Raw genomic sequence first — 538,436 nt, 5'->3', positions numbered from 1 at the left:
TCTTTCAGTGTTAGATAGCCCATTTATCGAGGAAGGTTATTGGCTATATTTATACTAATATTATTAAGCTGAAGAGTTTGTTTGTTTGTTTGTTTGAACGCGCTAATCTCAGGAACTACGGGTCTGATTCGAAAACTTCTTTCAGTGTTAGATAGCCCATTTATCGAGGAAGGTTATAGGCTATATATCATCACGCTACGACCAATAGGAGCAGAGCAGCAGTAAGAATAGTTACAAAAACGGGGAAAATTTTGACATTCTCTCTTATGTGACGCAAGCGAAGTTGCGCGGGTCAGCTAGTATAGGTATAAAACCACAGCTTTCGGGTCTGGTTGTACTTTGGGTCCGTTGTTTGTATGTTTGTAAAAGTTCGCGCGACACAAGAATAATTCTTAGTGCGAGAGTTATCTTTATAAAAAAAGAATCAAAGTCATGTTCAGATAAATTAAAAACCTTATGAATGCATCCTATCTTTGACGCCAAAACTGACTAAAACCACAGATAATAAAAGAAAAATCATTTCGATTTCCCGCTCAAACAATAGCAACGAGAAATAAAAATCGTTTGACGTAAGAAATTAATGGCGTCCATAAAGAAACTATTTGCGTCTTTGCATAGTGCATTAAAGAATGTTATTTTGACGCGATATGCGCTTGAAATGTTGGTTATTAGGAAATTAGGAAGCCATTATAAACAAGTTAATGGAATGCTGCATAATTTGAAGCTGCAACTTTTAATATCGACATTTTATAACATTATTTTCAGAAAAGTTTGCGTGTTTATGAGAAGTATTTATTGTTACATAATTAAACATTTACATATTATGGCAATATATCAATTTATTAACGAAAGCATAATCGCAATTTTATGAAGTTCTTGCAAAAGAGGTCAACCCACTGTCAAAGTTGTTCAAGCCGCCCGAAAGCCTTTGAGATGGCTTAATGACTGTTATCTTAATTGACAACAACCGGGACCGACTTTTTACGTGCCCTGCGAAGCACTGAGACGCCTAGCTCAAATACCACTATGCGTTCACCCATCTGGAATGATCGCGCCAAGGTTTGCTTAACCCACTGATTGCTTACCGACCGGTGAACGCAACTGGCTATGGGCGCCTTATATTGCATCGAATACTTGCAGACCTTTATTACAAGTCGATCTTTAAATAGTTGCAATTATAATTATAAAAAAACAGACCTAAATTAAAATAAAGTATTAAAACAATTACTGTTTTGAACCATAATGCGTGATGTTTCAAATCCTTTCAGCAACTCTGAAAAGGTTTATCTGACGTTCAAAATACCGTTTACTGAAAGACAAACGTTTATTTATATTAGCATTTAAATATGAGAGAAAGAAACTGATAGCTTTTCAAACATAATTTGATTGCATTTATCCCTATTACATGGGACTAACATTGTTAATAGCGAAACGTGGGTGTATTTCATACACAGATCGGCAGGTAAATGATTAGTGTAAACAATTGTTTTGTTGAGTCTATAGTCAGCAAAAGGCTGAGAGCTTCGAAACACACATTTATAAGTTAGCTGTTGTTATTGTTAATAGCTGACCCGCGCAACTTCGCTTGCGTCACGTAAGAGAGAATGGGTCAGAATTTTCCCCGTTTTTGTAACATTTTTCGTTACTACTCCGCTCCTAATGGTCGTAGCGTGATATATAGCCTTCCTCGATAAATGGACTATCTAACAGTGAAAGAATTCGGAAATCGAAATCAAATCGGACCAGTAGATCCTGAGAGTAGCGCGTTCAAACAAACAATAAAAAAAAACAAACTCTTCAGCTTTATAATATTAGTATAGATTTAATAATATGTCTTTTATGTATGAAAGGTAAACTATCCCTCTGATCGTGATAATCACTATCATACTCCCTCATACACATCTTACTAATATTATAAATGCGAAAGTTTGTGAGAATGTATGAATGAATGTATGTATGTTTGTTACTCTTTCACGCAAATACTACAGAAACGATTACGATGAAATTTGGTATATAGGTAGACCCATAATAACACATAGGCTTTTTATCCCGGAGTTCCCAAGAGATCGGGATTTACACGTGAAGGGTTTCTACGCGGACGATGTCGCGACGGCCTCTAGTAAATAAATAAATTGTTAATAGTCTCTCATATTTTCTAAACCTAACCGTATAATATGCGTAATATAACATGATTTTACATACAAATATCGTGTCTCACCACATGGCGGAGTGCTGAAATGTAAAGTGTCCACGCCAATATTTTTAACTCTATATTATTATATTGGCGACTTTTGACGCACTTGAACTAAATAAACCCGGAGTTTGTTTTACGCGAGCGTTTGTACGAATGCTGTGTTTTTAAGATGTTCCTTCTAGTATTTTCTATCTGAACGTTGGTTTATCTGTTGTGTTTTTGCGGCTAAACAGCCAAACAGATTTTGATGAAATTTGCCTTGAAGATAGTTGAAGGTCTGGGTTTAAACATAGGATATCTAATATATAAAATTCTCGCGTCATAGTTTTCGTTGCCATACTCCTCCGAAACGGCTTGACCGATTTTGATGAAATTTTGTGAGCATATTGAGTAGGTCTGAGAATCGGCCAACATCTATTTTTCATACTCCTAAGTGACACTTTTTTTATTTATTTATATGGCAGAACAAAGTTTTATAAAATTATTAATAAAAAAATATTTTATTATTTTGTTCAAATTTCATGGCACGAGCAGTGTCGCGTTGATAAGTTGGTCGGTAATAACATAATTAAATCCCTTCGGTGTGTATGTATATATTATATTGCAACGCCTGAAAAAGGTTACTAAGTTTGTCACTACCCTAATATAAGATCCTTTTGTATATGTAACTCAGTAAGCAGTAAATTAATTTGAAATATCTATTCGCGTTTCCGTATTCTAAAAGTACTTAACTGAACTAGTTTTCTTATATGTAGTTATCGAAAGAAGAACAATTCACGATAGAGTTATATGTATTCAATTGATTTTTTTATATATTTTATAAATTGACTTAAATATTTATCACCTGATTTTAACGGTTCGATTACCTATGGCTGCTTTCCAAGATAAGACTTAAGGGAAGGGAAGTGCGACAAAAAAAACCCTAGACTACATTTTAATCAACATTTTCATACAAGCGAAACCGCGCCAATCTACTAGTCCTTAGTTTATTTCGATCGCGTATAACTCCCGACCTCCTAATCTCCACCGCCCCATCGATAATTCTAAAAATACCCGCGTCTTGCAGTCTGTGTAATAATTTCCAGTCGCCTGGAGTCGGCCATACTTGACACTTGGCATTCCCGCCAAATTTAACGTCAAAACGCATACAGATAAAAAAAGTGCACATGACATTTTGATTTTTTTTGTGACGGTTGATTTTTTTTTCGGTAAAAAAACATGGAGTCGTTTAGAATTTCTGTGTTGTTATTTTTGTTATGTATCTGTGTGGAAAGTCGAGCTAAATTGAGTGAGAATAAAACTAATGATTCTGCTGAAGTGAAGATTCCTAAAAAGGTAATTTATTTTTTATATTTATTTTTTGACAGGCACGATTTCGGATATAGTACAATTTATCCGTGGGATTTTTGATCCCATCGATCCCATACAACCCTTGCGATTTTGGGTATAGTACAATTTATCTCGTTGATTTACTTCCCGTGGGAATTTTAATCCCATCGATCCCATACAAACAGTTGTCCCGACAGTTACAAACATATAAAAAAAATCTCATTTAGTTTAGTTGTTAAAAAGTTATGCGCGTACATACATTTCGGTAATTAATTTTTATGTAGATATGTAGACAGATCTTATATTAATATAATACTATTAATTTAAATTAATTAATTAATTGACCGACTTAAAAAAACAGGGTAGGTTTTCAATTCCTCGGTATCTTTTTTATATATACCTACCTATTTACTGATTTTGATAAATAAATTATTGCCATTTAAAATAAAAATTGTCCAAATTATACTGAAATGACTTCTATTGCTATAAAATAATAAACTAATTACTGAAAACTTTTACAAACATGTAAAACGTAGTTGACATATATTTGAAAGTCACCTTATTTGTCCCGTCGGGGAATTGAACCCATAATACTTACAACGTTTGCAAAACGACCTTATAATCTATTCCTGCATTCAGTAAATATATAAATAACTTTTACAAATATTTTTGTATTTTCATAGAGTACTGTAAAATTCTTTATAACGAAGTCGATTGACTCCCGGTTTCTGAGGCACATTTACCGGTAGTTTATCTATTCTATAGTGTCAAAACTCATAAGAAAACGCTGTTGAATAGATAAACTACCGCTAAATGTACCTCAGAAACCTGGGTGAAAGAAATACTCAACCTTGCCTGAATCAACTACATGAAAGTAATTCAACCTCGTCTCTATTAAAATAGACCACAACATAGAATGTTTTGGAATAATGCTAAAATCTCATCAAAATATAATAAATGCGAAACTCTGCTAACCCCCTATTTCTTAGGTACATTTAGCCGTAGTTTATCTATTCAATAGTGTCAAAACTCATATAAAAAAAACGCTTTTGAATTGATAAACTACCGTCTATAACAATTAAACAATAGTATTCGAACCCGCCACACGCGGCGCTACGGTTATTGCGGCGAGGTGACCGTGTTAAACACTGTGACAAACATACAGTTAAAATATATTTAGGCCTTGCAATAAAAGTGACCACAAATAATTTATAATGGCAGGTAATTGACTCAAGTAATTAACAAATTTATTGTCTATAGATTGACTAACCCCCGGTTTCTGAGGTACATTTAACGTCAGTTCTATTCATTACCGTTTAAACTTATATAAAAAAACGCTATTGAACAGATAAACTACCGCTATATGTGCCTCAGAAACCGGGTTTTAGACATTCGTCGTTCAGCCTAGTCGCCATTTTTAACATGCGCTAAGTACTTTCAATCAATAAATAAGATTTAAAAAGTATTTAGAAATAAAGTATGTATAATGTCGTGTTAACGGGAAGGAATTTAAATGTATTGAGTGTTTTAAATTTGTATTGGTATAGATTTATTTTAGTTTTAAAAATGTTGCTAGGTTTTATTGGAAACACGTTGACATCGTATTTAATGATGCTTTCTACGTAGAGAGGGTGTTTCCTGAAGCCCATTTTTCCTAATAGCTACTCATTAAAGCATAAGAATTTTATCATTTTCAGTCGATCAACTAATGCCCGGATTCTGAGACACATTTAGCGGTAGTTTGTCTATTCAAACTGACACGTTTATATGAGCTTAAACCCTATTGAATAGATAAACTACCGCTAAATGGACCTCAGAAACCTGGGATAAGTTTCAAATCCGACTCCACTACTGCGATTTCTAAGTAGAAAAGTAATGATACTAGTCAACTAAATGAGCTCAGGCACACTTAATTTAAAATTAAGCCACGAACTTACTAAAATTTAGGTATTAAAAATTGTTACAATTAATATAACAGTCGGTAAGCCACGTCAAAGGCCTTCGGGCGGCTTAAACGACTTTAATACTAGGTTGACCACTAACCATACGATAAGAAGCAGAAGACCGCCTGTGACTTGTTTCAAAATTAATAATAATCTTCCAGTCACTAGGCAACATAATATCTATACTAATATAATATTATAAAGCTGAAGAGTTTGTTTGTTTGTTTGTTTGTTTGAACGCGCTAATCTCGGGAACTACTGGTCCGATTTGAAAAATTATTTCAGTGTTAGATAGCCCATTTATCGAGGAAGGCTATAGGCTATATATCATCACGCTACGACCAATAGGAGCAGAGCAGCAGTAAAAAATGTTACAATAACGGGGAAAATTTTGACCCATTCTCTCTTATGTGACGCAAGCGAAGTTGCGTGGGTCAGCTAGTAAATAATAATCTTCCAGTCACTAGGCAACATGATATTTAAAAATAAAACAGCCATTAAAAATATTTAATAGAAATTATCACACCTGTCACCTTCCTTCCAGAAAATATCAGCACACGTCATATTTTAAGCTTTTTCTATATAAATCAAGACAATTTTCATCGGTCATTAACTTTTAGTAATAAAATAAAATTATTTGACATTTCATATCCTCAGATCTCCATCTTGTCTAGGCTGTAACAGTTTTTTCCTTTGCGTGACGCAAAACTAAATAAAACCGGCCATTTCGTAGCTTTTTTCGTTAGTCAAATTATATCTGTGATTATTTCGGGTCTATCCCACTAGTCCCGTTGAGTTGTCCCGTGACGGGACAACTGGCACTATTTTGTCCCAGCTGTCCCGCGGCGGGACAAGTGACACTGTTTTGGTGCCAGTTGTCCCGTTGCAGAAAAATCACGGGACTAATGGGACAGACGGAAGGGTCAAAACAACTGGTTCCATTGAGTTGTTGTGTGACAACAGGTACTTGGTACTTCGGTAAGATAGCAGATGATAAATTGTACGCTACTCTATGTAAACTTTAAATTCACAAGAAGTTTTTTTTACCATTTGAGCTTTTCACTTTATAATTAAATTGACAAGAGTGTCTATATCTATGACTTTCCATACCATAAATGTAAAATGCTTATCCGAAATTCCCTACCTGAAAAAACATAATGTAAGGAAACTAAAAATATATTGTTAACAGGCCCTTGAAGCACCTCAAGCACTCAAGTCAATTCAACATGTACCTAATGTAATTTCAACTTATCTACTAGAAATTAAGTAAAAATGTACTACAACACAACGTATAACGTCTGCAAGTACCAAGTACTTGTTTTCACACAACAACTCAATGGAACCAGTTGTTTTGACCCTTCCGTCTGTCCCATTAGTCCCGTGATTTTTCTGCAACGGGACAACTGGCACTAAAACAGTGTCACTTGTCCCGCCACGGGACAACTGGGACAAAATAGTGCCAGTTGTCCCGTCACGGGACAACTCAACGGGACTAGTGGGATAGACCCATTATTTCAAGCGTTTATTTGTTGCTATTATCAATATCGAACTTAAATAAGCACTATATAACACGTTTGTTGTATGAGAGCCCGGAGAGCCCCCTTCAAATATTATTTACTAGCTGACCCGCGCAACTTCGCTTGCGTCACATAAGAAAGACATAATTTTCCCCGTTTTTGTAACATTTTTCCCTGGTACTCTGCTCCTATTGGTCGTAGCGTGATGATATATAGAATTTTTCCAATCGGACCAGTAGTTCCTGAGATAAGCGCTCAAACAAACAAACAACTAACTCTTCAGCTTTATAATATTAGTATAGATATTCCATCCTGCACTTGGCCAGCGTGGTGGACTCAAGGCCTAACCTCCTCCCCTTCGTTTGGGAGGAGACCCTTGCTCTAAAGTGGGACAGAAATGGGTTAAAAATCTCAAGGTCTTTACCTACGCCCGTTGGAGAAAGGCGTGATCTTATGCATGCGTGTGTTTTTACTGTTTTTAGTATATGTTGTTATAGCGGCAACAGAAATACATAATCTGTGTAAATGTCAACTGTCTAACTATCACGGTTCATGAGATACAGCCTTGGCCATGAGTTTCTTGACAGCTCTTCTCATAAGGCTCTACCCCCTTTCCGAACTAGTGGCAGTTTCAGTAATTGTAACGACTATCATAAGTGTCAATATTTGACCTAAATGACTAAATGATTTAATTTTGATTGCCAGACAGTGAAGTCTCAGTAAGGATTCCCGTTTTTACATCTGACTACGGTATTCTCAAATCTGACTCATTCAAAATGGCCGTTTCGCCGCCAAAATGCACAAATCGAAATAAATGTCAAGTGATACAGGAAATAGTGTGAAATGTTCACTTCACAGAGCTACCTATTAATCTTTTCGCATTTAGATTTTCAAATTAGCTATGTTTAAACTGCTTTTATTTAGTGTACGACTGCCCGCGGTGACACGCGACTTCAAAATTGTCTCCAGGGGTTTTTTTAGCCATTTTTTATCAAACGCATTTATTTGACTGTTGCTAAATACTTATATAACTCTTGGAAATGTTTATAAATAATGCCGGTTCAAGTCTAAAGTGGGCAAACTAACTGCAAGTTTTAATGTTCTATCAAAGATTTCTGATATATTGTCTGATTTTCCATCCCGCACTTGGCCAGCGTGGTGGACACAAGGCCTAATCTCCTCCCCCTCGTTTGGGAGGTGACCCTTGCCCTAAAGTGAGACAGAAATGGGTTAAAAAAATCTCTGGTCTTTACCTACGCCCGTTGGGAAAAAGGCGTGATCTTATGCGTCCGTATGCGTATGTTTTTAGTATAGGTTATGTTGTTATAGCGGCAACAGAAACACATAATCTGTGTAAATATCAACTGTCTAACTATCACGGTTCATGAGATACAGCCTTAGCCATGAGTTTCCTGACAGCTCTTCTCATAAGGCTCTACCCTCTTTCCGAACTAGTGACAGTTTCAGTAATTGTAACGACTATCATAAGTGTCAATATTTGACCTAAATGAATAATTGATTTGATTTTGATTGCCAGACAGTGAAGTCTCAGTAATAGGGTCCCGTTTTTACATCTTGCTACGGTATCCTCAAAACTGACTCATTTAAAATGGCCGTTTTGACAAAATGCACTAATCGAAATAAATGTCAAATGAAACAGGAAATTGTGTGAAATTTTCACTTCACAGAGCTACCTATTAATCTTTTCGCATTTGGATTTTCAAATTAGCGTTGTTTATACTGCTTTTATTTATTGTACGACTGTTCGCGGTGACACACGCGGTTTTGGGAGCCATTTTTTATCAAACACTACTGTAACTGTATATATGTATTAAACTCTTGCAAGTGTTTATGAATAATATCGGGTAAATTCTAAAGTGGGCACACTAACGGCATGTTTTAATGTTCTATCAATAATATATTGTCATCTTAGATTTACTGTCTATCTGACCTCCACAACACAGTTACCTGGGTCATAACACGATACTCCTCGGTGAGACTGGTTGTCAGACTTACAAACTTCTGACTACTTACTGTTAACGACTGTCAAAGATCTTTGAAAATTGAAATTTACTGCCTCCGTGGCGCAGTGGTTAAGTCACCACGCCACTACCATTGCGTCAGGAGGTCGTGGGTTCGATTCCCACTCGGAACAATTATATTATTTGTGCGATCCACAAAAAAATGTTTCGGGTCTGGTTGAGCTTTGTGTCCGTTGTTTGTATGTTTGTAAAAGTCCCAGCGACACAAGAGCAATGATTAGTGCGGGAGTTGTATTTTTTAAATATGAAATGACAGCCGGGACCCACGATTTAACCTTCTAACTAAATTACATATACTTTCTGAAATATTTGATTAATAATACTTTAGTAAACTCGGTCTAAATGCGTTGTGGACGGGAATTTAGAGCATCGTTTATATAAAATAACTAATGACTGTTACATATTTACTTTGATAATAAATAGATTTGAGAATTTATCGGTTCACGCCTTTGAGCTATATTTTATACGTTAAATATGAACTGGTGACCGATATTCGAGCACAGTGATCAGTTTTATCGCCCGGTTTCTGAATTACATTTAGCGGTAGTATATCTATTCAATAGCGTTTAAGATTATATACACATGACAGTTTGAATAGATAAACTACCGCTAAATGTACTCAGAATCCGGGCATAAGCCTAGCAATTTTCCAGATCAGACAAGGATTTGATGGCTTCTTACTCACGTCCTGGAGACTGAAACCTAAGTTTTCGTTTTCGGGCAATTACTGACAATCATTGGAGATGATAATAACTTAGCCATATTTTTCTTACCTACCCGGGATTTAAACTCATAATCCATGCATAATCTCTGGTATCTGTCTACCCTTATGGGAAAAATACATGCTTTTATGTATGTATGTGTAACTAATATCTGGTATATAAACTATTTTCCTGAAACCCTTAATTTTCATGAAATTCAGGATATCAAGAGCTATCTTACATTTTATTTAAACTTTTCACGAGCTATTTTCTTTCAACAACTAATCACTTTCGTTTCTAATTACTTTAATACCCAAATTTATTAGTTCCCAAGGCTAAATATCACATTCAACACATTATGATATATATTTCAGCGTTCAGAATTAATCAACGCTAATCGCCAATAAATTTTCCCATAAAATTGTTTCTGGACGTTATTTACGACAGGATTAATAATCTGTGGCGCAATGTCGCTTCGTGGGTAATAAAAAAAAACAAAAATATAGCAAACCTTGGCGCGGTCATTCCGCAGATGTTTGACCGCATAGAAATATTTGAAAGGGCGTTTTCATGCTTCGAAGGGCACGTAAAAAGTCGGTCTCGGTTGTTGTCAATTAAGATAACAGTCGTTAAGCCACGTCAAAGGCCTTCGGCTTGAACAACTTTGACACTAGATTGACCACTAACCATACGACAATAAGAAGAAGATTAAGTTTTACAATTTTGAGCAGTGATAGTCGAGTGGTGTAAGTTGGCACTTACAAGTGGTCGACGGTTCGGACCCGAGGCAACACACCAATTACTTTTCAGAGAATCTTAACTTAATTATCATATTTTAACCTCAGAAATCGATCTGCGCGGCTGTTGTTAACTAAGCCACGAGTAGAATCGAAACCTTTGATATAAATTTCAGACGTAAACCATTGCATTACTACAGTTAATAAAATAAACAATATAAATTTTCATTCATCTTTCAGCATCAAGTAATTATACTGAAACATTCTTGCATTCTGAATGCAAGAATGTTTCAGTATAATTACTTGATGACTGAAACTCTCAGCTCTGGCTGAGAGTTTTATTTCAAAACTGCATTAAACATTAATGTAAAATTGTAAATGCATCATGAAAATATGAAACATAAATATATAAAGCTACTAGCTGACCCGCGCAACTTCGCTTGCGTCCAATAAGAGAGAATGGGTGAAATTTCTCCCCGTTTTTGTAACATTTTTTACTGGTACTCTGCTCCTTTTGGTCGTAGCGTGATGATATATAGCCTATGTTCTTTCTCGGGTATCAAAGTATCTCCATACCAAATTTCATGCAAATTGGTTCAGTAGTTTTGGCGTGATTGAGTAGCAGACAGACAGACTGACAGACAGACAGACAGAGTTACTTTCGCATTTATAATATTAGTATGGATAGTATGGATAGCTATAGTCCGACAACTTAGTAGAGAGTCTTGGCATGCACGTTATGCACAATTTATCTAGATTATAATTAAGAATCATGTGTATTTACATGGTAAACTAGCTGAGGAGCTCGTGGCTTAGTTAACAACAGCCGCGCGGATCGATCTTTGAAGTTAACACTTGCTGAGGTTGTTCTGTGGATGGGTGCCCATCTCATACATACCAAGTTCCTCCGTGTTTCGGAAAGTATGTTTTATTGTCAATTTCGAAGATCTTTGACAGTCGTTAACAGTAGTCAGAAGCTTGAAAGTCTGACAATCAGTCTTACCGAAGGGTATCGTGTTATAACCCAGGTAACTGTGTTGTGGAGGTCAGATAGACAGTCACTGCATGTAAAACACTGGTATTCAGCTGCATCCGGTGAGACTGGAAGCCGACTCCAACATAGTTTGGAAGAAAGGCTAAGCGATGAGGACATGATAAACTAGCTTTACATAATATTATAATGCACCGGGTTTTAAATGCGACTGACCTCCGGTTTCTGAGTACATTTAGCGAATAAAAAGCGTTTTTTATACATTTAAACGCTATTGAATTGATAAACTACCTTTAAATGTTCTTCAGAAGCCGGGGGTAAGTCAGCCCGTGAATACGGTCGATGCAATTCGATCGAAACGTCGGGTAAACAAATAAGGTAAAAATAAAAACCTTTTATTCTGAATTGCGTTTAAAACCCGTGGCAGTATAACATTATGTGTACAACTCGCGACAGTTGAAAGAGTATCAAACAGGTCACCGTCAGCTGTATAAGTCGAGTCACTGATGTTATACATTCTGAATGTTGTATACCTCCAGCCGCGAACACAACGTCAACTGTATCACCTACTTACATAACTGCAATTTGCATGAAAATAAAATTGTCTATGTCTAAAATTAATCAAAGCGGAAACCAAAGACAAAACAAGTTTTTCATACACTTTTTTAATGCAACAGCTGAAAGCTACTTTTCATTTTATTCCTAGACGAATGAAATTGTTTGTTTTTTACGTTCTGAAATCATAACATTACTCATCTTAAAACTGGAGAAATCCGGATTATTTTAAAAGTTTGCACTATTAAGAGAGACTTAGAATTTATCTAATTATCTTTTAATTACGGTGCCTCATCATCAGCCTATCCTTCATACCAACTATGTTGTAGTCGGCTCCCAGTCTCACCGGATGCAGCTGAATACCAGTATTTTCCATGGAGCGACTGTCTATCGGACCTCCGGGAAATCCTGGTATTCAGCTGCGAGGTAGTAACCCAGGTATCTGGGCTGTGGAGGTCCTTCGGTAAGACTGGTTGTCAGACTTTCAAGCTTCTGACTACTGGTAACGACTGTCAAAGATTTTTGAAAGCGAAAACCGAGACCCACAATTTAACGTGCCTTCCGAAAAACAGACGAATTAGATAATAATATGTGTAAGCCGCTCATCTACAGAACTGTTCTGTTCTGTGTTGTCAGAACAACCTCTGCAAGCGTAGCTTAACCTCAGAAATCGATCCGCGCGGCTGTTGTTAACTAAGCCACGAGCTCTCTCTTTATCAAAAGTTAGGTGAAATTAAGAAAGTTAGGCCAGGTATGACAATTAAATTAATTACGTTCGGAAAATACCGCCTATTACTCACTCACTACCGAACGAAATAACAACAGTCTAGCATTTACGCGCTAAAATTATGAGCGGGAAATCATGTCGCAATAAAAATAGTTTTTATTAAAACGTAACTTTTTGATGTCGGTCTTAATTTTTATTTCAAAGGCGAGAGTGATATTCAAATATTTTCATGTTTTGTTTTGTAAGCTATTGACAGGTTTATGAGTGAAATTATTTAATTTAAACGAGAGAAACGCTTATGATTGACATACCCCCGGCTTCTGAGGTACATTTAGCGGTAGTTTATCTATTCAATAGCCATCAAACTTATGTAAAAAAACAGTTTGAATAGATAAACTACCGCTAAATGTGCCTCAGAAACCCGACAATAATAACATAGTAAATCGTAATCGTAAAGCAAGCTTTGTCACGGTCACCCCTCAGATGGGTGGCCGCATTATCTGTTTACTGAGCCTTTAATGCAATAGGAAAGTTAAACCATCTTCGCAAATTCACCGAATTTTTGGTTTGAACTACTTGGACGCTTAATTGAGCTATATCACCTTAAACTTTATTATTCTGTAAAAAAAAACAATACTAAATAATAAGAAATCTAAAATGGCCGCCCCCACCACCAAGCCGCATTCAGAATTCCAGTTTCACAATTTTGCTTACTCAAAACGAAATTATTTCTACACCCAAGGGCTTATACAATAATAACAATAAATTTTCAAGTATATTGCTGTTCAAATGTTCCAATCTGTCACCAGGCGAGCAAAGTTCCTTGCTGAATCACTTATGTACGTCAGAGAATTATTATTTCTGGTTGCTTTTGATGCCAAGTCCTGAAAATATCTTAGTAACAGGTAGGTCTTATCTTAGAGGTGCAAGCTAATAGCCCCGTTTACACAGTCTATCGCGCATGAAACAATAATCGCGCGTGAAAGACCGCGCGTGCTAGAAGATCCATTATTTTCCTTCCTAAAGCGTCACATCTTCATCCTAGCCTATCTTCCAACTATGTTGGAGTCAGCTTCCAGTCTCACCGAATGCAGCTGAATACCAGTATTTTACATGCAGCGACTGTCTATCTGACCTCCACAACACAGTTACCTGGGTTATAACACGATACCCTTCGATAAGACTGGTTGTCAGTCTAAGCTTCTGACTCCTGTAATGACTATCAAAGATCTTTGAAAATGACAGCCTTGTCAATTTAATGTCCCTTCCGATACACAGAGAAACAAGGAGCGCATAATATGGTCACCCATCCACAAAACAATCTCGGCAAGCGTAGCTTAACCTCAGAGATCGATCCTCCCGGCTGTAACTTAGCCACGAGCTCCTCAAGCTACTCTTACCTAATTAGCATAGTATCCTACTAATATTATAAATGCGAAAGTTTGTGAGTATGGATGTTTGTTACTCTTTCACGCAAATACTACGGAAGCGATTACGATGAAATTTGGTATATAGGTAGCTGAAGACCCAGAATAACACATAGGTTACTTTTTATCCCGGAGTTTCCGGGGGATCTGGATTTACACGGGAAGGGCTTCCGAGTGGACGAAGTCGCGTGTTAATTATAAGCACTAAACTATGTTGTGGAGGTCAGATAGACAGTCGCTCCATATAAAACACTGGTATCCAGCTGCATCCGGTGAGACTGGAAGCCGACTCCAACATAGTTGGAAGAAAGGCTAAGCGATGATGAAATTCTAAGCAAGACATAACACAGGGCATCTTGCCATAACAGTTTTGCAAACGGAAATCGTTTGACAAAATGGCTGTCATTATTTTGACACAATTACTCAATTAAATACGGGATGTCGATAATAGTCTCGTTGACAGTTGAAAATATATAGGAATGACGTCACGGCGATGTAATTTTATAATGGCAATAGTTTCAAGATCAAATTCATTCAGGAAAAAAGATGCCTGATAAAAATAAACGAAAAAAAATTACACAGAGATCTAACGTGCAGAGATCTCAAGTTTGAGTCCTATGTCAAACCAATTGTTATTTATCAATGGTAGCTCAGAGTTTGGTAACTTGCCCCGGTATATGACAGACTTGCCCTATTACATGGGACTAACATTGTTAATGACGAAATTATTTTATACACCTCTGCCTACACCTTTGGGCATAACATGCGTGATATTAAATACATAGTATAAAGCAAAGTCGTTTCCCGCGTCTGTCTCTATGTCTGTCTGTATGTATGTATGCTTAAATATTCAAAACTACGCAACGGATTTTGATGCGATTTTTAATAGATAGTGTGATTCAAGAGGAAGGTTCATGTGTAGGTAAAGGTTTTTTTTTTTGTAAAATAACTATTTAAACCAGGTGAAGCCGGCAACTAGTGTAACATACTTAAAACTATGTAACTGTCTTGCCAAAATAAGGCATTAAAACTCTGTTACGTTTCAACTGTCAGCCATATTGAATTCCCGCCAATTCTCAAGTCTATAACAAAGATAAGTGTGACAGTTAACTAAAACATTGACAACACTAGAATGACTCGTCAAAACAGTTTGAAATGTAGCCAAAATTAACAAAACAATGTCTCATTATCTCAATATTTACTGTATTTTGAACAACGCCTACGATTTTTGTGAAAATATCGTTGTTTTAAAAGTAAACAGTGTTATTTTTGGTCGCCACAGATAAAAAAAGAGTAATGAGGTCGTCTGCAATGTTTTGACGTGTATCGAAAATGTCTTTATTGTAATATGACGTGTGGCCGGATGTCAAATGTCGGTTACTGGCGATACAGTACATAGTATGGAATAGACGCTCATTAGTCGGTAAACGATCAGTGGGTTAAGCAACCCTAATCACAGTCATTTCATAGATGGGTGACCGCATAGTGGTACTAGAGCTGGGCTTCTCCGTGGTTCGGAGGGCACGTAAAAAGTTGGTTCCGGTTGTTGTCGTTAAGCCATGTCAAAGGCTTTTGGGCGGCTTGAACAACTTTGACACTAGGTTGACCACTATACGATACGAATAAAAAATCTCTATTCAGTAGATCTGGCACTTATTAAATACTGTAAAACTGACTCTAAAAGTATTAAATTACAATGTAAACATTATTACTATTCGAGAAATGGTCTAATTTATGGCTAAGTTAAAATAGATGTACACTAAAACTGTTTTGAAGTATCATAACATCGTTTCACAAACGTTATAAATTTTACTTAATACATATAAAACACTTCCATTTATCGATCCAGGCTATAGGCTATATATCATCACGCTACGACCAAGAGGAGCAGAGTACCAGTAAAAAATGTTACAAAAACGGGGAAAATTCTCCATTCTCTGTAATGTGACGCAAGCGAAGTAGCGCGGGTCAGCTAGTAATTAATCTATACTAATATCATAAAGCTGAAGAGTTTGTTTGTTTGTTTGTTTGTTTGAACGCGCTAATCTCAGGAACTACTGGTCCGATTTGAAAAAATCTTTCAGTGTTAGATAGCCTATTTATCGAGGAAGGCTATAGGCTATATAACATCACGCTACGGTTATTAGGAGCGGAGTAGCAACGAAAAATGTTACAAAAACGGGGAAAAATTTGACTCATTCTCTTAGGTAACGCAAGCGAAGTTGCGCGGGTCAGCTAGTAAGTAAATACAATACCCAAGTAGACTAGTTCTGACAAAAACACTACTTCAAAGCTGTTTAATTTCGACAGATGTTTACCAGTAGACTAAGCTACGCATTTTTGAGAATAAAACAATAACTACTGGGACCACATGGAAACTATCAGATTTCAAACAAATGAAAAACCATCAAAATCTGTCCACCCAATAAAAAGTTATGATCTTACTAAAATAAGCAAAAAAACACGTTTGTTGTATGTTAACTGTATAACATGTATGTATGTGAATGAAGCAAGGGAAGTTTGTAAGGATCGCACCAAGTGACGTTCTTTTGTCTCTGCCTACATCTATGGGCAAAAGGCGATGTATAATGAGATCATCAACACAAACAAAACCGAATCATTCAATTTACATTATCAAAAATATCTTTACAGACAGACAGGCAGCAATTACAAATATCCTACTAATATTATAAATGCGAAAGTTTGTGAGTATGTATGTATGTTTGTTTGTTACTCTTTCACGCAAATACTACTGAACCGATTACGATGAAATTTGGTATGTAGGTAGCTGAAGACCTAGAATAACACATAGGCTTTTTATCCCGGAGTTCCCGAGGGATCGGGATTTACACGGGAAGGGTTTCCACGCGGACGAAGTCGCGGGCGGCCGCTCGTATATAATACTTCTGAATTGGATAACAGCCAAGAAAAGCGTTTGTCTGAAAATTATCGAGTGGCGGGTTATCGCTATTGGCTGTATGAATTATAATACCTTTGCTACGTTCGTAAAATTAATATAGACTGTCAAGGTTTAGCAAAAATGGCGCGTACATTTTTTAAAATTAATTTTGAACTCCTTCGTTATTTTTTTAAAATAATATAATTAACTTCTGACTGCATTAAATAGATTTCTCATTGCAAAAATGTTTAATCCTATATTGTGTTAGATACATACATAATATCATGTCTTTTTCCCTTAAATGAGTAGGCAGAGACTAAAGAACGTCACTTGGTACGATCCTTACAAACTTCCCTTGCTTCATTCACATACATACATGTTGTCATACAGGACCGCCGGTTACGAGAATTACGCACGTATATCTCTTAAAAACTCATTAATAACTGTTCCTGTCAAAACATGTCGTATTTGGCATGAAGAAATTTTTTTTGCATTCATAGAGAGAGCATTGTACTTTTTGATATTGGCGCCAAAAGGACAAGATTGAGGTAACTTCACTTCTTTTTAAGGTTCTTTACCCAGACTTATTATAGTCTATTATTCGAGGCGAATAGTAGAAACGACGAAAGACGAATAAAACGATCTGTAGGGTAAGCAAACCTAGACGCGGTCATTCCATAGATGGGTGACCGCATAGTGGCATTTGAACTGGGCATCTCCGTGCTTCGAAGGGCACGTAAAAAGTCGGTCCCGTTTGTTGTCAATTAAGATAACAGTCGTTAAGCGATGTCAAAGGCCTTCGGGCGGCTTGAACAACTTTAACACTAATAATGCGAAAAGACTTTTCCCCGACCTAATAGTAAAACGAAAAAAATAAATAAAAAGAGGATTTTTTTAAATGTTTTTTAATCAACTACGAGCTTCTCGCGTTGATAGACTTAGTTTATTTTACGAAAACAGAAATGATGACTAATAGTATGATTCTTTACCACCAATATAACTCACAGATCTGTTTATTATTTTAACCAACAGTGTGCAAAGCATAAACAAATCTATACTAATATTATAAAGCTGAAGAGTTTGTTTGTTTGCGCTAATCTCAGGAACCATTGGTCCGATTTGAAAAATATTTCAGTGTTAGATAGCCCATTTAACGAGGAAGGCTATAAGCTATATATCATTACGCTACAACAAATAGGAGCTGAGTACCAGTAATAAATTATGAGCCATTATCTCTTATGTGACGCAAGCGAAGTTGCGCGGGTCAGCTAGTTACTTATAAATCGTAATATAATATTATAAATGCGAAAGTTTGTGAATATGTATGGATGTTTGTTACCTCCGGTTTCTGAGGTTAAACTCATATATAAAAAGCGCTATTGAATAGATAAACTACCGCTAAATGTACATGAGAAACCGAGGTGTACTCTTTCACGAAAAAACTATTTAGACGTATTTTAATCAAATTTTGTGAACAGCGATAGTTTATAACCTGTATTAACACATTTTACCGCGAAAAATATTTTTATCCGGACGAATACACGGCCAGTAGCTAGTAAGACAATAAAATAAATAATAATAATGAAAGACTTTTCACATTTACGCTCTACGCTACGCATTTACACACGGATGACAAATTACAATATTTTCAACACTCAAAATAAAAAACAAATTTTTAAATTTATGACAAATGTTTTACGCAAATGTTGCATAATGAGACATTTTCAAATCTATACTAATATTGCTGCTGCTATGCTGAAGAGTTTGTTTGTTTGTTTGTTTGTTTGTTTGTTTGTTTGTTTGTTTGTTTGAACGCGCTTATCTCAGGAATTACTGATCCGATTTGAAAAATTATTTCAGTGTTAGACAGTCCATTTATCGAGGAAGGCTATAGGCTATATAATAGAAGCAGAGTAGTAATAAAAAATGTTACAAAATCAGGGAAAATTTTGATCCATTCTCTCTATAGTGACGCAAGCGAAGTTGCGCGGGTCAGCTAGTTATTTATACAATGTTCGGCAATGTCTTGAAAGAGATCAGGTGCGTAGTACTCGTAACCGGCGGTCCTGTATGACAACATGTATGTATGTGAATGAAGCAAGGGAAGTTTGTAAGGATCGTACCAAGTGACGTTCTTTAATCTCTGTCTACCCCTATGGAAAAAAGGCGTGATATTATATATCACTACATAATATAAAGCACAGTCGCTTCCCGCGTCTGTCTCTTTGTCTGTATGTATGTATGCTTAGATCTTTAAAACTACGCAACGGATTTTGATGCGGTTTTTAATACATAGGGTGATTTAAGAGGAAGGTTTATGTGTAAACGTTTTTTTTTTGCAAAATAACTGTTTTAACCGGGCAGTGCTAATCCATTCCTCAATCACGCCAGTAGTTTACTGAACCAATTTGCATGAAATTTGATATGGAGATATTTTGATACCCGAGAAAGGACATAGGCTACTTTTTACCCCGGGAAATTTACGCATTCCCATGAGAAAATTCAAGTGGCGGACGAAGTTGCGGGTAAAAGCTAGTGTATTTATATAACTGCACGTTTGGCGCAGTGGTTTAAGCGGTCACCTCGCCGCAACAACCGTAGCGCCGCGTGTGGTGGGTTCGAATCCCACCCGGGACAAATCTTTGTGTGATGAGCACGAGTATTTGTTCTGAGCCTGGATGTTAATGTATCTATATAAGTATGTATTTAGAAGTATATAAGTATGTTTATCAGTTATTTGGTTACCATAGTACAAGCTCTGCTTAGTTTGATATCAAATAACCGTGTGTGAGTTATCCAATAATATTTATTTATTTATTATTATGTACGTATTACTACGTATGTATGTATGTATGTACCTATACAACATTTGAAAATTTTTTGGAGAACAGAAATAGTTATAACAGAAAAAATATGCTCATTACTTTTGATTGCTTTGGCTTCACTACTATTCCCGCGTAAAAAAAAGTAAAAAAATGATGCCACCTGTTTGTCATATCTTCTCCTACATTTCGTGGATATTATTTTTGATATTGTTTTTATATTATAAAAACTATTAACACTTCTAGAGTGGTGATTAAAGATTTAGAAACATGTATTTTAATGACACTTAAAACATTGTTTTAATGTTTAACGTTCTTCAAACCGCGAAATGAATGTTTTTAAACAATAGAAAATTAATTTATCATTTTAATTGCATCATGTCGTTATTTATTTGTTTTAAATCATCGTATTGTAAGTCAAAATTGTTCAAGCCGTCTGAAGGGATTTGACATGACTTAACGACTGTTATATTACACAACCACCGCGACTTGAAACTTGAAGACGCTCAGCTCAAACTGAGTGTATATCTATGTAATGTCAGCCTGTTTAAAAGATAATTTATGTAAATATAATATAAGTATCACCAAACAACTTGAACACAAGCAGGTGTTATCAAACTGAACGTAGACACAGTGCAGAGGACTCTCGGTTGAGTGTTGTAACAATCGAGTGATCGAAGCGCAATAGTCCTCGACGTCGCGTCCTGCAATACTTTACAAGCGAACCTAAACATCGTTCATTATGATGCGCTCACTAGCCGGTAAACGATCTGCGAGTTAAGCAAACTTTGGCGCGGTCATTTGATAGATGGGTGACCGCCTAGTGGTATTTGAACTGGGCGTCACCGTGCTTCGAAGGACACGTAAAAAGTCGGTCCCGGTTGTTGTCAATTAAGATAACAGTCGTTAAGCCACGTTAAACCTTTCGTGCGGCTTGAACAACTTTGACACTAGGTTGACCACTAACCATACGATAAGAAGAAGTTATTTGGTAGTGCCTATATTGTTTTACACGCGCTGAAAATACTTATTACTAAAGTGTAAATGCTCTAACGGCTTATGAAGCTATCCTTGGTAAGCCGAGTTATAAATGGGTGACCGCATATAGGTATTTCAGTAGATCGTTTTAAAGTGTTCCGGTAATCGAAATAGCTACGGCTGCCAACTTTGAAGCCTTCGGAAACGATTTGAATTAAGGTCAAATGGTAGTTCATCAATAAATATCGGTTTTTAAGCGATATGAGGATACGTGCGTAGTATTCGTAATCGAAGGTCCTGTATGACAACATGTATGTATGTGAATGAAGCAAGGGAAGTTTGTAAGGATCGTACCAAGTGACGTTCTTTGGTTTTAGTCTACCCCTATGGGAATAAGGCGTGAAAGCACATATGTATAAATACGGTGTATTTCTTGGAGGACAGTAAATTAATTTCATTTAACCCATTACTGTCTCACTGCTGGGCAAATATCTCCTCCCGGAATGAGGAAACGGCTATGCCTATATAGAGTCCACAATTGGTCATTGGGATGGGTTTGGAGATCTTTCACTTTGACACTAGGTTGACCACTAACCATACGACGATATAAAGAAAAACATGAAAGCTAAATTTACGAATTACGCATAATATTCTCCATTACAAACTGAAATCACGAAGTCTTCAACATAAATAAACATCGTTGGTAATCGTATGAAATGTTTGCGAATATAAACGTATAATTTACAACCTCATTACGAGTTAAAAAGTTTTTGTTTGAGAAAAAAATCTCTACATGATGCAGCTGGAGGAAAATCTAAGCGATACTAAGTTAATATGTATGAAGTTGCTAAACGGATCTCCAAAGCTCCTCAAGGTTTTCCTTTATTAAAACACTAGCTGACCCGCGCAACTTCGCTTGCGTCACCTAAGAGAATTGGTAAAAATGTTCCCCGTTTTTATAACATTTTTCGTTGCTTCTTCGCTCCTAATGACCGTAGCGTGATGTTATATAGCCTATAACCTTCCTCGATAAATGGGCTATCTAACACTGAAAGAACTTTTCAAATCGGACCAGGAGTTCCTGAGATTAGCGCGTTCAAACAAACAAACAAACAAACTCTTCAGCTTTATAATATTAGTATTTAGTATATTAGTATATAGATGTGCTGAATTTTGTTTTTTTTGTAGGCAACTTATTAGTACAAAATTGCAAGATCAAAATTTATAAAAATGGATCTTAAACTCGTGAAAATTCTGACAGTCAGCCTGTGACCACGATTGTTGGTACAAATATGGTATAGGTACTCGCAAAAGGGGCATATGGGGGTACAGCACCCGTGTGTCGGGGTGTCGTCCCATACTGTGGACGGGTCCACGCTGCAGGGGCCTTCGGCCGTCGTGGCTGCGGATGCCTGCCTCCTGCCTCGGGACTAAGCGGCGAGGAGGCAACACCTTAGCGTAGCCCTTCTGGTCAAGAGAGCCCTACATACCCCTGCGCTCCCCCGGGCGTAAGGGATGCAATTTTATACATTCCCTAAGTAAAAAAATAAAAATATAGAAAAAGGTATAAGCACTTATCGTAATCTTAAAATTCTCATTGCGTTTAAGACCCATTTAGTATTATGTGTACAAACCGCGATATTTTAAAAAAGCGTGGGTATTTTTGCCAGCAGAAATTAGTAAAACAACATTTTCTAATTGGCAACTCTAATATCCACGGCGCCGGACTTCCGTAATACAAATAAACTAGTTATTTCAAGATCAAAAGAACTGATTGTTTTCCTATTATCACGTTCAAACAATAAGCTTTTAAAACGGCGCCGAGAATTTAAAAACTGTTGTTTTAAAGCTTACATCTTTGTTTTAGCGTGTTTTAGACATTTTCAGTTTTAGAGTTCCGTATCAAAATACGCCTTTTTACTAAGACTCCGCTGATTGTGACTGATAGTATCACGTATATCAGTTGACAAATAGTACGTCAAATTGATGGTCACTTCAGTACATTGCTGCTTTGACGTAACGTGTCAATCACTGTAATCTAAGGGAGAAAACAATGTAAAGCATAGTGGCTGTCATCTGAGATACATGTCATGATATCCTGGCTGTATCTTAAACCGTGATAGTCAGATAGTTCCAATTTTTACAGATAATCTATTTCTGTTGCTGCTACAACAACAAATACTAAAAACATACGTATATAAAAACACGCCTTTTTCTTGGTAGGCAAAGTTCAAGAAAACCACTTCATGATCCCAATTTTTTTGTTTCATTCACATCCATACATGTTGTCATACAGGACTACTGTTAAAGAGTAAGTACTACGCATTTGACATTTTCAAGAACTACGGAGTAAAATAAATATGTTTCTAAGTAGGGCTCTAACAAACGTGATTTTTCAGCGTGGTTTTTTTAATAATATTAGTACGGAATCCTCCGTTCGCATTTCCGACTACCACTTAACCCGTTTTTCAATATTAATTTTAGTAAATTCCTCTCTTCAAAGTGCAGGAAGTCGTTTTTTTCAATGTGTTTTGGCAAACTTATATTTCTATTTGATTGTTTTACGATGGGCATCCGCCAAATGTCTTAGTTGGTGGTCTTTGTTTATACAATTACTGAAAGAGGGTGATTTCGTAATGATTTTTCTTTAAAGTACAGTTGTTAATTGGTTTCTTACGTCATCGGGACTTTTTGAACTACAGGCTGAAATAAGTAGTTAGAAAATAGGTTCATGTCTCTTTTGAATTGAAGAACAAATTTTCTAGATAAGGTAAAGAAAAATTATTAAACTCGTAACTCGTAAAAGGTTAATCTTAAATGCTCAGACGATGTAGATTTTTTCGTAAAAAATTTGAAATTGTAATTATTACAGACTGAAACATTTTATTAGACACTCATTTGATACTAACGAAAATAAGACACTGTGACGTCACTATTTCATATTTCTATACTAAAATGTGTTTTAGGCATTTCATAAAGAGTAGCTGATTTGACTGGTAGTCAACTACCCTATTATTGTATTTAAAATAAGTATTTAGTTTGGATATCGATAGATTTTTAATCGTACCTCTCTCTCTCTCTCACTTCCATCTTATTTAAAAATACATAAATTGATGCTGAAAATACTTAGTATTAACTACCAATATTCCTAACTTTAGTAATTTTATTATATTCGCAGGTGCATGAAGGAGCAGCGCTAGTGTTTGCTGATGAGTTCAAACAGACGCTGGAAAGATACCTCTTCGGGATCTGCCCTCAGACCTACAAGGTAAATAACTTTTTTTTTATTTTTTATTAGCCACTTATATGTCCCACTGCTGGGCAAAGGCCTCCCCTCTTTCCTTCCAAATCTGTCTGTCCTGTGCCAAGCTCCGCTACGATGGACCCGCAAATGCCGTTAAATCATCGTGCCACCTTCGTCGTGGTCGGCCTCAACAAAGATGACCATCGTGTGGTGTCCACTCTGTCACCAGCCTCGCCCATCTCTCCGGATGCATGCGCGAAACATGGCCAGCCCACTCCCACTTCAATTAAGCGGTTTTTCGACATACATAAAAATCAGCAGAGAACGTCACTTGGTACGATCCTTACAAACTTCCCTTGCTTCATTCACATACATACATGTTGTCATACAGGACCGCCGGTTACGAGTAGCTCCTGTTCTTTTTGCAAGACATAAAAGATATGATCTCAACGTAGCAAAATTATATCATTTTAATACCCAACCCGCACTTGGCTAGCGTGGTGGACTCAAGGCCTAACCTCTCTCATTACGGGAGGAGACCCTTGCCCAGCAGTGGGACAGTAATGAGCCTTTATTTATTTAAGTACACAAAAATGCTTAACCCCTCTTTCATTACGGGATGAGACCCTTGCCCAGCAGTGAGATTAATTTATTTATTTAAGTACACAAATACCCTCCAGTCACGAGTTTCATATAAACATAGCGGATTTATTTACAAACATTCATGTATTACATACATGACGTCAGCAATGAACTGATTCCGTTATATAAATAACAAATTGCAGCTCATGAGTAGGAATAATCTTCTTGTGACAAATATTAGAAGACACCTGCTTTATAATATAACTAGCTGGAGCCCGCGACTTCGTCCGCGTGTAGCTATTACCTGAGGTAAAAACTATCCTATATGTTAATCCAGGTTTTAAGCTATCAGAGTACCAAATTTCGTAAAACTCCGTCCAGTAGTTTTTTTCGTTAAAGAGTAGTGAAGATACTACTAACTTAGGTACAAACTTTCGAATTATATCTCGTGGCTTAGTTAACAACAGCCGCGCGGATCGATCTCTGAGGTTAAGCTACGCTTGCTGAGGTTATCTGTGGATGGGTGACCATCTTATACATATCGAGTTTCTCCATACTTCGGAAGGCACGTTGAATTGTGGGTCCCGCCCTGTCATCCTGTCAAGTTTGACAACCAGTCTTACCAAAGGGTTACTGTGTTGACGAGGTCCGATAGTCAGTCGCTGCATGTAAAGCACAGGTATTCAGTTGCATCCGGTGAGACTGGAAGCCGACTCCAACATAGTTGGTAGAATGCTTTTCTATTAGTGAAACAGCGTTTAGAATCGGTTAAATCATTTTTGAGATTGCCTTACAAACAGACACTTTGATTTAGACATTAGTGTAGAATTATAGATTACTAGACGCCACCCGCGACTACGTCCGCGTCGAAACCCTTCCCGTATATCCCGGGGTTCCCGATCCCTCGGAAACTCCGGGTTAAAAAGTAGCCGTGTTATTCTGAGTCTTGAGCTACCTGTATACCAAATTTTATCGTAATCAATTCAGTAGTCTTTTCGTGAAAGAGTAACAAACATCCATACATACTCACAAACTTTCGCATTTATAGTATTAGTAGGATTACTATCAAAAGGACAACTATTTTTAGAAATGGCAACATCATGTTTACTCCAATTTTGGAATTATTATAGTGCGTTGCGTGAATCTATGAATACTTACATACGTTAAGTACCGTTCAATCACGCGCTAGTAAGAATTTTTAAACTAAGATTTGACATTTGTTCGATGTCTCATTACTGTCTGGAGTAAGCCCATAAGTGTTATATTATAACCCAGGTAACCGGGTTATGGAGGCCGGATAGACAGTCGCTCCATGTAAAACACTGGTATTCAGCTGCATCCGGTGAGACTGGAAGCCGATTCCAACATAGTTGGAAGAAAGGTTAGGTTGGTATATTATTATGCTGTCGGGACTCGGGAGTAAGGCAACTGATCCCGATGGAATGGGCGCACAGATCTTATTGTTAGTCTATTTTTGACAAAGTTAGTTTAAGTTACATATAACCATATTATCACCCAGACTCGTTGGCAGATGCCGCTGAAGGGCAAGAACGCTACCTCCGTGCCTTGCGACCTGGACGCCGACCAGCAGGACTTAGCTGGCAGGTGAGTACCATAAAACAATGATATTATAGCTGTCTTTGTGACTGGGAATGGGTATGGGAATGGGAATGGGAATGGGAATGGGAATGGGAATGGGAATGGGAATGGGAATGGGAATGGGAATTGGAATGGGTATGGGAATGGGATGGGATGGGAAGGGAATGGAATGGAATGGAATGGGATGGGAATGGGATGGGAATGGGATGGGGATGGGAATGGGATGGGAATGGGATGGGAATGGAATGGAATGGGATGGGAATGGGAATGGGAATGGGAATGGGATGGGAATGGGAATGGGAATGGGAATGGGAATGGGAATGGGAATGGGAATGGGAATGGGATGGGGATGGGAATGGAATGGAATGGAATGGGATGGGAATGGGATGGGAATGGAATGGAATGGGATGGGAATGGGATGGGGATGGGATGGGAATGGGATGGGAATGGGAATGGGAATGGGAATGGGAATGGGAATGGGATGGGAATGGAATGGAATGGGATGGGAATGGGAATGGGAATGGGATGGGAATGGGATGGGAATGGGATGGGAATGGGAATGGGAATGGGAATGGGAATGGGAATGGGATGGGGATGGGAATGGGAATGGGATGGGAATGGAATGGAATGGAATGGGATGGGAATGGGATGGGAATGGGATGGGAATAGGATGGGAATGGGATGGGAATGGGATGGGAAGGGAATGGAATGGAATGGGATGGGAATGGGATGGGAATGGGATGGGAATGGGATGGGAATGGAATGGAATGGAATGGAATGGGATGGGAATGGGAATGGGAATGGGAATGGGAATGGGAATGGGATGGGGATGGGGATGGGAATGGGATGGGAATGGGATGGGGATGGGAATGGGAATGGGAATGGGAATGGGGATGGGATGGGGATGGGGATGGGAATGGAATGGGATGAGGATGGGATGGGAATGGGATGGGAATGAGATGGGGATGGGAATGGGATGGGGATGGGAATGGGATGGGATATTAAAAAATATTTGTATTTTGGTAGTCATTTTACCATTTCTACCAACAGACTAGCAACACTGGCGCTCCGAGCGACAATCGCCACGCGAACAGAATGCTCGCGGCTCGGCACAGCGCTCGCGAACACGCTCGGTGACCTCGCGCGCACAGCCAACAACAGACAAGTGCTTAATGCAGGTTAGTATTTAAACACTATAAACTGAGTTTTATAGAGTACCTATTAAAGATTATAAACTAATTTTGACTATAGATGTCATTTGATAAAAATAACGAAAAATTATCCCTTTGTACTCAGTCATAATGCAGTAATGCAGTAAAGAGCAGAGCAGCATTTAAATAAATATATGTAATCCATTAATTTGTCCGTTATTTGATTCCGTCACTTGTATATTTTACCCAAGTTTACAGTTATTTATAGTTCGTACCCTTTATTACGTTACATTCTCAAAATAGTAGTCTGAATTTAGATACATGTAATAAATACCTAGATTTTGTAAATTTTTGTTAAGGTTGGACTTTTATAATTCCTAAAATCACAAAACAAGAAAAATCTATTTAAATATTAACATAATTAAATCTTCGAAGGCGAACTCAGAGAAATTCTATGGCAAAGGTCTTAATCACTGTAATACATGCCTACCATTTAAAAAACAATTCTATTACCAAAATCGACTAACTTCCAATAATCTTTCACAGCCAACAACGAACAAAAGAAGCAACGAAAGCTATCTAAAAGTCAGAAGATGAAGATTCAAGCGAAGCAGCGCACGGCCCTCGCTGTGAAGAAGAAGGCAGCCGCCGTCGCAGCCGCCGCCGCCGCCAAGATGTCCGCGTAGATACGAGTTATATAGAATACTAGGTTAAAACGATGTGTATGTGATTTAAAACTGATATTTTCATTGACAGATAATCTTAAGAGTCAATTAGAGATTTACCCTCTTATTCATAAACACACTATAAACCTATTTTAGTTATAAAGCTACCATAATATGTTTTCTTTTTTTTTATTTCGCTAAGGAGTGAAAGAAACAAAACACTTTAAAGGGTTAATTTATTGTTGATCAATGTAGTTGCCTACCAGTCAAATCAGCTACTCTTTATGAATTGTCAAAAACATATAATAAATATAGAAATACGACTAAGTGACGTCACTATGTCATATTTTCGTTGGTGTCAACTGAGTGTCTAATAAAATGTTTCGATGTTTTAATGCCTTTTCATCGTGATGAAAATTGTTCATGACTAGGAATGGTTTAAAACTGTGCTTGAAAGGATTTTAAAATTTTACACTGCACTTCTACAATGTAGAATATTTCTAACTCGTAATTTTTGAGCTCTAAGGAGATCTTTGCCCAGCAGTAGTACTGGTTAAATCACCTCATCTTAAATCGAAGGTTATCTGTCAGTGGAAAAATAAGCTCTTAAATAGTGTTGTTATAAATAATAAAATAATATTACCTAATACGTCTGCTACATCTTATTACTAATTCATAAATATGAAGAAATGTTTAACTATTTGGCACTTGGCACAATTAGTATTATACGAACACAAAGGTATTTTAATTTTTCTACTTTCTTTGTTTGTTCCGTAATCACTCTCTCTAGCATTTAAATTGGAAATATGAAAAAACTCCGACCTAATTCAGTAATTGTTGAGGTATATTCACTTAAAAAACGTTTTTTTTTGTGATCACGATGTAATAGTTAGGTACTCGTAGCAGACATGTTAAAACGTAATTTCATAATTAATTAATGTAAAAACTAATTTATTACACCTATTGTTGCAATTATTGTAATTTTCTATAAATAATTAATAGTTCCTATTTACTTACAATAGTATATTTCTACAGATCTCTTTCATGAGTGATCTCAGTAAGAAACATAATAATTATTTCTCTGACAAGCATTTTAATTTGTACCTATACCAAATATTCTAGTCTTTTAGAAAATCTATTATTTTTTGTGCCCTTTATGCCGTAAAAAAGTTATAATTTGATTTGTTCTTACGCAAATTATTTTCAAATTTATTTCTCTCTTCAGATACTGTAATAATTATATAATTAAACTAGCTGACCCGCGCAACTTCGCTTGCGTCACCTAAGAGAATGGGTCAAAATTTTCCCCGTTTTTGTAACATTTTTCGTTGCTACTCCGCTCCTTATGACCGTAGCGTGATGTTATATAGCCTATAACCTTCCTCGATAAATGGGCTATCTAACACTGAAAGAATTTTTCAAATCGGACCAGTAGTTCCTGAGATTAGCGCGTTCAAACAAACAAACAAACAAACAAACAAACAAACAATCAAACAAACAAACAAACTCTTCAGCATTATTATATTAGTATAGATGACTGGTTACAGTACAAGCCTTACTTTGTTTTTCGAAGATGATCATGTTTAAATTGTACAAATACATTTCGGTATAAAAAGCTTTCAATAAATATCAGCTGTTGATATATAATTTGTTAATTTATACATATAATCTTTCTACCTTAATTATTAATTAATCCGGACTTCTAAAAATAATACTCCCAAATAAAAATAAGTGACTTAGTCCCCTTAATAAGTGGTACAAATTCTGTAACGAAACAACACCAATTTTAAGCGGTACGAAATCTACCGATCTCCTTTATTTCTCTCTTCAGTTAGTGTATTAAATTATATAATTAAATGACTGGTTACAGTACAAGCTCTGCTTTGTATTTCGAAATGAGTTGATCATGTTTACGTTGTTTTTTGGTTGTACATATGTATTTCGGTATATAATGGTTTTCATATCAACTGTTGATATATAAACTATTTATTTATAAATATGTCAGATTACAGACTTTATAACAAAGATACATAATAATAATTAAGAAATAAATATAATCCAATCTCTCTAGAAAAACTTCTTTTTAAACAATAACAAATATTAACAGACTCCTTGATTTAGTATTATAATTTTAAGTTATTTTAAGATTATTTTTTATGTAATTATTTGATAATAAAGATATTTTTAATATGGTGTTCATTTACTGCAAATAAACGTGTAGTTTTAAGCTCACTTTGATTACCCATATTAAATTAAGTTTTTATAAGCAGAGTATTAGAATTAGAATCTCCCGCGAATGGAACGGGAGCGCAAATTGCATACTTTCGAAGTCCATTTTGGTGAAACTACAGGTAGGTACCTACCTAAGCAACAACCCAAGCAATTAGCGCTTGCGAGTTTAGCGAAATCACTAACGGGTCCGTTCCGCTCGCAGTGGAAATTGAGCCTTATATTTACTAATTACAACATCCAGAATTGTTCAATTTAAGAGTGCTTTAAGCACGGAATACCGAACACCAGAGGGCAGGGCATGTCATACTATTGCCTTAAAGATGGCTGTCGCCAAACTCAGCCGATGACATTTAACACACACTGAAATATGAAAAGGAATAAACGACTATTGCCCAAATGCCCTTCTTCTGTGTTAGGTATTCCGTGGCTTTACGCACTTTTAAAAAATTTCTACATGCAAAATTCTACTAAAATAGTAGAAAATTCAAAACGGATGCACTAACACACTGTCAATAGTGTCAAAAGACAAAATGACAGTTACCGATTATCACTAAACGTCAGTTCGTGAACAATGTTTTGAATTGTTTGTGCGCAATATTTTGCCGAAAAACAGGTAAATATCGTACATTTTGACTTAAATTCACTCTTCTTAGACTTCTTGTATGATAAATAACGTTATTGATATGAAAAGAAGTGTTTAAAGGCAGCTTAAATCGTAATAATTAAGTAACAACAAGTGCATACTATTATATACATATTTGTTAACATTTAAGCTTATATTTGCTATTCTAGAATCTTCTAAAGGTTAATTAAAGCTTAGAAAACCCAAAATCTATCATTAAACGGTAAATATACCTTCTTAATAATGAAAAATATGCTGAATAATAACTTGACTTCATTATACGATTCACCCACTTCAGAACACTTGAACTGACTGATGACGCAGATACAGAATTAATTTGAGATTACTCAGCAATAAGTTTCAAAATTATGGGCATGATACAAGTATTTTTCACTACTACATACGTAATATCACGCCTGTTATACCCAAAGGTGTAGTCTAAAGCGTATGTAAATACACTCACGTATCGCTATTGTACTTTATTAGTCCCACGCAATACGGGGTGAGCCTATTGCAATTTACTGAGCTACTATCGAGAACTATTCTTATATAAATCAGAAAAGATCTAAAGTACATTTGTCTCTCCCAGGAATCTAGCATGCTACTACTTTGTTTCGCCTTCTGTCTTCATGTCTAGCCAAGCATCATTTCCATTGCCATTTGAGATTAGTTACTTACTTACTAAAACATGTATTTTTTTACAGACTATACATAGCAGTATTTAAAATAAGTTGCAATTATTTTATTGTCAACCAAAGAGGATTTAAAGATATTAAACTTCTTTGAACAAAAGCAAGATGGAGACCTTACATTGTTTATCAGAAGTAACATCGGAGCAGGTTGAAATTGAATTGAACACAGAAAGAATAATATGTAAACCTTTGACTGATCATGATTATTTTGTGTAAGTATATAATATAGTTAAAATTTTTAAAATTGTATGATAATATTGAAAAATAAATAGCTAAGTAATAATGTCATCTACATGCTAGTTGTCAAAATTCTAATCACCTTACCCTCCAAGTAACAAAATCAATTTTTAAAATTTTTCACTATTTTGACTTTCTTCAAAACTATTTCTTAGTAAGAGAGATGCTGATGTTAATAATGCAAATTGCGTTACTTTAAGATTTCTTTTTTAATATATACTCTGACCTCAATTTTCTTTCAGCAACCCAAGAAAAAGACAATCAAGAAAACCAATAAAAATAACCGAACTGAAAGCAGTGTACAACTGCAAGATTTGCGGCTACCGTACCATGAGCAAAGACACATTAGATCTACACAAATGTACCAAAAAACACAACCATAAACTCCCACCGGGCTACGAAAAATGTCCTCAATGCACTTACTCGACCACAAACAAAATTAACTTAACAAATCATTTACAAAACCATTCTAGGAGCACAAATTCTAACTGCGCTGAATGCATACTACCAAAACACAAAAACGAAAACACATTTCAATGTCCAGAATGTACGTTTTGCACTCAAAAACGTACAAGCTTAAAAGTCCATATGCATATTCACTCACGAGGTACTCCATACAAATGCACTGAATGTCAATACTTTGGCAAAGATTTGAAGGATTTAATTAAACATTACGATGAAGTGAAAGACTTGAGGTGTGATTGCGGTTATACTACACATGTTAAGCAACAAATGTTGACGCATAAACGGACTCATGGCACGGAGAAACCTTTTGTTTGTGGTGTGTGTAACTATAAGACTGCTGATCGGGCTGTGTTGCAGAGGCATTTGAAAAAGCATTGTTAATTTGGTAATAGCTAACTCTCAGTTTCTGAGTATATATTGAACAGATAAACTACCGCTAAATGTACCTCAGAAACCGGGGGTGAGTGGTCTTAGCTTGCATATCTCATAAAAGTGGTTGACAGTGCGAACCTGAGGTTCAGGAAAAGTTATTGGTGTGTACCAATAACTTTTCCAAGTGATGATATTGTGTGTATTATAAATTATGATCACTTGTTCCAACGGTGAAGGAAAACATCGTGATGCAATCTTGCATGGACTGCAGAGTGAAGGAAATAGAATAGGATAAAATTGTATTATAAAAAAAATAATTTCTAAATGTGTATTATAAATAAATCGTGCAATATTTTTGTATAATTTAGTTTATTTTTATGTCTATGTACCTACCTATCATTTTATTGATCTTGTTTAAAACCCCTTCCCTGAATTCCATTCCCTGGTCGCTTAAGACTACGATAAAATGACGGTTTTACAGTTAAATAATGATTCGTAAAAAATAAGTAATTCTGTAATTTATTACTCCTGAAATCGCAACTCAATATGCCTGTTTCATATTTTTTCTCTAGTTTCGTAACGAAGCGAAGCGCTCGGTCCTGTCATTGTCAGTGTGATTAACACTTATCTCTGCCCTGGATATAATATATCGCATTTTATAAAACTGCAACCAGCTTACCTAATAATTTAATATAGAAATTCATATACAATTTTCGATCTTACTACTAACAGCACCATCTATTATCAATATTAAGAACTATCCAAAGTGAAGATCGTACTCTCTTGATTATTTTCAAGTGAGTTAAAAAATATTATTAAATTTTAGCCTATTTAAAAGTACTTGAATAACAAATATAAGTTATCAATACAAGCAGTGTATTTTTGAACGTTAAATAAATAAATGACGCTCTAGATTGAATTATTGCTCCAATCACGGATCAGTTAACTGTTATCGACAATATTTTATTGATTTTCTATCTTATGCCCTCGAAGTAGAGTCTAAAATGCATTGAGCAAAACCTATAGTGAATATTTTAATGCAACTTTGTAAAGCGTACGAAAAGCTTGCTCTAGGGATGTGAAAGGTTGCATTTTTATTCTTAAAATCGAAAGCTTAATCGATATTCTGAAGATTGAATAATTAGACCTGTGTGGTTGGTAATAATAACTATGGATCTTTTTCGAAGGATTTTGAGTATAAAAATGTTTTCTTTAAATGGACTAGTATAAATAGATTTTAATTTATAAACTATTTTGTCGAAGCTAAATAAATGCTGAATGCATATTAAAACATTTCTTTTAATTATTATAACACTCGATAGCTCATTGAACTCTGAAAATAACTCATCGGCGACTTTCAAGTAGATTATTATAGTCTTTAGTAGTAGGTAGCTGATAAGAAGTAAAAATAAAAACATTATTACAGAGGTAGGTTGAACAAATAAATAATTTAATATTTTTCACAATGTTTTACCTACATTTCATATATTCTACCCCTCGCTAATGAATTTAAAACAAACCAATCGTCTTGTCAACGAAATTCTACCAATTCACCCTAATCGATTCTGTAATCGAATGCGTCCGTTACTCGGCTTGTTCAATGGCGTCCATCACTACACAAAAGAACTTGTTATTATTATACGGGTGTACTTAACCTTTTATTTTCATGTTTCGCTATAATTTTAAGTAAGAAACAATAGAAATCAACGTATAACGCCATTAATGTGAGCCAAATAACGATAATTTGGCGTTATCTGTGCGAAAAACCACTTAAAGGTCAGTGTTTCATTCAAAATAAGTACATATTAGTATAATTAGATCAACTAGAGGGATACCCGTGTGCAGTTATTTTGTGGGAAGTCTTATTGTTTCTTGCATTTATGAATTACTACGCCATTTTGTGATGTTCAGATGTTATTTACGTGTTATTTTTGTTAAAAATCACGTGTAAATCATTCCAGTGTTGTGTTGTGATGATTTGAAAATCGGATGTGTATTTTTTTTTGAAGCGTCGCCGTAAAATTACGCTACGGAAGAAAAAAGTTTGTATACCAACTATACCGACGTATTTCGTGTTCAATTGTTTGTTTTTTGCTTGTCTTTTTAACATTAACGTGCATTTAAAAGTATCTTTATACTAAATCAACATTGATTGAATGATTCATATTGCAATTTCGTAATATTTTTTCTTGGTAAATCATAACTGTCAGTATCCGGCTATTCGCATAGTTTTTTTAGAAAGCTTGTATTACACGAAACACTTTATAAACATCTTTTTGTACCCACGTTTACTAAATTAATCACCATTTAACATTTATTAGGCTGAATCCATAAATACCCAAGAATGTTATTAACATATTGTTATAAGTAATACCATTCTGTCTATGAACGAAAGTAAAAAAAAAAAAAAAAAATTCTGTGTAATTCATCGATCGAAAATCGGTAGGTATGTTTAATTTTCTATAAAGCTAAATTGATAAACATCTCTTTTCTGGACCTTTAATCTAAGGTTGGACTTGTAGACAGCAATACTAGGAGTCTCTAAAATCGTTTTAAGATTACAAACTGACTAAATGTGACCATTCATCTGTGTCTGAGAGCATAAAATGTTAGTAACTAGAAAAAAAACGAGAAAGTTCTAATTTCTTTACACTTTTTAAAGTCATCAGCCTCATATTTTCAGTCCCTTAATAAATTGTATGCTATGAGATGTAGTATTTACGGATTTTTAACACTTTTTAAGATTTTTCAAGGTATAAAATGTATTCTATTGTATTATATATGGGTTTAATAACTAAACTAAGCTAACTATGGATATAATATAGCTTTCTTACCCCCGGTTTCTGAGGTACATTTAGCGGTAGTTTATCTATTCAATAGCGTTAAAACTCATATAAAAAATGCTGTTGTATAGATAAACTACCTTTTAATGTACCTCAGAAACAAGGGGTTAGTGAAAACCAATTTAACTGTTACTTTAATATTTAATTGATATTGATCTGTATAATTTCCAGATGTTTTGCGTGCAAGAGAAAGAAAGAGACACATTTGCAACAGACAAGGACCCGCTGAGTCTGCCGTCCGAGTCTGACGATGAGGAACCAGAGGCTAAACGTATCAAATACTCTCCATTGAACTTACAGGTGAATAAACTAAACTTTACTGCTTAAAATCATGGCTTTAGAGAAGTACTCTTGTGTCGCAAGGCTTTTTACGAGACTAAAAATGGGGCTCAAAGCATAACCAGACACAAAACATCTATTTTGACAGGGCTATTTCTACTTTGCTTACTCACCAAAATGGATCTTTACAGTAGGAGCTTTTAAAGTGAAAAGCTTGAAAACTAAGTTTAGTTAGCATAACCATTAGATTGAACAACCAAAATTTTAGGTTTTGTTATAAATATTTGATCCATGTTTTGCATTGTACAAATATTTGATTCATTAATAATATATATCTATTATTATATATATAATATATTTATTTATAGAGATACTTACATAAAACACTACATTAATCACGAATAAAATCGTCCTTATATCGATCGAGACCAATGCACTAGTCTGAAGGAAATTACTTTGCATGTTTTTATTGACTTTTCTAAGTAAAACTATTTTTAATGTAAATTGCCAAAGTTACTGGTAATACTGCCCGAGCTAATAATGTAAGACAAAAGATTTGAGTCGTGTCAGGTACCCACAGGACAGGCTTGCCTACTGTAGGGCCACAGGATATTGTTTTACCATTGTTAATATTTTTGGCAATAAACTATTTTTTTATAATTTATGTGGGAATCAAACCTACGACCTTCCGAGACACTGGTAGTGGCAATTTCTAGTTAGCCTTAGAATAAACACAAGAAAATGGATTCAATAAAAGCAAAAGACCTTTTTTTATTATTTCAGGTTCTTCAAATATAGTTTAGTTGTTCAAGAGTTACGCACTTACATATAATTCATCGATAAATTTTTATTTTTACAGATAACCATATCTTGTATTTTATTTACAGGTATATCAAATCCCAGCATTCAACACTCCCAAGTCCTTATCAATATACCCAACGAACACACTACCTAACTTCGTGAACAACCCACTCAATCTCGCCAACCCGCTCGCTTTCACTACAAGCAAGGGACAGAATGGAGAGAATATCGTTAAGAATTTACAAAACAGGTATGTGAAAAGCTTTTTAGTTATATAATTTTATAGTGAAGTTACTTTAAGTAGTATCCTTCTTCTATACATATAATATATTGAGGCGCTCATAGCCAGTTGTGCTCACCGGTCGGTAAACGATATTACGATATAACAAGATCTGTGGGTTAAGCAATCGTTGGCGCGGTCATTCTATAGATGGGTGACCGCATCGTGTTATTTGTACTAGGCGTCTCCGTGCTTCGGAGGGCACGTAAAAAGTCGGTCCTGGTTGTTGTCAATTAAGATAACAGTCCCACTGAACGGATTTCAACAATATTAGTACTTGGATAGAATATAACATGTATTTACACATAGGAAATCTTTTCACTGAAACGACGTTGCTAGCAAAAGCTAGTTATTTAATAATTGGAGACTTTCATACCTCAAAGCTTATAAAACCATAGTTTCTACATACACATAATATCACGCCTGTTACTTCCGACGGCTTAGGCAGAGTATTAAAATTCATTATTTATCATTAATTTAATTACAGATACTCCCTCCCAGCGAAACTAACGATCACTCCAGTACAAGTGAGCACAGAGGTAGTGAGGTACAAGAAAAATGGAGAGGTTGCCAAGAAGAGGGGCCCTCCGAAGGGCTACAAGAGGAAGCCTAAGCCAGACTTGTCGCAGAGTTTCAATGGGACACTACAGGTATACTCACTTAATTTCATAATGTAGCAAAAAAAGTTCACTATTGGTAGGTCGATTCTTGTACGAAAGAAAGAGTCTTTTAATTTGTGAATATCTCAATACTAGCTGACTCGCGCAACTTCGCTTACGTCCCATAAGAGAGAATGACTCATAATTTTCCCCCTTTTTGTGACATTTTTCGTTGCTACTCCGCTCCTAATAGTTGCTGCGTGATGTTATATAGCCTAAAACCTTCCTCGATAAATGGTCTATTCAACACAAAAATATTTTTTCTATTTGAACCAGTAGTTCCTGAGAAACATCATTCATTCTGTATGGCTTAAAACTCTCTTTCATCAATATATATTTGTTTCGCCAACATTTATCGAACAACAAACCACTTGTTCGGCTATGCCGATAAACGTCAAATCGATACTAATCTATACTAATATTATAAAGCTGAAGAGTTTGTTTGTTTGTTTGTTTGAACGCGCTAATCTCGGGAACTACTGGTCCGATTTGAAAAATTATTTCAGTGTTAGATAGCCCATTAATCGAGGAAGGCTATAGGCTATATATCATCACACTACGACCAATAGGAGGAGAAAAATGTTACAAAAACGGGGAAAATTATGATTCTCTTATGTGACGCAAGCGAAGTTGCGCGGGTCAGCTAGTCAAGTATATGTGTAGATTGTGTAGGAAGGCTAAATAGGTTAATTTAAAAAAATATTAATTATAATCTTTTCCTATTATTTACAGACTCAGAACACAATACTATCCAGCCTGCTCGCAGCTCACAACACAACGATCACTGGAGTCAGCATACAGCCGGCGCCGCCGCCCGAACCAGTACCACAAATAACTGTGCCCGAAGGTATATACCACATACCACTATACTATATATAAGCACACTAGCAGGCGAGGCGCCCATAGCCAGTTGCGCTCACCGGTCGGTAAACGATCTGTGGGTTAAGCAAACCGTTGCCGCGGTCATTCTATAGATGGGTGACCGCATAGTGGTATTTGGACTAAGTGTCTCCGTGCTTCGGAGGGCACGTAAAAAGTCGGTCCCGGTTGTTGTCTACTAAGATAACAGTCGTTAAGTCATGTCAAAGGCCTTCGGGCGGCTGGAACAACTTTGATACTAGGTTGACCACTAACCATACGATGAGAGAGAGCAGTGAAAACTGAGTGGTATAAGTTGACATCTCCCACGCAAGTGCTTGCAGGTTCGAAACCGAGGCAACACACCAATGACTTTTCCAAGTTATGTGTGTATCAGAAATTATTATCACTTGTTCCAACGGTGAAGGAAAACATCATGATGCAACCTTGCATGCCTGAGAGTTTCTTAGAACAGTTCTTGAAGGTATGCAAAGTCCGCAACCCGCACTTGGTCAGCGTGGTGGACTCAAGGTCTAACCCCTCCCTCATTACGGGAGGAGACCCTTGCCCAGCAGTGGGACATAAAAGGGCTAAATTTATAAATTTATTTATTGATGTTATTTGTTGTTGCAGGTGTAGAGTTAGTGGAACTGCTCCTGGACCCTGAAGACTGGTTTCCCGCAGACCCTTACAAGATGGTGTTCAGCCGCAAGAAGAACCCTAAGTGGAAGAACTTCCCTTACCAATGTGAACATTGTTTTAAGGTAATTCTACACCACTTTAAATGATTTTAATTATCCTGTAAAATATTATTTTTTTGTCAAAACTATAAAAAAATCCAATATACTTATGTACCTATATTATTTCTATATAACGTGCTTTCCGAAATACGGAGGAACACGATATGTATAAGACGGTCACCCATCCAAAGATCAACCTCGGCAAGCGTAACTTAACCTCAGAGATCGATCGGCGCGGCTGTATTTAACTAAGCCACGAGCTGCAAGCAAGCAAGAAATACTATATAAATAAACTAGCTGACCCGGCAAACGTTGTTTTGCCATGTAAATTAAAAAAAAAAATTGTCACTTAGGTATATGTAAAGTAGATGTTGGCCGATTCTCAGACCTACTCAATATGCTCACAAAATTTCATGAGAATCGGTCAAGCCGTTTCGGAGGAGTATGGCAAGGAAAACTGTGACGCGAGAATTTTATATATTTTTTTTGTGAATCTAAACCATTCTCAGATCCCCTTGAACACACACAAAAAATTTCATCAAAATCGGTCCAGTCGTTTAAGAGAAGTTCAGTGACATACACACTTACAGAAGAATTATATATGTAAAGATGTATTATCGTATTTATGCATTATGGTGAGTCGTTGACACGACAGAAGAAGCAGAAGCAAGAAAGACTGGTATATTCCCGGTGTCCACCCCCTGCTTGTCCACCCCGGGTGGACAGAGACACAAATCTTTTAAAAAGTTCTCGGTGTCCACCCCTGGGGGACAGTGAGAATTAATTTTAAATTATTCCCGCTGGCCACCCCGGGTGGACAAAGACACGAGTTTCATATTACTACTCTCGATGTTCACCGCCGGTGGACAAAGCCACTGCTTAAATAAACATTCTCAATGTCCACGCTTGCTGGAATTGGGTGTAAATAATTATAACAAAATTAATTAAGTAGGTACATAGTTTAATCATATTATCAACATCTTTTACTTTTGCAATCTACACAAATAATTATCACAATAGGTATTAATCAAAGTCACAGATAAATCTTTACATCCTCATCCTTTCTAGAAATAAATCAGTATTGAACTACCTATCGTGTCTTAGTCCACCCGGGGTGGCCAGCGGGAATAATTTAAAATTAATTCTCACTGTCCCCCAGGGGTGGACACCGAGAACTTTTTAAAAGATTTGTGTCTCTGTCCACCCGGGGTGGACAAGCAGGGGGTGGACACCGGGAATATACCGAAAGACTGACTGATGATGTATTTTCTCCCCAGGGCTACCGCGTGGTGTCGACCCTGCTGGCGCACGCGGCCGAGCGGCACGGGACGGTCCCCCGCGCGCTGGCCATCCCGTGCCCGTGCTGTCCGCACGTGTCCACGCGCCGCAAGCACCACAAGAAGCACCTGGAGCTGCACGAGAGCCGCCGGCACAGGATATTCTGTCTCTACTGCCTGCCTCCTAGTTAGTACACACTTCCATTTCATAGTGTTTGTATAATAATATATTAGCTTAGCCTTTGTTCCAAACTATGTTGGAGTCGGCTTCCAGTCTCACTAAATGCAGCTGATTTCCGGTGTTTTACATGGGACGACTGCCTACCTGACCTCCACAACCCAATACCTGGGTAGAAGTTACGCGATAGGGTCACCCATCCATAGACATACCTCGGCAAGTGTTGCTTAACTTCAAAGCTCCCGTTTAACAGTACACATATACACCCGGTTTTTTATAATACTAGCTGACCCGCGCAACTTGGCTTGCATTACATAAGAGAGAATAGGACATAATTTTTTCCCGTTTTTGTAACATTTTTCACTGGTACACTGCTCCTGTTGATCGTAGCGTGATGGTATATAGCCTACGCCTTCCTCAATCAATAGACTATCTAACAGTAAAGTACAGTACAAAACAAAAATTGTTCAATTCGCACCAGTAGTTCCTGAGATTAGGGGGTTCAAACAAACAAACTCTTCTGCTTTATAATATAAGGAAAGGCTACTTTTTACCAAGAAAAATGATGCATTCCCATGGGAAAATTCAGGTGGCAGAAGAAGTCGCGGGTAAAAGCTAGTATTTAATATAATTTATCGACAATTTTTAATTAAATAAAATTTATTTATTTACAGGTGACCCTTCAGAGCCATACGTAAAAGAATCAATCAAGTACCCCTTCGACAAATGCCCGCAATACTGGTACGCGTCTGAAGAGTCCCTGCGTCTACACAAGAAAAGAAAACACCCCTATGCGGCCATGTTTAATTATAACTGGTTTTGTACGTGGATGGACTATCAGCCCAACAGCTAATGACTTATAGACCTTATGGTACATGAACAGGTTAGTTTAAACTAGAATGTATAACCTCCGGTTTGAGTACATTTAGCGGTAGTTTATATATTCAATAGTGTTATAAAAAATGCTGTTGAATAGATAAACTACAGTTAAATGTACTCTGAAATCGGGCATAAGTAATATTATAATGTCATTCCTTTGAAAATATTTGCTATATACATATACGGTTCGGCATTAATCAGCCATAAATGTTAGCGAAAATAAGCTCTGAGGTTAAGCAACACTTGGCTAGGTTTGTATGTGGATGGGTGATCATATATGTAGATGAATGCTCGGCTTATTAACAACTGCCGGATAAATGTCCGGGAAAATGAGCTCTGATGTTAAGCAACACTTTCTAAGGTTTGTCTATGGATGGGTGACCATACTATAGATCCAACCGGGCTGTAATATGCGTAGATAAATTTTCGGGAAAAGGGGTGTGGTTAAGCAACACTTGCCGAGGTTTGTTTATGGATGGGTGACCATACTATAATATATAAACCGGGCGGTAATGTGTGTAGATAAATTTTCTGGAAAAATGAGCTTTGAGGTTAAGCAACACTTGCTGAGGTTTGTCTGTGGATGGGTGACCAAACTATACGTAACGAGTTCCCCCATGTTTCTCGATTAATATTCGGGAAAAGGGAGCTCTGCGGTTAAGTTACGCTTGCTGAGGTTTGTCTGTGGATGGGTGACCATATTACGTACGAGCAAGTTTGGCCGTGCCTTAAAAGGCATGTTAAATTGTGGGTCCCGGTTTCAAAGATCTTTGACAGTAGTCAGAAGCTTGAAAGTCTGACAACCAGTCTTACTTAGTATCGTGTTATAAGCCAGGTAACTGTGTTGTGGAGGTCAGATAGACAGTCGCTGCATGTAAAACACTGGTATTCAGCTGCATCCGGTGAGACTGGAAGCCGACTACAACATAGTTGGAAGAAAGGCTAGACTGATGATGGACTATAAAAAACTACCCGATCGGCACAAGCCGAACAAGTGAGTCCAGTCGGTTTTGTTGGCGAACCGAATAATAATGTCCCTCCTAGCCGATATACGACTACGGCGGTCAGTTTCATTGAAACTGGCCATCTGTGCAGGACTTTGTTTATAGTGTCCAAGTGTGTGCACAATACACAGGTACACTCTCTATTCCATCACTCTCATAGTCTGGTGGGACGGATAACCGACACCACCAGTGAGAGGTCAGGCGCAGGACCGACGGCGACACGTGCTCTCCGAGGCACGGACCGAATATGTGTGTAGTAAACCTACGTTTTCCCGACGTTTCAACCGAATAACATGATAATATTATGTGTACAAGTCGCGAGAGTTTTAAATTGTTAAAATGTATGTATGTGAATGAAGCGAAATAAGTTTGCAGGGGACAAGTGACTCTGCTTAGCCCTAAAGCTAAAAATAGCGTGATGTTACGTATGTGTTGTATTAAGTAGTATTCTTAGACGTGATTTTTTTAGTTGATTTTTCGACGCTGGCAACCCCACAGTATTTTTTTAAGCAGGCAACTATTTTTGTAGGTATTTTGTGATTCGTTAATTTAATTGTTTTATTTAGCTTGGCAATACTGTTAAGTATAAGTGATTGATGTAATTCCATTTAGTGATATGGCAACCCAGTTTGAGAATTTGACAACATAATTTTGAAAAAAAATATTTCGTGATTTTTTTGACAAAATTTTTGATAAAATGATTTAATTTTAATACCTTATTCCTTAATAAAATAAAAATATAGTATTATTTTATACTTTTTACGTGAAAATTTGACTATAAATATGTTTTTTTTAACAATTTTAACATTTTTCTTTCAAACCAAGTGGAAAATTTGCCCAGCAGTGGGACAGTACATTTTTCAAAATATATGTTGTCATATAAGGCCAGTTATGTATTTCATAATAAGTAGTTTAAGAGCGCATTTATTCATATTTAAAGAAAATGCATTTAGATACAATTTTAGTATATAATATAGAATAGAAAAATACCAATTTCAATATATATAACTCAAAGGTGACTGACTGACATAGTGATCTATCAACGCACAGCACAAACCACTGGACGGATCGAGCTGACATTTGTCATGCAGGTAGATGTTATGATGTAGGCATCCGCTAAGAAAGGATTTTGATCAATGTGAATCTATCTTAAAATAAATAGTTAATTTTACTTGCGTATTCTTACATTTTTATAAATAATTATTATATAATTTTTCCCGGAATATGATCTATGAGTCTGCAAAATTTTATCAAAATCGGTTCGGTCGTTTTTGAGTGAAACTATAGCATTTGTTATATGAGTAAAAATTGGTGTTTTTCTATTCTATAATAAATAAAAATAATAGTGCCTTCTGAGAATGGCTAATACAATAGTTCAATATAACAAAGTCTACCTATACTTAATATTGGCCACCGAGCCTATATTCGGCCATGGCCAGTTTCATAAAAACCGGCCACAAAGTTAACTGGCTTTTCACCTCACCTTATTCTAGCTTTAATAAACGGCTATTAGGTAGACTTTGTAATTGTCTATACACAAAAGTTGCCGACCCGCCGACATTTGTCGGCTAGTTTACTTAAGTACATCAATTAGCGACGTTTACAGCAGGTCGTCCACATATTATGTCGATAAACTTATTTCAATTACCCACCGACATATGTCAGCGCGTCGGTGATATTTGACGGCAGGTCGGTGACAAACGTCGTCGAAAAATGTCGGCGACTTTTCCATATAGATACAAATGTTGGCGAAATATGACGGCGTGTCGCTGACACTTGTCGGCGAAAAATGTCGGTTGGTCGCTGGCAAATGTCGGTGAAAAATGTCGGCGGGTCGCTGACAAATGTCGGTGAAAAATGTCGGCGGGTCGCTGCCACTTGTCGGCGACTTTTCTGTATAGACGTACTCCAACTGTCCACCCCCTCTTAGCATTAACATAGTTCCGCGATAGTATTTTTTATATAAGTGTACAAACGCCTAGTATTTTTGTAGTATTATTATATGTACCGCATTTATTTAGTAAATAGATATTTAGTGACAAATATAATCATGTTTAATATGGAGTCGGGTTTTTAAAACAACCCCTAATTTGTGTATTTAGGGGTTGAAATATGAAATAAGTAGACTACGTTTGTTCCCGGTTAAAAAACTATATGTGTGCTAAATTTTAGCGCAATCGGTACAGCCGTTTTTATGTATAGTGATGAAAAATGTATCCCAGGTTTTCAACTATGACTATGCAAAATTTTATCAAAATCGGTAAAGCCGTTTTCATGTAAAATTAAGACAAATAGACATTCCTATTAAAAATCTTAATAAATAGTATTCTAAGTTACTCTAAATAATGTAGCTATCGATTAAAGAAAGTATTATCAAAATAGATGCAGTAGTTTCCGAGATGTGTACACTAAGACTAGTTAACAACCCGACTTCGCCCGTATCACAGTGCAGACCAAATCATTACAGTATTATATTTAAGTTAAAATTAGATGTAGTTGTATATATTGATGAAATCTATAGCAAAGCCCACTGTTGGGCAAACGTGGGCTAAGATGAAACACTGAATATATGATAGAACAGATTTTTTGCCCACTGCTGGGCAAATGTGGGCAATTTTTAACACTTTAATAGTAACCCCACTGTTGGGATAGTGGGCTTGTTCTCGATATTTTAGACGGAATCTACGATAAAGCAGATGTTTTGACCACTATTGGGCAAAAGTGGGCAACAAAGAAATTTGTTATATTCTCTATTACAAACATTTTTGCTACTTTTAGTTGTGTAAACATTTTTTGAAACAAAAAGTAGCCTATATCCGTCTCCCAAATCTATCACTCTGCAAAATTTCATTAAAATCGGTCCAGTAATTTAGCGTCACGAGTAATAGACAGTTTGAAATTCAACAATTTAGCACGAATTTGTTGCATTTGGGAATCGAACCCAACACAGTGGGTATTTGTTATAGATCATAAATAAATAATTGTAAAGACAAACTGTAGCGACGTATAAAAGGCAATGTGTTCTATAATAATATTAATTATTATTTATACCTATAAAAAGTTTAAAGAAAATTCTCTGGTCTCTGCCCACCCTAATAGGAAGACGGCGTAATATTATGTAAAAAGTTTCGAGCTTAAATTCGGCCACGGCCAGTTTAATTGCAACCAGTCAACTGTGTTGTAGTTAGTTTACAGTGTGTTGTGTACAATACACAGATACAGTCTGTATTACATCACTCTCATAGTGCGTGTGACGAACACCACCAGTGAGAGCTCACAAGCAGGACCATAGGTGACACGTGCTCTCCGAGACACGGAGGTCTACGACCTCAACTTCCTTACTCCGGGCAATCTCAATTTTTAAACAAATTTTCTCAAAAGACTTTGGCCCGACCCAGGATTTGAATCCGTGGCAGTCGCATACACTACTGACCGCGTCGCAGAGGCAGTCTATCTATCTATCGTATGGTTAGTGGTGAACCTAGTGTCAAAGTTGTTCAAGCCTAGCCTTTGACATGGCTTAACGACTGTTATCTTAATCGACAACAACTGGGACCGAATTTACGTGCCTTCCAAAGCACGGAGACGCTCAGTTCAAATACCATGAGGGGTCACCCATCTATAATCCTGTCCCATCTAAGTCCTGAATCGCGCTATCGAAGTTTACGCTGCAACTGACTATATATACAAGTTCCCGACTACAACAGTCGGGCAGTAGGCCCACCAGGCATGATCACCTCGCCTGGTCGGAGGATCCTCCCTTTGTGAAGGAGGAACATGATCACCTCGTTCCTGAACATATGTAACTGAAAATTACAGTATCAATCTGAAAAATAAATCCGAGATTTTGACTTCAGAAACTTTTTATAGGTATAAATATAAAGGCAACTATCATAATGGTGTGTTCCTAGATACTGTAGTATGCATGTGCCTATTTAGTAATAAGACTGTCCTTATATACCCTTTAAATAACTAACCCCCGGTTTCTGAGTACATTTAGCGGTAGTTTATCTATTCAATAGAGTTTAAACTCTTAAAAAAAACAATGAATAGATAAACTACCGCTAAACGTACGCAGAAACCGGGGGTAAGGGACTTAAATATCATATTGCTTTAGCCCTTAGTATATTGAAAGACGATTTCTGAAAAGTAATTCGACAAAAAACGACTTCTAAGGAAAGTTTTCAGTTTTACAGCACGTAAAAAAGACATGACTTTATCATCTATGTATACAAAGTTACATATTTTGAAAATACTTCGAAAATTACTTGACAAAATTTTGGTCAAATTTTAAATAGGACTTAGTGAAAAGTACTACCTATTGAGATATATCAATTTTAAATAGGACCATATGGGAAGAACTACCTATTAAATAAAAAAATAATCATCAAAATCGGTCCATCGAAAAAGAAGTTTGGGGTTATAAAAAAATCTACAGGCTTATAAAAAATCAATTTTTTTGTATTCCGTATAGAAAAACAAGATATTTGCTTGAAATTTTGAAGTCAGTTTAATATCAAATACTAACCCTCTTATTCATAAAAATATAGAAGTTATGAAAGGCTTATAAAGTGTTTTGTTTCTTTCACTCCTTAGCGAAATGAAAAAGAGAAAACATATTGTAGTTTTTTAACTAAAATAGATTCATAGTTTATGAATAAGAGGGTAAATGTACCCAATATATTAAATGACAGTTAATGTATTTAAACCATCAGTTATCCACCTATTAAACTAACTGGTACTTAGTAAGAACTAGTAAAATTATGTAATGCAGCTAAATATTTTGTCTAAACATTATTTTAGGACAAAACTTTTAAATTGAAGCAGCTATTTTTTGACTAAGGAAATGTCAAAATAAAAAGGTTTGCATTTTATAAAAACACTGATCTCTGACTCAAATTCTTAAACTCGTATTTACAAATAATAATCACTTGCTCTAACGGTGAAGGAAAACATCGTGAGGAAACCTTGCATGCCTAAAATCTGTTTAATACATTTATCGAGGGCATGCAAAGTCCCCAACCCGCACTTGGTCAGGGTTTTGGACTCAAGGCCTAACCACTCCCTAGTTTGGGAGGAAACCCTTGCCCAGCAGTGGGACAATAATGGGTAAAATATCTATGACCGAATTTATCCGAAAGTGTCGGATAATCCGAAATAACTTAATATCCGAAACCTCATATTTGTATCAATATCCGAATGTTTATATCCGTAAATTATTCAAACAGTTATATTATTAAATACTATACATTTGTGAATACGGGTTTCTCCGCAAAAATAAATATATTTAAAAATGTCTACAAATAATCGTAAAACGTAGCTTTAGTATGAATGTACAATGAAATCTATACTAATCGCTTTAAACTATGTATTATAAAGAAACTAGCGCCCTCTAGCGGCGGTGTAACGCAACAGTGTATTGGCTTTAGACTTCATTTTAGTATGTATTTTAAAATGTCTTATTTAGTAAATATATTAAAAGTTGGCTTTAGGATGTCTCTGCCTACCCCTACGGGAGGAAGGCGTGATTTTCATGTATGTATGTATAACAATAAAAATAAAAAAAACAAGCATTAAGGGCATGGTACCCCCTTTTTTGAAGTTGGTAAAAAATATGTATTTTTTATTACTATACTTGAAAATGCACGCGATTCTTAACTTCCCTAAAATATAGTCTTATCTTTCGGTCAAATTTAATCAAAATCCGTTTACCCGCGATATGTAAATCTCGTTTGAAATAAAATCAACTATAACTATATTGCACTGCAGATAACCGTAGCTAGCCGTATGCCGCCTGTATTTGCTTGCAGTCTATCTCAAAAAAGTAACTTAAATTATTTACTAATTAAGACACTTTAAAGAACATACTATAAATTATATTATGAACTATACCCCTTACTAGGGTATGAAACTATGTAGCAAATGCGTCACTTAACTTTGTATCTCTGAATATAGCAACAAACCACTGACATGAAATATGTAAGACGTAAAGACGTGCTTCCGTTCCCTCACACGCACTCCACGTATACAGTCAACTTGGGTAACTTTGAATCATTTGGGTAACATTGAACGTGGGAATTTGAACTAGTTTCGATAATTTTTTTATATGAAACCAACACATTTGATAAACGTTTGCAAAACTAATATGAATCTTTATCAATGTTGGTTTCATATGTAAAATTATCGAAACTAGTTCAAATTCCCACTGTCAATGTTACCCAAATGATTCAAAGTTACCCAAGTTGACTGTACGTCTACTGTATTTATGTACCTTAAGCGACTTGTAGCTATATACAGACATACAAAGTATCGTGTACGTTTTAAACGCAATACATACTACAGTCGCCAACCTACCTATCTACCACCCGGTTTCTGAGGTACATTTAGCGGTAGTTTATCTATTCAATAGCGTTTAAACTCGTACAAAAAAACTATTGAATAGATAAACTACCGCTAAATGTATTCAGATACCGGGGGTATGTCGGCTAGTTGCCCAATAGTAGCGCGATAGCTATCGAGAATGTATGAATAATTAATTGATCAGCGCCTCTAGCGAGCGTTGTTGGGACTATTTTTACAGTACATTTTAAATGTCTAACCCCAGGTTACTGAGGTACATTTAGCGGCAGTTTATCTATTCAATAGCGTTTAAACTCATAAAAAAACACTATTGAATAGATAAACTACCGCTAAATGTACCTCAGAAACCGGGGGTATGTCGGCTAGCTGCTCAACTGTAGCGCGATTCTATACTAGACAATGTATGAATAATTAATCAGCGTCCCTAGCGGGAGTGATTGGAACAATTTTTACAGTCGTCAAATGTCTAACCCCAGGTTTCTCAGGTACATTTAAAGGTAGTTTATCTATTCAATAGCGTTTAAACTCATAAAAAGGCTATTGAATAGATAAACTACCGCTAAATGTACTCAGAAACCGGGGGTAAATCTTGATACTCTATATCGACTGGATAGAATCGCGCTACTGACCGTTTGTGTATTTAAGCCGCCGACATGTCGAGTATTGTCGGCGGGTCGGCGACTCTAGTGTGTATTAATTATTTACCCTTTAGTACTTCCTTAGGGTATATAACCACAAAATATATAGTATTTTTGACGATATTCGTTGTCATAATTAGTACGGGTGTAAAAATACTCCGATTAATGAATAAGATGAACATTTTAATTTGTAAGAATATATTACAAATGAATGAATTTTTGTACAAGTGAATTTTCTGTAAATAAATTGCATTTTTATATAAAATTGTGTTGTTTTATTTTTTTTTGTAATTTCCAGGGACTAAAATTCGACGATAGGTCGGTAGTGTTATGATGTCTCGGATTCAATTCCCAGATCGGGCTCGAAGTTTTTATGGGAAATATGTTTAAAAAATACACAAAAATTTGTTCGATAACCATTTTTATTTGAAAACTTAATCTAACTCCAACATTACAAAGAGTGCGATTTTCACAAAATTAATAAAAAAAAATGAAAAATAAATAACTAAAGACTAGACGACAATTCTATACACTGACCAAGTTTTGAAAGAAAACGAAATATCACATACTCCTTGGTCTTACAAATCAATGTGTGACTGAAATACTTGTTACAAACATACAAATTTTGCAAAAAACCATTTTCGACTTCTCATAATTTTTTCCATACATGCTTCCATCAATTTCCACGAGATGGCACTACTAGCATACATTAATTATTTAACGTCTCACATATTGATAACACGGTTCTGTATACCCACATAAGGATAGGCGTTGTTATTATGTATGTACTAGTAGCGACATCTAGTATACAAAAAAAGATTCACAATAAAAAGGGCACATCATTACAACGGCATTTCACGGTTACATTTCAAACATAATTGAATAATTAATGCAATTTTGAAAGGGCTTATCTCATGTAATAAATACATAAGACTTATGCCCTTTCAGAATTGCATTTTCAGATATTTTTCAGGCACTTTTCATAGTTTTTCAGTCACACATTGACAATCATTCGCTCAATATATACAACACATTCATTAAACTCTACGTTTTGGCTTCAATAGTCTGTTCTAAGTCTACGCGAACTGGTCACCACGATTTGGTATTAAATTAACTTTAAAAGAACAAAAAAAAAATGTCTTACAAAATAAATAAATAATTCTAAAACACTACTAACTGTTGTGGCAATAATTGTACATAACGCCATCTAGCGGTTCACACATGAACTAACACCTTAAACTAAAAGTACTGCACAAAACTTTAATTTTAGTTCAAACTGTCATAATTTGACAGCTGTCACACTTGACACCTGTCAAATTTGACAGGTAACAATTTCACATACACATCGTCGAAATTAGCATCTCTTTCGTATCAATCAAAAATGCGAGATGCTTAAATATATTTACAATTTATTTTAAATACGACCACAACAGATAATAGTATAGGTACATTACACAAAAAAAATCTCGGGAGTACACGACAAAAAAAATTAACTTATTAAATAACATACTGACGCGCGTCGCTTAGTTTGGTTCATATAATGGTAATCATAGAAATAATATTTACAAATGTCAATCAAAAATCTCTTATAAAGTGTATATAACTCTATTATATACCGTCATACTAAAAAACGTGAGGCGCCCGTAGCCAGTTGCGCTCACCGGTCGGTAAACGATCTGTGGGTTAAGCAAACCTTGGCGCGGTCATTCCATAGATGGGTGACCGCATAGTGGTATTTGAACAGGGCGTCTCCGTGCTTCGGAGGGCACGTAAAAAGTCGGTCCCGGTTGTTGTCAATTAAGATAACAGTCGTGAAGCCACGTCAAAGGCCTTCGGGCGGCTTGAACAACTTTGACACTAGGTTGACCACTAACCATACGATAAGAAGACTAAAAAACGTGGTCTAAGTTATTAGTTACACAGTGTTTTGCCTTCACTCATATACAGTTACAACGTTGATTGAAAGTGTTCACTGTAAAACTAATCACAGCTTACATCATGTTTATTAGTAAAATTATAAATACATTTTACGGTCAACCGAGTGACAAAGTGGTACGTTTGTCGTGAACTGTTGTTATAAACAACAACGGTGACTTGTATCACGGAGACGCTCAGCTGAAACACTGCACCTACATCTATGTAATGTACAAGTTAACACACTGAGCGTTTACCCACCGGTGAGCCTTCAAAGAGAACTTTAAAAATTGGCCGTTGTTGCTAAATATTGGCCAGGATGACAATTAAATGTTATATAATAGAGTTAAATACACTTATATACATTTTTTCCGTATTCATATATTCGAGTTTTATTCATATTTGTTTGAAATCAATGTTTACAAAACGCAAAAATTGTTTTTAGTATTTTACATTAAATAAATGCAGAGGATTATAACCTCGACTAAAGAGTGTTATAGTGGTGTCTCTTTCTTTCTTTTAGGGAGAGAAAGAGACGGAAAATCGTTCATAAATATGATATGTTATTTTTATCAAATTGAGCAGAATTGAGGAATGGTTATTGATTGAGTATGTATTTTTTTTAATTTTCAAAATAAAAATTATAAATGAAAAAAATAAAATTATTATTTCGGTAAAGCAAAAATAGTTAAGAAAGTCATGCTAAAATCATTTTTAGAAAAGTAATTTAAGAAAATCATATTTTTTATTTAAATTTTCGACTAATTTCGATTTTAGTTCTACAACATCAGTTGAAAAAGGGCTTATGAAGACATAAATACAAGGTACCTTAAGACCTTTTTTGCAATATGTATGAAATCATACAAATTCCATATAATCTAATTTCTATAAAGGCGGGATTAAAAAACAAAATTTAAAAAAAACTGTCTTAAAAGGGAGCAATTATTAAAATCTCTGCCTAAAATATTGTCTCATGAAAAAAATGCCTCGTCACAATTTTCTACCAAACGATCTATAAAATTTAACGATGGCAACACAGCATGGTAGCTTTGGTAGATCTACTGGCTTGAATAAGCTAAATTTTCGATCATTTACGATTGATTAAACGAATATTCTTAAAATTCTCTTAAAACTATTGCTTCACTACAATACAATTTCCTAGCAGTAAAATAACCAAATTATTTTCTCGACTATATGTGTATGAAAGTCCCCAACCCGCACTTGGTCAGCGTGGTGGACTCAAGGCCTAACCCCTCCCTCATTACGGGAGGAGACCCTTGCCCAGCAGTGGGACATTAATGGGTTAAATTTATATTGTGTGTATGAAACATAGCCAGTTTTATCTTATAGTTAAGTGTTACACATCTGCTATATAAATCAGTAAAATATAAAAACTGGCTTATATCCTCATGTTAGTGTAACTGAAAACTATTCAGTAAAAACCATTTTTACCCTCTTATTCATAAAAATACATGAAGTTATGAAAGGCTTATAAAGTGTTTTGTTTCTTTCACTCCTTAGCGAAATGACAAAGAGAAAACATATTATAGTAGCTTTTTAACTAAAATAGGTTTATAGTGTGTTTATGAATAAGAGGGTTAGTGTATAACTTTAATGTATGTTATTTCAAGAATATTCGATTAATGATACCGTTTAGAAAATTATTCGGAGGCATTTTTTAGGAACTGTAATTTTCTGTATTAGTTATTGTTAAATGCCAGATAAATTTGAATGTCTGACCCCCGGTTTCTGTGTACATTTAGCGGTAGTTTATCTATTCAATAGCGTTTTTTTATATGAGTTTTAACGCTATTGAATAGATAAACTACCGCTAAATGTACCTCAGAAACCGGAGGTGAATATAACAACAAGATATATTAATTCAGTAGTCGTATACGCGGAGTGCGTGTGAGGGAACGGAAGCACGTCGTTGTTACGTCTCCGTCACACGCACTCCTTGTCTTACTTGCTGCTAAATTCAGACATTTAAAGTTACTTGGCGCTAATTCTCAAATGCCTTTTATTTCAAAACTCCATTCTTTGGAGTAGTCAAAATATTTCGATTATTTCTTCGACATTTTTATTTCGACCGCCGGTAACCTGATAATATATTATTATTATGATATGATTATTATTTATTAAATGCTTATTATTATTATTAATAATGTCATGGACGTTACGATGTCGATAGCATATTAGTCAAAAATTATGTGTCGATTAGAAAATATACAACGCCATCTGTTGGTTGCGTTTGAAACTACAGTTGCGATAATTGTCCGATAGATGTCAGTATCGCAACATTTTGTAGAAATTAATTTATTTTTATGATGAAAATTAGTTTAACATTGCATTATATAGGATTTAAATATATATGTTTGTTGTATTAGTTCGAATTTTTGTCAAAAAAATTGGTTGTTTATATTTCTAACGACACAATATTTTTTTTTAGAAACCTAACTAAGACAGATTGCTATATATTTTTAATACCTAGGAGCCTATATATACGACCTAGCATACTAAAATACTCCATAGCCTCTCTGACGGCTCGAAAATTTCTAACCGAAAAAAACACCCGTCAGAATAGAACGCCATCTAGTGGTACTTTAGAGAAACTACGGGACAGTTTCAGAAGCTCTCAAGTCTTGGTTAGCTTATATAGAATTTAGACTGTAGTCTTTATAAATTAACCGACAATTTTATCCAGTAGATTGGCTATTTCACACTTATTCATAAAATACCACCAGATATCGTTTTTCGAAAAAAATACGTCAATATTTTAGTTTTTTGAAATACTAATTGATTATTTTTTATACTCGTGTGATAACAAACGTGTTCACTACGTGACGTCATTATATCTGTGTCTCTCACTCACTACACATTGTCACATTCACATGATTCTTTTGATAACTTATTATCAGTCTCTTTTCCAAACTATGTTGGAGTCGGCTTCCAGTCTCACCGGATGCAGCTGAATACCAGTATTTTACATGCAGCGACTGTCTATCTGACCTCCACAACACAACTACCTGGGTTATAACACGATACTCAGTAAGACTGGTTGTCAGAATTTCAAGCTTCTTACTAGTAACGACTGTCAAAGATCTTTGAAAATGACAGCCGGGACCCACAATTTAACGGGCCTTCGGTCACCCATCTTTAGACCAACCTCGGCAAGTGTAGCTTGACCTGAGACATCGATCCATAAGGCAGTTATTTAGCCACGTTTCTTATGACACGATTTAGAAAATAAAATAAAAATTAGTATTCCCTTTTTGTCAATTTAAAGTCACGTTAAAACGAAATTATATTTTTTTATGTCAAATAAATTATTTTGTAGTAATAATTAGAGAATATTACTTATTCCGTCATAGCCTTATGACGTATTTTCCGCCATTTTTTCAAATAAATAAACGCTAGAAGCGAAACCGTTTTAATATATTATTATTATGGATATTTATATTAATTTCTAAATATTATTTGTAATGCAAATGGTTTATACGATTGCGATTTTTTTGTCGCACGATTTAGTCGCAAGTCGCAATTCGTATCAAACGAAATACTAACTTAATGGTGAGTTGTCAGTGAATATGAGTGCTTCGCCTCGGGTTCGATTTCCGGGTCAAGTAATTTCTAAAATTTTCAGTAAGTACCCGGAGTTAGGAAATTGAGGTTCTAGACCTTAGTGTCGAGTCTCGCACTATGAGAGTGATGTAATACAGAGTGTATCTGTGTATTGTACACAACACACTGTCAACTAACTACAATATATCAATAATTCAACCGCCGGATACTAGCTATTATACGACAAAAAAGTCGTCCGACAAAAAAGTCGCAACGACAAAAAATCGCAACGACAAAAAAATCGTCCATTTGCTCCACAAAAAGCCTAACACTACCTAAATCAAATATATACACATTTGGGTTGTAAAACACGATTTTGGCATAACACATCAAGACTTATAAGTGCGGATCACATCTTTGATTTGTGCCCTACATAGGGGGCATTGACCTCCCCCCTTGCCCCTCCACTGCTGTACGGCGCATCTATAACACATGCACATATGCCCACACATATATAAAACACTATCGATCGGATTTTCGTAACATATAGTGCATTCGGTTCCCGTCAGATTACCTTCTCCGATGACTGAGTAGATGGGCTGATGGCGGCTGGTCGATGGCCCTACAGGTAGGCGTTCGGCTAGTCTTAATGGTTCTGTACCATTTGGCATCTGGACCTGTTCGTTTTGGCTGTTCTGACTGGATGAAGAGCATTGGTTCTCAGCCCGTGGCCTCTGGTAGTTGCAGCTCGCTTGTGAAATCGGTATGTTGGGCAGGCTGGTTAAACAAAGCTGAGACGATGTTTGTATTGGCTGTAAAAGAAAATATGGATGTAAGTATTTCGAATAGTCTTCTTCTTATCGTATGGTTAGTGGTCAACCTAGTGTCAAAGTTGTTCAAGCCTAGCCTTTGACGTGGTTCAACGACTGTTATCTTAATTGATAACAACTAGGAACGAACTTTTTACGTGCCCTCCGAAGCACGAAGACGGCTAGTTCAAATACCACTATGCGATCACCCATCTATGGAATAACCGCGCCAAAGTTTGCTTAACCCACAGATCGTTTACCGATTGGTGAGCACAGTGGTCGTAGCGTGATGTTATATGTAGCCTTCCTCTATAAATGGACTATCTAACACTAAAAGAATTTTTCAAATCGCACCAGTAGTTCCTGAGATCAGCGCGTTCAAACAAACAAACTCTTCAGCTTTATAATATTAGTATAGAAGTATAGATTCTTACCTCAATATAATGCGCGCTGGCCAAAGTCAAGCTTTGCTGATTCACAGCATTCTGGTTTCCATTCTGCGGTGGAAGACTGACCACGAGGACTGTTCCACCAGCTCCAGCATTTATCGGAGCTGCTGACCCAGCAATGACTCTCAACTGCTGAGGAGGCGTCTGGGCTGGCTGGGCCACCTGAGTACTTAGCATCCTGACTTTCTGAGTAGCCCCATAAATGTCCACGAAAGCCCATAGTCTAAGAGTATGGTCTACATGCATCACTGTAACCGGAGTAGACCCATTTCTGCTAACTCGGACTTCTCCATCGAGCGTCAAAGTCACTGCTAATTCATCTCCCCTTCTTAATCCATTAGCAGCATCTCTCCTCACTACCCAGTATTCCGGTCGGTCTAGCAGTAATTCAGCATCGTCGGGCAAATCGCAAGGTCTTAAAGTGGATGGGTCGCATGACGTCAGACCAATGGCTAAGCTTCCAGCGTAGGCTGACTCTGTAGCGAGGATCTGGACTACGATAGTCTGCCCCGGACGCATAGGACGGGCAGTGAAAACATATCCTTGGCAGAATTCTGCGTCTGCTCTAGCAGCTACGCCCCTATCGTTGACGAATTGAACATTTCTGCCCTTAGTCCTGTGCAAGCTTAGTGGTACTAAAGGATTCTGGTATCTTGGAGGTGGGAGGGACTCTTCTACAGTCAGAGACCTCATAGATCCAACGAGCCTATCTTCTTCTGGGCTGTGTCGCCTCGCTATGTTCGAGGCCCGAGGGTCCACAAATTGGACAGCCGTGCAGTTCCCGTACACATCTACAAGAGCCCACAAAGGGCTGCGGGTGTCTACTCCCGAAAAGAAAAGACCCTTATCTTCGCCATTGATTCCAAAATGGACGTCTCCTGAAGAATTCACATAGTAGTATAATATATTGTCTTTTTCACAGAATCTTTCGCCGAGAGCTTTGGCCCAGTTGCCAGGTTTGTTCGTAAGGTCAGGACAGGCGTATTTAGGGAGGGCGTGGGCAATGGCCGAAGGGTCGTGGTTTGTGAAACCGAATCTGATGACTCCGCTCCAACTGTTTGATATTTCTACGAAACGAATGCACACCTGGAAAGAGAAATATAATAATTGGTATTAACGAAAAACATTGAAACCACACTAAACTGTATGTTTGGTAAAACCTCAAAAACTACTGCTTGGCTTTTTACTTTCAACAAAAAACGACATAATTCATTATGACAAAATTTTTCAATACTTTAAAAGCTGTATAAACACATAGGTTACTATTTATCTCTGATTTTTTTTACAGAAAACCACATTTTATATTTGAAAATTTGTTATTACAATTAAAAGTAAAATTCCCCATTTTTAATGCAGTTTTTTTTATGTATATTAATGTGTAAAAACTATAACGATTAAAAACAAATTAAACCCGTACAAAACCGGGGCAAGTCTCTAATAAAATAAATAAACAACATTTTTCACTAACATAATTCTCAATCTTGCATAACCTATTTTACTTTTCACCTCAGAATAAAATACTTATAACATTAAAAAAACTAGCTGACTCGCGCATCATCGCTTGCGTCACATAAAAGGAAATGGGTCATAGTTTTCCCCGTTTTTGTAACATTTTTGACTGGTACTCTGCTCCTATTGGTCGTAGCGTGATGATATAAAGCCTATAAACCTTCCTCGATAAATGGGCTATCTAACACTGAAATAATTTATTAGCGCGTTCAAACAAACAAACTCTTCAGATTTATAATATTAGTATAGATATTAAACCCACCTTCTCATTAACCCTGACCGGCCTGGCGCTGAACGCCACGCCCTTGCAGAAGGACTCCACCCGGCGGGCCACCGTGCCGTCGCGGGAGAGCCGCACGTTCTCTCCGTGAATGGAGTGGAAAGCAAGAGGAGGGAGATTGTTCGGGGTCCCTCCTGTGCACGATGTACGCGGAGCTGTAACAAGAGAAATAAGAATTTAGCCTATGTATTTAATGTCCTCCTAGCCGATATACGGCTACGGCGGTCAGTTTCATTGGCGGCCATCTGTGCAGGACTTTGTTTATAGTGTCCAAGTGTGGGCACAATATAAAGGTACACTCTCTGTTCCTTCACTCTCATAGTGCGGTGGGACGGATAACCGACACGACCAGTGAGAGGTCAGGCGCAGGACCGACGGCTTTACGTGCTCTCCGAGGCACGGAGGTCTTCGACCTCAACTTCCCAACTCCGGGCAATCTCTAAGAAATTCTTAACAGAAAATCTCAGAAAAGACTTTTTGGCCCGACCCAGGATTCGAACCCGAGACCTCTCGTACGGCAGCCGTATATACTACCGACCGCGCCACAGAGGAATTTAATGAAAATAGGAAACTGTGACTTAATTATGTCATATTTGTATACTAAAATGTGTTTTTGATATATCATAAAGAGTAACTGATTTGACTGATAGTCAACTACCCTATTGAGCACATCTCATAAAGCACAGACCGCCACGACTGTCTGTCTATTCGCGATAAACTCTAAAACTACTGACTGGATTATGAAGATTGTTGAATTGACTAGACATCAAGTTATAGGGCATCTTAGACGATATAATTTCAACTTTATAATAGGTCAAACTTCCTTTATACGAAAGAGGGTCAGAAATTATCAAATCAGAATTATAACTTAACAATTTAAGAATATAATTTTTAAAACATCTTTACTTTATAAATATCTCAGACACTCCCTAAAATACACAAGTCTCCCCTAAGAACATGTTCATTGTGAACACCCTCGGCCATTTTACAAGATGGCGGGTCACCTGCGCGGCAGATGCGTGTGAGTTGCAGCTTGCGATGCTAACATAGGGGTCTATTTACATCAATAATAATTATGTACTGCAGTTCTTTATTATATATTTAAGAAAATAAATAAACGTCATTGGACAACTAACACAGTCATTTGATTACAAACTAAGCAGAGCTTGTACTGTAACTTACTGCGGTATATTAACTTCTTAGTAACTTTACAATCACTGCGTATTGTTAACTTAACTAACAACTAGATTAAACTAGGGGACCCTAAAAACTTTCCCTCTTATTCATAAAAATATATGAAGTTATGAAAGACTAAAGTGCTTTGTTTCTTTCACTCCTTAGCGAAACGAAAAAGAGAAAACATATTATAGTAGCTTTTTAACTAAAATAGGTTTATAGTGTGTTTATGAATAAGAGGGTTTCAAACTATGCCTTACATAGTCTAAAACGAAATTACGACATCTCTGCCGACCTCCATATTGTCGCGAGCGTGATGTAAACGGATACGGAAGTGTCGCCATAACAATTAACTGTTCAATTGACGCTCGTGACGTCACGTCCGTTTGAACACGTGCGCGCATAATACCCTCCCCTAAGTTAGGGGAGCGTTGAGTATTATTTTATAAGGGTCGTTTGTAATACAGGATTATATTTGAATGTGTTATATTCGAGAATGCAAGCGAAAATTATGTATACGTGCCGTTAAACAATTTGAACAATTTCGCTACATCATAATGATCGATTAATCCCTTCTGAGGTACATTTAGCGGTAGTTTATCTGTTCAATAGCGTTTATAATTATATAAAAATTACAGTTTGAATAGATAAACTACCGCTTATCAAGAATTGCTGGTTGTTAATGTATCTTTATAAGTATGTATTTACAAGTATATAAGTATGTTTATCAGTTATTTGGTTACAGTAAAAGCTCTGCTTAGTTTCGAATCAGATGACCGTGTGTGAGTTGTTCAATGATATCTCTAATATACATAAAATTCTCGCGTCACAGTTCTCGTTGCCATACTCCTCCGAAACGGCTTGACCGATTCTCATGAAATTTTGTGAACATATTGAGTAGGTCTGAGAATCGGCCAACATCTATTTTTCATATCCCAAAGTGACACATGTTTTTAAAATTTATATGGCGAAACAACGTTTGCTGGGTCAGCTAGTTTATTTATAATATTGACCCATATACCTACTGCTACCCTAATGGATACATCTGTGCTTCGCCACAATATTCTCAAGGGGTTGGTAATGAAACCCCTATTGTCTGCCATAGGGGTTGAAATCTTAGGGGGCGGTGTGTACTTGTGTGGTCTTATAAATACATTTGTCACGAAACTGCTAAGCCGATTTGGGTGAAACTTTTCTGTAATAAGTGTTTTGGTTTTTTTAAAAAGACAATACTAAGAATTGCTCTTGTGTCGCGGGGACTTTTACAAACATACAAACAACGAAAACAAATAACAAACACACGAAACAACTATTTGTAGATCGCACAAATAATTGCTCCATGTGGGAATCGAACCTACGACCTCTCCACTGGTAGTGGCGTGGTCACTCAACGGTCGGTAACTTAAGCAACCTTAGCGCGGTCATTTCATAGATGGGTGGCTACAAAAAATCAAAAAGTATCAATTTTCATTATCAAATTTCGTTCAGATTTCGTCTCGTATTACTTCAAAAATTGTACAAAGATAAAATCGGGCGAGCATCCGGCGGATGTCGAACCCCGTACCTATTGCCCTCCCACCCCTCAAAACCACTTCCGATTTCCAAACACCTGGTATTTTAAGATGATTTCGAACAGCTGTTTCGAAAGTAATAATAGAAATAAGATATTTTTGGATATTGCAGTTTTTTTCATATCATCACGGCTGTTTTACCTAAAGGTGTAGATAGAGGTATATGAAATACATACACGTTTCGCCATTAACAATGTTAGTCCCATGTAATAGGGGGCGAGCCCTTAGACCTAACCTCGATCTCATTACGGGAGGAGAGAGGGAGGAGGAGCAGTGGGAAGATAGGTTAAAAAGACTATTTTTTATAGAAAAATTACCTTTTGTCCGCGTAGTTTAAGGATCAATATCCTTTCTTAGCGGATGCCTACGTCTTAGCATCTACCTGCATGTCAAATTTCAGCTCGATCCGTCCAGTGGTTTGTGCTGTGCGTTGATAGATCACTATCTCCTGGCTTCTGAGTACATTTAGCGGTAGTTTATCTATTCAACAGCGTTTTTTTATATGAGTTTTACCGCTATTGAATAGATAAACTACCGCTAAATGTACCTCAGAAACCGGGGGTATATAAGTCAGTCACCTTTGAGTTATATATATTTAGTTACTAGCTGACCCGCGCAACTTCGCTTACGTAACATAAGAGAGAATAGGTCATAATTTTCCCCGTTTTGTAACATTTTTTGATACTACTCCGCTCCTTATGGTCGTAGCGTGATGATATATAGCCTATAGCCTTCCTCAATAAATGGGCTATCTAACACTGAAAGAATTTTCGAAATCGGACCAGTAGTTCTCGAGATTAGCGCGTTCAAACTAACAAACTCTTCAGCTTTATAATATTAGTATAGATTGTGGACTGTTTAATACTTAGGATGTTAGAAACTAGTAGATACATCTAATTGTCCGTGACTCCCCTTGGTAAATGTACGTACATAGGGAGACGCGCGCCACTGCTTTCGCATCCGGCGGTAAAGTACACAGGAAACTAATTATCAAATGTTTGTTATATACCTTTAACTTGATTCTTTTCTTTATATATCAGTCTAGCCTTTCTTCCAAACTATGTTGGAGTCGGCTTCCAGTCTCACCGGATGCAGCTGAATACTTGTATTTTACATGCAGCGACTGTCTATCTGACCTCCACAACACAGTTACCTGAGTTATAACAAGAAACTAAGTAAGACTGCTTGTCAGACTTTCAAGCTTCTGACTACTGTTATCGACCGTCAAAGATCTTTGAAAATGACAGGAGGAACTCGATATGTATAAGATGGTCATCCATCCACAGAACAACCTCGGCAAGCGTAGCTTAATCTCTCAAATCGATACTTTGTTTTATAGGATACCTATAAAAATTGCTGTTATTTAAAATGTGAGATTTTAAAGTAGATTAGATTGTTAATTAATTTCAACATTTTTTACGAAAAAAAAAATGACATAGCAGGAGCATTTTTAAAACCTTTTACGAGTACAAGTTTAATATTATTTAAAGACTTTTTGGTCCGACCCAGGAATTGAACCCGAGAACCTTTGGCAGTCGCATACACTACCGAATACCACGCAGTAGTAACAAATGTTTTAATAATATCTTTAATTGCCACACTTTAATCTTTTGCTGAAAGGGTAATCATCAGTCTGAAATGTCATGTTTGACGTCACATCTTCCTGGTGCAACCGTCTTATTCTCGGTCCATTGACGTCACGCTCGGTCTAGATAAATAGAAATAGCATGACTTTAGTCTGTTTGTAAATAATCATGTTTGTCTTATCTACAATAGACCATTGTATTAAAAGAATGAATGAATGACACATTATAAAGCCGTCTGGATAAATCTTTGATGTTTTCGCGCATAAAATTGTTCGAACTTGGTTTCTTTATTGAAAATTATACTTCATTCATATGTCTAACAACTTAGTAGAAAGGCATTGTTTCTTATAAGACAACTTCCGCACTAAGAATTGATTTTGTCGCGGGGACTTTTACATACAAACATACAAACAACGGACACAAAGTACAACTAGACCCGAAACAACTATCTGTGGATCACACACATAGTTCCGTGTGGAAATTGAACCCACTACCTTCTGACGCATTGGTAGCGTAGCATAACGACTGTGCCACAAAGGGAGTTAGTATGCAAGGTTCACGGCTGAAGGTATACAACATACAGAATGTATAACATCAGTGACTCGACTTATACAGCTGACGGTGACCTGTTTGATACAGATACTTTATTTAAGAATGTGTCTTCTATATGGACAAGCATGAAGGTATACATTGACGCATATTACATGGTAATACTGACGTAATAACGTTACAAAGAACAATGTAACTGACGTCGGAAGATACTGTTTAACATTACATAATAACATGAAACAATTCGTCACTATGATTCATATGCAAGGTCCACTAAGCTTACTAAATGAAGACTGCATTCCTTCAAGAGCTGTGTTAAACAACTGTCAGACATGTCATTCATCACGATGTTTTCCTTCACCGTTATAACAAGTAATATTAATTTCTTCAGTACAAAATTGCAGTGCAATAAAGTAATACTTTAAAAAAGGCGTCAGAATCTTACTGTTCTGAGTCATAGACAATATTTTTTATCTATGGTCCGGTCATAGACCCCGGTACCCGCGTAGCGTGACTGACCGATCGTAGAGTTACGCTTTTTTTTTCAATTCCTACATTTAGCTACGGCCAAGATTCTATTGGCGTGGCGAAGAAATAATTGAAATTTTTTACTAGATTTTTTTATGGTTATTAAAGCACTGAATTTTAGCATAGCAAAGCTTTTAACACGTATTGTTTTCAAACAGCTTAAACAATTTTGCTACATCATAATGAACGATTAAGGTTCGCTTGTAAAGTATTGCAGGACGCGACGTCGAGGACTATTGCGCTTCGATCACTCGATTGTTACAACACTCGACCGAGAGTCCTCTGCACTGTGTCTACGTTCAGTTTGATAACATCTACTTGTGTTCAAGTTGTTTGGCGACACTTATGATAGAACAGACACTAATTTACTGTCCCAATGCTGGGCTTAAGACACCCAGAAGAAAGAAAGCTAGGCCTTGAGTCCACCACGCTGGAAAAATGCAGGTCTTTGCCCTTCAAGAGCTGTGTTAAACAACTGTCAGACATGTCATTCATCACGATGTTTTCCTTCGACAACAAGTGATCATTATTTTCTTATTCCATACTCTTAAGTACAAACAATTATCATTGCAAATTACATGTACGTCTCTTTCACACACACGGTTTTAACAAAGGACTTTCATTGGCGTATCTCTTATCCTTCTCACACTATTATTTCTAATATTTGTTACGCAATATCTCGAAAACTGTTGCTCCGATTTTGATGGGACTTTGACGGAATAAAAGCGGATTAATTGAATTATAATATAGCCAAGTAAGGTCTTCAACCATTGGGTAGTTTTAAAGTTATAGGCCTTATTAAAAAGTAGTGATGTTTTCTATCTCTTTCTGTTATGCTCTGATGATCATTATAACGTTCGCTTCGTCACGGTTTGTGGTCTTTGAGTCCATCACGCGATGTGTAGTAATTCTATTCATATACCACCAGTTTATTTAAGACGTTTTACTTTTGTATGATTTAATGTGATTTTACATGATTAATCATGATTTTTATTTAATCATGTTATAATAGGATGATTTAGCTTTTTATTAGTGAAAGAATTATCAAAATCGGTTCAGTAGTTTTTAAAATAACTTGTAACAAAGTTGACCTATTTTTTCACTTTAAAATAGACGTGACATTTTTTTCTTTATACAAATATGAACAAAAAACATCTTTTTCAAAGGTTAAAAACAAAAATAAATTCACCTTTATGTAAAGAAAGATATAAATTAGTATTCCCGGGGTAAAATTGGATCAAATATGGCCGCCCCTAGGGGATGGAAATCGATTTATTTTTAATAAGCATTGCAGATGGCGCGAAAGTCACCCCATGCGTAGAAAATCCTATTACTTTAGTAAGAATAGCTTCTGTCCGTGACTCCGCCCGCGTTAAAAGATTTCCCGGGGTAAAAAGTATTCTGTATCTATCAGTGTAGCAAATTTAATGAAAATCAGTTCAATTGTTTTTTTTGTCATAACTTTTAAACTCTCGCGTTGCATGTTTAATGTATAATAGAATACGGGAATTAACGCGAACACGCATTTTACCTTAAAATGCCTAACGTTTCGGCGCAGGTTGCACTCGCCGTGGTCCCAGTCTGCCTGGGACCACGGCGAGTGCAACCTGCGCCGAAACGTTAGGCATTTTAAGGTAAAATGCGTGTTCGTGTTTTTTTTGTGTCTTTAAATCTTTAACAATAACTGCTTACATCTTAAAGAAAAGCAAGCGCAATTATTTTATAACATAGTGCTTCACATAAGAGAGAATGGGTCATATTTTCCCCGTTTTTGTATTTTTTTTACTGGTACTCTGCTCCTATTAGTCGTAGCGTGATGTTATATAGCCTTAAGCCTTCCTCAATAAATAGGCTATGCAACAGTAAAATATTTTTTCAATTCGGACCAGTAGTTCCTGAGATTAGCGCTTTCAAACAAACAAACTCTTCAGCTTTATAATATTAGTATAGATTATAGTATTATAGTATTATAGTATATTATAGTATAGTATATATAGTATAGATTTAAGATCTGAGTCACGAATATTTTAAACGTTGTTAACCAATAAACATAATGATCTATAATGATCTATATGATCTATAGATCATTTACCGTGGGAAAGCGTGTGCGTGAGCGCTTTGTGCGTTGTGAACTTTAATTTATTATGATTTATTGTTATTCATCATTAATATAAGTACAGATGATTATAAGGTTCAAAGTTCGACTCCCGCGCTGGGTAAAAAGTTACTGAACGCTTTTAAATTACTATTTATAGTTATGCTATACAGGGTGTAAACGACAGCCTACCGAAAACGAAAAAAAATGACTTTAGACACGATTCTGGTGCTTATGGCGTTGAAAATTTTCATCGGTTTTTTCTTGATTTTTCCGATTTTTTATGCGTTTTTTTTTATTTTTTCTGGTATTATTTCGTTAATACTACACAATGCAACATGAATATGAAAAAAAAACCGTCATATTACTGTTTTTCACAAAAAACAGCAATGGATTAAAACAACGTATAAATTCGCTATCAGCTGTTCGGCCAACGACACCGCGCCGGCGGCGGCCGGCCGCGACGGTCGACGTCACGCCGCGTACCTACGCGCGCCACACAGACACGATTACGCACACAGCTGTCAACCTCACACTCACTAGTATGCAGCGTTACTTAGTATTTGTTCTATGTTAAAAATGAAAATTACATAATTATCCCGCTCTCCGATAAAAGGTAAATTCATAAGATTTAAAATGTGTGATATCTTATTATTACACGTACAAATACATACAGAACAACAAAAAATCCTATTGATATTCTTTAGCGCTATAAAAATCTCTAATAAACAATTTAACATGTTTTGTCGCTTTGTTCCATTTGTTCTTGCAAAATTCTATTCGATATTTACACGCTCATTCATACTTCATACAAGCGCGGTGCGACTCGAAAAGTAGATGGCCGTAGTGACGCGTGACGCCGCGACCGCGCGTGGATGTTACATAGATGGGATGCGGCAAAATGGATGCTAAGTAATTCTCCGGGGATTATGAATTATGATAAGTTAGTTTCTCTGATAAGAATATTAATGGATATTGATTGTTATCATTGTTATGTACCTACATTTTTTATGGTTTAATTAAATAAACGTTTCGTGTTTATTTTATTTACTTTAAGCTGATTTTATGTTATAAATATCAAAGTTTTTTAAACTTACATCAATAATGTTTGTAATGTTATTTGGTATTTGAATAAAACTACAATGCAACCAGTAACAACTGTGACAAGTAAAAATAGTAATGCCACATCAATATTTTATTGAATCTAATCTCTCGCTGGGATCCTAACTCGTCGCTCGTCACCAAATCGGCGGCGCGCGCGCGGACGGCGCGGAGGGAGCGGGTGGCGCGGGCGAGGGGCGGCGCGAGTGAGCGGAGAGGCGCCCGCGCCGGCGGCTCTCTTTGATCGATAGTTCGAGCAATTCGCTCGCGGAAGACGGAAGCTCTTCACCGGTGTCGTTCGTTATGTCCTATTCGTCGTGTCGTGTGTGAACTGCTGTTTATTATTACTTGTTATTGTTCCGGTTTTGAGTTGTTAGTGTTTTTATTGTTATTATTTTTGTTGTTATTGTTTTCAAAGTGCAGTTGTGTTCGTAAATAGGAAGAAATGTTGATGTGTTATGTATGGTGAAGCACGTGGAAGTGCACGGCGTGCTCTGCACCTGTACGTCCGGATCCAAAGGTACTCAAACTCTCGCCATACACCAGGTATTTGCGTGTTGATAGACATTGATAACAATTTGTTTTAGCACTTCCTTATTATTGGTTACGTTTTGCTATTATTGTTTGATTTCACGTAAGCCAAGTAGGTACCTACCTACTTACAATTTTACTATGAGTTATTGTAACATACGGGCCTACTTACGATACCATAAACGATACATAAGATTGTTATCTAATGATAGCGTTGCATACTAGTGAGCGCATAGACGTGGTGGTACGCGTATGTACCTACGACGCGTCGCGACATGTCGTCGCTCAGCGCACCGCCGCCGCCAGAAGTCACGTAGGCATGCGCGGAGATACATCGCGTTGTTCACTATACATTGAACGCTCAAAAATGACTAACTCGGGAACCAATCATTTCCGAGAAATATCGTTGGAGTAAATTTCGCGCATACAGTGTCACAAACTTACCAGTAAAGTTTTCGGTAAGCTGTCATTTACACCCTGTATATGTACATATAATATCACGCCTGTTATAATCAAAAGTATAGGCAGAGGTGTATGAATTACTCTAACGTTTCGCCATTTCGTGTGGATAGTGGTCAACCTAGTGTCAAAGTTGTTCAAGCCTAGCTGACGTGACTTAACGACTGTTATCTTAATAGACAACAACCGGGACCGACTTTTTAAGTGCCTTCCGAAGTACGGAGACGCTAAGCTCAAATAAAGTGCGGTCACCCATCTAAAGGTTGTCCGCGCTAATATTGCTTAACCGATTGTTTACCGACCGGTGAACGCAATAACAATTCTTTTTTATATTTCTAACACATAATTTTAATAACAAAAACACTTTCCCTCCCATATTTATAACTAAGCGTGTGGGCGGCCATGTTTAAAAATAAACAGTAGTCTATGGCCGCGTGGGGCATAGACAAGTGCGTTACACATGGTGTTTATTCCACGGGGATGTCTTACGAGTTTATATAGGGTGATGTCAATTTTATAGGGGAGGTTTATCAACTTATTTTGGTTACAGGGATGTTTTCCTTCACCGTTATAAGTGAAAATTAATTTTTAACTACCAGCTAAGCCCGACTTCGTCCGCGATTCTATCTTATTGATCTTATATCCATGAGAATTTGTAATTTTTTTAATTTTACGTATACTAAGACTTTAAGCTTAACTACTGTTAACGACTGTCAAAGATCTTTGATAATGACAGCCGGGACCTACAATACAACGTGCCTTCCGAAACACGGAGGAATTAAGTATAATTATAGTATGGTCACCTATCCACTGACCATCGTCAGCAAGCGTAGCTTAACCTAACAAATCGAGCGGTTGTTGTAATAATTAAAATAATTGCTCCGTGTGGGAATCGAATATTTTGACCCATTCTCTCTTACGTGACGCAAGCGAAGTTGCGCCCATGGCCAGTTGCGCTCACCGGTCGGTACACGATCTGTGGGTTAAGCAACCCTTGACGCGGTCGTTCCATAGATGGGTGACCGCATAGTGGTATTTGAACTGGGCGTCTCCGTGCTTCGGAGGGCACGTAAAAAGTCGGTCCCGGCTGTTGTCTACTAAGATAAAAGTCGTTAAGCCACGTCAAAGGCCTTCGGGCGGCTTGAACAACATTGACACTAGGTTGACCACTAACCATACGATATACAACAACAGCGAAGTTGCGCGAGTCAGCTAGTTATGTAGAAAGTTAAATAGTGCGTCTAAGGTTCTGGTTACTGTTAACCACAGGATACATCAACAAAAAGGTTATATCAACCGTATCTGTTAACGGACGTAGCTGCGGTAACCGCCGGATGACAGGAAACCAAACTCGATGGTCAACATGAACACTTTTTATTATCTTGTACAGACTCCGTGGCACAGTGGTTTATGTCGCCATGGCGCTATCATTGCGTCGGGGGGTTCGATTCCCACACGGAACAAATATTGGTCATCATCATGGCTTAGCCTTTCTTCCAAACTATGTTGGAGTCGGCTTCCAGTCTCACCGGATGCAGCTGAATACCAGTATTTTACATGCAGCGACTGCCTATCTGACCTCTACAACACAGTTACCTGGGTTATAACACGATACCCTTCGGTAAGACTGGTTGTCAGACTTTCAAGCTTCTGACTACTGTTAACGACTGTCGATCTTCGAAATTGACAGCCGGGACCAACAATTTAACGTGCCTTCCGAAACACGGAGGAACCCGGTATAAGATGGTCACCCATCCACAGAACAACCTCGGCAAGCGTAGCTTAACCTCAGAGATCGATCCGCGCGGCTGTTGTTAACTAAGCCACGAGCTCCTCTATTAACAAATATTGGTGCGATTTTTTTTTTGTGGCCACCCATCTATAGAAAGACCGCGCCAACGGTTGCTTAACCCACAGATCGTACAACAAGTAACAACATTTAAAAAGCGAACGCCAAACTTGTTTACATTGAGACATTCAAAACAATACACAATGACATTGAATTATGAACCTTATTTCTTTGTAAAGAGAGTTGGATATCGCTCGCAACTATTATTTCCCACGGGACTCAGAGACAAGTTGTTTTTTTTTTTTCTGAATTTGTAATTGTAACCTAGTGTATTGAGCTTTTATTTTTGTTGCCGTCAAGCGTGAGAAGTGGTTTAAAAGATGTTTTTGCAGAAATAATAATTATATTTAATATCTGAGAGTTCTTTAGAACAGTTCTTGAAGGTATGCAAAGTACCGTACTTGGCCAGCGTGGTGGACTCAAGGCCTAACCCCTCCCTCATTACGAGAGGAGACCCTTGCCCAGCAGTGGGACATTAATGGGTAAAACATATTATAGGAAAAAAACTAAAAATTATGCAAAAATATACATTTTTTTTTGGACTTATACCGTAAAGGTCTAAATTCGGTTCCCATGTTAAGAGATAAAAGATTTTTTGATACTAATAACTGTTTAAACCAGGCAAAGAAAGGACCAACCCCTAGACAATAGGTTTAGTTACATGAACACACTAAAAAATTGTAAGACTTTCATGAAACTTAGTTCTACGGCAAAAAGTTGGCAATTGTTTATCTGCTACACTTGCCGAGGTTAGTCTGTGGATGGGTGACCACAGACCATGTTATACATCTAGTAGTCATGTGATATACTGTTTAAACCAGGCAAAGCAAGGAACAACCCCTAGTCAATAGATATAATTGATCTCATGAAACTTAGTTCAACAAAAAGTAAGCCAATGGTTTTAACATCAACTTACAGTACCCTAAACTCGCTACAGGACACGTTACCTATTATAACGGAACCTCATCCCGTATCCCACGACTCGATACTTTTATTTTCAAGCGCCATCTTTGTTTTCGTGTTTTGTTTTACACTTTTCATTTTGTTTGCGATGTTTTTTGTATTTGTTGCTGTTCACCGGTAAAGTAATCCTTGACGCGGTCGTTGGATAGATGGGTGACCACATGTTTGCTGTTATTAATGTAAATAGGTTAAGCAACACGTGGCGCGGTCATTCTATAGATGGCTGACTGCATATATTTGTTATTATAAATTCAAGTGATTCTCACCGGTCGGTAAACGATCAGTGAGTTAAGCAACCCTTGGCGCGGTTATTCTATAGATGGATCCTTTGCACTGAGTCTACGTAAGTACCGTTTACTGTCTAAAACACTTAATTGTGTTCAAGTTGTGTCACATACTGACACACACAGAATTACTAAGATATTTTAGCAAAACCTTACAAATATCTTTTTCACAGCCTAATCTAGCCAACTCCAACATAGTTGGAAGAAAGGCTAGACTGATACTCAACGAAAAACTAGGTACAGAACTTAAACCTAGTATCAAAAAAATAATCACCCTATCCAATGTCCTACAAAGTATTAAAAAAATAAAACAACACCATATCCCGTATTAAAAGACCTAGTCTCCCACGCCGAACCCGTTTTAAAAAAAGAACAACCATAGTACAGACAACAATTAAGGTTTGACTTAACGGTAAAATTAAAAAAAGAAATAGACAGAACGGCTAGCTTCCCACGACTTTTAAAAAAAAGTTATCCTGTCACATGATTCTAGTCTATAGATAGGACTGGTTACTTCATCTCAATGTAAGGTTATAATTAATTTATTTATTATGCTTTCATATACGAGCATAATAATATAGGACTTCAAGAGCTGTGTTAAACAACTGTCAGACATGTCATTCATCACGATGTTTTCCTTCACCGTTATAACAAGTGAGCATTATTTATTGTTTAAGTTTAAGGGTCTCCTCCCAAAAGGAGGGGTTAGGTCTTGAGTCCACCACGCTGGCCAAGTGCGGGTTGGGAACTTTGCATACCTTCAAGAAATGTGTTAAACAATTTTTAGGCATGCAAGGTTGCATCACGATGTTTTCCTTCACCGTTGGAACAAGTGATCATTATTTCTAATACACACATCACTTGGAGAAGTCATTGGTGTGTTGCCTCGGATGTGTTTACCACTTGGGTGGGAGGTGCCAACTTATACCACTCAGCTATCACTGCTTACATATTAGGTCGGGGAAAAAGTCTTTTCGCATTACAGTATGTATGAACTTGTAATATAATCTTTTCTCTACACAAAAAAGCTCGATATTTGGGTACCTCACGAGCTCTGAAAGAAACCTAATGAACCGTGTACTCATTTGTGATTGTTGAAGCCAAAGAGATGTTATTACAAGTTCATACATACTATAATGCGAAAAGACTTTTTCCCCGACCTAATATACAATTTCAAAATTGTAAGCTGTATAACTAATCAGAGCTTACACCACGTCTATCTATCTATCGTTTGCCGTTCCCAATATCTTCCTGAGCATCGTAAGCTATCGAGAATGACATACCCAAAGGTGGAGTTCCCACGGTCCGTGAGAACGTGCGAGCGAGACGGGGAATGTGCGAGTGAGAGGCGCAGATGTATTGCGAGAGCACGATGCGTAAACTTAAGCAAGCGAGATAGTAAGTTTTACAACAAGTTTCGATTATTATACGTGTTAAAAATCTTCATTTAAAAAGTACTAGTATAAACCCATAGCCAGTTGCGCTCACCGGTCGGTAAACGATCTGTGGGTTAAGCAACACTTGGCGCGGTCATTCCATAGATGGGTGACCGTATAGTCGTATTTGCTGGGCGTCTCCGTGCTTCGGAGGACACGTAAAGGTCCCGGCTGTTGTCTACTAAGATAACAGTCGTTAAGTCATGTCAAAGGCCTCTCAGGCCGCTTAAACATCTATGACCACTAACCATACGACAAACAAACAAACAAACAATCGAAACGTCGGATAAACAAATAAACTAACCTAACCTTTAATTTTCAATCGCGTTTAAGACCCGTTACATTATAATATTATGTGTACAAGTCGCGACAGTTTAAAATCGTCAACAGATTTTTTATGTATTTTTAAACACTTTCATTCGTACGGAAATGACTTCACTCACCCCCGGTTTCTGAGGTACATTTAGCGGTAGTTTATCTATTCAACTAGCTGACCCGCGCAACTTCGCTTGCGTCACATAAGAGAGAATGCGTCAAAATTTCCCCCGTTTTTGTAACATTTCTCGTTGCTACTCAGATCCTATTGGTCGTAGCGTGATGATATATAGCCTATATCCTTCCTCAATAAATAGGCTATCTAAAACTGAAAGATTTTTTCAAATCGGATCAGTAGTTCCTGAGATTAGCGCGTTCAAACAAACAAACAAACAAACTCTTCAGCTTTATAATATTATTATAGTATAGATAGCGTATTACCGGGCATTACTAAGAAACATGATTATGTTTTTTCTGGTCATGCGCGAGCGCTGTAACCCGATTTAATTCGGCTCACGAACACCTCGGCTAATGATCTACGGCACAGAGAGACCCGATCTTTACGTGAGATGTTAAACGGACTTTTATTTTACAACTTTTTGAGGTTATCGAAAAGATAAGGCACTATCTTTAGAAATAGGCCATTTAAGCGTAAAGTTTAGTTAACAACTGGTACGAATCTTTAGTGAATACATTTTTTTAATACGGGTAAGAGTAACCCCCAGTTTCTGAGGTACATTAAACGGTAGTTTATCTATTCAATAGCGTTGGGACTCATAAAGAAAAAACGCTATCGAATAGATAAACTACCGCTAAATGTACCTCAGAACCTGAGGGTTAGTAAGTCGTTTAGAAATAAGCGTTTTACAGTATCTTTCTGTCTACAACTTCGGATATAACAGGGTTAGTATTATGTAAGTATATTTCACTAATATTATAAATGCATTAGTCATTCAGTCTGACTCTAATTCATGGGTAAACTACTGTACCGATTTAGATGAAATTGTGTACAAAGATAGTTTAAACATACCATAATTTTTATCCCGGAAAGGATAGTAAATAATAATTTTCTTTTGTGCTGAATTTGCTGTTTTTGTTTTGTTGGTAGGGAATTTTCATACTAATGCACATTTTGATATTAGAAATACGTCAGCTGTGCCATTCCATTTAAATATACTTTTATAAAAAAAATCTTCAAAATTCAATTTCACAAAAGAAAAATTGTGCCTTTTTAGTTAAGACGGCAGATTTATCTACGCACCTTGCTCTTAACTGTACCGTAGTACCTGCAGCCAAAGCTGTTTCATTTTCTATAGATTTAACACCATACACCCGGAAATATAAATTTACAAGATGTTATAACAATAGCTATAATACAGGTGTTTTTAAATATAATAGAAAATATGCATACAAAATTTGCAAAAGCGATTTTTTTTGGCTAAAAACCCTTTGCTCAAACGCATTCAGGCGTTCATAGCCAGTTGCGCTCACCGGTCGGTAAACGATCTGTGTGTTAAGGAAATTTAGCGCAGATGTTATGTAGATGGGTGACCGTATAAGCTTCCGTAGTGCAATAGTTTAGGTAGTCGTCACGCCAGTTGGTCGTGGGTTCGAATAAATATTTGTGCTATCCAAAAATAGTTGTTTCGTGTCTGGTTGTATTTTGTGTCCGTTGTTTGTATGTTTGTAAATGTTCTGAACAAAAGCAATTCTTTGTACGGGATTTGTCTTTTAAGAATAGTGGTATTTGAACTGAGCGTCTCCGTGCTTCGGAGGGTACGTTAAAAGTCGGTCCCGGCTGTTGTCTACTAAGATAACAGTCGTTAAGCCACGTCAAAGGCCTTCGGGCTTGAACAACTTTGACACTAGGTTGACCACTAACCATACTATAAAAAAGAAAAATTTCAAATTTCGACCGTGGGAATCGAAATGTCAGGTGTAAGAACAAATTTGAAAATTATTCTAAAAATCATTGTTATACAAATATGAACTTTATTTAATAAAAAATAAAGAACATATTTTGATTGTCGAATTACTTTTCTTGAGTTGTCGGAATACAAAATTAGTTTTGCAATTGGTAAATACAAATTTCGCTTCTATTTTAAGGAGAATAAAGTCCAAATTAGTTTTTTCGATATGTAATAAATAACTTTGTTAAATAAGTATCGAGTATTTTACTTAGTCGAAGAAGAAAATTGTTTATTTTAAAATTGAGCTTTATTGTGTTAAAAATAAGGTATACTTTTGTTAAAATTGTAAAGTTTCGAATAAGCAACATAGTATGAATAATAATGATTGTGAACGATTGTTCCCGCGTTTTCAAAATGGCGGACGCTTCCGGGATATTAGAACTATATTAGTGAATACTTTATTACTTATTTCTACTATTTATGGTAACTAACTGTATAATATTTTGCATAAACGTGTTTTTTTTGTTTAATAAATCACTTATCTTCCGCCCGCGACTGTGGAAAGATTTCCCGGGGTAAAAAGTATCCTATATGTTAATACAGGTTATAAACTATATGTGTATCAAATTTGATCAAAATCCGTTGAGTAGTTTTTCCGCAAAAGAGTAACAAACAATACAGGATATAATTAAGTACATTTTTTACTTCAAATGAGTGCTTTTAGAGAGAAAGGTACTAAAATACAGTATTTTATGTAATATCCGATAAACAGTGTACGAACAAAACACTGGCCATGTGCAAGTTGGACCTGCGTACAAATGGTTCCGTATATCATTTACAAAAAACGTCAATAATATATCAGTCTAGCCTTTCTTCCAACTATGTTGTAGTCGGCTTACAGTCTCACCGGATGCAGCTGAATACCAGTGTTTTACATGCAGCGACTGTCTATCTGACCTCCACAACACAGTTACCTGGGTTATAACACGATACTAAGTAAGACTGGCAGTCAGACTTTCAAGCTTCTGACAACTGTTAAAGCCTGTCAAAGATCTTTGTTGACAGCCGGGATCCACAATTTAACATGCCTTCCGAAACACGTACCTTAACACATCCTTACATCATCAAAGATTTATACCTAATAGAAAGATTGTTAAAATTAATTGGCGATTAAAAAGAGTGGCCTGGAGTTTGTTGGCAGCTCTTCTCATTGGCCCTACCTTCCGAACTGGCGGTAAATTCACTCTCTGTATCATTGACTATCATAAGTGTCAGCATTTGACCTATATGAATAAATGATTTGATTTTGATTTCGTAGGACCGTTTTACCTTTTGGTTACGGAACTCTAAAATATCTCTCTACTAAGTTGTTAGACTGGAGTCTTCAACGCACAATCTCACGACCTTTTACACTACGAGTAATACCGTTATACCATGTAAAGCAAATTGAAAACATTGATGTACTTTTAAACCTACTGCGTAGAGAAAGGTCATGAGTCTATGTATGTATTTTTAGCGTATTAGATCGGGGAAAAAGTGTTTTCGCATTATAGTATGTATGAACTTGTAATAAAATCTTTTCTCTACACAAAAAAGCTTGATATTTGGGTACCTCACGAGCTCACTGAAAGAAACCTAATGAACCGTGTACTCATTTGTGATTCTTGAAACCAAAGAGATTTTTTTTTTTTAAATATGTCTGTGCAAATTTTTACCTAAATCTATTTGGTTAGCTGTGAAAGTAAGACTACCCTCAAATATATTTTTAATGGCAACACTGACTACTTAAATAGAGGTTAACAGCCTAAAAAAATGAGTTGCACATCAACAGTTAAAAATAACGGTTTATTTCAAGTGAAACTAATTGATTTCGTACCTTAAAATTACTTATTAACCTCGGCGCGTGACGGCCTACTGGTCAAGATGTAAACGAAACTTTATGTCAAGAAAAAGTTAAATCCTAATATTAAAATGCTAAAATCTGTTTTTTTTTGTGTTCACGCTATCGCCTAAATTGCTTGACAGAATCGAAACAAAAGCAAACAGGCTTAATTTTTCAATCCTTTACTGTCCCACTGCAGGGCAAGGGTCTCCTCCCAAACGAGAAAGGGATTAGACTTGAGTCCACCACGCTGGCCAAGTGCGGGTTGGAGACTTTGCATGCCCTCAATAAAATGTATTTTACAAATTTTAGGCATGCATCATCATCAGTTTGAGGGTATGTTTTTTTTTCTAAAATCTTTAAGATTGTGATTGGGGAGATAAAGATAAATTTATGTTTATATTATGTATGCGAGGCAAGCAAGTCACCTAGTATTTTTATAAAGCAAATTCATTCAAAAACTAGTTTAAATTAATATTAACCAACTTTTCCTACTAGCGCCATTGATATAAACATAAACAACAAATAAAGAATCAACATTACCGAACGAAAATATTCCAATTTATTCCCAAACATTCTCGAATTCTTTCTCACGGCCATTAGACGTTCGGCTGCTCTCGGCTGCACTCGGCCGTTGTCGGCCCCACTTCGGTTGTTTTCGTAAATTTAAAGTTTATTATGATAATTAGTTTAATTATATGTCATTTGGTTGTGATAGCCGAGTGGTAACCCACGCAAGTGGTTGCAGGTTCGAACCAAAGGCAACATACCTGACGTTTCCAAGTTATGTGTGTATTAGAAATAATTATCACTTGTTCCAACGGTGAAGGAAAACATCGTGATGCAACCTTGCATGCATGAAAGTTCTTTAGAATAGTTCCTTAAGTTATGCAAAGTACCCAACCCGCACTTTGTCAGCGTGGTGGACTCAAAGCCTAACCCCTCTCTCATTACGAGACGAGACCCTTGCCCAGTACTGGGACTTAATGGGTTATATTTATCTTTGAAAATGACAGCCGGGACTCACAATTTAACGTGCCTTCCGAAACATAGAGACGTTTAGCTCAAACACCAATGCGGTCACCCATCTACCTAATATCCTTGCCAAGGTTACTTAACCCACAAATTGTTTACCGACCGCTGAGCGTACCAGTTCAAATCCGTTAAATTCAAACAATTTTTGAAACCAGCTGATGCAAAGAAAATCTCTGACAAAGATCAATTCAATGTGTTTTACAAAAAGCATTTTCAAATTCGTAACGGACTTTTGAAGAACATCTCACCTGGCGTATCAGCTGTTATATGCTATCTCTTTCTAACACACACAAATATGTATCTTGCATCTCTTTCTGTTTAGGTAAGACAGCTGTTTTTGGAGGTGTTTTTTGTTCAAAATGTATCGTTTTTGGGAAGAATCGTGAATTATAGTGGTCAGCATATGGATCTGTTAAATATATAGGAAATTGGCACCAGGTGTGATTGAAATAAAATATATTGAAAAGTAGATTTTATTTTATGTATTTTGGATTGTAGAAAAACGCTCATGAAAGCTAAATTACAAAATATTCTAAACTGTTCTATAATATTTAGTAATTTAGTAAGTTCCCTGAGTTCTGTAAATATTATAGAAGTAGTTCCCTGGCGCGTCTGCTTGTTTGTCTGTTTGTTCGCGACAATCTCAAAAAGTACTGAACAGCAGTCCGCTTTGGAAATGCTTGCTGCTCGTGAAGAGAAACGCTAAAAAACTTACGGCTTGCTCTTTTTTATTGCAATGCAACGGGGGTCAATGTTTCATAATAGCATTCTGTCCTAACTGGGAATAGAGCTTGAAACCTAGCGATCAGAACTTATATTGCTAACTAGATCATATATAAACGAATTAACTTTACAATAACCAACAAATTCAATCTATTAAAAAAAATCGATCCAACAAAAAAATAGCAAGCGGCTTGAGAACCTCCTCCTATTTTCAAAGTCGGTTAAGAAACAGCAATACTATAAACAATTTTCAAACGTCTTAAAAGTAAAAGAAACTCGGCTTGAGAACATCCTCCTATTTTCGAAAGTCGGTTAAGAATCAGCACTACCATAAACAATTTCCAAACGTCTTAAAAGTAAAAGAAACTTTTTTTTTACGCAAAGGCATTACCAATACAGCCTTTTGAAGGTCGCCATAGATAAAAAAAAACTAGCCAGCTGTTTTCGAATATAGAAGTGCAGCTGACATTTTGTAACCAGGGTTGTCGCGTAAGAATACATGCGAGTGAATTTTTGGAGTAAATATGTATTTTTTTAGTTAATAAATGTATATTGCAAATAGTTTTAACCGATTTTGATGATGGAGAATGTTTTTAATTCGTTGCGTATTTTTTGTTTCATGTATTTTTGTTTTTGTTATTGCAGACATTTACAGCATACAATAAGACGTAAATACTTAACTGTAGAATCAATTTGACAAATATTAGTTTAGACATAATTGAAGAACTATGTTTTTGTTGGTCTTTAGGCTGCAATTATCCTTGGTTATCAGATAAAATAAAGTTTAACCCAAAAAATATACAAATAGCCCAATTACACATAAATGTACTGACTAATTACTAAGTTAAGTTAACATACAAATAATAATATCTCTTTTTTACATAAACTTACTGCCTAAGTTAAGTCAAGTTTTATTTCATGTGTAACAAAAATAAATGGTTTAAAATCACTGACTAAATGGTTAAAAAGCAGAGACCAAAGAACGCTAAAAATATACTACCTAAAATAGTTACTGCCAACCCTAACACTGGCAGGCGCACGCCAAAAGATCCCGTTGCAAAACAGCTGTCATTTATACATAAGTTAGAGCGAGAGGGAGCATACATCTAACCACGTGTAAGAAAGACACGGATATAGGACATATGGTTCTGTTGATAAGCTTCTGAAAAAAACTGAAATTTACCCAACTGGGTAAACTTAGTGATAAAGTAATTATACTATTTATAGTTTAAATATAAGCAGAAGTGATAGTGATGATGTAATTTTGATAAAAAGTTACGAAAATGTTATGAAAAATTAAGAAATTGAAGTCAAGTTTTGTGTCTAACTTGCTGGATCGATTATGATAAAATTTGGTGAAGCGATAGTTTACTACTATTATTAATGTAGGTAAATTAATGGAAGCTAAGTTAGTTTGTTTGTTACGCTTATTTGTTTTAAACTGCTGAACTGATTTAGATGAAACATTGTACAACGATAGCTTGCGAAAAAAAGAGATAGATTACTAATTTTATACACAGTAAATTAGAAAAGAAACCTATACATTTCTAAACCAAAAATGTTGATACAATTTTGCTAAACTATAGTTTAAATACCGGAAAAGGTGGTTACAAAAAACATAGCTAAGAAAGCCAGTTTTAAGTTTGTAATATTTTAAAACGACTGCCAATTCTCCATAAGTGAGCATCTATCTCAACACAAGAGGATGCTCTCAAGTGGTTTAACTATTTATAGAAATGTATCTCAGAGACTAATTGTATACAACTTAGCATTCACTACTATATGCTGTTCAATACACACATCAAAATATATATAACTCAAAGGTGACTGACTGACATAGTGATCTATCAACGCACAGCACAAACCACTGGACGGATCGAGCTGATATTTGACATGCAGGTACATGTTATGACGTAGGCATCTGCTGAGAAAGGATTTTGATTAATTCTACCCCCAAGGGGATAAAATAGGGGATGAAAGTTTGTATGGAAATTCTGTCCTAAGTTACAAACCAAACGAAGTTGCGGGCAAAAGCTAGAACATATATAATATCACTATGTCGTAACCGGCGGTCTTGTATGACAACATGTATATATGTGAATCTTCATCTTATCGTATGGTTAGTGGACAACCTAGTGTCAAAGTTGTTCAAGCCACCCGAAGGCCTTTGTCGTGGCTTAACGACTGTTATCTTAATCGACAACAACCGGGACCGACTTTTTACGTGCCCTCCGAAGCACGGACAGTTCAAATACCATTACGGTCACCCATCTATGTAATGACCGCGCCTAGTTTGCTTAACCCACAGATCGCTTACCGATCGAACGCAACTGGCTTTGGGTATGACAACATGTATGTATGTATGTGAATGAAGCAAGGGAAGTTTGTAAGGATCGTACCAAGTGACGTTCTCTGCTCTCTGCCAACCACTAGGGGACAAGGCGTGATTTTATTAACTAAGGGCTCTTTTAAATATACCGACAAAATAGACTATTGTTCTGTCCGTCACGGTTGAGTCGTGATAGCGTGATAGTCGCTTCTACACGACTATATATTATTAATTTATATATTAAGTCATTATCACGATTTTTACAAACATACTAGCTGACCCGGCAAACTTTGTTTTGCCATATAAATTTTTAAAAAAATGTCACAGTGGTATGAAAAATAGATGTTGGCCGATTCTCAGACCTACTCAATATGCTCACAAAATTTCATGTGAATCGGTCAAGCCGTTTCGGAGGAGTATGGCAACGAAAACTGTGACGCGAGAATATTATATATTAGAAGTAAATCAATTTATATAAAACTCTTCCGTTACTGACTGACTGATGGACAACGCACAGTCGAAACTACTGAGCGTACAAACTCGACATTGGTAAGTGTAGAGGAGCACTAAGAGAGGATTTCTGAAAAACCTACTAACATTATAAATGCGAAAGTTTGTTACTCTTTTACGCAAAAACGACTAGACGAATTCTAATGAAATTTGGTACACTAATAGCCTGAATTTGCCTATAGGATACTTTCCGAGAAATCTTTTCTCAAACAAAGTCGCCGGCTAAAGCTAGTCTTAACTCAAAATCACTATTATTTAACTCAAAAAACAAAAGACAAAACAATAGCCTGCATTCCTTCATTGTTCCCGTAAATAGCCGAATCGGCTAACAATGGGAACATTCGCCAGATGTTGTTCCGGCTTCCGCAACGTGTTCTTGGCTTTGTTCCGGAACAGGAGTTGACAGATGTGCCGGGAACAGATGTCTTCAACGTGGGATTTTTGAAGTTTAGTGCAAATTAGGATTTGGTTTATGTTACCAGATGTTTTTGTTATATTGTTGTAAACTAATTTAAGATACATACATAAAATCACGCTTAGGCAATTCCTACACGGGTAGGCAGAGACCAAAAAACGCCACTTGGTACTTTCCTTGGTATAACTATGGGCTTCCAGTCTCACTGGATGCAGCTGAATACTAGTATTTTACATGCAGCGACTGTCTATCAGACCTTCACAACACAGTTACCTGGCTTATAACACGATACTAAATAAGACTGCTTGTCAGACTTTCAAGCTCCTAACTACTGTTAACGACTGTCAAAGATCTTTGAAAATGACAGCCGAGACCTACAATTTAACGCGCTTTTCGAAACACAGAGCAACTTCACATGTATAATACGGTCACCCATCCACAGAACAACCTCGGCTAGCGTAGCTTAACCTCAGAGATCGATCGGCGCGGCTGTTGTTAACTAAGCCACAGTAATAAAGGATCAAAAGTATTTTTATCGCAATAAGATTGTAGTTGATATTGTGTAATTCGTATGAGACCATTAAAAGTCATGCAACGCGGCCTCAATAAAAAATATAATAGAACGAACTATATGTTGCAACTTGTGGCGTAATTGAAAAATATACTTGAACTTACATTATTTTCTTTTTTAAAGACAACACCCGCACTAACCCCCGGTTTCTGAGGTACATTTAGCGGTAGTTTATCTATTCAATAGCGTTTAAACTCGTATAAAAAAACGCTATTGAATAGATAAACTAACGCTAAATGTACTCAGAAACCAGGGGTAAGAATTGCTCTTGTGTCGCGGGGACTTTCACAAACATACAAACAACGGACACAAAGTACAAGCGGACCCGAAACAATTATTTTTGGATCGCACAAATTGTTCCGTGTGGGAATCGAACCCACGACCTCCCGACGCAATGGTAGTAAGTAGCATGGCGACCTTAACAACTGCAGATTTCATATGTACCTCCACGGGAAGTCGTGGGTTCGATTCCCACACCGTACAATCCCAACGGCGATCAACAAATTTAATAACTGTTTCGTGTCTGGTTGTACTTTATGTCCGTTGTTTGTATGTTTGTAAAAGTCCCCGCGACACAAGAGCAATTCTTGGTGCGGGAGTTGTCTTTTAAAAATAAATAAATAAATCTATGACATCATTATATAAAGTAAATAGGAAATGTATCAAACATCCTTTATGCTTTTGTTTCAAACCGGATTTTAAATAATAAAAAACAACAAACTGATTTTAGTATGCAAAAAACAACGGAAAGACATAAGGAAATAAAAACATAGGTAGGTACTATTTGAAAAAATATACGGTCGAGTTGAAAAAGTCCTTTTTTATTGCAGTCGGTTTAAAAATATCTATTTACTATCAAAATAATAATAATATTGATTAATTTAGTGGCCAAAACTAACTATACTTTTGTTCCCAACCCGCACTTGGTCAGCGTGGTGGACTCAAGGCCTAACCCCTCCCTCATTACGGGAGGAGACCCTTGCCCAGCAGAAGGACATTAATTAGTTATATTTATTTATTTTATTACAGTTATAGTTTTTTTAATCTAATCTATTTTTATTACATTAGTAGGTAAACGTAAAACCTTATCATAGTTTTTTCAATTAAATTTATCGCAAAAAATAACCGTGAAATGCTTATCATAATTAAAAAAACAATAATCATTGGGTATTTCTTGATACAAAATGTAAAAACATTATTATTTATCCTACTACCTACCTATCCTACTAATATTATAAAACAATATTTCGTCGTTTGCGGGTCAATTTTTCAACACCAAAAAATGTAATTCGACGAAACTTTTCTATAATTTTCTAGATAATGTATAATATAATTTGTAGAAATTCATTTATTATAGAAATAGTGGGGTTTAAGTACAAAACTTATTCACATAATCGTTTAAAATAATGCCCCAAAGAAGGTATTAAGATAATCATCTATAACATTTTAAAATACCGTTACAGTACTTTAGTCATGAAAGTAACACTTTTTAACATCTTTCAACGAAAATTTATATAACATCACAAAAAACCGAAAAAAAATTACCATGAAAAAAAAACCTTATCTTTTTTTATCTAACCCTCACATAGATTAAAAAAATAACGGTTAAAAACTCACCCAAGCCGATTTTTTTCTTAATTTTCTTTAACACTTTCATTTTGGATCCCTTTTTATCCTTAACGGGGGTCGTTTCGGGTTCTAGCGCCATTGGAGGCAGGACGAGGGTCTGGGGCGGCATCGGAGCCCCGTGACCCGAAGCCCTAGGGCACGCGGGACAGTGGCAGGAGCCCCGCGCCTGGCGCACGCTCATACATCCGCTAACGCCCATCATTGATGCGGTTACAATCCCAAATAAAACGTATTAAAAACTAATAACTACTATCTCATGTCACACGCGATAACTAACACGAAAATATTACGATTACACGATATTCATGACGCACTGAGTGAAAACGCGAGACGTCCGCGCGGCTTGCGATCCGGCCGCGGAGTGAGTTCGCTGTGGCCCGGCGTTCGCGTCAAGGGCTATGGGAAAGCTGCGCGCGCATCACCCGCCCTTCTGACCTCTCGCTCACTCATTCTATTACAGAGCGAGACAGGTTTAAATGTCAACACACGTATTTTGAGCTTAGCAGATGCGTTGAACAAAGAGGATAGCTTCTATTTACTTCAAAAATTGTATTTTCTACCTTATGTCTCATTAAATTAAGTTTTAAATAGTTTGAGTTTAAAGATCTAAGTGCAAAGTTAATTCTGTATGACATTTCGTAGGGCTTTTGTTCATAAAAGGTGAAATAAGTCGTATAGGAGTGCGTGAGTGCGTTTTCATCGCGTGCGTTGAAGATTTTAACTAGAGCAGGTGTTGCTCTTTAAAAAATACCTTTGGAGATGTTAAACTAATGAAAAGTTACCCGCTGGAAGCCTATACCTTATAGGAAAATGCAATTTCTAGGCTTAAACGTAAAAATATGGAAAACAGCTTCAAAAATTAACCCATTGGAAGCCTATAGCCTTAAAGAAGAATGCAACTTCTGGGCTAAACCGTAAAAAGTTGTTAAACGGCTTCAAAAATAGCAATCAGAACATATTAAACAATAAGAAATTAATTTAAACAATAATGACAACATGTATGTATGTGAATGAAGCAAGGGAAGTTTGTAAGAATCGTACCAAGTGACGTTCATTGATCTCTGCCTGCCACTAGATGGGAAGAGCGACTTTATCAGGTTCTCTAATAAAAAGTTATGCTGGTATAGTGTCGATTTTACAATGTTTGAAAACCTGCAAAAGCTTTTTTAGGAGAAACATATGTTTACGACCACTTTTAACGCCAGGAAAGAGTTTTTAATCGGACTATGTGCAGGGAATTGAAGAGGGAAAGGTGTTTGTTGCTAACATTTACACAGAAAGATCCCAGATAATATAATACTATAGTGATAGCCGAGTGGTACAAGTTGACACCTCCCACTCAAGTGGTCGCAGGTTCGAACTCGAGGCAACACACCAATGACTTTTCCAAGTTATGTGTGTATTAGAAATAATTATCACTTGCTCCAACGGTGAAGGAAAACATCGTGAGGAAACCTTGCATGCCTAAAATTTGTTTAAAACATTTATTGAGGGCATGCAAAGTCCCCAACCCGCTCTTGGCTAGCGTGATGGACTTAAGGCCTAACCCCTCCCTCATTACGAGAGGAGACCCTTGCCCAGCTGTGGGACATAAATGGGTTAAATTGATTTTTTTTTAATTTAAATAGTGTGTTAAGATCCTAAGTGGAAACAATCAAATGATTTGACAAGAAACTGTATCAAACTTTAGAAAACTCATTAATAACCCATTAATTCCCTATCCATACTGCTGGGCATGGGTCTCCTAGATTGAGGGAGAGATTCTTCTGTTCACTACGCTAACCAAATGGAAACTTTCCTTCAAGAGCTGTGTTAAACAACTGTCAGACATGTCATTCATCACGATGTTGTCCTTCACCGTTATAACAAGTGATCATTATTTATAACACATCACTTGGGACTACGCTTATCAAAAATAACCTATTACGTTACAAATGTATGGTTTTCCTTGAATTAATCAATTATCTTTAAGTTCTTGAAACAATTGGTCTGATAACAATTTAAGGGCTAGTTAATCACTACATAGTATAAAGCAAAGTCGCTTCCCGCGTCTGTATGTATGTATGTATGTATGCTTACATCTTTAAAACTACGCAACAGATTTTAATGCGATTTTTTTAAAAGATAGGGCGATTCAAGACTGACGAAGTCGCAGGCAGAACCTAATAGCTAGTATCTATAATATAAAACTCAAAGGTGACTGACTGACATAGTGATCTATCAACGCACAGCACAAACCACTGGACGGATCGAGCTGACATTTAGCATGCAGGCAGATGTTAAGACGTAGACATCCGCTAAAAAATGATTTTGATCAATTCTACCCCCAAGGGGATAAAATAGGGACTGAAAATTTGCATGAAACTTTAAAGATTTCCGACTGATTGAACTGAAAATAACCTAGATTCGAACATGATACTTATTTTCACGTGGACGAAGTCGCAGGCAGAACCTAGTAGTATATTATACTAGCTGACCCGCGCAACTTTGCTTGCGTCCAATAAGAGAGAATGGGTGAAATTTTTCCCCGTTTTTGTAAAATTAATTACTGGTACTCTGCTCCTTTTGGTCGTAGCGTGATGATATATAGCCTATGTCCTTTCTCGGGTATCAAAATATCTCCATACCAAATTTCATGCATATTGTTTCAGTAGTTTAGGCGTGATTGAGAAGCAGACAGACAGAGTTACTTTCGCATTTATAATATTAGTATGGATATGGATAAATGAACTGATAAATAAGGGCTTAATTATAACAGTAGTTTATATAATTGTTTATCAGCCCTTGAAATAATATCAGTAAAGATAACATCAAGTATATAGTATTTTACGTGTTTATGACTAAATTGCTACATCGATTTTGATAATATTCATTAAACCTACAAAATACTTTACTCTTCAAACTTGGAGCCTTATAGCTTTTTTAGGCATGTTCAACCATTATTATGATTACACAATTTAAACAAAACTTTTTTTTAACACCCATTACTATCCCACTGCTGGGCAAGGGTCTCCTCCTAAACGAGAGAGGTGTTAGGTCTAGAGTCCACCATGCTGGCCAAGTGCGGGTTGGAGACTTTGCATGCCCTCAATAAATGTATTAAACAAATTTTTAGGTATGTACAGTTTCATCACGATGTTTTCCTTCACCGTTGGAACAAGTGATAATTATTTCTAATACACACATAACTTCGAAAACACTTAAACCTTCCTCGTCAACAAATTTTGTTTTCAGCAATTTTACATTCTTCTTTTATAAATATCCATTCAGTAATTTTGCGGCAATCAGTAACAAAATGTTTTCTTTATGTATTTTTGTATGTTTGTAAAAGTCCCCACGACACAAGAGCAATTCTTAGATCCTAGTTGTTCTTTTTTAAAGAAGAAGATACATTTATAATATAGCTACACTATCAAAAAATTCAGGAAACAGTCTTTTAAAACCGTACCATATTTTAACCATCAATAAATCAATTGTACCATAAAAAATATACCATGAATGGAGTAATTTAACTCAAACGATTAACTGATTAACCACGGTGGCCATAGCTAAAGATTTCCACGTAATTTGACCATGAAATATTTCTCTAATTAACGACATGGTTTTAGAATAACAATTAGCTAATTACTGTGGCTATTTAAAGGTGTATATGGTCGAAAATAGTGTCACTTGTATAATTATATGGTCTACTACTACACTAGCCAGTTGCGCTCACCGGTCTGTAAACGATCTGCGGGTTAAGCAACCCTTGGCGCGGTCATTCTATAGATGTGTGACCGCATAGTGGTATTTGAGCTGGGCGTCTCCGTGCTTCGGAGGGCACGTAAAATGTCGGTCCCAGCTGTTGTCTACTAAGATAACCGTCGTTAAGCCACGTCAAAGGCCTCTCGGGCGGCTTGAACAACTTTGACACTAGGTTGGCCACTAACCATACGACAAACAACAACATTAAATCAAGGGGTTTATAGACGTAAATAAATCTATACTTCTATACTAATATTATAAAGCTGAAGAGTTTGTTTGTTTTAACGCGCTAATCTCAGGAACTACTGGTCCGATTTGAAAAATTATTTCAGTGTTACATAGCCCATTTATTGAGGAAGGCTGTAGGCTTATCACGCTACGATGAATAGGAGCAGAGTACCAGCAAAAAAAAAGTTACAAAAACGGTGAAAATTATGACCCATTCTCTCTTATGTGACGCAAGCGAATTTACACAAGTCATAGATAATACAAGCTTTCTTTCAAAGCAACAGAATTACTAGAATTATGTTTCATACAGGTAGCAAAACAATAAGCTCTAATGAATTCACTGAAATAATATCAACTGTCATTAGCAAATTACTTCGGTTTCCTGGAAATTGTGAAAATAGCTAAGTGGTATAAGTTGCCATCTCCCACGCAAGTGGTTGCTGGTTCGAACCCAAGGCAACACACCAATGACTTTTTGAAGTTATGTGTGTATTAGAAATAATTATCACTTGCTCTAACAGTGAAGAAAAACATAGAGATAAAAACTTGCAGAAAAATTAACTTAGGAGAAAGCCTAGGTATGCATGATTTATTTAAATGACAATTAATAATTAAGTGTATTTCTAAAGTAAAGTATCTGTATCAAACAGGTGACCGTCAGCTGTATAAGTCGAGTCACTGATGTTATACATTCTGTATGTTGTATACCTCCAGCCGCGAACCTTGCCTACAACACTCTCTACTAAGTTGTTGTACTAACGCGATTCCTACCCAAAAATACAGTTAGAAGAAATATTTTAAACAACTATCTATCTCCTACATTAGCCATAAAATATAATTAGTTATATATTTAGCTTTTGAGCATTTTTAACGTCTAACCCCCGGTTTCTGAGGTACATTTAACGATAGTTTATCTATTCAACAGCGTTTTTTTACATGAGTTTAAACAGTATTGAATAGATAAACTACCGCTAAATGTGTTCAGAAACCGGTGGATAATAATGTACCTCAGAGACCGGGGGTTAGGCACTACTATGACCATGTTATACCCTTTCGAAGACGCCCATAGCCAGTTGCGCTCACAGGTCGGTAAACGATTTGTGATCTAAGCAAACCTTGGCGCGGTTATTCCATAGATGGGTGACCGTATAGTGGTATTTGAGCTGGGCGTCTCCGTGCTTCGGAGGGCACGTAAAAAGTCGGTCCCGGTTATTGTCAATTAAGACAACAGTCATTAAGCCACGTCAAAGGCCTTCGGGCAGCTTGAACAACTTTGACACTAGGTTGACCACTAACCATACGATAAATAAATAAATAACCCTTTCGAACATATAAAACGACTTCAACTCTGACCATACAACGAACAACTTATAATCCAATTTTCTTTTCAACCCCTAACAAAGGGGTTTAAAACATGTTTTGTGAAAGTATTCGCATTAGTAATACGGCTCGCGACACATGCGCGATAGCCAGATGCGCGTGCGCACCTTGCGTGGGCATGCGTCGAGGAGGGGGGTGGGGGAAGGTCTAATTCCTTGAGCATCTGTTCCGATATTATTTTCTTTACCTAGTAACTTCTAGTGGTATAAGTAAGCACTATAATGTGTTCGATGATTCCAACAAGCCAATGACTTTTCCAAGTGATGTGTGTATCTATCTATACTAATATTATAAAGCTGAGGAGTTTGTTTGTTTGAACGCGCTAATCTCAGGAACTACTGGTCCGATTTGAATAATTCTTTCAATGTTAGATAGCCCATTTATCGAGGAAGGCTATATCATCACGCTACGACTAATAGCAGATTACCAGTAAAAAATGTTACAAAAACGGGGAAATATTCTCTCTTATGTGACGCAAGCGAAGATGCGCGGATCAGCTAGTTAGAAGTAATGATCACTTGTTCCAACGGTGAAGGAAAACATCGTGAGGAAACCTAGTTTGTATGCCTGAGAGTCCGGTAGTTGCCTACCAGTCAAATCAGCTACTCTTTATGAAATGTTAAAAACACATTTTAGTATAGAAATACGACGTAGTGACGACATTATTGCAGATTTTCGTTGATATCAAATGAGTGTCTAATAAAATGTTTCAGTCTGTAAAAAGAATTTCAACATTATTTACGAAAAAAGCTACATAGTCTGAGCATTTTACAAGTTTAATAAATTTTCGTTAACCCAGGCAACTACCCGGTTCTTTAGAACAGTTCTTGAAGGTATGCAAAGTCCCCAACTTGCACTTGGCCAGCGTGTACTCAAGGCCTAACTGGTCCCTCATTCCGGGAGGAGACCTTTGAATGTGTAAAATACACTCACGTTTCGCCATTAACAATGTTAGTCCCATGTAATATGTAATATTATTACTAGACATTGCTTAATAAAAACCCAATAGCCCACTGACTCATATATGAGATCATTTTATTAACTTAAAAAGTTTTTAAAACATTGTGCAACATTTTGTACCTTTATCTTTAAATTTTCCTTATTGCGTGGTAATACCGGGCATGTTATCATACGGGCTACTATTGATAAATATTCTAATATAAATTAGAAAAGCCCAATCCGGGAACCGATCACGAGTCTTTGGGATTAGTCTAAGTGTCGACTGTACATTGTACATCTACACTTCTATACTAATATTATAAAATTGTAGAGTTTGTTTGTTTGAACGCACTAATCTCAGGAAATATTGGTCCGATTTGAAAAAATATTTTTGTGTTGAATAGACCATTGAAGAAGGCTATAGGCTATATAACATCACGCTATGAGCAATAGGAGCTGAGTACCAGATTCAAAAACGGGGAAAATTATGACCTATTTTCTCTTTTGTCACGCAAACGAAGCAGCGCGAGTCAGCTAGTCTTATATATATATATATATATATATATATATATATATATAAAATCCATGTCACAGTGTTAGTTCCCGTATTCCTCCAAAACGGCTTGATCAATTCGAATGAAATTTTGTGAGCATGTTGCGTAGGTCTAAGATTCAGCCAACATGTATTTTTCATACCCCTAAATGATAAGGGTTGTTCACCCTTAAATTTTAATTTTCATTTTTTGACGAAATTTTTTGTTTTTTTTTTTATAATGTGGCATTAAAAAATAAGAAGGAAATCGTGGAAGGAAGCTTGTACTAATATAAATCAAGTATTTGCTTGATACGGGAATCAAACCCCACGATCAGCAGTCGAAGTAATGCTAATTAGTCACTAAAAATGTTGCACAAAAATAATAAATTAACAATTCAATAAAATTTCAAGGAAATATTTCAGGAAGTAATGTTTAAACAAAGTTATTTCTATTTTTATAACAAAGAGATTTAAACAAAATTATATTTGCGCTTCCGAAACTTATTATCAAAGAGTTATTCATTCATTTTTTGTTTCACAATTGCCTTTTAAATTTGTATTTACAGAACTGCGTATTATCATTTTACTTAAAATTTCGTATTTCACAATCTATACTAATATTATAAAGCTGGGGAGTTTGTTTGTTTGTTTGAACGCGCTAACTTCAGGAACTACTGGCCCGATTTGAAAAATTCTTTCAGTGTTAGAAAGCCCATTTATTGAGAAATATATCATCACGCTACGACCCATAGGAGCAGAGTACCAGTAAAAAATGTTACAAAAACGGGGAAAAATTTCACCCATTCTCTCTTATGTGACGCAAGCGAAGTTGCGCGGGTCAGCTAGTCATACATAAAATCAGACCTTCGTCCCATAGTGGTAGGCGGAAACCAAAGAACGTCACTTGGTACGATCCTTACAAACTTCCTTTGCTTCATTCAATAGCATTCTGACCGACCCGAGAAACGAACCCGACCCAGAAAATACGTAAGTTCGTTTGTTAAATCTATACTAATATTATAAAGCTGAGGAGTTTGTTTGTTTGTTTGAACGCGCTAACTTCAGGAACTACTGGCCCGATTTGAAAAAATCTTTCAGTGTTAGAAAGCCCATTTATTGAGAAATATATCATCACGCTACGACCCATAGCAGCAGAGTAACAGTAAAAAAGTGTTACATAAACGAGGAAAAATTTCACCCATTCTATCTTATGTGTCGCAAGCGAAGTTGCGCGGGTCAGCTATACATACATAAAATCAGACCTTCGTCCCATAGGGGTAGGCAGAGACCAGAGAACGTCACTTGGTACGATCCTTACAAACTTCCCTTCATTCAATAGCATTTTGATCGGCCCGACAATCGATCCCGAGACCAGAAAATATGTAAGTTTGTTTGTTAAATCTATACTAATATTATTTGCTTGTTTATTTGTTTGTTTGAACGCGCTAATCTCAGGTACTACTGGTGCGAATTGAAAATTCTTTTTACTGTTGGACAGCCTATTTATTGAGGAAGTCTATAACCTATATAACATTACGCTACGACCGTTAGGAGCGGAGCAGCAGCGAAAAATGTTTCAAAAACGGGGTAAATTATGATCCATTCTCGCTTATGTGACGCAAGCGAAGTTGCGCAGGGCAACTAGTATTTAATAAACTCACTATATTATCAAACTCCAAGTCTTTTTTTCTTGTCGTATGGTTAGTGGTCAACCTAGTGTCAAAGTTGTTCAAGCCGCCCGAAGGCCTTTGCCCCACTCGGGAATAGAACCTAAGACTTTGCTAAGACTGCATACACTACCCCCTAAATGTAGTCAACATCCCTTGAACAAAGTCCCGTTAGAACAGACAAAGAACTCAATTTCCCTTCTCTTTCTACCCCCATTGGTGTGAGAGAGATGAAAGATAAATGTCATATATAATTGCAGAAAGGTGGCGCATATTATTGATAGCATTTTGTTCTTGTTATCCTGTTTTAATAAGAGTATGTTGCTAGGGAATTAATTGAGAAAAGAACTGTCATCGTATGGTTAGTGGTCAACCTAGTGTCAAAGTTGTTCAAGCCTTTAATAAATAAGTATCATTGGACAACTCACACACGGTCATTTGATTCCTAAATAAGCAGAGCTTGTACTGTAACCAGACTCTGAACTTATATACCTACTTCTAAATACATACTTATAACTAGATACATTAACAAACTCAGAACAGATACTCGTGCTCATCACACTAATAATAAATAAATAATATAAATAAAAATAAAAAAATAAAAAAGCCTTTTATTTCCAGCAATTTTTACAGAACTTAAGTTAGAAAAAAAAAAACAGAAAAACAATTCTTATTATCTATTTACTTATGAATCTTTAAGATATTTTAAAAACGTAAAATTAGTATTTCTTGTTAGTACCAATGTAGGATGTATCAATTTAATTTATTTAAATACTAACATAGAAATTTGTTATGATGAATAATATGTACAATTATCTTAGAAAATTTAACGTATTCTTATATATATAGGTGACTATTTGTTTTGATTTAATTTTTAGTCTTAATGATGTTTTTGTGCTATGTACTGTTTACTTTTTATTTAGTCTTAATTTCATTTATTTGCTAGAACCCCTGGTTGGGTGAAGGCCTCCTCCAACGATGCCCACTTATCTCTATCTTGGGCTAATTGTCTCCAATTCACACAATATCACACTAATATTTATGCATAATATGTTCACCCATCCACAGAACAACCTCGGCAAGCGTAGCTTAACCTCGGAGACCGAGCCTCTTGCCATAGCAACTATCGCCTAAAATACGAAATGCCAAACAAGGACGTCTTATGAAAAAAAAGTAGGAAAAAAAAATTGCCTCCGGCCGCCAGCTGTCGCAAAGGCACGCGCCGCGATCAGCCAATAGCGTGTGTGCAAGCTTCTGTACGACATATTGGTGTAATTTTTTTGCTATGGCAACTTTTTTTCGCATGATTTTTTTGACAGTTGCAATAAAAATATGTCGGCCATATTGCGTTTTGTTTTTTCTTGGGATTCATTGTATATTTTTTGATGGATAAATGGTTTTTTAATTAAGGATGAATAGTTTTTTAGATTTTGATAAAAATGTGAAAACAATTTTGTAAATTATTACGACTATTTTATAGCATTTTCAAAATCAAAATCAAAATCAAATCATTTATTCATTTAGGTCAAATATTGACACTTATGATAGTCGTTACAATTACTGAATCTACCACTAGCTCGGAAAGGGGGTGGAGCCTTATGAGAAGAGCTAGCAACAAACTCACACACACTCTTTTCTATCTTCAAGTTATCTACTTGGAAAATCTCAAGAAAAATTGCTCTTCAGGTTTCGAACTTACAATTTAATAACCTTAAATATAGCCTATAGCCTACCTCAATAAATAGGCTATCCAACAGTAAAATATTCTTTCAATTCACACCAGTAGTTCCTGAGATTAACGCGTTCAACCACACAAACTACAATTTTATAATATTAGTATAGAAAAGCACCTGCTTTTAACACAAGTCGTTGACATGACGCAATAAACGACTGTCATCAATTAAAACAATTAGTTAATTAAGACGAGAGGTCAAATGCTTCCTTTCTTTCATTAAGGGCTTGTTACTTGATTAAGCGAACTGACGGATAATGGAATCAGAGGGGATATAAGTTCAAAGTATTCCCTATTGCTGGGCAAGGGTCTCCTCCCGGAATGAGGGAGGCGTTAGGACTTGAGTTCACCACGCTGGTCAAGTGCTGTTCTAAAGAACTCTCAGGAATGCAAGGTTGCATCACGATGTTTTCCTTCACCGTTGGAACAAGTGATCATTATTACAATATTCCGACAACAATTTATCATGATTATAATTGACAATTCTGTATTTCCAAAATAAAGTAGCAAAATCAAATAATTTATTCATTTAGGTCAAATATTGACACTTATGATAGTCGTTACAATTACTGAATCTACCACTAGCTCGGAAAGGGGGTAGAGCCTTATCAGAAGAGCTAGCGAGAAACTGTATCGAGCCGTATCAAACATACCCTGCATTAGAATAAATGATTAGTTATAATCTAAATAAATCGTGCATGTCTCAGGCTCTCCTAAATTAAATACATACATACATAAAATTACGTCTTCTACACTTGGTACGATCCTTAAAAGATGATTCATCATTCACATACATACATCTTGTCATACAGGACCGCCGGTTACGAGTACTAAATTGTCGAACTAAACCAACATCTATGACAGCTTTCTGAGGCACATTTAGAGGTAGTTTATCTATTCAATAGCGTTTAATCTCATATAAAAACACTAGCTGACCTGCGCAACTTCGCTTGCGTCACAGAAGAGAGAATAGCTTAAATTTTTCCCCGTTTCTGTAACATTTTTTACTGGTGCTCTGCTCCTGTTGGTCGTAGCGTGATAATAAATAGCCTATAGCCTTCCTCGATAAATAAGCTATATAACACTGAAAGTTTTTTTTAAATCGGACCAGTAGTTCCTGAGATTAGCGCGTTCAAACAAACAAACAAACAAACTCTTCAGCTTTATAATATTAGTATAGATGACAGTTTGAATAGATAAACTACCGCTAAATGTGCCACAGAAACCGGACAGAAGATGTTGATTTAGTTCGACTATTTAGTAACGTAGTAGGTACCTCAGAAACAGGGGGTAAGTAGAATATATTTTTTTGCATATCAACAGCATTTGAACAAGCGCATCTGATGAAACAGATGATTGGCACAAGCGTCGTCTTCACCCAATATCCCTACATCCGGCGTCGGCGTGCGCGCGCGCATCTGTCATCAATTGTCAGTATACAATAGATACGCACCTTTATATTCACTGTTATATTTGAGTATGTAACTGTATATGATCATGTATCATATTTTAATTTACTTAATATAATAGTGATAGTCGAGTGGTATACTTGACCAGCAGTGGGACATTAATGGGTTAAATTTATTTATTATTATAATAGCGATATCCGAGTGGTATGAGTCTTCATCTTATCGTATGGTTAGTGGTCAACCTAGTGTCAAAGTTGTTCAAGCCGCCCGAGAGGCCTTTGACATGACTTAACGACTGTTATCTTAGTAGACAACAGCTGGAACCGACTTATTACGTGCCCTCCGAAGTACGGGGACGCCCAGCTCAAACACTACTATGCGGTCACCCATCTATAGAATGACCACGCCAACGGTTGCTTAACCCACAGATCGTTTACCGACCGGTGAGCGCAACTGGCAATGGGCGCCTCAAAACAGTGTATCAATAACATAAACATAACAGTGATAGCCGAGTGGTATAAGTTGGTATCTTCTACGAAAGTGGTTGCAGGTTCGAAGCCGAGGCAACACACCAATGACTTTTCCAAGTTATGTGTGTATTAGAAATATTAATCACTTGTTCTAACGATGAAGGAAAACATTGTGATGCAACCTTACATGCCTGAGAGTTCTTTAGAACAGTTCTTAAAGGTATGCGAAGTCTTCAACCCGCATTTGGTCAGCGTGGTGGATTTAAGCCGTAACTACTTATTATTCTGTGCCGTAACCCCCTCCATTACGGGAGGAGCCCCTTGCCCAGCAGTGGGACATTAATGAGTAATAAAAAAAGAAAAAGTAGGTACTCAACCACAATATTTGCAAAGTCCATCCATTGTAAGAAGTAAGCACCTACTATTTTTGGTCTACCCTAGGTCAATGGCCTTTAAATTTGACATGTAGCCAGTCAATAATGACAGCTGGTAGCAATAAACCTGTCTTAATGTCCGAGGTAGTACAATGCACAGGTGTCACCATCTGGTACACATGTGGCGAGTTTAGATATTAACCCCAAGACAAGTTACTTAAAAAAGTTAAAGAAAATGGCGTTTTTTTAGTGGTGGAAAAAAAAATGATTGATTTTTGTTTTAAAAAGACAACTAAGAATTGCACTTGTGTCGCGAGGACTTTTACAAACATACAAACAACGGACACAACGTACAACCAGACCCGAAACAATTATTTGTGGATCGCACAAATAATTGTTCCGAGTGGGAATCGAACCCACGACCTCCCGATGGTATTGGCTATTTTTTTTTGCTTACATTCGTGGCGATGCTGGCTTTATGCCTAATTCCGCCAATAACATAGTATTAAATAAAATATATCAGAAATATTTTACAGGTCTTTTTTTCGACTGCTAAGCAATGTATGTTGAAACAAAATTTTCGTGTAAGTTTCTCTACACTCGGCTATCACGGCCCAAAGCTAATAACCTTTTTTATAGCTATACCAATATTATAAAGCTGAAGAGTTTGTTTGTTTGTTTGAACGCGCTAATCTCAGGAACTACTGGTCCGATTTGAAAAATTCTTTCAGTGTCAGATAGTCCATTTATCGAGGAAGGCTATAGGCTATATATCATCACGCTACGACCAATAGAAGCAGAGTACCAGTAAAAAATGTTACAAAAACGGGGAAAATTAAGACCCATTCTCTCTTATGTGACGCAAGCGAAGTTGCGCGGGTCAGCTAGTCGGTTAAGCAAAGGTAAGAGCTACACAGTCTATGAATACATATGATTATTATATACAATTCCGTCATAAAGCACAAAGTATTAAGTTGTGCAAAATATGGCTCTAATGTCATTGAAATATGGCTGGTCATTTTAATTTGTAATCGTTTATTCCTTTTCATATTTCAGTGTGCGTTAAATGTCATCGGCTGAGTTTGGCGACAGCCATCTTCAATGAAATAGTATGACATGCCCTTTCCTCTTGTGTTAGTTACTGAAGCTAATAATCTAACATTTTTTATATCGTGGGACAAGCAAAGGTAAGATTTACACCGTCTATGAATACGTATGATACGTGTAGGAGGGTCTTTTGTTGTCTATGAATAGAACAAACTTCTCTATGGTAAAGAAATATGGCGTAATGTACGCATTATTTATTGTTTTATTTTAATGCTTGAATGAAATATTATCAGTGTAGTTGAATTATGAATATATCAAAGGATTTCTGACCTAATTTTGACATTTAAAATACTTTAGGCTTGATTGTTATGTCTTAAAAAGGTTAGGTGCGAAGTACTCGTAACCGGCGGTCCTGTATGACAACATTTTCTTTCGAGTCTAGCCTTTCTTCCAAACTATGTTGGAGACAACTCCTGCACTAAGAATTGCTCTTGTGTCGCGGAGACTTTTACAAACATACAAACAACAGACACAAAGTACAACCAAACCCAAAACAACTATTTGTAGATCGCACAAATAATTGTTCGTGTGGGAATCGAACCCACGACCTACCGACGCAATGGTAGCGGCGTGGCGACCTTAACCACTGCGTCACGGAGGCAATTGTAAATTAAGAAACGTGGTGTATTTCATACACCTCTGCTTACACGTCTTACCCCCGGTTTCTGAGGTACATTTAGCGGTAGTTTATCTATTCAATAGCGTTTAAACTCATATAAAAAAAACGCTATCGAATAGATAAACTACCGCTAAATGTACATCAGAAACCGGGGGTTAGCAAAACAGGCGTAATGTTCTGACTAAATATACGCTCTTCAACAGTTAATATCATCCACCCTTTTTAATTATCAAGAACTAGCTGACCCGCGCAACTTCGCTTGCGTCACTTAAGATAATCATAATTTTCCCCGTTTTTGTAACATTTTTCACTGTTACTCTGCTCCTGTTGGTCGTAGCGTGATGATATATAGCCTATAGCCTTCCTCGATAAATGGGCTATCTAACACTGAAAGAATTTTTCAAATCGGACCAGTAGTTCCCGAGATTAGCGCGTTCAAACAAACAAACAAACAAACAAACAAACAAACAAACTCTTCACCTTTATAATTTTAGTATAGATATTGTTTTTCAAGATGGCCGAACGACCGAATTTTTATATAACAGGTGTTTAAACACCTGATCCTTTAAAAATGTACACATACTCGTTTTACCACTTTCGTAGACCTATCTTATGACCTTTAGTTTACCTATTATTATCCTGGAGCTCGTAGCTTAGTAAACAACAGCCGCGCGGATCGATCTCTGAGGTTAAGCAACGCCGAGGTTGTTCTCTGGATGGGTGACTCCGCGTTTCGGAAGGCACGTTAAACATCATTTTCAAAGATCTTTGACAGTCGTTAACAGTAGCCATTCAGCCTTTCTGATCTTTCTCCTCCACTTCGCTCTGTCCTGGACATCGTCTTCGGAAACCTAAACACTTAATCATATCGTTTTGCAATAAAAGTATAAATAAGGTTTTTTTATAAAGGTTTTTAATCTTAAAAGGCGTCCAAGCTTGCCTTCTGTATGAGGTCATTAACCTCTGTCCCACTGCTGGGCTCCTATTGTAAGAGGGTGTGTAGGCCAGGTGTTTTCAGTAGGCTTGGTAAATGAATTAAGTCGGTATAATATTAGGTCGGGGAAAAAGTCTTTTCGCATTATAGTATGTATGAACTTGTAATAAAATCTCTTTGGCTTCAAGAATCACAAATGAGTACACGGTTCATTAGGTTTCTTTCAGTGAGCTCGCGAGGTACCCAAATATCGAGCTTTTTTGTGTAGAGAAAAGATTTTATTACAAGTTCATACATACTATAATGCGAAAAGACTTTTTCCCCGACCTAATATTATAAATGCGAAAGTAACTCTGTCTGTCTGTTACTCAATCACGCCTAAACTACTGAACCAATTTGCATGAAATTTGGTATGGAGATATTTTGATACCCGAGAAAGGACATAGGCTACTTTTTACCTCGGAAAAAAAATTCAAACAATTTTAAAGAAAATTCAGGTGGCGGTCGAAGTCGCGGGTAAATGCTAGTTATTATGTATAAAAATAAGGAATATTTTTCTTTATTCTTTCACCTATACCTACATATATTGAATTTTCAACTTTGTTGTATAGTAATAAGGTGTAATTTCATTTGAAATGTTCTCAGGTACATGCTCCTAGCAGCTGGCTTGTTTAGTAGCTTTTGTTTAGTATCTTAATTGGTATAAATATCATGAGTACGAGTTGCGGTTAAAAATAGGTTAAGGAAATTTGTCGAGGACGGGTTTTGGATGGGTGACCGTAAATAACCCTTAAAATAACATGAATCTTTAGTATGGATGTTTCCAGAGTTATAATAGTATTAATGAAATTCAGACTACTGTCCATAGATTTACTATATAATAATGAATGAATAAATAAATATAATTGGACAACTCACATACGGTCATCTGATTACAAGCTAAGCAGAGCTTGTACTGTAACCAAATAACTGATAAACATACTTATATACTTCTAAAATACATACTTTTTAATATAAATTAACAACCATAATGTCATTTTAGCCGATACTGAACCAAGCCAGTTTTATTGAAACCAAACAGTACCTCGATTGTCTACTACTATCGACTACCGACAACCGGCTAGCTATCGAAATTTTGACATTTAGAATGTACTGCCAAAAATGTTTCCTACGACACCCGCCAGAGGCGCTGTTCAGATTTTCATACAAAATTTCTCGATGACAGTTCGGTTGTCGGTTGTCGATAATAGTAGAGAATCGAGGCACTGTGTTGTAGGTGGCCAGTTTTACTAAAACCAAACTGTGTAGTAGTTAGTTTACAGTGTGTTGTGTACAATACACAGATACAGTCTGTATTACATCACTCCCATAGTGCGTGTGACCAACACCACCAGTGAGAGCTCACGAGCAGCACCATAGGCGACACGTGCTCTCCGAGGCACGGAGATCTATGATTTCAACTCTAACACCCGTATTTATGACGCATACTTATAGTCCACAATAAAGATGATTTGATTTAATTTCATTCCCTAACTCTGGATTCTCACGGCGAATGTACGGACAGAAATTTTCGGGAAAAATATTTGGTCCAACATTGGATTCGAACCCGAGACCTCATGTGCGTACATTACTGATTACGCCACAGAGAAATCAAAAATCAAAATCAAATCATTTACTCATTTAGGTCAAATATTGACACTTACAATAGTCGTTAAAATTACTGAATCTACCACTAGCTCGGAAAGGGGGTAGAGCCTTATGAGAAGAGCTAGCAGGAAACTCACACACACTCTTTTTAGAGAGTTTAACAATAAAGAAATAGTGATAAAAGTAATGACAACAAATCACAGCTGACTTGTAAAGCAAGGTACAAATCAGCTGATTTCAAAAGACCTGTCTCAGGTAGAGCATCCTTTAAGAAAGTACAAAAAAAATACTATTGTCAATTGTACAATAATTCGCATTTGAAAGTCATTAGACATTTTTTTCTCTCTTTTTAGGATTCCGTACCGAATGGGTAAAACGGGACCCTATTACTAAGCCTCCGCTGTCTGTCTGTCTGTCACCATAAACCGTGATAGCTAGGAAACTGAAGCTTTCACAAATTATGTATTACCGTTGCCGCTATAACAATAAATATTAAAAATTCAATTATAAGTACGGAACTCTCCGTGCGTAAGTCCGACTCGCACTTGGCCGCTTTTTTGTGTTTAATGGCAACTCTCGCACTAAGAATTGCTCTTGTGTCGCGGGGACTTTTACAAACATACAAACAATGGACACAAAGTACAACCAGACATGAAACACCTATTAGTGGATCGCACAAAAATTTGTTCCGTGGAGGAATCGAACCCACGACCTCTCGACGCGCTGATAATGGCGTGGCGACCAAATTAACTACTAACCCCGGTTTCTGAGGTACATTAGATTCATTATTATTACATAGATAAACTACCGATAAATATACTCAGAAACCGGGGGATATGATATGTGATAGTGATCTATCAACACACAGCACAAACTACTGGACGGATCGAGCTGAAATTTGGCATGCAGCTAGATGTTATGACGTAGACATCCGCTAACGCCCCCAAGGGGATAAAATAGGGAATGAAAATTAGTATGAAAATTATGTCTTAAGTCACTAACCACGCGGACTGATTCGCGGGCAAAAGCTTGTTCATAGAATAATTTGACTACTGAGCAAGACTGACAATGAAGATTTTTTTCTAACATCTTATGCAACGGATGTCTACCTGAGATTTAAAAGGACCCTGAGAACGAAATCAGCTGACAGTCTCTTTATATCAGCTGAGTTTTGTTGCTATTACTTAGAGCTTCACGCCTATTTGTTATAAAGGTATAGGTAGATCTGTTGGCCTCTAAAGTACGATTTCTTCTTCGTATATATTAGGTCGGGGAAAAAGTCTTTTCGCATTATAGTATGTATGAACTTGTAATAAAATCTTTTCTCTACACAAAAGATCGATATTTGGGTACCTCACGAGCTCACTGAAAGAAACCTAATTAACTGTGTACTCATTTGTGATTCTTGAAGCCAAAGAGATTTTATTACAAGTTCATACAGACTATAATGCGAAAAGACCTTTTCCCCGACCTAATACTTATAGCTAAAGTTCAGCTAGGTCTTAAATCCAGGACCGCCCCACTGCTGGGCCACCTCCCAAATGACGATGAATCCAAATCCAAAATGAATTACTGAAACAACAAGGAAAATCTTTTGGAACTCGCTATCTATCTAAATAACTCAAAGGTGACAGCCCAAACCACTGGACGGATCGAGCTGAAATTTGGCATGCAGGTAGATGTTATTATGACGCAGGCATCCGCAAAGTAAGGATTTCGATCAATTCTACCTCTAAGGGGATAAATTAGGGGATGAAAGTTTGTATGAAAATTCTGTCCTAATTCACAAACCACGCGGACGAAGTCGTGGGTAAAAGCTAGTCATTAATATAATTCATCATAATTTGTTACAGAGGCAAAATGACAACGTCATTTTTTCTACTTTCTAATGCAAAAGGCGCTACCTGAGACTCTGATCTTTACAAATCAGCTGATAGGAGTGTCTCTATAGAAATCAGCTGTGATTTGTTGCCATTATCCTTTCTTGTTATGCAAGTAACGCTGTCTGTTTGGAGTTAAAGATATCTATAATACTTTTTGCATGCAAAGTCCCCAACCCGCACTTGGTTATCGTGGTGGACTCAAGGCCTAACCCCGCTCTCGATCGGGAGGAGACCCTTTTCCAGCAGTGGGACAGTAATGGGCTAAAAAAAAATCTAACAACTTAGTAGAGAGTGTTGTATGCGCAGTTCGCGGCTGGCGGTATACAACATACAGAATGTATAACATCAGTGACTCGACTTATACAGCTGACGGTGACCTGTTTCATACAGATACTTTATTTTGGAAATACACTGAATTATTTGTTTTAATCTAGATAAATCGTTTATGCTAAGGCTCCCTACAAAGTTGTGATACCAGGCCTAAGTTTCATATTCCGATTAACTAAAGACTCACCCCCGGTTTCTAAGTACATTTAGCGGTTGTTTATCTATTCAAAAGCGTTTTTTTTTTGTATGAGTTTTAACGCTATTGAATAGATAAACTGTCGCTAAATGTACCTCAGAAACCGGGGATTAGACCAGCTGACTAACAATAACATCAGCTGATTTGTATAAAATAACCATTTATTATATCTTTGTATGCAGGTAGCCATTGCACAATTGCGGTTTAGAAAAAATGCACAATGAACGTACCCGAAGTAATTTAAAACGATGAAAAAATAATGCGATTCTTGCTGTGTTAGATGTACGAAACGACTGAGGCTCCGTGCCTCGGAGAGCACGTAAAGCCGTCGGTCCTGCGCCTGACCTCTCTCTGGTCGTGTGTACCGTCACACCGGACTATGAGAGTAAAGGAATAGAGAGTGTTCCTGTGTATTGTGCATACACTTGGACAATCTCTTGAAGGTAAACTATAATTGTACGAAAAAAACACGTTTATTATTATGGGAACCCCTCTTAATCTCAGCCTAGCCTTTTTTCCAAACTATGTTGGAGTCGGCTTCCAGTCTCACCGGATGCAGCTGAATACCAGTGTTTTACACGGAGCGACTGTCTATCTGACCTCCACAACACAGTTACCTGGATTATAACACGATACTAAGTAAGACTGCTTGTCAGACTTACAAGCTTCTGGCTACTGTTAACGACTGTCAAAGATCTTTGAAAATGATAGCCGGGACACACAATTTCTCGTGCCTTCAGACTTATTCGTGAATTGTATTTTATTTTAATTTCTAATTACCTCAATACCTATTACCTAACATGTAATATTTGATACTTAAATATAATCATAGAACTTCTTATCGTATGGTTAGTGGTCAACCTAGTGTCAAAGTTGTTCAAGCCGCCTGAAGGCCTTTGACGTGATATAGAACTAAAGCATGGTAAATAGTTTTTTACCTCAGGTAAGTATTCCTTCACCGTTAAATTGAATGACAATGTTGAACAAAGCCACCCATCAGCTGATAGCAATAGAAAGTCAGGTAACATTGTACTAGGAGACAGTATTATTGTTATGGGAATCAGCTGATTCATAATAATAAAGTTGTGAGCGTGCATTAATGTAGAGTTTTTGCATACATACATAATATCACGTCTTATTCCCATAGTGGTACCTATGTAGAGATCAAAGAACGTCACTTGGTACGATCCTTACAAACTTCCCTTGCCTCATTCACATACATACATCTTCGGATGGATTTTTAAATAAGCCTTTTTCTATTATTTATTTATTTACTTCATTGACAAAAGTTGTATAAAGTTGTGTTTTTCTTTTCTTATGCATAAGCGGCTAGACTAATTCGGATGGATTTCAAGCTGGCTAAAATCTGAGCATTTGATTAAGATGTAAAAGTATGTTGTCTCTGGCGCATCGGTAGTTTATGCGACTGCCGTACAGAGGTACCGGGTACGAATCTTGAGTCAGGCCAAAAATTTGATATAGTCTTTTTCTGGTGGTGTTCGTCACACGCACTATGAGAGTGATGTAATACAGAGTGTGTCTGTGTATTGTACACAACACACTGTAAACTAACTACAACACAGTTGACTGGTTTCTATGAATAAAACTGGGTACACAGATAGTTTATAACCTTAATTAACACGTAGGATACTTTTTACCCCGGAAAATCTTTTGATGCAGTCAAAATCGCGGGTAGAATCTAGTATTCTCTAGTATAAATATTTCTTGAAGGAATATTCCTTCAAGAAATATTTACAGGTAAAGAATAAGGTTCTTACATTTCCTCCAAAGCAACTCCCACTTGGCAATGTTAATAGATTTTTTTATGTTGCAACACAAAGAGTATTTTTTCTAGCAACATTGACGCAACGTTACCTGTATTGAACAATCAGCTGATCGTTTATTAAAATCAGGTGATTTCGTTGCTTTGAACAGATTTAGAAGGTTCCGCATGTTCTTTGTTCGTTCTTAAGTTGCCAAACTCCGACACTGCCAACCGTTTCAGCAGCCGGACACTACTATCAACCACAGCGCAGAGAAAAAGGTATTTTTTATTAACCCACTGTTGGGCAATGGTCTCCTCCTGAACGAGGGAGGGGTTAGGCTTTGAGTCTACCACGCTGGCCAAGTGCAATTTGGAGACAATTATTACCTATTTACTTTATTTCAATCAAAACCATTTTATTTAGAAAAAGCATTAAATACTGAACCCTAACTACTAAAGTACTTCAAAATTTAGCAACAACCAAAAATTACTTCTTATTGCATTAAAGACCAAATTCCTATATAAGCCTATGCAAGTACTTCAAAATTTTATCAACAAACGAAAATGACTTCTAACTTTGAAGGTATAAAGTCGAAATTTCTACAATTTTTTATGAAGTCCATTTTGCAATTGGCACAATGGACACATCTTGCACGTGCGTTAAACGGAATCGAAAAAAAAAGCACACAGGTATTCGAAATTCAAACTACCAGCTGACAGTCAGCTGGTTGAAATATTTCATTGAAAAATCAACCTTAGAACTAAAATGTTAAGGTTTATTTTCAAATGTATTATACTACAGACATTGTTCTACAATTTGAGAACCGATTGCTTTTTGTAGACTTGTTCAAACAATTATAATAATATTTCAGTCAATTTAAACAAAAATTTTAATGAATAATATACTAAAATGTTCCTTATTAATCGGTCTTTCTATTGATGCCAATTTTATAAAAATCCGTTCAACACTTTTCGAGTAAATTGCGAACAAACATGGTGACTTTGTTTGTCACGTAATAATAAATAAATAGAAATTTAAGGGCAAAACAGATCTATCTTTCTAACCCCCGGTTTCTGAGGTACATTTAGCGGTAGTTTATCTATTCAATAGCGTTATTTTTATGGGAGTTTAAACACTATTGAATAGATAAACTAGGTAGGTACCACTAACCCCTGGTTTCTAAGGTGCATTTAGCGGTAGTTTATCTATTCAATAGCATTGAAACTCATATAAAAAAAACGCTATTGAATAGATAAACTACCGCTTAATGTATTTCAGAAACCGGGGGTCAATGTAGCTAAAAAACCGGTATTAGTGTACCTGAGTACGAAAGTTAAATAGCTGTGAAATGAAAAAATGCAATTCTTATCATAATTAAAAGTAGAGTAACTGAACCCATAACTATCCCACAGCTGGGCAAGGGTCATCTCGTATTGACAGAATTGCAGCTTGGGCACTGCATTCCTTCAAGAACTGTTTAAATAATTCAGGCATGTCGGGTATCCTCACGAAGTTTTAAGTCAATAGATAATACATTTCTATAATACGTTAATTAACTTCGAAATATCATCGGTCGAACTTTCGATCTGCTATAAATATTAAGAACAACGCCACCTACCGGCATGCACCAGAACTATCAACGATTGCAAGATGACGTTTTGAAATCTTAAAACGCGCGTATTCGTATTAGAAAAAGAAATAATTTTAATACATACATGAAATCACGCCTCTACCCTAAAAACTTATTATAATCATATTGCGATGAATAATCTATATATAAAACTATTACTGACATTTAGAACATTTTTTTTGTTTGATATCTGAATTTAATGCTCTGAAATCATGTTACGACTTACGGGAGAAGAGAAATCACCACAGGATAGTTCTCTATATACTTTTTAACCAATATACCTACATATAATGTGTGAATTAATAATAATATTTTATTTTGATGAACAAACTCCCTAAACTCTTTACCTAGTTTGGAATTTGCTCACTTAAGTATTTTTTACACTACACCACGTAAATGAAATAATGTAATCCATACTAATATTATAAATGCGAAAGTAGCTCTGTCTGTCTTTTACTCAATCACGCCTAAACTACTGAACCAATTTGCATGAAATTTGGTATGGAGATATTTTGATACCCGAGAAAAGGACATAGGCTACTTTTTACCCCGGGAAAATGTCCCAAGGGAAAATGGCGGACGAAATCGCGGGTAAAAGCTAGTAAATAAATAAGAATTGCCCTTGTGTCGCAGGGACTTTTACAAACATACAAACAACGGACACAAAGTACAACCAGACCCGAAACAATCATTTGTGGATCATATAAATAATTGTTCCTTGTGGGAATTGAACCCACGACCTCCCGTCACAGTGGTATTGGCGTGGCGACCTAAACCACTGCGCCACGGAGGCAGTCAAAAAAGCTCTTTTCAGATTTAATATTTCTCTAGTCATTATCTTTTTTATCATTTATGTAAAATTCCCACGGAAACACATATTGTTTCTATGGAGGTCATTATATTAAAATATGTGGGACATCCTGTGCAGATATACATAAGTAGATAATAATATGAACTTGCTAAAATAAATTACACTTATTTGCTTGCAATCATGGCCAGCCTAACATGTAACCAGATTGTAAAACTTTTGGAAATTGAAAAGAGTGGCCGTGAGTTTCTTGCTAGCTCTTCTCATAATGCTCTACCCCCTTTCCGAGTTGTGATAGATTCAGTAATTGTAACGACTATCATAAGAGTCAATATTTGACCTAAATGAAGAAAAAAAATTGATTTTGCACAGAACATCAAGCATTCCAAGGCAGTACCACAAAGTAGTTGAACAAAGCATGGATACATAAATTCCAGTAACAAGTTACATATTCATAATAATGATTAACTTTGTTAACTAAAAAGGCACACTTGCAGTAAAAATGTAATACTTTTTAGCGATCCTATCCATAAAAAGAATTGGCAAAATAAGTAAGGGCTTAGACAGACTGAATACAATATGAAACATTCTTTCAATCTATTTAACTTGTATTAGAAAATTTGGTTCTCTAATATACACTGACTAATGCCTGGTTTCTGAGCAACATTTAGCAGTAGTTCATCTATTTAAGTGTTTAAGCTTAAACAAAAATGGCAGTTTGAATAAATAGACTACTATGCAGCCAAAATTGTGACTCTAGTTACTGCTACTATTAATCACTTGTAACGGATCCTGAAACCCATCCAAGGTGTCCCTAAGTTTGGCTGTAAATTTATCTATATAAGTATGTATTTACAAGTATATGAGTATGTTTATCAGTTGTCTGGTTACAGTACAAGCTCTGCTTAGTTTGGAACCACTAGACTGAGTGTATTGTTATATTTAGGTAAGCATGTGGAAAGGGTAGGACTTTGAATGTGAAAATATAGGTTTTTGTCCAAAACATATATTATATTTAGGTAGTAAAGGTAAGTAAAGTGTTGTCTTTGAATTTGAAAACAAAGTTCTTTGATATGATTTTCAGAAAATCATAATTATGAATTATAGTGTGCATGTTTTAAATAAACAAATCTAGGTATAGTATTACTTCTTATGTACAGTTAAGAGGTCAATAGTCTATTCTATAAGTAAACAGACTGAAAATATATAAGACTGTCTTCACAAGAGTGGTGGTTGTAAAAAATATGACAAAAAAGTGTTTTTATATTTGTTATAGAACTTCTAATGTATTTAGAAGGTAATATAAGTAATTTTTGATATACTTTTTATAAAGATATGCTGAAAAATTTACGAAATGTAATGATTTTCATATAAAAGTGGATTCATATTGGAAAATTTTGTTTACATTTTATTTTTTTAATTACAGATTCTTAACGAGATTTGTAACAAAGGAAATAGTTAATTCAGCCAGAGCTTATTATGCTAATTACACATGACTAAGGAAACGCAATGTTGAGCCTATACAACACACCTAGAAAAGAGGTTATATCCAGCGAGAATCTTTTTTATTCCAATTAGATCCCAATTAGAACATTTTAACGCGTATACAGAATACAAATTAACATCACTTACCCGGCACTGTGCTCCCATTCTGACCCATTTCTCGTTATTTCACACACACTTGCTTATGCACCAAATTTCACCGATTACACCAATATTTATACTATATTAACGCCCTTTTAACACATTTAGGGACTCTAAATATCTCACAACACACACAAACTTGACCTATGAACTACTTCTGATCATGTTTACAAATTTTATTTAATTATTACGATTGTTATTATTCCGCATGAAACTAATTATTTGTGATAAAATTCGCATAACTTATGGCCTAAATTCTTTTTAACTATCTTATGTTGTTATGTAATTAATATTGCACGTGATAATAAAACTATATTACAATTAATTAAAATAATTTCAAAGTATTATCATTCATCATTACAATTCACTGTTACACTTTGACATGTATCGTGCGATAAAAATTACGTTTCGGATATATGCAAATAAATTTTGCAGTAACAGTAAAATCGCCTTTAACAGTTATATAACAGGGTAAAAAATAATTTTCATGTGTGTAATTCCAAATCATCTATTTAAAATATACTTAAAATGCTAATAATATTTATCAAATCGTATTCAACATTAAATAACGTGTGGAATATGTTAAAAGTTTTGCGTGTATCCAAAAATATCAAGTGTCATATTTTAAGCCACGTGCACACCATCAATATGCCGTCAGCTGTAACTACGGTTTCTGAACACGTTTATTGATTTAAATATTTGCAGTAGTAAAATTGATAGAAAATAGAAAACTAAGATTTTTTTCCGGTTATTAATGTTTGTAATAGGATACAGAAGATTAATGAATGATGAAAAGAAAGGAATTAACATTCGAATGGTAAAAATTAGCAAGAAACCTAGCAACACTAATCAACTGTCAAACAATACGAGACGCGTTTGATTTAAAAAACTTCGTTATTTGTTGTTTTCAAACAGAAACTTTGAAAATGTCGAATATTAATCCAAATAATGAGAAAAAGAAGGCTCTACTAGCCTTCAAAGAGAAGATATTAGAAGAAATACAGTATTATGAGAAGAGTATTGATGATTTTCGCGCCAATCATAAGAATAACAGCTATTACGATGATGGAGACAGGTATTTTTTTTAATGTTTTTTTATAAATTGAACATTGTCTGTATTATATATTTATCAGATAATGTAGTTTAATATGTCCTATTGCTTCCTAAGAAACTAAAATGACTCTGTAATGATATTATTTTAACAAATTTCACATCTTTAACTTTGTGTTAATTTTCTTGCGCTGACAAAGTTTACGTTTTTAAATAATATTACAACAATAGTACTATAACTTCAAGGCAAAGTATGAAACAAGTTAATTAGTTATTCACGTATTTACAAAAACCTAGCTCGTTTTTACTCAATAGTGTATAATGCTGTTAATAATGAAATAAACCTCTTTATCACAGCTCAGAATCCGAGGACGACTTCCCGAACACAATCAACATTGGCCCGGACGTCTCTCAACTGAAGCTACAACAGAGCATGTTGCAGACATGTCTGCAAGCGACGCAGGAGTTGACCAGTCTTACGGTGCTGCAGTCTGAGATTAACGTGCTGGTTGAAGACCCTAAGTTAGAGAAGTAAGTACTGTTTAACCCTTTGACCGCCACAGTTGGCTGTACTCAACAAATCAGAATGTGCTCACGATGCTATATTTTTGTCGACATTTGCCGACGAAAGCGTTAATAGAGAAGCCAAGGGTCTTCTCTTGAATCAGGGAGGATTAGGCTTTGAATCAACAAAGCTGGCCAAGTTGGAGTTGGGGACTTTGCATAAGTTCAAGAACTGTTCACAAGAACTCTCAGGCAAGCAAGGTGGCATCACAATGTTTTCCATCACCGTAGGAACAATAATTGATGATTGTGTCTATTACACACAACTAATGTTGAAAAGTAATAGGTGTGTTGCCTCAAGCATGCACCCTCTATCACTTGCATGGCTCTAAATTATGTGCAATTTTACTGACCATCTAGGAGGTCTTTCAGTGTTAAAGTCAGCCTAAATCAAAACACGCACTCTTTTAAAGAGCTAATGAAAATTTTACTTTATTTTCTGCAAGCAACAGCTCTTGAAAAGTCTATGTCGAGTAGCATCTCAACTTTAATTGACCCTTATAAGTGAACATTGTTTTTATGAAACAAACCTAGATATAATCTATTATTTTGTTTACAGGGAGCAACCAGTCACAGAGACAGGCACATGGAAGGAGGTGACAGCAGAATGCAGAGTAGACCTCGTACCATTCACTATCACATTCTACATGCATACTCCTGTAAGTTCTCATCTAATATATCCTTTTTTTTCATTAACCTATTGTAGTCTCTATCTAATCTATCTAATCAGCCCGTATCCACCCACTGTTGAGTATAGGCCTCCCCCTCAGCACGCCACTTTATACGGTCCTCCGCTTGTCTCATCCATTTCGGCCCTACACATTTAACAATGTCGTCCAACCATCTAGTTGCAGGCCTTCCTTGAGACCTTCGCCCATTCCATGGCCGCCATTCAGTGATTGCTTTGGTCCACCTTCCGTCTTCACGTCTAGCCAAATGTCCTGCCCATTGCCACTTAAGTTTGGTTATCCGCGTGCCCACATCTACGACTTTAGTTCTACGGCGTATTTCGACGTTTGACGTTCGTTGTATTGTAGTCTCACTGCTGGGCAAGTGTCTTCTCCCAAAAAGTGGGAGGGGAGAACACAAACAGCTGATAGTCTCTTTACTAATCAGCTAAGTTTTTGTTGCTATTACCAATATCTTCACGCCTGTTTGTTATAAAAGGAATAAGTAGATATGTTGGCCTCTAAAGTACGACCTTAGTTCTTTTTCGTATATATTTATAACTTAGGCTCAGCTAGGACTTAAATTCAGGACCGTCCCACTGCTGGGCCTCCTTCCAAATGACGAAGGGTTTAGGCCTTAAGTCTACCCCACTAAGTGAGTGTTGGGGTCTTTGCATGCTAATAAATGTATTAAGCAGAGGTTGTGGGTTCTCTAAAGTAATTATTTATCAGAATATATTTCTGGTACAAGTAGGCATTTGTTACTGTACATTTCAGCAATTTATTTTAATTCTTTCAGGATCGTAAATTTGGACCGATATCGTACCGTGGTCTTCAAGTGTCACTTATCAAGTCATCCCACGAGATAGAGCTGAACAAATCTGTGCTACATACTCTGAAGAAACCTAGTGATGCTGTGGAAGTAAGTATTATTGTTATACAAGGTTCCGCCCGCGACTTCGTCCGCGGTTTGCCGGGAGTAAAAAGTTACCTATGTGTTGATATAATATTGACTACCTCTTAGTACAGTAGTGAATATGACTACCAAGCACATGTTTCAAGTTCGAGTAACGAGTCGGGCCAAAACGTCTTTGCTAATAGTATACGGGAGTTAATGCGAACACGCGTTTTACTTTGAAATGCCTAACGTTTCAGCGCAGGTTGCGCTCGCCGTGGTCGCAGGCTGACTGACTGACTAAATTTGTGTTAAGAGTTTCTCAGAAAGTTGTAGACCTCCGTGCCTTTGAAAGCACGTGTCGTCTACCATTGAGTTTTTATAAACTGTTAGACCTATTTTGATGAAATTTGTCTTGAAAATAATAAGTGTCGTATATAGTTAAACAAAAAATATGTCTTAAAAAATGTATTATCACTTAGTACATTCTGAATTTGATTAGCAATTTTCGGGTTTACAGTAAAAATCATTGCAGATTTCAGTGACAATTTATTGCTGTAAATATTTCATAATATTATTTCTTAATATATTACAATGTTTGTACTTAGGTTGTACGCAGCTATGCCACAGCGTATCGTTCCCGGCGTACAACACTCGCACGTCTCGCTAACAAATATGGGACCACACTGTTTATGGAACCTCACGTAAGTTAATTATATTATGTTATTTAAGCATATCTGCACGAGGAGCTCGTGGCTTAGTTAACAACAGCCGCGCAGATCGATCTCTGAAGTTAAGCTACGCTTGCCGAGGTTGTTCTGCAGATGGGTGACCAGCTTATACATATTGAGTTCCTCCGTGTTACGGAAGGCACGTTAAATTGTGGTTCCCGGCTGTAATTTTCAAAGATCTTTGACAGTCGTTAACAGTAGTCAGAAGCTTGAAATTCTGACAACCAGTCTTACTTAGTATCGTGTTATAACCCAGGTAACTGTGTTGTGGAGGTCAGATAGACAGTCGCTGCATGTAAAATACTGGTATTCAGCTGCATCCGGTGAGACTGGAAGCCGACTCCAACATAGTTGGAAGAAAGGCTAGACTGTTAAAAACTGAATATTTTTTTTCTGAATTGCTGAAGTTTCAGCAATTTAGTATTAGCAGTACAAACCGTGATAGTTAATAAATTTGGATTCTTTTCTTTCAGCCTGAAGGTGGTTTTATATTAAAATGCGCTAATTTGCTGGAGATATCGTGGCGGCTAGAGAACAAATGGTCTCCCGTCGCGCCCTTCCATCATAAGATGAAGTTTGACTTAGAATATATGGGTAAGTACTACACATCTAACCTTATTTCAAGCTATAAGCAGTTGCGCTCACCGGTCGGTAAACGATCTGTGGGTTAAGCAACACTTGGCGCGGTCACTCCATAGATGGGTGACCGCATAGTGGTATTTGAGCTGGGCGTCTCCGTGCTTCGGAGGGCACGTAAAAAGTCGGTCCTGGTTGTTGTCTACTAAGATGACAGTCGTTAAGCTACATCTAAGGCTTCTCGGCCGGTTTGAACAACTTTGACACTAGGTTGACCACTAACCATACGATGAAACCAGCCGATTGTATATAACTGCAGACTGCAGAATATTAGTTTAGCAAGTCTTACATAGATGTAGGTGCAGTGTTTCAGCTGAGAGTCTCCGTGATACAAGTCACCGTTGTTGTTTATAACAACAGTTCACCACAAACGTACCACTTTGACACTAAGTTGACCACTAACCATACGATAAATAACTAATATCTTATTTTTTATTTTCAGATGAATCCTACATAAAGATAATAACAGGAGCTCATAAGCAACTTTTAGATCCTTCCATACAGACAGACGAACGTACTCTACTTCTATCGAAAATTATTACCACCTGTCTTCAAGCCAGAGGCCCGGTCGACTCTGAGTCAGACTTAGAATCCAGACAGACTGAAATCCAGGCCGAAACACAGGCTGAAATAGCTAAAGACAGCGAAGTAATGGCCCCACCCAAAAGTCTGCCTAAGAAAACGAAAAAGCTGGCCCAGAAACGATCAGTTGATGTTGAGAATAGTGTTAAAGCTAAGAAAAGTAAAATTGATAGTAGTGAGAAAGAAAATAATGAATTAAATAATGATTTTGAAGCTGAAAGTAATAAAAAAATTAAAAATGTTAGTGAAAAAAAAAATTCGGACCCAAAAATGAATGAGGAAGGTAAGGTTAATAAAAAAACTAAAATTACTGAAAAAACCGATTTAAAATCTAAAAATAATGATTTAATTAATAATGTTGATAAAAATATCAATTCTAATATACCTAAGAAAAGGAAAATTGATGATCATTTACAGAATGAACAACAAAATATTATAAATGCGAAATTATCTAAAAAATCAAAAAGTAATGAGGAAATTAAGAGAAATGTTGAAACAGTAACGAAAAAGGCTAAAAGTAGTGATAATATAAAACTCAAAAATAAAGAAAATAATACTAATTTAATTAAAAATACAGAAATTATTCACAAAAAAGTAAAAAACATCGAAAATGGTGTTTTAAATCAAAATAAAGACATTGTTTCAGAGAAAAATGCAAAAACTGATAAAGTTACGAAAAAGACGATTACTAATAATATAGAAAGTATTAATAATGATAACATTACTAATATAAAAGAACCTTTAATTAAAAAATCTAAGAAAAATAACGAAAATATTCCAGAATCAACTACAAACAGACATACAAGTAATAATAATACTAATATAAATACATTAACTAAACAATCTATTAAAAACACTGAAAAAGACCCAAAAAATGTTACAAACAACAAAAAAGTTAAGAAAACTACTGAAAAAGTTCCTGAAATTTCTAATAATGTTGATAAAGAAATTAAAAATACTGATTTAAACGAACCTGTAGCTAAAAAGAGTAAGAAAATTGTCGAAAATAATAAAATAACTAATAAAGAAATAAATAACACAGAAATAGCCAAAAATACTGAAAATGTTATTTCAAAAAATAACTTTATAGAAAAACAAAATTTAGTTTCGAAATCACAAAACAATAAAAATACCGAGAATTCAACTGAAAAACTGAAAAATGGTTCTAAAAAATCAAAATTAAGTACTAAAGTTACAGAACCTGAAAATTTACTGAAAGATAATAATGAAACTGTGAAAAAACCTGAAATAATAAAAAAAGTTGATCGCAAAATCAAAATGTCAATTGCCAATGATAAAAAATTCGATTTAATGACTAAAAAAGTGGCTAGTCTTGAAAATGCTGGCAACACTAAAGCTAAAACTGTTGAAAAGAATGTTGCTACATCAAAAAATTCAATTGAAAACAGACAATCTAATAATGATGAAATTAACACTAATACTAAAACTAAAAATACTGAAAAAGCTATTACTAATACTAAAAATAAAGAAATGAAACAAAAATCCACTGAAATTAGTCAAAAACCTCCTGAAACAGCCAAATCTAAGACCACTGGGAATACTGAAACAATGAAAAAAGTTACTGAAAAAAATGCCATTATAAAAAGTAAAGACAGAATCACTAATATCAACAAAGTTTCAGAGAAAATTGTTAAAGACAAACCAACAGTGAACAAAGTTGCCAGTAATGAAATATTAAAAAAAGATAACATTAAAAAAATAACTAAATTAACTACTCAATCTGTAAGAAATATGAATCATAGGTCTCCGAAAAATTTACTAAAAGCTCAAAATCCGCACAAGATTGGCAACACTAAGAGTAACACTAAGATGTTTGCTGGCAACACCGAGAAGGAAAATGGAGGGAAAATCTCGAAAATTCCACAGAAAAAAATGTCGCCGGGCAGTGATCATTTGAAAATGAATATTTTGAGAATAAGTCCAAGTAAGTATTTAATAAGCTCATAGCCAGTTGCGCTCACCGGTCGGTAAACGATCTGTGGGTAAGCAACCTTTGACGCGGTCATTCTATAGATGGGTGACCGCATAGTGGTATTTGAACTGATCGTCTCCGTGCTTCAGAGAGCACGTAAAAAGTTGGTCCCGGTTGTTGTTAATTAAGATAACAGTCGTTAAGCCATGTCAAGGCCTTGAGTCTACCACGCTGGCCAAGTGCGGGTTTGGGGACTTTGCATACCTTCAAGAACAGCTGTGCTAAAGATCTCTCAGGCATGCAAGGTTGCATCACGATGTTTTCCTTCACCGTTCCTTATGAAACACGACCTACCGACGGGATATGAAAACATAATATATTTTCTTTTCACAGGAAGCCTGCCTTCAAATTTCGTAAGGACATCACAAGGATCTAGCACGAAAAATATGGCGAAGAATACTAATATACCTAGTAAGTAATTATGCGGCTGGTAGAGTATACGACTGCCGCGCAAGAGGTCTTGGGTTCGAATCCTGGGTCGGGCTAAAAAGTATTTTCGCGGCGCGCGCTCTTTCCTTTGTTGTTTCACGCGCGAAAGAGCGTGTGTGTAACACCTATTGTCGTATTTTCAATATTACTTTTAATAATAATTGTATTTATTTTTGTTGCAGGATTATTGAAGAAACCAGTGCCTAAAAGTTAATTTAATGAATAATTTTTACTAATTATGAATTATGTTGATCATTATTAACTATGTTTATAAATAAATAATTGATTATGTAGTGTAGGAATATTATTTTATTTATAACCATACATCATAGGTCTTTGGTACAGTCAGCTCCGAAAGTAGCTGATCATACTCAATCTTTGAAACCCTATATACTGAAGTGTGCATATATTCCATGGAAAAAACATTTGCCATTGAAATGTTTAATTCTAACTCATTCTACCTGATTTTGTTGTGCTACCTTTGGAGCTGACTGTACCTACCCCTAAATAAAAATGGTATAATTTTTCTTGCCCAAGAAACTGACTCGAATCCCGAGGTCTCTGCCTGCCATCATTGAACAAAAAGCGTTATTATATGTATTTATGAATATATAAATTTAATAATACCATGAATTTTGTTAAAATATTGTACTTTGTGTCCGTTGTTTGTATGTTTGTAAGTCTCCGCGACGCAAAGGCAATTCTTACCCCCGGTTTCTGAGGTACATTTAGCGGCAGTTTATCTATTCAAACTGTCATGTTTATATGAATTTAAACGTTATTTAATAGATAAACTACCGCTAAATGCACCTCAGAAACCGGGGTTAGTGCGAAAGGTCTTAAAAAAGGAAAAAAAGGTATTTTTTTACTAAAATGTATTTTATTAATAAAAATCGTAAAGAAATCTTATTCTATAATTGTCATACAAAATTAATTTATAAGGCACATAATAATTAAAAAACAAACATTATTCTTAATTTTATCGTAAAAATTATTTCTAAAGCCATGTTTAACTTATAAATAAGTGTCAATTAGCCTATCTACCAGTTAAAGACAGTAAATGTATAAAAACAACACTCAAAATTCCACCAAATTAGTTAACTGGCATTTATCCAGAAGTTTTAAAACTAGGTTTTCAATCTTATGAAAATATTACTTAAAAAAATTTTTTTTTCGTTGTTAAGGCTAGTAAGCGGCGTGGAAGGGATAATTCTTGTGTGTATCACCCATACTGAAAGAAAGAAAGAAAATAAGTAAATAATTTTTACCCATTAATGTCCCACTGCTGGGCAAGGGTCTCCTCCCGTAATGAGGAGTTAGGCCTTGAGTCCACCACGCTGGCCAAATAAATAAATATCATTGGACAATTCACACACGTTCATTTGATTCCAAACTAAGCAGAGCTTGTACTGTAACCAGATAACTGATAAACATACTTATATACTTGTAAATACATACTTATTTAGATACATTAACAAGCTCAGAACAGATACTCGTGCTCATCACACAAATATTAGTCCCGGGTGTGATTGGAACCACACGCGGCGCTACGGTTATTGCGGCGAGGTGACCACGTTAACTACTGCGACAAACGTGCAGTTTAAATTTAGTTAACTAGTAGCCACTTAGGTACCCTCAATAGGTAAAATGCGTGTTCCCTTTAATTCCCATATCCTATTATTTATTAAGGGTTTAAATTTATGATCAACTCGAGGCCGCCCGCGTGGAAACCCTTCCCGTGTAAATCCCGATCCCTCGGGAACTCCGGGATAAAATTTAGCCTAAGTGTTATTCTGGTTCTTCAGCTACCTATATAACAAATTTCATCGTAATCGCTTCAGTAGAATTTGCGTGAAAGAGTAACAAACATCCATACATACATACTCACAAACTTTCGCATTTTTAATATTAGTAGGATAGATATTTTCCAGTCTTACCCTTTAAAAGTATAAATCCTTTTATTTCTATTCAATGCGTTGAGTGCGTCGACCTGCAGAGGCTGTAACTCGAAGGTTACTGCTTGGAGTATGTCCCATAGGTGAGCAGCTGAAGATGCCTTCACCACCACGTTGCGACCGGAGTCCATCTGATATCTGTGAAGAAAAATATAATAGGCATATCTATAGTAATCTATACTTATATTATAAAGCTGAAGAGTTTGTTTGTTTGTTTGCTTGAACGCGCTAATCTCAGGAACTACTGGTCCGATTTGAAAAATTATTGCAGTGCTAGATAGCCCATTTATCCAGGAAGGCTATAGGCTATATATCATCACGCTACGACCAATAGGAGCAGAGTACCAGTAAAAAAAATTACAAAAACGGGAAAAAAAAATCACCCGTTCTCTCTTATGTGACGCAAGCAAAGTTGCGCGGGTCAACTAGTAGATAATAATGATAATATTAGGTCGGGGAAAAAGTCTTTTCGCATTATTACATTATAGTATGTATGAACTTGTAATAAAATCTCTTTGGCTTCAAGAATCACAAATGAGTACACGGTTCATTAGGTTTCTTTCAGTGAGCTCGTGAGGTACCCAAATATCGAGCTTCTTTGTGTAGAAACGCGACACAAGAGCAATTCTTAGTGCGTGCATTGCATTGTCTCTTTTAAGAAAAATAAATGTCATGGCTAGTGTATTTTAATTTTATTTCTGACATAGTTGTAAATAAATAAATAATTACCTGACTAAAAGCTGAGCAGCAGTAACATTCAGCCCTGAAGCCATGACTTTAATCAGGGGGTCATCTATCGCAGCCGGGACCCCACTCTTGAACTCCGCCGGGGTCCCTTTAGCCCCCAGGGCTCCATAACAGCTGAGTGTTATGTTACGTTCAGAACAGAATGCTTGTAAACGCTGTTGGGATAGGTACGGATGACATTCCACCTGGAAAATATAGAAAATATGTTAGTAATAATGTCCTTGCCGATGCAACGGCGCGGTCAGTTTCATTGAAACTGACTAACAATAAATTTAACCCATTACTGTCCCACTGCTGGGCAAGGGTCTCCTCCCGTAATGAGGGAGGGTTTAGGCCTTTAGTCCACCACGCTGGCCAGGTGCGGGTTGGGGACTTTGCATGCCCTCAATAAATGTATTAAACAAATTTTAGGCACGCAAGGTTTCTTCACCGTTGGAGCATGTGATAATTATTTCTAATACACACATAACTTCGAAAAGTCATTGGTGTGTTGCCTCGGGTTCGAACCTGCGACCAAGTGGTCGCAGGTTCGTCGCGTGGGAGGTGTCAACTTATGTCAACAATGCAGGACTTTATTTATAACTAGCTTTTACCCGCGACTTCGTTCGCCACCTGAATTTTCCCACGGGATAGCGTCATTTTTCCGGGGTAAAAAGTAGCCTATGTCCTTTCTCGGGTATCAAAATATCTCCATACCAAATTTCATGTAAATTGGTTCAGTAGTTTTGGCGTGATTGCTTTGACTCGCTCGTTTGGGCGACAATTGCCTTGAAATGGAATATTGTTATGCCCGTATAATCGTAGGCGAGATTTTAATTCTTCTGTATGTAAACATTTTGATACAATTTTGTTATGGCGATTATTGCTTGTGATAGTAGCGTATAGTTTCTCGCACGAAACCGTACGAGAAACTCTCCCCGTCTAAATGGGCCTTTATTCTGCGTTTTCAACAAGTGATCATTATTTATAATACACACATCACTTGTAAAAAGGCCTTTTATTTAAGGAACCCTTTACCTGATTAACAACTGGTCTAATCTTCCCTTTATCCAATATTCTTTGTATTTGCTGTGAATTAAAGTTGCTCACTCCGATGTTGCGAGCCAAGCCTTTTGAGACGAGGGCCTCCATGCCGTACCACGCGTCCAAATAGTCGTGGTCCGAAAACTGGAGCACTGTTGCGATTTTTGGTATTGGGTCGCCACCTTCCTGTAGAAAAAAACGAGATAATTATTATTTAAGTAAAATAACCACAAAATAAATTTTACTGGACAACTCAAACACGGTCATTTGATTCCAAACTAAGAGCTTGTAACCAAATAACTGATAAACATACTTATATACTTGTAAATACATACTTATATAGATACATTAACAACCAGGCTCAGAACAAATACTCGTGCTCATCACACAAAGATTTGTCCTGGGTGGTATTCGAACAAATAACCATTAAATAAATATCATTGTATAACTCCCACACGGTCATTTGATTCCAAACTAAGCAGACCTTGTACTATAGTAACCAGATAACTGATAAACATACTTAGATACTTCTAAATACATACTTATATAGATACATTTACAAAAGTGAGAACTAATTCATAGCTGATAAAAAAATCCGGCGAAGTTCAAGGGTTTCGTACCATCTTTATAAAAACGGCAAAATAATCACGTTAGTTGTATGGAACCCTTAAATATATATTTTATAGCTGACTCGCGCAACTTCGCTTGCGTCACATAAGAGAGAATGGGTCAAATTTTTCCCCGTTTTTGGAACATTTTTTACTGGTACTCTGCTCCTACTGGTCGTAGCGTGATGATATATAGCCTATAACCTTCCTCGATAAATAGGCTATCTAACACTGAAAGATTTTTTCAAATCGGACAGTAGTTCCTGAGATTAGCGCGTTCAAACAAACAAACAAACTCTTCAGTTTTATAATATTAGTATAGATTCTGTTCTGTAGTATTTGTAGTTATAGCAGCAACAGAAATACATAATCTGTGTAAATGTCAACTGTCTAACTATCACGGTTCATGAGATACAGCCTGCTGACAGACAGACAGCGAAGTCTTAGTAATAGGGCTCATCCTTTACTACGAAATTTTGAAAAAACAATTTAGGTACTTACTTTAAACGATATAGGGTTATGTATCATGTACAAGTCAAAGTACTCGAGCCCTAGGGCTTCCAGCGAAGCCCTGCACGCCGCTTCCACCAGGTCAGTGCGGTGGAACGTACTCCAAAGCTTGGACATGATGAACAGGTCCTCACTGAAAAGTAAAAAATAAAAAAAGCATATATTAGTATAGCCTTTCTTTCAGCTATGTTGAAGTCGGCTTCCAGTCTCACTGGATGCATTTTATGGCTTGTTTCCTTTAACTTATAGGAAGGATAATGTCTTTAGTCATGTTAAATGCAACAATTTTTTTTTATTATTAATTGCCAAATTATTAACAATATTGACTAATTATTAAAAAAACGCCAAGCGGGGATGCCTAACTAACCCCCGGTTTTCAGTTTATCTTTTCAATAGTGTTTAAACTCAAATAAAAAAACACTATTGAATCGATAAACTACCGCTAAATGTACCTCAGAAACCGGGGTAAAACATACACAGATCATATTGGCGCTATCTTGCAAATCGTCGATCATCAATAAAATTGATCGTAGTAAGTGGGTGGCGTACATTTTTGGCTCGGCCTATCTCTGTACGAAAAACAATTTAATTGGGTAATTTGATGTATGTATAAACTTTAACTTAAAATTATTATTATTTAATTAAAATTTAACTTAGTAATAACAAATTGGCACAGGCTGTACGTAATCAATTTTAGCATAAAGTTCGTTCACCGGGCTCGAGTCATATAATATTCCAAATATACGAATAAAAAAAAAATAGAAATAATGCTACTCCAGGCATCTACCAATAAGAAAACAGCAAGAAAGCATTTTCTAGCGACTGCTATTGGTCGGCGCACGCGACGCGGCCGCACCGTTTGATGTATTTTGATCTATTCTGGCTGTACAGCGAAATCCTGTGCCCTTGACACAATAAAAAATTCTTCCGGCGCGCTATAAACTTTAAAAAGAGGTTATCTTTTGCAAAATGGACGCTTATTAATTGCTTTTAATTTAGTTTTTAGTGTAATCAAATAGTAATAGTTAGTGTTTTGTGTGTTAAAGACATTTCTAGGTTTAAGTTTACCTAAAATGTGTCGTCACAGGATCGAGACGCGCCGGCGTCGAGCTCGTGAGCCTTGCGATGATGCCGCGCCAGCGCACGCGTAAGTAATCATTTATAATCATTATATTTGAACTCTTCAAATTAATCAACTATCTTATGTTTTTACTTGACTATTTAATCAAATAATATTATAATGTAACGGGTCTTAAACGCGATTAAAAATTAAAGGTTAGGATACCTTATTTGTTCACCCGAGGTAACGCTTTGATACATTAGAATAAATATACACAATTCTAAATTATCTATACTAATACTAAAAATCTGAAGAGTTTGTTTGTTTGTACGCGCTAATTTCAGGAACTACTGGTTCGAACTGAAAAATATGTTTGTGTCGAATAGACCATTTATCGAGGAAGGCTTTAGGCTATATAACATCACGCTACGACCAATAGGAGCAGAGCACCAATAAGAATGTTTCAAAAACGGGGAAAATTATGACCTATTCTCTCTTTTGTGACGCAAGCGAAGTTGCGCGAGTGAGTTAGTAAAAAAATATAAATCTGACTGCGTAAACACAAATAAAGAAAATTGAAGTAATAAACTAAAGCGGTTATTAACCACTAAATTTGATAATCCAACATTACCGGTCGGTAAACGATCTTTGGGTTAAGCAAACCTTGTCGAGGGTCATTACATAGATGGGTGACCGCAAAGTAGTATTTCAACTGAGCGTCTCCGTACTTCGGAGGGTACGTAAAAAGTCGATCCCGGTTGTTGTCAATTAAGATAACAGTCGTTGAACCACGTCAAAGGCTAGGCTTGAACAACTTTGACACTAGGTTGAACACTAACCATACGATAAGAAGACTTACCGTTTCACAGTTCCATCGTCAATCTTGGCTTTGATGGCTTGTCCGACTACTCTCTCGTTTCCATAGATGTATGCAGTGTCTATGGCCCTGTACCCTAAGTCTATGGCGGCTGACACTATGTGAGGGGCTAGGCGGGTGTCCATCTGTAATTACATTACATACATACATAAATTCACTCTTCTTGCCTTTGTAGGTATACCTACTATATTTGTGATATATTTTTTTAAAGACAACTCCCGCACTAAGAATTCCTCTTGTGTCGCGGGGACTTTTACATACAAACAACGGACACAAAGTACAACCAGACCCGAAACAACTATTTGTGGATCGCACAAATAATTGTTCCTTGTGGGTATCGAACCCACGACCTCCCGTCGTAATGGTAGTGGCGTGGCGACCACCTTACCCACTGCTCTACGGAGGCCGTAAATTCACGCTTCTTCCCTTTAGAAGTAGGTATAGGTTTTAGGCTCCAGGCTCAGAACAGATACACGTGCTCATCATACAAATATTAGTCCCGGGTGTGATTGGAACCACACGCGGCGCTACGGTTATTGCGGCGAGGTGACCACGTTAACCACTGCGACAAACGTGCAGTTAATAAAAATCTTCTTAAAGTTCAATTGAATCCAGTCTACTGGATGAAGTACTGTAACTGAGGCGCCCATAGCCAGTAGCGCTCACCAGTCGGTAAACGATCTGTGGGTTAAGCAAACCTTGGCGCGGTCATTTCATAGATGGGTGACCGCTTAGTGGTATTTGAACTGGGCGTCTCCGTGCTTCGGAGGACACGTTAAAAGTGGGACCCGGTTGTTGTCAGTTAACACAACAGTCGTTAAGCCACGTCAAAGGCCTTTCGGGCTTGAACAACTTTGACACTAGGTTGACCACTAACCATACGATGAATGATTGAAGGGTAAAAATATTGGGTAGAAATAAATTGAATGTGTTTTGAAACTCACCAACGCAGTGCCAAGAGCAATCGCAGGCATTTGTACTCCATTAGCCAGTTGCAAATACAACATGTCTGTCTTCCCATATCTCACTTTAGCTGCACTTAGTTCTTCAATCTTTTGTAAATAAATCTCTTCGGGACTTCTCGTTGTCGTCTCGTAAAGAGTCGTGTTATCGTATGATAAAGTTGTAGTTTCAAAACGTTCAGTTCTGTCATATTTTTCTGGTTTTTCTGTACGATTTGAGGACGCTTTTCCCTGAAAAATTAGTTATGTTGTTAAAAATGTATGAATTAATAAATTTAACACATTGATGTGCCTGTGAGCCCCAGTGCTTCTGCTGGGCAAGGGTCTCCTATCGCGTAATGAGAGAGGGGTAAGGCCTTGAGTCCAATACGCTGACAAAGTGCGGGTTGGGGACTTTGCATACTTTCAAGAACAATTCTAAAGAACTTTCATGCATGCAAGGTTGCATCACGATGTTTTCCTTCACCGTTAGAACAAGTGATAATAATTATTTCTAATTCACACGTTAAACTACTCATACTTGTATTTCATCACGATGTTTTTTTATCGTTATAAAAATAAATAAATAAAAGAATAGTGTATTTGGAATAATAATAGAAAATAAGAAAAAGATTTTAGAGATGTTTAATTCAGGAAAATTAAGGATCGCTGTGTGATTAACGCATTTCGTAGATAAGTGAAGCAGGTTTTATTAATTGTAAAATATACTTACAATAAAAAATAAACAAGCTAATAATATTAAATACTTCATTTTTATATATTTAAACCATTTATTTTAAAACAATGACTAAAAGCGACAACAAAATGGACTGATTTTGAAGATCAATGAACTATTTTGCGGGTAGATATTTTTAAATGCAATAATCAAGTACCGTCCTTAATAAAATGATTTCGTTTCGGACACGAGTCTTTTGGACAGCATAATCATCGAAAACGAATGAATTTCTATTTGAAAATGTACCTTAGGTAAAAGTACTGGTTGTTTTTGCATCAGAAAAAAAATATTTCGTGTATCCTTTTTATGATTGTTTTTGTTTGTGATGTCAACTGTCTAACTATCACGGTTCATGAGATACAGCCTGCTGACAGACAGACAGCGAAGTCTTAGTAATATTGAACCATTTTTAGTCTTTGGGTACGGTACCATACAAAAACTTATATATGAGTAGTAAAGCAGAAAAATATGTAACTATCTTACCTCAAAAAGCAGAATTTTCTCCAAAACCGAGCTCTTTTTAGGCATTTCTTTTATACTAATACTAGACCTAGGCGTATCATGTTTCTCAAAGTCCATAGATTTCATTCTGTACACCATTCTTTGAACTTGACCTTTAACCACATCGCCTAGGTCTAATTCAGCGAGAGACTTAGCCCTTTTTATATCCTCCCTAGGCCGAACTACATCTATATCTGATTTGGAGTCAAAATCCCTATAATTATTATCATTTTTATACTTAAAATCTGTGCTGTAATCACTCTGTATGTAAGAATGATTTTGTTCAATATTATGAATCGTATCTTTGACGAAATGCGAATCAATTTCCGGGTTATTTTCTTTTTTAGATCTATTTTTCTTCGCTATGAAATAGATTTTGTTTTTCAATTTCCTCATAATGTTTTCCTTGGATTCTTTTATCTCTGGTTCACTGTCAACTAACTCAGGGTCGCTTGGGAGACCTCTGTCAGAATCGTAGAAATCGTTTTTGAAATCTGGTTTTAATACGGGTAAAGGTTTAACTACTTCGAAAATAGATTTGTTTTGAGTTGCCCTTTCAAATGGATTCAAATATAATTTATTTGGTGCTGGACTTAGTTTATTTTCAAAGTCTTTTTCAGGTGATAGTTGTGTTGTTTCAACTTTTAATTCTTCATGTTTAAAATTAGTTGCTTCAGGTAAATTTGTATTAATTTCAGCTTGATTCGCATCAAAATTTATAATTTCAGGTAACGCTATCGGTGTTTCAACTTCAGTTATTTCATAATTGTTAACTTTAGGCAAGATTTTCGGTGTTTCAGGGACTTCTACAATGTAATCTACCTTCTCAGGTAAAGCAGTAGGAGTTTCGACTTTATTTCCTGCAATATTAAGTCCAATTTCTCCTGGCATTACAGGGACTTCGATACGACTTTTCTGCGTTTCAAAATCAAGCTTTCTAGGTTTCGTCAAAGGCGTTTCAGGCAAAACTACTGGTACTTGTAATTGACTCTCTTTACGTACAAATTCTATATGACTTGGATAAATTTCGGGCGTATTGTTTGGCGTAAAAGTTATCCTACCAGGTAAAATTGTTGGTATTTCCATATGTGTGTCTACTTTCAAATGTTCCACTTTATTTGGCAGTACTTTATTTTCTACATCTTTTTCAAATACGTGTTTCGCTGGCGTTATATTAATTTTTTCTTCCGAAGTTTGGTTTTCGGTAATTTTGTTCGAATTGACGATTTTTTTATTTATTTCTACTTGTTTTATCCAAGAGTTAAGGTCTAATTTGCCTACTGGACGCTTCTTATTCTCTATTTGACTGTCATAATCGTTAGTTATAATCTTTTCAGGAGAATATATCACTTGATTTTCGTGGACAAAATCTATTTTCGCTGGTAAAATTACAGCCTCATTTTGTTTTATTTCTTCAACTTCAAAGTTTAATTTAACTGGTAATATTTGTGGTAATTCTACATCATTATTAACAGCGTCTACAAATCCTGGTAACGGTCTTATAGCTTCGTATTTGCTCTCATTATTATTGTCAATTTTCTCAGGTATCGTTTGAGGAATTTCAGCCTCTATTTCGTTTGTATTTAAGTCTACTTTCCCAGGCGATGTTTCAGTGATTATATAATTTATTGCTTCTGGCATACTTTTGATACTTTCAATTTGATGTTCAACCATTTCTTCAATAACCTCTTTCTTCCAAATTTGGTCGACAATAATCGGTTCTTGTGTTACTACTGCTGTGGTATTTTCATCTTTATTGTCATAAGCATTAGAGTTCATATTCGCTTGTGTTTCATCTACGATTTTGTTTACAACAGTTATACTGTTATCGTCTTTATTGCTAGTATCTTTAGGGTCTATTTTCGGTTGTGTTTTCAACACGTGATCTACGATTTTTGGCTTAATTTTGGCTTTCTCTTTGGTAAGAATGTTTGGTCTTCTTTCGATGGTATATTTCTTTATTTTGATGCTAAATTCCGCTGGCTCTTTACCCTGAAAGAAAAAAAGACAAATATTCAGATAATGGCCTCTGCTTTTTAAAAACTTCTTTTTCTTCTTCTTATCGTATGGTTAGTGGTCAACCTAGTGTCAAAGTTGTTCAAGCCCGTAGGCCTTTGACGTGGCTTAACGACTGTTATATTAATTGACAACAACCGGGACCGACTTTTCTTTAAAAACTACGTGCTTTAATGCCAGTGATTAAGTTGACAGCAGATATTCTAATACAACAACATGGAATCAAACATAGGTCCCAGGCACTCGATAGAGCCGTAAGCCCGTCACGACCGGCGGAAGGTATGGACTCAACTTTGACAAAGAAAAAGCAAGAATAATTTATTGATTAAATTTCTGCACGCAGACGCTTACTTCAGGAAAATTAAAAATTATAAATATTAAGTATAGTTATCATCTAGATTTTACCCGCGACTTCGTCCGCCACAAATTAGAATTTTCCCATGGGAATGCGTCATTTTCTCGGGGTAAAAAGTAGCCTATGTCCTTTTTCGGGGAATCAAAATATCTCCATACCAAATTGCATGTAGTAACAGACAGACAAATAGTCAGACAGACAAAGTTACTTTCGCATTTATGATATTAGTATGGATTCTAGGTCATGACGTAGGCATGTCAAAAATACAGTTTAGTATGGGAATACGAAATAATGACGTCACAGTTTCGTATTTTCGTTGGTATCAAATGAGAGTTTAGGCGTGATTGAGTAACAGACAAAGTTACTTTCGCATTTATAATATTAAAGTATGGATTACTAACCTCAAACATAGCAATCTTGGACAGCACAGACTTCTTCTTAGGAAGGTCCTCCTCTACATCTATCTCTTTCTTAACATCTGCTTGCTCTTTCTCACTTATCATTCTCTTCAGCCTACTCACATTGCCTTTGAGAACTGTCGTATTTTCTATATCTCTGTCCTTGTTAGACACAGGTGGAGTTGTATCTTTTGTCCCGCTCACACTTTGTGGTTCGTTATTATTTGAAGCTTCTAATTTGTTCGTTTCTTGTTCTATAATACTGTCTTTAACAACTACTGAAGGTATATTTTCATTATTTTTATCAATATTTACATTATTGATAGTAACTGTATCTATTTTTTTAATACCCTTCTCATTTTTAGGTAAATCATTATTGTTAAGATTTTTAACAACTGTCGGGCCGAATTTCCTATCATCAAAAACCTTATTTTCAATAGGATTGTTTTGTTTCATTATAATTTCATCTGCTGCTTGCCATTCAATCGTTTTAGAAATTTCAACATTCTGAATTTTGCCTTTTGAGTAGCTGTGTGTTGTTTTAGTATAAACAGGTATACCTACTTTTACAGTATGTTTAGACACTTCTTCAGTTTGCAAAATTTCAGTTTTTGTTTCAGGTTTAGTCGCATTTTCTTCTACTTCTATGTTCGATTTTTCAGTGTTATTTGTTTTAATAATTACAGGAGTTTCTTTAATATTATTTTCATCAATTTTTTGTGTAGATTGTTGCTTAGTTACATTGTTTTGATCAACTGTAGTGGTAGACACAGTTTCATTAGGAATATTTTTGTTCAAATTTTGTTCTTTATTAATTTCTTTGGTCTTAGAAGTCACTGTAACACTTTTACCGTCACGGCTAAACGTCCGGCTAATTCCACGGATCATTTTTTCGCTTCGTACCGGCAATTCCGATACCGTCTCTTTAATAACCGTTTTAGTGTTACCGTCGGTAATTTCTTCGTATTTAACCACTTCTCTATTAACCATATCTCTGTCATCTAGTTTAGGGGGTCGTTTGTTCAATTCCCGGCTGATGCTACGGTTAATTCTATCAGATTTGACAGGGATGCCTGTTTTTCTATTTGGACGACCTTCCTCGCTACTCGCATCTTCGGTACTGATCTCTCTGCTATAACGCCTTCGTCGTCTTGTTTTATTCAAACTATTATTAGTAACATCAATTTTACTACCATTAGTTTCTGTATCAACTTTCTGAGTACCAGTATCTACACTATTACCTCTCGAAAACCTTTTCGTTGTGATTGTAGAGACGCGGAAACCACCATCTTTTAAATTTGCTGCAGAATTTTGTCTCTTAACCCTTTCAATAGTAGTGCTAGAGTTTTTATCTTTCTTTCGCCAAGGGATTTTTGATAGGCGTAGTTTCTCAGTGTTAGTTAGTAAGTCGTCACTATCGTATGCGTGAATGATTTCTTCAAATTTTGTTTCGATTTTTTCTGGATCTTCTACTTGTATTAATGATTTTATGTCAATATCTTTTGTTTTATTGTCAACAATTTCTTCGTATATTTTGTCGAATTCGTCGTCTAATTGTTCCGGATCTAGTTTTTCTTTGAAAGAGTCTTTTTTTACCAGTTTAGCGTCTTTCAGTTTTGGTATTGATGATCTTCTGGGGCTGTTTTGTTGCTGTAAAATAAGAGTGGTATAAGTTGTAAACGGTTCATTAGGTTTCTTTCAGTGAGCTCGTGGGGTACCCAAATATCGAGCTTTTCTGTGTAGAGAAAAGATTTTATTACAAGTTCGTACATACTATAATGCGAAAAGACTTTTTCCCCGACCTAATATCTAATCTTACAGGCAACACTAATGACTTTTCGAAGTTATGTGTGTATTGGAAATAATTATCACTTGTTCCAACGTTGAAGGAAAACATCGTGATGCAATCTTGAGTGCTTAAGAGTTTTTTAGAACAGTTCTTGAAGGTATGCAAAGTTCTAGCAGTTGGTCAGCGTGGTGGACTCAAGGTCTAACCCCTCCCTCATTACGGGAGGAGACCCTTGCTCAGCAGTGGGACATTAATGAGTTAAATTTATTTATTCATCAAATTATTGAAAATTAAGTTCTACATATAGTACGCGTAACCGGCGGTCTTATATGACAAGATGTATATATATCATATACGCTTTTTTTCCATAGAAGTATACAGAGGTCAAAGAACGTGACGATCCTTACAAACTTCCCTTGCTTCATTCACATACATACATGTTGTTATACAGGATAATATCAAATAATTAATAATTTAAAAACGTACCTGTTCTTTAATTTTTTCATCTTTTCGCTCTTTTTTAACTTTTTCAACAGTTTGTTTGAACTTCAGTTGAGGTATTCTTGACTTTTTCTCATGGTGACTCTTTTCTGTAAAATGTACGAAAATGTAAAAACAAAAGCAGGCAGTGAAGATGTAACTATTATTATTAGTCTAGCCTGAGGCGCCCGTAGCCAGTTGCGCTCACCGGTCGGTAAACGATCTGTGGGTCAAGCAAACGGATGGGTGACCGCATAGTGGTATTTGAACTGAGCGTCTCCATGCTTCGGAAGGCATTTAAAAAGTCGGTCCCGGTTGTTGTCAATTAAGATAGCAGTCGTAAAGTCACGTCAAAGGTCTTCGGGCGGTTTGAACAACTTTGACACTAGGTTTACCACTAACCATACGACAAGAAAAAGAAGCCTAGCCTTTCTTCCAAACTATGTTGGAGTCGGCTTCCAATCTCACCGGATGCAGCTGAATACCAGTATTTTACATGCAGCGACTGTCTATCTGACCTCCACAACCCAATACCTGGGTTATAACACGATACACAGTAAGACTGGTTGTCACTTTCATGCTTCTGAGTCTGACTACTGTTAACGACTGTCAAAGATCTTTGAAAATGACAGCCGGGACACACAATTTAACGTGCCTTCCGAAATACGGAGGAACTCGATATGTATAAGACGGTCACCCATCCATAGATCAACCTTGGCAAGCGTTGCTTAACCTAAGAGATCGATCCGCACGGCTGTTGTTAACTAAGCCACGAGCTCCTCCAAGTGAAGATGTAACTAACCTTCTTTATCCAGTTCTTCTTTCCCGTCAGACATGGTGTGACTAGTATTCGTGGTCTGTACTGATGTCTGCCTCTCCACGTAGCTCACTCGGTGACCGCCGTTCTCTGTCTCTTGCACCTGAAGTGTATAAAATAATAATAAATAAGTAAATCTATACTAATATTATAAAGCTGAAGAGTTTGTTTGTTTGAACGCGCTAAACTCAGGAACTACTGGTCCGATTTGAAAACATTCTTTCAGTGTTAGATTGCCCATTTATCGAGGAGGCTATAGGTTATATATCATCACGTTACGACCTATAGGAGCAGAGTACAAGTAAAAAATGTTACAAAAACTGGGAAAATTATGACCCATTCTCTCTTATGTGTCGTAAATGGCTAGTATATAATAATAATAGCCTTCTAAACAGCTGCAGCGACCAAATTCATTGAAAATGCATAATTTGTTTATAGTGTCCAAGTGTGTGCACAATACACAGATACACTCTCTATTACATCACTCTCATAATGCGCTGTGACGAGTAGAAAGTATTCACTGTCGCAAGATTCATTCGAATAATTTGATTAAAATATTGTCTGCCTCGAGATACTTCTATGAGCAACTTTTATATGAAAACACTTATAGTTCATCGATGGGTAAACGCTCAGTGTGTTTACGCGTACATTACATGGATGTAGGTGCAGTGTTTGAGCTGAGCGTCTCCGTGATACAAGTCACCGTTGTTGTTTATGACAACAGTTCACGACAAACGTACCACTTTGACACTAGGTTGACCACTAACCATATGATAACTTGAATGATTTTTTACACATTATCAGCCTACCTTGTTAAGTCTCACTAGATTACGAGAATACCAGTATGTTACATGCAGCGACTGTCTATCAGACCTCCACAACACAGTTACCTGGGTTATAACACGATACTAAGTAAGACTGGTTGTCAAACTTTCAAGCTTCTGACTACTGTTAACGACTGTCAAAGATTGAAAAGGATATACATATTGTCATAAGTATTTAATGCATAGAACTGAAGTATGCAGGTAATATGACACATAAATTATTATCGAAACTTTATCAGCTGATGATAAGTTATCAATTGCATGAATTACTAAACTGTCGAAGGTTTTAGCACCTGAAATTATATACCTAGATGTAGTTTCTTAATAATAAGTATTTGTACTTTAAATGCAATTAATTTCATGGTTGTTAAAACCAACGCCATCTTTTGGGGAGAATTTTAAACTTTAACCTTCTAGTTTTTTTTAAATATTCATGTCCCACTGCTGGGCTAGGGTCTCTATCTAAATAAGGGAGATGCTAGGTCTTGAGTCCACCACGCTGGCTAAGGCCCGGTTGGGGACTGTATTTATGTTTTTTCCAATTTATAATAAAGTACTAGCTGACCTGTGCAACTTTGCTTGCGTCACATAAGAAAGAATGGGTCATAATGTTTCCCGTTTTTGTAATATTTTTCATTGCTACTCCGTCGTAGCAATTAAAAATTATTACATTATTATTCCGTATGTTAATAGCTTATAGCCTTCTTCAATAAATAGGCTATTCTACAAGTTCTAGAAGAATTTTTCAATTCGCACTAGTTGTTCCTGAGATTAGCACGTTCACACATACTTTACAATTTTATAATATAAGAAGATTATCAATAGTAAACCCGGAGTTTGGTAACGTGCCCGGTATGAGTTAGCCCCCTATTACATGGGACTAACATTGTTAACAGCACAGTATTAGGTCGGGGAAAAAGACTTTTCGCGTTATAGTATGTATAAACTTGTAATAAAATCTCTTTGGCTTCAAGAATCACAAATGAGTACACGGTTCATTAGGTTTCAATGAGCTCTTGAGGTAACCAAATATCGAGCTTTTTTGTGTAGAGAAAAGATTTTATTACAAGTTCATACATACTATAATGCGTAGACATTCCCCGACCTAATATTTCGACAAAAGGTTACAAAATAAAACGAAACTTTCAATCAATATTTATATTCAAATATCTGTACGCTCTGAGTTACAGTCTTTCCTGGCTTAACCTCCTCTTTAAACAAATGCTGGTAACTCACCGATACATCTTCTGTCACAGTTATCTTGTGTTGAGTCACTCCTCCCTTAGTGAGGGTTCGCTCCTCCTTCGTGACTGTTATCACGGGAGAGTAATCGGCTAAGTCTGTGGACTCTCTGATCGTTTGGGAGGCTGGGACCTCTGCCGTTATGGCTGGGGATTCGGGCTGGTCTGACATTTTTGGTGATCTGAAATTTGAGGTCTTTATTCATATAATACTAATATTATAAATACGATAGTAACTCTGTCTGTCTGTTACTAAATCACGCCTAAACTGCTGAATCAATTTGCATGAAATTTGATATGGAGATATTTTAATATCCGAGAGAGGACATAGGCAACTTTTTACCCCGGGAAATGGACCTTGGAAAATTTACCATGGGAAAATTCAGGCTGCGGACGAAGTCGCGGGTAAAAGCCTGTTTTGTATATGCAGATCACATATTTTTCTCATAGAGGTAGGCCACACTTATATAATATTTTAGATTTTAGACTGCCTCCGTGGTGCAGTAGTTAGCCACGCTAATACCAGTCGCGTCGAGAGGGTTCGATTCCCACACGGGACAATTATTTGTGCGATCAACAAATAATTGTTTTGGGTCTGGTTGTACTTTGTGTCCGTTGTTTGTATGTTTTTAAAAGTCCCCACGATACAACAACACTATATTGGTACAACTAGTTCGCATGCCTAAAATTTGTTTAATACATTTATTGAGGGCATGCAAAGTCCCCAACCCGCACTTGGCCAGCGTGGAAGGCCTAACCCCTCCTCCTCGTTTGGGAGGAGACCCTTGCCCAGCAGTGGGACAGTAATGGGTTAATATAAATAAGAAAATATAAATAGATACTCACTTGTGTCGTTCTATTATAAACTTGAGTAGCCGACTATGTTCTTCCATGTATACGAGTTATCATAGCGATAATTATTGTTATCAGATTACCTATCAGCTGACGTGTTAATATAATATTACGCTAATACTAATAAGGGTATAAGCAGAGTTAAGTAATTCTAGAAATTAGTTGACTGGGCTAACGAAAACTTATTAAACTTGTACTCGTAAAAGATTTATCTAAAAATGTTGAGTCTATGTATTTTTTTTAGTAAATAATGTTGAAATTGTAATTATTACAGACTGAAACATTTTATTAGGCACTAATTTGATGTCATATTTCTATACAAAAAATGTTGTTTTTGACATTTCATAAAATGTAGCTGATTTGACTGTTGTCAAGTACCCAAATATCTATCCCACTGTTCTTTTCAAAAAGGTGTTTTTATCAAAGAAACATTCCTTAACTTCTTTAAAATCGAAACGGATAGCAAAAAAAGAATTACTAAAGAAATATTAGAATATAGTTCTTCTATATACCAATATTAAAATAGCATGTTTTTCAACATTTCATTTCTTTTTATATATTTGGTAAAAGATTATATTTCAATTACAGTTAACTGGCTATCTCAAAAAAACCTTCGAGGTGGAACCAATGCTAACGGTATAAAGAACTTTTATAAATTAACGATTAATAATTTAAATAGTAATTTTAAATTCACTAACACACTGCACAAACATTTAAACACTCATTTTGAAACTTAAAAAAATACGTAAAGATTTTTCAATAATTATATCTTAAAATAACACTTTATTCTACGTAATTAATAAAAAATAACACTCAAAACATGAACATTAATTTTTCAATAATTTATTTTTATTCATAATTTTATTTTTAATTTACTTGTCTCATTAATAAACGTGGTGTAAGCTCTGATCTATACTATATATCTATACTAATATTATAAAGCTGAAGAGTTTGTTTGTTTGTTTGAACGCGCTAATCTCAGGAACTACTGGTCCGATTTGAAAAATTCTTACAGTGTTAGATAGTTCATTTATCGAGGAAGGTTATAGGCTATATATCATTACGCTACTATCAATAGGAGCAGAGTACCAGTGAAAAATGTTGCAAAAACGGGGAAAATTTTGACCCATTCTCTCTTATGTGACGCAAGCGAAGTTGCGCGGGTCAGCTAGTGCATTATACAGTGTTTTGTCACTTACAATTAATTTTACAACTACATAAGTAAAGAGCAGTGAAAGCCGAGTGGTATAAGTTGGTACCTCTCACACAAGTGGTCATTAATGTATAATAGAATACGGGAATTAACGCGAACACGCATTTTACCTTAAAATGCCTAACGTTTCGGCGCAGGTTGCACTCGCCGTGGTCCCAGGCAGTCTGCCTGGGACCACGGCGAGTGGTGGTAGTAAAATGCGTGTTCGCGTTAATTCCCGTATCCTATTATACATTAAACATGCAACGCGAGAGTTTAAAAGTTATAAGTGGTCATTAGTTCGAACCCGAGGCAACACACCAATGACCTTTCCAAGTGATGTGTGTATTATAAATAATGCTCACTTGTTATAACGGTGAAGGAAAACATCGTGATGAATGACATGTCTGACAGTTGTTTAACACAGCTCTTAATTCCGAGGCGCCCATAGCCAGTTGCGCTCACCGGTCGGTAAACGATTTGTGGGTTAAGCAAACCTTGGCGCGGTCATTTCATATATGGGTGACCACATAGTGGTATTTGAACCGACCATTTCCGTGCTTAGAAGGGCACGTAAAAAGTCGGTCTCGGTTGTTGTCAATTAAGATAACAGTCGTTAAGCCACGTCAAAGGCCTTTCGGGCTTAAACAACTTTGACAGTAGGTTGACCACTAACCATACGATAAGATAAAGACTTCAAAAGTCTTCAACCCGCACTTGGCCAACGTGGTGGACTCAAGGCCTTACTGTCCCTGTCTCGTTTGGGAGGAGACCCTTGCCCAGCAGTGGGACTATTATGAGTTATATAACATAAGTGAAAACGACAAAACACTGTATAACTAATCAGGGCTTACAACACGTTTATAAGGCATTTATATACACTATTTATTTAAAAAAGGGTTTAAATCACGCACTTTTTATACACACATACGTCTATCCGTCACTAGTATTGTATATAACACTGAATTTAATCTTATTTACTATCTATAATGTAGATAAGGCATTATCGGAAATGATAAGTATTGCATTATCAAACATTGTATTTTTTTCGAAAGTAGGTATCAGGAAAGACTTTCGTGTGTTATATAAGACTACTATATACCAAAAAATAGTTTTATTTCTATTCTATCGTATGGTTAGTGGTCAACCTAGTGTCAAAGTTGTTCAAGCCAAGCCTTTGACATGACTTAACGACTGTTATCTTAATTGACAACAACCGGGACCAACCTTTTACGTGCCCTCCGAAGCACGGAGACGCCCAGTTCAAATAAAACTATGCGATTAACTATCTATAGAATGACCACGCCACTGATAACTTAACTTGGTCGTTCACCGACCGGTGAGTGCGACTGCAGAGAGCAACTTAGCAGAGAGTGTTGTATTCTCGGCTGAAGGTATACAACTTACAGAATTTATCAGTGTCTCGACTTATAGTGCTGACACTGCTATTTTGGAAATACACAGAATTTTAATAATAATCCAGATAATTGGTCCACCGTCACATGTAAGTTATGCCTCTGATTTTAGATTAATTGCAATAACTTTTGTTGTGATGTGTGCATTAGAAATAATGTTCACTTGTTATAACGGTGAAGGAAAACATCGTGATGAATGACAGTGCAATGACTGTTGAACGAGAGATTCACAGAGAGAGGTAGGAGAGTTAAATAATCTTAGGTTTAAAATAAAACGATTTCTTAGTTCATATACCCACATTTTTATTAAATAATATATTTTAACACATCATAATATTTACTTACTTATTTAATAATAACTTTGTATATGTAATGTATAATAGAAATTATTTATATACTTTTATATATGTATAGCCGTTATTTAAAATACATATACCATACACAAAATATTTATACCAACTGTATTTTTATAAATATTATTATACAACTCACACACGATCATCTGATTACAAACTAAGCAGAGCTTGTACCAGATAACTGATAAACATACTTATATACTTGTAAATACATACTTATATAGATACATTAACAAGCTCAGAACAGATACTCGTGCTCATCACACAAATATTAGTCCCGGGTGTGATTGGAACTACACGCGGCGCTACGGTTATTGCGGCGAGGTGACCACGTTAACCATTTCCAAACGAACAATTGTATATTTAATTTCAATTATACATTACATATACAAATTTATACAATCAACATAACTGTATATATTTCACATACATGAACAAAAATGTATATTAAACATTAATATTATATTTTTAAGGTATACATATTTCTAAATTCATGATTTTTTATAGAGTTTCACTGCCATGTTGAGCATTATCAACAAGCGTTATATATTACTTATATTTATAAAGATTTAGACATACAGGGCAGGAGTAGATATGATATATCTAAATAACACATAAAAAACTAACCCTCTTATTCATAAACACACTATAAACCTATTTTAGTTAAAACACTACTATAATATGTTTTCTCTTTTTCATTTCGCTAAGGAGTGAAAGAAACAAAACACTTTATAAGCCTTTCATGACTTTATATATTTTTATGAATAAGAGGGTAACTATCTTAATAATATACAGTATTTTGTCTTACAATTTCGAAACTGTATATAAGTAAAAAGCAGTGATAGCCGAGTGGTATCATTATGCATATCCCTCGCAAGTGGTTCGAACCCGAGGCAACACGCTAATCACTTTCAAAGTTATGTGTGTATTAGAAATAATTATCACTTGTTCCAACGGTGAAAGAGAACATCGTGATGAAACCTTGCATACCTGAGAGTTCTTTAGAACAGTTCTTGGCACTTTGCCAGCGTGGTAGGCTCAAGGCCTTACTCCTCATTCGGGAGGAGACCCTTGCCCAGCAGTGGGACAGTTATAGGTTAAAAAGAAGTGAATGTGACAAAACACTGTATAACTAATCACAGCTTACACCACGGTTATTAGTAAGACTGTATGACATAATGAAATATACACATCGCATAAAAAATATTCCAAAATTATTTCATTTGGATATTTAAAAATAAATATACAGGCACTTAATATACTTAATTTAAAAAAATGAGACTAGAAAATAAGATCTTTACAAAAATTAGGCGATAAACATTTTAAAACAGTAAATATACAAACTAAATAAGTATAAATAATTAAATTATTTATTTTATTATACATCCTAAAATTAAAATATATTTTTCTAAAAGCGGAAAATATCACTAAACTATCACATTTATAGATTATACATTTAAAATTTAACTACCTAATACCCGGGTAATATGTGAAAAAACCGGATAATATACAAAGATAGAAGAGTTTAAATATTGATCAGAAAAATTACATTCTTAAATAAGTTTGGCACACGTATAGCTAAAACTACAGATTAAAGTACCCGGTTTTGTATTATACATATTACCCGGGTAATGTAAATACGTGTATATGTTAAAAGTTAGATAAATATATTTGTTTTGTAGTATATTACAATATTTTATTACTAAGATACACTTTAGCTCGACGCCCTTGTACTACCATTAATTTAAATAACTTTAATTTAATAAAATAAATATTTTATAAACTTACAATACGGTATTTTACTCCGTCAACAGAAAATTATTTAACTTAGTACTGTGAAAAAATGCATCTAAAATGCTCATACTATCTCAATTTCATTTTCAAATTATTTTTTATCCCATTATTGTCCCACTGCAGGGCAAATGTCTCCTCCCAAACGAGGGGGAGGGGTTAGGCGTTAAAATTGTTAAAATAAAATTTATAATAGACTGAAATATTAAATTAGGCAAACATTTGATGAACAAAAATACGACATTGTGACGTCACTATGTCGTATTTCTATACAAAAATGTGTTTTTGACATTTCATAAAGAGTAGCTGATTTGACTGGTAGTAAAATACCGTATTTTACAAACAATAAAAATGTTAACACAATTTTAACACTTTTTTTAAACTATTAATACAATAACGTATTTATTAAATAAATAATCACTAATTAATTAATAAATCTACTTTTTTACATTAAAAATAACATATTATTCATTAATTTACACAAATAATTTAAAAATACACATTTCGAGGACCCAAATCCAGCTATTGTCGAAATCATCAAATTTGAATGATTGTAAAACATTATATCTACAACACTTGAATGTCAACACTGTTGACATTATTTCAAAAATAATTCTCAAATATAAACAAACACATTTACTACTTAAAAATGTGTTTACATTATTTAAAAGTAATTTTCTAAACTACTTTTTATTAGTGCGTCCTACTAAATATCGTGCAACCTAATGATTAATGTCTAATTTCTGAGGTACATTTAGCGGTAGTTTATCTATTCAATAGCGTTTTTTTATATGAGTTTAAACGCTATTGAATAGATAAACTACCGTTAAATGTACCTCAGAAACCGGGGGTAAGTTGATGCATAATGAGTATACATACATACATAATATCACGCCTTTTTCCCATAAGTAGAGATCAAAGAACGTCACTTGGTACGATCCTTACAAACTTCCCTTGCTTCATTCACATACATACATGTTGTCATACAGGACCGCCGGTTACGAGTACATATAATTATATTATTATGATATCCTACGATTTTATATAATGTAGACTTATTAGAATTATTGATAAATAATATTTATTGAGAGATAAATGGATACTACTCGATATTTTTATTTAAGAAAAGTCTTACTAATTAATGTAATATAAGCACTGATTAGTTATACAGTGTTTTCTCACTTACAATTTTGAAAATATAGTGGTAGTAAGTGGTATAAGTTAGTACCTCTCACGCAAGTGGTTGCAGGTTCGTATCCAAGGCAACACACCAATGACTTTTCCAAGTGATGTGTGTATTAGAAATAATTATCACTTGTTCCAACGGTGAAGGAAAACATCGTGATGAAACCTTGCATGCCTGAGAGTTCTTTAGAACAGTTCTTAAAAGTATGCAAAGTCTCCGCACTTGGTCAGCGTGGTGGACTCAAGGCCTTACTCCCTCGTTCGGGAGGAGACCCTTGCCCAGCAATGGGACAGTATATATCAGCTTAGCCTATCTTCCAAGCTATGTTTGAGTCGGCTTCCGGTCTCACCGGATGCAGCTGAATACAGTGTTTTACATGGAGTGACTGCCAATCTGACCCCCACAACCCAGTTACCTGGGATAACACGATACCCTTCGGCAAGACTGGTTATCAGACTTTCAAGCTTCTGACTGCCGTTAACGACTGTCAAAGATCTTCGAAAACGACAGCCGGGACTCACGATTTAACGTGCCTTCCGAAACACGGAGGAACTCGATATGTATAAGATGGTCACCCATCCACAAATCAACCTCGGCAAGCATGGCTTAACCTCAGAGATCGATCCGCGCGGCTGTTGTTAACTAAGCCACGAGCTCCTCCAGTATGAAGGTGATAAAACACTGTCTAACTAATCAGAACTTATATCACGTTTATTATTAAGAAAGTATATATAAGATCTAGTAATGGAAGATAATCTGATTATATGAACTACTGATATTAAATATTATTATATTAGTATTTTATTTGAGATTAATATGATTAGGAATCAAATGGCCATCTTTCAACATTTTCTAACCTACAAATTATGCAGCCATACATAATTTGCTAGTTTCGTCTCATAAAAAAAACAAGAAAAAATTTCATACATACATAAAAATCACGCCTTTTTTCGCAGAGACTAAAGAACGTCACTTGGTACGATCCTTACAAACTTCCCTTGCCTCATTCACATACGTACATGTTGTCATACAGGACCGGCGCCGGTTACGAACACCTGACCTTTTAGCAAGACATCACCGATATGATCTGTGTATGTCTTTCTAGGGCGTTTTCTCCCGGCGTTTTCATGAATAATACATATATGTACAAAATATAAATGTATAAAGAAAAGGAGTACTACTTCGTATTGCTGTCTACCGGGAACGCTCCCAAAATGCTGGCAGCATTCTCACGTTAGCAATTGTTTTAAAAAAGACAACTCCCGCACTAAGAATTGCTCTTGTGTCGCGGGGACTTTCACAAACATCCAAACAACGGACACAAAGCACAACCAGACACGAAACAATTATTTGTGGATGGACAAATAATTGTTCCGTGTGGAAAACGAACCCACGACCTCCCAACGCAATGGTATTGAGACACAAATGAAGAAATATGCCCACCGGATTCTTATTATTATTATTTTTACTACTTTTCATGATTATAATTTATATATGATGCTATTTCTATAGCGTTATAATATTTCTACTTAATAATGATTATATTAAAATATGATATTTAATAATTATAAACATGCAATGATTATCTTATTATTGCTACACACGTCAGTGGAATAAAGTTATATTATTAGTATAAATATATTTTTTATATTATAATCACGTATAATACATATAATATATAATATTATTATATAAACAAAAAATGCATAAATATATTGAATATAAAAAAAATATTACGACATTTAAAAACATACATAAATTAAATACATTTACGAAAAATGTCATGAAACTATAAAAAAATATAGTTATTATACATTTATATATACTCTTTACCTCATAATATATATAAATATAAAAAAAAATTAACCACATACAAACACACAACTGATAAACATACTTATATACTTGTAAATACATACTTATATAGATACATTAACAATCTCAGAACAGATACTCGTGCTCATCACACAAATATTAGTCCCGGGTGTGATTGTAACCACACGCGGCGCTACGGTTATTGCGGCGAGGTGACCACGTTAACCACTGCGACAAACGTGCAGTTAAATGGTTTAATTAAACATTATAATTATGCCTTATTCCTTTGACAACTAACTTAAAAATCAACGTCAGATATTTATACTACGCTAACTCGTATAACTCCCGGTTTCTGAGTACATTTAGCGGTAGTTTATCTATTCAATAGCGTTTTTTATATGAATTTAAACGCTATTGAATAGATAAACTACCGCTAAATGTATCTCAGAAACCGGGGGTTAATACATTTTATAATTTTTTATGTATTATCTTTATATATACAATTCTTCTGTAAGTGTGTCTGTCGTTTAAGAGAAGTTCATTGTATGTCAATGAACTTCTCTTAAACGACTGGACCGATTTTGACGAAATTTTTTGTGTGTGTTCAAGGGGATCTGAGAATGGTTTATATTTTGTCCGCTGGACAATGTTTTTTTAATATTTTTTTACAAATTAAAGACGTGTAGACAGGACAACGTCTGTCGGGTCCGCTAGTATTATATAAAACAATACATTTTAACTAATTTGGTATGAAAAAGTAATTGAATTAATTTTGAGTTTGCGTAGTATAAATAGCTGTCAAAATGAATACATAATATTATTTACAACCATTCACATTTGATGCATATAAACACGTTAGAATCATTTCCTATATATTTGTATATAAGTTTTACTGAAGCGAAATACCTAAGTATATATTTATATTGTTATATATTTCTTATATAATATTAAAATGTGAGATCAATGTGGTAGTTTATACATATAAAATATCACGCCATTTACCCATAAGGGTAGGCAGAGACCAAATAACGCCAAAATATAAAAAGATATATATTTTACTTTAAATAATTGTATTATATTTATATATTATTATTAAACAATATTTTAATAATCTTACCACATTGTCTCCTTTCGATAAAATATATTTACAAAATTAAATTATATCGAATAATAATATTATTGTATTATATATTGTCATATTAAACAATTATTGCATTTATTTACAATTCTAAGCTCATATTAAAAATAAAACAACTACTCCCGTTTGGTCCTTTACCCAATTAAATAAATTTATCAAAATGTGCTCAGCAATTTTTTGTGAAATCATTATTGTCGTTTATACGAAAGCATTTTGGGTTATAACTATATATTGCGTTGTATAATACATTAGCTGACCCGCGCAACTTCGCTTGCGTCACATAAGAGAGAATGGGTCATATTTTTCCCCGTTTTTGTAACATTTTTTACTGGTACTCTGCTGCTGTTGGTTGTAACGTGATGTTATATAGCCTATAGCCTTACAATAAATAGATAGGCTATAGGCTATCCAACAGTAACAGAATTTTCAATTCGCACCAGTAGTTCCTGAGATTAGCGCGTTTAAACAAACAAACTCTTTAGCTTTATAATATTAGTATTTATATAAATATAATATAATGTAGACTTAACATACATATACAAGGCCTAACCCCTCCCTCGTTTGGGAGGAGACCTTTGCCCAGCAGTGGGACAGCAATGGTTAAAAAAATACATATACAGTATCCTACTAATATTATAAATGCGAAAGTTTGTGAGTATGTATGTATTGCTGTTTGTTACTCTTTCACGCAAATACTACAAAATCGATTACGATGAAATTTTGTATATAGGTAGCTGAAGACCCAGAATAACACATAGGCTTTTTACCCCGGAGTTCCCGAGGAATCGGGATAACATTTTCAAAGATCTTTGACAGTCGTTGACAGTAGTCAGAAGCTTAAAAGTCTGACAACCAGTCTTAATATCGTGTTATAACCTAGGTAACTGTGTTGTGGAGGTCCGATAGACAGTCGCTCCATGTAAAATACTGGTATTCAGCTGCATCCGGTGAGACTGGAAGCCGACTCCAACATAGTTGGAAGAAAGGTTTGACTATTTCAGTAATTGCTTTCAAATCAATTATCAGTTGGTTATCTTAACGGGTTTGGTGTATTATAATCCTTTGGCATTGATTGATAAGATAAAAAAAATGCATGTGATTATTAATAGTTATGAATGTTACAACATGATAATAATAAATAATTGTAAAACTCACACGGTCATCTGATTACAAACTAAGCAGAGCTTGTACTGTAACCAGATAACTGATAACACATACTTATATACTTGTAAATACATACTTATATAGATTTTTCAATCATATTGGTAAAAATGTGTACATATATACATACATATATAAAATTACGCATTTTTTCCGTACAGGTAGGCAGAGAGCAAAGAACGTCACTTGGTACGATCCTTACAAATTTCCCTTGCTTCATTCACATACATACATGTTGTCATACAGGAATATAATTAACGCAATATATAGTTAACCCTTTATATATGTATATTATTATTGTCTACAATTATTAATATATAATAAAAAATATTGTCGAAGTCACTTTTGCAAAATCAATACATTATTTTTGCGAAAGCTTTTTTCAAATATCAATTTAAAGTTACTGAAAGCACGTTTTCTATAGACATTATTAGAAGTATACAATATATATTATAGAGAATATATATCTTAATAATAAACGTGTTGTAAGCTGTGATTAGTTAAACAGTGTACACTTTCAATCAATGTTGTAACTGTATATGAGTGAAGACAAAACACTGTATAACTAATCAGTACCTCGATTCTCTACCACTGTCGACTACCGAGAACCGGCTAGCTATCGAAATTTTGACATTTAGAATGTACTGTCAAAATATTTCCTACGACGCCCGTCAGAGGCGCTGATCAGATTTTCAAACACAATTTCTCGATGACAGGTCGGTTGTCGGTAGTCGATAGTAGTAGAGAATCGAGCTATAGATCTTGAAGACCAACAGACCACGATTATTAGTAAAACAGTTTATTAAACATTTAGGCACAAAATATAATATACAGCATATATTTTTATTAATATAATTTCTACAACATAACCGGATATATTGGTATTATATTATACATACACGCATAGCATATTATATTCGGCTAATATGTATAAATATATATATTATAGTTAATGTATATATGTGATTTTAGCTATATTATACACCCTGAACAATCGGCATTATATATATATATTATATTATAAACGGTCTAAATTTTAAATATATATATACGGAAATGTATTATTTTGGAAAATATATATTTTAAAGAGGTTTTTTTACTAAAAGTTATATTTCTAGAATGATTTGTTTCCATAGATATGTTTTTCATATCGGAGATAATTTTAAAGAGTTTTTTTATATATTATACAAAGTTTAGATATTATGTTTCACAATAAGCAATATGTAAATATATAGCTACATATATGTTTATAGTTCGAGAGAAAAATTGGTCATAGGTCTACTTTATATACTAAAATAATATATAATAAAATTCGGTATTAACGAATTTTCAGAGGAAATATTATTTCTTGCTTATATTGGCTTCAAAACCATATTTTTTATATTATTTCAATACATCAAGTCATTTTCTACAGAGTAGAATTTTTATAGCAAAAAGTAGACAGTAGCCGCCATTAAATCCAATCAAATCTTAAACATCTTTAATAAAATCACAAAAATAAAATTAAAATCACATAATTAATTTAATAATCTAACAAATTATGACAATATTTTTCAATTTTACCAAAAAAAATACAAGACGTATAGATAAAAAAAAATGGCGGCCATCTGACAGATTTCACTATAAAAATTCAGAGAGTTAAACATTGTATATAGGTTTACCTTTAAAATATAATCTAATATGTATTTAGATATGATTTAAATATACATTTTTGGGCAATAAACTACAGTATATTTCATTTTGGTCTTCTCCTTGACGCCTAAGCAAACCTCATTTATAAAATCCCAAGTTTGACGTTTAAAATGGCGGGACAATTTTGGCGGGAATTTTTCCAAGATGGCGGTTACTCTTCTTCTTCGTTTTGGTAGCTCACGTAGCGAACTGATGACTTTTCGCTTATTATTAAGCTCTGTAAAATAAAATTAGGCTTTAAAATATCATTTTTATAATTTGTCTGGCCTTTCTAGACAATATTCGACTATGGTAAAGACTCTCAGTGAAACCAGTCAACTGTGTTGTAGTTAGTTTACAGTGTGTTGTGTACAATACACAGATACACTCTGTATTACATCAATCTCATAGTGCGTGTGACCAACACCACCAGTGAGAGGTACGGAATATATTTTCGACTGACCCGGGATTCGAACCTGAAGACCTCTGATTAATGTGTTAACTTGTACATTACATGTAGGTGCAGTGTTTCAGCTGAGCGTCTCCGTGATACAAGTCACCGTTGTTGTTTATAACTACAGTTCACAAATGACAAACGTACAACTAATTTGACAGCAGGCGCTCATAGCTAGTTCCTTTCATCGATCGGTAAACGACCAAGTAAGTTAAGCAAACTTTAGCGCGGACTTTTTGTAGATGGGTGGCCGCTTACTATCATTTGAGCTGAGCGTCTCTGTGTGAAAAATCGGTTCGGTAATAGTCAATTCAGATACCAGTAAGATAGTCCGTTGCGCTCAACGGTCAATAAACGATCTGTGGGTTAAGCAAACCTTGGCGTGGACATTCTATAGATGTGGTATTTGAACTGGGCGTCTCTGTTTCGGAGGGCACGTTAAAAGTCGGTCCCGATTGTTGTCAATTAAGATAACAGTCGTTAAGTCATGTCAAAGGCTAGGCTTGAACCACTTTGACACTAGGTTGACCAATCGTACCTGTTTCTCATCCCTGGCTGGCGGAGACCTCAGCATCATGAGACAGGGTGCGTAGCCGAAGTTCAGCACAGCTATGATGACCAGCATCCACTCGAAGCCGATGCTGTTCATCAATGCTCCGGAGAGAGCGGGGCCTGGCGAAATAATACAAAATTAAATATGTATTACTATCTTAAACTAAATTAATAATTATTTGGATATTTCTTTATTTTTATTGCGATCCTCAAAAAGTTTTTCGTCTCTGGTTGTACTCTGTGTCCGTTATTTGTATGTTTGTTAAAGTCTCTGCGACACAAGAGCAATTCTTAGTGCGGGAGTTGTTTTTACAAGTACTTACCCACAGCATATCCCAGACAAAAGGCAGTGTCTCCTATAGCATAAACAGAACCGTACACAGCAGCATGTCGTATATCCACGAGGAACCCTAGCTCCGGCATCATTGAGGAGTCCACCATGCCGATAGCGAAGCCTAAGCCGGCGTTGGGAATGATCAGGTGCTCCAGTTTTCGAGCCATTGGGATCTGGAGGCAAAAAATATGATTAATAACCTATTTAGAAAAAAAAAGTAGAATCTTGAATTATATTTTTATTAGAAACCCGCCCCAGTTTCAAAAATACTTTTTTTTATTAGCATCTATGCTGCTGTCCTCTAACTATAATGCCGTTATCTACAAAAACAATTTTGTAGATAACGGCATTTTGTTTCGAGATATTCGCGAAAAGGCGCGAGAAAAGAAATATGCAATGCTGTTTCCAGATGCTGCTAAAGATATTTCAAATCGCAGTTTCCAGATAGTTACGAAACAGCATTGCATATATCTTTTCTCGCGGCTTTTTATCGAATATCTCGAAAAAAAATTTTTGTAGATAACGGCATTATAGTTAGAGGACTGCAGTATGTATGTCCCACTGCTGAGCTAATATAAAGTTATTATAGTTAAAAAACCTTCCTCTTGAATCATTCTATCCTATCACTACCTATTTAAAAAAAAGCTGAATCCGTTGCGTAGTTTCAAAGATCTAAGCGTAAAAAAAGACTGTTAAATATTTATTCATCGAGACATACGGACAGACGCGGGAAGCGACTTTGCTTAGACTATATAGTTATGTTAAATTTTATCAAAATACATAATATCACGTCGGTTATACCCGAAAGGGTATAGGCCTAAAATATAAATAAGAAAAGACCAGAAATCCTTTGCCTAACCCAGGAATCAAACTCGAGACCTCATAATCAGCAGTTAGATACACTACCGACCGCGCCACAGAGGCAGTTATTTTCAAAGTAATAATATGGTGTACATCATACCAGGATCAGACATAAGCCAATGATGATCAGTCCGGAGCACGCAGCCAGCCAACGTCCCATCTTGTGTCCGAGAGGTCCGAACAGATTTGTACCTGAAAGAAACAATTATGTATAGATATAGAATTAAAAACATATTTATGTGTCGAACCTAATGCGTTAAAGCGCAGTGGTAAGTTTGTAGCGGATCGCTACATACAGTGACATGTACTGGGTCCAGCGCACAACCAACCACCACGCGCAGTGTGACTGACGTCACAAGTCCTGAATCGCGCTATCAAAGTTTGCACTGCAATTGACTATATATACAAGTTCCCGACTACAACAGTCGGGCAGCCCACCTGGCATGATCACCTCGCCTGGTCGGAGGATTTTCCCTTTGTTTTGGAGGAACACGATCACCTCGTTCCTCCACAAGCTCTTTAAACGTAGGCCGGTATAATTACTATCATACAATTATAATAGACCTTTTCACCTCCCCGTTCGTACCATCTTAGACTCACACTAAGCACACAAAGTCTAGATTTCCCCCTAGGTTTTTCGACCTCTTCCCTTAGTCAGCGCAATTTCCCCTTTCCTAGCCATTTTACCCCCTTATTCACCAACCTGTAACCACTACCTTCTCATTTACTTAACCCGTTTACCTTAATTTCTCTGTACCGATTCCCATAGCCATAATAATAATCTCGTGATCTCTTCCTTAATCTACTTCCATTACTACTCTCAACCTATCTCCTCATAGTTTCCGTCTACCCTAGGAGGAATCCTATTCAATCTCAACATCCCCCAATTATCTTAAGCTCGACCCCTCTTTACCTAAAATACCTTAATCTCCTCCACTTGGTAATACCTTAATCTCCTCCACTTGGTAATCTGAACCCATTTTCTTCTCACAATCCCCCTCAACCCCCCCCGTCCTTACACCTCCATCCTCCCAATTATTTTAAGCTCCCAACTCTTCCCCCCTTTTCAACCCTCCCCCCCCCAAACAACTCACCAATCAGATAACAGATGCTAGCAGGTAGGAAGGCGACTCCCTGCTGCCAACGACGCGCTTCCATCGTGTCAGCCATCCAGATTGGAAGAGATGGTTCTAGCATCGCTATACCAACGTTTGCAAACGTTATGGCTCCTAAAATAAAAATATTATAGTTTAATATTAATTATCTACCTACATACTCACTCCTGACATTTCACATCAATCTCATTTTTTTAACGCTTTCCTGTCCCACTGCTGAGCAAGGGTCTCCTCTCGAACGAGGGGGGTAAGGCCTTGAGTCCACCACGCTGGTCAAGTGCGGGTTGGGGACTTCGCATGCCCTCAATAAATGTATTAAACAATTTTTTGGTTTTTCTCGCGATGTTTTCCTTCAAATCACGCATTGGTCCTATAATTAGGTTAGCAGAGACTACGGAACGCCACTTGCAACTATACCGTCATAGACCTTTGGTTCCAAATCATTTTATAATACCAGTCTTTTTTATTAAATGAATTAGTTTAACTTACCAGCAGCTACCAGGATGTAAGGATCCGTAACCAGGGCACGAAGGGAAGGTGGGTCCGACTCCTGACGAACAACTCCTGGCTGCAAGATCATCAGCTGCAATACTGTAGACAAATAAATAGTTAGTGGTCAACCTAGTGTCAAAGTTGTTCAAGATAGACATGACTCAACAAATTTTTAGCTCGATCCGGGATTTGAACGCAAGACCTCTGCGCTGTAGGTCGTACGAAGTAAGTTGCATACAATTCTGACCACACAGACAGACAGACATAATATTAGATATTTACTGTCTTTACTAATAAACGTGTTGTAAGCTGTGATTAGTTACACAGTGTTCACTTTCAATCAATGTTGTAACTGTATATGAGTGAAGACAAAACACTATTTTATTTTATCCCCTTGGGGGTAGAATTGATCAAAATCCTTTCTTAGCAGATGTCTACGTCATAACATCTACCTGCATGTCAAATGTCAGTTCGATCCGTCCAGTGGTTTGTGCTGTGTGCGTTGATAGATCACTATGTTAGTAAGTCACCTTTGAGTTATATATATTTAGAAGTAGGATAAGTGATATAAAGTACTAACTTTTACCCGCGACTTCAAATTCAAATTCAAATTCAAAATTTATTGCAACAAACATGGTTCAGAGTTCTTATTTATAATACAGTTTCACATATTTGGCCGTCACACGGCATGCAATATTTAATAACATTTTACATGTATTATATACCTAATTCTATTCAACATAATACCGCTACCTGAATTTTCCCATGGGAATGCGTCATTTTCCCGGGGTGAAAAGTAGCCTATGTCCTTTCTCGGGTATCAAAATTTCTCCATACCAAATTTCATGCAAATTAGTTTAGTAGTTTAGGCGTGATTGAGTAACAGACAGACAGAGTTACTTTCGCTTAATATTAGTATAGATATAGTATAGATAACTTACACCCATCGGCCAGTGCGAGAGCAGACAGCATCAGGAAGGGGGCAGTCTTGCCAACAAACTCGTACATAAGCCCTCCGAAGGGAGGTCCGATGAGTACTCCCAGAGCAAGTCCTCCGAGTGCTATGCCCATTGCGTTACCACGTTCCTAAGGGTTAAAGAAGAGAAGGTGTCTTGATGACTTTTTATTTATTTATTTACTAGCTTTTACCCATGGGAATGCGTCATTTTCCCGGGGTAAAAAGTAGCCTATGTACTTTCTCGGGTATCAAAATATCTCCATACCCAATTTCATGTAAATTGGTTCAGTAGTTTACGCGTGATTGAGTAACAGACAGACAGAGTTACTTTCGTTATTAGTATGAATTTATTATCCCCTTGGGGGTAGAATTGATCAAAATACTTTCTTAGCGGATGCCTACGTCATAACATCTACCTGCATGCCAAATTTCAACCCGATCCGTCCAGAGGTTTGTGCTGTGCGTTGATAGATCACTATCCCCCGGTTTCTGAGTACATTTAGCGGTAGTTTATCTATTCAATCGCGTTTTTTTCATATGAGTTAAAACGCTATTGAACAGATAAACTATCGCTAAATGTACCGCAGGAGCCGGGGTATGTCAATCAGTCAACTTTTAGTTGTAAATATTTAGATTAGTTACCTTATCGTCAGGATATCGTTCAGCCAGCATGCCCATCCCGGACACGGAGGAACATGAAGACCCTATACCTTGCAGCGCCCGCGCTATGAACAGCACGGAGTATGAACGACCGAAGGCAAATACTGTAACAAAAATATTATTGTATTACACCTGTTGTATTGAAGATGTAGTGAGGTGTATCGAAGTAATATAATATAAGTAAAGACTTTGAAAAGAACAGTGTTGTAGTTAGTTTACAGTGTGTTGTGTACAATACACAGATACACTCTGTATTACATCACTCTCATAGTGCGTGTGACGAACACCACCAGTGAGAGGTCACAGGACCTTCAACTTTACGTGCTCTCAAAAGCACAAAGATCTAAAACTCAACACCGGTTTATTCCGGACAATTTACTCAGATAATCTTTAAAAACTAAAATAAATTTTTTTGGGCCTGACCTGGATTCGAAATCACGACCAATTTCTGTACGGCTGTCATAGACAACCCCGAATACAAATTTTATGGCTAGAAATCCAGTATAAAAATCTAATAAGCGCCCCCAAGCGTAAATCAAAAGAACTATTTTTTATGTAATTTTTTGTGCAAAAGAGAGAGAACAAGAATTCATTTTGCTATGAAAAGTAGCAAATGGTATACAGACATAGGTGAAATTGAATCAGGCAACAATTTGTGTGTTCTTATTTCATCACGTGTGGAGGATGTTAAGGAAATGTACATCATTTTGATGTAAATTGGGCGGCTATTGCCTATTTGACCGTGTTGGTTCTATCAAAATAAACCTGTGTTTTTATTCGTAGACGATTGAACTATAAAAAATATGTTCTGATTTTTATTTTTAGAGTTATCACGTTTTGGTACATAATTTCTAAACTTTAAATAAAAACCAATATCTTATAAAACTAATTAACCATTTACAATATACAGGGTGTGGCGTAAATAATGGATAATCCTTTACCAGCGGATGGGCGACTTCCCGACTGATCTAAAAATTAAAATTTACCTCTGGCACAAGTATCATAGTTTTTGAGATTTTGGCCATTTTGTGTGTTTTTTAAGAAAGCGATTTACGCTCTTAGTTTTTGATGCTGTGATCACAAATTAAGGCTTTTTTTTAATCCGTTTTTTGCAAATAAATCCTGAATAGATGTGCTATTGAATCTACAATCTTGTTTTGTTATTACTACTTGTTTTTTATTTAAATTATGCATTCAAAGTTAAATTTTATAATCTTTCACAACTTTCGTGCAACTTTGAGCACTTGTGGTGAAAAAAAAATGTATGGTGGCTTTACTGCCCACGCCATAAATAATTTCTAAATTTTATCAGAATTCTAAATTGGTATAACATGCAGCATTAATACTGATTATTGTCAAAATATTACAAAGAACTTAAATTATTAACACTTTTGCCGGTCGACTAATTTTATTTTTGCACGCGTTTAAGGTAAGTTTGCTTTCAAATATTCATGTCTATAGGGTTATTACACTATTAAAGATTATTTAGATGATAAAAAAGCTTAGAACTGTGCTGCTTCTACCAAGTCTATTTCAAAATAATGTATTGCAATTTGATGAAAAATGATTTATTTGTCAACAGATTAGTTTTCTTTAGATTTCTAATTATCTTTATTATTTGAATATTATTTATGTTTTTTATTTCTTTTTTTTTCTTTCTTTTCAACACTGCACACAAGTGCTCAAAGTTGCACAAAAGTGTTGAAAAATTATAAAATTTAACTTTGAATGCATAGTTTAAATAAAAGACAAGTAGTAATAACAAAACAAGATATTAGGTTCAATAGCACATCGATTCAGGATTCATTTGCAAATAAATTTGGCCATTATGTGTGTTTAAGAAAAGCGATTTACGCTCGTACTTTTTGATGCTGCGATCACAAATGAAGGCTTTTTTTAGATCCGTTTTTTGCAATTAAATCCTGAATAGATATGCTATTGAATCTAGAACGCGCTTAGCGTGCAAAAATAAAATTAGTCGACTGGCAAAAGTGTTAATAATTTAAGTTCTTTGTAATATTTTGACAATAATCAGTATTAATGCTGCATGTTATACCAATTTAGAATTCTGATAAAATTTAAAAATTATTTATGGCGTGGGCAGTAAAGCCACCATACATTTTTTTTTCACCACAAGTGCTCAAAGTTGCACGAAAGTTGTGAAAGATTATAAAATTTAACTTTGAATGCATAATTTAAATAAAAAACAAGTAGTAATAACAAAACAAGATTGTAGATTCAATAGCACATCTATTCAGAATTTATTTGCAAAAAACGGATTAAAAAAAAGCCTTAATTTGTGATCACAGCATCAAAAACTAAGAGCGTAAATCGCTTTCTTAAAAAACACACAAAATGGCCAAAATCTCAAAAACTATGATACTTGTGCCGGAGGTAAATTTTAATTTTTAGATCAGTCGGGAAGTCGCCCATCCCCTGGTAAAGGATTATCCATTATTTACGCCACACCCTGTATACAAAGAGAAGCGCGCAGTCAAACATTAGTATCGTATTCTCCTGTTTTAAAGTCAATAGCAACTATTTGTATATACATACATACATAATATCACGCCTGTTATATACGACTGTGTAGGGAGAATTCTATAAAATACATCCACGTTTCGCTATTAACAACGTTAGTCCCATGTAATAGGGAGTGAGTCTGTCATATACCGGACACGTTACTAAACTCCGGACTACTATTATGAATATTATAGATAGACTAGCTGACCCGCGCAACTTCGCTTGCGTCCAATAAGAGAGAATGGGTGAATTTTTTCCCCGTTTTTGTAACATTAATTACTGGTACTCCGCTCCTTTTGGTCGTAGCGTGATGATATATAAGTCTATGTCCTTTCTCGGGTATCAAAATATCTTCACACCAAATTTCATGCAAATTGGTTCAGTAGTTTAGGCGTGATTGAATAGCAGACAGACAGACAGACAGAGTTACTTTCGCATTTATAATATTAGTATGGATAAATAATGATTACTTACTTAGGGTGGACAAGAACATTAGGATGAAACCGGTGAACATTGGGACGCTGTAGCCGATCCTGAAATACAAATTAAATAATACATGTATGTACGGTTCGAAACTTACAAATTGGCGAAATTTTGTCAAAACGTCAATTATAATATTTTAATTATATGCTCGAAGATTGAAAATGCGGTCAAAGTTAATTTCAGTTATTGTACTTCGTAAAAAAATAAGTTTCAAAACCTTTTTATATCGAAGTTAAGCGTTTTAAATCAAACTAAAATTATGTCTCATTCTTGAAAAGATTCAAAGATTGTTTTGGTCAAAGGCGTGAATTAATGTTTATATTTTCCCTTTGTAAGAATTCTTCTTCTTTCTTTCTTATCGTATGGTTAGTGGTCAACCAAATATCAAAGTTGTTCAAGCCGCCCGAAGGCCTTTGACATGGCTTAACGATTGTTATCTTAACTGACAACAACAGGGACCGACATTTTACGTGCCCTCCGAAGCACGGAGACGCTCAGTTCAAATACCACTATGCGGTCACCCATCTTAGGAATGACCGCGCCATGGCTTGCTTAACCCACAGATCGTTTACCGACCGGTGAGCGCAACTGGCTATGGGCGCCTCAGTATGTACTGTATAGTGACTTTTAATACTTGTAAATTGAAATATGGTATTACCAGGGTTACTTACTTATGTGTGAGTGGTCCTACAAACGGGTTAGCTAGTAGCTGCACGATGGCTTTGCTCGCGAACATGACCCCTACGGCCACTGTCTCGTGGATCAGTTCCTGGTGACGTGCTTCTTTCTCGGCGGTGATGTTGACTGTAAAATAAATGATCGTTACTCATTTTACTATTAATTCATTGTTTCCCCACTGTGGAGGAACGAGGTGAACATGTTCCTCCAACACATAGAGAGGATCCTCCGACCAGGCGAGGTGATCATGCCTGGTGGGCCTAGGCTGCCCGACTGTTGTAGTCGGGAACTTGTATGTATAGTGAACTAGCTGACCCGCGCAACTTCGCTTGCGTCCTATAATATAATGGGTGAAATTTTTCCGCTTTTTTAATTAGTATTACTGGTACTCTGCTCCTTTTGGTCGTAGCGTGATGATATATAGCCTATGTCCTTTCTCAGGTATCAAAATATCTCCGTACCAAATTTCAGGCAAATTGGTTCAGTAGTTTAGGCGTGATTGAGTAACAGACAGACAGAGTTACTTTCGCATTTATAATATAAGTATGGATTACTGTGCAAACTTTAATAGCGCGATTCAGGATTTGTGCGAGTTGGTAGTTCTGAGCTTGTGCCGTGAGATGTCGCTGTATGTAGCTACAGGTTCAAAAGGTGTATTTTACTTACTGTGCGTGACATTCTCGACGACGAGTGAGTTGTTCCTCTCCATGCAGGGGCAGTAGGGGGTGGGCGACGGGGGAGGGGGGGTGATGTCCTCAATAGACACCGACAGAGGCGCGTCCGGGTGGCGAATGTCGTATAGAAACTCCGGGATGATTGGTACTGCAACAAATAGATATATTATTATCATCTTACTTGGTGAAGAGCTCGTGGCTTAGTTAACAACAGCCGCGCTGATCGATCTCTCAGGTTAAGTTACAATGCCGAGGTTGATCTGTGGATGGGTGACCAAATAATACATTCGAGTTTTGGAAGGCACGTTAATTTGTGCTCTCCGGCTGTCAGTTTCGAAGATCTTTGACAGTCGTTAACAGTAGTCAGAAGCTTGAAAGTCTGATATGCAGTCTTACTTAGTATCATGTTATATAACCCAGGGTTATAACTGGGTTGTGGAGGTCAGATAGACTGTCGTTCCATGTAAATTCAGTTAGAACGATGTCGAGTTATTTCAGCAAATGTTTAGTCATTACAGGAGATGTAATGTAATTCTTCAATGACCAACATGTATGTATGTGAATGAAGCAAGGGAAGTTTGTAAGGATCGTACCAAGTGACATTCTTTCCTCTTTGCCTTCCTCTATGGGAAATAGTATTATGTATGTTATTTCTATTAACGAGTCCTTTAAAACTTCTCTACACAAAAAAGCTCGATATTTGGGTTCCTAATGAGCTCACTGAACGAAACCTAATGAACCGTGTATTCACTTGTGATTCTTGAAGCCAAAGAGATTTTATTACAAGTTCATACATACTAAATATAATGCGAAAAGACTTTCCCCGACCTAATATTTGTGCTATCCACAAATAATTGTTTCGTGTCTTGTTGTACTTTGTGTCCATTGTTTGTACGTTTGTAAAAGTCCCCGCGACACAAGAGCAATTCTTAGTGCGGGAGTTGTCTTAAAAAAGATGAATATCATATGTTTCGTGGGTGTATTTCAAGTTCAACATTATTACTCAACACATTGTAATGTGCAGGGGTTCTCAATATTAAGTCTGTAATATGATAGCCGAGTGGTATAAGTTGATACCTAAGTGGTCGACGAGGTAACACACCAATGACTTTTCCAAGTGATGTGTGTATTAGAAATAATCACTTGTTCCAACGGTGAAGGAAAACATCGTGATGCAACCTTGCATGCCTGAGATTTCTTTAGAATAGTTCTTGAAGGTATGCTAAGTTCTCAACTCGTACTTGGTCAGCGTGGTGGACTCAAGGCCTAACCTTCCCTCGTTTAAGAGGAGACCCTTGCCCAGCAGTGGGACAGTCACAAAAATCCGAAATTTTGTAAAAAAAATTGTAAAAAAAGACAACTCCCGCACTAAGAATTGCTCTTGTGTCGCGGGGACTTTTACAAACATACAAACAACGGACACAAAGTACAACCAGACACAAAACAATTGTTTGTGGATCACACAAATAATTGTTTCGTGTGGGAATCGAACCCGACCTCCCGACGCAATGGTATCGGCGTGGCGACCTAAACCACAGCGCCACAGAGGCAGTCAATCTATCGTTAGTTCCAATTTTACTAATTTTTATTTATACAAAAATGTTTAATTTAAAATGGTTGGTTACTCCTGTAATGTCCGTAATCATTCAATTTACAACGCCTGCTCATACTCAGATCTTCATTCAAGATCATTTACATAATTGACTGAACTCTTACACGTGGGGACGTATTAATATCTACATATTGTTTTATCAAACGTGCTTCAATAAAATACTTCTGCATTCTTCTTATCGTATGGTTAGTGGTCAACCTAGTGTCAAAGTTGTTCAAGCCTAGCCTTTGACGTGGCTTCACAACTGTTATCTTAGTAGACAACAACCGGGACCGACTTTTTACGTGCCCTCCAAAGCAAGGAGACGCTCCTAAGTATTACACCTTTGCTTGCACTTTTAGTCTGCTCAAAGAATACTCCAAAAGCGGGTGTAGAGTGCGTGAGAGGGATCCTAAACAATTTCTTCAGAAATTGGTTTAGAATGCTTAGAGAATAAACATACTAAAAATCCCCGCCTCTAGGGGGGGCGCCGGAGTGGGGAAAGGGGGTTAAAGTTCCCATTTTTTAGTTTTTCACTAATATCTTTAAAACGGTTCGTCGTAGACAAAAAGTGTCTTCTACATAATGAAAGATGATAAAATTATCTACAACTTTTGTTAACACATTTGGCGAAATTCTCATCAGTTTTCGAGCATCACGCTCCGAAATAGTTAAAATGAATGTTTTTCAGGTCATGAGCGTATGATTATTCTCTAAGCATCCTGAATCAATTTCTGAAGAAATTGCTTAGGATCCCTCTCACGCACTCTACACTTGCTTTTATGAGTGGACTATTTCCGGTATAACAGATTAAATGTTATGTATATGTGTTTGTTTTTAGTTAGTGGTCAACCTCATGCTAAAGTTGTTCAAGCCGCCCGAAGGGTATTTGCAATCCCACTGCTGGGCAAGGGTCTTCTCCCGTAATAAGGGAGGGGTTAGGCCTTGAGTCCACCACGCAGGCCTAGTGCGGGTTGGGGACTGCCCTCAATAAATGTATTTAACAAATTTTAGGCATGCAAGGCTGCATCACGATGTAACCGTTGAAACAAGTAATAATTATTTCTAATACACACATAACTTGGAAAAGTCATTGGTGTGTTGCCTCGGGTTCGAACCTGCGACCACTTGCGTAGGAGATATCAAGTATTACCACTTGGCTAAATAATATTAATATTACTTATGTGTGTAAAAAATGCACATGAATTGAGAACCTCCTTCAATTTTAAAGCGATATATACTTTATACTTTATATAAGTTACTCACTCTCATAGAAAATTATATCAATTACTTCTTAATAAATATCTTTAATAAAACCAATATCAAAATTCCTAAACGTTAATCAAATTGTCGACAATATTCAATATTTCAATCAGTCGGCCTCGCTTCGTGTATGTTCGTAAACGCTCGGCTATTCTCGTGCCCGCAGTTCGAATTAAACTGTCTGTACAAGGGCTCTTATGCTGAGAGGAATCGATCCCACCTCCCATCAAATATCCAATTTACAAGCTTTCAATTATTCAAAGAAATTTAGGAAATTTATATATAAATAAAAACCAGATTTTGCTTCCGATTTCGTTCGAGTAATTTGTGTCATAAGACAGGACTTTCATCCTTGTAAAATTTCTCGATTGTTAGCCGGTTGTCGGTAGTCGATAGTAGTAGAGAATCGTGCTACTGTAATGTATATTTAAATGTCAATTTATAATATTATTAGGTCGGGGAAAAAGTATTTTCGCATTATAGTATGTATGAACTTGTAATAAAATCTCTTTGGCTTCAAGAATCACAAATGAGTACACGGTTCATTAGGTTTCTTTCAGTAAGCTCGTGAGGTACCCAAATATCGAGCTTTTTTGTGTAGAGAAAAGATTTTATTACAAGTTCATACATACTATAATGCGAAAAGACTTTTTCCCCGACCTAATATGTCAATTTAAATTCTAATTATCCACTTGTCAGAAGCAAGTTCTCAATCTGTGTCGAAAAGGTATAGTAATGAAGATATTAAATTTAAAACGCAGTACCTCACTTCTCAAGTCGGTTAGAACGGAAGCCGGGGCAATTTCCCAGCCGCCGAGATCAAAGTGGAATTCACTTAGCCGCCTCATCAAAGGACGCCGACTTTAGTGATGCGACGAAGTTTAGATTGTCGATATAATTTATTATTTTATGAAATGAAAATTACTACGAAATTACCTGTCTCCCACGCAAGTGGTTGCAGGTTTGAAAAGGCAACACACCAATGACTTTTCCAAGTGATGTGTGTATTAGAAATAATTATCACTTGTTCCAACGGTGAAGGAAAACATCGTGATGGACCTTGCATGCCTAAAATTCGTTTAATACATTTGTTGAGAGCCTGCCTCTTACCCGCACTTAGCCAGCGTGGTGGACTTAAGGCCTAACCCCTCCCTAATTACGGGAGGAGACCCTTGCCCAGCAGTGAGACAATAATATTAAAAAAAAAACTCTTATAGGTATTAGGTTATACCCGAAGGTATAGCCAGAGGTATATGAAATACACCCACGTTTCGCCATTAACAATGTTAGTCCCATGTAATAAGTGACTATTGCCTTATTATACTGGAAACGTCATAAAACTCCGGGATAGTTTAAAGTATTGAACGTTTTCGAATACAAATATTTCAAATACCACTTTTCATTCAGAATAAAATTAATAGCATTTTACACTCATCAATTATCAGTGATCTCACGAAGTAATAAAGTTTAATCTGTAAATTTCTGTGCCTTGCAGAGCACGTGTCGCCTATGGTCCTGGTTGTGAGCTCTCACTGGTGGTGTTCGTCACACGCACTATGAGAGTGATGTAATACTGACTGTATCTGTGTATTGTACACAACACACTGTCAACTAACTACAACACAGTTTCAATGAAACTAGCCACCAAATATCAGCTAGGACATTAATTAGGTAGTTGCCTGGGTTAACGAAAAATTATTAAACATGTACTCGTAAAAGGTTCATCTAAAATGCTCAGACTATGTAGCTTTTTTCGTAAATAATGTTGAAATTGTAATTATTACAGACTGAAACATTTTATTAGACACTCATTTGATAAACGAAAATATGACATAGTGACGTCACTACGTCGTATTTCTGTACTAAAATGTGTTTTTGATATTTCATAAAGAGTAGCTGATTTGACTGGTAGTTAACTACCCAATTGAGTTTATCGAAACACTAGCTAACCCGCGCAACTTCGCTTGCGTCACATGAGAGAGAATGGGTGAATAAAATTTTTCCCAGTTTTTGTAACATCTTTTACTGGTACTCTGCTCCTATTGGTCGTAGCGTGATGATATATAGCCTAAAGCCTTCCTCGATAAATGGGCTATCTAACACTGAAATAATTTTTCAAATCGGACCAGTAGTTCCCGAGATTAGCGCGTTCAAACAAACAAACAAACAAACTCTTCAGCTTTATTATATTAGTATAGATTTCTATCGACAGTAGCCCCTCCCTAACCAAGATATCGTCGTAGCTACAAATCTGCGCAAGTTTTCACCCATTCACGCCGTCTCTGTTACTAACGTTATTATATTGAAACTCCTGAATATGACGCTAACTAAACTGCGAGACTGATTTCATTTCAGTTTGCCGTTCAGAGAGAAGTAAATGTTTTAGTCCGACGGCAAATGTATTTTGGATAGTTTGTGCAATTGAAATTGGAATTCATTTAGGTCAAGCGCTAATGACATTTCGTCCGTTTATTATTTAACTTTTGAGGATAAACCGCTGGACTGGTTTTGGTGAAATTTTGCATGGAAATAGTGGTCCCGGGATCAAATATAGGCTACTTTTTTGAAGATAAAAAAATCATTTGGTTTCACTCGCATAGAAAAATAAAAAAGGGTTTGACATGATATGAAATGATAATAATAAAGTTATCATTATTTAGTTACAGTTATTAAAAATAATAAAGTTATCTCTAACCTGAAGAGTTTGTTTGTTTCTTTGAACGCGCCAATCTCAGGAACTACGGGTTCGATTAGAAAAATTATTTTAGTGTTAGATAGCCCATTTATCGAGGAAGTCTATAGGCTATATATCATCACGCTACGACCAATAGGAGCAGAGTACCAGTAAAAAATGTTACAAATAATATATAAAAGGGTGTTTTTTGAAAAAGTTGTCTTTTGTTTTCTAAGTTATATTTCTTTGCCTCTAAAGATATATATATCCGTTCAGTAGTTTTTGCGTGAAAGAGTAACAAACATTCTCACCAACTCATTTATAGGAACTGTAAAAACTCTACCAGTAAAATCTAAATAACTAAAGAATCCATTTTCAAGCCGCTCACCCATCCAATTCTATTACTTACTATCATTACCTCATATTTCACTTATCGTACATCATCATTTTCGAAACGGCCACCCATCCAATTCCATTCCTAACTAACATTGCTTGACCTTCACCTAGTTTTATAACAAACTAGCTGACCCGCGCAACTTCGCTTGCGTCACCTAAGAGAATGGGTCAAAATTTTCCCCGTTTTTGTAACATTTTTCGTTGCTTCTCCGCTCCTTATGACCGTAGCGTGATGTTATATAGCCTATAGTCTTCCTCGATAAATTGGCTATCTAACACTGAAAGAATTTTTCAAATCGGACCAGTAGTACCTGAGATTAGCGCGTTCAAACAAACAAATAAACAAACAAACTCTTCAGCTTTATTATATTAGTATAGATATACGTGCATTAATGTCCATCGTTCACTGTCCAAAACCACATATCTACAATGTGGCTTAAACGAATTTTATTAAATTCATTTCAGAAATACAGTAGTTGTAGTTGAAATTTAAATGAACGAACATTAAAATTTTTATATTTGTGTTACTTTTTGTGGATATTTTAAGCTTGGGGAGTAAGCCTTTTTGTTCTTATTGATATATTATTACCTTATATTACCTTAAATCTGTCATTTTCTGAGATCTTTGACAGTCGTTAACAGTAGTCAGAAGCTTGAAAGTCTGACAACCAGTCTTACTTAGTATCGTGTTATAAGCCAGGTAACTGTGTTGTGGAGGTCAGATAGACAGTCGCTGCATGTAAAATACTGGTATTCTACATCCGGTGAGACTGGAAGCCGACTCCAATATAGTTGGAAGAAAGGCTAGACTGATTGATTGCAGTTAAGAATCAAACAACTTTACTGTTTTCTTTTAATTTAAAATCTTTCTCTTAACCTGTATGTAACAGTATACTTTCGCGCAAAAACCGTTTAATGTATTTGCATGTAATTTAACAGATGGATACAGGAACAAAGTCACATACTGAATATTTTTTTTACATAAGTACATAATATTATGCCAGTTATACCTTGATAGAAATAATTATGACTTGTTCCAATGAAGGAAAACATCGTAATGCCACATTGCATGTCTGAGAGTTGTTTAGAACAGTTCTTGAAGGTATGCAAAGTCCCCAACCTGCAGTTGGCCAGCGTGGTGGATTCAAGGTCTAAACCCGGAGGAGACCGTTACCCAGCAGTGAGACATTAATGGGTTAAATTTATGTTTTATATACCCGAAGGTAGGCAGAGGTGTATGAAATATAACCGGGCATGCTACCAAACTCCGGGCTACTATTTAGAGCAATTTTTTTTTAATAAAAATCATCGCTATTTTCATACTTTTTCTTCCAAAAACTATTTTTATTTTACACATTTGTATCTTCTCTTCGGTTATCTGCCCCTATTTTCACCCCACGAGGGTGTCTAACAGATGCGGCTATTACCTACCTAATGAATTGCAAATGCTACCACTCAGCTGATTGCTACCTGCGATAGTGTGGTACTAGTTGTGTATCGCTGTTTTACTCGAGTTTTTTAGTAAAATACGTTGTTTGTTTGTTTGTCGCATGGTTAGTGGTCAACCTAGTGTCAAAGTCGTTCAAGCCGCCCGAGAGGCCTTTGGCTTAATGACTGTTGTCTAAGTAGACAACAGCCGGGACCGACTTTTTACGTGCCCTCCGAAGCACGGAGACGCCCAGTTCAAATACCACTATGCGGTCACCCATCTATGGAATGACCGCGCCAACGGTTGCTTAACCCACAGATCGTTTACCGACCGGTGAGCGCAACTAGCTATGAGCGCCTGTACCTTAATATAAAAAGAGGGTCTCTCAACTTACCCACAGTGGTGAGGAGCATATTGTCCAGGAGGAGGGCTATGGCTACGATGACCAGCACCAGTTTCCTGGACTCCCTGCATGCCGCTATCTTGGCGCGCCAGCTGCTACCCCAGCCGTCTGATGCCACGCCCATTTTGAAAGGATTTCTGGAAGAAAAAAGATGGTATTATTATCAGTCTAGCCTTTCTTTCAACTATGTGGGAGTCGTTTTGGGTTATTCCCCGAGTACCCCGATCCCCGAGGCCCCGCGTCCCGGAGGACCCCGATTTATTTTTATCTTAACAAACTATTTTTAAAAATAAATCGGGGTTTTCCAGTCTCACCGGATGCAGCTGTATTTATCATTTCAATTCATTCATTCATTCATTTTTTTAAAGAATACGCCCGTACTAAAAATTGCTCTTGTGTCGCCGGGATTTGAACAAACATACAAACATTAGACGCAAAGTACAATCAGACCCGAAATAAGTATTTGTGGATAGCACATATAATTATAATATTATTCTGTGGGAATAAAACCCACGATCTCCCGACACAATGGTCGCGGCGTGGCGACCTTAACTACTGCGCCAAGGAGAATTGGTTAGATTACGAATTTGCCTGCAATTCCAGTGATTAAGGATGTAAAACCTTCGTAACTATATTTTTTCCTAACATTCTTCAGAAATTCAATTTGGTTTAACAGCTTATAACATTGGTCTTGTCAGAATAATAGAACCTTTTTGAAACAAAGTGATAATCTCTCCCATATTTCACTCTCAAACTGTAACTTAAACACTTTAAATTAAAGAGATTGCTCTCAAATTTCCCCAATTATCTACAAAATGGCCGCCCAACAATGGCGCCGGTGACGTCACAAGATGGCTGACGGAACTGTGGCAGCGCTAACGAGCTGCTTCCGCCAATATGGCGCTGTTTCCGGTTCGTTTCTGCTTTTGTTTTAGTAATTTTGAAATTAATGATTTTGAGTCTATGTGTATGATAATAATAATTAATATCATTAATTATATTATTGTTAATGGTTAAACTAATGTGCGGAACTAAATGGAAATGCTGGTAATGGACGCCCTAGAAAGACATACACAGATCATATCGGTGATGTGTTGCAAAAAGATCAGGTGTTCGTAACCGGCGGTCCTGTATGACAACATGTATGTATGTGAATGAAGCAAGGGAAGTTTGTAAGGATCGTACCAAGTGACGTTATTTGCTCTCTGCATACATGTAATGCAAAAAGGTGTGATTTTATATATGTTTGTCAATCTAGTGTCAAAATTGTTCGTACGTTTGACATGAGTTAACTGTTGTTATAAACAACAACCGTGACTTGAAGCACGGAGACGCTTAGAAAAGATGTATTGATATTTGCTACTATATAACGCAAAAACTACTTAACAGATTTCTACGACATTCGGCACAAAGATAGCTTATAATCTATATTAACACACACTTTATACCCTGGTTAATATATCCAAGGGAAGTGGGAAGAAAAAAGTAGTGATACTAACAATATAAATGCGATAGTTTGTAAGGATGTGCGTATGTATGTTTGTTACAATGGTTACTCTTTCACGAAAAAACTACTGGACGGATTTTAATGGAATTTAATACAAAGATAATTATAATAACTTGGATGAACACATAGAATACTTTTTGCCATGAAAATCTATTTACGCGGCTGAAATTATTATAAAAGTATATATTTTGTAAATACAAAAGTTTTTAAAGAAGGATACCATTATTATTGTATGTCTGTTACTTTTTTACGCAAAACTGCTCTATAGATTTTTACGAAATTTGGTACACATATAGCATATATCCTAGGTTAACACATAAGATACATTTTACCTCGGGAAATTTTCAAACATGGGGCATAAATTAGCAAGTTTGTAAATCAACATAAAATATCTACCATTTTGTTAAATATTATTTCAAAAGCGAATACTTGTGGCAGCGTGGAAATATTTGTGAAATTCCTTTATATTAACACAAAGAAGTTCTTTAAATAGCTTTTTATTAAATACCGGTTTGTGCCCGCGAGTTTGTTCGTGAAAAGATCTCGCATTTATAATATTAAGTATAGAAAAGTATAGAAAATCTAATGTATAAAATTCTCGCGTCACAGTTTTCGTTACCGTACTCCTCCGAAACGGCTTGACCGATTCTCATGAAATTTCGTGAGCATATTGAGTAGGTCTGAGAATCGGTCAACATCTATTTTTCATGCCCCTAAGTGACATTATTTTTTTTTCTTTTATATGGCAAAACAACGTTTGTCGGGTTAAGCTAGTATTAGTATAGAAAAGTGGATGGAACTAAAATTTTAAATTGAGGTTTTTTTTTATTTTTGCTGTCACTCTAGTGAGAACCTTTTTTCTACCACTATTGAGTAACTATCGAGAAACTATCAAATAGTTATCGAACAATTATAAATGAGTATTAAAAAGCACCATAATACTTTTACTAAAGCTCGTAGTTCGTAGCGGGTCTACGGCGTAGCTGGTCTACGAATTTGATAATACTACGTAGCTCTATTTAAAAAATAACTTCTGAACAAATTATGATTTCTTTACATGTATGTATGGTGCGTATCAGATATAAGACATTAAACAAAGTCCTGCTGGCCGATTTCAATGAAACTGGCCGCTATAACCACATCTCTCCTTAATTCACTCTCTAAATGTCACAATTGGACACTTAGCGATCTCCGTGGCGCAGTGGTTAAGGTGGTCGCCACGCCATTACCATTGCGTCGGGAGGACGTTTGACGGAGTTTGATTCCCTCACAGTTATTGTGCGATCTACAAAAAGTTATTTCGGGTCTGGTTGTATTTTGTGTCCGTTGTTTGTATGTTAGTAAAAGTCCCCGCGACACAAGAGTAATTCTTAGTGCGGGATTTGTCTTTTTAAAACGAAAAATGAATAAAAATAATCTTGCCGGCCGGTTTCAATGAAACTGGCCACCAAATTACCAGCTAAGGACATCACATAGCAGACAGTCTGTGTGTGTGTCTGTACACACACACAACGTATATACAGAAGTAAGGGGTATCATTAATTACCCCTATTACCCAAGTCATCCTTTACCCTTATCAATAAATATAATTCATACCCGAAATGAATTATTTTCAACTGTGTGGAGTACGACTGCCGAGTATTAGGTTTGATTTTCGAGTGATGTAATATTGAAATTAAATTAAATCTATACTAATATTATAAAGCTGAAGAGTTTGTTTGTTTGAATGTTTGTTTGTTTGAACGCGCTAATCTCGGGAACTACTGGTCCGATTTGAAAAATTATTTCAGTGTTAGATAGCCCATTTATCGAGGAAGGCTATAGGCTATATATCATCACGCTACGACCAATAGGAGCAGAGAAACAGTGAAAAATGTTACAAAAATGGGGAAAATTATGATTATCTTAAGTGACGCAAGCGAAGTTGCGCGGGTCAGCTAGTAGAGTAATACGACGAGTGGTGCGCTTCCCAGGTTTTGTATATTTTAATACATCTTCTTTTATTTATTTTTTATCTATTTGTATATACAGTTAGTTTATTGTTGCTGTAAATAATTTAAAATGTCATTGTAAATATTATATAGTTCTACATTCAATATTGAAATTGAATATATTTATTAATGTCATGTATGTGAATGAAGCAAGGGAAGTTTGTAAGGATCGTACTAAGTGGCGTTTTTGGTCTGTGCCTACCACTATAGGAAAAAGGCGTGATTTATATATGTATAATTCACTATTCGTATATCGAACAGAACCGTGTGAGTTTGCTAGTTTTAAATTCTAACTACCAAACAAAATTAAAATCAAATCATTTATTCATTTAGGTCAAATGACACTTATGATAGTCAATGATACAGAGAGTGAATTTACCGCCATTTCGGAAAGTACAGCCAATGAGAAGAGCTGCCAACAAACTCCTGGACACAATTTTTAATAGATTTTTTTTTACTACAATCTATTGATTACTTAAGAAGTAACTACCAATATCCTTCAGATAGCTTATCCAATACTTATCAGCGACTTATCTAGAAGTTAAAGAACTAGTCGTGAATCTTTTAAAATGTAGGCCGCGACCACAGCGCCCTCTATATCTCTTAAAAGTTTTTAATCTCAAGAGAAATCATCGAAAGTGGGTCTTTACTTAGATTGGACATCTTTTAGGGTTCATTGTGATAAAAAATCTCGATTATCCTACTAATATTACAAATGCGAAAGGATGTAAATGCGGAAAAATGTATATATCTATACGGCTATATTAAACTGCCTTTATGGCGCGGTCGACAGTGTATGCGACTGCCGCGTAAGAGGCCTTGTGTTCGATTCCCGGCTCGGGCAAAGTGAGTTTGTCTTTTTTTATATATGAGAATATTTCTCAATAGTAGCTCGAAATTGACATGCCCGGTGGCATGGCAATTTTTAACATGCTTATTTCAGAAACTACTGGTTCGAATAGTAAAAATATTTTTGGTTTTAAATAGTCCACTTATTGAGAAAGGCTATAGGCTATATAACATCACATTACGTGTCATACAAGTGGAGCAGCAATACATTTTATAAAAACGGGAATACTAAGTCTCGGACAAAGTCGCGTTAAACCGCTAGTATCAAATATTTCGGTCTCGGACAAAGTCGCGTCCTTCCATTAGTATCAAATATAATCTACGGATTGGAACCCGAGACCGATTCACAATTACTTTAAACTACCTTGATAAGCAACAAGGTGGAACAATAACGCTCCTATTTCAATTAATAAAGGTAATAATCTTTTAAAACCTACAAATATTATAAACTAGAGAGGTACATTTACGGGTGCAGTGATAGCCGAGTGGTATAAGTTGACACCTCCCACGCAAGTGGTCGCAGGTTCGAACCCGAGGCAACACACCAATGACTTTTGCAAGTTATGTGTGTATTAGAAATAATTATCACATGCTCCAACGGCGAAGTGAGGAATTGCATGCCTAAAAATTTGTTTAATACATTTATTGAGGGCATGCAAAGTCCCCAACCCGCACTTGGCCAGCGTGGTGGACTCAAGGCCTAACCCCTCCCTCATTACGGGAGGAGACCCTTGCCCAGCAGTGGAACATTAATAGGTTAAATTTAATTTTTTTTTATCTATTCATTAGCGTTTTTTATATGAGTTTAAACGCTATTGAATAGATAAACTACCGTTAAATGTAACATAGAAACCGGGGGTTAGAGATACAAGGTTTCATCACGATGTTTTCCTTCACCGTTATAAATGATCATTATTTATAATACACACATCACTTGGAAAAGTTTTTCAAGATTCTATGGCTAAAATATTGAATCAAATGTAAACGGCGCCGCGGGAGACCGTTAGTAAAGAAATATACTTAAGTATCTACGAAATTCCTTCTCTTATACCCTTGAGGATAGGCAGAGATGATTGAACAATTAATATTATAGCTATACATTTATTTTTGATTGAAATACGATTTCAAATGGCGACAATTTGGAAAATTTGCTTTGTTGCATCAAAAATTAAGTATTAAGATATGAAATGTATGATTTTCTGTTAAAATACTGATTAATTTGTAAAAATCAATCGATTTTAGTCAAATTTACGATCGAAATAAAATAAAATCTCGATTTAACGATGTACATTTCTGGAAAACTACTTTTTTTTTAATAAAATAATAAAAAAAATTATACTCACATTAGACTTTTAGCTCGAAAACACCATCCGTCATTGTCTTAAGAAAAAACAACGTAAGATTTAATGAAAAATTTTTGAATAAAATTACAAAAAAAAATTGTCTATGTCCCAGCCGACGACCGTTCCGCGCGAAGCCCGCGGACCGACTGACTCTATACGTATATTCGAATTTGAAATACAGAACACCAATTTAACTTGAACTATGGATCGTAGTGTTGAGACCCTTCTTATATACATCAATACTTTTAGACCGCGGGGCGCGGGAGCTCTATAACACTGGCCGGTCGTTATCAGACTACTCTGCCATTCACATTTGAAAATCAACTTTATTTTTTGTGCTATAAAGTTAATATTCCCTTGTTGTATAGTTTTGTTCTATACACTATCAAATGATATGCGATTTTGAGTTTTATTTCTATATAGTTAGGGTGGAATTTGCTTTGTAATGAAGACAAAAGCTACAGGTTTTCGATAAATTCCCACTGAAAATGCGCGCACCGATTTTTCGCAGAGTGTTGTAAGTGATTTTCCTTTGCTTTTATTATCATTTAATGGATATTTTTATAGATTATTGTAGTTAAGCTTTTTATATTTCATTAGTTGAGTAGTTCTATTTTTACTCTGAAATAGGTATTCTATTTTCAGAAATGTAGTTATTTAACAGAAAATACATGATATGGTCCTGTATGACAACATGTATAAATAAATAAATATAAATATTATCACAACTGGACTGGACATTCATTATGATTTAATCTGGACTGATAAACATACTTATATACATCTAAATACATACTTATATAGATACATTAACATCCAGGCTCAGAACAAATACTCGTGCTCATCACACAAAGATTTGTCCCGGGCGAGATTCGAACCATGTGAATGAAGCAAGGGAAGCAGGATTATTTTAATCCAGTCTGTTTTTGTGTCCCACTGCTGAGTATAGGCCTCTCCTAGATTTCCAGTCTCCTCTGTCGTTTTCTGCGTCCGGCCAATCGTCCAGGAATGCGAAGTAGGATATTACATCTTTTTATTAACCCATTACTGTCCCACTGTTGGGCAAGGGCTTGCTTGCCTTGAGACCACCACGCTGGCCAAGTGCGGGTTGGGGACTTTGTATGCCCTTTATAAATGTACTAGCTGACCCGCGCAACTTCGTTTGCGTCACATAAAAGAGAATCTATACTAATATTATAAAGCTGAAGAGTTTGTTTGTTTGTTTGTTTGTTTGAACGCGCTAATCTCAGAAACTACTGGTCCGATTTGATAAATTCTTTCAGTGTTAGATAGCCCATTTATCGAGAAAGGTTATAGGCTACATCATCATGCTACGACCAATAGGAGCAGAGTACCAGTAAAAAATGTAACAAAAACGGGGAAAAAATTTACCCATTCTCTCTTATGTGACGCAAGCGAAGTTGCGCGGGTCAGCTAGTGGGTCATAATTTTCCCCGTTTTTGTAGAGTTTTTACTGGTACAATTTTTCAAATCGGACCAATAATTCCTGAAATTAGCGCGTTGAAACAAACAAACAAACAAACTCTTCAGCTTTATAATATTAGTGTAGATTAAACAAATGTTAGGCATGCAAGGTTTCAGCACGATGTTTCTTTCACCGTTGGAACAAGTGATAACTATTTCTAATACAACTTGGAAAAGTCATTGGTGTGTTACGTCGGGTTTGAACCTGCAACCACTTGCCTGCAAACACTTAAACCACTCAGCTATCACTGATTTTATCACAGCAATATTAGTTTACTAAAGTCAATCGAACGATTATAACCATCCAAGCAAAGCCGCAAAATCAACTAGTACATCAATAAATCATAATAAATGCAAAATCTTTTCCACCATTTTTCTCTACGAACGTTCAAAGGTCCTTAATTTCTCTCCCCGTCTCGCTCTAACGCATTGTGTTGTATATATCGCTATCTCGCTCACCACTTACAAGTGTGACTCCGAGCTTTTGACGTAATAGCACTGATGTTTCCGCGTGACTTCGCTCGCGTATTTTATATTATGATTGAAGTAATTCTTTTGTTTGAAATTATTATTGCATTTCGATTTGAATTCGTATGGGCTTTAAACTATATGTGTTCCAAAATATATACAAACTCGTTTATTAGTTTTTATGAGAAAGAGTAAAAATATATATTAGCCTAGCTTATAGTAATGTAATGTAATTTTATAGCTTTCTTCCAACTATGTTGGAGTCGGCTTCCAGTCTCACCGGATGCAGCTGAATACCAGTATTTTACATGCAGCGACTGTCTATCTGACCTCCACAACACAGTTACCTGGGTTATAACACGATACTAAGTAAGACTGGTTGTCAGACTTTCAAGATTCTGACTACTGTTAACTACTGTTAAAGATCTTTGAAAATTACAGCCGAGATAATTTTACGCGCCTTTCGAAACTCTATATGTATAATATGGTCACCCATCAATTAACCAACCTCGGCAAGAGTAGCTTAACCTGAGAGATCAACCGAGCAGTTGTGACCAAGCTACGAGCTACTCTTTCCCTATGTGCTATATGTATTATGTTATGTTTTAAGTCTCATTTAGCAGTTAACATGGTCGCTCAAGTCCCCAATACCAGTTAGGTCCCGAATAAATCATGTATATTGCTATAAATCATAATATATGGTTCTCGACCCAAATGTAGGACATTTGATTAATTACTAACATACATCATTATAGCTTTAGCTAGTTGTGTTATATACACCTTTATATATATAATTCTTCTGTAAGTGTGTATGTCACTGAACTTCTCTTAAACGACTGGACCGATTTTGATAAAATTTTTTGTGTGTTCAAGGGGATCTGAGAATGGTTTAGATTCACAATTTTGTCCGCTGGACAATGTTTTTTAATTAATTTTTAATTTATTAGTAACGTGTAGACAGGACAACGTCTGTCGGGTCCGCTAGTACATATATAAAATCTTGCCTTGTTCCCATAGGGGTAGGCAGAGACCAAATAACGTCACTTTTTAACCCGGACAATATTGTCGATAACCCAGTGGTATAAGTTGGTATTTTCCACGCAAGTGGTTGTAGGTTCGAACCCGAGGTGAAGGAAAACATCGTGATGAAACCTTGCATGCCTGAGAGTTCTTTAGAACAGTTCTTGAAGGTATGCAAAGTCCCCCGCACTTGGCCAGCGTGGTGGACTCAAGGCCCTTCCCAAAAGTCCCTAGCAGTGGGACAGTCTGTGTTAAAAGGAAATCTTTAATATTTTGCAAATAAGTTCAAAGGGCCAACAATACCCTATATCTTACGAGTTTCAGACCATTTTAAAAGCGGATAGTTTTACTATCATAATAATAATAATAAAATATTATAAAGCTGAAGAGTTTGTTTGTTTGTTTGAACGCGCTAATCTCAGGAACTATTGGTCCGATTTGAAAAATATCTTTCAGTGTTAGATAGTTTATTTATTGAGGAAGGCTATAGGGTATATATCATCACGCTACGACCAATAGGAGCAGAGTACCAGTGAAAAATGTTACAAAAACGGGAAAATTATCACCCATTCTCTCTTATGTGACGCAAGCGAAGTAGCGCGGGTCAGCTAGTACATAATAAAACTACGCAAATAGCTGCCGTTAAAATTTTAGTGTGGCAACATCTGCTCATATGAAAGTAATCTATATATTTATAGCCCCTATTGTGCACTTTATATTGTGGGTCTTGGCTGTCATTTTCAAAGAACTTTGACAGTCGTTAACAGTAGTCAGAAGCTTGAAAGTCTGACAACCAGTCTTAATATCGTGTTATAAGACAGGTAACTGTGTTGTGGAGGTCAGATAGACAGTCGCTGCATGTCAAGTACTGGTATTCAGCTGCATCCGGTGAGCTTGAGGCGTTGAGTCCACCACGTTGGTCAAGTGCGGGTTGGGGACTTTGCATTAACAATTATAAAATTTAAATACCAATATACATATGTACATATATAGATGGTACTAAAACCAGGGTTGCTTATGCTGTAGAGACGAAATGAGAACCTCCTTCTTTTTAAGACAGTTAACAAATAATAATTGGACAGCATCCTGAGTCCTAACACACACATAACTTGGAAAAGTCATTGGTGTGTTGCGTGGGTTGTACAATGGACCCTCGATCACTTGCGTGGGAGACGCATACTTATACTTTACTTAGGCTTTCATTGCGTTTTGACTTAAACGAATGAAAATAGATCATTGACTCTATTCTAGCAGCAGTGATAGCCGAGTGGTATAAGCTGGCAGCTTCCACGCAAGTGGTTGACCGTTCAAACCCGAGGCAACACACCAGTGACTTTTCCAAGATATGTGTGTATTAGGATTAATTATCACTTGCTCTAACAGTGAAGGAAATCATCGTGATGATGCCTAAAATTTGTTTAATACATTTATTGAGGGCATGCAAAGTCCCCAAACCGCACTTGGCCAGCGTGGTGGACTCAAGGCCTAAGCCCTCCCTCATTACGGGTGGAGACCCTTGCCCAGCAGTGGGACATTAATGGGTTGAATTTATTTATTTTTATTAATTGTTAATGATTTACGTATGTATTTACTTATCTTTATTTATGTACACTTACATGACCTCATTGTTATTTATTTGTAAATCTTTTTCTCAACGTAATTTTCTCCCTTTAGATTTTTAAACACTTATTTAACCTCTGTATCACCACTAGTAGACTCGTAGAAAATGCCTTTGGCATTAAGTACGCCTAAATACATTTTTCTATAAAAAGTTTAAAATAAATTAATAAGCAGTACGAACTCATAAATGATGTATTGTAAACATCGACGATATGGTGGGTTCGAATCCCACCCGGGACAAATCTTTGTGTGATGAGCACAAGTATTTGTTCTGAGCCTGGTTGTCAATTATCTTTATAAGTACATATTTAAAAAGTATACAAGTATGTTTATCAGTTATTTGGTTACAGTACAAGCTCTGCTTAGTTTGGAATCAAATGACCGTGTGTGAGTTGTCCAACAATTTATTTATTATTATTTACGGGATTTGAACCTCTTTGCGCTACGAATGCCAATGCTACGAAACCCAATGAACGAAATACCAATGCCCAAAATCTATGAACCTATAAATCAAATGTCAAAATCAAATGATGGATACTCGCGATTCAAACCCGGGACTATTTAAACGACAATTACTATTAATACGCCAAAGAAGTGTAACACACTTAAAAGAGTCTAAAAATAAAAGACTATTTTCTTAACAGTGGGAGTCTATCTTCAAGTCTTTAATCCGCAAATAAAATGAAAGTAATGTAACGCGATGCGTGGCCGGGACTCGAACCCCAATAGGGCAACCATATTACTAAAAATTGCACTAATAATACAATGGTGCTGTAACTGAAAATACAACTTTTATCAGAATCGAAGAATAATTTGTTTATTACTCTCTAAAATGAGTGCAAAAAACTAAATACTCTTTGTGCTTTAAAAAATGTAATAGAAGAGTATATTCTCTGTGTTTCGTTCTTGCGCGTTAAATTGTGGGTCCCGGCTGTCATTGTCAAAAATCTTTGACAGTCGTTAACAGTAGTCAGAAGCTTGAATTCTGACAACCAGTCTTACTTAGTATCGTGTTATAAACCAACTGTGTTGTGGAGGTCAGATAGACAGTCGCTGCATGTAAAATACTGGTATTCAGCTGCATCCGGTGAGACTGGAAGCCGACTCCAACATAGTTGGAAGAAAGGCTAGACTGATATAGTAGGATTAACTTCACCAACAAATGTAGGTGTAAAAAAGGCTGTAATTTTAAAAGCCTTATAGCTTGGTGACCCTATTGTTAAGCTGAGATCGTATTGTGGTCTCACTTTAACTGTTCCCTCTCGTTCTAACACTTAAGGACCTTTAGGGACAGATGGACGGACAGAAAATACGTGGAGTCGACTGCTTGCTGGATTTTTTAAATTATTTGTTATTGAAGTTACATATTCATAGTGGATGGACAACGCACATTCGAAACTACTGAGCGTAGAAAGTTGTATTTTGATATGAAGACTCCTCAGGAAGTGTAGAGGAGTACTAAGAGAAGATTTTTCGATTTTCCTTCTCGAAGGCGCGTAGGCGGTGAATTTCCACGCGAAGATATACTGCCGAAGATATACTAGCCGACCCGTGCCGCTTCGTTAAATTTAATTTTTTTTAAAGTGTTTACTATTTCCAAGCAAATATTTTGGTATCACAGACTTTCTTACTATGTTATATAATGTAAAATTAAATTCTTTTACTACACGGTAAAGGAACCCATAAACTTGTGATGATCATATTTAATCATTTTCAGCGGTTAAGATCATCAGAAAGTTAAGAAAATCTTTAAAATAATTTTAATGTCTAACACTCTTATTCATAAAAATATATGAAGTTATGAAAGGTTTTGTTTCTTTCACTTCTTAGCGAAATGAAAAGGAGAAAACATATTATAGTAGTTTTTTAACTAAAATAGGTTTATAGTGTGTTTATGATAAGTCGGCTCGACATATTTCTTATTCCAGTATAACATAGGACTGCACTTGGTGCTAATCACTCTGCCCGCCCCCTAGCGGTATAGATTGAAGATATTATATGTCTGTGTTCCCATTTAAGTCAAATATTAATCGTCAGTTTAAAACTATGGCTTTATCGTATGGTTAGTGGTCAACCTAGTGTCAAAGTTGTTCAAGCCTAGCCTTTGACATGGCTTAACGACTGTTATCTTAATTGACAACCGGGACCGACTTTTTACATGCCCTCCGAAGCATAAAGACGCTTAGTTTAAATACTATATGCGGTCACCCATCTATGGAATGACCGCGCTAAAGTTTGCTTAACTCACAGATCGTTTACCGACCGGTGAGCGCAACTGGCTATGAGCGCCTTAGATTCATACCAATGTGCTAAGATATCACTTAGAAATACTTTTTCAAATTGGTTCAATTGTTATATTGTCACGAACCGTTGCTAAGCAACCGAAGTGACGATTTCTGTGTCAAAATTGAAAAGAGATGAAATGATCTTTGTAGGCGATTTCTAAAGTGCATTGAGGGCGAAGAAAGTAAGAATTATATGAATTTCCTAACTCCAGGTTATTCACTAAGCATTTAATAAACTTAAGAATATATATAATATTCGGACCAAGCCGATTGAAAACAAATTATAGTTGTAGCGCTCTATCTACGGCGTAGCCTATCTACGTCGTAGCGTCTACGAAATGCTACGGTATACGATTTTTAAGATAATTTCACGCCCTTTTTTCCTTAAATTTAAAGTTAATTTATATCCTGGATTAAAATTATTTTTCCCGTTACTGTCCCACTGCTGGGCAAGGGGGGGAACGAGGGAGGGGTTAGGCCTTGAGTCCACCACGCTGACCAAGTGCGGGTTGGGGAATTTGCGCGCCCTTAAGAAGCGTTAAACATTTTTTTGGTTTCCAACGTTTCATCACGATTTGAATGACTGCCTCTGTGGCGCAGTGGTTTAGATCGCCAAGCCGCTACCATTACGTCGAGAGGTCGTGGTTTCGTTTCCCACACGGAACAATTATTTGTGCGATCTACAAATAATTGTTTCGTGTCTGGTTGTACTTTGTGTCCGTTGTTTGTATGTATGTTGAAGTCCCCGCGACACAAGAGTAATTCTTAGTGCGGGAGTTGTCTTTTTAATAAATGCTAGCTGACCCGTGCAACTTCGCTTGCGTCACATAAGAGAGAATGGGTTATAATTTTCCCCGTTTTTGTATCATTTTTTACTGGTACTCTGCTCCTATTAGTCGTAGCGTGATGATATATAGCCTATAACCTTCCTCGATAAACGGGCTATCTAACACTGAAAGATTTTTTTTTAGTATAGTATAGATAATATATGTTTTCCTTTAAGGTGACATTATATTTTAACAACAATTTTCTTGTAAAATTAAGTTTTAAAACAATTATTGTACACATATTTTGAAGGCGTTTCGTATTGAATTTATTTCGTCGATCGCATTATGCTTCTAAATACTTTATCGGTAAATTACTCTTCATTCAATAGCAAATATACAAAGAAAAATACACCTTATGTACAAAGAATAGAGTCGAAAATATGTACAGCATTTTGCACATTCTTAAAAGCCAGCGACGTGGAAACAGTTTTATGAGAAAATAGATCTTATTTCTTGTGAAATATAGTTGATTTTCGCCTGTGAATATTTTCAATTCATTAGATGTTTGTAATATGACAATTTGGTAAGAAATTGAGGGATAACTATTCGCTTTTTCTGGTTATTTTGGTAGAAATTTCTAATTTAGTTTTCTGAAGATATTTTTCATTGAAAAAACATTTCATGTAGAGAGTATAACTGAACGTTTGTCGCAGTAGTTAACGTGGTCACCTCGCCGCAATAACCGTAGCGCCGCGTGTGGTTCCAATCACACCCGGGACTAATATTTGTGTGATGAGCACGAGTATCTGTTCTGAGCTTGTTAATGTATCTATATAAGTATGTATTTACAAGTATATAAGTGTGTTTATCTGTTATTTGGTTACCATAGTACAAGCTCTGCTTAGTTTGTAATCAAATGACGGTGAGTGGTTTGTACAATGATATATTATTATATGTATAACACTAGCTGACCCGCGCAACTTCGCTTGCGTCACATAAGAGAGAATGGGTCAAAAATTTCCCCATTTTTGTAACATTTTTTACTCGTATTCTGCTTCTACTGGTCGTACCTTGATGATATATAGCCTATAGCCTTCCTCGATAAATGGGCTATCTAACACTGAAAGGATTTTTCAGATCGGACCCGTAGTTCCTGAGATTAGCGCTTTCAAACAAACAAACTCTCCAGCTTTATAATATTAGTATAGATTTGTTTACCATTGTACAAGCTCTGCTTAGTTTGCAACCAAATGTCCGTATGTGAGGTGTCCAACGATATCTAATATATAAAATTCTCGCGTCACAGTTTTCGTTACCGTACTCCTCCGAAACGGCTTGACCGATTCTCATGAAATTTTATGAGCATATTGAGTAGAGATGAGAATCGGCCTACATCTATTTTTCATACACAAGTGACACATTTTTTTTGTATATGGCAAAACAACGTTTGTCGGGTCAGCTAGTTTATTTATAAAATTTATTTATAAAAACTGTCCTTTATAATTCTAAATAGCAGTCCCTCTCAGTCCCAACTCCATAGAATTCAGGGGCCGTGAGTTATTTAATAAAGAGGCGGCGAGGAGGCACGCCGGCACGTGCGCGCATAACATCGCGCGCCAATATTCACGATATGCCTTACTGCTCACTGCTTACTGCTTAGTGACCGATAATACACTAGTTATTATCTATTTATATACCAATATATAATTTTAGAGGTGGCTCAAGTGTTGCAGGTTCGAACCCGAAGCAACACACCGATTACTTTTTCATGTGACGTGTGTGATCTATATGTATATATTATACATGAATCCCTATTTCCTCTGGTCACGCCATCACGCGTGAACAGCTGGACCGATTTCACTAATTCTTTTTTTATAATATTCCTTGACGTACGGGGTTAGTTCTTAGATTAAATTATAAAAAGATTTATGATTTATTGAATAAAAATCGGCTGTCAGGCTATACGAAGTTTGCGGGGTTAACTAGTTAGGAATAATTATCATTTTTTCCAAAGGTAAAAGAAAACGTCGTGGTGTCTCAAATTTGTGCAATACATTTCTTGAGGGCATGCAAAAAAAATCAAGTAGGTTTTTCTTAATTAAATAAATTACGAAACAAGAATTGCATTGCTAATTTTTTTGGTATATCTCCAGAACTACAAGTCAGGTTTGAGTGTAATTAATAAATCATTTATGTATATCACATGAGAAACATTAGCTTTCTAATTGTAAAAAAAAATATCAAAATCAACTTTTTTTTTTTTTTTTTTTTAATCAAATTTATTGTCAAGGCCTTTAGCCAATTCAAGGCTATGTCGGCCTCATAGGGAAACTCAAATTACAATAATGTGTACAGCAAAATCTTAAAAAAAAAAAACTAATTTTCTAACTGAAGGCAATTAAAATTTTCAAAAAACATAAATTAAAAAGAGAAAAATAAATTGAACATATTTTAATTTAGCATATTTACAGAAAAAACATAACTAAAAAACTTAAAAATTTTAATAGCCTTTTCAGAAAATGGATCACTTAAAATAACATTTATACTACCGTTATGACAAAAAAAATCCTGCAATTGCAACTGTGCTCTAATATTATTATATAAACTGCATTCTATTAAAATATGCAACAAATCATCGATTTTCGAGCATGAATTACATATCGGCGACGATTTAACACCCACCAAATTCAAAAATTTGCCGCAGGGCACATGACCGGAACGAACCCTGAATGCCGCCACTATCTGATCCCTCGACAGGCCTGACTCATCACACCAAGGGGCCCGAGACAGCGCTGGCTGCATGGTCCGGTACCAGAGACCTTTGGTTGACATTGTGGACTCAAAATGTTGCTTCCATATGTCAAAGCAACTAGATTTCATGAAAGAAATCAGTTCTGAAGGGTAGGGCTTGCTGCCGAAAGGTATACCATCCGATGCAGCTCGACCAGCAAGCCCATCCACAATGTCATTCCCTGAAATCCCTACATGAGAAGGAATCCATTGAAGTTTGATATTAATTCCTTTCGATTGTAATAAATGAATCGACTCCAGTGCCGCATAAGCTATCGGCATGCCTCGGACACCCGTGACACAACGGGCCAAATGTTGGAGAGCACTTCTTGAGTCCGACAAAATGACCACATCTTTGACCTCTATAGACTCTACATAAGAAAGGGCTTCAGTAATGGCTGTCAACTCTGCTCTCATAACACAAGCACCATCGCATAAATTTAAAATAGTTTTATAATCATTTTGGGGGTCAAAAAATGCTGCTCCAACACCAGTAGTATCCTTGGACCCGTCGGTAAATATCAAATAAAAATCTTTATAATCTGAATTCAACATTGTCGTTACAATAGACTTTAAATTTTGTACACTACACTTACGTTTTGGAATATCAAAATGTTCAATTTTAGAATGAATACAGTGTTTAATATTTACAGACGATATCCAAGTATCAAGACTAAACATTTCTAAACTGCTACTCTTATGAACAACCATATCTTTATATTTATTGTATACATCAACTAAAATAGGTATTTTCTTATTCCGCCAGAAATGATTACTACCTAAATTTGATAGCTTCTCAAGCAAGTCCACTGTTTGGTTATTGGCGAAAGAAACTATTCTCAACCAATACCTACAAGCCAGCCACTGTCTCCTCACAAACAATGGCGGCACACAGAGCTCGTTCTCCATTACACAAATAGGAGTAGTACGAATAAATCCGCCACATGCACGTAAAGCTCGATTTTGCAAAACATCTAATCTATTTAAATGAATATTAGCACTATTACCATACAAAAAACTGGCATAATCAATCCTACTTCTTACAAGGGAAATGTACAATCTACGCAGATGTTTAGGATGAACACCCCACGAACTACTACCTAAAACCTTAAAAATATTAAGGTATTTGTAAACCTTCTCACAAGTTTCATTTATATGCGCACCCCATCTTAAAGATGCGTCCAACCACAAACCTAAATACTTAATTTTATCGACAACTTTAATATGTGAGCCATTAATACTAATCTGAACATTTTCTCTAATCTTAGAACGACTAAATACACAAGCATACGATTTAGATTCAGACAAATAAAGGCCAACACTCCCTAAACTGTTTTGGAGAACACTTAATGCAGAATTTAAAGTAGACAATGCTGGGCTTAAGTTATGTCTATTAGCAGACGTAAATAACACAAAATCATCAGCATATTGTGAAATAGAAACATCAGTTATTAATTTGCAAATATCCATAGTAGCAATATTAAAAAGTAAAGGAGAGAGAGGATCGCCTTGAGCTAATCCTATACTCGCCCGCCTAACTGTAACTTCATTATCATAACTCAGAACCTGAAGATTTCGAAAATTTAGAAAGCTCCATAAATACTTGCAAATTATCTCACCTATACCAATTTTTTTTAATATAAAAATTAAACAATTAATATTTACATTATTATACGCATTACAAATATCAACAAAACAAGCAACTGTTGCCCTATTACTAGAAAAACCTATTTGGACACTCGTAACTAACCTAGTAAGATTATCTAGGCAAGAATGGGACCTTCGAAAACCTATGGTAGATGGGGAAAATAACCCTCGTTTCTCAACGTACCATTCAAGCCTTTTTAACAATAACCAGTGGAAAATCTTACATACACATGAAATCAAGGAAATCGGACGTAAAGAAGAAGGACTATTTGGATCGCGACCTGGCTTTGGGATTGGAATCACTCTAATATTTCTCCATTGAAAATCAACTTATTCAATAAAAAATTAAAATACATATGAATTACAAACCTCCCCCTTTTAACTTGATTTTAAAAAGGAGGTTTTCAGATTATCTGTATTTTTAAATTCCTTCTACAATCAGTAGATTTTAAGATATTCTTTAAAATATGTAACTGTGTACATTGATGATATAATCATATTCTTGTTGCTAGAAAAAGTCGGATTTTGACTCATTTTTAAAGTCGGTTATAAACTTATAGTTAGTTAACGCACTTATAACCAACTTCAAAAATAACCCCAAGTTATATTTAAAACAAATAAATTCACTATACATAAAAGAATTCTAATATATTCCGCCCGCAGTAGGGTAGGGGGTGAAATTGGACGTGTCTGCCGCAGCAACGGATAATAAAGGAGATGATAATTGAACCACCCCCACCCCTTAGGGGGAGGGAGGGGGGATACAGACGCGCAAATAGGTAGAAAATTGAAAGGACTTTTCTTTTCGTTTTGTTTGAATTGTTAAATTGTATTGCAGTGATAGCCGAGTGGTATAAGTTGTCACCTTTCACGCAAGTTCTAGGTTCGGACTGTCTATATATCGTATGGTTAGTGGTCAACCTAGTGTCAAAGTTGTTCAAGTCCGAAGGCCTTTGACGTGGCTTAGCGACTGTTATCTTAATAGACAACGGAAGGCACGTTAAATTGTGGGTCACGGCTGTTATTTTCGAAGATCTTTGACAGTCTCACCGAAGGGTATCTTGTTATAACCCAGGCAACTGTGTTGTGAAGGTCTGATAGACAGTCGCTGGATGTAAAACACTGGTATTCAGCTGCATCCGGTGAGACTGGAAGCCGACTCCAACATAGAAAAAAAGACTAGGCTGATCATAATATGTATTTATTTATAAGCAACTAGAGGCCATCCGCGACTTTCCTGGAAACGCTTCCATAACTTGTTATTCCCGTGTAAATCCCGATTCCCCGGGGACTCCGGGATAAAAATTAGCCAATGTTTTATTCTGAATCTTCAGCTACCTACATACCAAATTTCATAGTATTCGATTCTGTAGCATTTGCGTGAATGAGTAACAAACATCCCTACATACATACTCACAAACTTTCGCATTTATAATATTAGTTGGAGTAGGATTCACAATATGTTACCCTAAATACTTTATAGAATTAAACATTTATTCCTCAGTCATGTCCCTTCTGTACACTGGTCTTAGTAGGGTGGGTGGTGAGGTCAAATGCTGAAGATATCGTAAAGTGCCTCCGCGAGGCTCACATGCCGTCTAATACCATTATACCAACGCATTACCATGTTGGAACCTGTTGAATAACAAACAGGACGGAAAACAATTTCATATCACTATCGACTATCGAAAACCCGAGGCGCCCATAGCCAGTTGCGCTCAGCGGTCGGTAAACGATCTGTGGGTGAAGCAACCGTTGGCGCGGTCATTCCATGGGTGACCGCATAGTGGTATTTGAACTGGGCGTCTCTGTGCTTCGGAGGGCACGTAAAATGTCGGTCCCGGTTGTTGTCGATTAAGATAACAGTCGTTAAGCCACGTCAAAGGCCTTCGGGCTTGAACAACTTTGACACTAGGTTGACCACTAACCATACGATAAAGAAGAAAGAAGAAGACCAAAACTTACCGAACAATGAGTACCTAATGGGTTAAATATATTTGATTAAATAAATGCTTCGTCATGTAAACCCACCCCTAAACGTTCAACAGGCGAGGGGTGGTTCAATTGAGATGTACTTATTAATATATCTAACACAATGAATAATAACGACTGAATTAATCTTTACATTACAGATTATTGCTCTGTTCTAGGGACGACATTTTGATTTACAATTTTTTTGAAACAAAGGAGGAAAATTGTTGTGTTAATTTTAATCTCGGCTGTAATTTATACCACTAGTGATCACGGGTTCGATTCCCATGTCGGATAAAGTGCTATTGGTATTTTCTTTTTTATATTGAACTAGCTTCCGCCTGCGTCTTCGTGCGCGTGAAAAGGTTTTCCGTAGTAAAAAGTATCCTGTGTGAATCTAGGTTCATTTCAGTTCAATCAGTCGAAAATCTTATTTACTCTGAAAATAAATATAAAGAATTCGTAAATTATAAAACGAAATAGAAAAATAGCAGTGTTAATTTTAATGTCAGCGGTACCTACACGGATCGATTCCCAGATCGGACAAAGTATTGTTGGTCTTTTCTAATTATTTTAGAATATTCTTAATAGTAGTCTAAAGGGTAACGTGCAAGGGATTAGGGCTCTAACAATGTACTGTTATGCTTGTATGTTATAAACTATATATGTACGAAACAACAAAATTCTGAAGTTTCTACGTAAAGGAGGATAAATAATTCAAAATATATTTTAGGGCTTTATTCTTACTTCTACAAGAAACTCACAATGTATTAATATTTTTAGAAATAATAACGTGATCTTGGGTTTTGAAAAAGATCTAATTTTATACTATACGAAAAAAAACATGACTCATGCTCACTTCTATAAATTATTTTAAACGCCATCTAGTTTTTGAACAAAATAAACGTTTGTTTGCAACGCCATCTATCGAGTCGATTAATAAACATTCTTGCTGTCATCTAGTGAGCGGTGAAATAAACACCTGTATTGTAAACAGCACCATCTATGAATTACACAACAGCTTAACACTTTGATAGCTTTGTACGCTTTTCTAAACATGAGTTTTGGTGTAAGGGAAATAAAAACCATATCAAATTATTATTTATTTATATTATATAATTTACTTAGACAGCTAAGTATAGAGAATATTTATATAAGTTACTCATCTAAAATTAAAATTGCAACATTAGGTAATGTAACACTACATTTTAATGCCATCTAGCGAACAGTTACGAAACTCATCAGAAGGAAAAAAGTCTACTTGTCAAAATCATTTCACATAAGAGTGACAGATGTCAGAAACGTTCGAAAACCTTGAAAGTTTTTATACTGTTGTCGATCGAAGTGAAAACGCGATGAAAAGAAATGTTTTATTCTCTTATATATTTACACTCGGTTTTCGAATCGGATTTATAGACTAGGTTGAAAATAAGCTGGCGAAGTTGCAAGACGGACTGTTTTTAATATAGCAGCAAAGAAACATAAATACAGTATAATATTATAATGTAACGGGTCTTAATCGCGACATGACTGATTTGCTGACTGATCAGTCAGCTCGTGACCACGGTCGTTGTAATGCGATCGAAACGTCGGGTGAACATATAAGGTATTCTAACCTTTAATTTTCAATCGCGATTAAGACCCGTTACATTATAATATTATGTGTCCAAGTCGCGACAATTTAAAATCGTTAATAAATACAGTAGTGGTATACGCGGAGTGCGTGTGACGGAGACGTAACAACGACGTGCTTCCGTTCCCTCACACGCACTCCGCGTATACGTCTACTGTATTTATATTACGACTTGCTGCTATATTCATTTATTAGAAGTAGTAACTTAGTAGAGCCTTGTCATGCAAGATTTATCCCGATTAAAGTTATTAATTCCGTGTATTTCCAAAATAAAGTATGTGTATGAAACAGGTCACCGTCAGCTGTATAAGTCGAGTCACTGATGTTATACATTCTGTATGTTGTATACCTCCAGCCGCGAACTGCGCATACAACACTCTCTACTAACGCTCGGTTTCTGAGTACATTTAGCGGTAGTTTATCTATTCAGTAGCTTTTATTTTAACCAATTTCTGTCCTACTGCAGGGCAAGGGTCTCCTCCCAAACGAGGGGGAGGGGTTAAGCCTTGAGTCCACCACGCTGGCCAAGTGCGGGTTGGGGACTTTTCAATAGCGTTTATACTCATATAAAAAAACGCTACTGAATAGATAAACTACCGCTAAATGTACCTCAGAAACCGGGGAAAGTTGTTGGAATATTGCTAGGAGTACATTATGACACATTGTATTGTTAGCCAATTGCGGTCGGTTAAGCAACACTTGGCGCGGTCAATTTATAGATGGGTGACCGCATAGTAGTATTTGAGCTGGGCGTCTCCGTGCTTCGGAGGGCACGTTAAAAGTCGGTCCCGGCTGCTGTCTAATAAGATAACAGTCGTTAAGCCATGTCAAAGGTCTCTCGGGTGGCTTGAACAACTTTGACACTAGGTTGACCACTAATCATACGACAAACAAACAAAACATTGTGTTGTTACATTAACTAATGTTAGAAGGTCGAAAAGTTATCCTTTGAATGCAAACGCGAAGCCTTCGCCGAAACTGTGCGGTTTGTTCGGATCTACTTCATTGTCGTGGTACTGTAACATAAATGTTCAAGATTAATATGTTTTTAAACTGTCGTGACTTGTACACATAATATTATAATGCAAGTCTTAAACGCGATTGAAAATTAAAGGTTTTCGCGACGCAAGAGCAATTAAGAATTGCTCTTGCGTCGCGGGGACTTTCACAAACATACAAACGACGGACACAAAGTACAACCAAACCCGAAACAATTATTTGTGGATCGCACAAATAATTGTTCCGTTTGGGAATCGAACCCACGACCTCCCGACGTACTAGTAGCGGCGTGGCGACCTAAACCACTGCGCCACGGAGGCAACAAATGAAAAGATAAATTTAAAATATTTTTACATTACCTGTCCATCATCAGACGCGCCTACGCTTGGTTTCCAGTTGCTCACGAAGTATTGATTACCAGCTCCTCTCTGGGCTCCCTCGTTACCCTGCAACAAAGAGCTTAGTCAAAAATCTAGCATTTTATTGTATATCGTAGGAATTTGTCGCTTAAATATAGTGCCCTTTAATATATCATTTAAAATTGATTGAATGCTTTTTTGGCTCGGTCTATACTGTATGTTGCTACTGTACAGGTTTCGGGTTCGAATCCCGTGTCGTGCCACACGCCCACAAAGTTGTTTGTGAGTTTTTTTTTTGTTAGAATTTCTCGGTGATTGTCCAGAGTTAGGAGGTTGTACGTCTGTGTGAATGCGAGAAGATCGTGGTATTAAGAGAGCGTACTTGGGTCGACCAACAGGACGCCGCCCTGTCGGGCGCCCAAGATACCGCTGGAAGGATGTAGTGGAGGCGGATCTGAGGGAGCTTCAAGCCGGTGAATGGCAAGAAGTGGCCAAAGATCGGGCAAAGTGGCGTTCTCTCGTGTCGGAAGCAAAGACACATTTTGGGTCGTTGAGTAAGTAAGTAAGTACGTCTGTGCGTAGAGTACGTAAAGCCGTCAGTTCTGCGCCAGACTATTTCATGTCCGTTTATTTAACCTAACGATGCGATCTTTTCCTACAAATAAAATAAGTGACTTTTAAGCAAATGAGGCGCATAGTGACATTTAAACAGGGCGTCTCCGTACTTCGGAGGGCACGTAAAAAGTCGATCCTGGTTGTTGTCAATTAAGATAACAGTCGTTAAGCCATGTCAAAGGCTTGAACAACTTTGACACTAGGTTGACCACTAACCATTAAATAAATTAATGAGTTACCTGGTTCTGCGCCCAGTTCTGCTGCGGTTCGGGTTTCTGTTGATTGTATTGTTGTTGTAGATTGTATTGCTCGCGTTGTTGCTGATACGCTTGGTTGTAGTAGTTGTCTGAAACAACAGTGGCTGAGTATCTGCTAGTTTTTCTTATAAGGCTCTGAAAATGGAGCTAGTTGAAGATTCGGTAGGGTATTTGACTACCAGTCAAATCAGCTACACTTTATGAAATCTCAAAAACATCGTTTAGTACAGAAATACGACATAGTGACGTCACTATGTCGTATTTTCGTTCGTAACAAATGAGTGCCTAATAAGGTCTGTAATAATTCTAGTTTCAACATTATTTAAGAAAAAATAATAACAATATGAGCATTTTAGATAAACTTTTTACGAATATAAGTACAGTTTGTACATATAAAATTATTATTTAATGTATTAATTTTATGTTTAGTTTTAGTTAATTATTAATTAAACAATCTGTAACGAAGTGTTAATGGAATATATTTACATATACAGATAAATTAAACGAATATAAGTTGAATATTTTTTCACTATGCAAGCTTACAATTTTTTTGATACATTTATTGTCTCCAACCCGCACTTGGCCAGCGTGGTGGACTCAAGGCCTAAGCCCTTCTTCGTTTGGGAGTAGATCCTTGCCCAGCAGTAGGACAAAAATAGGTTTAAAAAAAATACCTGTGTTAACTGGTGGTACTGGTTCAGGACTCTTGGGTAAATGGCTGCCTTCTAGAATCTGAAATATGATAAAACTGCGTCATACATAGAGCTTTTATTTGTAACTAGCTGACCCGCGCAACTTCGCTTGCGTCACATAAGATAGAATGGGTCAAAATTTTCCCCGTTTTTGTAACATTTTTTATTGCTACTCTGCTCCTATTGGTTGTAGCGTGATGATATATAGCTTATAGCCTTCCTCGATAAATGGACTATCTAACACTGAAATAATTTTTCAAATCGAACCAGTAGTTCCTGAGATTAGCGCGTTCAAACAAACAAACAAACAAACTCTTCAGCTTTATAATATTAGTATAGATATTCGCTAGTTTTTACCCGTCCCTCTAAAATATTTTATTTTAACATAAATATTGTAATATTTATAAGTAAAATCACGCCTGTTTGAAATACACTCACGTTTCGCCATTAAAAATGTTAGTCCCATCCCACAGCGCACTATGAGAGTGATGTAATACAGAGTGTATCTGTGTATTGTACACAACACACTATAAACTTAATCAATTTTCTGGACTTTCAATGACAGTGCAAGATACCGGGCACGTTACCAAACTCCGGGCAACTATTGATAAATATTCTTAACAAATTATAATTGATCTCTTTTTTTAATACCATTGTACAACACACACACGGTCATTTGATTCCAAACTATGCAGAGCTTGTACTATGGTAACCAAATATACTTCTAAATACATACTTATATAGATACATATACATCTAGGTTCAGAACAGATACTCGTGCTCATCACACAAATATTAGTCCCGGGTGTGATTGGAACCACACGCGGCGCTACGGTTATTGCGGCGAGGTGACCACGTTAACCACTGCGACAAACGTGCAATTTAAACCTCATGATCTTCTCTCTAGACCTCATGATCAGCTTTCCAAGCGACTGTGCTAATATTCAACCTGTCTTTATAAGAGCATCGTACCTGAAACCCTTCCTTGCCAGCCCGGTACTTAAGCTTGACGATCTGTCCGCTGGGGTCCTTGTACTGGTAGGCGCCGACCCTGGAGCCGTCCGGCTCTATCTGCTCGCCAGCTGCTAGGCCGTTGTCTGAAGCGTACTCGAAGCGGAATGCGCCATCTTGTGGAAAGACATTTAGTTGGTCAAATTTTACGTAAAAGGTATAGACTTTGTGATCTACAATAATAATAAATAATAAATTTAACCCATTAATGTCCCACTGCTGGGCAAGGGTCTCCTCCCGTAATGAGGGAGGGGCTAGGCCTTGAGTCCACCACGCTGGCCAAGTGCGGGTTGGGGACTTTGCATGCCCTCAATAAATGTATTAAACAAATTTTAGGCAAGCAAGGTTTCCTCACTATGTTTTCCTTCACCGTTGGAGCATGTGATAATTATTTTTAATACACACATAATTTCGAAAAGTCATAAGTGTGTTGCCTCGGGTTCGAACCTGCGACCACTTGCGTGGGAGGTACCAACTTATACCACTCGGCTATCACCGCTCTTAATTTGTGATCTAGTTATAATAAAATTTTGAGTACTTTCTTAAATATGTTCTTAAAGACGGTTAGAATTTTGAAGTTTATATGAAACTAGCTTTTGGCATGGTTTGAGACTTAGGACAAAATTTTGATACAAAACTTGTATCCCTTATTTAATTCTCTGCGAGAAGAATTGATCAAAATCCTTTCTTAGCGGATGTCTACGTCATAACATCTACCTGCATGTCAAATGTCAGCGCGATCCGTCCAGTGGTTTGTGCTGTGCGTTGATAGATCACTATGTCAGTCAGTCACCTTTGAGTTATATATATATTTAGATCTCAAACACAGATGGCGCTATACTCAAAATTAACTCACCTGAAGTCAGCGACTGTTTGTGGTGCAATATAGCCGCTTGTTGCTCCTTGCTGAGTCCGTACGGTAGACGCCAGGGTTCAGACTTAGGTATAATTGAGCCTGAAGTGGACCCGGAGTTAGGTTCTGAAATTGTAATTAATTATTTTGATAATTATATCGTGTAAGTTTCTGCGAAACATTTTGAACCTTTTACGGTTTAATACTGCGGTGTCTATGCGACTACCGTGCAGAGGTCTAGGCTTCGAATACCGGGTCGGGTCAAAAAATTACACCAGAGTTTTTCTTTTAGGAAATTTTAAGTGTTGGGTATCGAAGGAGATCGAATGTTGAATCTATGAGAGTGATTTAATACAGAGTGTATCTGTGTATTGTACACAACACACTATAAAATATAGAAAGTAACTAGAAATAATAAACAAAGTATATACCTATTAGAAGGACATTATAAAAATTATATGTTATATAGCTGACCCGCGCAACTTCGGTTGTATCGCATAAGAGAGAATGGGTCAAAATTTTCCCCGATTTTGTAACATTTTTCACTGGTACTCTGCTCCTATTGGTCGTAGCGTGATGATATGTAGCCTAAAACCTTCCTCGGTAAATGGACTATCCAACACTGAAAGATTTTTTCAAATCGGACCAGTAGTTCTTGAGATTAGCGCGTTCAAACAAACAAACAAACTCTTCAGCTTTATGATATTATAGTATAGATAAGGACATACCTCTCCAGGGTTCACTGACCGGAGCAGGTCCTCTCCACGGCTGTCCCACGGTAGTTCCTTGCGGTGTGACGTCATTGCGAGCCGGCGCGAACAATGGTCTATAACTGTCACCCTGGAAAGAAACACACACGGTGTGAGAGTGGTTGTACTTTGTGTCCGTTGTTTGTATGTTTGTAAAAGTCCCCGCAACACAAGAGCAATTCTTAGTGCGGGAGTTGGAAAAAACACAGTTTATTTCAATATCTGTATTATACTCGGATGATAACAATCGTGCTCACTACGTCATAATCAAAAGAATCATTTCGACGGCGTCCATGGCGCAGTGGTTATACTGGTCACTACGCCGGTATCTGCATCGGGAGGTCGTGGGTTCGAACATATATTTGTGCGATCCACAAATAGTTGTTTCGTGTCTGGTTGTACTTTGTGTCCGTTGTTTGTATGTTTGTTAAAGTCCCCGCGACACAAGAGCTATTCTTAATGCGGGAGTTGCCTTTTTAAAACAACAAACGAAATTTTAAAACAATGTTTTGATAAGTTTCAACTCCACACAAACTTTAGCAGGAAAGTCTATACTCGTGTGATAGCAAACGTGTTCACACAACAAATAATTGTTCCGTATGGGAATCGAACCCACGACCTCCTGAAGCAATGGTAGCGGCTGGCGACCTTAACCACTGCGCCACAGAGGCAATCAAAACTTTAAACTGTTATACAATTAAAGATACCCCAGTTTTTCACAAACATTTAAAGATATTTATTCATAGGTGTCTCAATAGGCCGTGAGTAGTAAATAGTATACAATAGTTTAACTATGTCAAATATAGATGGAGCTGTATTAACAAAATATACTACAGAGATATCTCCCGAAAAAAATCGAAATAAGGTAGTAGGTATATTATTATACATATGTATATACATAAGTACATATACAATTTACACATAAAACTGTAATAAAGACGAAAGTTGTAAATAGATTTATTTACACAAGGCGAGACACACATTGAGGCACTGAAATTGATAAAGTGAACCCAATCTTTCAGACATTTGATATACGCAACATTGACACAACAACATAATTTCTATAAAAAAAGAAAAGTAACCGAAATAATACACACGATGCTCTAAAAAAAATTTACTTATATACACAAAATCATACTTTATTTCAAACAGGTAGAAAGTACAGAAAACCAATTGCTACGGCCGTTACGAAAAATCGATAACGCGACGAAAAGATTTTCGAAAGTTAATAACAACAAAATTATTTACAGAAATCAAATGTACATACCATGTACTAAATAAGTATATCGAATCGGAAAAAACAAAATTATTGACGATAAGTAGGACATCTTAGATTCTAAGTTCTTTTCAATATTCACCAAAAAATAGTAACTTCTTTATTTTACATTTATAACTCAAGAACGGGTGAACCGATTTAGCTGAAAATCTGTGGTGAGGTAACTTAGAACCAGTAGATTTATGTAGGATATCTTTTTATATGTAAAAATGAATTGTCAAATGTGTTACTAAGCTCGAAACTCAAGAAAGGCTTAGCCAATTCCACTTGTTTTCGTAAAATTGTCTTTAAGACACAGTAAAACGTTTTTATGGACCTAAGAAATAGTATAGGTAAAACTATATTTAGGTCAAAATTAACAAAAAAATAACTAATGAACTAAACATTTACTATATCTACTTTTAACTAATAGTTAAAAGACCCAGAGACAAACAGACTTTTTTACAGAGAGCCACAGAAAAAGTCTAACAGCTACTCAATCCATAGACAAGAAAAAGACACACAAACTCCTTTCAACTCTACAAAAACGAAAAAGTCTAATAAAATTACTTTTATTGATCTCACTCTCGTGGCTCCGGTTGTCACTATAACTTTTGCAGTGAGGGCCGTACTTGTGTCTGTGTGTCTTTTACACACAGGGCAAACGATCAGCCCTCTCAATACATCGTAGCACGCGCACGCATTGCGGCGAAACGTCAGCTGCCGACTTTTTGCTTGTTTCTGATTGTCAATTTTCAAATCTTTCGGCTGAGATTTCAGTTCTGATAGTGGTTTGACCTCTTTTAATGATGTTATTGGTTTTTCAGGAACCTGTGTGATGTAAAAATAATGTATTTTTGATTGTAATGATTGAATATGTAAAGTTTGTAGACATAGATTTATACAACTGCATTTGTCGCAGTGGTTAACATGGTCACCTCGCTGCAATAACCGTAGCGCCGCGTGTGGTTCCAATCACACCCGTGACTAATATTTGTGTGATGAGCACGAGTATCTGTTCTGAGCCTGCTTGTTAATGTATCTACATAAGTATGTATTTAGAAGTATATAAGTGTGTATCAATTATCTGGTACAGTACAAGCTCTGCTTAGTTTGTAATCAAATGACCGTGTGTGAGTTGTCCAATGACATTTATTTATTATGTATTTTATCTACTAAATTGCTAGAATTCCTATATAATATTAGGTAACATAAATGGGTTCCTATTATATCAAAAATATTTCTGGTTAGTATTTTTTTAAGTAGTGTAATTCTAGAAGAAAATAGGGTTTCAAATTGTGTCCACTACGCTAGCCATATAGACTTTGCATTCCTTCAAGAGCTGTGTTAAACAACTGTCAGACATGTCATTCATCACGATGTTTTCCTTCACCGTTATAACAAGTGATCATTATTTCTTACACATCACTTGGAACAGTCATTGGTGCCTTTTTATCCAGAGATCTTTATTACTATCATTTTTCTAAACTAAACTTAATATAAATAATTATTTCGCGTTATATCGCATGGTTATAAATTGCCATGATTTAAGCGCTTTTTAACATCAGCCAGCTTTACACACACACTGTATCGCACGTTCTTAGTATCGTACAGTATTACGCGCGGGAAAGCAGCGCGCTCTTCGAGATCGATTTTCTTCGCGGACTTGACAGATGAGCGCGGCGCGTGCTCTTTCCCTTCCCCTTACACACCCTTTATAAGCCCTCTTTACTTACCCACTCTATCGCGCATGAAACAACGATCGCGTGTGAAAGAGCACGCGTGTAAGGGGAAAGGAAAGAGCACGCGCCGCGCTCATCTGTCAAGTCCGCGAAGAAAATCGCTCTCGAAGAGCGCGCTGCTTTCCCGCGCGTAATCCTGTACGCTCCTAAGAACGTGCGATACAGTGTGTGTGTAAAGGTGGCTATTATGTATCTAAGTAGCAACAAATCTTAGAAGACGAAATATAAATACAGTAGTCGTATACGCGGAGTGCGTGTGACGGAGACGTAACAACGACGTGCTTCCGTTCCCTCACACGCACTCCGCGTATACGACTACTGTATTTAAATTAGATCGGGTAAAAAGTCTTTTCCCATTATAGTATGTATGAACTTGTAATAAAATAATTTCTCTACACAAAAAAGCTCGATATTTGGGTACCTCACGAGCTCACTGAAAGAAACCTAATGAACCGTGTACTCATTTGTGATTCCTGAAGCCAAAGAGATTTTATTACAAGTTCATACATACTATAATGCAAAAAGACGTTTTCCCCGACCTAATATTTTTACGCATAGTTGCTATCACACACACAAAATAAAACAGCGCTTATTATAAAGTTAAGAAACCAGTTATAAATTGGCAGTAATCCCAGCTACTGAAGGTTAAACAAAAGATAGGTAATACGCTATCTTTGGTAAGTTATTGGGACTTACTGGTGTCTGTGGTGTCCATTGCGTCTCCACTGGCCTGAAGAGCTGATTTACCTGTTGTTTTAGCTTATATTATTATTAAAAAACTATTTTTTATTAATCTAGCGAACTGGCTTGACTTGGTCCGGTTATAGTACATACAATGGGAATTTTATTCCCATCGATCCCGTACAAATCTTGACTCGACATTTACAAACATGTTAAGAAAATAATTATCCCATTTACACCCGGTTTCTGAGCACATTTAGGAGTAGTTTATCTATTTAATAGCGTTTGAACTCATAAAAAAATATGTTATTGAATAGATAAACTACAATTAAATGTACTCAGAAACCGGGCATTAGTTTAGTTGTTGAAAAGTTATGCGCGCACATACATTTTAGTAATTTATTTTTATTTTCATAGATGCTCTTGAGCAGATATTAGACTACAGCTTCTTTGAAATGGTAATACGTGTATGGTTTACTACAATATCAACGATTATGGAATATGATTGTTTTTTTAACACAATCGGGTTCATTCTAAGGCAACAAAACTAAAATTCTAATTAGTGCGTCTGTCAAATAAATTAAAAAAAGTGTATTTTTTTAACAATAAGAGGTCATTTCCTGGACCGACTGCTTTACGTGCTCTCCAAAAGCACAGAGGTTTACAACCTCGACTTCCTAACTCCGGGTACTCTCTGAGCAATTCTTAACAAAAAAACTTCAAAAAATACTTTTTATCCCGATCCAAGATACGAATCCGAAACCTCTGCGTGGCAGTCACATGCACTACCGAAAATCTCTCAGAAATTCTTAACAGAAAAACTCAAAAAGAACTTTTTAGCCTTACCTGATTCGTACCTAAGACTTTGCCCGACCCAGAATTTGAACCCGAGACCTTACATACACTAACTGCGCTATTTACCTACTAGTGATGTGACAAAATCAGAGCGTATCGTAGTGTTGTGCCATCGATTACAGTACTACTTATATTGTCTCGATTGAGTGAGCACTAACTATGTGTTTCAGTTCAAAGCGTAATTAGTGAATTACACAAACGTTCCGTTTAATTAACTTAACTTAGTTAGGAAATTGGAATTGGGACAAGTTTATGCGTTTTAGGGTTCCTTATAAAAATGGTGAAAGAAGCTCTGGGCTAAGGATCAGACTGCTTCCCTGGCCAATTCCGTACAAGGGACAATTATTTGTGCGATCCACAAATAATTGTTTCGGGTCTGGTTGTACTTTGTGTCCGTTGTTTGTATGTATGTAAAAGTCCCCGCGACACAAGAGCAATTCTTAGTGCGGGAGTTGTCTTTTTGATTTTGTTTGATATTTGATCTTGTTAGAGCACTAGAGTATGACAATAATACGGTAGTTGTCTACCAGTCAAAGCAGCTACTCTTTATGAAATGTCAAAAACACATTTTAGTATAGAAATACGACATAGTGACGTCACTATGTCACATTTTCGTTGGTATCAAATGAGTGTGTAATAAAATGTTTCAGTCTGTAATAATTACATTTTCAACATTAATTACGAAAAAAGCTACATAGTCTGAGCATTTTAGATAAACCTTTTACGGGTACAAGTTTAATAAGTTATTGTTAACCCAGGCAACTACCCAATTGTGACAATAGTATGATGTAACTTGCGTCAATTTGTACCCAATTTGATGAAATAAGAAGTAATGAGTTACATTTCACTGAACTAAAGTAACGAGGTAATCTTACATCAAAATTATGATACATTGACAACTTTATTACGGCTTAGAAAAGTAAAAGTAATAAATGAATACCTATATATCAAATTATATTTATATTCAAAGATAAAACTGTCTTTAAATGCCTCCTAGTAATGTAAATAAAAAATATACAGGGTATAAACGACGGCAAACCGAAAACTTCATTGGTGAGTTTGTGACATTGTATGCGCGAAATTTACTCCAACGACATTTCTCGGAAATGATTATTTCCCGAGTTAATCTCTGATCTTTTTGGAGTCAGTTTCAGCTGACATCTTGAAGTCGGTAAAAAGTTTACCATATCGAAGGTTTAAAGCAAATTTAATCTATTGCTGTCCCACTGCTGGACTAGGGTTCATATTTTTAGCTAAGTAAAGACTTTGTATTCCTTCAAGAGCTGTTAAACAACTGTCAGACATGTCATTCATCACGATGTTTTCCTTCACCGTTTAATGAAATGTAGTAGAATTGTTTTTACTTTTGCATTCATAATGTAAAGTAAGATTTTAATTACCTTCATTTCAGCATTTTGCCAGTCCCATAAGCTAAATTTATTATATGGTCGTCATGGGATTCATCTCGTTATCGGAGAGGAGTGAGACCCTAAATCATCTGTTTTAAAACATATTATTTGACTGACATAGTGATCTATCAACGCACAGCACAAACCACTGGACGGATCGAGCTGAAATTTGTCATGCAGGTAGATGTTATGACGTAGGCATCCGCTCAGAAAGGATTTTGATCAATTCTACCCCCAAGGGGATAAAATAGGGGATGAAAATTTGTATGAAAATTCTGTCCTAAGTTACAAACCACGCGGACGAAGTTGCGGGCAATTAGTTATGAACTAAATTACTTACTTGTCTGAAAGTCTGTGGCGCGTAATAACCATCATTTTGCGCGCGGACCGCCGCCGCCATTAAAAAGCACCAGAAGCATATTAACTGAAACAAATACATAATAATAAATATATAATATCACTTATATTATATAAAACTACCCCTTTATATATTTTATAAACCATTACTGTCCCACTGCTGGGCAAGGGTCTCCTCCCGTAATGAGGGAAGGGTTAGGCCTTGAGTCCACTACGCTGGCCAAGTGCGGGTTGGGGACTTTGCATGCCCTCAATAAAATGTATTAAACAAATTTAAGGTTGCATCACGATGTTTTCCTTCAACATTAGAGCTAGTGATAATTATTTCTAATACACACATAACTTCGAAAAGTCATTGGTGTGTTGCCTCGGGTTCGAACCTGCGACCACTTGCGTGGGAGGTGTCAACTTATACCACTCGGCTATCACTGCTCTAAAATAGATAATTCGATACATAATTATGTGTAAGTAACTACGAAACGGCTGAACTAATTTCAATAAAACTTTCACCGTTTTATTAGTCAGTTGAGCAACACTATAATTGCACACTAATTAAATCACTTTTTGTTTCAAAACTTCAGTCACTGAAAAGACCATTAATTATTGCATTTATGTATGAAAATACATTACGCCCACGGCTCCAGCAGCTGTAAAAAACCTTATGTTCTTCTCCGGTATGTAATCTATCACTTAACAAAATTTTGTCCAAATCGGTTTAGCCGTTTATATTCTAAAGATGAACAATTTTGGTTCAGTCGTTCTTATGAGAAACAGAGATAAATACACACTTTCACGTTTATTATAATATTAGTATAAATTATAGTATCTTATAATAATATTCGAAAAGAATTTGAAAATGGATAATTTCCAAACTTTATCACAAAATTTAAATAACACTTTTCGTGACCGGGGATTCGAACCCGTGACTTCACATTCTACTCTACGAAAATTAATCATATCCATACTCAACCCAGAAAATTTAAATAACACTTTTCGTAACTCGGATTCGAACCTGAGACTTTACATTCTACAAGTTTAAAACAGTTTTAGAACTCCACTTTTTAAACAACCAAAAAAATAAAATAAAAATATAAACTTACCCGCATTTTTCAGTTTTGGAGTTAACAGTATGACAGACAGACGAACAGTGTTGCGTTGTTACGACACGCTCGCATATATACGATGCTCCCAGCGGTTGCGTCGGCAGTCGACCGCAACGATACCCGTTCGAGTCCCGAGATACTATCGACAATATACAAAATTATATACAGAATAACCACATTTAAATGTTTATTACAAACTTTACATAGGTCGGGGAAAAAGTCTTTTCACATTATAGTATGTATGAACTTGTAATAAAATCTTTTCTCTACACAAAAAAGCTCGATGTTTGTGTACCTCACGAGCTCAAAAGAAACCTAATGAACCGTGTACTCATTTGTGATTCTTGAAGCCAAAGAGATTTTATTACAAGTTCATACATACTATAATGCGAAAATACTTTTTCCCCGACCTAATACGTAAAATCATGCCTTGTTCCCATAGAAGTAGGCAGAGAGCAAAGAAGGTCACTTGGTACGATCCTTACAAACTTCCCTTGCTTCATTCACATACATACATGTTGTCATACAGGACCGTCGGTTACGAGAATACTACTGTCGTGTCTCTTTGACAGTCGTTAACAGTAGTCAGAAGCTTGAAAAGTCTGACAACCAGTCTTACTTAGTATCGTGTTATAACCCAGGTAACTGTGTTGTGGAGGTCAGATAGACAGTCGCTGCATGTAAAATACTGGTATTCAGCTGCATCCGGTGAGACTGGAAGCCGACTCCAACGTAGTTTGGAAGAAATCTAGGCAGATATATTATGAAGAATGAAAAGATATAAGTAATTTAAATAGAATTAAAATTTACTCACGTTGTTAGTTTTCTAGAGTCGACACTGAACTAAAGCTATGCCTTTTTTCTATTCCATTAGTTTATGTCCCGCCATTGTCCATTCATGATTGTCTAAATAGTAGCCTATAACCTTTGTAAATAAATCTTTTATATATTTATATTAATAATATATAATAAACTCGATGAACAATAGGGTATCTAGTAAATAAAGTTGTTTTTTTTATTCTGTGTGCAATATTTAAAATAGAATTTATAGATAAACATTAAAGAGGTTTTATGAAGAGTTTTTTTTTATTGGTGTAGTTACTTCGATAATCGTCGTCCATTTTGTGTCTTAATTTTTTTAAAACTTCTACGCGCGCATTTAACCTGTGTACTTTGTCACATTTGAAGAATAATTAAATTAATTATTTAATTATATAATATTAAATTTGTTAGTACAATACTAGTTTATTTATTTAAATAATTTTGTTTATTTCTTAAATTAATAAAATTAATTCTAAATTATTATTTGTTAGTAACGATGTAGCGACATCTATTATTTAAAAAAAATAACTAAATATTGCTTCTGACTGATATTGATCACAAGATGGCAGCAAATACAATTTCGTTCAAAAGTCGCAGTCAAAACATGAAACTAGACATTTTTACATACGCCTAGCAAATTCTTCTACTTGACAACAGATGGCATAGACATAGACATAGACATAGACATATATTTATTGCATCATAAAAACTGTGTACAATAGTTGTTACATTATTATAATTATAATAGTTTCAACAGTTACCCATTTCGGGTGTTGCAAATTTTTAGGGGTACATTTACTTATTATTCTATCTTATATAATATAATATTTTGTATTACTATAATAAGTTACACACTATTTAAACTGTTTCAGTTTCGAAAAACTCGCGAAGGGTATAAAAAACATGTGACACTAGCCATCTCTTCAGAGTATTTTTGAACATCTTTCCGTTTAAGCTTTTGATGCTCACAGGAAGGTGATTAAAGACGCGAATAGCTGTGATATAAGTACTCTTATGATATATAACATTATTTATGATAGGCAAATTTATATTGTATTTATATTTATTTCTTATGTTTGTTCTCGTGTTAGACTTAAAATTAAATATTTCAGTATTACCTTTTACAAATAGACATAATTCTAATATATATATTCCTGTAAGTGTAAGTAGACCCTTATCTTTAAATACAGTTCTAAGGGACTCAGTGGGTTGAATATTATATATAATTCTTAAACATTTTTTTTGCAAAAGAAATGTCGACTGTATGCTGGTGGAATTTGCCCAGTATATTACACCGTATGTCAGTAGCGGATAAACATAACCGAAATAAGCAGACATAGCTATAGAAATAGATGTAGTTTCAATTAATATGGATATTACGTAGCAGTAGCTGGAGATTTTTTTATTTATTTTATGGAGATGATCTTTCCAATTTAGGTGTTGATCTAGTGTGATCCCTAAGAAATTTATTTGACTGACTTCTTCTATTTTTGTATCATGTTCGTTTATGTTTAAGGATATTGATTTAGTGTTGTAGTTTCTAAATTGCATTATTTTGGTTTTTGTTAGGTTAACTTTGAGATTAATAGTGCTAAGCCAATTTGTTACTGTGTATAGAGTATTGTTTATTTCGCTTTCGAATTCTTGATCGCTTAGGTTGATATTAGAGATGAAAATAGTGGCGTCGTCAGCGTACATGATACATGGGTGTCTTGTTATGTTGGGGAGCTCATTGATATATATAAGGAATAAAAGTGGACCAAGGATACTACCTTGTGGTACACCTAATAACATATTTTCAAAATTTGACTGAGTTTTAGTCATTGTTTTCGTAGAAGTATCGTAGAATTCTATCTCTGTAGCCTGCCATCGATTGCTTAGATATGATTCGATTAGTTTTAATGCTATCCCTCGTATACCTATATTATCTAGCTGATTATATAAAACATCATATTTCACACAGTCGAAAGCTTTCGACATATCTAGAAACAGCGCGCAGCATCGCCGTTTATTATTTATACTATCCCATATATTCTGAAAAAGTTTAAATATGGCTAGAGATGTAGTTTTTCTTTTTTGAAACCCGAATTGGTTGACATTCAATATGTCATTACTAGATAAAAAATTGCTCAGTCTATTATGAATTACTTTTTCAAATATCTTTGAGAAACCTGGCAACAAAGCAATCGGCCTATAATTGTTAAGGTCGTGCCTTGGGCCTTTTTTATATAGTGGCTTTATAATGGCTGTCTTTAATTTATCGGGATAAACTCCTGTTTCAAGCATGATATTTATTATATGTACTAGAGCATCCACTGTATATTCTATGCTTATTTTTATAATATTTATAGGAATGTTATCGTAACCAGTACTAGTCTTATTCTTTAAATTTCTTACTATTGTAATAATTTCTTCACTATCTACCGGGAATAAGAATATACTATTTATATTATTATTTATCTCAGATGTATATGTTGTCTGACTGCAAACCTTGTAATTTTGAGTTATGTATAAATTGTTGAAAGATGTTGCTATATCCTCAGGTGATGTGATAGTGTTCTCATTGTAAATTATTTTATCTATAGTAGTTCTAATTTCATTTGTCGACTGAGTTTGTCTTTTTATTAGGTTCCAACTTGCTTTTGTGATATTTTCACTGTCATTGACATATTTGATATTAGAAAGCTGTTTAGATTGTTTTGTGACTCGCTTAAATATTTTGCAGTACTTTTTATAATTAAGTTTAAGTGGAGGATTGTTGTTTAGTTTAGTACGCACGTAAAGTTTTCTTTTGTTTTTACTAGAGATTACAATACCTTTGGTTTTCCATGTTGTTTTCGCTTTATGGCAAATTTTTATATGTTCTAGTGGAAAACATAAATTAAATAACATGCAAAACATTTCGCTAAATTCATTGTATGCTAAATTTGCGTCATTCTCTTCGAAAACTTCACTAAAACTTATTTGAGATAGATATTTTAAGAATAATTCAGTGTGATACTTGTTAAGTATACGTTTTTCTACGTACCAATATTTTTCTCTAAAGCTTAAACTACATGGTATTATCACAGCTTGGCCTGTATGATCTGAAAGGCCTAAGTCCCAAACTTCAGATTTACATTTTTTATGGTTGGTAATTATATTGTCTATACAGGTAGCGGAGTGATGGGTAATCCTCGTAGGCTTATCAATTGTCAAGTGTACATTGTATTTTTTTAGTAGGTTTATGAAATCTATACTTCTAGTATTTACAGTTAAAGTGTCTATGTTGAAATCTCCCAAAATAAATATTTTTTTGTGTAACTTTCGAGATCTAACAGTTAACTTTAATAACATTAATTCTAGCTTATACATAAATGTTTCTAAACTACTGTTTGGTGTTCTATATAGACATACAATGATCCAGTTCATTTCTTGAATAGCAATACCACAACATTCAAAGTGCTGTTCTACCGAAAGTTCTGTAATCCAGTCAATTTTCTGAGCACAAAGGGAGTTTTTTACATAGATACATACTCCTCCCCTATGTTTATTTCTTCTAGAAAAGTGTGCTGCTGCCCTGTAACCAGACAATTTCAAGCTGTCTGCGTTATCATCTTTGAAAAAGGTTTCACTTAGACATAGTACATCTACATTTTTTAAAGAAAGAATAATTTCTAATTCATTCAGTTTAGATCTTAAACCCTGTATATTGTTATGAAATATTATGAATTTGTTATTAGGAACGAAAAAACTCTGAATCAGGATCAGTTTGAACACCAATATTAAATAACCACCAATACAACACAACAACACAAGTTTGAACACCAATATTGGCGTTGTAATAAAAATAAATAACATTTGTAAAGGTCGTTACATTTAAAAAAAATTTATTTATTTATTTATTTATTTATTTATTTCTCACAGCTTACAACTACCATTACAGGTGTACCACCCAATGCGGTAGTTATGCCACAGATACATAATTATTTATAATACTTAGTCTAGTAATTTACAATAATATTATTAATTATAAAACTAACCTTAACATTAAACGTTATAACATATGATAAACATAGAAACCCTTGTGAATTCACTCAGAGTACAGCAAAACACATCCAGTTTATCTGCTATCAGATTGAGAGTGCGGAGCGCACGCGTCAGTGGCGCCTCCTGTAACAGTTTGGTCCTCCCTCGCGGAACTGCTAACAGAGGCGGTTTCCTTCGTTTCCAAATATACCTATCCGGAACACTAAAGTGCACATGTTTAAGTATATCTGCATTGTGCTCTTTTCCTCTAATAATTTTAAATAAATACCAGACTAAAGCAAAATCCCTCCTAACTCGCAACTGGTTATACCCTACCATACCTAGTATGAACAAAGTTGGATACATAAGGGGATAAAATGGGTACACTCCATAAAGCCGCAAATATATATACCTAATAAATTTATTTTGTTTAGTTTTTCCATTATTATTTTCCCATTATAAAGTATTGATTTTAGATTCTTTTATACCTTCTTTATATATAAATATTCCTTAAATACTATAAAGAGTTGCGTTAATAATAACTTTTAAACTCTCGCGTTGCATATTTAATGTATAATAGAATACGGGAATTAACGCGAACACGCATTTTACCTTAAAATGCTTAACGTTTCGGCTCTGGTTGCACGTGTCGTGGTCGCATCCTAACTTCTTTAATAATCCTGAAATATTTTCGTAACAGTATTTCTGCGATATTTCTTTGCGTTGGCGTATTACCACTCTTCGAATAGGTATCACGGTCAAATATTTTATTAATTACTGATTAACTTGATTAAACTACAAGTAACTACATACTACTACTTAATTGAAACATTTACATCATACTCCTAGAATACCTAAATTAAAGTCTACCTCCGTGGCGCAGTGGTTAAGGTCAGACAGTACCATTGCGTCGGAAAGTCGTGGGTTTGATTTCTACACGGAACAGTTATTCAGGCGATCCACAAATAATTGTTTCGGATCTGTAGATCTGTATCTGATCTAAGGCCGTACTTCGAATGTTACCGGGACGTCACAGGAAAAGCCACGTCAAAGGCCTTCGGGCGGCTTGAACAACTTTGACACTAGGTTGACCACTAACCATACGACAAGAAGAAGAAGACCGCAAAGATGGAGTCGCCGCAGTCCGTAGCATTTTGCAAGTAAAGCGTTTTAAGCAAAATAGATCTTGTTGAATTACGAAACCTCCCTTTGGTGAAATCTAGTGGAATTGGCCTGTAGATCCTCACTTGCACCAACTGTGAACTTTATCGTGACGTCAGTCGTTTGTGTCTTAATACAGTACACGCTATACATGAAATGAAACACAATATTACAGTGTCACATTACTCATAGATGGGTAACCGTTAAGCGTCTCCGTGCTTCGGAGGGCACGTAAAAATTCGGTCCAGATGGTTGTCTATTAAGATAACAGTCTTTAAGTCATGTCAAAGGATTTCGGGCTTGAACAACTTTTGACACTAGGTTGACCACTAACCATACGATAGTGTAGTATTGCTGTTTATTCATCGTCTACTGCTCATAGTAATTGATCCAACTAATAATTGCAATTATTGGTATTACCAGTTAGTAGTTACACACGTTTGATCCACGCCATATTGAAAGAATATAATCCAGTCTAATCATTTCTACTAATGCTTACTTTCATACTAATATTATAAAACTGAAGAGTTTGTTTGTTTGAACGCGCTAATCTCAGGAACTACGGGTCCGATTCAAAAAAATCTTTCAGTGTTAGATAGCCCATTTATTGAGGAAGGCTATAGGCTATCATCACGCTACGACTAATAGAAGCAGAGTACCAGTAAAAAATGTTACAAAAACGGGAAAAATAATTACCCATTCCCTCTTATGTGACGCAAGCGAAGTTGCGCTGGTCAGCTAGTTGAAAGAATATAATCCAGTCTAATGATTTCTACTAATACTTAGGTACTTTCTTTTAAATAGCGGACTGGCCTGACTTTGTCCAGGTATAGTACAATTTTATTCTCTTGATTCCATTCTCGTGGAAATTTTGATCCCATCGATCCCATACAAACCTTGACAGTTACAAACATCCATACTTAATCCATACTTAATATTATAAATGCGAAAGTAACTCTGTCTGTCTGTCTGTCTGTCTGTCTGTCTGTCTGTCTGCTACTCAATCACGCTTAAACTACTGAACCAATTTGCATGAAATTTGGTATGGAGATATTTTGATACCCGAGAAAGGACATAGGCTACTTTTTACCCCGGGAAAATGATGCATTTCCCGGGAAAATTCAGGTGGCGAATGAAGTCACGAATAATCAATATTATAATGACAATGAATTAACAAAATTCCGTTGTCATGGCAACTGTTTTAATGGCGGATATGCTTTAGCGCGACTTCGTTATATTAAGAGATAAGTATAAATAATATTGAGAATATTTTTCGTGAAAAATAAGCATATTTTATATCATATATCAATAGGAGCAGAGTAACAGAAAAAAGTGTTACAAAAACGTGGAAAATTCTGACCTCTTATGTGACGCAAGCGAAGTTGCGCGGGTTAGCTAGTTTTAAATAAATAATGGAGAATGTTAACAAATTTGGATTATTAGCTCTCCATATTCTCTGTTAAAAATAAAAAATACTAGTGAAAGAATTACTTTGATACGTCAATTAGTTTCCGATTTATAAGTAAAACAAGTTGTAACCGCGCGAGTCGGTGTGACGTCATTCTACATTACTCTAAGTCTGGCTCACATAGTCTTTTTTAATAATATTTACTATTATTACACTTTAAATGTAATAAGCAGACGAAAACACAACAAAATACTGCATAAGCTATTACATCTACGGCTGGAGACTTGATATTAAGCGGGACGCGGCCCGCGCGGCATGGTGTACTATGACGTCACGCTGTTAGCGGGACTCGATATTTTTTGAAACTTTGAATGCTTGTAAAATCAAAACTACTTGGTATTTTTGACTAAAACAAAAACTAGTTTTCATGTACATGTACAGGCTTTACCGAGTCAACATTTCAAGCGATTTGGCATACCTAGTAACATTCTCCATTATCCAATTTAGTTTAATTGTTGAAAAGTTATGCGCGTACATAGATTTCGGTGATTCTGAGGAGCTCGTGGCGTAGTTAACAACAGCCGCGCGGATCGATCTCTGAGGTTAAGCTACGCTTGCCGAATTTGTTCTGTGGATGAATGACCATCTTATACATATCGAGTTCCTCCGTGTTTCGGAGGGGCACGTCAAATTGTGGGTCCCGGCTGACATTTTTAAAGATCTTTGACAGTCGTTACCAGTAGTCAGAAGCTTGAAAGTCTGACATATATTTTTATTTATATAGATTTGTCATGGAATAACCGCGCTTAGGGTTGCTTAACGCACAGAACTTTAACCAACCGGTGAGAGCAACTAACTATGAGCGTTTAAGTACTTACACATGATAATTATAGTAATTTCGCGCACGATGTAGCTAATTAACCCCCGGTTTCTAAGGTACATTTAACGGTAGTTTATCTATTCATGTACCTCATTAACCGGGGTTACATGTGTGACTAGTCGACGCGTCCATCCGTAACATAGCAATAACGATGTTGCCCTGGCCGATATTCGGCGGCGGCCAGTTTCACTGAAACCAGCCAACTGTGCAGGACTTTGTTTATATTGTGTTGTGTACAAATACACAGATACACTCTGTATTACATCACTCTCATAGTGCGTGTGACGAACACCACCAGTGAGAGGTCACAAGCAGCACCATAGGCGACACGTGCTCTCCGAGACACGAAGATCCCCGATCTCAACATACTAACTCCGATAAAATTAGCAGTAACGGGAAGTCTTATATAGTCTAACTTAGTAGAGAGTGTTGCATGCGCAGTTCGCGGCTGGAGGTATACAACATACAGAATGTAGAACATCAGTGACTCGACTTATACAGCTGACGGTGACCTGTTTCATACAGATACTTCATTTTGGAAATACACGATATACTTAGTTCCTTTTTAAATTCAAATTCAAATTGTAAATCGTGTGTTCTTATTATTGAAAATAATTTAATTAATTTGATAACAGCTGTTACGAATTGATAGGTAAACATTCCTGTTTCATTATCTAACACTAAATTTATCTATAAATTTCATAGATTATTTATTACTTACCTATTTACTTTTACTCGTGACTGCAGTCATGCAAAAATAATTTGTGGACATAAAGTAGGTACCTATCTACCTAATAAGCATATACATATCATCCTTTTACATTTCTTGACAGCATGAAGTCTTCAACCCGCACTTGGCCAGCGCGGTGGACTCAAAGTCTAACCTCCTTTTCGGGAGGAAACTATTGTCCAGCAATTCAAATTATCCTTCATTTCATAAACTTGACAAAGTATTTGAAATAATCATATACTTACTCGTAATATATATCACTAGCTGACCCGCGCAACTTCATTTGTGTCACATAGGAGATAATGGGTCAAATTTTTCCAATTTTGTAACATTTTTTACTGGTAGGTACTCTGCTCCTGTTGGTCGTAGCGTGATGTTATATAGCCTTCCTCAATAAATAGACTATCCAACAGTAAAATTATTTTTCAATTCGCGGCAGTAGATTCTGAGATAAACATATTTAAACAAACAAACAAATTCTTCAGCTTTATAATATTAGTGTAAATTTTTAGCCGTTTCGGAGCTGGTTGCTCGTGAGAATAAAGTGCAAGGAACTCAGTGGGTTTATTTTAATTTTATTTGATACACTTTTACCCGCCTTCTGTAAGTACATATTACATTTTTAATTAGCCTGATTGATTGTAAAGGTATTACGTACAGCAATTATAATGACTGGCGACCGCGATGCTCGTGGCCCCGTAGTTCAAACAAGACAATTTATTACAATTTCACATGCGAATAAATATTATAAGAACATGTATTTTTTAATCTGTGCATCTTTAATATTTAATAGGATACGGGAATTAACGCGAACACGTATTTTACCTTCAAATGCCTAATGTTTCGGCGCAGGTTGCACTCGCCGTGCTCGCAGGCTGATGGAGGATGTAGGATACTCTTTCAGGCAAATACGAATTAACGGAATTTAATAAAATTTTATACACAGATATAGATATACTTTTTACCCAAAAAAATGTTTTCACGCGGTCGAATTGCGGGCAGAAACTAGTTTACATAATATAAGTCCTTTCCTTTCCTATCGTATGGTCAGTGGTCAACCTAGTGTCAAAGTTGTTCAAACCGCCCGAAGGCCTTTGACGTGGCTTAACGACTGTTACCTTAGTAGATAACAGCCGGGACCGACTTTTTACGTGCCCTCCGAAGCACGGAAACGCCCAGCTCAAATACCACTATGCGGTCACCCATCTATGGAATGACCGCGCCAACGGTTGCTTAACCCAAAGATCGTTTACCGACCGGTGAGCACAACTGGCTATGGGCGCAAAATAATATAAGTGCTAAAATGTAATTAGATACTTATTAGAAAACCTTTTAACTTAGAAAAAATTGCCATTTTTAAGCATAGTTTTACACATCGATTAACGAACTACAAAACATAATGTGCGTAGTAAGTAAATCGTAACTGACGGTCCTGTATGACAACATGCATGTATGTGAAAGAAGCAAAGGAAGTTTGTAAGAATCGTACCGAGTGGTGTTCTCTGCCTACACCTATGGGAAAAAGTCGTAATTTTATGTGTATACGTAATAGTTCACATTTAACTCCCATCAAGTCCCATCTATATAATGGCCGGGTCAACGCTTACTGCTTATTGACCAACCGGTGAGCATTTAGAGCTCAATGTGTTAAGCCGCGAATCAATAAAAATAATTAGTTAATTGCATTATGAGTTAAGAAAGCGATCAATTACGGCCGTTTCGAGGAACAACGGAACAAACTTAGTAATGCTTATAAATAATTCATTAGTATTTCCTGTATTATACACTTCTTAGGTAAGCATTTCATTCAATACTGAATCTTTTTACGTAATATGACGTCTGTTATAGCTAAAATTGTAGGTTAAGTTTTAAAAAGTGTACCTATATTATAATATTTTTAATTATTTTTAACTGCACGTTAGGCGCAGTGTAAAGTGGTCACCTCGCCGCGTGCAGTGGGTTCGAATACCACCCGGGACAAATCTTTGTGTGGTAAGCACGGGTATTTGTTCTGAGCCTGGTTTTCAATTTATCTGTATAAATATGCATTTAGAAATATATAAGTATGTGTTCCTTCCCGTGTAAATCCCGATCCCTCGGGAACTCCGGGATGGCAAGCCTATGTGTTGTTCTGGATCTTCAGCTACCTATATACCAAATTTCATCGTAATCGGTTCAGTAGTAATTGCGTGGAAGAGTAACAAACATACATACATACATTCTCACAAACTTTCGCATTTATAATATTAGTAGGATGTACGCCCAGCACAAGCATTGCGGCAAGGAAAAGGCGATAATATGTGATCCCCTTTTCCAAGCGTGTATTTAAGGTGATAAATAAAACAACAAATTAATTCTTCATCTTTTTAAATCTTTGACTAATAATCTTTAGTTTTGCAGCATTAGACAATACCTTTTCTTTTCTTCTTACCCTTTTTTTACTCACATTAGAATGCTTAAAAGTCGTCTCCCGCCTAATCAATTTGATTTCAAAGAACTTATTACCGCATTTCTGACACTTATATCTCTTTCCTAATTTATTCAAAACCCCTATACACTCATAATTCTGTTTCAAAGTTTTATTTTTACAAAATGAAAAACATAATTCGCAATATTTCAATGTTGTTGTCCGTCTGACATATGGTTCATCGGCGCCATTTTCTTCTATTTTCCCGCCAACTTTGCGGAGCTCATTTGAGAATTCTTGGGAGTATTTTTCCCTGTGTTTCGTTAGTTTGTGATGATTTAGCTTGACTAAGTCTCCCAATATGTATGTTTTGCACATATTACATTTCATTACTTGACTATTCTTAATAACTAGATGTTTTGCTTCATGGATTATTGCTTCATACCTGGAACGATAGACAAAAATGTTACTTTTTTAATTTATACCTAACTTTTTCAGAAGAGGTTGTGTATTTGAGATTTTTGTATGTTTTTACCATATCGTTTTCTGTTTGCCAGAGTTATAATAGGTACATTTCTATTATCTTGCTGCATCTTGCTCTATAGGAGTATACAGTTTTAGTCTGTTACCGCATATTACGTACATTACCAAATCAAAGATTTGTAACAATTAATGCGTTTCGGAAACTCAAAAGGTATAAAATAATAAGACCTTAATTACTGACGGTCACTGGGAATACCTAAAAGTAAAATATAAGAGTAACTTTTGGATCCTATCCGGGATTCGATCCCATGACGCTTACCCCGCAAACACTTACTATTATCGCAACACAAACTGTATTTACAGGAATTATTACAAAAGAATTAACATAATAATAACATTAAAATTATTTTACTCTTACCTCCTTGGAAACCTTTTCCCGCACTTTTTACATCGAAACACGCCAGGTTTGACCAGATCATCATAATGTACGCTCGGATTATCCCAACTTGGAAACATTTCCATTTGCACCTGACACTCCGTCGTCAAGTCAGTCAACACACGATTATCCAAAGAAATAATATCCTCTTCGAACAACAATCGATTTTTTATCGAATAACCGTCATTCGATTCCGATTGCGCATCACTATGGGTTAAAGTCGCATCACTATTTGTGACAATCATGTCACTTTCTTTCTCGACTTTGACAACTACAGGTACATCCCTAGTGACCATAGAGTTACCAACTATAGAGCTATTGACCACAGAGTTTTCAGTTTTGACTATAGAAATGAGGTCGGATACATAAGTTCCGTCTTTAGGATTATTAAAATTGACTAGATTTTTAGTGGCAACTAGTTCACTAAGCGTATGCTTTTTCTTCTTATGCGATGATAATTCTTTGATTGATGTAAAATGGTGGAGGCAAATATCACATTGATGTACTGTTTGGTTCAATAAAGGTATAATTATGTGCTTCACATTGTGGAGTATGCTGTCATATCTGAAAAAAAAAGAAAAATGTTAAATTTAGTATAATGCCATCTATCGGCTATTTGCTGAACGAGCAAGAGAACGTCAGAATAATATTATGAATAAGTTTGGATAGACATTTGTTTCTCTGAATAGTTGCAAAACTACTGAACAGATTTTGATGAAATTTTATACACAGATAAATTAAAACTTGGACAGATATACAATACTTTGTACCCTAGAAATATTATAACAATGGCAAGTATAAACTAGAATTAAAAATAAGACATTTTTGATGTCACTATATCAGGTTATAACTTAGTATAAGTGGTAGCTTATGTAACAGAAAAAAAAAGACTGAAACATAAAATTAGGCAATCATTTTTTATCAACAAAAATACAATATAGGATGTCACTATGTCATATTTATATCGTTGTTCCGGTGCAACACTGTCACTTATGCAAAAATGTAGGTTTTCAAGAGAAGCATTAAAAATTTTTGACACCACGCACAACAATGGCTTTATAAGGTATAGATAAGATGAATAGCTCATACTACAACGTCGACTTTTAATTACTTTACTTTTGCATAAATAATGGTAGTAGAGAGGTGTTTTAAGACAACTACTACATAAGTAACTCATTTTTGCATTTTTTACAAAAGTGACAGTGTTGCACCGGGGGTGCGATATATTAAAATGTGTTTTCGATATTTCATAAAGAGTAGTTGATTTGACTGATAGAAAAATGCCGAATTGTTTAAGTAGGCTACATTGCAAGCAAAGTTACTGAAACAGCTCACCTGTTAACTGAGATTCTGTCACAAAATTCACAAGGTTCCCTCCTAGGAACACACAGTGCGTGGTACGAGTGAGGATCTTCAGCAATTTCCTCTTTCTCTTGCTTTATAACCTTGAGAGGTATTTCCTCCTCGTCCGATGTGAAACTTGTTGGTACAACAAGCTTTTTCTTTTTGTGACGCATTTTGATCTGGAAAAAAATAAAGAAAATTTATTATGAAAATGTTTTTGAAAAACATTTATATTTTGTCAAATTAGGGAACCAATTCCTATATCGTGCCATTTAAGTGATCTTATGTACCTATGTACAAAAACAACCTCATACTCTCAAACTAAGCTCAAAGGCACCATATAGATGAGCTTTTGAAATTAATCTACATGCATTTTTTTCAAACAGAATGGTTATGATAAGATAATACTATGAATTGCAATGTTCTTAAGTCTTTGCCTACTCTAGGGAAACAGGGTATAACTCTGTGTTTTGGAAATAAAAGATGATGTTCCATGTAGTTTTATTAGTTAAGTAACATTCTCTCAGTAGGTAGGTACAATAGGGAGTGAGGCAAGCCATCGTGAATAAGAAAAATAACAAAAGATACTTCCAAATACAAAACCATTTAACAATGTTCGGTACCATTACATAAGAATCACATTGTCTATTATAATATTGCCAAAAGACTCTGCACTCATATACTTCTGATTTTTTATTAATGGAGAGACCCATCTTCTGTTTTAGACTAACTTAAAGTCCTATGCAGGCTTCATGAGTAGTAAAAGGCACATGTCAGCTAAACTAACATCACCTATTGAAGTAAAGAAACTAATTATACAAAAATTATCAATTAAAAATCATTTATTTGTAAGAAACATGGTACAGACAGATGTACACAAAGTTAATGAATTCACTCTTCATAAAATCAGGCATACATTTTATAGTTATTTGAATGCTTCTTCCCTTACCATAGCACTTGAAAGCTTAGGCTAGCGCTATACTATTAATGATTATTTTAATGATAAATTCTAATATAATTCATTCCTTTGACATTTAAATTAAATTTTGGTATTCATTATTTAATTTTCATAATCCTTTGACATTTAATTTTTAATTTGCTATTTCTATTTATTTTTGACATTAATTATTATTATTTTCTTAACATAAGTGCCTTAATTTACTGTCTTTAAGCTTAATTTAATTAATTATTCATTTAAATTATGGTATTTCATAGGTAATATGTAATAAGTTAATAACAATGCTATTTCAATTCTCTTTTGCATGCCACTCAATGGTAGGAACACTTGAAACTATGTATACCTATAACATCTTTGTAACAGTGCTTTCTGCAAAAATAAATGATTTGATTTGATTTGATTAGGATTTCACAGCAACTAGAATTTTTTATAGTTTAAATCCTTGAAGTTAAAATTGCAATACACAATAGTATAATGAAACAATCATTAATGTTTAACTTTTACACAGAAAACTAAAGTATTATACTAAAGATGCATCTATAATTTAATATATCAACAGAATAAACAACATTAATATAGTTACAAAGATATGAAACTATAACATGGAAAATATATTTCGAAAAAAAAAAACAACATCAGGCCATCAGTCAATACAAAAAGAAAATGGGGCCGAATGGGCGGGAGAATAACGATTTTTTTGTGAGCACGACTATGGAATTGCGTATACAGCCACGCGAACATTTGCAACGAAACTTTACCTATTTAAGAACAGCTGTTCTAAGCTACGATTACCGTTGGTTTACCAGAAGATGAAAGATTGATCCGTCGTTTCAAACTTAAAAAAACTCCTTGGGAGGTCTTTGATAGGGAATTAGGTCTTAACACAGTCGTTATTGAATAGATAAAATACTTTTTTTTTTTGCTGTACAGTGGCTAAATAGAGAATAACTACTCAAAACGCGAATGAATTACAAAATACTACGAAATTAAACTGTTACTTACTTGTGATCAATAATTATCATTAAGCATTAAATAAATAACACACATACACACAAATAAATAAGTTAAATAAATGTTGAATGTTCTATTTAAAAATGCGTCGCTTTAATTTAGTTTCGGAAGGAAACATTTTTTTTACGTTTCATTGACAGGCAACGCTCTTTTTAATTTGTCAGTTCGAAAGAGAGGAGCTAGAGATGTAATGCGGTATCGATCCGATCAATTAGTTTTAAAAAGTTTGTTATTTACCTATTTGTTCTCTATCGTTTCGAGGAAAATTCGATTCCGTTTGTGATTTTGAAGTACCTACCTAATTTCTAATTACATTTAATGATAGGTATCTCCTTTATTGATTCTAAAAAGTAGTGCTCACTTGCTAAATTATTTTTATTGAGTTTTAATAAATTGTCGTTTTTGCTTTCAGAGGCTCGAAAAGAGATACATAAAATCGAATAAACGCATTACACATCCCTATGAAATGGTTAGTAATAAATGGTGTTGCTAGATTTTAAAATTTGATATTAAATATCTACGTTTAAAAATAGGTGTGTGTATGTTTAAATATAAATGGTGTACCCTCAATCAAACAAATAACGGTATTATAATTATATTTCCATTTTTATTTTGTCTAAAATTACAATTATTAATACAGAGCCATCAAACGAATAACTAAACGCAATTATCAAAACAATGTCTCAAGTGACACTTGCCAAATATTGTCACGTCAACTCATTAACATTTACAACAATCAGTATTTTGATTGTAAATACATTAATTTACTTATAAAACGACTAACAACATGGTAAATATCGTAAACTACATCTGTAACTAATCATTTGTGAAGATATTACGGCCATTATTATTCTATTTTCGTGGAATATCGTGTCTTCCGGTCGTCTTATATTTCTTGTCGATTTTCAGGATTTGAAGAGCTTTGCTGAAGATGGATTTGATCCTAAACAGTGGATCAATAAAGCATGGAGATCTAGCGCTAATCAGGAGAAAGAGGTACTTGTTTAATACTTTGTTTTTCGTAACGCAATTGGGGTCGGAATGTGTCACGTCTGAATGATAAGTTTGTAAACAATAAATAAGTATACACTGTATTCATTGTCATTTCTGTTGAAACTGGTTATAAACGTTATTTCAATAAATATTAATGAGTAAAATTATAGTATAGTAGCACTATTATTTTATTACATAAATGAGAAAAGTTAAAAGTACAATTTGTAATCGATTTTTGTCTTATATTATTTCAGATATTTGTAGCTAACACTGTGACACGACTACAGTTGTATATGAAGCAGCTCACCAATTCACTTGATGAAACCACCACACAGGTAAAAGTATTATTCAATCAATAATACAATAATCGCACTAGGTCAGCTTTTCTATTGTTTTGTCAGTTACTCAGGGAAAAACAGAATCTTATTTAGTCACTAGCTGACCCGCGCAACTTCGCTTTTGTCACCTAAGAGAATGGGTCAAAATTTTTCCCGTTTTTGTAACAATTTCCATTGCTACTCCGCTCCAAATGACAGAAGCGTGATGTTTTAATAGCCTATAGCCTTCCTCGATAAATGGGCTATCTAACATTGAAAGATTTTTTTAAATCGGACCAGTAGTTCCTGAGATTATCGCGTTCAAACAAACAAACAAACAAACAAACTCTTCAGCTTTATAATATTAGTATAGATATAGAATAATAGCTTTTACCTACAACTTCATCTGCCATCTGAATTTTCCCATGGGAATGTGTCATTTTCCCAGGGTAAAAAGTGGCCTAGTAAAAAATAGCCAAGAAAGGATATACCTTTCTTGGTTGTAAAAATATCTCCATACCAAATTTCATACAAATAGGTTTAGTAGTTTAGGCGTGTTTGAGTAACACATTACAGTATTTTTGTACATATAATAATATATAACATATTATAAATGACAGACAGAGTAACCTTTGGAATTATAATGTTAGTAAGTATGAATATTGTAAGTGCTAGGTTTCTAAAACACCTACTTTTGTTCAAATTGTTTGGCGACACTTATCTGTACTAATCTATACTAATATTATAAAGCTGAAGAGTTTGTTTGTTTGTTTGTTGTTTTTGTAACATTTTTCACCCGTACTCTGCTCCTATTGGTAGTAGCGTGATGATATATAGCCTATAACCTTCCTCGATAAATGGACTATCTAACACTGAAAGAATTTTTCAAATCGGACCAGTAGTTCCTGAGATTAGCACGTTCAAACAAACAAACAAACTCTTCAGCTTTATAATATTAGTATAGATATGACCCAAGCGAAGTTGCGCGGGTCAGCTAGTAACTAATATTTTTTCCACAGATCGTAACATCAATCCCTCGTATAATGCAAGATGCGTCTTCTCTACAACTGGAAGGCACCCTGCTGCAACAGAAGCTGGTCTCTTTGGAACAGAAGGTGCAGAGTGTGGAGCAACAGACGGGACATTCTATTGAGAGCTTACAGAAGATTGATACGCTTAAGAGTCGGTTAGAGGTATGTAGAAATATATTTATTTACATTTATAATTCTATTTGTGGTGTAATCGGTAGTAGGTCTGACTGCTGAATTTGAGAACTGGGGTTTGATATCTGCATCAGGTTAAGTACTATTGTTCTTTTCTAATTTATATACACCTTTTCCCTGTAGGGAGAAACCAAAGAAAAATAAAATAATTTACGTCTTACGTTGAAATCTGGTATAAAGGTTGCAAAAGATCCACAATAACACATAGGCTACTTTTTATCCCGGAGTTCCCGAGGGATTGGGATTTACACGGGAAGGGTTGCCACGTGGACGAAGTGACGGGCAACCTCTAGTTATATACATATACTAGCTGACCCGCGCAACTTCGCTTGCGTCACTTAAGATAATCATAATTTTCCCCGTTTTTGTAACATTTTTCACGGTTACTCTGCTCCTTTTGGCCGTAGCGCGATGATATATAGCCTATAGCCTTCCTCGATAAATGGGCTATCTAACACTAAAATAATTTTTCAAATCGGACCAGTAGTTCCCGAGATTAGCGCGTTCAAACAAACAAACAAACAAACAAACAAACTCTTCAGCTTTATAATATTAGTATAGATTAGTATAGATGTACATAGTTCATAGTGAAAAGTTAATATTAAAGTTACAAATTTCTTTTGTTACAGAGTGCAGCATCAGCTCTTCGCGAGGCTGACAAATGGGCGGCCTTAGCTACATCACTAGAAGACATCTTGGATTCTGGAGTACCTACTCAGGTAAATATATAACATATTACTGTTCCACTGCTGGGCAAAGATCTTTATAAGACAACTGCCGCACTAAGAATTGCTCTTGTGTCGCGGGGACTTTTACAAACATACAAACAAAGGACACAAAGTACAACTAGACTGGTACAATTATTTGTGGATCACAAAAATAATTGTTTCGTGTGGGAATCGAACCCACGACCTCCCGACGTGGTTAAAACACTGCGCCACGGAGGCAGTAAAAAAATTACCTTTAGTCCTTCAAGAGCTGTGTTAAACAACTGTCAGACATGTCATTCATCACGATGTTTTCCTTCACCGTTATAACAAGTGAGCATTATTTGTAATACACACATCACTTGGAACACTCATTGATGGTTTTGAACCCTTGACCACTTGCTTGGTAGGCAAATGCTTATTCAACTCGGGAATCAGGTGCTTAATAACTACTTCTTCTTACCGGTGGGTAAACGCTCAGTGTGTTAACTTGTACATTACATAGATGTAGGTGCAGTGTTTCAGCTGAGCGTCTCCGTGATACAAGTCACCGTTCTTGTTTATAACAACTGTTCACGACAAACGTACAACTTTGACACTAGGTTGAACACTAACATTACGATGAGTGAATGTTATATAATATTGTCATTTTGTTACAGGGTGACAAATTAGCGGAATTATGTGATCAAGTCGCCGCTATGACAGCTAGCCTTGAGGTAAAAAATATTTACGCATTTGTCGCATTTTAATATTTTTTCTGAGTAGTGTCTGTTCTGAGCCTGGTGATAAATCTATCTATACATCGTGCCGCTCCAATGGCTTATTTCCTTCAACGTATGGGTAGGGTTAGAGGTTAGTAATCATGTAACAAACAAAAAATAACATTGTCAGCTAATTAAAAAAACTTAAATATCACACACATCTATACTAATATTATAAAGCTGAAGAGTTTGTTTGAATGTTTGTTTGTTTGAACGCGCTAATATCAAGAACTACGGGTCCGATTTAAAAAATTCTTTAATATTAGATAGCCCATTTATCGAGGAAGGCTATAGGCTATATAACATCGCGCTACGACCAATAGGAGCAGAGTACCAGTAAAAAATTTACAAAAACGGGGAAAATTTTGAACCATTCTGTCTTGTGTGACGCAAGCGAAGTTGCGCGGGTCAGCTAGTACTAAATAATAAAATAATGTAATCAAAACACTCTGTACAAACAATCAAAGTACATCAAACGGTGCGGCAACGTCGCGTGCGCCGCCTGGCCAATAGCAGGACGCTAGGAAAGTTGATTATGTATAGGCTGTGGAAATTTTTTAATGAAGTTAAGTGTTAATAAGTCGGTAATTAATAAAAATAATCCAAATTGTTGTACTTTACATGACTAAGGACCTCTAGCCCTACCCATGCGTTAAAGAAAATAAGCCATTGCAGCGGCACGTTGTATAAGTATGTATTTAGAAGTATATAAGTATGTTTATCAGTTATCTGGTTACAGTTCACTGCTTAGTTTGTAATCCAATGACCGTGTGTGAGTTGTCCAATGATATTTATGTAAACACAGGTACTAAGCGACGCGCCGGACTATGAGAACAAGAGGTTACAACTGGAGACTCTGTATAACAGGCTAGAGGCGGCCGTCAGCCCTCCTCTCATTGAAGCACTCACTCAGATGGATGCAGGTATGCTTTACTTTGTTCTATGGCTTATGTAATGGGCTATTTTATTTTGTTATCTTACATCGTCTTACATAATCACACATCATATCATGTCACATCATCTCACATCATCTCACATCGTCTCACATCATCACACATCATATCATCTCACATCGTCTCACATCATCACACATCATATCATCTCACATCATCTCACATCGTCTCACATCATCACACATCATATCATCTCACATCGTCTCACATCATCACACATCATATCATCTCACATCATCTCACATCGTCTCACATCATCACACATCATATCATCTCACATCGTCTCACATCATCACACATCATATCATCTCACATCATCTCACATCGTCTCACATCATCACACATCACATCATCTTACATCACATCATCATACATCATCACACATCATCTTACATCACATCATCATACATCATCACACATCATCTTACATCATCTTACATCACATCATCATACATCACATCATCATACATCATCACACATCATCTTACATCATCTTACATCACATCATCACACATCATCTTACATCATCTTACATCACATCATCATACATCACATCATCATACATCATCATACATCATCTTACATCACATCATCTTACATCACATCATCTCACATCACATCATCTTACATCACATCATCTTACATCACATCATCTTACATCACATCATCTTACATCACATCATCTTACATCACACCATCTTACATCACATCATCATACATCATCTTACATCATCATACATCATCTTACATCACATCATCATACATCATCTTACATCACATCATCTTACATCATCTTACATCATCTTACATCACATCATCACACATCATCTTACATCACATCATCTTACATCACATCATCATACATCATCTTACATCATCATACATCATCTTACATCACATCATCATACATCATCTTACATCAACTTACATCACATCATCTTACATCATCTTACATCACATCATCTTACATCATCTTACATCACATCATCATACATCATCTTACATCATCATACATCACATCATCTTACATCACATCATCTTACATCACATCATCTTACATCACATCATCTTACATCACACCATCATACATCACATCATCTTACATCACATCATCATACATCATCATACATCACATCATCATACATCACATCATCTTACATCACATCATCATACATCATCATACATCACATCATCATACATCACATCATCATACATCATCATACATCACATCATCATACATCATCACACATCATCTTACATCACATCATCTTACATCACATCATCATACATCATCACACATCATCTTACATCACATCATCTTACATCACATCATCATACATCATCACACATCATCTTACATCATCTTACATCATCATACATCACATCATCATACATCATCTTACATCACATCATCATACATCATCTTACATCACATCATCATACATCACATCATCACACATCATCTTACATCATCTTACATCACATCATCTTACATCATCTTACATCACATCATCATACATCATCTTACATCAACTTACATCACATCATCATACATCATCTTACATCAACTTACATCACATCATCATACATCATCTTACATCACATCATCATACATCACATCATCACACATCATCTTACATCATCTTACATCACATCATCATACATCATCTTACATCAACTTACATCACATCATCATACATCATCTTACATCAACTTACATCACATCATCATACATCATCTTACATCACATCATCACACATCATCATACATCACATCATCTTACATCACATCATCTTACATCACATCATCATACATCACATCATCTTACATCATCATACATCACATCATCATACATCATCTTACATCACATCATCTTACATCACATCATCTTACATCACATCATCATACATCACATCATCTTACATCATCATACATCACATCATCATACATCATCATACATCATCTTACATCACATCATCTTACATCATCATACATCATCATACATCACATCATCATACATCATCTTACATCACATCATCTTACATCACATCATCTTACATCACATCATCATACATCACATCATCTTACATCATCATACATCACATCATCATACATCATCTTACATCACATCATCTTACATCACATCATCTTACATCACATCATCATACATCACATCATCTTACATCATCATACATCACATCATCATACATCATCTTACATCACATCATCTTACATCACACCATCATACATCACATCATCTTACATCACACCATCATACATCACATCATCTTACATCACATCATCATACATCATCATACATCACATCATCATACATCACATCATCTTACATCACATCATCATACATCATCATACATCACATCATCATACATCACATCATCATACATCATCATACATCACATCATCATACATCATCACACATCATCTTACATCACATCATCTTACATCACATCATCATACATCATCACACATCATCTTACATCACATCATCTTACATCACATCATCATACATCATCACACATCATCTTACATCATCTTACATCATCATACATCACATCATCATACATCATCTTACATCACATCATCATACATCATCATACATCACATCATCATACATCATCACACATCATCTTACATCACATCATCTTACATCACATCATCATACATCATCACACATCATCTTACATCACATCATCTTACATCACATCATCATACATCATCACACATCATCATACATCATCTTACATCACATCATCATACATCACATCATCACACATCATCTTACATCATCTTACATCACATCATCTTACATCATCTTACATCACATCATCATACATCATCTTACATCAACTTACATCACATCATCATACATCATCTTACATCAACTTACATCACATCATCATACATCATCTTACATCACATCATCATACATCACATCATCACACATCATCTTACATCATCTTACATCACATCATCATACATCATCTTACATCAACTTACATCACATCATCATACATCATCTTACATCACATCATCACACATCATCATACATCACATCATCTTACATCACATCATCTTACATCACATCATCATACATCACATCATCTTACATCATCATACATCACATCATCATACATCATCTTACATCACATCATCTTACATCACATCATCTTACATCACATCATCATACATCACATCATCTTACATCATCATACATCACATCATCATACATCATCATACATCATCTTACATCACATCATCATACATCATCATACATCATCTTACATCACATCATCATACATCATCATACATCATCATACATCATCATACATCATCTTACATCACATCATCATACATCATCTTACATCACATCATCATACATCATCTTACATCACATCATCATACATCACATCATCACACATCATCTTACATCATCTTACATCACATCATCTTACATCATCTTACATCACATCATCATACATCATCTTACATCAACTTACATCACATCATCATACATCATCTTACATCAACTTACATCACATCATCATACATCATCTTACATCACATCATCATACATCACATCATCACACATCATCTTACATCATCTTACATCACATCATCATACATCATCTTACATCAACTTACATCACATCATCATACATCATCTTACATCAACTTACATCACATCATCATACATCATCTTACATCACATCATCACACATCATCATACATCACATCATCTTACATCACATCATCTTACATCACATCATCATACATCACATCATCTTACATCATCATACATCACATCATCATACATCATCTTACATCACATCATCTTACATCACATCATCTTACATCACATCATCATACATCACATCATCTTACATCATCATACATCACATCATCATACATCATCATACATCATCTTACATCACATCATCTTACATCATCATACATCATCTTACATCACATCATCTTACATCACATCATCTTACATCACATCATCTTACATCATCATACATCATCTTACATCACATCATCTTACATCATCATACATCATCTTACATCACATCATCTTACATCATCATACATCATCTTACATCACATCATCTTACATCATCTTACATCACATCATCTTACATCACATCATCTTACATCATCTTACATCACATCATCTTACATCATCATACATCACATCATCATACATCATCACACATCATCTTACATCATCTCACATCATCTTACATCATCTCACATCATCTTACATCATCTTACATCATCTTACATCACATCATCTTACATCACATCATCTTACATCATCATACATCATCTTACATCACATCATCTTACATCATCTTACATCACATCATCATACATCATCTTACATCACATCATCTTACATCACATCATCTTACATCACATCATCTTACATCACATCATCTTACATCATCTTACATCATCTTACATCATCACACATCATCTTACATCACATCATCATACATCATCTTACATCACATCATTTCATATAACATCATCATACATCATCTTACATCACATCATCACACATCATCTTACATCATCTTACATCACATCATCATACATCATCTTACATCACATCATCTTACATCATCTTACATCACATCATCTTACATCACATCATCTTACATCACATCATCTTACATCACATCATCTTACATCACATCATCTTACATCACATCATCTTACATCACATCATCTTACATCACATCATCTTACATCATCTTACATCATCTTACATCATCTTACATCACTACATCATCTTACATCATCTTACATCATCACACATCATCTTACATCACATCATCATACATCATCTTACATCACATCATTTCATATAACATCATCATACATCATCTTACATCACATCATCACACATCATCTTACATCATCTTACATCACATCATCATACATCATCTTACATCACATCATCTTACATCATCTTACATCACATCATCACACATCATCATACATCATCATACATCATCATATATCATCATACATCATCATACATCATCATACATCACATCATCATACATCATCTTACATCACATCATTTCATATAACATCATCATACATCATCTTACATCACATCATCACACATCATCTTACATCATCTTACATCACATCATCATACATCATCTTACATCACATCATCATACATCATCATACATCATCTTACATCACATCATCATACATCATCATACATCACATCATCATACATCACATCATCATACATCACATCATCACACATCATCATACATCATCATACATCATCATACATCATCATACATCATCATACATCATCATACATCACATCATCATACATCATCTTACATCACATCATCACACATCATCTTACATCACATCATCTTACATCACATCATCTAACATCGTCTTACATCACACATCATTTTACATCACATCATCTCACATCATCACACATCATTTTACATCACATCATCTCACATCATCACACATCATTTTATATTGACTCATTTTACATTGTCTCATATCACACCATTTTATATCGCCTCATATCATCATCTTACATCACATCATTTCATATAACATCCCATCATTTTACATGATCTCCAAGATCATCTTGTCTCACCTTTACTCATCTAATCTAATATCTCATCATATCTAACATAATCTTATCTTACCTCATCTCTTTCAGAGCGTACATCCCGCTACGTGTCACTTTTCTCGGGCATGTGTCGCTCTGTATCAGTATGTCGTTGTTGGCGCCGTGCTGCGGCTGCTCGGCTGGCGGCCGCCTGGAGACGCAAGGATCAACATTCGTTGCCCGCGCTCAATGCGCTGCTTGCAGGAGACGCTGCTGGGCAGGTTAGTGGAGATCCGGTTGGGACGCGGAGTATCCGATTGGAGGTACCGCGTCCTGGCCACCTTATGGTGACCGCTGAAGGAATACCGTCAGGTTTTTGGTCGGGATAATAAAAAAATTGTGGAGATGTGTTGTGGAATTCCATAGGATGCCACGGGATGTAATAAGATACCATATGATGGTACGCCATCGGGTGCTATGGGATGTTATTTGATCCTATAGGATGCCATGGGATGTCATGAGATGCTCTAGGATGCTGTGGATTTTTATTGTCGAGGGATATCGTGATATACCATGGGATGCCATGAGATGTTATTAGATGCCCTGGCATGTTATGGGATACCATGAGAGGTCTCGAATTGTTATAAGACGCCATGGTTCTTGTGGTACAGTCCATAGTACATCCGACTGCTGTTCATGAAGTCTCGGGTTCGATTCTCGGGTCGAACAAAGTACTATTATCTAAATTATATTATAATATTTATTTTCTCATAGAAGCCCAGAGCTTAGTACAAGGCAATAGGCTCGCCCCCTATTACATGGGACTAATATTGATAATATCCCCTTAGGGGTGTAATTTATCAAAATCTTTTCTAACGGGATACCTACGTCATATTAGCTTTATGCATACAAAGCTTCAGCCCGATCGGTTTAAAATTGAGAAATTTCATACAAACTTTCATCCCCTATTTTAACCTCACTTGCGCTCACCGGTCGGTAAACGATCTGTGGGTTAAGCAAACCTTGGCGCGGTCATTCCATAGATGGGTGACCGCATAGTGGTATTTGAACTGGGCGTCTCCGGCACGTAAAAAGTCGGTCCCGGTTGTTGTCAATTAAGATAACAGTCGTTAAGTCATGTCAAAGGCCTTCAGGCGGCTTGAACGACTTTGTCACTAGGTTGACCACTAACCATATGACAAGAAGAAGAAGACGACTTCTTAGGGGTGGAATAATATATATTTATTCATGTTTTCGCAGGTGGATTGGTTGACGAACGTGTTAAAATCAGACACTCCCCTCGCTGAGTTAGTGCGACTATACACAGATCTACTGCTGTCTTTGGAACCCTCACCTACTAAGGTAATATACCCATATAACCCACTAGCTGACCCGCGCAACTTCGCTTGCGTCACATAAGAGAGAATAGGTCATAATTTTACCCTTTTTTGTAACATTTTTACTGGTACTCTGCTCCTATTGGTGGTAGCGTGATGATATATAGCCCATAGCCTTCCTCTATAAATGGGCTCTCTAACACTGAAAGAATTTTTCAAATCGAATCAGTAGTTCCTGAGATAAGCGCGTTCAAACAAACAAACAAACTCTTCAGCTTTATAATAATAGTATATGTGATTTACCCACTGCTGGGCAAGGGTCTCCTCCCATAATGTGGGAAGGGTTAGGCCTTGAGTCCACCACGCTGACCAAGTGCAGGGACTTTGCATACCTTCAAGAACTGTTCTAAAGAACTCTCAGGCATGCAAGGTTGCATCACGATGTTTTCCTTCACCGTTGTAACAAGTGATCATTGTTTCTAATACTCACATCACTTGGAAAAGTCATTGGTGTGTTGCCTCGGGTTCGAATCGATCACTTGTGTGGGAGGTACCAACTTATGCCACTCGGCTATCACTGCCTATAGATTACTAGCTGAACCGCGCAACTTCGCTTGCGTCACATTAGAGAGAATGGGTGATTTTTGTCCCCGTTTCTGTAACAATTTTTACTGATACTCTGCTCCTATTTGTCGTAGCGTGATGATATATTGTAGCCTTTAGCCATCAGCGATAAATGGGCTATCTAACACTGAAATAATTTTTCATATCAGACCAGTAGTTCCTGAGATTAGCGCGTTCAAACAAACAAACAAACAAAGCTTCAGCTTTATAATATTAGTATAGATAGATTTTGATTTTTAAGATCTAAGGTTTCAAACTCCTAGCTTTGGCTTCAACAAAAATATGCTTAAAAGTATTTTTTTTGTGTTAATTACATTTATTTGTTATTTTCAGGTAGTTTCAGCTAACCTGAAGTTATGCGCAAGTCCTGAAGAAGGTATACTGTTATTGACAGACTTAAGGACCGATATAGATGACTTTGTTAACTGTATACAAAGTGTTATAGACGCGCCGAGACAAAACAAAGGTAGGCAGAATTATTCTAACCATTTAATTTTGTAATTTTTATTTCAACTGCACGTTTGTCTGTGTGGTTAACGTGGTCATATCGCCGCAATAACCGTAGCGCCGCGTGTGGTTCCAATCACACCCGGGACTAATATTTGTGTGATGAGCACGAGTATCTGTTCTGAGCTTATTAATGTATCTATATAAGTATGTATTTACAAATAAGTATGTTTATCAGTTACAAGCTGACCCGTGTAACTTCGCTTGCGTCACATAAGAGAGAAGATCTCGTTGTCTTCAAGAATCACAAATGAGTACACGGTTCATTGGGTTTCTTTCAGTGAGCTCGTGAGGTACACAAATATCGAGCTTTTTTGTGTAGAGAAAAGATTTTATTACAAGTTCTTACATACTATAATGCGAAAATATTTAAGGAGGGCTCCCATATTTGGTATTTCCCTGTAATTATTTGTCATACGTGTTATACAGAGGTGCTTCTCCCGGCGACTCTGAGAGAGTTCGGCCGCGCGGCGTACGCGCCACTACGGGAACTACTACACCACTACACTGAGATGCAGACGCAAATACTGGTCCAGCATCTGCAAGATGCGCAGTTACAACAGGTATGAATCGCTCACCGGCTCTGACTGACAGACTGACCGAGACTGACTGACTGACTCTGACTGACTGACTCCGACTGACTGACTCTGGCTGAATGACTCTGACTGACTGACCCTGACTGACTGCCCCTGACCGTCTCTGACTGACTGACTCTGACTGACTGACTGACTGACTGACTCTGACTGACTGACTCTGACTGACTGACTCTGACTGACTGACTCTGACTGACTGACTCTGACTGACTGACTCTGACTGACTGACTGACTCTGACTGACTGACTCTGACTGACTGACTCTGACTGACTGACTCTGACTGACTGACTCTGACTGACTGACGACATTTGACACTTAATGACGAAACGAAGATGAATTTCATTAACCTCCGGATATAAAACGTATGATTTAATAGAAAAAAATCATTTTTCCAGGAGGACTTGGTAGAACAATCCCGGGCTATACTAACGACGGCTGAACGATGCGAGAGCTGGTTGTCCACCGCTAGGAGTAAAGCGAGCAAAATCGCGGGAGACGCTATGTATGCTGTATATGTACCTGCTGTACAGGTAACTACGTCATAACATTCTTTTTTATAAAGACATCTCCTGCACTGAAAAGTGCTCTTGTGTCGCGGGGACTTTTACAAACATACAAACAACGGACACAAAGCACAACCAGACCCGCAAGAATTATTTGTGAATCGCACAAATAATTGCTCCGTGTGGGAATCGAACCCACGACCTCCCTTTGCAGTGGTATCGGCGTGGCGACCTAAACCACTGCGCCACGGAGTCAGTCAATAACATCTACCTGTATGAGAAATTTCAGCCCCATCCAGTGATTTGAGCTATGTGATCTCAAGTTGAGTGGATGCTCTCAGAGTGGGATGTGGTAGTTTTTAGCTGTATCAGAGTGAGATGATGTTAGTTGGAGTAATCTCAGAGTGAGTTGAGGTCGTTTTTAAGTGAGATGAGTTCATCTTGAAGTGAGATGAAGTGTTTTAATAGTGAGATGTGGTAGTGTTAACTATCTTAGAGTGAGATGAATTCATCTCAAAATGATATGATATTATCTCAAACTGAGATGAACTTGTCTCAAACTGAGTTATGTAGTTGTTAGTCTAAGATAAGGTGATAAGACGATTAGAATCCACCGCTAGGAGTAAGGCGTGCAAGATAGCGGGAGACGCTATGTATGCTGTTTACGTACCTGCTGTACAGGTAACTACGTTATAACATCTTCCTGCATGAGAAATTTCAGCCCCATTCGTCCAGTGGTTTGGGCTAGATCTCAAGTTGAGAGAATGCTCTCAGAGTGAGATGTGGTAGTTTTTAGCTGTAACAGAGTGAGATGATGTTAGTTGGAGTGATCTCACAGTGAGTTGAGGTCGTCTTAAAGTGAGATGAACTTATCTCAAGTTGAGAGGATATTCTCGGAGTGAGATAAAGTGTTTTTTAATAGTGAGATGTCGTCATTTAAGCTATCTTAGAGTGGGTTATAGTGATCTCAGATTGAGATGATGTTACTTGGAGTGATGTAAGTTGTAGTGATGTAAGTTGTAGTGATGTAAGTTGTAGTGATGTAAGTTGTAGTGATGTAAGTTGTAGTGATGTAAGTTGTAGTGATGTAAGTTGTAGTGATGTAAGTTGTAGTGATGTAAGTTGTAGTGATGTAAGTTGTAGTGATGTAAGTTGTAGTGATGTAAGTTGTAGTGATGTAAGTTGTAGTGATGTAAGTTGTAGTGATGTAAGTTGTAGTGATGTAAGTTGTAGTGATGTAAGTTGTAGTGATGTAAGTTGTAGTGATGTAAGTTGTAGTGATGTAAGTTGTAGTGATGTAAGTTGGAGTGATGTAAGTTGTAGTGATGTAAGTTGTAGTGATGTAAGTTGTAGTGATGTAAGTTGGAGTGATGTTAGATGATGTAAGTTGGAGTGATGTAACTTGGAGTGATGTTAGTTGATGTGAGTTGGAGTGATGTTAGATGATGTGAGTTGGAGTGATCTCAGAGTGAGATGATGTGAGGGAGTGAGAGAGATCAGAGATTGAGATGAAGTGAATTCAGATTGCTAAGTTGCTTAAGGTTTTAAATACCAACCATCCCCCCCCCCCCCTATCAACAATTCGAAACAATAAAATTACGTCCTCTGAAAAACGTAACTTTTGAATTAAGTAAAAATTATGAGAAATACAAAAGGAAGTTTGCGAAGTTCGTACCAAGCAGCGTTCTTGTTCTCTGCCTACCCTATAGGAAGAATGCGTAAAATTATGTATTTATGTATGTATGTATGTATGTATGTTTGTTTCAGAACTTCATATCAACGCTATCAAACCTAATATCCTCGCACAGTCGCAACATAGAGACGTCTTTCTTATCCTCGGTGAGGTCAGGCGAGAGCGCGGGCGGCGTGCTCTCCCCCAGCTTCCCGGCCGCGCTGCAGCTGGAAGCAGCTGTCGTTATAGTGCTGGACACGAGGGCGAGCGACACGAGAGCAGGTAGGACTCGACACAAGCTCGACACAAACTCGACACAATCTCGACACAACCCCATTACAACTTACAGTAGCTCAACACAAGTTAGTTGGAGACACTAGAGAAGGTAGGACCCGGCACAAGCTCGACACAAACACGGCACAAACAGGTCGATACTCGACACATACGTGTTATTACACGACACAAGTTCGATGTAACCTCTATACTGTCTCGAACAAGGGCGACACAAACTCGACACTACCTCGAAACATGCTAGACTTAGACTCGACACAATCAGACACAGTCACAACATAGAGACGTCTTTCTTATCCTCGGTGAGGTCAGGCGAGAGCGCGGGCGGCGTGCTCTCCCCCAGCTTCCCGGCCGCGCTGCAGCTCGAAGCAGCTGTCGTTATAGTGCTGGACACGAGGGCTAACGACACGAGATCAGGTAGGACTCGACACAAGCACGACACAAGTCGACACATACGGATTATTACACGATACAAGCTCGACGCAAGCTCGATACTAACTCGACAGAAGGGCGACACAAACTCGACACAAGCCCGGCACAGCAGAAAGCGGCATCAACACATACCTGACACAAGGTAGAAACGTGTCGTACTCGACACAAGTTTGACATAAGCTCGACCCATATTCGACACGAGCTCCACATGCCCGACACAATCTTGACACTACTGACTGACGGACTTACTCTGTCGGTCAGAGTCAAACGGTCAAAATTAGACTGTCGGTCAAAGTAAATCGGTCAAAGTCAGCCCGTCGGTCAAAGTTAGGCTGTCGGTCAAAGTCAGTCAGTCGGTGAAAGTCAGTCAGCCGGTTGAAGTCGGTCGGTCAAAGTTAGACTGTCGGTCAAAGTTAGTCTGTCAGTCAAAGTCAGTCAGTCGGTTGAAGTCAGTCGGTCAAAGTCAGTCAGTCGTTTAAAGTCAGTCAAAGTTAGTCGGTCTATCAGTCTGTCATCGATGAAGATGATGATGTCATCGTTGATGATGATGTCATCGATGATGATGATGATGTCATCGATGATGAGGATGGTGTCATTGATGATGATGATGATTATGTCGTCAATGATGATGTCATCGATGATGATGATGTCATCGGTGATGATGATGTCATCGGTGATGATGATGATGTCATCGATGATGATGATGATGTCATCGGTGATGATGATGATGTCATCGATGATGATGTCATCGATGATGATGATGTCGTCGGTGATGATGATGATGTCATCGATAATGATGATTATGTCGTCGATGATGATGTCATCGGTGATAATGATGTCATCGGTGATGATGATGTCATCGGTGATGATGATGATGTCATCGATGATGATGATGTCATCGGTGATGATGATGTCATCGATGATGATGATGATGTCATCGATGATGATGATGATGTCATCGGTGATGATGATGATGTCATCGATGATGATGATTATGTCGTCGATGATGATGTCATTGATGATGATGATGTCATCGGTGATGATGATGATGATGTCGTCGATGATGATGATGTCATCGGTGATGATGATGATGTCATCGATGATGATGATTATGTCGTCAATGATGATGTCATCGATGATGATGATGTCATCGGTGATGATGATGATGTCATCGATGATGATGATGATGTCATCGGTGATGATGATGATGTCATCGATGATGATGTCGTCGATGATGATGATGATGTCGTCGATGATGATGATGATGATGTCATCGATGATGATGATGGTGATGATGATGTCATCGATGATGACTGACTGACTGACTAACTTACTCAAGCTTACTGACCGACTGTGACTGGTAAATCTGACTGACACGACACAATCAGAAACACGACACAAAATTTACATTTTACATCAATTTATGAATAACCTATTTGTTACAGAGCCTCCAGCCTCAACAGACCCTCTCCACGACCTCCCAACATTACTATTGGAGGCCGAGGCTCGTAGCAAGCTTGCATCGTACAGGAACGAACCCGTGCCCTCCGTAGCAGTGCTACGACGTACTAAGGACCAACTGAGGAACTTGGCTAGGGCTGTGTTGAGACACCCTATAGATGTACAGTTAGGTATGTTGAAAATACTGTGCGGAATGTATGCGGCATGCTGTTTGTGTGGCGTAAGATTTGTGGCAAACTGGTTGCTGAGTGTAAAATTTGTAGCAGACAGTGTAGATAACATTTAGCGGCTTATTGCTTGTAAAGTATTTAGTTTGCTGTGAACAATTTGCTTAGCGTAATGTCTGCAGGATGTAACTTTAGCATTATTAACCAGTTTAAAGTATGCTAAAATATGTTTGCTTAGTTTACAGTTTCTGGCAGTTTACTTATAAAGCGAAAAGTTTGCATATTATTATAAGTGAAGCGAACAGTTAGTAGCAAATTGTTTGCTAATACTGCCGCCAAAAAGTTGTATTTTAGTCAAACTGTAAGTGAAAACGACAAACCACACATAAATTTCGCCGCAAACTTTTTGCTCAGCAAACAATTTGCCACAATCAGTTCGCCTTGCTTAAAATCAGCTACTAACTATAACTACAACATTTCAGACAAAATACCTCAGTTATCAGTGTGGAACAATAACGACGCGTTATCAACTGATCTGCCAGACTTCGCGTTATCGCCGCAAGAGTATATCACTGAGGTAAGACAGTCCCACTGCTGGGCAAAAGACTGAGCAAAAGTAAATTTTACTCCCAGAATAAGCCCTAGGGTAGAGAATTCTTTGAGATGCGATGGCGACGTCGCCAATTGCTTTAACAATTAATGTAGACAGTTAAATCATTTGGCGACGCCGCCAGTAATCCTGACAAATTCATATACAAAGTTAACTCATTTGGCGACAATATGGCAACGTCGCCAGCAATTCATATAGAAAGTTAACCCACTTGGCGACGATTTGGTGACGTCGCCAGCAATCCTAACAATTCATATAGAAAATTTACTCACTTTGTGGAATCTGGATAACTAGCATTCTGGCGACGTCGCCAATAAAATGTCCATGAACAACCTGCGTCTCAATTAACAAAACTTGAATCTAAAGACAGATAGTAGCTACTCCATTTGGCAGCTAAAGACAGCTTTCTGAAGCATTGCTGCGTAACTGGCGACGTTGCCATGGCGGCTAGGTAAGGTAGGGCTTATCAATTCACCACGTTGACTGCCATTGATTTTGTTTTCCTTTATTTCTGTTCCAATGCTGGACAACTCCTCCGAAAATTTACCATTGAGTCCACTTTGCTGAGTAAATTAAATAGCATTCCGTCAAGAGCTGTGTTAAACAACTGTCAGACATGTCATTCATCACGATGTTTTCCTTCACCGTTATAACAAGTGATCTTAATTTATAACTAGTTGACCCGGCGAGTTTCGTACCACCTAATGTAGCGGCTCGCTACATACAGCGACATCTACTGGGACCAGCGCGCAACCAACCACCACGCGCAGTGTGTCTGACGTCACAAGTCCTAGATCGCGCTATCGAAGTTTGCACTGCAACTGACTATATATACAAGTTCCCGACTACAACAGTCGGGCAGCCTAGGCCCACCAGGCATGATCACCTCGCCTGGTCGGAGGATCCTCCCTTTGTGTTGGAGGAACATGATCACCTCGTTCCTCTACATCTAAAAGTTGATATCTATTTTTTACGTAAAATATAAGTATGTATATAAATAACATATATTTATATTTCAGATTGGACAGTACCTGATGACGTTGCCACAACACTTAGAGATGCATTTATCTGAAAAACAGGCGCCATTGCAGTTTTTATCTGAAGTAAGTACATTTATTGGCCCACTGCTGGGCAAAGATACACTCTCAGAAAGGGACTTTAAGTCCACCACGATTGCCAAGTAAATGTAATATTTAAAAAACATATTTTCTAATCCTTTATCAAGACAACTCCCGCACTAAGAATTGCTCTTGTGTCGCAGGGACTTTTACAAACATACAAACAACGAACACAAAGTACAATCAGACTCGAAACAATTATATTATTTGTGGATCGCATTAATTATTGTTCCGTGTGAATTTCGAAGCTCGAAAATTTGCGTAAAAGTGTTCGTTTAGAATTCAATATCAATTTGTATGGGAATTTAATAAGCGCCCTAATTTTAGAACACGATATATTTCCGTTTATCTCTTATTAGCTGACCCGCGCAACTTCGCTTGCGTCACATAAGAGAGAGTGGGTCATAATTTTCCCCGTTTTTGTAACATTATTTATTGGTACTCTGCTCCTATTGGTCGTAGCGTGATGATATATAGCCTATAGCCTTCCTCGATAAGTAGGCTATCTAACACTAGAAGAATTTTTCAATTCGCACCCGTAGTTCCTGAGATCAGCGTGTTCAACCAAACAGACAAACTACAGTATTAAAATATTTATATAGCTCTTTATATTATTGATCTAAAATTCTGTAATTTTGTATTTATTTCAGGTTTGCACGCACACATGTGAAGTCTATGCTGAAAAGATTTTAAATATTAGAAATATGGACGCTCTTGGCACTAAACGATGTCTTAATGATATTGGTAAGAAAATATAATTAACTGCACGTTTGTCGCAGTGGTTAACGTGGTCACCTCGCCGCAATAGCCGTAGCGCCACGTGTGGTTCCAATAACACCCGAGACTAATATTTGTGTTATGAGCACGAGTAACTTCTGAGTTTGTTAATGTGTCTATATAAGTATGTATTTACAAGTATATTAGTATGTGTATCAGTTATTTGGTTACAGTACAAGCTCTGCTTAGTTTGTAATCAAATGACCGTGTGTGAGTTGTCCAATCATATTTATTTATTTATGTATAATACACACATAACTTGGAGAAGTTATAAGTGTGTTGCCTCGGGTTCGAACCGTCGGCCACTTGCGTGAGAGGTACCAACTTATACCACCCTTTTTCACACTATTTTCTTTAAGATTTTTATTTATTTTTTATATTTTCAGTGTATTTGTCCAGCGTGGTGGAAGACCTTGGCAGTACAATCACACCAGCGTTGAAGAACTTAGAGAAATCATTGCGAGCGGCCACACCCAGCCAGAATCAAGAATAATTATATATTATTATTATATTAACTGATTACTAATAAACGTGGTACTGTATAATTAATCACAACTTGCACGATGTTTAAATAAATATAAATAGACTAACTGACCCGGCAAACGTTGTTTTGCCATGTAAATTAAAAAAAAAAATTGTCACTTAGGGGTATGAAAAATAGATGTTGGCCGATTCTCAGACCTACTCAATATGCTCACGAAATTTCATGAGAATCGGTCAAGCCGTTTCGGAGGAGTATGGCAACGAAAACTGTGACGCGAGAATTCTATATACATATTTTTTTTTTAGTAATCTGAACCATTCTCAGATCCCCTTGAACACACACAAAAAAATTCATCAAAATCGGTCCAGTCGTTTAAGAGAAGTTCAGTGACATACACACTTACAGAAGAATTATAAGATGTCTAAATACATACATACATGTTGTTATACTGGACCGCCGGTTACATATACTACGCAGGTCGATAAGGTCAGACTTTTTTTAAGTTTTATATAATTATTTTATTACCACAAATTTTAATTATTAAATCACTACAAACTAGTTTTGCTTCATTCACATACATACAATATAATATATCTTTATAAAAATTACCAAGTAAGTATATTAAGTTGTACCTACTTACCTATTTATAAGTAAAGGTCATCCGTATTTAAAAATCAAACACATTATAAAAATGTATTTGTTCTTATCTAAATATAAACTATTTAAATAAAACTCAAAGGTGACTGACTGACATAGTGATCTATCAACGCACAGCACAAACCACTGGACGGATCGAGCTGACATTTGACATGCAGGTAGATGTTATGACGTAGACATCCGCTAAGAAAGGATTTTGATCAATTCTACCCCCAAGGGGATAAAATAGGGGATGAAAGTTTGTATGAAACGTTGTCAATTTTAAACCGATCGGGCTGAGACTTGCATAAAGCTACTATGACGTAGATATACCCTAAGTAAGATATCTATTCCGGAAACAGGATCCCGTGAAAAATTTTCGACTTCTACGCGGACGAAGTCGCGGGAAGAAACTAGTTATCGTATAAAACCCTAAAAGAAATTAAGATAAAAACAAGACTTTTCTAACTCAACGCGAACGAAGCCGCGTGTATAACTTAGTATCAAACAAATATCATCACAAACAAAATAAGATTGAATCACAGTTTAAGGTCATTGTCCTTTCGTCCGCTGTGTACTGCGCAGTAAATATATACTCAATTATCAGATACATAATATTAGGTCGGGGAAAAAGTCTTTTCGCATTATAGTATGTATGAACTTGTAATAAAATCTTTTCTCTACACAAAAAAGCTTGATATTTGGGTACCTCACGAGCTCACTGAAAGAAACCTAATGAACCGTGTACTCATTTGTGATTCTTGAAGCCAAAGATTTTATTACAAGTTCATACATACTATAATGCGAAAAGACTTTTTCCCGACCTAATACATACACGATGTTCTCGCGCTAAGCTTGTATTTATATCAAAATCAAATCGTTTAAGTAATCATTCAGGTCAAATACTGACACTTATGATAGTCAATGATACAGAGAGTGAATTTACCGCCATTTCGGAAGGTAGGGCCAATGAGAAGAGCTGCCAACAAACTGCTGGACAATCTATTATTTGAGACTAACATTGTTAATGGCGAAACGTGGGAGCGATTTCACTTACCTATAAGTTACATTATTTTGAAGTCATTATCAGTCTAGCCTTTTTTCCAACTATGTTGGAGTCGGCTTCCAGTCTCACCGGACGCAGCTGAATACCAGTGTTTTACATGCAGCGACTATACCTATTGGACCTTTATTTTGAAGTAGAAACAGGAAAATAATAAGCCATAAATAGTAATTAATTAAATCCTTATTTAATTCAAGCTTTATGCCGTATTTACAATATATTATGTACAAAAATAAACCTTTTATATACACGTATTATTATTATATACATACATAAAATCACACCTTCCCATAGCGGTATTCAGAGACCAGAGAACGTCACTTGGTACGATCCTTACAAACTTCCCTTGCTTCATTCACATACATACATGTTGTCATACAGGACCGCCGGTTACGAGTCTTCTTCTTGTCGTATGGTTAGTGGTCAACCTAGTGTCAAAGTTTTTCAAGCCGCCCGAAGGCCTTTGACGTGGCTTAACGACTGTTATCTTAATTGACAACAACCGGGATCGACTTTTTGTTACGTGCCCTCCGAAGCACGGAGACGCCCAGTTCAAATACCACTATGCGGTCACTCATCTATAGAATGACCGCCCCAAGATTTGCTTAACAGATCGTTTACCAACCAGTGAGCGCGAGTCTAAAGAGGTCAGATTTTTTTCAAAAAATTATAAAATGATTATCACAAGTATTATAATTTCGATCTAACTATTCTACATATAAATCTTCTATCACCATTATTATTTAACATTTTACAAAAAATATGATCTAAGAATAAAAATCCGTCGTGTTCTAAACTTGGCTGTTTGGCTGTTGGCACATTGTTCCTTTGCTTCAACAAAATGTCCGCGATGAAGACATCTTCTAAAATAATTTTATTTATATTCTGATTATTATTTTCAGATTTCTCTTCTCCATTTTGTTTTACACCAATTATTCTGGAATTAAAATAATTTAATTAGGTTTCAGTCAAATCAGCTACTCTTTATGAAATGTCAAAAACACATTTTAGTTTAAAAATACGGTGTAGTGACGGTATCGTATTTTCGTTCATATCAAATGAGTGTCTTAATAAAATGTTTCAGTCTATAATAATTACAATTTCAACGTTATTTACGATAAAAAATACATAGCTTGAGCATTTTAAATTAACCTTTTACGAGTACAAGTTTAATAATTTTTCGTTAACCCAGTCAACTTCCCAATTATTTTTTTGTCGTTCAAAAATGAGATTAGTTTTCGCGCGCTTGACATGACATAAACTTACTTGAATAATTTTTAACCCATTGCTGTCCCACTGCTGGGCAAAGATCTCCTCCTAGTATGAGGGACGGTTTAGCTTTTAGTGTATATTAATATTGCTTGTCGAAATATTGTCAATTTTGAACAATTTAAAGACCAAGTGAGGGTAGGTGTTGAAAATGGCGTCGCAAGGAGACGACGCTTAGCAGCCACATCAGTCAGCCCGTGACCATGGTCGATGTGATTCGATCGAAACGTCGGGTGAACAAATAAGGTATAGTAAACCTTTAAATTATCGCGTTTAAGACTTTAGTAGTGTAGTGTTAAGTGATAGTTTAAAAACTTTAATCTCAATCAATCAGTCTAGCCTTTCTTCCAACTATGTTGGAGTCGGCTTCTAGTCTCACCGGATGCAGTGTAATACCAGTATTTTACATGGAGCGACTGTCTATCTGACCTTCACAACACAGTTACCTGGCTTATAACACGATACTAAGTAAGACTGGTTGTCAGACTTTCAATCTTCTGACTACTGTTAACGACTATCAAAGATCTTTGTAAATGACAGCCGGGGCCCAGATTTTAACGTGCCTTCCGAAACATCGGGAACTTGATATGTATATTATGGTCACCCATCCACATAACAACCTTGGCAAGTATATCTTAACCTCAGAGATTGATGTGGCTGTTGTTATTTAGTCACGAGCTTTGCTCTCGCTAGTATTTAATCGAAATAGGGCGTCTTCTTCTTCTTATCGTATGGTTAGTAGTCAACCTAGTGTCAAAGTTGTTCAAGCCCGAAGGCCTTTGACGTGGCTTAACAACTGTTATCTTAATTGACAACAACCGGGACCGACTTTTTACGTGCCCTCCGAAGCACGGAGACGCCCTGTTCAAATACCACTATGCGGTCACCCATCTATGGAAAGACCGCGCCAAGGTTTGCTTAACCCACAGATCGTTTACCGACCGGTGAGCGCAACTGGCTATGGGCGCCTCAAATAGGGCGCGACCTTATGATACGGACAATCGTACAGAACTTTGTATTTATTTATAGATGCCCTCAATGTACTGATAAGTACATAAATATAATTGTTATGTAAACATCAATTGCCGTATTGAGGAGCTCGTGGTAAAGTAACAAAAGCCGCGGGGATTGATCTCTCATGTTAAGCTTTGATTGTCGAGGTTGTCCTGTGGATGAGTAACCTTAATATACATGTCGAGTTCCTCCGTGTTTCGGCCCGAAGTAGGTCATAGGATGGGTAACCTAACCATACAAACATACCGAGGAACCTCCGTGTTTCGGAAGGCACGTTAAATTGTCGGACCCGGTTGTCATTTTCGAAGATCTTTGACAGTCGTTAATTGTAGTCAGAAGCTTGAGTCTGACAACCAGTCTTACCAAAGGATATCGTGTTATAACCCAGGTAACTGTGTTGTGGAGGTCAGATAGACAGTCGCTGCATATAAAATACTGGTATGCAGCTGCATCCAGTGAGACTGGAAGCCGACTCCAACATAGTTGGAAGAAGCTAGACTGATACCAACTGTTATATTTACGTAGGTAATAGTATTGACTTCATCAATACGATCAAGTAGGTTAGGAAAAACTTGAAAGTGTTAAAAAGGTGATAAGAAGAGGATTCTTTCTTCAATGCAGACAACGGTGGGAGTACAGGTAAGTGTTTTATTTTAATACTGCCCACTGCTGGGCAAGGGTCATCCAAACGAGGGAAGGGTTAGACTTCAAGTCTACCACACTGTTCAAATGTGGGTTGGGTACTTGGTGTACCTTCAAGAACTGTGTTAAAGAACTCTCAGGCATGCAATATGTTACGGGAATTAACGCGAACATGCATTTACTCCCAGTTTCTGAGGTACATTTAGCGGTAGTTTATCTATTCAATTGCGTTTAAACTCTTATAAACATGACAGTTTGAATAGATAAACTACCGCTAAATGTACTCAGAAACCGGGAGTTACTCCTTTTCTCTACCATAGACAAGACCCGGTGCTAACAGTGGAAAATAATTTGTTTTTACTTGTACATTACTAGTTAAACTACAGTCAACCTGGGTAACTTTGAATCATTTGGGTAACATTGAACGTGGGAATTTGAACTAGTTTCGATTATTTTTTCATATGGAACCAACACAATTGATAAAGATTCATTTTAGTTTTGCAAACTTTTATCAAATGTGTTGGTTCCATATGAAAAAATAATCGAAACTAGTTCAAATTCCCACGTTCAATGTTACCGAAATGATTCAAAGTTACCCAAGTTGACTGTAGGTAGGTACATCAACCTAAGTTTTTTTTCCAAAAATACTATTTTTTTATCCAAAATTCAAACCATTAATTTTTAATTATATAAAGCCCGGTTATAAAGTTCACTGACCTATGTTTTAGCGCGTAAATCCGCCATTAATTGTCATTATGTTAGAGTCTCTTACCTCTTATAATACGTGCAGTATCTAATCACCCAGTTGTCGAAGTCTGTGTGGAGTCCTTGTAGACTGGTCGGGTTGCTTTCCAGCGGCTCTGAAATACAATAAAATCACCAATAACTGACTGTTTGGTACGCCATAACCGTAGCGCCGTATGTTTTATGTTCCAATCTCACCCAGGACTAATATTAGTGTGATGAGCACGAGTATCTGTTCTGAGCCTGGTTATTAATGTACATATATATATAAGTATGTATTTACAAGTATGTGCTTCAATAAAAGTTATTCCACGATGTTTTCAAGAAACTCCTGGCTTTACATCCACAAATATTTTTTGTACAATTTTTCTATTACAGTCCATTACTACTACCACCAATATTATTTACTATATATAGGTTATCTACTAATTAGAAAAATATCAAATACTTAGTTCTTTCATCTTGAATAAAAATCATTAGAGGCATCATAAAGCATACTGTGGTAAAAACAATTTTTTGTATTGTAGTTTAAAATTTTATTTATAGTCTATGTAAAATACTGGTGTTCTGCTACGTCCGGTGAGACTGAAAGCCGACTTCATAGTTGGAAGAAAGGCTGGTTGAGTTTCAATTTAGGCAATCTCGCCATAGCCAGGACATCGAATTCGAGGCGAGGCCTATTTCGCGCTAAACCCAAAGATAACTAAGTTTCCTATATTATTTTACTACTAAGTTCGCAAGTCATTGCCTACGTTGACAGCTAGTAGAGTGATTCCTCACAAGTCACGAGAATATTAACATTTTATTCATGTTTCTAACCTTTGAGCATTTCATTAAATAGTTAGAAGCCGTTAGAATTAATTATTTATTATGTAAACAGAAACCTTGTTAGCGATTCCACTCGCAAAGAATTCGTGAGAGAAGTGTTTAAGTACGAGTTTATATTAGGTCGGGGAAAAAGTCTTTTCGCATTATAGTATGTATGAACTTGTACTAAAAAGCTCGATATTTGGGTACCTCACGAGCTCACTGAAAGAAACCTAATGAACCGTGTACTCATTTGTGATTCTTTAAGCCAAAGAGATTTTATTACAAGTTCATACATACTATAATGTGAAAAGACTTTTTCCCCGACCTAATATAAAAAGACAAATGATAAAAAAAAAAGATTTGTCCTATGACTGTCCCACTGCTGGGCAAATATCTCCTCCTAAATGACACTGAGGTTAGGCCTTAAGGCCACCACGCTGGTCAATTTGTGAGGATTGTATCAAGTGGAATTCTCTGGTCTCTGCCTGCCTCTATGGGAAATAGACGGGTACTATGTATGTATGTAAGTCTAAATCAAAAGGGTTGTTTTAGCATTTTATGTTGATTTGGACTGCCTGCGTGGCGCAGTGGTTTAGGTCGCCACGCCGCTACCATTGCGTCGGGAGGTCGCGAGTTCGATTCCCGCACGGATCAATTATTTGTGCGAACCACAAATAATTGTTTCAGGTCTGATTGTACTTTTCGTCCGTTGTTTGTATGTTTGTAAAAGTCCCCGCGACACAAGAGCAATTCTTAGTGCGGGAGTTGTCTTTTATAAATATAAAGAAAGAAATTTAACAGAAAGTCTTTATTTTGTATGTTTGTCACGTATAATCTTGGAAACGTGTCAAAAATGTACGTCTTCTTCGTTCTTGAGCGTCCAAGGTGTGCCAACTCACACTTGGCTAGTTTGGAAAGGAAATAACACTATTTTCTTTAACACTTGTTATTTTTGTAAAAAGGTCAGCGAGAGAAGACCCTTGCCCAGCAGTTAGATAGTAATGTGTTAAAATTATTTTGATCTTAGTAAATATTAGGTCGGGGATAAAGTCTTTTCGCATTATAGTATGTATGAACTTGTAATAAAGTCTCTTTGGCTTCAAGAATCACAAATGAGTACACGGTTCATTAGGTTTCTTTCAGTGAGCTCGTGAGGTACCCAAATATCGAGCTTGTTTGTGTAGAGAAAAGATTTTATTACAAGTTTACTATAATGCGAAAATACTTTTTCTCCGACCTAATAATATAAGTGTAATAATAAAATGAATTGTTTACATCAATTTAGTAGCTAATTATGGAGATTACTTATAGTGTTCATTGTGTTGTTTTAAAGACGTAACAATATTTTTCCGACATTAGCTTCGAGTATTACTAATAATGTTAACTCGTTCGAGTATTACTAATAATGTTAAAATGTAAACCACCATTTATATTTTTCTAGCTAATATTAAACTACGAAACGTCATAATTATATTATTTACAACAAAAAATACAATACTTAACACTTAAAACTACAAAACGCCATTAAAAAAAAAACAAACATCTTTTTTTAAATCACTTTGCCCCAAAACAAAACAAAAAAAAAATCGCTTCGTCTTAAAACAAAACATTAGAAAAAAAAGAACACAAAATAAATTAAAATTACTCACCATTTATATTATTATTGTCCATGTTCACACATAACACACATTGTTTGAACAAAACAACAAATTGTTTTTGTTTACGTCGTGTGTAAACAAATTAATGTTGACGTCTTGCCGCCTTGATGGCGGGAATAAAACAATTATGGAGTAGTGATGAGAGCGAGTATTGTCGATAGTTGATGTAAAAGAAGGTTTGTCGATATCGATGCTTTCGTAATATTGTCACGTAAGTATAGATAGGTATGAATATATTTAAACTATTGTTAATTTATTTTAGCGATTTTTACTCGCATATTTTCTGTTAAAAATATCAAATATTAGTAAGGATTATGCCTTAAGTCCACCACGCCGACTAAGTGTGGGTTGAAGACTTTGTATACCTTCAAGAACTATTATTTTGACTGCTTATGGCGCAGTGGTTTACGTCGCTAAGTCGCTACCATTATGTCAGGGGTTCGATTCCCACACGGAACAATTATTTGTACGGTCCACGAATATTTGTTTCGGGTCTGGTTGTACTTTGTGTCCGTTGTTTGTATGTTTGTAAAAGTCTCCGCGACACAAGAGCAATTCTAAGTGCGGGAGACATCTTTTAAAATAATAAAAAATGGTTCACCTTTTAGCATTAAGTCATTCTAATAAAAATGAAATAATCATATCTTTCATTGACTCACGGCCTAAATCTTTTCTCGAAGGTTGTCGGGGGAACATCTTTGCCCACCAGTGGGATACTAAAAATATTCTAGGAAAACACAAGAGATGCCACGGGATCAAACTAGTTCAATGATAGTGTAATGCTCTCTTATCACTATTTACGTCGATATCTCTTTATAAATATTATCGTCACGTTTTGATTGTAAAGGTCGTACTTATCTGCGTTTGGTTATAAAGAAAAGAAATAAAATAATACGTATTTTTTTCAATTTTTATTTAGCAATGTCGATGTCACTTGCGTGCTCTAAAATTATTTAACTTTTAATCTGAAAACTTTCTATCAATAAATCAAAATAAATTTAACCCTTTAATGTCCCACTGCTGGGCAAGGGTCTCCTCCCGTAATGAGGAAGGGATAAGGCGTTGAGTCCACAACACTGACCAATTGCGGGTTGGGTGAAAACTATCTGCTAAATCAAAAGTAATTTAAAAAAAAACTGTGTAAGCCAGTCACATACTGGTTGAATATAAATTAAGTAAGTTTGTACGATAATTAGAGAACTGATATGTATACCTATATACATAATCTGAAATTTAGATTCAGGAAATATACATGTCACACGAATAGTTATTTATAAATCCTGTCTGAGATTCGAACCTACAATACCCTCCAATCACGATGACGAATTAGGACCTTAACTTTTGCGCAAAACGTGCAGTAGCCAGCTAATTCTCATAGCAAGTTGCGTTCACCGGTAAGTAAGCAAACAATGGGTTTAGCAACCTTTGACGTGGACATTCTATAGATGGGTGACAGTAGTATTTGAACTGATCGGTTCCGTGCTTCGGTATAACAGGCTTTTTAGCTTTAACTAAGGCCTTACGGGCCACTTGAACATCTTTGACACTAGGTTGATTTTTTTATTATTCATTTTATAAAATATGGTTTTTCGAAATTGCGAAATGCTTTAAGACAAAACATCGATACATTAATTCCCTTCACTAGTAATGTCGACAGTCGTCCGTATTCCACTAACCGGTTAGTCGCGAGCCTATACTTGCGTTAGCTAACCAAGTTTACGTCACTACCCGCTAGTAACGTTTTGAAACGCTTGCAACATATTGCTTTATATCGAATATATTATTATTTGTTTTTACATATGGGACTATTTATATAGTGATTGAGAATCGTTGATTCAAATAAATAAATAAATTTAACCCATTACTGTCCATTGCTGGGCAAGGGTCTCGTCCTGTAATGAGGGAGGGTTTAGGCCTTGAGTTCACCACGCTGGCCAAGTGCGGGTTGGGGACTTTGCATGCCTGGTATGTATGTGAATGAAGCAAGGGAAGTTTGTAAGGATCGTACCAAGTGACGTTCTCTGGTATCTGCCTACCCATATGGGAAGAAAGCGTGATATTTTGTATGTAATACTACAAGTAGAAGTGACGATTAATGGATCGTATGGTTAGTGGTCAACCTAGTGTCAAAGTTGTTCAAACCTAGCCTTTGTTAACTTAACGACTGTTATCTTAATTGACAACAACCGGGACCGACTTATAACGTGCCCGTGCACGGAGACGCCCAAATACCACTATGCGGTCACCCATCTATAAAACAACCGTGCCTAGAGTTGCTTAACCCACGGATGCGTGAGATGATAGAAGTGTGTATATGTAACTGATCTTTCACAATAAACAGCATTACTATAAGATTACGTTATAATTTTAAAGCACATTCTAGGAGATCAGACAACCTTGGATTCTGACCTACTGACTGCTTCATAGACCATTAATAACTTAGATATTTTGGTTAAAACATCTCTAAGATTTTAAGAGGTAACATAAATATAAAATAAATAAATATTATTGGACAATTCACGCACGGTCATTTGATTCCAAACTAAGCAGAGCTTGTACTGTAACCAGATAACTGATAAACATACTTATATACTTGTAAATACATACTTATATAGATACATTAACAAACTCAGAACAGATACTCGTGCTCATCACACAGATATTAGTCCCGGGTGGGATTCGAACCCACTACACGCGGCGCTACGGTTATTGCTGTATAATATATTCTCTGATTTTAAGCCACGCTTGCTGAGGTTGTTCTGTGGATGGGTGACCATCTCATACATATCGAGTTCCTCCGTGTTTCGAAAGGCACGTTAATTTGTGGGTCCCGGCTGTCAATTTCGAAGATCTTTGACAGTCGTTAACAGTAGTCAGAAGCTTGAAAGTCTGACAACCAGTCTTACCGAAGGGTATCGTGTTATAAGCCATGGAACTGTGTTGTGTATGTCCGATAGACAGTCGCTGCATGTAAAACACTGGTATTCAGCTGCATCCGGTGAGACTGGAAGCCGACTCCAACATAGTTTGGAAGAAAGGCTAAACCATGATGACATAATTATAGTTTAAGTTGGTACCTCCCACGCAAGTAGTTGCAGGTTCAAACCCGAGGCAACCCACCAATGACTTTTCCAAGTTATGTGTGTATTAGACATAATTATCACTTGTTTCAACGGTGAAGGAAAACATCGTGATGCAACCTTGCATGCCTAAAAATATGTTTAATACATTTATTGAGGGCATGCAAAGTCCTTTCGATATATTTTTCTATAAAGACCAATCACTAAACTGATTTTTGTTAAATCAAGAAACCATTTAATTACATTTACAATTAGAAATACCAACTGTAACATATTTTTTTTAAATCCTACTAATATTATAAATGCGAAAGTTTGTAAGGATGTATGTATGTTTGTTACTCTTTCACGAAAAAACTACTGGACAGATTTTAATTAAATTTGATAGACTGATAGCTCATAACTTGATTAACATATAGGATACTTTTTACTACGGGAACCTATTGTCTTACACCGGCACATAGCAATATGCAACTAAGCATTTTCTAGGCTAAAAGTACCATAATAAAATAATAAATAAATTTAACTCCGTGGCACAGTGGTTAAGGTCACCAAGGGTTCGATTCCCACACGGAACAATTATTTGTGCGATCCAAAAATAATTGTTTCGGGTCTGGTCGTGCTTTGTGTCCGTTGTTTGTATGTTTGTAAAAAGTCCCCGCGACACAAGAGCAATTCTTAGTGCGGGAGTTGTCTTTAAAAAAAAAAACCCATTTCTGTCCCACTGCTGGGCAAGGGTCTCTTCCCGTAATGAGGGAGGGGTTAGGCCTTGAGTCCACCACGCTGGCCAAGTGCGGGTTGGGGCAAAAAGTACTGAACAAACGAAATAAAGTTACACAGTTTGTAGTAATTTTATTGTCTGATTATTACCACGATAAGTATAATTTATATCTCATTATGTAAATTGACCTAAGTTATATTTAAAAAACATTATAATATCTATTTATTTGCATATAATATGAGACTATTTTCATTGTTCTAAGTTAGTATAATGATTGCTGAGAATTAGTAACATAATATAAATAAATATTCCTAAACATCATTGCACAACTCACACACGGTCATTTGATTCCAAACTAAGCAGAGCTTGTACTGTAACCAGACAACTGATAAACATACGTATACATATACTTGTAAATACATACTTATATAGATACTTTATCAACCCGGGTTAGAACAGATATATTTTTAGCCCATTATTTTTCCACTGCTGGGCAATGGTCTCCTCCCAAACGGTGGAGGATTAAACCTTGAGTCCACCACGCTGGCCAAGTGCAGGTTGGGGACTTTGCATGCCCTCAATAAATGTATTAAACAAATTTCAGACATGCAATGTTTTCACATTGTAAATCTTTTGGCGATTGAAAAGAGTGTGCGTGAGTTTGTTGCTAGCTCTTCTCATAAGACTGTACACTTTCCGAGCTAGTGGTAGATTCAGTAATTGTACCGACTATCATAAGTGTCAATATTTGACATAAATGAATAAATGATTTGATTTTGACTGCCTCACGATGTTTTCCTTCACCGTTGGAACAAGTGATAATTATTTCTAATACACACATAACTTGGAAAAGTCATAGGTGTGTTGCTTTAAGTTCGAACCGTCATCACTTGCGTGGGAGGTACCAACTTATACCACTCGGCTATCACTGCTGCAATATTAACTATAATTTATATAAATTACTGTCGTTGTACAATAAAATTGTTTCCTGTTTTAAAAGTAGTTAGCCTTCACAGTGCATTGACATTAAGAAAGGCAGAAATAATGTTCGAATTGCATACTACAACAATGTGAAGGACTTTTGCAAAATAACTTCACTTACTCTTACTTCTTCTTATCGTATGGTTAGTGGTCAACCTAGTGTCAAAGTTGTTCAAGCCCGAAGACCTTTGACGTGGCTTAACGACTGTTATCTTAATTGACAACAATCGGGACCGACTTTTTACGTGCCCTCCGAAGCACGGGGACACCCGGTTGAAATACCACTATGTGGTCACCAAACGGCTTTACATACTCTCTCTTCTCTTTACATACAACGGCTTTACTTGCTCTCCGTGCCTCGGAGAGCACGTAAAGCCGTCGGTCCTGCGCCTGACCTCTCACTGGTCGTGTCGGTTATCCGTCCCACCAGACTATGAGAGTGATGGAATAGAGAGTGTATCTGTGTATTGTGCACACACTTGGACACTATATACAAAGTCCTGCACAGATGGCCAGTTTCAATGAAACTGACCGCCGTAGCCGTATCGGCTAGGAGGACATTATGTCGTCACCCATCTATGGAATGACCGCGCCAAGGTTTGCTTAACCCACAGATCGTTTACTGACAGGTGAGCACAACTGAAACTTTTACTTTAAAAGGATTTTAAAACTCTAGTATAATCACTACATAGTATAAAGCAAAGTCTCTTCCCGCGTCTGTCTCTATGTCTGTATGTATGTATGCTTACATCTTTAAAACTACGCAACGGATTTTGATGCGGTTTTTTTTTATAGAACGGGTGATTCAAGAGGAAGGTTTGTGTATAAAAGTAGTAAAGATATTTTTGGAAAATAACTGCTTTGACTATATAACTAATCTATACTTAATATTATAAAGCTAAAGAGTTTGTTTGTTTGTTTGAACGCGCTAATCTCAGGAACTACTGGTCTGATTTGAAAAAATCTTTCAGTGTTAGATAGCCCATTTATCGAAGAAGGCTATATAACGTTACGCTACGGCCAATAGGAGCAGAGTACCAGTAAAAAATGTTACAAAAACGGGGAAAATTATGACCCATTCTCTCTTATGTGACGCAAGCGAAGTTGCGCGGGTCAGCTGGTTTATAATATAAATAATAATGAATCACCGAAATGTATGTACGCGCATAACATTTCAACAACTTAACTAAATTGGATAATTCTTTTGTATAATATGTTTGTAACTGTTGGGACAAGGTTTGTATAGGATCGATGGGATCAGAATTCCCTCGGGAATGGAATCAATGGGACAAAATTGTACTATACCCGGACGAAGTCGGGCTAGTCTGCTAGTATTTGCAAGCTGTTTATAATGTACAGGAAATTGTTAATTATATTAACCTAGTTAATAATAGGATATTATTATGTGGTAATAATATTATTATGTTATTAAGGAAGTTGATGTTTTGTAAATTAGAAGTAATTACAAATCTATACATAGGTGTAATACATTACGGAAAACTATTCTAAAAGATCTTTGACAGTCGTTAACAGTAGTCAGAAGCTTGGAAGTCTGACAACCAATCTTAATATCGTGTTATAAGCCAGGTAACTGTGTTGTTGAGGTCTGATAGACAGTCGCTCCATGTAAAATACTGGTATTCAGCTGCATCCGGTGAGACTGGAAGCCGACTCCAACATAGTTCGAAGAAAGGCTAGGTTAAAAAAAATACCCCCAATCCGCACTTGGCCAGCGTGGTGGACTCAAGGTCTTACCCCTCCCTCATAGGCAGGAGACCCTTGCCCAGCAGTAGGACAGAAATCGATAAAAAAGAAGGTTTTAGAGGTTAGGTAAATATATCTCGCTTCAGCAAGCAAGATTTTCCTTGTAAATTTTTTTAGTTATACCAAAGTATTAGTATAGATAACTTTTACCCCATTAATGTCCCACTGCTGGGCAAGATTCTCCTCCCGTAATAAGGAAAGGAGGCCTTGAGTCCACCACGCTGGCTAAGTGCGGGTTGGGGACATATTTATGAAGATAAAAAAATACTATCGCAAAAGAAAGCATATTAATAATAATCCTTGTAATCTGACATTTCTTTCTTATCATTTAATTATTATAATTACTTTAAATACGATTATTTTATTATTATAATCTAAGTATTTACGTCAGCCGTGATGTTAGCGTGATCTTATGAAACTAAGGACAAAAGTTTAAATGATATCGGAAGAATTGTGTACGAAATTAGTCAATTTAGAATTATATTTCATTTTATCTTTTAGTAGCTGACTCGCGATACTTCGCTTGCGTCACATAAGAGAGAATGGGTCCAAATTTTTCCCGCTTTTGTAATTTTTTTTTATTGTTACTCTGCTCCTATTGGTCGTAGCGTGATGATATACAGCCTATAGCCTTCCTCGATAAATGGGCTATCTACCACAGAAAGAATTCTTCAAATCGGACCCGTTCCTAAAATTAGCGCGTTCTAACAAGCAAACAAACAAACTCTTCAGCTTTATAATATTAGTATTGCTCTTGTGTCGCGGGTACTTTTACAAACAAAAAACGGACACAACGTGCAATCAGACCAACAACAATTAAATGTGGATCGCAAAATAATTGTTCCGTGTGGGAATCGAACCCAACCTGCCGACGTAGTGGTAGCGGAGTGGCGACTTAAAGTGTTTTAATTGTCTTGTATTCAGATAGAAACGAAATTTCTTGATTTAAGATTTAATTGTGAAAGTAAATGGAAACGATGGAGGGGACCCCCTAGAAAATCATACACAGATCATATCGGTGATGTCTTGCATAAAGGTCAGGTGTTCGTAACTGTATGTATGTGAATGAGGCAAGGGAAGTTTGTAAGTATCGTACCAAGTGACGTTATTTGTTCTCTGCCTACTACTATGGAAAAAGCCTGAGCCTGGTTGTTAATGTATCTACATAAGTATGTATCTACAAGTATATAGGTATTATCAATTGTCTGGTTACAGTACAAGCTCTGCTTATGAAGCGAGCTATCACCGTGTGTGAGTTGTCATACACAGATCATATCGGTGATGTCTTGCATAAAGGTCAGGTGTTCGTAACTGTATGTATGTGAATGAGGCAAGGGAAGTTTGTAAGTATCGTACCAAGTGACGTTATTTGTTCTCTGCCTACTACTATGGAAAAAGCCTGAGCCTGGTTGTTAATGTATCTACATAAGTATGTATCTACAAGTATATAGGTATTATCAATTGTCTGGTTACAGTACAAGCTCTGCTTATGAAGCGAGCTATCACCGTGTGTGAGTTGTCCAATAATATTTATTTATTTATTATATTATCTTAGTACAATTGTACTTTCGTTTGATAACAAAATTTACATAATCTAGTAAATAATAAGATAATGTCAAGTCTTTACATATGACCGATAACAGTGGAGGATAATTATATTTTATCACATACATAATATTATACTGTTTTTGTTTTGAAAACGTGACCTTTACTTGAATCAACCAAATATTAATTGTCCAGTGTCATTATATATTTATTTCAACCCATTACTGTCCCACTGCTGGGCAAGGGTCTCCTCCCAAATGAGGGAGGGGTTAGGCCTTGAGTCCACTACGCTTGCCAAGTGCGGGTTGGGGACTTTGCATGCCCTCAATAAACATTGAATGCCGATTATTCATGAGAGAAAATTAAAAATAGTTACAAAATGAAACCCATTGGAAAAGGAAGAAAATATTAACAATATTATAATTAAATAGTCTTCAAACGTTATTTAAATAAACGCGTAATTCATGGATGACCTCTAATAAAGTGTCATGTCAACATAGTTCAACTACTAGCCGCTAGATGTCACTACTGGTACGTAAAGTCATAGCTTGCCATGGTGTCAACTAGATGTCAGTAGTAGTAATAGTTACAGATTCCAAGCAATAGATATCGCTACTTGTTTGTTAAAGTTGTGGTTTGTAAAAGCTAGAGGGCGCTAGTGGTGAGTTGAATCTGGGGGCACGGAAGTGCCCCCGCAAGTCGAGCAAAAAAAAGCGGCACGGCCGTAACATCCTTTTCTCGAAGCAATTCGGGCTATTTTTGACGACCCTATAATTTCGTAGTGGATAAAACAAGAAGCCTGGATTTTCAGCAACTAATCAGTCATTGTATAAACACGGTATATTTAAAATTTCAGTCAATTTGAACCAGTAGTTTAAGAATGACAACTTGTTAAAATTTTGAATTTTGTCACTCACTGATTCACTGACTCACTGACTCACCGATCATCAATAGTCTAAGGTACTTCTAGCAGACTTAGAAGCTTAAAATTTAGAATACAAATAGGGTTTAGTGTCTTAATCATGGGAAAAATTCAATATTTTCTAATTTCGGTCAAGTTTTCTAAATACACTAACTGCAACAATAACTTTGTAATCCCATATAAATGTATAAGATTACATTTGCAGTTAATGAATTAAATTATTATTTCTGTAGAAAATAAAATAAATTGGTGTAAATATGTATCTACTATATGAGATATAACGGGAGGGGGTATAGGGTGGGTATGGGTGTTTAGCCCATGAAACTGAACAACATTCCCATAGGAAAATATGTTGAATTATGAAAAAAATACGGCTTTCCATACAAATTGGACTTATGTTTGCTCTATTCGCTCTACAAAAAGAAGTGAGATGCCATCAAAAACATTCTGTAAAAACCTCAAGTCTCGCCGTAAAAAGTTGTGAGATCTATATAATACCAAGAAAGAAAACACAAATTCGCCATTAACATTTCAGGAGCATTAACTTCTCGTCGTGCTGTGTAGTGTGATACATACTAATAATCAAATCATGCGATGGCCAGGTCGGTCTATTTGTTTTAGAGGTATTTTTTTAAAATTGGCATGATAATAACATACGTAATAACTTAAGACAGAAGGTCCTTTAAGTAGAGACTAAATAGATTAATCGACTTGGTATTATATAGATCTCACAACTTTTTACGGCGAGACTTGAGGTTTTTACAGAATGTTTTTGATGGCATTTGTTTTTCTAACTAGATGACGCTAGATAAAAATTAATTTGATATTTTAGGAACTAGATGTCGCTACTACCGTTGTTGGGTAATAAAAGTTGACTGTTCAGTGACGCAGTAGTTAAGGTTTCCACGCCACTACCATTGCGTCGGGAGGTCGTGGGTTCAATTCCAACACGGGACCATTATTAGTGCGATCCATAAATAGTTGTTTCCGCATCTGGTTGTACTTTGTGTCCGTTGTTTGTATATTTGTAAAAGTCCCCGCAACACAAGAGCAATTTTTAGCACGGGAGACGTCTTGATAACAAATAAAAGACTGGTTTTATTTAAATCCGAATGTATTTAATGACTAGAGGAATGTACACTTAGGGATATGTATTAAATATATAGCTAAATACTTAAATCTATTACATTTATGTATTCCGAATACAATACATTCAGACATTTTGTTTTGACACTAAGAGAGTTTCGTAATTATTTACAAAATTATTTTTATAATTATTTAATACTCAATTTTATCAACTGTCAGAAAGGGTTCATTTTTAAAACGCTCTTTCCCCCGGTTTTTAGCGGTGGTTTATCTATTCCGTGACGTTTTTTTGTATGAATTTTAACGCTATTGAATAGATAAACTACCGCTAAATGTACCTCAGAAACCGGGGGTTAGTGACTCACCGGTGGGTAAACGCTCAGTATGTTAACTTGTACATTACATCCCAACTAGCACACAAGCGCTATAACAAGCTGCACAATGGCCGGTTAAAGGATTTTTATAACGCCTTAGGCTCCTTAGTAAGAAGTATAGTGGTTCTATAAGCGGCTACAGATCTCTTGTAGCGTCAAATAGGCCCATACTGTCCAGCTTATAGCTCGACATTGGATCTACAGTGGTCGTAAATAGTAATTATAATAGTACGTAGTATAGTAGTAATACAGGAGCGCTAAAATAAGATGAAGGTGGTATAATCGCGCTACAAGAGCTTTTTCGCAGCTTCGTGGCGCTTACCAGCTGTTGTACAGAGGTGGTTAGCGCCACGAGCGTTCGAAAAAGCTCTTGCAGCGCGATTATACCACCTTTACCTTATTTTAGCGCTACTGTGTAACGGTTATAAATGCTAACGCTCTAAATTAGTAATATGGTCGGTTTATAATGGTGTAAACTAAAAATATTGTATTAAAATGAATCATCAGTGACAAATGAGGAGACATTTTATTTTTACGGATTGGATTATGAAAATAACAAGTAGTCTATCGCTTTTATTTCTTTGTGTACGTGATATGAAAGTGCGAGTGCCAGTTTGCTGTCAATATATATGTATATTATCGTCAATATTTTCATGCGCCCTCAAAATATTCAGTTTTAAATGCAAAAATTATATAGATATGTGGATTTGGAAATTGTATTTTGAACATAAATAAGACTTTGAGGGTTACAGATAGTTTAATTAGGGTTATAGATAATATAAAATGATTTTAATTATGTTAACGTTACCAGGCTATAGATTTATATGATCTTCAAAAGATCGTAATAACCTCAAAAAATATGTTTACCAAATGCTGTAATGGCGTCTCGATCAAGCACCTCTCAGAGTTGGTTACATCTACTCTAGCGCCTTAAGCTGTACAAAGGCTCTAGTGTTTGCTGTTGTAGACCTCAAGGTTCTGCAGTTGTGGCATAGGAGTGCTTCAATATAATTGTTTTGGTCGCACACCAGCATTTTACTCGTACTTTTAGGGGTCAGTCGTTGAATATTAAAATAGTTTGAAAATCATTTTTTTTTATTTTATTTTATTTATTTTATTTATTTTATTTATTTTATTTATTTTATTTATTTTATTTATTTTATTTATTTTATTTATTTTATTTATTTTATTTATTTTATTTATTTTATTTATTTTATTTATTTTATTTATTTTATTTATTTTATTTATTTTATTTATTTTATTTATTTTATTTATTTTATTTATTTTATTTATTTTATTTATTTTATTTATTTTATTTATTTTATTTATTTTATTTATTTTATTTATTTTATTTATTTTATTTATTTTATTTATTTTATTTATTTAATTTATTTAATTTATTTTATTTATTTTATTTATTTTATTTATTTTATTTATTTTATTTATTTTATTTATTTTATTTATTTTATTTATTTTATTTATTTTATTTATTTTATTTATTTTATTTATTTTATTTATTTTATTTATTTTATTTATTTTATTTATTTTATTTATTTTATTTATTTTATTTATTTTATTTATTTTATTTATTTTATTTATTTTATTTATTTTATTTATTTTATTTATTTTATTTATTTTATTTATTTTATTTATTTTATTTTATTTTATTTATTCTTTAAAAACAGTTGACAGACTGAACCACCACTGCACCTATGTAAATATATTATGATAATAATTTTAAGCTTTAGTATAAAGGTATATTACTCGGTTATAGCGCTTTAGGTGCTTAACATAATTCTGTAATCCCCATGGCTGTAAAAATGTTTCGAATGATACCTTATACATCTATTTGCCGTACAGAAGCCATATAAATATCTGATATAACGCTCAAGGCGCTATTAAAGACCTACGCAACTCTTTTATAGATGAGTAATACACTAGCCCTAAAAAAATCTGTTATAGAACCTAAGGCATTACAAAAAGCTTATTTACGCTCTTGAGCGCTATAAGCGCAACGCATAACTCCGTTTAAACTCCTTTATCTCCTAAAGTCCCCTTATACAGTTAACGGTGTTATAGAAGATTCCATTAACTCAGTTATACTTCCCTAGGCTGTCTAGCGATGCAATTACATGCTCATATATCACTATAAGTCATTAGTTTCCTACTAAACGGCTACTGTCCCGCCTAGCTGTTAAAGGGTTTTTTAAATAGCTAGTATACAACTTATAGAGAATTGTACAGCATTTGAACGACTCTTATGCAACTATCAGGCTGTATAACGACTGTATAAGCAGCTTGTGTGCTAGTTGGGATAGATGTAGGTGCAGTGTTTCAGCTGAGCGTCTCCGTGATACAAGTCACCGTTGTTGTTTATAACAACAGTTCACCACAAACGTACCACTTTACACTTTTCATTATTACCCAGTTACAAATTCAACGTTAACTTTCACTCTTAAAATTGGTAAAATAAAGAATCAAAATTTTGTTTATTTATTATTTTATAATACATAAGTAGTTTTTAAATAAAATAAATAATGCTTATAAATAAAATTCTTAAGTTCTTTACACAATTGGCTTATAATATCAGCCCTTTTAACTCAAAGGGGTAGTCAGAGTCGTAATACACATAATTTATGATGTTCCCACATTATCATTATAATCTTCAGTTATATAATTTTATCATGCTTGTTAAAATTATATCAATAATAATTTAAAAATCAGGTTATTTTTTAAAAGAGTGTCCAGGAGTTTGTTGGCAGCTCTTCTCATTGGCGCTATCTTCTGAACTGGCGGTAAATTCACTCTCTGTATCATTGACTATCATAAGTGTCAGCATTTGACCTGAATTAATAAATGATTTGATTTCAAAGTTAATTAAAACATAGCTTACAGCGCAATACGATATTTCAAAACAGCTACTATTTTCTTTATGAAGCGTTAAAAACGCTTTTTTGTATAGTACACAATTATTAGTGCGATCCACAAATAATTGTTTCGGTTGTACTTTGTGTCCGTTGTTTGTATGTTTGTAAAAGTCCCCGTGACACAAGATCAATAAAATTACTAGCCCAAAAGTTGTATTAAAAAAATAACAGATGGCGTTATTATCAATTAACAAATAGTATTATGTGGGTACATCATTATTTTAAACATAGTTATATTTAGTTCAATGTACAACTTACATGTTAATTATATAAAATTCATCGTCACTATACTTCTGAAGTCTTTTCACTCACTACGTAACTACATGCTCTTTAAGAGTTTGTTAATACCGGTGTTAATAATCTATCTTTAGATAGAGATAAGGTTAGGATTGACAGTCGTGAGAAGTCAGTCAGTGTGACCTGCGCCGAAATCTCAAGCAATTAATATGTTTAAAACTCTTCCGTTACTGACTGACTGATGGACAACGCACAGTCGAAACTACTGAGCGTACAAACTTGACATTTGCTATGAACATTCCTTAGTAAGTGTAGAGGAGCACTAAGAGAGGATTTTTGGAAAATTCCTCCGCAAAAAAAAAAACACGCGGAAATATCATATCTATATAAAAATGGATTGCTGTTCGTTAGTGTCGCTAAAACTCATGAACGGCTTTACCGATTTGGCTAATTTTGGTCTTGAATTATATGTGTAAGTCCAAATAAGGTGTAAAAAGTGAATAAATTTGAAAATGCGCGGTATTAAATAAAAACAAGGAAGCCTGAGTGGAGCTCTACGCTGGTCAGGTTATAATATAGTCACGATGTTGGACGCCATATAACATCAGTTGGATCTAGGTTTTCATTTGGGAAATTAATTTTTCAAGTTTAAAATTAAGGGGGTAAGTATCTCTATCTAAAGATATTGGACTAAACACCAGTACATATGTCCATCTCATTCGCACTCACACGTTACATATCGTCGTCTCGCTCGTGCGGCGCATGTCGCTGCAACACGGCCAGTCTCTGTTGTGTCACCTCTAGGTGATGTTTCCGCCATTTAATACGACGGTTCTGGAACCAGACTTTTACCTGCAAATAGAATAGAATAAGTCAGGATAATACGTTTTTCGGCTTGAAAGTCTTTAAAAGGTGGAATGGTGAGATCTATATAAGGACTAGCTTGCGTCACATAAGAGAGAATGGGTCTGGTACTGGTACTCTGCTCCTATTGGTCGTAGCGTGATGATATATAGCCTATAGACTTCCTCGATAAATGGGCTATCTAACACTGAAATCTTTTTTCAAACCGTAGTTGTACCTTAGTACCCGAGATTAGCACGTTCAAACAAACAAACAAACTCTTCAGCTTTATAATATTAAGTATAGATGGGTTTTTTAAGATCAAAAATATTTGAGGCTAGGGAAATATCTTACCGGATGCAGCTGAATACCAGTATTTTATATGGAGCGACTGTCTATCAGACCTACACAACACAGAACCTGGGTTATAACAATATACTCTTCGGTAGGACTGGTTGTCAGACTTTCAAGCTTCTGACTAATGTTAACCACTTTCAAAGATCTATGAAAATGACAGCCGGGACCCACGATTTAACGTGCCTTATTTATTATGATTTAACGTGTGATGTATAACAGAACAATTATTGTATCAACCACATTGTAAAACTTTTGGCGATTGAAAAGAGTAGCCGTGAGTTTGTTGCTAGCTCTTCTCATAAGACTGTACACTTTCCGAGCTAGTGATAGATTCAGTAATGGTAACGACTATCATAAGTGTCAATAATTGACCTAAATTAATAAATGATTTGATTTTGATTTTGAAAACAACATTATATTATTACCTGTGCTTCAGTGAGTTGCAGTGCATGCGCCAGATACAATCTCTCAGGCCCCACCATGTACTGCTGTCTTTCAAACTCGGCTTCAAGCCGCTCGAGCTGTTCTGGCGTGAATATCGTACGTATTCGCTTGCTACGACCTGAACTGTGGACAGAGAAGGAGGTAGAAAGAGTGAGAGAGAAGTAGGTGTAGTTAATGCCATCTACCGATGGTTGGAGGAACTAACAATGTTCCCCGTGACGCGGAGCTGTGGGACCTGAGCCTGGACAGGGAATAGGTCCGAGAGGCGGGGTTGTGCTGTGTGTTCCTGGCGCACCCCCTTGAAGTGGAGAGCTAGGGGGGGCAATCTCCATACCCGCCCCCGCTCGAAGGTGGGCCCGCATCCAAGGCGGGCCGTCACCGGTTGGGACGCGGAGTATCCAATTGGAGGTACCGCGTCCTGGCCACGTTATGGTGACCGTGAAAGGAACACCGTCAGGTTTTTAGTCGGTATGCCCACGTTAGCCGGAACGCCTAGCCGGCGGGAGAGCCCGACAGACCCCCGCTTTCCTCCCTGGGGCGGGACATGCAGTAAAAAAAAACTAGCAATGTTGAATCTCGTATTATAAAAGTTGTTCCGTCAGTCAGTTACGAAAGAATTTTTTATAATAACATTAGCTGACCGGGCAAACGTTATTTTGCCATATAAAAAAAAATAGTGCCAGTACGGGGTATGAAAAATAGATGTTGGCCGATTCTCAGACCTACAAATTTGCTCACAAAATTTCATGAGAATCGGTCAAGCCGTTTCGGAGGAGAACGGTAACTAACATTGTGACATGAACATAGCATACTAACCTGTTGGAACATGACATGGAGTGGGTCCTGGAGCTCTTGAGCTGTCCCACCTGCGGCCTCATCTCCGGCCGAGGACTGTCTGCAACAAAACGATCACATTTAGTGCCTTTAACACCTTAAAGTCAACTTGCAAGCGCAAACTACATACTTGTATTTCTACCAAAATATCATTGGACAACTCACACACGGTCATTTGAGTACAAACTAAGCAGAGCTTGTACTGTAACCAAATAACTGATAAACATACTTATAAACAACTAGCTGACCCGCGCAACTTCGCTTGCGTCACTTAAGATAATCATAATTTTCCCCGTTTTTGTAATATTTTTCACTGTTACTCTGCTCCCATTGGTCGTAGCGTGATGATATATAGCCTATAGCCTTCCTCGATAAATGGGCTATCTAACACTGAAAGAATTTTTCAAATCGGACCAGTAGTTCCCGAGATTAGCGCGTTCAAACAAACAAACAAACAAACTCTTCAGCTTTATAATATTAGTATAGATATACATAGCTGACCCGCGCAACTTCGCTTGCGTCACATAAGAGAATCATAATTTTCCCCGTTTTTGTAACATTTTTCACTGGTACTCTGCTTCTATTGGTCGTAGCGTGATGATATATAGCCTATAGCCTTCCTCGATAAATAGGCTATCTAACACTGAAAGAATTTTTCAAATCGGACCTGTAGTTCCCGAGATTAGCGCGTTCAAACAAACAAACAAACAAACAAACAAACAAACTCTTCAGCTTTATTATATTAGTATAGATATACTTCTAAATACATACTTATATAGATATATTAATATCCAGGCTCAGAACAAATAAATACTCGTGCTCAAAAATGGTCTCGGGTGGGATTCGAACCCACCACACGCGGCGCTTTGGTTATTGCAGCGAGGTGACCACTTTAACCACTGTGCCAAATGGAACTCCAAAGTATGCAGTTAGCGCTTACGAGTTTAACGAAGTCATTCATAGTCTCATAGGTCCGTTCCGCAGTGGAAACTGGGCTTAATCCGTGGCGCACCGCCCATAATATAGGCTTTATACGATTTAAAGCGTTTAAGGCGATTGAATACGACTGCCGCGGAGATATTAGGTCGGGGAAAAAGTCTTTCCGCATTATAGTATGTATGAACTTGTAATAAAATCTCTTTGGCTTCAACAATCACAAATGAGTACACGGATCATTAGGTTTCTTTCAGTGAGCTCGTTGGGTACCCAAATATCGAGCTTTTTTGTGTAGAGAAAAGATTTTATTACAAGTTCATACATACTGTAATACGAAAAGACTTTTTCCCCGACTTAATACATTAAACCCTCGTTCGAGCAAAAAAGTAGTACTTCTAAGATTTTCTGTTAAAAATTCCTCAGAGATTGCCCGGAGTAAGAAAGTTGAGGTCGTAGACCTCCGTGCCTCGGAGAGCACGTAAAGCCGTCAGTCCTGCGCCTGACCTCTCACTGGTGGTGTCGGTTATCCGTCCCACCAGACTATGAGACTAAAGAATACAGAGTGTACCTGTGTATTGTGCACACACTTGGACACTATAAACAAAGTCCTGCACAGTCGGCTGGTTTCAATGAAACTGACCGCCGTAGCCGAATACCGGCCAGCAGGACATCATGATTAACTTACTCTATTCAAACCCGGCCAGCTATGCTACGTTAATCTGAAGTGTCGTTACAATTTTGATAGTGGATCACTTTCAGGTACTTTTCTAAACAGATTTTTGGTTTCGTTCTATCACAGTCATGTTATAGTAGGTTTAGAAGATTCAAATTTAATTCAAACAAAGCTTGAAAATGAATGAAATTGGGGTTAGAATAAGCCGATTTTTATTTTTAGATTTGAATATGTAACTCACACACGGTAATTTAATTTCAAACTAAGCAGAGTGTATTATAGTAACCAAATCTATACTAATATTATAAAGCTGAAGAGTTTGTTTGAACGCGCTAATCTCAGGAACTACTGGTCCGATTTGAAAAATTCTTTCAGTGTTAGATAGCCCATTTATCGAGGAAGGTTATAGGCTATATATCATCACGCTACGACCAATAGGAGCAGAGTACGAGTGAAAAATGTTACAAAAACGGGGAAAATTTTCACCATTCTCTCTTATGTGACGCAAGCGATGTTGCGCGGGTCAGCTAGTAACTTATAAACATACTTATATTCTTCTAAATACATATTTATATAGATACATTAACAAGCTCAGAACAGATACTTGTGCTCATCACACAAATATTAGTCCCGGGTGGGATTGGAACCACACGCGGCGCTACGGTTATTGCGGCGAGGTGACCACGTTGACCACTGCGTCATACGTAGGTACAGTTTTTATAAACCAAAATGTTTCCACGAGTCTTTTTCATTATTATTTAGACGACTGTTTTCTTATGTGACGTAAGCGAAGTTGCGGAGGTCAGCTGTCATTTATATAGGGGTGGTTTGTTAAATCAAAGGGCAAAAAGAGCATTGTTACATGCTCCGTCGGACTCGGAACATTAAAATGCCGACGGCGCACGGCGAGGGCGTTTTAGAGCTAATTAAAATACGTAAGTCCAATAATATTAGATCTTTGACAGTCGTTAACAATAGTCAGAAGCTTGATAGTCTGACAACCAGTGTTAGTATCGTGTTATAAGCCAGGTAACTGTGTTGTGGAGGTCAGATAGACAGTCGCTGCATGTAAAATACTGGTATTCAGTTGCATCCGGTGAGAATGGAAGCCGACTAGAATATAGTTAGAAGAAAGACTGAAGACTGCTTGTAGGAATTTTAAGCTTCTGACTACTGTTAACGACTGTCAAAGGTCTTCGAAATTGACAACCGGGACCCACAATTTAACGTGCCTTCCGAAACACGGATGCTCTTGTGTCGCGGGGACTTTTACAAACATACAAACGGACTCAAAGTACAACCAGACACGAAACAATTATTTGTGGTTAGCAGAAATAATTGTCTACGTGGGAATCGAACCCACAACCTCCCGGCGCAATGGTAGCAGCGTGGCGACCTTAACCACTGCGCCACGGAGGCAGTAAATTCCAAACTAAGCAGAATTTGTACTATGGTTACTGTGTGGGCCAGTTAGCTTCACACACTTGCACTAATGCTGGGGCTACATTAGCGGGCTATGGCGAATATTCGTGTTAACGCGATGAATGTGGCCGGGTTCATCGTGTCAGCGCGTAGTATTCGTTCGAAGACGATGTAGTATCGAGGAGCTGTCGGTAAACTGGCGCGAATCAAAGAGATTTGTCGCGCCAATATTCGCTTAGGTGGCTACATCTACGTCAATTCAGTGTCGTCCAGACTTTGAAGCGAGACGGACGTGCATTTAATTTTTTACACTATGGAGTGGAGTAACGAAAAAGTGTTAGAATTCATTCAATTTTATAGCACAAGGCACGATGCATCGCGTCAACTCGACACGAATCTTCGCCCGCCTTAATGTAGACAAGAACATCGCCCATACCCGAACACGATGTTTTTGTCGCGCCAACACCATACGAATCTTCGCTCGCTAATGTAGCCCCAGCATAATAGTAAAGTAGAGTAGAGTTAAGTTAAGTTTAGGAGCACTAATAGAAAGATAGCCACAAAGTTAAAAACTGTATATTAAGTTAAAGTTAAAGAGTAAAGTTACAATAAATAACGGTAGCTAGTCTTCCCTTGATAGTTTTCACTGCGTAAAGTTAAGAGGTACTCGCTAATTATTACATAATTTCTCATTAATATAGACGGTATTGCACAATATTAAGTGACGCAGGTTGTTACTGCGTCTGGCGTAAATGCTGAGTAGGCGTATGAGCTGGGTCGGCGTATGAGCCGAGTCAGCGTATGTACGGTCATCAACCCGTACAGTTACCAAATAACTGATAAACATACTTATATACTTCTAAATACAAACTTATATAGATAAATTGACAACCAGGCTCAGAATAAATACTCGTGCTCATCACACAAAGATTTGTCCCGGGTAGGATTTGAGAACCTACCACACGCGGCGCTACGGTTATTGCGGAGAGGTGACCGCTTAAACCACTGCGCCAAACGTGCAGTTGACTCAATATATAGTTTCTATAAAAGATGTATTTAGTTGTCCAGAGATTAGCAAGTATCCTAGCACAGATCAAATAATCAGATGTACTGATATTCAAGTTTAAAGGGTGAACTTTACATCTAACGAGGGGGGTGTGCGTTGACCCAAAGGGATTACTTATAATCCCTCCCTAAGTGTTTGTTAGTAACTGGCTATTAATGCAGGTGGACAGTATTGTTTCGTTGATTAGGTAAATAATAATGGTTTAAGCATTATTAACTTTGTTAAAAAGGAGGTAGAGAGCTTTGTCATATATCTACCCTCTTATGCATAAACACACTATAAACCTATTTTAGTTAAAAAGCTGCTATAATATGTTTTCAGTTTTTCATTTCGCTAAGGAGTGAAAGAAACAAAACATTTTATAAGGCTTTCATAACTTCATATACTTTTATGAATAAGAGGGTTAGTGTATAATTTATTTAATAACCAGCTGACTGGGCAGCTCCGCTCATGCTTTCTTATTATTTACTACCATGCATTTTCAAATTTATTCACCTTTTACACCACAAATAATTCAAGACCGAAATTAGCCAAATCGCTCCAGCCGTTCTCGAGTATTAGCGGGACTAACGAACAGCAATTCATTTTTATATTTATAGATAGATTTGATTGTTATTTTTTTAATTATTATATTAATGTTTCCGTTCCGTTTGCGATAGAAACCAAGCTTTAGTGTTGTATACCTCCGTCAACCGCGCACTTTGCATTCGCATGACTTAAGAACTGTTATCTAAATTAACAGCAATCGGGACCGACGTTTGCCCGAAACACGGATGATTAGTATTTTGCATCTACAGGGTGTCCCAAAACTCAACGATAATCTGAGACAGGATGAAAGGCCAAGTCATACCGGCTAAAGGAAAAATAAAAAAAAAATTCCATATCACTTAGTTCAGCAATAATAGACACTTTTCAAAAAAGTTGAAAATCCACACCCTTGGTCGCATTTTCAAGTCCTGTGATCACCAATGTCACAATTTCGCTGTGTTTTTTTTAATTTCGTGATCTTAATTAAATATGCTATTAATCGTATAACAAATTAATGCACAAAACATTGTTAATTTAATAAAAAAAGTTAAGTTTTAGTGAGTCATCTTTCTCAAAAATATCGTTAGTCAACTTTGACGCTTCATACTGAAAAAAAAATGTACTACACTACCCTTGGCAAGTTATTTCAAAAGTAGGCGCATTTAATCAAGATTTCAAAATAGTATAACACTTGCCACTTTTCTTGCCATTAAAAATGTTATTTTTATTTAAACGAAGAGTATCCTCGCAAATGGATCGGACGCAGTGGTACAATTTTATGGCATCCTCGTTCCCCCGATCTAAATCTAGTAGATATTTTTTACTGGGAATGCATAAAAGAAAAAGTCTATTCAAAATCAATACAAAATCTATCAGAACTTTGCCAGAAAATTGACACAGCGTCAGAGGAAATAAATGCAAGGAATTTTGCTTGACTGGTGAAAAAATCTTTTGTACGTCGTTGCAGAGCCTGTATTCGTGCCACAGGAAAGCAATTATTTTTCTGTAATATTTGTCTTTAACAAATATTTAATGTAATAAACATAATAAGTTATAATAATTAAAAAAAAAACAATGAACGAACCATCCATCTTATTTAATTATTCTCCTTAAACTAAAGTAATTCCGAATTGTTTTCCTCTAGCATGAATTCAGGCTCTGCAACGCCTTACAAAAGACCTTTGCACCAGTCAATCAAAATTCCTTGCATTTATTTCCTCTGACACTGTGTCAATTTTCTGGCAAAGTTCTGATAGATTTTGTATTGATTTTGAATAGACTTTTTCTTTTATGCATTCCCAGTAAAACATATCTACTAGATTTAGATCGGGGGAACGAGGATGCCATAAAATTGTACCACTGCGTCCGATCCATTTGCGAGGATACTCTTCGTTTAAATAAAAATAACATTTTTAATGGCAAGAAAAGTGGCAAGTGTTATACTATTTTGAAATCTTGATTAAATGCGCCTACTTTTGAAATAACTTGCCAAGGGTAGTGTAGTACATTTTTTTTTCAGTATGAAGCGTCAAAGTTGACTAACGATATTTTTGAGAAAGATGACTCACTAAAACTTAACTTTTTTTATTAAATTAACAATGTTTTGTGCATTAATTTGTTATACGATTAATAGCATATTTAATTAAGATCACGAAATTAAAAAAAACACAGCGAAATTGTGACATTGGTGATCACAGGACTTGAAAATGCGACCAAGGGTGTGGATTTTCAACTTTTTTGAAAAGTGTCTATTATTGCTGAACTAAGTGATATGGAATTTTTTTTTTATTTTTCCTTTAGCCGGTATGACTTGGCCTTTCATCCTGTCTCAGATTATCGTTGAGTTTTGGGACACCCTGTATATTACAATCTGCATTTACATACATAGGTACATACATAAAATCAAGCCTTCTTCCCGTACGGTTGGAAGAGAGAAAAGAGAACGTCACTTGGTACGATCCTTACAAACTTCCCTTGCTTCATTCACATACATATATGTTGTCATACAGGAAAAATAGATAATAATAATTCAATATCTATTTAAAAAATTGTATTTTGTTATAAATATCGAATTTATGTCCAGAAATACAAGACGTGGATAGCCAACGGATATTGAATCCTATGTGTACGTTGAGTTTTTGAGGTACATTTAGCAGTATATTGAGGCGCCCGTAGCAAGTTGCGCTCACCGGCCGGTAAACGATCTGTGGGTTTAGCAAGCCTTGGCGCGGTCATTCCTTAGATGGGTGACCGCATAGTGGTATTTGAACTGGGCGTCTCCGTGCTTCGGAGGGCACGTAAAAAGTCGGTCGCGGTTGTTGTCAATTAAGATAACAGTCGTTAAGCCACGCCAAAGGCCTTCGGGCGGCTTGAACAACTTTGACACTAGGTTGACCACTAACCATACGATAAGAAGATAAGAAGAAGCGGTATTTATCGATTCAATAGTGTCAAAACTCATATATAAAAACGCTATTGAGGGGGTTAGATGTTTTGTTATTCTTACAGCAGCCGTTGCCCAACAGTGGGACGAGGTTAGTAATAAAATAAATACTTAAAACTTATACTAAGTGCTAGTTTTATAGTGTGTGATAAAAAGTGTCTTATATCCTATCTGACAAATATTATTTCACCTGAAAACCTTCATAATATACTGCCTGTGTCACGGTTGGTAGTGTATGCTACTGCCGCGGAAGTTTCGGATTCGAATGCCGGGTCGGGCCTAAAAGTATTTCTGAGATTTTCTGATAAAAAATTCTCGTAGATTGCCCGGAGTTAGGAAGTAGAGATCTTAGACCTCCGTGCTTCGGAGAGCATGTGTCGCCGTCGGTCCTACGCCTGACCTCTCACTGGTCGTGTCGGTTATCCGTCCCACCAGACTATGAGAGTGAACTGAGTGATGGAATAGAGAGTGTACCTGTGTATTGTGCACACACTTGGCCACTATATACAAAGTCCTGCACAGATGGCTGGTTCAAATGAAACTGACCGCAGTAGCCGGATCGGCAGGGACATTATTATATTACGATACTTATTCGGGGGTTCTAAAACCAACTATAATAATCATTTCTTAGCCTACTTCTAGCTATGGCGGTAATTAACATACAAAAACCTTTCTCGTCGACCACTCTCTGTCTATGGGCAAAAATTATAAAGAAGAGGTCTTTATTTACCGACGTTAAACGACGGAGGATCTCTGGTCAAAGCTTTTTTTTTTTTTTTTTTTTAATAACCCATATCTGTCCCACTGCAGGGCAAGGGTCTCCTCCCAAACGAGGGGGAGGGGTTAGGCCTTGAGTCCACCACGCTGGCCAAGTGCGGGTTGGGGACTTTGCATGCCCTCAATAAATGTATTAAACAAATTTTAGGCATGCAAGGTTTCCTCACGATGTTTTCCTTCACCGTTAGAGCAAGTGATAATTATTTCTAATACACACATAACTTCGAAAAGTCATTGGTGTGTTGCCTCGGATTCGAACCTGCGACCACTTGCGTGGGAGGTGCCAACTTAAACCACTTGGCTATCACTGCTCTCTTTTTTTTTATATTTATTTATTTATTTATTTATTTATTTCAAACTTTATATACAGAGCTGTATAAAGGCGGACTTAATGCCAGGGGCATTTTCTGCCAGTCTACCTTGGGGTGATGCAGAGATTTTTATGAAGGTGTTAAAAAGAGGAAGGAGAGTGAGTTGAGAAAGGGTGTACAAATAAATAATAATAGGTGTAGGCAATATGAGGAGTAAATAAATAATAATATGAAGTATATACACACAAAATAAAAGATACAAATATGCATACATATTAGCTACATAAATATAAATAACATACAGTAAATATATACAGAAATATATATAGAATAGGTATATATAAGAATATATATATATATATAAATAAACTAAGATAACTGTGACGATTCTGCAACTTTGTTCACTAAAAGATCACGTACTTTGCTCTTGAACGTAAGTCGGTATTTATTCTCGCTTATCTTTTTACATAGTGTTCAAATGTTTAAAATACTTATAGATATTTTGTTTAATAATAATATAATTATTAATGAGCGTATAGTAATTACCACGACGTAATAATGTGTCTTAATTTTAATCTATACTTTATATTATAAAGCTGAAGAGTTTGTTTGTTTGTTTGTTTGAACGCGCTAATCTCAGGAACTACTGGTCCGATTTGAAAATTCTTTCAGTTTTAGATAGCCCATTTATCGAGGAAGGCTATAGGCTATATATCATCACGGTACGATCAATAGGAGCAGAGTACCAGTAAAAAATGTTACTCTCTTATGTGACGCATGCAAGTTGCGCGGGTCAGCTAGTCTTGAAATAAATATGTAACTATTTTCACGATCGATGTAATTTGATCGAAACGTCGGGTAAACGCATAATTTATCCTAAACTTCAATTTTCGATAGCGTTTAAGACCCGTTACATTATAATATAATGTGTACAAATCGAGAGAGTTTAAAATCGCCCCTAGCAAATCTTAAATACATTTGGGCTAATGGGTTCTTAATTTATTTATTGTTCATCATTTTTACCGAAAACTACAAACTGTCAAAGTTATTCTTGACACACGTTAGCAAACTAACCAAAGACAACCGTCAATTTTCAAACATCGTTTTAAAAAAGCACTTACCTTGTCTCATTCCCGTCGGTACTCCGACCATACTTCTGCAATATCCATCATTTAGTCTCTGCACATCATGGCCGGCGTACAAATAATTCTGCAACTGTCTCTGATTCTGATGCAAGCGTTCTTGCACGCTTAAATTCATAACGTCTTCATCTCCATTTGTCAGACCTAAAATGGCCGCAATCGTAAAAGATTTCCCGCCTAAATTCGTTCCTTTTCCTGTCAAATCAACGCCAAAAGCTGACTGACTGTCCCCATCGTCTATTGTAGACACGGGCGATGATGATCTATCAACGTTTTCGGTAAATCTGTCGCCATTTTCCGTAAAATCTCCGGTGTATTTCTCTTCCCCGTCGGATATGGCCGAAAGTCGGTCTACATTTTGCTGGTAAGCCGAGACAGCTAGCAAATCTGTTAAATTAGCGGGATACATATTTGTATTTTGTCTATGTTCCATGTTTAATTGACTTTATAATTTTGACACATTGTTTTTTTTATTCAACTTTTTTTTTAAACACACATTGTTCTTTTTTTTTTGTTAATATAAAGCACTGTTACACGTCACTTTATTTTAATCGTATTATTGGGTTACTTAATTAATTTTATATTAGTTAATTAGTTAGTTTAGTAACACGACTATCCCGATTGAGTTTCTGATGTGTATTGCTTGCGGTTTTGATTTTAAAAGAGGCACAATTTTAAAATTGATGGGGCGGGGTTGCTACGATCGGTTCGGTGTGGAAAAAATGACATCGTGAACGGTCAATTGGGGGGTGGGGATGGGAATGAGGGAGAGGGGTGATATCTGAGGGTTGTGATTGGCTGGTGGTGCGCATGCGTGGTGGGGGGTGGGGCCAGATTGCGAGGGTGTGGTTTAGCAGTGATTTGCGGTCGGCAAAAGCTTTTGATTGAGACAGGCACGGTTTTAGAAATATTTTAGCGTATCTTATTTAATTTGTATTGTCGTAATTTTGCTAGCCAGTTTAGATTTAAATTAAAAAAATTACATACAAATTACGTAATTACATACATATGTACATAAAATTATACCTTATTCTCATAGGGGTAGACAGAGACCGGGGAATTATTGAAGAAATTATGACGTTAAAACTCTGTTATTTCAGTGTTAACAAACACGCAAAGCTCAAACGTAAGGTAAAATGCGTGTTGGCGTTAATTCTCGTATTCTATTATACATTAAACATGCAACGCGAGAGTTTAAAAGTTATGGTAAATAAATAGGGGATTTACATAAATCATACTAGGCAAAGTACCTCAGCTAGAGCCTTTATTTTAATACTAATAAGAACATCAATAAAACAGGGAAGCCTGATCTCTACCACTATCGACTATCACAAAGGTAAAATATTATGTATTCAGTATTGTATCGATTGTAGAGAACCTTCGGTTTTTGTCTCAAATATACTTACTGAAATTTTCTAATTTACACTAAAAAAGTGGTCGTATTTGGCTACCACCTAAAGATAAGCTTTTTTTTGTATAATAACCTCTTTTCAACTGTTCTTACTTAGCTAAGTTACCTAAACTTAGCTAAGTATAAACTGTTATTTTATATAAAAAAAAAACTGGCTGACACGTGCAGCTCCGCTCACGCTTTCTTGTTTTTATTTAATACCGCGCATTTTCATATTTATCCATCTTTTTACACCTTCTCTGGACTTTCACAAATAATTCAAGACCAAAATTAGCCAAATCGGTCCAGCCGTTCACGAGTTTTAGCGAAACTAACGAACAGCAATTCATTTTTTATACTTATATTATATAAATATATATAATGCTTTCTTTAGAAACAAACAATTAAGAAAGTGCCTACCTACATTGCCAATCTTAATTGACATTTTACGGTACATACAAATATACCTATTAATGTCTACTTTCAAAGAAATTTTTCACAATTTTCAGTATTCCCTCTTCTCCAAATCCGTCCCGGTCCGTCTTGCGTCCCTCCCCGCGTCCCTCCCTCTGCCTCTCATGAAACAATTTAATATCATAATCTGTGCCCGATACTCCACACAGCTACGAATTATATAGATATGCTATTCAAATTATATCATTGAGAGTATAACTTTAAATTGTATTGTCGTATGGTTAGTGGTAGCCAGTTGTACTCACCGGTCGGTAAACGATCTGTGGGTTAAGCAACCGTTGACGCGGTCATTCTATAGATGGGTGACCGCATAGTGGAATTTGAGCTGAGCGTCTCCGTGATTCGGAGGGCACGTAAAATGTCGGTCCCGCTTGTTGTCGATAAAGATAACAGTCGTTAAGCCATGTCAATGGCCTTTCGGGCGGCTTGAACAACTTTGACACTAGGTTGACCACTAACCATACGATAGATAGATAGATAGAGGTCGACCTAGTGTCAATGTTTTGAATGCCTTTATGGCACTGTGGTTTAGGTCGCCACGCCGCTACCATTGCGTTGAGAGGCCGTGGGTTCGATTCCCACACGGAACAATTGTTTCGTGTCTGGTTGTACTTATTGTCCGTCGTTTGTATGTCTGTAAATTCCCCGCGACACAAGAGCAATTCTTTATGCGGGAGTTGTCTTTAAAAATAAATTATATTATTGAGAGTTTAACTTTAAAGTAGTTGCATTTCAATGGCGCTCACCGGTCGGTAAACGATCTGTGGGTTAAGTAAACCTTGGTGTGGTCATTCCATAGATGGGTGATCGCGTAGTGGTGTATAAGCTGAGCGTCTCCGTGCTTCGGAGGGCACGTAAAAGGTCCCGATTTTGTCATTTGAGTATTACAGGCGTGGTATCTTTAATTCAAGATTGCCTACTGAACAATTATGAGTTCGTAGAACATCGTAGAGGTCGCGTAGCACTGCTACGAAAAAATGGAGCTACGAAGATTGAATTACTGTTTTTCAAAATGTTTGAAGTTGTCATACTTATCTTAAATTGATATATACAAATAGCAGATTATTATTAATGACTAGTTTTAGTCTTCGATTCCTTCTCATTATTATTATAATAATAATAATAAATTTAACCCATTCATGTCCCACTGCTGGGCAAGGGTCTCCTCCCGTAATGAGGCAGGGGTTAGGCCTTGAGTCCACCACGCTGGCCAAGTTGGGACTTTGCATGCCCTCAATAAATGTTTTAAACAAATTTTTAGGCATGCAACGTTTCCTAACGATGTTTTCCTTCACAGTTGGAGCATGTGATTATTATTTCTAATACACACATAACTTCGAAAAGTCAACTTATACCACTCGGCTATCAGCATTATTATTATCATCTCATTATTTACTTACCGACGGCAAATGAAAAATAATGTATTATTAATTATAGTTTCCAAATATCTTAATATTATAACACACTCGTATCAAAAATTGTGTATTTATCTAACGTTATTCGAGAATAATAGATCAGTATGTTAACTTGTACATTACATAGATGTAGGTGCAGTGTTTCAGCTGAGCGTCTCCGTGATACAAGTCACCGTTGTTGTTTATAACAACAGTTCACGACAAACGTACCACTTTGACACTAGGTTGACTACAAAAATTATAAATTTTCGATATTCAATTATACAATTGTAATAATAACTACTTGATAATAATTTATATTGGATTATTCACAATCGAAGTTATGTGTGTATTACAAATTTTAATAATGATCACTTGCTCTAACGGTGAAGGAAATCATCGTGATGAAACCTTGCATGCCTGAGAATTATTTAACACATTTCTTGAGAACATGCAAAGTTCCCAACCCGCATTTCTTCTTCTTATCGTATGGTTAGTGGTCAACCTAGAGTAACAAACATCCATACATACATACTCACAAACTTTCGCATTTATAATATTAGTAGGACGTATGTATATGGGTGCAATCATTCGTGGCTATAAATCTTTATTTAATTAAAACGCCATGGTTTAGAACGGCTAAATCTATGGGAAGGCTCTAACGCCAGTTATTGGATATTCTGATTGATAGCCTAATAGCCGATAGCCTTTAGTTTTGTGTTTCATGTCATATGTATGTATAGACATGTAAAAACACAGCATAGCCAGTATCGTGGGACTTGTAATTATGTCTTTCAGTCTAGCCTTTCTTACAACTATGTTGGAGTCGGCTTCCAGTCTCACCGGATGCAGCTGAATACCAGTGTTTTACATGGAGCGACGGTTATAACATGATACTAAGTAAGACTGGTTGTCAGACTTTCAATCGTCTAGCGAATGTCAAATTCTTTGAAAATCTACAATATAACGTGCTTTCCGAAACACGGAGGAACTCGATATGTATAAGATGGTCACCCATCTACAGAACAACCCCTGCAATTGTAGCTTAACCTCAGAGATCGATCAGTGCGGCTGTTCTTAACTAATCTTTCAATCTCGCCGGATGCAGATGAATACCAGTATTTTAAATGGAGCAACTGTCTATCGGACCTGCACAACACAGTTACCTGGGTTATAACGCGAATACCCACGCAAATTCGCTTGCATCACATAAGAGAGAAAACATTTTTTACTGGTACTCTGCTCCTATTGATCGTAGCGTAATGATATATAACCTATAGCCTTCGTCGATAAATGGGCTATCTAACACTGAAAAAAATTTTCAAATCGGACCAGTAGTTCCTGAGATTAGCGCGTTCAAACAAACTCTTCAGCTTTATAATATTAGTATAGATACCTTTCGGTTGTCAGACTTTAATGCAAGATGTAAAACGTATGTTTTCTTAAATTAATATTCAAACAACAATATAACAAGTGCACCCTACGAACAATAATTGTCACAGTCAATAGTTACCCTTAACAAATATTTATTAAACTTTCACCCCTCTTATACAGGGACGACAAAAAGTACAAAATGGACGCCCGCAATCGGATGATGCGCTTTTTGATCGGGCCACCCTGATTTTGCTAGGGCTGGCACTGGATTATTTTTGTTTGAAAGGTTGATTTTTGATTCTATTAGATATTTAGCTGACTTGGTAAAAGGAGGTTTGTAGTTCAGATTTATTTTTGTTTAGGTATATAAATAACTAGCTGACCCGCGCAACTTCGCTTGCGTCACATAAGAGAGAATGGGTCAGAATTTTCCATGTTTTTGTAATACTTTTACTGTTACCTACTCTGCTCCAATTGGTCGTAGCGTGATGATATAAAATATGCTTTTTTTCACGAAAAATATTCTCAAAATTATTTATATCTCTCAGTATAACGAAGTCGCGCTAAGGCATATCCGCCATTAAAACAGTTGCCATGGCAACGGAATTTTGTTAATTCAATGTCATTATAATATTGATTTTTCGCGACTTCGTTGAATTTTCTGAATTTTCCCGGGAAATGCGTCATTTTCCCGGGGTAAAAAGTAGCCTATGTCCTTTCTCGGGTATCAAAATATCTCCATACCAAATTTCATGCAAATTGGTTTAGTAGTTAAGACGTGATTGAGTAGCAGACAGACAGACAGACAGACAGACAGACAGACATACAGACAGAGTTACTTTCGCATTTATAATATTAGTATGGATTGATTAGGTATGCCGAGATTGATTAGAAACTTTACTTTAACCCTTAATATAATCTATCATATAACAATAAAATTTTAAATTGATTATTTACAATTTATAAAATATATGTTATAACCCAGGTATCTGTGTTGTAGAGGTCAGACAGACGGTCGCTGCATGTAAAATACTGGTATTCAGCTGCATCCGGTGAGACTGGAAGCCGACTCCAACATAGTTGGAAGAAAGGCTAGACTGATAAAAGATATTTTGACTTAACCAAACTACATTATGGAAATTTTGAAAACATCGTGATGCAACCTGGCATGCTTGAGAGTTCTTTAAAACAGTTTTGTTAGAGCCGTTCTAAAATGTACATTGATTTTTTCCGCAATGAAATAAAAATACTTATAAAATAAATTAAAGACAAAAAATAAAATCTCATTCGTACCAGCCCTATCTAACGGTGAACGTCAAAGCTGCACTCAGGGCTGTCGCAACGGTGATTAACATTCCACTCCGTAATACCAGCTCGTATATTAAGTGGGTAATCGGTGGAACTGACAACCCTAACGTATTGCTTTTTTTATAGACAATTATTTTATTTTATCTGTGCAAGTGCATCTTTGAGTGTATCTTTATTGTATTTAATAAAGTATTTAATCTTGCATTGAAGAAAATAGATTTTTATTACGTTCTAGCTGACCCGCGCAACTTCGCTTGCGTCACATAAGCGAGAATGGGTCAAAATTTTCCCCGTTTTTCTCACACTTTTCACTGGTACTCTGTTCCTATTGGTCGTAGCGTGATGATATATAGCCTATAGCCTTCCTCGATAAATGGACTATCTAACACTGAAAGAATTTTTCAAATCGGACCAGTAGTTCCTGAGATTAGCGCGTTCAAACAAACTCTTCAGCTTTATAACATTAGTATATATATATTTGTATTTGTTAGGTATAAAGAATAATGTCGCCCTGGCCGATTTTGGCTACAGATCGGTCAGTTTCATTGAAACCAGCCAACTGTGCAGGACTTTGTTTATAGTGTCCAAGTGTGTGCACAATACACAGATACACTCTCTATTCCTTTACTCTTGTAGTCCGGCGGCCAAAGAGATCTCGCTTTACTAGCAATAAGATTGATATTTTAAACTGCACGTTTGTCGCAGTGGTTAACGTGGTCACCTCGCCGCAATAACCGTAGCGTCGCGTGTGGTTCCAATCACACCCGGGACTAGTATTTGTGTGATGAGCACGAGTATCTGTTCTGAGCTTGTTAATGTATCTATATAAGTATGTATTTACAAGTATATAAGTATGTTTATCAATTATCTGGTTATAGGACAAGCTCTGCTTAGTTTGGAATTAATGACCGTGTGTGAGTTGTCCAAATATATTTATTTATCAATTCTATTTTGTTAAAAACATAACATTAAATTTCCACAATAAAATACAAACGTCAAAAATGACAGTTAAATTCCCGCCAAAACACTTGACCATAGAGAAAAAAATTTAATTGTTTTCGGCCACGTGCTGGCACTTGAAAGACATGTTTTCGAATATTATCGGGTAATTTCGCCGGAGTGGGGGGTGGGGGGTGCACAATGGATGACAAATTGCCCTGTGACAAAGGCAGACGGTTTATTGGCTACGATATGAGGGTACCGGCGTGTTTTCCGAATAAAAATGGCGTAGATACGAGTTGGGAGGACAAAAAATTATTTAGATTTTAGTTTTATTTGTGTTGTTCTATCTTTGCATTCTTTATCTATCTTTTTAGGTATTTACATTAATGTTTATTTTATATTTAACTAAAACCTGCACTAACTGTATCTGATTAGGTATATTAGAATCACCTACTTAATACTTAAATGCCAGTTGCGATCGGTAAACGATTAATGGGTAATGCATAATATTTTCACCTTGTTTCACAATGCAACTTGCGACTAAATGTCAAACATCCTGGGATAGAATACGTAATTTAGTTCATTCTAGTTTAAATATCAGATAACTAGTAAAAATTGAAAAAATGTAACAAGTTGGCATCAATTTTTCGTTTAGCCATGTTATAAGCCTAATTTTCAGTAACTTAAGCACCTTAATACAAGAAAGAAATCACAAAAAATACAGCAGTAAAAGTAGTAAACTTTCAAAAGTTATCTATGTCTAAGCATAGTTTTACATACGGAAGCCATTCTCTTATACACAACCTTAGTTTAAGACATAGTTTGACTTAAAATAAATAGGCATAGAGTCGACTCTATAGAGTGTCCTATGCTCTATGATTCAGTAGGTGACGCCAGCCACATAATGAGATAGTGTACTCATTGTAGCTAACTAATATTACAACGTGCCATTATATTACATACTAGCGACAACACGCGGCATCGCTTGCAAGGAGATTGTGTTAAAAGTTTAAAAGAATAACTTTATACCTACTTCGCCCGCGTGGTTTGTGTCTTAGGACAGAATTTTCATAGACCAAATCAAATCATTTATTCATTTAGGTCAAATATTGACACTTATGATAGTCGTTACAATTACTGAATCTACCACTAGCTCGGAAAGGGGGTAGAGCCTTATGAGAAGAGCTAGCAACAAAGTCACGGCCATCTATAGCTATACACTTTCATCCCCTATATTATCACCTTGGGGGTAGAATTTATCAAAATCCTTTCTTAGCGGATGCCTACGTCATAACATCTACCTGCATGACAAATTTCAGGTGGATCCGTCCAGTGGTTTGTGCTGTGCGTTGATAGATCACTATGTCAGTCAGTCACCTTTGAGTTATATATGTATTTTAGATTTCTTAGTTTATTTATCTTAATATGCTGACTGTGTTGTAAAATAATATTTTTAAATGTCGATGAGGCGAGGGAAGTTTCGAATGATACAACGAAAATATGTTAATATGTAAAATTGTATATGTAAGAGTCTAATGTTTAAATATTTGCATGCTATTGTTTTTTATGGCGAAATGTGTCACGGACTGCAAAACTTTTATACGATCTTTGTAAATACCACATTTTTGAGCAAATAAATAAATAAATAAACATTATGTTTTCTATAACGCCTTTTTTCCGTAGGGTTAAGCAGAGATCAAAGAACGCCACTTGGTACGATCCTTACAAACTTCCCTTGCTTCATTCACATGTTTGTATCTCTAAACACTCAAAAACTATAAAAATAACTATGCTCAAATGCTAAATCGCATTATTATTAGTATAAAATACATAGGGTAGTTTTATTCAAAATTAATTAAAGCCAATTTTCGTAGCAATAAGTCTTCCTCGTAGCATAAGTACGCCGCCTCTACAGCGGTCTACGATAACCTTTCAATTGAACTTTCTTTCATAGTGAGTAGTTAACCTAGTGTTTCAGTTATTTAAGTCGAAGGCTTGGCTTGATTTATTACATAAATATGACTTTAATATCAATGCAGCTGGTCATTTAAATCCATACTAATATTATAAACGCGAAAGTAACTCTGTCTGTCTGTCTGTCTGCTACTCAATCACGTCTAAACTACTGAACCAATTTGCATGATTTGGTATGGAGATATTTTGATACCCGAGAAAGGACATAGGCACATATACATATGTATATCATCACGCTACGACCAATGGGAGCAGAGTACCAGTAAATTTTTTTACAAAAACGCGGAAAAATTTCACCCATTCTCTCTCATTGGACGCAAGCGAAGTTGCGCGGGTCAGCTAGTTAGGAATAGTCGTTTATTCTTTTCATATTTCAGTGTGCGTTAAATGTCATCGGTTGAGTTTGGCGGCAGCCATCTTCAATGAAATACTATGACATGCCCTTTCCTCTTGTGATAGATATTCCGTTCATATTATCAAAGTAGCATAGACAACAAAAATTCCCAAAATATATTTACCTAACCTCAAACTCAAAATGATAATATAATTTAACCAACGTTATAATGAAAACCAATAGGACGGGCAATTAGTTATGTAATTTGTTAACCGGGTATAACCGGTTAGAGCCGGTTGTAAGCGGTTATTACGGTGTACATAATAATTAATCAGCACAAAATGGCTACTATGAACCGACGCCAGTGAATAAGAGACGAGAGTTAAGAAAAATGGAGGAGGCAGATAAATATATTAATATCTATACTAATATTATAAAGCTGAAGAGTTTGTTTGATTGATTGTTTGTTTGTTTGTTTGAACGCGCTAATCTCAGTAACTACTGGTCCGATTTGAAAAATTCTATCAGTGTTAGATAGCCCATTTATCGAGGAAGGCTATAGGCTATATATCATCACGCTACGACCAATAGGAGCAGAGCACCAGTGAAAAATGTAAAAAAAAACGGGAAAAAGGATGGCTCTCTTATGTGACGCAAGCGAAGTTGCACGGGTCAGCTAGTTATAAAATACAACTTTAACAAATAATTACTTAAACTTTTGACTGCCTCCGTGGCGCAGTGGTTTAGGTCGCCACGCCGCCCGCCGTTGAGAGGTCGTGGATTCGATTCCCACATGGAACAATTATTTGTGCGATCCACAAATAATTGTTTCGAGTCTGGTTGTACTTGTGTCCGTTGTTTGATTATTGTATCAACCACATTGTAAAACTTTTGGCGATTGAAAAGAGTGTGTGTGAGTTTCTCGCTAGCTCTTCTCATAAGACTGTACACTTTCCGAGCTAGTGGTAGATTCAGTAATTGTAACGACTATTATAAGTGTTAATATTTGACCTAAATTAATAAATGATTTGATTTTGATTTTGCCATACGATAAAATAAAATATTCAATAAGTATAGCTAAATATGTGTTTGTACATCGATGTTATAACAAATCATATTTCGCGAGTGAATGCAGGCCTTACCGCGGAATGTAATAATTACCGGCGGGGCTGCCAACACACAATAATAGTCGCGTTCATGGGTAATATTGAGAATGTGGCTGTTTTATAAATATAATAATTATTTTAGTATTGGAGAGAATAATTTTACATTCTGAAGATGTGATTTCCATGTTCGCACCCTTTGTGAAGTAAAGGCATAAGCGACTCGACGTCAGTACAATATTATGACATTATTACTCCGAAGGTGCTGTTTGTAAAGTTACAAAATTAGTCCTTTTTTGTCTTTGTTTTTGTTGAGTCTTTTAGAAAGACATATTGCTCTGATCGCGATATACTCATAAATATACGTTGTTCTTATCACGAGTCTCAATATTCATAAGCCGATAAAAATACCGAAATCTTGAAGTGAATAAGTTATTTATTTCAAGTAATGTTATTCCCTTTATCATACGGTAATTCTCACATAAAGAATGACTCTTGGGCCGCGGGGTCTTCTACAAACATACAAACAATGAACACAAAAGTGCAACCAAACTCGAAACAACTGCCCTTGCATCTTACAAAAGGAAACATTTGTACCATCTCAGCGTCGAACCTGCGACCATTGAAACGCAAAATACCGTAAAAGTAATCACCTTAACTACTACGCCACTTAACTCATAAAAACACTACCGTCCCATTAAAAATGTTTGCATTCAAGTTAATCTATTATTGCCATAATATAATAGAATATTTGTCACCGATGATCAAATATTATTTAACGTTGGCAACCCTCGCCCTGTGGTAGGTATGCTTTGGTACGCCGCACCCTGTTATTGGATATTTATAGGGTTCCGCACGCAATATGAGTGAACCATCGCAATTATTATTAGTCGTATGTATAGCAAATTCGGAAGACATTGAAATAATAAAAAAAAAATACTGTTAAATTACATATGTTTATATTTTAACCCTCTTATTCATAAAAATATATGAAGTTATGGGAGGCTTATAGTTTTGTTTCTTTCACTCCTTCGCGAAATGAAAAAGAGAAAACATAATATATTTTATAGTGTGTTTATGAATAAAAGTGTAAAACTTTAAAGTTTGTTATGATATTTAACATGGATGAATTTGAAAGCTTGAGACCAAACATAACTCCTTTAGGGTCAGCGCAGACCAAGAGGAGCGCAGCGGAGAGGATTTTTTTAACGCACTTGAAAATCAACTTTAAATTAATTAAAATAAAGTGCATAATTGCTTGAACCTGACAAAAAATGCTCGCGCGTCCTCGAGGATGCGCGGGTATCCCCGCGCATACTCGAGGACGCGCGAGCATCGTACGAAAAATTTCAATGTTGTTACTGAGTTTAAAGAGAGAGAACGTCATTTTTATTCTTCTTCAGTCAAAAGAGCAATTATAATCATGGCCCAGTTTACCATCGTTGACGAATTTTCACGAAAACTGGCCTGTTTAATGAAGAATGGTAACCTAGAAAGTTTTCCTCGCGCAGGCTCGAGCAGCCGCGAGCATGCTCGAGCATCCGCGAGCCGTAAAGAAAATGCTCGAGACCGCGCGAGGATTATTCCGGTCTGTCTGCGCTGGGCCTTATCTTGCATATAACAACTCCTAAATCATTTTACTTTACCCAAATTAAAAGCAAAAGGAACCGCGTGGTATTTAAATACGTTATATTATTTAAACGTTATGGTTAGTGTTCAACCTAGTGTCAAAGTGGTACGTTTGTCGTGAACTGTTGTTATAAACAACAACGGTGACTTGTATCACGGAGACGCTCAGCTGAAACACTGCACCTACATCTATGTACTGTACAAGTAAACATACTGAGCGTTTACCCGCCGGGGATCACAAATAATAAGTTATTCTATACAGAACCCGTCCGCCATCTTGTCCAGTTCCTCCTTGTCTCTGGTCCGTAGAGATCAAAGTGGAATCAGTTTATGAAATAATTTCATTTTGTTCGCTTTTGATGTGAACTCAGAGGAGAATTAATCGTCATACCACACAGCTAACGATGGCCCGCCATTTTGTTGATATTTTTAATAAAAACGCGACAACAAATTAATATAGGTAGGTATATATGTGTGACTAACATTGTTAATAGCGAAACGTAGGTGTATTTTATACACCTCTACTTACACATTTGTGTGTTTCAGCTTAGCCTTTCTTTCAAACTATCATGTCGGGGAAAAAGTCTTTTCGCATTATTGTATGTATGAACTTGTAATAAAATCTTTTCTTTACACAAAAAAGCTTGATATTTGGGTACCTCACGAGCTCACTGAAAGAAACCTAATGAACCGTGTACCGTGTACTCATTTGTGATTCTTGAAGCCAAAGAGATTATATTACAAGTTCATACATACTATAATGCGAAAAGACTTTTACCCCGACCTAATAATGTTGGAGTCAGCTTGCAGTCTTACTGCATGCAGCTGAATACCAGGATTTTACATGGAGCGACTGTCTATCAGACCTCCACAACACAGTTACCTGGCTTATAACGCGATACTAAGTAAGACTGGTTATCAGACTTTCAAAAATATTTTTTTTTTCTACCCCTTTACTGTCCCACTGCAGGGCAAGACGTGTCTCCTCCCAAACAAGGGGGAGGGGGTTAGGCCTTGACTCCACCACGCTGACCAAGTGCGGGTTGAAAACTTTGCATGTCTTCAATAAATGTACTTAACAAATTTTAGGCATGCAAGGTTTCCTCACGATGTTTTCCTTCACCGTTAGAGCGAGTGATAATTATTTCTAATACTCACTACTGACAACTTCGAAAAGTCATAGGTGTGTTGCCTCGGATTCAAACCTGCGACCACTTGCGTGGGAGTTGCTAACTTAAACCACTCGGCTATCACTGCTTTTAGACTATACAAAACATTAAAGGTCACCAATCTCAAATCAGTCCTTATTAACGTCACTGTACATTGCAGTTTCACCCCTCTTATAACAAATCATTCAGTATCAACAATAGATGTCGCCACTTGTAAGCTAAAGTCAAAATTAGGGTGGATTATGCACCTGCGGGGGTTGCTTTGTCAACTTGTATTTATTATTAGCTGACCCGCGCAACTTCGCTTGCGTCACATAACAGAGAATGGGTCATAATTTTCCCCGTTTTTGTAACATTTTTCGTTGCTTCTCCGCTCTTAATGGCCGTAGCGTGATGTTATATAGCCTAAAACCTTCCTCGATAAATCGACGGTCCCTACGTACAATAACCTAATTGCAAAACGCAAATTTTACAGGAGAGCGGTTTGAAGTTTCAAACACTTGTATCTCAAGTTCTATCAATCGCAGAGCTATGAAATTTTGCACGAAGTCTTTATTTGTTGTCTTTTATAAGAAAATAAAATAAAAACGTTAAAATATATTCATTTTATGTTCCATTGGTCACAACCGTCGTTTTAGATCGGAAACATTCCGACTAGCATTTACCTAAGTGGTAATTACTGATCTTTACATGGGGGATTGAACAACGATCTAAATTGTAACTGCCTTTTACTAAATTTTACGTTGAGTATAATATTGAATTACGGTGTTTGCATACTGGAAGCCATGAGGTAAGGGCTGATAATAAAATAAAAAGAAATATTTTATAAACTTTTTTTATTAAATTCACAATAGGCAACCTTTTTCTTCATCATAAAGATATAAAATATTACATAGTAATAATATTGAGCAATCATAATTAGGTACTTGTTGAATATGGTTGCTCGAGAAAAATGTTTCAAGTATACATCAACACTTCCAAAGAAGGATGATGAAGCGGAGATCGAGAAGGATCAAGAAGCATACACGTTAATATGCCTTTACTTAGAATCTCATCTGTATCCGTATGTTCAAAATCTTACTTACGCAAAAGAAGTGTGGGATGCATTGACAATAATTTTTGAAGACAAGGGAATAAATAGGCGCATAACTCTGATGAATTGTCTCTTGGATAAGAAGCTGGAAAACCACCGATCTGCTGTCATGAGTCACGCTCAAAAGCGTAAAGAAATCAATCAAAGTTTCGATGACGATTCAGTTGCCGTGGTACTTTTGCGAGGTATACCTGATGTTTACCGACTATTACGGATGGCACTAGAGCATTCAGGAATGAAGATTACTTCTCAAAATGTTCGGCAAAAGCTTCTACAAGAAGATAGCGCTCAGAGCTCTTCAAATGAATCCTCGTCGAACTCGGCTTTAGTAGTGAAGAAACAAAACAAAACAAACAACTGCTTTTAATGTGGAAAGAAAGGTCATAAGAAGTCCGATTGCTCGATGCTGGACAAGGATGTGGTCTGCACGCTTACCAACGGTTTCCTCGAAGTCGAAGAAAGTTGCGTTATGCTGTTCAAGTGTTCACTGTCGGTGCACACATCCTTCAGCCCCTCGACGTTTTATCTCGATAGTGGAGCCTCGACACACATGAGTTTTCAGAAGCAGTGGTTTAGAGACTTTAAGGTTACTGATAAGAATGTTGTGACGTGTGCAAATGATGATAGAATGTCAAGTGAAGGCAAAGGTGATATTATAGTTAATGTGATAGGAGTTTTGTTAACTGTAAAAGATTGTTCCTTTGTGCCTGGCTTGAAAGTTAATCTTTTGTCGGTATCTAAGTTGGTACAGAATGGATGGAGAGTTATTTTTGATTCTAATGGCTGTAGGATGTTTCACCAATCGATAAGCGAGATAACGAGTAAACTTGTGGTTACTGCTAGTGAAGTCTCAGGTTGTTGTTTTGCTATTGTAGATGGTGCTTTGGCTACGGTTCTAGTTGAAGACTCGTTGGCACTTTGGCATCGTAGATTAGGGCATGTTAACTTGAATGATTTACGGAAGTTGCCTAACATCGAGGTTGGAGGTAAAAGTGTAATGGAACCTTGTGCTGCTTGTATAAGAGGTAAGGCACATAGATTACCTTTTCCAAAGGGTGAAGCAAGGCGAGCGAAAGACAAACTCAGTTTATTACATGCTGATTTGTGTGGTCCCATGTCGGAACGTTCTTATGGTGGAGCTCGTAACATGTTCGTAATAGTAGACGATTTCACTAGTAAATTTCTTTCTCAGGGAGAAGTCTCAAGCTTTGAACTTTTTCAAAGACTTCGTGAGGCATGTGGAGAACGAAACACGTCTGACAGACCCAGACAGTATTCAAGATGCGGAGGAGAGCTCAGACTCAGCAGATGTGGATACAGATCCTTGTGTTGAATCTGTGGAGCCTGTGAATTCAAATGAATCTGATGCTGAACATTGTGATACAAGAGTCAGAACAGTAAGTGTGAATATCGAGGAAGAGCCTAGGTATCCTTTGAGGAATAGGCTTCGTAGCGTACAAAGTGGACTATATTGCTACAACAGTACATGCAAGTTAGAGGAAGAACCACGTTCGTACAAAGAAGTCCTTCGAAGACCTGATAGCCATGAGTGGATAGCAGCGATGAAGCGGGAGTTGGAGTCCATGAAGGAACACGATGTTCGGAAGGTGATTGAGAAACCCCCTGGAGCCAAAGAGAAGACGTCGGTTGTGGCGATTCCAATATTTCTGCTATACTTGAATCTGACAGTATTTTATCACCGAGCAAATTTGAAGCTAATGGAGCCGAGGGTGGCGTAGGACTCATTTTTGCATGGATTTGAGCCAGATCTTAGTGTTCATCTTTTGATGCTAGCGAAAATGGACCCGAAAAAAATAACAAAAAACAACGTAAAATAACAGAAATGGTAATTACTTACATTTTAAATTAAATATTCCCGATGTAAAATAACTTAAGTGGCAGTTACTTAAAACAGTAGTATATGTTCTCCCACGTAAAAACACTTATGTAACACTTAAGACTTTTTGACTCAAAACATTCCCAAGTAAAATAACGTCACTACCAAAAGCGACTAATTACGTCGGAATTGAATAAAGCTTGTTTAGATTACCAAAAAAGTAATTTAAGTTGATAATGTGATTAAAAATAAACTTTTTACTGACTAATAATTAAAGTTAAAGAAGGTACAATAAAATAAAACGTCAAATTCAACTTACCTGACGATATTTTGATGGTTTTACCTTTATCTTTTACATTTTTCATTTTCTTTTTTGCGCGAGCGCAACAAGCCCGCATGTGGGAGTTACGGGGAGGCGCGCGGGGGTGTTGTTGACTTGCCAATGTAAAATGTCTTAACTCTCACTAGTGACATTTTACATTGGAAGTGTTGTAGTTCTGGGGTTTGTCGAGTGTTGATTTAGGGTAGAATTAAAGCATTTTTACTAATTTTTCTTTGATCAATCGAAAGTATATGACAACCGGAAGGTCACGGAAACAAAAAAGGCAAATCCCGTAAGTACCACTTGAGGGAATGTACGTAGGGACCGTCGAAATGGTCTATCTAACACTGAAATAATTTTTCAAATCGGACCAGTAGTTCCTGAGATTAGCGCGTTCAAACAAACAAACTCTTCAGCTTAATATTAGTATAGATTATACTAGTAATACCCCGGTTTTGCCCGGATTACAACTTTAACAAATGATTACTTAAACCTTTTTACATAGTGTTTTTTAAAAAAGATTTATACCTTTGTCTATAGCTATTTTTAATCTAGACGTTTGTCTGTGTGGTTAACATGGTCACCTCGCCGCAATAACCGTAGCGCCGCGTGTGGTTCCAATAACACCCGGGACTAATCTTTGTGTGATGAGCACGAGTATCTGTTCTGAGCCTGGTTGTCAATTTATTTATATACCTAAGTATGTATTTAGAAGTATATAAGTATGTTTATCAGTAATTTAGTTACCATAGTAGGTACAAGCTCTGATTAGTTTGGAATCAAATGACCGTGTGTGAGTTGTCCAATGATATTTATTTATTTATTTTTGACTAGCAATACACCCTGGTTTTGGCCAGGTTACAATTTTAATAAATGATTACTTAAACCTTCTTCGCAAATTACTCTATCAATTAGTGGAATCTGCATGAAAATTCATTTAAGCATCTGACTACTTGCGACTGTCAAAGATCTTCGAAACAAAAAAGCTCGATATTTGGGTACCTCACGAGCTCACTGAAAGAAACCTAATGAACCGTGTACTCATTTGTGATTCTTGAAGCCAAAGAGATTTTATTACAAGTTCATACATACTATAATGCGAAAATACTTTTTCCCCGACCTAATATTAATCTACGTAATTTCAAAGTTACTTTCCTTGACAATCACTATATTATTAATGAAAATTAAATAAAAATCCATTAAGTCAATTTTGAGTTTATTATGAAATACGGCGAGCCCGCTAATCTTTTAAGTCGGCAATGTAAAATAGAAAAAGTTTAATTTAATCTAAGCTTTTTACCAATGCTTACGTATATTCAGACTATCTGAAGCAGTAAGGTCAGGTGTCCGTAACCGGCGGTCCTGTATAACAATATGTATGTATGTGAATGAAGCAAGGGAAGTTTGTAAGAATCGTACCAAGTGACGTTCTTTGCTCTCTGCCTATGGGAAAATGGTGTGATTTTATGTGTGTATCAAAAATAGTTTAAAATGAAAAGCTAAGGATTGAGATAATTATATGTTTTATTTTATTTTATAAAGACATCTCTCGCACTAAGAATAACTCTTGTGTCGCGGGAGCTTTTATAAAGATACAAACAACTTGACACGTGACAACTATAATTTGTGGATGACACAAGTAATTATCTCAATTGTGGGAATCGAACCTGCGGACCTTCTATTATAAATAAAAAAGATTTATTTAAAGATGGATGTTTGTTACTCTCTTTTACGCAGAAAATACTCAATTAATTATAACAGAATTATGTACACAGCTATAGTTTATAACCTGTATTAACTCTTGGGATACTTTTCGATTACGCGAGCAATATTTTATAAAAATCAATAACATACTAAAGCGACTTATTAAATCGCTAAAATGTATAGAAAAGTGGCGATATACAGTCAAAAAGCATAATAAAATAAAAGTGTTATCTCATTGAAATATAAAGACGGTTACAATGGCGCCCCTCGGTACAGACGATTAATTTAAATGCCGTGAATTCCTGACTCGCAGGGCGGGAATTGGAACCAAAATGGCGGAAAAAAGTTTAAGATTTTTCACTATGAGCTTTTTGGTGAAGTTATAGTTTGTGTAGTTTTTCTTTTGCTATTTATCTGTATAAAAAAGACAACACTTAATTGAGCGGTAAATAGGTACTTAATCATAAATATCAAATTGAATCGCCAAATGTGCTATTAAACGCCAAACTCAAGCACGGCTCAACAAATTCGACAGATTATTGTTTATTGATTTTGTTCAAATATCTTTAAGACTCGGCAAAGGTTTTCTGGAGAGAAAACAACAACAAATATTGTAAAAAAATCGTAGGTGAAGCAGCACGGCTCAATGCAATTTGCTTCTTATGCAACTAACTTCATATATAAAACCCTATTATAATACTTTACAAACATTTTCTCACGAATTACTGTTTATTACAATATAAGAAAAGCCGGTAAGTACTTAGTTTAATTTTGAATGAATTTCAATAGTAATTATTATTGTCCGACATTGCTTTTTAATTGTTATGTAGTGAAGCAAAGTAAATAATGCATCATAAAATTCGCAAAAATATAATTTTAACTGAATTTAACTATCTGTCTTAGATACATAATCTTTTCTTTTTCCGACGGAACATTTTTTTTATGAATATCTCCGTGTTTATAAAGATCGACATAAACAAAATAAAAATAAAAACAAAAAAAAAATTAAAGTTTCGTTCCCAAATCCGTCCTTGGCTAAAGAGACAGAAATTTATATCGTTCGTAATGCAGGCTCCCTTGTATAAAGTGTTCGGTGGATTAGCAGGGAACGATCTTATTGCGACTAATACTATTACACTAGTTTGTTACACGACTTCGCTTCAATTTGAAGACAAATTGGTGGACTTTTGTTCAAGATTTTAGGTTTAAAACAATTATTAAGATATAATATATTGTCCTTATGAACTAGGTTTTTAGGCTGTGTTTGAGTATTTGGTCAAAATAACCTTTTTAATTATTTGTCTATAATCGTTTTTATTTCTTTGCCGAACTTTACTCAAATAATATTAATTTTATTAAAAAAATACGCCGATTATAAATTCGTACTTCGTTGTAAAGTTAATGTAATGTACTAGAAACGTACGACCATTTTATTTCAAACGATCTTATAGAAGCAAGGCAACGGGTCTATCAACTAAATGCCAAATAGAAAAAGAGAAGTATTCTTCAATAGTATTTATATATAATTTGTACCTCACTAAACAGGTAATTGAAAAACCCACCCTTCCCTCTTATTTACAGCGTATAGTGCCATCTACCGGGCTTAGTTATAAACTTTGGCAAGCTGCTAAAATAATAAAAAATAATCAGTTCATTATGTATGTCATTTAATTTTTTGTCTACAATATATTTTTATATAAATTAAATAAGATTATATTTAAACCACGTTAACTTCATGTTTATTAAGTACCTGTAGTAATAAAACCTTTTTACTCCTTTTGTATTTCTAAACGAAAAACCCAACGTCATCTGTAAACGTCAAATTCAAATTTGAAATTGACATTTGTTAAGTCACAGCTTCACAACAATTTTTACTTTCAAATTCGTTCAATTATTTTATAATTACCCCCTATTACTTGCTATGAGTACATCAACTAAAAGGAAACCAGAAATGGACGGTAATTATACATCATTTCCCGCCATTAAAGACGAGGTTCTGTTAGAAATATGGGTGCGGTTTGCGGTAAACTATGTTTTCACGTTGCAGATGATAAAACGCCGAAAAAACCGAAAATGGAGTGTCCCTACGGTGATAAATGCTATAGACTGAATCCTATACACTTTAAGGAATACAGCCATGCACATTGTAAGTATTAAAAACACAAAATTTTAATATATTTCGAATCTTCAAAAAATATCCTCCTTGCCATATTGTCTTTACGTTTTAACAAAATTTTGGGTGAAAGTAAATTAAATTTACTTGTAATCTGCCCTTAATCAATTCTCAGCTAAAATTGTGTCTAATTTATTCGAAAAGTAAGTTCTGAAGTATTAATAGACCACTATTTTTCAAACTTTTTTTGTGTTTATCTGACTTCAAAGTCGAAACATAGAAAGTTTTTAAGAATCGTAGCAAATAGCATTCTTTGTTGTCTACCTACCATGAGCAGGTAATGGTTTTATGTATCTATACTAATATAATAAAATTGTAGACTTTGTTTGTTTGTTTGAACGCGCTAATCTCAAGAACTGCTGTTGCAAATTGAACAATGCTTTTATTGTTGGATAGCTTGTTTATTGAGGAAGGCTAAAAGCTATATATCATCACGCTACAACCAATAGGAGCAGAGTACCAGTAAAAAATGATACAAAAACTCGTAAAATTATGACCTATTCTTGCTTATGCGACGCAAGCGAAGTTGCACTAGTCAGGTAGTGTAAAACAAATATATTTTTCTTCCAGTAGAATCAATCCTAGACTCGTACACTGGCAGCGGAGACTTCCCTCTGCCGTCCAAGTACAACGCACAGAGACAGATGTACGTAGATCAATTGAAGATGATGCTGCACAAACAGATCTACACGCCCGGGAAGAACTTTGAACCTAGTAGTAGGTATGTCTTTATTGTATTATCTATGTATCGTATGCTTAGTGGCCAACCTAGTGTCAAAGTTGTTCAAGCCCAAAAGGCCTTTGACATGGCTTAACGACTGTTGTCTTAATTGACAACGGTCTTTAAGCCTTTTTTTTTCACTGGCTTAAATTGAATATTGTTATTTAATTTTCAGTACATCACAATCATCAGAGGTCCCATCTCCAGCAAGTTCTGGAGAAAGCAGTAAAGAGAAGTCTCCTCGAGTAGACCTCAAGACTACAGAGACCAGGTCACCTGCTGCCCCTGCTGCTTCTGCTGCACCTGCTTCAGGACCCTCACAGAAGAATAGAGGTACATTTAACATTTTTAATTTGAGGCAAAGTTACACCAGGCTAAGTAACCAATTCATGGGCAAAGTTAAACCTCACCCTCTACTTAAAAGAGTGTGTGAGTTTGTTGCTAGCTCTTCTCATAAGACTGTACACTTTCCGAGCTAGTGGTAGATTCAGTAATGGAGAATGTTACTAGGTATGCCAAATCGCTTGAAATTTTGACTCAGTAAAGCCTGTACATGTACATGAAAACTAGTTTTTGTTTTAGTCAAAAATACCAAGTAGTTTTGATTTTACAAGCATTCAAAGTTTCAAAAAATATCGAGTCCCGCTAACAGCGTGACGTCATAGTACACCATGCCGCGCGGGCCGCGTCCCGCTTAATATCAAGTCTCCAGCCGTAGATGTAATAGCTTATGCAGTATTTTGTTGTGTTTTCGTCTGCTTATTACATTTAAAGTGTAATAATAGTAAATATTATTAAAAAAGACTATGTGAGCCAGACTTACCGTAATGTACAATGACGTCACACCGACTCGCGCGGTTACAACTTGTTTTACTTATAAATCGGAAACTAATTGACGTATCAAAGTAATTCTTTCACTAGTATTTTTTTTAGTTTTAACAGAGAATATGGAGAGCTAATAATCCAAATTTGTTAACATTCTCCATTGTAACGACTATCATAAATGTCAATATTTGAACTAAATGAATAAATGATTTGATTTTGTCCTTATTTGGTAAAATTGTCAATTTTACATTTCTCCTATTTACCAACATGGCAAAGTTCCACCTGGCAAACTTACACCTGGCAAAGTTGTACCTGGGCAAAGTTGTACTTGGCAAAGTTGTACCTGGCGAAGTTGTACTTGGCAAAGTTGTACTTGGCAAAGTTGTACCTGGCAAAGTTGTACCTGGCAAAGTTGTACCTGGCAAAGTTATACCTGCAAAGTTGTACCTGGCAAAGTTATACCTGCAAAGTTGTACCTGGCATAGTTGTACCTGGCAAAGTTGCTCCTAGCAAAGTTGTACCTGGCAAAGTTGTACTTGGCAAAGTTGTACTTGGCAAAGTTATCAAACCTCCCCTCTATTCCAGACAGTGACTACCACCCAATAGTCCCTCCGACCCGCCGCGTGGAGGACTTCCTCACCGTGGTGGCACCGCGCGGCAAGATGGCCGCCAAGCACGCGGCCGCCGCGCCATATTATATATTCTATACTACTATTAAAGACAGCAAACAAACTCATGTCCAACCTTATTCTATTACTTTTCAAGGTATGTTGTTTTTATTAATATATATCAGTCTAGCCTTTCTTCCAACTATGTTGGAGTCGGCTTCCAGTCTCACCGGATGCAGCTGAATACCAGTATTTTACATGCAGCGACTGTCTATCTGACCTCCACAACACAGTTACCTGAGTTATAACACGATATTAAGTAAGACTGGTTGTCAGACTTTCAAGTTGTTATTGACTGTCAAATATCTATGAAAATGGCGGGTGTGACCCACAATTAAACGTGCCTTCCGAAACACGGAGGCACTCGATATGTATGAGATGGTCACCCATCCGCTGACCAACCTCGGCAAGCGTAGCTTAACCTTAGATATTTATCTTAGCTTGTGGATACTTACTCAAAAATTTTAAAATAGGGACTTTGTTTTAAAAATAGTTTAAATATTACTATCTAATAGATACTTAGAAGTAACTTATATAACAGTCCTATAATGTAATTTTTGTTTATTTCAGAGATTCTAGATCGCAGTCTAGGTGAACTGAGATGTTCCTTACAAATTAACTTTATGGTCGAAATAGGATGGCTATTAGCACAGTACTATTTCGCTGGATATAGGTAAGTTTAACTTACATACATGCATACTGTGGGTGACAAATATTTTTTAAAAAAACACCAGTTAAACATAGTAATAATATCAGGTCGGGGAAAAAGTCTTTTCGCAATATAGTATGTATGAACTTGTAATAAAATCTCTTTGGCTTCAAGAATCACAAATGAGTACACGGTTCATTAGGTTTCTTTCAGTGAGCTCGTGAGGTACCCAAATATCGAGCTTTTTTGTGTAGAGAAAAGATTTTATTACAAGTTCATACATACTATAATGCGAAAAGACTTTTTCCACGACCTAATATTTATAATATTTTCAGTGAAAAAAAACTCACAATACTCTACGGAGAAGAATGTTCAGAATTAAAGAACATAACTAAGAAGAAACCTCGTGTTGAAGCGCATCAGGTCACTATGTCCACACCGTTCGGGAAACATCACACGTAAGTTAGTGCAGTCCGACTGCGAGTCAACTGCTAACTAACTGCAGTTACTGCAGTCCGGCTGTGAGTCAACTGCAAACTAACTACAGTTACTACGGTCCGACTGCATGCCAACTGCAACCTAAATACCGTTTCTGCAGTCCTACTGTAAGCCAACTGCTAACTTATTACAGTTACTGCGGTCCGACTGCATGCTAACTGCAAACTAACTACCATTACTGCAGTCCGACTGTGAGTCAACTGCAAACTAACTGCCGTTACTGCAGTCCGACTGTGAGTCAACTGCAAACTAACTACAGTTACTGCAGTCAGACTGTGAGTCAACTGCAAACTAACTACAGTTACTGCAGTCTGACTGTGAGCCAACTGCGAACTAACTGCAAACTTTATGATTATAAATTAACATTGACTTATTAAATTTTTAAAAACTTACCTTCTTATTCCTAAAAGTATATGAAGTTATGAAAGGCTTATAAAGAGTTTGGTTTCTTTCACTCCTTAGCGAAATGAAAAAGAGAAAACATATTATAGTAGTATTGTTTTTATTTTTCTAATAAAAATACATACATTTTTTGTATTTTCACAGTAAAATGATGATCCTATGTTATGAAGACGGGTCTTTAAGAGTGGTCATATCTACTGCCAATTTGTACTACGATGACTGGGAGAATAGGACGCAAGGGTGAGTTTTATTATAATAATATATACATACAAACATACAATGACATACATACATAATATCACACCTTTTTCCCATAGAGGTAGGCAGAGAGCAAAGAACGTCACTTGGTACGATCCTTACAAACTTCCCTTGCTTCATTCACATACATACATGTTGTCATTATATTAAATACTATTAATAATGTACTTCTAACCAAAATTCGGCTAAGACAGTTTCATTGAGACCAGTGAACTGTGTTATTTAATTGAGAGGTCGTGAGTTCGATTCCCACACGCTAAAATAATTTGTGCGATCCAAAAATAGTTGTTTCGTGTCTGGTTGTACTTTTTGTCCGTTGTTTGTATGTTTGTAAAAGTCTCCGCGACACAAGAGCAATTCGTAGTTGTCTTTTCTAAAACAAAATCAAAACACACCGGTCGGTAAACGTTCTGTGAGTTAAGCAGTCCTTAGTGCGGACATTCCATAGATGGGTAACTGCATAGTGTTATTTGAATAGTCGGCCCCTGTTGTTGTCAATTAAGATAACCGTCGTTAAACCATGTCAAAGGCCTTACGGCTTGAACAACTTTGACACTAGGTTGACCACTAACCATACGATAAAAATATGTAGTAATTTTTATTTATCATCTATACATATAAAAATGAATTGTCGTTCGTTAGTGTCGCTAAAACTCGAGAACGGCTGGACCGATTTGGCTAATTTTGGTCTTGAATTATTTGTGGAAGTCCAGAGAAGGTGTAAAAGGTGATTAAATTTGAAAACGCGTGGTATTAATAAAAACAAGAAAGCGTGAGCGGAGCTGCGTGGGTCAGCTAGTTTCAAATAGTCTTTTATAATTTCCAGGTTATGGTTCAGCCCCGCATGTCCCGAACTGCCGGCAGACGCCATGCCTCATGATGGGGAGTCCCCGACCATGTTCAAACGAAGTCTGCTGCGGTACCTCAACCATTATCACCTGGCCGCACTCGCGTATTACGTGGAGAGAGTGAAAAGATGTGACTTTAGTCATATTAAGTGAGTTTTTTTATTCATACTATCCATACTATATATCTATACTAATATTATAAAGCTGAAGAGTTTGTTTGTTTGTTTGAACGCGCTAATCTCAGGAACTACTGGTCCGATTTGAAAAAATATTTCAGTATTAGATAGCCCATTTATCGAGAAAGGCTACAGGCTATATATAATCACGCTACGACTATTAGGAGCGGAGATGTAACGAAAAATGTTACAAAAACGAGGAAAATTATGACCCATTCTCTCTTACGTGACGCAAGCGAAGTTGCGCGGGTCAGCTAGTTCTCTGATAAATTATTTATTAGGAAAAGTGACGGTGATCATCAGTCTAGTCTTTCTTCCAACTATGTTGGAGTCAGCTTCCAGTCTCACCGGATGCAGCTGAATACCAGTGTTTTACATGCAGCGACTGTCTATCTGACCTCCACAACACAGTTACCTGGCTTATAACACGATACTAAGACTGGTTGTCAGACTTTCAACTACTTTGAAACTACTACTACTACTTTCTGAGTACTGTTAACGGCTGTCGAAGATCTCTTAAATTGACAGCCGAGACACACAATTTAGCGTACCTTCCGAAACACGGAGAAACTCGGTGTGTATAATATGATCACACATCCTCAGAACAACCTTGGCCTCCGTAGCTTAACCTCGAAGTTGAGAGAGAGAGGGAGAGCGAGAAGGAGAGAGAGAGGGAGAGAGAGAGGGAAAGAGAGAGGGAAAGAGAGAGGGAAAGAGAGAGGGAAAGAGAGAGGGAAAGAGAGAGGGAGAGAGGGGGAGAGGGAGAGGGAGGGAGAGAGGAAGAGAGAAAGGGAGAGAGAGAGAGAGAGGGGAAGAGAGAGAGGGGGAGAGAGAGAGAGAGAGGGAGGGAGAGAGAGAGCGAGCGAGAGAGAGAAAGAGGGGGGGGGAGAGAGGGAGACAGAGAGAGGGAGTCAAGTTCACCTTTATGTATAATAGCTCTTATGTAGGCAGCTCCTCGCATGATCAATTATTGTATCAACCACATTGTAAAACTTTTGGCGATTGAAAAGAGTGTGTGAGTTAGTTGCTAGCTCTTCTCATAAGACTGTACACTTTCCGAGCTAGTGGTAGATTCAGTAATTGTAACGACTATCATAAGTGTCAATATTTGACCTAAATTAATTATTTTTTTGATTTCAACAGGCGTGATATGTATATTGTTTCAGTGTGTTCCTAGTAGCATCGGTCCCAGGTTCTCATCCCGACATGGACTGGGGTATGTTGCGGGTCGGTACCTTGTTGAGGCAACACTGCGCTTACGCTCAGAAAGCACCGCTTATTGCTCAAGCAAGTAGTATCGGAAGCTATGGGAAAGAACCGAAGGTATATTTATTGTATTTTCTATGGGTTTCAGTTGCCTAAAATAAAGGAAAAAAATAAATAAATTTAACCCATTAATGTCCCACTGCTGCGCAAGGGTCTCCTCCCGTAATGAGGGAGGGGTTAGGCCTTGAGTCCACCACGCTGACCAAGTGCGGGTTGGGGACTTTGCATGTCCTTAATAAATGTTTTAAACAAATTAAATAAAGGAATAAATAATTAAAGACAACTCCCGCACTAAGAATTGCTCTTGTGCCACGCCGCTACCATTGCGCCGGGAGGTCGTGGGTTCGATTCCTGAAACAATTATTTGTGCGATCCACAAATAATTGTTCCGTGCCTGGCTGTACTATGTGTCCGTTGTTTGTATGTTTGTAAAAGTCCCCGCGACACAAGAGCAATTCTTAGTGCGGGAGTTGTCTTTTTAAAACATAAAATATATATATTTTGTTTCAGTTATGGCTGACGGGTGACTTTCTACATAATTTCACTAAGAGTCGCGACATGCCTCAAATGCTGTCTGCGCCGCCTGAACTCAAGATAATATACCCGTCTTTACGTGAGTTTTATAAAGTATTCACACATTTTTAATTACATTTTTGGTCGTTTACATACATGTTCAATACAGTTTACATAAGGTTATATACATTGACATACATTTTTGTCACGATTTTACAAAGAATTTTATACATTTTTTTATACATGTTATGTACACTTTCTGAAATTTTATACATTCACAAATATTTGCGTTCACTATTCACACGTAAATAAAATGTAAATGTAAAAAATGTATGCAAATGTCAGCAAAAGTTATGTACATGTCTGTTAAAGGTTTAGCTAATGTATTTTATTGTGGGTAGCGCAGAAGTTATGGTTGCCATGCCGCTACTATTGAGTTGGGGGGGGGGGGGTCGTGGGTTCGATTCCCACACGGAACAATTATTTGTGTGATCCACAAATAGTTATGTCATGTCTGGTTGTACTTTGTGTCCGTTGTTTGTATGTTTAAAAGTCCCCGCGACACAAGAGCAATTCTTAGCGTATTTTAGAATCTATTTTAGTGTAGATAAAATGTATTAAGTCGGGGAAAAAGTCTTTTCGCATTATAGTATGTATGAACTTGTAATAAAATCTTTTCTCTACACAAAAAAGCTCGATATTTGGGTACTTCACGAGCTCACTGAAAGAAACCTAATGAACCGTGTGCTCATTTGTGATTGTTGAAAACAAAGAGATTTTATTACAAGTTCATACATACTATAATGCGAAAAGACTTTTTCCCGACCTAATATGTAAAGTTTAATAAAATATATGTATATGTTACTGTAAAAGCCCGGACTGCGGTAAATCCTAAGATTTTTCGGGAAAACCTAAGATTTACCAATTCTCAATGGTAAAAGTCCGAATAATTCTTTTATTTCGAACTTTTACCCCTATTCTCTTGGTAAATCTTAGGATATACTATATATATTTTCAGAGAACGTCCGTCAGTCCCACGACGATTTGCTCGGCGGAGGATGTCTACCTTACGCTGCTGATGCCCACGCGAAACAGACGTGGCTTAATGATTTCTTATAGTAAGTACTATCTATCTATAGTATGGTTAATGCTGCCGTCCTCTAACTATCATGCCGTTATCTACAAAAACAATTTTGTATATAACGGCATTTTGTTTCAAGATATTCGCGAAAAGGCGCGAGAAAAGAAATATGCAATGCTGTTTCCAGATGCTGCTAAAGATATTTCAAATCGCAGTTTCCAGATAGTTACGAAACAGCATTGCACATTTCTTTTCTTGCGCCTTTTTATCGAATATCTCGAAAAATTGTTTTTGTAGATAATGGCATTATAGTTAGAGGACGGCAGAGTGGACAACCTAGTGTCAAAGTTGTTCAAGTAGCCTAAGTGACCTTTGAGGCGTGCAAGCTCTCAGGCATGTAAGGTTGCATCACGATATTTTCCTTCACCGTTGAAACAAATGATCATTATTTCTAATACACACATAACTTGGAAAAGTCATTAGTGTTGCCTCGGGTTCGAACCTGCAACAACTTACGTAAGAAGTGTTAACTTATACCACTCGGCTATCACTGCTTTTTCATTGATTAATAAAATTTATTATTTTATTTTTCAGTCAATGGCAAGCCCGTCATACCGCTCGCAATAAAGCGATGCCCCACATCAAGTCCTACACCCGCCTAGTGGGGGGCGAGGGGGGGGAGGTCCCCTACTACCTGCTAACTTCGGCCAACATCAGCAAAGCGGCTTGGGGGCAAGTTAATAAGGGGAATGGAGCCTTAAGGCTTATGAGTTATGAGGCCGGAGTGTTGTTTCTACCTAAGTTTGTTGTAAGTACATCTATCTACAATTCTAAATATATATAACTCAAAGGTGACTGACTGACATAGTGATCTATCAACACACAGCACAAACCACTGGACAGATCGAGCTGACATTTGACATGCAGGTAGATGTTATGACTTAAGTATTCCGCTAAGATAAATCTAAATAAAAAAGGACTTTGATCAATTCTACCCCCAAGGGGACAAAATATGGGATTAAAGTGTTTATGGAAATTTTGTCATAAGTCACAAATCACGCGGACGAAGTTGCGGGCAGAAGCTAGTACATACATAAAATCACGCCTTAATAGGCAAAGACCAGATAATGCCACTTGGTATACGATCCTAACAAACTTCCCTTACTCTACCTCTCGGGTTCAAGTCACCACTAGCAGGGTAAAATGAATTAAGAAATGAGAGTACATTTATATACTACTAGCTGACCCGCGCAACTTCGCTTGCGTCCAATAAGAGAGAATGGGTGAAATTTTTCTCCGATTTTGTAACATTTTTTACTGGTACTCTGCTCCTTTTGGTAGTAGCGTGATGATATATAGTCTATGTCCTTTCTCGGGTATCAAAGTATCTCCATACCAAATTTCATGCAAATTGGTTCAGTAGTTTAGGCGTGATTGAGTAGCAGACAGACAGACAGACAGACAGAGTTACTTTCGCATTTATAATATTACTAGCTGACCCGCGCAACTTCGCTTGCGTCACATAAGAGAGAATGGGTGAATTTTTCCCCGTTTTTGTAATGTTTTTTACTGGTACTCTGCTCCTATTGGTCGTAGCGTGATGATATATAGCCTGTAGCCTTCCTCGATAAATGGGCTATCTAACACTGAAAGAATTTTTCAAATCGGACCAGTAGTTCCTGAGTTTAGCGCGTTCAAACAAACAAAGAAACAAACTCTTCAGCTTTATTATATTAGTATAGTAATTATATGTGCTATTTATAGGGACGCTGCCCCCGCCGCCGCAGCCGGCCCGTACCGTGCCGCAATACTAATATCGTGATATCTCCTAAACTATATGTCTAAATAACACACTGTAAACTGCAAAAATAATCTAAATTAAATGCTCGTGATGATGAACTTACTTATTTTGATAAGGATATATGTATTATTGGTTATATCACCAGTTAAACATCACCCAACGAATTAAATGTTTTTTTAATACAGAAAAGTAGTTTTTTGACTTAAATAAAAAAGCTGGATATATGTCATCGCGGACTTTTTTGTAGAACTAATAAAGACCAATGTTTTTGCTATACATTGTTCTTACTTGTATCCAACGGTATAAGCGGCGCACGCACAAATGCAATCTTCAATTAGATTTTTTTTCTGACTTCTTGGACATAAATCGCTATAACTCAGCTAATATAGTTTCAATGTATTTCAATTATATATAAAAACCTGTCGGAGAAAATACTCTTTCTATTAGTGAAAACCGCATCAAAATCCGTTGCGTAGTTTTAAAGTTTTATGCATACGAAGGGACTACAGACAAAATGGGCGACTTTGTTTTATACTATGTAGTGATTAGTATGGATATGGATTTTTGCAATATTTTTGTGTAAGATAACCACTTATGCATATTGCTAACTTTCTAATTTTTAACGATAAACAATATATGTTTTCACCAATCGATAGAGCATGTTTTTCTGAATATTTAGGTACACTTAACTGATTTTTAACAAATCGGACTTTGTATGCGTATAATATCTAAAAATTGTGAAAATGGTTCTAAATATTATTTATATATTTTCAGATAAATGCAGATTTCTTCCCATTGTCAGCTGGAGCTAAGAATCGTTTAATAATTCCTTACGACTTGCCGCCTGTTAAATACACACAAGATATGAATCCTTGGGTTTCTGACTACCTCAGATAACATACAATATGATAAATTTAATTACTGTCCCACTGCTGGGCAAGGGTCTCCTCCCGTAATGAGGGAGGGGTTAGGCCTTGAGACCACCACGCTGACCAAGTGCGGGTTGGGGACTTTGCATGCCCTCAATAAATGTTTAAAAACAAATTTTAGGCATGTAAGGTTTCCTCACGATGTTATCCTTCACCGTTGGAGCATGTGATAATTATTTCTAATACTCACATAACTTCGAAAAGTCATTGGTGTGTTGGGTTCGAACCTGCGACCACTTGCGTGGGAGGTATCAACTTATACCACTCGGCTATCACTGCTCATACGCATACAACATGATGATATAATAATAAATACATATTAGGTCGGGGAAAAAGTCTTTTCGCATTATAGTATGTATGAACTTGTAATAAATCTCTTTGGCTTCAAGAATCACAAGCGAGTACACGGTTCATTAGGTTTCTTTCAGTGAGCTCGTGAGGTACCCAAATATCGAGTATTTTTGTGTAGAGAAAATATTTTATTTCAACTTCATACATACTATAATGCGAAAAGACTTTCCCCCGACCTAATATATGAAATTACACCTTGTTCCCGAAGTTTGTTGACTGCCTCCGTGGCGCAGTGGTTAAGGTCACCACGCCGACATCATTGCGCCGAGAGGTCGTGGGTTCGATTCCTGAAACAATTATTAGTGCGATCCTCAAATAATTGTTTCTTTTCAAATAATCTTTGTGTGATGAGCACAAGTATTTGTTCTGTGCCTGGATGTTAATTTATCTATATAAGTATGTATTTAGAAGTATATAAGTATGTTTATCAGTTATCTGGTTACAGTACAAGCTCTGCTTAGTTTGGAATCAAATGACCGTGTGTGAGTTGTCCAATCATATTTATTTATTTATTTAATTTTTTCAATTCCAAACCAAACAAAATACAATTTTATAATATTAGGATAAATATAATGTTGTTAATCCAGTTATAAGTGTTGCCAAACAACTTGAACACAAGAAGTTGTTATCAAACTGAACGTAGACTCATATTAAAATGTGTTTTTGACATTTCATAAAGAGTAGCTGATTTGACTGATTTCAAGTAATTTTCAAGTGGATCTAAGTTCAAATTGTTTGACAACATTTATAATAAGAAATTAAAATTATTAATTAAGTATGTATTTTTATAAGATTATTGTAAGATATTAATTAAACAATTTTTAAATTATGTGTTTGTTATTTTCTTCTATACTAACTTACCAGCGCGGCTACGCTTACGTCTGAATTGTTCTACTAGACATCTCACTAGTGAATGCAATCCCGATCTCGCGGGATCCCGATCTCGCGAGATCCCGTGTATTTTTTCGGGATCAATCCCGAAGCATAATATGACGAGATCCCGTTCGGGATTGTCGGAGAGGGCATTTTCAGCAGTTGGCTACATTGCAATAGACTTAAGATGCCGATTAGAAGCTCGTACTATTGATACACTTTGTATTTTAAGAGGCTACTTTCAAAATGCCATGTGATTACTTTTTATTTTGATCTCCTGGAGCTACACCTACTTTTTTGATTATGTTCATGTTATTACACCTGTTAATTATGTTACGTTGTTAGTAATATTGAAAAATAAAGGCTTTTATTTTCTTTCAAATAATAATTTATTGCATTCACCACACTATCACACACATATTACATTAAACAAGCCGTTCGAATTGTATTATTTTTACTAACTAGACGGGATCCCGAAAATCTCGGGATCCCGCGGGATTGATATTTCTGATCGCGAGGGATCTCGAGTCGGGATTGCATTCCCTACATCTCACTTATATGACTAAACATTTCCTGAAATTTGAAAATTCCTGAAATGACTGGACGATTCCTGTAATGACTAGACAATTCGTGAAATAACAACATTTCCCGAAATGGCTAACAATTCCGGAAAATTACAAAACATTTCCTGAAAATAACATAATATTCTGAAAATTCCTAAAAAATCCTGAAAATTACTAAACATTTCATGAAAATTACTAATATTCATACTAAAACTATAAACTTGACATGAAATTACCAAAACTTAGCTGAAAATTACTAAACATCATACTGAAATTATTAAACATCATACTGAAATTATTAAACATCATACTGAAATTATTAAACATCATACTGAAATTATTAAATGTAGCGACTATGTCGTACATATCAGCACGTACATAAATATTAGCACGTAGGTATACAGATAGGGCACAAGCATTCACACAGCAACATTCTCACGTATTTGTTAGTATATAAGCACTTGTTATACTCGCAATAAATCAGACTAAAACCATCTCTTGTCTCCTTGTATCCCTTGCCAAATCATCTGGCAAATACAACATCATACTGAAATTATTAAACATCATACTGAAATTATTAAACATCACCTGAAAATATCTTAACACGTTATTAAAATGAGTTAACAAGTTACTTAATATTTCGTGAAAATATCCATACTTACATGTTACTAAAATAAGACAAAATGTTACTAAAATAAGTTATCAAGTTACTAAACTAAGTTGTCAAGTTACTAAAGTTACTTAACATTTCGTGAAGATATCTTTACATGTTACTAAAATAAGTTATCAAGTTACTAAAGTTACTAAACATTACGTGAAAATATCTGTACATGTTACTAAAATAAGTTATCAAGTTACTAAAATAAGTTATCTAGTTACTAAAGTTACTAAACATTTCATGAAAATATCTTGACCTGTTACTAAAATAAGTTATCAAGTTACTAAAATAAGCAATCAAGTTACTAAATTACTTAACATTTCATGAAAATATATTTACATGTTACTAAAATAAGTAATCAAGTTACTAAAGTTACTAAACATTTCATGAAAATATCTTAGCATGTTACTAAAATTAGTAATCAAGTTACTAAAGTACTAAAATAAGTTATCAAGTTACTAAAGTTACTTAACATTTTGTGAAAATATCTTTACATGTTACTAAAATAAGTTGTCAAGTTACTAAAGTTACTTAACATTTCCTGTAAATATCTGTACATGTTACTAAAATAAGTTATCAAGTCACTAAAATAAATTATCAAGTTACTAAAGTTACTAAAATGAGTTATCAAGTTACTAAAGTTACTAAACATTTCGTGAAAATATCTTTACATGTTACTAAAATAAGTTATCAAAATACTAAAATAAGTTACCAAGTTACTAAACTCACTAAACATTTCGTGAAGATATCTTAACATGTTACTAAAATAAGTTACTAAGTAACTAAAATAAGTTATCAAGTTACTAAAATAAGTTATCAAGTTACTAAAATAGGTTGTCAAGTTACTAAAATAAATTAAGAACTTACTAAACTCATGACATCTTATTGAAAATACATAACATCTTACTGAAATTATATAATATCTTACCGTCTTTCGGAAGGCACGTTAAATTGTGGGTCCCGGCTGTCTTTTTCGAAGATCTTTGACAGTCGTTAACAGTAGTCAGAAGCTTGAAAGTCTGACTTCCAGTCTTACTTAGTATCGTGTTATAATACAACTGTGTTGTGGAGGTCAGATAGACAGTCGCTTCATGTACAATACTGATGTTCAGCTGCATCCGGTGAGACTGGAAGCCGACTACAACATAGCTGGAAGAAAGGCTAGAAATATATATTATGTAATATGTTATTGCGTCACCACCATGTTGAGAAAGATTTTGCATAAGTTAATTGACCATGATGTTTACATAATTAGGTCGGGGAAAAAGTCTTTTCGCATTATAGTATGTATGAACTTGTAATAAAATCTCTTTGGCTTCAAGAATCACAAATGAGTACACGGTTCATTAGGTTTCTTTCAGTGAGCTCGTGAGGTACCCAAATATCGAGCTTTTTTGTGTGGAGAGAAGATTTTATTACAAGTTCATACATACTATAATGCGAAAACACTTTTTCCCCGACCTAATATTATGTACAAGCTGATCCGCGCAACTTCGCTTGCGTCACATAAGAGAGAATGGGTCAATTTTTCCCCGTTTTTGTAACATTTATTACTGGTACTCTGCTCCTATTAGTCATAGCGTGATGATATATAGCCTATGGCCTTCCTCGATAAATGCGCTATCATCTAACATTGAAAGATTTTTTCAAATCGGACCAGTAGTTCCTGAGATTAGCGGGTTTAAACAAACAAACTCTTCAGCTTTATAATATTAGTATAAGTAGATGTACATATTTTATATTGCGTTTCCACCATATTGAGAAAGATTTCGCATTAAATTATTGACCATGACGTTTATATATAATTTATGATGACGTATATAATATTCAAGGATAATTCATGCGTAAAATGTGATATAGTTTTGTGTTACTCAACTTATGACGCGAGCAAGGTTCGTATGGTTAGTGGTCAACCTAGTGTTAAAGTTGTTCAAGCCTAGCCTTTCACGTGACTTAACGACTGTTTTCTTTATTGGGTACTTGACAGAGGTCATATCAGCTACTCTTTATGAAATGACTAAAATACATCTATACTAATCCATACTAATATTATAAATGCGAAAGTAACTGTCTGTCTGCTACTCAATCACGCCTAAACTACTGAATCAATTTGCATGAAATTTGGCATGTAGATATTTTGATACCCGAGAAAGGACATAGGCTACTTTTTACCCCGGGAAAATGACGCATTCCTATGGGAAAATTGAGGTGGCGGACGAAGTCGCGGGTAAAAGCTAGTTTTAGTATAAAAATACGACACATTGTAATATAGAAGAAATACGGTGTAGTGACGCCACAGTTTTGTATTATCGTTGGTATCAAATGAGTGCTTAATAAAATGTTTCAGTATGTAATACATAGGTACTATAATGCGAAAAGACTTTTTCCCCGACCTAATATGTAAAACAAGATATGTTTTTGACATTTCGTAAAGAGTAGCTGATTTGATTGGTCGTTTAAATAATATGACTAACCCGGACACCGGATGTCCTTGCAAATTGCTTTAATTACATCAAAAAAATAGAAAATTTATATACAAAACGGATCTTCCTTTTCATTTTATAAATATAACATCCGCTTTCAAGAGGTGTGTTAGTAACGATCACTTGTTATAACGGTGAAGGAAAACATCGTGATGAATGACTTGTCTGACAGTTGTTTAACACAGCTCTTGAAGGTACGAATCAAAAATCAAATCATTTATTCATTTAGGTCAAATATTGACACTTATGATAGTCGTTACAATTACTGAATCTACCACTAGCTCGGAAAGTGTACAGTCTTATGAGAAGAGCTAGCAACAAACTCACACACTCATTTCAATCGCAAAAAGTTTTACAATGTGGTTGATACAATAAATTGATCATGCGAGGAGCTGCCAACAATCAGCGATATAGACTAAACGTCAATTAAGGAAAATCTATACTAATATTATAAAGCTGAAGAGTTTGTTTGTTTGTTTGTTTGAACGCCCTAATCTCAGGAACTACTGGTCCGATTTGAAAAATTCTTTCAGTGTTAGATAGCCCATTTATCGAGGAAGGCTATAGGCTATATAACATCACGCTGCGGTCATAAGGAGCGGAGTAGCAACGAAAAATGTTACAAAAACGGGGAAAATTTTGACCCCTTCTCTTAGGTGACGCAAGCGAAGTTGCGCGGGTCGGCTAGTACATTATAAAAAGAATGATTTAGTTAACAACTTAGTAGAGAGTGTTGTATGCGCAGTTCGCGGCTGGAGGTATACAACATACAGAATGTAGAACATCAGTGACTCGACTTATACAGCTGACGGTGACCTGTTTCATACAGATACTTTATTTTGGAAATGCACTGAATTATTTATTACTAGCGGCCCGTCCCAGCTTCTCTAGGTTTCAAAAGTTATTTTACAAAAAAAACGTTTACAATATTACACATAGACCTTTAATAACCCTATCTATGAAAAAACTGTGCCAAAATATTAGTTCGGGGAAAAAGTCTTTTCGCATTATAGTATGTATGAACTTGTAATAAAATCTCTTTGGCTTCAAGAATCACAAATGAGTACACGGTTCATTAGGTTTCTTTCAGTGAGCTCGTGAGGTACCCAAACATCGAGCTTTTTTGTGTAGAGAAAAGATTTTATTACAAGTTCATACATACTATACGATAAATAAATATCTGAATTATATAATAACAACTGACTTTGTAATACTGATGACGTTTTTATAATTCTTAGAAATGTTATCAGCTGTTGACCGAGAGGTGTGGCTAATAGCTTTGCGGTTAAGATGACCACGTCTTTGCTACTGCACGTATGGGTCGTGGGTTCATACCTATAGATTGACAGTCTATAAAAATATATTATAATCTAGTAGCAACCTATCTATCGGGCCTCCACAACCCTGTTACCTAGGTTATAACACGATACCCTTTGGTAAGACTGCTTGTAAGACTTTCAAGTTTCGGCTATTGATAAGTCGAAACCCACAATTTAACTTGAAAGCACGTTAAATTGTGGGTTTCGACTGTTATTTCGAAACAAAGAGGAACTCGACATATATGTATAATACGGTCACCCATCCATTGACCAACCTCGGCAAGCGTAGCTTAAGCTGAGATATCGATCCGCGCGTTCGTTACTTATACAAGCTCCTCAAATTGCATTTAGTAAAAAAATAATTAAAATAAATAATTTATTCTAATAACAAGTTTATTATTTAATCTTGATTTAATATGGATTTTCTCAATAAAACGTAAGTCAAGACGACGGGTTTTTTACAACACTTCAAAAGTTACGCAATCGACCTTATAGTCAAAATTTCAAGGCCACTTTTGAAACATTGATAACCGTAAGAAGACGCCTTCCACGCAAATGATTGAGGGTTCAAAATCTACTTTTACGAGTTATAAATTCACTTGTGAACCGATCTTGGGATAAATAAATAAATTTATACTAATACTATAAAGATGAAGAGTTTATTTGTTTGTTTAAACGCGCTAATCTCGGGAACTACAAGTCCGATTTGAAAAATTATTAAAGTGTTAGATAGCCTACTTTTTGAGGAAGGCTCTAAGCTATATAACATCACGCTGAAACTATTAGGAGCGGAGTAGCATCGAAAAATGTTACAAAAACGGGGAAAATTATAACCCATTCTCTCTTATGTGACGCAAACGAAGTTGCGCGGGTCAGCTAGTACATACATACAGACATAGGGACAGCTGCGGAAAGCGACTTTGCTTAATTCTACGTAGTGATAGTGATAATCAACTGTATTTTAAAGATAAATACTTTTATCTTTCAAATATTTAGTGCATACAACTGTTATCGGTTATTGATTGCAATTTCAAAAACAATTTTGAAAAATATAAGTTACAAATACAAGCAGAAGTATCGTGCAAATTAATAATATAAATATTACTCACACACGGTTATTTGATTCCAAACTAAGCAGAGCTTGTACTATGGTAACCAAATAACTGATAAACATACTTATATACTTCTAAATACATACTTAAATAGATATATTAACAAGCAGGCTCAGAACAAATACTCGTGCTCAACACACAAAGATTTGTCCCGGGTGGGATTCGAACCCGCCGCACAAATTTATCTTTCTTATTCTATTCCTGTAGGAATTATGATCCCATCGATCCCATACAATCCTTGTCGCGACTATTTCAAAGAAATAAAAAAACACCTACTATCCAATTTAGTTTAGTTGTTGAAAAGTTATGTGCGTACATACATTTCAGTGATTCATTTTTATATATTAGGTCGGGGAAAAAGTCTTTTCGCATTATAGTATGTATGAACTTGCAATAAAATCTTTTCTCTACACAAAAAAGCTCGATATTTGGGTAGCTCACGAGCTCACTGAAAGAAACCTAATGAACCGTGTACTCATTTGTGATTGAAGCCAAAGAGATTTTATTACAAGTTCATACATACTGTAATGCGAAAAGACTTTATCCCCGACCTAATATATCACTTGTAAACCTCACACACCCCCTGCTCACCCCTCTATAGCTAAAGGGGCGTGACTATACACTATTTTCCCTACTCCGTCCCACGTGGTATCACTGCAAATCGTAAGAATGTATCATATGCGCCTGCGCAGTTGCCAGTGAGTCAGTGGCCCGCGCGCGTCCGTGACAGTCGCTCGCTGTGTTAGTTACTGTGTACTGTGCTCCCACTTGTGATTATATACTGGTATGTACTGTGTTTATGTACTAAAAATCTAAATATATATACCTCAAAAGTGAAAATATTAATCTGTTTACTAAGATCGAACCTTCTTATTCATAAAAATATATGAAGTTCCTTATAAAAGGCTTATAAAGTGTTTTGTTTCTTTCACTCCTTAGCGAATTGAAAAAGAGAAAACATTATTTTACTAGCTTTTTAACTAAAATAGGTTTATAGAGTGTTTATGAATAAGACGGTAAATATATATAACGCAAAGATTGACATAATGATCTATCAACGCACAGCACAAACCACAGGACGGATCGCGCTGAAATTTATCATCCAGATAGATGTTATGACGTAGGCATTCGCTAAGAAAGGATTTTGATCAATTCTACCCCTAAAGGGATAAAATAAAGGATGAAATTTTTAAAGAAAATTCTGAAAACCACGCATGAAGTCGCGGGTAAAAACTAGAAAATAATAAAACGTAATCGCGAAGGAAAACATCGTGATGAAACCTTGCATGTTTGAAACATGTTTTATACATTTCTTGAGGGCATGAGTCCTCAACTTGCACTAAGTCAGCGTGGTGGACTTAAAGCCTAACCCTCCTCTTGTTCGGGAGGAGACCCTTGCCCAGCAGTGGGATTATAAACGGTATAAATAAACAGATTATCTCTTTTGTAGTTCGAATAAGTGTGGCCATCTTCAATCCTACTAATATCATAAATGCGAAAGTTTGAGAACATAATATGTACTAGCGGACCCGACAGACGTTGTCCTGTCTAATAAATTAAAAAATAATAAAAAAACATTGTCCAGCGAACAAAATTGAGAATCTAAACCATTCTCAGATCCCCTTGAACACACACAAAAAATTTCATCAAAATCGGTCCAGTCGTTTAAGAGAAGTTCAGTGACATACACACAGAAGAATTATATATATAAAGATATATCGCACTAATAATACAATAGGGCTGTAACTCAAAATACAACTTTTATCAGAATCGACGAATTACTTATTTATTACTCCCTCCCTGTAACTGTTGTTATAAACAACAACGGTGACTTGTATCACGGAGACGCTCAGCTGAAAAGTAGCGATTATCTTAATGGATATTAACAGTTGGTTTTATTCAATACTTTATCTATTGGATAACTTATCAGAAGCTTTGCAACTGGTTCATCTATACTAATATTATAAAGCTGAAGAGTTTGTTTGTTTGAACGCGCTAATCTCAGGATCTACTGGTCCGATTTGAAAAATTCTTTCAGTATTAGATAGCCCATTTATCGAGGAAGGCTATAGGCTATATATTATCACGCTACAACCAATAGGAGCAGAGTACCAGTAAAAAATGTTACAAAGACGGTGAAAATATTGACCCATTCTCTTCAGTGACGCAAGCGAAGTTGCGCGGGTCAGCTAGTATAGTATAAAGTCTATCTGATCTATACTTATAATATAAGATGAGACTTAACTGCTTACAAAAAGGTCTGGTGTTCGTAACCGGCGGTCCTGTATGACAACATGTATGTATTTGAATGAAGCTAGGGAAGTTTGTAAGGATCGTACCAAGTGACGTTCTTTGCTCTCTGCCTACCGCTATAGCAAAAAGGCGTGATTTTATGTATGTATGTCAAAAACTATATATCAGTCTAGTCTTTCTTCCAACTATGTTGGAGTCGGCTTCCAGTCTCATCAGATGCACTAAATATCAGTATTTTACATGTATCTCAGAAGTTACTGAACCGATTTGAATAATTCTTTTTCAGTATAAAAGCTACGTTTTTCAGGAATGCTATAAGCTATATAACATCACGCTACGACTAAAATTAGCGGAGTTAGCAGTACAAAAGTAAAACCAAGTTGTTGTTATTTAAAACATGATAAACTCATTGGCTTATACTATGAAGAATCTAGAAACAGGAAAATTTATAATTTAAATCCTTATACAGTCTTTGTGAATTGTAGAATATTCTGGAAATCCCGTTGCCATAGAGGAACTCGTGGCTAAGTAACAACACCCGCAAGGATCGATCTCTAAAGTTAAGCTACACTAGCCGAGGTTGGTCATTGGATGGGTGACCATGTTATACATAATTTCGTTCGTATTTCGGAAGGCATGTTTAATTGTGGCTCCCGGCTGTCATTTTCAAAGATCTTTGATAGTTGTTAACAGTAGTTAGTAACTTGAAAGTTTGATAACCAGTCTTACTTAGTATCGTGTTATAAGTCAGGTAACTGTGTTGTGGAGGTCAGATAGACAGTCGCGGCATGTAAAATACTGGTATTCAGCTGCATCCGGTGAGACTGGCAACTATTGCATAATTTCTTTCAAGACTACTCATAATTACATGTTGAGATAGGTCATTATAAAACATACATACATGATCTTTATCATACTATCTCATACAATACTTCTTCTTCTTATCGTATGGTTAGTGGTCAACCTAGTGTCAAAGTTGTTCAAGCCCGAAGGCCTTTGATGTGGCTAAACGACTGTTATCTTTATTAAAAACTCTCGGGACCGACATTTTAAAGCACACCGAAGTAAGGAGACGCTCATAAAATCACGCATTTTACTCAGAGAAGTAAACAAAAACTAAAGAACGTCACTTGGTACGATCCTTACAAACTTCCCTTGCTTCATTCACATACATACATGTTGTCATACAGGACCGCCGGTTACGAGTACTTTTTGTATGTAATATAAAACAATTAAGTTGTTTTTGTATTCATAATTTGTATGTTTGTAAATGAGTTAGAGTTTTTTATGCGGAAGTCGATTTTGGAAATGATTTATTTGTAGTTTTGTAACCAAATATGTGTTATTTAATGTATAGTTAGTGGTCAACCTAGTGTCAAAGTTGTACGTTTGCCGTGAATTGTTGTTATAAACAACAACGGTGACTTGTATCACGGAGACGCTCAGCTACACTGGATATAAGGACTCTTCTGCCCGCGACTTCGTCTACATGAAAAGATTTCCCGGAGTAAAAAATATCATATGTGTTAATCCAGGTTATAAGCTATCTGTGCATCAAATTTCATAAAAATCTGTCTACATAATATTATAATGCAACGGGTCTTAAAAGCGATTAAAAATTAAAGTTTAGGATACCTTAGTCAGCTCGTGACCACGGTCGATATAATTCGATCGAAACGTCGGATAAACAAATAAGGTAACCTAACCTAACCTTTGAATGAATGAATTTAAAAACGTTAAAATCTGTCCAATAGCTTTTTCGTGAAAGAGTAACAAACATACATACATCCTCACCAATTTTCGCATTTATAATATTAATAGGATAGTATGAGTAGGATGTATTAAAAAGTATATAAATAAATAAATAAATATTATTGGACAACTCACACACGGTCATTTGATTCCAAACTAAGCAGAGCTTGTACTATGGTAACCAAATAACTGATAAACATACTTATTTACTTCTAAATATATACTTATATAGATAAATTGACAACCAGGCTCAGAATAAATACTCGTGCTCATCACACAAAGACTTGTCCCGGGTAGGATTCGAACCTACCACACGCGGCGCTACGGTTATTATATAAGTATGTTTATCAGTTGTCTAGTTACAGTACAAGCTCTAGTTTGTAATCAAATAACCGTGTGTGAGTTATCCAAATATCTATTTATTTATTAAAATACATCTATGTAATGTGCGCGTTACTTAACACACTGATCGTTTACCGACCGGTGAGCGCAGTTCGCAACCTGTATCTTCATAAACAAACTAGTTTTTTCAAAAACATACCGGTTTCTGTTTTGGGGAAATAATTAACATATTTTTTTGTAAGATTTCGGAACAAATTATGTATTATGTTGTTTTAAAAGTGTCTAACAAGAATCTACTACGACTTTTCGAAGTTTTATGTGTATAGCTGATCCGCGCAACTTCGCTTGCGTCACATAAGAGAGAATGGGTCATAATTTTCCCCGTTTTTTGTAACATTTTTCGTTGCTACTCCGCTCCTAATGGCCGTAGCGTGATGTTATATAGCCTATAACCTTCCTCGATAAATAGGCTATCTAACACTGAAATATTTTTTCAAATCGGACCAGTAGATCCTGAGATTAGCGCGTTCAAACAAACAAACAAACAAACTCTTCAGCTTTATTATATTAGTATAGATTAAATAATTATCACTTGTTTCAACGGTGAAGTAAAATCGAGTATCGATTCTTACAAGGTTTACGAAGTAATTTCTATAGTTTAAGCTGTGCGATTATCAGTATGTTTTTAAACCAAGCAGTAAATGCAGTCACCCCCGGTTTCTGAGGTACATTTAGCGGTAGTTTATCTACTCAATAGCGTTTAAACTCATACAAAAAAAACGCAATTGAATTGATAAACTGATGCTCCCATCCTGCTTCCAATACACTTGTTACCTTACTTATAAGCCCCTTAATATTGATTTAATTTATTTATATTATGACCTGTGTGTGTTCGGTAGTGTTGGTAGCAGCTCCTTACATTATCAATGATTTATACCTAATAGAAATATTGTTAAAATTAATTGGCGATTAAAAAGAGTGTCCAGGAGTTTGTTGGCAGCTCTTCTCATTGGCCGTACCTTCCGAACTGGCGGTAAATTCACTCTCTGTATCATTGACTGTCATAAGTGTCAGCATTTGACCTATATGAATAAATGATTTGATTTTAATTTTGTACCTCAGAAACCAGGGGTTAGTCAGTCAGGACAAGTAATTTTTTTTATAGATAAACATGCTACGCGTAATTTTAAAATAAAATGTTTAGAGTTTCTTGGCATCCATTCAGTCTCAAAAACGACTTAAGCAGAATAAATAAGTAAGCAACGGATTTTCCTCAACGCGTTTGTGCATATTATGTATGCAATATATACCTTATGTCCTACTTATTTACTGCTTATATACGCACTTAATGAAATAACGGCATAAGTCGAATCCACTTATTTACAAGTCCCCAACCCGCATTTGGTCAGCGTGGTGGACTCAAGGCTCACACCTTCCTCGTTTGGGACAAGACCCTTGCCCAGCAAAGTATGTAAAAAGTGGCTGGTTATTTGGTATCTTTCCACCCCTGAGGGAAGAATCCGTGATATTATGTACTAGCTGACCCGCGCAACTTCGCTTGCGTCACATAAGAGAGAATGGATCAAAATCTTCCCCGTTTTTGTAACATTTTTTACTGGTACTCTGCTCCTATTGGTCGTAGCGTAATGATATATAGCTGAAAAGTTTGTTTGTTTGTTTGTTTGTTATAACGCGCTAATCTGAGAAACTATTGATCCGATTTGAAAAATTCCGTCAGTGTTAGATAGCCCATTTATCGAGGAAGGCTATAGGCTATATATTATCACGCTACGACCAAAAGGAGCAGAGTACCAGTAAAAAATGTTACAAAAACGGGGAAAAAATTCACCTATTCTCTCTTATTGGACCCAAGCGAAGTTGCGCGGGTCAGCGAGAGAAAAAGCTGTTAAAATATGGGTTTTCATCGTCAAAAACATATGCTGTAAAGAGATTTGGATGATGTATTTACCATCGGCCGCTCGCGTGGCTTCAATTCTCCTTGGAAAACCTACATTCAACAGGCAATTTTTGATGGGAAATTAGAATTATAATCCTGTAGACAACATGTATGTATGTGAATGAAGCAAGGGAACGTTTGTAAGGATCGTACCAAAAGACGTTCTTTGGTCTCTGCCTGCCTCTCTACCACTATGGGAAGAAGTCGTGATATTATGTATGTATGTAATGAAACGATAAAATATACCGTATGTATATTTTCTAGTTGAAAACTGCATCTAAAATACGTATTTGTACATACGTCGTTGTTGAACTAGGTGTACGATATTTACCTTCTTATTTACATACAAGACTAGTATAGTTACAGCATTCTTGGGTTTATTTAACGTTTAAAACTTAAGATTTCCTCCTATGTAATATTTGGTAGCCAGTTTCATAGAAACCAGTCAACTGTGTTGTAGTTAGTTGACAGTGTGTTGTGTACAATACACAGATACACTCTGTATTACATCACTCTCATAGTGCGTGTGACGAACACCACCAGTGAGAGGTCAGGACCGATAGTGTTATTTGTAAACGATCCTGAATTCCATAATCTGGGCATTTATTGAGAATCACTAGTTATAAATACATAAATAAATATCATTGTACAACTCACACACGGTCATTTGATTCCAAACTAAGCAGAGCTTGTACTGTAACCAAATAACTGATAAACATACTTATATACTTGTAAATACATACTTATATAGATAAAATAATAAAATTTTGAGACAATTATAGTTAGTTCCGCTCACAAGTCGGTAAACGCTCAGTATGTTAACTTGTACATTACATAGATGTAGGTGCAGTGTTTCAGCTGAGCGTCTCCGTGATACAAGTCACCGTTTGTTATAACAACAGTTCACCACAAACGTACCACTTTGACACTAGGTTGAACACTTACCATACGATGAAAAAATCAATTAGTCTAGCCTTTCTTCCAACAATGTTGGAGTCGCCTTCCAGTCTCACATGATGCAGCTTAATATCAGTATTTTACATGCAGCAACTGTCTATCTGACCTCCACAACACAATTACCTGGCTTATAACACGATACCCCTCAGTAATCTCTGCTTGTCAGACTTTAAAGCTTTAAACTACTGGTATATCCTACAAAGATCTTTGAAAATGACAGCAAGGACTCACAATTCAACATGCCATCCGAAACAGAGAAGAACTCGGAATAAATAATATGGTCACCCATCCGCAGGACAACCTCGAGCGTAGCTTAACCTCAGAATTAGTACCGTTGTTGTTATTGAAGGAATGAACATTAAATTAATAGTTACACGTAGGTCTGCCTACGCCTACGTAACAGCTGGGTTGATGATAGTTGCGTGTTAAGTACGACATTCATATATTTATTTATAGGAATGATTGTAGCGTAGTTTCCTTGTAAACGTCATAACATATTAACATATTACTGTGTTAACGATTCACACAATGTAAGGAAAAAAATATATTATAGGCTGATCCATATTACTACTAATATTATAAATGCGAAAGTTTGTGAGTACATATATATATTTTTTTAAATCATTTATTCAATTTTAACAATAAAATATATATCTAATATCTATGTATGGATGTTTGTTACTCTTTCACGCAAATACTACTGAATCGATTACGGTGAAATTTGGTATGTAGGTAGCTGAAGACTCAGAATAACACATAGGCTACTTTTTATCCCGGAGTTCTCGAGGGATCGGGATTTACACAGGAAGGGATTCCACGCCTTTAGTCTAGTGATACATATATACACACACTACAGCTGATGTGCTCGTGGCTTAGTTAACAACAGCCGCGCGGATCGATCTTTGAGGTTAAGCTACGCTTGCCGAGGTTGGTCACTGGATGGGTGACCATATGATGCGTAATGATGTCGTCCGTTTTCCGAAAGGTACGTTACGGCTGTCATTTTCAAAGATCTTCGACAGTCGTTATCAGTAGTCAGAAACATGAAAGTCTGACAAGCAGTCTCCGTGCTTCGGAGGGCACGTTAAAAGTCGGTCCCGGTTGTTGTCAATTAAGACAACAGTCGTTAAGTCATGTCAAAAGCCTTCGGGCGGCTTGAACAACTTTGACACTAGGTTGACCACTTGCAGACCGCAAATGTATGCCATTGTATGAAGATAGAGATAAATACTGTGTAATCTATACTAATATTATAAAGCTGAAGAGTTTGTTTGTTTGTTTGAACGCGCTAATCTCAGGAACTGCTGGTGCGAATTGAAGAATTATTTTACTGTTAGATAGCCTGTTTATTGAGGAAGGCTACAGGCTATATAACATTACGCTACAAACATTAGGAGCGGAGTAGCAACGAAAAATGTTTCAAAAACGGGGGAAATTATGGCCCATTCTCTCTTATGTGACGCAAGCGAAGTTGCGCTGGTCAGCTAGTAACGAATAAACAGGATGCAATGTTCACAAAACTTGAAGTTGCTCAGAAACAACGTTGTTTCAAGGCCAGAAGTATATACCTACATACATGCATACATACATTTATACATACACATGCTTATAAGAAGGAAAAATTACGTCTCTTTGTTTGCAAAATACTCCGAAACTACTGAACCGATAGCCTTTATTTATGAGTTTTTAAAATCACAACTATTGTAAATAATGGTGTAGGCAGAAGTTATTTTAAAGACAACTCCCGCACTAAGAATTGCTCTTGTGTCGCGGGAACTTTTACAAACATACAAACAACGGACACAAAGTACAACCAGACCCGAAACAATTATTTGTGGATCGCACAAATGACTGTTCCGTGTGGGAATCAAACTCGCGACCTCCCTGCGCACTGGTAGCGGTGTGGCGACCTAAACTAATGCGCTACGAAATTAAAATGGTTTACTTTTTTAAATTAGTATGAAAATCCTTGTTATGAATAAAATAAAGGATTCTTTGTGGTCGGCCATATTGTCCTCGGATGACGTCACGATGGGTCTAGGTCGTTGACCTTACGCGCGGGTGCAGGATCGAAAAATAAATGTATAATATTTGCAGTCCAAACGAACTTTAAGGTACAGTGTTCATTAGGAAAAGAATTTTAAAATTTGATTTCCATCTAAAGTAATAATATAAAGTTTGACTTTAGTTAGTTAGAACGTGTTTATCTCAGGAACTACTGGTTCAGTCAAAGTAGCAGACAGACAGACAGACAGGGTTACTTTCGCATTTATAATATTAGTATGGATTTGACTTAATATTTTGTAAATTATTGATAGTGACAAATTTTTTATCGTTTCCTTTCGTTACATATTGCACTGATAATCAGGCAGACTGTTTGATAGCACATTATCCTTGCATAATGTTAATATTTATTTACATGACTCTGTCGCGCGGTCGGTAGTGTATGCGGCTGCTGATCGTGAGGTCTCAAGTTCGATTCCCGGGTTGTCAAAGTGCACGGGGTTTGCAAACTACAAGCACCATAGTAACCAAATGTAACATATGTTACGGTAAATGTGAGTAATCGGTAATTATCTATAATAGCTGACCCGCGCAACTTCGCTTACGTCACATAAGAGAGAATGGGTCATAATTTTCCCCGTTTTTGTAACATTTTTTACTGGCACTCCTATTGGTCGTAGCGTGATGATATATAGACTACAGCCTTCCTCGATTAATGGGCTATCTAACACTGAAATAATGTTTCAAATCGGACCAGTAGTTATAAATATCAGTCCCGGGTGTGATTGGAAGCCACCCACCACACGCGGCGCTACGGTTATTGAGGCGAGGTGACCATTTTAACCACTGTGACAAAACATGCAAATTTACATGTTTTAACGGGTTATTCCTTTCCTATACAATATAAGTTTTTCTCGCTTCTATCCTTACAACAAGTGACATTATTTCTTAAGCAAAACATTGCTTAGTCATGACCCAAATGACTCACAGGGAAAATAAAACAGGCTTGATTTATATAACGTCATTTAAAATATATAACACAGTTGCTTCTGCTGGCGTTGTTTTGTCACAGTTCTTGAAGGAATACAAAATCTTTACTTGGCCTTAATGCCTCGCTCAAAAAGTCAAAACAGAAGTAAAAAATGCCCTATAAATCCTACTAATATTATAAATGCGAAAGTTTGTGAGAATGTACGTATGTATGGATGGTTGTTACTCTTTCACGCAAATACTAAGAAACCAATTACGATGAAATTTGGTATATAGGTAGCTAAAGACCCAGAATAACACATAAGCTACTTATCCCGGAGTTACCGATGGATATGTAGCGGATCGCTACATGCAGCGACATCTACTGGGACCAGCGCACAAGCAATCACCACGCGCAGTGTGACTGACGTCACAAGTCCTGAATCGCGCTATCGAAGTTTGCACTGCAACTGACTATATATACAAGTTCCCGACTACAACAGTCGGGCAGCCTAGGCCCACCAGGCACGATCACCTCGTCTGGTCGGAGGATCCTCCCTTTGTGTTGGAGGAACATGATCACCTCGTTCCTCCACAGATAGGTATTAATACGGGAAGGGTTTCCACGCGGACGAAGTCGCGGGCGGCCTCTAGTTTATCATAATTGTATGTGAAGCAGTGATAACCGAATGGCGGTGAAGGAAAACTTCGTGATGAAAACTTGCACATCTAAAAATTGTTTAATTCGTTTATTGAGGGCATACAAAGTCCCCAACCAGCACTTGGCCAGCGTGGTGGACTCAAGGCCTAATAACACTTTCCCTATTTAGAAGGACGATCTTACGACGACGAAGTCGCGGGCAATGGTCAGTTTCTTAAAAGCTAGAATTCTTAATAAAACTAATTGTCAAGAAGTTGTTCTTGTTTATTAAAACATTTATCCTATTTACGTAATAGTCCTCTAAACAGCCCGTCATTGGGTTTTCCTATTATATCTATACTAATATTATTAAGCTGAAGAGTTTGTTTGTTTGAACGCGCTAATCTCAGGAACTATGTGTCCGATTTGAAAAAATCTGATTTCAGTGTTAGATAGCCTATTTATCGAGGAAGGCTATAAGCTATGTATCAACACGCTACGACCAATAGGAGCAGAGAAGCAGTAAAAAATGTTACAAAAACGGGGAAAAAATTCACCCATTCTCTCTAATGTGACGCAAGCAAAGTTGCGCGGGTCAGCTAGTTGTAGTATATAATGTAAACAGTATATCACAGCCATAATAGAGGCGTCACAAACATACAAACAACGGACACAAAGCACGACCAGATACGAAACAACTATACTCTCACAAATACTGTTCCGTGTGGGAATCGAACCCACGATTTCTCGGCACATCGATAGTGGCGTGACGACCACTTTAAACACTGCGCCACGGAGGCCGTCCAAATGGATAACTAACAAACCATATATATCCATCCTCTCAATTTTTTGAATTTATAATATTAGTAGGATAAGATTTTTAAGGCAATGTTAGCAGGCGCCCATAGCCAGTTGCGCTCACCGTTCGGTAAACGATCTGTGGGTTAAGCAACCTTGGCGCGGACATTCCATAGATGGGTGACCGCATAGTGGTATTTGAACTGAGTGTCTCCGTGCTTCGGAGGGCACGTAAAAAGTCGGTCCCGGTTGTTATCAATAAGATAACAGTCGTTAAGCCACGTCAAAGGCCTTCGGGCTTGAACAACTTTGACACTAGGTTGACCACTGACCTTACGACAAATGAAAGAAAAATCTAGGGCGTCCCTACCCAATTAATAAGAAAAGTATGTATGTATAATGTATTAGCTTAGCCTTTGTTCCAAACTATGTTGGAGTCGGCTTCCAGTCTCACCGGATGCAGCTGAATACCAGTGTTTTACATGCAGCGACTGTCTATCGGACCTCCACAACCCATTTACTTGGGTATTAACACGCTTTCAAGCTTCTGACTACTGTTAACGACTGTCAAAGATCTTCGAAAATGACAGCCGGGACCCACAATTTAACGTGCCTTCCGAAACACGGAGGAACTCGATATGTATAAGATGGTCACCCATCCGCGGAACAACCTCGGCAAGCATGGCTTAACCTCAGAGATCGATCCGTGCATAATGTAAATAATAAACCGGTTTTAGTCGTTAGTTATTTATAAACACAAGTAGTTTGTAACTCGAGGGAAATACCCAAGCGCGGCCATTGTTCCGATGTTATATACATATTTATACTGAGCATCATGTCTCAACTACTGAACCGATTTGGATCAAATTTTCGGAGTTACTAGCTGAAAACTCAAGGCTTTGCTTGCTATTATATAGAATGATTTTTTTTATTATTTGTTATTAAAAAAAATTAAAAAGACAATTCCCGCAATATGACCTGCTCTCGTGTCACGGGGACTTTTACAAACATACAAACAACGGACACAAAGTACAACCAGACCAGACTCGAAAAAACTATTTGTGGATCGCACAAATATTTGTTCCGTATGGGAATCGAACCCACGATCTCTCGACACACTACGGGAGGAGACCCTTGCCCAGCAGTGAGACATAAATGGGTTAAATTTATTATTTATTATATTCCAAAAGATGGGTATCTTTCAAGATATCACGATGAAATTTTGTGGTTTGGTAACGCAAAAAATTCAGGAGGATGGGAGGGTTGTAGAAATATGTTACCTACGTATCATCGAGCAAGGTTAAAAAGGGGAGGTTACTTAATATAGTTGCGTGATGGATGAATGTATAATGACATGTTTTGAGTCAAAATCAACGTCACACACTCAAGAATGTGAAATGAATGTCAATGAATCATCTCGCTTGATAATTATGACATGGTTGAAGGCCTTTTCAGAGTAAAATTGACTTAAAACTGACTTAAGACAAAGTAATTGCTTTCTTGATACATATAAAATCACTTATTCTGACTGACTGACTGACTGATTGCCTGATTGATAATTAATTATTGCACAAACCAATCTATACAAGTTAGGTAAATACATAGACAAGGGTAGCTACCACACAAACTTGAACTTAAGCTTTTATTGATCCTAAATGACTACTGACCTACACATGAAAAAATAAAATTGCGTCCTTGAAATCAAATAATTTATTCACTAAGCTCAAATACTAACCCTTATGATAGTCAATGATACAGAGAGTGAATTTACCGCCAGTTCGGAAAGTACGGCCAATGAGAAGAGCTGCCAACAAACTCCTGGACACTGTTTTTAATCGTCAAATGGTTTTAACAATATTTCTATTAGGTATAAATCATTGATGATGTAAGGAGCTGCTACCAACACTACTTAGAAAAACGGAAGCCTAAATGTAGCTTCTCAATGGATTAACAAACTTTATCAAAATCCGTCCAGTAGTTTTTGAGTTATAATAACACATAGACGTATACATTTCATACTAGGTTGATATAATGCTATAATTTGTGTGGAGATTTTATCATGACTCATGCTAAATTGCAAAACGTTACAACATTGGTTTATATACACGCAAATCTATTATATGTTATGAAATACTTATTTATATTGACTGCCTCCGTGGCGCAGTGGTTTAGGTCGCCACGTCGCTACCATTGAACCCACCCAGGACAAATCTTTGTGTGATGAGCACGAGTATTTGTTCTGAGCCTGGATGTTAATGTGTCTATATAAGTATGTATTTAGAAGTATATAAGTATGTTTATCAGTTATATGGTTACCATAATACAAGCTCTGCTTAGTTTGGAATCAAATGACCGTGCGTGAGTAGTCCAATCATATTTATTTATTTATTTATTGCGTTGGGGTTCGATTCCCACACAGGACGAATAAGGAGGTCAGATAGACAGTCGCTGCATGTAAAATACTGGTATTCAGCTGCATCCAGTGAGACTGCAAGCCGACTCCAACATAGTTGGAAGAAAAGCTAGACTGATGATGACAATTAAGTATGAGTTTTCAAGAATTCTGATTCAGACAAATATGCGTAATAATTACGTAGCTGTGAAACCAAGCAACTAAACAGGTTTTACCAGTTAACAATTTATAATTTTCATATTGTAAACAAACTAGTTGCCCAACAGCTCTATTCACTTTTGCAGTGATTACTCCGCTCCTATTGGTCGTAGCGTGATGTTATAATATCTTACAACCTTCCTCATTAATGTGGCTATTATATGCAAAAAGATTTATTCAAATCCGACCAGTACTTTAAGAGATAAAGAGTGGAAAAACTTAAAAGTTTTTGACATTTTCAACAGTCGTTGAAATTTCAGTCAATTTATGAATTTATGCACTAAAACTTTGTTTCATACATAATTATATTTATTTGTAAAATGTACCTAATCGTTTTAATAGTTTTTAAGTTGATCGTGAATATAAAGACAGACTGACGGCCATTTTGAAACAGACAAATTATATAGTCCAACAACTTAGTAGAGAGTGTTGTATGCGCAGTCCGCGGCTGGAGGTATACAACATACAGAATGTAGAACATCAGTGACTCGACTTATACAGCTGACGGTCACCTGTTTGATACAGATACTTTATTTTAGAAATACTTCGAATTCTTTATTATAATCTAAATAGATCGTACATACAAAGACTTTCTACTAACTACATATAACAATATTTAAATCATTAACTAATTTCTACTTTTTATAATTTCAGATCAATCCTCATATTCCTGCAATCAAGAAATCTTCAATATTTCAACAATCAACTGTCAAAATTCGCGCCAATAACAAACAAAATGGCCGCCATTTCTACGTACAAGAAACGCCCAGGAACCTCCGGTATTAGCGGACAATTATTCGAAACGAAACTTATAAGTTTGATATTATTTAGATTACTACACGATGATAATGTCGAAGAATTTTATATGTCATCAAATATGGACGACATTGGCGCTTTCGATGATATAACTTTTAAAGCAAAACTCAAAGGCATTGACCAACCAATTCTAGTCTTTGTACAAGCAAAGCACAAGGAAGATGACGACAAATTCGTCAATTTCGAACTAGTTAAAAATTTCTACACTAGTTACATGAAAGTCAAGCAAAAACTGAACTCTACTAAAGTTACTAACGACAAAATTTTGAACGGAAAATTCGATGATATTGAATGCTTGTTTATTTTATATACAAATGCTAAATGCTACGATGATACTAATAGTGCCGAACTTGATCGTTTTGCGACGAATACTGCGTTATTCAAGCAAGCAAGGAGACCTTACCAGAGCGTGTTTGCAGATAATTTGAACAACATTTTAGCTACTAGCGACAAAGGAGCGCTTGGTTCTCAACCAGATTACACGACTGACGACGTTGAATTCATTGGAAAAACGATTTTAACCGAAGAAATTACGACGTTAGCTGAAAATATGAATAAGTTTCTAAATGATCAGTCTATGAGTATCATGAATAACGAGTACATAGCCCGTTACCACGTGATTCTAGCTAGGAATGTTGTTAATTTATCTGAACCACAATCGGAGCCCGAAAAGCCTGGTCAAGGAGAGGTAAAAAAATGGAGAATAATGACTTTTAGACCTGAATTTTTTGACACTGAAGACATGATTCTATCCATGTTGAGGAAGAAACTATACGAGCTGTTCGGCAAGAGTCAAGCTAAGAAGAAAAACACAGAAGATCCAAAAAAAATTGTGAACCAAGAAGCTCGAATACCAAGTCTTGATGATCGAATATCAACCTTTTTATATGAACCTACTGTTACTGCGTTAAGTTGTTTAATAGATACTTATATTATCTACAAAAATTGTAAATTAGAATTCACTGTAGACAGGCCGAGTAGTGATAAAGCTAAACTAGAAGATATTAGTAATAATTTGACACCTTCTTTGGTCTTTGACGCTAAAGCAATTGTAGCAAGAAATATACTTATGTCCTTAAAATTAAAAGTTCCGGTCGAATTTGGTAATTCAGATTTAGCAATTCGGGGCAGTCTTAAAAAAATTGATAGAAGAATGATACATTTGACTAATACTGTAGCAGATTTGTGTGATAAGTCTAAAATACTCGACAATTATAAAATAGTTACGATTGATGAGAGTCTAGGAGATGGTTTTCTGAGTTCCAATGGCGGTTTCGGCGGGGCCGTCGGCAATTTACTAATTTACGACCAAGAAACTAAGTTTTTAAAAGTCACTGATGATGTTACATCACTCAAAGACAACGCTAAAGCATTGTACACTAAACTGAATGATAAAATTAAAGACTTACATGTATACAGATTCGATGTGAAAGCAATTACTTTTCCGAAATTAGCATTTGATTGTACTGATGAAGCGAAGGATATATTAAAGAAATTAGTTATTTACGAAAAGCAGAGTAACCATCGGGGAGTAGAGGATTTGCTAAAAGAACAGATTGAAATACATCAAAGAACGAACAATCCTAATAATTTTCAAGTAAAATCGGACTCCGTGCTTCAGAACTACCATAACGAAATCCAAAAATGGTGGATGTCACCTTTCGGCCTGTATATAACTAAAACAAGTGACATATACCAACAGGCAATCAATAATATTGTAATAGAACCTCAAATAAGTGCATTACAACATATGTTTTATATAAACAACATGTCTAATATAAATTATACGTTTAGCGATAATTGTACAGAGTCTTATAAATCTTTAGGCGCGTCACCTAGTTGCGTAATAGTCTCTGATTTGACAACACTCACTACAATGAAAGTTATACAATGTATAAGAGATAAATTCAACAATAAATATGCAATTTTAGATTTAAAATGTATTTTAAACCTTCGAAGCGATGATTTTAAAGGGTTAATAAAGGAAATACGAAATACTGACAAAGTTCTTGTGGTCATTTGTGATGATATACAGAAAAACAGAACTCTGCACCGACGGTTAGATGAGATAGCAGAATCTACTATAAACAAAAATATAATAGTTATAACAAGTAGTGTATTTCAAGAAATGATTGAAGAATACTTTCCAGAAGTGAAAGAAAAATTGAACGACAGAGAGCAGAGTTTAGTTGATCTTTCACCGGAATCCCAAAAGGAGATTATTAAGAACACTCAAGTGATATTTCAAGGGCAAAGAGTTGGCCTAGATTTGATAATAGACGATGTTTCTGTCTCGCATATAAAAGGAGCAGTATTAAGCAAAGTAATAAGAAAAGAAGATGTTATTTTTGGCGCTCCATTAAACACAGCCAGTTATGAAGAAATTAAATATTTATACGTTGATAGAAAAGTGAGTCAAGCACCGGATTATAATTGCGATGAAGTGAATTATTCTTCTGAAGATGAGTATGAAAATAAAGTAAGAATACGTCCAGTTAGAACGTTTTATGACATCAAAAACGATGTTGTTTTAGTCACAGCGAAACCTGGGATGGGGAAATCTACTTTACTAACTCATTTGTCATTGAAAACTAAAGACAGGAATAAGAAACTTTGGATAGTAAGAATCAACTTGCTAGATTATTCTAAAGAGTTTTATGAGTGGCATGAGGAAAAACCGATTAACACTTTAGAGACTTTAAAGTTCCTTTGTCATGTTATATTAAAGAATAATAATGTAGCGATAAAATTAAAAGAAGTAAATGGAAAAGTTTACTTAGAGGAATGCGGCGGCGACGAATGGACGGCTTTCGAAATAAATATGTTCCTACACTTTTATAATAAGAAGAACTTACTGCTTCTTTTCGATGGTTTCGATGAAATTTGCCCTCATTACAAGACTAATGTAATAAAGTTTTTCAACGCAGTCAAAAGTTACCCACGAAGGAACAAAATGTGGGTTACTAGCAGACCGTACAGTGAAATATTGCCGGACTTGCAGAAAGCGTTGGGTAAACCTTACGAGATAGAATACATCAATGATGAAGAACAACAAATTTTCTTAAAGAAGTTCTGGGAGGACAAAGTGCAGTTTGACAAATTGACAGAAGCACAACTTAGGAACGTGACTTCGTTCATAGATTTCATGACTGAAATGTTGACAACCAGTGCGGCCGCGTCCCTTGACTACCGTTTCTCAAGAATATATTACTTGTTCTACGTTTATGTTAATGCTCATTTTCCACACGTGGACCACGCAACACAGTCGCCTTACGCGGACAAATTCAATCCTCAGATGGTTAATACTTCTGATGTTGAAAAACTAGATTTAGATTTATTTTTCGACGAAAATATTGACAGGAAACAATTTCCTAGTGCTCCTTCAAGCGGCAGAGTGAAAGTCGACAAACTTTTAGGCACTCCGCTACTTTTATACCTCGTCGCAAATTATTTCGTAAACGTCATTGAAGTAGGTAAGACGACGAAGAAATGGCAACTGGACATCAACATACATAATATATACGAGATGTTTATTGAAACTAAATTGAAGAAAATCTTGTTCCAAGATAAAAACAAAATGGATGTCTACAACCCAGATATTATGACGCGATATGAGAAAGAACGCACAGACTGTATAACTATGCATAAGAAAATAGGCGCGTACGCCATTTTGAAAAACTCTCTATTCAATGATGAATTTAATTTGGACGAGTTTAAAGACATGCAGCCGTTCAACGTCGCTGGGTTAAAGGAATTCGAAGCTATGATTAATAGAATTAAACAAGGGACTGAGAAAACAGGCCTAATATCACACGTAACAGCTGACAATATGCCCGTGTTTATACATAGAACATTTGCCGAGTACTGCGCGGCCGAATTCATTTGTGACATTTTTAAAAGTGACAAATTCGAGATTGGTAACAAGGAAATTTTGTACACGACTCTAATGGTGTTGAATATAGGAGATATATTGCCTTTTATAACTAAAAAACGAGAGATAGATGCTGAATTGAATGATATAATTGATTATATTGAGAAGAAACGGCCTACGTTTTTGACGTGGTATCGGTTGCTCTGTCACTCGGGCGATTGGTCGATGGAGAAACACCAACGGCTTATGAGCTCTTTAGTTGACGACAAAAGTGTTAGTGTATATAATGATGATTATTTTATAAACTTTATTCATCGCTTACAATGGGAGAACGATGAAAACGACATAAGTATAGGGAAAATTAAAAGAAATTTAGTGGAAAAAATGAAACCTAATTTGAAGAATTTCATAGCTGCGTTCAAGTCGCCGCCGACGACGCCCGAAGTACTTATCGGAGCAGGGGAGCCAACATTACGATATTCATAAACGTTTAAACTCTTGAAAGTCTGACAAATAGTCTTACTTAGTATAGTGTTATAACCCAGGTAACTGTGTTGTGGAGGTCAGATAGACAGTCGCGGCATGTAAAATACTGGTATCCAGCTGCATCCGGTGAGACTGGAAGCTGACTTAAACATGTTTGGAAGAAAGACTAGGCTGATATAAGATGGCGCTCGGAATTCATCTTGAAAATGCCTAAATGCGAAAGTTAAATACTTTTTACAGTAGATAAATGCGGAATAACCTAACCAATAGATAAAATTGCAAAATTGAAGCTGTTTAAATGCGGCATATAACCGGTTACACCCAAAGTTTGGTCCTATGTAATCGGCGAAATTATTACCAAACCCGTTTATTTTGAAAAAAATCTAATAAAAAGCAAAAGTGACCGACCCGGTAATCGACCCCGAGACCTTGTGATCAGCAAATTAAATAATTTATTTGCTCAAATATGATTTAAATACACGTTAGCAGATAATAGTACGCATCGCAAATCTATTAGCAGTCTTATTTTAGCGTCGACATACGTCATCTAGACTTTGAACGAAATTTTCTATTTTATTGCATAAGTATTTATTTGTCTAATAATATAAAGTTGCAAATATAAATATTGTGGGATAACTCACACACGGTCATCTAATTCCAAACTAAGCAGAGCTTGTACTGTAACCAGATAACTGATAAACATACACATATAGTCCTAAATGCATACTTAAGTAGATAAATTTAACAACCAATAAAATTCATGGTCTACATCATAAAATAAAATTTAAAAGACTGTATAAAATATAGTTGTAAGTCATTGTTATAAAATTATATTTAGCTACCTACTAAGCTAAACTATGAAAAACAAATAAAATTGTGCTCTATTAATGTGATTTTACGCTTAAATTGTGTTTTTGTCTTTAAATTAATTAGTATTTAAGTATTTTAAGCTTGAAAGTCTGACAATCAGTCTTACCTAGTATCGTGTTATAAGCCAGGTAACTGTGTTGTGGAGGTCTGATAGACAGTCGCTGCATGTAAAATACTGGTATTCAGCTGCATCCGGTGAGAATGGCAGCCGACTCTAACATAGTTGGAAGAAAGGCTAATAACGATGATTTAAGTTGTCATGATATTTATTATTGTAAGGCTTAATTTAATATATTTTTGTGTGATACAAAAATGTGTTGTCCTAATTGTACACTGTGTCCGTTGTTTGTATGTTTGTAAAAGTTCCCGCGACACAAGAGCAATTTTTATTGTGGGAATTTTATGTTAAGATGAACTATGTTTAATTTAATTTATAATTTAAAAGAAATCTCAAAGAAAAATAAAACTTTTTTGTTTATTATATTTTGTTTCATTTATAAAACTTCTTGACGTATGGTTAGTGGTCAACCTAGTGTCAAAGTTGTTCAAGCCCCCCGTAGACCTTCGACGTGGCTTAACGACTGTTATCTTAATTGACAACAACCGGGACCGACTTTTTACGTGCCCTCCGAAGCACAGAGCCGCCCTGTTCAAATACCACTATGCGGACACCCATCTATTGAATGACCGCGCTAAAGTTTGCTTAACCCACAGATTGATTACCGACAGGTGAGCACAACTGGCTATGGGCTTGATTAGCTATCAAATACCCAATTCGATACTCCTATTACCCTATAAGCAAATTTATTTATAACATAGCAACTTTAACTACTCAGGGAAATTGGATTTCTAGACTGGTATCCCAGAAAACAGCTGTTAAAATCGAAGTATACTCGACTATAAAAAATAACAAACGAGTAAAGTCAATTTGAGTAACTTTAAATCATTTGGGTAACATTGACAGTGGGAATATGAACTAGTTTCCATTATTTTTTCATATGAAACCAACACAATTGATAAAAGTTTAGTTTAGTTTTGCTTTTTTAGTTTTGATTCAAAGCTACCTAGGTTGACTGTATATTTTGAGTTAAAAAAATGGATAAAGAAATATGCAGATTGTCTTTGTGTGAAGAAAATTTGACGCCATTGTTTAAAACTATTAAGCAGAACGATACTTATGCTACCATTTTGTTAATAACGACCGGTTTAAAAGCAAATTTGTTGAAAGGAAATAATAAAATATAAACTTAGCTCATTAATGTCCCACTGCTGGGCAAGGGTCTCCTCTCGTAATGAGGGAGTTAGGCCTTGAGTCCACCACGCTGGCTTATTGCGGGTTGGGGACTTTGCATACCTTCAAGAACTGTTCTAGAGAACTCTCAGGCATGCAAGGTTACATCACGATGTTTTCCTTCACCGTTGTAACAAGTGATAAATATTTCTAATACACACATCACTTGGAAAAGTCATTGGTGTGTTGCCTCGGGTACGAATTCGAACACGTGCGTGGGAACCGCATGCTTATACCACGCGGCTAGCAATTACTGCCATACAAAATATTAGGTCGGGGAAAAAGTCTTTTCGCATTATAGTATGTATGAACTTGTAATAAAATCTTTTCTCTACAAAAGAAAGCTCGATATTTGTGTACCTCACGAGCTCACTGAAAGAAACCTAATGAACCGTGTACTCATTTGTGATTCTTGAAGCCAAAGTGATTTTATTACAAGTTCATACATTCTATAATGCGAAAAGACTTTTTCCCCAACCTAATATGCTCACAGGACGAACGGAGCTCGTGGCTTAGTTAACAACAGCCGCGCGGATCGATCTCAAAGGTTAAGCTACGCTTGCCGAGGTTGTTCTGTGGATGGGTGACCATCTAATACATATCGAACTTCTCGGAAGGCACATTAAGTTGTAGGTCTCGTCTGTCGTTATCAAAGATCTTTGACAGTCGTTAACATTAGTCAGAAGCTTGAAAGTCTGAAAACCACGTGTACGGACCTTAAAAGATTTGTATGGCGGCGCGGCGGTTGTCGCTTGAACACTAAAAAATCGCTAATTATCAAAGATTTTCATAACCTTGTGTAAGAATTACCTATTATTATAATTAACAATTTTAAACTTTCACAACTCGTAAACATAATATTATAATGTAAAAGGTCTTAAATACCATGAAAATTAAAGGTTACGATACCTTATTTATCCGGAGAAGCCACCAAAACCGCGATAGCTGAGCACTTGCTGGAAGCAGGAACCAATCACTGGATACAACTACCTTAGGGTCTAGGGTCTCTCTAGGGTCCACAGCTTCACAGATTCTCACTATAACATAACTAGCCCGACCCATATTTGCCAAATCAAGTCTTATCTTTCACTCCGCCCCGAGTCTTTTCCACAGATCGTCACTATTACTTCATGATAGTAAGAAAAGCGGTTGAAATATTAGGTCGGGGAAAAAGTCTTTACGCATTATAGTATGTATGAACTTGTAATAAAATCTTTTCTCTACACAAAAAAAACGATATTTGGGTACCTGACGAGCTCACTGAAAGACACCTAATGAACCGTGTACTCATTTGTGATTGAAGCCAAAGTGATTTTATTACAAGTACGTGCATACTATAATGCGAAAAGACTTTTTCCCCGACCTAATATAAAATAACACTAATTTTACTTGGGAAAATGGATACCGTTTATCATTCCACGTAGAATTATGTAATGACATATTGTGCCGGAATAAAGACGGTAGTTTTATGTCGTAGTACCGACAATGTAAAACTGTTTGTGAAATAGTAAAGACCAACTGAGGGTAGGTGTCAAACTCGCTACAACGGCTAATTGGGTACTTGACTGTCAGTCAAATCAGCTACTCTTTATGAAATGTCAAAATTTTAAAAGAACTTAGGTTGTGACGTCATTGTCGTGTTTTCATTGGTATCAATAGTTGGTATTTCAATATTATTTACAATATAACATAATATAGCCTGAGCATTTTAGATGAACCTTTTACAAGTTTAAATGTTTTTATTTTACGAAATAATTGTTTGTGCGATCCACAAATAATTGTTTATTGCGTTTTTTTTATATGAGTTCAAACGCTATTGAATATAATATAAACTACCGCTAAATGTACTCAAACCGGGCACAGGAGATGTAGTTAACAAACCGCTATTTTGTGATGATTTATCTAAATTATAAATAAAAATTCTTTCGTTTTTTCTTTTCGTCATTTCATTCGTTTATTTTCAAAATACTGTCAGCTGTATTAGTCTGCGGGTCACTGATGTTATACATTCTATATGTTGTATACCTCCACCAGCTATGAAACTTTGTATAAGACTCTCTACTAAGTTGTTGAATTATCTTCTACCAATATTATTGAAATTTTGAGGATAGATGAATTTATTTTTCTTGTTACTCATTCATGAAAAAGCTATTGAATGGATTTAAATGAAATTCGATATACTGATAAGTTTATAATCTAGATTAACACAAGAGTTACCTTTTTCAGAGGAAATATTTTCACGCGATTGAAGCCGTAGACTAATCTAGTATTACATAGAAGGCTGCAAAATTCTCTGCAAAAAGTACTTTAAAATTAATTTAAAGGAAGAATGAAACAATCAATAAATTACAAAATGCTATCTGTTTATTAAAAATTACACATTTTAAACATTGCATATAGCCATTATATTTATTAAAAAATAATAATAATAATAGCATTATTATATAATAATATACACAAAATTAAAATTTAAATTATAATATTTAGGCTGCACATATCACGACTTAGAACTAAAATAATATTTACCGACTTCGAATAGAAGTAAGTTATTCATTCTGCTCCCATAGTTGAAAAGACTTATCTAACATTTTTATCGAAATTGAGTTATATGACTGACTAACCCCTGGTTTCTGAGGTACATTTAGCGGTAGTTTATCTATTCAATTGCGTTTAAACTCATATAAAAAAACGCTATTGAATAGATAAACTACCGCTAAATGTACCTAAGAAACCGGGGGTCAGTGGAGCAGATTACGTCGAGAGGTCGTGGGTTCGATTCCCACACGGAACAATTATTTGAGCGATCCACAAAAATTGTTTCGGGTCTGGTTGTACTTTGTGTCCGTTGTTTGTATGTTTGTAAAAGTCCCCGCGACACAAGAGCAATTCTTAGTGCGGGAGTTACAAAAAAAGGCGCATCGGCAAATATTTTTGTTTGAAGATTAAAATATATTTTCTCCGTTTCTGTCTAGTTAGACACGTATTTTCAACTATCAGGGGAAGGAATTAGTTAACTGCAGTAAATTTACTTTGTCATAGTAACTTAGCTATCACGCTAATTATAATGTGTATGAACTATAATTAGCGTGATATTATGTATTTAAAATAACATAATAAAGATACCACAGTATAACTGTATCAAAATAAGTCACTATTATAAAATTATTAGGTCAAAGAAAAAGTCTTTTCGCATTATAGTATGTATGAACTTGTAATAAAATCTCTTTGGCTTCAAGAATCACAAATGAGTACACGGTTCATTAGGTTTCTCTCAGTGAGTTCGTGAGGTACCCAAATATCGAGCTTTTTTGTGTAGAGAAAAGATTTTATTACAAGTTCATACATACTATAATGCAAAAAGACTTTTTCTTTGACCTAATATTATAGCGGCAACGGGAATACATAATTTGTGTAAATATCAACTGTCTAACTATCACGGTTCATGAGATACAGCCTGCTGACAGACAGACAGCGAAGTCTTAGTAATATAGTCCCGTTTTTACCCTAAAAAGTAACAACTCACACTTGACCAGCGTGGTGGACTGCGAACTAAACTCATCTTATTTCAGGAAGTGACCCTTGCCCAGCAGTGGGATGTTTATTTTTATATAAAGCTTATAACTGTCCCACTGCTGGGCAAGGGTCTCCTCCCGTAATGAGGGGTTAGGCCTTGAGTCCACCACGCTGGCCAAGTGCGGGTTGGGGACTTTGCATACCTTCAATATTATTTTTATATAGTGACATATTTTAATAAAATTTTAAAAAGAACTACATAAATTTAAATAAAAAATAAATGCTTATAATTTTTTGTGAGTATTTTAAATTTACAATGTCAAAGGACTTTTTATAAAATCAATAAAAATATGTGGCAGTCGTTTACTCAAAATATTTTAGAGTACGCTCAATTTTAATACACCATTCTTGCAAGATTGGTCAAATCATTATTCAAAATAAGTTACTGTTCATTCCCAGGTTCGATCCCCGAGTCGGACAAACTGTTTTGAAGTAGTAGTTTTTGTTAAAATATTCGTAATAGTAGCCCGGAGTTTGGTTCCCCATAGGTCACCTTAGAAACCATTTTTTAGAAAATTAGGGTCAATTTTCTAAAGTATAATTTTTCTTACAATTGATATAAAAAAATGACTTTATTTGACTTTAAAAAGCTGCCTATAAAACATTTCAAACTATCGCGACTTGTACACATAATAACAAAATTGAAAAAAAACGGGTCTTAAAACAATGTAACTTTCGGCCAAAACGTCCAGTTACAAAACGCGTCAGTTAACTTTGTATGTCTGCATAAAAACAATGTAACGTCGGCCAAAACGTAACAAAACACCACTTAACTTTGTATGTCTGAATATAGCAACAAATCTGAGAAGACGAAATATAAATACAGTAGTCGTATACGCGGAGTGCGTGTGACGGAGACGTAACAACGACGTGCTTCCGTTCCCTCACACGCACTCCGCGTATACGTCTACTGTATCTATATTTCAACTTATGTATGGCTTGTTGCTATATTCACACACACAAAGTTAGTTGACGCATATCGAAAGGGCGTTCCCACTATGTCGTAACGATTAATAATTTAGGTCGCCACGCCGATACCACTGCAACGGTCGTGGGTTCGATTCCCACACGGTGCAATTATTTGTGCGATCCACAAATAATTGCTTCGGGTCTGGTTGTACTTCGTGTCCGTTGTTTGTATGTTTGTAAAAGTCCCCGCGACACAAGAGCAATTCTTAGTGCGGGAGTTGTCTTAAAAAAACAAAATTATCGTTGGACGACTGTCGTCTCTAGCTGTTCCCATTATAACGATTGTTTGTCGTCAACAATTTAATCGTGTAGTGACTGTCGCATCTAGCCGTCCCCACTGTCACGATAATCTGTCGTCACTGCAAAAAATGTAGACGACAGTAAGTCGTGTCGTTGTATATGTGAACACCTTCATTTAAACATATAAGCCACGACACTTAAAACTACACGATTATCTGTCGTCAGGACATAGTAGGAACGCGCCCTAACTCGACGTTACAGTCGACTTAAATTGTTCAAGTTGCTTGAAACCCGTTTTTTTCAGCTGCAATTTCCATTCCATCAGCATTTTAATACTAAAAATCATAACTTTTAAATATGGCTTTTTTATGATATGTTTTAAATTAATTTTATATTTTAAATAATATTTACCTATTTAGGTAATCAATACATGTTTAAATAAGAGTTGCCAACAATAAAAATTAACGCGCTAAATAATTTACTATGGCAACACCGTCGTTGAAAAGCGATAACATGGATAATCGCCAAATTAAATACGATTAACTTTTTTAAGAATTTTAACTATTTTTGCCATGATTTTAAAATAAGCTATTATTTTAACAACTTAGTAGAGAGTGTTATATGCGCAGTTCGCGGCTGGAGGTATACAACATACAGAATGTATAACATCAGTGACTCGGCTTATACAGCTGACGGTCACCTGTTTGATGACAGATACTTTATATTGGAAATACACAGTTGCGCTCACCGCTCGGTAAACGATCTGTGGGTTAAGCAAACCTAGGCGCGGTCATTCCGTAGATGGGTGACCGCATGGTATTTGAACAGGGCGTTTCCGTGCTTCGGAGGGCACGTAAAAAGTCGGTCCCGGTTGTTGTCAATTAAGATAACAGTCGTTAAGCCACGTCAAAGGCCTTCGGGCGGTTTGAACAACTTTGACACTAGGTTGACCACTAACCATACCATACAGAATTCTTACTTATTTATTTCCTTGAATGCCTATTGAAATACATACATAACGTATTTTTCCCAATAAATAAGAGGTAATAACAAAAATAGTTGAAATTCCAAAAAAATATCGAATTTCGTATTTTTCTTTCTACAAATTTTTAATCAAAAATGTTACGATTACATGCCAATGTATATATTATATATTTACGTACATATAAACCCTCATTTTATATTTATATATATCTAATTATATATTTGAAACTACGTATACAGATTGCTTTTCACATATTACTACTAGTAAATGATATTTTAAATAAAAAAATAATTTTGAAAATGTGTAATGAAATACTTTTTCCGGACCTAACAACTTAGTAGAGGTACCGTTATAACAAGTTATATTTTTTCATATGAAACCAACACAATTGATAAAAGTTTGCAAAACTAAAATAAACCTTTATCAATTGTGTTGGTCTCATATGAAAAAATAATCGTAATTGTTCATATTCCCACTGTCAATGTTACCCAAATGATTCAAAGTTACCCAATTTGACCTTGTAAATAATGCTTACTTGTTATAACGGTGAAGGAAAACATCGTGATGAATGACATGTCTGACAGTTGTTTAACACCGCTCTTGAAGGAATGGAGTCTTCACTTGGCCAGCGTGGTGGACTCAAGGCCTAACCGAGTGGGACAGAAATAAGTAATATTTTTTAGATTTTTAGCTTAAAATTTTAAATATTAGTCCTTGTGTACCGGACAGGGATTTCATTACACATAATATAAATAAATGTTTTATATATTGAAATATTTCTTTCATAGTTAAATGGTCCGTGTTAGAAATATGTATACCAATGAGTTATAAATATATAGAAAAATCACGTTTTTTGTAGAGGAACCCCCTTAAATATTTATTTTTTCTGTTTTTAGTATTTGTTGTTATAGCGGCAACAGAAATACATAATCTGTGTAAATGTCAACTGTCTAACTATCACGGTTCATGAGATACAGCCTGCTGACAGACAGACAGCGAAGTCTTAGTAATATAGCCACATTTTGACCCTTTGGTATACATATTTCTACAAACCAATGAAAAATAGTATTTCAATATTAAATAACAAAATGATCAGGCAGTGATAAAAAGCAATGCTTTTATAAGAATATAAATATATGACAATATTATATTATAGTTGAAATTATATATTTATTTATAATAGCTGCTAAATCAAAGGACTTACGATCGAGAGGTCATGAATTCGATTCTCAATGCACATTTTTGTAACTAGTCAAAAATTTATAGGCCTATGAGCAGTGATAGCCGAGTGGTATAAGTTGGTACCTCCCACGCAAGTGGTCGCAGTTCGACCTCAACACACCAATGACTTGTCCAAGCGATGTGTGTATTAGAAATAATGATCACTTGTTTCAACGGTGAAGGAAAACATCGTGATGCAACCTTGCATGCCTGAGAGTTGTTTAGAACAGTTCTTGAAGGTATGCAAAGTCCCTGCACTTGGTCAGCGTGGTGGACTCAAGGCCTAACCCCTCATTACGGGAGGAGACACTTGCCCAGCAGTGGGACAGTAATGGGTTAAATTTAGTCGTTTGAATTCTTAAATCTTTGAGTATCGTAGACTTGCGTAGCCTTTACACGAGCAACTAGTTATAAAATAAATATATATTTTCACTATAATAGAATATTATTAAAAATAAAGCCAGTATATTATAAATAAAAATGATTTTATTGCAAAATTTGTAATAGCGCAGTGGTTAAAGTGATCGGCATATAATTTACTGTTCATAATTCGATTCCCATAAAGATTTATTAGTTAAAAAATAAATAATCACGCCTTTTTCCCATAGAGATAGGCAGAGAGCAAAGAACGTCACTTGGTACGATCCTTACAAACTTCCCTTGCTTCATTCACATACATACATGTTGTCAAAGATTCAGACTATAATAACTTTAAATTTCAACAGTATAGAGAATCGAATCTGTGCAATAACAGTCACCTGACGACCATTTTAACTACTGCACCTAAAATACCCCACTATTGGGCTTACGTCCCACAAAAAGTGGGCAATTTTTGCAATAAAATCATTTTTTCGTAAAATAAAGTCGTCAAAAAATTATAATTTCTCTAATACAACCATAATAAGCGCGTTGGGCTATCGTTTAGCCAAATTCTCATACACAACGGACCAGCATTTTACATACACTGGTGTTATAATACACGAAGTTATCCTAGCATTCCGTCTATATCCTTAAACAATTACAATACAATTGGGTACAGCAAAATTTTGTCGGTACGAAGAATTAAAACTTTTCATAATCACTGCCTCCGTGGCGCAGTGGTTTAGGTCGCCACGCCGCAACCATTGCGTCGGGGGTTCGGTTCCCACACGAAACAATTACTTGTGTGATCCACAAATAGTTGTTTCGTGTCTGGTTGTACTTTGTGTCCGTTGTTTGTATGTTTGTAAAAGTCCCCGCGACACAAGAGCAATTCTTATCGCGGGAGTTGGTCAGATAGACAGTCGCTGCATGTAAAATACTGGTATTCAGCTGCATCCGGTGAGACTGGAAGCCGACTCCAACATAGTTGGAAGAAAGGCTAGACTGATAGGCTAGTTTAACCAACTGTGTTGTAGTTAGTTGACAGTGTGTTGTGTACAATACACAGATACACTCTGTATTACATCACTCTCATAGTGCATGTGACGAACACCACCAGTGAGAGGTCAGGACTGATAGGTTTAGAGTATTAATCTTCATGACCGACAAAATTTAGCTATTTAAACAAGAACATTTATATACGAACATCCATATTTAAAAGTATTTAAGCCCAATCTTGAATAAAAATTAGCAATATGTAATTATAAATGCCAAAATAATTATGTCAAAACGTTTGTTAAAGTATCACGCAAAAACGACTGAAGGGATTTCGCTGAATTTCAGCTTGGAGACAGTTAAAGACCCGAGGATAAGTATAGGTCGGTAAACGATCTGTGGGTTAAGCAAACCTTGGCGCGGTCATTCCATAGATGGGTGACCGCTTAGTGGTAATTGAACTGAGCGTCTCCGTGCTTTGGAGGGCACGTAAAAAGTCGGTCCCGGTTGTTGTCAATTAAGATAACAGTCGTTAAGCTATGTCAAAGGCCTTTCGGGCTTGAACAACTTTGACACTAGGTTGACCACTAACCATACGACAAACATACAATTTATAAAGAGGCGAAACCGCATGTATATGCTAGTATGACATAGAAAGATTTTTTTGTGCAATAATGTCCAATTTAGGGCAAAAAATTTCTTGATTCTTACACATAGATGTTCGTATATACAAATTATATTATTATATATGTACACTTATTATATAAAATAATATACATACTAAATTTCTATGGCTTCTTCTATATGATTAATATAAAGATAATAAATATATATGTACTGCAATTTATATAATATACTAGCGATGGCCCGATTTCGTCCGGGTATAGTACAATTTTATCCCATTGATTTCATTCCCGTGGGATTTTCGATCCCATCGATCCCATACAAACCTTGTCCCGACAGTAACAAACATAAAAAAATATTAGGTCGGGGAAAAAGTCTTTTCGCATTATAGTATGTATGAACTTGTAATAAAATCTCTCTGGCTTCAAGAATCACAAATGAGTACACGGTTCATTAGGTTTCTTTCAGTGAGCTCGTGAGGTACCCAAATATCGAGCTTTTTTGTGTAGAGCAAAGATTTTATTACAAGTTCATACATACTATAATGCGAAAAGACTTTTTCCACGACCTAATATATCTAATTTAGTTAAGTTGTTGAAAAGTTATGCATATACATACATTTTAATGATTCATTTTTATTTTTATAAGATAGATAGATTTTTATATAATCACCTTACCCCTCCCTCATTACGGGAGGAGACCCTTGCCCAGCAGTGGGACAGTAATGGGTTAAAATGTATGATTTTAACTGGGGTATAGAAACGGCTACTTTTGGTACAACAATTAGATAAGTTTGTTTTAAGCAAATATTTGCGTGATTGGTATAATCTATGAAACAGCTATTCCGATTTGAATGAAACTTGTAATGAAAGATAAGTTTAACTTTAGCATATAAAGAGGATATTTTCAATATTTAAGACTGAATTAATTAAATTAACAAAATCATGTTACGAAACACAGAAATAACTGAATCAATATTAATGGGACTTTTACAATTACATAGATGATCTTTCACATACAAATAATATAGTATTTCAAATCATAAATCTTAGAATATCTAATGGCACTTGTATAAATCATATTAAATCATATTTGCTTCATACATACATGTTTTCATAAAAAAAAGATTGCGACTAATCGCACATTAATGCAATTCAATTAATTATGATCAATATTAAATTATAATTAGTCTCATATATGTGCGAAAAATCAAATTGGATCGTAAAGAAATCGTACAAAATAACGACAAATCGCATTTGTATGTAACCAATCGTAGTATTTTGCGACTAAACTCAATAAATTACGACAAATCACACACAATTGCTACTAATCGCAACGACAAATTACCACCAATCGCAGTTCGTTACGACTGCACATAAACGCGACTAATCGAAACAGATCTCACACAAATTACGACTAATCGCAAAACATTGCGACTAATCGCAATACGTCAAGACTAATCGCAGTACATTACGATTAATCTCAATACATCGCGACTAATCGCAATACATCACGACTAATCGCAAAACATTGCGACTAATCGCATTTTTTTCCTCGCAACGGTGTTGCTATATAAACATATAGTTATATATATAAAATTGCAGTACATACATACATATAGTAAGACTATATCGACGCAATATTTGGCAGTTAGAGGTCGTCCCCAGACGCTTGGTCCTGAAAATATAAAAAATATGTTGAAATTTACGCCTTTTTTACACGAAATTGTAGTTAGAGGTGTATGTAATATTAGGTCGGGGAAAAAAGTCTTTTCGCATTATAGTATGTATGAACTTGTAATAAAATCTTTTCTCAACACAAAAAAGCTCGATATTTGGTTACCTCACGAGCTCACTGAAAGAAACCTAATGAACCGTGTACTTATTAGTGATTCTTGAAGCCAAAGAGATTTTATCACAAGTTCATACATACTATAATGCGAAAAGACTCTTTCCCCGACCTGATACTAACGTTTCGTGATTAATAATATTAGTCTAATGTAAAAAATACCAATGAGTGTTCCAAGTGATGTGTGTATTATAAATAATGCTCACTTGTTATAACGGTGAAGGAAAACATCGTGATGAATGACATGTCTGACAGTTGTTTAACACAGCTCTTGAAGGAATGCAAAGTCTTTACTTGGTCAGCGTGGTGGACTCAAGACCTAACTCCTTTTACTTTCTGTCCCTCAGTAAATGCTTAGATCTTTAAAACTACGTAACGAATTTTGATAAGGTTTATTTAAAAGATAGAGTGATTCCAGAGGACTGTTTATGTGCAAAAAAAAATTTAAAACTACTTATTCAAACCAAGCAAAGCCGGGACGGCTAGTCTATCCATATATATAAAACTCTTCCGTTACTGACTGACTGATGGACAACGCACAGTTGAAACTACTGAGCGTACAAACTTGACATTTACTATGAACATTCCTTAGTAAGTGTAGAGGAGCACTAAGAGAAGATTTTCGGGAATTCTCGCCCGAAGGGAGAAAATATGTTTCTTTTTTATATAACAAAACGTAGTACTAGTAGATTATAATATGGTACCCACCTATAGGAACAACACGGGCCTAACGTTCCTCTCCGAGCCGCTGGAGTGCGAGTGACTGCGGCGCGTGTTGGCCTGCAAGTTGGCGCTGTTGGGCGGCAGGTTGGGCGCGCCGGCCGCGTCGGGCGCCAGGTCGGGGGCGGAGCCCGAGCTCGTGGACTTCAGGTCGGGGGGCGCCTCCTTCGCCGTCAGCCGCTCCGAGCCGCCGCTGGAACCGCCGCTACCCGATATCACGCTCTCCTCGCGATTGTAACTGAAAATATTAAACAATAGTATAAATAATTAGGTAGTTGACTGGGTTAACAAAAAATTATTAAACTCGTACTCGTAAATGGTTCATCTAAAATGCTCAGACCATGTGGTTTTTTTCGTAAACAATGTTGAAATTGTAATTATTGCAGACTAAAATATTTTATTAGAAACTCATTTGATACCAACGAAAATATAACACAGTGACGTCACTACGTCGTATTTCTATATTAAAATGTGTTTATGACATTTCATAAAGAATAGCTGATTTAACTGGTAGGCAACTACCCAATTATGTCTCCTTTAGGGAATACAAATACTTGAGAGGTAACTATTTATTATAATGGTATGGTAATATTTCCTGGTACCAGATTAAACAATATATTACTACATATTAACTACTAATTATATAATACGACTAAATGAGTGCGAGGAGACGATTGCCGTGTCGGACCATAGCAGGCGTGCGCCTAACTTCACAATATTGTATCGTCAGCAATATCCCTACATCCCCTAGTCGTTATAAGCTTTTGTAGCCGATTTCATAGAAACCAGTCAACTGTGTTGTAGTTAGTTTACAGTGTGTTGTGTACAACACACAGATACAGTCTGTATTACATCACTCTCATAGTGCGTGTGACGAACACCACCAGTGAGAGGTCAGGCGCGGGACCGAAAGCTTCACATGCTCTCCGATGCACGGAGGTCTACACCTTCAACTTCCTAGCTTTGGGCAATTTATTTATTTGATGTTATTTATTTATAGTATATTATATGTTAAAACTTACCCATATATAGTGTGTTCACTGTTAAGACATGAGGAGTACTTGAACGGTATCGGCTGGTAGCCGTACGAGCCCGCGTAGGGCATGTACCCGGGACCCATCACACTGAAACACATAACAAATATATATTAGATACATACATATCTACATACATACATAAATACATATTAGGTCGGGGAAAAAGTCTTTTCGCATTATAGTATGTATGAACTTGTAATAAAATCTCTTTGACTTCAAGAATCACAAATGAATACACGGTTCATTAGGTTTCTCTCAGCGAGCTCGTGAGGTACCTAAATATCGAGCTATTTTGTGTAGAGAAAAGATTTTATTACAAGTTCATACATACTATAATGCGAAAAGACTTTCCCCGACATAATATAATCACGCCTTTTTCTTATGGTAGTAAGAGACCAGAGAACGTCACTTGCTCCGACATTACATACTAATTTTGTCATTAGAAAAAAATCTAGTTTATGTGTGGTTCATAAATAATTGTTTCCAATCTGGTTGTACTTTGTGTCCGTTGTTTGTATGTTTGTAAAAGTCCCCGCGACACAAGAGAGACTGGCATGGTGACCTTAACCCTTTGACCGCCACGGTCGGCTATACTCGACAAATCAGACTTCTTCTAATCGTATGGTTAGTGGTCAACCTAGTGTCAAAGTTGTTCAAGCGGCCAACACCTTTGACGTGGCTTAACGACTGTTATCTTAATTGACAACAACCGGGACCGACTTTTTACGTGCCCTCCGAAGCACCGAAGACGCCCAATTCAAATACCACTATGCGGTACCCGTCTATAGAATGACCGCGCCAACAGTTGCTTAACCCACAGATCGTTTACCGACCGGAGAGCGCAACTAGCTATGGGCGCCTCAAACAAATCAGAAAGTGCTTACGACACTTTCGTCAAGAAATGTAGACAAAAATATATAGCAGGAGTCTGTCAATATTTCTTGATATTTTCAAGGCATACTTACTTTGGGTTAGGCAGTGGTGCTAAAGTATCACTCAACAAACTGTCGCTATCGTTTCCACGCAGTCTCAACGCGGCGAGCTCAGCACACAGCTCTCCCGCCACATAGTAGCATTGCTCCGAAAATGTGATCTTGTTCACCGTGTGACGGATGAAGCCGGCCTGAAAAAGAAAAACATATATTTATTGATTTATCTATTTTTATATATCTTTACTTCTATATATATGTATATATTACTATATTCGTATAGTTAGAGATCTCTCAGGATAAGCCACGCTTGCCGAGGTCGACCAGAGGATGGGTGACCGTATTAAATATACCCAGATTAGCCGTATGGTCTCCGTTACGTTTATGGATCGCGCAAATATTTCTTTCGTGTGGAAATCGAACCCACGACCCGTAACTGGTAGTGGCGTGACGACCACCTTAACCACTGGGCCGCGGGGGTCGATCTCTGATGTTAAGCTACGCTTGCCGAGGTTTGTCAGTGGATGGGTGACCATCTTATACATATCAAGTTTCTCCGTATTTGGCAGAACACGTTAAATTGTGGGTCCCGGCTGTCATTATCAAAGATCTTTGACAGTCGTTAACAGTAGTCAGAAGCTTGAAAGTCTGACAACCAGTCTTACTTAGTATCGTGTTATAACCCATGTAACTGTGTTGTGGAGGTCAGATAGGCAGTCGCTGCATGTAAAATACTGGTATTCAGCTGCATCCGGTGAGACTGGAAGCCGACCTACTATCAGTAAATCGAGAGGTCGTGGGTTCGATTTACACACGAAAGTGTGAAAGATTTTAAAAGAAAATAAAGGCTAGGCTGATGGGTGAGTAATATGAGTATATATGTATGTAGGTACCTTGAGCATATGCGAGGCGTATTTCCTAGCGTCCCTTCTGTCCGCGATGCCAGCAACATGCTGCAGGATCCAGTCCACCACGTCAGCTCCGATGAACGCGTTCGGTATCGTGATCTTGAGCCACATGCGGTCACGGATCTCCAGACCTGAGGAGAATGGAATAATCATTCATTATTGCAATTATTCATTGAAAATTTTGACTGCCTTCTTGGCGCAGTGGTTTAGGACACCACGCCGCTACCATTGCGTCGGGAGGTCGTGGGTTCGATTCCCACACGGAACAATTATTTGTCATCCACAAATAATTGATTCGGGTCTGGTTGTTCTTTGTGTCCGTTGTGTGTATGTTTGTGAAAGTCCCCGCGACACAAGACGAATTCTGACGGAGACGCACTTGTAGCGGCGCGGCCACCTTAACCACTACGCCACGGATTCAATAGGAATACTTAGATATATACTCTGCTCCTATTGGTCGTAGCGTGATGATATATAGCCTATAGCCTTTCTCGATAAATGGGCTATCTAACACTGAAATATTTTTTCTAATCGGACCTGTGAATTAGTACAATTAGTACAATAGTACATATATTGCTATAGTATAGATATTTTCTTACCAGACTCAGGCCTTAGCATAGCTCGAACCACGATGGCCATGTCCATATTGACTGATAGCTGTGGCTCGCCGGCAGCCAGCGTGCTGGCGTCAGAGGCCCCACGCTCCGATACTGACGACACTGGGAGGGCGGACAGAGAGGGGGGAGGCGGAGGGTAGGCCTCCCGCAGCGCTTGTGTGTGGGCTACCCATGCTCCTGGAAGAGAGGAAAAGAGTTATATAGATGTAAAATAAATATCATTGGACAACTCACACACGGTCATTTGATTACAAACTAAGTAACCAAATAACGGTTGTTTATATATCTTTAAAATATATAGTTATATAGATACATTACAAACAGGCTCAGAACAGATACTCGTGCTCATCACACAAATATTAGTCCCGGGTGTGATTGGAACCACACGCGGCGCTACGGTTATTGCGGCGAGGTGATCACGTTAACCACTGCGACAAACGTGCAGTTAAATAAAACAAATAAATAAATTTAACAAATGTTCCACTGCTGGGCTAGGGTCTCCTCCCGTAATGAGAGAGGGGTTAGGCCTTGAGTCCACCACGCTGACCAAGTGCGGCTCAGAGACTTAGTATACCTTCAAGAACTGTTCTAAACAACTCTCAGGCATGCAAGGTTGCATCACGATGTTTTCCTTCACCATTGGAACAAGTGATCATTATTTCTAATACACACATTTCATTTCAATTTCATTTCAATTCATTTATTAAGCAAAAAACAAACTTACAGTGGAATCACCAAATCGTTTGCATGCATAAGTTTATATAAATTACTTATTCTAATAAAGTTTGTCACAAGATTAAATATTGAAATAAGATAGTGAACATAACAATAAAATTTAGCTACATTTCATAGTTTAGAATTACACACTATTAATACACTTGTTTAGTAAAATTATTATAATTATTAAAATAAAATTCTTTATAATTAACATAAGTCAGTCTATGTCATTTCGTTTGAGGCGCTCTATATTTGCACCTAACCTTTCTGATACGATCAAACTATCCAAATTTGAAATTGTTTTTGATAGCAATACCTTATATAGATTTTTAAAAGAATATTATGTAAATTGCCTCCCTGTAAGGCTCCATATTTTATTATAATCTATTGTTAAATTTAATTAATATTCATATTGATATATTTCAACTGTAGGTTTGTCGCAATAGTTAAAGTGGTCACCTCGCCGCAATAACCGTAGCGCCGCGTGTGATGGGTTCGAATACTTCTCTAGTAAGGGGGGTCCCGATACGATAAACGTGTCATTTTCGTTTTTTTTATTATTATGATGGAACTAGCTTGTTGCCCGAGACTTAGTCCGCGTGGTTTGTGACATACATATAACAGAATTATCCTACAAATTTTCATTTTATATTTTAGTCCCTTGAGGTTAAAATTGATCAAAATCCTTTCTTAGCGGATGTCTAAGTCATAACGTAGAGCGGTTTTGGCTGTGCGTTGATAAATCACTATCTCCCGGTTTTTAAGTATATTTAGCGGTAGTTTATCTATGCAATACCGTTTTTTTGTGATTTTAAACGCTATTGAATAGATAAACTACCGCTATATGTACCTCAGAAACCGAGGGTAAGTCAGTTAGTCACCTTTGAGTTATATATTAGGTCGGGGAAAAAGTCTTTTCGCATTACAGTTACATTACAAGTTCATACATACTATAATGCGAAAAGACTTTCCCCGACCTAATATATTTAGATGGGTTGTTTAATGTTGTAATATGTCCTACTCACCAGGATCGATAGGTCTGACCGGCTCCGTCCTTGGTATAGTGAAGTACCCCTTAGGGTTGGGGTCCCAGCACTTGGCCACCACCAGCTTGATGGGGCCAGGTTTCTGGACCACCTCCCGTAGCACGCGGACCGCTTCGTCGTTGGTCATGTCTTCAAAGTTCACGTCGTTCACCTGGAAGATGATGAAATGGATTTTAAACATATTAAACTACATTTAGATTTGACTGCACGTTTGGCGCAGTGGTTCAAGTAGCCACTGCAAGGCAATAACCATAGCGTATGGTGGCTTATCACACCCGGGACTAATATTTGTGTGATGAGCACGAGTATCTGTTCTTGTTAATGTGTGCCTGCTTGTTAATGTATCTATATAAATATCTATACTAATATTATAAAGCTGAAGAGTTTGTTTGTTTGTTTGAACGCGCTAATCTCGGGAACTACTGGTCCGATTTAAAAAAAATATTTCAGTGTTAGATAGCCCATTTATCGAGAAAGGTTATAGGCTATATATCATCACGCTACGACCAATAGGAGCAGAGTACCAGTGAAAAATGTTACAAAAACGGGGAAAATTATGATTCTCTTATGTGACGCAAGCAAAGTTGCGCGGGTCAGCTAGTGTATCTATATAAGTATGCTAAATAAACAAAATAGCATGCAGGAGAAGCCGCATGCATAAGATAGCCAATAAAACAGTATTTGAACCATTAACAAAACTGTCTCTACTTTCAAGCCAGTTTATATGAACAGTGTTTAAATAAGTTACATCACACCAGTCAGAAATGTAATTGATTGATGGATAACACAATTTCTTTATAAATGGGTAGATATCAGTCACATGCTGATGTCAGATATGAAAAAAATTTATTGTACTAGCTTTTACCCGCGACTTCGTCCGCCATCTGAATTTTCCCATGGAAATGCGTAATTTTCCCGGGATAAAAAGTAGCCTATGTCCTTTCTCGGGTATAATATCACAATACCAAATTTCATACAAATTGGTTCAGTAGTTTAGGCGTGATTGAGTAACTGACAGACAGACAGACCGAGTTACTTTCGCTTTAATAATATTAGTATGGAAGTATGGATAGTGGCCGCCCGCGAGAGCCGCCGCGCGTACTCTTTTTCACAACATTTTGTGTTGCTGCTCCACTCCTGTTCGTTATAGCGTGATATAATATCTAGCCTATAGCCTTCTTCCATAAATGTACTATTGAATACAAATATTTTATTTCAATTCAAACCAGTAGTTTCTGTTGCATGTTCAAACAGACACTCTTTCTTTATCAATAAGGATTATAGATAATATAATAATATTATCATAATAACACATAATTATGTACACGGATAAATAATAATACCTTCACCTGCAGGTTCATTAATAATTTCATTAATAAATTGTAATGACCACTAACTGAGATGTATGTATGTGAACGAGGCAAGGGAACTTTGTAAAGGATCATACCTAGTTATAGTCTCCGGGCACTGACTACTGCTGGAGGAAAATGGTGTAATATTTTGTTTGTATGTAATGTATATGTATGGAAATAAACCTAATATAGGTATATAAAGAACGATCTATCCAGTTTAGTTCAGTTGTTCAAAAGTTACGTGCACACATACATTTTGGTGATTCATTTTTATTTACATAGATTATAATCATAATATCACACCTGTTATACCTGAAGGTGTTGACAGAGGTATATGAAATACAACCACATTTTGTCATTAATAATGTTTATCCCATATAACAACTTTTCAATAAGTTATTTCTGTAATTTTTATACTTGAGAAAAACTAGGCTAAATAACTCAAAACCTAGGTATTTGTATTATCTTTAAGCTATATCACATTCCTCCCCTAACACCTCCCTTATTCAGGAAGTATAGCCCTTGCCCAGCAGTGGGACAGTAAGGGGTTAATGTATTTTTATTGTAAAATTACTTTGTGTTACCATTAGGACTAGGAAGCTACCTAATTTGTCTTAGCAAATATTTGTAGCAACAGAACTTAACACATTATACAAATACAGAAATATAAAGTTACTTGACTGTTTTAAACCTAAATTCAGGCCACTTATGTACCAAAAACCTCTTCAGAAGCAAGTAAAAACACTTTATATCTTATTCTTAAACTTACTTGCAATATCATGTCTCCAGGCTCTATCCTTCCGTCCAGGGCGACGGCACCGCCCTTCATGATACTGCCTACATAGATACCTCCATCACCACCCTTATTTGACTGGCCTACTATGGAAATACCCAGGAAATTCACTGTATCCATGTTTAGAGTCACCGTTATTATGTGCATAGACATTGTAGAGTCTGTTATAGATGAGTAGGATGATGTTCTAGACATTACTTGAGGTCTTTTGCGTCTTCTCTGTGGTCTTTTGCGAGAGCTCACTTGAAGATGGGATACACTGCTACATTCTGTCAAAGCGCGGTCTACAGACGCGTTTGTGTGTCTGCCAGTCGTCGTGGTGATTTCTGACTGACTGTCGAACAGGCTTGTGGAGTCCAAGTCGGAAGACAGCACCGAAGCTGTCTCGTACTCCAAACCGTGATTGCCGTATTTTGAATGGCCGTTTATTCGTAATCCACGGTATTTATACTTGTCGCAGGACGCTCTGTGACCAGGGCGCGAGCTGATAGTGCTGTCCGTGTCAGTACAAGTGTCCCTGGTGACCGGTGCCGGAGCACCGTGCGTTTGTTTCCCCTTGCCAGCATTGCTGTCTGTGCACTGTGATGCACCGTCCGATGGGTTCGAACCCTCCGCAGACACAAGCCACGACACCACACGACCGTTAAAACACGGCAAATGAGCGTTATCATCCACTATTTCTTCTTTAACAACACCAAAATCATCGTCCATAGATTTGAAGAAAAACTTATAGTTCGGCCTATTCAACTGGTTTTTAAAGTCCAACAACGTCACTTTCTCCGGTGATATGGGGATTTTCACTAAATACGGCGTTTCTTCATCGTCTATGTAATAAATAACTTTCGTTTCCTCCATTTTTAACGCATTTATTTGTTAAATAACAACACCCTTACGATCTATAAATATCGGTCGCCATCACAAAAATGGCGATAAACAAGTTTCCACTTTCGATCACCGAGGGGCGCCACTGTCGCTTTTGTTTTATCAATACGTTCGGATAAACGTACAAAGCGTCTTAGACCAGTCAGTTTCTCCAGAAACGGTTGACAATCTGCGGTATTTTTATACTCTGCCATATTGTGTCAAACGTTTTGTTATCTGTAGCGTTTGTTTATCGTTTTGAAATTCAAAATATTGCCGTTTGTTTACGATAAAATTGTTGAATTCTCTTTTCACTAACAAAATAATAACAAAAATGGTAATGGATACTAAAGATCAGTGGTTTGTCAATGTTGTTGACCAGTTGGACGAGTTTTGCAAACGCGTTGATGGTAATATTACACTTTTCTAACACTCGCCGTTACGAACAATCGTTTTCACATAATTTTCACATCAATTACTCCTGAATTTCAGAGAAAATCGACAAAGAACAACAACAACTAAAAGCTTCTAAAAAGAAAACCGAATTGGAAACGAAATTGGCGCAGGAAATGAAATTACACGTAAGTAAAATTGCCGATATATCTTTACAAAAAAATCCGTTTTCTATTCAATTTTTTAGCTTTCTACCAATTTAGTAACCATTACTAGTATATTAAGGGTGTTCTGTAAAGGCTGTAGAGCATAATTGAAGTTTCTAATAGCTACTTTCTCATCAATTATTCCCATTTTTCATCAAAGTAATCACTTCTCTTTACAGAATGAGTTGACAGACCGTCTAGCTGAGCTGTCTCGCCGAGGTAGCGAGCTGGACCGCGTGTGTGCGAGTTTCGAGAACGTCACTATAGCTGAGAGCGATAGAAACAGATTGGACAATGCTAAGTATGTGTATTTAAGACATTCTTAACCCTTTGACCGCCACGGTCGGCTATACTCGACAAATCAGAAAGTGTTTACCACGCTTTCGTCGGCAAATGTCGACAAAAATATTGCGTCGTGAGCATGTTCTGATTTGACGAGTATAGCCGACTGTGGCGGTTAAAGAAGGCTTAAGGCAAAGCTGCATCACTGCTCTGCATCAAAGCTTCATAAGTGTGATGATTGCCTAAGAATCTTGTAGTTGTGATGGCGTTTTTGCAATGCAGTGTTGGTGTTATAACAATGATAACAGTAGTCCAACAACTTGGTAGAGCTCAGCATGCTCAATTTATCTAGATTATTATTGATAGTTAATCAAAATAAAGTATCTGTATGAAACAGGTCACCGTCAGCTGTATAAGTCGAGTCACTGATGTTCCTCAAGGCGAACCTTGTATACAAGACTCTCTACAAAGTTGCTGGATGCCATAGTTGTACTTTGTGTCCATTTTTTTCTTCTTATCAAGCCTCTACAAGATGAAATGCTTATATATTTTGTCTGAATGTTTCAGGGAGACATACCAGTTAGCTAAAGAGTTGACTAACATAAGGCTGGACTTCAGTGCCCCTTCACATATTGCCAAAGGATGTATCCTTTTACAAAACATATTTTTCTTTGTACAAGTACATTTTAATGAATGTTTTTCGTACACCTACAAGTAAAGCTTATTTTGTATGTTATATTCCTTTACTGAGCTCATAGCCAGTTGTGCTCACCGGTCGGTAAACGAACTGTGGGTTAAGCAACCGCTGGCACGGTCATTCCATAGATGGGTGACCGCATAGTGGTATTTGAACTGAGCGTCTTCGCGTAATAAGTCGGTCCCGGTTGCTGTCAATCATAATAACAGTCGTTAAGCCATGTCAAAGGCCTTTCGAGCGGCTTGAACAACTTTGACACTTAGGTTGATCACTAACCATATGATAAATTCCTTAACTAATTAACATCAGATATCAAGAGCGAATCCCGCAAGCTACTGCAGCCGTTCGAGCTGGACATGTCGTCGGGGGCCGACAGCGGAGCCCTATGGTCCTTAGTACAGAGCACCGCCGCCCCGGGCTGGCCCTTCACTGATAAGGAGAATAGACCACATAATTGATAGATGTAGATTTTAATTAAATATATTATTGACGTATTTTGTGCTTTTTTATTGCCTTTGAGGTACTGGGTAGTGTATCCGGCTGTTGATCATTAGGTCTATAGTTTGATTACTGAGCCAAACGAAGTAGTATTGGTCTTTTCTAACTTATATTAAAATGTCAATAATAGCCCAGATCTTGGTAATCTGTATTTTTCAGGTGGCTGCTGTAAAAAATTATATAAATAAAAATAAATTACCTAAATGTACGCGCATAACTTTTAAACTACTAAACTAAATTGAATAATTACTTTTTTATATATTTGTAACCGTCGGGACAAGGTTTTTGGGATCGATGGGATCAAAATTCCCACAGGAATGGAATCAACGGGATGACATGGTACATACACCTGGCCAGTCAGCTAGTAAAATATACATTCTTCTTAATTTGATATATTTCAAGCATTATGGAACACGCTCTTTGCTTTCTTCTCTTTTCTCTTCTGTTCTCTCTTCTTCTTCTGTCGCTCTGTGCTTTTGAGGAGTTTCTTGATCGCATCTTCGGTGTTGCTCTCCTCAAGGTCGACGTCTGTACGTCCTTCTGAAGACGGCTTGATTTTCTTAGCTGGCAACTCTTCTTGTGGTAGTTTCTTCTTTAAAGGCTTGTCACTGGAAGAAAATGTGATATTAGTATTTTACATGATAATTTTTGAGTAAAAGTCGCGTACATTGGTGGGTAAACGATCAGTGTTAACTTGTACATTACATAGATGTAGGTGCAGTGTTTCAGCTGAGCGTCTCCGTGATACAAGTCACCGTTGTTGTTTATTGTGATTGGGTGCTGTTTTCATGTCAGTCATCAAGATTTTAGAGTGTAATTAAGTAAGGTTATTGTAAATTTACTAAAATATGATGTTGATTGTAAAATGAAAGTCAAACGTGACATTAAATTGTTCCGCGGTTCTGCTTCAACTCTGAGTCCAATTACAGCATTGGCATTTTTGGTTAAATTGTGTGTCCCAGGTATCATTCAAAGAATTTTGACATTCGTTAACAGTAGTCAGAAGCTTGGAAGTCTGACAAGCAGTCTTACTCAGTATCTTGTTATAAGCCAGGTAACTGTGTTGTGGAGATCAGATAGACACTTACTCCATATAAAATACTGGTATTCAGCTGCATCCAGTGAGACTGGAAGCTGACTCCAACATAGTTGGAAGAAAGGCTACACTGATGATATTACTCACCCGACTGTCTCCATATTATTAAACATAAGATCGTAGTCATCTCCCTCCTCCTCTTTAATCTCCTCCTGTTTGATCTCCGTGTCCGCGTGTCTGAGAGGAGTGGAGCCCTCGGTCTGAACTAGTATGCAGGATAGTTTCGATGTTAAGTATTGCTGTGGATAGAAAATGTATAGTTAAAATGTGTTAAACAACTGTCAGACATGTCATTCATCACGATGTTATTACAAGTGAGCATTATTTATAACTAGCTGACCCGCACAACTTCGCTTGCGTCACGTAAGATAGAATGAGTCAAAATTTTCCCCGTTTCCGAAACATTTTTTACTGGTACTCGGCTTCTATTGGTAGTAGCGTGATGATATATAGCCTATAACCTTCCTCGATAAATTTGCTATCTAACACTGAATTTTTCAAATCGGACCAGTAGTTCCTGAGATTAGCGCGTTCAAACAAACAAACAAACTCTTCAGCTTTATAATATTAGTATAGATTAGTATAGATTTAGTTTACTTTATCCAGCAGATATCTTATCCAACACTTATCTATACTAATATAATAAAGCTGAAGAGTTTGTTTGAACGCGCTAATCTCAAGAAGCACTGGTTCGATTTGAAAAATTATTTCAGTGTTAGACAGCCCATTTATTGAGGAATGCCATAGGCTATATATCATTACGCTACGACCAATAGGAGCAGAGCACCAGTAAAAAAGTCACAAAAACGGGGAAAATTATGACCCTTTTTCTCTTATGTGATGCTTATATATTATACTTGTAAATAAATACTTATATAGATACATTAACAACCAGGCTCAGAACAGATACTCGTGCTCATCACACAAATATTAGTCCCGGGTGTGATTGGAACCACACGCGGCGCTACGGTTATTGCGGTGAGGTGACCACGTTAACCACTGCGACAAACGTGCAGTTGAAAAATAATAATAATATAAGTATAAGTTATCAGTTCTCTGGTTACAGTACAAGCTCTACTTAGTTTGTAATCAGATGATCGTGTGTGACTTGTACCAAATATTTTAAGATTTAAGACATTTGCCGTCACTTTATTCATAAGATATCTTATCTATACTAATATTATAAAGCTGAAGAGTTAGTTTGTTTTTTTGAATGCGCTAATCTCAGGAACTACTGATCCGATTTCAAAAATACTTTCAGTGTTAGATAGCCCATTTATCGAGAAAAGCTATAGGCTATATATCATCACGCTATATATTTAGTATAGATAAACCTCACCTTATAAACCATATCCTTGCTCTCAAAAGCATGTACGCGCACATTTCTATCGAGACTGGCACTAACGACCAGTCGTTCTTGTCTCGCTATGGTGACGTCAGTGATGGCTCCCGTGGCTCCCTTGTAGCCCTTGTCGGGCTTGCCTTTACGCAGGTCTACCTGGTGCAGCTGACCGCGGCCGAAGCCTACTAGCACTTGACTGAGGAGAGAAAGAATAAAAATACATATACATTATATCTGGGGTCGGCAGACCAAAAAGTCGAACTTTACAGGAACAATAAAAAACGTTTTTTATTCCGTCTTGGAATTTTCAAATTGTGCGAGGCTGATAAGGTACACCACTTAGTATGCTGGGAATTATTTCTCAGTGACTTAAGTGCTTTAGTCAGATAGCGTATTGAATTATTTGAAGTCGAGAGACCTTATAAAAAAAGATCGATTTTTTTGACTTATGTTCTTTAGTCCGCGCATCCTACATATTAGGTCGGGAAAAAGTCTTTTCGCATTATAGTATGTATGAACTTGTAATAACATCTCTTTGGCTTCAAGAATCACAAATGAGTACACGGTTCATTAGGTTTCTTTCAGTGAGCTCGTGAGGTACCCAAATATCGAGCTTTTTTGTGTAGAGAAAAGATTTTATTACAAGTTCATACATACTATAATGCGAAAAGACTTTTTCCCGGACCAAATATTTTTTAAAAGACAACTCCCGCACTAAGCATTGCTCTTGTATCGCGGGGGCACTTTCAAACATACAAACAACTAATTGTGGATTGCACAAATAATTGTTCCGTGGGAATTGAACCCACGACCTCCCGACACACCTATCTACCTTCATGCCAAATTTCAGTCAGACCCGTCCCGAGGTTTGGGCTGTGCGTTGATAGATCACTATCCCCCGGTTTCTGAGGTACATTTAGCGGTAGTTTATTTATTCAATAGTGTCAAAACTCATATAAAAAAAATTGAATAGATAAACTACCGCTAAATATACTCAGAAACCGGGGGTATGTCAGTCATCTTTGAGATATATATATTTAGAAAGATTACATAAATTTTAGTTTATATACTGACCGGTCATCAAAACTGTTAGAGATGCATGTGGCAGCCATGTTTTCAAAGTCAACGCACTGCACCGGACGACGCTGAGCTCGCGTGTCGTATAACCTGCGAATAAAAAAAATAATATCACTAAAGAATTTGTTTTAATTTAATTTAATAGAGCAGTGATAGCCGCGTAGCATAAGTTGGTACCTCCCACGCAAAAGTGGTTGCAGGTTCGAACCCGAGGCAGCACACCAATGACTTTTCCAAGTTATAACATCTATTCTAATATTATAAAGCTGAAGAGTTTGTTTGTTTGAACGCGCTTAACTCAGGATCTACTGGTCCGATTTAAAAATTCTTATTAAACTTTCTCGTGGCTTAGTTAACAACAGCCGCGCGGATTGATGTCTGAGGTTAAGCCATGCTTGCCGAGGTTGTTCTGTGGATGGGTGACCATCGTATACGTATCCAGTTCCTCCGTCTTTCGGAAGGCACGTTATATTGTGGGTCCCGGCTGTCATCTTCGAAGATTATTGACAGTCGTTAACAGTAGTCAGAAGCTTGAAAGTCTGACAACTGTGTTGTGGAGGTCAGATAGACAGTCGCTCCATGTAAAACACTGGTATTCAGCCGCATCCGGTGAGACTGGAAGCCGACTCTAACATAGCTTGGAAGAAAGGCTAAGCTAAGAGAGAGAGAGATAGCCCATTTATCGAGGAAGGCTATAGGCTAACGATATATAAGATACTAGCTGACCCGCGCAACTTCGCTTGCGTCACATAAGGGAGAATGGTTCAAAATTTTCTCCGTGTTTGTAACATCTTTCACTGCTACTCTGCTCCTATTGGCCGTAGCGTGATGATATATAGCCTATAGCCTTCCTCGATAAATGGGCTATCTAACAGTAAAATAATTTTTCAAATCGGACCAGTACTTCCCGAGATTAGCGCGTTCAAACAAACAAACAAACAAATTCTTCCGCTTTATAATATTATTATTAGTATAGATAACTAAGGCCACACTAAGGCCATTAGGAGCGGAGTATTACGGTAGAAATATAACAACATAATTTCGTACCCACTTACCTAACATACCCATGTCTGGAGCACACAGCCAGCACGTTTCCTCCCTCGTTATTGATAAAGCACAGGTCAGACACCCACACGGGGCGGCGCAGCTGCAGCCAGTCGTGTGGCAAGTTCTTAGCACTGAATATGGGAGCCTGTTCACCTATACGGTAGACTTTGAGGTCGTTTTCTTCGCCACCTGCAGAAAAATATAATGTATCATACTAAGATGCATGAAAGGTCTTGGTGAATATTTTACAAGTCACGAAGCTGGACGTTTCGATCGAATAACATCGATATACCTTATTTACCGATATTTTGTTTATTAGCACCTTAGTATATTAATTTAATTTATGTTATGATGACCAAAGTGTGTTCAGTGGTGTTGGTAGCAGCTCCTTACATCATCAATGATTTATGCCTAACAGATTTATTGTTCAAACTATTTGGCGATTAAAAGAGTGTCCAGGAGTTTGTTGACAGCTCTTCTCATTGGCGCTACCTTCCGAAATGGCGGTAAATTCACTCTCTGTATCATTGACTGTCATAAGTTTAGTGTCAGCATTTGTCCTAAATTAATAAATGATTTGATTTAGATTTTTACTGTCCGACGTTTCGATCGAATTATATCGACCGTGATCACGGCCTTAGTATATTTTAACCCATTGCTATCCCATTGCTGAGCAAGAGTTGCCCTCTGAACAAGGAAGGGGTTATGCCTTGAGTCCATCACGTTGGCCAAGTGCAGGTTTGGGACTTTGCATACCCTCAAGAGCTGTGTTATTTGTTAAACAACTGTCAGACAAGTGATCATTATTTAATTTTATAATACACACATCACTCTTAAGTAATTGGTGTGTTGCGTAGGTTTCGAAACATCGACCATTTGCATAGGAGGTACCAACTTATATCACTCAGGTAAAAATTCTGCCTTAAAGTCTGGACTCAAGATTATTAAAAGCTAGACTTGCATCACAGGTCCCTAACCTTTAATTGACCATTACTTACAAAAATAAATAATTCTAGCTGCAGCCCCACTCAGGTAGCGGTTCGGAATCTATGCCTTAATTACAAAATTAATAAAAACAAGCAAGGATAACTTTTTGGCAAACATACAGACAATGGACACAACACCTGGACCCGAAATCGCATAAATAATTGTTCCGTGAGGGAATCGATGCCCGTCGCAATGGTAAATGGCGTGGCGACCTTAACCACTGTGCCACAAAGGTAGTTAACATAACATTATTATAGACATATATAAATACCTGTAGCAAACAGTTCATGCTCTGCACACACCCTCATCCGATCAATCTTGCCAACAGTGACCAGTTCCTCGTTCTTCTTGCTCCAGATCTTCACTGTCCCGCTATTGACGGCCGCTACGAGCCTCCGCTTGTACCGTCCCAGGCCCACTATGTCTCCCGGGGCGAAGTCTGCTGTGTATGTGTTCGTGAAGCCGTCTAGTGTGTTGTATATTTGGATCTAAAAACAATAAAATGATTCGTTCTATGGGCTGCTTTAAGGTATATGCTGTGATTGAGATCCACACATTAACTTTTTGATAAAAAATAAAAAAAAAGTTAAGAATAATATTGATCCCATATATTACTATATCCCATATATATAACTTCTGGCTGATATACGGCTACAGCAGCAACTTTTATTGAAACTGGCCTACTGTGCAGGTGTTTCTATAGAGTGTCCGAGTGTGTGAACACTGCATAGGTACATTTTCTATTATATCACTTTTATAGCCCAGTGGGATGGATGACCAACACAACCAGGAGGGCTATCACGTATCTCAGTTGACAGCCATTTGAAAGCCACTATGCTGTCCATTGTTTTCTCTCTTAGATTATAGTGATTAGTATGTTACGTCAAAGCAGCAATGTACTGAATAGTGACCATAGATTTGACGTATACTAGCTGTCAACTGAGATACGTGATAAGCCCGCAGTACTCGACTTACAATGACTTAGCAATTTTTGTTGAGTCAGAATCATCAGGAAATTTCACACATGACAAATCAATCTTGAGACATCAGCAGTGGAGTCTCATACATCAATACATCCTCTAAGTCTAATGTTACAGGGCCAGAAGTTGAAATTAAGAGTTTAAGAGTGCACCATTTTTTTTTAAAACTAAAATGTTACCCTTTAAGTACATAAACCTTTATAGATTAACCGTATAAAAAGCCATTCTCAATCAACCTGTCCAGTATTCTTACCTGTTGGTTCTTCCGACCGATCAATATCTCAGTCTGTTCACTGTTGCCCCACTCCATGCGAGTGATACTGTCCTCTTTCTGCAAACTCTTTATATCTACCAAGTTCTCGATGCATTTCTTTGAGTTTTTTGACGAGTCTGTGTGGTATTTTATATCTGGAAAACAATAATGATATAAGATATTATTTTAATGTAATATTTTTTTGGTACTAGTTGCTTTGATAAAGTATTGGTCTTGGTATATTCTTTGTTGTTTTGCTGTCAAGAAACTATGTTTAAACCTAGTTTCAAAGTTATTCAAACCGTACGAAAGTCCTTTGACGTCGTTAACGACCGATATCTAACTAGCCAACAAACTGGACCGACCATGTACGTGTCGTCCGAAGTACGATGATACTCAGCTCAAATACCACTACGCGGTCACCCATCTATGGAATAACCGCGCCAAAGCTTGCTTAACTCACAGATCGTTTACCGATGAGCGTAACTGGCTACTTGCGCTAGCAAATGTATAAAAAGAACTCGAAATTCGATATGATAAGCTTTTTCATACTTGTCGCGAAAAGGCGAAGCCAGACCTTATTGTCAAACGGACATTTTGGATGTAAACATAACCAAGCAAGCGGTCAATAAACTTATGTTTTAAGCTATGGAATAACGATATATTGGATTTTAAGACACTATATTAACATTATAGATATCGTAACTATACAATATATTCTTTCAATCCTAAAAAACCACGTCGTTTTTGCGTTCCAAACTATGATAATTTTACGAGTTAAAATTGTGAATGTTTTTTAAAACTTACGTTTAAAAGAACCTATTCTACTAGCGACGAATATGTCGATCTCTTTGTCTTCTGATATAATCATCTTGATTTGTTTCTAGTTCTATTTAATTATTATATTTTAACACATTTGATAATAACAACATGCAATACAACGCACGTGAATAGAACTGTCAATAGAACTTGACGTTTGACGTTTACGTTTAGGAATTCCAAAGCCTGACGTTTCGTTCGTGACAGAAAGGTGTATAATTGCTAGATCTTAAAAACTAACAAATGGTAGGTTCTTTGAAGGTGATTCATAAATTCCTAAAAAAGGATGCAGTTAACCAAATTAAATTGAAACAAATTTTAATATTTTCCGAGTAAATCTTTAATTATGTACATTTTATAAATCTACTGCGGTTAACTTCTGAAGTCTAACTCTAACAACTAGTCCTAACAAGGGGCTTCATGTTTTAACTCAGGTAATGAGAAATAACGGGTTTAAGGAGATTCAAAAGGCACTTACTCCTTGAAAATAGATTGATAATAATATTCAACTTACATGACAATTTTCCAATTAGAATCTGGTTACCCCAATCATTTAAATGTCAATAACAAAGTGACCAAGACAATGTCAAAGATGTAAACTTCAATATTGCAAACATTGCACTTTGTTTCCGAAAAATTGTAGTAAAATTAACTTTCTCTCCCTTAAATTAGTACCCCTAACACTATTAATGAACAAAGGATACTTTTCTACGCATTTTTTATGACATTTAATTCATAATTATGGATTATTCGAAAGTTTGTCGAACTTGTTTGAGTTCAGAGTTTTTGAATCCAATTTTTGATATTATGGATGATTATGATTCGTATTCTAATACTATATATATCGCTACAGGTATTCAGGTACAGTATCTTTGCATTTATGTCAAAATCACAGATAAAAATACTGAATAATGGACAAAAATACGACGTCTGAAAAATATTAAATTTACGTCTAATAAACAGCTGTTACCTGTATCATTTATTCTCAAATGATTCTTTAATATACTATTTATTATAAATAGTGTTATACACGCGATTCTAACCCACTACTCTCTTTTATATGGCCAATATTTTTCGTAAAAAATATTTTCAGTCACCTATACTAAAATTCAGATGTATACTCTTTCAGGTACATTACAATGATAACTTGCCACAAAACATATGTTCAGACTGTAAAAGCAAACTGAACGATACGATTCACTTTAGAAAACTATGTCAAGACACAGAAAATAAATTATTAAGCATAAAAACTGAAAACAAGATAGAAATGCTCATCGAAAATGATTTTACGATTCACGAGAAAACGAAAGGAACGAAAAATCAACAAAGTGGTAATAACGGAATTAAAACTGAATTGAAATTAAAGAAAGAAAATACAAAACATAAACCTTTGACACTATTTATTGAACAACCACATTCAATACAACCTGATACAAATTCTGAAAGTAACGATAACAATTCCAAAATAGATTCAGACTCAGAAACCTTCTTGAAACAAAAAACTGACACCAAAAGTGAACTTAACGAAGATCTACAAACGTTAAAGTCAGAATTACCGTATGAATTAATAACAGACTCCGTTAAAGGGAAAGCAACAAAAGTGTTATGTAAACTATGTAATAAAGAGTTATCAATAAGGAGTATTGACTCTCATATTATGAGGACACATCCGGGCAGTGATGGGAGAAAGGTCAAGTGTGAGTTGTGCGATAGGTACGTTTTAAGAGAGAGACTGAAACAGCACATGACTGTAACTCATGGTGGGGCGAGTTTTAAGTGTGGAGTAAGTATATTATACTTCAATAACTAACTTTAATTTAACTAGCTCGTGGCTTGGTAAACAACAGCCGCGCGGATCGATCTCAGAGGTTAAGCTTGCCGAGGTTGTTCTGTGGATGGGTGACCATTTCATACATATCGAGTTCCTCCGTGTTTTGGAAGGCACGTTAAATTGTGGGTCCCAGCTGTCAATTTCGAAGATCTTTGACTGTCATAAACAGTAGTCAGAAGCTTGAAAGTCTGAACCATCATCAGACTTATCTTTCATCCAATTATGTTGGAGTCTGCTTCCAGTCTCACCGGATGTAGCTGAATACCAGTATTTTACATGGAGCGACTGTCTATCGGACCTCCACAACACAGTTACCTGGGTTATAAACTGATACTCCTCAGTAAGACTTGTTGTCAGACTTTCAAGTTTCTGACTAGATCCACAATTTAACGTGCCTTCCGAAACACGGTGGATGTAGCCATGTACAATATAGTTGAGTGTGGGTCAATGAATTGATGGAATTAATGGGACAAAATTGTTCTATACCCCGACGAAGTCGGGCCACTCTGCTAGTCTAATATATAAAATTCTCGCGTCACAATTTTCGTTGCCATACTCCTCCGAAACGGCTTGACCGATTCTCATGAAATTTTGTGAGCATCTTGAGTACGTCTGAGAATCGGCCAACATCTATTTTTCATACCCATAAGTGACACTTTTTTTATTTAATATAATATAACAACGTTTGCCGGGTCAGCTAGTATGTTATAAAAAATTGATCAATATTTCAGTACTGTAAATCAGACCACAACACCCGCGAAGCACTGATCACGCACGCAGCATCGTGCTCTAACAAGAAGCGTAAACGTAAAGCGTGCGAGTCGAGGAGAGAGATGAGAGAGTGTGATGTTTGTCATCAAGTGATGCAGAAAGCTAGTCTGAGGATGCATGTGGCTGTCAAACATGCGGGTTTGAGGCCTGTTTGCGAGGTGAGATGTAGATAAATAAATCGTCGGTATAATGGGAGAACTAACCCCCGGTTTCTGAGGTACATTTAGCGGTAATTTATCTATTCAATTGCGTTAAAACTCATAAAAAAACGCTGGGTTACACTGTAACTAGACAAATTTATTTTATGTTTATTTTAAAAAGACAACTCCCGCTCTAAGGGCTCTTGTGTCTCGGGGACTTTTACAAACATACAAATATAAAGTACCTATAACTAGACCCCAGAACAATTATTTGTGGATCGTGGAAGTAATTGTTCCGTTAGGGAATCGAACCGCAATGGTAGCGGCGTGGCGACTAAACCACTGCGCCACGGAGTCAATCAACTGATAATACAAATTTTATATAGATAAATTAACAAATAAAATATTTTTTTTTGTCTTGGAAGTGATTCGACTGTGGCAAACTGGCAATTGTACACATAGATTAAAAAATCGCGCCTTTCCCCATAGGGTTACCCCATTAAAATCATGTAATAATTACTTTGTTTGTATGTATTTCAGCACTGCGGCAAGAGCTTCGGCAACAAACTACGTCTACAAGAGCACTACAGAGCTAAACATGGTTATGAAAAGTTTCAGTGTGGCTACTGTGAGTTTACCAGCGCGGGAGTTGAAGCTATGAGGGTGAGTTCTACACTCCCACGGGCCCAATGCTGGGCAATGTGCCCTGGGTCATATCTCAGTTGGGTGAGAGGTCGGTCCTGCGTCTGAGCTCTCACTGGTGGTGTTCGTCACACGCACTATGAGAGTGATGTAATACAGAGTGTATCTGTATTGTACACAACACACTGTACACTAACTACTAGGTAGGAGGTTTTTAGGCAAATCTCTGCTGTTTTGAAAGACCTGCAATCAAACTTAGGAAAGTTTTTTATAAATTTACTTAGGGCAGAGGCAAAAAAAGACAAGACAGGAAAAGAAGTAGAATAAAGCACTTTATATATTCTTTTTTTTAACCCATTTCTGTCCTACTGCAGGGCAAGGGTCTCCTCCCAAACGAAGGGGAGGGTTAGGCTTAGAGTCCACCACGCTAACAAAGAGCGGGACTATGGGACTTTGTATACCTTCAAGAATTGTTCTAAAGAACTATCAGACATGCAAGGTTGCATCACGATGTTTTCCTTCACCGTTGTAACAAGTGATCATTATTTATAATACACACATCACTTGGAAAAGTCATTGGTGTGTTGCCCCGGTTCGAACCATCGACCATTTACTACCTTATACACTTATAATTACATACATAATATATTTCTTATTTACCTTTTCCTACAAGTACCTACTTTTATTTTGTATGTATGTATGTAACAGAATCATGAGCGTCGCCACCGCAATGAGAAGCCGTTTGTTTGCGAGGAGTGTGGCGCCAAGTTCCACGCGGCATACCTGCTGGCACAACACAAGCATTCACATCGAACTGATAAGACTGTCAAAGTAAGTAGACCCTAAGTTAGGGAACCCCTTAGAAGGGCTGGCATCATATTAGGTCGGGGAAAAAGTCTTTTCGCATTGTAGTATGTATGAACTTGTAATAAAATCTCTTTGGCTTCAAGAATCACAAATGAGTACACGATTCATTAGGTTTCTTTCAGTGAGCTCGTGAGGTACCCAAATATCGAGCTTTTTTTACAGCAATATGTTTTTATGTTTCGTATTTTCATGAAATAGATTTTTTTTATGGCTAACAAATTTCGTTGGGATAGATATTAGAGAAATAATAGTGATGGTAAGAAACATATTTATGTATTTATTATGCTAAGTTAAATAAAGGGCTATATCACGTTGTCACATTGGGTACAAACCTGTAAAGATATATGTAATGAAGATAAATAAATATATATTTTCATTTTCGTTAAATTATAAGTGCCCTAAAATGTATCACTAAAGGAGCCGATATTAATTAAGTCCGCTTCGTTTAATTTAGGGGTTTCTTAAAGAAATCTCAAAAATTAGGGGAAGTTTCAAACAAATTATTTTGATCTGCGATATCTATGATGTGGTATGATAATGATATGGTAATCAACTTGAAACATTTAGCGCAGAGATCATAGGTTCGATTCCCACTCGGAACAAAATATACATATACATAACTAATAATTGCTGTACGTTGTCTACATAATTGATAATATATTATTTCTTTCCAGTGTGATCTCTGTCCCTCTACGTTTAAGGCGAACAATAGTCTACACATGCACAAACTGACATGCCATAGTAATTCAACATACAGGTAAGCAGATACGATTTACTTACTTTGTGTCCGTTGTTTGTATGTTTGTAAAAAGTCCCCGCGACACAAGAGCAATTGTGGGAGCTGTTTTTTCAAAGAAACAAAACTGAACTTTTAAAAAAATTACAATATTATTAGTGCGGGAACAATTTCTATAAAGGAAGTCATTATTATTTATTAATATTATAAAGCTAAAGAGTTTGTGTGTTTGTTTTTTTGTTTAATCTCAGGAACTACTGGTCCGATTTGAAAAAATTCTTTCACTGTTAGATAGCCCATTTATCGAGGAAGGTTTTAGGCTATATAACATCACGCTACGACCAATAGGAGCAGAGCAGCAGTAAAATATGTTACAAAAATGGGGAGAATTTTTACTCATTCTCTCTTATGTGACGCAAGCGAAGTTGCGCGGGTCAGCTAGTAATAGATAAAATGTTATATTTCCAGGTGTATAATATGCAGTCGTTCGTACAAGTGTCGTCACTACGCGGTCAAGCACGTTCGTCACGTGCACAGATACAGCGGGCCCTCGCCGCCGCTCGCACTTGTCACTAACGAAATTACTATTACATAGACAACAATATATTATATAACAAGAAAACAAGTATTAAATACCTTTTTTATAATCATACATTTTGTTTTATTTTATAACTTCAACATACTAACCAACCCGCACTTGGCCAGCGCGGTGGACTATAGGCCTAACCCCTCCTTTGTTCCGGAAGGCCCTTGCCCAGCAGTGGGACAGGAAAAATCCTCTTCAAATTGACTTGCCCAGCGGCAAAACAGAAACGAAGATTAGCAAGAAACACGCATTTTACCTTAAAATGCCTAATGTTTCGACCACGACGAGTGCAACCTGCGCTGAAATGTTAGGCATTTTAAGGTAAAATGCGTCATAACTTTTAAAATACGGGAATTAAAATGCGTGTCTTGAATGAATTGATTCTATTATACATTAAACATGCGACGCGAGAGTTTAAAAACAGAAACGAGTTTAAGAACCCCGCGACAAAATGAGAACCGTCTTTTTTTTAAGGTAATAAAACAAGTAAACTACAGGTATTTTCATTTATTTCATTTAAAATTACATCTAAAGGAATCATTAACTCTGTCCGCTTGTAATGTACACTGCAGTTATCTCTCGCTTCTCCTCGCACTGTGTGTCCGTGTCACCTAGAACCCAAGTACCTGTGCAAATAATCATAATTATAAATTAACGTATAAAGACTAACTTATTAGATCGGGGAAAAAGTCTTTTCGCACTACAGGTTGTATGAACTTGTAATAAAATCTTTTCTCTACACAAAAAGGCTCGATATTTGGGTACCTCACGAGCTCACTGAAAGAAACCTAATGAACCGTGTACTCATTTGTAATTCTTGAAGCCAAAGAGATTTTATTACAAGTTCATACATACTATAATGCGAAAACACTTTTTTTCCGACCTAATAGGTTAACCTTAATATAATCTAAATCTAAATATAACTCAAAGGTACACTCAGCCCAAACCACTGGACGGATCGAACTAAAATTTGCTATGCAAGTAGATGTTATGACGCGATGACGTAGACATCTGCTAAGAAAGGATTTTGATCAATTCTACGCCCAAAGGGATGAAAGTTTGTATGAAAATTCTGTCCTAAGTCAAAATTGTGACAAATCACGCGGACGAAGTCGCGGGCAAAAGTTAGTAATAATATGTTTTGTACAACTCACACATGGTCATCTGATTACAAACTAAGCAGAGCTTGTACTGTAACCAGATAACTGATAAACATACTTATATACTTCTGAATATACACTAATAAGAAAATTAATATATGACTAAATAAAAAAACAGAAAATGAATGATTGGACGTGAATGAAACAATGGAAGTTTGTAAGGATCGTACCAAGTAGCGTTCTCTGGTCTCTGCCTACCTTGTGGGAGGAAGACGTGATTTTACGTATGTATGAATCAATTAAAAATCTTTTGGCGATTCAAAACATGGTGTGTGAGTTAGTTGCTAGCTCTTCTCATAAGACTGTATACTTTCCGAGCTAGTGGTAGATTCAGTAATTGTAACGACTATCATAAGTGTCAATATTTGACCTGAATGAATAAATGATTCCTTATGTTATACCTCTTAATAAGACTAGTGTGGTGTCACTGCTTGGTCCGGCGGGAGGGCTCGGTGGCGGTGGGCGGAGGGGGAGGGCCTTTCTTCTCTAGTTCCTCGAGGTAGCTCGTGATAATCTGTTGTCGCTCTTCCGCTATGTGGTCTAGTGCTGTGTACCTAGAACACAAATGAAAATTTTGAATGATTCCTGTCCCATTATACCTTGGGGAGCGATTATACCTTGAGTCCACCACGATGAACAAGTATGGATTACGGACTAAGTATACCTTCAAGAGCTGTGTTATGTAGTATGTGTGTCACATATCTCACTTATACATATATGTAATTTATGAGTCAGCTATTGATTTATTATACGTCTGGTATTACAGCAAGATACTCGTTTCATTATCGAACCTTTACAACCAACTCCGCAATAAAACAACTGTCAGACATGTCATTCATCACGATGTTTTCCTTCACCGTTATAACAAGTGAGCAATATTTATAATACACACATCACTTGTAGCACTCATTGCAGTATAGTGAGGCAAGGGAAGTTTAAAAGGATCGTACCAATTGGCGTTCTTTAGTCTCCGCCTACCTCTATGGGAAGAAGGCGTGATTTTATATGTCGCACTAATAATACAATAGTGTAGTAACTCAAAATACATCAACACAACTTCAACTAGACAATAATTAATAATAACAATTATAATAATTAATTTATCGAGGACGGCTATAGGCTATATATCATCACGCTACGACCAAAAGGAGCAGAGTAACAATAAAAAATGTAACAAAAACGGGGAAAATCTTGACCCATTCTCTCTTATGTGACGCAAGCGAAGTTGCGCGGGTCAGCTAGTATATTATAATTAAATTATATACCTAGCGTCATGTTTGAGCGCATCCAGCACGTGTTGCAACGCATTAGGGTTCTCCTTCACCGCGCTCAGGCTCTTGTGGGTGATGGACCTGGTCTCCAGGAGTAGCTGTCTCATCGCCGTCTTCGCCGCAGACTGCTTGTCGCGTTGGTAGTCGCGGAATTCACGCTCCATCTATAAAAGGAAGGTCTTACTTTTATTTTATCGTTTAAGTGGTCAATTTTGTGTTAATGTTGTGCCAGTTTCTTTATCATAAGTAAAAGCCGAAGTATAGGGTTAAAGTAAAGAATAACAGTCAAATTTGGTTCTTTACGAGTTTACTGATAGTTTTATGAAGAAACAGATTTGCTTTTACTCCGCAAATGTCAAGTAAATGTAATGGCTTTAGCGGCTTTAGATATGTACGTAGAAACTGGGCGTCAGTGTTGAATCCGAAAAGAATTTGACGTGGCTTAACGACTGCTATCTTAATTGACAACAACCGGGACCGACTTCGAAGTACGGAGACGCCCAGCTCAAATACCACTAAGCGGTCACCCATCTATAGAATGACCGCGCCAAGGTTTGCTTAACCCACAGATCGTTTACCGACCGGTGAGCGCAACTGGCTATGGACGCTTCCATATGGAGTGAGCTCGTGAGGTACCCAAATATCGAGCTTTTTTGTGTAGAGAAAAGATTTTATTACAAGTTCATACATACTATAATGCGAAAAGACTTTTCCCCGACCTAATATATTTAAGGTGTTAGTTCAACATACCTGTGAGGCGCTACTATAGACCGGCGCGGTGGGCTCCTCTCCCAGCATGGTCTTCACGTCCCGCCAGTGAGCGGTGCACGACACTCCTCGCTCCTGCAACAGACTGCGCAGCTTGTCGCGACGTTTGGACGCCAGAGCGCTCGTGTGCTGCATGAAGAGACGCTCCTGGAAATATACACAAATAATAATAAATTTAGCCTATTTATGTCCCACTGCTGGGCCAGGGTCTCCTCCCGTAATGTGGGAGGGCTTAGGCCTTGAGTCCACCACACTGGAACGCTCAGGCATGCAAGGTTTCCTCACGATGTTTTTCTTCAACGTTGGAACAAGTGATAATTATTTTTCATACACATATAACTTCTTGATGAGCGACCACTTGCGTAGGGGGCGCTTAAACCACTCGGAATAAGCTAAATATATGTGTAACTCAAAGGTGACTGACTGACATAGTGATCTATCAACGCACAGCACAAACCACTGGACGGATCGAGCAGAAATTTGGCTTGCAGGTAGATGTTATGACGCTAAGAAAGAGTTTTTATCAATTCTTCCCTCAAGGGATAAAATAGGGGATGAAAGTTTGTATAAAAATTCTGTCCTAAGTCACAAAACACACGGACGAAATCGAGGGCAATGATTTGAGCTGTGCGTTGATAGATCACTATGTCAGTGAGTCCCCTTTGAGTTTTATATATTAAAATTAGTATAAAATATATTTACCTTATCATCTTTGGTGAGTAGTTCGGCGAGGCTGTACCTGTGGTCCTTCTTCAGCTGTTTCTTGGCGTCTCTCCACGGCAAGTCCGGGTTACGAACTAGGTCCGCTAGCAACGCGTTGAAATGCTGTACAAAACAAATAAGATTTAGGTGACTAAAATGTGTGATCGAGTTTTACCATTGTTACTACTTTCGGGAGGGAAGAAGACTCACTTACACCCCCATTTAGCGGTAGTTTATCTATTCAATAATGTTTTTTTATATCAGTTTAAACACTATTGAATGGATAAAATAGCGCTAAATGTACCTCAGAAACCAGGGGTTAGTGCTTTTCTACGTTTCGCAAATGTCAAGTTTGTACGCTCAGTAGTTTCGACTGTGCGTTGTCCATCAGTCAGTCAGTAAGAGTTTTATATAATATTGATTCATAATTTAGCATAATGGTGGTTGAAGACTCGGTATAAAAGCCTTCGGGCGGCTTGAAAACCTTTGACACTAGGTTGACCATTAACCATACGATAGATAGATAGACAGTCGCTGCATGTAAAATACTGGTATTCACCTGTATCCGGTGAGACTGGAAGCCGACTACATAGCTGGAAGAAAGACTAGGCTGATAGAAAGATAGAGGCAGCTAAGTTTAAGAATATAAAATAGTAGCTTTTACCCGCGACTTCGTCCACCACCTGAATTTTTCCATGGAAATGCGTCATTTTCCCGGGGTAAAAAGTAGCCTATGTCCTTTCTCGGGTATCAAAATATCTCCATTCCAAATTTCATGCAAATTAGTTCAGTAGTTTAGGCGTGATTGAATAACAGACAGACACAGTTACTTTCGCATTTATAATATTAGTATGGATTTTTGTTCAATACCTGTACAGCCTCATCCCTCTTATGGTACTCCCTCTCCTTGTCCCGGTCGCGCAGACTGTTGGCGAGTGCTCGCTGCACCTCCCGCTCTCGCTCCTTGATGGAGGCCTGCGCGCGCGCCTCCTTGGCCCGCGCCGCCGACTCGCCGTCGCTCGGGGCTTCGGCCTCCTCCGCCTCGGCTTCCACGGGCTCCGGAGCTGGCTCCTAGAAGACAATATGTCTAATTTAATTTATGTTAAAATATTTCAGTTTAGTATGGTAAGAACAGTCATATTAAAAAGTTAATTATATTATGTTAATTTAGACTACAAGAAGAATTGAATTTAGAAGTTACATTATAAATATGCCACACTGTCGCATTGGGTACAAACCTGTAAAGATAGTTGTAAGGAAGATAAATAAATAAATATAGTTCTTGGGTATTAATACAAAATTTGTCGAAGACTGCTGAGTGGTGCTGTGGTTTAGGTTGCCACGCCGCTACCATTGCGTCAGGAGGTCGTGGGTTCGATTGCCACACGGAACAATAATTTGTGAAATCCACAAATATTTTGTTCACTGGTAGTACTTTGTGTCCGCTGTTTGCACGTTTGTAAAAGTCCTCGCGACACAAGAGCAATTCTTAGAGCGGGAATTGTTTTTTCTATAAAAAATATAAATGTAGAATTATGAATATGCTTCCACATTTTGCCCGGTCAACTACGCCATAGTGTGAGTTGAGTTATACACTCAATTGCGCTGTGTTTTTCAGGTTCAGTACCCAAAGGGTAAAAACGGGACCCTATAACTAAGACTTCGCTGTCTGTCTGTCAGCAGGCTGTATCTCATGAACCGTGATAGTTAGACAGTTGACATTTACACAGATTATGTGTTTCTGTTGCCGCTGTAACAACAAATAGATACGGTTTAAAAACAGAATAAAATAAATATTAAGGGGGTTTCTCTTTGACAAAAGTTACTTATATAACGACAACAGATATTCGCAATCTTAAGTTAAAAAATGAATATTACGGAACCCCGTGCTGCGAGAACGTGCGGAACTCGCACTTAGCCGGATTTACTTGTTTTTATTTTTTTCAAAATTATTGACGAAAACTATATTTATGAAAACAAACTGAAAGTCTGTTCGCTCGATTGCATTATTTTCACGTCAAACCCTAATAAAATAAAATATGTCAGTGTGACGAATGTTAAAGGTAAGAAGACATGCGGGCGACATACGCGGGCGGATCTGCGGACACAAATTAGTTTGTCCTAGATCACCAATTCAGGAGATAAGGTTTCAAAAATAAACAAACACCCGTAGACAATAATCAATTTATTCACAATGATCGTTACTAGTTTCAAAAACAATATATAAAACCTATTTACAGTGTTACATTTAAAATAAAAACTTTACTAATGTACTTATTATTATAAAAATGCTTATTCGATTAAAAATTAGTCGATTGAGTCTGGATAGTCCATGTCGGGGGGAAAATGATAGTCATTCTGTGTTATATACTAAACTTGATAGTCATTAAAGTCGGTTTGTTAATTCGTGGTCAGAGTTGTTTGTTAATTTCGTAGTCATATTAGTCGATACTTAGTCAAAATAGTCATATAGTCTTCATAGTCAGGAAATCAATTAATTAAAATAGTGAGTCAACAAGTCGATTAATTCAAGATAGTTATTATCAATAGTCACAACAGTCAAAAGAGTCAGGATAGTCAAATTTTATATATGTCTTCAAGTCACAGTCACAATTTTGAATAGTCATAAAATACGGGATTAAATTAAAATTTCATTTCAAAGTCATTTAAATCTTGATAGTCATTTTTATTGAATATTCTTATTGTAATCTATTTATTTATTAAATAACGACTTGTAAAACATAGACACTGATTACTTAATGACATTTAACTCCAGTTTTACAACCTCTGGATAAGTTTCGATTAGATTATCAGATGGAATAATAACAGTTATTATCACTGTTACAATCTACCGGATAGCTTAACCGACGCTTATACAGAAGCCGTGAAACAGTAACTGGCCCTTATTTTAAAAGGATAGTCATGACACACGGCGACAGTCTAATCATTTATGAGAACGTCTTAATAGTCATATGGCATTTTCAGATAGTCAAAAGTCAGTCGCTAGTGGCACATAGTATAAAGTGTAGATAGTCATAATCATAAAATAACATCTTATTTAGTCAAGTCATAAAGCAGTTATTTAATCATAGAAATTAAAATAGTCATTATGCAGATCGCGACTCTTAATAGTCACAGTCAAAATGTAAATAAGTACGCCGTGTGTTGTCTCGTTTCAGTTTCACCAATAACAGATGAAGATATCAAGATAACGTTGCAGATTTAACAAACATAGGCTAGATTGATTGTTTGTTTGTTTGTCCTATGGTTAGTGGTCAACCTAGTGTCAAAGTTGTTCAAGCCTAGCCTTTGACGTGGCTTAACGACTGTTATCTTAGTAGACAACAACCGGGACCGACTTTTTACATGCCCTTCGAAGCACGGAGACGTTCAGCTCAAATACCACTATGCGGTCACCCATCTATGGAATAACCGCGCCAAGGTTTGCTTAACCCACAGATCGTTTACCGACCGGTGAACGCATCTGGCTATGAGCGCACGCTAGACTGATTATACATTGATATAGTAGATAATGAGAGCGAAGTTGCCTAGGTCAGCTGGAGTGTTATAAATCGACCTAATTTCACCTGCAAGTGGAAAAACTGATAGTCAGTAATAATAGTCATAGTTTTGGGATGAAGATCGTATTTTATAAAGTCAGCAGTCAATAGGACATAGTTTACAGGTCTGAAATTCAGTTTCGCGTTCATTGACTAATGTGTAATATTATACGAGAATAACGCGTAAGGAATTCAATTTTCTTGACATTTCTGTCAAGTATGTAAATAGAAAAATATATGGGCAGATTCATAAGTGCCGTTTCATATTTAAGGTGTAAAAAATGATGGACCTTAAAGAAACTACTTTAAATAACAAAAATATCATAATTCACTAAAAGGTAACATTATTTTAGTTTTAAATAATAAACTGCATTCACTGATTCCGGTACATTTGTTGGGAATAGTTATCGCAGATAGAGATTGAGACCATGGTAATTATCACACGGGCCGAAATGTCAAACAATTTGAAGAATAATGCATGTTCGCGAGAGTTCCCGTACAATATTAGATATTAGTTCTTACGTAATTCATAAGTCAAAGTCATAGTCGGAGTTGTCATTTGGGATAGTCAAGACAGACATAATTTTGAATAGATTTAAATTTAGTAAAATTTCCTTTGTAAGATTCTTAGTGTTTTCGAAAAGTTCAAATGTAAATTTTCAAGTGTAAGGAACCGTAGTAAGTCCACGTTCTGTCTTCGAAATAATGATCAAAGAAAACATCGTGAGAGCCGTTTAATACAGTTCCGAAAGAAATTCAGAGATAATAGCCCCCTTTACACACACACTCTATCGCGCATGAAACAACAATCGCGCGTGTAAGGAGAAAGGAAAGAGCACGCGCCGCGCTCATCTGTCAAGTCCGCGAAGAAAATCGCTCTCAAAGACCGCGCTGCTTTCCCGCGCGTAATACTGTACGCTCCTAAGAACGTGCGATACAGTGTGTGTGTAAAGGTGGCTAATATTTTAAACGTTTTATAACAACGGCTGCGAAAATCAGACAACAAAATAGTCACTGTATAAAGTCAAATATTAGAATAATAGTCTTACAACTTAGTAGAGAGCTTCGCATGCAAGGTTCCGCTGATTGAGGTTTTGGACCTAACCTTAAAGCACTATGAGAGTGATGTAATACAGACTGTATCTGTGTATTGTACACAACACACTATAAACTAACTACAACACAGTTGACTGGTTGCAATTAAGATGGCTATCGCAGCCTAATAATTACTTCCTCTTTTAATCACCTTCGTAACTATCTCTGCATCATACTAAGACCCTAAGGTAGACTGGCAGAAAATGCCCCTGGCATTAAGTCCGTCTTTATACATAGTAGAATATTAAGTTTAAATAAATAATACCAGCTAAGAAGACATTAATAAATAAATAAAATAAATTTAACCCATTAATGTCCCACTGCTGGGCAAGGGTCTCCTCCCGTAATGAGGGAGGGGTTAGGCCTTGAGTCTACCACGCTGGCCAAGTGCGGGTTGGGGACTTAAGAAGACATTATTATACAATAATTTATTTTAAATTTAAAAAGAAAACTGGTTGTTTAAAATTGTGTATTAAATTCCTAGGGGGTGTTTTGGACTGAAAAAAAGCTTAAGAAATGCTGCTATAAGTCCTTGTGAATGCTCTCTACTAAGTCATTTTTGCGATTAGTATTAGCGTTTAGTCGTAAGTCGAGGTTTAGTCGCAAGTCGTAGGATATAGTCGAGACGTTTACAGGGTTCCTTATAACAACTATTTATTAATATATTGAGGCATAAACACATATATTATTATACTTAAATATTATTTTTTTGTTTAAGTTACGTGTACACTGAACTTAATAAAAGGCGATTGTTGTTAAAACAAAGGTAGTAGTAATATTGGTAATTATTTTACATTAAATAATAGTATTTTGGTCTTACTATATCGGGTTTTTAATTAAAATCAATATTTTTTTATCGATACATGTTAATTTCATGAAATAAGTTAAGTAAATGTTGAGAATAAAAACTTATTTTTGCTTTAAATACTGAAAGTCTGAAATTACAAGGAATCACAGTTTTATTTTGAAAACACGTTGATTTGCGTTGGTCTCTTTATTTGAAATAAACTTTCCTGAACTTTTCAGACTTTCAGTATTTGTAAAATATGAATCATAACATACTGTAAGAAAAGCTTATAAAGTTTGTCTAACCCCCGGTTTCTGAGGTACATTTAGCGGTAGTTTATCTATTCAATAGCGTTAAAGCTCATTGAAAAGAACTGTTTTAATAGATAAACTACCGCTAAATGTACCTCAGAAACCGGGGGTTAGTGTTTTAAATTTAGCGGTAGTTTATCTATTCAAACAGTTTCTTTTTCAATGAATTTTAACGCTATTGAATAGATAAACTACCGCTAAATGTACCTCAGAAACCGGGGGTCAGTGCATTTTGTTGAAAGAGTCAAACAATGGAGAATGTTACTAGGTATGCCAAATCGCTTGAAATTTTGACTCAGTAAAGCCTGTACATGTACATGCAAACTAGTTTTCGTTTCAGTCAAAAATACTAAGTAGTTTTGATTTTACAAGCATTCAAAGTTTCAAAAAATATCGAGTCCCGCTAACGGCGTGACGTCATAGTACACCATGCCGCGCGGGCCGCGTCCCGCTTAATATCAAGTCTCCAGCCGTAGATGTAATAGTTTATGCAGTATTTTGTTGTGTTTTCGTCTGCTTATTACATTTAAAGTGTAATAATAGTAAATATTATTAAAAAAGACTATGTGAGCCAGACTTAGCGTAATGTAGAATGACGTCACCGACTCGCGCGGTTGCAACTTGTTTTACTTATAAATCGGAAACTAATTGACGTATCAAAGTAATTCTTTCACTAGTATTTTTTATTTCTAACAGAGAATATTGAGAGCTAATAATCCAAATTTGTTAACATTCTCCATTGTGATAATCAGGCCCAGATATCTATCAATTATATAACATTTTACTATATATTTGCCAATAAGTATATAATTTTCAGTTTCAGTGTACACGTAAATTGAAACATAGCACGTATTTATTTACACGCTTCGATAGATTTCGATTATAAACGTATGTTTAATAAGATTGAATACTAGACGTAATAATTTTTCAGACATTATAAAAAGTTAACCTTTTCACCGCCACGGACGTTAAGAGACGTAAAATTGAAAATCGCTCACGACGCCATCGACGTGATAGCACGTCAAAAATATCACTTTTTTATAGTTCAAAATAAACATACAACAATACGTTTCAAGTGTTTTCTTTCTCCTGTTATTATTACCTAAACATATTTATTACATTATTACACAAAGACATATAATAATTAGACAGTTGTACCTGAAAAAAAAACAAAGTAAATCATCATGCAAAATGTATAAATTTAGCCCGCAAATCCACGCCACAGACGTGAAGACGCGTCAACTAGTGATGTGCAAGGAAAAGGACTACAATCTAAACACTTTATGCAATATTTCGAAAACAAATTGAAATACTTCACTCCTTTCTGAAAAAAAAATTTTTTGTCTGATATGTTTTAAATTAGATTCAATACAAACCTAAATATGTAATAAAACTACCATATCTAGTGATAAACTCATGACTAAATAAGTGCAAATCGATCATTTTGTGGCAACTCTCGCGCATCTCTATTAGCGGAATCCCTTACAGTGCTTCGTACGCCACTGACGGAATCAGACGGCGCGCTCTGACGTCACCCGCGCTGCTGGACACTCGTAGTGTTGTTGCAATACGTTATTAATAATAGGTACATAAATTCTTGTGTATAATAAATTTTTCGTATTTCGAATCATAGAGCACAAAACATATTTATTTTACCGAGTCATAGAGTTCTTTCAAACTGTGTTTCCATGTTACTACATCAAAATAAATTTTATAGACTAGAAAAATATTACGAAAATTTTATTTCTACATTTATTAAAATCGTAAGATACGAGTACGAAACAATTGTGCAAAATTGAGTATTGATTATAATTTAACGTATTCAGATGAATGATTAAACGTAACGATATATTATACTTCACTCCGACTTGCCACACTGGTACATCTCTAATATAAGGCGGCAAAATTTGAAATCGCAGCGCTGACTACGCCAGTGGCGTTTCTTAACGTCAAAAGGTGTCGTCACAACTGGGATTAGTGCTGTGACTTTTTGAATAAAATATTTGAATTAAGTACTTTTTTTATGCAAATTGTTCGTGTATATCATTGTTATTTTTGGGTAATGAGTACTGAGTAGTGTAAAGTTGACACATGGGAGAAATTCAATAAAATTTTGTGGTACTTTTATGCAATTTTTACTCATAATATAAGAACACGTAAAATTAATCGAAGTTTTATCGATATACACTTTTCCCGTGACTATTATTTTGTAGGTATAAACGAAGGAATTTATTGCTTGGCGTGGGGAACACCGATTTTCAATATTACTCTGGCGGTGAAAAGGTTAATTTCCTTCATCAGGAAATTATTACTCTTTTTCTAATAAAAGGTTCGTAAAAATACTCAAGCAATTTTTTCGTAAATAATGTTGAACCTGTATGACTTTTTCTTTTTCTATAGGCATTTTACGCGATCCGTATTTCGGAAGGCTCGTTAAATTGTGGGTCCCGGCTGTAATTTTCAACGATCTTTGACAGTCGTTAACAGCAGTCAGAAGCTTGAAAGTCTGACAACCAGTCTTACTTAGTATCGTGTTATAACCCAGGTAACTGTGTTGTGTAGGTCTTATAGACAGTCGCTGCATGTAAAATACTGGTATTCAGCTGCATCCGGTGAGACTGGAAGCCGACTCCAACATAGTTTGGAAGGCTAGACTGATAGATTTTTGGCGAAAATACCCGATTATAACCGAACATCTTCCGAAGCGTATAAACATGATAAAAGGATACTTTCAGTACCCATACAATACATTAAAAAACATTAATCCATGTACGTAACTTAGTAACTACAAATATGTACAATTTATGTATTCATACTACATAAATATTGTATTCAATACAAAAAAATTGTGTATTTCAGTCGCATACGACACTAATTCGTAGGGAGTACGCAAGTTACGTTGCTCTCTGCCTACTGTGAGGGAAAAAGGCGTGATTTTATGTATGTATGTATGTATGTATGTATGTATGTATGTGTGTGTGTGTGTATGTACCGACTGATTGTCACCTGACCCTATGTAAAAAGGAGTATCGTGTTATAAGCCAGGTAACTGTGTTGTGGAGGTCAGATAGACAGTCGCTGCATGTTCAATACTAGTATTCAGCTGCATCCGGTGAGACTGGAAGCTGACTTCCATAGCTGGAAGAAAGGCTAGACTGAAGTCAACCTAGTGTCAAAGTTGTACGTTTGTGGTGAACTGTAGTTATAAACAACAACGGTGACTTGTATCACGGAGACGCTCAGCTGAAACACTGCACCTACATCTATGTAATGTTACTTATTAACACACTGATCAATGAATAAGACTAGAAAAGTGATAAATACAATGTTTTTGTATTGAATACAACGTAATACAAATATATGATACAACACCCGTCGGATACAAAATCACGGGGTAGCTCAATACATAGTGTATTGTTATAAAATCATAACATAATACCCCGATACCTACAAAGAGGTAGGCAGAGTTTGTATTACTATAGAGAATGGTCGATAATCAATTAGGTATACTTATTGACAAATTATTATGTCGGGGATAAAGTCTTTTCGCATTATAGTATGTATGAACTTGTAATAAAATCTCTCTGGCTTCAACAATCACAAATGAGTACACGGTTCATTAGGTTTCTTTCAGTGAGCTCGTGAGGTACACAAATATCGAGCTTTTAGTGTAGAGAAAAGATTTTATTACAAGTTCATACATACTATAATGCGAAAAGACTTTTTTCCCGACCGATTATCGATTTATCATTAATTGATATTCGATCAGGTGGTACTATTTTAAAACTCTCGCGACTTGTACACATATTATAATGTAACGGGTCCTAAACGCGATTGAAAATTAAACATTAAGATACCTTATTTACTCAAGGCCTAACCCCTCCCTCATTACGGGAGACTTTTGCCCAGCAGTGGGACATTAATTGACTACATTTATTATTTTTTTATACCTTATTTATTTACCAGACGTCAGCCCGTGACCACAGTCGATGTAATTCGATCGAAACGTCGGGTAAACAAATATACTAACATTAATTTTCAATCTTGTTTAAGACCCGTTACATTATATTATTATTTACACATAGACAATACAAATAAATCAAATACTAATCGAAAATTGATTCATAATTGATATACTATAAAAAAAATCGATAAAATTCCAATCGATTATCGACAAAGAATAATAAAAAATCGACTGTCAATTATCATCGGTTGATTTTCGATAGATAGTAACTATAACCGATTATCCACCATTATAGTAACACTTATACACATATAATTCCCATATCGTCATCATATTGATACTCATAAGAGCTTTGAAAGCAGTATACTGCGTTTAGGCGGTCATAACACATTATCTCTTCTACCGATTGTCACACACTTTTCAACCGATCTTTCACATTCGGTACTGACTGAAAGCCTGAAAAGGAGACTGAAATATCTCAATTTATTTACACAGATATCTAAAAAATCCCATTATGGGAACTAATTTCTTATCAAAATGGGATTTTTCGTTTGAAATCGTTTTCATTAAGTGTTTATTTTACAAAAGTTTCTTTAAATAGTTTAGACTATGAAGTTGACTGTTAAGGCCAGTTTTCCAGCTTATTTAAGCTCTAGATAGCTTATCTTAAAGAATTTTGACAGACATATTCTATCAAATAAGTTATCTAAAGAACTGTCTAACCCCCGGTTTCTGAGGCACATTTAGCGGTAGTTTATCTATTCAATAGCGTTTAAAATCAAATAAAAAAACCGCTATTGAATAGATAAACTACCGCTAAATGTACTCAAAGACCGGGGGTTAGTGTCATAGTCTAAAGTTTAGAGTGTTTGAAACCGATTTCAAATTTGAGAGAGATCTCAGTCCACCATTTGGCTACTGATATTTTAAATCTGAATGAAACATCGCATATTTATAATTCATTCAGTGATGTATTTCTCTTCATGTACATAATGTACCCTTGTACTAAAACTATGTATTTATATATAATTTAAAATTACTTATATACTAGAATTTTGCTATATATACAGTTTCGGCCGAATTGGTTATAATGTTTAAAACGACGGATAAAATTCACGTGCTATTATAATAAAAGCTTAGGTTGACAAACGGTTTTTTTAATATAAAATAAATATGTTTTAAGCTACTGATTTTCTCAATGAATAATCAATCAATTATCGACCAATGATATCGATCGATCATCTACCAATGGAAAAATAGATTAAACGTTACATTAGTTATTGTAACAATATATTAATTGTCATCAACACCTAATTTGCTACAATTGATAAATAGTCAGAATGGGTTTTGATGTTCTGGAATTGATCGATAGACAACACAAATATCAAAGGCAAGAAATTATGTATTAAGAGTAAATAAGCTTTTATTAATAGCACGTGTATTTTATTTCTAATTCTATTACTATAGAAACGGGCAGACTGATTGTTTTTCTAATAAAAATATTGTATAGAATAGTTTACTTTTTGAATAGAGAGATATAACGAGTTTGCGAGTTTTGCATGTAGAGGGAAATCTATAATACCATAATGAAATTATGTTCGCTATAGCTAAACGAAATACTAAAAATATAAAGTCCGTTTGTCACGCTTTCACAACAAAACACAATATCTCTGCATCACCCTAAGGTAGACTGGCAGAAAATGCCCCTGGCATTAAGTCCGCCTTTATACAGCTCTGTATATTAAGTTTAAATAAATATTTATATAGTTCAAGATAAGAGGTCCAACATAGGCTTCTGGGTCAGCGTCTACCTAAGGCATTAAGTTCTCTCTCTCTCATCGTATGGTTAGTGGTCAACCTAGTGTCAAAGTTGTTCAAGCCGCCCGAAAGGCCCTTGACGTGGCTTAACGACTGTTGTTTATTAAGTTCTCCTGTAAACATTTGTATATAGTCAATAAATAAATTGATAAAGCCGTCGTTCATGATTTCACTGCTGATGTTCACTGATCATGCCTGTTATCCGTCACACGCACTATGAGAGTGATGTAATACAGAGTGTATCTGTGTATTGTACACAACACACTATAAACAAAGTCCTGCAGAGTCATGGTTTAAATTATACTGGCCGCCGTAGCCGTCATTTTGGCTAGGACGACATTATATTACATCAGTCTACCCATTCTATATAAAGATTAAATGTGTTAAAAATGTCTTTAAACTATTGTATTTATCGCATCGCACTGTCAACGTGGGTAATTCGTTTATATACACTAAATTATATCACTTGTTGTGTCTGCCCGTCTTTGCATACGGTTGTACAATAATTTCATAGATTTCGTACCAGTATTTATAGTTAAACAAAATTTTTTTGGGTAAAATAAATACCTTTTTAGGTAAATAAATTGATTAATTTTACAATAAATAATTTGATTGATGAATAAATAATGTAATTTTAAATCAAACAATATAATAATTCATTTAAATTATAATAATTAAAATCAAGTAACCAAGGCCGTTCGTAAACGATCAATAACATAACACAATACATTATATTTTTGATGGTTCTTATACAATATGCAAACTTATTGCAGGTCTACGACTGGCCTTTGACAAATAAAAGACGCTGCATATAAAATACTGGTATTCAGCTGCATCCGGTGAGACTGGAAGCCGACTCCAACATAGTTGGAAGAAAAGCTAGACTGACTTACGTTTATACCAAATGCCGAGCAGTGGGACAATATTGGGTTAATTTTCTTCTATTATTATCTCCTTACGTTAATATATACCACCGTATGCATAGAAAAACAAAACACCTTATCATTCATTCCCGTATTATTTACACTGGTCATAAACACAATCCGTTAGCAGTCATTTAAAACCCACGTCTTCAACACGTTAGTGTGTTCCTTGGTGCGGTGCGTAGGTACGATCACCTGCCAAAGAACACATACATTAAGCACTATTCTTTCTCGGATTTTTTCCGCCGTCGAACTTTCTCGACCTTTTTCTTCTCTGCTTTCTTAGGCACGAGAGATAACGGTAAGTCGTCTTGTTCAGGCGATGGATAATCTTCCGGTTTTCGCTTCTTTGGCGGTGGTTTAATTGGGGATGTTTTCTCAACTTTGATCTGCTTTTCAGGGGTCGGTTGTTCTTTTTTAGAAGATCGCAATTGTTTCGGTGAAGGGGCTTCTTCTTCTGTGGTTTTTGTTTTAGCGTCTTGTGATTTTCTTGTTTTCTTGGTGGGGGTCTTGTCTTCGCCGGGGATGCCGAGGATCTCGGCCCACTGGTCGGGTGGGGGCGTGGGTTGCTTGCGTTCCTCCTCGACCGGCTCGCTCTTCTGTTGACAAACGGAACGTTAGACGTGTTTGCGAGTTTCCACTGTGTGTTTGGTTTTGGTATTTTTTTAAAGGTTTTAGTGTGGTTTGTGGTTAAGATAAACTTAAGTTTAAATAATCTACGTGAATTATATTTTAATTAAATAAGCGAGTCAGTCTGTCTGTTAAGATGTTACTACACCATTCAACCGAATTATCTATAAAATTGATAATCAAATATGCGAAAATCTGTGTCAGTCTGTGACTTAAGATACTATCTATCTATCGTAACCCCGAAGGCCTTCGACGTGGTTTAACGACTGTTATCTTAAATGACAAAAGAAGGACCGACTTTTTACGTGCCCTCCGAAGCACGGAGACGCATTAGGCAATTTCTTACTAATAATTTCTTGAAGTGGCACATAAACTAAGTTATCGCAAATTACGCGAAAGAGCCAAAAAATAGTTTATTACTCAATAAAGCATATTTTCGTTAAACGTTGGATTTGAATTATAAAGTTCAATAGAATGGCAGATTATTTCTTGAAGTGGGACATAATCGACACAATTGTAAATTACGCGACAAATCTAAGACAAAAAAGACAGATTTTAATTACATATTAGTCAATTAAAAACCACAAACCACACTACAAAAGCAAAAAAACTAAAAAAACACGCTCAGCATTGAAAAAAATACCAAAATATTTAAAACACATAGTGGAATATCTATTTTTTAAAACGATACTGCATCGGACACGGTTTGTTGACTGACACGGCCTCAAGTATATAAACACAATACATAGCACACCTTATATATATAAAAATATACATTCAAACATCGTCTATATACAATAACAATCGCATTGTTGCAAAGTTTTCAAAACTCTGCTTTTTTTAGTAGAAATTTTTCAGCAACAACTTTTAAACCAATGGTTTGATACCTAAAAATTTAGTTACAAAACCATAGGTACTGAAAAATTTGGTGCCAAAAATCTACTTTTGTCGTAACCGGGATTCGGGTTTGCAGATGCCCGAAATAGGGGTATTGCTTGCCGTAAATCCGGGTTTTTCTCGCCCGAAATCGAGGGTAGGTTGAATCAGGTTTTTTGTTGGGGTGAAATATTGCTCGCCCGCTACGGGGGTAGTTATCGTGGTGTAGATAGCTGTAACCCTAAGGCCGTGTCATAAGTCTGCGGGGTGGCTTCGCTACCGATAGATGAATGGTCACATTTTTATTATTAATGTTTTAATTGCGATGATAATCGTACTCTAAAATGTGCTTAAAACGAAAATCGAAAAATATAAATGCGAAAGTACCTAATTCTGTTTGTCTGTTACTCAATCAAAACTAAACTACTGAACCAAGTTGCAAGAAATTTGGTATGGAGATATTTTGATACCCGAAAAAGGACATAGGCTACTTTTTACCCCGGGAAAATTCAGGTGGCGGACGAAGTCGCGGGTAAGCTAGTAATTTATATGATTTAATCTGAATTTCTGAAGTACATTTAGCGGTAGTTTATATATTCAATAGCGTTTAAACTCATATAAAAAAAACGCTATTGAATAGATAAACTACCGCTAAATGTACTCAGAAACCGGGGGTAAGTGATTGAAAAGAGTGTGTGAGTTTGTTGCTAGCTCTTCTCATAAGGCTGTACACTTTCCGAGCTAGTGATAGATTCAGTAATTTGATAGTTGACTGGCTGAATGAAAAATTATCAAACTTGTACTCGTAAAAGGTTCATCTAAAATGCTCGAACTATGCAATTTTTTTGGTAAATAATGTTGAAATTGTAATAATTACAGACTGAAACATTTGACTAGAAACTCTTTTACCAACATAAATACGAAACTGTGACGTCACTGTGTCGTATATCTACACTAAAGTGTGTTTTTGACATTTCATAAAGAGTAGCTGATTTGACTGGTAGTCAAATCTACCTAATCGTATGAATTGAAATATCATAGCAGATATTCAGTTTCATAGGAACCAAAGTCAACTGTGTTGTAGTTAGTTTACAGTGTGTTGTGTACAATACACAGATACAGTCTGTATTACATCACTCTCATAGTGCGTGTGACGAACACCACCAGTGAGAGCTCACAAGCAGGACCGAAAGCTTTACGTGCTCTCTAAGGCACGGAGGTCTCAACTTTCTAACTCCAGGATATGTTCAAAAGAAAACTCAAACATTTTCGCAAAACCCGGGATTCGAATTCGTATCATGTAGACTGGGCTGTGACAAAAGTGGTGAAAACTATATAAATAATAGTTTTATGAAATTTTTACGCATTTTTAGAGTACGATTATTTATGTTTTTATATATTAAAATGAGATTTGTATCGCACATTTTGGAATCCTTACATCAGAGATAAATGTAAGGATTTTTGAGTGTGCGAATAAAATAAAAATATGACCATTAAATTATAAAATAATAAAAAAACGCCGAAAACGCCCCATTAAGCTGCGAATGTACTGTAGTGATTAATATTTAGATAAAAAATGTCGTGATATTATTATAAATGGCACGTTTATATGAAATATCAATTAATAAGCTAGTCAAAATCAAAATTGCCGTCTGCGACAAAAAAGTCGCAACGACTAAAAATCGCACGACAAAAAAGTCGCAAAATCACGGTTCACCATTCGACATTATGTCAAAGGTTAAACACGCACACAGTATTCAGTGCGACAAAAAAATTGCGACTGCGACAAAAAAATCGCAACACACTACAGCGCATTCGTAGCCGGTCCGATGTAGTTATCGCCGCAAACACGTCCTCAGCGCTCCGTATGTTAACTGCAACACGAGATCTTCAAATATATTAACCACTGCACTTTTGTAGAAGAAGAAAACACCATCTTTTTTCCATTTTTAATTATAATTATAATTAATTAGGGGTAGCTAAAAAACTCGCCACCCGCAGATTATGACCATCGGCATTTTCTATAAACAACAAAAAAAAATGTCCGAAAATTTTTCGTCGCCACCCTTAAATAAGGGTGCGATTGTATAAACCGACTTATATTGTAGTCGCAAATTGTGGCCAGGAGTTTGTTGGCAGCTCTTCTCATTGGCCGTACCTTCCGAACTGGCGGCAAATTCACTCTCTGTATCATTGACTATCATAAGTGTCAGTATTTGACCTAAATTAATAAATTATTTGATTAAGAAAAAGGCTTCAGTTCACCACATAGCCGTAGTCTCTATATTATAAAGAAAAAATCATATTCTTAATCTTTCTTTCACAAGTGTAATCTCTATATTATAAAGAAAAACACATATTCTTTCTCTTTCTTTCACAAGTCGAATGTGCTAAGAAAGAGCGAGAGAGCAGGTAAGAGCAGTGGTGACGTCAATACATTTGACCTTTATATCAAAAATATGAATAACATTCAAAATTATTCTCTGAAAATATTTACAGCGCCGTTTATTTAGAAATCAGTATTATCAAACGTCCGTTTCGAGGCTAATATTATTTATTCTTGACGAGAAATAGTTAACTAGGTACAGTTTAAAAAAACCGTAAGAAACCTTAACATAATTAAAAGTTCCTTTCGGTATCAAGTTTCAAAAATATAATTGAACCTATATGTTTCATCATTACATGTAAAATAGTACTTAAATCTATATTTCTTAAATACTAGCACTTACCTTTATTAATTACATATCAGCTCCAATAATACTAAAGGAATAGGGTAAATAAAACGTCAAAAAAATACTTTATTTCACACAATTTAAAGACCAGTCAAAAATCACCCACAATTCGGGGTAATAAATAAAGTATGGCAACACAAATTAGTGTTGCCAGATTATAGAATATAAAGTACCGTGTCCGACGCAGTATTTAATATATAAAGTATATACTATTTATTATGAATGATGATGAAATTCGCACCGCAAGTGGAAAATAAATAGGCAATGTTAGTAAATATATGACGAGGGGTAAATAGGATGTTGCCAATTTAAAATTTTATTAGACAAAGTTACTAAACGTTAAAACTTCAAATATGTGTAACATTTTTAAATACGTTTCGAAAGTACTAAAATGGAAAGCTTTATAATATTCATAATAACATATTTAAATACAAGTTAACTTCATTTTTACAACCGCGCATGTCATTTTAGCAATAAGGTGGGTTTAGGAACAATAATAAAACACAAACCATTAAATCACATAAAAATGTCTGTTTGTGTATTTGTACGCGCTCATCTCCGAAACTACTGCGCGGATTTGAATAAAACTTTTTCTGTTGTATACCTATTAAGTCTAGGCAACACATAGACAGTTCATTTCCCTCCAAAGATAGTGGAATTTAATGCCTTTTTTAAAATAATAATATAAGTCAAATAAATTCGACATTGCCATTTTAATTTCACTCACTACGACACAACTTCAACACTAAGTTACTATATGAAAAGCATTCGTGCGGCAAACCAAACATATTTGTAGAATGACAACTGTCAGATAACCTATCTGTAAGAAAGTAGATGTACGAAAAAAGATAAGATTTTATCACAAGTTCATACATACTATAATGCGAAAAGACTTTTTCCCCGACCTAATATTTATGAGACTAGTTTTGTAGAGCAGTGATAGCCGAGTGGTATAAGTTGACACCTCCCAATGACTTTTCGAAGTTACGTGTGTATTAGAAATAATTATCACATGCTCCAACGGTGAAGGAAAACATCGTGAGGAAACCTTGCATGCCTAAAATTTGTTTCATACATTTATTGAGGGCATGCAAAGTCCCCAACCCGCACCTGGCCAGCGTGGTGAACTCAAGGCATAACCCCTCCCTTATAACGGGAGGAGACCCTTGCCCAGCAGTGGGGCAGTAATGTGGGTTAAATTTATTTATTTATTTAGTTTTACAGCTGATAACTGCCAGATAACCTATCTGGTAGAGTGTATATGTATGAAAAAAGATACTATTTTAAAACTCTCGCGACTTGTACACGTAATATTATAATGCAAGTCTTAAACGCGATTGAAAATTAAGGGTTAGGATACCTTATTTGTTCACCCGACGCCGACGTTTCGATCGAATTACATCGACCGTGGTCACTATAAAATACTTTAAAAATAAACTATTACTACAGAATTAGTGAAATCTGGCTTGAACTTTGCTTAGCAACAATTTAAAGTCTTATGACAAGAATATGATCAACAAATAAATCAGAAATTCTAATTCACTTTTCTATATTTTTAAAACACAACTCCCGCACTAAGAATTGCTCTTGTGTCGCGGGGACTTTTACAAACGTAAAAACAACGGACACAAAGTACAACCAGACACGAAACAACTATTTATGAATCGAACAAAAAATTGTTTTTACCCTGGGAAACCTTTTGAAGCAGACGAAATCGCGTCATAAGCTATACCTAAGAATTTTTCAAATCGAATTGTACATATTTGGTTTGCCGTAAACACCAAAACTACTGATTAAAATGAAATGTATAAAATAATATAAATATCGCTTGTATCAGTGCACTAATTTATAAAGGACTTGAACAACATTTAATGAAAAACCCTTTAGTATGTATGTTTTTAGAGTATTGCTAAAAAATTGTCCGATTGTGAAAATATTGAGGGCACCCGCACTTGGTCAGCGTGGTGGACTCAAGGCCTAACCCCTCCCTCGTTACGGGAAGAGACGCTTATTCAGCAGTGGGACATAAATTGGTAAAAACTTATTATTATGAGTGTATTTTAATGACGATTTGCGGAGGAGGCCTTTACCCAGCAGTGGGACAGTAATGAGTTAAAAAGAAGAGGAAATACTACATATTTAAATCTACGCTGTTGTCTCAAAATAAATAGAAATAGAAAAAATGTTGTCCGAAATAAATAGAATGCATTTAGCATTTGTGGATAGTCCGGCCTTTCTACTTCAAGTAAGACGCTCGTAGCCAGTTGCGCTCACCGATCAGCAAACGATATGTGGGTTAAGCAACGCTTGCCAAGATTTTTTTGTGGATGGGTGACCATGTCTCGAAAAGTACGTTAGATAGATGGATCCACACGGCTGTTGTTTACTAAGCCACGAGCTTCTCGAAACGAATGAACGAACGAAAACGAACGATCGAACGAATGAACGAACGAACGAACGAATGAATGAACGAATGATATAATACCGCGTGCACTGTACAAACGATAAATAACATAGTACTCACATCTCCCTTGTCCTTTTTCTTAGATTTCTTGGGCGGTTCGTCTTTTTCCTTGCCGTCCTTGTCTTTCTCGGCGCGCTCCTTGTCTCGCTTCTCCTTCTTTGTGCCGCTTCGCTCCCGCTCTGTAATATAACACCGATCATTTATACATATGTACAATGTACATACATCCTGCTAATATTGTAAATGCGAAAGTTTGAAAGTATGGATGTATGTGTGTTATTGTTTTACGAAAACACTACTGGACGGATTTTTATGAAATTTGATACAATTGTAGCTTAAAATCTGGATAACGTATAAGATTTGTTGATTGTAGGCTGAGTTATACGAAATGCGTTTCGCTATTACTCCCATGTATTAGAGGTAGAGTCTATTATATAGCGGGCACGTTACCAAACTCCCGAGTAATATCTATCTAATATTATAAAGCTGAAGAGTTTGTTTGTTTGTTTGTTTGAACGCGCTAATTATTATTATTATAATTACAGGAACTACTGGTCCGATTTGAAAGATTCTTTCAGTGTTAGATAGCCCATTTATCGAGGTAGGCTATAGGCTATATAACATCACGCTACGGTTATTAGGAGCGGAGTAGCAACGAAAAATGTTACAAAAACGGGGAAAATTTTGACCCATTCTCTTAGGTGACGCAAGCGAAGTTGCGCGGGTCAGCTAGTCGAAAATATTCTTTGCCCGACTCGGAAATCGAACCGTAATCAGCTGTTGGATACGCAACGATCGGGCTCAACAACTGTGTCTGTTTGTAGAAGTAAGTCGTTGCGAGAAAAGAGAAAAATATATGAAGGGAATGTGACGGAGACGTAACAACGACGTGCTTCCGTTCCCTCACACGCACTCCTTATATACGTCTACTGTATTTTTTGTCGTCTGCTCCCCTCTACAAACGTGTGGACGGGACATAACTAGGGAATTTAAGGAACCACTAATATACATATAGAAGTTCTAACTGCGACAAAAAAATGACAAAAAAATCTACATTTTTCTAAATACATACATAGTCTTACCTTTTACCCATAGGGATAAGAAGGGAATATTTTTTTTACCACAAAGAAAAAAAACTATATTTTTCTACACACGCACATATAGAAACCGAATCACGCCCTTTTCCCCATAAGAGAACTACGACAAACAATCCACATACATATATAAAATCACACCTATTCCCCAAGAATTAGGCAGAGAACGGCACTAACTACATACATTTTCCACACACATACATACAAAAATACATAAAAAAAATAAAAATTTCTTACTCTTCTCCTTAGTATCCTTATCCTTCTTCCGTTCTTCTTTAATCATCTTGCAATATTCTTTAAAGTAATCCTCTCTAAGATTACTACTCTCCACCGCTTTGTACCTCGGGTCAGCATCAACTTTCTTCTTAGCGTCAATCCAGCGTGTATGTCTGTCGACCCCCTTTTCTTTAAGCAGCGCTATGAACTCAGTTTTCACCTATAATTAAATATTAAAACAATTAATTGAGGTTATAATTATTGTTTTTTTGTTAACGAGAAGTGTTTGTAGATGTGTTTCGTGGAGATTTGAATAATATGTTTTTATTATTTCTAAGTCTGTGGTTTGGAGGGAATGTACGTAAATATATATAAAGCTGACGAATTTCTCTTATAATTTAAACTGATATTAATATATATGTTTTTATATTAATCTATACTAGGTACTTATATAAAGCAAAAGAGTTTGTTTGAACGCGCTAATCTTAGGAACTAATAAAATTAAAATAATATTTTTGTATCGAACAGTCCATTTATTAAGGAAGCCTATTTGCCGTCATACATTACTTATAAACCTCTCTATTAAACAAAAAATAATTTGAAATCCGTTCTCCGATGGTGGAGTTATTAATTAACTTAAAAAAAATACAACCATTCGAACATAGTACCCTTTTTGAAGTCGGTATAATCAATTAAACCTATTCAAATATAACTTTATAAAAAGACCCAAATTGCATTCAGGAAAAAAGATTATTTTACGCAAAAGATATAAATATACATAAAAAATCCCTCCAAAAACACACAGACAGACAGACAAACAGTTAACAAATCGCTAAGCATCCATCTCTACAACACACATCAACACTTCTATTCGCTCATTAGCAAAGACTAGCTGAAAAAAATATATAATTAGTGGCTGAAAACAATTAAATATCATATTAATACCTGTGGATAGAAATGTGTATTAGATTCTGAAAGAAATTTGTTCATTAGTATTAGGTATTTTGGCAAACGGAAGTATATATTTAATTCATATCGTACTAGTGGACTCGCGCGGCTCGCGAAAAGGTTAGGAAAAATAAAGGTTAAAATCAACCCCTGTTTTAAACCCTTTAGGGGCGATTTTTTAAAAACGACAAATTCATACTTGTTTATTTAGATATAAGATGCTATACTTCGAGCTGAAAAACTATTTTCTCCTTTGAGGGATGGATTACTAAAAAAATCTTTCTTATGGGGTGCCTACATGATAAAAGGCACACTTTGTCCAAATTTCATGTTCTATCTTCTATAGTAAACTATAAAAATAAAATATGAAAGAATTCAATAATAATGTGAATGCAGGGATTCGAACCAGAGGCTACTATTTTGCTAGGAAGGCATTTGAAATTAACCTATTCCTAGATACTAATATGAATGAGTCTATTTATCTAAATGGACAAAAATATATCCACATTCTTTATTTATTTAATTGAAAATCATCAGTTATTTCAAAGGGAACTCCCGAAATAGGCATTGCTCTTGTGTCGCGGGGACTTTTACAAACATACAAACAACGGACACAAAGTACAATCAGACCCGAAACAACTATTTTTGGATCATCTATTCAAGAAGTAAAAACAAAATCACACAAATTCGTTTTGTATGGGAATCGAACCCACGACTATCAAACACAAAAGATATTACTATCATTAACAAAAACAGGGGCATTATTAAAGGTTTATATATATAGGAAATCATATTCTAGTATTAAGATATTTTTTATCCTCTACTAAGCCTTATAATATTAACATATTTAATGCAACGGGAATCGTACCCGAGCATCTATAACTTAAGCTCGTTCCGCAATACTTCCGTTTACCAAAAAAATAATTTATTTCTCACTAACTGACCTTAATTTCTTTAATTCGTTCTAAATATTCAATTTAACTAACTTTACGGGTATTTCAATAAATTAAATATTTGAAAATTTCCCTTCAAAATATGACTATATCTATAAAAAATAAACTTTATATCATAAGTATGTCTAAGGAGATAATAATATCAATATTCTAGAAGAAATTTAACCTGTCCCACTGCTAGGCATTTGGTATAAACGTAAGTCTATCAGTCTAGCCTTTCTTCCAACTATGTTGGAGTCGGCTTCCAGTCTCACAGGATGCAGCTGAATACCAGTATTGTACATGAAGCGACTGTCTATCTGACCTCCACAACACAGTTACCTGGCTTATAACACGATACCCTTCGATAAAACTAGTTGTCACACTATCAAGCTTCTGACTACTGTTAACGACTGTCAAAGATCTTTGAAAATGACAGCCGGGACCCACATTTTAGCGTGCTTTCCAAAACACGGAGGAACTCGATATGTATAAGATGGTCCCCCATCCACAGAACAACTTCGACAAGCGCGGCTTAACCTCAGAGATCGATCTGCGGGACTGTTGTTACTTCACTTATATACATAGAATTTGTAAGTGACAAAACACTGTATAACTAATCAGAGCTTACACCATGTTTATTTATAAAATATTTAATTAATTAAGTTATATCTTGTAGCTCCCTAACCCCCCGGTTTCTGAGTAGATTTAGGGGTAGTTTATCTATTCAATAGCGTTTTTTATGAGTTCAAACGATACTGAATAAATAAACTTTCGCTAAGTGTACCTCCCCTAATTATCACATGCTCCAACGGTGAAGGAAAACATCGTGAGACAACCTTGCATGCATAAAATTTGTTTAATACATTTATTGAGGGCATGCAAAGTCCCCAACCCGCACTTGGCCAGCGTGGTGGACTCAAGGCCTAACCCCTCCCTCATTACGGGAGGAGATCCTTGCCCAGCAGTGGGACATTAATGGGTTACCTTATTTATATATTAATTTAAGTGCACCAGAAACCGGGGCTTACAAATGGTCGAGAGTTCGAATCCAACACACCAATGACTTTTCCAAGTGATGTGTGTATTATAAATAATGATCACTTGTTATACAGTCAACCAGGGTAACTTTGAATCATTTGGGTAACATTGACAGCGGGAATATGAACTAGTTTCGATTATTTTTTCATATGAAACACACAATTGATAAAGGTTTATTTTAGTTTTGCAAACTTTTATCAATTGTGTTTGGTTTCATATGAAAAAATAATCGAAACTAGTTCAAATTCCCGCTGTCAATGTTACCCAAATGATTCAAAGTTACCCAGGTTGAGCTTAACGGTGAAGGAAAACATCGTGATGAATGACATGTCTGACAGTTGTTTAACACAGCTCTTGAAGGAAAGTGTGTACTTTGGAGTCAAGTGCTAATTCTTATTACGGGAGGAGACCCTTGCCCAGCAGTGGGAACTTAATGGGTTACAATTTTGGCATTTTTAGTACATTATTCATTTATTTTATTAATCTCATTAGACCTACTTATAGTTATAAAAAAGGTATTTTCTATATAAATTATTTACTTAAGTTAAAGTATGTTTCAGAAAAAATGTATGTGTGTTCAATTATGTGTAATAGTACTTTTTTTAAAATCACAATATACGGGAATCGAACCCGGTAACTCTAGTATTACTTATTAATAAATATTTTAAACTTAATTATGGTTTAATTATATTATTATATAATTGTGGAAAATATGTCTACAGGGACATTAAAAAAAGATAAAAGTGGGTCCAAAATGAACATGATCAGGATTCGAACCTGTCTCACTTTGACACAGAAATAAGTCGTACGGGGATCGAACCCGTGTAAGTGTAAAAAAGCCATATTTAGCGATACTTATACCCGTAAAACTAGTTAAAATTTTAAATTTACTTGTATATAATTTTCAAAAATTACATTTAACTATAGGTGAAATAAAAACTTAAATGTTTTGACAATTTAAATCTTCGAAACTGAATTTATCAAAAGGAAAATCATCTTTTAATTTGATTTTTATCAAAAAAGACTCAGTAACTCTGGATGCAAGGACAAATTTGTAAAAAAAAATAATTATTGAAAAAAAAATCGCTGAAAAAGAATATTATTAGAAATCCTATTGTTTGTCTTTAATTTCCAATTTTTATTTACATTCTCTCATCATTTGCGACCCATCACCGTTGCGATACTGGCAACATTAGGCAACGATGGTGTTGCCAATTTATTTAATTCTCCCTTTAGCATGGCAACACTGCCTTACATAGCATTACGCATGCATTATATCTTTTCGAAGCCTTTAAGGGATTTCTTTACTCTATATAATAAAAAAATATGATTGGTTTTCTATCAAAATGGTGGCTATATGAGTGATAAAAACATTTATTTTTAAAATAACCATGAGTATCTAAACATTTTTGACTAGAGAGTAAAGACTGGAAGATAAACCACGAGGGATTTCTTCAGAATATTCAAAAATAATGTTGATATTGTATCTTATTATATTCCAGATTTCTGTATCATTCCTGCATTCACACTACTGACCTAATTTATTCTAAAAAATTCTTGTTAAATGGGATTCCCAAGAACGGACGTTAGACAGGCGGCCAGTTGTAAAAAAAACATCAAATAAATCTTTTTAACGGTATGTTTTTGAGAAAGAAAACAAGTTGTGCCGACTCTACTCAACGTGGGATAAGGGCAATACAAATAAGATTTACAAAAAATGTTGAAATCTTAGAGTACTTGAAGATAGAAAGAGAAAGGCACTTCACAGAAGAAATAGGCACTTTAATGTAACACATATTATTATATGCATGTTATCGGCACCACAAACCCATATTATAGGTCCACAATCCAAGAAATATCAAGATTATAAACGTAAAGGCAAAAACTTCAGAACGGATTATAATCTATACTAATATTATAAAGCTGAAGAGTTTTTTTGTTTGTTTGAACGCGCTAATCACAGGAACTACTGGTCCGATTTGAAAAATTCTTTCACTGTTAGATAGCCCATTTTTTGAGGAAAGCTATAGGCTATATATCATCACGCTACGACCAAAAGGAGCAGAATACCAGTGAAAAATGTTACACAAACGGGGAAAATTATGTCTCTCTTATGTGACGCAAGCGAAGTTGCGCGGGTCAGCTAATAATATATAGTTCGGCTACAGCGGTAAGTTTTATAGAAACCAGCCAACGGGCCAACTCAGATACTCAACTGTGTTGTAGTTAGTTGACAGTGTGTTGTGTACAATACACAGATACACTCTGTATTACATCACTCTCATAGTGCGTGTGACGAACACCACCAGTGAGAGCTCAGACGCAGGACCGACGGCTTAAAAGATACAAAATTCAATAATACCCAAACGCTATTGAATAGATAAACCACCGTTAAATGTACCTCAGGAACCGGGGGTAAATAAAGCTTGAAAATAATTAGATCGTGGTAAGAATCAACATAAGATGGACCGACGACCTGGTAAGGGTTGCCGGAGTCCGATGGATGAGGGCGGCCCAGGACCGGTCCTATTGGCGCTCGATGGGGGAGGCCTTTGTCCAGCAGTGGACGATTCCCGGCTGAGATGATGATGATGATGAAGAATCAACATTATTTCATTACAGCGACAGTTTTATGTTCTAAAGGCATACATCGCTCATATAACCACCAACAGGCAGACATAGCCATTTTGATAATCAACTATATATTGTTAATCTCTTGATATTGGGATCTGCTTAAAATAATATCTAACCTTATGTTCTTTCTGATGATATGGTGTGACCCATTGACGTTTTATAATACGAGAAATTATAGAAAAAATTTGGAAATTAATAGCAAGACAGTTTTAAAGAACATGACTTTAATTACTGTGATAATCTTAAATGTTATAGTCGCGTTATGTCTTATTTATACGGTTTAAAGCAAAATTGATGACTAAATATTTGGTATTTATTGTTATTACTTAAAATAAACTGAAAGCAAAATCTTTTTCATTTTATGCAAGCATTAATTTTGATGTATAAGGATGTAATGACAAGATATCGTTTTCGACGTCCACAACTAAGTTGGATGCTAATAAAATATTAAATTACTTTTCACAGTAATTTTTACATATGACGCGAATTTAAACTATTACTGCGAGTTCCCACCAGAAAAGTTTTGAAAAACCGACAACCGGCTCTCTCGAAGACAACTTTTCATTCGAAGTTAGTCTCTTAAACCCTTTCAATACTACAATTTTAACATATTTCTATTCAAAACCTACTCAACTAATAATCAAAAATTCAAGCCAGTTCCTTAAAACGTCTCCCACGTGACATTTTCTTAACAAAATTTTAATTTTCACGTCAATGAGCCACGACCGCGCGTGCAGGGCTCCCCGGGCGGCAGGCAGGGCTCCGGCGGCGCACTGAGACAACGATGCTTGTTGCTATATGTTACGACTAGTACGACAGTGAAATTGTACGGATTTCGTTGTATATATAAAGATATATAAGCGACAAGAACACTGTCGTATTTGTATAAGAAATTTAGTTTGGTGTAATAATAAATTTTTATTTGGTATCATTTTCTTTGAAAAATAAGTTTGATAGTTAATTATTTTATCTTTGTTATTATTGGAAAATAATACCAAATGTATTATTCAAATTAAATAAGAAATAATCATTTTATTTATATATTTGACATCGATTTTACAACTTGGAGCTAAAATATCTCTTCAAAAATATGTTCTTAATATTTATTTTATTTCATAATTCGGAAAGTAGATAAGTCATGGATAGTTTTATCTATAAGTAGTAAAATCGACAATACTTTTAATAAAGCGCTCAGCTTCAGAGAAAAATAATTTATAACACAGACTTTTAGCTTAAAAATACTCATAATATTTTATCAAAAGTATAAAAAACTAATAATTTCAGTACTAATTTTAATAAAAAATTCAAATAGTAAAAATAAACTTTCAACATTTCGTTTAAATAAACTTCAAAAGTAAATATAAGATAAAAGTCTGTAATATCTCAAAAACGGGAATCGAACCCGCACTCAGCATACGAAACACCAATCAGGGTTCGAACCTGAAACATCAGAGCGTAAATGACTGAAAGAAAAAACAATAGATTAGTTAACAGCTGCATTGAAACCTGGAATCGAACCTGGCAACATACAGTAAATGAACTCAATTTAAATATTCATAGGCTTTTTGATAACACCTTACTTTTAAATAGACAATATACAATAAATATGTAAAGAAGATGCAAAAAAAACATTAAAAATTTATAGAAAAACTATAAAAAACACTAACAATATATGTATTATAAACGCATACGTCACGCTCACGCCACGCACACGCAACGCAAACGTCACGCACCCAACTCGCACCGTTTTTACATATTTAAAGTCACTAAATAGATTGATATATTATTTTCAAATGAAATATAGACATATAAAAAATCAAATATGCGAAATAAAAAAAGAAACTGCACCACACATATATTACTATTAAAATATAATCATTTCGCTAGTTATATATTAATATGGTATATAACCATATAGTAAGTCAAATATATTAAAATTCTCTTAGTAGAAAACACCTAGAAAAAAAATCCAAAAATATTATTTTTTTCTTCGCACGGGATTTGAACCCGGGACTGAACAGAGTACGGCAACGTTCATTGTTGTTTATTCCTAAAATTCTTTTAAAATAAAGCATTGGCAATTATATTTAATTAAATATAATAATTATTCATATTTAAATTAATTAAAATCGTATCTAAGAGGAGTATTGGAGGAATCAGTAAAATCTATACTAATATTATAAAGCTGAAGAGTTTGTTTGTTTGTTTGAACGCGCTAATCTCAGGAACTGCTGGCCTGAATTGAAAAATTATTTCACTGTTAGATAGCCCATTTATCGAGGAAGGCTATAGGCTATATATCATCACGCTACGACCAATAGGAGCAGAGTACCAGTGAAAAATGTTACAAAAACGATAAAAAATTTCGCCCATTCTCTAATGTGACGCAAGCAAAGTTGCGCGGGTCGGCTAGTAAATTATAACATTATGACCAAGATAGAAGCAGTGATAGCAGAGTCGTTTAAGTTGGTACCTCCCACGCAAGTGGTTGCAGGTTCGAACCCGAGGCAACACACTAATGACTTTCCTAAGAGCGTATTAGAAAAAATCAATTGCTCTAACGGTGAAGGAAAAACATCGTGATGAAACCTTGCATGCCCAAAATTTGTTTAATACATTTATTAAGGGCATGCAAAGTCCCCAACTCGCACTTGGTCAGCGTGGTGGACTCAAGGCCTAAGCCTTCCACCTCGTTTGGGAGGAGACCCTTGCCCTGCAGTGGGACAGAAATGTTTATTTTTTAAAAGCACCCTTTTGGCGCGGTCATTCTATAGATGGATGACCGCATAGTGGTATTCGAACGTAGCGTCTCCGTGCTTCGGAGGGCACGTAAAAAGTCGGTCCCGGCAGTTGTATTCTAAAATAACAGTCGTTAAGTCATGTCAAAGGCCTCTCGGGCGGCTTGAACAACTTTGACACTAGTTTGACCACTAACCATACAATGAACGAACGACTGAGGGGTATCGTGTTATAAGCCCGTTCCTACAGACAGCTCTATATAAAATACTGGTACTCAGCTGCATTAGAAGCAGACTACAACATAGTTGGAAGAAAGGCTATACTGATGAGTGACTTTATAATCCATACTATCCATACTAATATTATAAATGCGAAAGTAACTCTGTCTGACTGTCTGTCTGCTACTCAATCACGCCTAAACTACTGAACCAATTTGCATGAAATTTGGTATGGAGATACTTTGATACTCGAGAAAGGACATAGGTTATATATCATCACGCTACAACCAATAGGAACAGAGTACCAGTAAAAAATGTTACAAATACGGGAAAAAAATTCACCCATTTTTTTTTTATGTGAACCGAAGTTGCGCGGGTCAGCTAGTAGTAAGACACATAGATATGTTTCCTCCAATCTCCTCTCATGTCGTCCCCGTGTCGTGTCCGTGTGCTCGCTCACCTGTTCTCTCGCCTTCTCTTTATCTTCCTTCTCTTTCTTGCGCAGCTCGGCGAGGTGCTCGTTGAAGTACGTCTCCCTATCCCGCGCCTTCTCTATACCTTTGTAGCGATCGTCGCGGCCGAACTTTGATGTGAACTCGCTGAATGATGACCTGTGGATATAATATACAGTTAGTATATAACACAAGTGATAGCCGAGTGGTATAAGTTGACACCTCCCACGCAAGTGGTCGCAGGTTCGAGCCCGAGGCAACACACCAATGAGTTTTCCAAGTAATGTGTGTATTAGCAATAAAAAGGTATTTGACTAGCTACTCAAAAACCTCGAATCTTATCTGGATCAAATATTGGTATGCCTTGAGATGTTCATAAAGTTTAACATTCCATAAAGAGTAGCCCATTTGACTAAAAGTCAATATCACATGTTATGACTGTGAAGGAAAACTATGCGATGAAATTTGTTCGTGTGGGCATGCAACCCGCACTTGGTCAGAGTGGTGGACTCAAGGCCTAAACCCTCCGTCATTCTGAAAGGAGACCCTTGCCCAGCAGTGGGGCAGTAATGGGTTAAATTTATTTATTTATTTAGTATATATACCGACTAGAACACGGATCATCAAACGGCAGTTGCCGTATCATCATGGCGAAGTATGTCACAGTACAGACAGATTTGGAAGGAAATAGGGTAAGCCTCTGCCCAGCAGTGGGACACATAAAGAGTTAGGGCTTTTCGGAGTTACGTGTGTATTAGAAATAATTATCACTTGCTCTAAGGGTGAAGGAAAACATCGTGATGAAAACTTGCATGCCTAAAATTTGTTGAAGAGAGCGTGCAAAGTCTCCAACCCGCACTTGGTCAGAGTGGTGGATTCAAGGCCTTACCCCTCCCTTGTTTGGGAGGAGACCCTTGCCCATCAGTGGGACAGTAATAGGTTGAAATACAATACTAACTTGGAGTGCAGCTTGGCCTCGTCCATGAGCGCTTTGAAGGCAGTCTTCTTCTGCGCTAGCCGGTTCTTCTTTTCTTTCCTCTCCTCCTCGGCTCGATCGCGCACGTATTGATCGAACACCTGCATACAAATAACATATTATATACATATATACATAATTACACGTTTGTTATACGCAAAGGTGTAGGCAGAGTATGTGATCACGCGTCGCCTATAGTCCTGCTTGTGACCTCTCACTGGTGGTGTTCGTCACAGTGATGTAATATAGAGTGTATCTGTGTATTGTACACAACACACTGTGAACAAAGTCTTGCTGGTATTCCGTCAGACCTCTCACTGGTCTACTGTCACAGCGCACCATGAGAGTGATGTAATACAGACTGTATCCTGTGTATTGTACACAACACACTATTGTTAACTGATTTCTATGAAATTTGTTGTTATATCGTCTAGAAGAACCTATCGTACCTGTCGTTGCAATTTACTCTCTTACCCACGGTTTCTGCATCCAAAAGCGTTTAAGTTCATATAAAAAATATATTTAAAATAGATAAACTACTGCTAAATGTAGTCAGAAATTAAGGTTAGTCGTATAAGGGCTAGTAGGACGTCACCGTACCTGGCGCCGCTCCTTGGAGTTGAGCATGAGGTAGCGCGGGTCGAAGACGATCTTGTGCAGCTCCTTCTCCCAGGTGGAGAAGGCGGACACGTCCTTCTCGTGCAGCATGTGCAGGAAGGCGCGCAGGCGCTGGTGGTGCGGCAGGGCTCCGCGCTCGCGCGCCGCGCGCACCTCGGCCTCCACGGCCGCCGCCGCGCCCACGTCGATGCTGCCGCCGCCGCACAGCGACGACGATACTACCTTCTGCTTGTCTGGGGGACAAACACAAAATACACTTCAAATTAATAAAAAAGCCAGATCCACATCAATCTATCCTCAAGCTAGAATCATACGCGGCCAAATCGCGAGAAATACCACACGCGCTAAAGTAAAAACGTGAACTATCCACAATCACAAATGGTTTTTTAGAGTGAATCCGAATATTCACTTTGGCTTAAACAATTTTGGCATGAAGTTACGTTACGTTCAGATTTGCATGGCGGTAATCGTTTAAAGATTAAAATTGTTACATATCGGAGACTTGCGTAGCCTTATGAACAAAGGACCTAAAAGCATAGGTTGTAGTTACACCACTAGTCTAGTCTATAATTATAAAATCATAGAAATTTCAATAAAATTTATAGGCAACAACTAGCTTGTGTATTTTAGAGAATGTCTTTTTTTTACTGTCTGACTACTACTAACTTTTGAACGGATTAAATAAGCTGTAAGTCTTTGTAAGCTGTAAGCTGCTTTCTCTGTAAGGTTTAAGTCCACGTACCGTCAGTGTCATCGTTCTTGTTGCGCTTGGAGTCAGTGGAGTCGTCGCTGCTGGAGTCGGCCGCGCGCTTCAGCTCGCCGTTGCTCTTGTTGCCCGTCGTCGACGTTATTGAAGATGCTGCGTCTTTGCGCTACAGACCACACGACAAATTATTTGACACTAGTTTTTACCCGCGACTTCGTCCGCCACCTGATTTTTTTAATTTTAATAAACTTGTCTGAAAATTCATTTATTGTTATATAACAAGAAAAATTATTTATTACGTGATCTTTAGGGGTTTGGGGGTAGGGGAACAGGTTTCGTTCATCAGTTTACCATGCATGATTTTTTTTTCAAGGCACCTCCCGCTCTAAGAATTGCTCTTGTGTCGCGGGGACTTTTACAAACATTCAAACAACCAAAGTACAACCAGACACGAAACATATTTGTGGATCGCACAAATAATTGTTCCGTGTGGGGATCGAAACCACGACCTCCCGACGCAGTGGTATCGTGATATCGGCGGGGCGACCTAAACCACTGCACCACACATGCAGTCAAAACAATCACCTTATATTATGTCCATCTAGTACACAGTCACTTGTTGCTATATTCATACACACAAAGTTATATATCTCACCTGTAATTCCAGCAGTGCAGCCGGCGGCTGGCTGACGGCCTTGTCGACGTCAGCGCGGCCCATGAGGATGGCGGGCCGCTCCCACACGGACGAGTGGGCCGCAGAGTTGTAGAAGAACACCGACCCGTCGCCCGTCCATACCACGCACCTGCGACCAGGAAATACGGTTGAAATATCTAACTAATTAAAATTATTACTGTCCCACTGCTGGACCAGCGAGACTTAGAATAAGGGATTATGCTAAAGAGATATTCAGACCAGCAGGTTTACTCCCGGTAATTGAATTTTATTACAACGGATTCTATAATATTAGATCGGGGAAAAAGTCTTTTCGCATTATAGTATGTATGAACTTGTAATAAAATCTTTTCTCTACACAAAAAAGCTCGATATTTGGGTACCTCACGAGATCACTGAAAGAAACCTAATGAACCGTGTACTCATTTGTGATTCTTGAAGCCAAAGAGATTTTATTACGTACTAGTAAGTTCTTACGTACAATAGTGCGAAAGGACTTTTTCCTCGACCTAATATAATAATAATAATGTCCTTGCCGATGCGGCTACGACGGTCAGTTTCATTGAAACTGGCCAACGATGCAGGACTTTGTTTATAGTGTCCAAGTGTGTGCACAATACACAGGTACACTCTCTATTCCATCACTCTCATAGTCCGGTGGGACGGATAACCGACACGACCAGTGAGAGGTCAGGCGCCGGACCGACGGCGACACGTGCTCTCCGAGGCACGGAGGTCTTCGACCTCAACTTCCTAACTCCAGGCAATTTCTAAGAAATTCTTAACAGAAAATCTCAGAAAAGACTTTTTGGCTTGACCTAGGATTCGAACCCGATACCTCTCACACGGCGGCCGCATACACTACCGACGCCACAGAGGCAGTTACAATATAATATACAGAGGTGACTCACCAAGGTGTGCCAAGTATAGGCGTGCTAGATATAGGTCTGCTGCGGTCCTGCTTGCCCTTCTCCTTCTCTTTCTCCTTCTCCCCCTCGTCGGGCTCCTGCTTGTCGTCGTTCTGTTCTCGTTCTGCCGTGCCGCGCTCCGCCTCTGTGGCTGTGGTCGCTGCTTCGTGTGACTCGTTGTCTAAGAGAATAAATAAGTTAGTAAAATCTTTAGTCATAGAGCAGCTCCATTATATCATCCAACATTGTAAAACTTTCGGCGATTGAAAATTGTGTGAGTTAGTTGCTAGCTCTTCTCATAAGACTGTACACTTTCCGAGCTAGTGTTAGATTCAGTAATTGTAACGACTATCATAAGTGTCAATATTTGACCCAAATGAATAAATGATTTGATTTTTATTTTAAATCTGTAGCACGATTCTGTACAGTTGGTACTACAGTATCGAGAGTTTGACATTTAAAATGTACTACAAAAATAGTTTCTAAGACGTCTACTACAGGCGCTGAACCGATTGACATACAAAATCTTTCGACAGCTAGCCGGTTGTTGGTAGTCGATAATGGTAGAGAATAGAGGTAGCTTATGAGAAGAATAACTAATTGGAATTCAATAATTAATTGTTATATAATAAACTAGCTGACCCGCGCAACTTTGCTTGCGTCACATAAGAGAGAATGGGTCAAAATTTTCCCCCTTTTTGTAACATTTTTTTGCTGCTTCTCTGCTCCTATTAGTCGTAGCGTGATGATATATAGCCTATAGCCTTCCTCGATAAATGGAATATCTAACATTGAAAGAATTTTTCAAATCGGATCAGTAGATCCTGAGATTAGCGCGTTCAAACAAACAAACAAACTCTTCAGCTTTATAATATTAGTATAGATTATATCCGTGGTATATTTATAGCTAAAGTTTATTTAAATCAGCACCTAAACGGCTTTATTACCTAAGTGACCCAAGCTACAAAATATATAATAACCTTATATTATTTATACTAATAAATATTCTTTTTAATAAACATATAAATAGATATAAATACCATGTTCTGTAGAATATCCAGCGTGATAGCGCAAACATACACACATAATATTAATATATGTATTACATATTATTAAATAGCAGAGCCGCGCGGCTCCGTTCACTTATAAATTAAGAGAAATAAACTTTGAATATCGTTTATTATTTAGCCTTAGGGAAAAATTTTCTTTAGAAAAGAACTGAAACACGTTTTTATTTGTTTCTAATCAAAATTTCAGTCAAGACAGTCACCCCTGATTTCTGAGGTACATTTAGCGGTAGTTTATCTATTCAAACTGTTTATTTTATATGAGTTTAAACGCTATTGAATAGATAAACTACCGCTAAATGTATCACAGAAACTGGTCATTGGTCAGTAATGTCCTGAAATTCAAAAAGAAAAATTTCAGACACAAGTTTAGTTAGTTGCAGTTAGTAGTTTTAAACTATACATAAATAACATAACGCCGTTTATACTGTAAGATGTAGACAGAGATATAAAGTATTACTCACCAACATCAGACTCCAGGTCGACGACCTTGCCGTCGTATTCCTTCCTGAATCTTTCGCCTTTCTCCTTCAAGATGATCGCTTGGAGCTCTATAACAATATAACCAGTGTTAATTATTACTGTCCCACTGCTGGGCAAGGGTCTCCTCCCAGAATGGCTGAAGGGTGTACTACATTTTTTTTAATTTAATAATTTTAAAAGGTAAATCGCGTTACGTCATTTCCTCTGGCGGGGGACTTTTATTGGCAACAAGTGTGTATGTAGTATGTGCAAACGGATAAATATTTGTTCCGTCCGGCAAACGAATCTACGACCGACCGACATACAAACGCCACACAAAGTACAACCAGACCCGAAACAAGGATTAGTGGATAGCACAAATAATTGCTTCGTGTGGGAATCGAACCCACGACCTCCCGACGCAGTGGTATCGGCGTGGCGACCTAAACCACTGCGCCACGGAGGCAGGCAGTGATGTAATACAGAGTGTATCTGTGTATTGTACACAACACACTATAAACTAACTACAACACAGTTGACTAAATACAATAAAGCTAGCCGCCGTAGCCGAACATTGGCAAGGTAGACATAATTATAAACACGAGCATCATCTCTAAATCCCGGTTTCTGAGCACTTTAAGCGGTAGTTTATCTATTCAAACGGTTTTTTTACGAGTTTAAACGAACCTACCTACGTTAACCAACTTTGCTACTATAACGTAGGTAAGTTAGTTTTTTATGCACCTGTACTTCGCGCTACCTGAGAAACGGCCCCGCTTTCAAGGGTGCGCATACTTCTTAACAACACATTATACTAACAATCCTCAAATTTCAGCTTTGTTAAAATGACGTAGGTCTGGGGGCTTTGGGATCTTGTACTATACCGCTAATGTACCTCAGAAACCGGGGTTTGTGATGTACATACCCTCTAAATCCTTCATAGGCTTGGGCTTCTCCCACACGCTCTCCTGCTTGGCAGCGTGGTAGTAGTAGGCGCGACCGTCCGGGGCTCGGTGCGTGCTCCACTCCGCTGCCGCCGTCACCAGCTCTGGAGGGATCACCTGCATACAAACATACATACATGTAGGAGTGTAATGTATTATAAGTCTCATGTGATAGGAGATGAGGTTATTGCCATATCTATACTAATACTAATATACTAATACTAATAATGTTATAAAGCTGAAGAGTTTGTTTGTTTGATTGTTTGTTTGTTTAAACGCGCTAATCTCAGGAACTACTGGTCTGATTTAAGAAATTATTACAGTGTTAGATAGCTCATTTATTGAGGAAGGCTTTAGGTTATATATCATCACGCTACTACCAATAGGAGCAGAGTACCAGTGAAAAATGTTACAAAAACGGGTAAAATTTTTAACGCTTATGTAACGCAAGCGAAGTTGCACGGGTCAGCTAGTTGAGAAATAATCTCTAACAATAAACTTTGCCAGTTACGGTAATCGACCCTAGATTTCGTGATCAACAGTGCCTAGAGGATAAGAAACTATACACTACAGTTTAAAGCAGTGTTTATTATTCTAAGGTCGGCTGAGTTATTAGATTGTAAGGATCTTAGACATGACCTTTTATTAGTACGCTTAATATTCTTACAAGACTAGACTGGCAGAAAATGTCTTTGGCATAAAGTCCGCCTTTATACAAATTTGTATAAGAAGTTTAAATAAATAAGACGGTCACCCATCCACAGAACAACCTCGGCAAACGTAGCTTAACCTCTGAGATCGATCCGCGCGGCTGTTGTTAACTAAGCCACGAGCTAGTTAGCATGGATTCCTATACTTCTAACTTACAAAATGCATTGTACTCACAGTCTCCTTCTTCTCAGGGGGAGGTTGTGTGGAGGAGGGCTCCTCGGCGGCGGAGGAGTCGTCGTCGCGCGCCGCGCTCGCCAGCTGCGTGGCTGCACCTCGGAAATATCGACACATTATGACATCCGGATAGACAACTTTTAAACTCTCGCGTTGCATGTTTAATCTATACTAATATTATAAAGCTAAAGAGTTTGTTTGTTTGTTTGAACGCGCTAATCTCAGGAACTACTGGTCCAATTTGAAAAATTCTTTCAGTGTTAGATAGCCCATTTATCGAGGAAGGTTATAGGCTATATATCATCACGCTACGACCAATAGGAGCAGAGTACGAGTAAAAAATGTTACAAAAACGGGGAAAAATTTCACCCATTCTCTCTTATGTGACGCAAGCGAAGTTGCGCGAGTCAGCTAGTGTATAATAGAATACGGGAATTAGCGCGAACACGCATTTTACCTTAAAATGCCTCTGGATAGATAGCGATACTACTATACTGGGGCCATAACAAACGTATGATCTAGTCTTTCTCCCAACTATGTTAGAGACTACTTCCAGTGTCACCGGATGCAGCTGTTTACCAGTATTTGCATGAAGGGACTATCTATCGGACCTCCACAACACCTTGGTTATAACACGATACTTAGTAAGACTGGTTGTCAGACTTTCCAGCTTCTAACTACTGGTAACTACAGTCAAAGACCTTTAAAAATGACAGTTACTTAGCCATGAACTATCATTACAAAATGAAAATTATGTGCCTTTATATATAACTAGCTTCGGCCTTAAAAAAAACCTTTAAAACAAAAAGATCGACTTGGTCATCGCAAGAAAACACAAATTCGCCATTAACATTTCAGGAGCATTAACTTCTCGTCGTGCTGTGTAGTGTGATACATACTAATAATCAAATCATGCGATGGCCAGGTCGGTCTATTTGTTTTAAAGGTATTTTTTTAAAATTGGCATGATAATAACATACGTAATAACTTAAGACAGAAGGTCCTTTAAGTAGAGACTAAATAGATTAATCGACTTGGTATTATACAGGGTGTCCCGAAACTCAACGATAATCCAAAACAGGATGAAAGGCCAAGTCATACCGGTTCTAGGAAAAATAAAAAAAAAAATCCATATCACTTAGTTCAGCAATAATAGACACTTTTCAAAAAAGTTGAAATTCCACACCTTTGGTCGCATTTTCAAGTCCTGTGATCACCAATGTCACAATTTCGCTGTGTTTTTTTCAATTTCCTGATCTTCATTAAATATGCTATTAATCGTAAAACAAATTAATGCACAAAACATTGTTAATTTAATAAAAAAAGTTAAGTTTTAGTGAGTCATGGTTCACAAAAATATCGTTAGTTAACTTTGACGCTTCATATTGAAAAAAAAATGTACTACACTACCCTTGGCAAGTTATTTCAAAAGTTGGCGCATTTAATCAAGATTTGAAAATGGTGCAACACTTGCCACTTTTCTTGCCATTAAAAATTTTATTTTTATTTGAACGACGAGTATCCCCGAAAATGGATCGGACGGAGTGGTACAATTGTATGGCCTCCTCGTTCCCCCGATCTAAATCCAGTAGATATTTTTTACTGGGAATGCATAAAAGAAAAAGTCTATTCGAAATCAATACAAAATCTATCAAAACTGCGCCAGAAAATTGACACAGCGTCAGAAGAAATAAATGCAAGGAATTTTGCTTGACTGGTGCAAAGGTCTTTTGTAAGGCGTTGCAGAGCCTGTATTCGTGCCAGAGGAAAACAATTCGGAATTACATTAGTTTAAGGAGAATAATTAAAAAAGAACGATGGTTTGTTCATTCCTTTTTTTTTATTATTTTTACCTATTATGTTTATTACATTAAATATTGGTTATGCACTGAATCAATTACCTCTTTACTAAAAATAATTGCTTTCCTCTAGCACGAATACAGGCTCTGCAACGCCTTACAAAAGACCTTTGCACCAGTCAAGCAAAATTCCTTGCATTTATTTCTTCTGACGCTGTGTCAATTTTCTGGCGCAGTTTTGATAGATTTTGTATTGATTTCGAATAGACTTTTTCTTTTATGCATTCCCAGTAAAAAATATCTACTGGATTTAGATCGGGGGAACGAGGAGGCCATACAATTGTACCACTCCGTCCGATCCATTTTCGGGGATACTCGTCGTTCAAATAAAAATAACATTTTTAATGGCAAGAAAAGTGGCAAGTGTTGCACCATTTTCAAATCTTGATTAAATGCGCCAACTTTTGAAATAACTTGCCAAGGGTAGTGTAGTACATTTTTTTTTCAATATGAAGCGTCAAAGTTAACTAACGATATTTTTGTGAACCATGACTCACTAAAACTTAACTTTTTTTATTAAATTAACAATGTTTTGTGCATTAATTTGTTTTACGATTAATAGCATATTTAATGAAGATCAGGAAATTGAAAAAAACACAGCGAAATTGTGACATTGGTGATCACAGGACTTGAAAATGCGACCAAGGGTGTGGAATTTCAACTTTTTTGAAAAGTGTCTATTATTGCTGAACTAAGTGATATGGAATTTTTTTTTTATTTTTCCTAGAACCGGTATGACTTGGCCTTTCATCCTGTCTCGGATTATCGTTGAGTTTTGGGACACCCTGTATAGATCTCACAACTTTTTACGGCGAGACTTGAGGTTTTTACAGAATGTTTTTGATTGGATATTAATTTAAGTAACCTGGAAAATAAAGCTGTACTTAAGTTAACTTGTATTGAAACTTACTTGAGTCAGGTACGTTGCTGGCTATGGTCGGTGGGGGCTGGGCCACGAGAGGTGCGGGCCAATGGCCCCAGGCCGCGGGGCCAGGCCAGGCGCCGGTCCCGCCCGCGCCGGGGAACGACGACGGCGGGTAGCCTTGACCGGGGAAACCGGTTACCATGTTACCTGGGAAAAAAAATAATTTGATTTAAATAATAATAAATAAATTTAACCTATTTAGGCCTTGAGTCCACCACGCTGGCCAAGTGCGGGTTGGGGACTTTGCATGCCCTCCATAAATGTATTAAACAAATTTTAGACATGCAAGGTTTCTGCACGATGTTTTCTTTCACCGTTGGAGCAAGTGACAATTATTTCTAATACACACATAGCTTCGAAAAGTCATTGGTGTGTTGCCTCGGCTTCGAACCTGCGACCACTTGCGTGGGAGGTGTAAACTTAAACCACTCGGCTATCACTGCTCTGTATCAAAAATCATTTCTCTACACAAAAAAGCTCGATATTTGGGTACCTCACGAGCTCACCGAAAGAAACCTAATGAACCGTGTACTCATTTGTGATTGTTGAAGCCAAAGAGATGTTATTACAAGTTCATACATACTGTAATGCGAAAAGACTTTTTCCTCGACCTAGTATTACAAGAAGCCTTGTACAAAGAATTACTGAAGAACTCTTTACTATACTCACCGTTAGCAGTCTGTGTGATCGGTGCAGTCTCACCGGGTGGGATGTCATCGTTCATGGCCTCAGAGGGACTTGTCTGCTGGTCCGGCTTGTCCTTCGTCTGACCGGCTATATAAAAATTAACATTAGATATTGACACTACAAGAATAAGGTACTATAATAAACTTGTAGTCGTAAAAGGTTCATCTAAAATGCTCAGACTATGTAACTTTTTTCGTAAATAATGTTGAAATTGTAATTATTACAGACTGAAACATTTTATTAGACACTTATTTGATAACAAAGAAAATATGACATAGTGACGTCACTACGTCGTATTTCTAGACTGTGCTTTTGTCATTTCATAAAGAGTAGCTGATTTGACTGGTAGTGAACTACCGTATGGTTTTAGAAATATTTTTTATTAATATTTATTATTAAACTTGCTACCGGTCCTCACGAAGTCCTAAAGGACATACGAAGAGGTCGGTATCGACTCCGTTATTAACCAAGGATTTTGCTAGATACATCTTGGAAGTCCAGCAGGCTTACTTTCGACAGTACAGAGTCAAAAATTAAATGGTAGTTTTAAATTTCAAACTAGCGCACAAGGCTCGGAACCAGTTTAAAAAATACCGGTTTTCCTCCGAATTTTTCTTAAGAACGTGAACATTTTCAGAACTTTATTTTAACCTAAATTACATAAAAAATAAATAACCGGTTTATTCGTCGAGCGGCATATCCAAAGACCACTAGGCATGTCGGCAAACGAGCTGCAACTTAAACGTATTATTATAACCGGTTTTTATCACTCTAAACCGTTACATTTGAAAAGACCTTTATGTAAATACTGTTCCAAATATAGGTTCAAAAAAACCGGTTTATGCAACGAAACCAAATGTAAAGGCTTTGTACATAATAGGTCAAGTGCATAATAGAGGTTTAAAAATTTAACCGGTATCCGAGCCTTGCTAAGCGCACGCTTAAAAACTACTATTTTTTGAAATGATATGAAATGAAATGAAAATAATTTTATTGTTGGCAATAAACAAATATAAACAATAAAAAAAAGAGAACAATATGTGCACGTATTGCCAACAATGAGGCCCTCATTCAGCTATATGCTGCAATACCACGATTCGATTTGACATTCGTTCAAACTAATCTAATTTGAGATTCGATTCGATACTGTAGGGAGTAAGCCTGGGCTTACCAAGTTGTTGGACTATATTTATGTATACACATTACGTCAATATGTTTGTATAGCTAGTAACACACACATGCATTGTTGGAAAACAGAGAATAACAATAATAAGTTATGACGGTGAAATATCAATTAATAATAGATTTTGAGATTAACATAATGTTACAAAGTTATTTCGGAAAATATCTGAGTTTCATAGTAAGCTAAAGTATGGTTTATTTTGTAAACAGATAAACGTATTTATTATTAATAATATTTTAAAATATATTCAAAATGATATATCACCGTCACAAATATGTTTTCTAAATACCAAGCTTAATAAAAAAATGGGTAAGCCGGTTTAAAAAAAAATCGCAAATCATAAATAATATAAAACAACAGCAGATTTGGGTAATTGAAGTATAAATACGAAATATACGATTTCTATCCATACTAATATTATAAATGCGAAAGTAACTCTGTCTGTCTGTCTGTCTGCTACTCAATCACGCCTAAACTACTGAACCAATTTGCATGAAATTTGGTATGGAGATATTTTGATACCCGAGAAAGGACATAGGCTACTTTTTACCCCGAGAAAATGACGCATTTCCCGGGAAAATTCAGGTGGCGAATTAAGTCGCGAATAATCAATATTATAATGACATTAAAATAACAAAATTCCGTTGTCATGGCAACTGTTTTAATGGCGGATATGCGTTAGCGCGACTTCGTTATATTAGGAGATATTTAAATAATTTGGATATGTTTTTCGTGAAAAAAAGGCATATTATATATCATCACGCTACGACCAATATGAGCAGAGTTACAGTAAAAAGTGTTATAAAAACGTGGAAACTTCTGACCCATTCTCTCTTATGTGACACAAGCGAAGTTGCGCGGGTCAGCTAGTTTAAAATATAGCGAATAAAATGTCACTTATTAAAAGATTATATATTTATCTCGATTCACCTCTTTTCTACATAGGAATATACATTAATATTCTTTTGATATTACCTAGGTCCAATGATTTAAATACCTAATAATGATCTTACATTTTTATAATAGTTTTCTTATTTACGTAAAGCCTTTTTATGAAGGAAAAGCTCTATTCTTTACAATCATTAACAAAGCATACGTATACGCGCGTATACGTTAACACGTTCCCTGCCCGCGACGCGTATGTGCGTTCTACAAAACGCACATACGCGTCAGGGGCAGCGAACGTGTTAAAAAAAACAAGCGCACACGATAAAAAAAAAACTTAGCTATAGGCATTTTTCTGATAGAAAATAATGAAAATTTTAAGACCTGTATTAAGTACCTAATAAATAAGCATTAGCCGAAAGTCTACCATACTAGCCAAGTGAAACCTTGCATCAAGAAATTTTAATACACTATGTTTGTCAGTCTAATTATCTGAGTGATAAAAATAGTTTAACTAATCTGATCATCATCAGTCTAGCCTTTCTTCCAACTATGTTGGAGTCGGCTTCCAGTCTCACCGGATGCAGCTGAATACCAGTGTTTTACAAGCGGCGACTGCCTAATAGGCAGTGCCTATCGGACCTCCACAACACAGTTACCTGGCTTATAAGATGGTACCCTTCGGTAAAACTGGTTTAAAAATAGTGTCACTAATGCAAGCTGGCTCAATAAGTAAAAATTATTTAGCACTACTGTCCCACTGCTGGGCAAGGTTCTCCTCCCAGGACGAGGAAAGTATGGAAGCTTGGTTTCTCGTACTCGCAAGCGCAAACTTTGAAATACCATTTTAGTGGAAATATAAGTATGCAATTTGCGCTTGCGAGTTTAACAAAGTTATTTATGAGCGCGTTTTGCTCGTGTTGGAAACCGGGCTTTAGTGTTGCCAACCATCCCTTAAAATAACGAATTTTATTCTTAATAAATTAACTGTTGTTTTTTACCTAAATTATTCTCTATTTTATATGTCCGTATTAATTTTTCTATAAAATCAGATATACTCTGTTTCATCTAAAAGTTGGCAACCCTCAAAGATCAAAAGCTTGAGTTCACGTAAGCCAAGTACAAAGCAGTAATTGAAAAGAAAAATAAAAAGCGAAAGTAATAAGGTCAAATTGGGTAACTTTGAATCATTTGGGTAACATTGACAGTGAGAATATGAACTAGTTTCGATAATTTTCATATGAAACCAACACAATTGATAAAGGTTTAACTTAGTTTTGCAAACGTTTATCAATTGTGTTGGTTTCATATGAAAAAATGATCGAAACTAGTTCAAATTCCCACGTTCAATGTTACCCAAATGATTCAAAGTTACCCAGGTTGACTGTAGTTATAAATGTAGTTTGCACACTTAGTCGTCAAGTGTCTGACCTGTAATGTCGCTGGGTGAGCCGGAGCCCGGTGACAGGACCACGGCGGACGTGGTGCGCCCCGACCGACGATTCATTACTGTCGACACGCGAATTCGTCACTTTTGTCATTTAGAACAACTTTCGCGGTAGCAAATATAGATTGAAGTTTCAAATTACATTTGAGACTATTCAGATTTGTTTTGTTGTGATTTTCCTGACGTTTCAACCGAATTTTAGAGTATAGTTGTCTATATTATATAAAAATGAATTGCTGTTCGTTAGTCTCACTAAAACTCGTGAACAGCTGGACCGATTTGGCTAATTTTGGTCTTGAATTATTTGTGGAAGTCCAGAGAATGTGTAAAAGGTGAATAAATTTGAAAATGTGCGGTATTAAATAAAAACAAGAAAGCGTGAGCGCGGGTCTGCTAGTATCTATATAAACATGAATTGCTGTTCGTTAGTCTCGCTAAAACTCGAGAACAGCGGGACCGATTTGGCTATTCTTGGCTTGAATTCTTTGTGGAAGTCAAGAAAAAGTGTAAAAACAAGAAAGCGTGAGCGGAGCTGCTCGGGTCAGCTAGTCGCTGATAAATTCTTAATGTCATATTTAAAAGCGTTAATCAAAAGAAAAATTTCTATATATTTTTTTTTTCTAAACAAAATATTTCCAAATATTCCTCGAGCACTGTCCCCTTGGTTGACAGCTGGGAATTTTCGTTCCCACTTGTCACCCGAATGACGAATTTTCCCAGTTGCTCCCTTTGCAAATCGTGCCAAAGGGGACAAATGGTAACTTTCGCAGTAACCTTGTAACCATATAAAATAATGAACTTTAAAATTAGGACCTAAGGAGCTATTTATGTCATATTGTGATCGTCATATGATTTCGTTACATAAAATGGTAGGAATATTATTCGGTTGAAACGCCAGAAAATATAGATTTCGCCTTTTTAATTAAATTGATTTAATTTAAAAACAGCTGTGACTTACGTATTTCGTATTATTAAAGTTCCAAAGTGCTTATTTTTCTTAAAATTTTGAATTATTTAATGTAAATGAAATAGTTTAGCTACGTAATGAATCGATAGATGATAATTCTATTACATAATTAGAAAACCAGGGGCTTGATTAAAAGCTCCTTCACATAAGAAACGTGCACGTGACGCATACGTGTACCAGTCGTAACGTACAAATGATTAACACGCACACGCCACGCTCACGTCACGCAAACGCAACGTCCTTATCACAGTAACGTCCCAAAGAACGTACACACTACGCACACGCGCCGCCACGCTCACGTCACGCAATCGCAACTATCACATAACCCTCTTATTCATAAACACACTATAAACCTCTTTTAATAAAAAGCTACAATGTTATCTCTTTTTTATTTCGCTAAGGTGTGAAAGAAACAAAACACTATAACTTGATACATTTTTATGAATAAGAGGGTAAATCTTTAGTAAATACAAAGTTCCTCTTACCATCTTTTACCCAAGGTGGGGGCTGCGTCATGAACGGTGGGACGCCGTTTCCTGGAGCTCCGTGGACGCCGGGCGGCATGACTCCTGACGGCATCATACCGTTAGGCATCATGCCCATCGGGCCGGTCATCGGTCCGCCCATGGGACCGTTCATCGGGTTCTGTGGGCCACCGGGCACTTGGTTTGTTCCTGTAATTTAAATAGATAGTTTTAATAAGGTCTCGAGTGCTTATAGATTCTCAAAAATGCGTGCGAAGTACTCGTAACCGGCGGTCCTGTATGACAACATGTATGAATGTGATTAATGCAGGGGAGGTTTGTATCTTTTGTCTCTGCCTAACAGTATATATATGTATCTCAAAAAATAATTGTTATATGATATCTAAACCTATGCAGTGCAATGGATACAATAAATGCAAAACTATATCTGTAAAGATGTGATAGCCAAACTGTCGAACCTATTTCAATTAAATTAACTATAGAAATAGTTAAAGACCTTTAGAAACACAGGCCATTTAATTTTTCAAATCACCATACAATATGGTAATATAGTGCATACAGACGTCGCACTGTGGATCGAAAATCGGCTGTAGAAGACATAGAATCTCGATGTCGTGAATGTTATTTTTTTTTATGGAAATGTATTCTGCTGATCATTACTGTTCTATAAAATGTCATATGACGTAATTGTGTGCACAAATGGAAGAGTTATAATTTTTTAAAGAAAATTTTGTATGGAGCTGACATGAAAAATGAGAATATCTCTGGAATCGCAAGGTTGGCCGTTATATCCTTGCACACTGATATAGTACTATTTATTTGTGAATTTTTGACATACTTTATATCGCGGCATCACTTGCGATTTTTTTTCTTAAAATCGTCAAAATTTTCAAAAAAAATATTTTGTTTATGAAACATTTAAACGCTTAAGTATGACTATAACAAGTGTAATTTACAATATTTTTTATGCTTACACCAAAACGTTCTTAGAAATCACAAAATCGTACTACTCCTCCTCCAATGGTGTTCTCTAAACCTCGTATAATCTTTGTTTCGGGCCTCCGAAGCTTCTTCCGAAAGACTTCCAATTGGTACTAGCATTTACTGCAATTATGTCCCCTCCGTAAATCAACAATTTGTGGACGGTTGATGACATGTAGCACCCATCATACAGTTCCATGTATTTTTCAGCGGTTGTTCTAGCGTATTCGTTAAATTACGGCATGTCTACAAACTCTTCAGATGTGATAGCTCTCAGAATCACAACAAGTCTGCGTATTATGTGTTCATCTAATGCAATGATCATCTTTGAATCGATCTTGGATTAGTTTTTACGTGGATGCAATAACTCTTGAAAGCCTTCTCCTCTAGCAGACCACTTTTTGTAGTCGAGACGATACGGCATGTGTAAAAATTATTCCATCACATTTATGCGGGCATGAAAGTGATACCGTAGTTGATAGTAGCTGACGGTGATACCGATATACCGTATCGGTGACTCCAAAACCCTACTCACCTATGTATTACCCTCCAGTCCAGTTTAGTTTTTCGAAAGCAACCAAAGAAGTTGTCATAAAGGAAAAACTGCTATGGATATTGAAACTCTCGTTACAGATAACAAAATTGCAGCTCTCGTTCCCTCTAAATGTCAGGGACATGAAATTAGTCACCAATTAATGATGACGATAATTGAGGGCAAAATTTGTATAGATATGTACAAAAAAGCGAAGTCAATGCGGCCTGCTACATGTGTTTGGCTAAGACCACATAAATGAATAAGTTTGATGCTGTTGCGTCAAAAACCATTTCTTCTGGTGTGTATGAGTCCGGATTATCATCATTTCATGCATGCATTTCATAAATGTGATGGAATAATTTTTACACATGCCGTATCGTCTCGACTACAAAAAGTGGTCTGCTAGAGGAGAAGGCTTTCAAGAGTTATTGCATCCACGTAAAAACTAATCCAAGATCGATTCAAAGATGATCATTGCATTAGATGAACACATAATACGCAGACTTGTTGTGATTCTGAGAGCTATCACATCTGAAGAGTTTGTAGACATGCCGTAATTTAACGAATACGCTAGAACAACCGCTGAAAAATACATGGAACTGTATGATGGGTGCTACATGTCATCAACCGTCCACAAATTGTTGATTTACGGAGGGGACATAATTGCAGTAAATGCTAGTACCAATTGGAAGTCTTTCGGAAGAAGCTTCGGAGGCCCGAAACAAAGATTATACGAGGTTTAGAGAACACCATTGGAGGAGGAGTAGTACGATTTTGTGATTTCTAAGAACGTTTTGGTGTAAGCATAAAAAATATTGTAAATTACACTTGTTATAGTCATACTTAAGCGTTTAAATGTTTCATAAACAAAATATTTTTTTTGAAAATTTTGACGATTTTAAGAAAAAAAATCGCAAGTGATGCCGCGATATAAAGTATGTCAAAAATTCACAAATAAATAGTACTATATCAGTGTGCAAGGATATAACGGCCAACCTTGCGATTCCAGAGATATTCTCATTTTTCATGTCAGCTCCATACAAAATTTTCTTTAAAAAATTATAACTCTTCCATTTGTGCACACAATTACGTCATATGACATTTTATAGAACAGTAATGATCAGCAGAATACATTTCCATAAAAAAAAATAACATTCACGACATCGAGATTCTATGTCTTCTACAGCCGATTTTCGATCCACCGTGCGTCGTCGAGTTAGCTAGTTGCACTATGCATCGTACGATACGAAAGGAACAAATTGTTCAATCAACTTGGCCATTACATATTATTCAATTGTCACATATCCTGTGCAATAAATCAACAAGAGATGTGGCCTGTTATACTCGAAGATGTAAAGGTTTATGAAATAAATTTGACTGCCTCCGTGGCGCAGTGGTTTAGGTCGCCACGAAACTACCATTGTGCCGGGAGGCCATGGGCTCGATTCCTAGAAATTATTTGTGCGATTCACAAATAATTGTCTCCTGTGTGGTTGTACTTTGTGACCGTTGTTTGTATAAGTCCCCGCGACACAAGAGTGATTCTTAATGCGGGAGTTGTCTTTTTTAAAATGAAAAAGAAAAAAATCCACGATTCGCTATTATCAAAGTTCCATCTACCCGGGACAAATCTTTGTGTGATGAGCATGAGTATTTGTTCTGAGCCTGGTTGTCAATTTATCTATATAAGTATGTATTTAGAAGTATATAAGTATGTTTATCAGTTATTTGGTTACAGTACAAGCTCTGCTTAGTTTGGAATCAAATGACCGTGTGTGAGTTGTCCAATGATATATTTATTTATATATTTATATGTAACAGGGGCGAGAAAGCGGAGCCTATCGCCATTTACCGGCCATGATACCACCCTGGGATACAAATGAAAAATATTATGATATAAACTGGAAAAGGGTATATTGCCTGATCCGAGAATCGATCCTGAGACCTTAAGATCAGCAGTTGGAACTACCGACTGCGTCTTAAAAGCATTTCCATTATAGCGGATAGCTACAAACAGCGACATCTAATAGTACGAGCGTGTGGAGGAACGAGGTGATCATGTTCCCCCAACACAAAGGGAGGATCCTCCGACCAGGCGAGGTGATCATGCCTGGTGGGCCTAGGCTGCCCGACTGTTGTAGTCGGGAACTTGTATATATAGTCAGTTGCCGTGCAAACTTCGATAGCGCGATCTAGGACTTATGACGTCAGTCACACTGCGCGTGGTGGTTGGTTGCGCACTGGTCCTAGTAGATGTCGCTGTATGTAGCGAGCCGCTACATCACTCCCCCTCAGACCGTAGGTCGATCTTCTCTTCATGTCAGTCAGTCTCTCCAGTGCCATGCATTGATGAGTTCCAGTGAGTCGGAACTCGAATTCCGCTAGTCCCAGTGAGTCGAAACTGTATGCCGCTAGTCCCAGTGAGTCGGAACTGTATGCCGCAAGTCCCAGTGAGTCGGAACTGTATGCCGCTAACTCCAGTGAGTCGGAGAGGTGCGGTGTGCGGTGTGCGGTGAAGTGTCCCCAGTGAGTCGGGGCGAGTATATTAATTGTTGCATATTTTATATTTCGCTGTGCTTTTTCTATTCTTATATTCTGTGCTTGACTTTCTGTGCCTTACTTCTATGCTGTACTTTCTTCTGTGTTTCTGTGTGCCTGTGAACCCTTCTTGTACCTTCTTCTGTGTGTTCGTGAATTATATGTCGTGAGTACAACTATCTTTCTTTTACTCGCCTACACGCCGTGAACACACGTAAATAATTATAGTGATAGTTCTAAATAGATTCCTAGTCCCTAACACTAAAAGCGCAAAATCACCAAACTCGCAGAGTGACTGACGTCTCAAGTCCTGAATCACACGATCAGAGTTTGCACTGCAATTCACTATGTACATTGCAATTCACTATGTACATAAGTTTACGACTAGAACAGTCGGGAGGCCTAGGCCCACCAGGCATGATCACCTCGCCTGGTCGGAGGATCCTGCCCTTGTGATGGAGGAACATGAAACCTCGTTCCTCCACAACATAAATAATATTATGTATAAATTCTTGCTGTTGACGAAGTTGCAGTAATTAGTGGATATATAAAAGTTACGTCATTTACCTGTGAAAGGACTGGTCCCTGAAGCAGCCATGGCTTCGACATCAGCCTGAGAGATGACTTTACAGGCTGGTCCCTCCTGCGGCCTCGTCCAGGTAGTCTCCCGCGTCCTCGAGTGATAGTAGTAGTATTTGCCTTCCTCCGACTTTGTTTCCACCCATATCTCTGGGGCAGGCTGGTGGAAAAACAAGAAGTATGATAAAAGTCTCTTTAATGATGCTAATTGACAATTCTTTGTTATAAAAATGATAACTCCTGCTTTAAACATTGCACTTATATAGCGAGTACTTTTGCAAACATACAAACATGGACATACAAGCCAAACTATGTATTTGTGTATATATAAATATTTGTTCTATTTGGGATTCGAAATAACGACCACTGACGCGGTGACCGGTGTAGCTACCACCTTGGCTACTAGACCATGTAGTTAGTCAAAGAAATAGTGCATAATAGTTTATGCTATAGATTTCGTTTCTTTACTAGACACTGAGCTTCTACCTTAGTAGATAGGACCAATCAGTACGTGGTCACGACGCTATATTTTTGTCGACATTTGCTGACGAAAGCCTCGACCGTAGCGGTCAAAAGGTTAAGAAGTAGAGAAATAACAAAATGTTATCTTACCATATTTGGTGGTGGCATTCCAGGTGGGCCGCCATACGGCGGCGGCTGTCCCATCATATTAGGTGGGGGCCCCATCGGACCTCCCGGCGGCATCATACCGGGAGGAGGTCCAAACGGTGGTGGACCACCCATCATACCTGGTGGAGGTCCGCCCATCATACCAGGAGGCGGGGGACCCATGGGGCCCCAGTTGTTGTCAAAGTTTGGTCCATTATTTGGCCCGTAGCCTCGAGGGCCGCCGCGGCCGCGGAAGAAACCTCTGCCTCGCATCGGTGGTCCTCCTGGCCCGTACCCTCGTCCTCGGAACCTCATGGGAGGCCCATTCATCCAGCCTGGTGGGGGCCCACGGCCTCTGCTGTTCAAAATTAATTTTCGTAAGTTTATCTTAGATAATGGTTAACCTAACCTCATTCTTTTAAATGTCTTAATAATATCAAGTACATGCTAGCTTTGCTCAGCCATTTGTGCACTTTAAAAGTGGATATCATACACAAAAGAAACATATTTTCATCTAAAATCACTCCTTAGATGAATTTAATACTTTCAAATTCAAAAGAAGATCATTCAGGTTCCATACATTTTATGGGCCTTTTTAAAAGGGTGGACCAACAAAACCAAAATGGTATGTATTGACAGAACTAGCCATTTAAAGCAATAGTTAGTGTGGCACAAATGTTGTATGATCGCCATAAACCAAGTTATATAAGTTTGAAGATTCATCAATTTTCAAACATTTATTCATTTCTAATAGTGCTGGGAAACATTAAATAATGATTGGTATTGCTAGGATTAACTATCTGAATCTATTGTCAATGGAAAGTGACCACACTGAAGTTAATTTAAGCTCATAGCACATGTTTGAACTAGGAAAGGGATTGTCACCATATGAACTCGAGCTGTTAATCTTTATTATTAGTATGAAATTCCTTGCTGCAATGCACATGTTACAGGTGGTTAAATATAGGTTTAACAACTATTTATTCCCAAAAGGTAAAATATCCCCTCCTAGTGCTCTTACGGAATCTACATAGCATTGACTTTCTGTGCTCAGGAGTTTCGCTGTGCGTTATCCATCAGTCAGTCACTCAGTAACGGAAGAGTTTTCAATATATTGATTACTTTAGATCAGTGGTTCCAATAGTCCGTGAGAGTCATAATATGGTCCACAAATGATTTTAAAATTTTAAATTTTCCTGATGATTACTATACTTTATTTTTAATATACTTACATAGTGGTTACTGCTAATGAGAATAATATAAAAATGGTTCCATACTAGGAAATGGTTGGGAACCACTGCTTTAGATAGTCAGGGTTCTACAAAAATCAAACATATTGTGAAGCTAGGCATGCTCGTGCAAAGCTGTGCATATAATAATGATACACACTAATAAAACAATAGTGTAGTTACTCAAAATACATTGACACAACTACAACTAGACTTAACACTATAGCCATACTGTAATTTTTTGATTTATCAGTCACAAAATAATATCTCCTATTTCATTTTTAAAACACAGAGCATTTAATTTTTTTGTATCCATTATAGGGAGTAATAAACAATTTATTGGTTCATAACTTTTAAACTCTCACGTTGCATGTTTAATGTATAATAGGCATTTGAAGGTAAAATGAGTGTTCAAGTTATTGGTTGATTAAGATAAAAGTTGTATTTTGAGTTATAGCACTATTGTATTATTATTGCGATATATTGGTTCTTAATGCTTGCTTATTTGTGTTGCTGTCTATTGGTTGTAAGTGCTTGCTCATTTGAATTGTAGTCTTTCTTACTTTGATATGACAAGAAAAACAGTATAAATTAACAATATACAAACACAAATGAAGGTTAGTGTTTCTTATACCAATAAAACATAATTTAGCATACAATAGTCAGACATTTTGAAATAACAATGTGAAAAAATATTCACTATTTAAAATTTCTGTATATTTGAGAGCCACATAAAAGATTTATACTCAATATACATTTCAATTTCATCAGCTACATATAAAATTAATTATTCAGCAAGTTAAATTGAAAAGCTTACTGCTGATAACATCTACATCATAATAGGGATATTTATATCATACTAAAATGCTTTATTTTTAAAAAGAAAACCTCCATATCATATCATCGGGAACAATAAAAAGTACCGACACAAAATCAGACCATAAATACTAATAGCACCTCACACAAATATCTGTATCGTGTGAGAATGAAGCTTACAACAGCTGCAAACAGTAGTAGTTGTAATAGTAAGCATTATAACCACTGCTGATGAACATAGACCTCAAAATTAATATTTACCGATGATGCAGACATGCAATATTGTTTATTCCGACAGATTTTTCTGCCCGCAATTACATTATTTTTGCAACGTTTCTGAATTGTTCATAAATGCAGTTTTGTGTTGCATAAACCTGACAAGGCAGTGTTACTTACAAGATCCAATTACAGTATATAAAGCAGCAACGCTCAGCTCAAATGTTTGATTGAAATGAGAAACAGGCTCTGAGCTTTTGGTCAATATAATAAATATTCTGTATATGACTGTGTAAGACTGATAATACATAGTAATTGTGTTCTATCTACCTCAATAAAGTGATAAACTCGTTGAACAGACTATATGTGCAATAAATTCTACACAAACAAATCAATAATGCATAAATTGTCAGATTTGATGGCTCAAAATGGCTGCTTACTGATACTTTTAGTTACAAATACATGGAAAGACTTCGGAATGTATGGAAAACGGCTCAAGGGTCATTATCGGAGTCGCTGGAGCAATCAAATGAGACACGCTAAAGCTTTATCATTCAAATAGGGGACTCACTACGCGCCCAAGGCCACATTATACATACATGAGATTTTTATTCATTTTACTTGCTCATACTCATTACAAATGCTAAAAAACAGTTAACAAAACGTGGTCTACGCTACCGAAGCGCTAAAAACACACAGAACACGCCGCAAACAGCCCAAAATAGAACACAAAAGACACAATATTTTTTCGAATTTACCTGAAATTGCCGCGGCCTCGGCCCGCTCTGAAACTGTTGCCGCCTTCTTCGTCATCGTAACCCTCGTCTCCGTATCCTAAACCTTCAGCAAATTCTTTGGTACTGTCCACTATACTTTCATTAACAAACTTCACTAGCACGATTCACCGCTTCAGCCACTGGTGACTCTTGTGTCTCCATAGTATATTCTTCCTCCATGATGGATTTTAGCACTAAACATACACTGATAAACTTATGTCCTCATAATCAACTGCTTTATTTGTTGAAGAAATGCGATTCACTTCATTTTATTGCACAGAAATCAACAAATGTCGAACTAAGATGGCTGCCGGTGCGGCTTCCCTTCTAGTGCTTGACACAGACACTACCGCCACCAACTAGTTTGTTGAATCGATATTGATTATGGCCTAACTATGTGATATTTTTAGAATGCAGTCAGTAAATAATATATTATTCAGGTCCCCATTTAGATTGTCGAAGTAATAAAATTTAAAATATGCATTAGCAGTAAATAACTTTAGTTATTACAAATTGTATTGATTAAGTTAATCGATCAATGAATAGTGTTGTGTTACTATGACATGCGTGTTAAATAAATGTAAGTTTATGGAAAACAAAATACTATCTGCTTTAAAACGCTTTTGAATTACCTACCTACTCTTAGTTTATAAGATTAGGAATTTCATTTGCAAGTGTTATATCGTATATTTATTATTACGTATCACATCAATTAAGTAAAAAAAATATCGCCAATTTTACCAAATTTGTTGCTATTTTTCTAAGCGCTAATCGAGAGTGAGTCTCAATTTTCACGAGCCGAGCGTGGAGTCTAGTCATCTAGGTATTTTAAAATAAAAGCACAACATTCTAAGTCCGCGCCTGCAATAATGTTGTCAGTCATAAAACAACAATTTCCATTTTAAACACATAGGTACCTTTATTAAATAGAAATAATAATACATTATTGTTGTTACAAACAAAAAAGTCTCTAATAAATAATATTTTATAGATAACCTCTATCTAATTATTGCTATGAATAAATTATTAGCACATGATAAAGAACTGTAGTCTCGTAGTTCACGTTAAACTGGTAAATGTATGAACACATTTCGAGCTATGCTCATTTTTTTTTTATTAAAATCCCCTTCTGCAAAAATAGAATAATCGCCGCGCATCGACTTACTCAAAATCGAAAAGATGTAGGCGTGCTGCCTTTGCCGGGCCAACAAGATGCTGGCCCGGTTCGGTTACTTGCTAACCATAAGTTGACACGCAATTTAGCCAGTAAGACTCATGTACATGTACCCAATTATACGTTATTTAAATATCATTTCATCTTTCAATTAGCGACAATACATTAAGTAATACGCAAACGACCCTTTAAATATTTCTATTATTGTGCATATTTTGAGCAATGTTTGCCGATAACTACGCGGCAATATTATCTCAGTTACATAAAATGCTATTTTTCCCAAAAAATCGCATAGTTAGTGTTATACTGCTTTTCTATAAATAATCTAGAGACTATATTAAAGTTAAAATAATAGTTAAAACTCAAGATCTTCAGCCGAGAAGCGTATACGACGAGAAGGTAATTCCCAGATGCGAACATTGCTGTCAGTGTCACCGGCTGCTATGCGACACACCCTGAAACAATATAAACTTGTATTAAGACATTTTTTAAATTAAATACACCTATTGGATACAAAGCCCAAGTGTAGATTCCTAGAGGCTTACTGCATTTCAACAAAAAAAAAAACAAATGTCCGCGCGAAATTTTGGATGTTTTTTGATTTCTTCGCACCATTTTATCAATTACCAAGCATTTGAACGAAATTTGTTTGCATTTAAATTTAAACCGGTAGGTATTATGAATTCTATAACTATGGTTAAGGAAAGCCATCTCATCAGTATCACCGGATGCAGTTGAATACCAGTATTTTTTTTTTACTGGACTGCCTATTGGAACTCCACAACACACTGAGTTATAACATGATAAGTAAGACTGGTTGTCAGACTTACTAGCTTCTGACTACTGTAGCCCAATTTTCTATTACTATCGACTACCGACAACCGGCGAGGTACTGGTATCGACCGAATGACGGACCCACAATTTAACAAACTAGTTCCTCCGTATTTCCTCAGCGGTCCTTGCACTAAACTCGTGGCTTGTTTTTACACTTTGGTTACGGGAGCTTTAAAAGTAATTCTCACCCGCTCTGATTCACAGTAATAGCAGTCACAGATCCTCCTGGGCCAGTGAGCCCGTCTACCGGTATAGCGCGGCCGCTGTTCACGTTGTACACTTTCAGCAGCTGCCCAGCAGGTCTCGCGAGACCGAGTATCACCACGCAAGGATTGTTCGGAAGCCAAGCCATGCAGGATATTGGCACGTCTAGGCATAGTACCTGGGAAATACAAATGAAAGAAAAAGTTTTAAATTTTAATACGTCACTCAATCTTGCCATATCAAAACTTTGCAAAAAAAAAATTATACCCTCCAGTTGCGAAGGTGTTGTTAGTTAAAAAATTACTTTAAAAATGTATATAAGGTACCTAATTTTAGATTGACTTATGTTTAATGTACCTATATGCCTATTATGACAAAATATGTGATACTATATTATTTTTGAACCATATTTTCTATGAATATATTTTTTTTGAATAAAAATAATTTGAATTTGATTTGAATTTGAACAATTATTAAACTTGTACTCGTAAACAGTTTATCTAAATAACTCAGGCTATGTAAATTTTATCGTAAATAATCTTGAAATATTAATTATTACAGACTGAAACATTTTATTAGGTACTGTGACGTTAGTACCTTCGTCATATTTCTATACATACTGATACCTAGTTCATAAAAAGTTGCTGATTTGACTGATAGTCAACTACCCTAATTTTACTGGTAATGTCAAAAGTTTTACGCGCCGGTGTGAATACGTCGTTAGTGTTGTGTGTTGAAGTACCGGTAATTACAAACTATTTAAAAATAAAAATAGTGAAAATTATGGCCGTAACTTTCTTGCTAACTGTTCTCATAAGGCTGTACACTTACGACTATCATAAGTGTCAATATTTGAACTAAATGAATAAATGATTTGATTTTGATTGACTAAGTGAGGGTAGGTGTAGAAACTCGCGCCACAAGAAGACGACGCTTAGCAGCTACATCAGTCAGCCCGTGACCACGGTCGATGCAATGCGATCGAAACGTCGGGCAGCAAATAAGGTATTGTAAACCTTACAATTCTTTTTACGTTTAAGACCCGTTAACAATGCTGGTAATGTTATTTATAATATTAATATAGTTATTGAATTCTTTTTAAGACAAAGATTTATTTTCGTAAGACCACAAAAGTTATAAAAATAAATAAATCAGTTTTCATATGCATCATATTGTCGGACGACATCAATAAATGTGTAGGGCTGCGATGGATGAGACTAACGTAGGACTGTATAAGGTGGCGTACTGAGTGGGAGGCCTATACTCAACAGTGGGTGGAAATGGGCTGATTAGATAGATATATAAGTAGATGGAAATCGAGCGCCTAATCATATCTTTGATGATTAGACACTAAATTATATATAGGAATTGAACCATCGGCTCTAAGAGCAACAACAATCGCAAGTCGACAACCTGTTGCTTTACTTCTTAAGTAAGTACAACTACATATTTAACCACCGGTTTTTGAGGTACATTTAGCGGTAGTTTATCTATTCAATAGCGTTTAAACTTATATAAAAATACGCTATTGAATAGATAAACCACCGCTTAATGTACTCGGCAACCGGGCATAATACCTTACCTTCAAAGGACTAGTCTGATTAATATCATACAGCCTGATCTCCGAGTCAATCGACGCCGAAATAAACACACCAGGCTTATGGATACTGAAAGCCACATCAACAATACAAGTGCGATGTCCATCCAAGACTTCATAAACTGGATCCACCATCTTGCTGTCCACAATCTGTTGGTAACTCCTTGTCTTGCACAAAAACAGGCTGCCAGTACTCGAGCCCACGACAAAAACATCATCAGGAACTTTTTGGTCACTAGGTCTCAACGGATAAGACTTTATGAAGTCAAAACAGCTGATGTCTATGGCCGCCATTTTGCGCGACCCATTTATCAAATACGAAATGACATTTTCGAAGACTTTAATCGTTAGGTTAGCGTTAACTTGCCATACGTTGACTGTACCATCGCTGCCTGATGAAATAAGGATGTGGTCGGTAGCGCTGCGTCTTTTACCTGTATTTATTATCTGCATGGTCAAAAATGTGTTGGCTAATGGCGCGTCTGCCCATTGCAATGCTGTTACTCGTTTGGAGCCGTGGGAACCGGCTGGAGAACTTAGTAAAACGGCATCTAGATTTCTCAAATTGCATAAAACGACTTCTCCCGAAGTTGTCCCGTAAGCTAGCAATGCTGCAGCCGACGGGTGGTACTTTACAACTGAAATACAGCTCTTTTCCGTCACATCTAAAGTCCGAACAAACGTATCTCCCGCCGTACGTTTGACGGTAAAAATTCGGATCAAACCGTCATCGTTACACCAATTTTCGTGCTGATTTCTACCGATAGAAACAGCAAGAGAGTTCCCAGCGTTGCTCCAGCATAAATCTAGGACGGAACGGGATTCGTCACCTCCTCCTATAGCAGGCAAATCAGTGAGCTTGATCTCTTGAAAGAGTTTTGCATTCAAAACTTCTTCTTCGTCGGAATCGCTAGAATTGTACAGCAACTCTTTGTCGTTCTGATCCAGTTGTTCAAGCATCGCCGGGACTACTTTTCGGAGGAATTCATTCAAGCCTGGAGGAGGGTATTCTTTCAAAATCTCATCTTGTGCATTCAACTCGTCTGGAGTGACTAAAGACCCGCTTTCTTGGGTTAACGCCGTTTGGGTACCAACGCCAGACTCGAAAAATTCAGTCGTCTGTGTCGAAGATGTTGTTTCATCTCTTCTGTTTAAAGTAACAGAGTCAAATCCCACTGCTTCTCCATCATAACCACTTAAATTGGACATTTTATAATGTATTTTATTATTTTTCTAGTCAGAAACAAACTCCGCAGTATATTTTCAAGGGCTGTCAGTGCGTTTGTTTGTAAACAGTCTTTTGTTGCGTTGTCATGGTAACGTGTGTTTTATTTGTTGCCAGTTTCTTTGTGATATTTGGGTAAAAAAAGGTTTCGTTGCATCAGAAAAATGAATATGAATAAACAGCATGATACCTACGTAAATTGATTTACTTAATTAAATAAATAAATATTTTGGACGACTCACACACGGTCATCTGATTCCAAACTAAGCAGAGCTTGTACTATGGTAACCAAATAACTGATAAACATACTTATATACTGTTAAATACATACTTATATAGATAAATTAACACCCAGGCTCAGAACAAATACTCGTGCTCATCACACAAAGATTTGTCCCGGGTGGGATTCGATTAATTTAGCAGCAATATGAAACACTCGCTAACCGGCGCAACTTCGCTTGCGTCACATAGGATTTACCCCGCTTTTGTAACATTTTTTACTGGTACTCTGCTCCTATTGGTCGTAGAGTGATGATACATAGCCTTCCTCGATAAATGGGCTATCTAACACTGAAAGAATTTTTCTAATCGGACCAGTAGTTCCTGAGATTAGCGCGTTCAAACAAGCAAACAAACAAACTCTTCAACTTTGTAATATTAGTATAGAACTACGAAATAAAACCATTACAATGTTTAGTAACCAGTTTATTATGAATTCTGCTATTGTACTTATTAAATGGAAAGGCTTTAGATCTCTAATAATATTGGATCTCTCTAGTAATAATATAAATAGTGCTTACAGTTAAAACCTAAAAAAACCGTAAAAAAACTCCAAACACATTCAAAATTTTCTTAAATACGGACTGCCTTATTAACCCCGGGTTTCTGAGGTACATTTAACGGTAGTTTATCTATAAAATAGCGTATAAACTCATATAAAAAACGCTATTGATTAGATAAACTACCGCTAAATGTACTCATTAAACGGGGATAATAAATATGGTGTAAGCTCTGATTAGTTATACAGTGTTTTGTCTTCACTCATATACAGTTACAACATTGATTGCCAAAACACTGAAAAACTAATCACAGCTTACACCACGTTTATTAGTAAAACTATAATAGTAGGTCCGTTTCAAAGGTTCAGCTTATAAATCTATTTTAATATAATAGTATTTAACTTTGAATATAACAACAAAACAATGCAAAAAAGATGAAAAAATACAAAAAAGTATACGCGGAGTGCGTGTGACGAAGACGTAACGACGTCATTTCGTTCCATTACACGCAATTCTTATATACGTCTACTGTATTTATGTTTCGTCTTTAGCAGAGACTTATTTTGTAATCAGATATATAGAATTTGAAAGATGATGTAGATTTATGTTTTGAATATTTATTCGGAGTTTTTATACTACTTTTATCGTTGATAATCACGTGAGGTTTGGCACAGAAGGGTAGAAAAATAAGCACGAAAATGGCAGGGTTCGCAATAAGATGTTAGTTTAAAGGACGTGTGTATTTTTACTCTGTGTAAAGTGTAGAAAAGAAATACAGGTTATTTCGGATAGGGGGAAGGGGTTAGACTTATTAGTAGGTTAAGTTAAATCTTATCATATCTTGGTTTAAGGATAGGGGTTTAAAGTTACTTCGGTAAGGTTAAAAAGTAGAGGTTTATGGGTAGGTAGTTTGAAAAAGAGATATGGTGTCTTAAAACTTATAATATCAGGGCAGACGAAGTAAGCGTAGAATTTTCTGGAAAGGTCTGTAAAGTGATTAATAGTTTCTCAAACCATCACGTGATCAAAAGACGATCTTAGGTATTACTTAAATAATAAAGAATGATGTGATAAAAATCATAAGCCAAAGTTTTCAATAATACTAAATTGGTAAACAGGTTTTAAACGCATTGAAATTTGCTGATAGACCACGGCCGATGGAAATTAGTTGAAAAGATGATTAACAAAGAAGGTAATGTTTTATATTCTCATCACATTTAAGACCCGTTTACTAATTTAGTATTTACAAGCCGCGATAGTTAAACTGTATGAAAATGACTAAACTTCAGTTTTTTCAGTGCGTCTGAACTCACTGGTCGATTGCTTACAATCGGCACAGCTTTTATCATACTTCTGTGTCTTGGGAACCAATTGAAACGTCTTTTTACACAAACTAACATGCACAGAGAGTCTTGGCTTAGATTTTATATCACTACGTATAGTTATAAAGCTGTGTGCTGTCGTCGACATGGTCCGCGAGCTCGGACCTTTAGGCCCAAATGGGTTTTTACGTACGAGGCGAGGGAACAGCATTGGCGGAGGACCGTCTTCTTTAGGTGGAGTCATAGGTGCGTTCGACGGCCACTGGTCGATGGCCTTCTGTTCATTCTCAGACCGGCCTTTCCTACATATAGAGCAGAAGCACGTTTCTTTCGAGTTTCTGCCGCAAGTTAGTGGGATGGACACGTTCGACGGTGTGGTCGGCATGAAAGGCATCGGCATTTGTTGTAAGGGTGAGAAAGTGGCCGGATTACCGGGCATATCGACAGCTAGGGGAGGGAACGGGCACTGACCGAACACATTGGCTGGTATGTTAGAAGGCATTTGAGAAGGAACCCCGCAAGTAAAGACTGGAGCGCAGAATCCGCAACCGCATGGTGAGAATGCACATGGGCAGCAAGGACCGTACGGGCCACATGGGGAACAGCATCCGCATGCTCCACAGGGGCCGCATGGAGCGCATGGACCGCAAGGGCCGCAGGGTCCGCATGGGCCACAGCAACCGAAATAACCACGGCAACAGAATGGTGAGTACGGATGATAATAACACGGTCCGCAGGGGCCACATGGGCCACAGGCGCCGTAGCCACATGGGCCGCAAACTCTACACGGTCCCCACGGACCGCAGCAGGCGCCGCAGGGCCCACAGCAGCCACCACAGCCGAAACAACCCCCACAGCATTTCCCGCTGGGACATTTGCCACACGGGCCACAGATACCACGGGTCCCGGGCGGCTTGGACGTCGGACTAGGCGCAGTCAAACAACACAAATTGGAATACAAGTCGTGAATTTTAGACGTATCTAGTTTAGGTGAACCAGTTTTGGGATCTAGCTCAGATTTCGGTTCTTCAGAGCACTCCCGGCAGCACCCCCGGAAAAAGTTTCTGGAGTGACAATTGAAGACACTGCATACACCGCAGACACAACCTGGATTACACGGGCCACAAGGACCGCCAGGAGCGGGAGGACAAGGGCCGCAGGGTCCTCCGGGAGACACTGGACCGCCTGGACACATGGTGCCGGTCACGTGGTAAGGTCCACAGAACCAGAAGCCGTACGGGTAGTAGTAGTAACCTGTCATGTACTGCATACATCTGGGGGGAGTGTTGCAGGGTGGGGGGAGGCAGCCGCAGCCACAGCCGCAGCACCCGCAGCCGCACTTGCACGGCGGAGCGTCTGCGGCGCCCACCTGGCATAGTTGCCGGATCAACTGAGGTACAGCTTCAGAGTCTATCGGGAGCGGCGAAGGACAGGCGCCGCTTAAATTCTTAGTAACCGCCGACTTCAAACGCTCTTTCGTATCATTTTTATTGTGAAATGTGTCTGACTGTGCTCGCCGCAGGCCACGATGACGGCAGCGACATTGGTATCCATCATCTGTGCCCCGATTCGAGAATAGGCAAGGACAGGATACACTCTTGTACAACAGCGTCGGCCGTCGTGTTTGGTCTTCAGGCGCCGCTGCTACGGTCTTCGCCCTCATTGCAGATAGGTTTCGAAATATTATGTTGACTTGCTCTCTCCCACTCAACCGCGGCGCGATTGTTGCTGAAAGGATGAGTACTATTGTAATCATAACGTCAAAATATTGTGTTATAGGTGATTAGATTGCAAGTTAAAGTTACAAGATGTGAAGCATCAAATGTTGTTGTATTTTCAAGTTAATTTTATTACATCAAAGTGACCCCTAATTTCGACATTTGCGGCCGGTGGGACTTATTGCTTTTGGATCACAGATTTGGTATGTTGGCAGCTAGTTTCAAGTCTACTGTTCTTATGTGTATGTTACATGTGAGAAGGCAGAGCCATTAAAATAAATCATGCTGACTATTTCTTTCAATAGTTTGTGTAGCTCATCATGAAATCATATAGCCCAAGCATGACGTCGTTTAGCGGTAGTTAAATGTATTCAATAGCGTTTTTTATATGAGTTTAAACGCTATTGAATAGATGAACTGCCGCTAAATGTACCTTAGAAACTAGAGGTTAGAGAATTCACATGGTTTTCTTTGAGTGTGCAGTATAAATTTGAATAACTTTTTTGCAAGTACTACCTGAATATTTGCGTGTGGGTTTGTAAAAGAAATAAAACTCAAACTGAACAGTTACTAGTTACTATATTTATTACAGTTTCATGTTAGACTTATTGCTATAAAATGAATAGGTACAGATTTTGTAGTTGCGCGTCCAGTTTACCATGGCCTTTTCAGACAGTATATAAACAGAATTCATTTCTACGATGCTTCTTTTCTATTACATTTCACTCGTCTAGTCTCACTGGTAGTTTGTTTGTGTGATCGCCCATCACATTTTTCAGTCTTAGGTACTCTTTGGAACATTTTCTTGCAAACGCTAACGTGTACTGAAACCCGTGGTCTGGGCTTACTCGCCACTTCTGCTTCAGTAGTCCTTACGGAGCAATAACTTGCTTTGAGCACAGAGTTTATCGACATCTTCTGATCAGCAGAAGTTTTTGAAGAAAATGGGTTTTTTCGCGTTACTCGAGGGAAGAAGGACTTTGTTGGTGTATCTCCTTTCGTGGGAGGGTCGCTTTTTGGGGGCGGTTCAGGAGTTGGGTGCGGATGCTCCATTTTGGTTTGTGTTTGGACTCTGACTGGAGGAGGGACTGGTGCAGGCGCTGGTTTTGAAAAGCTCAAGGACGTAGGGAAAGGCAAAGACGACTTAGGGAACACTAGAGACATTTCCCTGAAAGCGTTGCTGACCATTTCAGCTGACAGCGGAGGGAAAGGGCACTTGCCGAGTATACTATTAGGATCGGTGCCAGTAAGCGATAAAGGAAAGACCCCACAGGTGCAACACGGTGGACTCAACGGTTGACAAGGCCCACATATACCGAACGGCCCGCACAATTTACCACAATAATATGAAAAACGACCGCAACAAGGACCGCAAGAGCCGAATGGGCCGTAACCGCAGGGACCGCAGTAACAACCACAAGAGTTAATGAAGGGCCAACAGCCGCAGTAAGGGCCGATACAAGCGCAAGAGCAGGAAGGAGCCCAAGGAATGTAAGGACCACACGCGCCGCATGGCCCGCAAGGACCGTACGGGGTACACGTGCAGCATCCAAATGTGTAACGGTAATTGTACGGCAGGTATCGACAACGGTATGCACCGCATGGCCCACAGGGTCGACAGGTCCACGGCCCGCATATACCACATGGTCCACACGGGCCGTACGGACCACAAGGCCCGCACGGGCCGCAAGGTCTACAACACCCGCCACGGTAGGGTCCCCACGGACAATTACAGCTGCCGCAGATACCACGGGTGCCTGGTTTAGGAGGCACAGGTTTGGATTGCTCGCTTGAGGAAGTCAAGCAACACATATCCGAAAAGATATCGTGAACATTTGCCATAGGCAGTGAGGGTGTATCATTATCAGGTTTAGCATCGACTTCAGTGCTTGGCTCCCCGAGGGGAAGGGTACCGAAAACACTGCAGACACAGCCAGGACCACAAGGGCCACAAGGACCGCCAGGAGACGGAGGACAAGGGCCACAGGGCCCTCCAGGACACACGGGTCCGCCGGGACACATGGTGCCGGTCACGTGGTAAGGTCCACAGAACCAGAAGCCGTAAGGGTAGTAGTAGTAACCTGTCATGTACTGGATACACTTCGGGGGCGTGTTGCAGGGCGGAGGTAGACAGCCGCAGCAGCCGCAGCCGCAGCCACACTTGCACGGGGGACACGCGGCGCCCACCTGACATAAGTATCGTATAAATTGCGTCACTGCATCAGGATCCAATGGAGTCGACGGCGGGAGCGACGCCGGTGACGTTCGATGAGCATCGCTCATCATAGGGGCAAAGTGTGACTTGAAATTTGAATGCTTTGTAGTCGCCGGCTTGTCATGCTCAAAGACATCTTGTATATCATTTGTATTGTAAAATATGGCTGACTGTGCTCGCCGCAGGCCGTGATGGCGGCAGCGACATTGGAATCCATCGTCTGTACGCCGGTTTGAGAACAGGCAAGGACAGGATGCGCTCTTGTACAATAAAGACGGGCGTCTCGTTTGGTCTTCAGGCGCTGCTGCTACGGTTTTCGTCTTCATCGCAGACAGATTCCGAAATATTATGTTCACTTGCTCTCTCCCAGTCAACCGCGGCGCGATTGTCGCTGAAAGGATGATTCGTATTGTAAACACAGCATCAACATATTGCGTTTGGGATCACAAATCCTTGGAACGTGGAATAACAATCGTAAAACGGTATTGATATATACTTTTATAGTGGCTACGACAAAACGCTGGTGTCTTATTAAACAGTAAGGTTGCGTTCAGATGTACATAGGTATCTATCTAAGGGTCCCGGTTAGGCGCAGGATTCTATGTGTGTGGAAAGGAGGTGTAGCTAATGTAACTATGTATAGCTGTCATATGCGCAGTACTGTAAAAAGTCCCTAGTTGTGTAATTTTCTGATGCCAAAAGAAAATTGTCTTTATTTGTTTTACATAGCGTACAAAATCTACGTAACATTCGTATTCATATAATGGGCTGAGATGCAAAGAGAAACGAGAGCGTGCTATACTTTTGACAGAGTGTTATGTTCCTAAAAGTCTTTATGTAGATATGAACCTAATAGTGTATGTGACTGTGTGATGTCACTTTTCAGCCTAACCATGACAAGTAATGATTTATTTACCAACGGGTAAACGAGAAAGCGTGCTATGTGAAAACGATATTAGTACTGGATAAATAGGCATCAAAAGTAGCCACTAGGTAGACATGAAGTGGACATCAGGTTGTCTTACAATGGACGATAGGTGGACAGTGAATGGATGTCAGATAGACATCAGAGTGGCCATGACATGAGATGTCCATTGAATAAACGTCAGATGGACATATAAAGCGGCCGTCAAAATGGACTTTAGTTATCCATCAGACAGACGGTCATTAAAATGAATATCAGATATATTTATTCTCTTGGATATTTCGATAATGTGTTCGTGTATATCTGCAATATTTATGTGTAACTTTTGCTAGAAGGTGTCTTAGCCCTAAATGAAATCAAAAACAATATTTAGTTACTATTTTTTTATTAGTTTCATAAGCTTATTGTACTAGGATTAGATCAACGGGTTCAGTAACAGTTTATTAGTTCAGGACTGGCTTCAGGGTTCAGTGACTCCGAGTAGTTCGGGAGCTTCGACTGTGGACATCTTTTTCCTTAGAATGACTCTTCATACGTCGTGTATCACTGCAGCTGGTTTTACAAATCGTACATCCAGCGCAACTATGACTCTTTGGGATTCTCTGGTGAGTTTTCAGGTGAAGCGCCTTCGAGCGAGGCTTGTCGAAAGATCGGCTGGTTATTTTAACATCTGAGTTTCGTAAAACTGAGTAGTATGCTGAAGTAACGGTCGACATCGCTCTAGTTTTAGGAGGAGTGGGCGGGTCTGTCGTGTTGAAAGGATGTTTCCTTATCAGGCGAGGATCTATTCCCGCGGTGGGCCTGCCCCCACGGCGTGCCGTATCAGGGTTCGGCAGGCATTCGTTTATCGCTTCCGTCTCTACGATAGGCTTTCCAGTTCTGCAGATAGAGCAGTAGCACGGCTCCCTCGCGTTACTGCCGCACGTGACCGGCGTGGAGCCGCTCAGCGCGTGTTGTACGTGTGGCAACGGCATGTTGGGCGGGATGGGGAACGAAGGAGGCATGGCCGTCGACGATGGACCGATCATCCCCATAGACAGTGGCGGGAACGGTGAAGAGCATAAACCAGGGGACATAGCAGTGCCGCACATCTGAAGAGGAGCAACACCACAACAACAAGGTCCACATCCACAGCATCCCCGACACATGGGGACGCAGGGAGGATAACATGAAACACCACAGCAGGGGCCGCAGCAAGGACCGCACGGTCCACAGGGGCCGCAACAGGGGCCACAACAAGGACCGCAACATGGCCCGCACGCACCGCATGGGCCGCAGCAAGGACCACAACCACAACATCCACAGCTACCGCAGTTCATACCAGGAAAACCTGTTCCACAGGGGCCGAACGGGCCCGCGGGTCCACACGGGCCGCAAGGGCCGAAGCCACTAGGCCCACAGGCACAAGCTTTACACGGGCCGCACGCGGCGGCGTAGGGGTAGGGCGTGCAGCCGAAGCTGCCGAAACAAGAGATGGCGCCACAAGGCGCAACTGGACCTAAGCGCCTGCCCGGCTTTGCTTGTTTGCCGCAGGTCAAGGGAAAGCAACATAGCTTAGAAAATATTTCATTAATCTTTGAGAGATCGACTTTGGGTGGAGCATCAGTAGCTTTAGCATCGGCATCAGAGCTTGGCTCCCCGAGGGGGAGAGTGCTGAAGACACTGCAAACACATCCAGGACAACAGGGGCCGCAAGGACCGCCAGGAGCGGGAGGACAAGGGCCGCAGGGCCCTCCAGGACACACGGGCCCGCCGGGGCACATGGTGCCGGTCACGTGGTAAGGTCCACAGAACCAGAAGCCGTACGGGTAGTAGTAGTAACCTGTCATGTACTGGATACACTTCGGGGGCGTGTTGCAGGGCGGAGGTAGACAGCCGCAGCAGCCGCAGCCGCAGCCACAGCCGCACTTGCACGGGGGACACGCGGCGCCCACCTGGCACAACTGCTGCATCATCTGCGACGCGCCCGAGTCCAGCGCCTCCGCGGGCGGCGGAGACGCGCCTTGCGACATGGGGATGAAGTACGAGCGGAAGTTCGGATGCTTGCTGATCGTCGGCTGACCGTACGAGTCGTGGACATTACTCTCGCTGTGCAGCATGGCGGAATGCGTGCGCGGCAGGCCGTGATGTCGGCAGCGACACGTCGGGCCCTCGTCCGGGCCCCGGCTGGGCACGAAGCAGGGGCAGGAGATGCTCTTAAACAAAGACGTCGCCGTCCTCGTCTGATCTTCGGGCGCCGCCGGAGCCGTCTGTTTTAACTTCATCGCCGAGATATCCGGTAACATACTGTTCACTTGCTCCCTCACACTCAACCGCGGCGCGAGAGACGCTGAAAGGATGAGTCGCATTGTAATCACAGTCCTATCACTTTGGAATAGGGACTTCGAATAAATGAAACGACAACTGAATCTTAAGCGTTTATTGTCAACTGTTCAAACATTGCAATCAGATGTGCGGTGATGTGAATGTGTGGTGTTTGATTTAGATTCAAAGTTTGCGGCTGGAGGTCTTACACCTGCGGGCCGAGAGGGGTTTCGTGAGTTCAGAGAGGGCCGCGTCTAAGTCGACCGCCGGCTTGCAGCGAGGAGCCTCGTACTGGTCTGCCGAGAGCGTCGTTCTGGGGTCGTGTAAAGACGGACACGCATCACCCGAAGCCTTGGTAACTTTGCTATATTTCGGTTGCACGCTGCCTTGCCTGTAGTTACAGTCCGCGAAGCATCTCGAGAACGAACCCGAAATATGTCTCTTTGGGTGTTTTGGGAACGGGTCGATCGTATTCGGCTTAGGAACTTTCATTGTCTTGATCGCTATCGGCTCGACGCACGGAGTACAGAACGTGTGCACGTGAGGGGGGAACGTACTCATCTGTGCGCCCTTGGGGGTCATCATGCAGCTCGTGGGCGGCGGCTGCTTCGGATTCTTAGACTGGAAGGGCAAGAACTTCGATATGCCTAAGCGGGATGGCTTTTTAGCGCTCGGCGTACTTTTAGCCGGAGAGGGAGGGCGAGGAGGCGAGGCTTTTGCTAACGGTTTGAAATGCATGGTGGGCGCGGGAGAGGGCGCTGAGGCTGGGGCGGGCGCTGGCGCCGGAGCAGGTCGAGGATCCAGTTTCAGCGAAGATATCGGCGCTGTAACCCGCGATGCCATCGACGGAGCCATCATCGGCGCTGGAGGCGCTCTGACCGGAGACGAGAACTGGGGCTGCACGCGGGTGAACTGAGCGCACGGCACCGCCGCGGCCATGTGCGGCGCGTCGCACACGTTCGAGAAAGAAGACGACAGGCAAGCGCAACACTTGCAGCAAGGAGTGATGCAGGCGGGACACGGGCCGCACGGCCCGCACGGACCACCGGGACAACACGGGCCGCACGGGGCGCAAGTGCCGGTCACGTGGTAAGGTCCACAGAACCAGAAGCCGTAGGGATAGTAGTAGTAGCCGGTCATGTACTGAATGCACTTAGGGGGGGTGTTGCAGGGCGGGGGGAGGCAGCCGCAGCCGCAGCAGGGCGCGCAGCACGGCTTGTCCGCGTACCCTCGCGAGCTGGAGGTGAACGCTCCGCTGGAGCTAGGGGGACAGAAGCGGGAGAGGGTCATGAAGGTGCTGAGCAGCTCGTGACTCATGGGCCTAGTTCTGGGAGGGGTGAGGCTCCGGCGAGGCGCCACGTGCGCCCGCGTCCTGCACAGAGGCAGCAGCTCGGGACATGACGTGCACTTCCTTGCTAGAGTCACTCTGCTTCGGCCGCGTTGGCGGCACACCGAAGTCAGCTGCTTCTCTTTCGCAATCTTCACATATCCTCTCGTCGGCAATGTCTTGTCCCATTTCCTTCGCCAAGGGACCGCCGTGGCTGCAAAGGTATTTCATGCTATTCACCTTCATTAAAGATCCGATACAAGAGTCAAGGCGGCGGTGTTTGTGTGTCTCGCTACTCGCAAAGATTACTACGATCAACTTAATTACTACATTTCAATTATCGTTAGGGTTTTGTCTTTACTTGGGTGCTGTGATCTGTGCGAGTAAACTGAATGAAACGAGCCAGTACATATATTTAGATTTTATTGTAAATAAGCCTCGTACATTAATAAAAAGATTGATCTAAAAACGTGTTCGTCATGGCATGGCATAGTGGAAGCTAGCAAGGTTTGCTCGTCATTCGCGTTGGGACTTTCTTTTCTTTGCACGTGTCGTCTTTTTTAGGCACCGCCGGCGTTCCTTGTTGGCACGAGCACGGCGAGCAGCACGAGGGACACGAGCACGTGTTGCCGCACTGAGAACTGCAGCAGCACTGCATCTGTCCCTGCACTTCACATCCTGCCTGCGCCTTTTTAGGGCATGGTTTCGGGCAAGGACAGCAAGGACAGCAGGGGCCGCAAGGTCCGCAGGGACAGCGGCATGGCCCGCAGGGGCCGCACGGCCCACATGGACAGCAGGGGCCGCACGGGCCGCACGGTCCGCAGGGCCCGCAAGGACCGCAGGGGCCGCATGGGCCGCACGGGCAGCAGGGGCCGCACGGGCCGCACGGTCCACAAGGCCCGCAAGGACCGCAGGGGCCGCAGGGGCATCGGCAGGGTCCACACGGTCCGCAGGGGCAGCAAGGTCCGCAGGGGCCGCACGGTCCACACGGGCCGCAAGGACAGCCGCAACACGGACACCCATCTTTCTTAGTCTTTTTATCAGCAAAACCTCGTAATGAACCGCGTTGATCTCCACCGCAAAGGAGGCTCGTCCGCCCCTCGTCCCACGACAGGCCGAGAATGGAGCCCGTCGCGCCGTGTGCTGGAAAGAACGTCCATGCTATAATACCGGGCGAGGGAGCCGCTGGCTGGGGCCGACGCATGCTATTCGGAAGAACGAAGGACCGCGCACTCGCCGAGTATTATAGCTTGGAGGTTCTGCGACGGCTGCCACCGTTCTCCAAAATAACACGAGTCCCACCAGCGGCGGGAATAACGGACCAATCGGAGCGCGTCACGCAAACGTCAAACTGACAGGTGTCAATACTTTTGTTTTAACTGTCAAAACTTAAATAATCTACATGCTTTAAATGCCTTGTTTCCCTAATAGTTAGATTAAGGCTAGAGAACGTCACTTTGCTATATACACAATCTACACTTACCTTATGTTTCATACATTTTACACAAACAAATTTTGACTTTTCAATCATTTTAGCCCGTAATTCTGACGTTCTAAACATTACTTTGAATCGAGAGTTATTTCGAACTGTCACCGAAAGTTTTGTTTTCTACTTCGCACTATAATTATGATAAATAGAGTAATATACTTACATATTGCTGCGGGGTTCTTTACATTCGCCGCGGTAGCTAAGGATCTGCCTTTGATGCATTTTAACAAAGATATGTTCTTGGGTAAAACTGCCTTCCTCAGTACTAGAGCCATGTTTCACTATTATATTATTACTAGAGATTTAAATAAAATTTGGTAGATATTATAGAATTTATTTCATTTGGTATGAAATTTTATTTACTTGAGAATTTTGGCCATGGTAGATGCAGAGTGAGAAGGCTTGTGGTGTAGACAATATGCAAGACTGATTTGAATTTTTATTTCTTTCGAATATCACTGAAATGTTTTTTCAAATTCTTGACGATGTTCTTTTCTTTTTGTGAAGAGGCCGTCTAGCTGTTTGAGGTTGTCGTCATAAAACCTCTTTGTATATTTCAGAGAAGATTTGTCGTCAGTAAAACCTTTTTTTTATTTCATATGTTGTTATTTTATTTGTAAAATTATTTTATTATTATAGATTTAATTTAAAACATCATTTCACAATAAAATATAAAATAGTATGGTTAAATAAAGAAGAATAGATAATTCTATTTTTTTCTCCAATGTTGACAGGTAATAATATCTTCCCCATACGCGGGTAAGTTAAGCAAATAAGGACTTAAAGTCGGTCAGGTACGTAAGTAAAATGTGTGATTGTGTGGTGGGTTCGATTCCCACCCGGGCCAAATATTTGTATGATGAGCACGAGTATCTGTTCTGAGCCTAGTTGTCAGTTTGTCTATATAAGTATGTATTTTGAAGTACATAAGTCTTAGTATGTGTTATCAGTTATTTGGTTACAGTACAAGCTCTGCTAAGTTCGTAATCAGATGACAGTGTGTGAGTTTTACAATGAAATATTTATTCATTTTGTATTCTTTATCTTTTTAAGGACTTTACAATAGATTCAAATAAAGTTTGTGGTTTGTACAATGATATATATTTATTTATTTATCGTAACCGACTGTAAATAATGTAATTGACCTAAATATTATCTTTTAAAATATAGTAAATATGTAAGTTGTACTTTGGCAACATTCATTTCAGTGCCATTAACAGCAACCATAGCGAAAGCAAGATGAAAGAGTTTCAGTCATACATACAAAAGTTACATAAAGAAACATAGGTTGAGAAAAAACTTATCATTATACTATTAAACCTCTTTGGTTCACTTTAATCAGAAATCAATATTTATAAATTATTAATATTAAAGAAAATATTTACAATTACATTTTAAATTAACAACAATAAACTTACTATATATACAAATAGGTAAAAAATAAATAAAAGAAACAAGTATTAAATAGAAAAAAGAAAAAAAAAACAAAAACATGGGAAGCGCACTACGCGTCGTAGTACTCTTCCACATCGCTGTCAATCGGGAACGTTCCCAGAATGCTGGCAGCATTGCCACGTTGTATGGCAATGCTCAATCTTTGTCCCAAGAAAATGCCAGCATTCTGGTCACGGGAACTGTCGACCAGGCGTTTGGTAATATCCTTAAAGAGTAAGTGAGCGCTAGGGCCCCAAGGTCCCAGCGTCTCGACCCCAAACGGCTCAAAGACATAGTCGCCAACAAGACTACTGTATTTGCGCCGCTTGAGGTCTTCGGCAGCCGCAGCAGCAGCTCCAGCAGCACCGGCCGTCCTTAGAAGATGAGACGGCGCAAGGGTGTCGACGCAAGTTGCATCCCACACCAAAGGCCGACCCATCCTCCAAGGCATCAACGACATACCGTCCGGCCTCTTCCCGTCGTCGCGCGCCAGCCCATTAGGTTCTAAGATGGCTGGCATTCCGGCGGCGGCAAGAGACCGGCGAATGATGTCGTTGAGGTGTGCGTGTCGGGGTATACGACCAGAGCTCCTACCGCAGGAAAGACCATGGTGCCCAAGACGGTCGACAGCTTCCCCGCAGTGACAACGATGCGGAGAAACACTCGGAGCACCTAAACGCAGGCAAGTGGCGATGCGAAAAGTGGCATCGTCCAACTTCGTGCCTACGTTGGACGATGGGAGTGCCTGAAGCCAAAGCCCCGATTCCCACTCTCCCACAGCCAACAGGCGAGCACGCTCGGCGGGATTGGATGAAGTATTGATAAGGTTTTTCCTAACCAACCCGCAGAGCGGCGCGTCCCACTGTCTCTGGGAGGACAGGTTTCGGGGTAAATCAGTAGACGGAGCGGTCATCTTCCAAACGTTCACAGCGTCGGTCTTGCACGACACTTCAAAGTCAACCAGTGTAGGAATTAGAATTTTCCTGGTTAACTCTTCCGTGTCGTGGACAATTCTTCTGCATGATTCTTTTCGAGAGCAGGTTCTTTACAAAATTTCACCTATTTAATTTAAATTCTTAAGCCTTTAATAAATAGATTATCGTAGAATTTTACTTAACGTAAGTATTCTTTAGATTTAACGGTGATGAAAAACAGTACAGAAACATTGAATGCCTGATTAGCGTTCTATAAATACCCAGTTTTTGAGGTAATGCAAGGTATACAACATTATAGTTAGCGTAGTTGGCCTTAAGCTTAACTTCTCTTTCATTAGGTACGGTAGGAGCCTAATGTACAGTAGTGGGACATTTCACTAATTATATCAGCTCAGCTTGACCTTTTCTTCCAAACTATGTTGGAGCCAGCTTCCAGTCTCACCGGATGCAACTGAATACAACTGTTTGGAGCGAGCTATCTATCGGACCTACACAACCCAGTTACCTGGGATTTAACACGATACCCTTCGGTAAGACCGGTTACGTTAGGAGACTAGTGCACAGCAGTGGGACATTTCACTAATTAAATTACATAAAAACTATGTTTGATGAAATAAAACAATAATAAATCAAGCATAATAATATATTTGTTCGTAAAAAAGTGTAAATAATATGTGCATTAGTTTAAATCAAATATTAATATGAAAATATCTACATGATGTTGATTTGAAATCAATAAATTATTTAAAAAATACAACTCTTTTTAAAAAAATAACTATAAGGCAGTTTGACAGCTGTCATATCAAGTTTTGGCGCCAAAATGGTTATGTTTTGAGCGGAAAACTTCTGTCTCGCTTTTCAGTTATGTAATTTTACGTTTTTAAAGAAATGCAATCGGATACACTGTATAGAAGGCGAATTTCGTGAAAAGAAATACTAAAATCTAGGAAACAATGACTTTAGAAGTAGTCATTATGATTTATTCGAAATGAATTTAAATGAAGCAAGTTAGGGCACGATCCTTTGTATGTTAGCAAGTTATAGACGCATTATATTTCAAGCTTCTTATTCATAAACATTTATTTTTAAAAAGAAGACTGTATATATCAAACGTCAATATTTTTACTTGCAAATTAAAGACCATAGACTATTCACTAGAGATCGATCAAGCCTTAAAAAATAACCCTGCGGACTTTAAGCTAAATCTTAAACATTTTAAATCTCAAATGCTTTCGTATATAATTTTCTGCCCTTACAAAATTCAAAACTGATGGGAAACTGTAGTGCAATAAGTCATGACTGAGTGTGAGGTTTCCAAAGACGATGTCCAGCCGTCCAGGATAGAGCGAAGTGGAGGAGAAAGATTAGAAAGTCTGACTGAGTGAGAGAGAGAGAGAAAGAGAGAGGGGGGGGGGGGGAAGAGCGAGAGAAATACAAAATCCATGAGTCTGATCCCATATGGGATTCATAGCATGGAAGATAGAGAAAGAGAGAGAGAAAGAAAGGAAGAGAGAGAGTTCTATCAGTCCTTTATCTCCTCAAGCATCATGATCTCCGTCACGATCATGATCCTGCATGTCATGACAGTAATATTAGATAGTATGTCCCCACTACCATATGGGACTCAAAGCAGAGAGTAGCAAAGAGAGGGCGAGAGATAGAGAGAGAGACAAGATCTATCAGTTCTTCATGTTGGTCATCATCATGCGCTTTCTGTCATGTTAGTAAAATTAAAAAGCCTGCCCCTACTACCATATGGAATTCATAGCATGGAAGATAGAGAGAGAGAGACAAAGAGAGGGCGAGAGAGAGAGAGAGAGAAATACAAAATCTATCAGTTCTTTCTTTTCTTAATCATCATGATCATCATTGCTGCCTCCTCCGTCATCGTCATGCGCGTCTTGCATGTCATGATGAGCACCTCCACAGCACGAGCAACACAGCGCCGTCACACAGGCTGCTAACATAGCCCAGCCACATTTGCCCATACCCCCCTGCTGCTGTTGTTCTAGGGAGCAGAATAAAAAGATTAATGAAGACTGCTTACGTGGCGCAGAGGTTACCGTTCTATATTTTTAATCGTTTGGTTAGCGGTCAACCTTGTTCAAGCCACCCGATAAGGCTTTTGACGTGGCTTAACGACTGTTATCTTAGTAGAGAACTAGAGGAGCCATTTTTTTCGTGCCCTCCGAAGCACAGAGACATTCAAATACAACTATGGAATGAGACACATCTATAGAATGATCGCACCAACGGTTGCTTAACCTAGAGTTGTCCAAAGAGGTGTATTTAACCCACAGGTCGTTTACCGACCTTAAAAAACTACTGGTTATGAGCGCCTTAAAGCGTTAAGCGTTAAGGTGGTAGTGCATCGAGAGGTCGCAGGTTCGATTCCCACACGGAACCAATATTTGTGGGATTAAGAACACTTACAAATAGTTCTTTCGTATCTGGTTGTAGTTTGTGTCCGTTTGTAAAAGTCCCCGCGACACAAAAGCTCTTAGTGTAGGAATCATCTTTTTAAACAAGAGTTGTCTTTTAAACAAGACAAATGTACCAATTTTTCTATACATATTTACACTATACTTACGCTGGCCGTAACCGCCTTGTTGGGGATAGCCACCCTGTTGCGGATAGCCGCCTTGTGGTGGATAGCCGGGTGGGGGGTGATAGCCGCCCGGAGGAGGGTATCCCCCGGGAGGGTGATAGCCCCCAGGTGGAGGGTAACTGCCGTGTGGGGGGTAGCCGCCTTGTGGAGGGTACCCTTGAGGAGGATACCCCGGCGCTGGGGGTGGGTAACTTCCTGGTGGATAACCCTGGGAAAAGATAAGCATTTATTACCGTTTCAAAATACATACGAGTATATATTTTGTTAACTAAGGTCAATTTGGGTTACTGAATCATTTGGGTAACATTGAACGTGGGAATTTGAACTAGTTTCGATTATTTTTTCATATGAAACCAACACAATTGATAAAGGTTTATTTGAGTTTTGCAAACTTTTATCAATTGTATTGGTTTCATATGAAGTAATAATCGAAACTTGTTCAAATTCCCACGTTCAATGTTACCCAAATGATTCTAAGTTACCCAAGTTGACTGTACAGAAAATCTACAAATTAAACTTAGACGCTGATCTGATTTTCATTCATAAATTGTTGGTAGCTATTCAGTTGTTGATAGTTGGTAGAAAATTGCACCTCTCGAATCGACATTAGGTCTTTTATATTAATTTCAGACCTATATACTAATTGGGAATCAAACTATGCTACTGATTGATTTTAATATAAACTGAATTTGGCGACAGCAAGCGTGCCACACTGTCCTCGCTCGACCCACACTGGCTAAGGTGGTTGCCACGCCACTACCAGTGAATCGGGAGGTCGTAGGATCGATTCCCACACGGAACAATTATTTGTACGATCCAAAAATAGTTGTTTGGCATCTGGTTGTACTTTGTGTCCGTTGTTTGTATAATTGTAAAAGTCCCCGCGACACAAGAGCTTAGTCCGGGAGTTGTCTTTAAATTAAAATAAGAAAAAACACTTTCAGTGTGAATAGCCTATTAAAATAATATTTGTTAAGTGAAATTAATATAATATTTGTTACCGGTGGCGGTGGTCCGTATGGTCCATATTGTTGCTGCCTCCCTGCTCCCGGCTACACATATACAACAACAAAACATAAATAAATATAACCCATTACTGTCCCACTGCTGGACAAGGGCCCTCTTCCGAAATAAGGAAGGGTACCAATCGAATAGAATGTGAAAGGGACGATTTAGTCAAGTCTTATATAATACTAGCGGACCCCACAGACGTTGTCCTGTCTACACGTTACTAATAAATTAAAAAAACATTGTCCAGCGGACAAAATTGTGAATCTAACTAAGATCCCCTTGAACACACACAAAAAATTTCATCAAAATCGGTCCAGTCGTTTAAGAGAAGTTCAGTGACATACACACTTACAGAAGAATTATATATATAAAGATAACGTATAATAAACACGCAAAGCGAGAGTTTGAAACTTATTTACTACTCGTAAATTTTTTAAGAACTAAACTTTAGTAGTTTATGCTATTGTACTAGGGTTGCCATCTTAAAATTTGGAAAACCGGACAAGACGCGTGAAAACCCCGGATTTTAGAGTCCGAAAGCCGGACATGTCAACAAAACGAGCAACCACGACGGGAGGAGTGGGGGAACGGTGAATATACTTGGTTCGTCGGTTGATCGTGGTGTGCGAGCATAGTTCGTGTCTCGCAGGCGGCCCAAATTATTTTTATTTATTATTTTTTTAAAACCCAGACTACAAATGAAACCTTCCCCGGACGCTCCCCGGATGCCCTCTATACTAGGACAAATCCGGGGAGACCCGGACGGATGGCAACCCTATATTGTACAAAGATAAAAACTCGCTTTTAATTTTAAACTTGCATACCTGTATAGCTTTTATGCCGTTACCGCAGCTTTTTATATGGTTTAACAAGCAAGATGATATAGTAACCAGTTTAATTTGTATCCATTGTAAAGTCCTTAAAATGAATAGTAATCACAAAATTAAATTAGCCCTAAAATAGACAGATCATAGCGGTTATATTCTTCAAAATGAAGCGAAATTATTTTGTAGGGATCGTAGCAAGTGACATCCTTTGCTCTCTGCCTACTACTATGGAGAAAGGGCATGATTATACCTATTTAATTAAATAATATCAATAGTGGAGGTCACCACACGCGGCGCTACGGTTATTGCGGCGAGGTGACCACGTTAAGCACTGCGACAAACGTACAGTTCATGTTATGCTAGTCTGATCTTATGTATAACTTACATTGTTCTCTGTTCTGTGATGTAAATTATGCTATTGTAAATATATTATTATGCTTGTAAACTTTCACATTTTGATGTTATTTTTTGTATTTATCTATAATTAGGATATGCATGATTGTTAAACATATTTTAAGCCGAATGGCTTGTTATTTCGTCAGTAAAATAACAATTTACCATATATTGTCATGAACTTTTCATGACATTACAATTAAGAAGATGCATAGACAAGGAGGAATAGAGTGGTAGGAAAAAGAGTTTTATAATAAACTGCTTTGCGTCGTAGATCTACGAATGCTGATCACAAGGATTTGGATTCGATTCCCAAGTTGGGCGAAGTGCTATTGATCTTTATAATTAGTATTAGATTACTCTCAATAATTGCCTGGTATATAACAGTAGGCTCCCCTCCTATTATATAGGATTTACATTGTAAATAGCGAAACGAGGATGTATTTCATAAATTTCTTTCCATTTTGAGTATATAACAGGCGAGATATTAAGTATGAATGTAGACTTCAAACTTAAAAACTTTCACGTTGCATGTTTTTTTTCTTAAGACAGAATTAGTATTTACAAAATAAGTAAAAAATATAGCCGAGTTGTCGTTTACCAACTTATACCACTCACCTATTTTTTTCTTATATTAATCCTACAATAGTAAAAAAAATACTTCGTGAGCCTTAATGTAATATTCCACCCACTTTTCGAAGCTATAAAAATAATTATTACTTGTTCCAACGGTGACGGAAAACATCGTGATGCAACCTTACATGTCTGAGAGTTATTTAACACATTTCATTAGAGCATACAAAGTCCCCAATCCACACTTGATCAGCATGGTTGACTCAAAGACACTATTCCCTCATTACGGAAGACGCTTGCCCAGCAGTGGGACAACTATGGGTAAAATAAGTGATTAATATGTACTTACCATGCCCAACGGTAAAGGAACAGGTAAAAACGTTGGTGCATTGACTCCTGCACCGACATTCCGTTCAGTATTATCCCGATCAAACATATGTCCTTGAGCGACCGTCTGTTGAGCATGCTCTTGTGTTAACGGCGACCCATCTAAGTTCTGCGTGGCCTCGTTCTGCGTTGCCTGGTCTTGATGAGTTGCCTGGGGTAGGTTAGGAGAAGATGCCTGGTCTGGATGATGAGTTGTCTGGTCTTGAGGGGGAATCGCCTGTGGCAGGTTAGTTAAAGGTGCCTGGTCTTGGTTGTGAGGTGCTTTAGGCAGGTTCGAAGATGATGCTTCGGGTAGGATATCTGAAGAAGCCTTATCTTGAAGAGTTGCATGGGACAAGTTAGGTGAAGATGCCTGGTCTTGAAGGTGAGTTGCCTGCAGCAGATTAGACGAAGGTGTCTGGTCTTGGTAGGAAGTTGTTTGCGGCAGTGTAGGTAATGATGCCAGGTCTTGATGAAGAGTAGCCTGGAGTAGGCTAGGTGAAAATGCAGGGTCTTGATGAGTTCCCTGCGGCAGGTTAGATAATGATGCCAATTCTTGAATGTGAGGTGCTTTGGGCAGGTTAGAAGAAGATACTTGGGGTAGGATATCTGAAGAAGCCTTGTCTTGAAGACTTGTCTGGTCTTGAGGGTGAGTTGTCTGGGGCAGGTTGAGTAAAGTTTCCTGGTCTTGATGTACTTGATTAGTGTCCTGGGGCAAATCAAGTAGAGATGCCAGGTCTTGGCGTTGAGCTGCTTGCGACAGGTTAGGTAAAGATGACTGGTCTTGGTTGTAAGTTGCCTGGAGTAGGCTAGGTGAAAATGCAGGGTCTTGATGAGTAGCCTGCGGCAGGCCAGGTATAGATGCATGGTCCTGAAGGTCAGTGTCCTGGGGCAGGTTGGGTGAAGATATCTGGTCTTGTAGGTAAGTTGCCTGGGACAAGTTATTTGAAAAGGCCTGGTCTTGGTCGTGAGTTGCCTGCTGCAGTATATCTGAAGAAACCTTGTCTTGATGAGTTGTCTCGTCTTGATGATGAGTTGCTTCTGGCAGGTTATCTGAGGAAGCCTTGCCTTGATGAGTCGTCTGAGACAATTTAGGTGAAGTTGCCTGGTCTACTTTATGAGATGCCTGGTCTTGATGATGAGTTCCCTGGGGCAGAGGTGAAGATGCAGGTCCATCATGCTTAGCTTCTATTGACGATGCCGAACTTGTGCTAGATTGAGTCATTGTATCAACTATCTGACTATCTTAAATGACTGACTGCTTCCGTGGCGCGGTTTATAGTATAAACGTCTTAGCTTCGAAAAGTTCGAGCAAAAACTTTCTGGAGTTTTTTGTTAGGAAGTTGAGGTTGAAGATCTCCGTGCTTCGGAGAGCACGTAAAGCCGTCGGTTCTGTGCGTGACCTCTCACTGGTGGTGTTCGTCACACGCACTATGAGAGTGATGTAATACAGAGTGTATCTGTGTTCACACTTGGACACTATATTGTCCTGCATCGTTGGCTTGTTTTAAGTAAATTAGCCGCCGTAGCCAAATATCGGCTAGGAGGACATTATTATAAGTTTGACTTAAATTAGTCAATGATTTCATTTTTAATCTTCACTAGGGTGATGAAGTTAATTTCGTTTGCCAGTTTGACCATAGATAGTTGTCAGTCGAGCTGACCGTCCGTTCCTTGAAAAGTAAATACTTGTAGTAGCTGAGTTTTTCCTGAAAAATTAAAGGTTTTTTTTATTTTTTTTATCGTATGGTTAGTGGTCAACCTATTGTCAAAGTTGTTCTATCCGCCCGAAAGGCCTTTGACATGGCTTTACGGTAGATATCTGGCAACAACCGAGACTGATGTTTTACGTGCCCTCCGAAGCACGGAGATGCTCAGCTTAGTTACCAATATGCCGTCACCAATCTATACAATGACCGTGACCGTGTTTACCGACCGTGACTCGTTTTGATCGCTCACAGCCATGAGCGCCAAATTAAAAAAAAAAAAATTATTTTGTAAATTTCGATCACTGGTTTCTCGCCCATAGCCAGTTGCGCTAACCGGTCGGTAAACGATCTGTGGGTTAAGCAAATCTTGGCGCGGTCATTCCATAGATGGGTGACCGCATAGTGGTATTTGAACTGGGCGTCTCCGTGCTTCGGAGGGCACGTAAAAAGTCGGTCCCGGTTGTTGTCAATTAAGATAACAGTCGTTAAGCCACGTCAAAGACCTTCGGGCGGCTGGAACAACTTTGACACTAGGTTGACCACTAACCATACGATAAGAAGAAGAAGACTGGTTTCTCGTTAAAATCGAATAAATATTTGTGTGATAATCGAGTATCTGTTCTGGATTTCTAAATGTGTCTATATAAATACACTCAGCGGCAGAAAAAGTGGCCCAAAGTAAAACTACGAAAAACCTTTTTATAATAACAATACATGGTTATTATTTTGGCTATAACTATTAGTTAAACAGTTTATACACAAGTTTAGTTAGAATTTACACTAAATAGTCGTAATTTTTTTATCATAAATGGGAAATTTAAAAAATACAGCTTATTTCGAAATAGCTTGTTGAAAGTACCAGTAGTATTGGTATGTGTTATTCATCTGTAAAAAATCATCAGTCATTCATTCACCATCGGTTATTCATTCACCATCGGTCATTCATTCACCATCGGTCATTCATTCACCATCGGTCATTCATTCACCATCGGTCATTCATTCATCATCGGTCATTCATTCACCATCGGTCAATCATTCATCATCGGTCATTCATTCACCATCGGTCATTCATTCACCATCGGCCATTCATTCACTATCGGTCATTTATTCACCATCGGTCACTTATTCACCATCGGTCATTCATTCACCATCGGTCATTCGTTCATCATCGGTCATTCGTTCACCATTGCTCATTCAGTCACCATCGGTCAATCATTCACCATCGGTCACTCATTTGTCATCGGTCATTCATCCATCATCGGTCATTCATTCATCATCGGTCATTAATTCAACATCGGTCATTCATTCATCATCGGTCATTCACTCATCATCGGTCATTTATTCACCATCGGTCATTCATTCACTACCGGTCATTCATACACCATCGGTCATACATTCACCATCGGTAATTTACTCCCTATCAGTCATTCATCCACTATCGATCATTCGTTTGTCATCAGGCATTCATTCATCATTAGTCATTCATCATCGGTCATTCATTTAACATCAGTCATGCAAACTCCCCAACCTGCACTTGGTCAGCGTGGTGGACTCAAGGCCTAACCCCTCCCCCCTCCCTACATCTCGGGAGGGGATCCTTGGATATTAATTACTAAATTTATAATTATTTATTACTAGCTGACTCGCGCAACTTCACTTGCGTCATATAAGAGAGAATGGGTCAGAATTTTCCATATTTTTGTAACACTTTTTACTCTTACCTACTCTGCTCCTATTTGTGATGTATAAATATGCTTTTTTTTCACGAAAAATATTCTCAAAATTATTTATATCTCTTAATATAACGAAGTCGCGCTAAGGCATATCTGCCATTAAAACAGTTGCCATGGCAACGGAATTTTGTTTATTCAATATCATTATAATATTTATTTTTCGCGACTTCGTTGAATTTTCTGAATTTTCCCGGGAAATGCGTCATTTTCCCGCGGTAAAAAGTAGCCTATGTCCTTTCTCGGGTATCAAAATATCTCCATACCAAATTTCATGCAAATTGGTTCAATAGTTTAGACGTGATTGAGTAGCAGACAGACAGACAGACAGACAGACAGACAGACAGACAGACAGACAGACAGACAGACAGAGTTACTTTCGCATTTATAATATTAGTATGGATTAATATTATGCAACTGCACGTTTGGCACAGTGGTTTAAGCGGTCACCTCGCCGCAACAACCGTAGCGCCGCAAGTGGTTGGTTCGAATCTTACCCGAGACAAATCTTTACGAGTAGGTATTTGTTCTGAGCTTGGTTGTCAATTTTTCTATAAAAGTATGTATTTAGATGCATATAAGTATGTTTATCAGTTATCTGGTTACAGTACAAGCTCTGCTTAGTTCGGAATCAAATGACCGTGTGTGAGTTGTCCAATAATATTTTATATTATTTATTATGTTTTGTTTGCAGGTGAGACAGAACTACATAAAGCGAAGATTGCTGACAATATACAGAGCGTTGGAGAGAATGTCCCAGTCTGGCTTCAATCTAGATAGACTAGAAGTATTTACTAAACTTAGAACTATCTAAATATAATATAACTTTAAAAGGTGACTGACTGACTGACCCCCGGTTTCTGAGGTACATTTAGCTTAGTTTATCTATTCAATAGCGTTTAAACTCATATACAAAAAACGCTATTGTAAAACTACCGCTAAATGTACTCAAAACCGGGGGTTAGTGATCTATCAACGCACAGCACAAACCACTGGACGGATCGGACTGAAATTTCTCATGCAGGTAGATGTTATGACGTAGACATCCGCTAAGAAAGGATTTTGATCAATTATCCCCCCAAAGGGATAAAGTAGGGGATGGAAGTTTGTATGAAAATTCCGACCTAAGTCACAAAGCACGCGGACGACGTCGCGGGCTTGTGTAGGTATCTATATAAGTATGTATTCTTCTTTAGAAGTATATAAGTATGTTTATCAGTTGTCTGGTTACAGTACAAGCTCTGCTTAGTTTGTAATCTGATGCCCGTGTGTGAGTTGTCCAATAATATTTATTTACCTGATTCTCCATTTCTATAACAAATATGAGGACGTTAATAACACGAGAATTTTCAACATATTTGGCGCCATTTATTTTTTATTTATTTATATTTCGGTGTCAGCATGACTCCCTCCAAAAATGGAGAACTTAACCTCCAAATTTTGACTTTAATTTATTGATAGAAGATGACAGTGCCCATAGATCAATAGCAATAAAATTATTTTTCCGTGGAGGTTTTTCCGTGGATGGCTATACATACCAAGCTCCTCTGTGTTTCGGAAGACACGTCTAATTGTAGGTCCCGGCTGTCATTTTCAAAGATCTTTAACAGTCGTTAACAGTAGTCAGAAGCTTGAAAGTCTGTCAAACAGTCTTACCGTTGGATATTGTATTATAAGCTAGGTAACTGTGTTGTGGAGGTCAGATAGACAGTCGCTGCATGTAAAATACTGGTATTCAGCTGCATCCGGTGAGACTGGAAGCTGACTTCAATGTACGTCAGGCTGGCCCGGCCCCATGGAATTTAATAATGAGATTGTTATCAATCCAATGTACCCGGGTATACTAATATATGTAACACCTTCATTTTCAATGTAACTCTTTTTAAAAGAAATTACGTGCACTTCTTAGTGGCCGGGCCAGCCTGACGTTTTCAGCCCGGCCACCTTGTTTCCCACTAATCTACAAAAAATACTGGCAATATTGTGCTACAGATGAAATGTACCCTATAATTTATGCATATGTAACACAAAATCGAATCCTAAAATGCAATAGCATACGAAATATTAGCGGTTGCAGGTGGCCGGGCTGAAATTATTTCGTTAATATAAAACAGTAAAACTGCAACACCTACCAAAAACTAATACCAGTACATAATGAGATATAGAGATATAGAATACATGTAACGCTTTCATTTTAAATTATAATAAATATTTAGAAAAAATAATCACTTGAAATTATATTTCAGCCCGGCCACCTAAAAGCGGTAAGATTCCCTAAAATCTTATGCCAATTTGTACAGTAAAACCTGATACAGCTATGAAATGAAAGTTACATTCGTTTCGTTTTAGTCGTATACCTTTAAGCCTTCTGTTTGACTAGATTATCAAAATCTGAGAAACTTGCCGAAGAGTGACTATCATTTATTAACTAATTTCAGGACATTTGGTTTGTTGAGTGTAAGAAGTGCACGTAATTTCTTTTAAAAAGAGTTACATTGAAAATGAAGGTGTTACATATATTAGTATACCCGGGTACATTGGATTGATAACAATCTCATTATTAAATTCCATGGGGCCGGGCCAGCCTGACGTACATTGACTTCAACATAGTTGGAAGAAAGACTAGATTGAAAACTGTACTCTAGATACATTTTGCTAAGACAACTTAGTTATTGGACTTTTTATAATACTCATAATGCCCCACTGCTGGGCAAGGCTCTTCTCCCGTAATGAGAGAGGGGTTAGGCCTTAACTCTACCACACTGCCCAATAGTGGGTTGGAGACTCCATTCCTTCAAGAGCTGTGTTAAACAACTGTCAGACATGTCATTCATCACGAGGTTTTCCTTCACCGTTATAACAAGTGATCATTATTTCACTAAGAAAAGTAATAGGTGTTTGGAACTTCCACTTGCGTGGGACGCGAATTTTTAATTTATATTATATATAGCCGTAAAAAATTATATGTCGACGCATAACAAAAGTGCTTTGACACTAACTGTTTTAAAATGTTACAGTAAATTTGTTATATACAGATAACACGCTAATGAGACGTCTCATTAACATAACATTTGAATAAACTAGTCTTATTATTACAGTTGCGAATATTTGCGAAAATATGCCACTACTGTCCGACCGAGTGGTATAAGTTGATACCTCCCACGCAAGTGGTCGAGAGTTCGAATCCATCACACCAATGACTTTTCCAAGTTATGTGTGTATCTATACTAATATAATAAAGCTGAAGAGTTTGTTTGTTTGTTTGTTTGTTTGTTTGAACGCGCTAATCTCAGGAACTACTAATCCGATTTGAAAAATTCTTTCAGTGTTAGATAGCCCATTTATCGAGGAAGGTTATAGGCTATATAACATCACGCTACGACCAATAGGAGCGGAGTAGCAACGAGAAATGTTACAAAAACGGGAAAAATTATGACGCATTCTTTCTTATGTGACGCAAGCGAAGTTGCGCGGGTCAGCTAGTTATAAATAACTAGCTGACCCGCGCAACTTCACTTGCGTCCAATAAGAGAGAATGGGTGAAATTTTTCCCCGTTTTTATAACATTAATTACCTATGTCCTTTCTCGGGTATCAAAATATCTCCATACCAAATTTCATGCGAATAGGTTTAGTAGTTTAGGCGTGATTGAGTAGCAGACAGACAGACAGAGTTACTTTCGCATTTATAATATTAGTATGGTTGATCACTTGTTATATCGGTGAAGGAAAACATTGTGATGAATGACATGTCTGACTGTTGTTTAACACAGCTCTTGAATGAATGCAAAGTCCACAACCCGCACCTGATCACCGAGGTGGACTCAAGTCTAAGCCTTCAACACTTTTACATTATAACTCCGGGCATTCCTCAAGAATTTCTAAACTCCGTTAATTCAAGAATAACTGGAAAAGATGACAAGATGTATGGATGTGGATGAAGCAAGGGAAGTTTGTAAGAACACATCACTTGGAAAAGTCATTGGTGTGTTGCCTCGGGTTCGAACCGTCAACCACTTACGTGAGAGGTGCAAGTTTCTAAAGCACTCTGAGGTAAGGTTTCCTTCCTAACGAGGTATGGTTAGGCCTTGAGTCCACCACACTGACCAAGTGCAGGGACTTTGTATACCTTCAAGAACTGTTCTAAAGAACTCTCAGGCATGCAAGGTTGCATCACAATGTTTTCCTTCACCGTTGTAACAAGTGATCATTATTTCTAATACACACATCACTTGGAAAAGGCTATCACTGCTTCTTTCTTATATACTCAGGTGGAAAATAAAACAAAAGAGCTATAATTTAAATAAAATATTGCTTTATTAAAAATAATTGGAGGATAATACATTCTAGGAAAATAACTGTGCACAAGACAGCGCACGGTAAAGTAAATGTCTAACTAACAAACGTCGAATAAGCTCTATCTCTCGTATGGTTAGTGGTCAACCTAGTGTCAAAGTTGTTCAAGCCGCCCGAAAGGCCTTTGACATGGCTTAACGACTGTTATCTTAATAGACAACAACCGGGACCGACTTTATACGTGCCCTCCGAAGTACGGAGACGCTCAGTTCAAATACCACTATGCAGTCACCCATATATAGAATGACCGCACTAAAGGTTGCTTAACCCACAGATTGTTTACTGACCGGTGAGCGCAACTGGCTATGAGCGTCTCATTACTTATGTTACAGTTAAAAATTATAATGCAACGAGTCTTAAACGCGATTGAAAATTAAAGATTACAATTTGTGTACAAGTCACGAGAGTTTCAAATATTATGTTGGGGAAAAAGTCTTTTCGCATTATAGTATGTATGAACTTGTAATAAAATCTCTTTGGCTTCAACAATCACAAATGAGTACACAGTTCATTAGGTTTCTTTCAGTGAGCTCGTGAGGTACACAAATATCGAGCTTTTTTGTGTAGAGAAAAGATTTTATTACAAGTTCATACATACTATAATGCGAAAAGACTTTTTCCCCGACCTAATATAAGCGAAGACAAAACACTGTATAACTAATCAGACCTTACACCACGTTTATTAGTAAGAAATAATATAATTATAATATCCTAACGACTGATGTCAATAATAAAAACAATCTTAGCGATTAAAAAGAGTGTCCAGGAGTTTGTTGGCAGCTCTTCTCATTGGCGCTACCTTCCGAACTGGCGGTAAATTCACTCTCTGTATCATTGACTATCATAAGTGTCAGCATTTGACCTAAATTAATAAATGATTTGATTTTGATTTTAAACCGACTTTAAAGAAAGAAGGAGGTTTTTAATTCCTCTTTTTTTGTATTAATTTGTTTTAAGAATTATAATTTTATAGTTATATTATTGACACCAGTCGTCACTCGATTTTGCATTAAAATTAATATCTTAATACTTGTAACAGGATTTTCACTTAAAAATACATCAATTCGATTTGTAATACAATTTTAAATGCAAAGCAAATAAAAATAAAATTATCTTAAATTATTAAAATAATCTAGAAATAGCTTAGTCGACCAGTTTTTGATAAATACTGTACAAAATATAATTATTGAGAAATAATTTATACTAATATGATAAACTCAAAAGTTTGTTTCGCTTTCGAATCTCAATTGCTAAACCAATTTTGATGAAATTTTGCAAATAGATAGTTAAAAAGTCAAATTGACTTTTTTCTAAAAGCAACCATTTAGCGACTTAAATAAGGAATAAAATTTGCCTAATTCTTAATATCTTGCAAAATTGTATCAATATCAGTTCAGTAGCTTAGTTGTGCTAGTGTAAAAAAATCTGAGTTTCACATTTATAATATTAGTATCAACTAAGTTAATCCCGCGACTCTACCTGAGGTACATATGTACAACCACGCCTTTTTCCCCTAGTGGTAGGCAGAGAGCAGAGAACGCCACTTGGTACGATCCTTACAAACTTCCCTTGCTTCATTCACATACATACATGTTGTCATACAGGACCGCCGGTTACGAACACCTGACCTTTTTAATCATGTATAAAGTCCTAGCTGACCCGCGCAACTTCGCTTACGTCACATAAGAGGTCATAATTTTCCCCGTTTTTGTAACATTTTTCACTGGTACTCTGCTCCTATTGGTCGTAGCGTGATGTTATATAGCCTATAGCCGTCCTCAATAAACAGGCTATCTAACAGTAAAACAATTTTTCAATTCGCACCGGTAGTTCCTGAGATTAGCGCGTTCAAACAAACAAACTCTTCAGCTTTATAATATTAGTATAGATTTGTATATTAATACAATGTATTTCGAAGCTAAAGTTTTGCATAATACATAAATGGCAGGTTTCAAAATAACTTGCGAAACTTACAATGTATTTAAAATGTTATTTCGTAAGCTACATAACATCTTACGAAGAATATAATATTAATTTTTCGTACGGTTAGTGGTCAACCTAGTGTCAAAGTTGTTCAAGCCCGGAAGGCCTTTGACATAACTTAACGGGTCTATCCCACTAGTCCCGTTGAGTTGTCCCGTGACGGGACAACTGCCACTATTTTGTCCCAGTTGTCCCGTGGCGGGACAAGTGACACTGTTTTGGTGCCAGTTGTCCCGTTGCAGAAAAATCACGGGACTAATGGGACAGACGGAAGGGTCAAAACAACTGGTTCCATTGAGTTGTTGTGTGACAACAGGTACTTGGTACTCTGGTAAGATAGCAGATGTTATACAAACTACGACGTTTTAAAAAAGGTAGATATCTCAAATGGAATATGCACTATACTTGCGTAGATAAATTGTAAAACCAAAGGTATTTAAACCTATATCTTAGTAATAATACTCAAAGTGTACACAGGGATAGTTACCGGATTGTGTCCCATTCCATCTTTGTTATACTAAAACTGTCTAAAATGGTCTCTGCGAGTTTGCCTACTATACAAGCCTAAATGGTAAAAAAAAACTTCTTGTGAATTTAAAGTTTACATAGATAAGCGTACAATTCATCATCTGCTAGTACCAAAGTACCAAGTACCTGTTGTCACACAACAACTCAATGGAACCAGTTGTTTTGACCCTTCCGTCTGTCCCATTAGTCCCGTGATTTTTCTGCAACGGGACAACTGGCACCAAAACAGTGTCACTTGTCCCGCCACGGGACAACTGGGACAAAATAGTGGCAGTTGTCCCGTCACGGGACAACTCAACGGGACTAGTGGGATAGACCCAACTTAACGACTGTTATCTTAATTGACAACCACCGGAACCGTCTTTTTAAAACAAAGACGCTCAGCTCAAATACGACTAAGTGGTCACCCATCTATGGAATGACCGCGCCAAGGTTTGCTTAACCCACAGATCGTTTACCGACCGGTGAGCGCAACTGGCTATGAGCGCCTCATAGGATTAGCAGTATTATACATTGTATCTCAAGTGTATTACAAACGAGTGGAGTCACAGGACAAATCTATATAACAGTAGTAATTAATAAAAACCGGTCAAGGATACAATAAACTAAGCAAATAAGAATAAAACATGAAATATATAATATTATACGGGAACTAACAAAATCAAACATTTAATTTAGACTACCTTCCGACTTAAATAAATAAATATAAAATAAATATAAATAAATATTATTGGACAATTCACACATGGTCATTTGATTCCAAACCAAGCAGAGCTTGTACTATGGTAACCAAATAACTGATAAACGTACTTATATACTTCTAAATACATACTTATATAGATAAATTGACATCCAGGCTCAGAACAAATACTCGTGCTCATCACACAAAGATTTGTCCCGGGTAGGATTCGAACCCACCACACGCGGCGCTACGGTTGTTGCGGCGAGGTGACCGCTTAAACCACTGCGCCAAACGTGCAGTTAACTTGCGACGAAACAAAAATAAATATTACAATATTACAATATTACGCATTTTATACCCGAAAGTGTATGAAATACACCCACGTTTCGCCATTAACAATGTTAGTTCCATGTAATAGGGGGCGAGCGTGTCATATACCGGACACGTTACCAAACACCGGACTACTGTTGAGATTAATTTAATTTTCATTTCTCAATAGTAGTCCGGAGTTTGGTAACGTGTCCGGTATATGACACGCTCGCCCCCTATTACATGGAACTTAGACTATTAACAGCGAAACATAGGTGTATTTACAGACCACAGAGACAATTGCCTCTACAACATCAATAAATTTAAGTCAAATTCATGTTCGCGTTAATTCCCGTATACTATTATATTAGGTCTGAGAAAAAGTCTTTTCGCATTATAGTATGTATGAACTTGTAACAAAATCTCTTTGGCTTCAAGAATCACAAATGAGTACACGGTTCATTAGGTTTCTTTCGGTGAGCTCGTGAGGTACCCAAATATCGAGCTTCTTTGTGTAGAGAAAAGATTTTATTACAAGTTCATACATACTATAATGCGAAAAGACTTTTTCCCCGACCTAATATAACGAACATGCAACGCGAAAGTTTAGTAGTAATAAAAAGCCATTTTGCGCTTGAGAATTTGGGCTTAAGTCACGATTTCTGAGGCACATTTAGCGGTAGTTTCTAAATCTGTGTTTTATATGAGCTTAAACGCTATTGAATGAATAAACTACCGCTAAATGTACCTCAGAAACCGGGGGTACATTTAGCGACAGTAAAAGAACTCCACACACGCAAGAATACAGACATATTCTCTTATTTTGTTCAAAATAATCTTAATACTTAATACATCTATTTATTTAACAAAATCATTAAGAAATTTAGCGTGTAACATGTAACTATATCTGTCTAAATATAGTTTCAAGCAGCTACGAACAGCTGCTTCTAATATTTATCGTATGGTTAGTGGTCAAGCTAGTGTCAAAGTGGTACGTTTGTCGTGAACTGTTGTTATAAACAACGACGGTGACTTGTATCACGGAGACGCTCAGCTGAAACACTGCACCTACATCTATGTAATGTACAAGTTAACACACTGAGCGTTTACCGACATTTAAGCGAAACTTGATAAATGGGCTTTAAAGATGATCAGTGATAAGTTATTAGCGCTCCCAGGTCGATAAACGATCAGTAGGTTAAGCAACTTTAGCGAGGACGTCCTATAGATGGGTGACCACATTGTGATATTTAAACTGCGTTAAAGTCTGTCCCGGTTGCTGTCAATCAAGATGACAGTCGTTAAGCCATGTCAAAGGCCTCCGGGCGGCTTGAACAACTTTGACACTAGGTTGACCACTAACCATACGTATATAACCAGAAAATGTTTGTCCAAAATGTAATTTTAACTTACTGCAAGCTTCTTATTAAATGTATTTATAAAATAATATTGAGAGCACCTTATATTTAATGTATAATTAAAATATATGTATACTTATATTAAACACACGACAGGCGAGATTTTTTTACAAGAAAATATGTTTAGCAACTTTTAGAGCCTATAATATTAAACAATTCACTGGTTTGAAACGTACTCTCTATAATTTTGTTCTATTTTAAATTAATAAAGTCCCAACACATTAACAATTCTTAGTAGGGACTTTTACAAACATACAAACAACGGACACAAAGTACAACCAGACCCCAAACAATTATTTGTGGATCGCACAAATAATTGCTCTGTGTGGGAATCGAACCCTCCCGACGCAATGGTAGCGGCGTGGCCACCTTAACCACTGCGCCACGGAGGTCGTCGTTCCATTTTAAATTAATAAAGTCCCAAAACTAAAATAATTCTTAGTAGGGACTTTTACAAACATACAAACAACGGCCACAAAGTACAAATATCATCACGTCAGTTATACTCCAAGGTATAGACACTACATTACAGAACATTGCAACAGAAATTTAAATTACCGCATTTTATTCAACCCGGGCATCGAAGGCGAGACCTCTTATTAACACTACCGTGCAAACACACAAACATTTTGTTCAAGGAATCGTATCTGCGACCCTCGGGTTATATTAGCAGCATAGTGACAGAAAAAACCATTACTAATTTTTGTCAATCACAAGTGTCAATGTTTGACATAAATTCCGTCTTACCGAGATAGATCGTTAACAGTAGTCAGAAGCTTGAAAGTCTGACAACCAGTCTTACTTAGTATCGTGTTATAACCCAGGTAACTGTGTTGTGGAGGTCAGATAGACAGTCGCTGCATGTACAATACTGGTATTCAGCTGCATCCGGTGAGACTGGAAGCCGACTCCAACATAGTTGGAAGAACGGCTAGACTGATGAAATTCTGTTGCTACGATTTGTCGTTGAACTTTTTTACAATAGTATATTATACAAAATTAATCTTGTATAACTAATGTCGTTTTTTTTATTTCTTCGCTTGCTTCTCTGTCGTGTGCCCTTAGCCTTAACTGCTAACTTAGTAAAGTACCTGGAAATAAAAAAGACATTTTTGTAAATAAAAAATGAATCACTGAAATATACGCACATAACAAAATCAAAATCAAATTGATGATGGTGATTGAAAAGAGTGTGTGAGTTTGTTGCTAGCTCTTCTCATAAGACTGTACACTTTCCGAGCTAGTGGTAGATTCAGTAATTGTAACGACTATCATAAGTGTCAATATTTGAAATAAATGATTTTGAATATTTTTTATATTTTTTCCTTCTATATGTATTTGAATGAAACGGGTCATGTATTTTTAGGTCATTATGTACAAAAAACTATAGTTTTATCAGTTACAGGATATTACAACAGCACTCTGATAAAATATTGTTATCAATTATAATTATTATATTAGCAAATTCATTCTATTTAACGAAGAGCTCGTGGCTTAGTTAACAACGGCCGCGCGGATCGATTTCTTAGGTTAAGCTACGCTTGCCGAGGTTGTTCTGTGGATGGGTGACCATCTTATCGAGTTCCTCCGTGTTTCAGAAGGCACGTTAGTAAAATCTTTGAAAAAATAATATTCGATCAAATGCATTGTTTCTTTACTAAACACAATTTATTACATAGGAAACAATTTGGGTTCACAAGGGGTCGCTCCACTATCGATGCTGGTGTTGAGCTTGTGAACCACATCTTCGACGCCTGGGAGGACTCACACGATGCTCTCGGCATTTTCTGTGATTTGTCCAAGGCGTTCGACTGTGTCCCTCATGAAACATTGATCAGGAAATTACATCACTACGGTATACAACATTCGGCACTGAATCTTCTTATCTCGTACTTAGATAATAGGATTCAAAGGGTCGAGGTTAACGGTAAGCGATCTGCGGGATCTGCGGTTAAAATGGGGGTGCCTCAAGGCTCAATACTCGGTCCTTTTTTGTTTCTAGTTTATATTAATGATTTACCACATCTTGTTAAGGATAGTCACGAGATAGTACTGTTCGCAGATGACACTTCATTATTGTTTAAACTTAAACGACAACAAACCACTCTTGACGACGTGAACATTGCTATCTCAAAGGTGGTACACTGGTTTGATGTTAACAATTTGCTTTTAAACGAGCAAAAAACTAAATGTATAAAATTTGTAACACCTAATGTCAAACCAGTGAAAACAGCAGTAAAGATGAAGGAAGATGTATTGGACCTTGTGGATAATGCTAAATTCTTAGGCATGACAATAGATTGTAAGTTACAGTGGGGACCTCATATATCACAATTGGCGAATAGACTTAGTTCTGCAGCCTACGCGGTCAGAAAAATTCGTCAACTTACTGACATTGAAACAGCTAGGTTAGTCTACTTCAGTTACTTCCATAGTGTCATGTCTTATGGAATTCTACTCTGGGGTAATGCTGCCGACATCCAAACCATCTTTGTGCTGCAGAAAAGGGCTATTCGTGCAATTTATAACTTAGGAAGTAGACATTCACTAAGGGAAAAATTCAAGGAAATAAATATAATGACAGTGGCAAGTCAATATATTTATGAAAATTTAATTTATGTACATAAAAATATCGCTCTTTTTAAAAAAAAGAGTGACATGCACAACATAAATACACGCAATAAAGACAAACTTGTTATCCCAGCCACTAGGCTCCAAAAAATAAATAAATCCTTCAGAGGTCAGTGTGTGCGATTCTACAATAAAATCCCGAGTGAAATTCAAAATTTAAGTCTCAATAAATTTAAGTTATTAGTTAAAAGTAATTTATGTCGTAAGGGATATTATACTATTAAAGATTATTTAGATGATAACAAAGCTTGGGACTGTGCTGCTTCTACCAAGTCTATTTCAAAATAATGTATTACAATTTGATATTATGACATTGTTATTAATTTATTATGACATTGTTATTAATTTGGAAATATTGACATTTAAAAAGAGCAAGCCGTGAGTTTCTTGCCGTTTCTTCTCACGAGCAACAGCTTTTCCGAAACGGTGGTAGATAAAAAATATTTTGACGATTTCAAATACTTGTTAAAGTTTATGAAATAAAGAATATTTGACTTTGACTTTGACGCTAAATAGTGGGTCCCGGCTGTCATTTTCAAAGATCTTTGACATTTGTTACCAGTAGTCAAAAGCTTGAAAGTCAGACAACCAGTCTTACCGATGGGTATCGTGTTATCCCAGGTAACTGGATTGTGAAGGTCAGATAGACAGTCGCTCCATGTAAAACACTGGTATTCAGCTGCATCCGGTGAGACTGGAAGCCGACTCCAACATAGTTTGGAAGAAAGGCTAGGCTGATATAATAGTCGTTAAGTCATGTCAAAGGCTTGAACAACTTTTACTCTAATCAAATCAAATCATTCATTAATTTAGGTCAAATGCTGACACTTATGATAGTCAATGATACAGAGAGGGAATTTACCGCCAGTTCGGAAGGACCAATGAGAAGAGCTGCCAACAAACTCCTGGCCACTCTTTTTAATCGCCAAATGTTTTTAACAATTATGTCTGGTATAAATCATTGATGATGTAAGGAGCCACCAACACCACCAGGTTGACCACTAACCATACGTTAAACATTGCATCATCAACCATCAATGTTATTTGATCAATTGAGGAAGAATTAATAAATAATTGGTGTTAGGGTCTTCTATTAAACAATCACGATTGACCTCCCATTGACCTTATTGGTTGCTTGCTTATGATGGGTCAAGGGTAATATAACTTTGCGTAGTGATTGACAATGATGGACTCCTGTTTTATCACGACTAGCAGTAACTTCGACCGTATGGACTTTTGGTTTCATACAAAATATTTTCTCCCTTATTACTCACTTCGGGAGGGTATATCCATTTTTATTTTATAATTCCTACTCCGATTGACAGCAGTGATAGCCGAGTGGTTTAAGTTGTTACCTCCCACGCAAGTGATTGCAGGTTCGATCCCGAGGCAACACACCAATGACTTTTCCAAGTTATGTGTGTATTAGAAATAATTATCACTTGCTCTAACGGTGAAGGAAAATATCGTGAGGAAACCTTGCATGCCTAAATTTGTTTAATACATTTATTGAGGGCATGCAAAGTCCCCAACCCGCACTTGGCAAGCGTGGTGGACTCAAGGCCTAACCCCTCCCCCTCGTTTGGGAGGAGATCCTTGCCCAGCAGCGGGACCGAAATGGGAAAAAATAGTCCTACTCCCGCACTAAGAATCGCTCTTTTGTCGCTGAGACTTACAAACTTAAACAATCGTTTCTTAGCGCTCCTCTACACTTCCTAGCAAAAGAGTGCATAATATAGCAAGAATCTCGTCATGACGTAACATGATTTCATACACCACTGCCTACATCTCCCAGAATAATAGTATACAGGTGCTATTTTAAAGTGGTCAAGAGTAAATGTAAAGTGTTTAAAACGAAACGTTGCTAAGAATACTTGTATTCATAGACTTGCGTCCTACTTAGTATAATGCTTTTGTAAATATTTATGTAATACTTTGTATGCAGCGTACATACGGCGCTAGACTAGATTGCTATCTTAGTAATGTAAATACTAATGCATGTTTGTAAGTCTTTTATTCAAAAATTGCAGAATCGGTTTAAATACTTAATCGGTCGGGCCTTTCTTCCAACTATGTTGGATTCGGCTTCCCGTCTCACTAGATGCAGCTGAATACCAGTATTTTACATGCCGCGACTGTCTATCGGACCTCCACAACACAGTTACCTAGGTTATAACACGATACTAAGTAAGACTGTTTGTCAGACTTTCAAGCTTCTGACTACTGTTAACGACTGTCAAAGATCTTTGAAAATGACAGCTAGGCACAATTTAACGTGCTTTCTGAAACACAGCACAGGAATAAGTCAGAATTCTTCTTTAAAACCTTTTTATTTTTTATCTCTTTTGTGTCCCACTGCTGGGCAAAGGCCTCTTCTCTTTCTTTCAAAACCTATCTGTCCTGTGCGATACTCTGCAACGATATACCCGCAAATACCGTAAGATAATTTGTTTCATTTTCAGCCAATAATTTAGCTGAAACGTGTGCCAAATTCCTTTATCGATCGTGTAGAGACCTTCGTATATATTACATCAGAACAAATGCATATTTCCTTATATCTGCCGGTCACAAGTAACGATTATATTTTTTTAAAGACAACTCCCGCACTAAGAATTGCTTTTGTGTCACGGGGACTTTTACAAACATACAAACAACGGACACAAAGTACAACCAGATATGGAACAATTATTTGTGGATCGCACAAATAATTTTTCCGTGTGGGAGTCGAAATAAATTGTTCTGTATAGGAATTGAAAGTACGACATCCCGACGCAATGGTAGCGGCTTGGTGACCTAAACCACTGCGCCACGGAGGTAGTTTTGTATCGTATGTTTTGATTGGCTGCCGCTACTTTCATTGTTATACTTCTAAGAAAGGATTTTATGACATAACTAGCTGACCCGCGCAACTTCGCTTGCGTCACATGAGAGAGAATGGGTCAAAATTTTCCCCGTTTTTGTAACATTTTTCACTGGTACTCTGCTCCTATTGGTAGTAGCGTGATGATATATAGCCTAACCTTCCTCGATAAATGGACTATCTAACACTGAAAGAATTTTTCAAATCGGACCCGTAGTTCCTAGCGATTAGATTAGATAGAGATTAGCGCGTTCAAACAAACAAACAAACAAACTCTTCAGCTTTATAATATTATATGACATAATAACTGGATTTTTGAGTTCTCGAAGGTATGCAACGTCTCCAACCCGCACTTGGTCAGCGGGGTGAACTCAAGGCCTAACCCTTCCTTCATTACGGGAGAAGACCCTTGCCCAGCAGTGGGACATTGTTAAGTTAATTTTATTTGATGTTGTAGATGTCATAAAGAGGCTTACTGTCGATAGGATAAAATTCAAAATTGATCGAGTCAGATTTTAGGTTATGGTATATCGTACTTTTAAATTACAAAGTTAATAAAATAAAAAACATCTTGAAAACAGAAATAAAATTAATTTGATGTCCCACATTTAAGCAGGGGTCTCCTCCTGTAACAAGGGAGGGGTTAGACCTTTTGTCCACCACGCTGACCGGGGACTTAGCATACCTTCAAGAACTGTTCTAAAGAATTTTAAGGCAAGGATTTTTCACGATGTTTTCCTTACTAGTATTAATTAAGACAAGGAATGCAGGAAACCAATTAGCAACTAAATATGGCGCGCCAAAACTAGAGAGTTATTTTAGACGCGTATCGTGATGCAACTATTAAATGTATAATTACTGAAGTAATTATCATTGAGACTCGCAGGAAGTGAGGCTTTACGACCCATCGTTATATACATAAATACATACATAATATCATGCCTGTTATACCAGAACTAGCTGACCCGCGCAACTTCGCTTGCGTTTCCTTAGAGAATGAGTAAAAATTTTCCCCGTTTTTGTAACATTTTTCGTTGCTACTCCGCTCCTAATCACCGTAGCGTGATGTTATATAGCCTATAGCCTTCCTCGATAAATAGCATATCTAACACTAAAATAATTCGGACCAGTATTTCTCGAGATAAGCGCAGTCAAACAAACAAACAAACAAACTCTTCAGCTTTATAATATTAGTATAGATATGTAAGCAGTGATGTAATACAGTCATGTTTTTCAATTAACAATGCAAGGCCTTTTTTTTCTTAGCCTGATTGAGTATCCCACTGCTGGGTAAAGGATTCCCTCTTTAAGTCCCATGTAATAATAATGTTTATTGTGCCTGTATTCAATTAAAAAGATGCTCTAGTCCGAGCCTTGGCGTACACTTTTTATCTAGATGATTATGTAATTGGTATACAGAGGCAGACAAAATTAAGTAACTTGTACATTACATGGATGTAGGTGCAGTGTTTCAGCTGAGCGTCTCCGTGATACAAGTCACCGTTGTTTGAGCCTTAAAGTCAACGCCCTTACCACTTAGCCACAAGGTTGGCCATTAACCATACGAAAAATAAAGGACTTACAAGGACCCTATCATTAAATCCATGACGCAAACGCGTAATCATTTATGATTCAGTAGTTTCTGAGAAATATGCATACCGGATGAACTTACACGATGTTGAACTTGAGACCGTCACGATTTTAAGTTGATGATGTTAATATACATATGTGTTGGATGCGGCTTTGCTTAATTTATTTAACGTGTTTAATTTCTTCAAATTAATATTCAAAATATCCTTCATTTCATAAATTTCGTACAAAGTATTTAAAATAAAAAAGTTATAATTTTTTGGCGGCTAGTTTCATAGAAACCCGTGAACTGTGTTGTAGTTAGTTGACAGTGTGTTGTGTACAATACACAGATACAGTCTGTATTACATCACTCTCATAGTGCGTGTGACGAACACCACCAGTGAGAGGTCACAAGCAGGACCATAGGTGACACGTGCTCTCCGAGGCAAGGAGGTTTTAAACCTTCCTAACTCCTATTTTCTAACGGAAAGAATATGTTTTTTATTTACTACCATATGATCATCAAAATAATAACCCCATAGTAAACAGTAATCCTTTCCATTCGGTGAGACTGGAAGCCGACTTCAACATAGTTGAAAGAAAGGCTAGACTGAAATTGACCTTACCATATTGCTTTATTACCCAAATCGGTCCAATAATTTTCAAGTTAAAAACAACAAAACAAACATTCATATCTTCTTATTTGTCAATTAAAAATATCAGTACGATCGAAATCACTGTACCAATTACGAACAATCATTTAATCTACTCATAGATTGTTATTTAAATACGATGACTATCTAGAAACATAGTTTGAACATTAATATAAATATTTTTATACATAGTTATTATATTATCAAAGGAAATGACGACGAGAGATGACTATCTCAGATGATATCTTACGCAACATCCATATACCTCATCATCAGTCTAGCTTCTTCCAACTATGTTGGAGTCAGCTTCCAGTCTCACCGGATGCAGCTGAATACCAGTATTTTACATGCAGCGACTGTCTATCGGACCTCCACAACACAGTTACCTGAGTTATAACACGATATTAAATCTGGTTGTCAGACTTTCAAGCTTCTGACTACTGTTAACGACTGTTAAAGATCCTTGAAAATTACAGCCTACAATTTAATTTGCCATATACCTAAGATTTAAATGACTATCCCCCGGTTTCTGAGTACATTTAGCGGTAATTTATTTATTCAATAGCGTTTGTTATATGAGTTTAAACCCTAAAGAAGAGATAACCTACCGCTAAGTGTACCCCAGAAACTGAGGTTGACTGCGTTTTATCCATAAATATTGATACAGTTGTGTTAATACTTAATAAATTGACGCAATTTACAAAACAAATAAGAAATCAATTGTAAAAGTTATTAAACCGCGGTTTGTTTAGCTGTATAAGATGCATATAATTATACTAGCTGACTCGCGCAACTTCGTTTGCGTCACATAAGAGAGAATGGGTCAAAATTTTCCCCTTTTTGTAACATTTTTTATTGCAACACTGCTCCTCTTGGTCGTATCGTGATGATATATAGCCTATAGCCTTCCTTAATAAATGGACTATCTAACACTGAAATAATTTTTCAAATCGGACCAGTAGTTCCTGAGATTAGCGCGTTCAAACAAACAAACTATCAATCAAACAAACTCTTCAGCTTATATTAGTATAGATTTAAAGATTTCCTTTCATTAGAAGGCCCGGCGTTCATATTTCCGTGTTTCGGTGGCTGATTTATTTAATTTGGCCAGTGAAGAGCTACACTCTCTGTTCCTTCACTCTCATAGTCCGGTGGAACGGCTAAACCGACACGACCAGGGAGAGGTCAGGCGCGGGTCCGACGGCTTTACGTGCTCTCCAAGGCACGGAGGTCTAAAACCTTACCTAATCTATGAAGTAACAAACTTCCTAACTCCGGGCAATTTTTTAATAATTTTTAACAAAAACTAAAAAAATATTTTTTGGCCCGAACAGGATTTGAACCCGAGACCTCTTACGACGGTAGCGTACACTACCGACCGCGCCACATACCCGTGCTGTTCATATTATGTAAGTACATAAGCGATTAGTTTTAGTACATGATAAGGCATAAATAAAAGTTCATTAAAAATATCTGATTACTTATAATTGCGTTTAAAATCGTTATCGCGTTTTAATGGCGATGCGAATTGCATTGTTGAGGAGAAACGTATAAAATTATACGATAATGTACGATTTCTTCCGGCCAGTTTTATTAAAATTGACCACTTTCGTGGCGCAGTGGTTAAAGTCGCCACGGCAATATTATTACGTCAGGAGATCGTGGTTTCGATTCCCACACGAAGCAATTATTTGTGCAATCCACAAATAGTTGTTTCGGGTCTGTTTGCTTTGTGTCCGTTGTTTGTATGTTTGTAAAAGTACCCGCGACACAAGAGCAATTCTTAGTGCGGGATTTCTTTAAGAAATAAAGTCCCCATTTACAGGGTGTAACAGACAGCCTACCGAAAACGAAATAAAATTACTTTAGACACGATTCTGGTGCTTATGGCGTTGAAAATTTTCATCGCTTTTTTTCTTGATTTTTCCGATTTTTTATGCGTTTTTTTTTATTTTTTTTGGTATTGCTTTATATAATAACTAGCTGACCCGCGCAACTTCGCTTGCGTTACGTAAGCGTTAAAAATTTTCCCCGTTTTTGTAACATTTTTCACTGGTACTCTGCTCCTATTGGTAGTAGCGTGATGATATATAGCCTATAACCTTCCTCGATAAATGGACTATCTGACACTGAAAGAATTTTTCAAATCGGACCAGTAGTTCCTGAGATTAGCGCGTTCAAACAAACAAACAAACAAACAAACAAACAAACAAACAAACAAACAAACAAACAAACAAACAAACAAACAAACAAACAAACAAACAAACTCTTCAGCTTTATAATATTAGTATAGATATATAAAAATCGCTCGGTTTCGTTTATCATGTTAGGACATTTGTCCCCTATTTAATCTTTAGCCAAAGGCTCTATAAATCAATGATAGAACATCTATGCGTAAAATTGATTACACGGTCGCAAATACAAATGATTTTGATTCTTAAGTGTTGAACTTAAGGTATAAAATCACTTAATGTATAGTTTTATTGGTTTTTTTGCTGTCTGCTTTAAATTCAAGTTTGTTTTTATAATACAGTGTCGTTGTACGGCAACTGTCATATTGATGGGTGGCCGCTAGACGTAATTAATTAGTAGCAATTACATGATTCATAGAGGAGCTCGTGGCTTAGTTTACAACAGCCGCACGGATCGATCTCTGAGGTTAAGCTACGCTTGCCGAGGTTGTTCCGTGGATGGGTGACCATCTTATACATATCGAGTTCTTCCGTGTTTCGGAAGGCACGTTAAATTGTGGGTCCCGGCTGTCATTTTCGAAGATCTTTGACAGTCGTTAACAGTAGTCAGAAGCTTGAAAGTCTGACAACCAGTCTTACCGAAGGGTATCGTGTTAATACCTAAGTAACTGGGTTGTGGAGGTCAGATAGGCAGTCGCTCCATGTAAAACACTGGTATCCAGCTGCATCCGGTGAGACTGGAAGCCGACTCCAACATAGTTTGGAACAAAGGCTAAGCGAATATATATAACTAGCTGACCTGCGCAACTTCGCTTGCGTCACTTAAGAGAATGGGTCAAAATTTTCCCCGTTTTTGTAACATTCTTCGTTGCTTCTCCGCTCCTAATGACCGTAGTGTGATGTTATATAGCCTATAGCCTTCCTCGATAAATGGGCTACCAAACACTGAAAGAATTTTTCAAATCGGACCAGTAGTTCCTGAGATTAGCGCGTTCAAACAAACAAACAATCAAACAAACAAACAAACTCTTCAGCTTTATTATATTAGTATAGATTACATGATTCATTGAGGCGCCCATAGCCAGTTGCGCTCACCGGTCGGTAAACGATCCGTGATCAAACCTTGGCGCGGTCATTCCATAGATGGGTGACCGCATAGTGGTATTTGAACTGAGCGTCTCCGTGCTTCGGAGGGCATGAAAAAAGTCGGTCCCGGTTGTTGTCAATTAAGATAACAGTCGTTAAGCCACGTCAAAGGCCTTCGGGCTTGAACAACTTTGACACTAGGTTGACCACTAACCATACGATATACCAGCAAAGGAGCAGTGGTTACAGTAGTCAATGTAGTCATTTCGCCGGAATAACTGTAGCGCCGCGTGTGGTGGGTTCGAATCCCACCTGTGTTAAATCTTTGTGTGATGAGCACGAGTTTATATTCCGAGCCCGGTTATTAATGTATCTATATAAGTATGTATTTAGAAGTATATAAGTATGTTTATCAGTTATTTGGTTATAGTACAAGCTCTGCTATTAGGAATCAAATGACCGTGTGTGAGTTGTCCAATAATATTTATTTATTTTAGTCATGCAAGGTTTCCTCACGATGTTTTTCACCGTTAGAGCATGTGATAATTATTTCTAACTAACTATACAATGAATAAATGTATTAACTGTCTAATGTATGTACTAGCGCGGTTCAACTATATTTACACGTTTTTAAAAGACAACTCCCGCACTAAGATTTGCTCTTGTGTCGCGGGGACTTTTACAAACATACAAACAACGGACACAAGGTACAACCAGACCCGAAACAATTTTTTGTAGATCGCACAAATAATTGCTTCGTATGGGAATCTAACCCACGACCTCCCGACGCAGTGATATCGGCGTGGCGACCTAAACCACTGCGGCGGCAGTCAAAACAAGTGTATGATAAACTGAAAACTACTGAGCGGATGTTTATGTAATTTTCACAAATAGATAGACCGATTCACGAGGAAAGTTTGAGTGTATAATACATTGACGTATTGTTTAAAATTCAGTGAAATATATTGTTTAAGATATCGAAAGATATAATGCAAATTTGAGCAGAACGTTTACACACTTCAGAAACATGTTATTTTTTAACCCATTTCTGTCACACTGCAAGGCAAGGATCTCCTCCCAAACGAGGGGGAGGGGTTAGGCCTTGAGTCCACCACGCTGGCCAAGTGCGGGTTGGGGACTTATAATAGGCGGGAATTTTAGGCGTGATATTGAAATCATAAAATATTATAAACTTACTTTATCCCGCGACATTCTCCGCACAAAAAGTTTTCCCAGAGTAAAAAGATATTATACATAAAATCACACCTTCTTCCCATAGCGGTAGGCAGAGAGCAAAGAACGTCACTTGGTACGATCCTTACAAACTTCCCTTGCTTCATACACATACATACATGTTGTTATACAGGACCACCGGTTATATTACAAGAAAAATGTATTTCATACACTTTCTGGTATAACAATTAAGATTTTATAAATAAACAGGAAAAAACTACAAAATGAAGGTCAGGTGTGTAGTACTCGTAACCGGCGGTCCTGTATAACAACATGTATGTATGTGAATGAAGCAAGGGAAGTTTGTAAGGACCGTACCAAGTGACGTTCTTTGGTCTTTGCACTCTTATAGGAAAAAGGCGTGTTTTTATGTGTACTAGCTAACCCGCGCAACTTCACTTGCGTCACATAAAAGAGAATGGGTTAAAATTTTCCCCGATTTTGTAACATTTTTACTGGCACTCTGCTCCTATTGGTCGTAGCGTGATGATTTATAGCCTATAGCCTTGCTCGATTAATGGGCTATATAACACTGAAAGATTTTTTCAAATCGGACCAGTAGTTCCGGAGATTAGCGCGTTCAAACAAACAAACAAACTCTTCAGCTTTATAATATTAGTATAGATGTATGTATGTGAATGAAGCAAGGGAAGTTTGTAAGGACCGTACCAAGTGATGTTCTCTGGTCTTTGCACTCCTATAGGAAAAAGGCGATATTTTATGTATGTATGTATGTATGTATATACTACAATACATGTAAAAAACTGCACATACGCAAGTTTGAACGCACGCAATGCATTAACATGCGTTAACACGAAGAGTGCATGACATTGAACGAAAGTAAATATCTATTTAAACGAAATAAAACTTTATTTCAAAGGTTTAAAGAAGAAATTCTCTTCGGGAAAAAGATTTCACCTTCTGCGACTCTTAAAAGTACTGTTATTTGTGTAAAATGTACTCTATTTTATAAACATAAGGTCGAAATTCGTTTGTTAGATGAAAGATCATTGGCCTCATAAGTCCTTTTGGGGTTTAAAATTCATAAGGCATACGATCCTTGAAGATTTTGCACAAAATTGACGATTCTGTATATGCAATCTATACTAATATTATAAAGCTGAAGAGTTTGTTTGTTTGAACGCGCTAATCTCAAGAACTACTGGTCCTATTTGAAAAATTCTTTCAGTGTTTAGATAGCCCATTTATCGAGGAAGGCTATGGGCTATACAACATCACGCTAAGATCAACAGGAGCAGAGTACCAGTAAAAAATGTTATAAAATCGGGGAAAATTTTCACCCATTCTCTCTTATGTGACGCAAGCGAAGTTGCGCGGGTCAGCTAGTAAGAAAATAATTGTACTATAGCCGGACGAATTCGGCCCAATCCGTTATAATATTAGCAAGATTGATTCACCGGTATTTTAATTAACTAATTAGCGCAAAGACATTAAACTCATTAACATATTTGCATAAATTTTGAGTCAATAGACTGTTGGCAGGATTTCCCACGCTAATAAAATACCTAGGTAGATATATTTATTTTAAAACGGGTTATATCATCACTACATAGTATAAAGCAAAGTCGCTTCCCGCGTCTGTCTCTATGTCTGTATGTATGTATGTATGCTTATATCTTTAAAACTACGCAACGGATTTTGTAGTTTTGCTTAAAAGATAGTGATTCAAGAGGAAGGTTTATATTAGGTCGCGGAAAAAGTCTTTTCGCATTATAGTATGTATGAACGTGTAATAAAATCTCTTTGGCTTCAAGAATCACAACTGAATACACGGCTCATTAGGTTTCTTTCGGTGAGCTCGTGAGGTACCCAAATATCGAGCTTTTTTGTGTAGAGAAAAGAATTTATTACAAGTTCATACATACTATAATGCGAAAAGACTTTTCCCCGACCTAATATTATACTTTTCCTAAGTTATACGCAAGCGAAGCCACGCGGGTCCACTACACGAGTATATAACTGTACATACAATGTTCTCCAGACTGGTTTTTTCTATAAACATATTTTTACGACATTTAATATCAATCGACAAAGTTTTATTTCTCGTATGGTGCCTATAGCCAGTTGCGCTCACCGGTTGGTAAACGATCTCTGGGTTAAGCTAACCTGGGCGCGGTTATTCCATAGATGGCTTACCGCATAGTGGTATTCTGGGCGTCTCCGTGCTTCGGGGGGCACGTTAAAAGTACCGGTTGTTGTCAATTAAGATAACAGTCGTTAAGCCATGTCAAAGGCCTTGGGCAGCTTGAACAACTTTGACACTAGGTTGACCACTAACTATACGATAAGAAGAAGAATTCGTCAACCTAGTGTCAAAGTTGTTTAAGTCCGACAGGCTTAACGAGGTCATCGCTTAAGGAATGTTATCTTAGGACTAACTTTTTACGTGCCATTCGAAGCATGGAGACACTCAATTTGTGAATAACTTAAACACTAGGTTGACTTTAATATAAACTAGACGATAAAATCCATACTAATATTATAATTGCGAAAGTAACTCTGTCTGACGGAGACGCTCAGCTGAAACACTGCACCTACATCTATGTAATGTACAACACACAAGTAAGTTAACACACTGAGCGTTTACCGACCAGTGAGTGGATTGGAGTGCATTATTATGCGTCATATACATGTAGATTCGTAGAAACTGTTACTATCAACTTGGGATTTCCCTTTGTATAAAATTATCTTTAAGTATTATAATGTTATGATCAACTATACAATGAACAAAATCTATACTAATATTATAAAGCTGAAGAGTTTGTTTGTTTAAACGCGCTAATCTCAGGAACTACTGGTCCGATTTGAAAAATTCTTTCAGTGTTAGATAGCCCATTTATCGAGGAAGGTTATAGGCTATATATCATCACGCTACGATCATTAGGAGCAGAGTACCAGTAAAAATTGTTACAAAAACGGGGAAAATTTTGACCCATTCTCTTTTATGTGACGCAAGCGAAGTTGCGCGGGTCAGCTAGTATTAAATAAGTATTTCCTATACAATAATTATTTTGTTTTTGTATTGTAAAAAAGACAACGCCAGCACTAAGAATTGCTCTTGCGTCGCGGGAACTTTTACTCAAAACTTGTGAACACTTTTAAAAGGTCGTATACGTCACACAGTTCTAAGTGGCACTTAAATAATTTTCTTCAACATAATAATAAATCAATATATATAATAATAAGTTATAGGTAATTATTTTTTATTAGGTTTATAACCAACACACCAATGAGTGTTCCAAGTGATGTGTGTATTATAAAATAATGATCACTTGTTATAACGGTGAAGGAAAACATCGTGATGAATGACATGTCTGACAGTTGTTTAACACAGCTCTTGAAGGAATGCAAAGTCCACCAAAGGGGAGCTTTGTCCAGCAGTGGGAAATGGCTCCCGAAATAAGGGAGCGGTTAGGCCTTGAGTCCACCACGATCGGCTATTACTGCTCTTTATAAAAATCTAATATCCTACTAATATTATAAATGCGAAAGTTTGTGAGAATGTATGTATATATGGATGGATGTTTGTTACTCCTTCACGCAAATACTACCGAACCTATTACAGTGAAATCTGATATATAGGTAGCTGAAGACCCAGGATAACACATAGGCTACTTTTTATCCCATAGTTCCCGAGGGCCCGGGATTTACACGGGAAGGGTTTCCACGCGGACCAAGTCGATGCCTCTAGTACTTAATAAATAGATAGTATATAAATAAATAATACTTACGTCTAAGGCATAGTTTGGCTGCCTTGCGCTCTGATACTGCCAACTCTGCCGAGCCTCTTGCCAATCGTTTGCACATGAAACCCAATATTCTGGAGTTCCTCATGCCTTAAAATCTTCCTCCCATCAAATATATAAGCAGGCTTCATCATCACATCGTAGATTTTCTTAAAATCAAGTTCTTTGAACTCGTCCCATTCGGTACACAACACAATAGCATGAGCTCCAGTCACTGCTGAGTATGCAGTATCATGTATAATAACATTCCTTTTAACCACTTCAGGTTCTGAGGTTAAATACGGACTGGTTAGTTCGTACATAATCTGTTCCTCTTCTACTTTAGGGTCATAGATGTGTAGCTTAGCTCCTTCGTCAAGCAGTGTCTTTGAAACATGGATAGCAGGAGACTCCCTTGTATCACCTGTGTTTTTCTTAAACGAAAAGCCTAATATAGCTATATTTTTGTCAGTCACCGTGTTGAATAGTGACTCGATTACTTTTCTTGTGAAACGGGTTTTCTGATAGTCGTTTAGACTTAGTACTTGCTGCCAGTATGCGGCTACTTCGGGCAGATTTAGACATTCACATAAGTAAATAAGGTTTAGTATGTCTTTCTGGAAACAGCTGCCTCCAAATCCGATGGATGCTTCGAGGAATTTCGGTCCAATACGGGAGTCTCGGCCGACTGCTCGGGCTACTTCGGAGACATCAGCACCGGTAGCCTCACAGACAGCTGACAAAGAGTTAATACTGGAGATACGTTGTGCTAAGAATGCATTAGCGGCAAGTTTTGACAGTTCAGAACTCCAAGTGTTGGTTGTAAGGATGTTTTTCCTCGGGATCCAGTGTTCGTACACCCAGCACAGCTCTTCAATCGCCTTTTTTCCTTCCAGGGTGTCTTCTCCACCGATTAACACTCTCTCTGCCTCTACCAAGTCAACGATAGCCGTCCCTTCAGCCAAGAATTCAGGGTTAGATAGAATCTGATACTCCACACCAGGTTTAGTATTGGCTCTGAGAATTTTCATGATAATTTCAGCAGCTTTTACAGGAACCGTACTCTTTTCTACTACAATTTTGTTGCTTGTAGCCAAATCGGCTATCATGCGGGCTGCACTTTCAACATATTTTAAATCGGCAGCCCTTCCTTTGCCATTACCGAAGGTTTTAGTAGGCGTATTCACAGATATAAAAATCAAATCGGCCTCCTGGATTCCTTTAGCTATATCAGTCGAAAAAAATAAATTTTTCCCTCTACACTGTTGAACTACATCGTCTAAACCAGGTTCGTAGATCGGTAACTTGTCAGAATTCCACTGACTTATCCTGTCAGCACTCTTGTCACACACGGTTACCTTGATATTAGGGCATTTCAATGCGATCACACTGCAAGTAGGACCTCCGACATAACCGGCTCCCAAACAGCATATTTTCTCAATAACCATCTTGCTTTCACAACTAGAAACACACAACTAACACGTACGACACCACGGAAGTGTTTAAAACCACTTTAAAGAGTACTAAACTCGTTAAAATTAATTAATTTAATATGTATTCCTTCACAACGATTACGATCGATGATTTTATCGCGGTGGAGCGGTTTTTTGCCGCGTTACAACGAAACACTCGTTTTATAACATGTGGCGGCCAAATGCTGGCGCGGTAAGCCCCTATTTATTGCTTAGCTGGGAGATCGAGAGCTTTTATGAAACCGACCATACATACGTACAGTGCAATCGGCCGATAAGTCATTGACTTTTGACAATAGTGATGTGCGAGTACCAGACTGTCGTTCTTAGAATTACGTTTATCTGATAAAGAAGGAACGCAGCAAAGATTATTCTGATTTTCGTTTTATTGCTGTGTTTACTTGGAATCTGGTGATATTGGAACTGTGTTATTTACCGATAGCGTGTCTGTTTAAGTTATAGTAGTAGGTATATAAGTAGAACAGTTCGTGTGTTTGTTGTTTATTGCTTGTCCTCCTTCTTGTATGGGTCATAGTTTTAATAAACATTTAAGAATTATGAGTTTAAGCCCTTTTATATTTTGTGACTGTTATCTAATACAAGTTAAAAATAAAACAGTGATCGCGTTAATCACAGTATAATTCAGATAAGATAATATCCATTGATCCTCGAACTATATTATTTAAGCAACGTCCGATTGAAATACGTTTCTTTTGTATCCCTTTTTTACGGCTAAGGTAAAGAATTTACTAATAACCTGTACACAGTAATTAAAATAAATGGTAATAATATTTATTTTTTTAAATCGTTGTCTGGACTGTGTTTTCTTATAGGAATCATATTAGAATGTGTTTCAAGTTCTGGAATCGTTCCCATCACTATTACAATTGAAAGTGTGGCAAGCATCAAATGACCTAGATAATTAAAATAAGACAAGCAAAAAACCACTTAGTAAAATGACACAAGGTGGTGTTCTTTTTCAACTCAACTTTAGAATAGAATGTATGTTCAGAATTAAGATAACAACAACAACATTTTATATTGCCTTATATAAGAAGTCAAAGCTTAAGATTATCGTTGCACTACGATATAAACTCTAAACTTTGGGGAAATTTGTTATTTTATACTAGCAACCCTGACATATTGCAATGACATTACTAACTTTGTTTATGAAGTGCGTTTTACGTCCTATTTTTTTTAAACAAGATAAAAATCTAGTAAATTTACAATAAAATTATCTTTAAATCAATTTCTTATTATCATGGTTTCATTAATTTGGATTATTGAATCATAAAACAATAAATCTTATCGTATCTTTATGTTTTATGAGCACAATCACGATAACATGACATATGATTGTTATCGACCTTTTTAAACACAGTTTTATTAGTGAAGATCGCGGTGATTATTTTTAACAACTTTTAATTGTGAATTTATCAATAAAAATGTCTGTATGTCGGACTTGTTTATCAAATAACGACTTAAACCCATTATTTCCTGATAAAGATCGGTTGGGGCCGCGTACAAGGCAGCTATTTGAAGTCACTGGCGTCGAGGTAAAATATCGATGTTTTTGAGATAAAAATATTGATAACAATAATTAAATTATCTATGAATTAGATGGATATAATCACAGGAAGGAAATGTTTATTTGAAAAGCGAATTAGCACTTTTGTAACACCAGTTTTCTCGTTAAAAAAATATTTTTTTGTTTTAAAGTTACCCTCATTTGTTTTTAATTAAAAACTACTTTGAATTAAATTCTACAGATACTTAAACTATGGAAAATTAATGAAGAAATACCTAGTTATAAGTAAAAATTAAAAACATTCTAAATAAAATTCGATATATTTACTAATATTATAAGAGTAGGTAGGTAATTGATGAAGCAACTCATTTTATCTCTCTGTAATACTTTTATTGCTAAACTAATTGTTTTAAAATGTAGCTATGCTGTGTTATACTAGGAAATTACGTGACTTTTTAGTAAATAATTTCAGTTCTTCAGGTAAGGGCTGTATACATACTTATTTAAATAAACAAAAATATGTGTTTTCTTACAAAAAGTATGGATTGAAGAATGCCAGGGAAGTGTGTAAGGAATAAGGATTGTTCTAAGTGGAGTCCTTTGTGCCAGTGCCTATAGGAAAAAGGCATGTTATTATGTACTAGCTGACCCGTGCAACATCCCTTGCGTCACATAACAGAAAATGGGTGACGTTTTTCCCCGTTTTTGTAACATTTTTTACTGGTACTCTGCTCCTATTGGTTGTAGCGTGATGATATATAGCCTATAACCTTCCTCGATAAATGGGCTATCTAACACTGAAAGAATTTTTCAAATCGGACCAGTAGTTAGTTAGTAGATTAGTGCGTTCAAACCAAACAATCAAACAAACAAACTCTTCAGCTTTATAATATTAGTATAGATTTATAAGTATTTATATACATATGTATAACTATCTTTTACCCGTGACTTCATCCACCACCTGAATTTTCCCATAAGCAAACCCATTAACCTCTTGGCCATGACTGCTCAAAAAATAAGAAATTTACTAAAAATCTTCGTCTTTTCTACAGATTAACCCAGAAGACGGCCTTTCCCAGCAAGTATGCAATCTCTGCATCAACTTAATAAACTCAGCATCCCAGCTAAGACAGCAGAGTAGACAATCAGACAAAATATTAAGAAAAAATCTACCTCCATCTAAGAAAAAACAACACACTCGGAAAACACAAAATAAAAATGAAAAATTAAATTTTAAAGGCAATTTTGACATTTCTATAATAGATTTTGAATCCAGTGATGATTGTGAATTCATAACTGATACTCCTCTAGAAGAACTAGACTTAGTTGAGAGTGAAGAAGAGAGAAGAGTGTGTATAGAAGATTATGAGTCTGAAGACAGCTCTGAAGAAGACTTGAAGGGTTTCGGAGAAGAGTCAGTGAAGAATTGGAAAGAAAAGGAAGCAGAGTTTTTGGAGAGGGAAAGAAGGAAAATTAAGAATAAAGTAAGTAGGTACTATTTATTGTTTCTCCATGCTTCAGGGGAAACGTTAAAAGTCGGTCCCAATTGTTGTCTATGAAGATAACAGTCGTTAAGCCATGTCAAAGGCGTTCGGGCTTGAACAACTTTGACACTAGGTTGACCACTAACCATACGATAAGAAGATTAATTCTTTAAGAAGAATCCTGGAGTAATATCTAGTTATGTCTGTAAGGGATTTTTTTTACTGACAACTCCCGCACTAAGAATTGCTCTCGTGTCGCGGGGACTTTTACAAACATACAAATAAGTGACACAAAGTACAACCAGACCGAATTATTTGTAGATCGCAAAAATAATTGTTCTGTGTGGGAATCGGACCCACGACCTCCCGACGCAATGGTAGCGGCGTGGCGACCTAAACCACTCCGCCACGGAGGCAGTCAAATTTATAATGAATTTTTCAATATTTCAGGAAGAATACCACAAGCTGATGTCTTTAGCGGTGGCTCCCTACGACAGTAAAGGTCCAATACAATGTAAATTATGCAGCAAATGGATACGAAACACGCAGAATTTCAAATGTCACGCTAAAACGCATTTTGAACCACAAAATACTTGCGAGGTAAAAATATTTAATTTTGTTGTATTGACTTAGGACAGAATTTTCATCCCCTATTTTATTCCCTTGGGGGTAGCATTGTTCAAAATGCCTTAACTGCCTCAGAGGTGCGGTCGGTAGTGTATGCGACTGCCGTGCGAGGTCTCGGGTTCGAATCATGGGTCGGGCCGAAAAAGTTTTTTCTTAAATTTTCTGTTAAGAATATCTTAGATATTGCCCAGAGTTTGGAAGTTGAAGTCAAAGACCTCCGTGCCTCGGGGAGCTCTCAAAGCCGTCGGTCCTGCGCCTGACCTCTCACTGGTCGTGTCGGTTATCCGTCCCATCAGACTATGAGAGTGATGGAATAGAGAGTGTACCTGTGTATTGTGCACACACTTGGACACTATAAACAAAGTCCTGCACACATGGCCAGTTTCAATGAAACTGACCGCCGTAGCCGAATCGGCAGGAACATTATTATCTATACTAATATTATAAAGCTGAAGAATTTGTTTGTTTGAACGCGCTAATCTCAGGAACTAGTCGAGTCATATTAGAAAAAGTCTTTCAGTGTTAGATAGTTCATTTATTGAGGGAGGATATAGGCTATATACCATCACGCTACGACCAATAGGAGCAGAGTACCAGTAAAAAATGTTACAAAAGCGGGGAAAAATTTCACCCATTCTCTCTTATGTGACGCAATCGAAGTTGCACGCATCAGCTAGTTATATATTACATGTATTTACTTTTCAGGAGTGCGGCAAGAAGTTCGTGAACCCTAGCCACATGCGCTACCACCAGCAGCGCGTGCACAACAAAGTGAAGCGTCTCGCCTGCACGCAGTGCTCGTACAGAGCAGTCGACACCATGCAACTACGGGTGAGAGAGCTATATAAGGCGCTCGTAGCCAGTTGCGCTCACCGGTCGGTAAACGATCTCTGGGTTAAGCAACCGTTGGCGCGCTCATACCATAGATGGGTGACCGTTTAGTGGTATTTGAGCTGGGCGTCTCCGTGCTTCGGAGGGCACGTAAAAAGTCGGTCCCGGCTGTTGTCTATTAAGATAACAGTCGTCAAGCCATGTCAAAGGCCTTTCGGGCTTGAACAACTTTGACACTAGGCTGACCACTAACCATACGATAGATAGATAGATAGATGTCCCACTGCTGGGCAAGGGTCTCCTCCCGCAATGAGGGAGGGGTTAGGCCTTGAGTCCACCACGCTGACCAAGTGCGGGTTGGGGACTTTGCATGCCCTCAATAAATGTATTAAACACATTTTAGGTATGCAAGGTTTCCTCACGATGTGTTCCTTCACCGTTGGAGCATGTGATATATTTTTTTCTTTTTTAAAGACAACTCCCGCACTAAGAATTGCTCTTGTGTCGCGGGGACTTTTACAAACATACAAACAACGGACACAAAGCACAACCAGACCCGAAACAATTAGTTGTGGATCGCACAAATAATTGTCCCGTGTGGGAATCGAACCCACGACTTCCCGTTGCAGTGGTATCGGCGTAGCGACCTAAACCACTGCGCCACGGAGGCAGTCAATTCTTTATTAATTTATCTTTATTATATCTTTATTAAATTATTAAATTATTTCTAATACACACATAACTTTTAAAAGTCATTCGTGTGTTGCCTCGGGTTCGAACCTGCGACTACTTGCGTGGGAGGTGTCAACTTATACCACTCGGCTATCACTGCTTTTTTATCGTTTGGCGCAGTGGTTTAAGCGGTGACCCGGCCGCAACACCCGGGACAAATCTTTGTGTGATAAGCACGAGTATTTGTTCTGAGCCTGGTTGTTAATGTATCTATATAAGTATGTATTTAGAAATATATAAGTATGTTTTTCAGTTTTTTGGTTACAGTACAAGCTCTGCTTAGTTTGGAATCAAATGACCGTGTGTGAGTTGTCCAATAATATTTATTTATAATATAAACTAGCTGACCCGCGCAACTTCGCTTGCGTAACATAAGAGAGAATGCGCCATAATTTTCCCCGTTTTTGTAACATTTCTCGTTGCTACTCCGCTCCTATTGGTCGTAGCATGATGATATATAGCCTTTAACCTTCCTCAATAAATTGGCCATTTAACACTGAAATAATCTTTCAAATCGGATCTGTAGTTCCTGAAATTAGCGCGTTCAAACAAACAAACACTTCAGCTTTATAATATTAGTATAGATTAACACTGAAATAATCTTTCAAATCGGATTTGTAGTTCCTGAAATTAGCGCGTTCAAACAAACAAACACTTCAGCTTTATAATATTAGTATAGATTAACACTGAAATAATCTTTCAAATCGGATTTGTAGTTCCTGAAATTAGCGCGTTCAAACAAACAAACACTTCAGCTTTATAATATTAGTATAGATTATTGTATATTTTTCAGAATCACGAGCGCGCCTTCCACACGGGCGAGCGTCCGTACATATGCGACGTGTGTGGCGTCACCTTCAGGATGAGAGCTAATATAGCACAACATATGAGGAAGCACTTCGGAGTTAGAAGTCTGCAGGTAACTCCTTAACTCCGCCACGGAGTTAGCATTGAATAAAACTACATTACTCTTTTTAGCTAAATAAAACTACATTTTAGCCGAGTGGTATGAGTTGACACTTCCCACGCAAGTGGTCGCAGGTTCGAACCCGAGGCGACACACCAATGACTCTTCCAAGTTATGTGTGTATTAGAAATAATTATCACCTGCTCTAACGGTGAAGGAAAAACATCGTGAGGAAACCTTGCATGTCTAAAAATTTGTTTAAAACAGTTATTGAGGGCATGCAAAGTCCCCAACCCGCACTTGGCCAGTGTGGTGGACTCAAGGCCTAACCCCTCCCTCATTACGGGAGACCCTTGCCCAGCAGTGAGACATAAATGGGTTAAATTTATTATTATGTTATTACTCTTTTTAGGTTAATACAAAAAGAATTAAAAATGAACCCTATTAGTAAGCCTCTGCCAGCGTGGTAGACTTAAGGCGTAACCCCTTCCTCGTTTGGGAAAATTACAGCTTCCTAGCTATTATGGTTTATGAGATACTAAGTTTACCCGCGACTTCGTCCGCCATCTGAATTATTCCATGGGAATGCGTAAATTCCCGGGGTGAAAAGCCTATGTCCTTTCTCGGGTATCAAAATATCTCCATACCAAATTTCATGCAAATGGTTCAGTAGTTTAGGCGTGATTGAGTAGCAGACAGACAGAGTTACTTTCGCATTACTAGGACTAGAGGCCGCTCGCGACTTCGGCCGCATGGAGATCCTTCCCGTGTAAATCCCGATCCGGGAACCCCGGGATAAAAAGTTGCCTATGTGTTATTCTGGGTCTTCAGCTACTTGCATACCAAATTTCATCGTAATCGGTGTAGTAGTATTTGCGTGAAAGAGTAACAAACATCCATACATACATACAAACGTTCATATAATATACTCACAAACTTTCGTATTTATAATATTAGTAGGATAGCCTGCTAACAGACAGACAGACAGACAGCGGAGGCTTAGTAATGGTGAAACATACTTGATACGTTTTACCTGGGACTCGAACCCACGACCCACTCTCTCCTACATGTCATATATCTTCTATTTCAGTGTGAACGCTGCCCCGCCATGTTCCGCAGCCGCTCCGAGCTGACGACTCATCAGAGCAAAGTACATCTACATGTATATAACTACCCATGTTACTTGTGCAATGAGTCGTGAGTATATTGTTGTTTATATATATTAATATATAACTCAAAGGTGACTGACTGACATAGTGATCTATCAACGCACAGCACAAACCACTGGACGGATCGAGCTGACATTTGTCATGCAGGTAGATGTTATGACGTAGACATCCGCTAAGAAAGGATTTTGATCAATTCCAACCCTAATGGGATAAAATAGGGGATGAAAGTTTATTTGAAAATTCTGTCTTAAGTCACAAACTACGCGGCCGAAATCGCGGGCAAAAGCTAGTTGTTTCTATAAAACTAGCTATATGTTGATGAAACTTTCACCAAAATCGGCCCAGCCGTTTCGGAGATAAGTCGAAACACATGAAAATACAAACAAAAAAAATATTTTTAGTCATGATTTTATATTATTATGTACTACTTTTTATATCAGCCACATCGTAAATCTTTTGGTGGTTGAAAAGAATGTGTGTTTGTTGCTAGCTCTTCTCATAAGACTGTACACTTTCCGAGCTAGTGGTAGATTCAGTAATTGTAACGACTATCAAAAGTGTCAATATTTGACATAAATTAATAAATAATTTGATTTTGATTGAACAGTAACGGTAAGGAAAATAATTACTGATAGTTTCGTTGTCACTTTAACCAGCAGTTAGGCTATCTAACACTTATCTATAGCGCTAAAACTGGCTTTTAAAGATGATATTATTTAAAATTTATTTGACTGCCTTCGTGGCGTACTGGCTTAGGTCGCCACGCCGCTACCATTGCGTCGGGAGGTCGTGGGTTCCACACGGGACAACTACTTGTGCGATCCACAAATAGTTGTACGGGTCTGGTTGTACTTTGTGTCCGTTGTTTGTATGTTTGTAAAAGTCCCCGCGACACAAGAGCAAAACTTAGTGCAGGAGTTGTCTTTTACAGTAAAAAAGGACATATTTTGTTGCCACTCTAGGCAGAAGTTAGGCAAACTGACACTCAACTGTAAGCGCTAAAACTGGTTCATAAAGGTGATATTACTTTATATTTCAGATATAAACAGCTAAGTACAGCAAAGAAGCATTTATCCAATGTCCATGGAATTCCGCGCAACCAGCAGTTATCTATCAAATGCGTTAAAACTAGACGAAGGTAAGATTCTTATCCCACTGTTGGGCAAATACTTGTCATACGTAACTTTAAAAGGGGAAAATAGTGAGTTTTTTTTTATATAAATAAAAAATTACCTAGCCTTACTTCCAACTATGTTGGAGTCGGCTTCCCGTCTCACCGGACGCAGCTGAATACCAGTGTTTTACATGCAGTGACTGTCTATCTGACCTCCACAACACAGTTACATGGCTTATAACACGATACTAAGACTGGTTGTCAGACTTTCAAGCTTCTGACTATTGTTAACGACTGTCTAAAATCTTTGATAATGACCCCCGGGACCCACAATTTCCAAAAATTTAGGCTTTCTATAAACTATGCATGTTCGCACTTATTCCTGTATTCTAATGCATAATTTATTTATATTTTCAGAAGCAGCGATACAGCAGAACAAGCATAGAGATATTAATAATTCTATATATTTTAATAAACTTAAATTATTAATGAAATATACTCAAAGTATTAATTAAAATATTGTTATAGTTCTTGGAGGTATGTGAAGTCCGCAACCCGCACTTGGCCAGCGTGGTGGACTCAAGGCCTAACCCCTCCCTCCTTGAAAGGAGAACCTTAATTAGGCCGGTACAATCGTGTTCACTACGTCATAATTAAAAGAATTAAATTAATATGACAATGTGTAGTGAGCGAGAGACTCCGATAATGACATGACATACCCCCGGTTTCTGAGGTACATTTAGCGGTAGTTTATCTATTCAATAGCGTTTAAACTCATATAAAAAAAACGCAATTGAATAGATAAACTACCGCTAAATGTACCTCAGAAACCGGGGGATAGTTCGCACGTTTGAAATGGCCCGAGTAATTTGTTTTTTTGAAATAAAACTCAGTATATACGAATAGCTATTTATTAGACGTACACCGAAGCCCTAGGCCTCCTCCGTGGCTCCGCCGCTGTAGGCGAGGTCCCAGTAGTGCTCCACGTGGTGCTTTTGGAAGTATTCCCGTGCCATCTTCTCTGTCGGCGTCACCTGAAAAACAAGGATGAAGATATGAGCATTAAAGAATAAAGATTTATTTATCAAATCCATACTAATATTATAAAAGCGAAAGTAACTCTGTCTGTTACTCAATCACGCCTAAAGTACTGAACCCATTTGCATGAAATTTGGTATTGAGATATTTTGATACCCGAGAAAGGACATAGGCTACTTTTTACCTCGGGAAAGTGACGCATTCGCGGAAAATGGCGGACGAAGTCGCGTGTAAAAGGTCTTATAAATAAACATAAGTTTGTTGACTCAACAGTCTAAAACAAAGTCTTAAAAATATTTCGACTTAACTTATTTACAAAAAGAAGTATGTTCTAAATTTGTTGGTAAAATGTTTAAAAAAATGTAAATAAAATTAAAATTAATCAATCAATTAATAATTAATTTAATCAATTCTAAATGGTAATCTGCATTGATGATTGTGTTCAATAACTTAGTAGAGAGTGTTGTACGCGCAGTTCGCGGCTGGAGGTATACAACATACAGAATGTAGAACATCAGTGACTCGACTTATACAGCTGACGGTGACCTGTTTCATACACATACTTTATTTTGGAAATACACTGAATTATTAATTATCTCTATAAATTTTATTACACATATCAAGGCTCTCTGCTAAGTCTTCTTATCGTATGGTTAGTGGTCAACCTAGTGTCAAAGTTGTTCAAATCCGAACGGCCTTCGACAATCTTAACGACTGTTATCTTAGTAGACAACAGCCGGGACCGACTTTTTACGTGCCCTCCGAAGCACGAAGACGCCCAGTTCAAATACCACTATGCGGTCACCCATCTATAGAATGACCGCGCCAATTGTTGCTTAACCCACAGATCGTTTACCGACCGGTGAGCGCAACTGGCTATGGGCGCCTATAAAATGTTCATAAGTTAAGCACTAACACACATTTCGGTGATAAGGCGCGGGGAAGTGGGATAGAACAAAAGTCCCTCTGACCTTAAACTTCATGTCTCCAAAGACCCTCTGTTTGACGGAGCCCTCCCACACCAGGTGGCACGTGTTGGGCACCTCGTTGCCGAGGGAGTCCTTGATCAAGTCCTCCTCCCACTTGATACGGTGCAGCATCAGTCTGAAACGATAGAACAATCATTATGATAAGTACAAGGGTTATGCATAATCCATACTAATATTATAAATGCGAAAGTAACTCTGTCTGTCTGTCGTCTTCGTGAGGAAAAACTAGCAAGAGACGTCTTCAAGTGAGGAAAAACTACCATGAGACGTCTTCATGAGAGGAAAAACTACCAAGTGACGTCATCAAGTGAGGAAAAACTACCATGAGACGTCTTCATGAGAGGAAAAACTACCATGAGACGTCTTCATGAGAGGAAAAACTACCAAGTGACGTCATCAAGTGAGGAAAAACTACCATGAGACGTCTTCATGAGAGGAAAAACTACCATGAGACGTCTTCATCACGTCTTCGAGTGAGGAAAAACTACTAAGAGACGTCTTCACGAGAGGAAAAACTACCAAGAGACGTCTTCACGAGAGGAAAAACTACCAAGAGACGTCGTCATGAGAGGAAAAACTACCAAGAGACGTCTCCGTCACGTCTTCATGTGAGGAAAAACTACCAAGAGACGTCGTCATAAGAGGAAAAACTACCAAGAGACGTCTTCATGAGAGGAAAAACTACCATAAGACGTTTTCATGAGAGGAAAAACTACCAAGAGACGTCTTCATGAGAGGAAAAACTACCAAGAGACGTCTTCATGAGAGGAAAAACTACCATAAGACGTTTTCATGAGAGGAAAAACTACCAAGAGACGTCTTCATGAGAGGAAAAACTACCAAGAGACGTCTTCATGAGAGGAAAAACTGCCATGAGACGTCTTCATGAGAGGAAAAACTACCAAGAGACGTCTTCATGAGAGGAAAAACTACCGAGAGACGTCTTCAAGTGAGGAAAAACTACCATAAGACGTTTTCATGAGAGGAAAAACTACCAAGAGACGTCTTCATGAGAGGAAAAACTACCAAGAGACGTCTTCATGAGAGGAAAAACTGCCATGAGACGTCTTCATGAGAGGAAAAACTACCAAGAGACGTCTTCATGAGAGGAAAAACTACCAAGAGACGTCTTCATGAGAGGAAAAACTACCAAGAGACGTCTTCATGAGAGGAAAAACTGCCATGAGACGTCTTCATGAGAGGAAAACTACCAAGAGACGTCTTCATGAGAGGAAAAACTACCATGAGACGTCTTCATGAGAGGAAAAACTGCCATGAGACGTCTTCATGAGAGGAAAAACTACCAAGAGACGTCTTCATGAGAGGAAAAACTACCAAGAGACGTCTTCATGAGAGGAAAAACTACCATGAAATGTCTTCATGAGAGGAAAAACTACCATGAGATGTCTTCATGAGAGGAAAAACTACCATGAGATGTCTTCATGAGAGGAAAAACTACCAAGAGACGTCTTCATGAGAGGAAAAACTACCATGAGACGTCTTCATGAGAGGAAAAACTACCATGAAACGTCTTCAAGTGAGGAAAAACTACCATGAGACGTCTTCAAGTAAAGAAAAACTACCATGAGACGTCTTCATGAGAGGAAAAACTACCAAGAGACGTCTTCATGAGAGGAAAAACTACCAAGAGACGTCTTCATGAGAGGAAAAACTACCAAGAGACGTTTTCATGTGAGGAAAAACTATGAATCTAATATAATATGAATCCACCACGCTGACCAAGTGCGGAGACTTTGCATACCTTCAAGAACTGTTCTAAACAACTCTCACGCATGCAAGGTTGCATCACGATGTTTTCCTTCACCGTTGTAACAAGTGACAATTATTTCTAACTAGCTGACCCGCGCAACTTCGCTTGCGTCATATAAGAGAGAATGGGTCATAATTTTCCCCGTTTTTGTAACATTTTTTACTGGTACTCTGCTCCTTTTGATCGTAGCGTGATGATATATAGCCTATAGCCTTCCTCAATTAATGGGCTATCTAACACTGAAAGAATTTTTCAAATCGGACCAGTAGTTCCTGAGATTAGCGCGTTCAAACAAACAAACAAACTCTTCAGCTTTATAATATTAGTATAGATATACACATAACTTCTAAAAGTCATACGTGTGTTCAGTGTTGTTGGGTTCGAACCTGCAACCACTTGGGAGGTAACAACTTATACCACTCGGCTAGTTTCTAATACACACATCACTTGGAAAAGTCATTGGTGAGTTGCGTCGGGTTGCGTGAGAGGTACCTACACATACCCTGCTTAGTTGCTCACCTCTTATATTTAGCGTGTTGTTTAGGCCCTCCCTCAACAACAACGACGCAGCACCCGCGGTGAAGCACTACGGCGCCCGTCATGTGTAATTGCTGAGCGTTCGCCTCCACCTTGAACTTAGCCGACGCGCACTCAAATAGATCTGTTATTCTGAAAGTTACAGAAAATATCATTAAATGTATGCACGTTTGAGTGCGGTTTTGAAACATGATTGTGAAGGGACAAGGTTTAGATGGGATCGATGGGATCAAAATTCCCACGGGATAAAATTTTACTATACCTTGGCGAAGTGGGGCCAGTCCGCTAGTAAATAATATAAATATAAATCTATCTATTATATAAATAAAATTACTGTCCAGATATTCGTCTTATCTCTACGCAAAATATTACCGAAATCGATTCAGCAGGGTTGCTTAAAACCAGATATTAATACTCGTTACTTTTGTGGATAATTTTAATGCAATCTAGTTCACAGAGAGTTTATAACTTAGATTAATACACATATTTGGTACCCTGAGAATTCGAAAAATATTTTTAAAATGTGACCTCTCTCCTGTCGAGATAAGTTTTTAATATAGGTACTTCTAACACAGAAGTTATTAAATAAATTTAACCCATTAATGTCCCACTGCTGGGCAAGAGTAATGCGGGAATGAGGGAAGGGTTACGCCTTGAGTCCACCACGCTGACAAGTGCGTGTTGGGGACTTTGCATACCTTCAAAAACTGTTCTAAAGAACTCTCAGGTATAAGAGGTTGCATCACGATGTTTTCCTTCACCGTTGGAACAAGTGATCAATATTTCTACTACTGCTTACTACTGTATTACTACTACTTACTTATAAATAAATTATTAATATAAATTAAGTACCTGTATATAGCTACATTTACACCCATAGTTGTATCTTCCCGTATTTTCCTGTCCACCTGAAAACAAAAGATATCTATTAATATACATACATATTCATTAAATTACACCTTCTTCCCATAGGAGTAGGCAGAGACCAGAGAACGCCTTATGTATTAATATTAGGTCGGGGAAAAAGTCTTTTCACATTATAGTATGTATGAACTTGTAATAAAATCTCTTTGACTTCAAGAATCACAAATGAGTACACGGTTCATTAGGTTTCTTTCAGTGAGCTCGTGAGGTACCCAAATATCGAGCTTTTTTGTGTAGAGAAAAGATTTTATTACAAGTTCATACATACTATAATGTGAAAAGACTTTTTTCCCGACCTAATATTATAAAATAAAGTGTCCTCGTTGTGTCGGTCTGTCTGCGAAAAACTCGCCATTTCTGAGGAAAGGTTTTAGTGAATAATTTGTTTGGCAGATTTTAATATTTTTCTTACCTTTTCCCTCTTTTGTTCTTTAGTTAGAGCCCTGGCTTTGTTTGCCTCGAGGTGAGTTTTCTGTCGTTTGGCGATCTGCTCGCGGACCTTCGCCTCAATGGCTGTGGGGTCCTGCACTGCCTCCGTGCCGAGAGCACGCATTAGGTTCGATATCCTGGTTAAGACATTTAGAATAAGAGTAAATTAGTCTATACTAATACTAGCTGACCCGGCGAACTTCGTACCACCTTAAATATGCAAAATTAAATGTCTATTTTTCAATATTTCTGAGAGATTTTCTTAATATTTTTTTCCGTAAAAACCTTCTCCTAATAATAACAAATACAACTCAAAAAGAATTAGTAAAATTGGTCCAGCCATTATAAAGCTGAAGAGTTTGTTTGTTTGTTTGTACGCCCTTATCTCAGAAACTACTGGTCTGATTTGAAAAATTCTATCAGTGTTAGAAAGCTCATTTATCGAGGTAGGCTATAGGCTATATCATCACGCTACGACCAATAGGGGCAGAGTATCTGTGATGTTACAAAAAATGGGGAAATTCATGACCATTTTTGGAAATTTCCTTCCCGAAGAAGGTAAAATTCCATGCAGGCGAAACCACGGGCTGAAATCTAGGAATTAATAAGTATATTTATGCTATAACTACAATAAACGACTGTTTTCATAATTGACACTTAACATCCAAAGCACGGAAATGCTCGTCTCAAACTAAGCGGTCACCCATCTAAGGAAAGACCTATCAACGGCTCCTTAACCCACAGATCGTTTACCGACCGGTGAGCATAATTAGCTATAGAATCTACTGTCTTACCTAAGTTTCGGTTCGGGCGGGGCTTCAAGCCCAAGCCGCACTTTCTCCTGCTCCTCCTTCCAAGCCTCCCGGCGGCTTTGACGGCGTAGCTTCTTACGTTCCTTCTTGGTTAGGAACACGGGCATGTATGTGGGCTTGAGCGGCTCGGCTAAAACAAAAAAGGGCTTATAACGACTCACACTCACACACACGCATTAAGAATTGCTCTTGTGTCGCGAGGACTTTTACAAACATACAAACAACGGTCACAAAGTACAACCAGGCCCCGATCAATTATTAGTGGATCATTGGAATCGAACCCACGACCTCCCGACGCAATAGTATTGGCGTGGCGACCTAAACCACTGCGCCACGGAGGCAGTCAGAGTCTTTCATCCAACTATGTTGTGGTCGGCTTCCAGTCTCACCGGATGCAGCTAAATACTAGTATTTTACATGCAGCGACTGTCTATCTGACCTTCACAACACAGTTACCTGGGTTATAACACGATACTAAGTAACACTGCTTGTCAGACTTTCAAGCTACTGACTACTGTTAACGACTATCAAAGATATTTAAAAATGACAACCGGGGCCCACAATTTAACGTGCCTTCCGAAACACAGAGGAACTCGGTATGTATAAGATGGTCACCTATCCACAGAAAAACCTAGCAATTTATTTATTTACAATAATTTATTTATTTAAAACCGTATAAAAATCGGTTCAGTAATTTACAAGTTAATCGGAGAAACATATATGTACAGCAATGTCATTCTTCTGAAAGGTAATGATGTTATTTATATTCTTAGAAGAGATAATATAATAATTAACATTATAAATAAAATATAATCTTTTATTACAAAACTAAATATGGTTTTATTATTATTCTAAGAAGTCATTTATATTTATAAATCGTACTAAAGTCCACGAAATGAGACTTTGCATTCCTTCAAGAGCTGTGTTAAACAACTGTCAGACATGTCATTCATCACGATGTTTTCCTTCACCGTTATACACTATTAAATTCGTGGTTGATTGCATAGCTCAGTGATTAAAGTGGTCGTCACACCACGACCATTGTGTCGAAAGGTTTCTGGGTTCGATTCCCACACGGAACAATTATTTGTGCTATCCACAAATTGTTGTTTCGGGTCTGGTTGTACTTTGTGTCCGTTGTTTGTATGTTTGTAAAAGTCCCCGCGACACAGGAGCAATACTTAATGCGGGAGATGTATTTTTAAAATAGAAAATACGTTACGTGGTGTTCTTTGGTCTCTGCCTACCCCTATGGAAGGGAGGCTTAAAATAGAAAAATATTTATTGTTTTGTCAAAATATACTATCAATTCAAGGTAAAGATAAGTAATTTAAATTTGTTTATACATAAAAATACATAGATAAGGGAGTTTGATTGTAATAATTGTGTAGAACTTATGATAAACTTTGACTCTTATTATTGTATCGTAAAACTATGATATCACGCAGTTTTGCTTACATACTATTCGTTTTAAAAGTATATTTTATCGTATGGTTAGTGGTCAACCTAGTGTCAAAGTTGTTCAAGCCGCCCGAGAGGCCTTTGACATTGCTTAACGACTGTTATCTTAATTGACAACAACCGGGACCGACTTTTTACGTGCCCTCCGAAGCACAGAGACGCTCAGTTCAAATACCACTATGCGGTCACCCATCTATGGAATGACCGCGCCAACGGTTGCGTAACCCAGACATCGTTTACCGTCCGGTGAGAACAACTGGCTATGAGGTATATGAGTTTAAACGCTATTGAATAGATAAACTACCGCTAAATTGAGGCACCTCAGAAACGATTAACGACTTATCTTAATTGACAACAACTTTTTACAAAAACAACAATACAGTACAATGATGCGAACTCAAGACCTCCCGGTCTAAAGTCCGCTGTATTAACCACTGGGCTACCGTCTCTTCTTAATTAATTTAGAATTCCAAGCAGACTAAGATAATTTACACAAGGATATAAATAATAATTAATTCTTGTTATTGTAAAGATGTACAATTATACGTAATTTTGCGGTTAATATGACAAATCTTAAACGAGTTAGTTTTTGCACCCGACTTCCCTCGATTTTCCGACTGTTCCAAGTTTTCTTATCGTATGGTTAGTGGTCAACCTAGTGTCAAAGTTGTTCAAGCCCGAAAACTCTTTGACGTGGCTTAACGACTGTTATCTTAGTAGACAACAACCGGGAATGACTTTCAAGTAATATGTAAATCCTACTAATATTGTTATATAGATGTATTTCATAAGTATTGCATAATTTTTTTATACTTTTCTTGAGGTGACCTTAATCGTCATGGACATAATATTTAATTGTTAATTTATTATCTCTCAAGCCCCCTATTTTATAAGTATTTATATTAATTTAGAATATACTAATTCCCGGTTTCTGAGTACATTTAATTTAAAAAATACATGTCAACTAAAAACAGGATTGTATAGCCTTTTGTCAACAAATTGTCACTTATGTTTTGTCGTATGGTTAGTGGTCAACCTAGTGTCAAAGTCGTTCAAACCTCAAGGTCTTTAAAGTGGCTTAACCACTGTTATCTTAAAAGACAACAACCGGGACCGACTTTCAACGTGGCCTCCGAAGCACGGAGACGCCCAGTTCAAATACTATGCGGTCATCCATCTATGGAATAACCGTGCCAAAGTTTGCTTAAATGACTAAAAGTTAAAGTTTGCGCAAACAAACAAAATTTAACATTGTGATGTCACAGTTCAAGGAAATATATTTGTCGCATAATAAATAGTTGTACAAACATACATAGAAACTATTATTATATACAGCATTACGTCATTCTTACGAGTTGGCGATAACACCTCTTTAGAACAGTCGATCCTAACTGCGTGTACGAATAACATATAATTTAAATATATAATATATTAGAACTGAGTTATATGGTCACTGACCAGTGTAGTGTCAAACAGTGTACAAGTCAGTGTCTAAATTGTTTTAAAAATCTTTAAAAAATGTCATCATAGATACAAAAATTAGGCTGGATTTTGTTTATAGTGTGTTGTGTACAATACACAGGTACACTCTATTCCTTCACTCTCATAGTCCGGTCTGACGGATAACCGACACGACCAGTGAGAGGTCAGACGCAGAACCAGCCAACGGTGCAGGACTTTGTTTATAGTGTCCAAGTGTGTGTACAATACTCAGGTACACTCTCTATAACATCACTCTCATAGCCCGGTGTGACAGTAGACCAGTGAGAGGTCTGACGGAACACCAGCAAGACTTTGTTGATAGTGTGTTGTGTACAATACACAGATACACTCTGTATTACATCACTCTCATAGTGCGCTGTGACGAACACCACCAGTGAGAGGTCACAAGCAGGACCATAGGCGACACGTGCTTTCTGAAGCACGAAGATCTACAATCTCAACTTCCTAACTTCACTAAGCATCACTTAAAAGAAAATTTCTGGAAAAAATATTGAGCTGATTTGGGATTGGAACCTGAAACCTCTGCGCGGCAGTTGAAGACATTGTTATCATGCTAAATTGATAAATTTTAAAATAGTTTTATCGTATGGTTAGTGAACCTAGTGTCAAAGTGGTACGTTTGTCGTGAACTGTTGTTATAAACAACAACGGTGACTTGTATCACGGAGACGCTCAGCTGAAACACTGCACCTACATCTATGTAATGTACAAGTTAACACACTGAGCGTTTACCGACCTGTGAGAGTGAGTGATAGAGTGTATTTTGAAAACGTTTTTTAAACGTATATTTTGAAGTGATAATAACCATTTTTAAATGAAGTTTTTGTGCAAAGTAAAGATTATTTTTTATGTGACTATTTGAAAAAAACTATAGACTTATAATTAAGAAGATATTTTGAAAACATATACTACATATAATCACGGCTTCTTCCCATAGAGGTAGGCAGAGATCAAGGAACGTCACTTGGTACGATCCTTACAAACTTCCCTTGCTTCATTCACATACATACATGTTGTTATACAGGAAAATATCAAACCATATTTTGAAATAACCTAGCCTATTTTTTTATCTTCTATTCGTATATATTATTAACAAAAATCTAGGCCTTAAATGTCATGTATTGCGTAAAGATTTAAGCATTTTTTTTGTAGAACAATTAATGTTATATAATAATTGAAGTCGATTTTTTTAAATTTAATTTTCTATATAGTATTAGATTAGATAGATATTATAGATTAGAATATTTCTAATTTGCTATATAGAACTTAACTTAAAGATTTTGACAGATATCATACATAATCTAGGAGACAACTTAAACGATACTTATTCAACCGACCAAGAATCTCATATAGACAAGTATTTAAAATCATTCATTAATACGAATGAATGTCTTTTAAATAAAATTTTATGTTTATCCCGACTTAAAATAATAAAAAAATCTTTTTCTTTATAATTTTGATAAAATTAATCAGAAATCATGGTACTACTATTTTTAATCATCGGTTTAATTAATATATTCGGTAAAACTAATAATTACGGTATCGATACGAACGATCCGGAATTAACAGACATTCGTGTTAGAAGAGAAATTAATAATTATTATTTACCAAACGAAAATAATAATAATCCGTTTTTAAATAATAATCACATAATAATACCAAAAAAAGATATTAATAACGATTTATCTACATATAAAAATAATTATAATCCATTTTTTAAGAATAATAATATAAAACAATCAAAAAAGAAAATTAATAATGATTTTCCGAAATATAATAACAAAAATAATCAATTTCTAACTAACAATCACATAATAAAACCAGAGAAGGGCATTTATATAAATAATTTACGTAAAAATAAAAATAATAATCCATTATTAATAAATAATAATAAAAGAACCAAAAGGCAATTAGCATTACTACCATTTTCCAAAAACACCACACCAAAATATAATTATAATAAATTCCAGAATAATAATGGAAAACTGGATTGGAATTTCGTTACCCAAAATAATGGAATGAGAAATAATATAACTGCAAATTATAATTGGAGAAATAATTATACATGGAACAGTGTCACTAATACGCCTAAAACTATTTATAATTATTCGGGAAATTATTGGAATACTGGGTTTAATAATAATTTCAATAGTACTAATAATAATTTCGACTCCTATTCCAACTTTTATAACCCATATAATAATAGTAACTGGGGTACGAATACTAGATTCTTTACTTCGAATAATAATTCCGGATTTTCGAATAATAATAACGGTTTTTATACCAATTTTAATAGTACCGGTTTTTATAATCAATTCAATAGTACCGGTAATAATTGGGTTTCAAATACGGGTATAAACGGATATAATTACACCGTGTCTTTACCCGGATATAGAAATTTTACTTACCCGTCTCAATACACAATAATGCCCAGATTCAATAACACAGGTTTTGGTTACTATAACACCATATACCCGGGTTATAACACAACCGGTTATAACTTACAAACACCAAAATATACGGATCCAAACGCAGTACCGATATACAACTATCAAGACCCGACTAAAAGCAATTTTAGCGGATATTACGGAATAACAACACCCGGATATAATTACAACGTAACACCGAAACCTTACGCACCCGGGTCTTTACCAATACCGGAATTTAAACCTGAAAATAAGACTTCACATTGGTACGACGTGATTTTGAAACCTTTCCGGTCGAGTAGTACTGGGGACAAGCAACCGGTTAATCCTGTTAACCCGGGTAATCCGGGTAAACCGGGTAAACGGCGTAATAGGACAACCACTACACCGTTGCCCAATATGGCTTGTATAATATGTATAGATGCTGGATGCCCGGCCAACCAGAAGAGAGTAGCCGGGATATGCGTGGACGAGGATTATGAATACGACTATTAGGAAATTTACTGTAGAATGTACTATAAATATATGCGATAGACTAACCCCCGGTTTCTGGGGCACATTTAGCGGTAGTTTATCTATTCAATAGCGTTTATAATCATATATACATGATTGTTTTTGCTAAACCGATATTGATGCATTTAGGTACAAGACAGTTGAAAGAATGGATAAAACAACAACGGCAAAATATGTGTAGATGAACCCGAACGGCATAAGCCGAACAAGTGAGTCAAGTCGGTTTTGTTGTTCGATAATAATAATGTCCTCCTAGCCGATATACGGCTACGTCGGTCAGTTTCATTGAAACTGGCCATCTGTGCAGGACTTTGTTTATAGTGTCCAAGTGTGTGCACAATACACAGGTACACTCTCTATTCCATCACTCTCATAGTTTGGTGGGACGTATAACCGACACGACCAGAGAGAGGTCAGGCGCAGGACCGACGGCTTTACGTGCTCTCCGAGGCACGGAGGTCTTCGACCTCAACTTCCCAACTCCGGGCATCTCTAAGAAATTCTCAACAGAAAATCTCAGAAAAGACTTTTTGGCTCGACCCAGGATTCGAACCCGAGACCTCTCGCACCGCAGTCGCATATACTACCGACCGCGCTATACTAACTATATATAACTATGTATTAGCTGCCATTGATATAAGAGTTTAAAATTACAACTAGAATTTAATATAGATTTAAGCTTTGTAATATAAAATTAATATAATTTCACAACTAAATCGTGTTTTTATTGACAACTCCCTCATAAAATCCATACTTACTATCCATACTAATATTATAAATGCGAAAGTGACTCTGTCTGTCTGTTACTCAATCACGCCTAAACTACTGAACCAATTTGCATGAAATTTGGTATGGAGATATTTTGATACCCGAGAAAGGACATAGGCTGCTTTTTACCCCGGGAAAATGACGCATTCCCATGGGAAAATTCAGGTGGCGGACGAAGTCGCGGGTAAAAGCTAGGAATACATACATTCATCAATACATACAATAACATCACGTTTTCTTCCCATAGAGGTAGGCAGAGACCAGAGAACGTCACTTGGTACGATCCTTACAAACTTCCCTTGCTTCATTCACATACATACATGTTGTCCACGAGGACGAAGTCGCGGGCAGAAGATAACTTTTTTTTATAACCCATTACTGTCCCACTGCAGGGCAAGGGTCTCCTCCCAAACGGTGGAGGGGTTAGGCCTTGAGTCCACCACGCTGGCCATGTGCGGGTTGGGGGCTTTGCATGCCCTCAATGAATGTATTAAACAAATTTTAGGCATGTAAGGTTTCACGAGGTTTTCCTTCACCATTGAAGCATGTGATATATAATTAATAATTATTTCTAATACACACTAGAAGTAAGTAAAGTTATAAAACTATTAGGTCGTCGAAAAAGTCTTTTCGCATTATAGTATGTATGAACTTGTAATAAAATCTCTTCGGCTTCAAGAATCACAAATGAGTACACGGTTCATTAGGTTTCTTTCAGTGAGCTCGTGAGGTACCCAAATATCGAGCTTTTTTGTGTAGAGAAAAGATTTTATTACAAGTTCATACATACTATAATGCGAAAAGACTTTTTCCCCGACCTAATATATAACTACGCGGTAAGACTACTGGGAACTGCCCAATTATCTATACTAATATTATAATCTATACTAATATTATATAAAGCTGAAGAGTTTGTTTGTTTGAACGCGCTAATCTCAGGAACTACTGGTCCGATTTGAAAAATTCTTTTATTGTTAGATAGCCTCTTTGTTGAGGAAGGCTATAGGCTATATATCATCACGCTACGAACAATAGGAGCAGAGTACCAGTGAAAAATGTTACAAAAACGGGGAAAAATTTCACCCATTCTCTCTTATTGGACGCAAGCGAAGTTGCGCGGGTCAGCTAGTATAAAAATATGTGTGTTTTTGCTGTTTGAGCAGTGGTAGCCGTGTGGTACAAGTGATAGAAAAACACATTGGCTTTTCCGAGTGCTGTGTGTATAGTAAAATTTGCTACACATATTCGATTCGGCATTGATCTGCCTAGACGCTCAGTAAACCCGGATATGTCATTGTGTAGATGAATGTTCGAGAAAAATGACGCACAACATCGCAGCGCCTGAATGTTTAAACCGAATTGTGACGATCGGACCCGACATTTCGACCATATTAGACTAGGCTTGGTCACGAATGGACTGATGTAGTAACAGTTGCTAAGTCTAATAATGATGAAAAAAGGGAACTTTTTTTTAAGTAATAAAGCGTGACCGGAGTCGCGCGAGTCAGCTAGCAAATAAATAAATAAAACTTACTTGGTGGTCTTAGCTGTTGAGGATGTTCCACCAGGTTGGTGATAGCGTCTTCATTGAGGTTGTCCACAATGTCATCAGCGCCGGTGTTGCAAGCGTCCACCCGCTGGGAGTCGCTGCGATCGTCCGACGTGGACGGACGCTTGGCCTCTCGTTCTTCTGGCGTCATTAGGATTACGCTGTCCCACCTAAGAGGGAAGAAGAGGTTTGTTTGACACAGGGTCACAACGGAAACGGTTTTTTTCTAACCCATATCTGTCCCACTGCTTGGCAAGGGTCTACTTTCGAACGAGGGAGAGGTCAGGCCTTGAGTCCAAACGGGCCAAGCGAGGGTTAAGGTTATAGTACTGGTTGGGGACCTTAAACTTTTGTAGTGTAAAATCTAAATCTGATTATTTATTTTTTAAAGCCAAATGCTGACACTTATAATAGTGAATAATACAGAGAGTAAATTTACCGCCAGTTAGGAAGGTAGTGTTCGGTAGTGTTGGTAGCAGCTCCTTACATCATCAATGATTTATACCTAATAGGAATATTGTTAAAACCATTTGGCGATTAAAAAGAGTGGCCAGGAGTTTGTTGGCAGCTCTTCTCATTGGCCGTACCTTCCGAACTGGCGGTAAATTCACTCTCTGTATCATTGACTGTCATAAGTGTCAGCATCTGACATTTTTTTTTAACGCGTTACGGTCCCAATGCAGGGCAAGGGTCTCCTCCCATAATGAGGGCGAGGTTAGTTGAGTCCACCACGAAGCCAAAGTACGGGTTGGGGACTTCGCATACTTTCAATAAACGCATTAAACAAATTTTATGCATGCAAGGTTTCCTCACGATGTCTTTCTTTACCTTTAGAACAAATGATAATTATTTCTAATACACACATAACTTGGAAAAGTCATTGGTGTGTTGCCTCGGGTTCCGTCAACCACTTGCATGACAACTTAACCATTTAATTTATGACGTATGGCTACTTACCACTCAATATCTGGCACCCGGTCGGAGTTAGGCGCATCGGCCGCTAGCATGGCCAGTTTAGTGGCCGAAGATATGCCAGTCTTGCGAGCTATCTGCGATATCTCACTTTGAAGTTTTTCCAATTGTGCCTGGAAATACGAATAAAGATAGGTTTATAGTGTTAATGAATAAGAGGGTTAGATTAGAAAAAGTTAATAATAATAATGTCCTCCTAGCCGATATACGGCTACGGCGGTCAGTTTAATTGAAACTGGCCATCTGTGCAGGACTTTGTTTATAGTGTCCAAGTGTGTGCACAATACACAGGTGCACTCTCTATTCCATCACTCTCATAGTTTGGTGGGACGGATAACCGACACGACCAGTGAGAGGTCAGGCGCAGGACCGACGGCTTTACGTGCTCTCCGAGGCACGGAAAATAAAAATATATGAAGTTATGATAGGTTTATAAAGTGTTTTGTTTCTTTCACTCCTTAGCGAAAGGAAAAAGAGAAAACATGTTATAGCAGCTTTTTAACTAAGATAGGTTTATAGTGTGTTTATGAATAAGAGGGTTAGGTTAGAAATAGTTAAGGGCCTTTAGTAAGATGTCAAGTAATTTCAGGAGATAAGAAGTAATAATTTTTAGTGAAATGAAATTATATTTTTGTACGATCTTAATTTCAGCAAGTTGTAATATAAGATGTGACACAATTTTCAGGAAAATTTAGTAACACTAGTAAGTTTTGACATAATTTTCAAGAAGATTTTAGTAATTTAAGTAAGTCTAGTAATTTTAGTAAGTTGCGAAAAAACATTTTTCAAGAAATATTTAGTAATTTTAGTAAGATGTGACATAATTTTCAGGAATTTTTAATTATTTCAATAAGATGGCCAATCAACATCGTAGACAGTCATCACAGTCAGTGTCGGTAATAGTCAAAGTCGGTATTAGTCAAAGTCGATAATAGTCAAAGTAGATATTAGTCAAAGTCGGTATTAGTCAAAGTCGGTATTAGTCAAAGGCGGTATTAGTCAAAGTCGGTATTAGTCAAAGTCGGTATTAGTCAAAGGCGGTATTAGTCAAAGTTGGTAGTAGTCAAAGTCGGTATTAGTCAAAGTCGGTATTAGTCAAAGTTGGTAGTAGTCAAAGTCGGTATTAGTCAAAGTAGATAATAGTCAAAGTATATAATAGACAAACTCGGTATTAGTCAAAGTCGGTATTAGTCAAAGTCAGTCATGCAGTCAGCCCATGATGACTATGATGACGGCCTATAACTGACTGACTATCTTACTGTAATAATGGTATGGTATGGGGTCACTGGTGTCAAATATGGGGTCACTGGTGTCAAGTATGGGGTCATTGGTGTCAAATATGGGGTCACCGGTGTCAAGTATGGGGTCACTGGTGTCAAGTATGGGGTCACTGGTGTCAAGTATGGGGTCACTGGTGTCAAGTATGGGGTCACTGGTGTCAAGTATGGGGTCACTGGTGTCAAGTATGGGGTCACTGGTGTCAAGTATGGGGTCACTGGTGTCAAGTATGGGGTCACTGGTGTCAAGTATGGGGTCACTGGTGTCAAGTATGGGGTCACTGGTGTCAAGTATGGGGTCAATTATGTCCAGTGTGGGGTCAATTTTGTGCAGTGTGAGATCATTAATAACCAGTACGAGTAATGTTGATATCCTGTATGTGGTCATAGCTGTCTCGTATGAGGTGACATAGATCGTTATAGTTTCTGGTTTATGTCTTAGGCTCTCATTTGAGTCTTACGAGGTCTTATAAAAAGCCGTATGGGGTCACGTTCGGGGTCAGGTGGGGTCAAAGTCTCACCTTCATCCGGAACCGCTCAGCCATCTGCGTGAACTTGCCAGGCTCGTGGAAGCGCAGCGCGCGCTTGGCTCGAACCGCCGGCTTGAGGGCTAAGCGCTCGTCCTGCCATGGCGCTTGGATGCTGGGCTCCGTGCTGGCTGCGCCGGATAACTGCGCGCGGAACTCCTCGCGACGTTTCGCGCGGATGTTTGCCTGGGAGATGAAAAGTTTTTAGGATATGAAATAAATGGTTTAGAAAAGGGTTTAAATAAATATAAAAATAATGTTAATTATACTCGAAGGGTTTATAAACAAACAATTAGCCGCATTAACACACGCTCTATCGCACGTTCTTAGGAGCGTACAGGATTGCGCGAAAGCCAGCGCGGTCTTTCACGTGCGATTGTTGTTTCATGCGCGATACAGTGTGTGTAAAGGTGGATTTGTCATTAAATTTCCGCACTACATCGAGCTTCTATTGACAATACTGCTCCTCTCCCCCCCCCCCCTCCTAGCCAGGTTTTCATACAATTAAGAGGGGCGTCTTGTCTTGTCTTTACTGAAATGAGGAGGAAGGAATCTCCAATGTGCTCCCTTCCTACTTAAATTCTTTATTCGTCCTCTATTTTAACATCCATACTAATATTATAAATGCGAAAGTAACTCTGTCTGTCTGTTTGTCTGTCTGTCTGCTACTCAATCACGCCTAAACTACTGAACCAATTTGCATGAAATTTGATATGGAGATATTTTGATACCCGAGAAAGGACATAGGCTATACATCATCACGCTACGACCAAAAGGAGCAGAGTACCAGTAATTAATGTTACAAAAAAGGGGAAAAATTTCACCCATTCTCTCTTATTGGACGCAAGCGAAGTTGCGCGCGCCAGCTAGTATTATTATATACTCAGAAAGAACATAGTAAAACTAACTTACTTTAAGCGTAGGAGCGACATGTGTAAGCTGTACTCGTTTCCCGCTGGTGTCCACCGTGCGACCTTCGCGGTCCAGGATCAGGGGAGCAGGTCCTGAACCCACCGTGCTGGTCAGTGCTCCACCTAGGAACACAGAGAATAATATAAACGGTAAGACCGACACCACCATGCACGACCGGGAAATAGAACCCGAGACTCATGATCAGCAATTGGGTACAATACCGGCGGCGCCGCAGATACAGTCTGATAAAATTGTTTTTAATACAATATCAACAATAAAGGATGAGGATTTTTTGTTTCATATAAAAAAAAAACAACTCCCGCACTTAGACTTGCTCTTGTGTCGCGGGGACTTTTACAAAATTAAGATCAATATTATTTATTAATTTAGGTCGAATGCTGACACTTATGATAGTCAATGATACAGAGAGTGAATTTACCGCCAGTTCGGAAGGTACGGCCAATGAGAAGAGCTGGTAAGAAATACAAACTACACTACAAACTTAGTTTACAACAGCCGCACGGATCGATCTCTGAGGTTAAGCTACGCTTGCCGAGGTTGTTCCGTGGATGGGTGACCATCCTAAACATATCGAGTTTCTCCGTGTTTCGGAAGGCACGTTAAATTGTGGGTCCCGGCTGTCATTTTCGAAGATCTTTGACAGTCGTTAACAGTAGTCAGAAGCTTGAAAGTCTGACAACCAGTCTTACCGAAGGGTATCGTGTTAATACCTAAGTAACTGGGTTGTGGAGGTCTGATAGGCAGTCGCTCCATGTAAAACACTGGTATTCAGCTGCATCCGGTGAGACTGGAAGCCGACTCCAACATAGTTTGGAACAAAGGCTAAGCGAATATATATAAACATACAAACAACGGACACAAAGTACAACCAGACACTAAACAACTATCTGTGGATCGCACACATTATTATTTCGTGTGGGAATCGAACTCACGGCCTCTCGACGCACAGGTAGGGGCGTGGCGCCACGAAGGATGTGTTTTATAATATTAATCGAGGCGCCCATAGCCAGTTGCGCTCACCGGTCGCAACCCTTGGCGCGGTCATTCCATAGATAGGCGACCGCATAGTGGTATATGAACTGAGCGTCTCCGTGTTTCAGAGGGCACGTAAAATGTCGGTCCCGGTTGTTGTCAATTAAGATAGCAGTCGTTAAGCCACGTCAAAGGCCTTCGGGCGGCTTGAACAACTTTAACACTAGGTCGAGCACTAACCATACGATTAGTAGTAGTAGTTTATTTATAATACTGACCAGCTAGTTTCCTTTGTATCCTGGCTTGCAGTTCAGCTATCTTGCGCTGCTTCTCCAGCTCCTCTTGACTCAGGGTGTTGGCCGCTGTGGAACACATAATCAAAATCAAAATCAAATCATTTATTCATATAGGTCAAATGTTGACACTTATGATAGTCAATGATACAGAGAGTGAATTTACCGCCAGTTCGGAAGGTAGGGCCAATGAGAAGAGCTGGCAAGAAACTCCAGGCCACTCTTTTCAATCGCCAATTAATTTTAACAATCTTTCTATTAGGTATAAATCTTTGATGATGTAAGGAGCCGCTACCAACACTACCGAACACACATAGGTATAATTTAATAAATTAAATCAATATAAAGGTGCTAATAACATAACAAGTGTATTGGAAGCATGATGGGAGCATAGCATTATAAATAGTACATAATAACGTAACATTATAAATATCCCACTAATATTATAAATGCGAAAGTTTGTGAGTATGTATGGATGTTTGTAACTCTTCCACACAAATACTACTGATTCGATTACGATGAAATTTGGTATATACGTAGCTGAAGACCCAGAATAACACATAGGCTTTTTATCCCGGAGTTCCCGAGGGATCGGGTTTTATACGGGAAGGGTTTCCACGCGGACATAGTCGTGGGCGGCCTCTAGTTCATCAATCCAAACTAATATTATAAATGCGAAAGTAACTCTGTCTGCCTGTTACTAAATCACGCCTAAACTACTGAACCAATTTGCATGAAATTTGGTATGGAGATATTTTGATACCCGAGAAAGGACATAGGCTACTTTTTGTCCAGGGAAAATGACGCATTCCCATGAGAAAATTCAGGTGGCGGAGGAAGTCGCCGCCTCTAGTTCATCAATAAAACATAGTTTAACTCACCAGGTCTTGAGTACAGCACCGGTTTTATCACACTAGGAGGTGGTATACTGCTCTGGACCTGTAGTTTGAGCTGCTGCGCGGTGGCGGCCGCGGCGCTCACTCCTGAACTCTTCGACTCACCCCCCTTCATCGCGAGGAGGGCGCGTTTGCGCTCCTCTATCTCTTTCTGAGCGTTGGCCATCATTAGCTGTGAAGAAAATATAATTTAAGTTCATTATTTTTCTTTTTTTTTTGACAACTCCCGCACTAAGAATTGCTCTTGTGTCGCGGGGACTTTCACAAACATACAAACAACGGACACAAAGCACAACCAGATCCGGAACAATTATTTGTGGATCGCAACAAATAATTGCTCCGTGTGGGAATTGAACCCACGACCTCCCGACGCAGTGGCATCGGCATGGCCACCTGAACCAGTTGGTTATTTATTATTGTTATTCAATCATCTCAGGTTTGGGCCATTTGGACCATGTAACCACTATAGTAAAGTCGGCCTTGCGACTATGTGACTATGGCACAAAGATCTTTATTCGAGTCTCAGGTCAACCAAAAATATACTCCTGAGATTTTATCTTTAAATGATAAGTGTGGAACCAGGTTTATAGATCTCTATATCTCAGAGCGAAAGCAAAAGCCATCAGTTCTGATCCTAGCCTCTTTTTGATCAAGGCAGTTATCCTTCACAATGAGCTATGAGAGTAAGGGAATAGAGTGTACCCACATATTGTGCACAGATTTGGACACTATAAAAAAACTCTTGTTGTTTTTCGTGATAAATTTGATCCCACCAGCCTATTGAGAACAAATCATCAAAAATCTAAACACTTTAAAGCCCCACTCAAGTATCAAACCCAAGATCTCATACTCACACACATACACTACTAATCTGACCATTAGATTAGATTAACAGTTACATTTCATTTTTTTTTTTTAAATACTACTCCCGCACTAAGAATTGCTCTTGTGTCTTAGACTTTTACAAACATACAAACAACAGAATCGAGCCCACGACCTCCCGTCGCAGTGGCATCGGCGTGACGACCTAAACCACTGCGCCACAGAGGTAGTAATAAAAATAAAAATAAATAAAACAATCCAAAAATTTTACCTTAATCCTATCCGCACTCAACACAGCCATTTTGGACCCAACTGTCTCCCCCTCCATAGCCTGAACCTCTACTCCATTCTTCTTCTCCTCTTTCCGGTCCTCTTTCCCCTCTTCCTTACTCTCCTCATGACGGGACCTCTTAACATCTTTATCCCGGTCACCACTTTCATGTTTACGTTTAGAAGATTTTGATGACGATATCAATTCTTGCGCTAGTGCGATAATTTTGTCAGCCAACTTGCTTGCTTTCTTGGAGTCGATGTGAGAGGATATTTTGTCGATTATTTTTCTACGTTCATAGCTGGAAAGATAGTTTGGTAGTTAGAATTTCGGTTGGTCAATTTTGAAATGCTTAAGATAATCTAGATAAATATCCGCTTTAATCATGTGAATATTAAGAATACAAGTCAATGATAATTAAAATGTGAGTAAATTTTTTATCGTTTAGGTGACCTATTCCTGTATAATACTTTTTTCAGGAACAAGATTGCTTGCTTACTTAGTGTAACAGTAATACTAAACTTTTAGAACTAACTCGAGCCACAATATTCTGGTGAACTGCCTAGGCAATGGCTATAATGTGGGTAGTACAATGTTTTATCTGTCTGAGCCTTCTTTTTCCGGTAGCATAAGAATTCATTGAAATTTTATAGGGTACCCTGGAAATTGTGCCTAAACAGTTCAGCAGGGTTAATCACAAGCTTCCTTTTACAATAACTGCCTTAATAGCTTAGTAGATACGTCTATAAAATAAAAGCCTTAATATAAGGTCAAATGAATAATTGAATATCTATTGATGACTTTTATTGGTCCATTCTGACTATTTTACTTAATATATCTACATTATAAAAAGCTGAAAGTATAGTAAGGAGACTAAATATTAGGTTTATTAGTTAAATAGCAGTGTAGATAACCAAATTAACATGTATTTTTGACTTTTTTCCAACTTACCCACTAGTCAAACATGAAGATACTGTAGTAAGTAAGGAACTGTCTGATTTTCCAATAGTTCTGTATATAGCGCGGTCCAGCGAAGACCTAAGGTCTTCTACTTCCCGCCTGGACAGTTGTAGAGCCATGATAACACCAGATAATCACGAAAAACCGATAACTAAGCTACAGATACACACTTTTTAGGTTATGTTTGTAATCTCTAAACGAAAACTAAGTTTTCACACAGGAAATAACACTTTAATCGTAAAATTGGTTCTAATTTGAATATTATTCCTATTATTTTACATTTTAATTAGATTTATTTGAAATACTACGAAAATAATTGATACAATGCACTGACGTAAACAACGAGCATAGAGAACGGTGTTGCAGAGTTTAGTTCCAGTTATCTCGCATTTCTAATAATTTGCATCAAATCTTTTATAGCGTCTTAGTCTCAGAGAATACTTTACAAAATTATACGTGTTGAGTGTAAAAGAGATTATTATGGTTATTAGATGAATTATTTTCAATCAAACCGCAATCTTCGATTTAACAAGTTATCAATAAGCTGTAGATTTTTTCCCAATGGTATACTTATGTCTACTGCCTATGAAAACGTCTCTATTCACGCATGAATTTAATTTGAAATGTTTTATTATTTGCGTTAATAGCAAGGGAATTATATATTGTACTTGTTACTTAATCTAAGTGGTAAAAAATAATGTTATTTCTTAGTTCCAGAAATAACAATGCAGCAGAAATAATTTCGTTCCATGTTACAACAGTTAAAATAAATTTCGTCGAAACCGGCTAACTGCGTAAACTGCAACGTATATTTATTATTTGTCAGCTAGCATTGACAACAACGCTTCACAGAAAAAGCTTTTTCTCGCCTCTAATTTACTCACTTCTCATTGAGAATTGACTCTTTCTAACATCAAAACAATAAAAACTAACATTTTAGTCTAAACCAAGTGATATTTAAGTAAAGTTTGGACATAACCTAAAAATGTCTGACGATGATGATGTTATTATGGTGAAGAAACCGAAGCACGTCCACTATGGGTCTCTGGAGGAGCAGGAGAAGGCGCGGCTGGCGGCCCTCGCCGCTGCCGCCAAGGAAGGTGCTGAAGACATCGGTGGAAAGGAACTGGGAGACATTCAAATATCCAGTGGTAAGTTGTAGAATTCCTTTTGAATTAGGCAGTAAGACTTATTAAACTTTGTATTTTATTTCTCTAGAGTAGTCGTTCCCAACCAGCGCTCTGCTGAAGTCAAAATATGGTCTGCAAATGATTTTAGAATTCTAAATTCAGGATGATTGTTACACTTTATTAAATATACTTAATACTTACAAAGAGGTCTCTGCTAACAAGAACAATATAAAAGTGGTCCCAGACTAAGAAAAGGTTGGGAACCCCTGCTCAAGAGGAATTTTAAGTCTGTATGTAATTGCTGCAATATCATTTTCAATATAAAACTATACTCTATTTTAAATTACTCTTATTTCTTTAAACAGAATACATGGAGCTTGAAGAAGAGATGTCCAGAGATAAGAAGGCTTTACTGGAAGAGTTTGAAAGAAGGAGGAAAGCTCGACAACTTAATGTATCCACAGATGATGATGAGGTAAGTTTGAAATAGATTGAACTCATTACTGTCTGATTGCTGACTGTAGATCATGAGGTCTCAGGTTTAATTCCCAGCTCAGGTAAGTTATAGTCAGCTCCTAAAGTCACTGAATAGATCAAATAACAGTGACTTTAAATAGTAAATTTCGGGTTTGTAGATAATTTTGTTTCTTAGCCGCAACTATTACTTATGGCATTTAATGGCGACTTTGGGAGCTGACTGGACCATTGTTCTTTTCTACTTTGTATTCAAATATTTCACAATAGCAGTCCAGAACTTTGGTAACTAATCTGCTATACCTCCATTAAGTGGAAGTTAAATTGTAATTGGCTCTTTCATGTGAATATTTTATTTTATTTATTTGTTTGTAGGTACGTAGGAGTCTTCGTCAGCTCGGTGAGCCAGTGTGCCTGTTTGGAGAAGGTCCAGCCGAGAGGAGAGTACGTCTGAGAGATCTACTCAGCTAGTAAGTACTTGCTTAACCCTTTGACGGCCACGTTCGGCTATACTCCACCAATCAGAACATGCTCATCCCGCACAGAGTCTGAGTGCAGAATATTTTTATAAACTTTATATTGTACCCAACTCATGATTTTTATAGATAGAAATCTAGATATTTATTCTTCTGATCTTTGCTTTTCGAGGGCTTATGACGTGCAGGAGTAATAGCAGCATTTAAAATTAACATTTTTAATGCAAACTCCATAAATCATTTTTTTCTGACCTCCCAGTCTAGGTGAAGACGCGATCCACAAGAAGCTAGAAGAAGAGGAGGCTCGTATAGAGAGGGACAGAGGCCGGGAGGGCACCTGGTATCACGAAGGACCTCCGGAACTAAGGGAGGCAAGGCTGTGGATCGCGCGGTACTCACTACCCAAAGCTAAGGAAAGGTGAGGCTTGAACTTTCGAAGTTTCATCCCCTGTTTCAGCTCTTTAGGGGTCGATTTTTTAAAAAATATTGTACACAATCTCTTTTCTACAAGTTGTAAACTATAACTCTGTCCAAATAGGTATAGGTATTTCAAGGTAACAAATGAGAAACTACAAAAATAAAAAGTGCCGTACGTAGTGATAAAGTTATGGAGTGGGGGCTGATGACGTCACGGTGTTGTACATTGTATACTCTAATGTGACGTCATGCGACTTTTCAACTCAAAGTATCGCCGTAATTTTGCATGATTATGTATATTATACATACAATGTAATTATTTTTTACAATTTACTAGACAGACAAAAATTAAAAATTAGTTATCATCCCTATTATCCAAATTGGTTCAGTCTGTCATCTGGGCGATCTCCAAATGCTTGGAATTTTGATAGAACTTGAACTGGAAAATAGCTGACATTTCTTTCTAATACCTAATAATTATACAAAATTTGTGTCTAATACATATTTTTTTGTCCCCCAGGTTAACAAAAGTCCGTGAAGAGATGAAGGAGCCCAACAGTATACGTACAGCCGCCAAACAGGAGTCACAACGAAAGACCTCCGCCATGTCTATATATTGCAGTCAGGTAATATTGCTGTCCCACTGCTAGGCAAGGTTTTCCTCCCGTAATGAGGGATGGGTTAGGTTTCAAGAGCTGTGTTACACAACTGTCAGACATATCATTCATCACGATGTTTTCCTTCACCGTTATAACAAGCGATCATTATTTATAATACACACATCACTTGGAACACTCATTGGTGTGTTTCCTTGACTTTAGATGACTAGCTGTCACTTCTTTCCATTGTAATCTCTAATACTTTATTATGAAAAAAAATAAAATAAAAACGTTTATTAAAATACACAAAATTAAAACATTATTATAACTTCTATCTTACGACTATTGAGATCGTTTGTGTATTGCAAGGTTGGTGACACAGTTGGTGACGTTCCGTGGTCCCCACACATTTTCATTATTAACTATAAATATTTTTTGTTTCAGATCGGTGACACAAGACCTATTAGTTTCTGTAGATTCAGTAATGACAGCAAAATGTTGATCACAGCCAGTTGGTGAGTTATTCTTTTGCATTAATAGCCCTTTCAATTATTTATAACATTCACAAAATTAGCACTTAGTGGCAACATTGACACCTTGTGGGAAGAGGTGATAAAATTTATAGTAGAGTTGACATCTTGTGACTAAATTCGAATTTCGTGGCAAAATTATCATCTTATGCTAACGTTTTCGTCTGGTCGCAAAGTAATAAATTGCTATCTTTATATATATAATTCTTCTGTAAGTGTGTATGTCACTGAACTTCTCTTAAACGACTGGACCGATTTTGATAAAAATTTTTGTGTGTGTTCAAGGGGATCTGAGAATGGTTTAGATTATTAAAGAAAGTTTAAAATTTTCAAATTAAGGACGTGTAGACAGGACAACGTCTGTCGGGTCCGCTAGTCTTATATAAGAAAAGGTGATGAAGTCAAACAATTTTTAATTATTAAATTTTAAAAAATATCTAACAGTGCCTGCCTCCGTTGCGCAGTGGTTTAGTTCACCACGCCGCAACCATTGCGTCGGGAGGTCATGGGTTCGATTCCCACACGGAACAGTTATTTGTGCGATGCACAAATAAATTGTTTCGGGTCATGTTGTGCTATGTGTCCGTTGTTTGTATGTTTGTAAAAGTCCTCGCGGCTCTAGAGCAATTATTAATGCGGAAGTTGTCTTTTTTTAAAAGAAAAAAAAACACATTAAACATCATTGTATGAGTAGTACGGCTTCAGTCTTCTTGCTTGAATAACTTTGACACTGAGTTGACCACTAACCATAAGAGAATTTTGTTTCAGGTCTGGCTTAAGTAAAGTATGGTCGGTACCTGATTGTAAACCACTGCACGTGTTGAAAGGTCATAAGTGCAATGTCTCCGGAGCGAACTTTCATCCCAAAGCGGAGATGCCTGATCATTTCGTTAAGAAGGTAAGTACCAAGTCCCATTACTGGGCAACAGTCTTCTTTTATAGTAAGAGTAACCTTTAAAAATACTAGATGTGAGATGAGACGATTGAGTAGAGAGCCTTGCCATGAAAGATTTATCTAGTTTATAATTAATAATTAACTAGCTTTTACCCGCGACTTCGTCCGCCACCTGAATTTTCCCATGGTAATGCGTCATTTTCCCGGGGTAAAAAGTAGCCTATGTCCTTTCTCGGGTATAAAATATCTCCATACCAAATTTCATGCAAATTGGTTCAGTATTTTAAGCGTGATTGAGTAACAGACAGACAGACAGACTGAGTTACTTTCGCATTTATAATATTAGTATGGATAATCTAGATAACTCGTGCATGTCATCAGTCAACTTAATAATAAATGATTATTTAAGTTATGTATGTATGTTCTAGTTGTCACAGTTGAAAGAGTCGGAGGAGGGGGGAGAGCCGATGGAGGAGGTGTCCGCGGAGGACGGCTCCGAGACTGTCAAGATGGCCACCTGCGCCTACGACGGCAGTGTGCACCTGTGGAACTTTGTGAGGTGAGGGATTATTATATTTATTTATTATCTTATTGCCTCGTGCAATTAACATGTGCGTAATTTGGAGAAAAAAAAATGTCTTTTTACTAACCCACTTTTTTTTAAAAAAGACCACTCCCGCACTAAGAATTGCTCTTGTGTCGCGGGGACTTTTACAAACATACAAACAACGGACACAAAGTACAACCAGACACGAAACAATTATTTGTGGATCGCAAAATTAATAATTGTTCCGTGTGGGAATCGAATCTACGACCTGCCGACGCAACGGCATGGAGACCTTAATCACTACGCCACGGAATTTTCTACGCAGCAATTTTCTTTGTCTTGTCCTTATTCCACGTTAAGTTTAGTGTGGTCGGCACACGGTCTCTCAAAAACATGCTGTAAAGAGATTTGACTGATGTTTTTTACAACATACCACCTGCCTGACGACTTACTTCCTTTGAGCTATTCATAATCAAAAATGTCTTCCCCCAGTGAATCCCCGATGGCGTCGTTAGAAGGTCACGGTCCGTCGCGCGTGTCCCGCGTGGAGTTCCACCCCTCGGGGCGGTTCCTCGCCACCACCGTGTTCGACCACTCCTGGAGACTGTGGGACTTAGAGACTGGTGAGTGTATAGTCTACTTATTTATAACTAACTAACCCCCGGTTTCTGAGTACACTTAACAGTAGTTTATCTAGTTATAAATCCATACTAATATTATAAATGCGAAAGTAACTCTGTCTGTCTGTCTGCTACTTAATCACGCCTAAACTACTGAACCAATTTGCATGAAATTTGGTATGGAGATATTTTGATACCCGAGAAAGGAAATAGGCTACTTTTTACCCCGGGAAAATGACGCATTTCCCGGGAAAATTCAGGTAGCAAACGAAGTCGCGAATGATCAGTATTATAATGACATTGAATTAACAAAATTCCGTTGTCATGGCAACTGTTTTAATGGCGGATATGCCTTAGCGCGACTTCGTTATATTAAGAGATATAAATAATTTTGAGAATGTTTTTCGTGGAAAAAAAGCATATTTTATATCATCACGATACGACCAATAGGAGCAGAATAACAGTATAAAGTTAAAGAAAATTATGACCCATTCTCTCTTATGTGACGCAAGCGAAGTTGCACGGGTCAGCTAGTTTAAAATAAATTTAACCCATTAATGTCCCACTGTTGGGCAAGGGTCTCCTCCCGTAATGAGGGAGGTTGCCTGCCTTTAGTCCATCACGCTGGCGAAGTCCGGGTTGGGGACTTTGCATGCCCTCAATAAATGTTTTAAACAAATTTTAGGCATGCAAGGTTTCCTCACGATGTTTTCCTTCATCGTTATTTCTAACTAGCTGACTCCCGCAACTTCGCTTGCGTCACATAAGAGACATTGGGGCAAGATTTTCCCCGTTTTTGTAACATTTTTTAATGCTTCTCTGCTCCTATTGGTTGTAACGTGATGATATATATAATTGTGATGTCCTGGTCACATGGTCATTGTGGTGGATTCAAGGCCCCACTCTAAGAGAGACCCTTACCCAGCAGTGGGACAGTAATGAGTTAATATTATTTATTTTGTGTTCACAGCGACGGAGGTGTTACATCAGGAAGGGCACGCAAAACCTGTGTACAGTATATCTTTTCAAGGAGATGGATCCTTAGCATGTACCGGGTGAGTTAAACATACATAATATAAAAGACTTCTGTCTGTCTATTCTCACTAGTAGAGTCGCCCATAGCCAGTTGCGCTCACCGGTCGGTAAACGATCTGTGGGTTAAGCAACTCTTGGTGCGGTCATTTTATAGATGGGTGACCGCATAGTGGTATTTGAGCTGGGCGTCTCCGTGCTTCGTAGGGCACGTGAAAAGTCGGTCCCGGTTACGGAACAATTTTATCCCGTTGATTCCATTCCCATGGGAATTTTTGATCCCATCGATCCCATACAAACCTAGACCCGACAGTTACAAACTTATAAAAAAAATGTCCAATTTAGTTTAGTTGTTCAAAAGTTACATACATTTCTATAACGAATTTTATTTATGAAGATTTACTATAAATTTATTCATTTTTTCACAGTGGTATGGACGCATTCGGCAGAGTGTGGGACTTACGCACGGGTAGATGTGTGATGTTCCTTGAAGGTCACTTAGGCCCAGTGCTGGGCGTGGACTGGTCACCCGTTGGGCATCACCTAGCTACGGCCGCTGCTGATCATCAGGTGAGGAAAACAACTTTGCCCAGACGAGTGTGACAGCTTTGCCGTGCTTGCTAACTTTGACTACTGCTGAATATCTATACTAATATTATAATCTATACTTAATATTATAAAGCTGAAGAGTTTGTTTGTTTGATTGTTTGTTTGTTTGTTTGAACGCGCTAATCTCTGGAACTGGTCCGATTTGAAAAATTCTTTCAGCGTTAAATAGTCCATTTCTCGAGGAAGGTTATAGGCTATATATCATCACGCTACTACCAATAGGAGCAGAGTACCAGTGAAAAATGTTACAAAAACGGGGAAAATTTTGACCCATTCTCTCTCATGTGACGCAAGCGAAGTCGCGCGGGTTAGCTAGTGTATGCATAAAAATATAAGATTCATGTTACTAACCCCCGGTTTCTGAGGTACATTTAGCGGTAGTTTATCTATTCAATAGCGTTTTTTTTTATACGAGATTTAACGCTATTGAATAAATAAACCGCAGGCTAGTCTTTCATTTCTTAGATTATTTTGTAATTAATTAAATTATATTTGTGTTATAGGCCAAAATATGGGACTTACGACGCCGCTCGTGTTTATATACCATCCCTGCTCACACACATTTATTAAGCGGTGAGTTGATTAACAGTTTTTTTATTTTAATCAAAATCAAATCATTTATTAATTTATGTCAAATATTGACACTTATGATAGTCGTTACAATTACTGAATCTATCACTAGCTCGGAAAGTGTACAGTCTTTTGAGAAGAGCTAGCAACAAACTCACACAATTTTCAATGGCCAAAAGATTTATAATGGCGAAATGGTTAAAGCGAGGTGACCACTTCCTAAATAAACCTCGCCGCGTGTGGCGGGTTCGAATCACACCCGGGACTAATATTTGTGTGATGAGCACGAGTATTAGTTCTGAGCCTGCTTGTTAATGTATCTGTATAAGTATGTATTTACAAGTATATAAGTATGTTTGTCAGTTATTTCGTTATCATAGTACAAGCTCTGCTTAGTTTATAATAAAATAACCGTGTGTGAGTTGTCCAATGATATTAATTTGTTTAATATTCTTAATTTCAGACGTCCGTTTCCAAAAGAGTCACGGGCACTACATTCTAACATCATCGTATGATAAATCAGCGAAGTTATGGTCACATCCCATTTGGCACCCGTTGAAGACACTCTCTGGACATGACAATAAGGTATATATTTATTTTACTTGATATAACACGTAATATTAGGTCGGGGAAAAAGTCTTTTCGCATTATAGTATGTATGAACTTGTAATAAAGTCTCTTTGGCTTCAAGAATCACAAATGAGTACACGGTTCATTAGGTTTCTTTCAGTGAGCTCGTGAGGTACCCAAATATCGGGCTTTTTTGTGTAGAGAAAAGATTTTATTATAAGTTCATACATACTATAATGCGAAAAGACTTTTTCCCCGACCTAATATCACGCCCGTTCTACCAATATGTTGTCAATTTATCGATATAAGTATGTATTTAGAGTATATAAGTATGTTTATCAGTTATTTGGTTACAATACAAGCTCTGCTTAATGTATAATAGGATACGGGAATTAATTTGAACACACATTTTACCTTAAAATGCCTAACGTTTCGGCGCAGGTTGCACTCGCCGTGGTCGCAGGCTGACTCAAGCTAGTTTATAATCTAATGACCGTGTGTGAGTTGTCCAATGATATTTATTTAATTATTATTTTCAGGTAATGAGTACAGACATATCATTGGACAATAAATTCATTGCGACGTGTTCCTACGATCGCACTTTCAAGCTGTGGGCGCCGGAGCAAGGAGTATGAAGAAATAAATTAAATTTTAATATGAAATAGTGTACATTTTTTTGTTTCCTTAAAAAGAACTTTGCCTTAGATTGTAACTGGCTGTAATTGTCCACTGAGTTAGGCGGTGTCATAGTTTCAATTCCCGCACGTAAGAAATATTTTTGTTGTCTACAAATAGTTTCGTGTCTGATGTATAATAGAATACGGGAATTAACGCGAACACGCATTCCCGTATTCTATAATACATTAAACATGCAACGTGAGAGCTTAAAAGTTATGAGTTTCGTGTCTGGTTATACTTTATATAAGTGTCGCCAAACAAGTTAAACATTAATTTTTGCTTCATCATAATAAATGATATTTTAAAATTTTGGACAATATTAAAAATCTATTAGCACTAAGCTTGGTCCCGGAATCAAACCCGAGATCTCGATATTGACCTTCACGTTCACAATGGCGCGGACCTATAACTATTAAATTAATTCTATCAAATATAAAATTAATTCGTCCCGTCGTTTAAAATCTAGAAAATGTTCGAAACTATTTAATAATTAATTATCCAAACCAGCTGCCTAAATAAAGGATAAAATAAACATACATTTATAACCTAATTATACAAGTAGGTAGACATATTAGCCTAAATTGCGTAACGAAACTAAATCGTATGCGAAATACGGACGAAAAAATCTTTAACTTTTCAACCTTCTGACATTCCAATATGACGCTACCATGACACACTTTAACATGAAAATAATAACGAAAACACTGCAATAATACTATACAATGCTGGTCATCAATCGAAAAATACATAGACGTTTTAAAACTTCAGTAGTAAATGCGCAATGTATGCTAAATTGTTTGTAAATGTTAGAGTGAGAGGCTTTGAAAGGCGCGGCAGGACCGGTTTCGCGCACTCTCGTCTGGCGGGAAAAGAATTTGTGGAATGCGGCAACCGCCCGTGGTCCGTATCGCAAGATGGTTGCTGGACCATAGATAAAAAATATTCTTTGAAGTTTATCTGTCAAATCTTATACGAAGTTAAAAAGTGTGTTTTTGAAAAGTAAAGCATAGTTTATTTGCGATTTTGCAGCGCTTTCGATTTTTAATTATTGTACAGCGTAATTTGATTTTCTAATCGAGCATCTGTCAAGAAAAAAAAAATCCAAATACGTTCAATATTTTTTTTATAATAACACCAACAGATACACACATACGATAAAGGGGCTTAAATAAATTGATTATTTTAGTGCAAATGAATAATCTTAAGACCCTTAAACAAGAAAATTATAGGGAGTTCCCATTTACTCCCAATATAACTATATATATGCATTGATGAATACATTTAATGTACCTAGTTTCTCATAAGAAATTTTAATCAGCAGTAAAAGCTTTAAAGTTTCCCTGGGATTACCAGGTCAATGGGGTTATGGAAAAGCGGACATAGGACATCCGAGACGGAATCTGGAACTATTTAAATAATTATAATTTAAGACTTTCTAAAGTCATACCTAGGTGAACAGTATATAATATATTATATATAGAGGCAGTATAAAAATTTAAAAAAAAATTGGCTGCTATTATCAATGTCAAGGTACACATACCTATTTAGTTAAAAACTAACTTCGAAGTCGACAAACGTATATTTTTATAGAAGTGAGTTTTACTCTACTAATTATATAAATTCCTAGTTAGGCATCATTGTTCGTGTCCTAGAAAATATAAATAATATCAATTTAATTGATAAAGCACGTTCAATTAATAAACAGGACTGGTAAGCGGCTTACTCATACATTTTATATTTAGTAGTACACAAGCCACGCTTGCGGTCGTCTAAGCCTCTAAAATTAAATTAATACGATTAACACTACGTAATAAGCTGACCGCAAAACACACCTAGTTTTATAAAAATATGCTTCGTTATGTCCGTCAGCTACTATAGATTCTATAGAACGATTCGGACCGCTCAGACGCGTTTACGTATATCGAATGAACAACGTCGCGAGCGAGAGGCTTCGACGTAAACTGTCAAAACTATAACTTTACTAAAACTTAAAATGCCGATATATTTTCGTTAATAAAACTTTTATTTACATACAAAACTTATAATAAGTGCCTTAAACTATATTTCTAAAGTGTTAATTAGTTGTTTATTGTGTTATATGTGTTGTAATAAGTGTTTTAAAGTTATGAAGTGAGTGGGTCAGTTTTGTGGATTTTTACATACTTTATACGGATTTTTTCGGGGAGAAAGGCAAACGACGCCCTTTATAAGGTAATTGTTTTATTCTTTAGCCTTTTATGTGTAATTTAAGCAACTTTTGGACATTTTACGCTTGTTAAAAGTTCTAACTGGATGTAAAATGAAAGTAGCACAGACACTCGCACACGCGGCATTTATTTTTTTTTAACGCAAAAGTAAACAATGAGGTCTGCGTCCAGGATTGGAACCTGTTTGGTGATTTTTAGCGGGAAAATATGTCGGATGCTTAGAAAAATATTTTACGAAACTTTTTCAAAGTTTGTTTAGAGTTTATTATAACTCCCACGCACTTTTGTGTTACTTCGCCGGTATTAAAATGATGTTGTCGATCAAGTATTTTGTGTACAGTTAGCGTAACGTCATCTTTCTGACCATTTACGTGTAATGCACTATGTCATCTTTATTTTGGTTTGTTTACTTCATATTTCCAATAAATATCCTATATAGGTGTTTATAGCTAATCCTTTGATCCTTTAAGTACCCTTATAACCAATATCCCGAATAACACACCTAGAAACACCTTTTATTCTACCAAAGTTGTTAAAAGTAAATAAATTATTGAAGTTTAGCACATTTCCATAAAAAAATGGAAGAAAACCATAGTGTTGTTGTTTATTATTCAGTTGTGCACAAATGAAGCACAGGTAGTTAAAGACAGCTTGTAATTAACTTTTCATGGCCAAGGTCACTATAATGTTAGTAGAAGTGTTAAAATATGCATTTTGCATGCAATTTAACTGTAATTTAGTAGCAGTAAATACTCAGGAAATGCATTTTAAAGCATTTACAATGACTTCAGGAATCCATTAACTGATTTTTTTTGTAGATATTTTTTTTTATCATGTTTTATAAACTTTTGTACTTACTGAAAAATATATAATTTATATTTTAATTTTAATTTTTAATATAACACACAATTAGCTTCTTACTTGCATTTCTTCATACTAAATTAACGTCTAGGTACTTTTGTTATCAAAGTAACCTACTTATTAAGTTCTAATACAAAAATTAACACTTATTGTTGTTGATCACTCTTCACTTGAAGAAAAAACAAGTGTCTATAACTACTTCTGATAAAGTACTCAGCTTAAAAGTTAGTTCTTAGTAAATAATAAGTATTTTCTTATAAATAATAACTCTTAAAAAGCAACAAATAGGAATAAGGATGTATATATATTTATATACCTTTGTATAATTAGTGATAATATAGTTACCTATACTCTATTTGGTTTACCAAAGCTATATTAACTATTTAACTAAAACTAAACATGTTAAACATTAGCTACTAAGCTATTTTAAATAAAAACAACAAAAAAATAATTTTACTTCTAAAAAGCAAATAAAGTCTAAGTTTTCTTTACTTAGCCAAATAGGTATAAAATAGAAATCTTGTTGTGTGGTTTGGTTAGTGGTCAACTTAGTGTCAAAGTTATTCAAACCGCCCGAAAGGCCTTTGACATGGTTTTAAATAGAAATAATATTTAGACTCAACTTGGTCTAGATCATTGAGCTTACTATTTAAGACTCCAATCAGCCTAGCCGTATGTTGGAGTAACACAATTTAAAGTGCCTTCCAAAACATGGAAAAACTTGGTTATGGTCATATAATGGTCATCCATCCACAGAACAACCGTGGCAAGCTTAGCTTAACTTGAGAGATTGGTCTGTTGTTAGTTACAAGCGCCTCTTTGCCATAAAAATACCAACCTAATCTATACTAATATTATAAAGCTGAAGAGTTTGTTTGTTTATTTGAACGCGCTAATCTCAGGAACTACCGGTCCGATTTGAAAAATTCTTTCAGTGTTAGATAGTCCATTTATCGAGGAAGGTTATAAGCTATATATCATCACGCCACAACCAATAGGAGCTGAGTACAAGTGAAAACTGTTACAAAAACGGGGAAAATTTTGACCCATTCTCTCTTATGTGACGCAAGCGAAGTTGCGCGGCTCAGCTAGTTTTTTATAAGTCGATCCATAGGCAGACCCTACTTTACTTTGCACATAAAATGCCTAAGTATTTCAACATTTTATCAACATAGTACTTTCAAAGAGTACATTATGAACTCAATCACTCTGATATCATTAATGTCCTGTGTAAACCTTTGTTCTTGACAGTAAATAATTGCATCTGACCCTGTTACTTTCATTTATCTGTAGGAAAACATTATTATCTGGAGAATGCAGGCTCGAGTGAAATGTATTGCAATATTATTTTATAGATAGCTATTATTACTTATGGCTGTTCCCATGTTGTGTGTCTTTGAAACAAAGTTATCATTTTGCTAAATTTTATCCAAATTGGTTCAGTTGTTTGGTAACACTTTGGTACATAAGTACCTGAGATGAGAGAGAGAGAGAGAGAGAGAGTACCAATAATATTAGGCGACATTCTGCGGCCACGATTGTGGCGCCCATTTACATTAAAACTGGCCATATGTACAGAATTTTGTTTATAGTATTCAATTGTGGGCACAATACACAGGTACACTCTCTATCCCTTTACTCTCATTGACTGGTGGGACGGTGGGGTGTGAGATCAGGAACAGGACCGACGGCTGCACGTGCTCTCCTAGGCACGGATATCTACGACCTCAACTTCAAGTCCGGGAATCTCTTAAAATTTCTAAACATAGAGCCTTTTTGACCCGACCTCGGATTCGAACCCAAGACCTCTGCGCGGCAGTCCCATGCACTACCGACCTCGCCACAGAGGCATAAATTTGATTTATTTGATACTAGCTTATACCCGCGACTTTGTCCACCACCTGAATCTTCAAATGGGAATGCGTCATTTTCCCGGGGTAAAAAGTAGCCTATGTCCTTTCTCGGGTATCAAAATATCTCCATACCAAGTTTCATGCAAATGGGTTCAGTAGTTTAGGCGTGATTGAGTAACAGACAGAGTTACTTTCGCATTTATAATATTAAATATGGATTTATTAGTTAACTACATATAACTAAGCTAGTTTGTTTACATAATTCGTGACTACTTATGTTTTAAATACATTTCAAGGTCATCTTTTGTTTAAATAATATACGTCTAGCATCCATGTTAGTGACCATTGACTACGTGACATTTCATCACTTTTTATTTGTTTGAAACAAAGGTTGGAGCCCTGATAGTGATTTTGTATAGTAAAGAATATTATTATGACGAGACGTCGTCACACACGGTCATTTGATTTCAAACTAAGCAGAGCTTGTACTGTAACCAAATAACTGATAAACATACTTCTTATATTATACTTCTAAATACATACTTATATCTGTAGATAGATTTATAAGTAACTAGCTGACCCGCGCAACTTCGCTTGCGTCACATAAGAGAGAATGTGTGATTTTTTTTCCCCATTTTTGTAACATTTTTTACCGGTACTCTGCTCCTATTGGTCGTAGCGTGATGATATATAGCCTACAGCCTTCCTCGATAAATTTGCTATCTAACACTAAAATAATTTTTCAAATCGGACCAGTAGTTCCTGAGATTAGCGCGTTCCAACAAACAAACAAACTCTCCAGCTTTATAATATTACTATAGATTTTAGATATTAATAATTAATAACAAGGCTCAGAACAGATACTAGTGCTCATCACACAAATATTTGTTACGCATTTGTTGTTATAACGTCATCAGAAATACATAATCTGTGTAAATGTCAACTGTCTAACTATCACGGTTCATGAGATACAGCCTGCTGACAGACAGACAGCGAAGTATCAGTAATTTGTCCCGTTTTTGGTTTCTATACTCAAAGGATAAAAACGGAACCCTATTTACCAAGCCTCCGCTGTCTGTCCGTCTGTCTGTCTGTATCTCATAAACCGTAATGACTAGGAAACTTAAATTTTCACAAATTATGTATTTCCGTTGCTGCTATAATAACTAATACTATAAAATAAAATATTAAGGGGGTTTCCATACAATTATAAATGTGTATTATTTTTTACCGCTTGAGTACGGAACGTTAAAAATGGTTACCATAAAAGTTATTTCATTCATATTAATCAATCGTGAATGTAATTATTTTTTGCGAATACCTTTATAATTGTCGGTATGTGAAGATATGTTAAATCGATTCGTAATTATGTATTGATTACTCAATCGAATAACGTTTACAGAGAAACGATTAAACTATCAGGGATTTGAGTAGTGAGTAATATGGCAACATTTCTGTTTAAAAAAGGAAAATTAATACATACACACGTTACTACACGATTTGTAACCTACGTACGGAAGTGTATGGTATTATGCAAATATTAGGACATAAATTGGAAAAGACCGCAGCACTCTGACAATCCGATAGAACCTGAAACCTAGTGATATCGTCCACATATACATAAAAAAAAAACATAACTTGTGCTCACTAACTGTCAATTTTCCCGCCAATTCTAACGTCAAATCTCTCTACACTATGAAATTGCATATTTAGCCTAATCATTTTCTTTATGCTTATTTAAACTACATATGTGTGTATACGTTTGTATGGCAGACGGTCTGTCTGAGTGCAAGGCGACCGGTTCGTAACTGTATTGAACGGGTCAGTAGGCAAACGGCACTCGTGCTTTATAACATTTATTTGTGTACGACTAGGTACTGCCCGCGACTTCGTACGCATGAAAAGATTTCCCGGGGTAAAGATTTTTACTGTCTCACTGCCGGGCAAGGGTATCCTCCCAAACGAAGCGTAGGGTTTTGGTCTTGAGTCTACCACGCTGGCTAAGTGCGGGTTGGGGACTTTGTATGCCCTCAATATATGTACTAAACAAATTTGCGTGGCGACCACTTGTGTGGGAGGTGCCAACGTAAACCACTTGGCTATCACTGCATTTAAGTGCATAGACTTTTTTATTTTTACGAAAATCTATCTCTAGCGGCTAAAGTACTCGATGAAATTAAAGTAAGCGGTACGGCTTCGGCTAGTCCGTATCGTAACTATTCCCAAATACAGGCCGCCCGCGACTTTGTCCTCGTGGAAACCCTTCCCGTGTAAATCCCGATCCCTCGGGTACTCCGGGATAAAAAAAAGCCTATGTGTTATTCTGGGTCTTCAGCTACCTTTATACCAAATTTCATCGTAATCGGTTTTGTAGTATTTGCGTGAAAGAGTAACAAACATCCATACATACTTACAAACTTTCGCATTTATAATATTAGTAGTAGGATGTACATATAATATGTAGGAAGTTCGGACTTTTACCATTGAGAGTTGGAAAATCTTAGGATTTACCACAGTTCGGACTTTAACAGTAACACATCGATAAATTAATGTAATACCTTTACTAAACATAAGTAGGAAGCCCATAGTTGTTCAATTTGCCCGATAGATGGCGCACTTATTACTAACCTATACGTGGTAGAATGACATCAGTGCTGATTCAGCGACCTTTACACAAGGTTTGATGACGGAGTGGTGACCGCATCCTTTGTATACCATCCTTGGAAGTCAAGTGTATGTAAAATAGCAACTAGAGGGCCGCAATGGTTTCGATCGGTTTAAAAAAATATATAAAAATCCTTTATGTACAATTTTTACACATTTCCCGGTTTCTGAGGCACATTAAGCGGTAGTTTATCTATTCAATCTCATGTTTATATGAGTTTAATCGCTATTGTATACCTATAATAAATATTTAAATAAAAATAATTTTATTCCAACTGCGACGGACCAACATATACCTACCGGAATCGATTCCCAGATCGGATATTTTTTTCTTATTTCTATTATTCTAGTATTTCTCTAGTAGTCTGGAGTTTGATAACGTGCCCGGTATATGACACGCTCGCCTCCTATTACACTTTCAGGTATAACTGTAAATCCCGTGTAAATCCCGATCCCTCGGGAACTCGGCATAGAAAGTAGCCTATGTGTTATTCCGGGTCTTCAGCTACCTACATACCAAATTTCTTTGTAATCGGTTCAGTAGTATTTGCCTGAAAGAGTAACAAACATCCATACTTAAATACATGTGTATATGTTACTGTAAAAGCCCGAACGATGGTAAATCCTAAGATTTTCCGGTATAACCTAAGATTTACCAACTCGCAATGGTAAAAGTCCGAACAATTCTTTTAATTCGAACTTTTACCTATACTCACTTGATGATATCGAGATGTCGCCGGAGCCCCGCTTCGCGGGGCTCCTCCTTCTGGGTGGTTAAAAAAAAATAACCACGAAGGTTAAGGTGGGAGCTTCGCTTCGCTCGCTCCCACCTTAGCCTTCTAACCTAACCTACCCATGTCGCTTTGCCCAAAACTCCTTCTTTATAATTATGTCACAGTATATAATTATACCGTGAAATAGTTATAAACATAGTTATGAAGGAGGATTTTTTTATATATCGTAACATAGTTTTTAAACTCTGGCTTGTTTGGACTTTTACCGTTGAGAGTTGGTAAATCTTAGGTTTTACCGGAAAATCTTAGGATTTACCACAGGTCGGGCTTTTACAGTAACATATACATTCTCACAAACTTTCGCATTTATAATATTAGTAGGATGTTTGTATAATTTTATTACCTGTTTGCCCTTCTTGTATTATACAATAATGATCAGCAAAAAAATATTTAAACTAGGCTCGAATTAATATAATTAGTGACCTTTGACAAAAATAACTGGTTATATTTATATGTGTATATAGAAATATTCGTTATAATTATTATTCATTTTATCATCTTATAAGCATTTGATTATTTAAATAATGAAGTGAGTCGCTCATAGCTATTAGTGCTCTTCGTTCGGTAAACTGTGAGTTAAGCGACCCTTGATGCGGTCATTCTATAGATGGGTGATCGCATATTGGTTATTGAACTGGGCGTCTGCGTGCTTCGGAGGGCACTTTAAAAGTAGATCTCGTTTGTTATCTATTAAGGTGACAGTCGTACGTCAAAAACCATCGGTTGACCACTAACCATACGATAAGAAGCTAAATTTGAAAGATAGATCAGCGAGGCTGTTGTTACCTAGCCACGAGTTAGAAATATAATTATGTAAAATATTGTCGAGAGTGTATAGTTATAAGCAATTTGTTTTAGTGTTAGCTGCTATGAATATCAAAGAGTTTGCTCGAGTGTGTCTAATCGCGACCTTGCTGATAACAGCCAAGATACATACACTCTTAGATTATATACAGGTAAACATTTAGTCTTCATTTTGTGAAGAAATTTGATGCAATAGTTAGGGTATCTATATAAATTTAAAATAAATTTAACCCATTACTGTCCCACTGCTGGGCAAGGGTCTCCTCCCGTAATGAGGGAGGGGTTAGGCCTTGAGTCCACCACGCTGGCCAAGTGCGGGTTGGGGACTTTGCATGCCCTCAATAAATGTATTAAACAAATTTTAGGCATGCAAGGTTTCCTCACGATGTTTTGCTTCACCGTTGGAGCATGTGATAATTATTTCTAATACACACATAACTTCGAAAAGTCATTGGTGTGCTGCCTCGGGTTCGAACCTGCGACCACTTGAGTAGGAGGTGTCAACTTATACCACTCGGCTATCACTGCTCTTTATATCTATATACTGCATCAAATTTACCTAATAATATGAGAAGAAGCTCGTGGCTTAGTTAGCAACAGACCCGCGAATCGATCTCTGAGGTTAAGCTACGCTTGCCGAGGTCTATGAATGGGTGACCGTATTATGCATACCGAGTTCCTTCGTGTTTCTGAGACTGTGCTTTCGAAGATTTTTGACAGTCGTTACTAGTAATACGAAGCTTGAAAGTCTGACAACCAGTCTTATAGGTATCATGTGTTGTGGAGGTCCGATAGATAGTAACTTTTTATATATATGTAGTTAAAACTGTATATTATGAAAGATATAAAATGAAAGACAAAACACTCTATAATTAATCAGAGCTTACACCACGATTATTAGTAACCCCCGGTTTCTGAGGTACATTTAGCGGTAGTTTATCTATTCAATAGCTTTTAAACTCATGTAAAAAAAACGCTATTGAATAAATAAACTACCGCTAAATGTACTTCGACACTTTTTAAATCTATCAGACGGGCGTAAGATTATAAATTGCTCATCTTGAAAACTTATCAAGATTTTTATCAGATAACCTCTAAAACTAAACCTTGTTCTTCGTCCTGTTATCTGACTAATATTTGCAAATCGTCAAGGACGACATTATGTTAACAATATGCAGTTTAATTAGACATCATAATTTTTAATAGCAGTGGAGCTGTGATAGCCTAGTGGTTTAAGCATCTCCGACGCAAGTGATCGACGGTTCGAATCCGAGGCAACACACCAAGGGCTTTTCTAAGTTGTAATATGTACATAGGTATATAAGATCACGCTTTTTCTCCATAGGGATAGGCATACTTTTAGCAGTTGTGTATTAGCATAAAATATCACTTGTTATCACGGTGAAGGCAAACATCGTGATGCAACCTTGCATGTAACAAAATGTTCAACGCATTTTTTTGATGGCATGTTACCAACCCGCACTTGGCCAGCATGATAGGCTCTGGGCCTAACCCCTCCCTCGATTCGGGAGGCGACCCGTGTTAAGTAGGATAGTAATTGGGTTCAAAAAAAGATGACCATAATTTTATTAGCGATATTAAAATTTACTTATTACATTTTAACTATTTTTTTTAAGAAGTATCCTATATTACTCAGGAATTATGTACTTCAGACATGGTGAAATTAAAATGTAGCATCAGTTCACCGGTTGGTAAACGATTATATAGTTAAGTAACTTGTACATTACGTAGATGTAGGTGCAGTGCTTCAGCTGAGCGTCTCCGTGATACAAGTCACCGCTGTTGTTTATAACAACAGTTCACTACAAACGTACAACTTTGACACGTTGACAGGTAAATAAAATACCGTACGTTTATTTAAAGGTATTAATTATTTCTTAATCAACTTTATATATAACTGAGACAATTATATAGATGACAAATAAGGAAAGAAGTTCTAATACAGACACGTGATTCCATACATTCATGTATGTAACTACTAATTGTACTACGAGATTGTGTTTCTCAAACTATTTACAGACATAGGTATATAAAATAATATAAAATACCAGGTGATGTCTTGCAAAGAGGTCAGGTGTGTAGTACTCATAACCGGCGGTCCTGTATAACAACATGTATGTATGTGAATGAAGCAAGGGAAGTTTGTAAGGATCGTACCTAGTGACGTTCTTTGCTCTCTGCGTACGCCTAAGGAAAAAAGGCGTGATTTTGTGTATGTTACCATACTCCGGCCTACTATTGAATCAAATATAGACACTAATGATAGTCAATGATACAGAGAGTGAATTTACCGCCAGTTCGGAAGGTAGCGCCAATGAGAAGAGCTGCCAACAAACTCCTGGACACTCTTTTTAATCGTTGAATACTTTATAACATATAGACCTGGTTAGACACTTCCGAATATGTATTAGATAGCTTATCACATGGAATTTTGACAGTTGTCTTCTGCTGTCACTTTATGTAGCAGATTGGTTATCTGACTAACCCCCGGTTTCTGAGGTATATTAAGCGGTAGTTTATCTACCCAATAGTGTTTAAACTCAAACAAAAAAAACGCTATTGAATAGATAAACTACCGCTAAATGTACCTCAGAAACCGGGGGTAAATCATGAAATAGCTGTAAATATTGAGAAACACTGTAACATGCCACGATTTAAGCTTTGTTATTGAAATGTCTTAATTATAACTGGAATTGTAGTTTCCTGTTGCTGAATACAGAAATATTACAATTAGTCTTATTCTGGAATTAGATTTATTTAAAACTAGCTTCTACCGCGACTTCGTCTGGAAAGATTTTCCGTAGTAAAAAGTATCCTATTTAATAGGATACTCTTTACTACCTTAATACAGGTTAAAATCTGTTTGTGTACAAGATTTAATAATAATCAGATTTGCAAGCAAATATCTCTGCAATGGCGTGTATTTTTTTTTTACTTTCTGGTTAATGACCCGTGCGGCTCCATTTGATTCAAATTCAAATTATCCTTAATTTCGTAAACTTCTTACAAAGTATTTGAAATAGTCCTTTAACTATTTCTGATCACATCATCAGTCTAGCCTTTCTTCCAACTATGTTGGAGCCGTCCAGTCATATCTGATACAGCTGAATATACCAGTATTTTACATAAAGCGTCTGTCTATCAGACCTCCACCACTCTTATTTCTTACAATTACATTTAAATGATTAATGCCCGGTTTCTGAGTACATTTAGCGGTAGTTTATCTAATCAATAGCGCTTTTATTTTATATGTATTATGTATTATGTGTTTTAACGCTATTGAATAAAAACTAAACTAAACTAAACTACCGCTAAATGTAGCTGAGAAACCGGGCATTAATCATTTCAATGTAATTGTAAGAAATAAGGGTTTTGGAGGTCTAATAGACAGTCGTAATTGTGTTAATTAAATCGTTAGCAGGAACTCTAGAAATAGTAGAATTCCTTTAACATTTTCCACAATTTCATTGAAAACGGTTAATGACATAAGCGAATAAGCGAACAATTTCACTTGCTCTAAATACTTGGAGCTCAAATCACTGCGTGAAGCGAAACGTGACAGAATGCGCGCGAACACGCGCGAAAATGAACGAACATGGCGCTTGCAGAATATAATGAGTTTGAGTTGCTAATTGTTAAGATTGTACTGTCTCAACTGTCTGTACACGGCTATGTAAGTGGGCTTGAGCGGCTCGGCTGGAAAGAAAATAAGACTTATAACGACTCATCATCAGCCTAGCCTTCCTTCCAACTATGTTGGAGTCGGCTTCCAGTCTCACACGGATGCAGCTGAATACCAGTATTTTACATTGAGCGACTGTCTATTGAACCTCCACAACACAGTTACCTGGGTTATAACACGATACTAAGTAAGACTGGTTGTCAGACTTTCAAGCTTCTGACTGCTGGTAACGACTGTCAAAGGTCTTTTGAAAATTACAGCCGGGATCCCCAATTTAACGTGCCTTCCGAAACACGGAAGAGCTCGATTTGCGAAATGTGGTTACCCATCCACAGACCATCCTTGGCACGTGTTGCTTAACCTTACAGATCAATCCTCTTTGGCTGTTGTTATATAGCGAAAAAAACAATCGAATTTTTTGTCATTATTGAAGGGAAAACCATCATACATAAAAACAAAAAAGTTACCGTTATCAATTATCTTTACAAAAAAAATAACGATTGAAAATAACCTCGATTAATAAAAATATGCCGACGCCATGAGATCACCCATAGACGGTCATAACACAATACAAATTTAAATTTTACACCTGTCAAAACAAATAACAAGTGATTTTAAACCATATTACAAAGGAATAAAGGCTATTTTAGCATTTTGAAGGTGTAAATAAAGATTTGGTTTTAAAAATGGCCGATGACGCAATGTTCTCGCTAACGCTTTTTGTTTCCAATTTCAAATTATGGCGCGGTTTATTCGGTAGTTTGATAGATTACAATTTTTGAGGTCCCTGATTTAAAATTTTGTATTATGTGGGAATATTTTGATAGCCGAGTAGTTTAATTTGGCACCTCACATGCAAGTGGTCGACGGTTCGAAACCGAGGCAACACACCAATAACTTTTCCAAGTTATGTGTGTATTAGAAATAATTGTCACTTGCTCTAACGATGAAGGAAAAAGTGATGAAACCTTGCATGCCTAAATTTGTTTAATACATTTATTGAGGGCATGCAAAGTCCCCAACCCGCACTTGGCCAGCGTGGTGGACTCAAGGCCTAACCCCTCTCTCGTTTGGAAAGAGACCCTTGCCCAGCAGTGGGACAGTAATGGGTAATAAAAATCATTCAGAAACACATGTTGTTTGATTGTTGTTTGTCGTATGGTTAGTGGTCAACCTAGTGTCAAAGTTGCTCAACCCGCCCGAGAGGCCTTTGACGTGGCTTAACGACTGTTATCTAGGTAGACAACAGCCGGGACCGACTTTTAACGTGCCCTCCGAAGCACGGAGACGCCCAGTTCAAATACCACTATGCGGTCACCCATCTATGGAATGATCGCGCCAATGGTTGCTTAACCCACAGATCGCACTAATGAATCAAACATGCTAATGAATTCCTTAGAACGTCTATAAACGTATGTTTTTAAAACGAACACATTGTTTGGCCTTCGACCAATTACAGTGTTGATCAAAATGGTTATATTTACTTAAACCATTTGTTACAATCGAGGCACGTAGCGTTAATCGCTTTATAAGATTACGGACGGAATAAATTGTTTAGTTTAATAAATATTTTATTGAGATCTATTTCTGTTTAAGTTCTTGTCCGCGACTTCGTCTGAATGGACTCCAGTTATAAGTATAGTTCACTAGAGGCCACCCGCGACTTCGTCCGCGTGGAAACCCTTGCAAATCCCGATCCCTCGGATTCAAGGATAAAAAGCAGCCTATGTGTTATTCTGGGTCTTCAGCTACCTATTTCAAATTTCATCGTAATCATTTCAATAGTATTTGCGTGAAAGAGTAACAAACATTCTTACATTCTAACAAACTTTCGCATTTATAATATTAGTAGGATTTCCGTCTCAAATGTCCACTCACAGTCGGGAAATAGGGCACTCCATCAACGATCTGTGGTGACATCATTTGTCAAACGAAATGTCACGGTGAAGGTCAGTAAATACGCTGTTGCTTTTTATAAGGGATGTATGCAGATATATAAACCCTCCTACTAGGTACATACTGTATCTAAATATATATAAATAACTCACTAGCTGACTCGCACAACTTCGCTTGCGTCACATAAGAGAGAATGGGTCAAAATTTTCCCCGTTTTTGTAACATTTTTCGTTGCTACTCCGCTCCTAATGGTCGCAGCGTGATGTTATATAGCCTAAAGCGTTCCTCAACAAATGGACTATTCAACACAAAATATTTTTTCAATTCGAACCAGTAGTGAGAGATTAGCGCGTTCAAACAAACAAACTCTTCAGCTTTATAATATTAGTGTAGATTGGGGTGCCCTAGAAAGACATACATAGATCATATCGGTGATGTCTTGCAAAAAGGTCAGGTGTTCGTAACCGGCGGTCCTGTATGACAACATGTATGTTGTATGTGAATGAAGCAAGGGAACGTTTGTAAGGATCGTACCAAGTGTCGTTCTTTGCTCTCACACTATGAAAAATGATGTGATATATATTTATGTAGAATTCTCATTAAACAATAACCAGGAAGACGATATTAGGTCATGACTATAAACAAGTTATTTCTGCATACCTCAGATATTTACTATATTTATTTACTTATTTAGCTTTACCGCGTACAATCTTGAGGAAAACATTGAATGTCACTACAATAGTATGGCATCATCCAGTGTCTCGTGGAATTAAACTAAACTTTGTTTCTTTTTATTTTTTTCCACCACGGCGAGTGCAACCTGCGCGGAAACGTTAGGCATTTTAAGGTAAAATGCGTGTTCGCGTTAATTCCCGTATTCTATTATGCATTATACTTTGTTTAATCTATACATATAAAATTACTTGTTATGACTGACTGATTGAAAATTATAGCACAACTTAACCTATACAAGTTAGATTGAATTAATTTGGGCAAAGGGTCCAATAAAAATGTCAGCCGGGACCCTCAATTTAACGTGCCTTGAGAAACATTAGGAATTCTTATATGGATGGTATATAAAAAATAACAAATAAATATCTTTGGACAAATCACACACGGTCATTTGATTACAAACTAAGCAGAGCTTGTACTGTAGCCAAATAAAATAATAATAAACATACTTATGTAGTTCTAAATACTCATAAATAGGTATATATAGGGCGATGTATGGATGGGTGACCATGTTTTAAATACTGTACAATGGTCACCCATCCGTATAACAACCTCGGCAAGCGTTGCTTAACCTCAGAGATCGATCAGCGCCACTATTGTAACTTAGCCACGAGCTTCTCATCATCATGGCTTAGCCTTTCTTCCGAACTATGTCGGCTTCCAGTCTCACCGGATGCAGCTGAGTACCAGTGCTTTACATGGAGCGACTGTCTATCTGACCTCCACAACACAGTTACCTGGCTTATAACACGATACTAAGTAAGACTGGTTTTCAGACTTTTAAGCTTCTGACTACTGTTAACGACTGTCTAAAGATCTTCGAAATTGATAGCCGGGACCCACAATTTAACGTGCCTTCCGAAACACGGAGGAACCCGATATGTGTAAGATGGTCACCCATCCGTATAACAACCTCAGCAAGCGTAGCTTAACCTCAGAGATTGATCAGCGCGACTATTGTAACTTAACCACAAGCTTCTACAAAATAATAAAATACTACATGAACTAAACAGTTATTGAATAATTACGCTAATTGTCCGTCAAGTAAAGTTCAACCACATTCCGTGCGTGCAACAACCGGGCACGGAACCTGTTACCTTGGACAATACGTAACAGTTTTAATTGTTACATGTTTACTTATGTTTTTCATTATAGACTGTAATACGCTTGTTTTGTATTATTTTATTACTCCCGCACTAAGAATTGCTCTTGTAAGAGGAGCTCGAGGTTTAGTTAACAACAGCCGCGCGGATCGATCTCTGAGGTTAAGCTACGCTTGCCGAGGTTGTTTTGTGGATGGGTGACCATCTTATACATATCGGGTTCTTCCGTGTTTCGGAAGGCACGTTAACTTGTGGGTCCCGGTTGTCATTTTCGAAGATCTTTGACAGTCGTTAACAGTAGTCAGAAGCTTAAAAGTCTGAAAACCAGTCTTACCGAAGGGTATCATGTTATAACCCAGGTAACTGTGTTGTGGAGGTCAGATAGACAGTCGCTCCATGTAAAATACTGGTATTCAGCTGCATCCGGTGAGACTGGAAGCCGACCGAGACTGAAGAAAGGCTAAGCCATGATGACTAAGAATTGCTCTAGTGTCGCGGGGACTTTTACAAACATACAAACAACGGAAAATACAACCGGACCTGAAACAATTATTTGTGGATCGTCCAAATAATTGTGTCGTGTGACCTGAAACAATTATTTGTGGATCGTCCAAATAATTGTTTCGTGTGGGAATCGAACCCACGACCTCCCAAGACACTGGTAGTGACGAAGCGATCATTTTAACTACTGCGCCACGGAGGCTGTCAGGCAATATACCGTCGTTTAGCAATTTTATCGTGAAAGCGTATCAGACAATTTCTTGTAACTCATCAATATAGAGAAATAGACACTTCACATATAAAGTCAAGCCTTCTAGCCGCGTCTGTCTGTCTGTCCGCGATTTACTTAAAACCTACTGAACGAATTTTCGTCTATAGATAGAGTGATTGTTGAAAAAGATTTTAGTGCATTACTTGTCGACTGCCTCTGCGGCTCAGACGGTAGTGTATCCGGCTGATAAACACGATGTTCCGGGTTGTATTCACAGGTCGGACAAAATACTAATGATTGTTTTCTTATGTACATTAGATTATTATCAATAGCAGTCCGGAGTTTTGTAACGTGTCCGGTATATGACACGCTCGCCCCCTATTACATGGAACTAACATTGTTAATGGCGAAACGTGGAGTATTTACATACACTTCTGCCTACACCTTGGGGTGTAACAAACGTGAAATTATGTTAATTAATATTATCTTAACTGCACGTTTGGCGAAGTGGTTAACGTGGTCACCTTGCCGTAATAACCGTAGCGCCGCGTGTGGCGGGTTTGAATCCCACCCGGGACAAATATTTGTGTGATGAGCACGAGTATCTGTTCTGAACCTGGATGTTAATGTATCTATATAAGTATGTATTTAGAAGTATATTAGTATGTTAATCAGTTGTCTAGTTAAGTACCATAGTACAAACTCTGCTTTGTTTGAAATCAGATGACCGTGTGTGAGTTGTCCTACGATATTTATTTATTACTAGCTGACCCGCGCAACTTCGCTTGCGTCACCTAAGAGAATGGGTCAAAATTTTCCCCGTTTTTGCAACATTTTTCGTTGCTACTCCGCTCCTTATGACCGTAGCGTGATGTTATATAGCCTATAGCCTTCCTCGATAAATGGGCTATCTAACACTGAAAGAATTTTTCAAATCGGACCAGTAGTTCCGGAGATTAGCGCGTTCAAACAAACAAACAAACAAACAATCAAACAAACAAACAAACTCTTCAGCTTTATAATATTAGTATAGATGTATGTATTTGTTAAGTCTTACAACCCGGACAAAGCTGGAGTGAGCCGCTAGTTTGTCTATAAATAAAGCCGTGTTAGCTATATTTAGTTGTAAAGCCTAGGTTACCTAAGTCCTGTCTATCTAGGTCGCTTAGCATGCAAGACGACAGGTACAGTAAGAATGCTAGCTATTTATAATAGCTTAGCAAGTACTAGATACTAAATAAAGCATGTAATTTGTGGTTATCTAAGTTTGTACTATCTTAAAACAGTGGTTTCGTCTGTGTGGAAAGATTTTTGGGGGTGAATAAGTAGCCTATGTGTTAATTAAGGTTATAGACTATGTGTATGCAGAATTTCATTAAAATCTAATAGTCAAAGTCAAAGTCAAAGTCAAATATTCTTATTTCATAAACTTTAACAAGTATTTGAAATCGTCAAAATATTTTTTATCTACCACCGTTTCGGAAAAGCTGTTGCTCGTGAGAAGAAACGGCAAGAAACTCACGGCTTGCTCTTTTTAAATGTCAATATTTCCAAATTAATAACAATGTCATAATATCAAATTGTAATACATTATTTTGAAATAGACTTGGTAGAAGCAGCACAGTCCTAAGCTTTGTTATCATCTAAATAATCTTTAATAGTATAATATCCCTTACGACATAAATTACTTTTAACTAATAACTTAAATTTATTGAGACTTAAATTTTGAATTTCACTCGGGATTAATAAGTGGTTTTTGCGCTAATAAGTAACAAATGCAGTACTTCTTTACTAACTTTCCCACTCATATATTACTAGCTTCTGCCTGCAACTTCGCCCGCTTAAATATATATCCCGGGCTAAAAAGTATTCGATGTGTTAATCCAGGTCATAAGCTAGAGCAGTTTACTAAAATCCATCCAGTAGTTTTTTGTGAAAGAGTATACATATATCCATACATACTTACAACCTTTCGTATTTGTAGTATTTAGTAGGATAGTAGTATGAACTTAAAAACGATTCTTCTTACTCCGAGAAATCTTTTTAAATAAAAAACTTGCATAACCACTTTTACGCTGCACAAAAGTCCCTAAAAAACAATGCGTACATTTACCAACATTTTGTCTCCATTTTTTCATCTGGCAACAATAGAGTGACAAAAAAGAAAACAATCCCATGCTCTATATTCTCTATGGTGTTATATTACAAACTTTGAATAGTTTATTATTATCGCTTTCTGAATTTGTACAATGCAATTAAGACAATTAGGGAATTGTGAAAGTAGATATGTTTAGATTAGATTATAGATATTTAAGACCTCGTGGCTAAGTAACAAAAGCCGTGGGTCGATCTCTCAAGTTAAGCTACACTTGTCGAGGTTTGTCCGTGGATGGGTGACCATATTATATATTTCGAGTTCCATGTTTCGGAAGGCACGTTAAATTGTGGATCCCGGCTGTCATTTTCAAAGATCTTTGACAGTCGTTACCAGGTCATAATTTGTTACAACGGTGAAGGAAAGCATCGTGATGAAGTCTTGCATGCTGTTTGTTTAATACTTTTCTCGAGACATGCAAAATCTCCATCCTGCCATTAGCTAGCGTGGTGAACTCAAGGCCTTACCCCTCCCTCGATCGGGGGAAGGCCCTTACCTAGCATTGGGATAGTAAGGAATAAGAAAGAAATCTTTGTTATTGCCCATATTTAAGGATTTTAATCAATTATTATTATGCTCCTAAGGGGATAAAAGTTTGTATGAAAATTCTGTCCTTATTCACAAACCACGCGGACGAAACCGCGACGAAATGTTAACATATTTTCATTCAGAAAATGCAATTTTTAATTCATGTATCATCAATAAAGCACAATTACTCAATTTAATAACATAACTAGCTTAGAATGTAGTCATACAGTCTCATCTGTTCGTATTTAACTCTCAAACAGGAAATAGCTACCGGAGTTATGTTCTAGGAAGTGTATTGTGAACTAAACATTAAATATCTTTGTGTCTCTGATAATAAAAGTAAAAAATCCGCTCTAAGCCTGAGTGCTCTTCGAGGCACGGAGATCTACTTCTTATACATAAAATTTCTATGTCACAATGTTAGTTACCGTACTCCGAAACCGCTTGACCGATTCTCATGAAATTTTGTGAGTAGGTCTGAGAATCGGCCAACGTCTATTTTTCATACCCAAAAGTGACACAATTTTTTTTTTTATCCATACTAATATTATAAATGCGAAAGTAACTCTGTCTGTCTGTCTGTTACTCAATCATGCCTAAACTACTAAACCAATTTGCATTAAATGTGGCATGGAGATATTTTGATATCCGAGAAAGGACATAGGATACTCTTTACCCCGGGAAAATGACGCATTCCTATGAGAAAATTCAGGTAGCGGACGAAGTCGCGGGTAGAAGCTAGTTTATAATATGGCAAAACAGCGTTTGCCGGGTCAGCAAGTAATTTTATAACTGAGAAAATTTTATCAAATTGTAGAGTCTATTGTAGGACGTAGGTATTAATCAAGCATAATAATTTGTCATCACTCATCTATACTAATGTTATAAAGCTGAAGAGATTGTTTGTTTGTTTGAACGCGTAAATCTCAGTAACTACTGCTCCGATTTAAAAAAAAAAGTGTTAGATAGCCCATTTATCGAGGAAGGCTATATAACATCACGCTACGACCAATAGGAGCAGAGTACTAGTAAAAAATGTTACAAAAACGGGGAAAACTTTGACCCATTCTCTCTTATCTCTAGTTCTTACATGATGTCATGTCACCCTATGTACGGTAGGTATTAGGTATAATTTATATAATTTGTCATCAATACATAAGCAATATGAATCATAACATGATTTGTTTAATAACTAAATATCAATTAACTTAGATTTACTATCGTTTATATTAAAATGATAACGTCAGTTATTTACTGCTATTAAATACTCGTAAATATATAACTAAACGTCCAGTTTAATATTTTTTAAACTACTTTTAAATCGTTATTTTACAACCACAGATAAAAAAATAATCTGTGGTTTTCTTTACATATTAAGAACAATAATCTGCTCAGGACCTAAGTACCAAAAGCTGTTCGTATGCTGAGGTTGTTCAGTGGATGGGTAACCATATTATACATACCGAGCTCCTCCGTGTTTCAGAAGGAACGTTTGTGCCAAATTGTGGGTCGTGGCTGCCATTTTCAAAAATCTTAACTGTGTTGTGGAGGTCCGATAGACAGTCGCTGCATGTAAAATACTGGTATTCAGCTGCATCCGGTAAGACTGGAAGCTGACTCCAACATAGTTGGAAGGAAGGCTAGATAGATGATGAAGTTTACTCTACATTGGCAGTAATTTGCGCGCGAAAACACTCAACCGTTAATCTAAGATGGCGGTCTATTTTCGTGTTATTTCGCGCGCAATCGTTAAGGCAAAGGAGTTCACACGTCTTTGACAACGAAGAATTACTTCATCCGTTCGGATATACGCTTCTAGTTTTATAAAAATAAATAAATAATAAATAAATTTAACCCATTACTGTCCCACTGCTGGGCAAGGGTCTCCTCCCGTAATGAGGGAGGGGTTAGGCCTTGAGTCCACCACGCTGGCCAAGTGCGGGTTGGGGACTTCTAGTTTTATAAATGGCTTTTATTATTATGGGTTCGTCCGTGTAGAATTTCACCCCCTTCGGAGGAGAATATCCAAATATCCTCTCTCAGTACTCCTTTAAACTTACTAAGGTATGTTCATAGCAAATGTCAAGTTTGTACGCTCAGTAGTTTCGACTGTGCGTTGTCCATCAGTCATTCAGTAACGGAAGAGTTTTATATATTTATTATGCTTTATTTTTTCTATACCCATGTCTGTCCCAATCTTGGCAAGGATCTCCTCCCGTAATAAGGGAGGGGTCAGGCCTTGAGTCCACGCAGACCAATTGCGGGTTGGGGACTTTACATACAATCAAAAATTGATAATTATAGAGAACTCTCAGGCATGCAAGGTTTTATCACGATGTTTTCCTTCACCGTTATAACAAGTGATCATTATTTATAATACACACATCACTTAATTATAAATAATTCGTAAAAATATATAAAGTTATGAAAGGCTTATAAAGAGTTTTGTTTCTTTCACTCTTTAGCAAAAAAGAGAAAACATATTGTAGTAGTTGTTTAACTTAAATAGGTTTATAGTGTGTTTATGAATAAATGGGCTATTATTTAAGTTAATAATTCGCGTTGAACTTGAAGACATGCTAAATCAAGATATTTCAAACACCAAACATCGTTGAAAGCTTAAAACTTTTTGCAAAAAGTCAACCGGCATTCCTTCACCCCTGGGGGCCATCTTCCGGCAAACAAAAAAGCCATAGACACGAGCATAGAGTAGAAATAGCGCCGGCTGTAGAGCACGTGTTGTCAACATGTGGACAGCAGACTCGCGTGTTTAAACTAACAATAATAATGGTTTCTTACGAATTCCGAAGGGGAGTTACCAATGTTAAGTTAAATTCAAGTTAAACATTTATTTAAAGACCTACTGGCTTGTAATAATAAAAAAATAGTAATATATTAGGTCGGGGAAAGTCTTTTCGCATTATAGTATGTAAGAACTTGTAATAAAATCTTTTCTCTACACAAAAAAAGCTCGATATTTGGGTATCTCACGAGCTCACTGAAAGAAACCTAATGAACCGTGTACTCATTTGTGATTCTTGAAGCCAAAGAGATTTATTACAAGTTCATACATACTATAATGCGAAAAGACTTTTTCCCCGACCTAATATTAGCGTAGAAGTATAGATATCATAGATGCGATTTTTTACCGGGTAAAGAATATGGATATTTGATACCCTATGAACGCAAAATTACTAACTAGATTTTAATAAAATTTGGTACACA

The 538,436-nt window shown here is 36.9% G+C and overlaps 25 protein-coding genes and 1 long non-coding RNA gene across 44 annotated transcripts; 10 read left to right on the top strand and 16 right to left on the bottom strand.

The window, feature by feature from the left end:
• The first annotated feature begins 3,277 nt into the window (after nt 1–3,277).
• Nucleotides 3,278–30,209, top strand: LOC142985348 (uncharacterized). 2 transcript variants are annotated; one of them, XM_076133461.1, is made up of 5 exons: nt 3,278–3,529; nt 24,041–24,130; nt 26,220–26,293; nt 27,338–27,465; nt 27,985–30,209. In XM_076133461.1, exons 1-5 carry the CDS (start codon nt 3,413–3,415, stop codon nt 28,122–28,124), a joined length of 549 nt encoding a protein of 182 aa, XP_075989576.1. In that variant the 5' UTR covers nt 3,278–3,412; the 3' UTR covers nt 28,125–30,209. The 2 variants fall into 2 exon arrangements, with proteins under 2 accessions (XP_075989576.1, XP_075989575.1); XM_076133460.1 differs by having other exon boundaries at nt 26,208–26,293.
• A 4,134-nt stretch (nt 30,210–34,343) lies between these two features.
• On the top strand, nt 34,344–47,320 carry LOC142985188 (uncharacterized). 4 transcript variants are annotated; one of them, XM_076133204.1, is made up of 8 exons: nt 34,344–34,499; nt 35,738–35,866; nt 36,733–36,896; nt 37,414–37,576; nt 38,318–38,432; nt 39,077–39,207; nt 40,461–40,647; nt 41,313–47,320. In XM_076133204.1, exons 2-8 carry the CDS (start codon nt 35,738–35,740, stop codon nt 41,489–41,491), a joined length of 1,068 nt encoding a protein of 355 aa, XP_075989319.1. In that variant the 5' UTR covers nt 34,344–34,499; the 3' UTR covers nt 41,492–47,320. The 4 variants fall into 4 exon arrangements, with proteins under 4 accessions (XP_075989319.1, XP_075989321.1, XP_075989320.1 ...); XM_076133206.1 differs by lacking the exon at nt 34,344–34,499 and adding an exon at nt 34,534–34,765; XM_076133205.1 differs by lacking the exon at nt 34,344–34,499 and adding an exon at nt 34,927–35,165.
• Nucleotides 47,321–49,929: 2,609 nt separating this feature from the next.
• On the bottom strand, nt 49,930–108,889 carry neur (E3 ubiquitin-protein ligase neur). 2 transcript variants are annotated; one of them, XM_076133076.1, is made up of 4 exons: nt 108,516–108,889; nt 58,024–58,196; nt 56,238–57,338; nt 49,930–55,806 (listed from the first exon to the last, which is right to left on the bottom strand). In XM_076133076.1, the coding sequence occupies exons 1-4, from the start codon at nt 108,541–108,543 to the stop codon at nt 55,384–55,386; spliced, it is 1,725 nt and encodes a 574-aa protein (XP_075989191.1). In that variant the 5' UTR covers nt 108,544–108,889; the 3' UTR covers nt 49,930–55,383. The 2 variants fall into 2 exon arrangements, with proteins under 2 accessions (XP_075989191.1, XP_075989190.1); XM_076133075.1 differs by lacking the exon at nt 108,516–108,889 and adding an exon at nt 83,477–83,842.
• A 516-nt stretch (nt 108,890–109,405) lies between these two features.
• LOC142985307 (uncharacterized) lies at nt 109,406–116,797 on the top strand. 2 transcript variants are annotated; one of them, XM_076133400.1, is made up of 10 exons: nt 109,406–109,602; nt 109,935–110,108; nt 110,701–110,800; nt 111,609–111,731; nt 112,313–112,408; nt 112,909–113,029; nt 113,514–113,936; nt 115,296–115,598; nt 115,980–116,057; nt 116,258–116,795. In XM_076133400.1, the coding sequence occupies exons 1-10, from the start codon at nt 109,454–109,456 to the stop codon at nt 116,287–116,289; spliced, it is 1,599 nt and encodes a 532-aa protein (XP_075989515.1). In that variant the 5' UTR covers nt 109,406–109,453; the 3' UTR covers nt 116,290–116,795. The 2 variants fall into 2 exon arrangements, with proteins under 2 accessions (XP_075989515.1, XP_075989514.1); XM_076133399.1 differs by having other exon boundaries at nt 113,514–115,598; nt 116,258–116,797.
• Nucleotides 116,798–116,975: 178 nt separating this feature from the next.
• On the bottom strand, nt 116,976–135,951 carry LOC142985166 (uncharacterized). Its single transcript, XM_076133162.1, has 14 exons — nt 135,912–135,951; nt 133,800–133,925; nt 132,949–133,135; nt 130,874–130,991; nt 130,078–130,181; nt 127,806–129,452; nt 125,016–127,025; nt 123,800–124,048; nt 122,838–122,980; nt 120,910–121,051; nt 119,795–119,986; nt 118,760–118,962; nt 118,013–118,168; nt 116,976–117,306 (listed from the first exon to the last, which is right to left on the bottom strand). The coding sequence occupies exons 2-14, from the start codon at nt 133,844–133,846 to the stop codon at nt 117,261–117,263; spliced, it is 5,244 nt and encodes a 1,747-aa protein (XP_075989277.1). The 5' UTR covers nt 133,847–133,925; nt 135,912–135,951; the 3' UTR covers nt 116,976–117,260.
• Nucleotides 135,952–145,014: 9,063 nt separating this feature from the next.
• On the bottom strand, nt 145,015–168,931 carry Vmat (Vesicular monoamine transporter). Its single transcript, XM_076133118.1, has 13 exons — nt 168,761–168,931; nt 163,062–163,207; nt 155,307–155,462; nt 154,634–154,766; nt 153,954–154,012; nt 150,939–151,060; nt 150,280–150,424; nt 149,336–149,437; nt 148,826–148,960; nt 147,832–147,923; nt 146,860–147,043; nt 146,523–146,656; nt 145,015–145,768 (listed from the first exon to the last, which is right to left on the bottom strand). Exons 2-13 carry the CDS (start codon nt 163,192–163,194, stop codon nt 145,703–145,705), a joined length of 1,461 nt encoding a protein of 486 aa, XP_075989233.1. The 5' UTR covers nt 163,195–163,207; nt 168,761–168,931; the 3' UTR covers nt 145,015–145,702.
• A 14,972-nt stretch (nt 168,932–183,903) lies between these two features.
• LOC142985318 (uncharacterized) lies at nt 183,904–197,491 on the bottom strand. 4 transcript variants are annotated; one of them, XM_076133418.1, is made up of 11 exons: nt 197,381–197,491; nt 196,264–196,347; nt 193,675–193,725; nt 191,807–192,067; nt 189,961–190,072; nt 189,236–189,358; nt 188,341–188,495; nt 187,351–187,408; nt 186,659–186,765; nt 185,805–185,891; nt 183,904–185,462 (listed from the first exon to the last, which is right to left on the bottom strand). In XM_076133418.1, the coding sequence occupies exons 1-11, from the start codon at nt 197,384–197,386 to the stop codon at nt 185,388–185,390; spliced, it is 1,119 nt and encodes a 372-aa protein (XP_075989533.1). In that variant the 5' UTR covers nt 197,387–197,491; the 3' UTR covers nt 183,904–185,387. The 4 variants fall into 4 exon arrangements, with proteins under 4 accessions (XP_075989533.1, XP_075989534.1, XP_075989535.1 ...); XM_076133419.1 differs by lacking the exon at nt 193,675–193,725 and having other exon boundaries at nt 197,381–197,490; XM_076133420.1 differs by lacking the exon at nt 191,807–192,067 and having other exon boundaries at nt 197,381–197,456.
• An 11,251-nt stretch (nt 197,492–208,742) lies between these two features.
• On the bottom strand, nt 208,743–213,204 carry LOC142985095 (uncharacterized). The gene is made up of 4 exons (XM_076133051.1): nt 213,023–213,204; nt 211,054–211,241; nt 209,701–210,282; nt 208,743–209,244 (listed from the first exon to the last, which is right to left on the bottom strand). Exons 2-4 carry the CDS (start codon nt 211,233–211,235, stop codon nt 208,743–208,745), a joined length of 1,266 nt encoding a protein of 421 aa, XP_075989166.1. The 5' UTR covers nt 211,236–211,241; nt 213,023–213,204.
• A 496-nt stretch (nt 213,205–213,700) lies between these two features.
• Nucleotides 213,701–234,255, top strand: Cog7 (conserved oligomeric Golgi complex subunit 7). The gene is made up of 18 exons (XM_076133413.1): nt 213,701–213,821; nt 213,941–214,027; nt 214,279–214,359; nt 215,361–215,534; nt 216,194–216,283; nt 216,931–216,987; nt 217,838–217,955; nt 223,720–223,889; nt 224,869–224,970; nt 225,903–226,035; nt 226,506–226,639; nt 227,065–227,199; nt 228,940–229,126; nt 231,013–231,198; nt 231,678–231,772; nt 232,825–232,908; nt 233,574–233,667; nt 234,087–234,255. The coding sequence occupies exons 1-18, from the start codon at nt 213,819–213,821 to the stop codon at nt 234,191–234,193; spliced, it is 2,037 nt and encodes a 678-aa protein (XP_075989528.1). The 5' UTR covers nt 213,701–213,818; the 3' UTR covers nt 234,194–234,255.
• Nucleotides 234,256–236,048: 1,793 nt separating this feature from the next.
• LOC142985320 (uncharacterized) lies at nt 236,049–242,163 on the bottom strand. The gene is made up of 3 exons (XM_076133422.1): nt 242,012–242,163; nt 239,581–239,668; nt 236,049–236,820 (listed from the first exon to the last, which is right to left on the bottom strand). The coding sequence occupies exons 1-3, from the start codon at nt 242,031–242,033 to the stop codon at nt 236,574–236,576; spliced, it is 357 nt and encodes a 118-aa protein (XP_075989537.1). The 5' UTR covers nt 242,034–242,163; the 3' UTR covers nt 236,049–236,573.
• gkt (tyrosyl-DNA phosphodiesterase glaikit) lies at nt 236,845–299,465 on the top strand. Of its 4 annotated transcripts, XM_076133416.1 has the most exons (15): nt 236,845–237,398; nt 238,692–238,805; nt 287,525–287,623; nt 288,221–288,371; nt 288,547–288,704; nt 289,782–289,961; nt 290,435–290,537; nt 290,849–290,971; nt 291,558–291,653; nt 292,498–292,668; nt 293,862–294,018; nt 294,472–294,574; nt 295,493–295,592; nt 296,150–296,363; nt 298,131–299,465. In XM_076133416.1, the coding sequence occupies exons 3-15, from the start codon at nt 287,551–287,553 to the stop codon at nt 298,251–298,253; spliced, it is 1,752 nt and encodes a 583-aa protein (XP_075989531.1). In that variant the 5' UTR covers nt 236,845–237,398; nt 238,692–238,805; nt 287,525–287,550; the 3' UTR covers nt 298,254–299,465. The 4 variants fall into 4 exon arrangements, with proteins under 4 accessions (XP_075989531.1, XP_075989532.1, XP_075989530.1 ...); XM_076133417.1 differs by lacking the exon at nt 238,692–238,805; XM_076133415.1 differs by lacking the exons at nt 236,845–237,398; nt 238,692–238,805 and adding an exon at nt 287,329–287,435.
• Nucleotides 256,177–268,117, bottom strand: LOC142985338 (uncharacterized). The gene is made up of 4 exons (XM_076133448.1): nt 267,410–268,117; nt 258,115–258,193; nt 257,280–257,421; nt 256,177–256,506 (listed from the first exon to the last, which is right to left on the bottom strand). Exons 1-4 carry the CDS (start codon nt 267,861–267,863, stop codon nt 256,387–256,389), a joined length of 795 nt encoding a protein of 264 aa, XP_075989563.1. The 5' UTR covers nt 267,864–268,117; the 3' UTR covers nt 256,177–256,386.
• Nucleotides 299,466–301,575: 2,110 nt separating the features above from the next.
• LOC142985339 (uncharacterized) lies at nt 301,576–328,681 on the bottom strand. The gene is made up of 3 exons (XR_012960196.1): nt 328,510–328,681; nt 328,171–328,387; nt 301,576–301,879 (listed from the first exon to the last, which is right to left on the bottom strand). It is a non-coding gene; the product is annotated as an uncharacterized LOC142985339 (long non-coding RNA).
• On the top strand, nt 306,326–326,451 carry LOC142985193 (uncharacterized). The gene is made up of 2 exons (XM_076133224.1): nt 306,326–306,428; nt 320,582–326,451. The coding sequence occupies exon 2, from the start codon at nt 320,664–320,666 to the stop codon at nt 325,098–325,100; it is 4,437 nt and encodes a 1,478-aa protein (XP_075989339.1). The 5' UTR covers nt 306,326–306,428; nt 320,582–320,663; the 3' UTR covers nt 325,101–326,451.
• Nucleotides 328,682–329,603: 922 nt separating the features above from the next.
• LOC142985051 (segment polarity protein dishevelled homolog DVL-3-like) lies at nt 329,604–347,149 on the bottom strand. Its single transcript, XM_076132968.1, has 8 exons — nt 346,173–347,149; nt 344,031–344,202; nt 342,271–342,465; nt 341,657–341,802; nt 340,800–340,957; nt 339,820–339,921; nt 338,786–339,035; nt 329,604–337,906 (listed from the first exon to the last, which is right to left on the bottom strand). Exons 1-7 carry the CDS (start codon nt 347,049–347,051, stop codon nt 338,786–338,788), a joined length of 1,902 nt encoding a protein of 633 aa, XP_075989083.1. The 5' UTR covers nt 347,052–347,149; the 3' UTR covers nt 329,604–337,906.
• A 129-nt stretch (nt 347,150–347,278) lies between these two features.
• Nucleotides 347,279–349,130, top strand: LOC142985052 (uncharacterized). The gene is made up of 5 exons (XM_076132969.1): nt 347,279–347,467; nt 347,550–347,638; nt 347,836–347,957; nt 348,506–348,582; nt 348,945–349,130. Exons 1-5 carry the CDS (start codon nt 347,392–347,394, stop codon nt 349,091–349,093), a joined length of 513 nt encoding a protein of 170 aa, XP_075989084.1. The 5' UTR covers nt 347,279–347,391; the 3' UTR covers nt 349,094–349,130.
• A 379-nt stretch (nt 349,131–349,509) lies between these two features.
• Nucleotides 349,510–356,878, bottom strand: l(2)k09848 (WD repeat domain 74 lethal (2) k09848). The gene is made up of 8 exons (XM_076133385.1): nt 356,723–356,878; nt 355,916–356,070; nt 354,954–355,170; nt 353,704–353,884; nt 352,646–352,738; nt 351,569–351,767; nt 350,317–350,468; nt 349,510–349,741 (listed from the first exon to the last, which is right to left on the bottom strand). Exons 1-8 carry the CDS (start codon nt 356,784–356,786, stop codon nt 349,531–349,533), a joined length of 1,272 nt encoding a protein of 423 aa, XP_075989500.1. The 5' UTR covers nt 356,787–356,878; the 3' UTR covers nt 349,510–349,530.
• Nucleotides 356,879–357,319: 441 nt separating this feature from the next.
• On the top strand, nt 357,320–362,365 carry LOC142985153 (uncharacterized). The gene is made up of 7 exons (XM_076133150.1): nt 357,320–357,595; nt 357,864–358,517; nt 359,297–359,494; nt 360,017–360,139; nt 360,827–360,949; nt 361,660–361,742; nt 362,190–362,365. Exons 1-7 carry the CDS (start codon nt 357,476–357,478, stop codon nt 362,314–362,316), a joined length of 1,428 nt encoding a protein of 475 aa, XP_075989265.1. The 5' UTR covers nt 357,320–357,475; the 3' UTR covers nt 362,317–362,365.
• A 434-nt stretch (nt 362,366–362,799) lies between these two features.
• LOC142985114 (transcription elongation regulator 1-like) lies at nt 362,800–419,956 on the bottom strand. Of its 5 annotated transcripts, none has more exons than XM_076133077.1 (24): nt 419,581–419,948; nt 416,565–416,919; nt 415,941–416,112; nt 411,320–411,508; nt 409,852–409,929; nt 406,335–406,439; nt 405,651–405,812; nt 402,882–402,979; nt 401,978–402,113; nt 401,055–401,141; nt 399,527–399,704; nt 398,598–398,745; nt 397,979–398,108; nt 397,219–397,469; nt 396,601–396,719; nt 395,651–395,801; nt 386,700–386,898; nt 385,429–385,547; nt 367,079–367,279; nt 366,209–366,331; nt 365,489–365,653; nt 364,733–364,902; nt 363,869–364,021; nt 362,800–362,933 (listed from the first exon to the last, which is right to left on the bottom strand). In XM_076133077.1, the coding sequence occupies exons 2-23, from the start codon at nt 416,889–416,891 to the stop codon at nt 363,892–363,894; spliced, it is 3,438 nt and encodes a 1,145-aa protein (XP_075989192.1). In that variant the 5' UTR covers nt 416,892–416,919; nt 419,581–419,948; the 3' UTR covers nt 362,800–362,933; nt 363,869–363,891. The 5 variants fall into 5 exon arrangements, with proteins under 5 accessions (XP_075989192.1, XP_075989195.1, XP_075989193.1 ...); XM_076133080.1 differs by having other exon boundaries at nt 402,882–402,973; XM_076133078.1 differs by having other exon boundaries at nt 416,565–416,916.
• Nucleotides 419,957–420,502: 546 nt separating this feature from the next.
• LOC142985175 (gem-associated protein 5-like) lies at nt 420,503–424,680 on the bottom strand. The gene is made up of 3 exons (XM_076133188.1): nt 423,393–424,680; nt 421,795–421,988; nt 420,503–421,227 (listed from the first exon to the last, which is right to left on the bottom strand). The coding sequence occupies exons 1-3, from the start codon at nt 424,614–424,616 to the stop codon at nt 421,128–421,130; spliced, it is 1,518 nt and encodes a 505-aa protein (XP_075989303.1). The 5' UTR covers nt 424,617–424,680; the 3' UTR covers nt 420,503–421,127.
• Nucleotides 424,681–425,379: 699 nt separating this feature from the next.
• On the bottom strand, nt 425,380–437,123 carry LOC142985324 (uncharacterized). 3 transcript variants are annotated; one of them, XM_076133431.1, is made up of 2 exons: nt 436,875–437,123; nt 425,380–428,461 (listed from the first exon to the last, which is right to left on the bottom strand). In XM_076133431.1, exons 1-2 carry the CDS (start codon nt 436,984–436,986, stop codon nt 426,690–426,692), a joined length of 1,884 nt encoding a protein of 627 aa, XP_075989546.1. In that variant the 5' UTR covers nt 436,987–437,123; the 3' UTR covers nt 425,380–426,689. The 3 variants fall into 3 exon arrangements, with proteins under 3 accessions (XP_075989546.1, XP_075989545.1, XP_075989547.1); XM_076133430.1 differs by lacking the exon at nt 425,380–428,461 and adding an exon at nt 432,008–433,920; XM_076133432.1 differs by lacking the exon at nt 425,380–428,461 and adding an exon at nt 433,996–435,436.
• A 2,738-nt stretch (nt 437,124–439,861) lies between these two features.
• LOC142985117 (uncharacterized) lies at nt 439,862–449,725 on the bottom strand. Its single transcript, XM_076133089.1, has 5 exons — nt 449,595–449,725; nt 444,842–446,567; nt 442,690–442,740; nt 441,671–441,896; nt 439,862–441,088 (listed from the first exon to the last, which is right to left on the bottom strand). Exons 2-5 carry the CDS (start codon nt 446,081–446,083, stop codon nt 440,931–440,933), a joined length of 1,677 nt encoding a protein of 558 aa, XP_075989204.1. The 5' UTR covers nt 446,084–446,567; nt 449,595–449,725; the 3' UTR covers nt 439,862–440,930.
• A 6,629-nt stretch (nt 449,726–456,354) lies between these two features.
• Nucleotides 456,355–475,291, bottom strand: sgl (UDP-glucose 6-dehydrogenase sgl). Its single transcript, XM_076133044.1, has 2 exons — nt 473,552–475,291; nt 456,355–458,663 (listed from the first exon to the last, which is right to left on the bottom strand). The coding sequence occupies exon 1, from the start codon at nt 474,991–474,993 to the stop codon at nt 473,554–473,556; it is 1,440 nt and encodes a 479-aa protein (XP_075989159.1). The 5' UTR covers nt 474,994–475,291; the 3' UTR covers nt 456,355–458,663; nt 473,552–473,553.
• Nucleotides 475,292–476,391: 1,100 nt separating this feature from the next.
• Nucleotides 476,392–484,155, top strand: LOC142985118 (uncharacterized). Its single transcript, XM_076133090.1, has 8 exons — nt 476,392–476,573; nt 477,598–478,029; nt 478,480–478,629; nt 479,362–479,487; nt 481,013–481,138; nt 482,217–482,323; nt 483,335–483,433; nt 483,827–484,155. The coding sequence occupies exons 1-8, from the start codon at nt 476,463–476,465 to the stop codon at nt 483,852–483,854; spliced, it is 1,179 nt and encodes a 392-aa protein (XP_075989205.1). The 5' UTR covers nt 476,392–476,462; the 3' UTR covers nt 483,855–484,155.
• Nucleotides 484,156–484,306: 151 nt separating this feature from the next.
• Nucleotides 484,307–506,418, bottom strand: Prp3 (pre-mRNA processing factor 3). Its single transcript, XM_076133088.1, has 14 exons — nt 506,044–506,418; nt 505,093–505,393; nt 503,985–504,171; nt 503,089–503,172; nt 501,818–501,939; nt 500,900–501,091; nt 499,087–499,214; nt 498,115–498,299; nt 489,892–490,039; nt 489,081–489,234; nt 488,597–488,652; nt 487,727–487,876; nt 485,419–485,551; nt 484,307–484,443 (listed from the first exon to the last, which is right to left on the bottom strand). Exons 1-14 carry the CDS (start codon nt 506,169–506,171, stop codon nt 484,342–484,344), a joined length of 2,070 nt encoding a protein of 689 aa, XP_075989203.1. The 5' UTR covers nt 506,172–506,418; the 3' UTR covers nt 484,307–484,341.
• A 432-nt stretch (nt 506,419–506,850) lies between these two features.
• U4-U6-60K (U4-U6 small nuclear riboprotein factor 60K) lies at nt 506,851–515,183 on the top strand. The gene is made up of 14 exons (XM_076133354.1): nt 506,851–507,203; nt 507,548–507,657; nt 508,032–508,126; nt 508,392–508,550; nt 509,070–509,175; nt 509,593–509,663; nt 510,447–510,576; nt 511,002–511,132; nt 511,613–511,743; nt 512,711–512,795; nt 513,201–513,342; nt 513,885–513,954; nt 514,415–514,536; nt 515,061–515,183. Exons 1-14 carry the CDS (start codon nt 507,038–507,040, stop codon nt 515,154–515,156), a joined length of 1,614 nt encoding a protein of 537 aa, XP_075989469.1. The 5' UTR covers nt 506,851–507,037; the 3' UTR covers nt 515,157–515,183.
• The last annotated feature ends 23,253 nt before the right edge of the window (nt 515,184–538,436 follow it).

The sequence above is a fragment of the Anticarsia gemmatalis genome, chromosome 29 (genome assembly GCF_050436995.1).
Source record: "Anticarsia gemmatalis isolate Benzon Research Colony breed Stoneville strain chromosome 29, ilAntGemm2 primary, whole genome shotgun sequence".
NCBI classification, from domain to species: Eukaryota; Metazoa; Arthropoda; class Insecta; order Lepidoptera; family Erebidae; genus Anticarsia; species Anticarsia gemmatalis.
Note: the sequence above shows the minus strand (reverse complement) of the source record. Positions and strands in the feature narration are given on the sequence as shown.

Bases quoted from the DNA above. Each gene is read 5' to 3' on its own strand.
- LOC142985175 (XM_076133188.1), bottom strand. From the start codon at position 424,616: ATGTCCAATTTAAGTGGTTATGATGGAGAAGCAGTGGGATTTGACTCT. The intron at 421,989-423,392 runs GTAAGGTATTAT...TGTATTTCCCAG, and splicing joins ATCAGACTAGTCCTTTGAAG to GTACTATGCCTAGACGTGCC. The intron at 421,228-421,794 runs GTGAGAATTACT...ATATTGTTTCAG, and splicing joins ATTACTGTGAATCAGAGCGG to GGTGTGTCGCATAGCAGCCG.
- LOC142985114 (XM_076133077.1), bottom strand. From the start codon at position 416,891: ATGAATGGGCCTCCCATGAGGTTCCGAGGACGAGGGTACGGGCCAGGA. The intron at 406,440-409,851 runs GTCAGACACTTG...ATTTTTATATAG, and splicing joins CTCACCCAGCGACATTACAG to CCGGTCAGACGAAGGACAAG. The intron at 395,802-396,600 runs GTTAGTATTGTA...TTATATCCACAG, and splicing joins GAGGCCAAGCTGCACTCCAA to GTCATCATTCAGCGAGTTCA.
- LOC142985348 (XM_076133460.1), top strand. From the start codon at position 3,413: ATGGAGTCGTTTAGAATTTCTGTGTTGTTATTTTTGTTATGTATCTGT. The intron at 3,530-24,040 runs GTAATTTATTTT...TTATATTCGCAG, and splicing joins AAGTGAAGATTCCTAAAAAG to GTGCATGAAGGAGCAGCGCT. The intron at 27,466-27,984 runs GTTAGTATTTAA...AATCTTTCACAG, and splicing joins CAGACAAGTGCTTAATGCAG to CCAACAACGAACAAAAGAAG.
- LOC142985117 (XM_076133089.1), bottom strand. From the start codon at position 446,083: ATGACTCAATCTAGCACAAGTTCGGCATCGTCAATAGAAGCTAAGCAT. The intron at 441,897-442,689 runs GTAACAAATATT...ATCTTTTCCCAG, and splicing joins CATACGGACCACCGCCACCG to GGTTATCCACCAGGAAGTTA. The intron at 441,089-441,670 runs GTAAGTATAGTG...TCTGCTCCCTAG, and splicing joins ACAAGGCGGTTACGGCCAGC to AACAACAGCAGCAGGGGGGT.
- Cog7 (XM_076133413.1), top strand. The intron at 223,890-224,868 runs GTTAGTGGAGAT...ATGTTTTCGCAG, and splicing joins CAGGAGACGCTGCTGGGCAG to GTGGATTGGTTGACGAACGT. The intron at 231,199-231,677 runs GTATGTTGAAAA...ACAACATTTCAG, and splicing joins CCCTATAGATGTACAGTTAG to ACAAAATACCTCAGTTATCA.
- neur (XM_076133075.1), bottom strand. From the start codon at position 83,690: ATGATGGGCGTTAGCGGATGTATGAGCGTGCGCCAGGCGCGGGGCTCC. The intron at 57,339-58,023 runs GTGGGTTTAATA...TTCTCTTTCCAG, and splicing joins CGGTCAGGGTTAATGAGAAG to GTGTGCATTCGTTTCGTAGA. The intron at 55,807-56,237 runs GTAAGAATCTAT...TTTCTTTTACAG, and splicing joins CCAGCGCGCATTATATTGAG to CCAATACAAACATCGTCTCA.
- LOC142985318 (XM_076133418.1), bottom strand. The intron at 192,068-193,674 runs GTAAGTCCCAAT...TACATCACACAG, and splicing joins AATGGACACCACAGACACCA to GTTCCTGAAAAACCAATAAC. The intron at 187,409-188,340 runs GTACGATGCTCT...ATCATATTTCAG, and splicing joins CTGGCAAGGAAGGGTTTCAG to ATTCTAGAAGGCAGCCATTT.
- Prp3 (XM_076133088.1), bottom strand. From the start codon at position 506,171: ATGGCTCTACAACTGTCCAGGCGGGAAGTAGAAGACCTTAGGTCTTCG. The intron at 488,653-489,080 runs GTAAGAAAAATA...TTTTGTTTTCAG, and splicing joins AAGAACAAAAGAGGGAAAAG to GTGGACAGGAAAATACGGGA. The intron at 485,552-487,726 runs GTGAGCAACTAA...CTATCGTTTCAG, and splicing joins CAACACGCTAAATATAAGAG to ACTGATGCTGCACCGTATCA.
- LOC142985188 (XM_076133204.1), top strand. From the start codon at position 35,738: ATGTTTTGCGTGCAAGAGAAAGAAAGAGACACATTTGCAACAGACAAG. The intron at 37,577-38,317 runs GTATACTCACTT...TATTATTTACAG, and splicing joins GTTTCAATGGGACACTACAG to ACTCAGAACACAATACTATC. The intron at 39,208-40,460 runs GTAATTCTACAC...TTTTCTCCCCAG, and splicing joins AATGTGAACATTGTTTTAAG to GGCTACCGCGTGGTGTCGAC.
- LOC142985338 (XM_076133448.1), bottom strand. From the start codon at position 267,863: ATGGAACATAGACAAAATACAAATATGTATCCCGCTAATTTAACAGAT. The intron at 258,194-267,409 runs GTAAGTGCTTTT...GTTTTGTTGCAG, and splicing joins ACCGACGGGAATGAGACAAG to ACAGTCCTCGGCCGGAGATG. The intron at 257,422-258,114 runs GTTAGTATGCTA...CTCTGTCCACAG, and splicing joins TCCATGTCATGTTCCAACAG to TTCAGGTCGTAGCAAGCGAA.
- U4-U6-60K (XM_076133354.1), top strand. From the start codon at position 507,038: ATGTCTGACGATGATGATGTTATTATGGTGAAGAAACCGAAGCACGTC. The intron at 509,664-510,446 runs GTGAGTTATTCT...ATTTTGTTTCAG, and splicing joins ATGTTGATCACAGCCAGTTG to GTCTGGCTTAAGTAAAGTAT. The intron at 510,577-511,001 runs GTAAGTACCAAG...TGTATGTTCTAG, and splicing joins CTGATCATTTCGTTAAGAAG to TTGTCACAGTTGAAAGAGTC.
- LOC142985307 (XM_076133399.1), top strand. From the start codon at position 109,454: ATGTCGAATATTAATCCAAATAATGAGAAAAAGAAGGCTCTACTAGCC. The intron at 110,801-111,608 runs GTAAGTTCTCAT...TAATTCTTTCAG, and splicing joins CATTCTACATGCATACTCCT to GATCGTAAATTTGGACCGAT. The intron at 112,409-112,908 runs GTAAGTTAATTA...CTTTTCTTTCAG, and splicing joins CACTGTTTATGGAACCTCAC to CCTGAAGGTGGTTTTATATT.
- LOC142985324 (XM_076133430.1), bottom strand. From the start codon at position 436,986: ATGGCTCTAGTACTGAGGAAGGCAGTTTTACCCAAGAACATATCTTTG. The intron at 433,921-436,874 runs GTAAGTATATTA...TCATCCTTTCAG, and splicing joins AAAGAACCCCGCAGCAATAT to CGTCTCTCGCGCCGCGGTTG.
- LOC142985051 (XM_076132968.1), bottom strand. From the start codon at position 347,051: ATGGAGGAAACGAAAGTTATTTATTACATAGACGATGAAGAAACGCCG. The intron at 344,203-346,172 runs GTAAGTTTAAGA...ATCATCTTCCAG, and splicing joins CTGGAGACATGATATTGCAA to GTGAACGACGTGAACTTTGA. The intron at 341,803-342,270 runs GTAAGAAAATAT...CATTCTCCTCAG, and splicing joins TATGCTAAGGCCTGAGTCTG to GTCTGGAGATCCGTGACCGC.
- LOC142985193 (XM_076133224.1), top strand. From the start codon at position 320,664: ATGGCCGCCATTTCTACGTACAAGAAACGCCCAGGAACCTCCGGTATT.
- gkt (XM_076133414.1), top strand. From the start codon at position 287,485: ATGGGTGCGGTTTGCGGTAAACTATGTTTTCACGTTGCAGATGATAAA. The intron at 290,972-291,557 runs GTAAGTTAGTGC...GTATTTTCACAG, and splicing joins CCGTTCGGGAAACATCACAC to TAAAATGATGATCCTATGTT. The intron at 292,669-293,861 runs GTGAGTTTTTTT...ATATTGTTTCAG, and splicing joins TGTGACTTTAGTCATATTAA to TGTGTTCCTAGTAGCATCGG.
- LOC142985118 (XM_076133090.1), top strand. From the start codon at position 476,463: ATGTCTGTATGTCGGACTTGTTTATCAAATAACGACTTAAACCCATTA. The intron at 478,630-479,361 runs GTAAAAATATTT...TTTACTTTTCAG, and splicing joins AACCACAAAATACTTGCGAG to GAGTGCGGCAAGAAGTTCGT. The intron at 482,324-483,334 runs GTGAGTATATTG...TTTATATTTCAG, and splicing joins TGTTACTTGTGCAATGAGTC to ATATAAACAGCTAAGTACAG.
- Vmat (XM_076133118.1), bottom strand. From the start codon at position 163,194: ATGGGCGTGGCATCAGACGGCTGGGGTAGCAGCTGGCGCGCCAAGATA. The intron at 147,924-148,825 runs GTGAGTTGTTTG...TGTTTCTTTCAG, and splicing joins TAGCATCTGTTATCTGATTG to GTACAAATCTGTTCGGACCT. The intron at 145,769-146,522 runs GTACGATTGGTC...TTTATTTTACAG, and splicing joins CAGCCAGGGATGAGAAACAG to AGCTTAATAATAAGCGAAAA.
- LOC142985095 (XM_076133051.1), bottom strand. From the start codon at position 211,235: ATGCGTCACAAAAAGAAAAAGCTTGTTGTACCAACAAGTTTCACATCG. The intron at 210,283-211,053 runs GTGAGCTGTTTC...TTTTTTTTTCAG, and splicing joins GACAGAATCTCAGTTAACAG to ATATGACAGCATACTCCACA. The intron at 209,245-209,700 runs GTAAGAGTAAAA...CTATCGTTCCAG, and splicing joins GGGAAAAGGTTTCCAAGGAG to GTATGAAGCAATAATCCATG.
- LOC142985052 (XM_076132969.1), top strand. From the start codon at position 347,392: ATGGTAATGGATACTAAAGATCAGTGGTTTGTCAATGTTGTTGACCAG. The intron at 347,468-347,549 runs GTAATATTACAC...CCTGAATTTCAG, and splicing joins GTTTTGCAAACGCGTTGATG to AGAAAATCGACAAAGAACAA. The intron at 347,958-348,505 runs GTATGTGTATTT...TGAATGTTTCAG, and splicing joins AACAGATTGGACAATGCTAA to GGAGACATACCAGTTAGCTA.
- sgl (XM_076133044.1), bottom strand. From the start codon at position 474,993: ATGGTTATTGAGAAAATATGCTGTTTGGGAGCCGGTTATGTCGGAGGT.
- LOC142985153 (XM_076133150.1), top strand. From the start codon at position 357,476: ATGGATTATTCGAAAGTTTGTCGAACTTGTTTGAGTTCAGAGTTTTTG. The intron at 358,518-359,296 runs GTAAGTATATTA...TCAATATTTCAG, and splicing joins GGGCGAGTTTTAAGTGTGGA to TACTGTAAATCAGACCACAA. The intron at 360,140-360,826 runs GTGAGTTCTACA...TGTATGTAACAG, and splicing joins CGGGAGTTGAAGCTATGAGG to AATCATGAGCGTCGCCACCG.
- LOC142985320 (XM_076133422.1), bottom strand. From the start codon at position 242,033: ATGGACAATAATAATATAAATG. The intron at 239,669-242,011 runs GTGAGTAATTTT...ATTGTATTTCAG, and splicing joins GGACAATAATAATATAAATG to AGCCGCTGGAAAGCAACCCG. The intron at 236,821-239,580 runs GTAAGAGACTCT...TTTTAATTCCAG, and splicing joins TACTGCACGTATTATAAGAG to AATAATTGGTGTAAAACAAA.
- LOC142985166 (XM_076133162.1), bottom strand. From the start codon at position 133,846: ATGGAAGAACATAGTCGGCTACTCAAGTTTATAATAGAACGACACAA. The intron at 130,182-130,873 runs GTTAGTTACATC...TACATTTTACAG, and splicing joins AGAAGAACTGGATAAAGAAG to AAAAGAGTCACCATGAGAAA. The intron at 118,963-119,794 runs GTAAAGGGTTCC...TATATTTTCCAG, and splicing joins TTAGACCAGTTGTTAATCAG to GTGGAATGTCATCCGTACCT.